Source organism: Rhinolophus ferrumequinum, chromosome 11, assembly GCF_004115265.2.
Source record: "Rhinolophus ferrumequinum isolate MPI-CBG mRhiFer1 chromosome 11, mRhiFer1_v1.p, whole genome shotgun sequence".
Taxonomy (NCBI): domain Eukaryota; kingdom Metazoa; phylum Chordata; class Mammalia; order Chiroptera; family Rhinolophidae; genus Rhinolophus; species Rhinolophus ferrumequinum.
The window spans coordinates 44,032,999-44,580,123 of NC_046294.1; the positions used below are offsets into that span (position 1 = coordinate 44,032,999).

The 547,125-nt window shown below is 42.0% G+C and overlaps 11 protein-coding genes across 16 annotated transcripts; 5 read left to right on the plus strand and 6 right to left on the minus strand.

Annotated features, from left to right (window-relative positions):
- Positions 1-1,786: 1,786 nt before the first annotated feature.
- Positions 1,787-2,791, minus strand: LOC117030433 (olfactory receptor 1030-like). Its single transcript, XM_033120500.1, has one exon. It carries the CDS (start codon positions 2,789-2,791, stop codon positions 1,853-1,855), a length of 939 nt encoding a protein of 312 aa, XP_032976391.1. The 3' UTR covers positions 1,787-1,852.
- A 5,260-nt stretch (positions 2,792-8,051) lies between these two features.
- On the plus strand, positions 8,052-12,948 carry LOC117030435 (olfactory receptor 508). The gene is made up of 2 exons (XM_033120502.1): positions 8,052-8,060; positions 12,010-12,948. The coding sequence occupies exons 1-2, from the start codon at positions 8,052-8,054 to the stop codon at positions 12,946-12,948; spliced, it is 948 nt and encodes a 315-aa protein (XP_032976393.1).
- A 10,890-nt stretch (positions 12,949-23,838) lies between these two features.
- Positions 23,839-24,780, plus strand: LOC117030432 (olfactory receptor 502). Its single transcript, XM_033120499.1, has one exon. The coding sequence runs from the start codon at positions 23,839-23,841 to the stop codon at positions 24,778-24,780; it is 942 nt and encodes a 313-aa protein (XP_032976390.1).
- Positions 24,781-42,229: 17,449 nt separating this feature from the next.
- LOC117030434 (olfactory receptor 491-like) lies at positions 42,230-43,162 on the minus strand. Its single transcript, XM_033120501.1, has one exon. It carries the CDS (start codon positions 43,160-43,162, stop codon positions 42,230-42,232), a length of 933 nt encoding a protein of 310 aa, XP_032976392.1.
- An 18,777-nt stretch (positions 43,163-61,939) lies between these two features.
- LOC117029684 (olfactory receptor 10T2-like) lies at positions 61,940-62,908 on the plus strand. The gene has a single exon (XM_033118893.1). The coding sequence runs from the start codon at positions 61,940-61,942 to the stop codon at positions 62,906-62,908; it is 969 nt and encodes a 322-aa protein (XP_032974784.1).
- An 8,502-nt stretch (positions 62,909-71,410) lies between these two features.
- On the plus strand, positions 71,411-101,961 carry OVCH2 (ovochymase 2). Its single transcript, XM_033118894.1, has 16 exons — positions 71,411-71,498; positions 73,573-73,676; positions 75,259-75,350; positions 76,814-76,986; positions 77,344-77,439; positions 77,678-77,829; positions 78,488-78,685; positions 79,807-79,822; positions 81,570-81,660; positions 81,784-81,908; positions 82,651-82,791; positions 83,360-83,490; positions 85,557-85,650; positions 86,172-86,303; positions 87,903-88,007; positions 101,852-101,961. The coding sequence occupies exons 1-16, from the start codon at positions 71,411-71,413 to the stop codon at positions 101,959-101,961; spliced, it is 1,848 nt and encodes a 615-aa protein (XP_032974785.1).
- An 89-nt stretch (positions 101,962-102,050) lies between these two features.
- On the plus strand, positions 102,051-110,275 carry LOC117030436 (NADH-cytochrome b5 reductase 2). The gene is made up of 9 exons (XM_033120503.1): positions 102,051-102,182; positions 103,176-103,319; positions 103,572-103,644; positions 105,891-105,997; positions 106,271-106,400; positions 106,993-107,076; positions 107,823-107,908; positions 109,062-109,161; positions 109,979-110,275. The coding sequence occupies exons 1-9, from the start codon at positions 102,162-102,164 to the stop codon at positions 110,149-110,151; spliced, it is 918 nt and encodes a 305-aa protein (XP_032976394.1). The 5' UTR covers positions 102,051-102,161; the 3' UTR covers positions 110,152-110,275.
- Positions 110,276-113,454: 3,179 nt separating this feature from the next.
- On the minus strand, positions 113,455-237,140 carry PPFIBP2 (PPFIA binding protein 2). 5 transcript variants are annotated; one of them, XM_033120490.1, is made up of 27 exons: positions 236,868-237,140; positions 204,482-204,581; positions 198,468-198,682; positions 170,926-171,018; positions 166,257-166,370; positions 155,128-155,259; positions 142,210-142,302; positions 138,758-138,869; positions 136,050-136,111; positions 134,858-134,933; positions 133,644-133,747; positions 131,732-131,799; positions 130,113-130,170; positions 129,179-129,220; positions 126,182-126,320; positions 124,962-124,994; positions 124,410-124,551; positions 123,596-123,724; positions 121,943-122,093; positions 121,571-121,682; positions 121,244-121,332; positions 120,811-120,933; positions 119,388-119,513; positions 118,521-118,709; positions 117,265-117,441; positions 114,986-115,051; positions 113,497-113,873 (listed from the first exon to the last, which is right to left on the minus strand). In XM_033120490.1, the coding sequence occupies exons 2-27, from the start codon at positions 204,543-204,545 to the stop codon at positions 113,802-113,804; spliced, it is 2,781 nt and encodes a 926-aa protein (XP_032976381.1). In that variant the 5' UTR covers positions 204,546-204,581; positions 236,868-237,140; the 3' UTR covers positions 113,497-113,801. The 5 variants fall into 5 exon arrangements, with proteins under 5 accessions (XP_032976383.1, XP_032976382.1, XP_032976381.1 ...); XM_033120491.1 differs by lacking the exon at positions 124,962-124,994 and having other exon boundaries at positions 113,486-113,873; positions 236,868-237,135; XM_033120492.1 differs by lacking the exons at positions 198,468-198,682; positions 204,482-204,581; positions 236,868-237,140 and adding an exon at positions 184,546-185,376 and having other exon boundaries at positions 113,455-113,873.
- Positions 237,141-239,744: 2,604 nt separating this feature from the next.
- OLFML1 (olfactomedin like 1) lies at positions 239,745-263,899 on the minus strand. The gene is made up of 3 exons (XM_033119103.1): positions 262,062-263,899; positions 260,474-260,762; positions 239,745-241,529 (listed from the first exon to the last, which is right to left on the minus strand). Exons 1-3 carry the CDS (start codon positions 262,185-262,187, stop codon positions 240,739-240,741), a joined length of 1,206 nt encoding a protein of 401 aa, XP_032974994.1. The 5' UTR covers positions 262,188-263,899; the 3' UTR covers positions 239,745-240,738.
- A 5,650-nt stretch (positions 263,900-269,549) lies between these two features.
- SYT9 (synaptotagmin 9) lies at positions 269,550-436,179 on the minus strand. 2 transcript variants are annotated; one of them, XR_004424462.1, is made up of 7 exons: positions 435,760-436,179; positions 387,162-387,513; positions 379,057-379,603; positions 321,782-321,902; positions 320,141-320,312; positions 317,898-318,022; positions 269,550-277,764 (listed from the first exon to the last, which is right to left on the minus strand). XR_004424462.1 is itself a non-coding variant. In XM_033121230.1 (7 exons), exons 1-7 carry the CDS (start codon positions 435,902-435,904, stop codon positions 277,756-277,758), a joined length of 1,476 nt encoding a protein of 491 aa, XP_032977121.1. In that variant the 5' UTR covers positions 435,905-436,158; the 3' UTR covers positions 269,552-277,755. The 2 variants fall into 2 exon arrangements, 1 of the variants encoding a protein (XP_032977121.1); XM_033121230.1 differs by having other exon boundaries at positions 269,552-277,764; positions 317,898-318,027; positions 435,760-436,158.
- A 103,595-nt stretch (positions 436,180-539,774) lies between these two features.
- RBMXL2 (RBMX like 2) lies at positions 539,775-541,324 on the minus strand. Its single transcript, XM_033120741.1, has one exon. The coding sequence runs from the start codon at positions 541,268-541,270 to the stop codon at positions 539,822-539,824; it is 1,449 nt and encodes a 482-aa protein (XP_032976632.1). The 5' UTR covers positions 541,271-541,324; the 3' UTR covers positions 539,775-539,821.
- Between the last annotated feature and the right edge of the window lie 5,801 nt (positions 541,325-547,125).

The window sequence follows — 547,125 nt, forward strand, 5'->3', positions numbered from 1 at the left end:
AACATTTACTTATTCAGAAGATAATTGTTTTATTTTGGGCTAAAAAACTAGTATAATTGCTATGAGTATTGATTGAAACAGCCTTACTTTATAAGTGAAACATAGTTTCCCATGTAAGTGTTGACAACTTAGCTCAGAAAGCCTTTCTGGAGAGTTGAGTTATATCCTAAACACTTGGGGACGAGGTGTTGGCTGTAGTTAAAACGAAAGATAATATACCAGAAGAACAGAGGCAGGAAAGGTATGAAGCAAGCCCAAGAGGTAGCACAGCTTGCACCGGTAATGAAGAGAGGGGCAAGCAAAGTGGGGAAGATAATGCTGAAGGATATGTGAGAGAGGATTATTAGGCCACGAGCTCTTTGAGACTTTGCAGGTTATCTCTTCCCTCTGAACCCTAGCACCTACCACAGCTCCTGGCACAGAACACATACATCATAACTATTTGCTGAACCAAATTGAACTCTTCTGTATTTATTCCTAATTCCAATGGATGGATGGACATAGTGCCCAGTAATGACTCTGTGGTTGGAAAGTAACAGAGAGAAGCAAATTACTAGGGTTTTGACAGGAAGAGTGTTTTTCAATACCCCTCTCCCCCAGCAAAGCTATCATTTTTGTGGTAGGAAGACATAGAGGCAACAACATAACCTGGCCAATGAAAGAGATGCATCTGGAAGTTGGTATATGTATTGGGAAGATGGCATCGTTATTTCCCCGAAAATAAGACCTAGCCAGACAATCAGCTCGCATGCGTCTTTTGGAGCAAAAATTAATATAAGACCCGGTATTGTATTATATCATATTATATTATACTATATATATTACATTATATTATATTATATGATACCTGGTCTTATAATAAAATAAGACCTGGGTATTATATTATATTATATTATATTATATTATACCTGGTCTTATATTATAGTAAAATAGGACCAGGTCTTATATTAATTTTTGCTCCAAAAGATGCATGAGAGCTGATTGTCCGGCTAGGGCTTGTTTTTGGGGAAAGTAGTTAGAGTTCTCTTTCCCTTTCTCAAGTTCATGTATGATTCCCTTCCTCGCCCATCCTCCCCACTAAAAGAAAATCACTATACCTGTACTTTCCAGAGACTAGAAAAATTAAACCCTGGTTGTTGAACAAATGACCACTTTTAACATCTCTGAGTGTATCCTAAACCCTCTCTAACTCTTCTAATTAAACTTTCTGTTCTAAACAAACAATAAAATAAACCCCACATTTAACTGATTCATAGTTTTTAAACTCTTTCCTCCCTTTTTATTGCTGTAATACTATTTTTTCTATTGTTCGTTTTAAGCATGCAATATTTCAACTAAATTTAGATTACACAACCTTTTATAATCTGATCTTGAAACTTCACCACCATCAATAGCCATGTTATAAAGAAATAAGTTTTTAAGACTAACAAATGCTTTGCTACTACATAGCGTGTTTTAAGCTGGAAATGTTTCTAAGAACATAGATATTTATGTGTAGGTTTTGTACATAGCTTCATTAATTTAGAGTTTCACCCAGAATGTTGCTTTTTAGGATCTTTTCAAATTTAGAGCTCATGTTGTCACTTAATTGGTAGTAAGCCACTTCATTTTCAACATATGAAGGGCAAATTAACAGTCTAGCTTGTAAATTCTGATTAGTCCATGATAACTGGCTGGATTAAATATTACTACGTCAAGCAAGTGTCCAAGTACTTTTGGTCATTAAAAAATCCAAATTGGATTGACTGTTTCCTTCCTGATAGGATAGCAACTGGCCTGCTAAATTTCAATGAGATTGGTTATACTGTGTCAATACACCGTACTTTCCCAATGCTACTTTCTGATAACTCACTCACTGTGACTCTTTGCCCTCTATCATCTTCCTCAGGGTGTCTTTTACTTCTGTGTTTCTCAGGCTGTAGATCAGGGGGTTGAGCATGGGAATTACAAGACTATAAAACACAGAAACCACTTTGTTGTACTTCCACGAATTCCCTGCTGTAGGTTGCCACAGGTACATGAAAAACAGTGTTCCATAGAAGATGACGACCACAGTGAGGTGGGAGGCACAGGTGGAAAATGCTTTGCATCTGCCTTGGGAAGAATGGATTTTTATAATGGAAAAGAGGATGCAAATGTAGGAGATGAAGACAGTCAGGAGGGACCCAGTGAGGTTCACTGCAGAGAAGATCAAGAGCTGCTTTTCTTTCCTGTGGGTGTCAGAGCAGGAGAGGGCAAGGAGAGGGGGGTCAGCACAGTAGAAATGGTGGATGACATTGGAGCCGCAGAAAGACAGCTGGAAAGTCAGAACGGTCTGTACTACAGCGTTTAGGAAGCCGTAGGTATAGACCCCTATCACCAACTCCTTGCAGACCCGCTGAGTCATAATGGCTGTGTAAATCAGGGGGTTGCAGATTGCCATGTAGCGGTCGTAGGCCATAGTGGCCAAGAGGAAGCACTCCGTAGTGGCAAAAGCACCAGAGAAATACAGCTGGGCAAAACAGCCAGAGAAGGAGATGGTTTTGTCCTTCACCAATAAATTTTGCAGCATCTTGGGCCCAATGGAAGATGAGTAACAAACATCAATGAATGCCAGATGGCTGAGGAAATAGTACATGGGGGTGTGGAGCCTGGAATCCACCTTGATGAGCAGGATCATGCCAAGGTTTCCCACCAGAGTGATGAGATAAATTACCAGGAACACCACAAAGAGAGGAAGCTGAAGCTCAGGACGGTCTGTGAATCCCATGAGGACAAATTCTGTCACTGTGGTATGATTGCCTCTCACCATTTCGTTCACTCTCTTGTTGGAAAAAGAAGAAACAGGGTTTCAAAATGATTAGATACTTAAACACAAAAGCTTCTTACCTCTTTGTTCCAGTACAGCTGATAAAAATTGGGCTTTACATCCCAATGATTAAAGGCTGTCATTCACCAATGGGCTTTATCCTGTTAAAACAGCCTCAGAAAAGTCTGAGCTCATTCATTTTCTCTTTCAATGGAGATTGACAAATTGACCACTTAAGTTGCACAAAGTTGTACTCCCAACAATATTGTACAAGAATACAAATTTTTTCACAAACCCAGTTTTATCAAATTTTAAACCTTTGCCACTGTGAGGGTGAATATTGGTAACTCATGTCCTCTTGATTTGTATGCTTTTAAAAATTATGATAGGAGTTAATGTTTTTTCAAACAATTATTTGTATGTGTATTTCTTTTTCTATGACTCGTCAATTCAGTTCGTTTGCTAATTTTTTATTATGTTGTTAGTCTTCTAAGCATTTTATTTAAGAGGCTCATTGTTATGGAAATGAACCATTTGTTTGATGCAAGTATGGCAAATTAGTTTTTGGTTTGTCACTTAATGTTGGTATGGTAATTGTTCTTTTTGCTATGCAGTATATTTTAAATGGTTTGATATCAAATTTATTAATCTTGTTCTTTTTGAATTCTGGTCTTTGTGACATGGTTAGATGAGCCTTCCTCAATTTATTAGGTTGGGGCAAAAGTAATTGCGGTTTTTGCAATTATTTTTAACCTTTTAAACTGTAATTACTTTTGTATCAACCTAATAAAATTATTTTAAAAAGTATCTCTTGTTCTATTCTAGAACTTTACTGGCTTTCATTTTTACATTACAATCTTTGATCTATCTGGAGTTTAATTTTGATATAAGTAACTCTTTCCATTTATTTCTCCAAACAGCTAGTGAGGTGTGCTAATGCCATTTGATGGTGAAATCATTTCTAGTTGATTCTGTTGATTTACTAGTCCAGCCTTATTGTAGAGTAAAACATTCATGACCAATTGGGTCAGTTTCTGATTCTTTTTCTTTGCAGTCTCTTCTAGAACAAGGACCAAACATTTAAATAATATAGATATGTAATTGATTTTAATATCTGGTAGCAAATTTTCTGGTTATTCTCACATGTCTATTTTTCCAGATGAGCTTTGGTATTTTATCAAATTCCAAATAATTAAAAAATGCTGTTTGTATTTAGAATGCCATTACATTGAACTGGTATGAATTTGTGAAGAAATGACATCTTTACAATCAAATCTTCTTTTCTATAACTAAGGTATGTTTTTTATTTATTAAAGACTTTCCTAAGTAGAGTTTCAAGTTTTCTTTAAACTTTACAGATAAACATTCTACACATTTCTTTAAAGTCTATCACTGGTATTTTATCTTTTTGTAATTATTGTAAACAAAATCTTTTTTTTTCATTTTGTGGGTTGAGTATTATTTATATATAGAAAAGCTATTGATTTTTGTAAATTAATTTTATACCTATTTTCTTTACTATAGTTTCCTATCATTTAAAGATCGTTTTTTAGTTGATTCTCTTGGGTTTTTCAAATACAAATTCATATAATATGAAAAGGATATGAATTTCTATATAGTATCTCTCTTTCCTTTCTCTTCTCTACTAGTATTGGCTACTACTTCCAGAAAAATATTTGAAAAACAGTGACAATGGTGGCAATTTTCACTTTTCAACTTCTTAAAGGATGCTTCAGGAGTATAAGAAGACTCTCAGGTGTAATAAATAGAGAGCACAGCCTGTGCGATGTAACTGGTGTTTCAGAAAAAGCAGCATTAAAGAACTGCAAATATTTGGTGTGGTTAAAAACAGGCTCCCTAGGAGCAAGGGCTGCCTTCGACATTGGAAAGGGCCCATGGCAAGAATAACAAACGGAGGCCTGCATATCATATTCTTGATATGCACAAGTTAAAAAATAAAGGTAACAAATTAATAAAATATGTTCTACCCTCCCTCTTTAAATATTTTTACAATAATCCGGGAGGGAGAACACTTGGGATTCTTGGAGTTCTTGATGGGATGAGGTGGTGAAGAGAACCTGTCTCCAGCCCATACACGTGTGGACATGGCAGCCTGCTTGTACATGCTCTATTCACATCCCTGCAAACGGCAATCTGTTGGCTACCTTTAAGATCTAGGCATGTGAACATTAGCAGTGTGTTTATCCTTACAAAGGTGATCTGGTAAAGAGACTCTTATAGACTCTGGGAATAAGCTAGAGGCCACGTGGGCAAGGGATTTTAGGGTCCTGTAACCTAGATGATGGTCTAGAAGGGGTGGATAAAATGGACTCTGGGTGGGCACCTGTCCCATGGGATGTAGTGCAGTAGAAAGAGGCCCAGAATTGCCCTAAAGAATGTGGCTAAGGTAGGGTCCCTTTGGTTTGGACCTAAGTGTAGTACTGCCTGTGAGTGGTAAGAAGCATAGGTAGAAATGCATATTGGGAATAGATAGTTGAGGGCTCTTACCCATTATAAGGAATTTGGTCTGTATCTTTTTGGGACTAGGTAGGCAGACTTTGAAAGGAACTGAGATGGTCACTGGAAGATGGAAAGAACCTCAAAATATAGAAGGTGGATTAGAGGAGAGCATTTTAGGAGGGAACAATTGAGCAAGAAGTTGAATCAGAACAGCTCAGAGCATGTTTGGGGGACTGTGAGCATCCTTTTGGGTAAAAGCAAGTACATATGAAAAGAGATTGGATGGGGGTAGGGTGTGCCATATTGTGAAGAGTTTCCCATGCTAGGGAGATTTTAGTAACTAGTTCGGTAGTAAATATAGACCCATTAAACATTTGAGCAGTAGAACGGCTTGATCAGTACTCAGCTTTCAGGGAGTTAATCTGGCGGAATGTGCAAAATGGATTGAAGGGAGAGAGCTGTCAGTTGGAATACCAGCTAGGAGGTTTTCCATGTAAGAGATGATAACGATTTGCACTAAGGAAACGGTGGTAGGAAGGAAGAAAGGAGATGGGAATGAGAGATACCCCAAGAGCTGAGTCTGTGTCACTTGTCAATTGACTGAAACTCAGTTTTCAAGTCGGAGAGACCAGGATAATGATAACCTAAGAATTGACAATTTAATTTAATTTTACCTTGTCTCTTTCCTAAGGAGATCTGACACAATTTAAACACACACACACACACACACACACACACACACACAATCAGTATTACAGAATTCAAAAGTTGAAACAGCATTGAGGGAGAAAAATAAAAGCAAAATTTCCCACTGTACTTACTGAACAATGTTACTGTGAGCTCTTAGAAAAAGAAGGCCTGAGCTGGGAGTAGAGTAGGAGGGAAGGATGTTGAATTCGGTTTGAGGGGATGGTGATGTCTATCACACAGTCAAGAGCTAATGAAACTGACTTAGGTGTCATCAATAGACAGAAGTCAGTAAAAGCTGTGGGAATTCACGAGATCATTCAGGAGAGAAAAACAGGTGATAGCAAGGGTTTGAGGCTAGACCTTTGGGAAAAGTGTATCTTTAAGGGCTGGGGAGAGGAACAGCAGTCTTAGATGCCCTAAGATGTTCAGGCTAGCTCATATTAAGGAAATGGTAAGGAACATTTAAAATACGGCCATTTGTGACACTACTGCTTATGGTAGACGCCACCTGTTTCGTTGTGGTCCTTTGTTTCTCAAATAATAGCTTACAACAAAACCAAACCTTGGGATCTTCAGGCATGGAAACAATCTTACTCAGTCAAATGTTTATTCTGGATTCTGTGCCATCTATAGGCAGGAAAACGTTTTTTGGAAATCATTTTTAGAATCGGTCAAGTATTCCTGCTCCTCGACTTACAATGAGGTTATGTCCTGATAAACCCATCGTAAGTTGAAAATATCATCAGTCGAAAATACACTTAACATACCTAACTTACCAAACATCATAGCTTAGCTTGGCCTACCTTAAACATTCGCAGAACACTTACATTAGCCTACAGTTGGGCAGTTATCTTGAGTTTCGTCTCAAGAGTGATTGCCTTCCTTGTCTTACCAGAAACAAGAGACACAGATGGGTGTTTTGTACACATGATGGGATGCAGAAACACAGAACACAATATCCAAAAAACGCTGGCAACACAGTACACTGTAGGGTACCGGTTATTTATCCGGTGATTGCATGGCTGACTGTGCCTCACTGCTGCTGCCCAAAAGGGAGTATACTGTACCACATACCGCTAGCCTGGGAAAGATCAAAATTCAAAGTATGGTTTCTACCAAATGCATATCGTTTTTTCACCATTGTAAAGTCAAAAAATTGTAGGTTGAACTATTGTTAAATCGGGGACCATCTGTATAACGGTTTTCACTTCAAACTGTGACTGGGTTGGTTTAGTAATAGGAGTGGTTTAACATCAGTGGAAAAACCCAAGAATCCAGTGGCCAGATTCTAGCTTCATTCAACAGCTCCTGTGTGACAGATTTTTACCATGGTAGCTATTGTTGATATGATTTCATGTTTGCCTCTGAAATTTCTAAGACATGGTTAATGCATTCTAATTTCTAGATAAAAAAAATTTTCTTTTCCATTACCTAAATATTTATTCATCATTTATCCTATGAGGATGGTTTTCTGCATTTCAAAAAACTTCTAATTTGATGCTCTTGCTTGAAAGTTTCAACTCAGTATATACTCTGATTTTCTTCAAGGGCAATTAAGATTGAAGCCTACTGATAACATCAATGTTTAGTCTATTAGTTCTCAGAATATAACGAGACCTGATGACAAATTCCAGGAAAAACTAAATAATAAATCTCTAATAATAAATATTTGACTTGTAATTTTCTTCCTAAGAGACAATTAACGGTCCCTTTGAAAGAAATACTAAGTATTGAGATTTAATTATTCTTAAAATTGATAATAGCCAGTGATATTTGCATACTTATAATGTGCCAAGACACATTCTATTTTACATACATAATTTTGTTTAATACATAATTATCATTTCCCTCATTTTCTTAATGAGGAAACTGAGACACAGAAATATTCAGTAGTTTTTCCAAATTCACAAAATAGATAGAGGAGCCAGGATTTGAAACCAGGTAGGCTGATTCCAGACCCGCAGCATACACTACAATGCTCCCCACTTATGATTCCTAAGATTTATTCATTTCATGATCTTTTTTTTTTTTTTTTTGCAAATTTGGACTTCTATGAGAAAATTGTAGGCATTGGCATATTAGGATGAGTTCAGTAATGCTTTTCCATATTAGGATGAATTCAGTAACGTTTTTCCTTAGTTCCTTCAAACACTTTTAACATTTATTGTTATGTTTAACTAACATAGTCAACCTCTGATAATTCAGAGAGTTGTTTTGTGTTTTACCATTCATTGTCTGAACGATTCAAACAACTTTGGTTGAATAACCTAGGAAATATTCTTAACCCCTGGGAATGGAGAGGCACATGAACTACTCTGAGAATCTGATGAAAATTAAGTATCTGTTCTTAGGAATGTTTCACTCATACATAAGTTTGCACACAATTTCAGGGCTTAATGAGTTTATCAGGTCCATGCTATGGTTTCCTCATTGACTAATACACTGATAAAATATCCCAGCTTTTCCAAGTAAGAGTCAACCAATCCTTCCCCATTTGTTTCTCTGAGAAGCAAAGCACACCTGTCCTAATGCCCTGTCCTCTTCAGTCCCAGAACTGAAACCCTTCTTTTGGCTGCCTCGTAGTTTTTACTACAACAGTCTTAGAAATGAATACAACTCACCGAGTACCTATCACAGGATGAGTACCTGTCAGTCAGGATTTCTAACGCCCAGCAAACATCCACTCAGAGTGTTTCCAATCAGACAAACAGGCTTCTTCATGTCTTGCTGGAAGGCTTGGTTTCTGTGTTCCATACCAACAAACCTGTGAATATTTATAAAGTTAAAGTGTAATGAGTATGTTGTTATCTCTTGTTATTCAAGAGCTTCCTGGGTACCAAGGGAACAGTTTATGCAGAGTTTCGGTGAGATACTTTACATTCGATTTAAACCACCCTTGGGATTTAAAATCCCTGAATCATCCTGTTAACTGTTGATGACTCAGGTTATGATGCTTTGGTGCTTGTTCTCAGGATGACTCCCAAGTCCTTAGATGCTTGGAGACAGACTTCCTGTCCTTGGCAGGGCATCTGCAATAGGTGGCCTTGACGTTGTGGCTGGGGCGGGTGCCCAGTTAATGTTTTTGTAGGGAACTAGGTAAGGTTATGCAAAGGTATGACTAGGATACACATATGGGACATTTTTGCTTGCAAAGAAAAGATGGCCTTCGCTAGCATATTTATCACAACAGATGGTGTAAGAGAAAAATAGCCTTCATTTTTCCTACTATTACAAGTTTTCCCACTGAATCAATTAAGGAATAGAACCATATTCAAAACCATGTCAGTAACTAAATGTTCTAATGGTTCCACAGGCTCCTTCCCTTTCTCTCTCCATTCCCCATTCCCCTCTGGATTGCAACTGGGGCGATCAGTACCACCTGATGTGGCCAGGTCAGTTTTTCAATGCATTAGGTCTTTCCTCGTGGCCACTAGGGAAGAGAGATTAGAGCCTGGTCCTCTAGGTCACTCATTACAGCGATTTAGCACCACCCTTAAAGTATTGCTGTGAAGAACACTGCCCTAAACCTTGCATTCAAAGCAAGGCAGAGCTAAGGTGAGAGATTCTCCAACTAGAAAGTGCATTTTCTGTCTCTCAACATTTCCCAAGTTCATTATTTCACACCAAAGAGAAGGAAACTGGAATAGATGTGTTTGTGTCAGACCTGGAGACATAGTTCTAGTGGCCTTTCCTAGTCAATTTTGCTCTTGTAAGTAACTTGTAGCAGGTAAATCTATGACTTTTCATTCTGGTTAGATGGGATAATTTCTAGGCTATATATGGTGTAGAGTGAAATTTAAGTTTGATATTAAAATATGGGGTGCTACTGACTTCTTCACACTCAATTTAAAGCATGATAATAGACCAGTAAAGATGAATGAATAATAAGAAAATAAGATGTTGGTATTTAACTTTTACTGCAGGTGTGTCCCCTTTCCACATGGAAAGACATTCAAAGGCTCGCAGAACATTCACTGCTAGACTGAACCCTAACAATCTTTTCTTTCCTGTTCTTTTCAGTACGACTTTATGTGAAAAATGTACTTTAATGACCAACTGCATAGCTAGAACTACAGCATTAATTGACTAATTCATGTTTCAAAGCTATTGTTACGTGCTCGGGTTCATAACTGTCTCCAGACGTTTTAACTTATTCCAAGCAAGTATAAGTAACTGTGAGGATCTTTTTGTGTCATACTTACGCCCAATTTGAAAATTTGAATTCCTTTTTTTGCCCATGTTTTGTATTGCTTTTGCGTTTGTTATCGTACTATTATTGTTTGGATACTCCTCCCCCAAGTACTTAATTTGTAAATGTACAAGCTTAAAACATACTTTGTATGTAACTTGAAAACAAAAATTTACATACTCATCTCCTTATTATACAACTTAATATAATGATATAAACAATTTGAAAGCTAAAAAATGGAAAAAGATATAGTATATGAACATTAATGAGAGAAAGCAAGAGTGACTGTATTAATTTCAAATAGTGTAGTTAGTCTTCAGTGCAAAGAAAATCACTAAAGACAGAGAAGGATATAACATAATGGTAAAATTCTTGAAATGCTATTGTACTATTATACTATATAGTCTTGCAAAATGTTACCATTTGGAGAAACTCAGTAAAGGATATGTGGGATTTTTGTATTATTATTTCTTACAACTGCACATGCATCTACAATTATCTCAAAAAAACCCCATTTAGTTAAAAACATAAAGGTGGCATCATCTAGACATGCATACAAAACATAAGCACTTATTTTTTTCCTGAAGGATTTCTATTTTGAAATGAAAATATATCTGGTACACTATTTTATTCTTGTGAGTCCCAAAACAGAATGATATAGCAATCCATACAAATGTTTCTTAAAGAAAACTAATGCTCCCTCAAAAGAATGTTTAGGTCGACAAGACATGTGTACCTATAATCTTCTCTGTCCTGATGGATTTTCAGTGGAATGTTCGCAAACAAGTAATGTGCTCAAGGGGCTAGATCCCTAAAGACCCAAATCTCATAAATATAGCCTTGCTCTACAGTGACAATTCTTTGGCATTTGTCCTTACTGTTGAAGTACCAACATCTGCAGGTAATAGTTTTCCTTTTGTATTGATACAGAAATGTTTTTTCTCATATTTGCTTTAGAAGTGAAGATTTGGTTATTCTAAGGAAATAGTCATTTGTTGAGCGTCCACTTAGCTCTGTGACTCATGCTTGCTGTATCATGTGCATCACCTTATTCAACAAAATAATTCTATGAGCTACATATATTTTTAACGAAGAAAGTAATGAAGTTGAAGAGTTCATGTCAATTGTCTAAGATTCCATAGATAGTCAATGGCAAAGTTGGAATTTGATCTTAGGCCTGCATGGCTCCAAAGCTCATGGATTTTTGCACAATACTTTGCTTCTATGCCATACTGGCACTCACAATTGACTCTGAATTTGTGTCATGCACATCAGTTTTCAAAATTTTAAGCTTTCATTCAGTCTTGGGTCCATACTTAGTAAATAAAGTTCCAGGTCTGTCCTAAACAAAGATAAGGAAGCTTGGACTTTGAAGTTCAGACTCATAATTACAAAGTTTTCATAATATGGTATTCTATTGTTTAGTTAATTCACATATAATGTTATTCAAGCATTTCTGTTAAGAATAAAACTGTGACACACACAAGCTGAGCACATGGTTGGATGCTGTGTGTGTGTGTGTGCACACATGCACTTTTCTTGACAGTGAATATTTTAAGGAAAAATAATATTATTCTGAAATTTTAGTTGATCTCTATTGCTCAAGGAACACCTAACAACATGATGTAAACATGAGTTAAGCTGGTTAAGTTAAAAAAATTTTTTTCTGATTATTTCTGGCCTTATATCAATAAACATATACTGTCAAGTTTTACAGGAGGTACTGTGTGTGAATGCACTTCGTACCAAATTTACACTACAGTGTCTATGTTTTTGTAATTTATTATATAGCCATTGTAAAAATAAGTATGCAAATTATAATATTTTCTTGTGGTCTAATATTCACTTATTTTGCTTTCAGTGGGCACAATTTCCAGTATAGATGGAGACTGGAAACAATACAACTGTGACAGAGTTCATTATTTTGGGGTTAACGGAGGATACCTCAATTAGTGTCATTTTATTTATTGTGTTTCTAGGAATCTATGCGGTCACCTTAATGGGCAACGTCAGCATCATTGTGTTAATCAGAAGCAGCCCTCAGCTTCATACCCCAATGTACCTTTTCCTCTGCCACTTGGCCTTTGTAGATGTTGGTTATTCCTCATCAGTCACACCTGTCATGCTCATGGGCTTCCTCAGGGAAGGAACCTCTATCTGTGTTGCTGGCTGTGTGGCCCAGCTCTGTTCTGTGGTCACCTTTGGGAGCGCTGAGTGCTTCCTGCTGGCTGCCATGGCCTATGATCGCTATGTCGCCATCTGCTCTCCCCTGTGCTACTCCTCCCACATGGCCCCCAGAATCTGCCTTCTCTTAGTGGCGATGTCCTACCTAGGTGGATGTGTGAATGCTTGGACATTCACTGGATGTTTATTAAGTCTATCCTTCTGTGGACCAAATAAAATCAATCACTTTTTCTGTGACTATTCACCACTTTTGAAGCTTTCCTGTTCTCACGATTTTACTTCTGAAATAATTCCAGCCGTCTCCTCTGGCTCCATTATTGTGGTCACTGTGTTTATCATTGCTCTGTCTTATGTCTACATCCTTTTCTCAATTCTGAAAATGCACTCCACTGAAGGGCGTCACAAAGCCTTTTCCACCTGCACCTCCCACCTCACAGCGGTCACTCTGTTCTATGGAACCATCACATTCATTTATGTGATGCCCAAGTCCAGCTACTCAACTGAACAAAATAAAGTGGTGTCTGTGTTCTATACGGTGGTGATCCCCATGTTGAATCCCCTCATCTACAGTCTGAGGAACAAGGAGGTTAAACAGGCCATGAGAAAATTGATGGCTAGAACACACTGGTGGTCCTAAAGTAATCTGACTTTAATAATAAACACTGTACAATGAGGACCTCTTCTGCAGATCTATGGATAATGTACTAAGTACATTTCAGTGTATATTTATAGTATTCTAGACTCAAATTTCATTGTATGACTCTCAAGAAAATCTTCAATTTAAAGAATAAATGTGCATTCACTACAATAGAAACGTGCAGCAAAAAACATTTGCTTTATCCTTACTTTACCCCACATTTCTTGCATCGACAAGAACAAATATTTTCAACTAAGTTCTATGCTCTCTTAATGCAGTCTTTGGAATTAACAGCTGGAAGCTGAAACTCCTTAAATGGGAAATAAAGAGTAGTGTTGCCATCCAAGATCTTGTCATCTGAAAGAGATGGTGTCCACGGTATACAGAGAATATAAGGATTTAAATCAGTGATACTGATAGTTGTAAGGCTTCTATTGCCCGGTGATCTGAATGTGACCAACAGTATTCCTCCCATAGTATCTCTGCAGGTAAGCCTCCTCAAGCCAATTCAGATTATATCCAAAAGCTCCCTCTAGCTAATGTGTTTTCCCGAAAATAATACCTAGCCAGACTATCAGCTCTAATGTATCTTTTGAAGCAAAAATTCATGTAAGACCCGGTCTTATTTTAATATAAGACAGTATAATATAATACCAGATCTTATATTAATTTTTGCTCCAAAAGACGCATTAGAGCTGATGGTCCAGTCAGGTCTTATTTAGGGGGAAACACGGTACTAGCTCTTTATTTTCAGGTATCTATTCAACAAAATATATTAACGAGCCCCCCCTTCCAAGAAAGCCTACTGGGGGCTAATTGGCATGACCTGGCTCCTTTCTAGATGAAGAAGGAAAGTTACTTTTTTAGGTTGTTTCAATCTTGTCAAATGTATGCTGCATGCTTCTGTAATGCATGTTAAACCATTTCTTTCCCCCTTATTCCTATTGCCTCCGATACTAAAATTCGCAGATCTTTTACACATAATTTTACTGGAAATTCTGTAATAACCCTGAAAATGCTCTTTCTAAACAAGACTAAGTTTCATTTAAAAAATTTAAAATTATTTGTGTTATTATAGACCTCTTTGTGTTTCTTCTTCCAGTTGTTTTTATCTATGTGAATACTTTTCTTAATAAAAAAATGGACATTTTTAAGAACCTTACTTTTTCCTTTAATAAAAATATAAACACCAGATTAATCTTTTATGATTTTTCTATTTAATCATCAGCAATGATTTTACTGTCTACAACATTAAGTCCAGAGTGACGTCAACTTCAAGGTGGTATGAGACATTGTTCCTTTTTGTCCCCCTTTTAAAACAATTGATTAGGCATCCATCTACAAACAAAAGTGCCTCAGTGGGAGTTATGGGACTCAGCATCATTCACCAAGGGATATGGGGCGAGATAAAAGGCAGGAAGACCTCAGTAAGGGTTGCAAACCCAGCAGGAGCCAGTGAATCTATTCCAACTCCTCTGGGCCACGGTGAAGGAAAACCTAGAGAGTGCTGACTTGGGCAGAAAGCCACAGATGAGAGACACTTTGTAGAAGTCCAGCCTTAGAGTGGGCTATTCCAGCACACCACTGGTGAAAAAAAAAACAAACAAAAAAAAACCATGTTTGGACACACTGGAGACTGAAAAAAGAACTTTGCCAGTGCTGTCTCTCCCCCAAGGCAATACTGCACGGAGCTGAATTAGTGGGTGGAGTCCTCTCTGGTGGAGGAAAGGGAGAACCGTGAGTGTTTGGCTTTCCCAGCTGTGCAGGACACTGCTGGAGAAACCTCCTCTCTCCAGAAGCACCCATAGTACTGACGTAGGACCCCCATGACTCAGGGGAGAGAGGAGATCAGGAAAGAAGCACATAATATTAAAGGGCATTAAAGGAACACAGTTAGGCTGACTGTGCTCAGTACTTCAGCAGGAAGTCCCCCCAAAAGTCTTTGGCAGAACTCCACATGAGAGGCCCCCAACTGGGTTTACAGGCATCCTTAACATCAACATCTGCCCCCATTCTGCAGATGACTCCTTGTGTGTGTTCCTGAGTGCATTGAAAGCAAGCTCCAGGAAATGAAGTGCTCTCAGAAAACCAGAACAGGGTCTGTGGGCAAGACAGAAACCATGAATTTGAGCTGTAGCACTACCCTCTAGAAAACAAAAGAGAGGTTTCCAGCCTGACTGGTGAGCTGTAAAAACCAGTGAAAATGTAAAAGCTTAAGAATTCTGGGCTTCTAGTCAAGATGGCAGAGTAGGTAAATGCTGTGCTTGCCTCCTCCCACAACCACCTCAAAATTACCATGAAACAACAGAACAACCATCATTGAGCATCGCCTGAGTCTAGCTCAACAGAAGACCTATATATAAGGACATAACAGAAGAAGCCACCTCGAAACTAATAGGAGGGATGGTCCCACAACCACATGTGGTGGTTAAAAATCTGAAGAGCCATGGTGGCTGCAGAGGTCCTCTCTGAGGAGTGAAGGGTCTCAGCCCCACACCAGGGTTCCAATGCCAGGAAGAGAAGCCCTCATAAGTTCTGGCTGTAAAAACCCGCTGAGACTGTGGCTGAGTAAAACAGAGGGCTGCTGGAGTCCCAGGCGTACCTCTTAAAGGGCTCATGAATGAACTTACTCGCTGACAGACTCACTTTCTCTGAGCTCCAGCTCTGGGGCAGCAGCTTGAAAGTGCTAGGAATACACAGGGAGGAACTGTATTGTCTGGCTTCAAGACGAGGGCTGGAGGGACAGCTTTCTCCCAGAGAGAAGTGCTGACAAAAGCCATTGCTCCTTTGTTGAGCCCTCCCACTACCCAGCCTGCACACATAGGTGGGTACCATATCTGAGTCTCCATCAACCTAGCTAACACTGTTCACCCCACCCTGGTGATTCCCTGAGACCCCCATCCCACCCAACTTGTAGGTCCACCCAAGCCACTTCCAGTAGCTTTTCTATACAAATGGCCTGTATTGGTTCACACCAAAGATTTTTCTGAAATCTCTTAAAGGTTCACAAACACCAAACAAATAGCATCTGGCCTTAGCATGCCCATAACTCTTGAAATAGCCCTAAGCCCAGCATTAGTGGGAGCCAGCCTCAGTTCACAGCTTAGACTCTCCCAGGCACCTCCAAGCCCACCCCAAGTGGCAATCATCTGCAGATCACTCTGTAGCTCATACCCACTGGCCCTGGGCAGAGGACAGGCAGCAGCTCACTATGGCCTCCTAAGAGGCCCCAGAACCAACAATCCAGTGGCCAGCTTCAGACCACACCAGAACACCACCCAACCACCTCCAGAAACGACACACCTAAAGGGCAGAATCAGCAGGCACCAGAGCCCTACTAAAGCTAATGCTGTTTGTACAGCTGGTCCCTGCACAACAGCTCCGCCACTATAGTCAGAGCCAGTCCTCACAACCAATCAGCCTGAGGGTCAATTCCTCCTATTGATGTGCCAACAGCAATCAAAGCTCAACTACAACAGGAAGGCACACACAACCCACACAAGGGACACACCTGGAGCATCCGGCTCCGGTAACCAGGGAGACTGTGCCATTGGGCTCCATAGGACACTTACTATATAAGGCCACTCTACCAAGATCAGGAGACACAGCAGCTCTACCTAACACATAGAAACAAACACAGAGAGACAACCAAAATGAGGAGACAAAGAAACATGTCCCAAATAAAAGAACAGAACAATCCTCCAAAAAAAGAACTAAACAAAATATAGACGAGCAATCTACCAGACGGAGAGTTCAAAACACTGATTATAAAAATGCTCAATGATCTCAGGGAGAGCTTCAACAAAGGGATAGGAGGCATAAAAATGGAGACATAAAACCTAAAAGAGAACCAGTCAGAAATGAAGACTATAGTAGCTGAAATAAAGAATACTTAGAGAGAATCAACAGTAGATCAGATGAAGTAGAGGATCAAATCAGCAATTTGGAAGATAAAGAAGCAGAAAACACCCCATCAGAACAGAAAAAAGAAAAAAGAATCCCCCAAAATGAGGAGAGGTTAAGGGCCCTCCAGGACAACATCATGAATGCCAACATTTGCATCCTAGGGGCACCAGAAGGAGAAGAGAGAGCAAAGAATTGAAAACCTGTTTGAAGAAATAATGACAGAAAACTTCCCTAACCTGGTGAAGGAAATAGACATACAAGCCCAAGAAGCACCGAGAGTCCCAAACAAGATGAACCAAAAGAGGCCAATGGGTTAGACAAAGGTTAAAGACAAAGAGAGAATCTTAAAAGCAGCAAGAAAAAAGCAGTTTTTACTTACAAGGGAGTTCCCATAAGATTACCAGCTGATTTCTCAACAGAAACTTTGCTGGCCAGAGGTATTGGCATGAAATACTCAAAGTGATGAAAAGGAAGAACATACAACCAAGATTACTCTATTCGGCAAAATTATCATTTTGAATGGAAGGGAAGATAAAGAGGTTCCCAGACAAGAAAAGGCTAAAGGAGTTTATCACCACTAAGCCAGTATTATAAGAAATGTTAAAGAGACTTCTTGAAAAAGAAGGAGGAGGAGGAGGAGGAGGAGAAATGATTAAAAATATGAATAAAATGGCAATAACTACGTATCTATCAACAATTACTTTAAATGTAAATGGATTATATGCTCCAAAGAAAAGACCTATAGGGTGGCTGAATGGATAAGAAAACAAAACCCTTACATATGCTGACTGCAAGAGACTTCACATCAAAATATACACAAGACTGAAAGTTAAGGGTTTGGAAAAGATATTGCATGAAAACGGAAAAAAAAAAAAAAATCTAGGGTACAACACTTATACCAGACATAATAGACTTTAAAACAAAGACTATAACAAAAGACCAAAAAGGACCCATTAATTCCGCTTATGGGTATTTATCCAAAGAAACCAAAAACAGTAACTTGTAAATATATATATGCATCCATATGTTCATTGCAGAATTATTTACAATAGCCAAGATATGGAAGCAACCAAAGTGGAAGATTTAAAATGGAATATTACTCAGCAATAAAAAAGAATGAAATCTTCCCATCTGCAACAACATGGATGAACCTAGAAGGTATTATGCTAAGTGAAATAAATCAGAGAAAGACAAATACCATATGATTTCACTTATATGTAGAATCTACAAAACAAACTGGATGAACAAACAAAATAGAAACAAACTCACAGATACAGAGAACACTTTGCTGGTTGCCAGTTGGGAGGCGGGTTGGGGAGATAGGTGAAGAGGGAAAGTATTAATAGGTGCAAATTGGCAGCTATAAAATAGTCATGGGTATGTAACAGTTAGCATAGGGAATATAGTCATTAATTTTGTAATAACTATGTATGGTGTCAGATGACTACTAGATTTATTGGGTGATCACTTCGTTAGTTACATAAATGTCTAATCACTATGTTGTACACCTGAAACTAATATAATATTGTATGTCAACTGTAATTGAAAAATAAAAATTAAAAAATAAATTGCACACAAATTCTGAAAAAAAAAAATTGTCACAGGAGGATGCAAGAAGTATGGTGTAGGTGTAACCATACATGGTCAGAGTAAATCCCAGATATAACAGGACCAATGTACAATATATCACACCTAAAGCAGCTACTAAAGATAAGAGGAGGTGTCCGCTACTCCAAATGTGTAAAATAGCAACATAAAACTACAAGGAACATAAAGAATTAAACAAATATATCATTACCAAAAGGTAACAATAATTCTGCAATAACTGAACTCAATGGTACAGAATATTGCAATCAAACTAATAAAAAAGTATTTTGAATAAAGAATTCAAAATACTATTTTGAAGAAACTCAACAAGCTACTAGAAAGCACAAAAAAGACAACTCAACTAAATCAGCAAAACAATACATGAAAAGTGAAAAATTTAACAGAGATAGAAATCACACACTCACACACACACGCAAAGAACAGAAATTCTGGAAGTGCAGAATTCAATGAATAAAGTGAAAACTGCAATAAAGATCATCTACAGCACAGTAGACCAAATAGAAGATAGAATAAGTGATCTAGAGAATAGGAACATTGAAATAACCCAATTAGAGGAGAATAAAGTAAAAAGCATTGAAAAGATCAAAGAAAGTCTATGTAATCTTTGGGACTCCAGTAAATGTACAAATATTAGAATAGCTGGGGTTCCAGAAGGAGATGACAGGGAGAAGGAGGAAGAAAATTTATTTAAAGAAATAATAGCTAAGAACTCCCCAAACTTGGGAGAGACTTTGACATCCAAATTCATGAAGCTAATAGATCACCTTATCTCAACGCAAAAAGACCTTCATCAAGATACATTATAACAAAAACTGTCAAAAATCAAAGATAAAGAGAGAATCTTAAAAGTAGCAGGGAAAAAAGATTGTAACCTACAAAGAAACCCCCATTAGGCTATCAGTGGATTTCTCAGAAACCTTACAGGCAGAGCATGAAATGATATAGTTAAAGTAATTAAAAAAAAATGCAAACCAGAATATTCTATCCACCAAAATTACCCTTCAGATATGAAGGGAAAATACTTTCCCAGACAAACAAAAGCTGAGGGAGTTCATCACCACTGTACATGCCTTGCAAGAAATGCTGGGGGGCTGGCCTGGTGGCTCAGGTAGTTGGAGTGCCATGCTCCTAACACCAAGGTCACCGGTTCGATTCCCACATGGGCCAGTAAGCTGCACCCTCTACAGCTAAGACTGTGAACAACAGCTCTCCCTGGAGCTGGGCTGCCCTGAGCAGCCAGAGGTTGGAGTGAGCTTCTGTGAGCTGCTGTGAGCGGGAGACTGACGACTGGCAACCGACTGCCTCAGCCGGGGGGGAGCGCAAGGCTCATAATACCAGTGTGTGCCAGGGAGCTGTGTCCTACACAACTAGACTGAGAAACAACAGCTTGAACTGGAGTGGCAGGGGAGACGGAAGAAAAGGGGGCGGGGAGAAATGCTGAAAGGAGTTCTTTAAGCTGAAATTAAAAAGTGCTAATCAATGACATGAAAACATATAAAAGTATGAGGTCAGACAATTAAGTTTGCAAACTCATCGTAGAAAAAGTGCTACCCTACCTCATTGCTGAATATCACTACAGTCACCCTTGAAGTAATCTCCTTGGGAAGCTATGCACTGATGCCAGCACCTAGTGCACCCTTCAAAGCAATTTTGGAATTCTTTTTCTGGAATGGCCATCAGAGCTGTCGTTGTATTACGTAACCTTGATGTCCTGAATGTCATCAAAATGTCTACCTTTCAATATTTCCTTTATCTTTGGGTAAAGAAGTCATCACTGGGGGCGAGATCAGGTGAATAGGGAGGGTCTTTCAATACAATTATTTGTTTACTGAGTAAAAACTCCCTCACAGACAGTGCCATGTGAGCTGGTTCATTGTCGTGATGCAAGAGCTCTGAATTGTTCAGGTCATCTAACTTTTTTACTCAGCCTTTCAGTATTTCCAAATAGTAAGCGTGGTAAACTGTCCAGTCCGTACAAATTCATAATGAATAATCCCTTTGATATCAAAAAAGGTTAGCAACATCATTTTGACTCTTGATTTGGATTGACGAAACTTTTTTGGTCGTGGAGAATTGGCTGACTTACATTGTGCACTTTGACGTTTTGTTTCAGGGACGTATTGGTACACCCATGTTTCATCGCTAGTGATAACACGGCACAAAACATTGTCTTGCCGGGGTCGGCCCAGTGGCTCAGGCGGTTAGAGCTCCATGCTCGTAACTCCGAAGGCTGCCGGTTCGATTCCCACATGGCCCAGTGGGCTCTCAACCATCAGGTTACCAGTTCAACTCCTCGAGTCCCGCAAGGGATGGTGGGCAGCGCCCCCTGCAACTAAGATTGAACACGGCACCTTGAGCCGAGCTGCCTCCCAGATGGCTCAGTTGGTTGGAGCGCGGGCTCTCAACCACAAGGTTGCCGGTTTCGACTCCCACAAGGGATGTTGGGCAGCGCCCCCTGCAACTAGCAACGGCAACTGGACCTGGAGCTGAGCTGCGCCCTCCACAACTAAGACTGAAAGGACAACAACTTGACTTGGAAAAATGTCCTGGAAGTACACACTGTTCCCCAATAAAGTCCTGTTTAAAAAAACAACAACAACAGCAACAACAACAACAAAAAAACAAAAAACATTGTCTTGCCTCTCCAAGAGGTCTTGGCAAACTTTGACTCTCTTTTGTTTTTGTTCATTGGTGAGCTCCTTCGGGACTATTTTCGCACACATCTTTCTCATGCCAAGATTTTCAGTTAAGATTTTCCTGTTTCTCTATCAATGTTTATTTGGTATGTTATGCTTCTCATAGTCAGCCGAGGATTTCAATGCACAATTCGATGAATTTTTGGAATGTTTTTGTCAGTTCTCCTCGTTACTGGCTTCCATGACCTCTCTTCATTAATGACCAGTTCTCTCTCCTCAGAAAAATGTTTAATCCATTTGTACACTGCCATTTTCTTCATGGCATTATCCCCATAAACTTGGATTAAGCATGTCCCTGATTTCCCTTCCACTCTTGCCAAGTTTAATAAGAAATTTCATGTTTGTTCGTTGCTCTAATACAAGCTCAGACATTCTTGCAACGGCACACAGAAACACGCAACAATAATGAATGCCACTCAACAAGACACTGCCACACGTTAACACGAACACATCTGTGAAACGCTGCTATACCAAGGTTACGAAATCTGCTGAGCTGTTTGTACAGTGCTGCCAATGTAAGCGCACAGTGGTAAATCGGCTAAATTAATTGTCTGACCAATTTTAATGAATTGCATTAATTAAAATTCAACTTTACATGGAATTCCATGCCATGCTCCTCAAGGCACCCAAAAGAGTGCCTTACACATATCATCATAAAACACTTATAAATTCACACATGCTGAATAAATGAAGCTGAGTTTACCATTTTATAATTGAAGTTTAGTATTACTTAACCTGAACTATCAAAGTAAGCTTAGAACCAATATTCATGTATGAAATAATTTATTATTTGTACTCCTACTATCGATTGCAAGTGCACCAAAATCTAGATATTAAGAAAAAAATTGATTATTTCAAAATAGACAGAACCCTTAAAGATTAGTTGTGTTTGTGTGAACTGCACTGCTCACATCAGAATGTGATAATGATCCCCGGTGCTTTTGAATTCACATGTGAATCTGTAGAATCTTCAGAGATTTATCCCCAAAGGCAAACAATAATAAAAACATGGCTACTGTATAACAACAGTGACTTTGAATTTATTGCTGTAAGATAAATGAATTCTTGTTTCAGGAGGTAAGACTGTGCCTTTTGGGAGTAATCTGATGTAATGATTTCCATTTACCATTTGAGAAACATTTTATTCTCTAAAGTTGTATTGTACTCACAAGCCATGGTGGAGAAACAGGGCGGATGTAATCCAGCAGTCATCTAGCAAGTAACCTTAGCTAAATTAACCTAAGTTTATGTAGTCTATTTAGTGGGATAAACAGGCATAATTCAAAGTACCAGGAGTCCCCATAAGACCAGAAACTCACATGGCCTTTCATGCTATCTCAGCTTGGCACTCATCCATAATGCTAATAAATTCACTAGCTTTGAGATGCTTTGGGGACTGTTTGTAGATATTCTGTGGAAATTTTTCCTTTGTTCATTGCTCTAAATGCTTTAGTTTACAGGCAACCAGATACTTCTGAGAAAGTCAAGAATACACAGCCAGAAAACTTGGAAATGAGACTCAACCTGGCACAAACAGCATGAACCTGGGTAAACTGCTGAACATTTTAGGTTGTAACTTTATTCAGCCGTATGTTATGCTGAAATTAAAATTATTTAATTCTAATAATATTACAATTATAAAGCATTGTTACATTAAAAATGATTTGTCTGAGTATATTTTAATATTGTCCTAGATATTAAACATCTGTTTTGCATAGTAATGAGAAAGCTACTTCAAACTACTTGATAAAACTATTTTAATTGTAAACGCTAAATATACATAAACAAACAGTAGGTAACTTCATTCATAACCCAAATATAAGAATTCCTTTCTATTTCTTCTTTTTCCTATCAAAAAAATTCTAATTCTCCTTTAAAAATAGTCATTTTACTGATAGAAATTGTAAATTTTCTGATTAACTAGGCACCCCTTTTGTAGATTAGCTATCAGACAGTAGACAGTAGAAAGGATGATTTGTTATCCACCCATTTCTAAGAGACTTGACTTCATCATGGGTATTATTTGATTTCATTTATAGCACCGTTACCAAAGGAATGGACTGAATGCAAACTGTTTTGAGATTCACAACTAGGTTCCACCATTTGCTATGTAAACTTAGGTAAATACTTAACATTGTTAAAATAAGTTTCTTCATCTATAAATAAAAGTCCTTAATATTATTTCATGAAAATTAATATTGAACTAAATATCTAAAATTCCTAACCTTCTGCCTGCCATTTAGTCCACTTTCCATAAATGTTAGCTATTACTCAAGTTTCCATTACATAATCCTGTATTTATATAAATGTTTACCTTTTTGGTTATACTGACCATTGCTTTTTGCTATTCTCATAAGTCTTATGCTTTTAATCTACAGATTAAAAAGCCACTTTAAGTATGTTTTATAAATAGATAATATAAATAGAAAAATGATCTACATTATTTGAAGCAGATTCTGTATGTAGTATTTGGGCTAAAATAATTTTTAAAATATGGAAGACTCGTTACACATACATATAAACTCTGGGCTCTACAGTAAAAAAGAATTCCAAACAGCTTGAATAATTTGTTTATAATAATCTCTATGTATATGAATGAAACTAAAGCCATCAAATTTATAACTTCTTTAATGTAATGTTTCATTATCACAGGTTCCTTTGGCAGCAGCTACGTTATCTCATGGATTCCCCAGGAGATGGGAACCACACTATAGTGACAGGGTTCATTTTATTGGGCTTAACTGATGACCCAATCCTTCGTGTCACACTCTTTATGATCATCCTGTGTATCTATCTCGTGACCGTATTTGGCAATTTCAGCACAATAATTCTTATCAGAATCTCTTCTCAGCTTCATTGTCCCATGTATTTTTTTCTGAGCCACTTGGCTTTTGTGGACATATGCCTTTCAACTTTTGTCACACCCAATATGATTGTAAATTTCCTGGTGGAGAGAAATTCAATATCCTATCATGGATGTTGCACGCAGGTTGGTTCAACTGCTCTCTTTGGGGCAGTTGAGTGCTTCCTTCTGGCTATCATGGCATATGATCGTTTTGTGGCAATCTGCAACCCACTGCTTTATTCATCTAAAATGTCCACACAAGTTTGTATTCAGTTGCTCATAGTGGCTTACATAGGTGGTTGTCTCAATTCTTGTTCCTTTACTATTTCCTTCTATTTTTTATTCTTCTGTGGACCGAATCGAGTCAATCATTTTTTCTGTGATTTTGCTCCTTTAGTTGAACTCTCCTGTTCTGAGAGCAGTATCCCCGCAGTTGTCCCCTCATTTACTGCTGGCTCCATCATTGTCTTCACAGTGTTTGCCATAGTTGTCTCCTACATCTACATCCTTATCACCATCCTGAAGGTGAGCTCCACCGAGGGGCACTACAAGGCCTTCTCCACCTGCACAGCCCACCTCACAGCGATCACTCTGTATTTTGGGACTGTCACATTCGTTTATGTGATGCCCAAGTCCACCTTCTCAAGTGACCAGAACAAGGTGGCATCTGTGTTCTACAATGTGCTCATCCCCATGTTGAACCCTGTCATCTACAGCCTCAGGAACAATGAGATTAAGGGGGCTCTGAAGAGAGAGGTTCACAGAATATTTTCTTAGTGAAGCTTGATATTTTTGTATGATTTGATATAATAATATGGCACAAATATAATAATAGGAAATTGTGTGTCTGTGTGTGGTCTAAATATATTCGTCCATATGTCATTAGTCTCTGTGGAGCTTTTCAGTGAAAGTAGATGGTAGATTTTCTCATATCAAATTGTAAATCCAAGGCCTATTGTGAATTATTGTGAATAACAATTAACTTAATTTATAACTAGAAACACAAATTAGTTAACATGAAAAAAAACTTAATCTGCTCAAAATCCACTTAATATTTTATTCATTTTTTTCAAAAGTTATTCTCTGCCATAAGTTAAGATTATTATATCTCCAAACCTTTGAAACTGTGCATTTTCAACAGCAGTTTATTCTAAAATGAGCGTGACAATTATACTATGACAGTACATTCTGGGTGGAAATGACTAAGTAGAACCACACAGTAAAATGACTGGACACATTCTTCTTGTAGGAAGGTTATCTGCTGGGCTTCAGTTATGTGGACCCATAAATTCTGACCTGTGTTCCTGATCTCTGGCTCCAGCCTAGCTATATGGAATCCCATAAAAGAATAGGATGGAATGCTCTGAACTAACCTGCAAATTCTTCTGTCAGGTCAAAATAATGACTTTTCTGTGGGAATGAGCAGGGTTCCTGAACTCCTTAGGGAGCAAGTGAACAAATGCTTGAAGTGACTTGTTTATGGTCAGACTCATTCCTGTTAAGGAGACTTGAGGGAACTGGACTGTTTCCTGTTGAAGCTTAACTGACCTCTAGTACTGACAACTAACACATTTATTTCTCTTCCCGTCCTCTACTTAGTGTTTTAGACAAAATCATTTTAGTCTATTGAATTTCCAGCACAAATTGTCTAAAACTGAAGAAATTATCTCCTTCCCCCCTAAACTGCTCCTCTCCAATGTCCCATATTCCAGTAAGAGGTACCAATTAGTCACTCAATTTATTGACTCTGAATCCTTGAGTAATTTTTTTCTTCCACACACTTATATTCTATAGAAAGTCTTGTACATTTTGAGTCCAGTATTTATGTCCTACTTCCCTTCATTTTCATTGTCAGCACTTCTATTTCAAGCCACTACCATATACATTTATTTTACAATAGTACTCATGTGATAGCTAATTTTATGTGTCAAGTTGACTAGGCTATGGTGACCAGTTTTTTGGTCAAACATCAGGCTAGACTTTACTGTAAAGGTATTTTTTAGGTGTGACTAACATTTAAATCAGTAGATTTTGAGTAAAGCAGATTATGCTCCATAATGCGGGTGGCCCTCATCCAATCAACTGAAAACCTTAAGAAAAAATACTGAGGTTTCCTGAAAAAGAGGGATTTTGTTTCCAGGTTGCCTTGGAATTCAACATTGTAACATCAGCTCTTACTGGAATTATCCCTCTGACTGCCTTAGATTTTGGAATTGCCAACTCCCACATTGCGTGAGCCAATTCCTTCAAATAATTCTCTCTCATTCCCTTTCTCCCCCTCTCTCTCTCTCTCTCTCTCTCTCTCTCTCTCTCTCTCTCTCTCTCTCTCTCTCTCTCCTCAATATGTATCTCCTATTGGTTCTGTTTCTCTGGAGAATCCTAACTAATACAACCCTAACTAGCTTTCCTCTTCCCTTTCTCACTCTTTCATTCATTCTCCATACACCAACCATGGTCATAAATCTAAATAGATTAGCTCCTTCATTAATATCCCCTGAAGATCTTAGAATAAAGGCAACAATTTTTTTTTTAAAGATTTTATTGGGGAAGGGAAACAGGACTTTATTGGGGAACAGTGTGTACTTCCAGGACCTTTTTCCAAGTCAAGTTGTCCTTTCAATCTTAGTTGTGGAGGGTGCCATTCAGCTTCAAGTTGTTGTCCTTTCAGTCTTACTTGTGGAAGGTGGAGCTCAGCTCCAGGTCCAGTTGCCATTACTAGTTGCAAGGGGCGCAGCCCACCATCCCTTGAGGGAGTTGAACTGGCAACCTTGTGGTTGAGAGGATGTACTCCAACCAACTGAGCCACCCGGGAGCTCAGCGGCAGCTTAGCTCAAGGTGCCGTGTTCAATTTTAGTTGCAGGGGGCACTGCCCACCATCCCTTGTGGGACTCGAGGAACTGAACTGGCAACCTTGTGGTTGAGAGCCCACTGGCCCATGTGGTAATTGAACCGGCAGCCTTCGAAGTTAGGAGCATGGAGCTCTAACCGCCTGAGCCACTGGGCTAGCCGCAAGGCAACAATTTTTAACATGACTTTAAAGTCCTGAATATGGCCCTGTTTTCTATCTCTTTGCATTCTTCCTTCAGTCCCCAAACACACAAACTCTAGGAATCAGTCATTTGGTCTTCTCTTAAATCCTCAAACATGGCCATAATCTTTACCACACTGGGAAACTCTCATATGTGGTAGTTCTTCCCGAAATGCATTTCTCTCCTCACCTGGGTAACACCTGACTATGCTATAGGTACCAATCTGAATGCTATTTTTGATCCTTTGGAAAGTCTTCTTGAGACTACAGACCAAATTAAGTACACTTGTTATCTGTCTGTAGAACCCTGTGGGTTATCTTCAGAATACTAAGCACAGTTGTAAAGATTCAACATTTGTTTTTTCCACAATGTTGGAAGCTTCATATAGACAGCTACAATATTTCCTTTTCCCCCATGCATCTATTTTTATATAATTCCAAGAACATAACAAGCATAAATGCTTAGTTAAAATGAATGAAAGAACTAATTAATGAATAAATAGGTGGTTGAATGAAGCTTTTGCTCTGGCATGAACCATTGACTCTGCTGGCTTTGAATCCTGGCCACTGATCTGTAGAATGCTTCATCCTGATTTAAGTGATTGAATGTTTGTGTCAGATCTTGCTACAACTCTGACAAGCCATTACACAAACTCATGCTCACCTCAATTATACATTTGTGCTTATACTGATGAACTCAGACTGGCAACTAGAATTCCAGCCTACTTATTAAATGTTTTGTAATAACCCTCTTCTGAAAAATGTATTTCTTATATATCTGCATGGTTGGAGAATTAGAAGATCTAACTCACAGTAATCAAATGTTACTCAAAGTAGTAGTAGCAGTAAGAGTATTGCAATAGGAGCTAACAATATGAGAATGTTTGCTACTGCTCTCAGAGATTTATAAGTATTAACCCCATTAATCCTAATAACCTTATGAAGTGTTTTTCCCCCAATGTGTATATTACAGAAGATGTAACTGAGACATGTAAGGTTAAGCAAGATCTAAAAATTACAAATATCATTTGACAAGGTACAACATCCATTTATGACTGAAACATTTAATAAATGAGTATGGAAGGAAAATACCTCAACATAATAAAGGCCATAAACAAGCCCTCAGCTAGTATCAGATTTAATAGTGAGAAACTGGAAACTTTTCCTCTATGGTCAGGAACAAGACAGAAATGCCCCCTCTCACAACTGTAATTCAACATAGTATTGGAACTCCTAGCCAGAGCAATCAGGCAAGAAAAAGAAATAAAAGGCATCCAAACTGGGAAAGAAGAAGTTAAATTGTCGTTTTTTTGTAGATGACATGATTCTTGTATCAAAAGCCATAGAGACTACACCAAAACACTATTAGAAACAATAAACAAATACAGTAAAGTTGCAGGATACAAAATCAATGTATAAAAACCCATTGCATTCCTATATATTAACAATGAAACTTCAAAAAAAAGAAATAAAAAACAAATTCCTTTTGTAATTGCAACAAAAAGAATAAAATACCTAGGAATAAACTTGAAGGATGTGAAGGATCTATACACTGAAAACTATAAGACATAATTAAAAGTAACTGAAGACGACTCAAGAAATGGAAAAGATATTCTGTGTTCATGGATTGGAAAAATCAACATAGTTAAAATGGCCATATTACCTAAAGCAACATACAGATTTAATGCAACCCCCATCAAAATCCCAATGGCATTTTTAAAAGAAATAGAACAAAAAAATCATCAAATTTGTATAGAATCACAAAAATCCAGAATAGCCAAAGCAATCCTAAGAAAAAAGAATACAGCTGGAGGTATCACACTCCCTGACTTCAATTTACACTACAAAGCAACAATAATCAAAACAGTATGGCACTGGCAGAAAAACAGATACACAGACCAATGGAACAGAATCGAGAACCCAGAAATAAGCCCACTTACCATGTTTCCACGAAAAGACCTAGCCAGACAATCAGCTCTAATGCGTCTTTTAGAATAAAAATTAATATAATACCTGTTCTTATATAATAAAATAAAATAAAAAATAGTAAAATAAAACCAGATATTAATTATATTATATTATATTATATTATATTATATTATATTATATCTGGTCTTACATTATAGTAAAATAAGACCGGGTCTTATATTATTTTTTGCTCCAAAAGACGCATTAGAGCTGATTGTCCATCTAGGTCTTATTTTCAGGGAAACACAGTATATATGATATATATGGTCAGATAATTTTCGACAAAGAAGCCAAAAATATACAATGGAGAAAAGAAAGCCTCTTCAATAAATGGTACTGGGAAAATTGGAAAGCCAGTGCAAAAGAATGAAAACAGAGTGCTATCTGTCACCATACCAAAATTAACTCAAAATGGATCAAAGACCTAAACATAAGATCTGACACAATAAATTCCATAGAAGAAAGCATAGGTACTAAACATATGGACCTTGGGTTCAGGGAGGATTTTATGAATTTGACCTCAAAGGCAAGGGAAGTAAAAGTAAAAATAAATGAATGGGGATATATCAAACTGAAAAGTTCTGCATAGCAAAAGAAACCATCAACACAACAAAAAGGCAACCAACTGAATCAGAGAAGATATTTGCAAAAAACACCTCCAATAAGGGGTTACCATCCAACATACATAAAGAACTCAAGAGCTCAACAACAAAAAAACAAACCAATGAAAAAAGGGGCAGAGTACCTGAACAGACACTTCCCCCAAAAGGACAAACAAGTGGCCAACAGATATATGAAAAAAATGCTCAAATTCACTAGCTATTAGGGAAATGCAAATCAAAACCACAGTGACATACCACCTCAAACTTGTTAGAATGGCTACTATCAACAGAAAAGTAATAACAAGTGTTGGAGAGGTTACGGAGAAAAACAGAATGTAAGTTGGTATAGCCACTTTGGAAAACAGTATGAAGGTTCCTCAAAAGATTCAGAATAGAATTACCATATGACCTAGCAATACCTATTCTCAATATCTACCCCAAAACTCTGAAAACATTTGTCTGTAAACATATACGTACCCCTGTGTTCACCGCAGCATTATTCATGGTGGCCAAGACATGGAAATAACCAAAGTGTCCTTTAATAGATGATTAGATAAAGAAGATTTGGTACATATACACAATGGAATATTACTTGGCCATAAGAAAAGATGAAATACTGCCATTTGCGACAATATGGATGGATCTTGAGATTATCATGCTAAGCAAAATAAGTCAGATAGAAAAAGTTGAGAACCATATGACTTTATTCATATGTGGGACATAAAACTGAAGGCAACAAAGGAACAAGACAAACAAAGAAACAGAAACTCATAGACACAGACAACAGTTTAGTGGATACCAGATGGTAAGCGGAAAGAGGTGGTGGTAGAAGAGGGTAAAGGAGATCAAATATATGGTGATGGAAGGAAATTTGACTCTGGGTGGTGAACAATGCAATATATAGATGTATTACAGAGTTGTACACTTGAAACCTATATACTTTTACTAACCAATGTTACCTCAATAAATTTAATAAAAATTTTAAAAAATTAAAAATACAAATTATAAATATCATTTTAATACTTTAAAGAATATACTCTGTCGAGGCACAGACTGAAGGGCTTTTTGCGAATACAGCTGGTCTTTCAACATCGCATAAACAGTCGATTAACACATATATTTTGTATGAGTATGTTATATTTATTACATACTGCATTCTTACAATAAAGTAAGCTAGTGAAAAGAAAATGTTATTCAAATCATAGGAAAAATACACTGACTGTATTCACTGAAAGAGCTCCCTATGATTTTCTTAACATTTCTTTCTCTACCTTACTTTATTATAAGAATGTAGTTTGTAAAACAGGTAACATACAAAATATACTGGTAAGGCTTCCGATCAACAGTAGACTATTAATAGCTAAATTTTTGGAGATTTTTGACTGCACAAGGGTTCAGCACCCCCAACCCCTGCATTGTTCAACGGTGAACTGTACTTCATCCCTAGAGGACTTTTCTCCTCTCGGACATACTCCCTTCTAGTCAACCCTTACTGTTCAGAGTTAAGTATGAAGGCTTCTACACTGGATAGGTCAGGATAACTTGTATTAGAATAATTTCCTAGTACAAAATAAGTAAGAAGGTACATAAATATCTTCTAATATTTTAAGGCATACACCTCTGGTTCCACTGAAGATGATGTAGCACCATTTCTCTAGGGTCCTCCCTCTTATTATTAAACAAAATATCCTAGACATAATACAATAAATAAGAACAGGAAGACTCTGAAGGAGGAAGATGAAGGCAGACTCCTAGGGACTTAGGGACTTGAGAAACAACATGGCAGTGATTCCTTGGGTTTCCTTATTGCTTTCACAGATCCGACAGGTTCCTACACAAGCCTCCAACCCAGAACCACCAAAGACAGAGACAAAAAAAAGTTCTAAGAAAAGCCTGTTCCTCCTAGCCAAAGAACTAGAGGAAAGGTGGTCTTAAGAGAACAGAAAACGTTTTGGCAATGCCTGCCCTACTCTAGACTAACACCAGTGGAAAGATTGCCCAGGTTTTAGTGATGCCACGTAGGAGCTGATCTTCACCTCACCCACCCTTCAATTCCCCTGCCAGGATAGTGTCAGTGGGGGCCAGTGGGGAAATGATCCTCCACTATCTTCTAGTAGCAGTGAGAGAATGAGGGAGACTGAGGTGGGACTAATGGTAGGTACTCTGCTCACCCCAACGTGAATCCTACTTGTGAGTGAGCCATAGGGAGCTGAGCTTCCACCTAAAGTCTACAACAAAGCAGTGCGAACCAGCTCTCCACTTCCCTCTTCCCTAGTAGCAGTGGGGCCCAACAAGAAGCTGAGCTTACTTGAAGGCAAGGAGTCATGTAAGTCAGTGTCACACTGTTACTGGGGAGGAGACGACAAGGCAGTGGGTGAAGCTGAACTTCTATCTCACTCATCTGCAAGGAGGCAGTGTGAGGCAGCACTCCATTTTTGTCAGAGTTGTGTCAGTAGTGCTTACGGCAGTAGGAAGCTGAACATACACACTCTGGTATCTGGTATCTGGTGGTTGCAGTGACACCTCAACAAGGGAACTTCCTCCTTAAAAAAGACTGAATATGACCCAGAGTCTCACAATATAATATCCTAAATAGGGTTCCAGGTGGGAATTCCCACCCATTCTCAGGAATTTTTTTGCTTTCCCATTCCCGAGTCCCAAGAAAAGTTGGTCGGGAAATCTGGAAAATCGGCTCCTTGAACCCAGTAATATCCACAATGGGAAATAAATGTACTACTCACAATGTATCCCTTAAACATTTTTCCTATTTATCACTAGAATTTCCGGGCGGGAATTCCCGCCTGTTCCTGGGAATTTTTTTCGATTTCTGTTCCTGAATCCCGAGAAAACTTGGTCGAGAAATTGGGAAAATTGGCTCCTTGAACCCAGGTGGTTGGTAGTATCAGCCGTCATTTTGTGGATACGATTCATCGTGGAGAACAGAAAACAGTTTATATCTCGGTATTCGGGCAAAGGAAAATGAAAGAAATTCCTGAGAATGGGTGGGAATTCCCGCCTGGAAACGCCAATCCTTAATGTCTGTGATACAACAAAAAAATCACTTGTCATACCACAAATGAAAATAATCACAACTTCAATGAGAAAAGATAACATATGCTAACACAAAGATGAATAGAAGGTTGAAATCATCTGACAAGTATATTAAAGCAGCCATCAAACAAATACATCATTAAGCAATCATTAATTTTCTTGACAAAAATGAAAACATAGGAAAGTTCAGTAAAGGAATATAAGTTATACAAATAACCAAGTGAAAGCTGCAGATTTGAAAAATACAACCGTGTTTCCCCTAAAATAAGACCTAGCTGGACCATCAGCTCTAATGCATCTTTTGCAGCAAAAATTAACATAAGACCCCATCTTATTTTAATATAAGATGGGTTCTTATATAATATAACTAAGACCGGGTCTTATATTATTTTTTGCTCCAAAAGACGCATTAGAGCTGATGGTCCGGTTAGGTCTTATTTTCGGGGAAACAAAGAATCAGTGAAATTAAAAACTAAAACAACTTGCTGGATAGGTTCAAGAGTAGAATAAAGACAGGACAGAATCAGTGAACTTGAAGAAAGAAGAATAGAAACACCTGATCTAAATGAAAAGAATGTAAATCAGAAAAAGAATAGAGCTACATAGATCTGTAGAACAATAAAAGAATGAGCTAACATTCATATTTTGGTAGTCCTGAAAGGAGAGAATAAAGAAAGGAGGACTGAATAAGTATTTAAAGAAATGATGGCTGAAAACTTCCCATATTTGGTGAAAGACTGAGCTACAGATTCAGGAAACTGAGCAAACTTCAAACAGGATAAAACCCCAAAGAAATCCAAACCAAGACACACATAATTAATGTTCTAAAAATTATAAACAAAGGGAAATCTTGAAAGCACTGAGGGAGAAAGTCCTCATTATACACTGAAAAAAGCAACATCAAAAACAACAATTTTCTTTTCTGAAACCGTAAGGCAAGAAGAAAGTGGACAGTATTTTTCAAGTACTAAAAGCAAAGAACTGCCAAATACAAATACTGCATCTGGCAAAAACAGACTTTGTGAATGAAGAAGAAATAAAAACACCTCAGATGAAGGAAAGCTAAGAGAATTTGTTTTCCACAAATCTACCTTTAAGTAATTGTTAAAAGACATTATCTATTGAGAAAAGTAAATGATAAAAAGAAGACCTGGACTTCACTATTTAATAAATATACAGAATACAATGAAAATAAGGCAACCTATCAAATGATGTGAGGTTCAGGTAAAGCAGTGCTGGGAGGGAAAATTATAGCACTAAATGCTTACATTACATAGGAAACAATAATGAAGATATAGCTGCCCACCAATACAAAGGCAGAGAGCACAAAAATAGCCATTACCCTAACTTTACTAAAGAGCAAAGGTCCTAGGATATATAAAATCATCTTGAAAAAGAAGAATCAATGTATGGAACCATTCTGTCTGATACTAAGACTTACCATATACCTACAATCATTAGGATAGTGTGATACTGGTGGAAGAATAGACATATAAATCAATGAAGCTAACTAGAGAGCCCAGAAAGAGACCTACACAAGTATGATTTTGTTGTTGTTTTAAGGTTGCCAGACTGATTTTTTTGTTTGTTTTAAGGTTCAAAAGCAATCCAATGAAACAAGGAAGGCATTCAAAAAACGGTGTTGGGGAAAAGGGACATCTATAGAGTGGGGAACTACCTCAACTCTAAACCTCACACCTTATATGAGAATTAACTCAAAATGTATCGTGAACTTAAATGAAAAATGCGGAACTATAAACTATGAATCTTTAGGAGAAAATAATCAAGATTTAGGGCTAGTCCAAAAGCTTTTAGAACTGACATTAAAACTACAAAGATTCATCCCACTATTATCATGAAAATATTGTGTTCCAAAACATGTTTTGATTCATTTACCGCAAGCATATTTGTATATTACATACACGCATGCATGCAAACATCCATATGTTTAAAAATATTCTAAAACTGTATTTTTTTGTATAGAAAAATGGTGATATATCAGGTATATCAGGTATGTCAAGATATATCAGGTAATTAGTTAATATTTTAATTGCCTGTACACAAAGTGATGATTTTTATTGGAAGTACTCCACTTTGTCTATTTTTATATTATAAACAATTTAAAATTTTAAAAAATGTTTAGGGTTCTTTTATTTACCAGTTGAGGGATAAACCTATTTGCATTGTTTAGTAACATCCTTAGGGCTAGCTGCATTTGTTTCTTAGGCTGTAAATTATGGGATTAAGCAGAGGTGTCAGAACTGCATATGTCCAACTGCGTATGTTACAGCAATCTTCTAAAAGAACTTTGACTTTTTTTGCAATGCAATTCTTCTTTCCTCAGTTTACCATTATGAAGCAGCTCTGAAGGTGATAATTGTGACAATGACTAGACCCCCTAAATGAATTCAACATGTTGTAACTTCTGCTAGGCTGCTTCCCATGGTAAGAACTGAAGCTTGAGATATACAATATCATTAATTCTCATACAAATCAACAATTTTTAAGTTCTTAAGAATTTCTCTTTGATGTTCTTTTCCAAATACCTAATATAATATGATGGACTAGCTTGGAGTCAAAATGATTTTGAAGTTACTGTCTCATTTTAGAACGGCATATTCTAGTCGTACTGTTCTAATCAACTTTTGGATTTTCAGCAAAACTTCAGGACATTTTCTAGCAGGTGTACTTGTTATGTGGTTTGCCTTGAAGTCCAGAACTGAATAGAATCAAGCCACATTCTTCAGATTAACTTGGCAAATCATATTTCTATTTTGATTGTTCATTAAACATTCAGTCTTGCTGGAGGTGAGGGCAGAAAAGTGATATTAAGATAAAACTGAGGGTCCTTATAATTCTTATTTGACTTAGTTTTAAAACAATTTTTCCTCTTCTCACTCTCAGCACACTGCACTGACCTGTCTCTCACCTTAATGATTACTGACCCCAGGCAGCAGAAGACAAACATCCAGGTTCTGAACAATGGTCACAAGGTTTAACCCCCTAGCAAGCAAAGATAACGTTTTAATCTAAATTATGTTTCACCTCCCAAGCCTTACTGGGGGATAACCCCCTTGGCAATGGAGCGGACCTCAGAGCCATCTTCAAGACCTAAAGAAATGATTTATTACCCTTACCTCACCTCTGACCAATCAGCTCCCAGCATGACCCTGAAACCCTAACCCATGGAGCCTTGTGATTTAGCCCTATATAATCTGTAACCTACATCTCATCAGGGAGTTGGGTCTTTCAGTGCATGAGGTTGCCCATCTCTGGACTGGCCAATGCTAATAAACTAATTCCTTCTTTACTGCAAATCCCAGCTATGCATTTTTTGTTCAGAGCACGCAAACTCAATGATTGGGATTTGGTAACAAAGAATTTTGATCTTAACATCAGTCACTGTTAAAGGTTAAGAGGCAGAAAAATAATAAACAATCAGTGGTGCAAGAGAAAGACAGAAACATTGGCTAGAAATTATTCTGTAGAATGCACAAAGATTAAAGACAAGAAGATAAAAAGAAAAATACTGTGTTTCCCAAAAATAAGACTTACCCCAAAAATAAGCTCAGTTTCTCAAAATGGGGCTTCAGGGATTGAGATAGGAGAATCTAAAATCAACAAAATGAAAACAGACAGCATACTGAATGTGGGAAGATATTTGCAAATAATGTATCCAAAAAGGAGTTAGTATCCAAAATATGTAAGGAACTCATACAACTCAATATAAAACAAACAAACAAAACAAAACAACCAAATAATCCAGTTAAAAAATGGGCAGAGGACCTGAACAGACATTTTTACAAAGACGACTTACAGATGGCTTACAGACATGTGAAAAGATGCTCAACATCACTAATCATCATGGAAATGCAAATCAAAACTACAATGAGATATGTCTCACACCTGTTAGAATGGCTATTATTAAAAAGACAAGAAATTTTAAAAAATAAAATATTTAAAAAAATATAAAAACAAGAAATAAAAAGTGTTGGTGAGGATGTGGAGAACCCTCCTTCACTGTGGGTGGGATTGTAAATTTGGTGTAGCCACTGTGAAAAACAGTATGGTGATTCCTCAAAAACATAAAAATGGAACAGCCATGTAATCCAGCAATTCCACTTCTGGGAATTTATTCTAAGAAAACTAAAACACTAATTCAAAAAGATATATGCACCCTTATGTTCACTGCAGCATTATTTACAATAGCCAAGATATGGAAATAACCTCAGTATCCATCAATGAATAAATGGATAAAGAAGTTGTGGTACATATATACAATGGAATATTACTCAGCCATAAGAAAGAATGAAATCTTGCCATCATGCAACAACATGGATGGACCTTGAGGGTATTAAGTGAACTAAGTCAGACAGAGAAAGACAAATACCATATAATTTCACTTACATGTGGAATCTAAAAAGCAAAACAAATGAACAACAACAATAAAACCCCCAAATCGTAGATACACAGAACAGATTGGTGGTTGCCAGAGGTGAGGTGAGTTGGAAGATGGACAAAATGGGTAAAGGGAGCCCAGGGGTGCAGATTTCTAGTTATAAAATAAATAAGGAAAAGAGGGTATGATGTCTCAAAAAGTTTCTGAAGAAATTATACCTGCTTGGACTGCAAGGGACAGTACAAAATGAAGATGTCTTTGGACTCTCAACCTACAATAGGCAGGAAATAGGCCAAGACAGCTACTCAGGTATAACATGGGCTATTTTTTTTTCCTGTAAAAGGATGATTCAGAGGATTGAACTATAAGCCAGAAGGCAGAGCCACGGAAACACATTAGCAGGAAGTAGAACTGGACCATGATCAAGAAAATGGGAACCTGTGTCTCGCTGGATTTTGGAATTGCTGTGGGCCAGTGTTGCTATGTGACTCCTGTATTCCCCCTTTATGAAAGGAGTATTTACTAAAGCTTTCCTACTCCTGTATCAACAGTGCCTGAGAGGGGTAGAAGTCGTATGCCATCTCTTGTTCCTAGGTCCTCAAATCAAGGGGGATTATATTTGAGGAGCTGTACCTAAGGAACCTCACACGCCTGAACCTGATACAGATCTCATGATGATAAACTCAGTGTTGATGCTGTAATGGTATAATGTTTTGGGGGAATGTAGGAGGGTAGGAACTATTTTAGCAGGTGGGGAAATATATAAATAATTGTGGCCGGAGGGATTATGGAAAATTGGAGATGGTTGCAAAGTCTTTGGTATTTCTCTTTTTGAAAGGTGTGAGCTACTTTCCCTCCCCTTAATTCTGAACTGGCTTTAGTGATTTGTTTTACCAATAGGAGACAGTGTAAATAATATTCTGGGTTTCCTGAGGTTAGGTCATAGGGAATTCCTTTTTAGTCTCCTGGGACATATGCTATTGGAGTCTGAGCTACCACGTGAGAAACTCAACTACTCTGCAGGTAAGACCATATGGAAAGACTCTAACACTATATGGAGAAAAGATTTTCAAGCCATCCTTGCGAAGGTGCCAGACATTTGAGTGAAGCCATCTTGCGCTCTCTAGTCATGCCCAGATGCCACCTGAATATCACTAAGTGACTCCTGTTAATTTCATGTGGAGAAGAAATGCTATGCCAAACCGAACCTGAATTCAGAAAATAATTAATATAAAATGGTTTTGCTTTAAGCCACTAAGTTTTGAGTGACCTGTCATGCATCAATAGATAACCTGAACATCACTTTTCCTCAGCTAGTAAATGGCATCCCATTCACATCCATTGAATAATCTAAGCCAAAAATATCTGAGGTTTCCTCAACTTCTTTTTTAATTTTTAACTTCCCACACTAATCCCTTAACAAGTCCTTTGGTCTTTTATCCAAACTACATCTTGAATAGGTTCAGTTCTCTCTAACTACACTGCACCTGAACTAGCCCAATGTACCATCATCAAAGATCTTGACCATTAATCTCACCGGTCTCCTGTTCCCACTCTTCCCTTGAATAATTTTTCATACAACAACCAGAGTGATCTTTTAAAAAACTACTCACATTAGATTACACCTATTAAAATCACCATTTAATGGCTTCCCATTCCTTTAGGAATAAAACTGAAACTTTTCCATGGTCTATGAAGCTCCCTGTGATCTAATCCTTTTTGAGTACCTCTCTCCTCTTGGGTCACCATGGCCTCTTTATTTCTTGAAATAACAGGATCTTTGTACCTGCCAGATTTCTGTCTGGCAGCTTTCCCCCTCACTCTCCATATCAATGGGTCCTTCTCATCTTTCAACTTTCTATTCAGCTATCACCTCCTCCAAGTGGCCTTCCTTTTCACTCTCTCTAAGGTAACACCATCCACATCATCACAGTTACCCTTTATAAGTCATATCAACCCAATTGACTAGTCTCTTCCATACCACTTATCACATTCTGCATTTCTAATGTTTAATTCCCTAGTATCTACCCCACTATAAGCTAAACTGCATGACAACTCTGTTCTATTCATCAACATATCTTCAGTATTTACTCAGTTCCCAGAATATAATAAAGGCTCAAAAATACTTCTAAAGTGAATGACTATCCCCTATCTACCTGTAAAATGACTTCAAGGCCTGAATCAAATAATCCTCAGAGGCTCTGAGGACACAATGGCAGGAAATTATCAATGTTTGAGGCCCCTTCTCCCACATTCTCCCTGAATTATTCTAAACCTTAACAGATCTGGAAATTAATGTTTGTCAGTGGTCTTTGACTCAAATTAGTTCCCAATTAGTAAAGCCCAAATGATACCTGAGGTAAAAGACAGAAGACCTATCATACTTTGACTGTGACCTCTGAGATGAGTCCAATGTGTCCAGAGGGACACTCGTCTCTATATGCTGGACTTTAGAGTTCACATAGCTAAAGCTCTGAGATGTCATGGGAGTCAGGATGCACCTGGGATTTTTACAGAATTGAAAATGTTGTTTATAAAAAATATAATACTATAATAACACCTCAAAAGAGGCTCAGGGCAAGAGGTGATATTGTCTCTTAGCTAAATTATACCAGAGTCCTGAAAGGGTAAAGCCATATATTGCTGAGGCTTCTCTTGCTTTTATTTTTTATTTATTTATTTTTGAAAGCAAAGCAAAAATAAGCTTATGCAAGCAGAGTGACCACTGATGCTTTTAGAACCCAACAATATCAAATGAAAGCCTGCAAACCTGAATAGCCTCACCCTGGGAGACATTTTCATGCAATAAGATGATGGACTGAATGGGATTCTAGTTATGTGCCAGTTATCTTTGGACTTTTATGATCATTTTGCTGTGAAGTGTCTGTAGCCACACACCAGCAGGTGGACTGTGACATAACAGAAATATATCTTTGGTCTCTGCCCTCAGTTCCTGACACAAAGCTCCTAAAACCCTTCTAATTTCCTGAGTAATAGGGGTGCTAGGAGTATCTTTTGTTCTAATATAATATTTGGTCTCTGACCCTCATTCCTGACACAAAGCTCCTAAATCCCCTGGAATTTCCTGGGGACAGGAGTATCTTTTGTTTTAATGAAGCAATTCTTGGTGGGCTCCTGGATAGCTTCAGGATGGGGGCTGGTCACCAGAAAGACCAAACCATGATTAGAATTTGGAACTGTCTGCCCACCCCTCTGTTATGCAGGGAAGAGGCAGGGGTTGGAAATGGACTTCATGCCAGTAAGGCCACCTCCATAAAAATCCTTAAACACTGCCATGGAGAGCGTCCAGGCTGGTGAACACATGTATGTGCCAGGCAGGTGGTGCATTCCAATATCACAGTGACAAAGCTCCTGCCCTAGGGACCCTTTCAGACCTGGAGCTACATTTCTCTGCTCTGGCTGTTTATGTGTACCCTTTCTCAAATCTTTTATAATTAACTGGTAAATGTAAGTAAATGTTTCCATGAGTTTTGTGAGTCATTCCAGCAAATTATCAAACCTGGGAGAGGGTTGTGGGAATCCTGGCTTTGTAGCCAGTTGGACTGAACTGTGGGTACCCTGGGGAGCCATTACTTACACCTGGTATCTGAAGTGAGGGCAGTCTTGTGGGACTGAGTCCTTAAACGTGTGAAGTCTGACATGACCTCCAGGTGGTTGGTGTCACAATTGAATTTAAAAATAGGGCATTAAATTGATATCTGGATATTTAGAAAATACTGGTTTTCCAAATGGTTGGTGGGGGAAAATACAGCACACATTTGGTTGTGAGCAGAGAAACTGTTTTCCTTTACCCATTATTTTAATCATTTCATGTGTTTTTTCAAATTTAATCATATTACCTTTTAATCTTTGTTATGTATTGTCCCCTTAAAATTTGCATTATAGATCTTCTACATTTTTACTTAACAGTTTATTTTAAATAGTATTCATTTTATTACATCTTTTTCTTATATCTCCCAATCCTTACTTCTCTCATCCCATTACACTGAGACATGGACTTTTATGATCTAAGTCTTGCTTTCAGATGCTCTAAACAGTTGTCACAGTATGTGCTTTGAGTTGGGAATTCCTGACCCCAGAAAATCTCACCCTTTCTAGTCTCATAGTGATACTGTATGTAAATGAGGGTAGATCATTATACAAAAAAACATTTAGTGCAATCTTTGACAACATTTCTAGTATTTTTAATGGGTATGAACTTCCTTATAAGACAGACTATGGAACTACGATTGCTGTTAACAAATTAATTTCCACGCTTAGAATTAAAAGATACCCTTTTTAATTCCTACAAATAAAGACGACTAAATTATGCCCATGGACTATTTGCTTTTAACATGTGTTTAAGTACGGACAGACTTCCAGTCAAATCACGTGGCTGTGGTGCCCAGACCTGATATCCTAAAAGATGGGAATCAGTACAGTTTCCCTTCTTCATCATTGTTTTGGAGTCTTTACAACCTAGACTTTCTAGGGCATAGAGTTTGTTCAAAAGACTGATACAAAGTAACAGGTTAGGCTGGATTGCTCTGTTTAACTCCTCTAGTTCAGTAACGCTGCTAAAGTCATTGGAATTAGAGGGCTTGACTCCTCTAGAAGCCGAAGACTTGAGCCCAAATCTCTCCAGACAAACTACTGGATCTCCCTAAGACTTAGTATTCCAATCTGTCAATTGAGGAAAATTAATAAGCCAGCATCACGGAATTGCTATGAATATTAATTGGAGAAGCATAGTGGTTTTGGACCCAGACTTTCTGGATTCAAACATTGGTCCCACAACCTCTTAGCTACATGATTTAGGGCAATGTACTTAATGTCTCCGTGCTCCAGATGACTTTTTTTTTTTTTTTTTTTTTGGTAAAAGAGAAATAATAGTACTTCATAGGGTTTTTGCAAGGAATAAACCAGTTAACATATGTAACGTGCTTCGAGTTGGGCTTGGCACATAGCAGGTGCAAATTACTGCTTGCTAAATAAATTAAGAAACGGTACTTGGCATCTACAGATATTAATAAGGGTGACAATTACAGTAATAATAATTGGTTTACTAGTGTATAAAAGTGAGTATTAGAAGAAGTACGAATTTAAGCGATCAGTTATGCAGCATTTGGTAGGTCCTAAGTGTGATACAGGTAAACAAACACATGCCAAGAATGGATCCTAAGAATATAATCTGACAGCTGCCTTTCTCATGGCCTCCTTCACATCTCTGTTCCTCAGACTGTAGATGAGGGGATTCAACATGGGGATCACCACCGTGTAGAACACAGACGTCACTCTGTTCTGTTCAGGTGAGTAGCTGGACTTGGGCAGCACATAAATGAATGTGATGGTTCCATAGAAGAGAGTAACCGCAGTGAGGTGGGAGGTGCAGGTGGAGAAGGCCTTGTGTCGCCCTTCAGCAGAGCGTATCTTCAGGATTGTGATGAGGATACAGATGTAAGAGACAGATATCACAAACATCGTGACCACAATGATGGATCCAGAAGAAACGGAAGGGATAATTTCAATAATGGAGATATCTGAGCAAGAAAGTTTCAGCAAAGGGGAGAAATCACAGAAAAAGTGACTTACCTGATTTGGTCCACAGAAAGACAGACTCAATAAACATCCAGTGAATGTCCAAGCATTCACACATCCACCCAGGTAGGACATCGCCACTAAGAGAAGGCAGATTCTGGGGGCCATGTGGGAGGAGTAGCACAGGGGAGAGCAGATGGCGACATAGCGATCATAGGCCATGGCAGCCAGCAGGAAGCACTCAGCGCTCCCAAAGGTGACCACAGAACAGAGCTGGGCCACACAGCCAGCAACAGGCAGAGAGATTCCTTTCCTCAGGAAGCCCATGAGCATGACAGGTGTGACTGAGGAAGAGAACCAGATGTCTACAAAGGCCAAATGACAGATGAAAAGGTACATTGGGGTATGAAGCTGAGGGCTGCTTCTGATTAACACAATGATGCTGACGTTGCCCATTAAGGTGACCGCATAGATTCCTAGAAATATCACAAAGAAGATGACACTAAGTGTAGGATCTTCTGTTAACCCCAAAATGATGAACTGGGTCACACTGCTGTGGTTTCCAACCTCCATCTCCTCTGTGAATTATTCCTGTTGAGGGAAATGTGAATATTCATTTGTCTTACGCTTCTTGGAGTTTTGCCCCTGTGTCGTGAAAAAGGCAAAAGTTCCTTTGTTTTGAGGCAATTCTGAGAAAGCAATCCTGAGAACAGTGATAAATAATAAGGGAAGACAGGAATTGCTGCAATCCAAGCGAACAATATCAGGCATACTAAAGAGTCAGTAAAAATTAGAAAAGTTACATTTATAAGAATGAGAAAATAGAAATATAAAAATTTCTTTTAATATTTCTGTAAACTATTATAAAATTAAAAAAAATTATTTGGGATTACTCTATTGACCTGAAATTTTCACTTATGCACATATTTTCTTTCCAGTAACTTCAGCTAAATAACAATCCCTATAGATAAATTCTACAGATTTATATATTATCTTTGCATGCACTTTCTTTTAATTTTTCCATATAGTTAACAACTAAGGAAAGACTCAACTACAAATCTTTTACTTAAAACAATGCCTCACAATCCATTTTCATTTATTTTAATTTGGGGGCATAAGTAAGTAGTATTTACATATTTCTAATCATATTACATATTCCATTTTTATAATTTACATTTTCACTTAATATTATCAATAAAATATTTTCCAATTTCCTGAGGTATTTGCATATCTGAAATGCTGGATGGAATATAGTCAAACTCCTTAGCATGGTATTCATGGAACTTCGTAATCTGTCTCTGATTATTTTTCTGAATGTATCTCCCTACATATGCTTCCTTGCAACTTTTGTGCTTTTAAGAGTCATATGTTAACATGAAACAGAGATTTTTTTACTCAGTGTTATTGGTTCTAATTTTCATAGAAACACAATTTTCTGCTAACAACATTATTTCAATTATAAGGTCTTAAACATTTACCATAAATAAATATCAGTAACAAATATCTACAAATGTGTTAGTATCTTAGAAATTATTAAATGTCTTACTTTAGATGAGAAAGCATTTAGTATTACCAATAGTGGGACTTACTGTGACTGAATGAATTGTGAGGTATAATGAATCAATAATGAGAACCTGCAGCTCATTGAAGAATATGTTCTATTTCTTCTTTGACTGGTCTTCATTAAGTGCACTTACATTACTCGAGTATCAGGCAGCTTACTGCCATTGCTGTTAGCTTTACCATTAAAAATATCTGTTTTTAATCTTATCAATGATCCCCTAGGAGTTTAATGGTATAAATGGTAAAAACCACGTCTTTTCTATAGAAAAACTTTGAAATATTTGACCACAGTAGCATGCCTGCACTGCCTTTCCTTTTCTAAAAGTAAGCATCCATAGTTCCTTTGGCCACGCACCTGTGGCACACTTTTCAGATCCTTCACAGTGCTCTTGTCACCTTCTGAACATACACTCGTGTGAGGAACTGGGCCTGGCACTGAGCAGCCTCTGTGCTTCCTTGTGGCTCAAGCAGAGCTCAGTGGGGCCACCCCTGCATCACGGGCATACGGCGGCGTTTGGATGTCTGCTCACAGCAGAGTTTCGGAGATGGAGAGAGAAAATTCAGATCCTTGGTCTCCCACTGGCCAGCTGTTTTAACTTGCACATGACACTTAATCTCTCTGAATCTCAGTTTCTTCATTTGTAAAATGGGAATAATTGTCCCTGTAATGCACGTTTGTTGTGAGATTAAAAGAAGTATTTATAAAGTACTCAAAGGTGTTTAGTCATACATCAGGGCTAAGTAACAATTTTTTATTAGGTAAAAATAAAGTGTTGGTAGATTTTCAGTTATTTAACTTTTTTAATGAGAAATATATATAGTTCTTCTTTCAACACATGGCAGACTTTCACCAGAAATCCAAAATAAGACAGGAAGTACAGTATCCGATGCCTTCATACTTCTAGCTTATGCCACTCAGATGCGTAATATAACAACTGATCCTTGTTGCTCCCTTCCTCTCCACTGGCCACCTGGGCTTCTCTCAAGAGCTCTTCATTTTGGATTCCATTGAGGCTTGCCCACCCACTCTGATTCTCAACTATCTTTTCTGTCCATGCACGGGTCACTTTTGATGCTGAAGAGAGGGCATAGCACTGTGAGCCTCAGCTAACCTGAGTATTTGGTGATTTCTCCCCGATTTCCTTCCATAGTTTCAGCTGTGGCTTTGGCTCCTGCAGACCCTCCACTGTCCTGGGGACTCCCGGGCAGCCTGGTTTGGGTGCAGTGCATCCCTTGCTGAGGCCACAGTATCAACAAATGTCAAGAGCTAACTTGATGAGACAGTTTCTCTTATTTTTAATTTCCCATTGAACAAATAAAAATTTAAATTATTGGAACAAAATCTATGAATACTGTACTCACCTTCAGAGCCAGGATTGTTGAGGCTGAACTCCCAAGAGAACTACAGAAAGCAGAGGTTTTCCACTTAGTTTTCTAAGTAGTTGTGCACTGAATACTCGGCAATATAAACCATTGAATGATCCCCTCGGTCAAGGAACGTAGTAGTAGTTCTTCCATACAGGCTGTGAGGATGCGGGTGTGTGTGTGGCGGGAGGGGAAGGAAGGCTCTAATAGAACATAACAAATCCCCTCAGGCTACTTCTGCTTTCCCCATTGAGAAACAGGTTCTCCTGTACAGAAATGCTTCGCGGACCGAACCCAGTGACTCATTAAGGCCAGGCTGCCCTTCCCAGAGGCATCCATAAGCCAAGGTATCCTTTGAGATTCCTTCTCTTTTGTTTAGCGAAAATAAAGGAGAGGGTTCTTGGTTTCCCAGAGCTTGTCTAAAATTCAGAACAATTAGCTTACTACTTGATCAGGGTTAGTAGGATGATGTCAGTGTATCTTCCGATAAAATAACCTTTGAGTCAATAAGAAAAGGAGCATTAGAATTGAAATAGGGAACAGTAAAGAAGAAAACTACTACTGCGGCTTAGTGACTATTTAGCTATAGAGAAAAATTAAGACGATTCTTCTCTGGAATTCAGTATATACAGGATGGTCCCCTATTTAAGTGTCTTGGACTCTTTTCATCCCTCCCCTCAACAGAACACTTCAAGAAACTCTTCTGAGGCATCTAAGTTACCCACATTCCATCAAGGCAGATTGCAATCGCAAATACATTAGATACCCCACCTTCCTTTACACGTCTCTAAAGGTTACCATTGGGATCCATCATTCTCACAGCTCTTCTTACAAGCTCTGGTGAGAAGAGCGATCCCAAAGTGATTTACTTTGCTATTCACAACCATCATTTTCCACCTTCAAGTTCTACTCAAGGCTTGAACTCCTTTACTGTTTGAACCATTAATTTGTCCCCTGCCCCTTCCAGGATTGTCTGACCCCATCTGGGAACATGTATTGCAACCTAAAACCATGAAAATATTATCCTGTAATATGTAAGCTTCCTCACTTCATCAGTCATATTCAAAGTACTCACATTTTTATCAAGAAGCAGAGTAGAATGCAACACGAGAAAAAGAAGGAGCAGGTCCCAAATCTTCAAAATGGTGTTTGACAGTAGGTCGGCATCCCGCTCAGTTCTTCTTCAGTATTAAATCCAATTATTGGTCTTTTTGGACAGTAGCAGTGGCCAGTACTCCATAAGCCCTGAGAAGTTGAGAGAGAACTTCACTTAATCACTGATTAATACAACCCATCATCCAAATTAAATTGAGTCCCTGCTCTCCAAAACACAAAACTATCAAAACAAATTTCAATCTAGACAGAATTTACTACATAGTATCATCAGTAGTAAAATGAAAGCATGTAGAAGCTGTTTCAGAAATACAGGAGAAAGAATGATTAACCCTGCATTTAAGGGGCTGGTCAGGGAAGGTGGCATAAATAGAAGTTCCAGGGGCTAACAAAAGGTATCTTTCCAAGGATCCTGATGGAAGTTTGTCCAGACATTTGAACAAAGAGCTGTTGGTACAGAAAGTTGGCTAGAAATGGGGACAAGAGTCAATACTACCAGAGCTTTCTCCATAGACAAAACAGTCCCTTTAGCTGAGGACATCAGGTAGTGGGAAGAAAGCGAGGGAATAGTATGAATAAGTGAGCAGAAACAGAACACAGTCTACTATTACTCAAAATGTAGTCCCTGGACTGGTGGTGGTTAGCAAATGGTTTATTATCAATGCATGATACAATACGGACAGAACTTGAGGGTAACCATTTATACACTTTATTGCTATTCAAGAGAGTAATTTTAAATGTGTTGATTCTAATAATAAAAAATGGGTTATATTTTTGTTTTTCTTACTTAATTTTTTTAGTAGTTCAATTGTTTTTGCCTTTTTATAAATTATTGATCCATGGATGCTTGGGGGAATATTGTCCCTCATTTAAATAGTTTGAAAAATCTAGGGTGACCTTTGTAACCTGGAGACCCGGGTGCAGTTTGAGGTGTATGAGCTCAGGAAAATTGTTTAACCTCTTTGGGACTCAATTTCACGATCTCTAAAATGAGGTTAATAATTCCTATCTCATAGGCTGGTCATAAGATTTAAATGGGATAGCATATAATTATGTGGAAAAGTTAACTGACGTTATTGATATATCCTAAAGATGTGACAATAGAAAAAAGTGCTTCAGTGTGTTGACTCTGATAAGTCACATTCATCAGAGTTTGGCAGAGCCTTGTTGCCTTTTGCAAATTAGTCTACTTCATCCTCAATCCCACACACTTCCTCCTTTGAGGTTCAGGACATTGCAACTATGGCATCTTCCCCACTGATCTCCCGGGCACTATTCATTCCTTGAGGACTTTAGCACTTCCATTACAATTTCCTTCTCCATCTCTATCATTGTCAACAGCCAGGACAACTTGAATATCTCAGCTGACACGTGAACTTCAAATTTCCTCCATGTTCTTGACTCCAACAGCTTTCATTCATAGCACTGTATTTATGAAACCCTCTATCAAATTCATACACTAAATCTAATTTTCAGTTCTTTTCTGCCACTTAAAAATAAGTAATTAAAACTACAAAAATGTTGTGAAAGCCTAATCAGCCAAAGGCCACCAGAAACAAACCTATAGCATAACAGTCAAGTCTAGTAGCTCGATGCTGTGATGGAGGGTATTCCAAAGGACCGCCGCATGCCTCCTAACAATGGAGAGAAGGCACATGCCTTTTGAAAGTTTTGGATTCTTAATAAAGGATTCTGAGGAGGAGTAAGGGGAAGTAGTGATCAGTTCTGACTGGTTACTGTATCTGAGGTGAGATTAGGAGAAGTGGGTAATCTGGGATTGGACACTGTCATAAAATGATGGCAATTTAGCAACTGTGTATTCCAGCAATAGGTGGAAATAGCACATCCGGTCTGGATGCATTATTGGTAAGAAAGCAGTAGTCACTAAAAAATTAGATCATTGCAGCATTTTTACAGCTGCTGCATAAACCTGGGATAAGTAAATCTTTTACCCATTTTTAAAAATTGGATTGCTTGTTATTTTACCATTGAGCAATGAAGGCTCTTTATAAATTTTTGATACAAATTCTTTAATAGATAGATATTTGTAAATATTTTATTCCAATGTGTGGCTAGTCATTTTACTTTTAATAATGTCTTTTGAAGTTATTAATGCTTTAACTTTTATGAAGTCTAGTTTATTATTTTGGGGTTCATGTGTTTGGTGTCATATTTAACACATCTTTGCATCACCCAGGTCAATAAAATTTTCTCTATATTTTTTCTTGAAATTTTATGTTTGTTTACATTTTTTTCCTAAGATCTCTTTTGACTGAATTTTAGTTTTATGTGTGAAGTACTGAGGTGATTTTTTTTTTAATGGGTGTTCACTTATTCTAGGACACTTTGTTAAAATGATTATCTTTTCTCCATTAAATTGCATTATCTTCTCTTAAAAAAAAAAGTCAATTAAGACTTCTGGTCAAAATGGCAGAGTAGATAAATGCTGTACTTGCCTGTTCCCATGACCAGCTGAGGGGATCTACATGTGAAATGAGCTGGTCCCACATCCACGTGTGGCAGTTAAAAATCAGGAGGGATAGCTTGGCGGCTGAGTCTCCCCAAGGAGCAAGGGGTCCCAGCCCCACAGTGAGCTCCTCAGCCCAAAATACCAGTGCTGGGAAGAGGAGTCCCATAACATCTCACTGTGAAAGTCAGTGGGGACTCCATCTGGGTGAAACAGAAGGCTGCTGTAGAACCAGGTGTCCTCTTAAAGAGCCTAAGAACAGACTCACTCATTCACAAACACACACCCTTAGCAAAGAGACAGAAGCTTGAAAAGCATCAGGGACATACAAGGATGAACTGAATTATCTGGCTTCAGGTCAAGAGTTGGAGGAAGAGCTCTTTCCAGGACAGATGTGCTGGCAGGGTCCACTGTTTCTTTGTTGAGTACCCTCCTTCCCCCCTCAGGCTGAAGGCATCAAATCTGAGTCTCCATCACTACTGATAAGTGCTACAACATAGATGGACCTCAAAAACATGATGCTCGATTCAGGGACTAGGAATAGTGGCAGCAAGGTGGTGTTCTTGAGTTCTCCTCCGGAACTTACCACTAATTGGACATCTATAACCCATCAAAGGACTCTCGGCTCATTACACAGAACAGCTAAGAGATTCGTACGAGGATTACATGAAGGTGGGCAAATTGGGCGAGCAGGGGAAGAGGGAAGGGAGCGGAGTGGAGACGCAGCCAGCATCCGTGGCTATGGAGACGCAGGGGGTCCCAGGTTCGAATGGAGACCACAAGAGCCAGGAGGTGGGCTCTTTTCCTGCATCCCACAGCTGATCTCTCCTGCCGAGAGAGCAGCATATCCAGCATTTGAAGCAGTAACCTCAGCTGAGACCTCCAGCTGGGCCCTAGGTCGGACAAAGGACGTAAACACCATACCTGGGTCCTTCCCCCCCACTCTCGGAATCCTACTCCTGCCCTTCCGGAGACTCAAGCTGGCCCCTGAACTGAGGAGTAGTGTCAGACACAGAGGAGCCATAGTGCTCAGGATCTGGGAAGACCCGCCTTGCAGCTCTGACTCAGGCAAGAGACTGGGAAGAGTGTGAAACTGCTGGGCTGGGAGAGAGAAGACTCCTCCATCCCCAGCCCCTTTCTGGCCTGCCTAGGGTAGGGCAATTACTACTGTAGAGACACACCCAGGGGTCAGCAGCAGTCAGCAGATGCAGCTCTGGGCTTTCAGCAGCTCAGAAATCTCCCGCCCTCCACATACACACAGACAAACAGACAGACAGACAGACACACACACACGGAAGAAGTGCCCTAAGACTCAGGAGACCTAGGCACAGGGTTGGTTGTGTTACTCTCAGTGCACATAGGTGCAGGCAAGAGCAGAAACTGCACTGACTTTGTAAAAACTACCATCCTGACCCCATAGCCCCACTCACCTAGAACTGCAGTGCCAGGGTCACTCTGGGCACCAGGTGGCCGGCTCTGCCTGCACAAGACGCAGAGGACTCTTTGGTACAGCAGAAGACAACCTGGAGATGGGCTTACTTGGTGGGCTTAAGCCAAGACTGGTGCTGTTTTTGTTTCGTTTTGTATTTTTGATATTTTTGCCTGTGTTGAGTGTGGGTTATTGGTTGTTTTTACATGTGAGTGTATTTGGTTTTTCCTTTGTTGTTGTTGTGCTTGGTGATTTGCTTTGTTCTGAAATTGCTCTACACCAGAGCCCAGCTCAAGAGAAACAAGATTCAAGACACCCACAGGCCAACTCCAGATCAAACCAGAGTATTACCGGGTTTCACCTACAAGTGACACACCCAGAAGGAATTCCCTACAGGCACAAGAGGCCATAGGGGCCAAACCTCATTTGATTGGTCAACCCTAACACAGCAGAACATCCACTGTGGGCAGAGCCAAGTCTCACAACTAGTCAGCCTAAGAGTCAATTCCACCTACTGACAAGCCAAAAGCAATTAACGATCAACTTTAACAGGACAATATGCACAACACAAGGGTCACCTTTGGAGCACATATACAGGAGAACAGGCAAGTGGTGCAAATCAAATATAAAGGACACATATTACATAAGATAACCCAGAAAAACCCAAGAACCCTAGGGGATCTACCTAATACGTCAAAGCAAACACAGAGAGACAGCCAGAATGGGGAAACAAAGAAACATGTCCCAAATAAAAGAACACAAGAAATCTACAGAATTGGAACCAAATGAAATAGAGGTAACCAACCTATCAGAGACAGAGTTCAGAACACTGATGATAAGAATGTTTAAGGAGCTTAGTGATGGCATAAAGAAGGATAGATAAATCATAATGAACAACCAGTTAGAACTAAAGAATACAATAACTGAAATAAAGAACATACTTGAAGGAATTACCAGCAGGTTAGATGAGGCAGAGGATAGAATTGGCGACTTAGAAGACAAGTTAGCAGAGATCACCCAAGAAGAACAACAAAAAGAAAAAAGAATAAAAAACAATGAAGATGGTTTAAGAGACCTCTGGGATAACATCAAGCGCAACGACATGAGCATCATAGGAATAGCAGAAGGTGCAGAGAGGGAGCAAGGGATCGAGAATATATTTGAAGTAATAATGACTGAAAACTTCCCTAACCTGGTGAAGGAAACCGACATACAACCCCAGGAAGTGCAGAGAGTTCCAACCAGGATAAACCCAAACAGGTCCACACCAAGACACACTATAGTTAAAATGGCAAAGGTTAAAGACAAAGAGAGAATTCTAAAAGCAGCAAGAGAAAGACAAAGGAACTCCTATAAGATTGTCAAATGACTTTTCTACAGAAACACTGCAGGGTGGGAACGAGTGGCAGGAGGTACTCAAAGTGATGAAAAACAAAGGCCTACATCCTAGATTGCTTTATCCAGCAAGGCTATCACTTAAAATTGAAGGAGAGATAAAGAGCTTCCCAGAAAAGAATAAGGTAAAGGAATTTATTACCGCCAAGCCAGCATTGCAAGAAATACTAAAAGAACTTCTGTAAATAGAAGAAAGATGAAAACAATCTAACTACAGATAAAAAAATGGCAATAACTATGTACCTATCAATAATCACTGTAAATGTAAATGGATTAAATGCTCCAATCAAGAGTCATAGGGTGGATGAATGGATAAGAAAGCAAGACCCTTGTATATGCTGTATACAAGAGACTCACCTCAGATCAAAAGACACACACAGGCTGAAAGTGAAGGGTTGGAGTAAGATATTTCATGCAAATGGAAAGGAGAAAAAAGCTGGAGTTGCAATACTTATATCTGACAAAATAGACTTTAAAAAGAAGAACATATTAAAAGACAAAGATGGGCACTATATAACAATAAAGGGATCAATCCAACAAGAGGACATAACCCTAGTAAACATCTATGCACCCAACATAGGAGCACCTAAATACATAAAACAGATATTGACTGACATAAAGACAGAGATCAATAGTAACATACTATCATACTATCAACACCCCTCTGACAACAAGGGACAGGTCTTCCAGACAGAAAACCAATAGGGAAATGGCCTTAAATGACAAATTGGACCAGTTGGATTTAATCAATATTTTCAGAGCATTTCACCCCAAAGCTGCAGAATACACGTTCTTCTCAAGCGCACATGAAACATTTTCCAAGATAGACCACATGTTAGGCCACAAAACAAGTCTTGATAAATTTAAGAAAATTGAAATATACCAATTGTCTTCTCTGACCACAGTGCTCTGAAATTAGAAATCAACTACAGGGAAAGAACTGGAAGACACACAAATTCATGGATGCTGAATAACATGTTACTAAATAATGAATGGGTCAATAATGAAAGCAAGGAAGAAACCAAAAGATATCTTGAGAAAAACGAAAGTGAAAACAGGATGACCCAAAATCTATGGGATGCAGCGAAAGCAGTCCTAAGAGGGAAATTCATAGCAATGCAGGCTTACCTAAAGAAACAAGAAAAATCACTGATCAACAGTTTATTTTCACACTTAAGGGTCTGGAAAAAGAACAGCAAAATAAGCCCAAAGGGAGTACAAGGAAGGAGACAATAATGATCAGAGAGGAAATAAATGAAATAGAGAACAGAAAAACAATACAAAACATTAATGAATCCAAGAGCTGGTTTTTAGAGAAGATAAACAAATGACAAACCTTTAGTCAGACTTATCAAAAAAAAAAAAGAGAGAGGACTCAAATTAATAAAATCAGAAATGAAAGAGGAGAAATTGACAACAGACACCACAGAAATACAAAAAATTTTAAGAATTTACTATGAGCAACTATATGCCAACAAATTAGACAATCTGGAAGAAATGGACAATTTTCTAGAAGCATACATCCTTCCAAGGCTAACTCAAAAAGAAACGGAAAACCTGAATAGACTGATTACCACCAGTGAAATTGAATCAGTAATCAATAAGCTCCCAACAAAAAAAAAAAGCCCTGGACCAGATGACTTCACAGGTGAATTTTATAAAGCATTCAAAAAAGAACTATCACCTATTCTCCTTAAATTATTCCAAAAAATCCGGAAGGAAGGAAGGCTCCCAAATACTTTTATTTATTTTTATTTTATTATTATTATTATTATTTTTTTTATTGGGGAAGGGGAACAGGACTTTATTGGGGAACAGTGTGTACTTCCAGGCCTATTTTCCAAGGCAAGTTGTTGTTCTTTCAATCTTAATTGTGGAGGGTGCCATTCAGCTTCAAGTTGCTGTCCTTTCAGTCTTACTTGTGTCGGGCGCAACTCAGCTCCAGGTCCAATTGCCGTTGCTAGTTGCAGGGGGCACAGCCCACCATCCCTTGCGGGAGTTGAACCGGCAACCTTGTGGTTGAGAGGATGCACTCCAACCAACTGAGCCATCCGAGAGCTCAGCGGCAGCTCAGCTCAAGGTGCCGTGTTCAATCTTAGTTGCAGGGGGCGGAGCCCACCATCCCTTGAGGGAGTCGAGAAATTGAACTGGCAACCTTGTGGTTGAGAGCCCACTGGCCCATGTGGGAATCGAACCGGCAGCCTTTGGAGTTAGGAGCATGGAGCTCTAACCGCCTGAGCCACTGGGCTGGCCCCCAAATACTTTTTACGAGGCCACTATCACCCTGAACCCAAAAACAAAAACATTACAAAAAAAGAAAACTACAGGCCGATATCCTTAATGAACTTAGATGCAAAAATCCTCAACAAAATATTAGCGAACAGAATTCAGCAATACATTAAAAAGATTATACACTATGATCAAGTGGGATTCATTCCTCGTATGCAAGGGTGGTTCAACATCCACAAATCAATTAATATAATACACCACAATAACAAAATGAAAAAATAAAAGTCACATGATCGTATCAATAGATGCAGAAAAAGCATTGGACAAAATCCAGCAGCCATTTATGATAAAAACTCTTAAGAAAGTGGGAATAGAGGGACCATATCGCAACATAATAAAGGCCATATGTGATAAACCCACAGCTAACATCATACTCAATGGGGAAAAGCTAAAACCATTCCCCTTAAGATCAGGAACAAGGCAAGGTTGCCTACTTTCTCCACTTCTATTCAACATAGTGTTGGAAGTTCTAGCCACAGCAATCAGACAAGAAAAAGAAATAAAAGGCATCCAAATTGGTAAGGAGGAAGTAAAATTGTCATTATATGCAGATGACATGATACTATATGTAAAGAACCCTAAAGAATCCACCAAAAAACTACTAGAACTTATAAATGAATTTAGTAAAGTAGCAGGATACAAAATTAATATTCAGAAATCAGTTGCATTTGTATATACCAATAATAGAATATCAGAAGGAGAAATTAAGAAAACAATCCCATTTACAATTCCTTCAAAGATCATAAAATACCTAGGAACAAATTTAACCAAAGAAGTGAAAGATCTGTACTCAGAAAACTGTAAGACACTGAAGAAATTAAAGAAGATAAAAATAGATGGACACACATACCATGCTTGTGGATAGGAAGAATAAATATCGTTAAAATGTCCATACTGTCTAAGGCAATATACAGATTCAGCCTAATTCCTATCAAGCTACCAGGGGAATTTTTCACAGAAATAGAACATATAATCCTAAAATTTATATGGAACCATAAAAGACCCCGTATAGCCTCGGCAATCTTGAGAAATAAGAACAAAGTGGGAGGTATAACGATACCTGACATCAAATTATACTACAAGGCTACAGTAATCAAAACAGCATGGTACTGGCATAAAAACAGACACATACATCAATGGAACAGAATGGAGAGCCCAGAAATAAACCCATGCCTATGAGGTCGTTTAATCTATGACAATATGGAAACAAGAATTAAGAGTGGAGTAAAAACAGTCTATTCAATAAATGGAGGGGGGAAACCTGGACAGACACATGCAAAAAAATGAAGCTGGACAACCTCCTTACACCATCTACAAGAATAAATTCAAAATGGATTAAAGACTTAAATATAAGATCTGAAACCTAAAACTCCTAGAAGAAAATATAGGAAGAAACTTTACAGATATTACCCGAGTAAGATTCTTACTGATATGTCCCCTCGGGCAAGGGAAAAGAAAAAATAAACATGTGGGATTACATCAAACTAAAAAGCTTTTTCACAGGAAAGGAAACCACCAATAAAACAAAAAGGTATCCTACTGAATGGGAGAACATATTTGTCAATGATATATCCGATAAGAAGTTAATATCCAAAATTTATAAAAAACTCACTCAACTCAACTCCAAAAAAACAAACAACCCAATTAAAAAATGGGCAGAGGACACGAAGAGGCATTTTTCTAAAGAGGACATACAGATGGCAAACAGACATGAAAAAAATGCTCAACCTCACTAATTATTAGAGAAATGCAAATAAAAACCACAATGAGATACCGCCTCACCCCAAAATGGGATACCACAATGAGATACCTCTCCTCAAAATGGCTATCATCAATAAATCAACAAACAGCAAGTGATGGAAAGGATGTGGAGAAAAGGGAACCCTTGTGCACTGTTGGTGGGATTGCAGATTGGTTTAGTCACTATGGAAAACAGTACGGAGGTATTTCAAAAAACTAAAAATGGAACTACCTTAATATCCAGCAATTCTACTCTAGGTATATATCTGGAGAAGTCCACAACAATCAGTTCATATGTCCATATTCTTTTCCACCTTTTTTTTGACGGATTCCCAGGGCAACACCCAGTATGATGGGCCCTCTCTCTAGCCCCATGTTGTAGGACAGAAGACCTGGGGGCGTGCCAAATTTTCAGAACTATGAAAAAAAAAATGACATTGAGCATAAGTAAAACATACCCAAGGGAATCAACCCCATTTCAAAATGTATTTGAACATGTTGAATTTCAATTACTTGTGTTTTTTTTTCAGATAAATAAGAACAAACTTCACTGAATAATCATGATGCTATGTCAGAATAAAAACAATGTTTTGTGGACATCACAATGAGTTCTAGATTCACAGAGGACAATTTTCCTGGGATCTAATGGAAAGGAAGAAACTAAGTGGCGTCAAGGGTAATGGTCTCAGGTGACCACAGAATTCTCTTTGGAATGTACATGAAACAGCTCCAGCCATAAGGAATAGAGAAGACTCTACCTTATCGTTATAAGAAACTTCGTAATTCCAGACATAGAGCAAATACATCACAGTGATTCAAAGGCCAAATGTCTTAAAGACTTATCCCTAAATAATATTACAGAAATAACTGTAGAATACTATGCATGAGCAATGAGTTCCTCATACAGCTTAATGTTTTCTTCTTTTTAAGAGATTGGAAGTAACTCCTCTTTGGCATCAGGTGGGAATTTTATTTTATAATTTTATTTACCATGAACATTGTGCTGTGTCTACTAATAACTAAGTAGCTGTGGGTATTAATCGACAGTTAAGAGGTATTGAAAATACCAAGGGTACAGTTGGACAGGAGATAAATGCTATTGTTTTCCTAGTCCTGACATAATTAGCACACAGAAAACAGCAATGAAGTAGGTTAGAAAGCTGCAAGCTGAGAACAGGACTGCAAACTCCAGACCAAAGCGAAGTGTGCCGAGGCGGATCAACTACACACAGCTGACTAAGCAGAAGAGCTCATACAGTGTCATGGGCAACTTGTGAGCAGGTTAGTACTGCTGAGCACCGGTAGGGAAAGTTGGCTATAAACCATGTGATGTTTTAGCAAATGGGAATAGAACTAGCAGGTAGTAGGCACTTATGATCTGATTGATCTATATGCACAGCACTGTAACCCTGCAATGAAGTATATTTAGGGCCATGTTACACAGAGAAAAGTAGTTATCAGGGAGATTAATGTATGTAATTTGTATGTAACAGAAGCAGACCTTGGATTTGAACACAGGCCGCTCTAATTCTGCTCAATCCCCTATTCCATTACAAAATAGACTCCAGTGTAATTCCAGGTCTAACCTCAAGACAAATTAGGTGATTTCATTGTATCAAAGATTTAAGCAGGAAAGTTTAAAGAAAAACAAGTATAAAATCCTTCTGCAATTCTCATATTTCACTCATTATTTAATTGTAAATTTCACTGTAAACCAATGGCAACTTGATTTTTCGTGTGCCCCCCTATTTTTCTTTTGATCACTCACTATAACCATTTGGTTTCAAAATTATGCAGCTGTGATTTACAAAACAAGCATTCCTTTGGTGTATCTAATATAGCCTCATCAAAAGAACTAAGTTTTCATACACACACACACACACACACACACACACACACGAAGGTTAGAAACTATTTACAACCAGAAAAAAAAAAAGAGCCTCGTGAACCTCTAATTTTACATAAATTTTGTTAAATTTTCTGTCAGAATTCATACCTATAACTCAATAAAACATACTCCTTTATTTTCCTACCCTCTGGTTAATCATGGTCTGAAAATATTAAATGAAAAATTCCAGAAATAAACAATTTATGAGTTTAAAATTGTGTGCCATTCTGAGTAGCGTGATGAAATCTTGAACGATCCATTTCTGTCTGGTCCAGGATGTGAATCATCCCTTTGCTCAGTGTATCCGTGGTGTATACGTGCTACTCCCCCCACCAGTTAGTCACTTGGTAGCTGTCTTGGTTATCAGATTAATTGTCACGTATCACCAAGTTTGTGTTCAAGTAACCCACACATTACTTAATAAAGGCCCCAAAGAGCAAAGCAGTGATGCTGGCAATTTAAATATGTCAAAAGAGAAGCCATAAAGTGCTTCCTTAACTCTTATTTATAAGAAAAAACACCGTATATATAAGGTTTAGTACCATTCGCAGTTTCAGGTACCCATTGGAGGTCTCGGAACACATCCCCCATGGATAAGGGGGGACTACTGTATCTTTTCTGAAAATTGTAGAAAAGCTGACTTTCATTTGGATTGGTTTGGAAGAAACTTGAATGCACTTTTCCAAAGACTTGGTAATAAGTATTCCCCATTTCTCCACCTTTGAATTTGATTGCCCCATGAGCAAAAATTAAGAGTAGCCAGCAGAAAAATTCTCCAGTTCAGTCTGCTCAGGAATGATGAGTAACATGGGGGCCCCAGGGGGCCCCAGGATGGTCATGGTTTTGATGTATCTCTTGGGAGGTAGCTTGGTTTACTTTGTCCAGTGTTCAGGGTGTGGTGATGGGACAAGAGTCTGCAGGTGGCTTAATATCAAGTAGCCTCAAGTTCCTGTAGGTCTCACTGATATCTCAGAGAAATTAGACATACTAAGTCCACTAGATCTCTCTGCAAAGGTGGGGCACAAATAACTGGAAAACAGGTTTTTCAGGGAAAGAAGTCAATTATGTCTCTTTCTGTCTACAGTGATACATCCCAAGACGCGTGAATTGATCACAAAATGTTGGGCCTGAAAACATCTCCCTCAAACTGTCCCTCAGAGAGTGACTGGAAGTAATGGGAATGATGTCATTTTGACATATTCTCAATCACTAATTCCCTTGAGTATTATAGGGAAAGTAGGATTTATTATCAATACACATGGGAAGAGGAAGTAATAGAATCACAGTTAAGAGTTTCAAAACCTAGACATAACAATTTCTCCTGAAGTTTTTCTTTTCTTTTCTTGGACAGATATGCCAGAAATGGATGTCAGGAAGGATATATAATTCTCAAGAAGGCTCCCCTGGTGATCCCAAGACGCTCCTTATTATAGGAGCAGTTATGGCAATCGTGTGTTATTTGATGATACAGAAAATGAAGTATATAGTTTAGACCAGAAAATAACAGTCTGTTTTGCTTTGTTCCAAAGAAACTACTCCTATGGTTCAGAGGGTGTTTTTTTTCAGAGGGGAGTATACTTTATTCATTAAACAAGTATGTATTAAACGTAGATATGTAGTTATCACATTGCTAAGTGATGTGGCTACGTCCCAATGGGTATTGAAATGCTCTGAAGGAGACACCCAACAACCTTTAGCATATGTCCAAATTAAGTAATGCTACAGAGAGAAAACAATATAGTTAGGAAGAATTAGTCAGTGCACCTAAGGAAAAAACCAAGTGAGGCTTCCTGGGACCTGCGGAAGATGCATTCCGTTTATTCATTGAAATCTCAAGACACAAATCCTTATATTTACCAGGTTATACTGCAAGTATGTGGACAAAACAGTAAAATAGCCCTCTGCTCTGACTAGTAAAGAAGTCAGACATGTCAAAAGTGTCATCATAATGCAATCAAATGTGAACCCAGAGTTTACTAACTCAATCAGAATGACTGGGGATGGCTTTCTAGGGAGGTGACATTTGAATTGGGTTTGAAACAAAGATTGTGGTCACAGGAGCACAAAAGGGCAGAAAGAACATTGTAAAGAAACGATGTGTGCAGAGTAGGACAGCCACAAAAGGACATGTCATGCTTGGGGACTGTGGAAATGCTGCCCATATAGAGGAAGTTGGTGGCAGAAGATGGGGGTGGATAGGTAACCTTGAATGCCATGTTAAGCACTTGCATTTGCAGGGACACTTGACTAGTTAAGAGGGTCTTCTCCAGAGTCACTATGCCTGGGTATCAATACCAGCTCTTTCTTTAACAAACTTTATCACCTTCACAAATTAAGATAACTTTCTAAGCCACAGTTTCCTTATCTCAAACGTGTGCACAATATTACTATTTATCTCATAAGGTGTTTACGAAGACACATGAGAGAGGTGTTCTGGACACACTGGCTGTCTTCATATTCTTTGAATATGTCAAGCTCATTCCCACCATGAGATCTTTGTACTAGCTGTTTCTTGTGTCTGTCATCTTTTCCCCCTAAATCTTTAAATGGTGAGCTGCTAACTACATTTCAATCACAAAGTAAGTGTAAGCTCCACCGAAAGGGCTTTCCTCACTCTCCAGTCCCAAGTAGCCACCTAGTCCCTCACTCTCGTATCCCTGTCCTTTAATTCTCTTCATGGCATTTTTCTGTATCTGAGATAGGAGAGGTTATATGTGTCCTATCCCATGTTGTATTTCCCATGCACAGAATTGACTAACACATCACAGTCATTAAATAAACAATTGTGGAATTAATGCATTGGATTTGGATAGTTAATTAAGAAACCTGTACTTTAGTTTCAATTTTTGTAAGATCAGGATTGAAACACCTACTATGTAGAATTGTTGGAAGAAATTTGGTGAGAAAATTCTATCAAACACACAGCATATTGACCAGCATATTTCAGACGTTAAGTAAGTACTGCTTAATTGACATGCCTCCTTGTTTGCCCAGTAATTCAGTACATAAAGAACACACAAACTTTTCAGCTAAAGGTATATTTTCTTCTTTTTTCTTCAAGATTTGTGAATCCTATGGCATAATTTCCAGTGTGTCTCTACCATTCTTTCCTAATCGTCAACCCACACCCATGTCTTCTCACTGTTTGCCTTTCCTTCCTTGACAATAGTGCCTGAAACTTAGCCACATGTTATATGGAAAGTTCTTGTGTTACTTTCATGTTGTTATCTCACACACAGAGTGGATGTTTTAAGAACTGATAAAAGTAACCAGAGGATCCTGACTTCTTACAAGAGTTGTGCTGCAAAGCAGCCCTTTCTACCAGTATACCAGTTAGAAAATGTCCTGGAAATTTTCCTGAAAGCTCAAGATGATCAGGACATCATGAACGCAGGTGAGTCACCCAGGACGGAAATGGTCTCTCCAAAACGGTTTTGCCTTCAAGATCTTCCTGAATGTGAGACAGTTATTGGACACCTCCAGGCTTAACTTATTGTCATGGATAGGAAACCAGCACAGATTTCAAAACTGTACATTTATTTCTTAGGTCTACTCAGTGGCATAACTTGTTAGCCAAGCAGCCACTGCTTTCTGAAAATAGCATTACTTTGTAAGAATTTTTAGAAGCCATTTAAAAACAATTCTCCTACTTCTCCTTAAATTGGCATTGAGTCAATCGACATTATTAGGCACTTCTGTATGCCGGGTTATAATCAGATCACATGTGAACATTTTACACCTGTTATTTCTCACACCCTTGTAGGTGAGAAAATAAGCATTTATTTCATATTTCCCTCTTTCATGCCAAGTCTGACTGCAGAAGAAAGAAAAGGGTGATAAATGAGGGGGCTCCAGAATATATTTAGGCGTATTCTATGACAAATATACAGTCTCCTATTGGAATCTTTCTCCTCATCACTCTGGGTCCTGACCTTGAATTCAGCCAGGTGCATTTAACTCCCATTTCTCAGGCTCTCTTGCTCTTGTCCAGGGGCTCTCGATGAAAGCTCAGATGACATCGATGTGTTTTATAATTTTATCAGAGTCTTCACCGCAAGAACATCTGCACCTGTGGGAGAAAGTTGCTGAGCCTACTGGATGATGGGCAATCATACTACAGTGAGTGCATTCCTTCTGCTGGGCTTTTCCAGTTTCCCAGACCTGCAGCGTTTCCTCTTTGTAGTCATTTTCTTCTCCCATGTGACTATCCTAGCTGCAAATGTGTCCATAATGGTGGCCATCAAGCTCAATCACAACCTTCATACCGCCATGTACTATTTTCTCTGTGGCCTGTCCTTTTCAGAAACCTGTACAACTCTGGTAATTATCCCCAGAATGCTAGAGGACTTGCTGTCAGACAGCAAGACCATTTCTCTTCCTGAGTGTGCCATACAGATGTTTTTTTTCTTTAGCCTGGGAGCCAACAACTGCTTCATCATGGCTGCCATGTCCTATGACCGGTACACTGCCATTCACAAGCCACTGCACTACCCCCTCTTGATGACCCGAAAGATGTGCTTTCAGCTCATGATGGCCACTTCTGTCACTGGGATTGTGGTGTCGCTGTGCATTGTCCTCATAGTATTCAACTTGTCTTTTTGTGATGCCAGCACTATCCAGCATTTTTTTTGCGACATCACACCTGTGGTCTCCCTTGCCTGTGATTACACCTTTTTCCAGAAAATGGTTCTCCTTGCGTTCAGTGCCTTTGTGCTAGTGGGCAGCTTTGTTTTAATTATGATTTCCTATGTCTTCATTGTGTCCATAGTTGTGAAGATGCCCTCTGCGAAGGGCAGGTATAAGGCCTTCTCCACTTGCTCCTCTCACCTCAGCGTAGTGTGTATACACTATGGATTTGCTGGCTTTATCTATTTGCGGCCCAAAGACAGGGATTCATCCCAGGAAGATATGCTGATGGCTCTGACATATACAGTGCTGACACCTCTGCTTAATCCCGTAGTTTACAGTCTAAGAAACAAAGAAATGCAAATAGCCCTACGGAGAGTACTAGGCAATGTATGTAGGTTTTTCCCTCACATGGTAAGTAAAAGAGCCCTGAGCACTTCTTAAAAAATTTTAAAGAGCACTGATAAATAAAAGTGGAGAAAGTGGAGTATTTCCAATAAAAATCAGTACTTTATGTACAAAGCAATTAAATCGTGTTCTAATTGCTTGATATGCCCTGGTCTCACTCATTTCCTACTATAAAACCAGATGTAGTTTTAAAATGTTTTAAAATAAAATACTAAAAAATGTTATTACACATATATGTATATATACATATTCACACATATGTAATCATACACACATGCATATGTGTATGTAGCAAACATCAAAAATACTTTGGAACACTATGTTTTCATAATTTTGGTTGCCTTTGGAGGAGGTAGAAAATTATACTAAAAAAGGAAAATAAGAAAGAATGAAAGAGAGGGAGAGACAGTGAGAGAGAGGGAAGGAGAGGGAAAGAGAAGGATCGCTAATTAATCAAAAAAGGAGAAAGTACAAACACACAAGTTTAGAGTTGAAATGAATTGAAAAACCACAATACAGAGAAATTCCAAAGAATTTTGAGAAAATATCCTTTCAACTCTATTTAAAAAAACTGGAAACTAGATGGGAATGAATATCTGGAAAAATAAACTGATGAAAGTTACCACAAAAGAAATGGGCATTTTTAATTTACCAAATTCTAGGAATACAGAAAAGTCTGCCAAAGAGCTAATCTTCCCATTCCACAACAAAGGAGTAAGCTAGATGGTTTCACAATTAACTTCAAGTCTTCAAAAACAAATAATTCAAATTCTATTTGAGTTAGAGCATAGATAACGACAAATAGCTTGTAATTTATGAAAACCATAGTGGTAGAAGGTGCCATATAGGAGCACACCGTGTTTCCCCAAAAATAAGACCTAGCTGGACCATCAGCTCTAATGCGTCTTTTGGAGCAAAAACTAATACAAGACCTGGTCTTATTTTAATATAAGATCCAGTATTATATTATATTATATTATATTATATTATATTATATTATATTATATTATATTATATTATATCACATTATACCCTGTCTTATATTAAAATAAGACTGGGTCTTATATACTGTACTATACTATACTGTAATACCGGGTCTTATATTAATTTTTGCTCCAAAGGACACATTAGAGCTGATGGTCTAGCTGGGTCTTATTTTCGGGGAAACTCAGTAACTGAATCTAATTGAGACCATGTAGTAAGGTTCGCGTGTGGATTGTGGAAGATACAAGATGCTAGAAGGAGGTCTAGGCATCTTGAGGTCACACTGTTTAATAGTACATCCACATGCGAAGTTATCAATGCTGTGGCGGGACTGAGATGGGAAAAGGCTCAAGAGGCCGGCGGTAAAGTCTTCAATACATGAGAAGAAAGAACTGGGTTGTCAGTAAGGGCTCTGATAACTGTGGACGGAAAATGGGCCACATGTTAAACCTGACAAGCTCAGGAAACTGAAAATAACCACATAGGATGGCATGAACATAAAAATTCTTAACGAAGGTGGAATCTTTAGCCTGAAGCTTCCTTGACAAGGTCAACTATTTACCTTAAGTGAGCCTGTCTATTGTCTTTTTACACCTAAGATAACATCCTTGGAATGTCAGTCATTCCTTTTTCCAGACCAGAGCAGGAAACTACAGAATTCCTCATTATTATTCTTGTTCCCTCATTATCATCTCTATGTGTGGTAAAAAGCAAACTATTAACTATCCTGTACTCACCTGTGTAAAAGAAATACCTGTCTCTCCAATTTACTTTTACTTTTTTTACTCTCCAATTTACTTTTATCTAATCCCCGAGATTTCCTCGCTTTGCTTTCTCCCACCCCCTTAATCTACCACCAATGGATTTCATGTAACCTTCCTCCTTTGATCCTAAGTATAAAATAATCTGCAAACTGCCATTTTGTGGAGCATTTTCTCAATCTGTTGAGATTTTGCTTCCCAGCAATTGTTGTCAGTTTGGCTTAAATAAACTCTTAAAAGCTTTTTCTTAGGCTGGATGTTTTTTTGTCGACATTACAATGGTATATTGTTTCATAGCTGGATAATATTGGGGTCAGTTAGTAAATTATTTTGTCATGAAGATGAGACAGGTTAGTTAGCATGCTGCTAGGTAGACGAGGGAGGGGGGTCCCTGGTGGAATAAATAAAAAAGCAGCCTGTCATGTGGGGCGGCCTGTGGGGTCTCTGCTCCCGCTCCCCACATAAGAACACAGGACATGGTGAGGCCAAAAAGGAACACCCACGGAGCCATAGGTAGGGGAGTCATACCACTATAGTCTCACTGGAGGCTGGATTCACACGACGTGCGACCTTGCTGTCTGCTTTGCTGCCAACCGACTGACTCCTCGACTCCCCTCGACTCTCTCTCCATCACAGCCGCGCAGCAGTTATATCAGTGGCCATTGGCTAACCAGCCACAGGTGACGGCCAACTAGCCACAGCCGACGGCCATCTACTACCCAAGCCAGCACCCCTCCACATGAGGCCGAGAGCCTGGAAACTGCTCTCCTGGCTCTGTCCCCACACAGCCATATCCTGAAACTCCAGGTCCTGGAATGTCTCCTTCTCTCCAGGACAGAGACATGAGAATCCACCTTGAGGTTAATAAATAATCTCAAATCCCTTCTGGCCGGACAAAGGAGCAGATCTGATAGAAGGAACGGGTTAGTTGTTAATCCCTTCAGGACGGGCAAACAGGACAAACCTGATAGATGAATTCTGTTAGAAGGCTCCAGCCCCCTTCCCCAAACAGGCAGGGGAAAGTACAAAAGTAAAAGCCTTTTGCCTTAGCCAGTGGGCACCCTCATTCGGGACGCCCTCCCGCTCGGGGCTGCAACCTCTTCTCTGCCTCTAATAAACTATCTTCCTTTACAACTTTTTGCCTCTCCCTGGGCCGTGTGTCCATTCTTCGGCTTCACGAGACACGATCCCGGCCCACACCCAGAAACTGTCGGCAGATCCAACATCATTTACATCATTTGGGGACTCACAGAAAAATAGTCCTACTTCAAAGATTGCAAATAAATGATTTAGAAATATGGTAAGGAGCCAGGAGAATGTCAAGATTCTGTGCTGGTGTCCCAGAATAGGGGAGTCGGCAAATTCTCTTCAATAGAGCCGAGAAGTAGATGTGCTGTTCTTGGACAACCAGGGTTAGTCAAGATGAAGAGGGAGAGAATGTACTTTGTTAAAAGTTGATGGGTGGAATAGAGAGAAGACCCCAGAATTAAAGTAAAACGTGTTAGGAGAAAGCCCAGCAAATAAAAAGGATCCCAAAGAGAGGAAGCAGAGCTGTGCTGGAGGGAATGCAGGAGAGGAGAGCAGCCTAAGGGCCTATAACTGGGCTTCTTATCACAGCTTCATTGATTACAGGTGGTGTCGGAGCTGCCCACACTACTACTCCAGGTCCCATTCTTTGTTCAACATTGAATTAAAACTTGGCTAGAGGTTCTCTAACCAGCCATTTCACAAACTTCACCATTCCATTTTCACTAATGTCTCCTGCTTAGTGTGAAACTCTACCTCCTCATATAATTATCTTAAGCTTTTTCATTTCATTAATTATTTTAAGTCCCAATTTTGATCAAATGGGATTGATCCCTGAGATGCAAGGTTCGTTTAACATATGTAAATTACGTAAATATAAATATGTAAAAATATGTAAATCAATCAATGGCCTACACTATATTAACAGAATGAAAGATAAAAACCGTATGATCATGTCAATAGATGTGGTATACATACACAATGAAATACTATTCATCCATAAAAAAGATGGAAATCTTGCCATTTGCAACCACATGGACGTACCTGGAGACATTACATTAAGTGAAATAAGCCAGACAGAAAGAAAAGACTGCATGATCTCACTTATCTGTGGAATCTAAGAAAGTCAAATTCATAGAAGCAGTGAGTAGAACGGTAGTTACCAGAGTTGGGGAGGGAAATGGGGAGATGTTGGTCAAAGGGTACAAAGTTGTCATTATGTAGGAAGAGTAAGTTCTAGAGATCTAATGTACTGCATAGTAACTGTAGTTAATGATACAGTATTTTATATTGGAAATTTGCTAAGAAAACAAATTTCAGTTGCTCTCATCACACGAAAAGAGGTAACTATGAGAAGAAATGGGTATGTTAATTAGCTTCACTGTTTTCATCATTTCACTATTTATATGTTAAAACATGTTGGATGCCTTAAATATATACAGTTTCTGTTTAAAAAACATTTAAACATTTCTAAAGATTTAAAAAGCATGGCAACTAGCACTTTATTCATATTACTTGAATGGAAACCATTTTTTAAAGAAGCATTCCTTCAATCATTGTGAACATCTTGAGAGAAAAGCATATGACATATTCAACTTTGTTTCCTCAGTTAATAACCTACCTGTAGTGCTAGAAATAAAGGAGACACTAAATAAATATTCACTGAATTAGAGTTAATGTTTAACCAACAGGTATTTGTTGAATGCTTGCTCTGTACCAGACAGGGCACTTTGGGCTACGGATAATTCATTCGACCTCCCACATTTCTATTACTTTCACCCTCCCACCAAAGTTTCTGCAACTGCGTTTCCAACTCTCAGTCACCACTTTACTTCTATTTTCCATTATGTTTCCACTTAAATGTCATTTCCCCAGGAAACCTTCCTTGAGCCTCACAAATCAATGCATTTGCCAGATGACATCATGAGAAATACTGTATTCAGTTCTCTGGTATGATCTTTCATTTTATTCCTTTTTTTCTTAGAATATTTTTAATATTTTGAAGCACCTGGTTTTTATTCATTTGTCCTGTTTATTGGCATAAAAACTGCTAGCACCACACCCCCGACATCAAGGTGACTGAATTATTTGAATCCCTTCGAGGGGAAAATAAGAAGGAAAAATCTCTGCATGGACTCAGTCATAATGAATTGGGAAAGTCTTTAAGCCCCTAGACAAAAGAGATTTAGATAAGGAAGAAGTCAACATGGGACACATCTTCCATCCAAGAGAAGAAAAGGGATGGAGGGAGGCAGACCATTTTGATGGGTGTGCAGTAAGGGTTGCCCCAAACATATCGGAGTACTAAGTATCACAAAGGGTTGTCGCTTACTGAAAAAGGAAAAGAGGAGAAGCAATAGTTTGGGGAGAAATATGATAAATTCAGTCAGGGCACACTGAGTTTGAGAGTCTTGGGGAAAAGGCCAGCAAAGAAGCTCATTTGTCCTCCAAGTAAGGCTGTATTTAGAGACAGATACTGTCACCACACAGGTGGCAGCTGAACGCCTGGGAGAAGATGAGGTCACTCAAGGGGATCATGGGGGATGGGAAGAAGGGTGAAAAGCCAAGTGTAAAGGGAAAGATGAAAAGGAAGACTACCAGGCGCAGTCAATGAAAACCACTAGAGTGCAGAGCTCCCACCACGACTTTAAGATGGCCATTTCCAAGACTGAAGTCCTGCCTTTGAGTGCCCTCTCTTGGCAAAGGGCCATGTCTGTGCTCACGTTAGCCCCAGAATTATTGCCCTGGTGGGCTTATAGGCCCATAATTGATGCAAGGAAAGAGGTACGAATGGGGAAACAGGACCAGAGAAACTCCACAAAGTGGCTTCCAGGCAGAAAAGGAGGACGTTTCCTTGATCTGCTCAGTGAAGAACCCAGAAATAAGAGGTCAGATTGTAAAGCGGTCTCTCCAAACTGTCTCAGAATTTGTCTGACATTATTAATATGCTAATAAAATAGATTAGCTAAAATATTAATCATAAATTGCTGTAAAAGGAGTATAGGAGGCAGGGAATCAATTTAGAGGCAATTGCCATAACCAGACTGGGTCATAAGCATCTTCAAAAAGGGCAGTGGAAGGAGCAGTGACAGCGGACACCTTGAGACACAGACGTATCCTTTGCCTGAGGCATAATTTCATGCCTTCTATCTATCAACTATTGTTGAAAGAAGTCCCCATGTCGCAGTCTCCCATTTCAAAGAAATGTCAGCTTCCAAAATCCCACTCTAGGACTTATCTGGTAAAACCTACACTGTGAGAAGAGTCAGCTGACATTTATTATATAGAGTTTCTTCTGTGTTTTCTGGGTTGGATCTCTTAATGGCCAAATAAAGGAATCGTGGCTTAAATAAAGTGAAAATAAATAAAAGCTTTTCTGAGACATAGCATCAATGTTTCCAAAAGTTTAAATACTGACTGACCAAGGCAGCACCTTTAAAGGAAGTGACCTGAACTGTCTGACTTGTCAATGTTATCGTCTATTGCACATCTATCAGGAACAAGTTTCTTTCCCAAATGTTATTTTACAAGATGGAACACAATTAAATTTGATCTTTGGTTGAAATATTTCTCTGTTTAAATCAGACTCGTAATTGGTAGATGGGGTTTTAAATAGAAACTATTTTCTGAAGGTACTCTTACCTTGAAAAATCCATATTTAACTTGTATCAAGCAGATACCCACGTTAATGATACATTCAACTTTACATATGAAAGTAAACATTGGATTTTTATGTTTATAGGCGCTCTTCACTATAAAAGTGATAAAGTTAATGACAGATACATTAAAATATCCAGCACAAATGTCCCCCAAATCTTTGGTTTCTTATTTATAGATTTATATCTGATTTAATTCAGGAAAACCAATGTGTTCTAGCCATTAGTTTTCTCATGGTCTCTTTCACCTCCTTGTTCCTCAGACTGTCGATGAGGGGGTTTAACATGGGGACCACCACCGTGCAGATCACAGATGACACTTTGACCTGATCAGCTGAGTAGCTCGATTTGGGCATCACATAAACAAAGAAAACTGTCCCATAAAACAAAGTGACTGCAGTAAGGTGGGCATGCAGGTGGAGAAGGCCTTCTTCCTCCCCTCAGTACAGTGCATATTCAGGATGGAGTGGAGGATGTGACTGTACTTGGATAATAAGATGGAGCCTTTCTGTTGTGATCACAAAAAAACATGAATGCTGCGGCCGAGGGCCGGGCAGGGATCTTCAATACGGGAAGCGGTGAGTCCAACCTTAGTAACAGTGTGTGACAAGTTTCAACTTGTTCGGTGAAGTCAGTCGGGTGTGAGCTATGGTTGAGAGAAGGTGTGTTTTAAAGTGTGATGTAAATCATCCTCCATCATGACAACGCTCCATGTCACACATCACTTCTGGTATACAGCAATTTCTGTCAAATAAAAACATTACGGTGTGTCCTCATCCACCTTATTCACCAGATCTGGCACCGGCGACTTCTTTGGCTTTTCCCCAAAGTCAAAATGATTCAGGATATCGAAGCAGCCACGACATCACAACTAAAGACACTCACAAAAGAGGACTTCCAGAACTGCTTCAGAAAGTGGCCAGAATGATGGGATAAGTGCGTTCAAAGCGAGGGGGAGTGTTTTGAGGAGGAATCACAGTGATAGGTCATTTACTGTAATACATTTTTAAAATTTAAACTTTCACTGTACTGTTTGATCACACCTTCTTTATCCCTTTCTGCAAATAACTATAACATACAATTTATTATAGTCCCTAGAACTCTGGGAGTAGCTGGCCTCATGGAAACTTAGTATCCCAGAACCTGGTACACTTTCCCTGAAGATGAAAGATTTTAACAGCAAGGGAATGAGAGTACCACATCTTTAACGGCCAGCTTCATGTTGTTAATGAGTGTGATGATATGTAGTGACAGTTGTGTTATGATGTGTTGAATGTGTTGATACAGGAGCTTAAAGGAAATGTCTCTTCCTGAACAAAGGAATAAGCAAGATCCACAGGTGTTTCTCACATACTGACCATGTGCCAAGAACTCAGCCAGGGAAGAGGAAGACTTGTACATAATCAGAGCCACCTCCCCAAGCACATCATTTACCAGGTGTAGAGGCAAAGAAGATTTAATGCTTGCCTTCTATAAATACAAAAAAATAGTGAGAATGCAGAGTCACAAATGCCACAATGGACAGTATACTAAAGGACGAATAGCATGACTTTCTGAGTGTGCTACCAAATTACCTTTCCTGTCCTCTCTTCTAACACACGGTTATAACCGTTCGTTTACATTAGGAAAACAAGAGAAAGTAAAATGTTTTAGCATATTCTGATGGGTTGTTTAAAGCAAGCATATAGAAAAGTCTATTCTTGCAAACAAGAACAACTTCGAAGTTGAATATCAAAGTTGTTCTTGTTTGCAAAAATAGACCTTTTGTAGAAGGTGGTAACTTGTACTAAGAAGTAAGTAATGTTTGCAAATGAAAACCTTAGACACAAACCACTTGGCTAGCCTGATACACTCTGGGAAGCAACGGATTGATGTGGGAGTAACGGGACATGTAATATTGCTTGCTCAAGACTATGTTTCTGTGGTTGACTCCCACATCTTGCAAACGTCTTTGCAAGAAACCACATTCAGAAACATCATATGGCCATGGCTGAATGCCTCAAGTCTTGGTTAATTAATAACCTTCTTTTAAATTGTTGGTCTCATAAGGCTTTCTGTTTTGGTTCTCTTTAGTTTCTTTAAAATTTCAGGGAAAAATTCTGAGTCTCAAAATGCCTATGAGCAAGAATAAGCTGATTTTACTATTTGGAATGATCTGTTTGGAACAAGGTAAATCGACAACTCGTTCTCTTTCCAAAGGTAAGTTCCAAACAAACTCTGTAATTACCTTTATCTGAAGGAGTAACTTTTGCTAGCAATGAGGATCATAACTCCAGTCCGTATTTCTTTGGGAAAAGAGGAGAAGCAAATATATTTTGGAACTCTGATTGCTTCTCATGTAATTATTTTGGACTTTTCTCCTGAAATCAAAACTGAGTAAAATATTTATGGAATACAACTTGGACAAGTTGCATCGATGTGGAGAAAGCTGAGATTGCTTACTTATTTGGACACATAATACAATCCTATCCTCTTTCATGGAATACATTCTGGAAATCAGCATAAATTTGGAAGCATTAGTAATCTTCTGGAAAACTATCTTGCTGGGAAATATGAGGCATGTTCAGTGTAGTCTATTATAAACGGTCCTTTTTTCCTGAAGCAACATAAACTGAGAGCAGTTCTTGGCAGGCTTCTCTACAGTCATATTTGTGCCAGCCCTGAGAATCATCATGTTTCCTGTCTTTGTCTCAATGAGTTCAGGAAATAGTAAATTTTGTGTCTAAGGTATTTGTGATCTATTCAGCTGAAACAGAAAATAAGCTTTTGATCCAATGTCATGGCTGCACTGGATTCAGAATCAAAAGGCTTAGTGTTACATCCATGTTGTGCCATTAATTAGCTGGGCATCTCTTTGATTCTTTGTTTTCTCATCTGTAAAGTGAAGGTAATAGTACTTGATTCACAGGCATAGAACGGAGGGTTATATGAGAAGTTATTTTAAAAACTTTGTATATTTTAACAAATTAATCTAAATAGCTGTGCTCTCAAGGATGTATTCTCAAGAAAAACCGACTTTCATCCATCCATCCAACTTTTCTAAGTGCCTACTCTATGCTAGGAATTGTGCTAAACCTTGGAAATACAGAGATGAATAGGACATAGGATTTTTTCCTCAAGTAGTTCATAGTCCAGTGAGGGAGACAGGAAAATAATTCCCTACAACAATATTGGCCAAAAAACTATGAAAGGGGAGAAAAAGGGTACTACACAGTAGAGAGGAGAGACACTTTGAGGAAAGACTTCTCAGTGAGGTGATCTCTAAGCTGAGGAATAAAGATTAGATGAGTCAGCTAGATAAAGAAGTGCGGTGACTGTGAGGCAGGGCTTTCTAGGCTTTCCTAGAAAACATGTAAAGAATGATCTGCAGCAGGGACAGAAGATGTACCATTCCGGAACCACGAGGCAGTTGTAAACGTCTTTAATCTAACCCATCTCTTAGCTGAGAAGTCAAAGAAAAACATTTTTAGAAACTTGAGGATAAATAAGTAAATGCAACCTTTTCAGGGAGAAAGTCTTTTCCACAGAGTTCTTTGTTCCACTACTTGGCAACCCTCTATCCTAACACCAGTCTGGTCTGTGAATCAGGACACGGTCTTTTCTTCACTCCACTCTCCTTGAACAACCTGCCACTTTCCACCCTCATCGAGAATCAAATCCAGTGTCTGACTATGTGGCAGGCACCACACACCATGGTCTCAGACTCAGGCCCCGGGTGGACGAGAAGATGTGCACACAATTGCAAACCAAGGCAGACCGTGGCATCAGCCACTCAATGAAGTATTGAGTAACTCTGTGCATCAGGAACTCTGCTGGTTACTGTGCACATAGGTATTTCTATGATTAAGTCCACAACTTCGGGGAGCCCACAATTTAGTTAGGATGAGACACACAGAAGTAACCATATAATAAATATCACGGCATATAATAAATGTCACAGAAGTACAGAGAGCTGTGACAAGCCTCTAAGGGGCCAGATTGCTCAGAATCAAAAGGGGGCTACATCCTTGCAGAGATCCTACTCTGACCCCCTTCATCTTCATATCAGAAAAGTAGATCTTTTCATGATATGCATGTTCTACGCGTATGTGACAAAAATTGAACAATCCTTTGTAGTGCAAATCACAGCAAATCCCACAATTAACCGAAAGCCATTTTGTAATCTTTTTTCACAATCCATATCCTACAGTTTTTTTCTTGCTCAGAAGTTTCCTATATCCCTCAGTCTTAGGAGCGATCTAATCACTAAATTTTTGTCTTGTCTTCCTCCCAGCTCCCACTTGTGGGCAGAGTCCAGTGAAGGTACGGCCTTGGAATGACATTTTTAGTCGCATTGTTGGGGGAAACCAAGTGGAAAAGGGCTCTTACCCTTGGCAAGTGAGTCTCAGAGAACAGTCTCTGGGGGGTGGCCTCTGAGCTGTGTTGGGGCTGGATCTCCCCGAGTCACATGCTACTCATCAATGCTCTCCATTCTGCCTCGCTCATCACCAGAGAGCTCATGAGTGTATGTAGGGATTCAAGTTCCTCATGATGTGCACCAGTGGAGTTCCAGGAAAGGGGTGTTCACAATAGTTATAAAAACTGGAAATACCATCCCCAGCTTTTCACCCCTAAGACAAAAATCCCACTTTAAGCTGAAAAACTTTTAAATTTAAAATTTAAAAAATAATTTTGATTCAGTAAATACATTTAAAATATACTTATCTCGTTATAGTTACAGATGACCAGGGACTGTATGTCTGAGGTGTAAGAGTTGTACCTATACCATAGGACCGCTCAGGGAATAGTCAGAAGAACTGCCTTCTTAGTAGCTAACGTCCTAAGAATTCTGTCTCAATCTAATTTCCTGGTCCTCTCATGCCACAGAAGTGTCTCTGTGCTTCTGCCCCTAGCCTATGGTATTTACATATACTGTCTTTGAAAGTCTCCAAATTTTCTTCACCCTGGGAGCCATGTTGTATTCTTGCTGCTTAATTTTGCAAGTAGAGCGCTAGCTCTTTATCTTTACTTCTCTTGACTCAGTCGTGTTAACTTTTAGGTCAGTGGATATTTGGTAACAGTTGGTGCATTGAGTTTGTGCTCAGTGGATTGATGAATGAATTACTTGGCTGAAGATCAGTTGCTTACTTGGTCGGTTGGTTGACTAGTCAATTCAGAAGTCCATATTCAAATCACAGTCGGGGTGACTCACTGACTTTTACTTATTTGCTCTTTATTCTATTAGCCTTTTCTCTGTATTAAATAGTTTTTCAATTGCTCATTAAATAATTTTTAGTCAAAAGGTAACAATTCTAATAGATTGCTTCTTTTCTAATTCCAACAATGGAATTAAAAGTATTCACTTGTACCTGTAAGCCATTTTAGAGTCAAATCAAATACCATTAATAGGATAAACCAAAGATAGAAAGTATATCACAGAGGTAGATTACAAATAGGCTTAAAGAAGTTGTAGAAGTCAAATAGTTAAGAGTATTAGAAAAGTGTGAGTCCAGACGATTTCTCCAAGAGGCCTGGAGAAACTGGAGTATGTACTGAAGAACTCCCTTTGACCCCACCTTGTCTTTCTCTCAAAACTGTTCATCTGGATTCTGCTATCTTAATCTTCTTTTTCTTTCTCTTCAGTCACAGATGTGGCTCATATCGTTAAAGTAACAGTATGAGTCAACAGTATTATAAAAATAAACAAATACCAACAATATTTACTATCTATTGAAACCTTATAGCCACTCATCCGAAATTAACTACCTCTCCTGTCAGCCAGGGTTGGGAATTTTCTGCTTCCAGCACTGCTCCTTTTTTTCTGAGCTATAGTGGGATGGGTTTTACTCCTTCACAATCCATGATTTCTGACATTTATGAAGAAGATATCTGGGTCTATTTTTCAGAATATGCTCAGTCTCCAGGTTTGGGGGGATCCCAGGACATTAACTTGCTCCCATTTAAGGTCTTTGCAATTTAGGTGTCTCTGAAACGAAGGCAGAAGCATATCTGTGGTGGGACCATCATCTCTCCACAGTGGGTGATCACAGCTGCTCACTGCGTCGCAAACAGGTAGGGGAAGACCTAGCCCATGGATAAAGGTCAGATTACCCTTCTTCCCCTTTGGAATCAGCAGCAATAACTCTTTGAAACAGGAACTGTGTGATGTATGCTTCAGTGATGCTGTCAGAAGGTACTCAACTTGGTAGAAAACATACACTCCTTGCAGGAGTAGAATAGTTAAATATGAATGGAAGTTAATAAAGAACAATATCCAAGTGAGAAAAACGTATCACGAAGATGTATTTATGAAAGTTTTCTCCTAGATTTCTTAAATTTCCATGGGAAAAAAAAATCATGCAGTTCACTGTGCATCTTAAGAAATGGATAAAACAAAAGGAGGCCGGTAAAACATAAAGAAGGCTCCCATATCTTCCTTAGAATTGATCCTGCCTCTATGAGCTTCAATCTAACAACTTCCATCCTTTTATCCATTTTCCTTTGTGCTCCAAATGTTCTATTGCTGCCAGTGCTCTTGGTACCCACTAGGTGTAATCAAGATCATGTCCCCATATTTGCCCTATTTCAAATCTGTAAACATCTGCTGGATATTTGCTTGGTGCTAGACACTAGTGGATACTAAAGACACAAAGCTGAGTAAGACATAATTCCTGTCCCTAGAGAGGTGAGAATCTGAAAAACAGTCAACTGATAATTTCACTGCAATGTGGCAGGTGGTTAGGCTAGAAAGTTGCTATGTATTAGGTTAGGTACCTAACACAGCCTAGAGCCAGGGAAATATACCAAGAGAAAATGATGCTGTTCCCAATTTTTTATAAAATTATCACTTCTGGGAATGAAGGGTCCCAAAAGATGGCAAGCTCAAAGCTCTTAATCCATCTCAATTCATCCCACCAAATTCCTTTCAGATAACTTTGCTTCAGGAAGAAGGGGAATGGTCTTTTCCCATGTCATGCCAGGTCTTTAAATTACAAACAAAAAAACAAGGTAAGAAGATCCTCACTTCCCATTGTTTTAATCAGTCCCAAAGCCTTGAGAGTGCATGCTCTCTGGGACATCAGTTATGGTGCTATTATGTCTTTCACAATATACATTATGCACTGCATTTCTGACATTAAAGCAGCATACTCAGTGGAAATCACAAATCATTCCCAAAGAATCTCACCAAGAGTGAGGCCAGGGAAAACACCTAGGGTAGCTGAATAAAGTCCACTATAGCGTTAGACTCCTGGATTACAATGTATATACATCTTTAGACATTTTACAAATAACACTGCAAAATATTAAATTTATTATATCACTGACTCCATGAGGCCACTCTTTACTACTCCCCCACTCAAACTGAGAACCTCTGCATTTTTCCTAAGAGTGTTGGAATAATTCTCACTTTCTCTGTTCAGCAGCCTCATACCATTATCCATCCATATCACTTTGAAGAGGCCAGTTTGTTAATCATTACAACTGTACTCAGAGGCTCAATGAAATCAATTTATTTTATGGCTTCCTCTTTTTAGAAATATTGCGTCAACTTTGAATGCTACGGCTGGAAAGCATGACTTGAGCCGTATTGAACCAGGAGAGCAAACCCTCCCCGTCGAAAGCATCATCATCCACCCATATTTTTCCACAAAGAAACCAATGGACTATGATATTGCTCTTTTGAAGATGGCTGGCAGCTTCCATTTTGGTAAACATTTCAGGCTCACACTGAATTATCTACCGCATGTTCTCCATAATTTCTGTTCCATGGCACATTACCTACAGTACATGTTAGGCCCAATGCTTCTGGGTCATTGACTTAGAGACAGGGATTTGGGGTGGAGGGTCCCCACCTGAAACCTTTTCTGCTCGTAGCTTTAGGTCCAGTATTAGGGTGTAAAGTAGTGAGGTCTTTCTTTGTCTGACAAATGACACCTGGAAATGCCAGGTAGAGGTATCACAACTCTTAGAAGGTCTTGGGGGAACCACCTGGATGTCAACTGGTGAGTGGCTTCTGGTGTCCTTTCCTCCATGCTCTGCCTTTTTTTTTTTTTTTTTTTTTTAGGCCAGTTTGTGGGGCCCATGTGTCTTCCAGAGCCAGGGGAACGATTTAAGGCTGGATTGATTTGTACAACTGTAGGCTGGGGTCGCCTGACTGAAAGTAAGAACTTCTATGCCTCTACCCTTAATCAATGTCAGAACTTTCTGACAGGTAATCACAAAATAGAATATTTAATGTTTTTAGAAAACAACTGTGTAAACATTCTTAAACATAGAGAATATCATATTGTACTTAGAAATTCAGGTCTTTCGAAAAGACACAAGACTGACTGGGGCATCTTCAACTCAGAAGGGGTGAAGGAGTGCTTTGCTGGGACTCTCATCTCTGTGTTTTCTAGACGGCATCCTCCCACAAGTCTTGCAGGAAGTGAATCTGCCCATTTTGACCCAGGAGGAGTGTGTGGCAGCTATGTTAACCCTGAAGAAACCCATCAGTGGGCGGACCTTCCTGTGCACAGGCTTCCCAGATGGAGGGAGAGATGCATGTCAGGTAGGAAGGAGCAGCCTGGCTGGCAGGTCCCAGGCAGGACTTCCCTCAGCTTTGTCATTAGGCGCAGGGCTGAAAGAAGGCTGTAGTTAAGACTAGATTCTGGAAAGAAGGGTCAAGAGTGACAGGGGAGGTTGAGTCAAAATAAAGGGACAATTTAAACAATCTGTTTATACCAGGGAGTGTAAATTTAGAGGAGGTCTTTCACTTTTTCCAAAAAACCAAAAAACAGATAATGCAAATAATGAGCTCAGGTTCCCCACCTCTGAAGAGCAGCTGGCTCCTTCCTATGTAGAGGGCTCCAGTTTACTTATAACAGGAACTTTACATACTCTCCATCCCTCTTGCTGACCAAGACTTGAGATCAATTTTACTACTGGGCAAGACTTCTCTGAGCCTGTAGGATGCGACAGAATAAAGAAGAAAGGCTGGTGTTTGATGAAAGCCTAGGACGGGAAAGAAGGAGGTGGAACTGACAGGTTCCAATGATAGGTTCTAATGTGAACTCTGCTTGCCTGTTCCCCCAGGTTCCTGAGTCCAAATTATTAGAAGTTAAGAAATGTCATTGATCCTAGTCTAGCATCTTTACGGGGGAAACGAGCGAGAACTGTGGGGCACAGACACTGACCATGATGGTAACAGAAGCTTTTTATCCCCACAGGGAGATTCAGGAGGTTCTCTCATGTGCCGGAATAAGAAAGGGAGTTGGACTCTCGCTGGTGTGACTTCCTGGGGTTTGGGCTGTGGTCGAGGCTGGAGAAACAATGTGCGGAAAGATGATCAAGGATCCCCTGGGATATTCACAGATCTTAGCAAAATGCTTCCCTGGATCCACAAACACATCCAAATTGGTAATAAAGCTAGCACGGAAGGTCAAGAAGCTAGGACCAGAGAGAACATCCGAGTCTGGGCAAGTCAGGACCACAGACAGGCTCTGCTTCTGCTCTTAGGGTAGCACAGAAGGACTGTGAAATTCATTAAGTCTAAAACAAGAGTAAATATGTATGTGGTACAGCATAAACTATTCAATGAAACATGAATATATCCATGCTAGACTTTGTCAAATTTCCCTTTAACTGAAACTATCTCAGCTGGTGATGTTTTCACCACTTCTCAACTGTGCAAGATTCAGCAAGCTATAGCATAGATCAGGAGTTATCAACCAGGGGAAATTTTGCCCTCTCCTGGACAAAAATGTCTGGAGGTATTTTTGGTTGTCACAACCTGGGGAGCGGGTGACACTAGCATTTAGTGGGTAGGGACCATGGATGCTGCTAAGCCTTCCTACATGCACAGAATGATGCAGCCCAAAATGTTACTAATGCCATGCTCGAGAAGGCCTGGCATAGATCCAGGTACCCTAAGTCTGAAAAGGCCTGAGTCTACATACACCCTTCTACTAGACTGACCATTGAGTTCACTGAAACTTCATTTCTGCCTCCAAATCAAATTTGTTTTCTTAACTGGGGGCTTCCAGCCCCAATAGGGTTTCTAATTCTTCCCCAAAGGGGTTAATTCAAATTAGTGTAGTAAGAACTTGGGTTTAGTTTCAAGTGTATGGTCCAGCGGGAGGTATTTGAGCCCTCAGTTCAACTTATAGCTATCACAGCAATTCGTTTGTGATTGTGGGTGAGTTACTTTCATCTTCAGCCTCCCTTCTCATACAAACTGAGAGGGGTAAACCAGATGACCTCTTCTTGCTCTGTGTAACTCCCAAGCTAATCATAGCCTGTTACTTAATTCACCCACTAGTAAGTTTGTTGAAAGACAGTGAAATCATCTCCTTAAAACACCAAGGCTACTTTCCTGCTTTATCAATTTATCCCTGCTTTCCTTTCCACAGATTAGATTTTGTTTAGTTGCATATTGACTTAAAAATCTCTGCACTTTCGAGTCAAGGAGATGCTCACTTCTTGAAATACTGTTTAGGCTACCACAAAGCTTGAATCACATCTGTCTTTTTCTTTCTCAGGGAAGCAGAGAAAGAGCTCGAAAGGTGGGTATTTCTCCAGCCTTCTCCCCCAGGAGCGTGAATTAACATCTGGCATTTCCGAATAGTGGCTCCCTTTATCATCAAAAGTCTTCCTTTGCAAGAGCTGTCCTCGCTCACTAGGTACAAAACCAGCACTGAGAGCACCACAGCCACTCCCTGCAGTCCCTCAACCAGCTGGAGCCCCAGATTCCCTCCATTTCACATCTTGTCAACCCAAAGCTCCATCTTATTTCAGCAAACATTTGCCAAATCCTTGCTTTAGATCGCAGACTTGAAAAAGGAGGGTGGGGTGGTATATATGTGGCCAATAAGCTACACACCTTGTCCTGAAAGAGTCCTGACTTATCCAGGGGACTCACCTGGTGTTACACTACAAGTCTGCAATGAATCCACTCAGTGACTTCGGGAAGCTCCTTCCTACCTCAGTTTCCTTACCCACAAAGAAAAGAGTCTGGACCTGACGGTTTCTAAGGCATCTTTAGCTCAAATCTTCAGTGGGTCTTTAAATCTGTACAACTACCCACAGACAGCAATGTGAAAAAAGGAGTACCCCGAGAGCTCAAGAGTGGGCAGCTGCTTCTTGCATTAAAAAAAGTGGGGGGGAGACACACATACCTTTTAAGCTAAACCTTAAAGGACAAAGAATGAGTAGGATTTTGTCAGGTGCAAATGGGATACAGGTGAAGAAAAACTACCCAGCTCCAGGAATCATCCTTATCAAAGCACAGATACTGACGGATGGAGACAGGAAAACGTAGGCTGTAAGAGAGATCAGAGTAAAGATATGTGATGGAGTTTTACGAGGGAGATAATCTGAGACCAAATAATGGAAATTTTGAATGTCAGTCAAAAAACTTTGGACTTTATTGAGTAATAGGAAGTTGATTAATTAGATAAATAGATTAGAGCTATACTTTACTGGGATAAGAGCAACACATAGGGGATAGATTGGAGGGGAAAACAATTCAAGGTGGATTTGAGGTTATGCATTAGTTCAAGACAAGGAAGGAAGGAAGGAAGGAAGGAAGGAGGGAGGGAGGAAAGAAGGAAGGAGGGAAGGAAAGAAGGAAGGAAAAAAAAGAAAGAAAAAAAGAAAGAAAGAAAGAAAGAAAGCAGGCAAGCTTGACCTAGGGCAATGGCCAGAGAATGAAAGGAGGGAACAGAAACAAGAAGAATTAGGACGTAGTAGTCACTTAGATGAAGGGTGGTGAGGGAGAGGGAGGAATCAAGGATGATACCTAAGTTTTGAGCATGAGAGACTAAGAAAGGGGCAGGTAAAACCAAACCAGAAGCAGAAGCACTTCTGCATACCCAAAGACATTTCATTTATAGCATCTTAAGTTTCAGGAGAGATATCTAGGAGATGGTTGAAATATCAGGTCTGAAGTTGAAAAATGTAGAGATGATAGCTGAACATGAAGATATGAATGAAACTGGCCAGAAGGCTCTACAGAGAGAGATGAAAACTAAGGACAGAATTTGGGAACTACCTGTATTTACAGAATGGAGTTATGGGATCAGAGAAAGAAGAGTGAAGGAGAAGAAAACATAGAATCTCAAAGTTGAGCAGGCTCTAAAAGGAACAAAAAAGAATAAGGCATCTAGAAGCAAAGGCAGGAAAAGATGTGAAAAAAGGAAGCGTACATAATGAAGAACAAGGAGGTTCTAGCAGCCCTGCCGACTCTGGAAAGCGAGGGCTGTTGTGAATGGCCGTCACTGTTAGCGTGATTCTTGTGGCTTTCTCTCCCAGCCTCGTGCAGTGAGCAGGATCGCGTGGTCAGTAAGTCTGAGTGGGGGCTGCACTTCCCAGACAGCCCCTACCTATATTATGACAGCAGGCAGTGAGTAGTCCCCTCTGCCACTCCTCCCCCGACTCCCACCTCCAGTCTGACTGTGTCATTAACTGGACTGTGACAGCCACTTTCTGTCTACAAGTAACACCCTCTCAATGTATCTGCCTGCAGACTATGTGTCTGGACCCTGTTGGTACCAGAGGAAATGCATGTGTTACTCAGTTTTTCCCAAATGGATGCAGAGTCTTGTAATCACAATTACCTGTCAATGTATTCTTTAGAAGACAGACTTATTGGTGAGTGGATTTGCACATTGTCAGATGGACACTAGTGTGAGCAGGGCTTAATGGGACCTGGTTACAACATGTCTGGCACTGAGGCATCTGCAGACACATTTCCTGTCTCCAATTTCTGATACTCAGAAATGACAGTGGAAAAGAGCTGAATCTGAGCCTGTGTGATGGCTGTAAGCCACAGTGCATTTCATTTGCTACATCTGCGTCCCATGGAGCCAGGCTTCTCACACGCATTCACTAGACAGGAAGTCCATTAGGAGTATTATGGAGACACAAGCAGCGCCTCCCAGGGCCTCCACACAGCATGCTGCTTTTCTATCATGAAAATGGCATTTACGGGCCTCATCCAGCTAAGAAGGAAAATACCAATGGATACTCATGAGTAGGAGACAAAGGTTATTTCTGTCAGAAACAGAGGTGGAGGAGACCTTCTGTAGTTCTTAACTGGAGGTGATTGTGCCCCGCAAGAGACACTCAGCAATGTCTTAAAAGCTTTTATGGTTGTCATACCTGGAGGGAGTGTTACTGGCATCTAGTGGGTAGTGGCCAGGGATACTGTAAAACATCCTACAATGTGCAGGACAGCCTGAACACAAAGAACGTTCCAGTTCAAACTGTTAGTAGTGCCAAGGTTGAGAAACCTGGTTTAGATAATACACTATCACGACAAGTTCAGTTCTCCTAAGTCTTTGAATGGGTGCTGTTTTCTAGACTCTAAACAAAGAATCTTCTTACGTTGCAGGGAAATTCTGTGGAGAAAGCCTTCCTTCATCTGTTCTTGTTGGCTCCAACGCTTTAAGGCTGAGGTTCATCTCTGATGCCACAGATTATGCTGCTGGCTTTAATCTCACCTATAAAGCTCTTAAACCAAACTACCTTCCCGGTAAAACCATTCAATTTTATCACACATTACCCAGGCCTTTTGTAGGAATTGAGGCCCCACAGGAATTAGGTGAGAGGCAGGCAGCTCCCTCCCAAGGCCCTCTTGGCTCCACAGTGGAGAGGAGCAGGCCAGTGAGATGTGGGGTGCAGGCACTCCTCCGCCAGTGAGACGCGGGGTGCAGGCACTCCTTCGCCAGTGAGACATGGGGTGCAGGCACTCCTTCGCCAGTGAGACGTGGGGTGCAGGCACTCCTTCGCCAGTGTGACGTGGGGTGCAGGCACTCCTTCGCCAGTGTGACGTGGGGTGCAGGCACTCCTTCGCCAGTGTGACGTGGGGTGCAGGTACTCCTTCGCCAGTGTGACGTGGGGTGCACGCACTCCTTCTCTGGTCCTGCTTACTGCACACCCAAGTGCGCTGAGAGGGCCTGATGAGTTCTGAAAAATCAGTGCGCAGACCTCTTCCTCTTGTTGGCTCTGCCTGAAGATTCAGTTCATGCATCATTTGTGGGAGGCAGGAGGGAAAACAAAGAGGCTGATGCCTCTGTGTGGATGTTTCCCTTGTGTTTCAGATTCAGGCTGCAGTTCCTTAACTGTCCTTTTTGAAGAAGGCCTCATACAGAGCCTTCACTATCCTGAAGACTACAGGGACATGGCCGACTGTAACTGGGTTTTTCAGGCCCCCGAATATTACCTAATTAAGGTACTGACTTTCGTTACTCTGCTGCGGCATCTCCACAAAACAGCCAACATAAGCAGCATTAGGGCAGAGGTTTTTATCCGACTTATTCACTGCTGTGTCCCTCGTGCTGGTACCTGGCACACAAGCTCTCAATAAATACTGAATAACAGACTAGCTTATCGCCTATCTCCGCCTGTAACCACCCACACTTACCACCAGATGGCAATCACACACTTTACTTTTTGTTGAAGTGCTGGCTTAATCTTTGTACCTGATAACTGTTTCATCAGTGTCTAATTCCTTCTAGAAACAAGCACTTCTTCCTTATTAATTAAACGGCTAACAAGAAACTTTATAAATAATGGCTAACAAAGGTCAACGACAATAAGGCCCATCATCCAGCCTCTCACGCAGCGGGGACAGAGCAAGCACAGAGGACCCAGCGCAGAACAGGTTCAGGGACTCTGGTGAGAGTCGGAACATGTACCGGGAGGGGTGGTGGAGGGCAGGCGAGGCTGAGGTCCAGGTACGGAGAGCTCTGAACGTCAGGATTCCTTAGTAGTATTTGTGGCCATTTGTTTGCTTGTTCATTAAACACTAGCGAGTCACCTGCAGAGAGATGCCTCCATGTAGCTGAAGGTGAAACTGCAGTCAGTGAGGTTGGAACGACGTATTTATTCAGAAGTCTTTCTCTTAAAATAATAAACAAAAGCGAGAGAATATACGCAGGAGAGAAAGTAGGGTAGAAAATAAAGGGGGAAGAGTAAGGGTGGACAAGACTTCAAAGTTCTCATAAGTTCAAGAGGCAAACAGAGATCTGAGACACACGAGGAGAACCAAACTGGTGTGGTGATGATGACAGTCCAGAGAATGGAGCCTTTAATTCAAAACACAAACAAAATAGACAAGCAAAGAGGTGCGGCCAATGCTTTGGCTTTTCCAGACACAGAGTTTAGAGGAGGAGAGCTGAGCATTCGCTGGCCAGTCCCCACCTCATGCCCCAATAAAAAGGTAGAACAATCGGATCGGACAACTGAACAACAGAGGGGAAGTGGGGGGGAGGTGAAAGGGGTGTCCGAAATATAAGTTGAGTCATATGTTAGGAGGACAAACAAGATCACATAGGTTTTATGAATGAGTGGGAGAAGAAGACACGGAGGAAGCAAGTATAGATCTTTTTCTAAAAGTTTCTGAAACCCAAACAGTCGAGGCAGAAACTTCAGGAGGCCGTAGAATTAAGGGAAGATATGTTACTAGTGATGGAGGATAAAAAAGTTTAAGCATGAGGTTTTTTCTGGAAGGAGGATGAAGACAAATTCGGTTGAAAAATCTCAATATGCCAGAGCCAGAAGTAATTTAAAAACATCTATTCAGCGAATGTACTGAGTGCTGTGTGATCAGTGCAATGACGCTCTCACACCCTGCCAGTGCCGGCATCGTCCTCAGGCCTCATCCGAGACAGAAACGTGGAAATTGGTATTACAAGTCATCACTATGTGCATACCGCTGACTGGGAGGAAAACCGGTCTGTTTCCAGAAAGTACCCCAGTAAGGTGTAAGAAGTGCCTGACTGAATCCTGCTCTGACACAGCTCCTTCTCCCAGGACCGCTGATGATCATTTGCCTCCACTTTGTCCTATTACTGCAGTGCTGTGTCTTTGGCTGAGTGCTCGGGCTCCACGGATTCCCCATCATCTGTGTGTTTAAAATCTAAACTCCTACTTCATCAGACCTATCTCCCACTGCTCTTCTTTTCGGACTCAACTGGTCAGCACCTTCAAACTGCTCAAATATTGTTCTTTGCTGTTTTCTTAGCGCTCTTCTAGCACGGATCTAGGGAGCTCAAATATTTGCATATTTTCCCACCCTTACATTCAGACTGTATTTGGTAGCTTAGATGTTTCAGCAGGTTTGGCAGGTACAGCATCTTTTCCTAAGTAACGAAACCCACTCATAAACGCCCTACTAACTTTCCCATCTAAGGTCACACTCGAGAGCAAGCTGAACAATCCAAATTTGTCTGCTTAATTAAAATCAGGTCATTCATGCCTATTACTTACTATGGATGTAATGTTGAATCTTCTCAGCTTTCCTTTCAGAATCTGGAAATAGAAGAAAGGGGCGACTGCACTTCGGACTCTGTGACAGTGCACAGGGATGTAGAAAGGAAGAAGGAAATCGGTTTGTGTTCCCCTGGAGCTCACCTGCTCTGGTTTGCATTCGGACCCAGTCCTTTTTGGGAATCCTTTTGGGGAATAAGAAGGATCTGGCTCAATGTTCCTTCATCCCCCTGCACCACCTCCATCCCTCCGATGCTCTCACCACCACTCCTTCCACATCAGGGACAGGAAGAGCAAGAGGGAGAATCAAAGGACCATATGACAGAAAATATGGAAGACCCACATGAACTAGGGGCAGAAAGGAAAAGTGCCATTGAAATAAGCCCTGTGGCTACAACCAATTCCTTTAGAGGCATTGCCAGTAGGAGTGTTTGGGAGATTAAATAGAATTGAAATGTTGATGGAGTTATATACATATTAAAAAGGAGCAAACTGCCTTTCTATTTGAGCACCAATTGTGATATCCACTAGAAAAGTTAATCTCCTAACAATTACCTAAAGGACAATGTTTTTCTTTTATCCACTATTACATCTGTTTGCTGGGCACTTGACCATGTCTTTCCCGGGCTGGGCTTGACCCAACTTGTTTGTGTGGCTTTGGGACTCCTGCCCCTGTGCTGAGCTCCTCCGGTATAATGCTCATCAGCTTTCCGTCGGATGAAAATGTGACCTTCAGAGGCTTTCAGGCTACAGTCTCCTTCGTTCCTGAAACAGGTAAGAAGGAAGAGGCACCAACTTCTTGGGTCCCAGTTCCTGTCCTCATAATGTGGTAACTGATGACAGCCATTAGAGCCCACATAGATCCAGTTGATTCTCATTATTTATACCAGTTCTGTTCTAATGTTGCAGAATCCAAGACCGGAAAGAACCCAAGCGGCACTCAGAGAGTTAGTCAAGTCAGGTTTCTTACACCAGCCGGCTCAGTGGGATCCTTCCCAAAAGACTGAGCCCCTAGCAAGGTTTTGAGCAGGTTTTTATGGGTCGGGGACTTCTTTGAGGCAGGAAAGGGGTAGGTGTCGTCTGGTGATTGGCTCGGGGAGTGGCTTGGAGGGGGTCATGCGGAAGTGGGCGGGGGCTTAGGCTGGGGCTTCTCTCTCCACTCGGGCCACCATCTTAGCTCAGTTCCACGTGGCAGGGAACCATTTTAAGGTCAGTTTCTCCATCACTATAAAGTCTCCACAAAAACTGAATTAGTGAATACTGAACCACTGTCCCTAGGGGGATACAGGTTAGGTTCCCATGAGCCTCTGGTTTTATGTGTGTCTCTTCTTTAACATACCAGGGATGCCAAAACAATGTATACACATGACTTGTATTCATCTTTTGTTATCAGTATATGAGTGTTACAATTTTAACAGTTTTTTTCCCTTTCTTAAAATGTGGATACATTTTTGGGCACCCTCTGTATATTGTTGATTCATTAACATTGAACTCACAGCCAATACCCCTATAACTCGGACCTGAACAAAGCTTACCTATGACAGGTATTTTCTCCATACAGACATCACAGCCTCCTTGTACACAGGTATACTAGATGGTACTTCAGCATCATGTTTAGGGCCATTTCAAACAGCACAGTCACCAACAAACAACACAAAAATGCAAAAAATAAATAAGTAATAACAGACCATGGCAAGGACACCTGTTTATAGTATGAAAGCCAAAACAAGAAGGCAGAGGATCACCTCGTTAGACCTCAGCTAGAAACATGCGCACCAGGTAACTCAAATTTTTCACGAATGTCCATGAATGACCATGAAAGGACCAGGAGTACTGGTTTTGAGTTACAAATCAATGTTGGCGAGTAGGTGAACTTGCAAATTCAGAATCCACAAAGAACGAGGGTCAACTGTATGTCTGAATCTTGGCCTATGCTTACCAGATGTATGATCTAAGAGGCTTCAATCTTACAATGGGTGAATAATACATACCTAGTGAGAATGTAGTGAGGATTAAATCAGACAAAGTATACTTGGCCATGAGCAAGTGTGTGACACATAAGAGGGGCTCCAAAATGTGAAATATCTTCATCAATCCCCAGTTCCTAGACACCTGAACTACACAGCTTCCTTCCAAGCCCTCACATGCAGGAGTACTTTGTCCAAACCCCACAAAGCCAGTTACTGGCTTGGCTTCTCAAGTTGTTCATTCTTGTTAGGTGGTAAGCAGCTACTTATGGCAAAGCCAGGTTATAGTTAAAATACTCCTTTTCAGTTAAAATACCTATAGAGCCCAGTTGGGTGAGATGTCCCAGAAATCTAATAATTATTTTCTGGTAAGTCTCAAGCACTGGCGTTGCTTGTGTGATCAGAGCAATTATATTTTGCTTACACCCAGATGTAAATATCTCCAGACCAGACGATGAGTCAGTGTTTCTGGATACATGGAATGTCCTACCTGAAGAACTCAATGCTTCTGGTAAGCTGTTTTGGGGAATGTGACCAAGAGATACACACAGAGTGTATCAGCTGGGTTCAACCAGAGAACCCCAAAAAGATATGTTGGAGGCCTAACCTCCAGTACCCTAGAATGTGACCTTATTTGGAGACTATCTTTAGAGAGGTAATCAAGTTAAAACGAAATCATTAGTATGGGCCCTAATCCAATATCCAGTGTCCTCATAAAAGGGGAAATTTGGATGCAGAGAGAGAGACACACACAAGGAGAACATCATATGAACATGAAGGCAGAGATTGGGGTGATGTATCCTCTACAAGACAAGAAACGCCAAAGTTTGCCAGCACAGCACGAGAAGCGAGGGGAGAGGCGCGGAACAGATTCTCCCTTACAGCCCTCGAAGGAATCAAGCCTACCAACGCTGAGCTTGGTCTTCCAGCCTCCAGAACTATGACACAATAAATGGCTGTTTTTCTAAGACACCTAGTTTGTGATATTTCATTATGGCAGGTCTAGCAAGCGAATACACCAGGAATTGGCTTACACTATTGTGTGTGTGTGTGTGTGTGTGTGTGTGTGTGTGTGTGTAGGGGGGTGACTAAGTGAGTAAATCCATAGGGCAGGCAGTCAGAATGGGAAGATCACAGGACACTGGAATTCCACAGCATGGGCTAAAGTTATTCTCCACAGGCAGAGTTTCATCTCTTTTGGGGAAGCCTCAGCTCTGCTTTAAAGGCCTTTCCAATTAATTAAGTCAGGCCTACCCGGATTATCCAGGATGATCTTCCTCACCTCAAGTCAACTGATCAGGGACTTTCAGTTACATCTGCAAAATCTCTTCACAGCAACCTCTCGATTAACGTTTGATTGGATAACTGGGAGCTGTAACCTAGCCAAGTTGACACATCAAAAAATCCATCACATAGAGCTCTATGGGCTGTGGTCAATGTCCCTTTTGCTCAAAGCAACAAGAAGCACTGAAATATTTCCAATCATAGGAATCAAAATTCCCATCTCAAGTGATTCATTTGGTGAGAATGGCTAAATGGTGTGCCAAATTGTGGTCTGACTCATGAGATCCGTCCACTGAAAAAAAGTGAGTATACCATTATGTTTTAATGCTGTGAGCAATGAGAAGAGCTGGGCTTTCTCTTTTCCTTATCTCCACTAACATATATATGAGACATCCTGGTCCATGTGGAAAATGCGGTGAGGGAAGCGTGCAGAGGATGGCGGTAGGGAGATTTTCATAGTTGACCATTTTGATAGTTTGTCAAGAGAAAAATCAAGCACTTTATTTGAATTTTTAATTAATTAAAAAAAATTTTCAAATTATCTAGCACATAGAACACAGAATAATAGAATGTGTGGAGAGTGAATATTGCTTTTAATGAAAAGTGATGGAAGCAGTCTGCATCTTTTTGTTCTGGCTTCTTGGACCTCATGATGCACAGGTGCATCATCGTAAGAACCTAGTACTACCACTTGACACAGCCTTTTCTATTCTTCTAGAATAGCTCCGGGGACTCCTTGGTCTGTCCCATGGAATATTCAGGCACTATGTCATCTTTGGGATAACCAGCTGGGGCCTGGGCTGTGGACTGGTTCACTACCCAGGTATACCCATTGTGGATGGAAAAGGGGCCACACGGTAAACCTGACAAGCTCAGGAAACTAAAAATAACCACATAGGATGGCGTGAACATAAAAATTCCTAAGGTGGGCTACGGGGGGATGTCACATCCTAGGCCTATAGCTTCTTTGACAAAGGTCAATCTTTACCTTAAGTGAGCCTATCTGTTGTCTTTTTGCATCTAAGATAACATACCCTTGAAATGTCAGAGTAATCCCTTTTTCCGGACCCCCCAGGGGGCACAACCCACCACACCAGGGCAGGAAACTACAAAATCCCTCATTGTTATCTTGTTCCCCAAATACCATCTTTCTGTGCTGTAAAATGCTATTAACTATCCTGTACTCACCAATGTAAAAGAAGTATGTGTGCCTCTCCATTTTGCTTTTTATCCAATCCCAGAGATTTCCCTGCTTTGCTTTCTCCCACCCCCTTAATCTACCACCAATGTATTTCATGTAACCCTCCTCCTTTGATTCTAATTTATAAAATAAGTTGCAAAACGGCCATTTTCTGGAGCATTCTCTCATCTGTTGAGACTGTGCTTCCTGGCAATTGTCGTCAGTTTGGCTCAAATAAACTCCTAGAAGCTTCCTCTTAGGCTGGATGTTTTTCATGGACACCATGGACATCAGTGCCTTTACTGACTGGATCGTCTGCACCTCTATGACAACAGGACTTTAAGAGAATGTCTTCTGAGTTAATGAAACTCCTCCCGACAACGCTCTGTCAAAGGCAGCACGGTCTCATCCCCCCACGGGTCTCAAAGGAAGTGCGCAGACTTTCTTCTGGAGGGACGCTGCACAGAACTCATCTCTCTTCGTGTTAGGAACGATGAGCAGTGTGTTGTAGATTGGGATCATGCTCAGCGAGGACAAATTCATCTGTGGGATCACAGTGCTTCTTTTCCTCTGCTGTCTTAATCATTTTAAAAATCTATATTAGTATCTGCTTGTTCATCATGAGGACATGGAAGCTAACATATATTTAGTGGTAATTGCTGTTATGGGTACTTTACATTCATCTTTCCATCACAATTTCTGTAAGAATAATACCGGCTAATGCTAATCTATAACTTATGTGTTCCATTTTAAACATCTTACATAAGTTAACTCATGTAATCATCAGCACTACGAAAAGCATCATCGTCATCCTCCCCATTTTAAAAATGGAGAAACAAGGCATGGAAATGTTCAGAAACAGCTCTCAGTCAGATCCTTTATGAACTGGTAGAGCAAGGATTTGGGCCTTTGCAGTCTTGTACCAGAGTCTACACAGTGCCACGCTGCCCCTCAGGTAGGCATATTTGGTGTAAGTATCCCCAATATACAGATGGTGAATGTGGGTATCAGAATCGTTAGGCCGTATAGGGAGGATCTACAACTAACCCGTCTGAGAAACCCTATCAGGAAGTAGATTCCACATTCAGTTCAGTTCAACAGAATTATTATTTTTTAATTATGACCTGGCCATTGGCTCAATTTCCTTCTCCAAGGGCACTGGAATCCACTGAGACACCTTAGACTTTCCTTCTTCATCCACACTGAGTATAGTCAGAAAGCTAATTTTGGAAAGTAAGGAAGCAACCAGCAAATAATTACTAAACACCTATGATATGCCCAATCAAGCTGGATAAGGACAAGCGAAGGTAGAGATGCGTCCCTGTGTCGAGGGCCTTCGAGTCTCATCGGAGGCACAAGATAAATGTATAATCAGGGGATAATGCAAGACAGAGTGTGATCATGAGCTGGAGCTGTGGCTGGACATCTGGTGGGAGCCGTTCCAAAGCAAGTGGAAAGAATGGATTGAAGTTATCTGAGGATGCTGCAAGGAGAGGCTAAGACTGGGTCTGGTGGACAATTTAAGGGAATTTGCCTGAGAATATGTACTTGCTAATATTTAAGAAACTCATTATGCAAAGTAAAAACTTGTCATAGGTGTAGAGGGCAACGTGAATTACTCCAGGCCTCAGGAGTTTATGGGTAGAAACAGAACCACCTTAATAACATTCCAATTTCCACTTACTCCTGTTTCCACCTGTCATGGAGAGTCTTAGCCCTTGCAAAATGCCTTTCAAATGGCCTGTCTCCTTAAGAGGTGTCTCACATGTAGTTGGCAACAAGTCTGCTCCCATCAGGCAGTGCGGTTCTTCCATCTCCCACCCTTGGTCTACCAGCAACTGCTTTTCCTGCTCAGTTACCAGGCTTCCTCAGGGCCACTGCCACCGCTCTCCTGTGTGGCCCCACTCTTCTCCCAGCTCCTCCTCCGGGTTATGGGAGCCCCACCGGTGTCAACACTGTCGTGTTCCTTGGTGAAACGAGGGAGAATGTCTCTGTTTTGTGCTGCCCTCCATGAATACTGCCCGGGTTCCACTGTTTAATAGGGACTTTAATGAAACTTCTTTCAGTTCTGACTTAGGGCCTCACTCTTGCTTTCCTTGGGATGAGTCTAGCAGGATCAATAATAGGAGACAATGAGGGGATATCTGTAGACCCATGTTCACAGCAACTTACAACAGCTGAAACATGAAAACAACCGAGTGTCCATCAATGGAGGCATGGATAAGCAAAATGTGATATATATATATATATACACATATATGTATATATATGAACTTCTCTCTAGAGAGGGACAGGGGCTGCCGAATCAGTTACTATCTGGCCAAATTCTGCCACAGGACTCTGAATGCCAGAAAGCAGATGCTGAAAAAAGCAGGTGTGGGATTCAGACCAGGGTTCAGATCCTGATGCGGCCACTTGTCTGCATGACCTTCATCATGTCATCTGACCTCTCAGGACTTTAGTTTTCATCGATATAAGTGAGATGAGCCAGGGGTGGCAGCTGCTAGAACCTGGGGAGGGCCCATAAACAGCTCTTGGCTGAGACTGGCCACGGGCACCTTGCTTTTCCCCTTGACCTGGATTAGAGGGTGAACAGGCAGGAGGCTTTTCAGAAAATGATTCAGCCTTAAAAAGAAATTCTGACATACCCGTATGCTACAACATAAATGAACTTTGAGTACACTATACTAAGTGACGTAAGCTAGTCACAATAAGACAAATACTGTATGATTCCACTTATGTGAGGTAGTCAAAATCATAAAGACAGAAAAATAGAATGGTGGTTGCCAGGTGCTAGGGGAGGGAGGAATGGGGTTTATTGTTTAATAGGTATACAGTTTCAGTTTTACAAAATGAAAAATGTTATGGATGGTAGTAATGGTTGCACAACATAATAAATGCATTTGATATCACCGAACCGTACATTTAAAATGATTAAGACAGTAAATTTTATGTTACGTATATTTTACTACAATAACTAAATTAGAAAAAAAAGAGACAAGACACCATGATATTCTCAGAATTGCCCCCTCAAGATGACTAAGGTTTCATCTGTGCCTGGATCATTCTTCCCTCAGTATAAGTTCTTTCTCAGGAAACTCCTCAGCCCTAAGCAAAGAGACTTTGGCCAATTCCATCCCACCAGTTCAAACATCACTGGATATGTCTGCAACCCACTTAGACTTAAGTTGAGACCCACTCCTACATACGAAAATTAACTATGTCTTATAGATAGACCATATGCCCTATTGGTTGGGCTTAGTTTCTATGTTACACTTAAGAATCTAGGCTCAAGATCAAACAGTAAGAAGAAACAAGTTCTTAATACACAGTGAAGCTGGACTTAAGAGCCAAAGAGGAATGTTTCTGTTTCAGGGAGGGTAGCTGACTCCTCAGGCAGAATCCTGGAGGTGCCCTTACAAGTCCACATCCTTAGCTCTATCTGTCCAGAAGCTCAACTGTGTCAATATGCTTGTGTTGTGCTCACAGGAAATGAGTCCCAGACCCAACAAAAGGATATATAAACACAAAGTCGGATGTATTAGTGTGGGACAGGTGCTATTCACTTTTAGGGGATGGAGTATGAGGCGTGGGGTACATACATCCATCCTCCCAACTTCTGCTGCCAAACTTTTAATAAGCAACAACCATCAGGCATCCTTCGCAGGGGCATCTCACCTAGATATGAGAGAGGGCATGCCCCCCTCACCTTTCCGGTAAGCAGGATGCTCATGACCGCTGGGCAGGATAGCAAACACCAGAGTTGAGTCCTTCTCTCTGATTTCCCTTCACTGGGGCTCCATGCATACCTACCTCACGTTACCACTGCCTATCTTCAGGATAGACTACAATACAATGGCTCAGATCATAGATTTCTTAACCATAGACACATGGTGGTACTGTCCACAAAATACTGCACCATAAACAATGAGATCAGACTCAGGTGTTCCCTAATATCCTCAATCATGTGTTTATAAATAATGTCCTAGCCCAATGCCTGCACATAGTAGGTACTCAATCAGTGGTAGCTAATAAGACTATACCTATTATAGAAAGCTAGTCTTAGTCATTACGTTTTAATTCTTAGTCATCACTAGGAGTTCTAGGGCCATATGACTTTTCCCCTCCATGGCCAACACACATAGCAGACATCCTACTTTTTTCAGAATAATGTATTCATTTTGAACAATATACACTAACAAATGTGGCAGAGGGAGGATCTGAACTCTCGATATGCGACTATATTAGTCTCAGGAATTCTCAGCCTGAAACCCATTCTAACAAGATGGCAGTTCCAAATTGATTTGGCTGAAACCAAATTGACTTTAAACAAGATTGCGAACATGACAATTTAGTTGAAATAAATCTGGTCAAAAATGAGTATTTCCAACAATTACCTTTTTAAGTATTGATAATTTTAATACATGCTAGAGCATTTCATATCTCTTTGAAGCACCTTGAAAAAATTTCAGTCTGTTTTTCCTAATTTATAGGGGAATTACTTGCTTTTATGTCACTCATTTCTGTCCAACACAGACAGAATATAAGCATTCAAAAATAAGAGCTCTAGAAGAATGTACTCCAAGGGGCTAACAGGGATTTTCTTTGGGTTGATGGGATTTGGGTGCTCTTCAGGTTCCTCCTAGGCTTATTTCTTCATTTATTCAACAAGTATTTGTAAGTGCCTCTATCTGCATCAGGTATGGAGGCACACAAGGATACTTCAGTGAGCAAAACGGACAAAAATCTAACGGGGATGAGAAAAAGACAACAAGCAAAGAAGTAAAAAATATATTATAGCAGTAGGTAATAAATTACACAGAGCAAACAAAGCAGGGATGGGGGATAGTAAATGCTGGCTAGGAGGGTATTAATATCTATGGTCAGGGAAGAACTGATAAGGAGACATCTGAGAGAAGACCTGAAAAGGATGAGGGCCAAGGCTACACAGATATCTGAGCATTCCAGGCACAGAGAACAGCAAGTGCAAAAGTCCTGAGGTGGGAGTATGTCTGATATATACAAAAACTACCCAAAAGGTCAACATGTCTGGAAAGGCATGAACATGGGGAGATCAGAGAAGTTACGTGGGGAGGGCAGCTTGTATAAGACCCGATGGGCTAATGTACAGACACTGGCTTCTACTCCAAGTGGGATGAGGAGAATCAAGTGGAGTAACAGGACCTAAACCCATTTCAACAAGATCACGCTTGTACTATGTTGCAATTAGACTACAGGAGAAGGCAATGGAGGAAGCAGGGAGATCAGTTAGAAGATGACTACAATAATCAATGCAAGAAGCAGATCTGAATGGTAGCAGTGGACATGGTAAGAAGTCAGATTCTGGATATACATTAAAGTAAGAGCCAACAGGAATTGCAGGTAGATTGAATGTGAGGTGTGAAAAAGAGAAGTCAACAATGACCCCAGTAGTTTTGATCTGAACAACTGAAAGTCTGGTGTTACCGTTTTCTGAAATGAAAATTTTTGAACAACGTATACTAACAAATGTGGCATGGGAAGGATTTCAACTATTTATATACAATTAATCTCAGGTGTTCTCATCCTGAGATGACTCCTTCCGATGACTGAGGTCCCAGAATTCTGGGGGAAGAGCGGGAGTTTGTATTTGATCATGTTAAGTCTGAAATGTCTGTGGCCATCCAAGAGGAGACATCAAGTGGGAGTTGGATGTTATGAACACAGAGATCAGGAGAAAGATCCAGCCTGGTTATGCAAACTTCAGAATCATCAGCATATTGTTGATATTTAAACCTGTGACACAGGAAGAGATCACCAAAGAAGTTGTCTGGGAATTGAGCCCTGGGCACTCCAACATTTACATGGAGTGGAAATGAGGAATTGACTGAGAACTGACCTTTACATTTGGCAATATGGGGGTTTTGTCTCTCGACAAGGGCAGTTTTAAAGTAGTGGTGAGAGCAAGTAGTGAGAGAATCTGATGGGAAGAATTGGAGATGGCAGGTAAAGACAACTATTTCAAGAAATTTTACTTGGAACACAGAAATGAAATAGCACCTAGATATGGATATGGAAGTCAAAAGGATTTATTTTGCCTTTTTTAAGCAGATGGGGAAAATTACGGCATATGTGTATACTGACAGGAATTATCAATGAGAGAGAAGGAACTGGTAAGGAAAGAGAAAGAGGGAAGAATTGCTGGGGCAATGTTCTTTAGAAGAAAAGAGGGACGAGAACTGGCATATAAGGGAAGCACTTGGTTAGACAGGAACATGGCAGGTGATACACAGTAACAGGAAGACAGGCAGAGGAAAGAGGTGCATTTTCTGTATTTCTATACTTTCTGAATTCTCTTCCACCATGGAAGAAACTCTCCCTTGCTCTTAATCAAACTGCAGGCTGGTAAAGACTGACACTTCAATACAAATGACCCAATCACAGCCTTTCCTCCAAAAGCACCGTTCGACATCTCTGGGCTTCAACTTTATCAGCTGAAAAATGGAGCGCTTCTTTAATTTGAAATCAGGGATTGAGTTTAAGTTTGCATGCATCGTGAACAAAATGTCTTTTATGCACTGACTGTACCACAGGGTGCCATGAGGTGTAGAAGAACATTAGGCTGGATTCAGAAATGTGGGCTTGCCTCCCAGCTTTGCTATTTTCAAGCCATGTGATCATGGATAAGGCATGGAATCTCTTCGAGGTCCTTTCTCCAAATTAAAGTGGTGGTAAAAGGATCACAACATTTTCAGAGGAATGTGCTCCATTTGGGGAAATGTTCGTAAACTCTACAGTTATATAAAAATGAAGGTTGTATAATTGCTCTCAGAATGGAGGTTTTAGCCCAATGTGCTCTCTCTTCACTTGTTCACGCCTTTTAAAAACAAACAAACAAACAAAAAACCACAAATTGTCCCCACAAACAAAACTTTTGAAAACCTCCTGCTTTTGTCCTAAAAGAGACAAGGAAGCAGAAGCTGGGGCAAGTTAGTGACCAACCAAGGTCCTGGCTGTGTTCAAGCAGGAGATGCGAATGCTTCCCTTTATTTCTTTGTTTTGGACACTTTCCCCTTCTCCCTTTCCCGGTGGCCTGCCTTTCTCCTATTGCAAGTCTGAGGCTCGCAGCCCTAGGCTCGCTCCCACGCCCCATCTGCGCAGGTGGAACTTTCCCCTGGAAACTGCATTTGCTGCCCCATTTATTCCCTGCTGTCTCCACAGCCCAAGCTGTGAACTCGTAATTACTACCTTCTGGAGGCTCTAACCCAGCCTCTGACACAACAGATGCTGTGTGGGAAGAGTTGAAGCAACTGCTATAAATATTGGTGGGGAACTTGACGAGCATTGTTGGAGCAGCTCTGCAGACACAGCTGCTGGGGAAGGAGTCCCCTTGGGTGTGGAAGGGACGACGGGAATAGGGCTCTGCAAGCTGTTCTTTTGATTCTTCCCAAACACGTTGTCTCTAGCAAAGGCTGGTCCTTCCCAGTGTCTCAAGGGTCTCAGCTTTACAGTCTTACTCCATTGGCCCACGTAAGCCCCACATTGCCAGGAGCACGCAAGGTTTCCCATGCCACATTTCTGTTGTACAAGTCAAGGCTGAGGACATTCCAGGAAGCAAAGCGTTACTTTTGCTTTATGCCCATCTGCAGTGCTCAGTAGGGGAATTCTGATCAAGTAGCATCGACACACTTTACTTTAAAATCCTTGAAGAGGAAAACCAAGGAAACTCCAATTCAGGAAATATTCTGCGTTGGTCACGGGGGTTGGGTGATTGGAGTGGGAGTGGGTAAGGTATTCCGTCAGTGTTCTTTCATGAAGCTCACCCCAGTCAGCTAGACTTGTCTGCTGACATCCTTGCTTCAGGATGACATTTATGCACATAGGACAGGCCAGAGCCAGAGTGATTAGGAAGGGATGGAACAGGAGGGTCACTCACATGGCCTGGCAGAGACAAGCTGAAGACGTGGCCAGGCAGCAGGAGGCTGCTGAGGGAGGTTGTTCACATGAGAAAAGAGACCCATAATGAGAGCAACAAGAACATCAGAACCAGAGGGGAGGGGCAGCTCCTGGCTCGTCTGATCTCAATCCCAGGAAATATATTTTTGGAACAAATCCAAGCATACACAAACAAGCCCGAAGTGACAAAAGCAATCCTTCATTTAGTGTATTAGTTTCCCATTGCTGCTGTAACCAACGTACTGGCTTTAAACAGCACACCTTTATTCTCTTACAGTTCTGGAAGCCAAAAGTATAAAATCAGTCTCGCTGGGCTAAAGTCAAGGTGTCAGCAGGGCTTGTTCCTTCCAAAGGCTCTGAGGGGCAATCCTTTTCCTTGACTTTCTCAGCTTCTGGTGGCTACCTGCATTCCTTGGCTTGTAACCCCTTCCTCCATCTTCAAAGTTCATCACTCCAACTGCTGCTTCTGTCATCATATCCTGTTCTTCTCTGTCTCCTTCTGCATCTCACTTATAAAAAATATTGTGATCATATTGGGCTCACTGGGTAATCCAGGCCAGTCTTCCCATCTCAAGATCTTTAAGTTAATCACAGCTACAAAGTCCCTTTTGTCATACAAGGCAGCATTCATAGGTTCCAGGAATTAGGATGTGGGTATATTTTGGAGGCCATTATACCACAATTTAGGTTTAACACCTAGCATCTGAGAGGTGGGCATTTGTTGCGGGGGTAACGTGAAAAATAAACCATTTTCAAGATGAAAAAGCTAATGAAAAGTCTGCAACAGCCTGGAAATTGTTTAGAGAGGAAATGCTCATGAAGCATAAACTTGGTCAGGGCATTAGCTCCCCCAGGAGAATCCCAGCAGTGAGGAATGCGTGGTACCACACAGGAGGGGCTGTCCTATGGGGGCAGAATCTCATATACGCTCAGAGAGTGACAACGGATGTTCATTCGTCCTTTTTTCAGCCAACACTTGCTGAGGGCCTACTCTTTGCCAGGCCCTATCACCAAGCTGGGCATTGAGAAAGTGAGACACGCTCACAGTCTATTCCAGGAGACTAGAAAAGCCAAACTCCAGGCAGCACACAAGCACGTGAGGGACACATATAAAGAGTGTAGGAGAGCTGAGGAGAGAGGGGACTCACTGCCCTCTCAAAATTACTGGGAGCCTAGCCTGCCTTTTATCCTGCTCTAGATTAATAAAGGAGGATGTGCCATCTGCCTCTCTGGTGACACTGAAGGACTGTGCAGGGAAAATGGAAGGGAGAATGGTGGGTAGAGGAAAAGTACTAAGCCACAGGAAAAGGTAAAGTGACTCTGAATTCCAAAACCTAAAATAAAGACTTTTGATTGAATCAAAGGAAGAAAATGAAGTTTGTTCATTCATTCATGCATGCATGTGTTCATTCATTCATTCATCCATTCATGCCATAAATACTTACTGAGCATCTACTAATTGCCAGGCACTGTTCTAGGCCTGGGATGTAGCAGGAGTTAAAACAGACAAAGCAAGTCCTGTCCTCATGGAGCTTACATTATTGAGAGTAAGACAGTAAACAAGTAGGTAAGATAATACAGTGTGTCATCTGGTGCTATGTCTTACAGAGACAAAGTAAGCAAGGAAGTGGCACAGAGTACTGATGGAAAGTAATGTCCCACTCTCTGGTATTTATGGAGCATCAACCACACGCCAGGCCCTGTACTAAATGCGGCAGGGCAGAGATGAATTTATTCATTCATTTGTTAAATATTTATCGAACGTTATCTATATGACAGTTACTGTGCTAAGTAAGCCCTGGGGAGACAAAGTCTCTGCCATAACAGAACTTCTAGACAAATGTGCAAATCAGTTATTTAACAATTAAAAATACTCACGAGGTATAATTATAAACTGAAGTAAAAGTTATGAATAGAATGTAACATAAACTACCAATGAAGTGACATTTGAATGCATGAGTGGAAGATATAAACACTTGTTATAAACTATTATAATTACAAAAGTCCCCTATTGCTACTGGGGTTGGGCAACTAGATCAATGTAAGAGAACAGAACCAGACTCATACAAACAAGGTCAGACAATTAAGTTCGTGAACTCATCCTAGAAAAAGTGCTACACACCTCATTGCTGAATATCACTATGGTCACCTTTGAAGTACTCCCCCTGGGAAGCTATGCACCGACGCCAGTGCCTAGTCCACCCTTCAGCGCAGTTTTGGACTCTTTTTCTGGAATGGCCATCAGAGCGGTTGTCGTATTACCCCTGATGCCCTGAATGTCATCAAAATGTCTTCCTTTCAATATTCCTTGATCTTCGGGTAAAGAAAGAAGTCATTGGGGGCCAGATCAGGGGAATAGGGGGGTGTTCCATTACAGTTATTTGTTTACTAGCTAAAAACTCCCTCACAGACAGTGCCATGTGAGCTGGTGCATTGTCGTGATGCAAGAGCCATGAATTGTTGGCGAAAAGTTCAGGTCATCTAACTTTTTCACACAGCCTTTCAGCACTTCCAAATAGTAAACGTGGTAAACTGTTTGTCCAGTTGGTACAAATTCACCATGAATAATACCTCTGATGTCAAAAAGGTTAGCAACATTGTTGCAACAAGTTCAGGAAATTAATTGTCAGACCTTGTATGTGAAAACTGATATATAACAGGAGTGGCATTGCAGGTTAGTGGCCAGGTATGACCTATTCAATAAATGTTACCAAGACAACTTAGTATCCATGATATGGAAAAAACTAAATTGGATCCCTGCTTCACATCATAAACAGAAATCAGCTCCAGGTAGTTGAAAGACTTCAGTATGAAAGGAAAAGTTTTATATCTTGTCAGAGAAAATATAAAATCTCTTTATGACCTTGGGTGGGAATAGATAAGTCACAAAAAAGCACTAACCACAAAGGTAAAAGATTGAAGAATGAAACACTGGGCTACACTGCAATTGCAAACTTCTATTCATTAAAATACACTGAGGAGAAGAGAGAAGAGAAAAGAGAGAAAAAAGAAAGGTAAAATAAGTTGCAAACGGGGAGAAAACATTTGTAACTAGCAAAGAAGTAGTTTGTAAAATAGTATGTATATGTGACTCCTAAAATTTAGTAAGGAAAGACAACTCAATAGAAAAATGGGCAAGTCATGAGCAGGCCTTTTTTTCCCCCCAGAAAAGTAAACGCCATGGGAAATAAACATGAAAGATGTTCAACCTCCTTAGCACTTAGGCAATGAAATGAGGTTCACAAGCCATCATTTTACATTTATCAGATTGTGAAAAATTAAGCTATCGCACAATAATATTCGGGCACCTGCAGATGTTAGGGTACGAGGCATATACTACACACGGAGGGTGGGGGTGAGATAGGAATCTATTTCTTGGCTTCCGTCTCATTCAGGCCCAGGAGGGTGGAATTTACCTTTGCCATTGGCAGTGGAAAAAATGCTGGACGGAGGGGGGGGTCAGCAAGATTCTGAAATAACTGTGAGGAACACCCATAACCGTATATGCCTGCCATTCTGTCTCCCATTGGTCTAGTGTTGGGTCCCTCTCTCCCTCTCTCCCAATAATAAACGTATGAAGGAACGCTTTGAGTGAATGTGTTCGTAAACTCCATTACGCCGCCACCTGACTCCCGCCAACACCTGGGCCTGGACCAGGTTCAGAGTAGGATCACTATGTGCTGCGCAAGAAAATATTTATGTGTTCTTTGAACTGGCCCAGATTCCCATTTCCTTTACCAGCATCCTTTTCCTTCCCCTCAGACGCCCTCCCTCCAGCCCAGCCACAGTTTAAACCAGCTGAGGGCAGAGAGGTGTCCATCAGCGCAGCTCTGAGTGTTCTGGGAGAGGGCCGGGATGGAGAGGGGGGCACGTAATAAAGAAGGCATGTTTCACTAGGAGCGAGGAAGCCCCTAGCTTTCGGCGCTACCTTCCCCGTCTCCACCCCCAACCCCAAGCAATGGAGGACCCTGGATTCAGCGCGGCCGTGAAGCGGGGCAGGAGCAGAGCCATAGGCCCGCGAGAAAGAACCTTCCGACGCCGGCTCCTCCGGGTGGGGGTCGGGTGACCTCAGAAGGTGCCCGCCGCGCGGCGCCGCCGGTGTGGGCGCGCGTTTCCCCGCCCGGCCCTTCTCCCTGGCGTCGGGCCCTACCTGTCAGCGAGGCGCAGCCGTCGGTCCGGCGGAGCTGCAGGGCGCCGCCCCGAGTCAGCGGGCCAGCGGGGTTGGGAGCTGCGCACCCGCCTTCGGGCCAGCCTCACGTCCACGATATGTTCGGCGTCTCGTTCCGGGTGGGCTCCCAGGGCAGGACGGCCCGGTGGGAAGAGGCCACAGACGCGGAGGCGGGCGGGAGCCGGGGGAAGCCCGACCGGGCCCCCCCGGAGCCTTAATGCGGGAAGGGAGAGGGCCGCGGGCAGTACCCGGAGGGGCGGGGGGGCGGTCACGCGGGACTGGGCTCGGTGCGGAGCTGGAGGGGGCGTGGCGCGTGTGGGGCGGGGCATCGGGGCGCGTGGCGTGAGAAGATCGCTGGCGGACCTTTCGCGAACCTGGCGGCGTGGGCTGGGATCGGGAAATGAGCAGGCGGCCCCTGCGGGGCGGGGGGCGGGGGGCGGAGTTGGAGGCAGATGCGGAGGCTGGCCGAGCCGCGGACAGGTGAGCGCTCAGGCTCCTTCTCCTGCCTTGGAGGGTGTTGGTGTGTCCCCAGGCGCTAAGGTAATGGAGTACCCCCAAGTCGGGAGTACTCATCCCACCCCAACCCCTAGCCTATCCTGGACAGGTAGGACTAGTGGGGAAGGTGAGCCTGCCCCTGCCTAGCTGTCAGCCACATCGCCTCAGGGGAGGATGCAACACCCATCCCTCTCTCTAGTTCTGTCCTTGGGGGCTGGGGACTTCATTCCAAATTGTGTGTTAGGAGCAATGCCATCACTCCCTCCACCTCAAGAAGGCGACTCCCAGGGCATGCGCCTTTGGCTGTAGTAAGATGGAAGCAGATGGGCAGGAAGGCTCTGATGACATTAGCACTCCCAGGCCATCTCTCTGGCCTGGTCCAGGAGGCCTGAAATATCCCCTCTTGTCTGACCTGCAACTGACCCCATCCCTACCTTTTGGGTCCCTCATAGTCTCAGACTGCCTTCTGTTTCAATACCTTTCCCTCTGCCCAGTTTCTTTCAGGCACAGCCCAGCTTCTGTGCCTTTGGTGTGGAGAGGGTGCCTCTGTGCCTGAGAACTGTCCTGCTTAGGGTAGGCAGGACCTGAGGTGCCCTGTTCACATTGTGCCTGGCTAGGACCCGTCCCTGTTCCTTGCCATCACCATCCTTGGGGTAACAGTTCTTCTGTTGGCCCTGAAGAACATGAACTCAAGGAGAAGACATCTTATCACTTTAAAGGACCCTAATACCAAGTACCCGCTACCCTTGATTGAGAAAGAGGTAAGGGGTCAGCCCACCCCCTCCAACTGTCAGTGGGTAAAAGAGAGGAGGACCAGAGTGGTGGGGAAGGTGATGGCTGAGAAGGCAGGGTGGTGGGACAGGCATTTCATGGCCTCCAGTTGGCTCCCTGCTGCCATTGTCTGCGTGTATGTTCGCGCTGGGAAAGCACCAAATGGAACTCCTTTGCCAGGCATCTGAGCTACCCAGCAAGACTTCCAGAAAGTTGACAGCCTGCCTGTTTTGTTTTATTAGCAAATCAGCCACAACACCCAGAGGTTCCGTTTTGGACTGCCCTCACCAGATCATGTCTTAGGGCTTCCTGTAGGTGAGTGGGGTTTGGTTTCATTACCAAGACTGGGTGATGAAACTCAGCTGGGGTGTAAAGGTTGACCTGATACCTTTCCTGAGACACATGAGCTCAGAAAGGTAGGGAGATGGGCTTGGGGACCATCATTCCCTTTCTCATTGTTTGATTTGGGCTGACACAAAAATGATCTCTCAATGAGTATTGAAAAGAAGTGAGTCTAGAGTCAAAAGGTCTAACATCATCGCAGGCTCCTTGCTGAGCAACCTTAGGCAAATTTCTCAATCTCTCTGAGCCTCAGACTATGAAATGGGATTTCCCAGGCCTGCCTGCTTTTTGGTTTGTAAGGATAAAGTGATTGGTGGATGTCAAATTCAGAAATTGCAGTGCTGTCTGTGCATTTGGGAAGGATGGGAGGATGTTCCCCTATAGTTAGAAGAAAGGCACAGAAAATGTAGACAGGCAGGAGGGAATCAGGGGTCCCTCCCCACTACCGCATGGATTCTCAGCAGGGCCCTCAGACCCACACAACGAAGGACCCATTGTGAATACCAGCCCCAGTGGTCCTAGAGTTCTGAGTTATCCTGTTTCTAGTCTGTACCACTGCCAGATGGCTGAGTCTTACTGAGGGGGAAACCTCTGCTAGGTGCATAGCCAGGGAATCCAGCGCTTTTTACAGACTGCTAGTGCTGCTTGCCTGCCTGGTGGGGATCCTCATCCATGGCCTACTTGTTCTGTGTGCATGGGACAAAACCTTGACCTCACCTCTAACAAGTGTTGAAATTACCCCTTAGGCAGCCAGCCTGACCCGTCAGCCTCCTTGCTGCTTCCTGTCTCTGTCTTCATCCATGAGAGCTCAGTGCCAGCCTGCCTTCCAGCCCACTGCCTGGCCTATGCAGTCAGTGCTATTGGCAAGAAGGCTAAAAGAATGAAAAACTTTGAAATAGAATTTCTTAGATTCTGTCATAACCCATTGTCTCCCCATCTCTGGTATAGGCAGTGCAAAGTCAGTGGGACAGCGGTTGCTGATGCTTCCTAGCTCGGCTGAAATGAAGCTGGTTAGAGATAGGGCGGGCGGGACCATTTTCTCTGGGGATGCTGCCAGGCCCAGGTTGGCTGCACCTGAAGGAACCTTTCTAAGATTTCCGATTTCAGACTAGTTCTCAGAAGGAAGCTGCCTCAGGAATTTATTCCTGGGTATCCCTGGTGTCCAGCCAGGCCATAGTCAGAGTCATTGAGCCTGTTCTTTCTTAACCTAAAGTGTTTGTGTGCCTCAAGCCCTGTCAAAAACTTTGGCGTATGTTTCTGAAACTGCTGGAAGGACTGGCCCTTCCGGTACCCCTTCCTGCCTTCTCTGTCTCTCTTTAGGTCTCTGCCTTTGTCTACATATCCACTCTGTCTTTCCTGTGTATGTAGTTTCTACTCCCTCAGATACTCTGGTACGGAGCTTCGTCTTGCCTCTGTCTTTTAGCCTCTCGATTGCAGCTTCCACCCTACGTCACTGACACTTCCCGTGTTAGCTCCAGCAGAAATTTGAATGGCCCAGCTCATCGTGTGACACTGAGATGTAGTCATGATCCATGTCTCTGGCCACAGCTTGTCCATTCATTTCTACCCTGGAAGGTCAGAATTACATGGTTTAAAACTTGACTGCTGCCTCTCAGCAGAGCCATTGGCCAGGAAGACACAATGGTCTGTCTAGAACTCCTGGTCTGGGGGAGTCCAAATCCTGGGACCCTGCATACCTGTGAGCCCAGGCCTTCTCTATGCCAGGCAATGGGTTATAGATGAGGGGGCTGTGATTTATTCACTGACTCCACTGATGCATCTAGTTTAGGAAGAAATGATTTTGGGACGGCAACACATTTTGCTTTAAAGGGGAAACACTCCTTTCTGTAATTGTTAATACTCAGCCTCCAACTTGAATGACCTCTTCCTGCTCCACAAAGTACTCTGACACAGTAAGGACACACTGACAGTAGGTTCCTGTATGTGAAGCTCACAAGTGCACTATGATGGAGGCAGGGCAGGTATATCATCCCCATTTACCCAGAGATGAAGTGACTTACCCAGGGATACACACGGAGTGACAAGAGCATGCCTAGGATCCAGACATCCTGAATTTGAGCTCCTTCCCTGTTTGGCACTCGCCCCATGTACCCTGCCACACGATGCACCCATTTCCCTGAAGCTCAGTCCTTTTTAGGGGAGTCCTGGGTCCTGTTAGGCTGGCCATGCTGGCTTGACATTTGATGCCTTTTCTGTAGGTAACTACGTCCATCTCTTGGCCAAAATTGATGGTGTTCTGGTGGTCCGGGCTTACACGCCTGTGTCCAGTGACGATGATCGGGGCTTTGTGGACTTCATTATAAAGGTTACTGCTATCCCCCATGTCCAGCTGCCTCGCCCTCACAAGCCTAGTAAGGGTGGTGGGTGGAGAAGGGACACGTGCTCTGGATAGGGCTTTCCAGAAGTGTCATTTCACAGGGAAGCTTTTGACCTGGTGATGTCTTCAGGGGTTGCCTAGAGCAACCATGAGTGCAGAGGATGTCTCCGTGTGTTTTCTAGCAGCAAATGCATTTCTGAGTTCTCTGTGGCTGTGGCCTCAGGTCTGAGGCTGTGAAAACCATGCTACCTCATTTTTCAGATCTACTTCAAAAATGTACACCCTAGTTATCCAGAAGGAGGGAAGATGACTCAGTACTTGGAAAACATGAAAATTGGGGACACCATCCTTTTTCAAGGGCCATGCGGGCACCTGTTCTATCATGGACAAGGTACTGGGGGTTCACACTGGGCCTCCAACTGGGAGGAAGAAGATTCCTGCGGTAGTTCCATTGTCCTAGGAAACGCCTCAGATTTGAGTCACATGGACGTGTCCTTAAAGTGGTCATACATTCATTCACACATCTAAGGAAGATTGTAAGCTTCCTTAAGGTAGCTTGGTGACTTGGTGTGTGCTCATCACTATCTCCAGCACAATGCCTGATACATAAACGGCACCTACTAATGCTGAAAAATAGAAGGAGTCTACACTCATTCATTTACTCACATATACATCATTTATTCACTCACTGCTGTTGGTGAGAGTGCTGAGGCTCCCTCTTAACTTCAGTGTAACCTCCCTCCTTCCTCAGAAGAGACGATGCAGTGATTCCCCAGGCTCTGGACCCAGGCTCTGTTCCTACTTGGTGCATCAGTGCACCATGGTTGGCCGAGGAGGCCATCTGTCTTGTTCTTCTGGTTTAAGATGGTACGGCCACTTCCTTAGCTGGACTTGCCTCCTGGAAGTCCCAAGGAAAGCCAGTCATCTTTTGCGGGCTCTCAGGCAAGAGCTCCAGAAGTCAGAAGTATCCTCTGTGTTTTCAGGGAAATTTTCAACCAAAGCATACAAAATGAGTGAGCCTGAAGAAAAACTGGTCCATCAACTGGGAATGATTGCTGGGGGCACAGGTAAGAGGCTTCCTGGGGCTTCATCCATAGGTGAGCCCTGAGACCTTTCTGACTTTGGAGTCATTTGATCATAGAAGGGGTGATTTGAGCGATTCTTTCCCTGGCTATTTTAGATGGGAGTATGGGATCAATGACAGGCCTTGAAACTGACCCTGTGTGCTCTGCTTCCCTAAACCAACATGGCGGCTGCTCCAGGAGCCCTGGGGAGCCTCTAAAGTCAGGCTGAGTACATGGAAGAGGCTGGGGCCAGGCTGGGAGGCCCACACATTGTCCCCCAAGGACTCCTGGATCCAGTTCAAGCCTGACTCCCCATCTTTTGAAAATGAACATCTGAAAGAACAGAACAAACATGTAAAGAGACTGACAACTTGCCAGGCACCATAATAGGCATTTTTGAAACTATCACATTTACTCATCAGTAACTCTGTTTTATAAATGAGGACCCTGAAGAGCTCAGACACGTACCCGACTCACCTTAGTCAGACAGTTAGTGAGGGAGCTGAGCATGAAACCCAGTTCCAAAGCCAGTGTTCCTTCCATCTTGCCGTATGAAAATGAGAAATGACTGATTTACTGTTGTATTAGAAGGAAAAACCAAAATGAAGCACAGTTCCCCACTCTGAGTAGGGGGGCAGAAGTGAGAAAAGTAGAATTGGGGCCAAGGAAACTGTCCAGCGGCTGCAGACCAGGGGCTGTGGGCATCGGAGAGGCAGAGGAGGCTAGCCCGCCCGCTAACTGTGTTCCAGGGATCACACCCATGCTGCAGCTCATTCGCCACATCATCAAGAACCCCAGTGACAGGACCAGGATGTCCCTCATCTTTGCCAACCAGGTCAGTTCTGCCGAGTCAGCCCTGAGCTTGCAGGGGTAGGATGGATGGAATGTTTGCTGAGCAGGGGCTCTGCATTCACCCCACCCCCGCCTGAGCTCATGCTGCTTGGGTGCCTGTGGCCAGGGGAGGGCTTGGTGGGCTCAACCGGGACTGCTGGCAGCGGAGAAGCTGGGTCCAGGCCCTTTTCCCATTTTTTTTCCCCCAAACTCTTCTGTCTCCTCAACCAACCCTAAGCGCTATGCTTTCCTTCCTTCCTTAATACATAGCTTACATATATGTTTATCTGAGTATAAAATAATAGTTGCCCTTGTATTTTCCAATACAAGTTTTGGAAAATACAGAAGCATATAAATATTTGACTTTTTATCTTTTTTCTCTACATGCTATATATTTATAATTACATACATATGTATAGTTCTGTTTTCTTAGTCAGGATTAATTACCATATAGACATTTTCTTCTCATAAAAACTATAAATATTTTCATCAGTCTGTATCAAATTATACTACAAATTATACATAATTTACTAAATCTTCTACATTCAGATTGTTTTCACTTATAAATAATAGTGATGAATAATTGTGCCTAGACCTGATCATGGTTAGATTATTCTCTTAAACAGAATCCCAGAAATGGAATTATTAGCACAAGAATTGCGAAGTTTTAAGATCCAGGTCTTCTGTGCAGTATCTCTGAGCCTGTGACGTTTCTTTTGGCTTTGGCTTCCTTTTCCCCGAATGAGGCTCCAGACTTTGTTTTTCTCTCCTTTAGCTCTCCCGTGCTGTCATATATCATGTGATATATTACTGCCTTAGCCCCTTCCAGTCCCGGCAGAAGATCCTGGGCCCGCACTCGGCTTGTTCCAGTTGCGTTTGCCGTGCTTGGCACTCGTGTGGATGTGGGAGGTGGGGCTGGACCCTCTAAGTGAAGCTGCCCCGCCCAGGCTGAGCCATGGTCTTCCAGCTGGAGGGCAGCTCTTCCACCCACAGGAGGGTTTGTTGTGCAGGAGCAGCAGCAGAACTCTAGTTTGTCTGGGGTGGTCTGCGGGGCACACTCAAGCCAGAGTGGAGGCAGCTTGGGCAGAAATGTGCTAAGCCCTGTGCTCAATCTGGGAATAAGCAGGAAGTCTCTGCTCATGCTGCTGCTTTTGTAGACAGAGGCGGATATCTTGATGAGAAAGGAGCTTGAAGAAATTGCCAGAACTCACCCAGACCAGTTCAACTTGTGGTACACCCTGGACAGGCCTCCTGCTGGTATGACCCCCGTTGTCCCCACCCTGGGTCAGGTCCAGCCTCTGACCCACCTCAGGGACTGGTCCCTGGGTTGGTTTGTTGGGACTGGGCTTGGGGACTGAGACCGGTGGGCTCTGTCTCCACATGGGGGGGACATGCAGGAATTTGAAGGAGAGAGGATTTGGGATGACCTGCTTGTGAAGGCGGTGAAGGGCAGGTGTCCTGTGTCTCAGCAGCAGTCCACACACTGCGCTGAACATCAGGCGGGGCACTGAGCACCTGCCCCAGGCTTCACACGGCATCCCACAGAGCCATCACATACACTGCAGCTTATGTAGCCATTGACCGCTCACCACTCACCTCACCTGGACAGCAGTCCTCACAGGCTGAGCCCCTGAGAGCACCCAGACACCACTGTGCATACCGCACCCCACGGGGCTAGCACCCCACGAGGCCACCGCACCCTTCAGGCTGCCTCTCCCACACTGCACTGAGCGGTCTGCCTTGTCATACAGCTCCTTGCCCAGCAGAGGGCGCCACCAATCGAGCCGGTCCACAACGCCACACGTCCCACGCACAGCTCCAGCTGGCTGCCTTGGTTCACACGGGCGCCCTGGCACATCCCACCTCACTGTCCTGTGCTCCATCCTCACCGGTGCTCACAGCAGGCAGATGCCAGCCAGGAGCCTCAGAACCTGGCATCTGGGGTGAATACTGAAGAGGGCTGTCAGGGCCCCCTATGACCTCTACTTTTCAGCTTTTGGGAGGCACAGCAGGAGGCCTGGGGTCAGAGACTCGATCTGGCCCCTCCACAGCTTTTCTTTGTGCTTAATCTCAGGCTGGAAGTACAGCTCAGGCTTCATCACCGCTGACATGATCAAGGAGCACCTCCCTTCTCCTGGGAAGTTCACACTCATGCTGGTGTGTGGCCCACCTCCCCTGATCCAGAGAGCCGCTCACCCGAACCTGGAGAACCTGGGTTACACCAAGGACATGATTTTCACCTATTAACACCTCCCCTGCTCTTAGCCAATGTGCCTAGTCCCTTTCCTCTGTTTCAATGTGAGTTCCGCTTCGCCATGTTAAACTGGGAAGTGTTCCAAAGTGTCTCATAACGCAACCATGGGCACGCTGGCGTGCCTCCCTTTTGGGTGTGCGCTAAGAAGGGTTCAAGGGGTTGGAGACAAAGTGGCTTCGGAAGTCTCCTTGCACGGGCGGTCTGAAGGAACTCCATTTCCCATAGTTTAGTGAAATAAGCTCCAGTACAAAACAGCCCGTGAGGTGTGGCTCTAGGGGGGGGCCACCAGGCACTTAGGCCTTGGCCTGCCCTACAGGTGAATTGGCTGGTGTCTGTGGGAGGTCACAACTGGCAAAAGTGCTGGGGCAGAATTCCAGAAGAATCCAAGTGGGGTCACTTCAACTCCCAAGAACCTCACTTGAACCACTCCTCAGCAATGCTCTAAGGTCAGACGTACTAGAGGGCTCAGGCACCCTTCATGAGCACTCTCCCTTCTCTTGTGGGAGACCCTTGAAATAGAAATAGTGGTAAACACAGGTCAGGGCAGTAGGGAATCCACAGGGTAGGTGGGCTCCGGGAATCCTAGAGTCCTTGCACTTTGCACAACATATGGAGGTAAGGGGTGCATTTTGTTAGCATCCTCTGAAAGGCAGACCCTGTTCTGGTGGGTGGGGTAGGGGTGTTTAGACAGAAGCTTCCAAACTTGCAAACAAAATTAGGTTCCAGAAGTTTTTCCTTAAATCCTTCATATTAACCCAAAGGCTGCAAATGACCACTCTTGCCATCTGCTGTTCATGACCAGGATGCCACGCTGCTGCTGTTGTCTGAGTGGATAGAACCACTTCTGCACTTGAGTTTGCATAATTCTGATAACAAGCCAGAGATGCAGTGGGGATTTTGTTCTCCAAGTTATATGAGGAAACACGTTCAGAGATAACGTTATTATGCCCAGGTCGTTCAGCCTGGTAGGTAGGTGGCAAAATTGGGCCTCAAACCTGGGTCTGTTTAATTCCAAGTTGTTCATTCCCTTTTCACAAAAGCTGGCATCGTAGCAGCACTGCTAAAACTTGGTGTCACTGGATTTCTTACTCAGCATGTATGTGGGTAAGGGAGGTGGGGCGGGGTAATGAGAGGAGAGGAAGACGGACGGCTCTAGAGAACTCTGAAGTACGGCTGTGTAGTGCCCACAGGGTGGCCTAACAGGGTGGTCTCACAGAGGGCCTGTGGGGGTGGGGTGCTGGGAGGTGGTGAGTCTCCATGCATCCAGTGCATCCTCAGTGAACCCCCTACTCAGAGAAAGATACTTTGCTGGGCACTGCATGAGGAGTAAGGTCCTACCCTCATATATGTTTTTCTTATATACCAATATAACCATCCTACCTTCTGCTTTAAACCTCTTAGTACTTTCAGTAGTCCCCACCTGGCCACCCTGTCTCCAAGATAAACTCCAGGGGCCTGGCTTACAAAGCCTGTCTTGATCTGGCTCCAGCTGGCCTCACCAGGTTTTTCCTTCCCTGGGCCTCCTACTCTGACCCCATTCTCTGGCTTAATGGTTCTCAACTAGACATCTTGGCCCCCAGGGAACATTTGGCCAAGTCTGGAGACCTTTTTGGTTGTCACAATTAGAGGAGGGGTGCTACTGGCATCAAGAAGGAGGCCAAGCGTACTGCTAAATGTCCTACAGCACACAGAACAGCCCCCATCACCGTGAACTAGCCAGCCCTGAATGACAACAGGGCAGAGGCTGAGAAATTAGTCATACCAACTTTTGGCACTTCTTAGGATGTGCTGAGATGTTTGAAGTCCATCTGCCTAGAGTGCCTTTCCCTTCTGGCATACTTGGGGAACCTGATTCATCTTTCAAAATTCAAGTATCACCTCTTCCTTGGAGCCGTTATGGTTCCCACCTCTAACCCTCCATTAAAAATGGCCACTTGGTCTTTGGGGCTGTAGAGACTTCTACGGGAGCATCTGTAACATCCAGTACTCTTATTTGATGTTTCTGTACACCAAACCATCCGCACCCTTAGGCGAGGATCTTGGCGTTCACCCCTGTATCTCTAGCCCTCCTTAGCTCAGCATGGAAGGTCCTTAACCTGCATACGTGAAGGAGTGGATGGGGAGCTCAGCAGCATGGATGTCCTGAGCAACCTGAGGACCAAGGCCGGGTCTTACACCTACCTGTACAAAAGTCCGCCCATAGCTGGTGCTCAGTAAACTGGTGCTGAGGTTGGGTGGGGTAAGGGAGAAAGACGACATACTTCTTCAAGGGTGAGCTAGGAAGCGCGTGGGCTCAAGGGACACAGGGACTTCCAACCCAAAGACCAGGGAAGGCTTCCTGAAGGAGGCCTCAATGGGCAGGATTTGGCCTTGGGACAGGGACCAGGAGAAAAATACATCCTATAGTGAGGGAAAGGTAGAAGCGCAGGCATGAGTGCAGGTTCATGAAAGCTGAAGATTCAAAAAGGCCTTGGATGGTGCTAAGGCTTTTGAACTCTGTGATAATTCTGGGACTGGGTTCTTAGAAGGGTAACAGGATTAAAACAGTGCTTTGGGAAGGTCACCCTGGGGATGGAGTAGAAAGGTCTGGAGGGGACCCACTGGAAAGGTGAGGGACTAAGTAGGAGACCACTTGTGGAAATCAGATGAGAGGTGAGGCCTGAGCTGGAGCCATCACGGGGGAAGGAGGGGCCTGTCACTAAGCGGGGGGACTGGTTGGCAGGGGACTGCATGGCAGGGGCTTCTTCTGAGGTAGTAGACTGAGGTTTACTGAGAGTTGCGGTGGAAACGTTTTGAGGTCTCCAAGAGCCTTCCACTGCGGATGGGGGGTCTGTTTGAGCAGACAATTGCATCTGAGGCTAATGAGGGAATTGGAAACTGGGTGCTCTGTATAATAGGATGGAGGGCAAAGGCCCTTGAGAGAGAGAGAGAGAGAGAGAGAGAGAGAGAGAGAGAGAGAGAGAGAGAGCGAGAGAGAGAGAGACAGAGAGACAGAGAGAGAAAAGAGAGATGAGAGATGAGACACACCATTGTTCAGACCCTGGGAGGCACCTTTTGCATACTAGGGTAGACTGAGGGCAGCCAAGCCAGTGGGGAGGGAATCTCATTGCTCCCTTCCTGCTCTCCCCCTAAATCCCCGCACTCGGACCAGATTGCTGAGAGTGGAACACATGCTTTTCTGTCTGGAAGCAGCCCAGGAGGGGGCTCATATCATCATTTTACTCAACTCTGTCACTACAGAAGATTCAGAACATTTTTTCAGAACTTTTTTCCAGCAGAGCTTTATGAACTCAGCCCTTCCCCTTGGTGTAGGAGCCTCCCAGCTGTCACCAGGAACAGTAGGAGCCATTGAGTCTGCGCTGACATCTCATTGCCCTCCACACAAAAGTGGTTTGCAGTCCATGTATAAAAGTACAAAAAGTATAAAGCTGTGGAAGAGCACAGCATGGTTGAAAACACAGGGGCACTGGGGCTACCTCCTGCACATCTGTCCACAGCCTCACTTCCCTCCCGCCAGCACCCACGTCCCAGATGCCCTGCCTGCCCCAGTCTGGGCTCTGCAGTGGCTGTGTGCCAGCTCCCCATTGAAGCAAAGCCTCGGGACTCCCACACGTGCCTCCCTGGGCTCCCAGCCATGAAGAAGTCATCTCCAGTCTTCAGAGTTGGGAGCGGGCAGGCGAGAGTCGTTCAGCAGCTGGTCCTGGCTCAGCATGGTCTGAAAGGACACGGCCAGAGGTGCAGTTGAACAAAGTTTTGGTCAAAGCCACCTTGCAGCAGGTACGTTGGAAGCAGTGGGGCACTGAGTGTGGCCCCATCTGACACCAGTGCCCAGTGAGTTCACGGTATCTCAGGGACCCCGCATATGGGGTCAGAATAGACTGCACTATCAGGATAATGGACGGCTCACACCTTAGAGGTAAAGTTGCTATTTCAAGGCCACTAGAAACCTATTAGAAGTGATAAGGGCAAAGCTGGGTGGATTCATTTCAGTGTGTGAGCCAAGAAAAAAAAAATGACTCCCCTTGGATTCAGGGAGACAACTCCCCCAACCCCAGGTTGTACCCTTGGATACAGCCTTCTTAACATGTCTCCATAGATCGGCAAGCAAAGGATAGTTACAGGTGCCTCAGGGGGACAAACGCCACAGCCAGTGGGCTCAGTGATGGGGAGTCAAGAACGAACTGGCCCGGAAGGTATGAGGCCTCAAAAATGGGAACCTTCCCTGCAGCTGGACTTGGACTGTCAGTTCTAGTCTGCCTACCAGCCTTGGGGGATAGCTCTGGCCCTGCTTTACGGAAAACTAAGCCAGGGCTCAGAGAGAATGACTTGCTCCAGGTCCCAGAGCAGGGTGGCTCACTCCAGGGCTGCTCCTCTCCCCGAGACGTTTGTCCTCACTGAGCATGCCAGGATACATTCATGGGCCTTGTTCCGTGACATCAAAGGCGTGACAGGAAATACATGTGTTTCATGGGAAGAGAGGGCAGAACAGTGCCACCAGGCCTGAGGTGAGGCCTGGGCGTTGGGCTGACTACAGGCAGGTGACAGAGCTGCTGAGTGTCTCCATTTCCCTCCCAGCTCTGATCCTGGGGAGAGGACCTGAGACCTAGCACACTTTAGCTATTTTTTGTTCAAGGCCCAGAACCCTTCCCAATGCCCTGAACAGCTCAAGGCCCCGCAGCAGGCCAGTGGAGAAGGACTCTGGGCCGCTTTCTGCCTCAGGGCTGGCTCAGGCTCTGACCTAGTGACACACTCTGGAGTGGGGACCTCACCAAACTCATGGGGCCTCCCAGCACCTGTCCTACTGTGGAGAGAGGGTCGGGGTCCTACCGTGAGGCGGTGAATGTCTTGGGAGAGGAGCCCTATCTGCGTCACAGTGCCTTCTGAAGGTGCCATCTGTAAAATGGGCAGCAGCCCGGTCAGCACATGTGGACTCTGCTTATGATTCCCAGAGATGGCATGCAAGTCCCATCCTGCGCAGGCATGCTCCCTGGGGGTGCAGACAAGGTGTGGGCCAGGCCCTGAGGAGTGCTGGCTCTGTCTCTGGGGAAAGGCAGAGCTTCCAGTATCCCACACTGTCATGTACATGCTCTCCCGGGTCCCCACCCCGGCACCAGCTCTAAGGGTGCACAGGAGCAGGGCACAGACAGGCCCCGTCAGAAGCAGCTTGTTAGCACATATCAGGGCTCCAGCTACCTCCAGGAGCAGAGATGAAGGCCTTCGGGATGTGGAGTACACGGACAATTTCTGGCACCAACAGCACCCCAGACGCTGATGCCCGGTACAGGTATAGGTGGGCATCCTCAGGTTGCTGCTGATGGAGCTTCCTCGCTACCAGGATCTCCCTCCCCTCCCCTCCCACCCCCTCCTCCTCAGGTAATGCTGGCCCGCTCCTTCTTCCCTAAGCTATTTGGATATTGTAGATTCAGAAGCATCCGGAGGGCATCACATATAACCCCTAATTTTACAGGTGGGGAAACGGGCCCACAAAAGAAGAGAGGCCTTCCCTGAGGCTGCACAGAGAATTAGTGACTTCATTCCATGCAGAGTCTGAAAACAGGCACATGCAGAGATTCCCTCACCAGGGTATGATAAGATATAAGGGACAGAGCCTGCCCTGAGTGTGGCTTACACCTGCAGTGACCAGGTATCAGTCTTGAAGAGCACCTGTCATGCAGTGGTCCCAGGCACTGAGATCAAACAGCAGCTGTCCATCTCTCACTGGCCGGACTGCAGGGGAGACCGGAGGCCATGGCCTGAGGTTACAGGTAGATTAAGAAGCAAATCTGAGCATCGCCTCCATCTGGGACAGAGTCAGTGTACTCTCCGTGCTCAGTGGGGTCCTCAGGCCCTGCCCCAGCCACCAGGCAGTCACAATGTGGCTGGTTCACTTTGGCAGATGAAGCCCAGGGGACCCAGCAGAGCCAAAAGCTGCCCCAGGGAAAACTGGGATCTCAGGAGCAAAAGCCCAGACTGGCGAGGCGTGTCTCTCTCTCAGTCCTTGGCCAGACAAAGTCCATCTGGGAGACTCATTATCAGTTAGTCAGCCTCTAAATCAGGAGGACAGGTCTGCTGCAGCGCTGCCAACACAGAGCACTCGTCAAGGGCCCAACTAGGTCAATAATAGAGAAGCTGGCAAAACACATGAAAGAACAGAAAGTCTTTCCAGCAAGGCCGCCTTCTTGTCTCCCCACCACCCCCTTCACTAGGTGGCTCACGCTGCTGAAACAGAACTGAACTTTGGGGTCTGCACGACAGATGTGACCTGCAGTCAGGAGGCAGGTGAGACACAAGGTTCCGCCCTCGGCTTCACAGAGGGCGGTGGGGTCTGCAGCCACAAGGCCACAGACCTCCTCTGAAGGATAAGGGTTGGGGGGATCCTTCCTTACTCCATTCCCCTCATCCATCACACTTGGCAGGTCCTGAGTGTGCATCTGGCTGAGGACCTTGCTCAGTGTCGTCAGTTCTCAAGTTGTGCAGTGAGCAGGACTCCATTTCCAGATGTGCTCAGCTCTCTTTCCCCAATAAGATTAAAAGTGTTGTACTGTTTGCTTTCTACATAAATATTGTTTTTATTACCAGAAAGAAGCAGCCACCTCTGTAGTAAGGCACAACACAGTGACATTGTCACTGCGGCAGAAAACCCTGCTGCTGTCCCTTTGATCTCAACCAAGGCACCGTGGCCGAAGGCACTTGAGATTGCCCTTTAACTGAAGCACAGTGGAGGGGCCTGAGAGCTGAGCCTCTGACGATTGTCCGTGGTCTCTGGACTTGTGTCCGAGCTCGTGTGTTTCCACTCGTGCTGAAGATGGACATTAAGAATGACTAAAAATGTACAAGCATCTTAAGTGTCTTTCCTCCTGAGTCCACCTTTGGCAATAGTCCCCAAAGCCTGGCCCCTCAGCAAAGGTGCAACTCCATACCCTGGCCACCCTTAGGGCTCGAAGAGAGACTGGCCCAGTGGTACGCAATTGCTGGATTGTTCTCTGTGAGTCATGCACACAGGCGGGGGTGAGATGCAGTTATACGGTGACACACACGGTGTTACTGTGAGCTCTGAGGGTGCACAGAGAAGACAGGTGACAAGGGCATCAGCTAGTCTGTCCCACCTGGTCCAGCCCATCCACTTCAGAGGCATCAAGGGGGCTGAGGCCCCGGCAGCCACTGTAAACCCTGTGACTGTCACTGACACTGTCACTGGACTCCATCGGGCAAATGTAGTCCGTTGATTCATCGAACTTCTTTTTTCTTATGTTTCCAAAATGTGAAAATCCTAGTTTCCTTGGCTAAAACAAAGCAAAAGCAAGAGTATGAGAACATTAACAAGCTGGCGTGCAGCTATGACTGACAATGCATTAAAAGCAGGCCCCTGAGGGAAAAAATTAGGCAAACTGCTTCTAGAAAAACTTAACAAAATGGAGCTCCTAAAAGCAAGTTCTATGTGCTGAGGAAAGACCAACAGATAACTAATCTTGAACAAGGACAGCTGGTCCTCTAAGACTTCGTTCCTGAAACACATGCCCTGCTGTTTCAAATGTGATGTTGGCATTTCCCCCAAGGACTGGGATTCCTAGAGGACCCGCCTCACCACCGCTGTTGCACCACACGGGGGAGCTCTCCCTTCCTTCCAAGTGCAGCACCTCCAGCTCTGGCAAAGCTACACTGCAGCTACACTGGACAGCCCTGGGTGGTCCTCCCTCCCTGCTCCAGCTTTGCCCAGCAGTGTTTCTGCTTGTCTCCCTCAGGCACACTTCCCGCCCTGCTCCCTTGGGGAAGGAGGTCTGAGAAGGACATGGTCTGAGGACGACGTGGCTCAGGCAGGTCGAACGAGCTTTGTGGGATTCAGACAGCTCCAGTGAAAGGTGCTGGTACTTGGACAACCTCGGGACCTCTGGATAGCTGTGTGCTGCCATTCCACAGCACAGGGCAACTGGGGCCAGCTGCCAAGTGGAACACTCCCTGTGTTGACAAGACAGCTTTGACCAAGACCCCCCACGGCACTGCAGCACAAAATTGGTCTTGGCTGCAGGAAGCCTAGACTCAGGGACTCATCTGCTTTGCAAAATTAGTCAAGGCAGCCTTGGGGTAGAGGATGAGTTCTTAACCTCCTGAGAATAGATGCTTCCTGCACATGGCATCTATATAAAGAAACCTGCACTCTGTTCCTTGGATTCAAGACTGGCAGGGAGCTGGCCTAAAAAACTAAAAGACAATGAAATCAAACTCTCAAAGCAGAAGCCGAGAGAGCCCCCTAGTCCAGGTGGCACAAACAGGTTTAGCTCCAGGCGTTGGAGCAGCTGCTGTACAACATGAGGGCCAGAAGGAAGATATCTGTGATCACCACAGAAAGGGTCTGGCAACTCACCCGGACTTTGGCTGTGGTAGTCAGTGGTGTGTATGCTGGTGAAGCCATTTTATCTCGCTTTTCCTGTTCAGCTTCAGGACCAATCAGGGCACTGAATTTGGTAGTTAGGTGACGTCTGAGGAGCGTCTTTTGTGGTGGGATATTGAGAAGCATAGCCAGAGTGTCCCCGGTGAAGCGTGGCTCCAGGATCTAAGAAGAAACCAGTGACAATTATGGTGGCTCTAGGTGATGGCACTAAGAAATGGGTCCCCAAGGGCCTGAAGGTGCCTCCAGGGCAGGGGCTGATGCTCACCCACTTGTCCTGAGGTGTCCCACTCCACTCTCTACCTGGCACAGGGCCAGGCTCTGAGCAGAAACGAGCACATTTGACTGACCACCTCATTTTCATAGATTGGCAGAGAACTGTGATCTCTTACATAAGGTTAGCTCCCAGGGTCCACTCTGGACGACAACCAAGCCACCCCTTCCTCATTTCCCTGCTGGCTTTGCCACTTGATAGACCTGAATGATGATAAGGATTGTATCATGGCAAGCAGGACATTGCATTTTGATGGCCTCCCTCTTACTTCCCCAGCCCCATATTCCTCTAAGAGGAGGTGAAGCTGAGGGCTGATTCTCACGCAACCTCTTTGTCCTGGAATCTTCTGGATCTGTGGCGAGGGAAGTCCTTCCAGAAGCCATTTTGTTTCTATTAGGTATATTAATTCTTAACCAAAAATTACCAAAATACATTGAGACTTCCATTTATACAAGGATTTCAGATGAAATATCAATTTTTACTAGGACTTATGTTTAGCCCTTAAGAAATCAGTTTCTGAATAGCCCCGTTTGCACTGAGGCCGGGGAGCTGTCCAAAGAGCCACTCACAATGAGACCTCCATGGACGCCACTCCCACGCAGGTTGGGCGCATACTCTGCTAGGTCCACAGATCGTAACCACTCCATTACCCTGTGGTTGGACCACTGCACAACTTCTGAAGGAGAAAGGTTAGTCTGTGAAGGGAGAAGAAGAGGGAAGAAGTCAGGTCTAATAGGCCCTCCCACGGTCCTCTGTGGAGTCTGGCCCAGATGCCTCACCAACAGGTGACCCTCACCCCTAAGTGACCAGGCAGCCAGACCAGTGGCCTGAGAGCCTGCTCAGTTTCCAAGAAGCAGAGCTCTTATGGAATCTTGCAGGATCTTCTACACTGAGATATCTGATTCCAGAATCCTGTTACTCCCTAATTTTCTGGTTAACTTTGGGACTTACAGTCCTAAAAGGCATATAGTCATTCACTCAGTGATTCAACGGAACTTTAAAGAGGACTATCCATTATGAGCTGACTGTTTTATAGACAAAAAAATCTCCCTCTAGGCGAGCACACATTGAGATACTTGTGTCTAAATGCCCTCAAGTGGCATCTGGTCTTCAAAGTGCCCAGCACTGTGCCTGACACACCATGTTTCCCCGAAAATAAGACCTAAACGGAAAATAAGCCCTAGCATGATTTTTCAGGATGACATTCCCTGAACATAAGCCCTAATGTGTCTTTTGGAGCAAAACTTGAAATAAGACCCGGTCTTATTTTCAGGGAAATACGGTATAGAAGGCATTCGAAACATATTTGTTGAATAGGGAGAAAACAGGTGATGGAAGGTATAGGTAGGAGTTTGTGGTCCCTCCGGGGGGCTGAGTTAATCTTCTAGCAGAGTGAGACTTAGTTCCCAGGAACACAGGAGACAGGGTGTGACCGACGACCTTTAGCTTCAGGGCCCACCAAGAACTCCCAGGTTCATGGAACATATCAGGGACTTCTGCAGTACCTGGGTTGCTGTGTTTACCTACACTGTTTCTTCTCTAGCAAAACCTGTCCATGGATCCCGTGTGCACCTGGGACTGAAGGTTAGTTAACTTCATAGCTACCCATAGGGAGATCTATTCCAAAATGTCCGGTTCCTTATGGGCTCTTCATGTACTCCTCTACCTTCTTTGACACCTATCTTTCCATTTTGTCTTTCTCCTCCCTCTCCTTTGCACCACTTCCTCATCTCCTTTAATCATTATGATAGCTTTGAAAGACTTGCTGCTACCATCCTCTGGCCCACAGATCTGTCTCCCTAAGCGAAGGTGGGAGGTTGGAAGTCTAGTGGCTGCTGTGGAACACAAAGTATAGGTCATGGGGTGTTTGGGGCAGCACGAAGCAGCAGCAAAGGAAAGAATCCCAAGCGCTATGGTCCAAAATGCAGCCATTTCCTGATGATGTCTTTCCTGCTGTCTTACACCAGATAGTCCTGGCTCAGGGCTACTCACCTCATCAGCCGGCCGCCGGTGCAGGCAGTGGGGGTTGAACTTGTTGACATGCAGCACATGAATGGCACATTTGATGCTGAGATGATGTAGTTGGCTGGTGACTTTTAAGAAGAGTAGGTCATTCTAGAAGAGGAAAGTTTTGGTTGACGAACAAGAGTTTTCAAAGTGACAAACGATTCCTGACATTCCTTCCCAGACCAAACACAGAGAAGTCCACCATATCTCAGCAGAGCACAGAGACACACCAACAGCTTTTCTTAGCACAATGGTTCATACTCTGCTACTTGGAACCTTTTATGTAACAAATGACATGAATTTAGGACCTTAAGAATATCAGGGAGGTGGTGGAATCAAGTTTAAAATAGCCATCGTAGGGGACAGCAGAGCCAAGTGCTCATGGGGACAAGTGAAATATTGAAAGGAAAATCCTCACCACAGTTAGGTATTGCAGCATGCGTCCATCAACTCTGGATTCATGAAATTGGTCTTTGTATTGGGGCAGGCCAATATCATCAAGCCAACCTGCAGAACAGGAAGCAACAGGTGTGTGAGGATTCGTGAGCATGGAACTATGAATGCCCCAGAAAAGGAGAGGCAGTAAACGAGCATTTTGGAGTTCCAGCTGTATTCCCAATAAGGTTCCGTAATCCATCTGCCTTTCCCAAGGCGACAGCTGTCTTTGAGACACACATTCACAGGGAAACTCTGTCTATTCTGAGGAGGTGCCAGAAACATAACACACATATATGCCTGTCCTTACGTGTCACCCAAATGTGGTCTAGCAGTGCAGACTTCTCCTCCTGCTTGGTGTTGATGGCTTTCACTGCTAAAACCAGCTTCTTCCTGTGAAGAGGGTGCTTAATTCCTAGCTCCTGAAATTGAAAGATGAAGACAGGTATGAAATTTTTGCGGGCAGTTTGGCCCTTGGAGGATGCTATGCCTGGTGGAGATATTCCACCCAGGTGGAGTGTGGCAGTGGACCCCTGCACAGTGCCAAGGGAACAACTTGCAGTGACGGAGGGAGTCTCAGCTTCCTCTGTCCACTCTCCTGTGGAGAGGTGGGGGGCCTTACTTCTCCAGGCATTGGTTAGGGGAGAAAGGGGAATCTCCTCACCCAGGGCTCAGTCCTTACCTTTTCCATGTCCTGAGGGGTAGCTGTCAGCAAAGTGTGACCAGAAGTCACCCACTGCCTGGCAAAGATCACGTACTGAGCCAGGCCGAAGTCCTCCAGCCACGCACACACTCGGTCTGTGCTCCACTGGGCAAAGGGGGCATTGACATCACTGGGAAGCAGGAAAACAGCATGTGCCTGTTAGTGGGAGAGCCTGAGGCTCCATCCAAACATAACAGCCTCACAAAAAGGGGGACAGTGTTTTAACAAACAACCCCATCGTGGGATCTAGTTGAACAAAAGTCCACTACACTCATTTGAGGTAAATGCTAGCATTTCCTGTGATAACACCTGGCCTGAGTTCCAAATCTGTAGCTGCTGAGAGCGTGGGGCAGTTACAGCATTCTCGCGAGGCTGCGTGTACGTGCGCCGTCATCCACGCGCACATGTGCATGTGCCACAAGCCCCGAGTCCTGCCCCATTAGGATGAAGAGCCCCAACCGAATAATGTTTTCAACAGGGTTCAATACCATTTTTAGGGAAACACTTAGAAAACTGGGAAAAGGTGGGGGTTAGTTCTCTAATGTTAAAAAAAAAAACAACAACCTCCTCCAATCAACAACAGCTAATACTTTATTTATTAATGAAACACTAGGGGCATTCACATTAAAGCCAATAAAGAGACAGTACTTTTTATCAGTACTGAAAACACTGGTCTGAGTGGTGCAGCCAGTATAAAAAGAGATAAAGTAAAAATTAGAAGCATAGCTATTAGAGAGGTAGAAATAAAAGAAAGCCATTCCTTTCAGATGATACAACTGCCCACCTAGAAAACGCAAGAGAATTCAGGAAGGTGGCTAGTTATAAAATATACACGCACACATAATATTTATGACATACAAAAATCAACAATTTTCTGTACACCATCAATGCACACATACTAACTTTTTTTGTTAAAATAATGTAAAAATCCCACTCATAGCAACCAAAATCATAAAATGTCCGGGAGTTGACTTTACAAGGAACCTGTGGGTCCTGTGTAACTGTGTGTGTGTCTGTGTGTTGGGTTGGGGGAGGGAGAAGGTGGTAACTGTAACACCCAACTGAGCAACAGAAGAAAAGACATGAATAAATGAAGAGCTAGATTGTCTTCCTAGACAGGATGACTGGGAATGACAAAGCCATCCGTTCTTAGAGACATCAATTTTTCATGTAAAGTGTGAATATTAATGGCACCCTTAAAATCTCAATAGAGTCTTTTTTTGGGGGTAGGGAAGAAGTTGACAAAGCAACTTTCTGTTCATTTTCTAAAAATAAATGGGGATTTATGGAATATTAGAAGACTAGATGTTTTAAAAGATTTCTTCTACGGTAGTACCCCTAACATGCTGGTCAAAAAAAAAAAAAAAAATCATGTTTGAGTGCCTGGTTGAGCTGTTCTTAAGGTGGGTGGGGGAATTCCTTAAAGAGCCAGAAGACTTCTTACCTTTTCCTCTGTGCACCTGTAAGCACGAGTGATGTCTACTTGTGTCAAATGGGAAGGGTTGGGAAGCTCTGCACGAGGGGCTCCCGTCTCCCACCTCTGGGTGCTCTGGAACATCTAGTCCCCATCCCCACTCCACCCTGGTCAGGACTTCACACAGTTCTTTGTAAATGGACTGGAGGGAGGCTTACCTTTTCTGACCCTTGGGGTCCCTGGTCCGAGAGAGCCTGGGCCCTGCAGTCGCTCGGAGGCCACCTCGTCGAAACTCTGCCATCCCCGGTGCATCGGTGTTGAAATTTCCTGACTGAGTTCTTCGGATCCTGTGTGAAAGAGAGGCATCCACAAAGACTGTCAGGGTACAGTCTGAAAGCATGGAGTCAGGACAACCCCTCCTACACAGGGCCATACAAGCAAGACCCAGGATTCTCAATGGCACTGCTTCCAAGTGCCTCCCCAGGTGTCAAGGATCATGACCTGTGACAGCTCTTTGGCCAGACCCAAGTCTCAATTCTAATCCTGCCTCTGGGATTGGTGCCACTCCCCGTGGGGGTACAAGTGAAGTTTGGTGCCTGGTAGGAGGCTCCAGTTTCTGCCTCATTTCATGGACTGGGTCAGTTGGGCTAGCAAGTGGTCAGCACTTCATCTTCAAAGATTTCTTAAGATACAGACTGACCCCTAAAAAAGGAAGAAATTGGTCTTACCCATGTGTCTCTCCCAAAGCACACATGGCTGAGCCGCAGAGAATGTGCTCAGGGTGTGTGGGACGGATGGATGGACACCTTGAACGAGTGACATGTATGCAGCTGACTGTATTTATCGGGTACCTTTCATAGTTCTTCTCTGGGCCCTGAAATAATCACTCAAATTCTTCTCTCTAAACGTGACCACACTGTTTTTACTGCTCTGCTCCAACGTCTAATTGAACAGGGGTTTATGGAGACTCTGCCCAGTCAAAAAGAATATTAATTCCAAGTAATATAATTACAATCATCACCACCAACTTACTTGCCCCAGAATTTCCTGATGCCTTTGGGGCTCCGTTTACCATCTGGTGTCAGGGGAGACTGGGGGCCCGACTCAGTACCAGATGATGTGGATGAGAGGTCATTGGCCATAGCAGTGTCGTCCCAACCACTTTCTGTGTCTCCTGAGATTAAAAGAATGTAATGATGTGTGAATGAGAGGAAGGGATGTGACCTTTACAAACATTCCCCCAAGCCTGGGCCATTGTTCAGTGGGAGTTGGGAAGAGTCTGCCCAGCTTGGCCACCAAGATCTCACAAGGATCTCACAAGGGGGCTCAAGCACACTCCAGGTTTTCTCTCCGAGGACTGAGTGAGCTTAAGGTTCCAAACCTGGGTGAGCTAATGTCTTCGAATTCTAAGGGTTTGGGGTCCAAGTACTTGCAGATAACTCCAAGAAGGAGCCTGCTCTCTTTTACCCAAGGGAGATTCGAGAATGCAGACAGGAGGGGAACCTGGCTGAGTGTTCGGGAGGGGGTGTTAGGGTAGGGAAACAGGGCATCTCACTCTCCACCTCACCTGGAAGGGTACAGTACCTAATACGGGGGCACTGACACTCCGGCCACGATCTCCAGCCAACCAAGAAGCAGAGAAGCCACATGAAGAAGCAAGAGAGGCCCAAGTCCAGCCCACCAGAGTTATAGGGAAGCAAAGAAATAAACAAGAGAGTCATCGAGCAAGAGAGAAAAACTCAAACAAAAAGAAAAATAACCCCACAAGGAAGGAAGGGGTGACCGGCGACTGAGCTTGGCCCACAGGGTCAGCACAGTGAGAAGAGGCCTCACGTGAGGGGACCAAATGCTCCTGGAGCATTTCCTGGCAGGTAGGGTGTCCACATGCAGGGGGAGTGGCGGGGGCTGAATACACCAGGCCCCGTACAGCTTAGTGGCTGCCAGGGCTCACTTAGGTCAGACTAGAATGTCCAAAACCACTTCAAGTCCACAGTCTGGCTGTCATCAGGACATACACATTCAAGGGCTTATCTGGAGTTCCTGTAGCCAAAGGCAGAACTGGCCAAGGGCAAAAGCCAACACATGGCTGGCACAGGGAACAGCCAGGGATAAGGAATCAGGGGTAGGGAGAGCTCTGCCAGGACTAGAACATTCCCTCCTGGGCCCCATTGATCTGCTGCTGCTATTGGGGAAAGATGGCCTATTATGCATGGAAAGTAGCAAAGACCTCCACGGTTTCAAGTCCTAAGCACCAAACGGATACCTGTGGACTGACATCCTTGCCCACTGGCCACTGACTTCATTTCCCTAAGGAAATGCCCTCCCTTGGAAGAGCGCATAAGATCATCCTATTGGTAATAGAGAGGCTGCAGAGAGGAAGGCAGAGACAGGAAAGAGAAGATCAGGATGACAGAGGAGGAGGAGTAAGGGACAGGAAGGGTGGAGTGGGGTATCTAAGAGGGAGGGAAAAAGGAACGATGGGAAGGGTAGGAAGGGGTTCAAGAGAGGAGGAATAGAAGAGGGGAGCTGGGGTGGTGTAATTGCAGCTGGAAAGAAAGGGTGGGTACACCCCCCAGTTTTCTGGGGCTCTGAAGTGTTTACCAAAGGAAACAGTGTGCCCAAACAGGGAGCCATCATCTCTGGAAGTGGGCCTACCCTGAGGTATGACTTGTCCCATCCACTCAGCCCCACCGTTCTCCAATTATGGGCGGCAGTGGTGGCTGCAGAGAACCTGTGCAGTGATTGGAAGTGCCAAGGCCGCCCGGCGCTTCAGCAGCCACAGGCCCAGGGGCCTGGATACTCACTCAGCCGCAGCAGGCTGCTCCCTGCAGGGTCAGGCTGGGAGGCAGTGGGAGTAGATTTGGCAGCCTCTCCATTGGGCATGGCTCCTGAAATCTTCCCAGGTAATGTCGGGTATTTGTGCTCTGCCAGGAAAGGGCTGTCCTGTTAGAAGGGGAGAGAGAGATGCTGAATTAGCCGTCAGTCTCAGACTCAAACCCACTTAGGAAATCTCTGGATGCAGGAACAACTCTCTGTTCTCTAAGAGGCATTTTTCACTTAGTCAGACTCAAAGACCCCTCAAAGATCATTTAGTCCAGGCCAGGAAAGGGGAGAAGAGTTCTGAGAGAGGTAGAAACTTGCCCAAGGCTATGCAGTGAGACAGGGGAGAGTCAGGCCCAAGTCCACGGCTGACTACAACTGACTCTCAGCAGAAGCGGAGGTGTCTTGCGAAGGGGACCTTTGCATTTGGTCTAGTGTTCAGAGGCTCAATGAATAAACAGCTGTGTGTTACCCTTTGAGCTCTTTGAATATATAAACCAGAATTCTAATAAAAGCTATTACTTTATTATATAATGTTATGTATAGCTAATACATATTATTGCATATTATGATAATTGTTATTTTGAAAAATATCAGATTATGGCAAAGTGAGAAGATATGCCCACACTCAGGGGAGATGACAACAGAAAATGAGCCAGAGGGCTGCATGCTAACAGAGTTCCCTAGGAACTTAGGATTACAGTCTGCATGACGTTCGGCCCCAGTGCAATGCGCTCTGGCCATAGAAATGGTCCCAAAGCGACAAGCTGATTAAAAGGGGAAGAAGAATTGGAATTATTTGGTTAAGGAAGATATAATGACTCCTAAATTCACAAACCTGAGGGAAACACCACGGAATGCATTTGAGTGAGAATTACAAAAGAAAAATTGAAGCAACAATACCAAGGCAATCAACTAAAGTTGGACCAAGAAGAAACATAATATGAAAGACACAACTGATTTCAAAATGGACAAGTCATAAAAGCAATGGGAGACTTCAGAGACTGAGACATCTTTTGAAGTTTCAATTAGTTAGAAGCTAAGTGCCCAATAAATTTCTGATTACAGTTTGTTTATACATGCATGTCCTAGAAATTATTTGAAATCCAATTCATTCATTGAACATTGAATACTAATGCTCTATAAATTAGCTCAGAAAGGACGGATATGAGAAAAGTAGGCTAAATTCTCAATGAATTCTGAAAGAACTGGATGGTGAAGTAGAAATAATCACAACCTTGAGAGATGGAGACAATGTGATTTTTAAGCTCATGGTGACCTATAGGTTGAGACTGGACCTGACCAGTCAGACATGTGCTCAAGTCCAACAGTTTCCAAAGCTAGTCCATGGACTGGCTGCTTCTTAATCACCTGGGGCACTTGTAGAAACAATATCAATTACCAGGTTCCACTTGGTCCCATGAATCAGCCCCTCTGGGAGTGTACCCTGGGAGTCTGCATTTTTAACAAGCATCTCAATGACTGATGCAGTCAGACCTGTGACCCACTGACTGTGGGGAAGGCAGAGAACTGAAGGGCATGACTCCAAGTTATATAGTATACAGGAAATATGGGAGTGGGGAAGGGCTCTCAAAAACAGATTTCTGGTTGTGTGATCACACATACTCTCCTAAGGCAGGGCTGAGACAACCAAAGCATTGATGTGGCCTGCTCTGGGAGCTTGCTGAGGAGCTGAGATGTAAAGAGAGCAAAGACCCAACCCAAGGATGGGCTTCAAAGGTGGCCCAGACCAGTGAGTAAGATAACTAGAGGAACCGAGGGCAAGGGAAAGGGCTCTCCGCTCTGTTCAGCCAAGAAGGAAAGCTGGGAAGGAAGGACTCACTGCTGGAGAAAGTTGTGCAAGGTCAGGACAGGACCCAGAGGAAACGGAAATGCTTGAATCAGTTCTGCTTCTCTGGTCTCCAAGAAGAATAAGCCTGGTTGTGGGGGAATGGAAATCCCAGGCAGGGAGCAGCATATTACCAGGTTACCGAGCACAGAAAGGCAGCACACATGCATGGAAAGAGCCCAGGCATTGAGTCAGACAGACTCAGGCAAAGCCCTTTCTCTTTAGTCTCTCAGAACCTCTGTTTTATGGTTTCTAAATAGAGAATAACAATACCTGCCTCAGGCCTAGCACATAAACAGAAGTGCAGAAAAGATCACGTGCCTGGGGCCCAAGGAAGGCACGGAAGGCACGGGTCAGATCCTATCAGGAATATCACACTCAAGTGTGGTCCAGGGCACAGTGAGAGGATACACTGAGAAACTAGAGCCGATCTAAGGAGATTGAATAGGAACATGAAAGGTCTGTGATCTGTGTACGTGAGAAGAGGATGTTTAACTCAGAGACAGCCCAAGGGACTTAAATTCTAGAGCTGTCAGGAGCAGGGGAGAATGATTTATTCCATGGGCTCCAGAGGGAGATCCAGGACCAGGGATGCACATTCTAGGGAAGCCCGGAAGATGCATCTAACAGACAGAGCTGGAAAAGAATACAGGGGGTCTAACAGTATAATGAGCTCTCAGTCACAGAAAGCAAGGGCCAGACACCAATGTTAGGGGATGCTGAAGAAAGATTCTTGCACCGGTAGCCGAGCGTATTCCTGTGTTTTTAAATCATGACAGATCAGCACAGAAAGAATGAGAGCTGTCACACTCCTCTAATTGTGTGCTGAGATCACATCTCCCTTCCCAGCCGTCGGATCTATGTCGCCTGGTTAAAGATGAATTTCTCTGAGCCTATAAAATGGAGGAGATAATAAGAAATCCTATCCAACCGATAAGGGCGGTGAAAACACATGATACAGCTCGGTGCACATACAAAGGAAACAGGATAGGAAGTTTTGTCTTTTCTCTCACCCTCTTAATCCTTATTGCTAACATATTTTAAGGTTACAAAAGCTGTAACTCGCTAAATGAAAACACTCTAGCAAACAATGCAACCCCAAATACGTCACAGGGACATGCAGTTAACGTACCTTGGGGTCTCCCTCCGGGGAGAGTTGGTTCCCATCGACACACTATGGAACGGCAATGAGGATTTCAGTTATGTAAAGAAAAAGAGACCTGTGTTAGTCACAAACAACAACTCAGGACCACCTTCCAGCTTACATCTGCAACGCTCATCCCCTCCCTCCCCATCTTTACGTCCGGTAACCACAGTCCATGGCAGGAAATACAGGTCACTATCCAACCCCAGCTGCCAGCAATGTGACGGGGGTGTGGGGCAGGAGACACGCGACTGGGGGAGCAAAGCCACTGAGTGGCCCTGACTCCGGGCAGCCCCAGCCTTTATAGTTTCCCACGGTGTCACCAGGGATCCTGTGCAGTGCGGCTCAGGGAAGGTGCCCTATCAGGGTCTCCAGTGACCTCGCTCAAGAGCCTGCGACCCTCCCTTCCAGCCCGGGGACACCCACAGGGTCAAGGACGACCCTCATATAAGGCGCCACAAAGCCCTCTTCCCATCTTTCCAGACTTTTAAAAAAGCTTCCTGTGTAATCTCCTCAATTATCCCATAACTCACTCCTGGGATCTTCTCCTTTCCCCATTACTTCCGCATTCAAAATCTCTGCACTGCTCCCCAGGAGCCTGGGGATACAGGACCAGTATTCAAGATCTTTTCTGGTTTGATCTGTCTCATGACTGACCACACCTCCTCATGCGCCACCATTTCCCCAAACCTGTCTGGGCCCCACTCAACACCTCTCATGAACTTCAGATAGCATTTCCTGACTTGCTCAGCCTCTGGGATGCCTTGGGTCACACCTGACCAGTTTTCTCAAACTATTCCTGTAAATCTTGCCTCCCTATCAGCTTTATAAAAGCATCTACAAGGCGGGGAGCAGGACCTTGCTGTGTGTCCCAGCACAAAGAAGTAACTCAGTAATCTTAGAGAGAGACTGAAAGGCTGACCTTCTCCACAGATTCACTTCTCAAGTCTTCTAGACTACAGGAGAGTTTTTTCTGAGCCCTGGAAAAACACAAAAGAAAGAGTTATTGGAGAAGGAGGCACATGGTATAATTCATGCAGAAGACATGTTTAACCAGCAGTCTGTCTTAGGCTTAGGGTCAAGATCAGATAGAAACCACCCTGTCATCATAATCCTTACATATGAGACTGGCCCATCTCAGGGTATAGCCTGCTCTCACAATGTGATGGTGAAGGCATGAGAGGATCAATTAACTCCAAATGAAAAATCCTTGGCATTCCTCAGAATGCTAGGATGTACTCAATTCTGCCACATCAATGTGAGTTGACTGTTTTGTGGTCATAAGAGAGCAGTGTCTACAGAGTAAAAGAGGAAAGACACCACTACTGCCTTGTCTGTGAGTCTAAGAGTAATCCCGGGCGGAGGGGTTACTTTAGAGTGGAAATGAGCACATCAGCCAGCCCCAGCTCCAAAGCGTTACCTGCTAGGATCTTCTGCATGCACTGACCAGCCTGCTTAGAGGAATTTGCTTTCTTGGGGGCTATTTTGCAGAGAAGGGCACTAATTGGATAGAGAAGAGGTAACGCTACCACTGGTCACAAGGTGACCTTGTGACGTGTGTCCTTGGCAGTGATATTTCTCAGTGTATATGAATAAATCAGCATCTGTTTGTACATTAATCTCTTGGAAGTCTGGTCAGTGTGAGTTACTCAGGGTTCACTTCCTCATGAGTGAACCCATCTACCAAATTTCTTATTCTGCAAAACTAAGCACTGGCCAGTTGCCCTCTTTGACACTGCCATTTTTCTCTGGGACTAAAGGCTCAGGAAACAAGGGCACTCTGGAAGGTGGGGCTCTGAAAGTGCACACTTTGGAGCTCTGGAGACTGAGCACCCTTCTGGGGAACGCTTCCACCATGTTGTGGCTGCCTTCTCCAGACACCTTGGCAGAAAGACAGCCTGCTCTCGCTGGTCAAGCTCCATATCTCCGTAACTTGGAAATGTGTTCTAAAGAGCTGACATAGGGAACGAGGAATAGGTTCATTTTAGAGGGAACTGGACAGGTGTCAGCCAAGTGACCCCACAGGCTAGCCTGTTAGAAACTCATTGGTATGTGAAGCTTCCCCAGAGCAAGTGGAACAACTTCCCTGTAGAAGAAATGGCCCTCCCTAGACAGCGTGGCTTGTCACAGGGCTAGATTCACCCTGAGAGCAGAAAGCACATTCCAAAGGTGCTGATAGAAATAATAGGCACACATCACAGGATGCTCTCAGCAGCCAGGAGCCCCTGGATGTCACAGATGAGATGCAGCCACCTCTCCTGAGGCTCCAACCCAACCAGATCTTTTGTCAGTGACAATGACCCAGACCCTTGGCCTATGGGAAAGGAAGCCCCTCTGTGGCCAGGGGTAGCAGACATGGTTCATGACTGCTCCATGGATTTGGCCCCAGTAGGCCTGGATTGCTGCTCTGACGATGGAAGGGCAGGTGTGCCTAGTACATGGTGGTCATGCTCAACACAAATGGCCAGCCCCCACCGTGTCAGGAGCCCCAAAAAGGGACTGAGAGCATAGCAGCTCTGCGGAAACGCTCGGGCCTCTTACCTGGTTTCTAGTGATTTCTGTGGCAGTGGAGGCGGCCCCACTATGGGAGAGCTACATCTTGGAGGCATCTGTACCAGAAACAGAAGAGTCACTGTAGAGGACAGTCACTGTTTGGAGACCACCCACCATCCTTTCCCCTTCTTTGGACAATTCCTTTGGGGAGTTACATTCCTGCCTCAGGGTACACCCATGGCAGACTACATGGGTTGGCTACATCAATTCTTGCTCTTTCAAGACGCCAAGGAGGTAGGTGTAATCGAACAACCTGGGCCCACTTGCCTCTCCTTCCTGGGACAAAGCTCTCATCCTAGGAGCAGAGTCCTGACAAGAGAGTCCAGAGACCTCAATCCCTGGACTCTTGCTGCTCCTGCCCTTTCTCAACTTGGTCCTTCAGCTTTTCCTCTCATTCAGTGAGCCGCCGCACACCCTTTCAGAAACACTGCTTTTGGGCATAGGTTAGCCATCGTCGATTTCTGTTGCTTGCAACTGGAATTGATATAGTCACTCAACAAACATGAGCAACATCTACTGCCTGCCAGAAGCTGTGCTCGGTGTGGGGCGAGCACACCCCACATCAGGGAGGCCCATAAGTTAATCAGGATAAACGATCAATGTAACATGTCCTTATGGTACCAATGCCTACAACATAACATGGGGACAGATGGGAGGGAGGCCCTCTCGGGGGGAATGTTAGGAAGGCTTCAGAGGGAAGAACACTGGAGCTAAATCTTGAGAAATGAGAATGGGCTCGCCAAGAAAGCAAGAAAGGAAAGTGCATCATAGCTGGCATGAACACGAGCTAATGGTGGTATATAAGGACACAGGCCCACGTCTTCAGTACTGCACTGACTGCAAAGACCACCTCTTTTCTCTACAGTCCAGTATCTTTTTGGTCTACCAAAGGAAGAACCCTGGCATTATAGCACAGTTGTTAAAAGCCTGGGCTTTTTGGTCAGCTAAACCTGGGTTCAAGTCGAGGTCCTGTCATCCACTTGCTGTACAACCTAGAACAGATTACTCGGCCTCTCTGAGCCTCACCCTCACCAATTAAGGATCCCAATGGAGTGTCAAGAGGAGGAAATGAGGTGAGTCATGTACAGTGCTCAGAGGTTCTGAGTATGTATCAGTTACTGCTATTTTGTTATTGCCAGCAATCTGGAATGCTTGCTGTGACTAGGTAACCGGGTCACTGGGTGACACTTATGTTCCTCCCTTAATTAAAAGGGTTGAGCTGGGCCACTAAGATCCTTTTCATTTTGACTGTTCTGGGGTTTCTCAAATCTTGTGGATCTTAGGCTAAAGCCCCTTCTCTACTTGAGATCTGTATCTACAAGTTCATTTGCTTATTTGTATCTAATCTAAGTCCAGAGGCTGATACAATAGGACCAGATTTTAAACAAGCAAAAGAGAAAGAAAATCTGTGTGCCCTTTATAGGGGCCAGAGGGGATGGCTGTGAGGTAGGAATGTATCAGCTTCAAAACTTGCAGCTATCCCTCTAAATGAGCCAGATGCATCCATTTATTCAACAAATGTTTGTTGAATTCTGCTGGGTATCAGGCATTATTGCAGTCCCTGGAGGAACAGTGGTAAATAAAGCAAACAACACCTTTGGTCTACGCTTGCATTGCAGAAAGGAAAGACAAAAAGAAACAAGGAAGTGGATTAAAAAAGGAAATTTCTAGTATCCACTACGCAGTCCTACGCGGTCCTTCCCGAGAGGCGCGCAGGCCTGTGCCTGGGCCCCTCGCTGCCCACAGGGCTCTCCCCAAGGCCTCTAGGGCCACTCCATTGATTTAAATTGTCACCTGTCAAGATTTATACCTGACAGGTGCCTGACTAGATCCTCCCCTGTGCTCAGAGAGAGCTCTTAGGGCCTGCTGAAACCCCACATCATGGATGGAAACACAGCACCTCTGGTCTAAATAAGTCTTCGGGGCCTTTATTTGTAGTGTGCCACTTCCTGAAACTTCCCTCCAGTTCTTCCTCATTGATTGAGAGACTTCTTTCTGAAGGCCCTGGAAGCAGTAATGCAGAAGAGATGATCAGTACGGTGTGATTTGTGCAGAAACCTATAATTGTACCTCAAAATTCTAACACTGCTTTTCCTTCGTGAAGAAAGACTAAGAAATATATGAAGGGACATTAAGAGTGTGATTGGACACATTCTTCAGAGCATCTGAGCAAGGGCTGCTATGAGGGTCATCTCAAGGTCAAAGGTCAAAGCTCACATGTGGAACAGAGAGAAGGCACCCTGCAGTATTCTTCTCCAACCTCCTCACTCCTTGGCCGCAGGCAATCACACCCTGAGAGTGACTTGACCCAAGATCCCAAAGGATTAGGGAAAACAGGGCTGCACGTGTGCAGGGGCTGGTTGTGGCCTAGGCAGCGACCAGTCAGCCACAACCCAGTTTGGGGCTCAGCGCCTTCTCAAGACTATGCAGCAGCTCAGCCAGAATCTGGGGTTCCTGAATACCCTCTAAGCAGCCCTCTGTGTGAAACAGCTGCTTCCTCGGGATCTGTGCTGGGAGGGAGCCCACCCGGATCAATGGTATGAACAGTAAGGCAGGCAGCCTGACTCACGCCCCACTGGGCCCATAAAAACATGAAAGCTGCCTGCACATTGCATTCAGCCCGGGCAGCCAATATGAAATGCAAACAGCTCTCCCTGCCCTGTGACTTCCTGTGGGAACCCAGGCACCCAGAGACTCAAAGAAGCCTCCCCATTTCCCTGGGAGTCTGCTCGGGAGCTTTTAGAGTCTCTAGAAGGTAGACAACGAGGGCGCTGAACTGATTTTTGATTCAGGTTTGACTGCACTCACAGGCTCTGGGGTATCTGCATAGGGGAACCTCCAAGGCTGGGGACTCCCAAAGGCTCAAGTTGAAGGCTTTATTTTCTTGGTGATCTGGATGGTCCCTGGGAGTCCTGAACTAAGTGCCATTTGACAAAATTTCTGGAAATCTTAACAGCTGCCCATTTCCCACAGTTCAGGACAGTCTAACCAGATCTTTTCTCCAGCAGAGTCTTCTCCAAATGAAGATGAATGTCCTGGCAGGAGTGCCCCGGGATTTAACACAGTAGCTGGAATACCTTTGGGAGAGAACGGTGGGATCCCCCTTGCTCTTACCTTGAGTCGCCCTCACAATCTCCTTTACCCTTCGGTACTGGTTTAACAGCCCCGTGAGCTCCTCTATCCGACGGTCCTGCCACAGTGTGAGAGCAGACGTATTGTAAACACCACCACTGGTATCTCAAGTTAAGTTCATTTGGGGGCTCAGACTACATTCTGGGGCCCCTGAGAAGAGATGCCATGTGGAACCTATGGAATATTCCAAAGGGAAACACGGTCTCCAGGCCCCTGGGTTCTCAGTGATCTGCCTCCTAGGCAGCTGCAGGCACTCTTGCCTCTCCCTGAAGGCTGAGTCCAATCTCTAACTATAAAACAACCCCTGCTTGACGTAGCCTTCAACGGGCTTAAACATTTCCAGATGAAGGAAACTCACTGTCTCCCTACCTTCCCGAGGTAACCATTAAAATCTGCCTCCTGGTCCAAATGTCATCCAAGACTGAAATAAAGCTGTCTATTTATCCCAGTATCCCTGCCTGTTCCTTAGGCGTCTGAGGATCCTTAGACAACAGAGGACATTCCCAGAGGGATCATTTCTTCCAGCAAAGGCTTAGGACTCGGGAGGCCACACTGAGTCTGGAGTAAGACAAACGTGGGTGTGAACTCTAGCTCTGCTGTCTCCTGTTACCTGACCTGGGGCAAAACTGCGTAAGCACTTTGAATCTGTTTTGTCATCTGTAAAATGCAGGGCTGTGGTCCTCCGAACTGAGGCTTGTGCCAGATGAGTACTCTACTAAGAGAGGTGGTTATTTTAGGATTATACAGGAACTAGATGTGAAGAATATAGACGGCAGGGAAAACAGCGTGCTGCCTGGTGTCTCTATGATGGGTCTATCACTGGATCATGCATGTGAAAGATTGGTGGACTGTTCTCGAGTTTTGCTAGGAGTCTAAGCAGTAACTATGACATTGGCAGTAACTACAGTGGTATTTCTTTCCCCACACCAGCAATGAGCAGGCATGGCTTTAATCTGCCTTGTAGAGTCCATTTGGGCAAAGTTCCCAGACATCAAAGTCAAAAACAGGTGGCTGAGATCTAGTCTCTAGGAGGTAGAAGCCATTCTACTGACACATCCCCAAGTCAGGGGCCGGATGGGCATGGCTATGTCCAAAATATCAGAGACCAGCAAGGGTCAAACAGAGGCAGGGATGTCAGCAGGGAAAAGACAGGGCTGCCCAATGACCGTCTTACCTTATCTTCATTGGCAACAAGCAAAGTTTCCATCCCCATTTTCAGACGTTGAATTTCTTGGTCTAAAAGAATTTAGGCGTAGGAAGAATTATTTCTATAAATGCAGGCAGCTATCCCCACATGCTAAGATGCTCCTCAAGTCTAAACTTGAGAAATTTCCGTGTGAATAAATTATACATGGGCGTATTTACATCTTTATAGAGTCCATGGTGGTGTCTGGCATAGTCAGACTCATTAAATATTTATTGCACTAATAAATGAACGAACCTATCATTTTGTCTTTTCTTTATAGACATTTGTGGGGGAGAAAACAAAAGGCCATTTACTCCAAGGTGACACAGAGGCACCCCAAAATCTTTTATAATTAACATCTTACAAGAATATAGATGTTTATCTGTTATAAATTGAGTAGGACTATACATGGGCTGCAACTAGTTTTAGAGAAAAGCATATAGTCCTATGGATTGTAGCAGAGAATTTAAAATGAGGAAAAAAAGTCTACAGTTGAATGGAGACTAGAAAAGAATGATTACATAAGAGTACCGTGTTTCCCCGAAAATAAGACCTAGCTGGACAATCAGCTCTAATGTGTCTTTTGGAGGAGAAATTAATGTAAGAGCCGGTATTATATATTATATTATATTATATTATATTATATTATATTATATTATATTATATTATATTATATTATACCCGATCTTGTAGTAAAATAAGACTGGGTCTTATATTAATTTTTGCTCCAAAAGACGCATTAGAGCTGATTGTCTGGCTAGGTCTTATTTTGGAGGAAACACGGTACTTGGCTTAAAGTGGTATAATCAGAACTGACTAACAAATGTTTAGGTGCATCTATAAATATATTAAAACAAACTTTACTGTTAAGAAAAACAATCTTATTTCATCATAAATGTACAGTATTTCCCTATGGGCTGAGGGATCTGTTTCAGTCTGTGGTGCACAGTTCACCACCTTCTCTCACTTTGGAACCAACAAGGACTCTCTTGACTTCTTCCTAAACTGGTCTGGAGAGCCAGGTCAAAGGCCAATGCCTAAAGGAGCTGGAGGTCATTCTTCCAAATATTGGATGTCGTGGAACTGGCACAGAGTTTCCAAACAAGGACCTACACCCATCCCCAAACTGGGTACACTGCAAAGAAAATAGGGGTGTCTATATAAGAAAAGTACAGGGGACAAGGAAACAAAAGTATAGGCACCCCATTTCCTTTTAGGATGCTTGCTACAACCAACAAGAATAAGAACAGATTTATGGACTTTGTGTAAACAGCTGTAAGGATTCATTTTTAGAGGAAAATGCAGAGTGCTTGCTCATCAACTTATGTTCTTGGCAGCTGAAGATCAGCTCTGCAGCCCAGTCTGTGAGGGAGGGCGGTAAGCCCCATATGAAGGCTGGCACACCTTGATGCTTTGGGCGGGCCCCAACCTGAGCAGCAAATGACCAAAGGACCAGCTCCAGGAGGTAACTGAGGATAGAATGGGGAAGGGTCTGGAAGGCTTGCACTGATCTAAAAGTCATGGATCAGGGAGTTCTCTGTCCAAGTTTAGTATCACAGATCATCTAAGGTATTTTTTTGGGGGGAGAGGGCCAGCATCTACCTTAGGCTTGGCAGGTAGGTGACATACTCAATGGCTTGGGAAGAGAAAGGCTGGGGAAGGGATTAGCATATTGGTGGCCTAAGCCACTGTTTCATGGCTACATGGCTTCCCCTCTAGCCAGGAATCTGAGCTCATGAGCTAAGCAGTGCTGAGGTGGAGATGAGACCAGGGAATAGGGCCAATCCGCCGGGCTCCCCCAGCATTGCTCTGCAGCCTGAGGGAAGAGGAAAAGTTGGAAGATGTGCAATCATTTTGTATACAAGGCAAATAGCTGCAAATACTAAACATGTGGTAATGAGAGGATTTACCCTCTAGTGAACTCTTCAGGGACCATTCACCGTCCCGTCACTTAGTTGGTAAGTACTTCTTAGGAGACCACCATGGGCCGAACACTATGCTAGGCTCTGCGGACATGGACTCAAACAGAACGGACCTAGTACCCGCCCCAGAGCGAGGATGGCAGGTCTATGTAAGAGACCCCTCCCCCAATATGTGACACTGATAAGTTATAACAAATGTTATGAAGAAAACAAAAAGATCACTGACCGAGAGAAAAATAGGATTGGGGGCATCTCCATGCGGTAGAGTGGCCAGGAAAGGTCTTTCTAAGAGGTAACAATTAAGTTGAGCTCTAACGGATAAGAAATAACTGATCTGTGTCTGTAACCTTGGGGCCTTGTACGAGTATCAGACAGGTATCCATTAAATGACTGAATGAACTGCTAAAGCCTCCCCTTTGGTGATGACACAAAAACAGGTCTTCAATCAAGTGAAGGTCTGAAGCTCCAGAGGTAGCTGCAAAGAGCTTTAATTATCAGACTCATCTGAGAAAAGCCTTCAGAGCCGAGTCTTCTGGACAGGGGAGGGTTCATGGCAGTGAGTCCACGATAGAGCTGTGCTGTACAGGCCCACTCGTGTACACACACACCTACATCTGTTCACTTGGACTTGTTTGCACACATACACGCACTTCCATGCACCTTAGTGCACCTACTCACACACGCACACTCCTGTTCATAGACGTGCACGCCCACTTACAGGAATGGACACAGGACTCAGGGGCAGCTGCAATCTGCCACAGTCAAACCACTTACCTTTCTCTGCATGGTCACCATGGAGAGCTGCAGCCCGGGAAAGCTGGCTGTGCAGACGCTCAATTTCTGCATCCTTCAGGGCCACCTGCTCTTGCAGCTGGGCTACCTCAGCCTGGAAGGAAACAGGATCCATACCAGCTCAGAGGGATACCAAAGTATAATGAAGTGCCTCAAGTCAGAGCCCAGGCCCAATGGGTCCTAGGCCGTATTAGGAAGTTAGAAGCAGAGGTGCAGGAGGTAAGCAGTTAGAGGTGCACACTACCATCCCCACAAGGTGGAGCTCTGCTGAATAAATTAATTCTTCCTGGCCATTCTGGCCCCACCTACCACTCTGGCCCTCTCCCAGCTCTTCTGCATCTTCCAACCCGACCAGGCTCTTTCCCTCGCCTGCCCTCTGTTCCTAACACCTTTGAGGTTGGAGGAGCTGTGATTGTGTGCTGCCCTTGGTCCCGGGATAAATACTCTCTTTCTGGATGTGGTCTTCCTTTCCCCAAGATATTCATGCAACAGCACATATACCATTGTAACAAATGCACACGCCTTTCATTTTCCATCCCATATGGGAAATACAGTGGAAATCAAACCACTACTGGCAGATAAAGAATGAGCCAAAAGTTCCCTCCCCAACCCTTTGTGCACAGCCACTGCCTCTGCCCAACCTCCAGGAACCTGTGCACGCTCACCCACATGTATATCCATACAAGCATTCAGGTATGCTGAGCAGACATACTACTGCAAATAAAGCAGGTAAGTACAGCCACACCAGTGCACACACACACATTCATATATGTACACCCAGGGGCAGCTGCTTTGGGTGGTTCCCATGGCTCTACTAAGGATAGCAGGTGAAATTTCACATGTAACTGTAGGTGTGCTTGTCCATGCCTTCATTAGAAAATCAGAACTGTGTAGGTCCCCGCCAAGAGGCACATTGGCTTTGAAGTCAAACCAACTTGGATTCTCTCACTTCCTATTGGGTGACTTTGGGCAAATGAATTAACCTTTCTGAGTCTTGGTTCATTTATAAAATGGGGAAAAGAGCATTTAGCTCATGGGGCGGTAGCGAGCATTAAATAAGATAATGGTTACAAGCAACTTAGCCTAATGCTTGGTAGACAGTAAGTACACAATAAATGCTACTATTGCTGCTCTCATACTATTCCTTCTCTTATGAATAACTAGCTAGTTCTCTGAGCATCAAAACAGACTACATAAGCTGTTGAGAACTGAGTCCTGAGCCAGGCAATGGAGTATACAGCAAAGGCTTCTGCTTGGGCTGCACCCCTGCCAATTTCCACACTATAGGCCAGAACGACAGGTGCTCTGTTATCCTGTCCCCACAGGTAGGAAGTCAACAATAGCCCAGAGGCCCTCCACTTGACTTGACCATGAGGACAAAGTATGTGCTATGGCAATAGCCACTGAGGCTAGAGTGACCACAGGCAGAGATGGGCACCCTGGTTCCCAACAAGCACTGGGCCTCATTAAACCCATGGACCAGCCCTATTGCTGCTGCACTGGAAGGGACCACACCTTTAGGGACCAAGAAGTTTTACACAGAACAATGAAGAACTTTCAAAACCAGTGAAGGTTTTTATTGTAGGGAATCAGGATGGTGTAGAGGAAAGAGCATGCGTTTTGGAATGGCACAGATCCAGATCCAAACCTTACCTTGGCCACTCTGAGCCTGTTTCCTTACCAGTAAAATGAGGATAATGAGTCAATAAACCTCACCAGGTTATTTTATAAATCAAATGAGAAAAAGTGTGCAAAGAGCTTCATACATTGTGGCACGCAGGAGGTGCTCCACACCTGGTAGTTATGAAATAACCTGGGGATCTCAAAGGTCTACATGAGGAGAAAAGGAGCTTAGGTAATTTAGAAAGAAAAGAGTTGTTTCGGTTCATAAGAGATGGTGGTACGTACAACTTCAAAGGTTTTACCAAGACTGTATTTGCCTGAGTAGAGCATCAGGACAGAAAGTTCTGACACATTAGAGAAAAACAGTGTTCCTACAACTGGTGACTATGAAGCATAGTTCGTATAAGGGTATAATTACATAAAAACAAAGCAGTAGATATATGGATCTGGATTGTCTATGGTTGGTGCTGACTAGCTGTAAGGTCTCAGGAAAGTTACTTAACCACTCTGTGCCTCAGTTTTCTCATCTGTAAAATGGTGAAGCAAATTATTTTATATTCATACAATAGAATACTATATAGACTACAGACAGCAAACATGTTCAGAGTTTTCTTTTAAGAGCATGATATAAAGTTGTATATAAATTATCAACACCAGAAATTGAGAGAGAGAGAGAGAGAGAGAGAGAGAGAGAGAGAGAGAGAGAGAACCTAAAAAAAGAAATGCCTGGAAGGAAATATTAACAGTGGTAGCTCCTACGTGATATATGATTTTTATATCTTTTCTGGTTTAAAAATTCTCTATACTGAATATTATTGTTTTTGTAATCATTAAAAGTTAACTTGCAGAGAAAGATAAAACAAAGTATAATACAAACGAGAAGTTAAGAAAACTCGAAGTAAAAATGAAAATGCCTGCAGGGGCCATGTGGTAACACCTGTAGGTGGCGCTGCGGAAGCCTTAGTGAAATGGCAGGTGTGCACCCCACCCAGGGGCAGCCCTGCCCAGGCTGCCTCAAGCAGAAATGCTGCTCTGGGGTTGTGAGAGCTACCTACCCTACACCCCACTACCCCCGGGCACACTAACTCTGTATTTTAATGTGAAATATCCTCATACTTAAGTGACAACTAATTAGACATCTTTAAATACAATGTTCAGGCCAAAAAAATAAATACATAAATTTGTGGGTCGATTCCAACCCATTCATTTTAATCTCTGCAGTTCAACTATTAGAGGAAACGAAGGAAGAAACCAAGGGGAAGGGAAAACTGCTATTTCACAAAAGAAGTTATCCTCAGCGTCCTTTAAATAGCAAACCCCGCAGTTCAATAGAAACATGATTTGATTTTTTAAAATACTCAAAGTACACATTATTTGTTTAGGGATATAGTCATTGCTGAAGAAAAGCATGCCTATTTTTAAAAACTGATTATTAGAGGGACTGGTAAATTTAAAATGATGCAGCCAATAATATACCGTTGGTTCACCTGCCTTAGCATTCATCACTCAGTCAGTCACTCACTCACTCCCTCACTCACTCACCCCTTCTTGGCCCAGTGTCAGCTGGTGGTGGTGCAGGACATAGCAAGAGGAAGGAGGCTGAGTTATTTCAGCATCTCATAAGCTCGTGGACCATCTCCATGAGAAGAGCCCTCCTAGATCAAAGCTGTCTGCTGCACAATGTGGCCACTGTTGCATGTGCTCACAGTAGGGTCAGTTTCTGCATTTTCCCAGCGTAGTAGGCTCCTGCAAACCCCAAGTCTGGACACGGACTCTCCCTACCGGGCCTCAAAGTCAGAACCGCCTTTTACCTTAGTGGCCTTCAGCTTCCACTCATACTGATTCCGTTCATTTTCCAACTCTTCTACCTTGATTTTGAGGTGCCTGAGTTCTTGCAGTAACTCCTAGAGAGATGAGAGAGAAAGACAAAGTTCTGATGGTTACCGAGCAGGATGGTCCCTGGATCCACAACCATGATTAAGCTCATGCACAGAGGATGGGGGGTGGGGGTGGGCAGTGCTCTACACTCTGGCTCAAATCCTTAACCACGTCCTCTTTCAGGAAAAGCTCTGCAGCCATTGAAAAACAAAGAGCAGGAAGTTCTTCACATGCGAAAGAGAAAACTTTCTGCTTCTTTTTAGAACCTGTTCTGCCTGCCCCTTTCTGACACCCGTCCTCTGCGGGGCGTGCCCACATCATGCACAGTTGGCGCAGCACAGGTAGGGCTTTGGGGCGAGAGGAACAGAGTTGTGGAAATGAGGCAGCCTCTTACAAAGGAACAGGAAGCAGGTGAATTGGGAGCGGCTCTTCACGCTGAGGGTTGAGCAACACAGAGGAGGGGTCGGTGGTCCTAAAAGGCTTCGCAGAGGAAGTGACAGCCAGCAGGAGAGAAATAAGAGACTAAGGTAACAAATGCTAAGTGCCAAATGTAGAAGCCAGTCTGGCTGTTCCAGTTCAGAGGAGGGGGTTAGTTTGAAGAAAGGAGGGAGGGAGGGGGCATCTAGGGAGAGGATGGGCGATGGGGTCAGGAAGATAAGGTGTGGCTCTACTCTAAAGGCTTTTGGATGAGCGTATGAAGAATACTGATGCCATTCTTTGGAGAGTAGGGAGCCAGTGAAGGTTACTAAGTGGGGAAGTGATATTTAAAGGACTTGCCCTTGAGCTGGAATTCAAGCCCATATCTTCTGACTCCAGGCCCCTACTTTCTAAACTACCCCGCCAGTGAAGATGACACCACTGAGTACCCGTGTCCCAAACCAAGGCTCCTTTAACAGACAATTGGTCCTGCTGGCTGGTTCCTATCAGAAAAATTAGCATAAAAGACTTTCTGACCTCCAGACTCATCTAACAAACTTCCTATTTGTGTGGATGGCATGCAGGCTTCTCCCAAGTGTCGTGGCCCAAGAGGAACTCTTAATCCCGCCTCTTACTCATCCCTGTCTCATTCAATGACAGCTCCATCCACCGACTCCCCTGTGCAGAACCTGGGATCCATTTTGATCTCGCCTCTCCCCTTTTCCCCGTACATATGTAACTCAGCCCCAAGCCTTGTTAACTCTACCTCTCAGGACATAACCTGAATCCCTCATTCTCTCCAACTCGACACCACTACTCTGGTCTAGCAAATCGATTGCTGACAGCCTGCACAGTCTCTTCATCGGCTGCTCCTCTGTCACTTTGCCCGTCTTGAATCCTCTGACCCCCATGACATCCGGGGGAACAGTACACTGAAAACACAAAGCTGATCCTGGCACTCCCCTCAGCGCATACGCTTTCACCCATGACCAGCACAGTCGGGCCTGCCCCAGCGCCCTGCCTGGCCCTGCGTAGCCTCCAGCCACAAGGAATACTATTTGGTTTCTCCTTCTGACATGGGCCTTCACACATGCCATTCCCTCTGTCTGGACCCATTTGCCAGGTTAACTCCTGCCCACCTTCAGGCCTCCCTTAGCAAAACTATCCCAACCTCCACACTTTATCAGGTGCTCCTGCCATACTCTCCCAAGGCGTCCTGTGTATCTGCTTTAAACATTTCGTGGTATGATTACTAATGGCCAGTTCTCCTATACTATGCACTCCACGAGGAGTTTTGCTAACCTCTGTCACATAGTAGGTATGAATTATTTCTTGATGAATGAACACAGGAAATTCCTTTAACTGGCCTGGAGTGCTTTGCATTCTGAGAAAATTCACTAGAAAAGTTACACTGCTTACACTTGAATTTGGTAGTGTAATTTATTAAGTTTCTTATAGTGGAGGTGAGCATTTGTCGATATCCTTTTAAACTTATACAATTTTACTAACCAATGTCACCCCAATAAATTTAACAAAAATTTTTTTTTAAAAAAAGTCTTCCAAGCGAAGGTTATTGCATCCCTGATCTGCAGCATTCGACTTCTTGGCCTGTTGTGGCTTGCAGCCGATCCGTAATCATTTTCTGAGACCATTTCTGGCCCTGCCTGAGGGGGCACCAGGCCTGCTGATGGCAGAACAGAAGTGTGCAGGTTACTGCCTGAGGAGCTGCCACGATGGGGACACAGAGCGTGATGATCTCCAGTCTGAGAGATCATCAAAGCTGTCTGCTGCACAATGTGGCCACTGTTGCATGTGCACATAGTAGGACCACTTTGCATTTTTCCATCGGAGCCTCCTGCAAATCCCGAGTTTGAACACTGGCCCTTCCCACTGGGCCTTCGGGCCTCCCTGTAAGCGTCAGCATCACCTCTTACCTTAGTGGCCTCGTTAGCACATCCACCTCGTTCTAAGCTATTTGTTGCCCATCATTGGCTATAAACACTGGCGCAAATTATAACTTCTTTAGAAGCCTTTCTAGGGTAACCCACTCAACGTGGGGCACGCCCCAACACCCTCTCAGGGCTTCCCTATCCAAATCTACACTTACATCTTGGCTCTCATTTTTTTCCCCATATCCTTTAATGTAAGAGAAAATCTTCCTTACTGAATGTCTCCCTAATGCCTAAGTCTGGGTAGAGATTTCAACATGTTCCGTAGTTGAATATGGTAACTTCCTACAAAGCTGAGGTCGACCTCCTGCAGTGCTCCTGACTACTGTGACCTTGACCTTCCCTGGGGTTTCCAAGTCCTCTGACAGTGGGCCTTGGAGGTGCAGGCTCATCTCTGTGCAGCTGCCATCACCAGGCCTCAGGAGGCCACACAGGAGCTGGCCATACCAGTATGAGGGGCCAAGTCCAGAATGCAGGTCAGATATACCCCCAGAGATCATGAAATCCCTCTAATGTGGTTATGCGGGGGAATTTTTCTGGCAATTCAGATGATGACTTAATCGTTATAGAAAATGGAAACTTGTATTTTTTCACTGGGGATAAACCTCCTTAAAAATAAACTTGAAAGGATTCTTTCATGATGCTTTTTTTTTTTTTTTTTTTTTTTTTTAAACCACAGGAGCTGAAATTTCAGTCCAGGAACAAGAATCAGTATCTGAATTGTACTTGGGGAGGGGAATCCTGAGGCTTCCTTTTGCACAAATGCCCCGTCACTCAGCACACCCGACACACCTCACTCCCAGCCCTGGGGGCGTTGAGTGCCAGCACCTGTCCGAGGGTTGGCCTCACCTGCGCAGCTCACGTCCGAGGGGGGTGAGTGAGTCTCAAGCTCTGCCCAGAGATAACAACAGATCCCTGTTAAGCCACTGCACTCTGTTCTGGTTAGGAGAAAGCCCAGCCCGTCCACCAGTGAAACGCCCCCCACACACATGCTCTGAAATACTTAAGTGTGGTTCCTACAGATGACCCCTCCCAATGGGCACAGTCCTGGCTGCAGGCCTGGGGCTCAGTCACACCGTCACCGGCTGCCACCTCCTCAGGGTGGTCCCTACTGAGTAAGAGACGCTCTTGAATCTGCCTGTGGATGTCCAGCTGCAGCCTACACATCTGCTCCTGCAGCTCACTGATCACATTCAGAACCGACTGTAGGAAGGAAGAGAAAGGAGAAAAAGCACCCAAGGTCAGTCAGCTCTCATATACCGAATTTCTTAAGAGAGCAGCACAGAAGGAAGCATGCAGAGGGTGAGCAACAGGCGGCACCCAGCGGTCACTGTCTGCAACCATCTGCTTTCTTCACAGGAACCAAAAGACATGACATTTTCCCTGAGGCTTGCCCCATCTTCAGGCCTGTCTTACAGTTTGAACCCCTTCACAGCTCCTTGGTGCCATCCTGGCATGTCAACATCTGAGGCACGAAGTCTAGGAACAGCAGAGACAGGCACACATATGGACACATCCACTTTACACATATGCCAGTGCTTCACATGCCAGCTCCCCCCAAAACATGCACAGGCGACACACGGCACACACCACACTCATGCATGCTAATATGTCCCCAACCCCAAACTCTCACTCACACCCTCTATAGCAAACCCGACTCCTTCACTTCCCACTCCAAACCTGACTCCTCTCTAGCCTCAAGAACATTTGGCTTTTTATGGCAACTGAAAAAATACCTGCAACCCTTGGAAGTCACAACCTACCCAATTCTGGATCCCTTTCACTAGCAGCTCTCCTAGGCTTTCCTTTATCTACTCCATAGACATTTACTGTCACTCTACAAAGACCCAAGGCCACAGTAACCAATGCCCCTCACAGGTGAGTGGGAAGAGACATACAAAATAACAATCACAGCAGGGTGGAAGCACTATAGCCAAGAAAACCACACACGGGGCTTTCAGGGAGCAGTGAGTAACTAATTCTGCCTGGGTCTAGAGGAAGGGATGGGATGTCAAGTAGCCACCTCCTAGACCCCTTGTCTGGGTGCGGGAGTAAACGGGATAGAGTAATGGCCTGGGGTACAGATGATGGTGCCACTTGTGGCGGTAAGGAACCCAGAGGTTGGGGGAAACTATGAACAGCCCATAAGTCAGGGGTAGAGGTGTAAGGAGACAGTTGGCAATAGAGTGGAACAGGGTGTGTGTGTGTGTGTGTGTGTGTGTGGAGGGGCGGGGGTCAATTAGACTGCTTAGCCTTCTCTGCCCACTTTTACTGCTATGCTAAGACTGGCACCTGGTACTGAAAGGTCTGCCCACTGGCACCATGGGAACTGCCCAGTCATGTTAGAAAGGGGTTGTCCATGCCCAATAGTGACAGTTTTGTCTAAAAGAAGAAAAGCTCCTAGCCCATATCTTGTTGTTTTATAAATCCCGTTTTTCAATGTAGAAGGAAAACTGGTGGTCTGGTTGGCACTTTAGGGCTGAAGGGGCACTGGGGTAAGGCCCCTATGCCAGCCTGCTCTTCTCTCTGGTAATGCCATTTCAACTGGGAGAGCTGCAGTGCAGTCATCTCTGATACGAGCAGGCCCCTGGCCTCCCAGCCACTCTCCCCTTGAACTAGCTCACCTGATTTAGCCCACAGACATCCCCAGGTTGTCTTTCCCCAGGGTCATCTGCCCAACAAGTTATTTCTCTATGGAGACCAGAGGATTGGGTTGAAAGCTCAAGGTGACCCTTGTGGGCCTGAGTAAGTGCTCTGGACTCCAGAAGTTCACGCAGCTTCACTGTGGCTGGTCCCTGAACCCCTGGGACACTGAACCAATGGGCTGGACAATATCTGCCCTCTGAGGTCTCATCTACAGTCCCAGTGCAGACACTGGGCTCTGACTTGGCCTTTGCTCCATCTTCCCCTGGGTTCTGAACCCTTTGCTACCTTAGCTCAGATGCCTAACAAGGGTAGAGGATTCCTGCCTGACTGGCCTCTGCCACTAGGAGTCACAGTCTAGCTCTGTCTCTGCTGTTCTTGGACTTGGCATCACTGGGAGATACTAAATAGGAAAAAGATGTCGACCTTCAGTTTCTTCATGCTTTTTCTTCTGAGAAGTTTCAAAGTCTTTTGGAGCTTTCATCATTTAGCAGGTAGGTCCCTAGTACTACCTTTGAGGACCAAGAAACTGGAGAAGAAGGAATTACAGAGGGAGGAAGAGGAGCTGGAATCAGCAGCCCGAAGTGGAGGGCGTAGCTAAGCACAATGGGAGCTGGGAGTCCAGTGGTGTTTCTAGATGAGAAATAGGAAGTTGAGGGAGATCCTCCCCAATGGCCATGACCTTCTCTGTAGAGGAGGTGGCAAGGCTGCCTGCTCAAAGGACACAGCAAAGCAAACAGGGATACAGATTTACAGTAGTCACTGTGAGGCACGAGAAGAGGAAAGTTAGGGGTGGAGACCAGCAATACCAAGGAGGGGGAGGACGCAGCTGAGGATGGAAATCAATTAGCATGGAACTTTTTTGTTGTTTTTAATTTCTAACCCTCTAACCAAGAGCCCTGGGGCAGGAGGAAGGCTGGAGGGTTATGCCTGTTACCGGTGGGGCTAAGCTATGACGAAGGGCAGGATGATGCAGGGAAACGTGCACAGCTTCATACTTGACAGACCTGGGTTTAACGCCAGTCTGTCACCTCTTTTCCCATGTGAATTGGGTGAGTTATGAAACTTTACCAACCTTAAATTTCGAATTTGTAGAATGAGGGTCTCACTACCTCATCGGGTGGTTGGGAGGATGAAATCAAGTGAGACTTAGGTAAAGCACTTGGCATGGTGCCTGGCACAGGGAGGCATTCAATAAATGAGAGTTCACTTCCCCCCCGCTTCTCCTTGTGCCATCAAGTGTTTGATCCATAAGAAATGAACAAGAGAAACTGGGAGAACAATAGAAAATACCTACTGGTCTTGGGACACAGTTAAGGCCCATGTGACATTGATTGCTGACAACAAAAGCCCAGCGGCTCACACCCCCCAGTATGCCCACCTTATTGGGTACCCTGCTCCAGAATCTCTAGCCTCTCCTAGCCCACTGGCCCTGCCTATCTTCAGGCCTGCTCTTTTCTTATATAAGTTTCAAGAACATCACTGCCTTCTCTCGTCTCTTGTTCCCTCCATTATCGAACTTCTCCAGTGAGGAGTCTAGACCTGCTGTCCCTGGTTTTCACCCCATTCCCTGGCCCCACTCTCCAGGTAGACAAGCTCTGCCTCCATCATACAAGGGCACCACTCTTCCTCAGTGCCCTCCTCCTGGCCAAATCCACAGCACGTTCTCTGCCCGCAAGCGCCTGGCTCCCTCTTGAAGTGTTTCACGCCTCACCCTCAGTGATGGTGCACTGTAAGGTTCTTCTGACCTCTTTTACTCCTTTTCTGCCAACCTGTCAATCACTTCAGTCTGTGTAGGTTTTTATGAATTCCATTGTCAACTGATCCATTTACTTTTTCTTTGGATTCCTGTCATCACAACTTCAAGGCCTTCTACATCAGCATCCAAATTATGGACTGAAAATGCTAACCAGGCAGAAGGGCTAAGGGCAGATTACTGTAACCCTCTATGGAAAAACCTTTCGAGAGGTAGTCGTTAGGTACTTAGTATTCTTTATCATTTGGGTACCAACATACCTATTTTCACTTTCATCCCGTATTTCTCTATCTTATCCACAAGACTATCCCAAGCAATGTTTTTGTCATGCCTCACTGATTTACCAGGTCTACGACTACAAGACACGTTCGCAGCCAAGCCAATGAAGTCAATCTGATGTAACTCTTACTGGACACGGATCCCTACCTTGTCTTCTAGCTTCTCACAAACCATCACAGGGTTGAGCCCAAACTCCATAGACTAAATATTATAGAACCCATGTAACTTTCTCAGTCATTTTGAAGGAGGAGGAGGAGAACAAAACGGTGTACTTCCAGTTTTTTACCAACACTTGATTTCCCTCATTTCCCAAAGTTTGCTCACAGCAAGCAGCTAGGCTTGCTGTCCTAAGTGCTCGGCACCTATCACGGCATCACTGGAATCGAGCCCATTCTTTCTTTGATCTTATTGAGAATATAACGTTTAACAAAAAGTTTTCCTATTGTCCTCAGCACTGTCCTTTTGCTCGGGGTTTGCCGTTCCTGACGCTGTTCACGCAGGTGCACTTTTATATGTTCTTTCTATCTGTTATACAAGCCCCTTTGAAAACTAGTTACTCTCAAAGTACTGTTAAGCTTTTTCTTTTTATGGGTATTATTTGAGAGATTGTGCAATCAGACTATATTATTTTTAAGTGGTTCAATATTCTTGAGTCATCTTCTATTTTACTTCTGAACTTTCAAAGTTACAATTTGCCAAAGTCTACAGTGCACGTCTGTCTATGCCTAGTTTTCCCCCTGCCTCCTGTCATGAACTCTCAAATAACAATGACCATGGTCTCTCACGGTGCTTATCAGTTTTACTCATAAACTAGTTCCTCTCTTTGCTTCAACATTGGAGTTGCAGTGGCAGTTTTTCCAGTTTCTTTCTCTACCCGCTGGGTGGAAACTATAAACAAGTGGTGGGGGCAGGGGAAGGGACCAAGAGCCAACCTTTCAAATACTTAAGTGTTTAGCTGGAGGAGATTTTTAGGAGGTATCCAAATGGCTACTCCCTTCCATCATTGCCGCTTGTCGGCCTCAGTCAGTCTGGAGATCTGTATATTGCCCTCCTCTGCTCAGTGTGACCATGTGGTATATACCCCAACCCTGCTGGGACACACTTCTTTAATTCTCCCTATCCATGTGGTGGTGTTGCTTTCCAGTATATCTATCCTCAGATGTGGTGTTTCAACTTACTTTTATAATTCTTTATCTCCAGGGCTAGGCCATCTCCTCTTTTAATAGGTCTGTGTCTCTTCCACAGGGTAGAGCCTTTGAAACCTGTGTTCCTTTCTTGGGTCCCATATCATTAAATCCAAGTGACATTTATGAGGTTCTAATTGTTGTTCTGTGGTGTAATCTCAGCTCATTCACTCCTGCTTTGCCAACCATCGAAGTTCTTTCTTATGGTTCTTTTCTTTGTGAAACTACTGGGTACCTACCATAATCATAGTTTTTCCCACCCCATCCTACCTGTTAAACTTGTTCACAATTGTTCTTTCTCTCCCACTTCCTTCGTGCTCAGCTTAATAATGTCCTGGCACTCTTAGACATCACAGGTGAGACTATAACCTCTCTATAGGGCAGTTTGGAAATATCTGTCAAAATCTCATGTGCATGTAAACTTTGACACATCAATTCCACGTCAATATCCTCATACCTGTACAAGCATTATTTGTAATAGCAAATACTTAGAAACAAATGTCCATCAAAAGAGAACTGATTAAATAAAATCAGGGCACAGGCAGATAGTGGAATATGCAGACATAAATATGAATAAGTTTTCTTAATGAGGAGAAAATGTGTGTGTATATATTTATAGGTAGGTATACACAGATATCCAAATAATTTGCTTGTCCATGCATAAAATAACTGGAAAGTTAAGAAACAAACTGATAACATTGGTTCCTGACTGCTGGCTGAGGGACAGGCATGGAAGGAGACTTTTGTTGTATATACTTCTTGAACTCTTGAGTTTCGAATTGGTGGAGAATATTTTCTATGCTAATAAAAATAAGTAAACAAACAACATAAAATAAAAACAAGAATAATAAAACTCTCCTAGTCAGGCCAGCACTTCTCTGAGCAAACACAATCTTCCCAGCCCTTGCTCTGTACTCCAAGTCCATCATTCTGGTTGCCCAGTCCAGAAACCAGAATCCCTCCCTTCCAAGGTCCTAACCATAGAAAGAAAGAAGGAATGACACCACCACTTGTGCTGTCAGATATTCCACTTTCTGCCAGGAAATCCTCAAGATTCTTTCTAATTCTCTTCATGCTTCTGCATATCCCTCATCAATAAGGCTGACTTCACTTCCCAGAACATGCTGGATCCCTGCCCCCGCTCCATAGGCTGCTCCTTGCAAAATCCTTTGGACCCCACAAGGAATTCAGTGACAGGCCTCTTTGCACCCCCGATGCTTAGGGAAGCCAGCCTCCCTTCTCTCAGGAAGATCCCTCTGAGGGACATGGCTTTGACGTGGTGAACCACACAGGGGTTTTTCCTTTGCTTCTGGATCTCTTTCTTTCATGTTCCATTCTCCTAATTCTGGTGTTTACTTTCCATGTCAGTCACTCTTCTGCAGTCCTGCTTTTCAGGAGCAAATCTAATTGATCCAAACATAGGTTCCCCGAAATGACCCAGAACCACGGCAAAAGGCTGACAAGAAAAAGTAAATATTTGTCACCCCAATAAAGTTTAATTTAAAAAAAAAGAAAAAGTAAATATAGGAAACTCCGTAATCGCCCACCTCTCATTTAGGCCACTACTGACCAACTCCTGAGCAAGGTGGGTTGTTAGTATTCTCTCCACTTGACAAGAAACCTGCCCTCGGTCCTCAGGCTTTACAGACAACTTTCTGTAATCACTTCCACAACTGCAGACAGCAGGATACTGGCTTAGGGTGAGATCAGAACCAGACAGAAAGAGCAGTCTGCAATGTTCTCATCAATAGCATCCTTTCTTTCTTTTTTTTTTCCATTGAAACATAAAATGGAATTTGAGGATTAAAGCCTGAGCTGCATGGAGGAAGTTTACTACAGATCTGGCTACCTGGAAAAAAAAAAAAGGCCCTGCCTTTTCCAAACCACAAATAATCAGGCCTTAGGCTAAATACATTCACTGGAAAAAACAGTGGCAGTACAGGATGGAAAGCAGCATTCCTTTTACTCATGAAACTACGACCTCTGGTAACCTCAGCTAGCTAAATGTCTCACTCAAATAAACATCTTCATGTAGATGACAATAGCTCAGCTTTAGCAGCACTCTTCATGTATTTTTAAGCCTCTCGTACTGCAGACAGTTACCAACAGTAGTGGAGGTTCTGGGCATACCAGCAAAGATTGTGTCCAATTACAAGAATGAGAAATTATGTTTCAGGTCATGTGGCTGTTCACCGACTATCACGGGTTTGAACAGCCTAAAAAATTCCTCCACGTGGAAACCTAATGTTTGTACGAGCAACTGGGAAGGGCTGTTATCTGATAGGACTGACGCCAGTAACTCAGGGTCTATGTTGCCTCAGAAATGAATAGCCTAATGGAAAACAAAAACAAAAAACTCAGATTGAAAAACAATCCTGCAGAAAAGAAAGAAATAAAGTAAACAGTAAAATGACTGCTTTAGTTATCCCTGGCCCAGAAGTCAGAGCTCTCCTTCCTTCCGATCTTCCCTAGAAAGGAACTGAGCTACCCCGGCTTGGTACTAACGCTGCGTACTCCCAGGATGGACTGCCTCTCGCGCACAAATCCATACGTGGGTACACGCTCCCTACAGTGGCTGGTTTCGAATCAGGCATGTGACCCAAATTGGCCCAATAAGACACAATCCTGGGGCTTTCTCTGGAACCTCTGAAAAAGAGAATCTCTCTCTCTGCAGGGGTTGCCAGGCTGGTAGAGTTGCTGATGGCCATCTCCGTCACCACCTGGGGAGAGCCTTCCTGAGAATAAGGCTAAAATAGAGCCAAATGATAAACTAAGACTGGTTTCTAATGACATTGTGAGGTCACCTGGATCCAGTACTATTGGATTTTTAAACCCTGGACTCTTCGAGTTGTGTGACCTAATAACACTCCCACCTTAAAAAAAAAAAAAAAAAAAAAGAGAGAAAGAAAAGAAAAGAATTATGTGGTTTTGAGTTGAGTTTCTGACACTTTAAGCCTCCTCACAGAATCTATTGAATTGTTGCCCTAAAGCCCTACTGTATATTCACATGTAATCACATATCTTGAAACATTGGTAAAATTAACTCTAAACCTGGAGAAAATTCAATTGCTTCTCTGTGAACATTTAACAAATAGTCTATTCAACTAACACTTCATACAGTTAGCTTTCAGTCTGTGTGAACTTTGCCATCTATAAATAATGTATTTAAGTCTACATTTCCATTTCTATCATGTTTAACATGATCAATAAGTGATCGATAAAAACTGGCTATTACTATGTGTCCAGCACTCTGCTAAGGGCTGTGTGGACATTATCTCATTCCCTACTCAGAACAACCCAAGAAATAAGAAGTACATACTATTACCTCCATTTTACAGAAGAAGAAATAGAGGTTTGGGAGGTTAAATTACTTGCCTAACATCACAAAGCTGCTGAGTAGCTGAGCTTGGATTACAGCCAGGAGATCTGATTCAGAAGCCTGTACTCTTAATCACTAGAAGATACTGTCCTCAGCTTAATGGAGAGAACTTCTTTTGGCAACTGTTCTTACTAATGAGCTTGTTCTCAAAGCAATACAAGGAATATGCCCTCACATATTAGAAGTGTCTCAAGCACCAGTGTTTACCCAGCAAACACAGAAGTATGACGGGTTGCAGTGTACAACAACACTGGCACTTAAAAGCAAGGAACAATATCCATCTGTAGATTTGGGGGATGCCTAAATGGAAGAAGGGGGTGAAGATAAACCAACTCCCTACAAAATACTGGAGACTATGATAGGGACTTTATTTTTGTGATTTTATTTGGACTTCACACAGTTATTCATTGTACAGATAAAGAAACTGAATTTCAGAGAGATTAAGTAGCTAACTTGTTGAAGTCCATAAAGCTGTTAAGCAGCTAGTCAGTAATTGAGCCCCGGTGTTTCTAAACCTAAAGCCTCTCTTCCTTCCACATCTCACGCGGCCAGGGACTGGTATGTAGAGACACACAGACGATATTATCTAACGTTAAAACAGGATGTTCTCTCTCAAACGAAGGAGCTCGGAGCCTAAAATCCTCTAAATGTTTATTCAAAAATGGAGTCTAGCATGCTCTAGTCTAGTCAATGGCATATGGAGCCTGGAAAAAAACAAAAACAAACCCAGGAAAACATTCTCTTCAGAGAAGGCTTATGTATGGGCCGACCCATATGTTCCATCAGGGGAAAAGAAACACAAAACCTAAGGTTTGCATCTGGGTCAGTGAAATGCACATCAGACTCCTTGGATATAGTGACTGTGGCCTACTGGGCAGCTGACTTCATCCCAGTATGTGGTCACTACCTTGGCTTTCACAGGAGACATCTTGTGTCCCTCCACATCTTGTCTGATCCTTCCCCACTACTGCTTCCCTTTTTATTCTTGTCAGCAGCTTTAGGAAGGATAAAGCCTTACAGCCAAAACTGGGTGGTTTGGGCATTGCTGAAATTTGCAGCTACAGCAAAACCTGATAACTTGGTATTAACAGATCATTGCATCTCTAGTGCACAGAAGTTTCTGGCACCCAGCAGCTGCCAGGCTCAGGGTTGATCAGATGGTCTGAGTCCACATTAGGATAGTTTTCCATGGTCTGAGCTCCGGACAGTATGGGTCCTCCTGGAATTTGGTGTGTCACACTCACCTCTGCTTTTCTCTGCTTCTCCTCCTGTTCTCTCTGCTCCTTCTCCATGCCAACCAGCTTGAGCTTCAGCTCAGACACTTCAGTCATCAGATCGAGCTTCTGAGTCTCAAGAGATGTGCGACTTAGCAGCTCCTGCAGGCAAAATCATAAACCTCATGGATCTCAAAATCATAAACCTCCATGGCAACAAGAACAACTCTAGCTCCACAAGCACATAAGGCAATATCTAAGTTGTGTGTTGGTTAATACAGAGTTGAGACTGCTACATATAAGCCACAGGCTCTAAGAGATAAGCCTGGGATGATAAGAAATCATGTATGGAGAGCACAGCTCCTGCCACAACCCACTATGCTCTGAGAGACAACGTGAGCTACATTTTAAAAAAAACCCAACACATTAGCCCATAGAAACCATTATTCATTATTTCATTATTATTAGAGAAAAACAAAAGCATACACTTGAAGAACTAAATTTCTTCACCTCTATTTTTTAAGGCAAAGCAATAGGTCCTTTTCCACTAAAACAAACAAAAAAAACAAGTTTATGGTAATATATTTTTCAAAATCAAAATTTCCATATCACCTCCTGAGCTCAATGTTCAGCACAGTCTTCAATCATCTCATTGTGAGACCTCTCTGCAATGAGCCTAGAAGGGAGCGAGCACATCAAGTGCAAGTCCAGTGAGTACTGAATGATATAGAATCTTATTATGTGAGATGATCTTTCCTGAGCTGTATCAACATTACAATTTGGCCACGAGGGGATGTAAGTAAGAAGACTGTTCGTTCCTTATTGTGAGGACTTCCGGTGAGAAGTTATTACTAGTAGACAACAACTTGCCATTAACACATACACTTAACAAGCATAAATAAGGCAAAAAACAAAGGTGTTAGGCAAAACAACTGCTAAGAACCATTAGGAATTAAGGCTATGAAGAACCTCAAAAAACAGGAGCATTTCCCAAAGTCCAGGGACAACACATTTCTCAACTGGCAAAAAGCAATGTTCCATGAGGTTCAAAATCCTAGTATATGGTAGACATTGAATACACAGGTCCTAGCAAGGAGAATATAATATGGCAACTAGGAGAGCCACGGGCCAAATGAGCAGATGGAAAAGACGCAATGTCCTGCCAGGGTCTGAGCATTCGGTAACATCTTGGGCAGCCCAACCCTAGTACAAGAATGACGATCTCCACACCACTCTAACCCAATAGCTGTGAGTTCATATATTCTGAACTGTCTTCAGGTCATACACCAAACTACACAGGACAGAGATTTTAACTCGGAATACATGATTCCTTAGGCCAAAAGGCCCTCAGTACCTGAGAAAACCAGGCTACAAACTGTCCATCTGCTAATCTGAGGGGATGAGTATGTAGAAGCCAAATCAGCAAAATGAGCTCACTGAGCACTGGGCCGAGAAGGCTGGCTCTTCCTGGGCCAGTCAGACTTAAAGCTGGCTTATAGGGCAGAGGCAGTGGCACTGCCATGCCAGAACTGTGAATTGCTTGGTCGTGAGGAGTCAGCCCAATAAGCATGTCTAATGTAATTTGTGGACTGGGGGACACAGATTCACTCAGTGTCTCCTTTGTGCCAGACACTGTTGGGTATTTTACATATATCCCTTCCATAAACGCTCTCAGGGATTTGGCAGTAAATATTATTATCCCGCTTTAACAGATGAGGAAACAGGCCCAGAGGTTGACCTGTCTTGGCCAAGGACATATGTCAGACAACAGCGCGTTAGTTTTCAAACCAAGGTCTGCTGACTCCAAAACTTATTTCTGTCTAATGTATCACACTGTTTCTCAAACAGAGGAAGAAGTCGAAGAATTTTAAGGGAAATGAAAAACATGCTGAAAAAAGGCAGTCAACAAATATTCACTGAGCCCAGGAAACACCCACTCAAATTGACAAGATTTTGTTGAGTACATACTATCTACTAGAGCCTGGTATTAAGGCTATGCAGAAGATAAAAGGCCCTAACGGCTTCTTTCCTGGGTAAAGACCATGGCACCTCGGGTCGAGTATCTTAAGATGTAACCCTCCCCCACACTACCTATTGCCCCCTACCTCCTTCACCCTCTTCCCCACCTCTCTCTCTGCCTCCACCACCTCATAATTCTATGTCTATTGCTCCATCCTCTCATCAACTTGATTATTCCAAAAATGATCTGAGGCAGTTTGCAAAATAGACAATTCAAGTTAAAAAATAAATCATAAAAACTAAAGTAGGCAGGAAAAGAAGTTGAAGTCAGAGTTATAGTTGGAATAAAAGTTACACCCTAAAGTTCTACATACGCGTACAGCTAGACATGGAATATAACATGTATGTGAGCTTCCCAGCTACCAAAGCAAAGGTGAAAAGGAACAATTCTACAAAGCAGGTCCATGGGATAACATTTGTTTTGGAGTGCTGAGAACTGAGAAAATATTCTTCTATGAGACTTCGTAAAGTTTACTCAACAAATATGTTTTCATGTATCTACCAGATGCCAAGGCCTAGGGATATGATGGTTAAAAACACAGCCTCTATTGAGCACTTGAGTATCTTAAGATGATATGTCTACTAACCAGCATTCAAGATACTTACTGCCTTGGTGGGATTTAAAAAGTCTCAGATTGTATCTCTCTTGAAAGCTAAGAATCTACTTCCATTATTGCCCAAATCCCTGTGGCTGGGATTTTCACTGCCAGGTTGTAATTGGTCACACCAATGTTCCAGCTGACAAGGGTAATATTCTAATTGGTCTCACTAAACTTCCAATAGCCATTCCAATTGGTCATGCCAGGGTTCCAGTTGGTCACACTAACATTTCAAATAGACAGTCCAGTTGGACACACCAAAGGTTTAATTAGAAACCTGGGGGTGCTTAATTTCATATACTCCACTGATAATACAGTTTTCACTTACTCTCTCCTGGCTTATATCTATTACCACGTGCCTCTACCTTCCATGACCATCACCCCTCATCCTTGTCCTTAATAAGTACTGCCCTAGTGCCTGACTTCGAAAACCAGCCTTTACCAAGCTGATCTCAGTCCATTTCCACTGCCCATCTCCAGGCCAGGCATGGCCTCCAGTAACTATTACAATACACTGTGAACTCTCTCATACATGTCTTAATGGGATTTTACCTTCTGTACATTCTCAACTGCTCCTTCTACTTCTAGTATAAGATGAATCCTGACTTTTACACAATACGACACATCCTTCCCAGTTATCTCAAGTGGAGACCACTGTGTTCCAACCACTCAACTTACAGAACACTGTTCTCCCTGTTTCAAGACTGCTTCCAGACCACTCTTTGTCCCTATTGATCTCTATGCCTGCCCTCCTCTTCTCAGGCAGCACCACTCAGTTATAGCCCATGCTTTCCAAACATCCAGAACCCAATACCGTCTCCCATTTTTCTTGAGGCTTTCGTCTTTTGATCAATAGTTTCTCTACCTACTTTGGGCACATTTCGTCTCCTCAGTAGCTTCAACATCCTTGTTTATCTTCCTTTCAAAATCCACTCCGGCTTCACATTTCTTGAACTCAGCACCGACAGGCTTTGCTTCTACTTTGTCTCAGGTTTTCAGTGGCATGGCTACCACCTGGCCCTTATCTTTGTCCAGAAAGCGTTTGCTCTGCTTTTAAAATCTTCAACTCTAACATTCTCTCCTCTGGCCACAATCCTCTGACCTTTCAACCATCCCATTTACTCATTCAAATAATCTTTAATTTCTTCTTCGGTGTCCGCTAGTTACTTAATAACTCCTTATTTTCCTAGTTTATCAACTTCCTTTAAGAAATATTTGCCTCCTTCTGCGCTTTATACCTTAAGGTTAGTTATTTCAATTGCATCACATCGGCACCAGAAAATCCCTCATCCAGCTCATCCCCGCCCCTAGACCTGAAGTGCATTTGCTTTACCAGAGCCCAGCATGCCAAACCTCAATGCCTTCTGTCTGTTTCCATTCCCCATGGCCTGAGAATTGCTCGTAAAAGTCACTTAAGGATGCCAACTGGTTTTCATACAAATGTACACTATCTAATTACAGCTGATCTTCCAATACTGCCTGGCAGAACTTGTATTCACCTCTGGCTGGGTCCTTTCATAGATCCTTCCAAATCTTTTCCATTCTTCTCAATCCCTAAACCCCACCCTATCCCCCCTCTTCTCCTTGAATAACCTCTCCTCATGTTTACTGAAAAGATTTTTAAAAATCATCTGATCATTCACTGGACTTATATCTTTTCTATTTCAAAGTTTCCCAGAATCGTTTCTCATTCATATCTCTTAAATCCATGTGCTAAAGAAGCCAGCCCACACCTCCTCTCCAAGGTTAGTTTGACAGAAATGCACATAAGCCAACCCCTCTGTCAGGCTCTTTCACCTTTAAGCACGGTTCCCTAGCTCAGGAAGTTTCCAGCTTGCACATAAAAAGCATACATTAAAAAACACAGTGGCTCCAGAGTTTGCTCCTGAATTGCCCCCATCTGACCCACCTTCCTGTTGCTGACCACTTCTCAGCCTCTAGACTCTTCGTGCCATTTTCACACAGCTTGATGAAACCTCAGATTGCTTCCCTGGTTAACAAGTAGCATTTGGCTTTGTTCTCTGAGTTCTGGTCCTGTTTCTCCCTCTAGCTGGTAACTCAGAATGCTGCCTACTCACATGGTCCTAGGCTCTCCCTCACCTTTGTACTGCCTTTGAGGCAGTTCCCACCAAGTCTGTGCTACTCCAGGGTAGGGCCATTAATCATCCCCTCTGACAGGCATTTAATCTCTCCCTCACCATCAGCTTCCATTCCTCAGTCTATAAACATGATCAAATTTCTGACATTTGAAATGTCAAAGATTCCCTTTGACCTGGCCTTCCCCTCGAGCAACCACCACCAACTCCTGTGTGCTCTCAGTCAGCACGTGCACGCTCTGTGTGCATTGTGTGTCTGAATTCTGTCCTGCTCTGTCCCCTCCCTCTCCCAAGCTCTAGAAAGAATAATCTGCCCCTGCTGCCTCTTCTTCCTCATCTTCCTGTTACTTCTCAATAAGATGTCTGCATGCCGGCAACACGGCTTCTGCCTGCAAGTAGAGCACAGAAACAGTTCCGGTTCTGGGGACCATGGTCTAACTTTCAGATGCAACTTCTACTTCTCAGCTCTCAACCCACTCAGCCTTCATCCACTTATCAGTGTAAGCTACTCCTTGCCACCCCTTCCTTCCTTTTGGTTTTCCTGCCTTTCGTTTCTCTTTTCTATCTCCTTCACTGGCTTTTTTTTATTCTGTCTACGCCTTAAGAGAAACATTTTTGGGTCCTTAGCTCTCATCCCCAAGACTGGAGTTATCTCTGGATCCAGCCTGTTTGTCTGGAGAACCAAGGCAAGGATAAGTCCCTGCTCAGACTCGCAGGGTAAGGTCCTGCTGAGAATCTCTTGGAATCATGCAGCCACCATAATGGGTGGGGAGGTGAGGTGAGAGGAGGCAGGGGGCTGGAGATAAGGGTTTTATAAGCAGCACTGGCTTCTGCCACCCAACTGTTTCAAGGTCGCCTATGTAAATGAGAGAGGAGGAGGATGAGGAGGGGGCGGTATGAAAAGCGGGTGTTTTGTTTTTCTTGCTGTGAAGGACCATGAAACCGGGTAATGAAACTTTAGGAAAAACCAGTGAACAAAATTATCACTCACCCCTCTCACTTCACCACTACCAGTAATCTCTTCCAGAAGGAAAACTACATCTCCCTTCTTGGAGATGAAGAAAAGCTTACATCTCAGAGCAAATCGTCATTTCCTGTTTCCAAAGCTCAGTTTCTGACTGGAGCTGATAAAAAGCATTTGGCTTTCAAGTTATTTTCTCCTTAAAGAGCCACATCTTGAAGCAATTACCTCCATCTTTAAGTGTGGAACACGACCCAGCGAGTTACTGACCAATGACAGAGGACTGGAGCCAGACTGGCAATGTGAAACCAGAATGAAAGAACAGGCCATGGAAAGACATGAAAGGAAGAATGTGTCCTTTGCCCTTTGAAGCAAGAGGCCCGGGCCTTGCTGGGAAGCCTCCTTCGTGAGTAACACTGCAGAGAGAGGTGCCCAGAGTCAACCTGAGTTTGAGTCTAGACGCAGAACCCGCTAACGAAATCATCTCTCTGAGCCTCAGTCCCCTTATCTGTAAAAAGGAGCAAAGCACCTCCTTTACACTGTGGTCTGGAAAGCCAACATCAAATGAGATAAACTCGAGGAAAGCAGTTACTTCTGCCTCATAAATCTCCTGGGGGAGTTGGAGGGAATAACTGACAAATCCGTTTTCTTCACTGGTGACTCAAGTGTCTCACCTCCTCAGACAGATTTGTGCTCCCCCAGGAATATGTCCCTAGCTCTGTTTAATATTCTTTTTGAGATAGAAATACCCCCTTAAAGGTTCTTTTGGGAAATTGATCAGCCGGGTGCTGCTGACGTGTTGTTGAATTCCCACATCTGGGCACACTGTTCTCTCACTCACCTCAAGGGCAGGAACTGGGCCTGTGTCTTAGGCCCTGTATCCCCCTGCTCAGTGCTCTTGAATCACACTGGCCCTTTCTGTGATGGTTTCGTTTTAACAAAACTGGAATAACTGTACTACAGCTCTAGGGCATAGGCAATGTCAAGTCTGTGTTGTCTTCCCAATCTCTATAAATAAGAACCCGGGTTCACTGACCTTCCCAGATCAACAACAGGTGGTGAATCTACAGAAAGTCATGTCCACTGACACCAAATACCCTAAACTTATCACTCTCCACACCTCACCTAAAAGGCGGCCAAAACTATGTGGTTGCCTGATGCTTGGAGTTCTGGGTCAGGTAGGAGGATTGAAACAGAACCTGGTGTCCTCAAGGTTTCCCCAAAGCTGGGTTATGTCTTCACAAGGAGGTTTGCATCCTTTCTTCTTCCCCACTCAGCTTCCTACCCTGTCTTCTTTTTTGGCACTGAACATCGTTTCTGCTCTTGACCTTGATTGTATCATAAATGGCCAGTCTCTGGAAAGTGCTGCATTTGGCTGCTGGCTCTGTATAAAACTTCTTACCCAGTGAATAGCATCAGCTTCTTTCCTAAAATCATCACCCTCTGGAGAAGAGTCAGGGACTGGGGACAGAGGAGCTTGCTGTGCAGGAACCTTCTGGACACCACAGAACCCATGGAGGCCACTTCAGAAAAAGTCACTGGGGACCTCAACTACAACAAACCATGGGGAACCCTCCCTGTGACACAGAGATTTTGTTGCCAACATGGCCTGAGCCACTCACAACAAGGAGGGCAGTGGCCCACGCCTGTATTCTGGGGTGCTACTGGGGGCCCTGGGCTCAGAAAGCCCAGTGTGCAGCCCTCAGAGATGCAGGTGGACAATGCTTTGACCATCTTGAGGAACAGAGGGCAAGGCTCAGGCCTGTGATCTCTTACCTAGTCCGGTAGCTCAGATGATCCCAGACCCGTGAAAACTGACCCAGGCTGTGTGGTCCCTTGAAGACTCATTTGTACATTTCCTGGGAAATGTCTCTTCCTAATGGGGAAGGTTCCCTGGGAAATCCACATGCTCAGTGAGTCTGAGCCCATATCTGAGTAGGTGCGTCCCTCAGCTTCCCAGGAGATGCTATATACCGCCCCTTCCCAACCGCAGTGGGTTGCAGACAAGGAATATTTTGCTCTAACTTGTGTCTGTAATCTATGTGCTGCCGATGTGGACGGGCCCCTGTGCTGATTCTGTTTAGTCTGGCTTGCCCATCTAAGACCAAGGTCTTCATGGTCTGTTTCTGGAGATTAAATGGGTTAATGCGTAGAAGAAACAGATGGGAGCTGAGAGATTTGCACTTAGTAGGGGCCTGACCAGGCCAGAATGAGGGGTGTGTGGCTCATGAAGTGGGCGGGGAACTCTCTTCCTTCTTCTTGGGCTCCAGGAGGGAGGCTTTAAGTTCCCCAAGTGCTATTAGCCAGTGGAGGGGACAAAGTCTAGGGTGGAAATTGCAGATTAGAGGACTGTGGGCTTGGCCTAAAGGTGTACCATGTGGTTCACACGGTATTTTTATTTTCATTTAAATTTGTCACCGATGTTTTTGAAAACAGAAACTCATCTTTAAATCTTTAAATCTGGATTTTCAGCTTCTTGTGAGAAATGGGAATATCTAGCAACGCTGGGCCTACATGGGCAGTCAGCTAGAGTTGAGTAGCAGCTGCCTCATTTAGACAAGACCCATTCAGCGTGCAGGAGCAACATACCCAAGGGAAGCAGTGCAATAGGCAGTCAAAAGGCCCCACACTGTGACAGTGAAAGAAACTGTTCAGAGCGGCTCAGGCCTTTGAGCAGGCCAGGCTTGGCTCAGGGCAGGAATGGGCTCTGAGGGCTGGCAGAAAGAGGCAATTGTTTGCCTCCATTCTCTGCCTCAAGGCCATGAGTCATTCTTGCTCCTACCACCAGAAGCCAGAGCCCTGCAGTCCAGCATAACACAGTCAAGCCAGGCGAGTCTCTGCCTGCACCAGTTCAGAGGACACATCCATATGTACTCCAAGCTACAGAGAGCATCACATCAACACTGTGATGCAAGAATTAAGTGTCTTTTCAAAGAGTATTCAAGCAGATTTCAGGAAAGCATTAACATGTGCAGCAGGACATTCAACTTGGGATCTGGAGCTGGGAACTCAAAGATGTCAAGCTCAGGCATCATCAAGTCCAGCAAACACGAGTGTCCTCTGTTGTGAACTCAGAATTGGCCATTTTTACCCTTGAAAGATTGAGAGAACGCAGTGAAACTTATGAGCATAAAAATACCTTGGTTAAGTTCAGGAAGATCTTTAAACCCCAGACATGGCCAATAAGAGCTACTATTGGTATCCAAAGAGCTATTGGTATCCAAAAGATACCAATCCAAGACAATCACCTCGAAGGTACCTGTAAACCACCTGCTTGCTACCAAACCCATAGCACACAAGAAAGAAGATTTAGGATATGTAGGATAGAAAGGGTAACTGGGCTTTAAACTTTTTCACAAGTCTGGAATCCAGTCCAGGGAATAATGCTTAGAGGGACAAAACAGACCCAGGTGGTGATGGGAACCAGCATCAGACTACTTGGCACAGAGACTCTGACAAGAGAGCAGAAGCACTGCCATATAGAGGGGTGTAGGGCAGTCCCGGGAGAGCAGCCAGGAATGGTGGTCAGAGAGCTCAGAAACCACAACACAGCTATTCTCTGACCTCCGATTACATGGTTTCTTGCCAGGCATTGTCTTCCTGAAATAGCCACCTTCCTGACAGGTTCCCTTCCACGTTCAAATTTTCTTGGTTTCTGTCTGGGTTGTGTTTTTTTAATTTATTGGGGTGACATTGTTTAGTAAACTTAGATAGGTTTCACGTGTACATTTTTATAAAACATCATCTATATATCACATTATGTGTTCACCACCCCGAGTAAGTGGTTCTTCCATCACCATATATTTGACCCCCGTGGCTTTTACAACACTCCATCATCTTCCTACCTCATCCCCACCCCAAAACCGTACCTAGTGCAGCCTTAAAAATACAATCCAGTGGGTTGTCCTATGCAATCTTTGTGAAAATGCTTGTCTGCCATTTGAGATTTTTCTATCAGGCTATTTTCTTTCCTGTGTCTTCAAAAGAAAGATTCAAAACTTCAAGAAAGAAAGAAATAAAGAGAAAGACAACTCCTGTTGCTACTCAGATTTTCAGGGAGTATGAAGAGCAAGAGAAATGACATACAATTTAAACAGAGAGTCAAATAGAGCCAGGAATGTGGTAACTCATTAATCAGCAATGAAAAGATAATAAACTATTAACAGTTTCTGAGCTGTTGGAACTAGTTTGTTTTTACAGACCTTTGCATAAGAATACTGACCTTTTTATTTTTTTAGTTTTCAAACACATTCAAACAAAACTAAGAGATACCTGGGAACTGAGAGACTTATCCTAAGAATAAAGGTCAAATTCAAAGCCTGTGTTCATTACGATTCTGTGGAAAAACAGTTTTAATTTTATGTTGATTACAGCAATAAAAAAATCGTTAGAGCTTTGGGGAAAAGATTATAAGGAGTTATCTAATCGAACCCACTCATTTGAAGGGGCTGATTCTCGTTCTTTAAATAATTACTGAGCACCCTTTACGTGCTGTGCTGGTGCTATAGTAGGAGCTACATAGCATATACACAGAAAATTCAGTCATGGTTTACTTTTCAAAATAACTGAAAAATGCAAGAATGAGGAAAGTTAAAGAAACCTATTAATTAGATATATTAATGGAATTCACAAAATAAAATTTCTAATTAGTTTTTCAAAAGATTCTGAAAAGACTTTTGATAAAAATTCAATATGCTTCCTAAAAATTACAGTTCATTATTTACAACAGGATAAAACTGTTCCAGAGTAGAAGAGTCAATTACGTCAATTATGATACTTTCACTCAAAACAGTATCTATAAGGGATAGTAAAGACAATTATACAGCAAAATTTAAAAGTGGTAAAAAATTCTATGATGTGAAGTACACAAAGTCTGAGGACTAAATTGTATCCCTGATGTGAATAGAGCTTTGTAAATTATATGTACACATAGCAAGGAAGACCAAAAAGAAACAAGGAGAAAACAGTTCAGAGATATGACTGGTAGGAGAGTAGCTAATTTTTTTTTTCATTTTGTTATCTATTAAATTCTATTAAAATGTTGTTTATTTAATAAGTTTTATCAAAGAAGACTAGAGAGTGAGAGGGAGAAGAGTGAGTGGAAAAGGGGCACAAAAGAAGCTAACTGACTTTCTAAACCCCAGATGTCACCGGCAGTAAGCTGTGGTTTATGTGATAATATGAGGGTGACTTTGCCAGCAGAGAGCTCCTTCACTGAACCAGCCCTGGAGAAAGTGCCGCCTGGGAATCTGTCTAACCAGCCCAACAGGTTATTCATCTCAGGCCAGCTCTACCCCTCCCTCCCCCATCGGCAATTCTCAGTGTTCAGGCTGGTTTCACCTGCTCTAAAAACACCACACAGTGAGCAGCCAATCCTACTTCCAGGCAGGATGGGAAAATAAGAGCTGTAAGCCTGACACAGAAAGGGGCTTTAATGCATGAGCTCTGGTAGAAGCCAAGAGCCTTCACCCCGCCTGCCCTTACCTGTTGAAGCATCTCTTCAGCAGCATTGAGTTTCACCTGGTGTCCTTCCAGACATACCTCCAGGTCCCGAATTTTCTCTCCTTGGGCTTCCACTTGGTCTGTGAGGACACTCACCTGTCCCGGGAAATAAAGCAATGGTGGAGAAGCAGCAATGGCTCCCCACTAGATATGAGCTGTGTAACCACACCACTGATCCTTACATAGGAAGAATAGCTTTTCTGTTTGGCGGATGGCAGGTGGGGGAAGTGTCCTACATGAAGGAAACTCCAGTTGTTTTCTTACCTTGCCAGGCAGTCTCAGCCACCACCTGAACAATGTGGGTCACATTTCCTGCTCTTGACAGACTCAAGAGAAAAACACCCAAAAGCCAGGAGAGCTGCCTCTGGGCTGGACTCTTGCTCTTATTCCTCTTCTAGGGCTCACTCGGGCAGCCCCGACCTCAAGGCATATCTCAGCTAGCTTGCCAGGGCTGCCACCTCATGTGGAAGAGCAATCCAAGCTCCTACGGAGACTAACCAATGACCTCACCTCTCTCATAAGGGTGTGAGGACTGCTCACCTATCAGGCGAGTGTTCTGAAGCAATTAAGGAATGTGGGACTTACAGGGCATGTATTAGCACTGACAGAACTTGGCTCCAGAAAGGTTTTTGTGTTTCACAGGCCAAAACATGACTCTAAGTCGTAAATATACACAAGCCACATTGCACATACAGTGGCAGGAAAAAAGTCATCTTTCTGAGGGACACTGAGAATATCTATTGGAATGAATTCATAAAAATCCATTTATAAGAAGTCATTTAAATTACATCCTAAATATATACTGAAAGGATTTTCATAGCCTTCTCTATTAGCAAACTGCCCCAGGATCCTTTTTCTTTTTCTTAGTTAAAAGGTGCCTCAGAGCAGAAAGGTGAAGAAAGAGAATGGATCACCTCCCAAAAATAAAGAAAGCAATGCCTGGCAAATTGAGATCAGACCCTTTTGGTTTTTAACCAATGGCTGTCATTTCCATTTACATATAGATTATCCTAAATTATTTTCCAGTATGTAAAGAAATGATAGCTGGAGCACGAAAGAGTTAATGTGAATTCACTTATGAGTGTTTAAATAAACTTTATGAATTATAAAGCTCCCCCTTTACAGAGGCACTAAATTAATATGGCTACTTGAAGCTTTCCATTTTTGTGTTCCCAAGTGACTATGAATTATTGAAACATATTCCTGGAGTTGAGGCATGGTGTGCTATCTATCATTTCAATTACAACCCCAAAACAAGCGTCTTCTGTCAACTAGGCCCATCTTAAACACAAATCTTTGTGATGTTTTGGTTTGTTTTTTAATCCTTGTTGCCCACCACCATCAGCAGTCTGGCCTTTTCAACTACTAACTCTATTTTGAAAAGGGTAGGATTCCAGGGGGTGGCCTGGAGTTTCCAGAGTTTCTGTTTGGGAAGGATGTGTTATGATTAATCTTATAATGAGGATTAAGACAGATAGTCTGCACCAGGCCTTGGGCCACGGACTGGCAGTACCCAGAGGAATAATGTGTGGTTTCTAGATTTCTAGAGTTTATAGCTCAGCCGCATGTAAGACTCAAGATACACAGGGCTATAGGGTCCCTATGAACTTCAATATTCACTCCAAATATTATGAATGGAGAGGTGTTGAAAACTGGGACAGGATGTAAAAAGTTCCTAGAATGTGGTCTTTATTCAGTAAAACCAAATATATGTTTGAGCCCCTACGACAAGCTAGGTATAGTTTTAGACACTGGGGGAGATAACAGAAGTGAAAAAAAAGAAAAGAAGGGCCAGCCCGGTGGCTCAGATGGTTGGAGCTCTGTGCTCCTAACACTGAAGGCTGTCGGTTAGATTCCCATATGGGCCAGTGGGCTCTCAATCACAAGGTCGCCGGTTCGATTCCTCGACTCCCGCAAGGGATGGTGGGCTGCACCTCCTGCAACTAAGATTGAACACAGAACCTTGAGCTGAGCTGCCGCTGAGCTCCTGGATGGCTCAGTTGGTTGGAGCGCATCCTGTCAACCACAAGGTTGCCAGTTTGACTTCCGCTAGGGATGGTGGCCTGTGCCCCCTGCAACTAACAACCACAACTGGACCTGGAGCTGAGCTGCACCCTCCACAACTAAGATTGAGAAGGACAACAACTTGACTTGGGGAAAAGAAAGTCCTGGACGTACACACTGTTCCTCAATAAAGTCCCGTTCCCCTGCCCCAACAAAATCTAAAAAAAAAAAAAAAAAAAAAAGAAAATCCTTGTCGTAAGAACTTACATTCTCATGAAGCTATAAATGACTTTGGTTTTAGTTTTATTTGTTTTGAACTATCCCGGAAACAAAATATTTTGTTCTGTGTGACTTCCCTGGTTCTTCTATAAGTAAACGCAGGAAAACCTGCTAGGCCAAGGGCTCTAGTTAATTCAGTCTGGCTGGCCTGCGCTGTGAATTAAGCAGCAGGCCCTACCATGTGGAGGGGCTGTATAAGCAGCTCCATGGGCCCACTATAAAACAGCAGTGATGACGTAAAGGCAACTCTGAAAGTCTGTCCACAAACTCCTGGCAGAATAGAGACAGCTAGGATCCACTTCTGACTTCCTTGGGCTTCCCAATTGTGTTAGGATTATTTAGACAAGGATTATTCAAGAATTTGGAATTTAAAAAAACCATGAACATCAAAGAGATTATCAAATAGCACTTCTTTACTAAACAGTAATCCTCTAAATAGGAATGTATTATTTAATGTATTATTTTGGCCATGAAGGTTTCTGGTTCAAAAGTTTGCAATTTCATACTGTTTGGGGCAAAATTCTATTTTGGACACTCATTAATCAATCATGTCATTGGGGTGGCGTTTCAAATTGCACATTCCTGAAAACGTCTGCGCTCTAATGTGCTCCACAATCTGGTCCCTGCTAGCCTTCTGAAGGCAGCTCCCACCAGGCTTCTTCGCTGGTCACCAGCTCCAGCCACATGACTCCTTCCTGTCCATCCCATACATCAAGCACCCTCCCACTAGGGGTGTATACTGGACCCACCACCTCCTCAGCCTGAAATACGCTTCTTCAGGCATCTAAGTGGCTCCTTCTTTACCCTGTTTCCCCGAAAATAAGACCTAGCCAGACAATCAGCTCTAATGCATCTTTTGGAGCAAAAATTAATATAAGACCCGGTATTATATTATATTATATTAGACCTGGTCTTATATTATAATAAAATAAGACCGGGTCTTATATTAATTTTTGCTCCAAAAGACGCATTAGAGCTGATTGTCTGGCTAGGTCTTATTTTCGGGGAAACATGGCAGCTTCCTTCAGGTCTCCAATCAGAGGTCTTCCCTGACTACATAATCCTTATCCTGCTCTATTTTTCTCCATAGGATTTATCACCACCTGAAACACTTTGTGTATTGGTTTATTGTACACACACACATAAACACACACACACACACACACACACGAATGGAAACTCGAGAACAGGGTCTGAGTTCGTCTGATTTCTTCACTGCTGCATCCCCAGCACCAAAAACCAGTGACTTCCAAGTTGTGAGTACTCAAATATTTTGTAATGAACAAATCCATGAAGTAAAGATAAAAAAAAACTAGATGGAAAATTGTATAATTGGTCTGAGTTTAATTATTTAAGATAGGGGCAGAACAGAAAAAGGGGCTAGAAAAAAAAAAAGGCCAAAATGTTAAACTCTTTGATTTATCAAAGTTTCTGAAATAATCCTTTATTACTCTTACATTCATAAAATGAAGTAAAGTAAGTAAAAGAAATAAGGTAAAATAGAAGAAAAAAAATAAAACCCAAACATACTGCAGCCTCTTAATAGTGTTAACTCTAGGGCTCTAAGCTAAAGCCTACAGTCTGGGGAAGGTTCCAGAACCCTACCTGCCCCTTTCTCTATTCTACTAATAGTCTTGCCCACCATCCTTCAAGCTTTACAAGGAACTAGGATTGGGATATTTATCTTATGATTCTCCAACTCCTCAAATGTATACTGGACCTTGAGGCGTGCTTCATGCATTTGAGAACTAACACAGCAAACAGCCCCTGACCCAGGAACAGTCCTCCCATAAGAATGCTCAACTGTATGTCCTACCAAGGAATGCAAGTTTTCAGAACTGCAACTGTTCCTTTGATTGTCTTTCTCCATGAAAAGTTGTAGAGTTCCTCTCTTTGAAGCAAGTCATTAAAGGCTTATTAGCCCATGTTACCAGCTCCGGGTATTTGGCCTCAGAGTGTGAGTCTAGCTCTCACTCCAGGTGATTTGGGTTTGAATCTGTTAACGTGCACTCTTAGGCCTGTATCATCCATGGTTCTGTTTTATTAGCGACATGAGGACATAACTTATCACCCTTGCAAGATTCCTGGGCTCCTAGAAGACAAGGCTCCATTAATCAGCCTGGCCACATGTGCTTGGTAGTTCATGACAAATAAATGAATACATTCAGAGCCCCCCAAAACCAAGTCCAGAGTTAAACTGTGCCCCTAGTTACTTTCCGACTTGTTTCAGGAAAAGTCTTTCTAAAACCATATATTTTGGGAGCAGGATAAATCCAACAGAGAAAACCTCTGGTACTTCCCTCCCACTTAGGACAGTTATACCATTAGAGGTAACAGGATAAGCTGGTTCCCACCAAAAAGAACCCACCTGTAATATGAGGGACTCCTTATCTCCTTCTAGACGTGCCAAGCGTTCCTGGTATGTTTCATTACTAGCAGCACCATGGTGGTTTACCTGGGACTGAAGGGAAGAAAACAAAATATACTTAAAAGGTTAAAAAAACATCTTACCAACTTTCAAATGAAATATGCAATTTGTGCAGGTAGTTTCGCTGATTATATGTGCAAAACCACCCACCTAAACAGGAAACCACAGGATTTCAAAACTACCACAAGGAGAACCTGACCAGATGCCATCAATAGGTGTGCTTTGGAAGTTGGCAAAAGCACCCCCTGGATGACCTCACCCCAGTGGGGAGGGCCACCGTGGAGCTCTGGACCCAGTGGTGCTTGACTTGGCTAGATGTGTTGGGTCTTGTTTAGCTGGAGGCACAGCCTATCAGAGGCACCGATAGGAGTAAGGTTCTACTCTTTGAGACCAGGTATCATTCACAAAGGAACTCTGTGGGAACATCTCCTGCATAGATCTTGGTATCTCTTAACTCTCAATTAGTTGTAAATTCCAGAGGCTCACCTCACGCCACCATTTTGATGACATCGCCCCTTAACTCTCATCCCAGGGTTCTCCAAAGCCAAGGCACACCTCACAGCATGGAGGCCTTTCCTGAACATCATAGTGAGAACGGAGGCTGGGGGATGCCAACTGCGAGGCCATTCCCACTCCTCTCTAAGGGCTCTGGCAGTCACACTGACACGCTGTGTTTCTTCAGTGTTAGAGCTGAGATACACAAGCTAACATGAAACATCTTGAGAAGAACCCAAATAACCCAAAGGGATCTCAAAGGGCTAAGCAGAAGGAAAACACAGGAAATGAAAAGTAGCCAGAAACCGTGGAAAACAGAGGAAAAGGAGAAGATTTGAAATGGCAGAGGAGAGGCAGAATTATATAAAATGCCCTGAGCTAGAGATAGGAGCTGCGGTCACTTTCAGGGTGTGTCTGACCTGGTTGTAGGCAGGGAGGAGGGAGGCAGCTGCTAATGGAATTGAGTTGGCCCAATACCACCAAACACTCCCTTCCTCTCTGCTGAATGGAAGACCGAAACCAGAGAGGCCCACTACCGGTCATCCAGGGGCTTGACAGTCTGAGAAAGGAGCTTTTAGTGCTATACGGGGAAGTGACAATCATGATAATCTGGACTACTCCAGAGGAATCAATGTTCCAATGTTTATGAGGCGGGTACCCTCCACCCCAAAGGAAAGTCATGATTGTGCAAAATAAAGGGTCAGAGAGGATCCCAGGCACAGGGGATGGGAGCTGGCTCTCTTCTCCTGAGCCCATTTCCCCACATTCCAACCTCCAGAACGGGCTTTCCAACCCTCCTCCATTAAGAAACGGTACCTCCTTCCTCCCTGTCCCACCCCTTCCTCAATGCACTGCCTAGGTGAGGGCAGGTGACAGAGCCAGGCCCCGCCCTAGAAAAGAAACAGGGATCATCATTCTGTACTGCGGCCTGGAGTCTCACTTGGGAGAGAAGCACTGGTTGTTTGTTGAAGAGGCAGGGGGAGGGCAAGCCCAGAGGGCATTTCCCAGGGCGGCTGTGCCAGGCACAGGCTGGACCAGACTCAAGGCTCCTGCCACACCACTGCCTTTTGCTCCAGCCTCTCGGCAGTCTGCATCTCGTTCATTATTATGGAAGCTCTTTCCCACCACACAGAGGGCCTTAACAATCACAAATGACAGTTTATAGTGGTTACATTAATATTCCAGACCTCACATGGTCAAACTCTCTGACTAGTATTCAAGGATATAATTATAACCTGCATGTTCTCAGAATCCAGCAAGAGAAGAAAATAATTCTTCACAGCAGGTCAAATGCTTCTCTGTCAAAGAACTCACATGACAGTGATTTTCAGGGGGCAGAGAGAATAGTAAAGGGCCAGGCATCCACATGAAGCTCTGCACACCCAACCTCACTGCCAAGGTCAGCACGTGCATGGGGCCACCCAGCACAGGCCGCTGCCACTTTCTCCAGCAGAAGGTCAAGGAGGGAAGACCAAAGGGAAGATCCCTTCCACAAGACTCCGGCAAGCCAAAGTTCCAACTGTGCCTCAATCGAATGTAATAAAAGGTCTACCCATACAATCACCCACAGAGGCAGTTATTTTTACCAATTGAAAAACAAATAGAAGAGTAAGAAAGTAAGTTGACGTCGTTGAGTTCAATTAATATACAAAATGCTTGCCATAGAGTCTATAACACATGCTAGAAGCAGATCAAAAAATCTGGATCCATCCTAGCAGCTGATGGATAAAAAGGAAACAGGATGAATTAAAAGATGCACAGATAAGCGCTGGCCCGGTGGCGGTTAGAGCTCCATGCTCCTGACTCCGAAGGCTGCCGGTTCGATTCCCATATGGTCCAGTGGGGTCTCAACCACAAGGTTGCTGGTTCGATTCCTCGACTCCTGCAAAGGATGGTGGGCTGGGTCCCCTGCAACTAGCAATGGCGACTGGACCTGGAGCTGAGCTGCGCCCTCCACAACTAAGATTGAAAGGACAACAACTTGAAGCTGAACAGCACCCTCCATAACTAAGATTGAAATGGCAACAATTTGACTTGGAAAAAAAAGTTCTGGAAATACACACTGTTCCTCAATAAAGTCCTGTTCCCCTTCCCCAATAAAATCTTTTAAAAAAAAAAAAGATGCACAGATCAGTACAGTCAAAGCGACTGCTTAGGAGAAGCACAACTATTCCCGAGGAAGGGAGAAACTTCTCGCTTTCATGGAGATAGACAACATCCATAATGGTATCCTTACAGGAAGCTAAGCCCAGTAGAACTCACTGCTTTCCTGTGATGTGCTCTAAGTTGGTTAATGAATAATATGGGCCAAAGGCCAAAGCACTGCTATGCAGACCAATACAACTGGTCCAAGCAACAGTGCTGTAAATACATAGCAAGCATTGAGGTACTGCTCACATGTGCCAGGCACTGTTTAGAGCACTTTATGTGCATACACTCCTTTAATCCTTTCCACAACCCCGTGAGGCAGGTACTATTTTTACTTCCATTTTACAGATAAAGGAACTGAGGCACAAAGTGTATGAATAAGGCGCAAATGAATACTTTGCCCAAGTTACTATGTGCTACATTGGTAAGCTTTCCATTGTTACAACTTAACTGAGGAGCAGATCAAGTACAAATTTTGTTTTATATATGTGCTTGAATGAGAATTGACTTAAAATAAGGCTTGAAAATTCTGTCTGAACCTAAATGCCCATTCATAGATGACTGAATAAAGAAGATGTGGTACATAAATACAATGGAATATTATTCGGCCATAAAAAAGGTAAAATTTACCACTTGTGACAACATGGGTGGGCCTAGGGGATATTACACTAAGTGAAATAAGTCAGACAGGGGACACTGCTTTTTAATTAGGGATGAGATTATCAGAAGATATTTAAGGCCCATAAAAGAAACCTTATCATTAGTTGAGGAAAACCTTATACTAGTAAATTTCTCCTTTGCTCTCTTGCTCAGGTAAAGGAATGGAGAAAACCACCACAGACAGAATTCTTCTGAACCCTGCTTTAATGAAATCTATTGTCTGTCTGCCCAGAATAGGCTGGGAGCATCACGTTGACTATAACCACATGGTAGAGGTGAGGACTGTCATCTTCTTAGAGATAATCCTCACCTCCCAGTCACCGGATCCAAGCTTGGCTGGTTGGAATCCTTCCGCTGAATTTTTAAACGTGGGAACAGAAAATGGTAGAGTGGTGCTAGAAGGTTCTGTGGTTGTCAGTGACCATGTCCTTTTCCATGTGGAAGAAGCTGGTTTGCAGAAGGAGTCAGCTATGAAGCCAACGTGCACAGAAACACAAATGAAAGCTAAGAGGAGAGAGGGAGAGAGAGAGAGAGAGAGAGAGAGAGAGAGAGAGAGGGGATGGTGGCACTCTCATCCCTGGTTCATGCTGTCTAAAGGCAGAGATATATTCCCATCCTCCCTCTTAGTCCCCTCTTGGCCTGCACTGGTTCAAACTGAGTTTCTGTTACTTGCAACCAAAAGTCCAGGCTAATGCATTTATGTCAAAAGGTGACTGATCAATCAACTGAATGAAATTAATTCCTTTGGAAACAGACTTACAACAAAGAATTCCTGCTATACGGATATAGTACTTAATTACAAAGGAATTCTGCCTACTATTGCTTCATTTGCTTGAACTGGCAATTTTTAAGATAGGGTGTCAGTTCTGAGCCAGCTATAGTTAAAACCAGGATTATCATCAAGGGCCATTGGGGATCTACTTTCAGGCACATGGTGTATCCATGCGGGATGTACTGGGATAAAAAAGGCATCCACTCTCCTTTCTGTGCGGAATGGATGGCTTTCCATCCACCACCTGTTGGCCTCCATTCTTATTTCCCATGTAGAACAAGACAGGGAAATGACAGAGTCAAGACAGAGAATGATACAAGATGCAACAGGACCATGGGCATCAACTGGGTGGGGCGAGGATAAGAAAAAATAAGTTAAAACAATAAATAAATAGGAAGCTAAAGTAGGGCTGAAAAATATAAGGGTGAGAGGAAAAATAAGTAAATGAAGGGTAATAAAAACATCAAAACCTGACAACTGTTTAAAAAGTTATGTTGAAAGAATGACATGTCCTACACAGCTGTACAGATGTCAGGTCTGGGAGCCGGGAGGCTGTGAGCTGCAGTTTGCTGTTCCCAGTCTTTGCCCAGCTGGACTTAAAGGCAGTGGACCCTGGAGACTTTGTTGGGGGACATCCATGTATTTACAGAATTCCTACAGCATCCCCTTCTGCAAGGAACACCCCTCTCTGCAGAACAAGGGCAGCAAGGAGTGGCTCTACCCATGTGTAATCTCAGGTAGGTCACCTCATTGCAGGCTTCCCATCCTTTAAAGAGAAAATTATACCTCACAGAGTGACACAGAGGGGCAGTTAGGTCATGAGACACGAAAACATACGGGGACAAAAGTGCAGAATGCTTTTTATAACACGATACTCTAGTATTTCCTCTGTGTAATATAAACAGTTTCTGAATGATTGTGGAAATATGGAAATCATTTAAATGGCTTTGTTTAAGCCAAAAGACCAAAGGAGTAGAGTTAGAAGCAGTTCATCCCTTGTGCTGACAGTTTTAATTAACTCACTTTTTTTGCACAAGAGAACAAAAAAAGACAATGTTTCTGATCCAGACACCTACGAAGTACCTGTAAGGATCTGTACAAACAATCCAAGGGAAAAATAACTAAAATACTTCCAGGCTGGAAAGAACAAAATGCTGCCTAAGTGACAACACAGAACCCACTGTTAGCTAAGAGCACTGGAATTGTGCCTGTGGCGCAAACAGCCGAGGACGTGTTCACTTTTCCATTGTCCCTGAAAAGATGCCCACGTTTGAGTCATATCTACATGGCCACAATTTTTTCCTCTTTATAAGCATTTTACTACATACTATAAGTACTATGTGCTATCTACATGTTTATAATGAGCACATTGAGAATTTCAATAACTAGAAAGGACCAATCATAAAACTTGAATTTTTATTTCTGTTCCAATCCAGAAGTCAGCTCAAATTTAAGGTAAACATGAGTTTTCCAGCCAAATCACCCCCAGCAGCCTCCTACGAGCCATCACCCTGTGACTCGGGTGACTGGTCAGATTCCAAGATGCTTGCTCACACTTGGCCTGGCCCCTCCACTGTAGCTTGGCCAAGGGATAGCCACGTTAGGTCTCCATGGATTTCTGGAAGGGATGCGTGCCTGATGCCTTGGCTGGGGGCCGTGCAGAATCCCTAGGAGCATGACTCCTTCACAGCCTGGCTGGCCTGCGCCAAGAGAGCACCCCCTCCACATATGCTCTGGTACACTCTCGAGGATGCTGGGTGAGGGCAATCCTGAAGCATTTCCTAACTGGCATGTCCCCGGAGACCTGCTGTCAGCAGTGAACTTCACTGAATACGGGGACAGAGCTGGTTCCAGAATGGGTAAGGGGGGCACACAAGAAGTCACATGAGGGTGTCATGTGGTACGGAAGCGTGGAGTGTGGGGAAATCCTAAGGCAGTCCGCTCCCCGGTGTGATAGCTCTAGCCATCGTGTGTTGTTATTCAGAGCCACAGCTGCTGCTCAGAGCTCCTGCTCTGGGGTCCTCAAGATACATCTACCCTCTTTTTTTTCTGATATCAAAGTCTATAGTCTTCACCAAGTGAAGAGTCACCTTTAGTGCTTCTAACAAGCCCCAGATTCCAGTTCCCTCAGGATCTTAGCCACAGCATATATGCTGTTGCAACCAATCAGATGTTAAATTATATGATGGTCCCTTGCCTGAAAATATGCTGAGATGTTGAACACGGCACACTGGGTAAGCCTTGGCCCTGGATAAGTCTCCCTTCTTTAGCCACTAAATACATAAATGATGTGATTTTAGCTGCATAAGAAAACAACAAGAAAAAAATGTGTACTATTTCCAGGCCACATGGTCAGAGGGATCTTATCAAATTTAGAAAACCAATTTCAAGTGAGCTCTAACGGCTGGGCATAGAGATGTCAAACTCACTACAGTTATACTTCAAGTTCAAAAGCACCACTCACATACCAAGCTTTTTTTGAAACTTGAAAAATGTAGACCTTAAAAATAAGGGGACCAAAAAAATAAAAAATGAAAATAAGTGGATCATGGTGGCTACAGGCAATTCCCATTATATGGCTCAGGTTACCCATCACCAAGGGAACCAAGCAGTGTAAGTATATAAGTGTAGGCAAGTGCTAGTAAATAGGAACCCGCCTTCCCTTGCCCCACCCCAATTCTTTGGTTAAGGAGTTAAAGGCTTTCTGGCAGTTATTATAAAACCAGCTGTTCCCAGAACCAGTTCCACTTTTTCTGGGCGAGGAATAGTCAAGCCAATCTACTATCTTTGACACAGAGTTAAAGAAGTTTCTTCCAAATGTAGTATGAGTGGAGTGCAATCAGATCCTTAGCTACCAGGAGTCCAACAAGAGAGATCTTATCATGACCTTGACTTTTGTATGCCCTCCACCTCTTGGTTTCACTTATACATAAGGGGAGGCTAAGGGTTGGTGGTGGGGCTGTCACTATCAAATAATCTAAACGCCCACCTTTAGGGACGAGTAAAGCCAAGTTCGTAAAGCAAATTAAATAGCTTGGTCAACCAATATTCATATAATCATGCTTTATTCATTTATCTAAGCAATAACTCCAATATTCCTGAACGCCTACAAGGTACCATGCTGGGTGCTAAACAAGTGCTTCCTTTCCTGCCATCAAAAAGCTCTCTAGTCTTACAGTGAGATGTGATAAGTACTTTCATAATGTAAAACATAAGCCAGCAGCAGTGGCATATGGGAGGGATGAATTAATTATACCTTCAAAGGAGAGGAGACGCTTTATAGTGGAGTCACCACTTGAATGATTAAGTCTTACAAGCTCTGAAGTAATTTTCCCAGGAGAATGGGAGAACAGCATCTTTGGAAAGAGTGTTCCCAATACACATAGGCTATCCATGAAGCTATGAGGTAGATGCAAAAGTAATTGCGGTTTTTGCAATTATTTTTAACCTTTTAGACCGCAATTACTTTTGCACCAACCTAATACAACAATCACTACCCTTTTGACATTCTGGTTTCCAGAACTAACACAGAAAACAAAGGATACCTTGACGGCAGTCTGCCTATAATCTCTCCAACCAAGGGGTTGGTGTGATATACATGAAGCCTCCTCACTGGTCATCCCGGGGAGATTTGGAGTGAGAGAAATTCATTTGATTTACCAAAATCTTTTTCCAGAATTATATCCTTGGATAAGCTTAGTTCCTGGTAAATTCTCTTGATCAGGTGGCTGGATGCATAAGGGACCTACAGCACTGGGCTATAGGAGAATTGGTATTTGTATGTGTGCTGGTGTCATGTGCAGGGATGATATTAAAGCCAGGAAGAGAGTAACAACAGGAGGCTCTTTGAGTGATGCTCTTTCCTCATCTTGCCAACTCTAATAGATACACTGACTCATTATTACGACTAAAAATGCCTCCGGAGAGAGAGAGGCAGTTCAGGGGCTGGGGGTGGGGGTGGAGGGGGTGCTGTGAGTGTTTTAGCTCACCTGGGGACATTAGAAGTAAACTAATAGCCTCTCGGACTGCCTGGACCTTCTATCTGAGGAGCCAATAATCAAATAGGCATGAGAGAAACATCTATGGGGAGGAATACAGGATTAGGTGAGGGTCACAGAGGAGCTGGTCCTTTTGTCACAAGAATGCCATTAACCCTCCAAGATTCCAAGATGGAAATGAATTCAGGGGGAAATGGATGGGAAAGTTTGCTTGGGAACTGGAGGTAGTAAGAACATTGTAGAAGACATTTGAAAGATGTCTTTAGGGACAAAGGCAGTGTACAGTGGGTTTGGGAGTGACCAGGAAGGAGTAGAGATGGTGAGTTTTTAGCCTGCTCTTTCAAGATTCCTGATGGTGAAAGGAAGATAAGTTATAAGTCAGCATGGAGAGGCAACTACAGGGTTACAGGCAGTTTTGATTTGTTTTTCCCTAAAAATTGAGAAGAATCATTTTCTGCCAAGGGCAAGGGACACATAGACAGGGAAGAGTTGAGAGAAGGAACAATCAGAGGAACAAAACAAAGCAGAACATGACTGGGTCAGGAGGACAGCAGACAGGGGTAGCCTTGGCCCGTGAAACTGAAGGAGGTGGAAAAATGATGGCTGCAAACATAGCTACTTTTTATGGTGATGGAAAGGGAAGATGAGAGAGTCTTCTAAGTGTGGCTATCTTTTTTTTTCAATGAAGTAGGCGGTGACATCAGTGGAAAGGGGAGTGTAGGGTTGGACACAAAATGGAAAGGTGTGGAAGAGCTGCTACAAGGATCTGAGAGGGAAGACTGCAGAGATGAGTCAAGGGATCCCCAAGTGCTGCTGCCGGCCCACAGAGTTACCCACATCTGTGTGGCTCTGGGGTATTGATAAGCTACTCAGCAAGTGACTCTGGTGTGATGCCACTTTGTTAAATCCTGCTGGGAAAAAGGCCTGGGAGCCTCTCCAAGGAACAAACAGGAGTCACAGGTGCTAGGGATCAGAAATGGCAGAATTCTAGCTCCTAAATCATATTGGAGAACATGATGGGTGGACATGTTGGGTGCACTCACTAAAAATGGGATATACCTATAGGAAATTGCGGACAGCTAGAACCCTGGAGGAACCATTCCCACTGTCATCCTCCTCGGGGTCTTGAAAAACCTCTTTGCCCAGAATCAAGGTTGGGCACATGGCTCTGGAGTAACGAGAGGCTGCCAGCCGTGGTCAAGGTCATCACGACTGTAACTAACACTTATGAAGTACCTTCTAAGCACTTTACATATATTGAATTATGTACCCATATTTTACAGTCAAGGAAATTAAATCCCAGGAGGTTAAATCAATTGTCCAAGGTCACACAGAGCTGAGATAGGAACCCAAGGAATTGCACCCAGGATTTGTGCTCTTAGCCAATAGGAGCAGCTTCCACAGAAGCTGCTGCCTGCTTTTCCAACTTTCCCAGCAAGCCAGAGTCAAGAATGCCTGTGTCAAGGAGTTGTCTTTGCAGCTCTTCTGGCCCAAGTAGCCAGGCTAATGGATCAACCAGTTGAGCACCAAATGAAACAGACTAAAGTCTCACATTGGCAGCTGGAGTTCATTCCACACTCTACTGCAGAACCCAAGTCAATGACATGGGGGATCCACGGTGATTCCATTTACGTTGTGTCTTTGGGTTGGAATTTGGCTTAACCACTGAGAGTGCTAGAAGCCAGCAATAGTGTGAAGATGCTGACAGTGCTGGGATTTCTGTACCTGGGAAAATGAACTCCTGCTCAGAGGGCAGTGGGTGGGCCCCACAGACCCTGCTTGGAGCTACTTTTAGAAGCTGTCATGACTATGTGGGTTGGAGCCACTCATCTGAAAGCAGGCAGGGGTGAGCTGTTTGTGAATCAGGCAGAAACCAAACAGCTGAGGGGCAGAGGCCCTCTGGATACCTGTGAAAAGAGAGTACCTTGTCCCTGGGCTCCATCTGTTGGGAAAGGAGCTGAAGGACCAGCCCTGGTCAGCTTTCACTCAGCAGCCACAGCCACGCTGGCTAGAGCCAGCAGACACTGGGGACTCTGGTTACTCACGGTGGGCAAGGTTGCAGCTGTCTCTTCTAGGTCCTTAGTGTGCTTTGGTTTGAGACCTTGATATGAAATGTGAAAAGCGGCCTAGAGCTGAAGGCAAGAAGGCCTAAGGAAATGAAGGCCTAAGACGCACGGCGAGGAGAGAACCAAACAGGCCCCACCCGTTCCTCTTCCAATTTTCCCCGCCTGGTAATGGCCAATAGCAGTTAACTTTCACTGAATGTGTCCTATGTTCGTGGCACTGTGCTAAGCATTTTACATACATTATCCTACCCGAGCTTCACAAAACCTGGGTGTGGCACGCACTGTTATCGTCTTTATCTTATAGATGAAGACATCCAGGCTTTTGAGGTAATCTGCCTAAGATCACATAGCTGGTTAAGTGTGGCAAAACCAAGATTCCAAGCCAGGCCTTACTTCCAACTGCGTGTTCTTAACTAGAATGGTACATAGTTTCCCCACCTCTCTAACCCACTGAGAAATGCTCCTTTTCTGAGCCAATGCTTCCCTGTAGGCTGTGTGCCTCCCTGACCATAGGCACCTCCCTCACTGCCCCCAAAGACCCTGCCTTGCTCTGTGGCCTTGCGCTGTCAGATTGGTCAAAGGGCCAGGGCTCCTAGCCTGTGCTGACCAGGTTACACCGCACCCAGGCACCTATTCTTCTAGAACCACCCCCTCTACAGGGGAGAATGAAGGAACCAGTGTCCCACCTTCAGGAAACTGCTCTCCAAGCCGCCTCAGTTGGAGGAAGCACGGGAGAAGGGGTGGGTGAGCCCGGGCAGACTGGAAGTATTGGAGACCAGTGCTGGAGGAGTCCACCACAGGGATCAGGTCAGCAAGGGACTCATGGAAGAGGAGGGCCTGGACGGAGTCAGATGAAGTGGATGGGATTAGAGAGAAGGAGCACACTTGGTACAAGCTCAGAAAAGGGAGGGCATATGCTTGGGAGCTCATCAGAGTAGATATAAAAAGGTGAAACTAAAAAGGTAAGTTGAGGCTTGGTTGCAAAAAGTCTCAAAAGCCAAGCAGGTGGAAGAGCCTGGGCTTTTTCTTGCAGACTAAGGGCAAGTCCTGGGGGCTTATGATCAGAGTCACGGGAATGAAAGGGAATTTTTTTTTTTTGAGGAGATTTTTAAAAGAAGAATCTGGAAATAGTGTTTGGGGTAGAGAATAGGAAAGCTACTGACTACACTATCTATCACATGTTCAGCACTGTGCTTTTCTTCTTTGAATGCTCCTTAAAATTCTAAAAGTGGAAGAAAAATATCTATTTTGTTATTAGTCACCCGGCAGCGTCTGAAGTCTCCTCGCTTACAGCTTTCCTCAGCAGACTTCCAACTGTCCTCAGAAGCCAGAGCTCAGCCTGGGTCTCAGGACAGAAGGGCCCTTATTACATCGTTTCACGTGCAGAATTCCGTCCCACACAGAAAGAACTCCTGCACGAGGTGCAGAGTTACATCTGCCCCGGCAGCTGGGACACGGCCCCGACCAACCCGGGCACGTCACAGTGCCAAGGCCTCCTAATTAAAAAGCTTCATTTTGGATACGGGAAAATAAAGACTAAGTGATGGGAAGTGTGCTTCCTACCTATAACCGTCCAGTTATCTCCCCAGTGAAGCTTTTGAAATGAAGATGATGGATGCAAGCTTTGGCCAAACTGTTTGGTCACTTCAGCACGCTCTGTGGTGGCTGCAATGCCTCCCTCCCAAAGCTGAGCAGGGGCTGAGCACAGACAGGATTTCTGCTGGGTTCGAAACCAGTAATTTTCTACATATTTGGCAGAAGAGATGAGGAAAGAGAACTGGACTGGGAGACCGATCAGGGGTCAAGATCAGGCTGCACCACTAACAGCTCTAACACTAATAACCATGAGGTCCTTAGCCTCCCTTGGGCTTGGTTAAATGACGGGTTTGCACTCCTCGATCCTGACAAGCCCTCGAGCTCTCTAATTTTGTTCAGCTGCCTCACTTTTCGCAACACCATTTACCATACACCACATCACAGCTAGAGTAATTTTCTTAAAATACAAAATGAATCCCCCAGTGTATCCCATGTCACTTCCCTGCTACAAGCCCCCCGTTATACAAACCATGTCAGCCACAAGCCTTACTGCAGCCTTGGCTGTCCTGCGTGATCTGGCATCTGACTGCCTCCTCTCTGTCACTGACAGCAGTCACACCGGCTTTCTCTCAGTCTTGAAACCCGCCCGACTCCCTCCTGCTTTCACATCTTTGCACATATTATCTCCTTTGCCTGGAATGCTCATCACCTTGTTTTTCACCTGACTCATTTCTACTTCTCTTTCAGGTTTCAATGAAGTGTTACTTCTTCAAAGTGGCCCTTGCAACAGCTCCTGCTTAATCTTCCACAGCCCTAGTGGGCCTTCTGTTCCTCCTCCCTGCACTTAAAATTTGTAATTTGGGGTCGATTCACTGAGACTGATTAACCCCCATCTCCTGCACTAGATGGACGATCCCCCAAAGCAGGATTGCTTCTACTTTGCTCACCCCTGGACACCCATTGACTGGAACTGAACAAATATTTGCTGAATACACAATGCGGAGGGAGCACGCAAAAGCCAACAGGCCCAGTGTTTGAGCATTGGGGTCAGGGTTTCTGAGCTGGACACTTCCTGTCCCTCTTGTTCTTCCCCAGTTACAATGTCAGTCTCTTATCTGTCAGCTGCTTATGCCCTTCCTGCCTCTGAAAAATATTCAACCTCAGTGTGAAAATAAATGGATACTCAGCCAGTTTTAAGATGGTCACAAACGAGGAAAGAGCCTGCGTTCTGGGGTACAGATGCTACCCCAGCCCTCAACATTCATTCATTCCTCGCTCACAGGGCACACTCCCCCTCATCCCCTCAACAAAGGGCATCACAACCTGCAACCCAAACCCCAGGCTTCCGAGCATTCAGAAGAGAACTCGCATTCAGAAGAGAACTCCCAAGAGAGCCTGCCTCAGGAAACGCAGAAGCTCTTTCAGCTGACAGCACACTCCTCTCCACGCTGGATAACATCGGGAGCTGAGAATAATCTCAACAACTTCCGAATTCAGTGCATTTCAAAGGCAGCACCTTCTAATCTGTCCTCAAACCGAAAAGCAAAAAGCGGTGGACACCTTTTTCTGGGCACGGTCTTTGGAGCCTCCAACAGTTTAAGTGCCAAAGTTAAAACAATTAACTTTCCTCACTCCATTCTGGCCTTTCCGTACAGAGGCTCATTCACCAGAATGTCAGAGAAGAAACAAAGACAGCTGGTTATTTCTCCCCTAGTGTCTATAATTAGATTCTCATGGAGAACTTGGCCACAACAGGGCTCTGCAGGACAAATACCTCCCCCCACACAATACACACACACATACACACACAACCCACCCCAAAGGGTCGCTCCCCTCACTGTCTCCCAGACAATGAGAGACCCAGACAATGCATCCAGTCACTTACCCTCTTCAGCCACGCAAAATGCTTGTAAACATCAATGTCCCCATCCATGCTGGGCACCCATGTCAGCAGTTAGATTCCTTGGTTGAAAAGCCCTTTTTCTGGCTGGAGACCAAGTTCTCTCCTCTTCCTTGCCACTGCCCTCTCCCCCTCAGGAACATCAAGCTATGTTCAAGTTTCCCCACTTCCCTGGCCTGTGTCCTCCAGCCTTTGCCTAAACAGTTTCAGATACACAAGGGCTCAGCCCAGACCTTGCTGCTCCAGAATCCTCCCCCACCGCCCCCACAGACACACACGGGGCACCAGCGCTGGGATGCAGAGCCTGTGGAGCAATCAAACCTAACAAAAATGTAGGGAAAAAAGAAAGACTTGGACAGGAGTTGTAAACACACACACACACACACACACACACACACACACACACACACACACACGAACATTCCTTTGGTGATAATACCAGAGCCTGCCAGAGGGAAACAGTTCTGAAGAAAATTCCTCGTCTGGCTTCCCCTTTCTGGAGTGGCTGGAACTCATTACCGAGAGACCCCGATTTCCTGTCTCTGCTCCACTCTGCATTTACCCACAGGCTCCCAGCTGCTCTCGGTTTATTTGGGACTGGGGAGAAGACTAAAAATAAGTGCTGCTCTTGGAGGAGCTGCTGGTTCCCACACACAGCCTGACCCCCACCCCGAAGCCCACGCCTACCCCTTTTTCTGTCCATGCCCTGAGGAAAATCCTGTCGTCTCCAAAAAAGAACCGATTCAGAACCAGCTCCAGTCTGGGTTCTTGGCCCTGCTGGGTGTTTGCTGTCCTTGGCGCTGGTGGCATTATCCACCGGACACCAGCTGCTGCAACCTCAGAGCCCTCTGCCACTTGGGGGAGTCTGACTCCGGGCTCCTGCCAGCCACCACCACTGGGCTCCCTGGGGCCCTGTTCTGCACCAGCAAGGGGTACAGCTTCTGTCAAGCCCTAGGCCTGCCTCACTGGCTGTCCCCTTCTCCAGACTAGCTGCCTCACAAGCCAGGGTGGGAGAAAGGGTAAGGCTGGCTTTACATGCGAGTCCCTGAGACATGGAGAGCTCCGGGTAGGAGTTTGGGGAAGGCAGTTGCTGTCAGACTGCTGCATCTGTTTTCCGATCGGCAAGTCACATGTTGGCTTTCTGGGGTGAGGTAGGGGCTCTCCAGCACTCTTCAGAGGCTGCCCCCCACCTCCTCACACTCCCATCTCCTTTGAGAGCTCCCCTAAAACGGCTTTTCTCCCTAGCCCAGCCCTTGACATGCAACTTTTGGCTCTGAGTGACTATGAAAGCAATCTTTGATGTGGGTGCAGTGGGAACTGTGGTTATATGTAAGGGCTCTCAGCTCTGCTGCGTAAATGACTTGTGACTGTGGGGGCCCTCCCGTGCCCTCGGGGCTCACCAGGAACTACCAGCCTGAAGAGAAGGCCCTACTGGGTGTCGGCATACCTCTCAGCACACTATCCCCATTCACCATGGCCCAGAAGCAGGGCCCAAAAGACGGAAGAGAAACATATTCTGCAGCCCAGTCTCAGCAGGCTGGCCCAGCCCACAGATCAGAGGCAGGAGGAGAGCTTGGCCAGCAGCTGGCATGAGGGGAGGAGGAAATTCCTGGAGACACACCCGGATCAGAGGCCAGAAAGGAAAAGCAGGCTCTGCTGCCCATGCACTGAGCTCTAGATCCTTCTTCTCTCCTCTGGCCCAGTTCCAGAGTGCGGCCCGGGCCCCACCTGGCTGAGGTTCCCTGGCCAGAACTATGAAAGGATGTGTTACTGAACAACATCTCTAAGGTTGCAGGGGGAAGTAGGCCTTCTTATGTTTTCTGTCTAAAAGCCTACGGAAGTCAAATGAAGAATTCATTTGGAGAACACACATTTGCCCAGCATCCAAAGCAAATGAAACTGACTTCCTACTCTGGGCAAATAAGGAATTACCACATGGTATGTGGTAAAGGTGTTTCTGGGGCTCAAGGGAGAAAGAGGCGGGGAGCTGATTTGGGGGTTGGATGAAGAGGTGGGGACAGTCCTAGACCCTGTCCACCTTGGAGAAAGGCCTGGTGTCCTTTGTAGGTTGTGGTGTGATTGGAGGAAAAGAGGTGATCACGTGGCAACATGGCTACCTCTCAGCCTTGCTCATGCCCACCTGCCCACGGGGCTGCCTGGGGTGGCAGCCCCTCCGCTCACTCCCTCCTCAGCATCCATGCTCCTCTCCACTTCACCACCTGCCCTGTTGTACTGAACCACAGCTGACAGTTTATATATCTGTCCTCTGCACCAGACTGGAGGACATGTGTCTAAGCCCCGATTCACTGCTCTAACTTCCATGCCTAGCACAATTCTTGGTATACAGTAAGAACCGATGCATTCTTTGAATGAACAAAATGAGGCTCAAATGGTAAGACTGGCAAGATAAGACTAAAAATCTACTTGGAGAAAATGAGTCTTGAAAGTCTGTTTCCCCGGAGTTAAAGATGCTCGAGTCCAAGAGAAAAGGACAGGGCCAATTTCACTTATTAGCTCAACTCATGTGTGATGAATTGGGAGGGTGGGGGGAGAAGAGAGGAGAGGAAGGAGGGAGGGAGGGAGACATCCAGACAAGTTGCAGCTAAATTCTTGGTGTATTTTTATGGTACCCTTAAGCAGCAATTCTTACCTCAGTTCCTCCCCCACCTTTTAAACACCAAAGTATATTTTATTTATATTATAATTCAACTCAAAAAATCCACAGAATAACACTGAAAAAGACCTAGGAGCAGGAAATGTGTGTGTGGCTGGTAAGTTGAATGAAATGCGATTGATGCAAGAAGGATATAATAGATACACCACTAATCCCGCAGGGACAGCTGGCCCAGGCATGGCCCCACCACGGTGCAGGCGAGGCAAGTCCTGGCTGCATCACCTCATTCTGAAGGCCATCCCACCAGGGGCACCTCACAGAGGTCCACAGAGGGGCTTTGGGGATCAGACAGGCCCCTGAATATGTTCATAAAATGTACACAAAGTACAATTTGTATGTATAAATCATCATGTCTCTGAATATAAAGTTTTCGTCAGATTATCAAAATGATCTATGAGTCCCAAAAGATTAGAAGCCTGGGTTTTATCTGGCCTAAGCAGTTATTCTGAAAGACTTAGGCTGCCCTGGGAGGGTGGGGGCGCGGAGGAGGAGTGCTTCCTGCTTCCGTTCCACTGCCTCCAGAGGTAGTCTCAGGACTCCCTGTACCCATTGCTGAAGAGAGTTCTCAGGAACCACACAGCTTGCATAAATAGGGGTCAATACAGCGACCCTGCCAGCCCTAGGGGCCTTCCCAAAATAACTCACTCACCGGCAACAACCAGACTCAACTCTTTACTGTCTGGAACATGAGGCAGCCAGACAAGGGCAAAGGGCAGAGACCGGGAGACTGAATATTTGGGAACTAAAAACACAGCTAAGAGGGCAGAGTGATCAGGTTTGGAATTCACGCAGCTTGCCCTCCTCCTCATCCCATGGCCCAGAAGGGCACCCCAGGACAGTCAGGCACCTGGCTGGAACTCCAGGTCCCTGTGAGAATGAGGGTGGGGTTCCCTTGCTCCTCCTGCCTGCTGCCAGGAGCCAGCAGCATGTCCTCTGGAAGACCTGATGACTGAGTGGGGTCTTGTGGATCACACACCATCCTGCTGACCTATCACCTGCAGCCTGAGCTCCAGCTCAGCCCTCAGCCTTGGCCTCCAGGCCACGGTGCCAGGTGCCAGGATGTCCCTGGTAAGTCAGATACAGGCTTGTATCCTTCAACAGGTGTGCTGCACAGTTGGCCTGCTACTGGCGAGCATCGGGGAGGACAGGGAAGAGCCCAGCCCTAGGACACTGACCCTTTGGGCTGGCAAGCAGGTCTTGCTCATGAAACAGCAGCCTAGGCACCACAGCCCAGGTCCCCACGGGGCACAAGCACGAGAACCCACCTCCAAAATGGGTCAAGGACACGGGTCGGCAGACTTTTGCTTTTTCCTGTAAAGGGCCAGATGGCAAATGTTTTCAGCTTTGTAGGCCATATGGTCTCTGTCATTCTCGACTGCCATTTGTGCAGCCAAAGCAGCCACAGCCAACACGTAAACCAACGAGTGTGGCTGTGTTCCAATAACCTTTTATTCATGGGCACTGAAAATAGAGTTTTATATCACTTTTACATCACAACATATTCTTCTTGGGATTTCTCTCAGTCACAGAAAAATGGAAAAACCATTCTTAGCTCAGGGGCATAATGCAGGCCATAGTCCCCTGGGCCAGGACAATACTTCCCTGTCTATAATGAACCACCTGGGCCGGAGGGAGTTCTCATAAATATGCAGATTCTGACCCGGTAGGTTGGGAATGGGGCCAGAAATTGTGCATCACTGACAAGCTCCCAGGTCATGCTCACACGGCTCATCTCAGGGCCAGATTTGAGTAGGAAGAGGATAGGACGTTCAGAAGTGCCTTGAATCACGGTACTGAGCAAGTTTGTCTAGAAGCGGGAATTCTCCAGAGCGTGTCTGCCGACCAGCCCATGCCTGAAAGGGCAGAAGGCTCCTGGGGGTACGGCTCTGGCAGGCCTCCCTCACGGTGGAGGATGGCTGGGTGTCTACATGCTCAGACCTCAAGTTATGCTAACCTGGCAACATCACCCACCACGTCCCTGGGGCCTGAAGCAGGAAATTGCGTGGGGGAAGATTTATTTGCTCTTTCACCAGTATTTGCACAGTCTTGGTCATTTATAAACACTGGTCTTAGGGGCTGAAATAATACGGCAAGCCTGAAAGGAGCCAGATCTCTCGACTTTAGTAGGGTACAATTTACTTTGGGAGGTGGGGGAAGCCAAAAACCAGGTAAAATAAAACTGCGAAATTTGTGGTGGTTGCAGGTCCCCAAACTAGGGTGCTGTGCCAGGAAAAGTGTATTCAAAATCCTTCACGGGGGGTGGGCCAGTTAGCTCAGTAGGCTAGAGCGTGGTGCTCTTAACAACAAGGTTGCTGGTTCGATTCCCACATGGGCCACTGTGAGCTGCACCCTCCATAACTAGATTGAAACAACTACTTGACTTGGAGCTGATGGGTCCTGGAAGTTAAAACAAACAAACATCCCTCATGGTACTAGAGGATTCTTTAAGACAGGGCCTGGCAGCCATGGGGTCAGGAAATGCCTCCTGAAAGGAAAGAGCCATCCCAATAGTGCCCCCAGCAAAAAGCACTGAAATTAATAGATCTGAACAGACCTTCTTGCCATTGACAACGGAAGGTCAGGTCTATGCTCCCAGGAACAGTCTCCCCAACTGCAAACAGTGGGGGCCTCCCAGGCCTGTCCTTTGTCCACTGGGTTCCAAGGAAAAATGGGAAAGAGCTCCTTTGCCAGCTGACCCAGGTGCACTGCCCAGCAGCTTCACTGAAGTGCTTATGTCATCTTTTGTATGGAAAAATGAAAAAAGCTATATATAATTTTTTCACATAAAGCCTATACCTTATTCCTTGGGATTTAGACTTTCCAGAATTTGTCCCTGACTCCCCCCTAGTGGCTTCTTCCAGCACTGCACTGCAAAGAACCCCATCCCACACACACCAGCCCCGCCAAGGGCAAGAAGAGTCCCTTGGGAGCCAAGCACAGGAAAGAAAGTGCTGACACCTATGACTTTCTGAGCTCTCGCCGAAATTCACACCTGTCATAGGTAGAGGGCAAGAAACATAGAAAGACTGGAAATTAGGTCACAAAAGACATCTGCTTTTTTATTCTTGCAAAATGGGCACCAAATTTCTCCTCTCAAAAAAGATCTACGGGAAAAGATTTTCCTATAAAAACTCTTGAATACATTTCTAAAATGAAAATGTTCAATACGTATATATCCTAACCCATCTTTTGTTCTAGGTCCCGGGTAGAGGACAGAGGTATAGAGATGAATGAGAAACTCAAGCTCACAGTTTATGATTCAAAAAACAGCTTTTTCTCCCCCCTTCTTTGCGACTCCTGGCTTTTCAATATGGTAAACAGATTTGCTTCTTTGGCCGGAATGAAAGATTGCAAGCTGAATCTGGCAGGACTGCCTGGGCTTTGTTGGCAGAGCTGGGAGCTGAGGAAGCCGCCACCTGTGACAAGATGGTGGTGCCGGTGAGGGGCTTGGCCATGCACCCTACTGGGCCTGGGTCTCTTCCTTTGTTTCTTGAGACTAGTTGAGAGGCTAACTGCGGGTGCCTGAACTGACCAGGAGGACGTCCAACATGAGCATGTATCCCAGATGGGGCCTCACTTCCCCAGCGCAGCCAGGCCCCGCAGAGGCTGCCCGTTCAGGACATCCCGTCTCACTGCTCCTGACATGTCAGCCTCCGCTGAGCCCTAACGCCGGGCAGCTACACCTAGAGGCTCCCTGTCTCTATTTGGGAAACCAAAAGGTCTAAACCGAGGAAGGCAAAGGCTAGTGTGTACAGGCGGCCACTCAACATAGCCCCTCAACAAACTGCAAGGCTGGAATGCCTGGCCGGCTGTCACGACAGACTGTCAAACTAGCTGTCATTTCCAGCAGGGGATCTGGGTCCCCGAGGAGGGAAGATGAGGCTAGCCCAAAGCCAGATACAAATGAGTGGCTTATGCATTCCTACCTCCCACACTGCTTCACGCTGGTTCAGTTCACTTCCACGTGCCCAAGCACCCTAACCAGGACACCTGCCACTTTGCAGAGGAAAGCCCGGGTTCCTACTGGGAGGCCAAGCTTGCTCCATGAACCTCACTTCCAAAGAGGGGCCCAAAGTACAATCCCTCTGGAGGTTCTCTGCCAATCTTTCCCCCTCACCCTGAGGCTGCTGGGTTTGCCTATCTTTCCTTGGACTTGAGCCCCTGAAGCCTATGTTGGAGAAGGACCCAGAGCTGCTCCACCTGGAGACTCTGCTGGCTCTGGTGTCTCTTGGGCATTGCCCAGGGACCTGTGTCCCTAGCCACCACTGTACACCAGGCTCAGTCTACTGCCCCTCGCCACCTGGCTGTCCCCAGCCCTGCAGGGTCCACTGGAAGCTGGCTGACTAGCCCCTGTATGGGTTCCTCCACCCAGCATGGCCCTAGATCTACCCAACCAGCCTCCACCCAGCCAAGCCAAGTAGATGTGGAAGAACAGTGACACCTCTTCCAGACTCAAGGTACCGCCCGATTCCTGGACGTGGTCATAGCAGCACCAGCCCCTTCTTGCCTGTGGTACGTGTCAGGACCACTGAAGAGCACCGTTCTCCTTTCCCACCTTCAGGACCATCTGGCGGGGTTTGGGGGCTCTTCACTGGAAATGGCCATGCTCTCCCTGAGGGCATCATCCCACACTTCCTCACAGGTCTAGGAGGGAGCTGCAGGGAGGGAAAGGAGGCTGCCCCTTTCTGGAACTCAGCTCCATTTTCATCAGAGCAGAGGTGCCTCAGCCTTTCAGCCTGGGCCTCAGCTTCCTTCTCTACCATACTCATGAACCTGAACTTGGTCTTGTCTGCTAAACATGAAAGACCTTCTCCTCTCCTGAGGATCACACTCTTCTGCTGTGCCACAGCACAGGACAGCCTTACTGATGCTTCCCAGAAGGCCAGGCCCCACAGCGTGACTTGGACTGCAGGAAACCTTCCCTATACAAGAGCCTCATCTGAAGCTCCTTGGTGTTCTACCAACTTTCTGGGGATAGGCCCAGATTTCAGACTCAGATACTGCTCTCAGAACAAGGGAATCCAGGCTCTGTGTTCCTTTCCTCATTGAAGCCCCAGAGGGTGTCCCCAGCTCAGAGCCCCACACAGAACCTTCAAAGCCAGGAGCTCACCTTTCCTCATTCTACTGGCTGCCAAGGAAGGGAGGACCCTGTTTTAGGCCCCAGAGCCCTGGAAGCTCACTCACAGCCCAGGGACACTGAATTCCGGGAAGGTCTTGTCTACTTGGTCTTTAGAATGAGTCTGTCCTGTTTATAATTATCCCCCTGGAGAGTCCTCGCTGCTGCTGATCATTCTTGTCCAGCCCTGCCAGTAACGAGCAGAGGAGGAACTAGCCCCACCATAAAGATGCAGAGCTACCGACATTCTTTCTGACTTTGATACACTAGGACCAGGAGCTCCCTCTCCATTTAAAACAGGTAGATGGGAGTCCAGGACTAGTCTGTCTGCTGTTTATTACATTCTAACCGCCAACTACTCCCCATATCGACCACTGCCTCTTCAACAGCTCCTGTTTTTCTTGGGTACCAGGTATGCCAACATCTGTGCCTAAAGAGCCACAGTCCCTGATGAACAGCAACAGTAGAAAACCACATTTCTTACCATGTGATCCTTCCCCACTCTGCACAGCTGATTGGCCTTCAGGTGCACAACTGAACCAAGGATAGTTAATCCATAGCTGTGCATAAATCAAAAGTCTTTAATTTCTATTTCTTTTGCACTTAACATTCTTTATATGTCTAGAGGACTTAGCTAAAAAATTATGACCTAAGCCAATAGGATTCTCTCCTTCAGGAATTTGAGTTCACACACACACACACACACACACACACACACACACACACACGGAGAAAACATGCAAAGAATTTTTCAGTCAACAAGAAGAATAAAATCAAACCTTAAGGACTCATGGCAGCTTTCTCTGCACTGTCTTCCTAAGAGTCATTTATTTCCCCCACTTCATCATGTTTCCTTCCTGACAGAAGCCACCTCGACTCTGGTGAATTCTGATGAATTGCCAATACTTGTTTCCCAGCCTCCCTTGCAGCTAGGATATGCACATGTGAAAATGTTGGCCTTTGGGACCATACAGAAATCTGCAGGAAGGTTCCTTCCTAATTAAAGATAAAAAAACAAACAAACAAAAAACAAAAGTACATGCCCTCCCGTGGACATGGTTGTGTCTGTATGAGGATATGTTGCCTGGAGCTGCAGTAGCCATCCTGCTACTATTAGGGGATATAGCTGAGGAAAAACCAACCGCCTGAGGATGGCGGAGCAGAAAGATAGGATGAGCCAGAGCACTTGAGGTCGTCCCAGAGTCACTGATTTAATCCTGGGACCCACCCCCACCCCTCATCCTCTGGACAGCTTGTTAGTGACATATAAACCTCCTTATTATTTATGACACTTTACTGGAGAAAGAATCTCAACTGATGGAGATGTCACGAGGCAGAGTTGGACCATGCCAGGCCAACGTGTGACAAAGCAGTAACTGAGTTATATGACAAAGCCAGTTGTCTAAAGAGGAGAATAGTGTAAGTATGCAAGGGATGCAGAGATATTATGAATGAGAAGGCATAAGGACTGCCTGCCTGATCCCTCAAGCTGCTTTACTAGTTCCAATTCCAATTCTAAGTCACATGTAATTTATTTATTAAATAATTCCAGTGAGTCTCTGTAGTTTGGAGCAGTACTTCTCAAACTTTAATGTGCATATGAATCACCTGGCAATTGTTTAGTGGGTGTGGGGTGTGGCAGTCCATATTCTGCACTTTTGTTTTATAAGCTACCAGGGGATGCCAAAGCTGCGGGTCTATATACCACAATTTGAGTAGAAAGGACTTATAACTCAAAGTACCAATCTAAAAAGTACCAGTGGATGGTTTACTGCTTTAGACTCTATTTCCATACATATAAGACCTACTATGGAGTGTGAGTGCACCCAGATTGTAAAATGACTTCAGTTCTGCAAAACTTAAAATACAGACAAGCCATTTCTGTTCAGAATCAAAACCTTAACATCCAGACCTGGTATCTTGCAATGTTTACATGAACTTTTGACCCCTCAAAAGTACACCATTCATAGGCTGCTGATGGGGATAATTACTCTAAAAGATTTATGAATGCAACAATTTTTAGGAAAATCTCTCCAAAAAAAGGCATTTCCCCACCATTATAAATAAACCCAAAACAGATTTGCAAATCTGAACAGGAGCTGTTTTTGCAATGCATCTTGCAAAAATCAACAATCACATCATTGCTTTTGGATCAAAAAATTTTTTTTAAAAATCTTATTTGGTAAGTTTTTAAGTTAGATCCATATTTCACGCCACATAATAAAAACATCGCAGATGAAATAGAGTTAACCATAAGATACATATCAAACCACAAACCTACTGGAGGAAGACACAGGTGAATATTATTTGATATGAGGCTGGGAAAGGACTTTTATTTCTTTTTATAGAAATAAAAGGAAACAAAGAAACCCAAGTAGGAAAGACTGGTACAGTTCTCTACATTCCTTTTAAATGCCAAGTCTCAAATAACACCATAAACAATATTTAACAACAACGTGAGGTAAATAAATGCTACAAATAAAGCAAAGGGCTAATAAAAGTCATTTATATACATAAGAAAAGCACTAAAATCCTAATAGGAAAAAAGTATAGAATATGAATAGATGAGGATGAGGTAGGCACCCAGGGGCCCACGGTGATCACTGGGTTGTGTGGAAGAAAATATTAGAACTATTTTTTAAACTGCCCTTTAAAAATCTCTACTTTGGGGAATGTGTTATATTTTACATATATTAGGACAATACCACACAAATGAATATGAATATATGGAGAATGAATTTTTTTTCAGATAGGGATATGAGATCCAAAGTTTGAAGACCATAGAGAAGATTAAATACTAAACTAATGAAAAAAAAGACTGTTTAGTTTTCCTACTGAACAAAGAAATGTGGAAAACGATAAAAAGAAAACATTTTCCCTATGAAATTAGGAACACTGTCTTTTTAAAATCTTAGTGATTACTGTTTGATAAGGATACACAAATGCCCTGCTAATGCAGATATAAACAGGCAAAATCTTTCTGAAAAATGGTTTGGAAAAATGTATCAAAAGGCTTAAAGATGTTAATACCTTTGGATTAGAATTGCCCAATTTAGCAAGCTGCATGGGACACGCTTATTAAAAATGTTTCACTGCTTGTCTAAAATTCAAATTTAATTGAGCATCCTGTATTTTGTCTGTTAACCTTACTTTAACTCTATTATACCACTTTTTAGGACTCTATCTTAAGGAAAGATCTCAAGACACATATTTGTGGACAAAGACATTCACTGTAGCAATGCCGTGTATTAGTGAAAGATTAGAAATAATCTGTCAATATTAGAGAAATGGTCACACAAATTCAGGCACATCCATACAAGATTAAAAGTCCATAGTCACTATAAACTAACAGTAAAGAAGAAAAATATCAGCTATTCTCTGTACTCTGGGATGACTGGGCTTTTGCAGGGGAAGACATTTCAATGCATCTCTTGGTTATGTGTGGTAAGGTCCTGAGCGGAGCTGAGAGGGAGCATTTAAAATAAGAAGGTGAAAAACTGGTCTGCAGCCTAATGAAGTGTAAAACCTGACCTGAACACGCAACAGAATATTTACAGTCTTTCTTTATCCCACTACACGTGGATACTCATAAGTTTTTCTGAAGAAATGTCAATGTGTTTCCTGCCCTGTATCTGCTAGAGAAGGTATATATTATTATGTGATATATATGCACCATCTCACCTTTCGAAAGCTTAGTAAGTTCCGAGTTCTAAAACTCATCTGGACCCAAGGGTGTCAGAATGAGGGGCTGTGGACCTGCAATTTTTTGAGGCTTCATGAAATTAGCTATAAACACTGCACCCCGAGTCAGCAGCATGAGCAGGAATGGAGGGAGGGGTCGGTGTCCATGCCTGGGGTAAAGCGACCAGAGGAAGGTGCAGCTGTACAGAGCGGTGGGCAAGATGGTCAGAAAGGCCTCGGGAGAAGCCAGGATCAGCACTTTGGAGCTGAGAATACAGTCACAGCCAGAAGGCTCCTCATGGAACTCTAGGGAAGTAAGGAGAGACCCTTCTGCTAGAGGACAGGAGAGAGAGAACTAACTGCTAAAGCCATTTCCCTCCTTGCAACTCCCAACCATGGTTTTAAACAAGTGAGTGGAGAAGCAATGGGGATTTCTAGCATTATCAGCACAAGCTGAGGGGACCACCAAGGACAGTCTTCATTTGGGGGAAGAGATGAGGAGCAGGTTTTCAAACCTAAACTGTAACAAGCCCATCTGAGACCCACTCAATAACCTTCTCCACCTTCTTCTCTATGCAATATCTGCTTGTATTAAATTCCTATCGATGCCTTAACAAATTACCACAAACTAAGTGGTTTATAACAACACAAATGTCTTGTCTTACAGTTCTGGTGGTTGGAAGTCCAAAATGGGTCTCACTGGGCTAAATTCAAGGTGTTGGTTGGGCTGCGTTCCTTCTGGAAGCCCTAGAGGAGAGTGCGCTTTTCCAGCTCCTAGCTGCTGCCTGCATTCCTTGGCTCTTGGCCCCCGTTCATCTTCAAAGCCAGCAGCAGAAGTGTCGAGCCCTTCTCGAATCATAGTCACTCTGACACTGACTCTGCTTCCTCCCTCCACTTATAAGGACTCCAGTGATAACACTGGGCCCACCTGGATAATCCAGGCTACTTACTCTCCCTATTTTAAACTCAGCTGATTAGCAACCATAATTCCACTTGCTACGTCCCCCCTTTGCCATGTAAGATAATTTATTCACTGGTTCTGGCAATTAGTATGTAGGCATTTTTGGGAGGCTATTATTCTCCCTACCACACTGGTACAGGTACCGTGTTCCCCCCAAAATAAGACCTAGCCAGACAATCAGCTCTAATGAGTCTTTTGGAGCAAAAATTAATATAAATCCGGACTTATATAAGACCAGGTCTTACACTCCAGTATAATAAGACCAGGCCTTCTATTAATTTTTGCTCTAACAGACGCATTAGAGCTGATTGTCTGGCTAGGTCTTATTTTGGGGGGAACACGGTGTATTACAGAACAGCAGACAGACAGCCTACATAATGAAAATATTAAATAACACATGTAATGAATGTAATAAAGAATTCTGTGTTCAGAGGAAGGCATGGAGATGAGACTATTGAAGGAGGCCTCCTGAACAGGAAGTAGGCTAGGACATCTGGAATGTAACCTGTAACAAATGACATGGCCTATCAACAAGGGTGTCTCAACATCCTTGGTCTGTGGTTTCCAACATCAAGCCAACATCCCAATTTAGTGGTCCCGTGCCTGCCTTCCTAACTGCCTTCCTAACTCTATGCATACTTTCCAATTTTGACTCAGGTTTACAAGGCTCTAGCTTTAGAAGACTGCATCCCAGATTTCATCCTCAAACTCAGCTTAGGTAATCACATGCTTCCCTTGGCTCCCCAGGTCCCTCCCTCCAGCCCTCAAATAGATGCATTCGAGATCACCTCCTCAGTGGGCTAGACCCTTGCCTGACCCATTCCCAGATAGTACTATTCTCTTAATGTTGACCAGCTGGTCTCCACAGGGAGAAAGATGGGTAGTCAGAGCCACATATTTACAGCTTTGGTTACTCATCCGCTTCCCTTAGAGACTAGCAGGTGTACAGGTTTGATCTAGAAAGAACAGGAGGAGGAGAGTAAAGAAAGCTACATGCTACTCTAGGGACAGGAAGCATTTCTAGGGCAAGAAGGTCTGAAGAGTAGCGGCAGCAGTAAAGAAATGACTGAGATGACAAAGTTCTCATCTATTGTAAGGAACAAGGAGCGGAGGGGAGGATACAGCTGACCCGAGGGCAGACACCCCAGCTAGAGATTATAACTCAGTAAGTGGTACGGGTAATTCGGGGGGGTGGGGGGGTGGGGGCAGGGACTCTTCTATGTTTGCTCGCCTCTGGCCCAGGATTTAACCCTTCTCAGGAGACAGGGGCTCCACCGGAGTGCCCAGGTAGCTTAAGCTGTTTCATTGGGTTCTACCCTCCTCCCGGGAAGGACCACCCTGCAGGTGTCGACCAAAACTGGATGGGAAGCCAGAAGAGACTGGCAGGTGCACAGACGCAGTAAGAGCCCCTGGCAGTGGTGGCACTTCATGGGCTCCGTGATTGTGTTCCCCACACAGGCCATGGGCCTACTCACCAAGCTCTCCTGGAACCACTCCTTTATGTAGGCAGCTGTGGGGCCCGGGATCTGGCTCAGGAGCGCTGCTCTCTCCTGAGGACGCTCCAGCATCTCCAGGGCCAGCCTCAGGTCCTCGACGAGATGGAGCACTGGGAAGGGGTTCATGAAGGGTGCAGGGGAGGCCAGTCCAGGCTCACCGTTACCATCACTAATATCTGCACCCGTTTTAGTGCCTGGAACAAGAGAGAGGTGGGAACCTTAGTAAGAAAGGTGGACGCCATGGGCAGGGAACTACAAAGGAGAAGGGGAAGGGATGCCTAAGAAGCCTAGACGACCACTTTGACCTCAACAGAATCACTCACAAAGTAAACTTCGCAGAAATCATCTTTAATCCTGGGCTGGGCGTGATAGGAAGAGACCTGTCAGAGGTGGATGGCTGTGCCCACTGGGACCGACATATGGAAGCTCATACCCTTTCACAACTGGGAAAACACAGCCAGCCCTCACCAGTGACCAAAAACATGCTAGCTCAAACAATGAGATGCCATTCTTCAGCTTTTAGATTAATACACTCGCTTTCCTTTAAGTGAATTGGTAGACTGTCTGCACAGATGGCCAACGAAATTCCTCCCTCCTTTGTATATGCATTCCACTCCTCTCATCCGAGGTGGCTCCTGAATCTGGGCCGGCCTAGTGATGCTCTGATGAATAGAATGCAACGGAAGTGTCGCAATGCCAGTTCTGGTGAGGGTTTAGCGAACAGGACTCTTTCTGGATCTTCCCAGTTGGGAGAGCCCTATATCCCCTGACTAGCTCACACTTTTAACCTCTCTTAACTACTCTGTATCCCCGCATCCCATCTCCCCATCATGGGCTGTGAAGTCTCCGAGGGCAGAGTCCCTGTCATAGTTAGCGGAGTTCCCAGCACCAGACCCCTGCCCAGTAGAAGTTGAAGGAGCATATGACTGAAAGTCTGCATATATGTTTGGATGAATAGCTAAGAGGAAGAGTGCTTGGACTTCCTCAGAGATCCAGGATATTGGGTCAGCTCTTTCTAATTTGATATGTCCCAAATAGGACTGTTTTTGCCTTTCTAAACTCCATCATTTAAAAAAAAAAAGTCTGCTTTGCATATTTTTGAAACCAAAACTGGGGCGACACAGTCTAACGAAGCATTTCCGATTTCCATGCCTCTTTCAGCAGTAAGAAACACTTTTGAAAATATGGTTTAGACAGCAGAATTTCTAGGGCATTTGGGTTGTTTATAAGGCCAACAGGATAAAATATTTGAAATCAGGCTTCTGCTGGAAAATGCGGGCTGTATGCCACCATATCCACGGTTACACTGCAGGTCTGATGTCTAGTTCCAGGTCCCTTTACTCTCCTAGGAGCCAACCTCCTACTTACCGCGGCAGTCTCTGGAAGGCGAAATCCATACAGGAGGAAACAATTACCACCTGATTACTGGTTTGCTTTCTGAAACTGCAGGATACAGGGAACCGTGGATCACAACCCACAAATAAGTCCGTGGCTCTGGGGAGCTAGGAACCTGTTCGAATCCCCCCCCGTGGGCGCTCAGCACTCCGCTCCTACAAATCCAATTTAGAGTTGACTAGGGAAGTGCCCTAGGCAAACTTCAGGCAAGAAAATGGACAGAAGCAGAGCACGACCCCCAAGCTTCTCTCCAGCCTGAACACACTCCGATAAACACACACAGACATACACACCCCTTTATAAATATAGGATGAGTCAGGCCAAAATCAGGTCAGTAGACTGAGATTTTTCATTAAGTATATCACTCTGTGGCCTTGGACAACATGAAATGGAAAAACAAGTGCACACATACCTGTGTACCAGCAATTATAACAGTTATAAATGCATTAAATTAAACTCATCTATTTAAACTCAAACACTTGAATAATGGAATAAAAGAAATCCAGTACTTTGATGCTATCAAGAGAGACACACAGAAAAATTAAAACACCGAATGACTGAAATATAAAGCATTCAAAAAGATAAAACTATTTAGGCTTAGGTATTTTGATCAGACTATTGAAAGCAGACACACACAGGCACACACACATACACAGCCACTGGATAAAATGATAAAAATAAATTTTAAAATCATCTGAATAATCCTATAAAAAATTGAACCATAATATAAATTTTTTTCCACAGAGAAAATACCAGACCAAAATACTTTTACAAGTTAATTCTATCAACCTTTAGAAGTGAATAATTCTAATCTACTTTGTTCAGTACAGAAAATGAGGGAATGCTCCCGGCTCACTCAATAAAGAGAACCTGACAGTACAACTTGTAGATCAGAGGGTGAACGGTGAGTCTGGAATTGTATAACTTGGCAGTCCTGAGTACTACAAAGAACAACTATAAACATTCTCACTGATAAACTTAGATTACCAGTTTCTAAACACAAATTTACAAAACCAAACCCCAGTGTGTAAAAAAGATAACACATTGTGACCATCTCCCTTGGGAATGACCAAAAAGAAAATGAAAAATAAAGAGGTGATATTTCAGAACAACAAAGGACATAGAGAACTATGCCCCAGACAACTAGAGATGGTACATGGTGTTCCAGCACACATTAAGCATTTTACCAAAACTGACCACAGACGAGGCCATACAGGAAGTCTCAACGAAAATCAGGAACTGTTATTAGGGATATCTATTCCTGTTTCCATATTTCCGTGGGAAGGGAGGGTGGTTTCAATCCCCTGTCTCCCCTCGTTCAATTTTTCCTCCAAAGGAGGAGTGCCTCTTCTGACGACAGAGCTGAAAGAAGGAATCCTCTGCGAAGCTGCCCATCCCAGGATACAAGCATGATCCTGGGGGATGCTTTCTGAGACCAGCTCTGCCCCAGCAAGGTGGAAATCTGTAGTTTGGGATTAAGTTCAATTTGGGATGTGTGTGTAGGATGGGTGATAAGCAAGATCCTAATTGTGGCAAACTTTCCTAACCAGTCAAACTAATAATAAAGTTGATATTTTGGTCTCCCTTTATCTGACCCCTTTGTCTATTCCTTAACTGGTTTAAAACTAAGGAGGAAAAGAAAGGGATTTTGTTTATTGATCATGGTGGTAGGCAGAATCATGACACCACCCCCTACCCCCGCCCAAAGATATTCACATCTTAATCCCCGGAACATGTGAATGTGTTACCTTAAGTGGCAAAAGGGACATTACAGATGTGACTAAGGGTCACGAGATGGGAGGTTATCCTGAATTATTATCACATGGGCTCTTAAATGAGAAGAGAAAGGCAGAAGATTGGGTCGAGAGATGTGATATGCAGACTCTACTGGCCACTGCTGGCTTTAAAGGTAGAGGAAGGGATCTGTGAGCCGAGGAAGGTAACAGCATTATACCAGCAATAGTGCAGGTAATGGCAAGCTAGTTGTACAGACAAAACCCTCCAAGAACACCCAAAGATACAAAAATACACATACACACACTTTTTAACGCAACGGAATTGAAGGAAACCGTCAGAGCTCAGAACCTTAGGGGTAAGAGAGCATCTGCACTGGTATTTGCCCTGTAGGCCAGTGCCAATCCCCCAATGTCCTAATATCTGGGCTTGAATGGGCCACTTGGGGACAGGAGAAAAAGCTTAGGGCCTGAGCGACAGGAGAGATTGGATGGGAGGGCTCTGCATAAAGCCAGGATGCAAAAGGGCAATATCCTCAGTAAATCAACTAGGAAAAAAAGAGAATGATGGCTATTGAACAGTGCTTGTCACTGAGGGCCATTTCAACAGTGTTACGCAAAGGGCAGCCTTGGACATCTGAGCCTGCTAGATACCTCCCAACTTTCACTCTGATTCTTAAGGTCAGAGTCATAGCAAAACACTCTGAACCTGAATCTTGAACTGGAATCAGACAGCTCTGTTACTGATGACTGGTATATAAAGATCTGCTATATACTTGCATATACAAGACCCACTCCCTGTTCTGAGCATGGACCCATCATTATAGGCCAAGGCGAATAATCTCAGTCTTGATCAGAACTTACTCGGCCCCCAGTCTTTAAATCTTAAAAAAACAAAACAAAACGAAAAACTCAGACACAATCAGAATTGTCCGAAAAACCCAGACAGAGCAAACTCCTTTTTAACTATCATAAAAACAGTCTCCTCTTTACTATTTCTCATCGATGGGTACAGCTTGCAGATAATCACATGAATAACATCCTGTCATGGTGAGGAGGCATAAATGGCCCTCTGTGTCCTCACCATGGGGTTCTCTGGTCCTATTATAGAAGTGGCCTCACAGAGCAGCCACTGAACCTGTTAGCCCACAAAGTAAGCCCTATGCAAAGTCTGCATATGTGGCAGTTACTCTGGGCCATCCACAGGGATGTAAATAAGCAATACACAGTTCAATCAATTGCCAACAGTGTAATAATTCAATTATAGTGTTATTTGCAGGCAACTCACAGGGACTACACAGGAGGAAGACCAGATCAAAGGCTAACGTACTAGAAGCTACAGTGATCTTTTGTACTAGAAACAAATCATTTTGACAAGAGTCCTGGAGTCTTTAATAGTACCTCTTCCCAATTTTCTGGTATAAAATTCCAGGGTTCTAATCAAATTGTCACACCTGGGATAGAACTATTCAGGTTTCAAGAATTCAGCTTTACAGAAAGTTTCATTTAAAAGTCCTATTTCTGCTTACAAGCACTCCTTTCTCTCACACCTCCAGAGCCACTGAGTGCCTTGAGATGAGTCACACACTATGGCTCAGGTGCAGTAGGTGGCACTTGTGCATCAGGATGTCCTCTCAGAATATCCCTGTCCTGCTTGTCTATAGGAGTGATAACCTCCTCCATTGTTTGCACTGATTGGAAGAAGGGGCACTTTCTTTTTGCATTAAATGCTTAGTTACATCAACACTGATACCACGTGCTCCCCTAAGTGTACTCTTTTGGGAAAGAGTTTTGGAAAGTGAACAATACCTAGAATACTATAGAATAACGAACAAAGTTATTAGTTATATAGTATTAGGATTATGAATAATCATTACTGAAGGAACTGTGTTTGTTTTAGTAGGAATCCATGTTGTTTTTGCATAAAGGGTTGCTATTTGGGCTATGCAGGAAGCCCAGAACATTTTTTTCCATTGATGTAAGTGGTGATTGTGTTTTCAGAAAGAGAGAATACAGTTCTTGGGTACTCATTTGAGCACTTTAACAGGTGCAAAAGCAATTGTGTTTTGGTAGTGTTGGCACTACTTGATATCGTTTGACTTCAAATTAATAAAAGAATAGAATTATAAAAAGGAAGGTTTAAATGTTCACACAAAAATGTCATTTCTGCAGGATCTGAGGTGTCACAATGTGGTGCCACAGTTTTGAACTTTCTTTTACCTGTGCCACATAAGCAAAGGAAATCTAACGTGTAAGAGAGATGAGAGCAAAGCCACGCTGGGTAAGGGATTGGGAACAAGAACAGAACTGGACCCTCCCCCCAGTGAACACTTCTCCTTAGACAGCCCCCCAGAGCCCCCGGCGCTCTACTACACACCATCATAAAATCAACACAGGAACGAAAAGAGCCTGGCAGAGGTGAAACAATACAAAACTGCCTCCTGACTCCCAAGCACACTGGAGACCAGCTGGGGAAGTGAGCTGACATCTGCATTAGGAGGCAAAGTCGGCTAGACTTTGAGTTTCAGCTCGACTGTAATAAGCCATGATGTGCTCTGAAGAATTTATAAAAAAATCAATCTCATTGCACCCAAATTGCCTGGCAGCCAGGATCCAAACTGTTATATGCATGTTATATGCATGTTAACATATAGTACATCCACCCTGTCTCAACAGAGACCTAAACTCACCAGATACCAGAGTTCTAGAAGTCTGTACTCTTAAAAAAGAGATGGTATGCACAATAAAATAAATTAAATCTAATGAGGGGCTTCTATCTGTGCCAGAAAGAAAAGTAAAATGAGAGAAAGCAGTTTCTCAGGTGTGGAGGACGAGCTGTCAGTCGTTAGGACGCCCTGCCTGTACCTGCAATGATCCCGTCCATCTGCTCCAGGGCAGCTTCCAGCGCATGACTGGCATCAGAAGCCATGACTCCTTCTCCCTGCTTAATCTCCTCCTTCTCTCACTGAAAATTCAAATATAAAACAAAGTAAAAATTACAGAGCGTTCCACATTATGCACACAGACCACAAAGCCCTCTTATTCCATCATCGTACAGCGCACTCTCATAAGAATCCTTGTAGCCGGTGGTTTCTGCCATCTCTATGGCCTCTCCCTCCTGGCATGAGTGCTCTTTTCCCATGAATCTTTAGCATGGGATCCCATTCGCTTTCATAATGAAAAGCCACTAGGGCTCTCCAATCACCTGTAACAGCGAGACAGCAATTGCTACTGTTGGCCATCATTATAGTCCCAGGCTCCAGAAGCTCCAGCCACCACTGGGGAGGAGAAGGTTCCCCTACGTGTGGGTCATGGAAGGCATCTGTCTTGTACCTGCATTTGTCCCAAACCTGCAACACTTTCCTGGGGCAGGTGTGATCCAGGCTGAGCGGCCTCAACTGCCACTTCTACTTTTTGAATGGCCCAATGTGCCCCATCTAGGAAGGCTGCAGGTGCACTGCCTTGGGGAGACCTACTGTCCCAGGAACCAGGAGAACTGTTTCTTATAGTTTTAGTTCTACTCTACCCAGCACCATTCAAGGTGCAGAATCCCATCTTCTGGGGGCTGGAGAACTTCTCCAAGGATACATGGTCCAGCCACTCTCCTAATGCTGAATCTCCCCTCTAACGGGAGAAATGGCAATTGGTTCCATCTCCAGAACACTCTGCCTCTAGTCTTTAAGCTAAACGATCTTCCTGCAGCCTCTTCTCATTTTTCATGCTTCCCACCCTCTTCCCCTGGGTGGCAGCATTTATAATCCTAAGAAGAGACTTAGCTCATATCTATAAACTGGAGGCAGGAGGAGCTGTGGTTTGCTCATTCAGCAAAACCTTTGTGTGTGCCCAGTGGGCACAAGTACTGTGGAGAACAGAGGCACGGCCCCCATACCCAAGAATGGCACAGTCAGGAAACAGAAAGTCCTGAGGGTCTCCGCTCATTTACCCTGTGGAGTGAAGAGAGGAAAGTGAGCAGCCACCGATAAGTAGCTTTGGAGATGGTGTGGATAAGAATGGTGGGACCACAAAGAACCACACTGGACTGTGCCAGGCAGTAGCAGTTAAACAGCCAGGGTTCAAGCCCAGCTCTGTCATTTACTGTGTGATCTTTGAGCCTCAGAATTCTTATCTGTAAAATGGGGGTAGTAGCAGCACCTAACTCACAAAGTTGATGTCACAATTAAATGAGGAATTACTATTTCATAGAAAATGTTTAGTACATTCCGTTGCACACAGTGAGGGCTCAATGTGTGCTAGCTTTGTTTGTTTGTTTGTTTTTAAGTGAGGAGATAACCTCAGGATGTATTTGTGCCAGAACAGCTCACCAACCATTCCCATTCTGAGAGACTTTAAACTAAACTCAGGGCGGGAGAACCCAGACAATCCCAAGTCCGTCTTCAGGTCTCAGCTGCAAAGTTGTCTCGAGAGGCCTTCCTTGCACACCTCCATCTAAAGCAGCCCCTTCAAACCACAGCAATCTCATCCGTATATTTCTTTCTTTACTAACTGGCCTTGTTAACCCTCTCCATGGAGGCAGGGGGACCCTATCTGTCCTGTTCACCCATATGTGCCCAGTACCCAGCAGAGTGCCTGGCACAAGGAAGTTTGTGCATAAACACTTGTGAATAAAGGGATGGATCCACGCAGCCAACATTCCCGGAACCATGCTGTGCTGTGCACTGGGGGGATATTAACAAATCAGATCTAGTCCCTGTCCCCATGGGCCACACGGTCTAGTGGAGATGACAGAGTATGAACAGGTAATTATGACACAGTGTGAGGCATGGTGAAAGCGGCAGGGATGCAGTTTCCCTGAGTATTGAAGGATGAGTAGGAGCTTTCTCCGAAGATAAAAGGGAGAATGCTCTTCCAGGCAGAGGGGACGGTGCATGAAAGGCAGAGAAGCATGTAAGGGCAGGATGCCGTTGGCCAATGTCAAAATGATTGACGAGACTATACAGGAGTATCCAGTTGCTCAAGATGAGTCAAAACTGTCCATGGAATTCACATAAGCATGACAAGGTTAATTAATGAGACGAGCTTGGGAATCTACTTCGAGTCTGGATACCAGCGCATAACAAATCAAATGACCTCAGCTGTAAACACGACAGAGATTTTAAAAAGAAAGCTCTCCTATTTCAATAAACTGGCCCCATTTGGGGTGAAAGATGGGGGTCAGTTAGAAGGTGCCAAGCCCAGAGGTCGCAGGCTATGTTCCCTGGCAACAGAAGGATCATAAAAGATGACCCTTGGGCCCTCTGCCCAGTGATGACTTCGTACCTGGCAAATAGCAAGTTGGGTGGACCCGTGGGAGCTGGTGGGAAGCAGAGCATGAGTCAAGGGTACATCATTTTTACAACCCAGAAGCCTGGGGCTGGTAAGACTGGGAGCACTCAGGAACCTGCTGTGGGCAGCTGGTGAGCTCAGTTCTAGACCTGCTGGGTCTGAGGTGATGGCAGGACACCTGGGTAAAGATGGGCCCTGCCAATCAGTCACAGGGTGGCTGTGAGGTGACAGTGGGGTACGGAAGAGACCTTTGGAGGGGCAAACATGCCTCTGAGCCCCATCTATGAACACAGACATTCTTTTTGGGACAGGGAAGCTACGAGGTCACCGACCATTCCCATTCTGGCAGCGATCGCCATTTTCTTCCCCTATCACTGTCGAGGTTAGTAATGCATGCGGGACAATCCCTGCCCTCCAGGAACTTGGGGTCTCAGAGGCAGCATGTCATCCATCAGCATTCAGTGTGTCTGGTGTCTTCTGTGTCTGTTCATCCCTGCAGGACACAGCACCTCCCTCAAGGAGCCTGGCATCGCCAGGGATGTGTGGTTTAAGTGCGGAAGTCCAGAAGCAGCGTACCAGGAGGCCTTCTGGAGAGAAGCGAGGTGAAGAGGACAGAGAGGGCATCCAGAAGAGTCAATAGCCCAAAGGGGCTGGGAAAGAGAGCCAGATCCAGGACATACTGCAAAGGGACAAGTGAAATCAGGGCAAACTCCAAGCAGGTGGTGGGGAGTGGAACTGAAATCGTGTTCCCTGCCAGTGAGGGGAGTGATAGCAGACACCAGGGCCGGACAGGGAGTGGATGGCGGAGGAGCAGACACGGTGTGTGTCCTGGGGACACTGAGGAGGGGTGCCCCACTGGCACAAGGAGGAGAGGAGCAGGCAGAGGAAGATGTTGCTCTTAACATTGCTCAGCACAGTGACAGTTGTTATATTGACTGAAAGCGTTTTCATCTCTCCGGACACTTGGACTATTAACAGAGGCCTGCATTTGACCCTGATGAGCAGGCAGGCTTCATATATCAAGAAACTGGCTGACCCCTCGCTACAAAGACAAGGCAGGGAATATTCTCCAAGAAAAGGTAGTCCGTTCATCATCCATCCTTCCCATCACCCACAGGCCTCTCTAGAGACTTGTAACAATGTCTGCAGCTGGGGCTCCCCCTAATACAGGACTTGACCTTCCCTCCTCTTTGTTACCAGCCAGGGAGAAAATGACACCCACAGCTGTACGACCAGCCAGTGCAGAAGGAACAGCCATGTTTTAGAATGACAGTGCCTGGTGATAGATGCCATGGCTGCAGGAACTGTACCACACAAAGGCCAGTTTGGATCCTTGAAGTTGATTAAGGTTCAGGATTTGTATGTGTTCTGAAATTTAGAAAATGAACTACAACTAGCTGCCCACATCTGGTGTGCTCTGAGGCAAGCAGTGATGTAGATACTGTATTGATTACTTTTGAGTTCAGCAAAGGAGAATCAGAAGTAGACAGGAACCACTGATTAAGATAGGTCCTGCGGGAGTAAACCTGAACATACCCCTCCCACTGAACTGCAAGCTTCCATTCCATTTCATAAGCTACTTGTCTCTCAGTAAAAGTGGTTAGGGTTGCAAGTGCTTTGGGCAGGCTCGCACCATGCTGGACGAAGGAAGGAATCAGGAACATTTCCAGGCTTCCTGATTACTCCTGCTCCTCCAGAGTCTCCTGTGTCACAGATGGGTCCTAACTCCTCGGCAGCTGCATCCAGACGAGGGCCAGTGTCCCCAAATAGAAGGCAAGGCCTGGACAAGGAACTTTCAGGAAATACCCATCATCACCAAACACCTTATGCCTCCCTGTTTCCTAAGTGACCAACAGGTGGTAAAGTGTTAACCATATCACAACAACTGAAGTCTTTTCCTTATAAATTGCAGGTCACATCTAAACAACAGCTGTTCTTAAATAGTTATCTTAAGAAATAAGAAATACCTCTTACTATAGGTCTGTAAACTTGGGAAACAGCCTCTTAAAGGATATGGGAAACTTACCTCTTTGGGATAGTAGAGCCAGAAGCCATTTACAGCATTAAAAAAAAAAAAAAAAAAAAAATGGAGGACAACATACAAAGGAAATTGATGGCAGGGCCTAAACCCTCAATCACAACCCATATCAACCAATAACAACTTTCTTTTTAAAGGACAAAGAAGAAAGAACAAAAGGATATAGCCAGACAGTCTTGAGTTAAAACCTGGGCTCTGCTGCTAATGGCTGTAGGTCTTTAGACAAGTTATTTAACCTCTCTGAGCCTCAATTGTCTCATCTATAAAATTAGAATAAACCAATCTCATTGTTATACGGGAAAGTCAACAAGATAGACCTCAGGTAAATACAGCAGGGTGAAGCCAACCATCTAATTTAGCTACCCACTGAAACGACAGTAGAGGAATCTATTTTCAAGAACACAAACCCACAAGGTCGTGGAGAATGTGACTGGAGACAGAAGGGAGCCGCCATGGTGACAGTTACGCAGCAAGCATGAAAGGGCAGCCGGTCCATGCTGGATCTAATGGAAATTGCCCTGGCAGATGGGGAGTGGGGGTGGAAAAGTGTGAGTGAGCAGTGGGAATAGGAGTGGAAAGACAGTGGATTCCTCATCTTCTAGACTGGGAACTCAGAAGGCACTACATAGGACAAACACAGAAAGTAGCAGAACAAGCATTGTTTTTAGTGACTTGGATAAAAACAACACTAGAAGAATTTTTAGTGGCTGCGTCTGAGGAAGAGCAATGCGGATGGGGAGGTGAGGAAATGGCTGCTTTAACAAGTCCTATACAATTACCTGACTCTTTAAATCGTGTAGGGATATAGTTACGATAAAAATTAAAACAATCAAAAAGATTAAAACAGATAGTAGTGTGGTGTGCCTAGCACAGAGAAGGGATTCAATTCACACGCGCTCCTTCTCCTCTTGGGCAGGTATCTGTTCCTTACTAGCTAAGAGTTGATCCAACATTATCTCACTTAATCTCCATATGCCAAGCAGTAATTACGCTCCCCTCTTACAGATGAGCAAACAGATTGGGCAACTTGCCTGAGGATGCATACCGTTCTTCCCCCCACTTTCCTACTGTCTCAGAGACAGGACTCCAGTGGAGGGTTTTGAGCGCAGGAGATCTCACTTACCTACTAAAAGTAATGCTTTGGATGGAAACAACCTAAGTGCCCATTGATGGATGAATGGATAAAGAAGATGCGGTGTGTGTGTGTGTGTATACATATATAGATAGATAGATAGATAGATAGATAGATAGATAGATAGATAGATAGATATAGATATAGATGGCTATTTAGCCATAAAAAGGAAATCTTGCTATTTGCAACATGGATGGACCTTGAAGGTGTTATTCTAAGTGAAGTCAGAGAAAGACAAAATACCGTATGATTTTACTTATATGTAGAATCTCAAAAAACAAAACAAACAAAACAACTCATAGATACAGAGAAAGATTGGTTGTTACCAGAGGAGAAGGGAGTTGGAGGGAGGGCAAAACAGGTGCAGGGGATCACCTGCAAGGTGATGGATGGTAACTACCATCCGTGTTTCCCCGAAAATAAGACCCAGCCAGACCATCAGCTCTAATGCGTCTTTTGGAGCAAAAATTAATATAAGATCCAGTCTTATTTTACCATAATATAAGACCCGGTCTTATTATTATATTATTTTCGGGGAAACACACTGTACTTACAGTGGTGATTACTATGATGTGTACAAATATTGAATTATAATGTTGCACACCTGAAATAAATATAATGTTGTATCCCAATTTTACACAATAAAAATAATTAAACAAATGAAAATAAAAGGAAGGAACACTTCAGCTGCTGCTTGGAAAATGGACTGGGGTAGGGGTTGGGAAAGCGAACTGGGGGCAGAGGGCAGGGGTGTCCCAGCAGTGAACACAGGAAACCCAGGCAAGAGATGATGTAGCTTGAAGCAGAATGACTGTGGTCAATGTTCTAATCCTTGATATGTTGAGGGCAAAGCCAGTAAGTTATGCTGATAGATTGGATGTGGGCATGAGAAAGAGAAGTCAAACAAGACAAGAAGGTTGTTGCCCTGAGCCTCTGGGAGAGTGGGGAGGACCGCAGGAGCAGCAATGTGTGTGAGTGTGTGGGGCTGGTGGTGGTGGTGGTGGTGAAATCAGGAGATCATTTTTGGAAATACAGTCTAAGATGCCTAAGGATACCTAGGAAGATATACTGAACAGGCACTTAGAAATACGAGTCTGATTTCAGAGAGAGGTCAGGGCTGCAGATAACAATTTGGGAGCCGTCTGTATAAAGATGGTATTTAAAACAACAGCATGAAGTAACTTAAGGAGTGTTGACCAATAAAAGTAATAATAATAAAAGGAAGAGGCCCCAGACTCTCTGGAACACTCCAATGTGCAGCTGTCACGGTGAAGAACCAACAAAGACTGAGGAGGAGCAGCCGGAGAACTGAGAAAGTGGAGCCCTGGAAACCCAATGAAGGGTTCAGGATGGAGGATGCAATCGTGGGAGCCACATGCTGCTGAGTCAGACCAGAGACTGTCAACTCTCCAAACTTCTGCTGGTGGTGATCTCATCTGCCCCCACGGCTCACCTGTGTCTGCATTACCTCATCCTAGCCGACTGCAGAGGCCTCCTACTGGTTGCGGACCTCCAAGCAGCCTCTCCATTCACCCTGCAGTCAAGATTCACCTAACTCAGTGGTCCTCAAACTGCGGTGTTTCTCAGAGTCACTTGGAGGGCAAATCAAGCACAGGGGCCCAGCCTCATTTAAGTAGCAGATGGCTTTACCTTCGGACTCTGACCTAGCTCTGCAGGTGAATCTGAAACTGCCCAAACTGGTCAGAAGAACTGCAGATCGAATGCAAACACAGCTCCAACCACACACTCTTCTGCTTAGAAAGCCTCCAGGTATAATTCATATCTTTTACCCTATGGACTCAAACTACTTCCTTGCAACTTTAACTTCCATCATACCCCTTTGCGAACCTCTCCGTCCCAACTAAATGTCTTATCATCAGTGGGCAGATTATAATTGTTAGTTAACTGACCACACTAGTTGCTTTCCTGCTTTATGTCCACGCCAGCAGCCTTCCCAGCTAAATCTCCATCTCTGCAAGCCAGTTTTTCCAGGAAACCATGCTTGATCTTGCCCACTTAAATGTGATTTGCCCATCTCTTGAATCTTCTAGGGAAGGGATGAAAGCAGCTGTCCGCAGCCATCTCCCCTGCTGGCCTTCCATGTATCTGGACCACTGAGGTCATCCCCCATTCTACAAGCCCTGAAGAAACCTTTGCAGATTTACTGATAAAACAAAACTATTCATCACCAGGGGGAAACAAAATCCTGGAAGCCAGTGAAGACTGGGAGGGGGAGGTGGCAGCAGATGGCCCACATCCCTCTCCATGTCCTCATACTCTGCGACCCCAATGGATGGTCTTCCCCAACAGACGGTGCTCTCCATCCTACCTCAGTGATGTCACCACAGTGGCCAAGCCGGAAACCTGGGCGTCATCCCTGGCCTTCCCTTCTCTCACCTCCAGCCAGTTAGTCACTGTTTCTGATAAAATCTCCTTCCTCACCCCCTGTCAGATCTGTCCCCTCATCTTCACCTTCCCTGCTTCAGGCCACATCATTTCCCATCAGAATGACTGCAATGACTTCCTGACTGGTTTTCCTGCCTGCAGCCTTCCCTCCCGTCTCACCCTCGCACACACACCTCTCATCTTCCACACTGCTGCCAGGAGGACGAGTCTAGTTCACAAATCCCATCAAGGCAACTCAGCACTTGCACAACTCTTTCTTCCCCTGCTTCCCATCAGCCAGAGAGGAGGCAAAGAACCTATGAGATTGTCAAGACTGTGTGCTCTACAGTCAGGCCTGCATTTGGACCCATGTTCTTCCCATCAGGGGCAATGCCCTTGGACAAGTGACTCAACATCACTGAGTTTCATTTTTCCTATTTATATAAAATGTGGGTGAAAATACACACATTGGGCGATTGTGGAGATTCAGTGAGACTGTGTATATGGAAGCCCTTGGCACATAACTAGGAGTTTGCAACCACGGCAGTAATAACGCTCTCAGCCATACATGGTCCCCACCCTGAGTACCAACCATCAGACACAACAGCCAAGTTATTTTCACCCCGTCCGCTTTCATACTCTGAGGCTTCTTCACCATGTAATGTTTTACCCCAAGACCCCCATTCCACCTACTCATTTCCCACTCCTCTTTCAAGGCTCAGTTCCAGCATCATGATTCCAGGAATCCTCTCCCATCCCCCACATGGAAGTGACTGCTCCTGACTCTCTACCCCCACAACAGACTTCGATCACAGCACCCGGAACTCTCTGGAGAAAAGACCACTATACGTGTGACTCCTTTGTCTGAGTGGTAAGCTCCCTGTGGGCAGGGCCATGTCTCTGAGCCCAGAACTCAGCCCAGGACTTGGCACAGAGCAAGTCATCAGCTCACAGATGTTGAATGGATAAATGGAATGACACATCTGCCTGAGGGAGGCAGCTGGAGGCTAACCAAGGACAAAATTCCTCTCCATCTGTGGATCTGTGAAAGTTGTCTGCTTCCAAAACACAATGGGGCAGCTAGTGGATAGACATTCCCATTCTAAAACAGAGAAAATGGAAGGAATAAAGAGCTCACTGGTCTAAACTGGAAGCTGACAGGCTCCTAGGGATGGCAGGCCAAGTCTGCCCAGGCCACAGGCTGTCCCTGGAGCTCTGAAGCCTAACCGAGGTCCTGTCTGGTCCTGAGGTCTTCGTCCTCACAGGGAAGGCCTGACAGTGAAGGAAAGCAGCACACCTGGCCTCCGAGCAGTGGGAGGGCCACAGACACACCCCCCCTTTGTATCCAGACCAAGGACAAGGCCACAGGCATTAACTTTCCATAGGAACAGGGAGCCAGACACAACGAGCTATCCAGTCATAACAAAGGGAAGTCAGAGCAGGACAGAGGAACCAGGATGCTGAGAAAGCTGCTATCAGAATTGCTGAATGCCTTTAGTGAATACCTGAGCCTAATACAATAAAAGTGAAAAGGTGGAGCCTTAATTTCTTTTGTCAGTGAATAGAAGCTAAGTAGCTTAAGAAAAACTGCACAGGAGAAAGGAAACGAATGCCACTGAAGGTGAACAAGCACGTTTAACTTGTCCCCATCTAATCATGGTATCGGTGACTCCTAATAAGGAATGTTTGTTTAAAGCTTTCAGCTTCAATAATGTTTTTCACACACAAGGGAGTGTCTCTCACTCCCACCTAAACATCCCAGATCAGGCTGTTCTGAACAGTCAGCCAGTCAGACTGAGGCCAGTGGGAGCCAAGATCCATCAGAACTGATAAAAGGGGCTTAGCCTAGGTGCAGGCTGGCAGTGCCGAGTGGTGGCAGGGGCCAAATGCAAAATTTCTTGCGTAGCATCTTTCCGCGATGTACCAGGTTAGTGAGTTGTAGGCACCGTGCATTCCCAGCCACACCCTGTTAGGCGAGGTCCAAAAGATCCCAAAAAACACTTGTGCTGGAGCCCAGCTCTACCAAAACTGCTGGAAGGAGGTCTTTTGCTTTCTGGCTTTTCCATTTAAAACCCAGCCCAGCTCATCACATGTCACTCCTCCTCCACCAGCCTCCTTTGGCACATCCAAACCCAGACGCTTCCACTTAAGCACTTACCCAAAAGGCTCAGGCCCTCTCACCACACCACAGCCCTTTAAACAGGGCTGCAAGATCCCAAACAGCTTTTCCACCAACACGTAATAACAGCAGGAGACTCAGGCATAGAGCTGAACCCCCTTCTCTAAAGAATGAAAGGAACAGCCCCAGGACTGACACCTCACCTCCAGGCGCCATGAGGCCGGACTTCCTCCCAGCCTCGCTGTCCCCCAGACTCAGGAGCAGGAGAGACATCTGCCTCCAACTTGCCATGGCAAGCTTAAGAGAAACACCACCCCAAAGCCTCATGAGAACCCATGAGCCCACCCACAAGGAGGGGCCTGAGGTCTGGCCGGAAGCGGATGTCACTGCTCACACCCAAACAGCACCTCTGACCTGGGCTTAAGGGACACTGAAGAGCTGATGTTGAGTTTCCCTTAATGTCTTTGCTTAATATTTTTAAACCTTGCTTCACCTTCCTCTGATTGTTCTCACCTCCCATTTCTGCTCTTGACATTCAGCCCTTGAACTGGTCCTTTTGCCTAATTCAGGGGTTTATTGTGGTAGAGGCCACGACAATCTCAGTGACCCAGGCCACGGGCCTTAACCCAGGCCTGCCGAGGCATGGTTTAGGCAGATCTCAAAAGACAGGGGATGCAGGTACTCCAGCAAGGCGGGGGGCTGGGGACGAGGCTAACAACATGCCTTTGGGAAAAGTGAGATGGGGAGCCAGAGGGTGTCCAGGGACAGAGCATCATCAGGCCCCCACCAGTCTGCCCCATAACACTGTGTTTAAGGCAAACACATCTGTGTCCTCACTGGGGTGGGGCGCACAGTGGTCACTTAGAGAACCTGGAGGGCAGGTGCTTTGCCTTCCGTCTGAGAGTCTCAGAAAAAGTAGGTTTCAGCATGTTTTTCAAACATCAAGGAGAGTTGGCCCTCTGAGACCGGGAAGTGAAGGGCGGAGAGGAGACAACGAACCTCCGTAGCTTAGATCTGGTTGCCAGCCCGTGGCCTCAGGGCGGTCCACAGCACATCACACAAGGGCAAATTATTTCGTGCCTGTGTAGTTTTCACCTGTTTGTAAGAACTGCCTGCTATGGAAGTTCACAGAGGGCTTCCAATCTCCTCCAGGAGCAGCAGCCCCTGTGAAAAGACTCTGTCCTCATTATGTTATTTAATCTTCCTGGTGATCTTGTAAGGGATATATTGTAATTATCAGCCCCATTTTACTAAAGAGGCAACGAGACACAAATGGGGGTTTGATGGGGTCACAAACTGTTGAAAGTCCTCGCGTGGGGTCTACATAGTCTGTCTGTCACCTAAGTCCCTGCTTGCTCTCCCCCCACAGTACCCGGCCCAGCAGACTTGCCCGGAGCACTGAAGAGCTGTGCCACAGGGAAGCTGGTTTCCATGTCTAAACCGAACCCAGCTCAAAACACCTGGGGCCGAGACATACTGTCACCAGCTCCCCTGCCTAGCTCACCTTCATGGGACCCTGCCCACTGCCAACCCCCTTCACCTCTGTTACGAGATCGCATTTTACTTGGGAAAAAAAAAAAACCACACACACACACACACATACACACACACACACAGAAAACAATTGTCATAAAAATGCATGACCTACAAATATCAATCTATTATTATTTTTTAATATTTGTTTATCCATTTAACAAATACTATTTGTCCCCTATTATCTGTAAAACCCTGTGCTAGTAGATTCTGGGAGGGGAAAAAAATGAATGTTAAGACTAAGTTATTTATCTACCAAGGGCCAAAAATCTTTCATCTCTCATCCATGTCAATTAGAATGTGAAGGTTGCGTGAGCCTCTATCTGAGATCCATGAGCCAAAGCCAATAAACTTTGGCTTTTCCCAATTTAGACTTCAGAAATTCATAGATTAATTAATGATCTAATTTCAAAGCAGTCATGGTATTCCTTTATGAGAAGAAAAACATCATTTCCCTGAAATTCCTATCATCTCTAAAATTAAGTTCAGATGGCAACTAACGGCTAATGTCATTTCTACAATGTCACTAGCTCAATGGGCAAGTAACATGTAAAACATTACATGGAAGTTAGTTTCAAAGACAAGCTGAGTTTCAAAAATCGACCATTTGCTGATCATTTTGTGGGTAATAAGGCTCATCTCACCATCGATTCATTCAACAGGAAGATCACAGGCGCCGGGCACCAGACAGGCCCTGGAGAAAGACACGTGCATGGTGACAACCCAGCGCGATGTGCATGCCCAGGAGAGGGAAGCTCAGTGTTCTCAGAGCGTGGCAGCAGTAGGAAGAAGTGAGAGGGCCGTGTGGGCAATCCTAGAAGGCTTCACAGAGCAAGTGAGATTTCTCCTGATGGGCAGCAGGCAGAAATGCATTGCAAGAGGAGTAAAGAGCATGCTCCAAGGTATGAAAAATCTGTGAGTGTGCACCTGCGTGTATGCATGCGTGTGCCTGCATATAGCTCTGTGTGGCCAGAGAACTGGGAACGAGTGGCAGCAAATGAGGCTTGGACCAGCTTGTTAAGGGTCCCTTACCTGATCTCACCCCTAGAACTTGGCCTTTATCCATCAGGCAATGGGAAACACTGAGCGGAGCTACTTGGAAGCCGCCATTCTTCTCCAGTATTAATGGAGAAGGATGCAAGGACCTGAGGGAAGGATTCTTCTCAGAGGAGCTTGCAGGGCTCTCAGAACTCCCCCTCCCTGAGTATAACCAAGCTAATGGCAGTCTGCCCCTCCACCTGCTTACCTCAGGAACCCTGCCCCACACTCCTCTGACTCAGTTTTCCCTTTCACTACCCCTCATTCTGGACAGCGAGGATGGGGCGTCTCTCCTCCAGGCCCCGTCAGCCCTGTGCTTGTCAGCAGTCAGCATGCAGGATCATCACCTGAAACTCTGCCTACCTCTCTCCAACCACCTCCCCAGCTGGCACTGAACCTGCTCCCCAGCTCGTTCTGCCTCTCCGGTCACAACTTGCCCTGACTCTCCCCCTGCCTGGGGAGGCAAGCTCAGGTGTCTTCTTCCTTCTGCTCCAGGATGCTAAACAATGCATACAGCTCCATCAGACACTTCTGTACCCAGACCTTTAATCTCATGTTTCCTTCCTATGAGACTTCTCCTCAGCAAACCACCATGCATCTTTCTTGGGTGAGAAATGGTATCCCCCAGTTCCCTTTCTCTCCACCCCAAACTTCCCTTCTGCCATCTGATCCCCTAATCTCTCATCACTGAGGTCCAACCTCTCAATTATTTTTGGCTGAAAGATCTCTCCCCCTCTCCTGCTCCTTCCTCTCAATCCACAAATATTAAAGCCTCAGCTATCCTAAAACCCTTCCTTTGGACCTACATCCCCAGCTATCATTTTGTGTTTCTCCTTTACTTTGTTGCCAAAGTGCTTACCTCCCATTTTCTCTGACACTTTCTGCAATGAGATTTCCATCTATGGGCACCGATGCTGCTGTCTCATCTACTGAGCTACTTTGGTTCTCACTCCCTGAGAGGCAGTCTAGGGTGGGGGGTCAGACTGCCTGGGTTAGAACCCTATTTCTGAATCACTTGCTAAGTGTCCTAGGGCAAGATGCTTACCCTCGGGCGGTGGCTCAGGTGGTTAGAGCTCCATGCTCCTAACTCCGAAGGCTGCCGGTTCGATTCCCACATGGGCCAGTGGGCTCTCAACCACAAGGTTGCCAGTTCAACTCCTGGAGTCCCGTAAGGGATGGTGGGCAGTGTCCCCTGCAACTAAGATTGAACACGGCACCTTGAGCTGAGCTGCCTCCCGGATGGCTCAGTTGGTTGGAGTGTGTCCTCTCAACCACAAGGTTGCCGGTTCAATTCCTCGAGTCCCGCAAGGGATGGTGGGCAGCGCCCCCTACAACTAAGATTGAACACAGCACTTTGAGCTGAGCTCCCGCTGAGCTCCAGGATGGCTCAGTTGGTTGGAGCGTGTCCTCTCAACCACAAGGTTGCCGGTTCGACTCCCGCAAGGGATGGTGGGCTCAGCCCCCTGCAACTAGCAACGGCAACTGGACCTGGAGCTGAGCTTCGCCCGACACAACTAAGATTGAAAGGACAACAACTTGAAGCTGAACGGCACCGTCCACAACTAAGATTGAAAGGACAACAACTTGACTTGGAAAAAAGGCCTGCAAGTACACACTGTTCCCTAATAAAGTCCTGTTCCCCTTCACCAATAAAGTCTTTAAAAAAGAAAAATAAAAGATGCTTACCCTCTGTGCCTAAGCTTCCGCATCTATAAGAAGAATAAAAGTACCTACCCCAAAAGTGGTTGTGAAGATTAAATGAGTTAATACAAGTCCAGCACTGAGACCAGTGGTCAGTCAGTGTCAGCTGAGACTGCTTTCCTTGGCATCTCATCCGTGTTGAATCCCCTGAGACAGTCTCTTTCTTTGGCACTCGGGACAAAGCACTCTCTGGTTTCTTCCAGATCCTCTTCCTTCATTAAATGTCCTAGTTCAGCTTCCACACACTTCCCCGGGCAGATTCTGAGCTCAGTCTCATCTTTTCTCCTTCTACAGTCTCACCCTGGACAAGCCATATTTCATCACCATGTCCCTGACTCATAAAACTACACTGCTTTTTTGAGCTGCAGACCAAAATATCCAAATACTCATTAGCTTACTGGCTATTTCTTCGCAGCCACTGAGAGTCAGCATTCTCAGAAACTCTCAGTATGGTCCTGACTTCGCTTGGTAGCTCCTTGGCCTTCTCAAACTGTACACCCTGAACCCCTGAGGACCCCTCCATCACTTTCAAACAGTGGACAGGTATCTGTGGATGGTTCCCTACAAAGACACTCTTCTCCTTCTCACCCCTCTACTCCAGCTGCCTCAGCCTGTGTTTGGGTATTCAGGATCTAAGCACTGAGGGCCTCCTCTTACCTGAGCAATACCTGACCTCTCCCACAGAAGTCTAAATTCATGATCTGGCATCCAAAGCATTCCTTAGTCCTGGATTCATGATGACAATAATTATGGCTGCCATTTATTAAGCACTCGTCCTGCACTGAATTAAGTGTTTATATGTATCTCGTATCTGAACATGCATAACTATTATTATTCAAATTTTACAGACAAGGAAACTGAAGCTTGGAGATATTAAGTGACTTGCTCAAATCACACATCAAGGAAGCAGTAGAGATGGGATTTGAACTCTATCTGACTCCAAGGTTATGTTCTTAACCACTATGCAGCACTTCTTCACCAAGCCTGGGTACCGCCAACCATAGTCTTCTGAGTTCCCAGTACTCCAGCCACAGGAGTGCTTTCACATTTTGCTATGCCTTCTCATGCTGTCCTCTCAAGCTAAGGTCCCTTCTCCAGTCTCTGCAATCAAAACTAACTTTTCAAGGTCCAGACAATTCTCCTTCCTTTATGACAGCATCCCCACACTTACCTGTCCTAGAAAATTTCTGCTGAGACCCACAACACGTGCTCACACCTTCATTTAATTTGTTTCCTGGTGCCATGGGGGTATAATGGGGCCACAAGAGGACACAGACCTTATCTTTTTCTAGGACCTCTTCACCTGGGGCAGCTAAGAATCTGATTGGTGGGAATGAGAGAAGGAACTGAGCATGTGCAGTCCAGCTGCATCCTTCCCTCTCTTTTCCCAGAGCCACCTTGCCAGAGAAAAGTGGCCTGCCCCAGGAAGAGGTCCCTGACAGCAGTGGGTATGCTAGCTCAGCAAAGGGATGCATTCAAACCCTAGTGGCTGCATTCGCTAAACACCTTTGTTAGCCCTAGAGCAAATATCTTGGTCTCTTTCTCTCTGACTCGCTCTTATTCTTTAATCAGTGCCAAACTCAGAGGGCATGTAAGTAGCGAAAATAATTACTACATCCCCCACCCAGTTTGTGTCACTCTCAGTAAAGGCTAAAGTGGCAGTGCTCACAGAATGACAGGTCAGTGTGGTTCTGTGTGGCACACTGATGACCTTTAAGCAATCACGGGGGGTCGAGTACTGATCACTAGCAAGGGGGCCCCACAGCATGCTGGGTGATAGCCCTACGATCCACATGGCGCCCCTGTCTGGAGCCTGGCTCCCCGGCAACCTGCACATGACCCTGTAATTCACTTTCCCAGGTAAGGTAATGTCAGGAAGGCGATCTGGGAGGACAGACATTTATGTTGTGGCCAGTGGACAAAGCCTGCCAAAGTGAATTAGTCCATTGGTGTCTGGTTTATAAACAAGCCTTGTCAGTTTGGTCAGCATGAATCAGGCTCGCAGGCCACAAACACCCTTCAATGAATGGATAAGGAGGGTCTGACCCTGCAAACCACCATTCCAATCAGTCCTTACCTCCATTCTCTGCCCTGTGCACACCCTACCTGCCCCCAAGGCAGACAGATCCTTACCCTGCTGACAGAAACCAGCTGGCAGTGTGTTTCCTGAATTCCTTCAAAGAAAGAACACATCCTTCAAAGAAAGCTACCCTCATCCTCCTTCTTACGGCAAAGAACACATGCAGGCACCCGTACACGCACACAAATTTACTTCCAGGAAGGAACAAATGTACATCAAGTTATTTCTCTGCCTCAACCTGAAGACAGACAGATCCAGAGAAATGCTTCAAAGGCAATTTGCATACTTCCAAAAAGTTTCATCTCAATAACCACCACCTAGGTAGGGGCAGCCGGTTAGCTTAGTTGGTTAGAGTGTGTGCTCTTAACAGCAAGGTTGCAGGTTCGATTCCCACATGGGCCAGTGAGCTTCACCCTCCACAACTAGATTAAAGACAAGGACTTGAGCTGAGCTGCCGGTGGGTGGCCGGTTGGCTCAGTTGGTTAGAGTGCATGCTCTTAACAACAAGATTGCCGGTTCGATTCCTGCATAGGATGACGGGCTGCGCCCCCTGCAACTAAAGATTGAAAATGGTGACTGGACTTGGAGCTGAGCTGCGCCCTCCACAACTAGACTGAAGGACAACAACTTGACTTGGAGCTGATGGGTCCTGGAAAAAAACACACTGTTACCCAATAAAATTTAAAAAATAAAATAAAAACCACCACCATCTAAATAATAGAACTAGTAAGGGCTTATTGTTGAAGCTGGGTGATGGGTAATGAGTTTCATTACGCCATTCGTTCTTCTTTTGTGTATGCTTGAATTTTTTTATAGTAAAAGATAAAAAACAAAACAAAAAACACCACTTAGGGAACTGGGCTTTTCCAGAGGGAGGCATAGGATCCCACCTTGCCTTGCTAGGGACCAGCAGAACTGAGATTTGAACCTAAATTCCTGATGACGCATACAGTGTTTCTTCTACAGTGTCATTCAGACCCCGTGAAGGTCCTTAACATCTAACCAAACTCTCATCTCAGCGTCGTTCGGACCTTCATTATCTCTCACCTGGATTGCCAAAGCTGCCTCCTCTTGGCTTCTTCTAGCTGACTCTTCTTCAACCCATCTTTCCCAGTGCAGACAGGTTGTGTTTCATAAAGCTCATGACATTACTTCTCTGCTCCCAAACTTTCCATGGCTCCCCACTGTTTCAGGAACAAAGCTGCATTCTATAACTTAGCCATCAACTTCTCCAATAAGATCCACCCTCCCAGCTGCACTTCTTACCATGTTCTCAGGTGCTGCCATGTCCTGCTCTTAAATCCGGAAAGAGTCTCCAGTTTTCTCTATTTCGTCTGTTTGGGATGCTTTATTCCATCTAGACTTTTAGATCCCACCCATGATAAGGCTTTATCCAAAAGCACCAACCCCAGGAAGCCTTTCCCAACACCAGTACTCCCAGTGCTTGAAGGGTCTGGGTGCCTCCACTCTGCTCCTGCCATACTTGGTACCCGCCTTTATCATCTCACTTACAGCCCTGTTTATACAATTCCTCAAAGTCTGTCTCTCCCCTTCTAAATTAAAATGCTGGAGAGTAAGAGTGCTATTCACCTTTCTATCGTCAGAGCCCAGCAATGAACTCGATACAGGTGGATACTCAGTAAACACTGGCTGACACAAAATGTTAAAGGTGTGTGTACCTGAGTGGAGAGCAAAGGGAAAAGGGGCGTGTGTGAGTGAGTGAGTGAGTGAGTGAGAGGGAGAGAGAGACAGATGGACCCGTTGGTCAGCTGTCTGAAATAAGGGTGAGGGATTGTCCACAACAGCCTCTCCCGCCTCACTCTCTCCACACTGGAGACCCCTCTCTTGGTAGCCTGATAGTCAGAGGAGAAGGCAGCCTCTACCATAAGGGGAACTTGGCCAAGCTTGGGCCTGGCATGAGCAAGAGGCATAATAGATGAATGCAATTATACTCCCAAAGGACCAACAGGGGAAGAGGATGTAACTTCCCCCAACAGATGATAAAACCAGTCAATTTTCCTCATTATTTTCTTTCTCCTCATTTTCTCTTCTATTATTTTAGAACACTAAGCAACACAAGAAAAAAACAGATCTGAATTGGCAAGTTTTCTCTATCATCTAGAGTGTGCAGGGCCTCCTGTATAACTTGAGCCTGCAGCCAGCTACCTCCTACAAGTTCCCAAGCTGCCTGGGGAGGAGCACAGGCCCCCGAATTTGGCAGGCTCTAGGCAAATTCTAATTGAAGTACTCAAAATGTAGTCTGTATTTCGAACCTTCATTTCAACATTTGCTCAACAGTTTAATTTTGAATCAATGCAATAGTTTTCCTTTTGCATTAAAAAACAGTTAAGCCAGTAGAACACCAAAGAATTTCTTTAAAGACAGGCCGTGTGCACTGGCAACAACAACCTGGCTCCAACCTCAGTTAGAGAAGGGGGCTTCCTCTGCAGGTCTGCGCTAGATGTTGTTAGCAGGGTATTAGCATCTCGGTCTTCACTGGAGGGCTGAGGGCCACATGGGAGCCAGATGAAGACACCACACAGAACCCACTGCTGCCAGAGAGCCCAGACTACAAGGGAACAGCTCGGCCTGGGCTTTCCTGGGCTGAGAGTTTGCACAAGGCCAATCAAGCTTCCCCCCACTGGCTGGGCTGAATCCCCCTTCCTCTCCTGGTCCCTTGGCAGAACCAGCAGTGAGTGCCTCTCCCTCCCTCACCATGACACTGAGTCTTGTCCAATGAGGATTTTGGGAATGTCTGGTTATAGGCTAAATTATGTCCTCCTTCCCCGAATTCATATGCTGAAGGCCTAACCCCTATTACCTCAGAATATGACTGTATTTAGAAAGGCGATCTTTAAAGAGGTAATCAAGGTAAAGGAGGTCATTAATGTGAGCTCTTATCCAATATGACTGGTGCCTCTACAAGGACAAAGACAGGGACAGAGGGAAGACCACGTGAAGACACAGAGAGCAGTTGGCCATCCGTAAGCTAAGGCGAGAGGCCTCAGAAAAAGCCAACCCTACCAACACTTTGATCTTGGACTTGTAGCCTCCAGAATCGAGAAAATAAATTTCTGTTGTTTAATCCACCCAGTCTGTGGCACTTTGTTATGGCAGCCCCAGCAAACTAACACACACCCCATCTGTCTTAGACACACAGCTGGACAAGACGATCGGAAGAAGGCAGAACTCCTCTCCAGACCGTGGGCCTCTGTTCTCATCCACTGGTGCCCCTTCCTTCTCAGTCTAAGGGAGACTTTGCTTCCCATCTTCAAATCTTAAACAGCACTCAGGTAAGAACAGTTCCTAGGAGTCCTTTATTTTCTCTGTAAGTCAGTTCTGAGGCAGTCGCACCTGGGGACCAAGACCATTTAGTGAGGCCAGACTCTAGCATGCTACAAGGAGGAAACCCCAAGATCCCCGAGCCTGACCAGCCATCAAGCTGCTTTCAAGGAGCTAAGAGTTCTGGGACCAGCCCTCTTCTCTACAAGCCAACAACTCCAGAGTATACTGAAGGGAGGGAAGGGCAGGACTGGGCTCCTAACCTCAGCTCACCAGTCACAAGACACTTGTCACTAAGATCACTTCCCTCCCCTAAGAGCACTTAGGCCAGAGAGAGGTTCTGGGACTTCCCAGGAAAAGTGATCCAGGAATCCCCCATTTGTATACACACTCCTGCCGACCAAAGACAAGCTGGCTGGAGAATTACACTGCACTAGGTCTCCCCTCCCTGGGGGCCCAAGACGTCGTGCCAGTCTGACCCCAGGGGAGTGGGAGCATCTGCGAAATCTCCTGGGGCCTCTCTCACCTTTTCCACCTCTTCTTGTCCATAAAGCTGAGCCATTGTTTTCCCATTGGACCTTCCAGAATGGTTTCTCAGATTCAAAGTAAAAGATGGACAAGCCTGTGTGATTCAAAAAAGCCATAGAAGGGAAGGCAGGATGGAGACCAGAGTCCCCACACCCCAGTCCAGTCTAACCCTAAACTTCCTTCAGCTGATTTCTCATTCCCCTGAGGAAGGAAAGGAGCAGGAGGCAGTCAGACCGACTTGGGTTTAAGTCCTGCTCTACCACTTAGAGTTGGGTTAGTTTTTGGCCTTGAGTAATAATATACATTAACCTCTCAGGTAAATGGAGATAAGAATACCTACCTCACAGGGCTGGTGAGAAGGTTAGGAGAGAGGATAGAGTAAAGGACCTGCTCAGTGCCTGGCCAGTAAATATGCAACATCCGGCCTCTCCTCTCAGAGAACATCTCCCTAACTATACTATTCCAGAAGATGGATTTAGCCAAGACCTCTTATCGGGGACTAAATGTTGAGATCAGAGGGGGAAAAAAATATGACTTTAAGAACTTGCCAAACCTCTTGGAGCTGGCCCCCAATTAGGCACACCCTGGGGAACACAGAGCACATGCTGCGAGCTGTGTCTCTCCAGCAGCGTCTGACAAGAGGGCTGGGCCACCAGGCTCTTACAACTCTTTGGTGTCTTCCTCAGTCTTTTCGCCTGTCTCACCAGGCACCTGGCTTAGGGACAGTGAGTAGATTTTATGATGATCAAGGGCCATCTGAGGGCAAGCACCTGGCAGAGAAATCAGAGCTGGGGAGATGGATTTGGGAGACCCCAAACATGGAGGTTGTAGCTGAAGCTGGGCCCTAGAGATTGGGGAGAGGAAGGACCCGATCTTGACAACATTTATGAAAGGCTTCAGCCTGGGAGCAGGTCTCTGGCCCCGGGCACTTGCACTGGGGGAGCCTATTTAACTCAGTGGTAACCTTGAGACCATGGCCAAGTTGTGCTGGTGTCCCAGAGAAGCCCTACAATCACTCCTAGCAGACATCACACTCTTACAGGACACCCAGAGCCAGGCAGGCAAGCACTTCTGGAGTTACTGAGGGAATGTTTCCACACAGTGTGTAACAGCGATGCCGACGAGGTGCATTCCCGTGTAGCCTGCAGGATCCTTCTCACGAACGCCATTCCTCATCTAATTGTCACTAGTTTATTTAAAATTCTCTTCTAAACATTAAGTAATCATCACATCTGAGGACTGGATTTGTGACCCTGGAGTTCTTAAGTTTTCAAAGTACTCAAGATTAGTAGGCAGGACATGGAGGCAGCGCTCTGTCCCACCCGAAGTCCCTGTTACGAGATCAGGAGTCACTGCAGCTCAGATACTACCCTATCTAGCTCCCCAGCTTCCTAGGTGGTCTTAGGCTTTCTCTCTGGGCTGAGGGAAACTACCCACTAGGAAGGCTGAAGGACCCCAGTTCCACCCTGAGGACAGAAGCAAGGTGTGGCTGCCAGGGCTGCATCTGGTTTCTGAGCTCCAGGAGGGAGGCCAGGCTGGACAAAGGGTGGGACCATGGGCAGACCTGTTCAGCAGTAAGGACTGGCTAACTCTCAGGACACAGGATAAGATAGAAGCCCAACTTCAGCAGGCAGCCACCACCAGCACCCATCTGCTCAGAGCCTGAACATGTTACCATAGAAACAATGCCCTCCTTTCACACAGGTATCCAGCACCACCCCACACCCCTGCTTGGGCAGTCTCCCAGCAAATGTTTGCTGAATTTTGTGGGCCTCTCCTCTTTACCTCCATAACCCCACTTTGGTCACTGGCCAGGTTTTTCTGACTCTCATCCCTCACCCCACCCTTCCCACCCACTCCAGAGCACCATCTTGCTTACCATCCCTCTACCTCTGACACCCTCGAATCCACAGCAGGTAAGGTGGGTTGTAAGGAACCTGTTGCCAAAGATAAAGTAGCTAAAGCCAAGAATCTTTTTGTATAAACTAGAGAAGATTCTGGATTATCTTGCCCCATTCTAATATACTTTACTGAGTGGGAGTGAAAATAGAGGAATTCAGCCAAGAAATCAGCAATTGCCTACAGTGCTCAGGGAGTAACAGTTTCTGTGACACCGCGAACAAGAATGCAAAGAATGCAACTTCCTACTATGTTCTAGATTTACTTCCTAGATACCCATATGTGTGCAGACAAACACATGTATTGGGGCCAGGTGTGCATCGTAACAATCGGGCCACATCCACCAAGTGCTTCTCAAAGGTTAATGTCTGACAAGTGCACACTGACCATCTTTCTGCCTCAACGTGAAGAGCTGATCTTGACAGCAAACTTAAGATGAAATAATCTTGACTCTCAACATGGTGGCAAGATAGGGTGGAAAGAACACGGGTTTAGGGATTGGGTAGACCGTGCAAAATCTTACGTCAGCCAATCGCCAAATAAGGAACCGTGGGAAAGTCACTTATTCTGAGTCAGTTTCCTCCTCAATTAAAGCCCTGAAATGCTCTTGTGAGATATAAGAGTCATCTTTGCGGGATGCATGGTGGGCACTTCATAGAAGATAACGTCAATCCCTGGTTCCATATTTAACCTCACTTACTCCTCAGTTCTAGCCAAACCAAACCACTGGCTGTTTTCCACATATGCCCCATAATTTACCATCCCATGCCTTTCTTTACACGTTGCTGCTCCCTCTGCTAGAAATGCCCTTCACCCCCATAGAAAGGGGTGTCTCTGGTCCATTTCTTTCCTTCAAGACATACCTCAAATGCCACCTCTTCAGCAAGCCAGCTGCCCCAAACTCTCCTTCCTCTGAATGTTCACTGTATTTTCTCTGTGGTTATTGCTGCCTAGTTTGAGTAACGGGTATGTTGCTTAAATTCCATTCAGGTAGGGGACATATTTTATTCATCTCTTGCTCCCACCATCACAGTTCTCAGCGCAGAGGATGGTCAAAAAATCATTTGGTGACTGATATAATAAATGAGGTCACAAATCTATTGATTCTAGAGTACTAAAGAATTATGCTGTACCACTGCTCCTGACAGGGTGAGCATTTCCCTAGATTCAGTGGGCCAATTCTGACTTTGGGGCTGCCATGGCCTCCCTTCTTACCTTCTTACCAGGCTCCCTCCCTCCCTGCCACCCAGGCCAGGACAGCGTGCCCTTCACACATCCACGTTGCTTAACCACAGCTCTCTCCATGGCCCACCCAGACACCCCACCCAAAACCTCAGCCTCCTTGAATACGGCCCTGCTGCCCACAGCCCTTCCCCACCTCATGGGGCTGGAAGCTTGCTCTGAGGCCCAGGCTGCAGACAGTCAGTATTCCCAGAGTCTAGGATGCTGTGAGCCCAGTGCCTCAGACCACATGGCCCTGGTTCTTCAGGTACCAGGACGCTGTGTTTTCAATATCTTCGAGGGGTGGCCAATGAGTCTGTAAGAGGCTTCATGCCCCAGGCAATGGTTGGGTCAAGGTGGGCACCGGCAGAGAATACACAGGGTACAATTACTTCTTTGGGATCATAGCCTCAGTTTCAGCCCACAGAGGCATTTCCTCAGAGCCTTTCCTCTCTCCCAACCCCTGCTACTGGTGGGACTCCAGCCTGTGACAGGACAGAGAAGCTTCTACACAGTTTTAAGGCTGCCCTTCCCCAGCCTCCCCACCTCGTTCCATCCTACACTTGCTGCAAGTCATCTCTGCTCAGAGGCCACCAATTATCCCCCCAAATCCTGCAGCACTTCTACTTAGACCCCTAACATTTCAGCTAATCCTGCCTCCCTGTCATTTCACAAACTTCTCTCTAGCCAATCCCGCTTGGACAAACCCCCTTCAGATGGACTCCAATACCGTACATGCGGTAAGACAGCTGCTGGGCCCTGGGGATAAGCTTGAGTGTTTGGAACGGCCTACATCATGTCAAACTAAAACCTGCCTCCTCTTAATGCGCTCTACTGCTACCACTACCGACCCTCAACTCTGCCCGCTGAGCAACACAGAACATGGTAGCTCTCTCACCCCCCTGAAAATTGCAATCACAGCCTGGTGTCTTCCCGTCGGTCCCCAGGTCTTTCCAGAGCTCTCAAGACAGGAACTCTAGCTTTGCAGCATTTAGGGTCCCTCCTCTATCTGCTCCCACAGTGTGCTGCCAGGGTGCCACCTCCAGGTGTGGCCAGTGTTGGCCAATGCAGGGAAAAGTGGGATGATTCACTAGCAAGGTCTAAACCCAGGACTTCTAGTAATGCAGCCAGGCTAAGCCAATGTATGTGGGCTTTTTCACATGGTCAGGTAGGAAACACACACCAATTGATTTTGGAGCCTGAGGGCAGGACTTTGCACTTACCCTGCCACGTCTCATTGAGCTGGAGAGGGCTCTGAGCTCTCTCTGTTTGCTGCCCTTGTCCTGAATGTTGGTGACTGGCCATCTGAAACCAGGCCGTTCCCCATCTGCCGCACACTTTTGCTTCCTAGACTTCCTAGTAACCTCCACCATGGCTGTCCTTTCTGTGTCATACCTAGAGACCCAGAGAATGTTACTTCCCTCTCAAATTTCAGAATAGGCTTATATCTGGATGATGTAAATCACTCCTCTGGACACAGCATTTTCCCCAGGCTTCCTGAGATGAGGATGAAAATGATAATAATACTATTTATTGACTACTTACAATGTGCCAAGCACTGTAGACAACATTTTCTGTGCAGCATCCATTCTTCACAACAACCCAATGAGATAGGCTAGTTCCCATTTGACAGAGGAGGAACTTAAAGATCAGAGAGGTAGAGACTTGCTCAAAGCAGCACCAGTAAGTCTGTGTGGAGCTGGGATTTAAATGGAGGCCTGTGTGATTCAATCCACACTCTAGAACCACCAGGGTCCGCAGCGATTAAGGATGCCAAGCCTTCATGGTGGAGAAAACCTGCGCCTGCCACGCTGGAATGGGGAAGGGCACGCAGAGGAGTCAGTTTCCTCGTGTCCAGAAGCAGGACAATAATCCCAGCCTGAGGCATTGTGCAGCTCTAATGAGCTGGCGTGGCGAAAACCTAGACAGACACACAGGGTAGTTGTTACCAGGTGAGCAGCCTTGCATAGAAGAACCAGGTGTCTTGGCTGGTCACAGGAAGAGCTTATATAATAAAACTTTTTCATGACACATAGTCAAGGTTAGGTGTCAGAGCTAAGAACTATTCCTTTGCTTCAGCAAAATGTTGAATTAGAAGAATCTGCCTTTCCAACCCAAATTCAAGTTCTAATGTCTCCCCTTCCCCTACGGCCATCCATTCTCCCGTTCCCTCTCCCTTTATCTGCCCTGGTTACTTATTGAATTTGGAGTTTGATACCACACATCCCAGTATGCCTGAGACAGTCCTGTCATCCCAGGATCCCATCCACTTCAGCATATGTCCACCTCCTTTCCCTCTCAAAAGTGTGCCGGTTTGGATAATAAATTAAATCTAATATTCTGGAACCTTAAAAAAAATCACGTTACTTCTCCAGCGCATTTCCTTCCCATAAAATGGGAAAAACTATCTGATGAGACAAGCCCTGTGTAAAACCTACCAAGCCGAAGTTCCACTTTCTCATTCTCTCCGAAGGTAGCTTTCTGTGGGGCCTGGTGTACACCTCTGTTGTCTCCATGAAGCAGTTTAGCATGGAGCTACCTATTCATTCAAACACCTCTTTGATTCAGGGGAAACCAGGCCTTGTGCTCAAGAGAGAGGAGTTGCCATGTATGCGTGCAGGGAACAAAGATAACCAAGTTTTGGTCTTCCTAGCCTGAGCTGTGGCTCTGCCCTTCTCTGTTCCCTTAGTCCCTACAACAGCTCATTGGCTCCTATACAACTCTTCTCTCTCTCTCTCTCTCTCTCTCTCTCTCTCTCTCTCTCTCTCTCTCTCACACACACACACACACACACACACACACACACACGTTGTCAAATCAAGGAGTCCCGTCTGGCATGGCCCTCCCAGCCTTTCTGCTGGAAGCAGGTGGAGAAGTTTGCTAAGACTACTTGGGACACCCCCCGTCACAGGAGTGGGCCTCCAGGTCACAGCGGTCCCTGCCCAGCCGAGAGGGCCAGCTACATCTGACTGGTACGTTCCACCCATGCACACAAGTCACTGTGGATTTATGTCTTTACCCAGGAGTCTGGGCAGGAGTTCTAAAGTAAGCCACTAAAACACACTCCCAGCGACCAACAAGCGCGGGCATTCTTTAAGCAGGCACAGCAACCTGAGATTTGGATCAGCTCTTTCCTGTACCTGTCCTCAACTGGGAGGAAAGAGATACAGGCATACCTTGGAGATACTGTGGGTTCGGTTCCAGACCACCATAATAAAGTGAATATTGCAATAAAGCTACTTGTCTGATTGTAACCTTTCTGCTGGTGGAAGGTCTGCCTTCAAAAACACAACATCTGTGAAACACAACAAAGTGAAGCACAATAAAAGAAGGTATATGCCTGTATACCCAAAACACAGCCTCCTGGGAACATCGCAGCAGCTCTAGGCCTGAGGACGGGCCATGATACAATCAATTCCCCATAGCTGCACTTGGGTTAACAATCTCTTCCTGCAGATTAGTCAGCAGGCCCTCCACCAGCTCACCTCTCAAATCAGTCATCTGTGGTTGTCCCCGATACTTTACCATGGGTGAGTAGGCTCATGCACATATTCTGGGGGGGGGGGGGGAAGAGAGAGAGAGAGAGAGAGAGAGAGAGAGAGAGAGAGAAACTCAAAACAAGCTGAGGTAGAAACTTGCCAGACACAGCTACATAGCTCAAAACAGCCGAAACTTGACAAGTTTTGCCTCAAAGTTGAATCCCGAGATTCCTTGTATCTTTGTTTTTATTTGGCAATTACTGCATGCCTGGCAATAATCTAAATGTTTTACGTACGTTAACCCAGCTCTGCCTTAGCAGACCAAGGTGACCCCTGTGCTATGGCAAAGGCAGGACTCATCCTGGGAGGCTGGAAGCTGAAGAGCCCGGCTGAATGGAGATGTATGGAAGGGAGGGGTGAAGAGGGAAGGAAATCCAGCCTTAGGGCCACTGAGTCGCAGTCTCTTGGCAGCAGTGCAAATTCTAGATAAGGTCCTCCTCTCCTGACAGTTCTGGCCCTCCCCCAACCATCTGGACCCTGGACACTGGCCCCTGCTTGGAGGAGGTCCTCAGGGCTGGTTGCCCGCTACCACCCCCACTCCAACCCCACAAAGACAACATCTCAGGACTGGCGGGATGTGTCCCTAAAGTTTGTCCAAATAAAAAGGTGTTTGGGTCTTAGAATACATCTTTCCATGGAACAGATAGATTGGTGGTGGTAGTCCCAGAAAAACCATATACTACACATGCACCCACACTGAGCACTAACAAGGGGAGTGCCGATACCATAAAAGCTGTCCCCACTTCCCATCAGCCTACTTACAGCCAGGCCCCAGGACAGAAAGGAGGACTCATGAGCCATCACACCCTCACTGGCATTGGCTGCCAGGAGACACTTCCCCAGAGTCCATGACCTATAAGACTCCAGCCTTAGCTGTTCTACAGGCTGAATTCACCCCAAAACCGGTATCTGTCTCCTTTTTCATTGCCTAATGGAATCTTCATCTGGACCTTCTGGAAGCTCCCCTCTGGCTGAACCCACTATGCTCCAAAGGATAGAGCCCCAAGCCAGAGGACCAGGAGGCCTGGGTTCTGCCACCAGCAGCTGGGTGACCCTGAGTAACTTTCTTTGGGCTTCACCATTCTCTTGTGTACGAGTAAAAATATAAGGGACATGTAAGAAACTACCCAAGGCTTCCTCCTGATTCCAAAAGAAATCAACCACCCTCGTTTCCCTTCCCCCTTCCAAGAAGCTTCTCCATGCTCTCATGCTCCCAACAATTGCCTCATTCTTCTCCCAGCACACTAGCACAAAATGTCAGTGTCCAACTTGACCCTTTTCTCTCTCCCTCAAATCCAATCAGTCACCAAATCCTGCAGGATTTCTTGGCAAGCTCCCTCACCTCCATTTCCTCCTCTCCATCCCTATTGCAACTGCCTGGAGTTAGGTTCTAAATTACCTCAATGGGTTAGTCCAACAGCGCATTCTCACAAGAAGTTCTTCTCTTCCCTCCAACCTGGACTTCCTAGCCCTGAATCTTTCTTAAAGCACAGTTTTCAACGTGTTTTTTTCACACTCAAAGATCTTCGAAGCCATCGGAATAAAATTTAAATTCTTGAGCTTCAGTCTTTCAAGGCCTTCCACAATCTCTCCCTGCCCTAAAACTCCAGCCTCACCTTTCTCAGTGTCCCCTCCCCACCCCACCCTATGACTCTAGTAGCCACATGGGCCACTCCTCATTGGGCTTGCCCCAGTCTTTCAGGTTCTGCTCCTGTTCCTTCCCTCATCTCCCCCGCTTCACTGAGGCAGACACTGCAAACCCAGCTAGCTCAAGGATTTTGCCTGCCACAAATTCTTCCTGAACATCTGTTGCGTGTAGGCCTCACACAACGGCTGAAGCAGCCCTAGAGCAGCTCAGAATTTGCAGGTGTGGACAGAGACATGCAAATAAAGAGCCTAAGGACCATAGCAGAGATCTGTATTTGATGCTATACATGTATAATATTAGAGGAAAAAGTAAACATGACTTGGGGTAGTGGAAGGTGAGGTGTTTCGAGAGTTTGATCTGCGTCCTGAAGGATTAATAGGAGTTATTCATCTTACAGAGAAGAGACAAAAGGGCTTTCCAGGAAGAGGAAATAGTGTATGCAAAGGCAGAGATGCACAAAGGATAGAAATTATTCAGCTACTCAGTTTGGGGAACAGTAGAGATGCAGCTGGCAAGCTAAATTGTTGCCAGCCTCTGCAAAGCCTTGAATGCCATACAAGGATGTTATACTTTATCCTTTCGGAGAGGTAATTCTATCCCATCTGTGCCTAGACTTTCTTTCTACAGATGTGCTACAGAGGTTAAGATTACTATATAACATGGAACGTGGTGATTAAAAAAACACAGTGCACAATGAATGCTCAGTTCTCAGTGTGCATAACTGTGTATGTGACAGAGAGAGGAAATGAAAGTAAGAATTACCAAGGAGCACCAAAGTTAGAATTACCTAGAAGCACTAAACAGAAATCATAAATTTCCTGAAGACAAAGCTGAGAGTTAGCAGCCCCCTGGGCGCTCGTCAGGCCTTGAGGAGATCTGGGTCTAAAGCTGAACAGAGGCTATAGGACAGCTCCTCCCAGAAGATGATTTACCTGGTGCAAGAGAGATACGAATGGACCTCCTGAAGATCCTCAAGGTCAAACAAGACCTGACCTGGCTTTCAGAGTCTATGAAAGATACAGCCCACCTTTCTGAGGCTACCTGTGGATTCTGTGAAAACTGAGACACATAGGTGGCATTAAGTGTTGAAACCAAAGAATGACGCCAGGAAACATAAAGTGGAACTGCTCTAAGGAAGGAGGAAGCAGGAAAAGTAGTGACTCAGGAAAACACAAAGCTGCCAAGAGTTTCAGCCTAGTTGTGCCCACACCCAATGGTGACAGTATCACTTTTCTTATTTCCTGAGTGTCACCTCTTGAATGGGGGAGCACAGTCTGGGAACTTAGGAAAAGCTTAAATTACCACATAAGTTTGTTCATATTAGCTCTTCCTTCTCATAATGTGGAATAGAGGATCCACCAGAGGATTTTAAGCCGCAGAGCGTCATGAACAGATGTGTACTTCAAGGAAAAAAACAATTCTGATGGCCAGGTAAAAAACAACTTCAAATCTTACCCCAAATGTTCAGTCGAAAGTACATATCATTCCTCCTCCAAAGCTGAATTCTCTCAGACTCATTCCTCCCTCCTCACTTCACCCGTGTAGTCAGTATACAGACCGACAATGCCCACTCCCTGGCCCTTCTCCTATAGATTCTCTCTCTCTGGAGTCTCTCCTGCCTCAATGTCCCACTGTCTCAGGCCCAATGTAAGGCCTCATCACTTATATCCTGATTGATTTTCCAGTGTCTTAATTGGGCTCTCCACCCCCGTATTTTTTCCCTTGGGTTACTGCTTCCCACAGCCCCGCCAAGAGCCCACTACAGCATTTCCAACCCAGCCTTCATCAGAATCACCTGAGGGAACTTAGTAAAAACATCCCAGACACACTTAACCTGAATAGTTTAAAAGCTCCCCAGGTGATTCTGAGGCGTAGCCAGGTTAGCAAACTACTGCTCTAAATCCTTACTATAGATAGTGAAGGGGTCACACCAGCCAAGTACTTGTTAGAAATGCAGAATGTCAGGTCCCACCCCTGAGCGATCAGAATCTGCATTTGAACAAGATCCCCAGGTGATTCTTAAACTGGTTAAAGGTTGAGACACTCTGCTCTGAAGTGTTGCCTGACCATTCATCCCACAGTATTTACAGGATTTACAGGATTTTCTCAAGGCTAGGGTTAGGGAAGTTGGGTAGGTCAAGGGTGAAGGTCACTGACTTTATTAAGCTCAAAAGTAACATCTACCAGTCTCCTGCTTAAAACCCTTTATTGACTCCCAGACTTTCAGACAAACTCCAGACTTCTGCACCTGGCCCTCATGGCCCGCTGAGGCTGTGTTTTTCACCAACTTTAACGTCTACCACTCACCATAGGAGCCCAGTTGGACAACTTACCACTTCTCAGGGTAGCTGGTGCTTGCCTGCTACATAGCTGTCACAGCCCAGGTCATACACTACCCACTTCTGCCTGGAGAAACTCCAGAGAAATCCTTTGAGGTCCATCACACAGATGTCACCCCCTTCTTGAAATTATCCCCGATTTTCCCTGCTCTAAAGACAGGAATCCCCACAACTCTTTGCTCTTACCTCTTTCTGGCATTTATCTCATTCTACTTAATTTTAAAGTCAGCACACCTGCTATACGTACCCCAGGAAAGAAGAGACCATAGTATTGTTTGTCCACCTGTAGCAATAAACTAATAACTGACACATCATCAAATCTCAAAGGAATAATAATAATAATGTTTTAAATAAAATCACGGATGAATGCAGTAAGTGAAAGATTCGCCATCTCCCTCATCACTCATTTCAAAGTAATTTGAATATGAATTTAAGCAGAATACAAATGAGCTGCCTCTCTCAAGCCCAAAAGAAAAATACGTAATCTCTAAATCAAATAGCATTTTGTTTTCCATATACAAATAATAATCAAAGACTGAACGTGCTAAAGATGAATTATGTTTACAGCCAACTGCCTTTCTGTAATTGGGCATTTAACTTCACAAAATGCAACGTAAATTTGGAAACACTTCAGATTTGCATTATAATCAATTCAGGAACGGAGAGAGGAAGGAGAGAGATGAAGAGAAAGACAGAAAGTAGACCAAAATTGGAAAGGGAGACGGATCTATACAAAATATCCAGCTTCTCTTAATGTAAAAATATAATACTCTGGATTTATTTTTTGATAGGATTAAACATTGACTAGAGTGCCAGTTTCAATCCTACCCAAACTTTGTAAATTCTGTTCTTTAGATATGTAATCTTATTTTCATCTGAGGAAAAACTGGGGTGGTCTGGAGTCGGAATGTCAGGCGGGCGGGAGGAAGAGCCCACCTTTCTGCAGCGGACTGGGACGCAGGGGCTTGAGAGTTTCAAAAGCATGTGGCCTATTTGCAATTACAGTATAGAGCTGGTCTCAGCCGAAGCGTTGCCTCTGGCCACATGCTCCGCCAAACACAAATTACTTGGGCAGACAGTAAATTTCCCAACCACCTTGGACTCTCTAGATTACGCCGCTGCTGCAGCTGACTGAGCAGAGCCCTGACATACCACACAGAACTGAGGTGACCGACCACGCAACGCATCACCAGGGACACCCTAGCACCTGTGGGGTGCGGACTGTCCCTACGTTCCGGGCAGGGTTGGGTAGAGATTCGGAGCAAATCCACAGAAGTTATACCCTCCTACCAGTCTTCTGGCCAGGGAAGAGGAGGATCCCCGTCGTCGCGCTTGGGACACGCTCTGGAGCCCATATTGACACTGATCCCAATGCCCCGGGTGGTTCTAGGATCTAGGGGCTCTTCGTTTCCCAGGCAATGCCCCTGCGGGGGCTCTCAGTCCCGACCGCGCAGCGGGCCTAAGGGCGTGCGGAGAGCCCACTGACCTGGGTGCAGAGCTCCTCTCCAGGCGGCTCAGGTGTGCGGGCCGCTCCGGTGGCCCTCCCACCTTCGAACCTGAGAGCCGATAGCCGAGCTGCAGGCCACTAACCCACCAAGCAACCGACCCACCAACCAGGGGACCGAGCGGCAGCACCAGGGTCTGGAGCCCACGTGACGGGGGCGGGGACCCATGGGAGGCTTGTCCCGGAGAGCCCGCTTTCCCCGCCTTCTTTCCTCTGGGACCGCCCCTCTGCCGCTGCTGTTCCCTCTCCCGCACCGTTGCGGCCGGTAGGGACAGGTCCGCCACAGGTTCCGGTTCTTCAGGGACCCGCCTTGTCAACCGCGCCCCTTCGAACCTGCCTTCGCCCCCACCCTCCTCGCCCCGGCCCCGCCCCCTGGACCGCGCTCCTGGTCCCCCAAGACCCGCCTCTCTCCGAAAACCACGCCCCGCTCTTATCACCTCCCCTTCCCGCACCCTTCGCACCCCGAGGCGGCCGCCCTGCGGTTCCCAGCTCCCAGTCCCCTGGACTTCTCCGGCCCTTCAGCACCATTCCCCAGTCGAAAGAAACGAAAACGGGGGAACAGAAAGGAAGTTTGTGTCGCGAATTGCAAAGGAAGAGAAGCCATAGAAAAATCGATTAGAGGCACACCCAGCGCAGCAACCTTTGGGTGTTTGGAGTTCCTGGACCAGTGCGATTCCGCCTAAACTGAGGCTGGCCTGAGGGAAGCCTCATTCTTTGTCTCTGAGAGCCCCCCCACCACTTCCCTACCTCCCCTACCCCCCCGCAGTTTGGAAGGCTCTGAGGCACCCTAGGGTCCGGCGGCCCTTGAGCCCCGCGACCTGGGGTGGAGGTCCCTCTAGTGGTCAACGCCAACTAAAGGCACTGGTGAACTGCTGTGGACAAAAAGCCGTTCCCTGTGCCCAGCACCACGGCGGTGTTCCACAGGCCCAGGAAAAGCTTTGGCGATGACTGACCACAGGAATGGATTCTAGAATCTGGGCAGAACTGGGCCCTGGAAGATCTCGTCGGATGCCTTCTCCTCAGTGTATAGTCTGGATCCCCTTTCGTTGTACTGCTAGGTTATTGCCCTGCCTGAGCCTCCAAGGACTGGTTGCTCAGTTCAGCTGATTAAAATCCCTGTGGGCCTCAGATGGCATCGACACCAGGGACTCTGGCATAGTCCCCAACTCTGGCAGGAGTCACTACAGCCCTGGCCTCAGTTTTGTATGTACATTTCTACCGGCAGGAGACCTGACAAACTCCACAAGACACATCTTTTTTCAAATTACCCTGGTGGTCTGAAATTACCAGTATGCCCAGAAGACGTTTACATGTGAAGAGAATTTAAGCCACCCTGGCAAATATGAGACTCTGGTCACTGCAGGAACCTGGCCAGAAGCAGACTGAGGGCAAAGCCAGCAGAGGAAGGCTGGGGCCCACAAGAATTGTGTTACAACAGGACACCCTTCAGTTCTCTTTCACTTCCTTAAAATAGCAGCAGAGAGGCTTTTGTAGACGGAGGCTGCCACAGTTCACATGAGTTCATGGGTATTTCCAAGTCCCACATGTCATTGCCCCGGTGGACCCACTACCCCGACACCAGCCCCCAGAAAATGCTAGTGTGTTCTCAGAACTATACAGTTACTTTTTTTATATTACTTTAAAAAATGGTGTAAGGCACTGGCTTTCAAGCTTATTTGCACTTTGGAAACACTTTGGAGAAGGGGAGTTTAAAAAAGTGTCTGGGTCCCAGCTCCAGAGGTTCTGATTTAATGGTTTGGGGGTATGGCCTGGCATTAGGATTTTTAAAAGCTCCTTGGGTGATTCTTATGCTCAGTAAAGTTTAAGAATCACTAGTATAAGTCATAGTGATTTTAATCCTGACTAAACTCCAACAAAACCTCCAGAACTTAAAGGTTCACCTGGAAGAAGCCCAAAAAGTGTTCATGGACCTATATGCTGTCCAGTCCTGACTCCCAGGAAACAAAGTGGCACATTAACAGGGGCTTCCTTCTTGACCTAAAAGAGTGATTCTAACTGCAGGAATTTAAGGCGCCAGGGTGGGTTGTTAGTGAAAAGCGCACCCTGGAAAACTATCAATTCAAAGCATATCACAAATGATAGTCAACCTCTTCTCTGTGCCTCCAGAGGTACTATGTGCCCAGTTCTAGCACATAATTCCACTCACTGATAACTTCACTCTCCCCTCCTTTGTGAGGGCAGTTCCCATTCCTTATCCTGGTGAAATAAATAATATTCTTTTACCCATAAGGCAGGTTATGTCCCCAAACCCATGGAGTGGGTAATATCATCATGTTTATCCATACTTGCCTTGCTCCACAACAGATCTGGGTTTTCTGTATCACTCTGTTAGCATGGTGGGTAATTGCACTATGTTCTATTCTGCCAAAGTTCTACTCAAATGCTATGGGGAAGAAAAAACAACAACAAACTTCTCTTCACTGCCTATGGTCCTGGCCTGAGCTTGGCAGAGTCTGGAAAACAGCTGCAAGTGTACAAAGCAAATCCTCTTATGTGACCAAGCTGGAAAGACAGAGGCCTAAGCACGTGATACAGACTGGTACCACAGCCTGTACTTGTGACCCAAACCAGGCTGAATTGGCCAAACGCATGGGTAAGATTTTGAAGAAGCCCCTCTGGCCAGGCACAGCTACCCTCTGTCCCCTGTGCCACATGGCACACTTGCTGTGGCAGGGAGTCACTTGGCTGCTATCTGGCTTCCATCCAGATTCCAGAATATTTACCAAGGACCTCAGTGTGTTGGGGATTGTTCACAGGAAACCCAAGCACCGGCAGTGCTCCCTGATACTGTTATGCCGACGGCATGTAGGCAAATATAACCTGATGAGGTTTGTTTGCTTCATGTCAATTTTATTGTATTTCAAGCAAGAAGAGAGACTTAGGGGAAGGTAAGACAAGATGAGGCTAGAAATAGGGTCCTCACCCTCAGGCTGGTTTTCTGGAGGAAGCATCTTCTGAAAGGGCTATAGGAAGGTCTTGTGTGGACATGAAAAGCGGCTAAAGGGGCAAACTTATTTTTAGAATGAAATGATGAATGTATTACTTATAAAAGATTAAGTGAACAAACATGCATATCTGGTGCTTCCTTGGGCAATGAAACAACTGGGGTTTGCAGTATTTTCTAGCCCTATCTTTCATTTTGTAGCTCTGTTATTTTGAATGGCTTATCTAAGCTTTCCTCATCTCTAAAATGGCAACTATAAAGACTTGTCCTGCATACAAGGCTGAGATGAGAATTAAATGATGTAATATAGGTGCAAACACATTGTAATTTGAAAGTAGTATTCAAATGTTAATGTGTTTACCTTATTATTATATCTACCTAGCTTGGTGGAAAGGTTGAGTTAGAGGAAATCCAGATTAAACATCAATAAGAAATAGTATTTTAGTTGGGCAGTAAAAATGGAAGAGTATCAAAAGGCATTTGTGAAACAGGAAAGAGCTTGAGAAAAGGCCAGAGGAGAGAAGAAAAGCCAGGAGTATTAGGGGGTGGCCTACATTTCTAATTGCTTGGGGGTTGGGGGTGGAGTTAAAGTAAATGCCAGTAAAAGAAAAGGCTGGAAGTAAGCTGGATCAGAATGCGGAAGGCCTTGAGTGCCAGGAGGTTTGGATGGGTAACGTGAGTTGTTGAAAATGTCTGAATGACAGACTCTCATCTCAACTCTTGGAAGATCTCTACGTCAGTGTCTGGGAGGATGCACATGTGCTCCGACTTCTCGACCCAATCCCTTTATGTGATTAGAGGGATGCAATATTGCAAAGAGGCTGTGGCCTCAATGTCCTGAAGAGCAGCTTGCAAAGCCAAGGTGTTCTCCCTCCTAGCCGTAATACATTACTTCAGAGGCTGCTTTCGCTTTATCTGGAGTTTGTAAATGATCTGGTTTCCATCATTCCAGGCGTAGAGCTGCTTATCTCTGGCGTTGTAATGGATCATGGAGTGACTTCTTGGCCGCCTGGGGAAGAACAAGTTGGGCAGATCCTCCTCACTGATGGTGCCCCGCGGGTCATAGACACAGGTGATGCGATGGGGGCCATGGCCACCAAAACTATAGACTACATACAGAACCCCACACAAGAGGAATGCAGCTTCGGCATCCTGGCTTTTGCATGGGGTGACCCATGAGTGTTCCATTCCCAGTGTGCCAGGCTCGATTTTCGTGAGAACCAAATGGCCATGGATCCCTGGCCCGGAGTGGATGGCCCAGAGCCCATACTCATCCACAGCCAGGTCAATGTAAGTTGATGGGGAGTGCTGGTAGACCAGTGCTCGGCCTGCCCCTCCTGGGAGCAGCATTCGATCTTCCACAGTCCTCTTCTGCAGATTGTATTTGATAATTTCATTAGGAGTCCCTTGGTTGTGAAAAAATAGGAAACCTTTGTAGATCACTTGGCCTGTTCCCTGCCAGGAATGTGTTAAGATTAGCTTCCGTGGACCTGGCTTGGTGCTGTCCTCCATGAGTGCCCGCATGTTTGAGAATTCCCAAACAGTGTTGTTTCTGGATCCAATTAAGAAATAAACCTTTGGAGAGTTACTGACAGCATCTTTCATCCAAGAGCCATCCCTGTCCATAGTCTTCTTCACTATTTTCAGAGACTTTATACCCATCAGCATGTTGTCACAGCCTGGCCAAACAGGATTAAAAGGAGAGGTTACTTTATAAACATGAGATGTCTGCTATTCTCACAAGTTGCTTTTTTTCCTCTAGTGTCGTGAATAAAGTTATCACGCATAGATTAATGACAATTTATGGTAATATTCAATAAAGCAAAGAATTAAATGAATAAATGGGTCTCTGTTAAGGGAGTTGCTGTCCAGTTATGAGTCAGCATTTTATTCAAGTCAGGAAATAAACAGCTCTTTGCTGTATCAGAGACCCTGTTCACTCTCTTGGGGCTCTCTTGGAGCACTTGGGGTTAACACAGTGAGAATGACTTGGGTGTGAAGCTGCCTAATTCAATTCTATTTGCCAAGATTTTATTGGGTATCTACTGTGTTCTTAGCTTACAATGCTCCTAGGACAGTGCTAAGTGTTGAGGGTAAAACATATATTTCTTTCATTGCCATGCAGATATAAATACCTGAGTTAGGATAAGAGATACTTGGAGCAGAACCAAATCACCCCAGTCAGGCCCAGCCTAAATAGCAAACTCTCATCCAACCACTGATCCATGAGAATAAATAATTGTTGTTTTAAGACACTCAGTTTTGAAGTTGTTTGTTCCACAGTATTTTTGAAGCAATGGATTTCTATAGTCACTCTTTTGGATATCTATCATCTATCTATCTATCTATCTATCTATCTATCTATCTATCTATCTATCTATCTATCTATCTATCTATCATCTACCTATCTAATCAAGCTTACACCTCCAGGAGATCATATTCTGGGGAAGGATTCTGGCCCTTAACACTATTAGAATATTATAAGAGCTCTACTCATCCATCCATTTATTTATTCATGAACGCATGCATGTATTTAGTCAGCAGACACTGGATACTTACAAAGGGCAAGAGAGTGAGCTAGGTGTTATGAGCTGGGGGTACAATGCGCTGAGGTGCAATGATAAATTAGGAGTGGTTCTTGCTTAATAGATATATGACAAGTAGAATATAAAGCTTAAAGTGGAATTTTTGCAAAAACTAGAACACAGAATAGAGATGTCATTTGAGGCAGAGACTAATCTGCGTTTGAATTAGTGCTTGAAGGATGACATTCTGAGATAGGTGGGAAAAACATTTCTGACAGTTAATAAAACCATATTTGGGAAAGTTCTTCAAGATAAGTGTTAATAAAATAGCACAGAATTTAAACCAATACAAACTAAGGACTTGATATTACCACAAACTAGATGCATAAAATAAAGTAGTAGATTGAAACCAGTTCTGTGCCTGGAACTTGAGGGTGAGGATAAGGAATAGAAATTTTATTCTACAGGCAGATAGGGAGCTACTGAAGTTTTAGTTTTTGAGCAAGAGTAAGACATAGTCAAGGATATTCAACAAGATGAATTAAGCTGGCAATCATGTGTATGATGGATACATGGGAGAGAGACTGACATCTGGGAAACCAATTAGGAAGAGTATTTCTATAATCCAACAGGATGATAAGGGTCTAAGCTAGGTGGAGGAAGATGAAATAAAAAGAGAGGTTTACATTTTTCTAGCTCCTCACTGCCACTTCAGACTTTTATTCTTCTACTTTCATGCAAAATCCTGTCCTTCTTTATATCTCATGCTATCAACCCTTTTTAGTCTAAATCACTGACTATTCTCTATGACACTACTCCATATGCATCAACAGCCTGAGCACTTTGACCTCTTGAACTCCGTGCACCTTACTTTCAAACCACTTTAGCAACACCCTCCCATGGCTGTACTCTGGATAACCCCATCCCCTAGAACCGTTCCATATTAGAAATCCAAAACTCTAATATCCTCCCCTCTGCAATAACAATTTATACTTCTGTTTCTCACTCCTTTGCTCTCACCTCCTCTGCTCTTCCATTTCCTCATGCCCTCCAGTTCCTTGACTCTACTTTCTCGCAGGCCATTAACCTTCTCTTGGACTCATTTCCTTTCCTATCCAACCTAGACCACTGTAATAGATCTCTCACCAGCACCCTCACCCACCAATCCCTAGCTATTCCACAATATCCACTCTACAAAAATCCCTGGTCCTGGGTCAGTTCAAACATCTGTCTCTGCCCTTGAGAGTTGTGTGTCCATGGAGAAAATTTCACAATAGTTTATATTGGTGCCACGACACGTTAGGGGTCTCTAAACTCAACTGAGCCCTAAACATTATACTGCTTTCCATGGTTAGCCCCCAATGTTCCACATAGCAGCGATCTTAAACCCCCACAATAACCCCATAATTCCCTTCATAACAGCATATTAACACCTTGAAAAAATAAACCCAATTAGACATGAATTCCCTTCACTTCCTTGCCCTCACTTATAAACTTTTCTTCAGTTGTTCCTACCCTTGCTATCCTCCCATACATCTTAGAAGAGGCCATGTCATTGCTTTTGTCCAAGACTAATACATCCATTTGTGCTCTGGTCTCATCTTCTCCTGGCTTCTTCTAGACTTCCTTGATGAATTATCACCTTTTTGTTATCTTGGCTTTTTCCTTCACTACTAGTTCTTTACCTTGTAAACATCTTGCCTACATTAAAAAACAATTCTCCTTCAATTAGGCACCCCTTTCTAGTTATTTCACTTCTCTTTCTGTCATTTTATGTAGCTAGATTGTCCAACAGAATAGTCTATACTCTCTGTATCTACCTCCTTGCCTCCCATTCTTTCACTTCATCCTAACTTCACAGAAACTACCCTTCATAATATTGCAAGGTACTTCCTAACTAAAAAAATCAGACTTTTTATGTCTATATCTTACTTCACCTTTCTGTAGCATGGCAGTATTTGATCAGTTCCTCTTTCCTGAAGAGTTCTTCCTCCTTGATCTTTGTGTCACCGCTGTCTGTGTATGCCTCCTACTTTTTTCTTCTCTGACTGCTTATGGCAGAGACAATGTCTGTGTTCATCAAATGCCATTGCATTTTCTTCTTCCGTAGTTACACATCCGAAACCTCCTTTGTAGTTAGGTTGCACCCACTGACCTGTTCTGTCTAATGGGATATGGGAAGAAGTGGTGTAGTCCATTCCCACCTGGCCCTTACATATGCTATCTTCCAGATGACCTTAGGGTCTTGGAATTTGGGGTCATGATGAGATTAGTTCTACTGTTCACTTCAGGAAAAGTGAGTCATCAGTTCTAATTATGGACTTGTTGTTGGGATTACCCTGTTAGGCAGTCTACTGTGAGGTGACCAGTGTCATAGAGGCAGGGAGTGGAGTCCTTACTCGAAAGCACAAGGAACCCTGTGAATATTCTTCAAATCCTGATGAGGGCTTAGTAAGAGCATGGAATTCTGTGGGCTTCCCTCATTGACTGCTGGAGGGTGAGGTGGTGGAATGATAGTCAGGTGTGTAACAGTCTCTCAAGGAGACAGGCGTGTAACAGGTGTGTAACAGGTGTGTAACAGTCTCTCAAGGAGAACTGTGCACACTGAGGGCCTCTCTTGTCCTTCCAAAGGCTTTGGATAAGAAACTGGATGTGCCAGTGGGTTGTCATGTTCCTCTTAATAAACGCTTGGGTTCTCTAGGCCAACTGGAGGTCATCTAGAGTCAGAAGACAAGTAACAGGGGGAAGCAAGAAAAACTAGACACAAGGAAAAAGGTGCACAGCCAGAGAAGCCCTAGAGGTTCTGAGGTAAGTAAGCATTTTAGCAAACTGCTTGTTACTGCCAGCAGTTTGGGTAGAATCCTACCCTAATTCCTTAATCAATTCATCACTCACTATTATCATACCTTCTCTTCTCTTCTTAGGCCTCCATCATGCCCGCCTCGCTCTCATATGAAGCTCATACCTCTTATTTCACTGAGAAAACAGGAGCAATCTGAGAACTCCATCGTGTCCTTCCTGGATTACTGCCATAGTCTCCTGCCTACCACAACGGCCACACTGCTATCCGAGATTTCCACAGTCCATTCCCCTCATCAGCCAAAGGGATCTGTTTAAAATTTAAGTCAGGCCATGTCACATGTTTGCCCAAAACTTACGAGGGACTGTCTTCCCATCTCACTGAGAGTAAAGCTCAAGTCTTTGCCTTCCCGACCATATGTGAACTGTCCCTACTTGTTTAGCCACAATGGCGCCCTTGCTGTTCCTCAAATTGTGCCACGCACACTCTTCCCTCAGGAATTTGACACTTTTTGTTCCCTCTGCTTGCAACTCAACTAGCTTCCCCAACATATCTACCTGGCTTCCTCCCTCACTTCCTTCAGGTCTGTTCTCAAATGTTCCCTGATCATTAAAGCCTTTTCTGATTACCTGATAAAAAATGGCAATCTCTTCTCCACTATCCATAATACACTTACCCTAGTTCATTTTTCTCCAGAGTGCTTATTTTCTATCTGACATATCATAAATCCATCTGTTAACATTTATTGCTTGACTTCCTTCAATGGAATATAAACTCCATGGGGGCATGAGCTTTATTTGTTTCATTCAGTGCTGTATGTCTTGCCTCTAGGAAAGCAACTGGTACATAGGCAAGTATTTGCTGAATGAATGAATGAATGAATGAATGAATGAATGAATGAGTTTTCCAACCACCAAATCTACCACCCAATTGCACCTGAACCCATATTCTCTGCCTTCTTTCCTGCTCTATTTATTTTTTTCAGTGGATCTAATCCCCTCTCACCTACTCAAGGACTTGGCACCTGAAATTATTTATCTTCTCTTGCCTCAGTAGTCTCTCCTTCCCAACTGAATCATCCCCCTCAGTAAACAAACAGCACTTTCAAGTGTGGCTCCATTTCTCTGTTCCACTTTATAATAAAACTCCCTGACAGAGGAGTTTCCTCACCTCCAATTGTACCCTAAGCCGCTCTAATCAGCGTCAGTTCTCCACTGGCCTAAACTCCCTTGCCTACTCCACTGAATCAGTTCTTATCAAGATCATGGACAACTAACATGCTACCAAATCCAAGGGTCAATTCTCAGTCTTCAACCTATTCAAACTCTCAGCAAAATCTGATTACTTGACCAGTACTTGCCCTTGAAACTTTCTTCTCTTGATTCTGGAGCACCCCTCCTTTTGTTTGTCCTCCCATCTTTCTGGATTTTTTTCATGGCATCCATTCTCACCTTCTACCTTTAAGTGCCCTGTCTTCACACCTCTTCTTTTCTCTATCTGCAATCACTTTCCAAGTCACCTCACTGTGTCTCATGGTTCTGAGTACCATCTAAATTCCAAATAATGATGAATTCCAAATTTCTATCTGGAATTACATCCTATCTGGATGTCTACTTAGTCCCAAACTCATTCACCAGACTGCCTACTCAATGTCCCTACTTAGATATGTTCAAACTTAATCTGTCCTTAGCAGAACTCTTGCTTTTATCCCCCAAAATCTCTTTCTCCCTACTCTTCTCATTTCAGGCAAGAACTATCAACCAAGTTTCTTTCCTAGAAGTCATTCTTGATTCTTTTCCGTCCATTTCCCCACCACCAGCAAGTTCTGAAAATAAAACTTACTTTTAAATTATGATGTTATACTTAAATCAAAATGCTCAACTTCATCTCTCTCCTCCTCTTCCCACCTCCTCTGCCCTTGTACTCCTTGAATCCTTTCCTCTTGCCTAGACCACTACAGTAGTCCCTAATTTTTCTCCGATTTTACTCTTGCTTACCTGTAGTATATTCTCCACAAAGCAATAGGAGTCATCTGTTTAAAAACATGAATTATGTGACTGACCTGCTAAACCCTTTCTCCTTATCAGTCTTAGAATAAAATCCTAACCCCTTACCTTGTCCTAAAGGACCTACATGATATGGCTGCTGCCTGTCTCTGGGACTTTATCCTCTATTCTCCATCCCCTTGCTCACGGTCTTGTGACTACATTGGCTTTCTTGCTATTCTAGGAGCATGTCGAGTTTGTTTCTGCCTCAGGGCTTTTGCACTTGCACTTCTCTCTGCCTGGAGTGGTCTTTTTCTTGATCTTCCCACAGTCTGCTCCAACTCATCCTTCAAATCAGTTTCAATATCATCTCCTTAAGAGGCTTCCTGAGACTACCGCATCTAAATTTAAAATGATTTCCTATAGTCTATAGCATCTTATTTCCTTGAGATCACTTATCACATTCTGTAATTATGTTATCGGTTTTATTTATTAGTGCATTGTCCTTCTCCCTCACTACAGTGTAAGCTCCATAAAAGCAGGGCCTTTGTCTTCATGTTTACTATTGTGATCTACTGCCTAATTCAGTGCTTTGTGGGTTCAATAAATATCTATTGAATTAATGAGGAAAATAGCTTCATTCAAGCAGATGTTTTTCAACGGTCTAAATAGTGCTGCATATCCGGAATTCTGATCACAGTCCTGTCTTAAGTGAATAATTTGTAAAGTACTATAAAGCTTTTAAGATACTTTCAAATCCATTATTTCATTTAAAAATCTGACACAAGGTTCTCATCAAGGGAACATATGGTAGGAGTGGGGGTGGTGAGTGGCGTAGCTGGGCAGAACCGAGTCCTAGGAAGGTCAGTCCTTCCAGTGGTCATGTAGTCACTGGCTGGTCCCAGCCCAGAGAACTTGCCTGGCCTCCACTGTGTCCAGGGCCAGACTTTGGGATGAGCTGTAGAAGTCCCTCAGCCATCAGTTGCCACCATGTCCCCCTGCTGACATACTTTGCCAACCTGAATGCCTCTTCCCTGTGGCCTCAGGGTTAACTTTGTTCCTGTTGGCCTGCCTTATAGGAAGCCAAACCCCTGGAGAAGACAGAGAAGCCTGGGCCAGCTGGGAACCTGTGCACTGCAGGAGCCGCTTAACAGAAGGATCCCCTGCCAAGCCGAGCTCTGGGGGTTACTTGCTGTGGTGTGGAAGATGGAGGAGCAGGCTGCCCTGTTTACCAGGGACCCATCTCTGCCAGGGCCCAGTATACCTTTATTCAGTTTCCCAAGTTCGGTCTGTCTCATGTGAATGTTCTGTTCTCCCCACATTCCCTGGTGATCACAGAGGATGAATGAATGAGGGTTAAAGCCTGTAGTGATCACAGAGAGCTTTAATGGGAAGAGAAAGGCTACAAGAGCAGCTTAGAAACTGTTCGCTATTGAAGAACAAGCACAAAAGCTTGAGAAGTTACAAATATATACAATATGCATGGTTCTGTGATAGGTACTTTATTTAAATTAATCCAGTTCTTACAATAAGCCTAAATGGTAAATATTTTAATCTCCATTTTCCAAGTGAAAAAGAAATTAAGGCTTAGATAGGTCACAAAGCTATGGGTGTTCAGAGCTCAGTCTGAGCCAGGAGTCAGGGCCAGCCAGGACACCTCCAGCCAGCCCCCAGGGACATGGTGGATGGGTGTGTATATGTGTGGTGGGAAGGGGTGGAGAGGGGTGAGTCTGGCTGTGCCTAAAGAAGGATGGGCGAGGGCCATGGACTCCCTGGGACCTAATCACAGGATGCTATGATATTTGCCTTGATGAGGAAGCCCCCAGCCCGCCCGTCCTTCTGGGAGGAAAGTCAGCAGCTTGCAGCCCAGCTGTGGAGGGACTATGTTTAAGAACAAGGCATGTTTGAGGTCTCACCCATAAAAAAAAATGTTCTTTTAAAATACAGCAGAAAATAAAATACAGCAGAAACTAACACAAACATTCTTCTTGCTCCTACATCTCATTTCTAATGCAGAGTCCTTGGAGAAAAAGCAAAACAAGAGAGTGTTGATAGATGGTTTCGATCAGGGAAACATAGTTCTGGGAAAAAAGGAACTGAATTTTCCCATGTGCACCCTTCTCCTTCTCCTACCCCTTCTTTGGTAAGATGGGACATGGGACTGGGAATCAGAGACTTACATGATCTGAACTTGGTCTCTGGTTCTCTATATGTCTCCCTAAAAGTCCCTTTGTCAATCTGGCCTTAGCTTTCCCAGCTGTAAAACGAGGGGTTTAGGGTGGATGCTCTCTATAGTTTTTTCAGGGCATATATTTTATAACTTTTATAATTTTTTCTTCTTTTGGAATTTGGGGAAAATATACTTCCAGTGTTTGAGTAAAAGGGTAAGTTAAGATTCCCTGCTGTGCTTCTCTTCGGAAGACATACTTAGCAGAAGGAAAAGGAAGGATAGGAAATAAATTTAAAACCTTTGAGTCCAGCCAAGATGTAAATTATTTAACAGAGACAATGCCATGCAAGGTTCCACCTGCAAACTGGAGAATGAAAATCTGTGATTTCCCCCTCAGGCAGAATTGCAGATAAGCAATTAGGATAGAATTTGGCCCAAGGTTTCACAGTGAATTCATAAACAAAGACCACTTATTTGAATTTTAAGAATACTTCTCCCTTATTTAATAGCAACACTCTCCAGACCTCAAGAGACTTGTCCCTCTGTAGGGGAGTGACTCAATAGGAATTATGTTTTAGAAACATCCGTCTGGATGTTGGTAGAGAAAGGACTGGGAGGTAGAGTTGTGGGAGGGAACACAGAGAGACAGGTAGAGAGTCTGTAATTACAATCTAGACGAGAGATACCTGAATAGTGATGGACATGGAAAAATGGATACGGATTCAAGAAATAGAAAAAGAGAGATCAGGTCTTAGCAATTGATGAGATAAAGGGAGTTGGGTGATAAGCCAGACTCATGGATGGGTGATGGAATGCATACGATAGTGACAGAGAGGGAGGGCAGGTTTCCTTGGGAAGGAGAGTCAGGAATTCATTAAAAAAAAAAAAGAGAGAGAGAATTCCTGCAAAACCATGAATATTTTGACTGCCTCTTGAAATTCTATGATAAAACTTGACTTTTTCAATCACCTGAGTTGTATTCATGTTAATAAACATTCGACAACGCCTATACAGTTAGTGATCATGTTAGACACTGGGATGACAAAACGACAGCTCTCAGACGAGTGAGTCGTCCATTACAGAGCTTCAAGCTACAATCAAATTGTCAGTGTGGACTTAACTATTCTAGAAATTAGGGCCATTTTTCATGCTTTTCACCCACAGAATAAGTTTCAGATATCTCAGCATGGCACTCAAGGTCCTTCTACTGACCTCCTCTTTTGTCACTTCCCTACCATACTGGACTGGTCATTGGTCACCAAACGTGCCATGGCCTGTCGTAAGTTTTGGACGTTGCGCATCCTGTTCCTTAGCTCATCTTTGCTAACTTGAGATCCATCTACTCATCATTCAAAACAAAATTCCCTGACTCCTGCAGAGCAGCTGGTTTCTCCCTCTTTGTGCAAAGCCTTCTGTGCAGACCCCTCCCAGGGCAGGTAGCATACTGGATTGCAATTGCTTATTCACTTTATTTCCTCACAAGTACGTTAGACAGGGACCGCGTCTTATGTGTCGTCTTATCCGCGGTGCCTGAGACATAATGCACGTCTCCTTCCTATTCAATCTCTGCTGCTTACCATCCAAACTCAGGAGTCAGTTCGGTTCAGATAATGCAGTATGAGTTGGTGTCCAAACTTGCTATCCCAACTCATGCTATGCCGACTTAGAAATCAAATCGATTCGAGTAGCAAGAGGTATGTGTGGACATTAGCAGTGCGATTTCAGTGTCTGAGTGCCTGGGTAAATGGATGGCAGGAAGGCAGGATGGCCAGCTTGCATGAAATGGTACTCAGTGAGCCATAGGAGGATTCAGATTTGCAGGGTTGTGAATCCAGTGTTTAAACAGGGCCTGGAATACAATAAATGCTCTGTATGTTGGTTTTGGTGAGTTATACAGAACTCTTTAGTCAATCCGCATCAGAGGTTTTTCTAGGTTCCCAGCACTAAATTCAAAGTATTCTGTGGCACCCAGTATGGAGCCCTGACATTTTCTCTTTATTCGTGACTGGCAATAGATCGTGAGGAAGAAAACGGATGATGCATGGCTGGTGGCTTGCATGGCTGTGTGCTGCTTAATAACATCGAGTTGAAAATTCATGGGAGTGCATGGAAGCTGAACGATGTGTGAATACGAGTCCAGCCGCTTCCATGGTGAGGCCCCTACAGCTGGAGTCCGACAGAGCCAGCTTCCTTCAGCTGCCTCCTTTTGGATGAGGCCAGTTCTCCATAACCCCTTTGCCTTACTTGATTTTCCTCAGTAATCTTTATTATCTTCTATCTGACATGTTATAAATTTATCTGTTAACATAGTTATTGTTTGACTCCCCTCAATAGAATGCGAATCCTAAGAGGGCCTGGCTTTGACTAATCATTACATTTACCACTGTATACCCTGTCCTAGAATAGCATCTGGTACATATTACAATTTTTATATTTTAATTATGAATATGGTAAATATCAATAGATATAACCCACATCAACAAAAATTCTTTGGGGTCCTGAATATTTTTTTAAGTGTAAAGGGTTCCTGATACTAAAACTTTGAGAACGCTCTCCTAAAGAATCTAGGCTGGTCTACACTCATGGGAAGTAAAGCATGGAAGTTGGCAAGTCCTCTGGGGACTTTCTCATCAAACAGCTCCATTTTCTATCAATTATCTGAATGTGGCAACATTTAGGCATTCCTTTTAGGTTATAGTTGTGAACTTTCTATTTCTATTTATTTTTCATTTAAAAACTGAGCTGGTTTTTGTTTTGCTTTGTTTTTGCATAGTGTTTTTATTCCACCCCACCCCCCGTAACATTCTTACCAAACTAAAAAAGATGGAAATGTTTTCAATTTCTAGGGGCAGTAGTGTCGTGCTCCCATTTGCCTGGGTAGGAAACAAAGTCATTTTGCCATTTTGCCATGATTTCTTCCTGTGAACAAACCTCACTTCATCACGTCCTTGCCGTCTTTTCTCAAAGTCTGGCGCCTGCTCTCCTGAACCTGAACTTTACAGCAGCCCTCCCTCTCCCTGGTTCTTTGATCTCACCTCAAAACCATTAATCACAGTAATGCCCAATCCACTTCTTTCATATAGAAATTTGCATACTTCAAAACTGATCTTGATTACTGCCCGTTTCCAGAAGTGTCAAGACCAAAAGCCTTGTTAGATGCTATTAGAGGTTCCAGGGGAAGGGGGGGGCCTCCAGAGCCAGACTTGGAACTTGCTTTGGCCAAAAGAATTTGATAAAAGTGACCAGACCTTGGTGCGCTTGTGTCCCCCTCTCAGATGTCTGCCTACATCATTAGAACAAGCACAGGTTCACCTTCTGAAAGATCAGAGACCACGTGGAGGAGATCCAAGTCATCCCATCTGAGGCCATCCTCAGCCAGCCATCCCCTAGCGACATGCCACTAGGGACCTCAGGTGAGAGCGCCCAAGCCTGGCCCAGACCAACAGACCTGCCCAGCGCCCTTTAGACTCCTGAGAAATAATCAATGATTGTTGTTTTAACCACTCAGTGTCGGAGTGGTATGTTATGCAGCATTACTGTGGCAAAAGATAACCGACACTGGGTCAGGGTGAGTGGATGGTGAGCAGAAATGAAGGCTGAGAGGACTCTAGTGTCTCGGGGGAGCGTGTGCTCTGAATGTCGCAGGAAGGTGGGAGAAGATGGGGTTGCGGGAAACACTGAGCGACAGTTTCTTCCTCTGAAAGAAGTCATCATGGTATCTACCTAGCAGGATTGCTGTGGGCTTGGGCAAGAAAACAGATAAAAGGGCTTAAAGCAATCTCTGGCAAATAGTTGCCTCCACTTTCTAATACACTAAAAAAATACTGATTTCTACTCTGTGCCAGGCACTGCGATAGACTTGGGAAACACAGCACGCATAATGCAGGGATACATGAAGGCTATTTTATGTTTTCAGAATAGCAGATCAGACACAGCAGAGAGCATCGAGTAGATGGAGCTAGGCAGTAGTGGCACAAGATGAACCTGAGAAATGTTCAAAGCTGCTGTGTTCAGTTGTTGGCTTGTTATCTACTTTTACAACAAAAGTATATACAATATATATAGTACATACAATATTCATAATTTTTTATTTAATCAGCAGGTTTACTTTCATAGAGAATAATAAAAGAAGTTATTTAAAGAAAGCTAGGTTGGGGTCTGGTTGTAAGAGTTTTCTTGATGTTATTTTATGGGGTTTGCTTTAGCCTGTAGGGTTACAGTTACCATCCCAGTTGATAAAGCAAAGATGCAGTGACACGAGGAAGATGACCCTGGTGGCAATGTCGGGAGAAGCCCTGGAAGAGCGAGAGACCAGCAGCTAAGATCAGTCAGGAGGCTTTTGCAGTAATCAAGACCTCAGATGATGAGACAGCTGTGCAGATGGAAAGGATACATTTGACAGATAATCAGAAGAAAGAATCTACTGGATATGGTGACTGGTCAGACAAAGGCCAAAGAGATGCCCCTGAGATTTCTAGCACAGAATAGTGAGTAGGGGTTTCTTCTGTTAACTGAGAGAAGACGGGGGAAAGCAGAGGAGTGTTGTACTTTAAGAATAAATGAAGAAAAGTCAGTGAATTAAAAACTGAGAAGATGAGGGAAGAAAATTGACCTTTCTAGGCCAGGGTTTAAAAAAATAATTTAAATGAACTGTTTGCGAGTAGGAATCATCATCAAATAGCAACCAAGAGCACTAACATGGTCTTCATGTGTGTCCCACAACGAGATCAGAAGCAGCTGAGCCTTGGGGGTGCAGGCATCGCGTCTCAGAACAGAAACCCTCTGTTCCCACCGTGAGGGCCTCTGTGACAGGCCTGGAGATGACCTCCCTGCCTCCAGTCTCTCCATCTTATGTGTACTCAGCCGCCCCCACTGCAGTCTGTTCTGTAACTGTGGCCAGAATGATCTTCCTAAAACCTCCACCTGAGCCCTGACACTCCCGTGCTTACCGCTGCCAACCAGGACAGCCAATGGGAGAGGTGTACGGTAGGAGTCAGCCTGCCTTGGTTTGAATCCCAGCTCTGGCACCAATTAGCTATGAGATCTTGGACAATCGCATATCCTTTCAGTGCCTTGATTTCCTCACCTACAAATGGGGAATAATTATAATACCTATCTCATAGGGCCCTTGTGAGAATTAGATGATAGAATCTAATAAGATACATAAAATGCTTAAAGATTACCTGGTACATAATAAACACTCAATAAGTAGTAGTTACCATTTTTCACATTATATTCCTTCCCCACAGCTTGAATGTGTGAACGGGCCTCGCACAAAGGAGCTTAGCTCTTTTCTGCTTCTTTCATGTCCACTCCACGACTTCCCCCTTCACCCGAGATCTACTGAACGAACACTAGGCCCGATTTGGCCTTTGTGCCTCCACATGCTGTTCCATTTGCTTGAAGTGCCCTTTATTCTGTTCTCCATTTGATTGGTTTTTTTCCCATTACTAAGACTCATCTCGAGGGTTACTTTCCAGATTCCACAGTCCCCCTCATCTCCACGGCAACCCTGACCTTGCTTAATTACTTAATGCCGCCCCTTGTGCTTCTGCGACAGCCTCCATCAGCACAGGCACACTCTGGCTGTTATCCCGCGTTTGGTTAGGGGGCTTCCCCACTTGGCTGTAAGCTTTTTGAGCACAAGGACGTTATCCTATTTAATGTCCCATCTCTAATGCCCGGCGCAAGGCCAACATATATCCGGAATTCAATTAGACATTTGTTGAATGAATGAATAAGTGAGAGAGTTATAGAGAGAATAAATGGATGTTTGCTCCATCTGGAGCCAAAAAGCCATCAGCTAAAACAACTTTGGGACCTTTTGTGAGTATCCATGGTGATAGGACTGGAGGTACCCTCATAAGACCACAGACCTTCCAGATGGATAAACGAAACAAGGGTTGTGTACACGGGCCTTCTTGGACCCCATACAGTGACCTGGAGACAGCACAGGGTAAGCTGTGCACATACCTCCAGTGTTGCTGGCCCATGAACGCAGCAACTTTTGGGTAGAGAATGTGTTCGTGTAAGCATGTGTGTGCACGTACAAGCAATCTCACACTCTCCTGTGCTCACACTTGTGTGTATATCCTCAATCCCCTCCTTTGTGATAAATATATCTGTTCCAAATACATTTAATGTTTTGTTCCACTCATCACAAACGAATGGATCCTGGGAGTTGGCTCACAGACATGTTTTATTGGGCTCCCAGTGGGTTTTTTGTTTACTTATTTGTTTTATATTTTGTTTTGTTTTTAATGGATTTGAATATGAGGCATGCACCTTTTACTGCCTGAATGGATCCCAGAGGCATTTAAATTTGCAGCAACAGACTTTCTTCTTTCAAACACAATCTAACAAAAGATATGGGTTATTTAAGTCAGCATGGGAAAGGTTTACTTGTGGTAACTTGCGTGCACACTTGTAATAAAAGGAGTGGGACTAAAACAGGAAATAAAATGAAACCTGCTATAATGCCTTGTTTTGACTGCCTTCAGAATTTTTCTTTACAAGCTACTTACAAGTTAAAAAGTGGTTAATACTCATATCCATTCAAGAATGAAGCCTGTGGAATCGGCCAAAGACTTTCAGTTGGATAAATTCTCAATCTGGGTGTCTGGGGTATTTGAGGCAATGGTGCTTTGCCATAAATTGCCAAATGCAATACAACATTTCTTTATACTAATAAGAATTAAAGAACCAAAGACTTGGAATGATTTTTAAATATAAGTTAGATTGTATTCAAGTAACTTTCACTCACTGCATTTTAAAGCATGTGGTTGTGTGCCCATGCGCATGTGAAAGACAGAGGGAAAGAGGAAGGAAGAGAGGGAGGGGAGAGAAAGAGAGAGTATGTATTTGTGTTAGAGTTAAGAGTCTGAGAATTTTATGTAAGCCCAAACATCCCTGGGATTGTGGCCCTTATGTGAACATCTTTGGGGATCCTCTCTAAATAAAGGTTGATGATTTGGGAACAGTTCTATAGGAAATGGCTTAATTACAGAGCAACTCTATCTTATTAATTATCCCTAGTATCTGGCCCTTCATTGTTGACCAAGAAACATTCCAAGAATAAATTAGAATCATTTAGACTGATGTTAGAATTTTCTGCAAGTCTCCTGAGACACAGGTTGAATTTTCCAAGGAAGCTGCATTATCTTCTCCCTACAGGTTTTCCGAAGAAACTCTCTAAGACAGAGGGTATGTATGAATGAAACCCTGTGGTGTGACCTCTAGCCCATGATCCCAAGGTGTTTGCCCACATGAGTCTCAAGGATTTTAGTGGAAGTTCCACAGCTGGCTCAGTCCCTGTAGGCCAAGATTAGAAGACAGGAAGATCAGAACCTTGTAGGAAGAAGGTGGGTACAGTTCACAGTGGCACCAGCTGGGCCCAGCAGACGAAGACAGCTTGGTAAGCAGAATTCTAAGATGGCCCCCAAGATTCCCACCCTGTGGTGGACATGCTACATAATCCCTTCACTTTGAGTGAAGGCAGAACCTGGCAATATGACAGGATAGCATTCTTCGACTAGGTTACACTATAAGATAAAGCTGAAGGGATTTTGCCGATATAACTAAGGCCCCAAATCAGCCAATTTTGAGTTAATCAGAAAGAAGATTATTATGGGTGGGCCTGCCTTAAATCAGATAAAAACTCTTAAAAGAGGGACTGGGCACTTCTGAAGAGAGGCACTCTCCTCCTGGCCTAGAAGCCACTGCCACTTTGTGAGCTGCCTCTGCGGAGGTGTGTCCTCTAGAAGCTGAGGGCCTCAGCCCTACAACCACAAGAAAGGCAATTCTGCCAACAACCTTGGTGAGCTCGGAAGAAAATCCTGAGTTCCAGGTGAGAATGTAGCCCAGCCAACACCTTGATTGTACCCTCCTGAGTGAGACCTTAAACAAAGGGTCCAGCTAAGCCGTGTCTGGATTCCTCACCCACAGAAATGCTGAGATTGTGTTAAGCTGCTAAAACAATGGTGAATTTTTTTCAGTGGTAATTTTTTCTAAGTTGCTAGATCGGTGGTAATTTGTTACGCAGCATTAGAAAACGAAGATAGGCATAGCTACTAACAGAAATGGCAAAATCGTGGGGGATGGGCACAGTACGCAAAATATAAAAGAGTGCAAGGCAGGGAAATAAATCGACATTCCACAGTATCTTTGGGGAGAGAACCTCTGAAAATAACAGGCCAAGGGGCACTAATCACATGGTTATGATTGTTTACAGGTTTGTCTTTCCCTAAACTAAGCTCTGAGGGTCCTATGCTATCAGTGTCTCTTCTATAGAGAATTTTTACAGCCTCCCCCATGGGAGTCCCTGACCCGACTCTGTGAATGCAGAAACGAAGATGTCAATAGGTCCGTAGTTTTGTTGAGGAATCAAACACACACAGATACATGTGATTGAAAATGTTAGTGCTCCCTTGGATGACTCAACGAGATGGGCCAATGTGCTGGTAGTGGTGGTGGGGGGGAATGTGAAAGTCTTCACAGAGAATCCACAGCATTTTTGAGTCATAAAGGGCAGGTAGAAAAAGCAATATTTATATTTTTAATTGTCACTCCATGTGGGTAAGCTATGGGAGTCAAAGAACCTGGAGATGAGTTTGGGCCACTTTGTGAAGGTCCTTCCCCATATAAAAGGGGGAATGGATTTGAATGGATTTTTTTTGTTGATGATAACTGATGGTGAATGACAAGGAAAAAAAAGAAAAGAAAAAGAAAATTCTACCTAGAGGAGCAATGTGATCCATTTTGTGTTGTGGGAAGGTCTGCATGACAGCAGATGGATTGTAGAAGGCAAGACCAGAGGCAAAGAAGCTGTTTAAGAAAGCTCGTGCAGGATGTAGCACGTTCTACTCACTCCGCTATCCCTACTGTGTAGCACACGGCCCATCCAATCGTGGGCGGCAGAAGGTGGCTGTTAATCATAAACCGAACAAATCACCAAATGAGGGCCCCGGAGGCAACAGGCACGAAAGGAGCAATCTCTGGAAAGTTGAAAGAGAAGTTTTCACTCACCATGGAGCTGGGAGAGGGAATGTTTTCTAGTGTCTGAGGGATAAGGCAGAGGATGAGGGTTGAAAAAGCAGCAACTCCAAACTCGGGGCTTCTGCTGAGCTTGAGCTATTGTGGAAAGGGGCAACTTCAAGGCCTGTGGGGTTTAGGGTATTCAGGTACCAGGAGCAGCTCAGGGATCTAATCCAGTACAACCATTCAGGCTTGGGGTCCTGCCTGATTCCTGGCACGTGAAAGTTCAGGCACATTCTAGCTCAGGCCACATTGCACCCAATTCTCCCCATCAGCTTTTTGGACAGCCTCTGTTCATCCTCTGCTGGCTCATCCTTACCCTTTCCGTCCTTCCCTCACCCGATGCTTAGCCCCAGTTGCTCCTCAGAGGATGATTCATCTCAAGACAGTGTCAGGGCAAAAAAGAATCACTCACTTGGCCAACTCAATCAACTGTTTCCTATTATAGATAAGGTACCCTCCTCTGTCTTCTAACTCAAAGGTACGATATTCTCCTTTCTTTCAAAGCCTAATAACCTCTCTGTCTGTGCTGACAATCTCTCCATGCATTCATTCATTTAGTTATTCACTGACAAATGTTTGTTGAACATAAACACTATTTTAGGCACTTGGATACAACATTGAATATGAAATGCAAGATCTAGGCTCTCACAGAGCTGACATCCTCAACGCAGAGGCAGAAAATAACCAGTGAGCAAATAAATGAACTAGAAGATTTCAGGGTAATAAGTGCTAAAAAAAAAAAAAAAAGTAGATTAGTAAGAGCTCCCAAACTCCTCTTGGGTTTCCCATCTCAACATATTTCAGACCAACCACCAAATGACCTAAGCCGAAACCCTGGGAAGCATCCATCTCACTCATTTTTCACGTTTACTTAGTCACTACCAACTATGTGGATTCCAACTCTCAGTGGCTCTCAAATCCATCTGCTCTTTTCCATCTTACTGACACTTACTTAAATGTAGACACCATTGCTTGTTGTGTTGTACTCTCCTGTTTGGTCTCCTTTCTCTAGTCTTGCTGTCTTACTTCACGTCTTGCCTCTGCTTAAAATTGCTCAGTGGTTCTCTATAGTTTCCAAGTCCAACCTCCTCAGCTTAACATCCAAGGTCTTTCATTATATGGGTCCTACCGAACTCTTCAATCTTGCTGCCTACCCTCACCTGCCCCATACAACTCCACTCAAGCATATCTGCAGATCTACATGTCAAAGTGTCACATATCCTCATGCCTTTGACATGTTGTACCTTCCCTTGATGTGCCCTCTGCACATTCTTCTCTAATTTCTCTGTTCAAAATTCAGATCAAGTGTCACCTCATTTAGAAAGACCATGGAGATCTTATAAGGATTGCACTGAGAAGATATTTGAAACCCTTAGTGCAATGATAGCACTCAGCTTATGTCTTATTTCCCTGATGGAATTTCTCACATCTGGAACAGACATAATTAGCCTAAAAATAAAGTGTTCCTGTTGGTAGTAAAACCATCTCAGAATACAGACTCTGAGCTGGGGACTTGTCTCCCTCACTATTTTAATAAAATGGACTCATGCATAGCACATTTCCCTTCTTTTTTATGTTTTTGTTGCTTATACTTGTGATTATAATTTGAGCTCCTAAACATTATTCTTAATGGCCTGGAAATAGATCACAAGACAGGCAACAAATCCCCTGGATATCACCATCCTGACAGCACACATAGTAATAACTCACTGCAGTCCCTAGCCTGAAGGGTTGGCTACTGCCTAGCATATTTGCAGCCTCTCCCCACTCCCAGGGCACTGGGAGAATCCACCAACCTGTCGCTTTCCCTGGAAGGATCTGGGACCTCTAGCTTCCTCCAAACCAAGGTCTATCAGAAGATACTGGGCTGACTTCTGACACTATAGCCCTGACCTTCTCTGGGGCCTTTAAGAACTCTCTGTGAATGGAAAAGCTACTTTCTGAGAATGGATTTTCCTTTGGACACCTGTTCCTGGCTAAGGATTCCCCCCAGCATGGGCACACCGTGCACACATCCAGCTCTCACTTTCATACTTGGTTAGACCCTTCCTGACCAGGCCTCTAAGTGACAATCCCTAGATGGGTATACAAGACACGGCTGTCTTACTTGCGTTCAGCAGAGTCCGAATCTTTTTTTCATCTTCAGCTTCTTGGACTAGCTTTTCTGCCAGCATCTTGTCCTCTGATTCGATGCACATGTCAGCTTCTCGCAGGTACTCTAGGTAGTCAACCTCTCGTTGGGCATGTTCGACTCTCAGCGCCAGGTTATTCACTGCACTCTTAAACTCACTTGTGTAGGTCAGACATCTTCCCAGCATGACGGATATGTTTTTTGAGAACTCACGGAAGTCTTGAATGTATGCCTTTGTTGCTTGTGTACACTTTTGTAGTCCTTGCTTCAATCAGAAAATAAATTCTCAAATTACTGCCAGTTATTGAAATGACCCAAGTAATAAAATAGCTATTATTTATAAAAAGATTTTAAAAATACAGATAATTAAAGAGGGGGAAAATAAAAATCACTCATAATTCTTTAACTCAAAGTACTATTGATACTTCAATGTGTAAATTTTTAAGTTTTTCCATGCATTCAGTCATAGATATATAAATATATATTTTAAAATGCTGGGCAAATTGATGTTAAACGTAGTGGTTAAGCACAATTCTGGCACTTTTAAAGAGGTGAGATTGGGGAAGAGGTGTCTGAGGAGACAGCAAATGAAGCAGCAAGAGGCCACTGGCCTGGGAACATTTCATCCACCACCTCTAGCCTCAGTCTGTTGGCTGGACAACGTTTGGAAATATGTTCAGTCTGCTCTGTGGAATTATTTAACCCTGACTGTAAATAGATGACCAAATAATTTGGAGTTTAAGGTTTTTCAGGAAAATGTTAAAAACAAATATTAGAGATAGGAGTGTCTTTGAAAGAAGATAAAAAATTTATCAAAACTTAATTTGTGCAAAAGCAAGGCAATTAAGTATGAAATAGTCAAAGTCAACACCAGGGTTGTGTCAAAGGTTAGGACAGAAGGTTACATTTGTCCCTGGGAGCCTGTTCGTGCTACCAAAATGTGGGGTTTTGCAAATTTTAGTGAAGTGGTAGCTGCAACACACAGAGAAGAGGGCCCAAATACTTTCTCTCTGTTTAACATTGCTGAAATATGCTCATTTCTAAATCCAAATCCAGTTTGGCATAAGCTTCTTGGTACAATAATATCATGACTTCTTACAGTGACCTAATAGTTTATCAGTAAAAGACAAAAAGCTAAAATTGGCTATCACCCTGATATAGTGAAAATGATGAAAAGTGACAAAATTTTTAAATTTTCATATTTTAAAAATTGAACTTTGAATAACTTCTTGGACATTTACCAGCATGTGAGACAACGCTCCAAGTATAGATTAATTTTTTAAATCTTCAGAATAGCCTTAGGAAGTAAATTCTATCATCATCCCCATTTTATAGATGAGAAAAACTGCACAGAGGGAAGCCCTACAAAAAGTTTGGGAATGGTGCAGTCTGGACTCGGGTGCTCTAAACCACTAGACTATAAAGTTTTCAAGTATAACTTTAGCAATGCGTTTATTGTTTACTATCTGGAAACAAATGTATCCCAGTAGATAGGGAAGCCTGGTTAAGATAAGATGACTTCTAGGAATTATGTTCCAGTATCAGGTGCACAGATGCCACCTACCTCCAAGACTTGAAAGCGCTGGTAGATGTAGTGCACCATGGCTGGGTCCTGAGCACAGTGTGGCGCGGGCAGGAAAGCTGCGAGGAACAGAACCAGGAAAGCAGAAGCTTGCCGAAAGGCCAGCATCGTCCTGCAAAGCACCCAGGGGTGGAAACACCTGTGCTGTACTTCTCAAAGAAGACTCAAAGGTCCAGGTTGTGGTCGCCTGCTTTCTAGCCACTGCTGTGAAAAATCCTCTAAAAACAGCTGGAGAGCGAAGTCCGCTTGTTATTCCACCAGATGTGACTCACTTTGCAAGCTGGTGATCAAGTCCAGCTGTTGGCAAGCTGGTCCCCGGAGGCCTTGCAGGCAGACTTGGGGTAGAGAACTTCCTGGGTCCAGCATCTGTTGGGATCACTCAGGACACGCACTGACCCTCCGGAGGCTAGTGGCTGCACCCTGCTTCTAGGTCTGGGTGAGGGTGCATTGGGGTGGGCGTAAGGAGGACTTCTCCCCTTTCCCCAGCTCTTGTACTTTTGCTTTCCTCATGGCTAGTAAACTCTGCAGTCCAATCACAGGCCTGACCCAACACACACCACCCCCAACTTCTCAGAGTTGGAATCTCAGCTTCATTTCTGGCCAAAACTCCCAGGATCCTTTCCCCAGAAGTCTTGTTGGGAGACCCAACCCCTCCTCCATACTCTCTTTGCATTCCTGCAGCTCTTAAAGGCACAACAAGGAAAAAAACCCCGAGAGCTCTGATATGCACAGAACTGATTGCCCCTAGTGGGGGGTGAGGTACAAGAGGCTGCAGGCATGGCCACTCAGGCTGATAGCTGAAAAATCTGAGGATTGAGCTCAGAAGAGTTATATTAGATGCACAACAACAATTATTGATACAATGATGCCTCCAGAGCTAAATCATCAGGAAATGGAACTCCTGTGAGGGAGCCCTTGACTTTTCTCAGTCCCTAATGGCAGAACTGCCTTCACCTGTAGCTGCAGGCCAGCAGTGCACAGGACTCAACTCCTGCAGCCTCTGTTCCTGTTGAAGGTAAATCACATTCCTAGGGCAAAGTTGTAAAATCTTCCAGTTTTTGCTTTTGCTCTTCAGGATTTCACTTATCTCAACCTCTCCTTCCATGAGTGGGTCCAGGATACCCATGGTTCTGTCTCAATCACTACCAAAGCAGGAAAGGTTGGGGGTATCTATGGGATGTAGATAGAAGTCTGGCCAGGAGTCAGAAGACCTGGGTTGCCTTTGGTCCCTGCAAAAGACACTAAAAGACAAAATTTCCTGTGTGGCCCTTGCATGTCCTTGCCCTCATTAGATGTTCCTCTCTACCTCTCTTCCACGTGACTTTAGCCCCTAACTCTTCCTCCTCACCCTTTTGGTAAAATCACAAACAATGGCTTCTCATCCTTAAGAACAATAATTCCTCCTGTTTCTGAGAACCATCTTTGAACTATTCCTCAAACTGGCTAAACTTCGGCTCATCCCTCCTCTGAAATCCTTATAAAAAGTACTGCTTGACTTAGCCTTCTTCCTCAGGTGAGAATGCTCTTTTGGAAACTTCTCATGCCTGGCATTTTTGAATAAAGTCTTATGCTAAAGGTGCTCTAGTTGATTTCCTTCTATGAGTACCTCAAGTCCTAACTTTGAGACTATGAACTAAGATGGGTAAGGTCCAGTGGAAGAAGACTCTGATTGTATCACATCAACTTTTGGAGGATCAGCATGGTGGGTCAACTTTTTCTTCGTTTTCCATGGCATGCCCATATTACTTTTACAGTGAAATACCCACTCAGGACTAATGAAGTCTAGAGAATTATTGCAGAGTCTGAGAACGCAGTGGGAGGCCTCGATTGCAGCACAAGTCCGTAAACTGCTGTTGCCCCAAAGTGTCTGGGGTGGGCTCCAAAGAGCTTGGCCTCAGAGCCCTACTGTCCAGTCTGGTAGGCCCTCTCTGCCCACCAGTGATTCAGCCTCTACACCACTCTCTCGTCATTCACTAGCTTCATAAGGACAAGCTTGGTCTCTCTGCTCTAACTGCCCACACACCGTCTTAGTTGGAGAGCTTCGCTTGTGATCCCAGAGGCAGCAAAACCCACAGCTCACTCCCCTAACCATCTAGGATTGATGAGCCATGGGGCAGACCCAGAGTGGAAACTTTTGCATTCTTGTGACCAGTGGTTTCGTAAAAATTAATAATAATAAAAAAATAAACAAATAAACTCACCTCGAAGATAGTCACAGCTTTGACTGATGTATATAGTAAGTAGCCAACTAACCATCTTCATTCAGAGCAAGTTTTACTCGATGGAAAGAAAACGACGGCTTGCTGAGCCTTAGCCAATAGTTGGGATAAAATCAGAAGCTTGGCGCTTTTGCCTTCCTTACATTTAACCTCTGGCCTTGACCACTGCTGTAAGTGCACTAGTGAGTACAGTGACTAAGCATCCTGACCTTCCTTTTCTCCTCTGCAAGTGCCTGATCCTTCTGCTTTCCTGCCCCAGTATCCTGAGAGAGGAAACGGAAGCCCTTTGACAGCCACCACTACGTCTTCAGTGTGGTTGGTTCTAGGTCCTTGATCTGTAGGCCCAGCCATGAGTTGACTGTTTTCCCTAAATGACCAGTTAGAACTGGACGTGTTAGTGCGCAGCCAATCAGCCCAGCAAGGCTGATCTCACCCAGCTTCCCAGGTCTTCACGGAATTCTTTGCTGCCTTCCTCACTGGTGGTCCTTTTCCTGCTGTGCTCCCATGTTACCTACCCCTTTGCTCCCAGTATCTTCCACTTTACTGAGAGGTGCTGGCCAACTCTGGGAACGTCTGTGAGAACTCTACCTTCTTGAGGAGGCAGAGCCCAACTCAATAGAATCCACCTGGGGTACTAGCATTTATCATTTAGGTCTGAACAAGCTGTCTCCTCTTTTTCTTGTCTCTCTTTTTCTCTTCCCCTCTCTTTTCCCCAGCTTTTCCTCTTTATCGTTTATTTACCACTCTGGCCCCTACCCCCACTCCAATAGCTCTTTGCTTAATGTTATCCTCCAGTGTTCCATCCTTTTACAAGTAATTACATTGTTTCCTGCCTGAGTGATTGGAGCAGCCTCTAATTCCCTGTCTATGTCTCTTTAGATAAAACATTGGCTGATTTTATGCCGAAAGGAAAGCTCTTTACAATGTGTCCTCAGCCAACCCCTTACTTCAGCTCCTACCATCCCCACATCCGACCTCCACAAGAGCCACATCTGACTGTTCCCAAATTTCCTGTGAAATTTAACATTGTGGTATCTTTGCTTATCTAGGGGTCCCTTAGCCTAGAATGTTCCTCTCTTTTGTAACCAGTGAATTCTTACTCATCCTTTGAGTCTTCCTACCACCTCCTCACCCCTATCCCACCCAGAATGACCCCTTCTTTCATCTGTTTTCATAACACATTGAAGTTTGAATCTTGGAAATGTGAGGGAAAGCCTCATCTGGACATGCTACGGTAGTCATGGGCTGGCTGCCTCTGGGGCAGTAATGGGCAAGGAGGAGGAGAAGAAATGTCGGTCTATGAGCTGAATTGTGCCCCTTGCAAAATTCATATGTTGAAGTCCACCCCCCAGGATCTCAGAATGTGACTGTATTTGGAGATGGGGCCTTTAAAATGTGATGAAGTTAAAATGAGGACACTAATGTGGGCCCTAATCTGACTGATATCTTTATAAAAAGAGGACATTTGAACGCACAGCTACCAGGGGTATGGGTGCAGAGAAAACACCATGTGCGGACACAGCAAGAAGGCAGCCGTCTGCAAGCCAAGGAGGTAATCTTCAGAAGACACCAAACCTGCTGACATTTTGATCTTCGATCTTTAGCCTCCAGAACTGTGAGAAATAAACCCAGTCTGTGGTATTTTGTTACAGCTCCCCTAGAAAACTAACATGAGCACCTACTGAGTTGCATAAAGAAGCAACACGGGGACAAAATGGAGAGAGACTCCAATGAGGGTCTGTAGGATTTTTTTGGCAAGAAATAAATTGATAAGGGAATTTCTTGGGTGATATACTAATGATTTCCACGTCCAGCCTAAGGCTTGAGCTCCAAAGCCTGCTTCTACCTGTCTACTGGACATTGGTACTTGGATATAGAATAGGCATCTCAAACTTAGGCTTTTTCTGCTTATCTTTCTACTTAAAATTAATCTTACTATTGTATCCCCTCTCTCACCAAATAGCACCATCTTCTGTCTACTTACAAATGCAGAAATGTAGGTGTAATCCTAGACTCTTCCTCACTCTTATTCTTATGTTTAATCAATTAGCCACTAAAAGCTATTCATTTTACCACTTAAATATATATCAAATATATATATATATTTCATCTTTTATCCCTTCACACTACTTCCTTACTTAGGGCTTCTTTATTTCCTACTTTTTATTCATTTATTTAACAAATGATTTAGAGTACCTATTGTATTCCAGGTCTTGGACTATGTACTAGGGACACAATGACAGACAGAACAGATACATTCCTAGTCCTCATGGAGGATATAATGTAGTAGGGGAGACAATCACGTGGATGCATAATTTAATGCTTTGTAATTATTTAATTTTGCAGTGATGGCAGTAGTACTGAATGCCATGACAACACAGAAGTGTAGCATCTGAGTTTGGTGAATGAATCAGGGAAGACTTCCCAAAGGAGACGACATCTTAGCTGAGACTTGAAGAATGACTAGGAGTTAATCTCTATAAAGTAGATAGCAGGGAGGAGAGATGGGAAAGGCGCTAGGAAGAGGCAATAGTATGTACAAAGACACATAAATCAGAGAACTGATCAAAGTTCTGCATGAACTTCCGATAACTGAGTGATGGGGCTGGGAGAGTATTGTAGGTCAGGCTCCCCAGGAAACAGACCCTGAGACCAACTAGCGTATAAAATATTTCTGGGGATGTGCTCTCTGGAACAATACCTGTTGGGAGTGAATGAAACATGAGTGGCAAAGAGACAAGTTAAACTGCAAAGCAATTGCAACACAGGCCTCAACCAATCCCACAAAAAGCTCTGGAACTAGAGAGCCCTTCACACATGTCCCCCAAATTGAGGCAAGGAGACCACGCCTTGGCACCCCTCCATCAGGTAGTCATTGGTGAGGGCCGTTCCTGAGGAGGGAGGATATAGATGGTCTTGACTAAGGCAGAATCCTCTCAAGTGGCTGGCAGTGGCACTGTTCCCTGCCTAAATTCAAGAGCCTGGCCCTGTCTCCCCACAGCCCCCAAGATGGACAGCTACTTGCCCAGCATCACTTGGTGGAACAGTCACAGCCTCACTCTGTTCTTTGGAATAAAAACCATGTGCACCAGAGTCCCCAGAACTCCCAAAACCTTTCATTGTGATCATTCTGGTTTGGCTTTTGAAAGTCACCTGGGCAGTTTGCTATAAACTGACTCTCTCTGGAGGATGTCTTGTCCTAACTGGTCCCAGTCAAACGCTGGCTATGCCAGGTGTGCTAGTTGGGCTCGGGTGGCCTATTCAGAGTCTCTATTCCTTCAGCACCTGGTAACCATGTTGCTGTTGAAAGCTTCTGAAGACTTGCCAACATTCACTCAGCGTAGGGAGGGCTTGGGAGTGGCGAGTGGACAGACACACTGTGAGAAGGGGATGGACTAAGGAGAGCCACTGATGAGGATGGGACGTGGTCAGTGACTTCTAGTGGTGTGAACGGTGTGGCTGCCGCTAAAGACGACCTGCTGGCCAGGAAATGATGTCATGGTGCCTGATGGTCACGCACATGGCTCCTTCCCATGTAGGCCCCAGGGTCAGGGCTTGTCAGTGTGAGGGGAAAAGCTAGGTCTCCCACAGGCTCCATGGCGTCCCCAGCATAGGACCTACCTTGGTCTCTGCTGTGCAGGTTCCCAAGAAAGTGACGCCTCTAGGGACCTATGACCATTTAGCCCAATGAAAACAGAGCCTCAGGACTTAAAGCAGAGGGGCTAAACCCTGTCCCCAGAGAGCACCTCCTTGGGTGGTCTCAGTTCAGTGTTCCAGGCCCAGACATTGAGTCAATTTTGAGCAAAATATTTGTTTGAACTTTTAGCCACTAGAGGGCAGAGACTTTTCAGGTGTTACCTGACTATGGCTAAGGTTCTAGTCCTTTTCCTTTGGAGACTTGATGGGGATGTATTCTATCTACAAAAAGTGCCCACAGACCTTCTCTCTTCTCTCCCTCCTTCCCCAATACACCTGATTGATATTCTCAATCAGACTGACTAAATGGATAGAAGGGGCTGAGCAGTTTTATTTTCAAACACGTTCTTGCAGTTGATAGAACATCAGGCCCTAGATAGAAACCCACACTTCAAACCAGTGTACACGTGGGCCTGGTGAACGGCTGTACTGGCTTGCGTGAGCTATGCAGTTTGGAGAAGGAAGGTCCTTGCTCTTGATTGCCCAGATGCCTCCGTCTTCATGTTATTAGAGCACAGGGCTGAGCAGCACAAGTTGTGGACACATCTAGGAGCTTCCCTGGATAAAGTTTTCGATCCCACCCCAAGGCCAGAGATTACAGGCTGTTGCTTGAAGAAGTAGGCCAGGGAGGGAGGCCACTCAGTATCCCCTTCGTTACTGCCCGTGACTGTGAGCCACGCACACAGACTGTCTTTCCCTCCTTTCTTCATCGAACGTCTTCTTCATCAAGAGGCCCTTCTTGCAGAGAGCTATCCGTGCCGCGGCTCTCTTTCCTCCTTCCAGCTTACTTGCAGGACCATGATGAGCTCTTTGGGGGTCTACTGAGAACCTGCACTAGCTATTAATAATGGAAATTCCTCTGCTTAGATTGCCAGTCTATGATGCACAGTAGACATTACTGATAGTTTAAAGGGTATTCAGCAAATTCTCAAAATCAAATCCCTTTCAGATCATTTGTTAAAAATGAAAACCCATTGAAAAGGGAACTGAGAAACAAAGGAAGGGATGGGGAGAGAGTCCATGTCCTCTGGAAACCATGAAAAACCTCCTCCAGAGGTAGTCTGCACTTGGGTTTCTTGGCTATAGGAGTCTAGGACTACACAGACCCCGCCCTGTGGGCATGAGCAGTTCCTTAGACTCAGAGACACACAGACACCAGAGGTGGAAGAGCACAGAATACACTGGGCTAACCTTCCTCATGTGGTGGGGTGGCCTCAGCTTCAGAGGCAGGAGCAGAGCTCTGGGTCCAGCCCCAGTTCATGGCTCTCTCCATTACACCATGCTGTTTCTTGGTCTTTGCTCAGTGTTCCTCAGGCTAGCAATCCAGTTGCAAATAGTACATTTGAATGGCAACCTTTCACCAGAAACAGCACCTGAAAAACCCTATACATGATGCTGTAGTCTCTGACACGATCCTTTCTCGAACCCACCTATCATGGCCCTAGAGCTGTGTTGTCACCCCCCTCCCCCGACTGACACCTTTCCTGAGTGCAAGACTAGGTTAAGGAGGTAAGTGTCACGCAGAATCTTGCATAAAATGAGACGGGAGAGCTGCCATGACTGAAGGTCATAGGTGTCTAAGGGAATGGGAGCTTCTGACAGAAAGAGGTTATTTGTGCCAGGTGGGCAGGTGCACTCATGAAGCCTTGCCCTGTGTCTGACATTCCTGTGTAGCAATTTCCGTAAGACTCAGAGAGCTCTTGCTGCAGAGATACACAAGATCACGTCTCCCGGCTCTGAATGGGGCCATGCTCTCCTCGTTCGTTTTCCTCTGCCTAGAAGGAACATGAAGCCCTGCACCAGCCTCTTCTGAGCTGCTCCTACACAGTAATCACACTTGCGCTTGTGTGTGTGCATGTGTTCAGCGGCCCAGGGACACAAAGCACCACAAAGTAAGATCACTGAGAGGCTGTGGCAAGACAGGAAGTTCCAGCCAGGGGCTCCCTGTGGCCATACTTCTGTTATGTGCTTGAGCCCTTTGGGGATTGCTCAAGTCCTCTTAAGCCCAGAAGAGTGGGAGCCAAGTACAGCCACAGGGGCAATGCTGTTCTCCTCAGGTATGTTTGTGATCTGGTTGCACCAGGGACTGATAAGGGTCTGGGAAGGGACATCCGAGGGCTGGGAAAACAGTAGGAAGATGAGGCCTGGACGTCACAGGGTTGGTCAGTGGCAGAGCAAACCCTCAGCCCCAGCACAAGTGGGGCTGTTTCCAACCGGCTCTCTGCTTGGAGATAACTGGTTTGAGTTCTTTCTGCAACTTCTAGGGCCAGCTGGCCACTACCATGGCTTCCATCTACCAGAATAAGGCAAATGTTTGATGATTTGATCCCAAAGCAATGAGATCATGCACTAGAATAGTTTCAAGTGGTGGGTAAAAGTTTACTTAGTTTTCCTTCCCTGTCCTTAACCCCTGGATAATTACACCTTCTAGCCTGAAATCTGCCTTTCCCAAACTAGTGATTTTACCTTGTCCCATGGAGTCAAAGCAGGTCATCATTTTGTCCCTCATTTATATAAACACCTTCCTCTACAAGGACCTATCCCCCCCACCCCCAGGAGGCATCAAAAGATGTGAGGACCCTGCTGGGTTTCCTGAGTCTGCTTTCCTCTTCCAAGCCAGAAGGTGCCCAGTGATGGGTAATGGGTCCCACTGAGGCTTCACACACAGGAACAGGCCTTTAAGGAGGCATCTGCGACAGCTACTTTTTATTTTTACACGGGCTGGGAAAATTGACATAACAGAGCCATTCAGCCAAATGTCAATATTTGGTCTATCAGATAAAATAACCATTTTCATACTGAACTTTTCTGGTTTTATGGAATTCTTTAAAGTCCCTTGGATTTCCTTTGAGTCCACTGTTTATGTCTTTTGAAATCCCATCTTTATGTCCCTTAAAAATTCAAGATCAATAAATTTTAAAACATAGAAAAAAATGAAGAATACTGCATTTGGGTTGCCTCCAGATGACATTTTCCCCTCCCCTGCATGCACGTGCAGTGGTTGTTCTGTTCTTATTCTGTTTGGTGACACAGATTCATTCTCCTTTGCTTTGAAATTTTTGGGGAAAAAAGGACCACTTTTCAGTGGGGAGAACCCAAACCAAATAAATGGCAGTTGCTGCCAAAATGGCATTATGTTGACCCAGACGCCCCAGAAGTTTTGTCCCAGCTAAGTAGACTGCTGCAGCAAGCACCGAGTCTCATCGGGCCAGGGTCTCTGTGAAAGGGCCAGTGGGTGTTGACAGCACTGGGCAGGGCCAGGGTTCACCGGAGCAAGTCAGGCAGGCAGCTTCCTGTGCTTTCAAGTGTGGAAAACACTGGGAGGCGAAGTTTAAGTGTCTTCTTGTTAATTTTACTCAAATGCAATTGTTTCAAAATCTATCAGTGCTGTTCAAGATAGTATGGCTCTTGACTTTGCAGAGGACAAAAGAAAACGAATACATATTTTAGAAAAATATTTACTTTGGTGGAAGTACCGTCAACCCCAGGAATTCTCATTTGGAAAATGCATACAGCTGGTCTTCTTCCATTTTATATGGTAGCTCAGATACCTCCTTCTCTTCAGGGTGCTTGGGCCAGGGCTGCTTGGGTCTTATTCTCAATAAAGCCTTTCTGTATTCACTTTTTCCAGCCAGAAAATGCAATTTAAAAATACTGACCATAATGTTGGGCCATAATGCAGATTTGCTGCTTGTCTAAGAAAGTTTGCGAGCCTTGGTGGATCCAGCAGGCCCAGTGAGCACTCAGCAAAGGTCCAGTCTGAGTTTGTAGACATGCAGGCAGGGATAGTGCAATTTGTTTTGCTTTAAGAAATGCATAGTATATGGCAATGCTTTTTTTTTTTTAAATTTTTATTGTGTTCTTATCTTGCTTGCACTTTCTAGCGCACTTTTAAGGTAAGGATCATGTTAAAATTTTATTTTATACTTAAAATTTTAATTTAGTTCCAAAATTCCCTGAGGAAAAATATATATTTAAAAAAATGATTACTTTTTTGAGATGAAGGTAAAACTTTTTCTGGAAGGTTATTTACCAGTTTATATAGTCCATAAGCTCATCTCTGAAGCCTGAATACAAGTATCTTTAGGTGTTTGAAGAAATAATTTTATCATTATCTGGAAGCTTTGAGTTTGGTGAATTAGAGAAATTGCCTTTTTTTGATGAATTCAAATCTGGACACTGTCACCATGCAAAAACAATTTTATCTAAATTGTGGAAAAGTCAGTGTCTTGGATATGATGTTCACTCGATAGGAAAAACCATGAATGTTACTATGTCAAATGCTGGTTTGGAAATAACTTTAATGAACAAGATAATTATTGGATAATAATTGCAATACCTATAATGAATTTAGTATTGAGCCAAGACGACATTAACTTTTTTTTTTCTAACTTTACTGTTTGGAATCACAAATTATATTTTCAAAAAATAAAGTGGATAAAAGTGATACTGTGCATTGTAAACTATAAGCTGCAGTGTTGTTTATCATCAATAACTTCATATTGATAAATATATTTTTGTAACTGTCCAGAAATGCTCATCCAGGCTTCATGGAGACATCTATCTTATGATGGAGTTTTGGGAGGCAGGAGCAATGACTTAAGGGCACAGCCTCAGTGGCCCAGGTCCCTTTGGCCTATTCTTCTCTTCCCTCCCGGGAGGAGGTACATCAGCTGGCCTGTGCATGAGTGGGGGGACCCTGATGCTACTGAGGCGTAACCAAGGTGATTGGAACTTGAGGCCTGGCTGCCAAGCCTCTGAGGCCGTCGGGGCCATCTTCGATCTTGGTTCTTAGTTCTCTCCAGGCCCAGAGCTCCTGGACACGGTAGGAAGACACCAGGGAGTGAGGGGACAAAGATGATTGTACTGCTGCTTTAATTTTTCAGCCTACACGCCCCAGGATCCTAGGTAGCAAGTGACAAGTAAGCCTTTGAGTGGAAGAAGCAAAATGTGGGTTCTGCCGTGGTCCTTGGAGAGCCTGGATCTAATATACGAGGAGAATGAGCAAAGCGAGCTTTACACCTGACATCATCAACTGATCCACGGAACTGCTCAGACCTTCTGTTTGCCTCATACTTGGCCTTAGAGATGAGGAGCAGGGCTTACCTCCTGCAGCTCCCAGCATACCAGCCAACCCTCTCTGTTTCTGTTTGCCTTGGAGTTGTCCTATAGGTCTTCCCTGGGATATTTCCTCACTTGATGGAGCAATATTCCTCTCAGATCATTTTCTTTTTCTTAGCTTTACCATTTTACTTCCTTCATGAAGGTCAGCCTATTTTATACAAAACTGGATAAAGGTGGAAAAGCATGTGCTATAACAAAGGTCCCCATTCATCTGAGTCTCTTCTCCAGAAAGGGCATCTCAGAGACACATCAGAATTCTCTGAACACTGCCTGTGACTTATCTGGGTCTGAGAAAATAAGACGCCAAGCAGTACTTCTGTGGCAGGCATCGCTGGGGCTGTGGGAAGGGCTAGGGAAGCAATCGAAGGTGACCGTTAAGGGATATTGAGGGGTATCACCTCTCTCTGGCTGGGAGAGAAGATCGGAGGGGGAAGAGTCAGAGGCCTCATCAGTGAGAAAACCTGGGTTTCAGAGAGCTCTCTCTCACTGCCACTCTTAGCCGCACTGGCTGTGCTGCGGGTTAGCAACCAGCTTGGCAATCCTGTGTGTGAGAGAGATACTCTTCGCAGGGATCCAGAACAGGACAGTAAAGCAACAGGTGAGGACATCCTCTGACTTGAGTGTCGGTGGCACTTCCAAGGCACTTCCAGCCTGGACACTCCCAATAGCCCTCAGCTGCCATTGGCAGTTAAATGGCCTGCAGAATTCTCAGGATCCATACACAGGTTGCAGACATTGTTTTAGGCCATATGCATGCCCATGTTTTATGTGCTTTTCTCAGTTCATTAAATCACTTTCTAGAACTTTGGTTTGAAAGTTCTAGAAAGTGACTGTGTTAGATGGAGGCCAGGGCAGAGCGAAGATCTGTGGGTTGGCCCCTGACGATTTCATATAGCAGGATTGTCGCAAGAGAGGGAGGGGCAGACTGGAGAAGGCACCATGGCAACACTAGTGATAGGGGGACCTCATGCAAGGGGACTACTGGCAGAGTTCTGCTCATTCAAACTAGATTTTATAAAATCCCTCTCTCTTAATTAACTGCAATAATTCTTTCTGAATTGAAGTCTTCAGAAAAGGGACAACCCCTCCAGGGTTTCTTGTGACATTGTAAACTGTATGACTCATAACGAGTTACCTGTCTTTAGCTTATGCTCTATTTAAGTGTCCGTGAGTAGCCCTTCTCCTCTCCTCTGTCCCTTAGTACTCGCCCCCTCACCCCACCCTTATGCGTGTTAAGTATTACATGTGCTTTTAAAGTGGCAGCTATCCAGGAAGCTCTCTGATTCAGTGACACCCCTCCGACTCCCATGCCACTATCCCCGATGAGCCACACCTTCTCGTATTCCATTCTTGTGTAACTCCTTCCCCTTAAATCTAGGATTGGCCCTATGATTTGCTCTTGACCAATAGTGTGTGGTTGGGATGACTCTGTGTTATTTCAGAGGTAATTTAGAATCTACTGGGACCTCTTGCAATGTTAGGTCTGGAAGCCAGCCGCTATGTAAGAAGTCTGACTACCCTGAGACCTCCATGTTGTGGAGAAGCGCTGGCTAACCGTGTGGAGAGACTAGGTGGAGAAAGATGCCCAACCAGCCTCTAGCTGCTCTAGTCATGCCAGTGGAGAAGGCAGGAAGTGAGCAAAAAGTCCTTCATGGATATCCCGTCCAATCAGGCATTCAGAGGATACCAGACTCAGCTGCCATCTGACAGGAACCATGAGACTCCAAGAGACAGCAATCACCCAAGCCCAGCCAACCCACATCATCATGAGAGATAATAACTTTCTATTTAAACCACTAGGCTTTGTAGTGCTTTGTTAGGCAGCAATAGATAACTGGAACACCCACCATCATAGCACAGGATGGCCATGAAGATAGCGAGACATTTTCATACATATCTTTTGTCATTCTCCTTGGCTTAAGTATGACTTTCCTTTCTTCATAGGAAATGCAGTTTTACTGATGGCCATGAGGACTAAATCATCCCATTTAGAGTCATGATGTTGGAGCATTTTGAAAACATCCACATGGTAGAAACCACTACTTTCCTCCCCACCCCCATTCGTCCTCGTGTCACGCACCAGTGTATTTCCAGGACATCACATTGCCTGCTGAAGATGCCCAGTTTGCTGGCTGGGAAGATGCTTTTGCAGCAACACACATCCAAGGCAGATCTCCTTGAAGACAAATGCAGCAAGAGGAAGGGGCTGAGAATCAGGGTCAGGTGGGGGACACTGGATTGGGGGAGTCAGCTTTCCCCGAGGCCTCTTCATAAGATCTAACCAGGGTGTTTCCCGTTCCACTGCCATTTCCATTTTTGTTTTTCCCAAGGTACTTTAATTTCCTTGTCTATCTGGAAAAAGACGTTGGAGAACACCTTTCCCACCAAGTTCAATGAGACAAGGTTGGAATTTTTCAAAAGGAACATTTACTAGGAAACTAAAGGGAAACCAAACAGAATGCAAGAGAACAGGTACAGAGTTGCAGATGGGCTCAGGAAGTTCAAATTTATAACCGGCCTCTGGCCACAGCTGGGCTGGCTGGGCAAAACTTTCCAGACACAAAGCCACCTGCCTGCCATGTGGGCAGGCCTCTCTGTCTGCTGGTCCCTACAAAGCCACCTTCTGTGTCATACCAACAAATCAGTAGCACACTCATTAGTGCCCCAGGGCTGCTAGCTCTCTGGGCAGGAAGATCTTCAGGATCTAACAAGGCTCCCAGTGCCAAGGACATATCAAAGTTTATTGGGATGTAGGCCTGGTATCTATTGGGGCCAGTCTGGTTCCTCTGGAACCATTCTTCTGGGCTCATCTGCCTGGCTCTTGAGATAATATTTCTGCTGACTATCCTGCTGGCAGTAGTCTTTCATGCTTTGGTCCTAAACACTGGTATGGTGGAGGAGGTCTGAATGGGAGGAACAGGCAACGAGGAAGCTTGGGTAAAGAAAGTTGTATACTTCTCATGTCATCAAACCTAGGCAGATTGGGTCCCCTTTGGATCCTGGAGATTGAAAGCCAGTCAGAGATGGAAATGGATTAGGCAGGCTGGAGAACACGTGAAGGTGGAGTATAGTGACACTGCCTCACACAACCAGTGGCCTCCATCCTTTTTAGATTTGACACAGGGTAGTTTCTTATACGAGCAGCTGTCACAACAAGAACTTTCTGAAGACATGCAATGGTCCGGCTTCCACCCAGTCAATCCCACATTGAAATGTTAATTGAAATGAAGATAATGAGCTTCCCAGGAAGGTAAACGACAGTCCAACTCTGGATTTTGCTGCAAAAGGATTGTATGAAAAGGGAAATGCTACCTTGGAGAAGGGGTGTAAATGTGTGGATGGGGTACCTTGCATCCATCACAGGAGGCAGAGAGGATCACTAGGTAACAGCCCCCTCCCAGCGTACGCTGAGGACTTTGGTTTCATTTATGTGGAGGCAGAAGCAATGAGGATGAGAAACACAGCTGGCAGTAGGTTGGCTGATATGGTCACAAAGGAAGATGAATAATGAATGAGATACCTGGGGAGAGCCCTTGACCTTCACTCTTGTAGGTATTTCCATTCCCCAAGTGCTATGAAAGTGATATATGTGTTTGGAAGTAAAAAGGAAACCGTCTATGGCTACCCAAGGCTATGCCTCTGGGCTGTTGCCTCTGGGCTGAGTACCTCAGAAGGCACTCAGGCCAAGAAGGTCCAAAAGTTGCTCTTTCAGTCAGGGGACAGCTGTGTCATCTCCCCACGAACTCACACAACGGTACATCTATTTCTGAGGCTGCTCCCTCAATGGACAAATGTGGCTGGGAAAGGGTATTCCAGAATGCTTACGCCATTGAGATGTATGCCTCTCTAACAGGGATGACATTTGACTTTCATTTTAACGCCAAAACCAGTTGAAAGGAAGTGGCTGCTGGCTATCTAGAAAACAGTGTAGGGGCTTCTGACTCCTCAGAATCTGCGTTTAGCAGAAGAGAGAGCCGCGCTCAACTGGTACTCGCAGCTATGTGCATGGGAGGGGGCAGTGAATTTGCTGTGAACTAGCCCTCCTTGCACTAGATTTCTCACCAGGGGAACAGCTTGCTTATCCTATTACTCTCCTGGGGCTATTCCTTGCAAAGCTGCAGCACTTCTTGGGTGAAATTATTTTCTGGAGAGTTATTAGCTCAAAGGTAGTCGAGTATGAATTAGATCTGCTGCCTATTTAGCACCTGGATATATTTTAAAATATTTTGTCCTTCCAGGGCATTCAAAGCAAATAACCTCATGTCAGCATGACGTTGCCAGAGCAGGTGCTGTGCCCCCATCACCCAGGGCCTTACGTTCATCACCAAGAGTCCTGGTACTCTAGGTACTCTCAGTATTCTCACTGCATCACTTGCTTTCTTCCAGAGTCCGAACTTGCTTCTTCACCCTGAGAGACATGCGTCCCTACAGCACACCACCTTAGGCCACCTGAAGACATCTGGACGTTTCATGTTCCCCAAACCCAGTCTGGAAAGAGGGCCAGTATTGCTGTGGTTACAGCTGTGCATTTGGTCACTGGAGTTGTCTGAGTGTTGTTGGAGAGGAAAGGTTACTTAAGATCTTTGAAGGACGGTGGTCCTACTGTATCCTTGGCAAAGCCGTCCTCTTACCCACAGTCATCGTTTCTGTAGGAAGAAGAAACAAAAAGAACATTTTGGTTTTCATCCATATATTTTTTAATGTGTACCAAACAAGTGCCAGGCACTGTGATGGATGCTGGGGATACAGTTCCATGAGTAAGACTTTCAAGGGGCTCACAGAGGGAGAATTACAACACGAGAAGCTGAATAGCAGGTGTACATTAAAATGCATAGGAGCAAAGAGGAGGGAGAAATAAACTTCAAGGGGACTGAGGAGGTCTACAGAGAGGATTTGAAAGATTAAGTCTTTTTAAACACTTTTTAAAAAAATTTAAGTATAGTTGGTATACACTGTTTCCTGTGTACAATATAGTGATTCAACATTTATACACCTTATAATGTGATCACCACAATAATTCTCATAATGAAAATTTATCACAATATTATTGACCATATTCCCCTTCACTTCTGTCACTCATCCTCCCATCCCCCTCCCCTCTAACGACTATCACTTTGATCTCTGTTTCAATGTGTCTGTTTTTGTTTTGCAGGGAAATGCAAATAAAAACCACCTGAGATATACCACCTCACACCAGTCAGAATAGCTATTAACAAAAACGTCTACAAATAAGGTTGGCTAGGATGTGGAGAAAAGGGAACCCTTGTGCACTTTGGTAGGACTGAAAATTGGTGCAGTCACTATGGAAAACAGTATGGAGATTCCTCAAAAAACTAAATATAGATCTATCATATGACCCAGCAGTTTCACTTCTGGGTATTTATTCTAAAAAAAACAAAACCGCTAATTCAAAACGATATATGCACCCCTATGTTCTTGTAGCATTATTTACAATAGCCAAACTATGGAAGCAACCTAAGTATCTTAACAATAGATGAATGAATAAAGAAGATGTAATACACACACACACACACACACAATGGTATATTACTCAGCAATAAAATGAGTAAAATCTTGCCGTTTGCAATACCGAGGGTGGACCTAGAAGGTATTATGCTAAGTGAAATAAGTCAGACAGAGAAAGACAAATACTATATGGTTTCATTTATACGTGGAATCTAAAAACAAACAAACAAACAAAAACCCCTGAAACGAACGAACTAATACAATGAAAGGTAAGTCTTGAGGCTGAAGGGGAGTCCACGAGGCTAGAAGGAGGGAAAGCCATTCCGGGCAGAGGCAAGAGTCTTTGCAAAGGTACAAAGACAGGAAAGGGCATATGGTTTGGTCCATTGGAAGTATTGTCATAATTTGGTGTGAGGAGTAGAGCAGTAGGAAATAAGGCTGGGAGGCGACAGGCCGGTCTGCCTGAGTGCTGCACCATCCATTCCTGTTTCCAATCTGTGAAGAACAGGCTCTTTCAAAGGAGCCCCAGCCTTAGAGTAGCAGGATATTTAGTGTTTCACACTCAGCCCGGCATTCAGCTTAAACTCAGGGTAACTTCCAGTACAGATTAAGGGTATTAATGCTGCAGCCACAGAGAGAAAGAAAACCGGAGTCACTTCCATGGACACAGCATAGCAAAAAATATACATATAAACTGTGGGAGAGCTGCAAACATTCTCAAACTGGAATATATGAACTGCATTTCAAAGACCAAATGTCCGTATCTGAGGTTACTAGAGAAGGTAATACAAGCCAGAGCATACACTGTAAAGGGAAAGCCATATCTGACTGTGCCCCTTGGCTTTGAAGACGTGTTTGGGTGGGGCACACCCATACCCCTGGGAAAGGGTTGCTCCTTTCTGAGTCTAGGAGGAAAATGTGAATGGATATTTGCCTTATATTGTGATTAAAATACAACTTTCCCAGACCAACTGACGCTCTGGGAAAGTTGTATTTGACTTCCCAAGCCCACACCTGCATCAGGCCCTGCTTCCCAGGGCCCCTTCTCTCGGCTGTGAGACCCAGACCTGCAGGCCCCGCTGGCCAGACCCTGAGTCCTTCCTTATCGGGGAAGGCGAACTGTCAACAGGCTCAGTTCCAGCAATGCATGTGGTCTGGAATTAGCTGTGCTGCTATTTACAACTAGGCCACGTGCCACATCCATTCAGCTTTTGAGTACCAATTGTGTGCCACGCATTAGCACGTGAACTTTTCAAACCGTTAAAATAATCCTATGAGGTTCTTTACTAGAGGATATAGACATGTAGAGAGATTGATTTGCCCAAAGGCACACTGTTACGAAGTGTCAGAGTTTTTCCAAACTACAGAAAAATATTTAGGGATTCGAACCTAAGACTTCTAATTTCAAAGTCTAAGCTTTAACAATTACATGATTCCTAAACTAACTCTGTAAGTCCAGTCTATACATCTGAGCTTCTGCTTTGGTTTTCTAGGCACTCTAAATCTAGCCAGATGAGGTAACTTTAAGAAACTCTAGTCCGATTTAGTAGTATGCAGCAGGTACCATATCCCACTTATGGGTTCCTACCTTCTTATTCCATTTCTCTGGATTCCCCTGGCTAGTGACCTGCATGTGTACCTCATTTGCCCTCTCAGTTCTATGCACAACGTACTATTCTCTGTTTGGACCTCAGTGACACCTCTCCATGTGAGCCGTCCCTTCAGACTGCTTTGGGCGGAGCTCTCCCAAGTGCCCAGCCTTAGGGAGCACTTCCGTATCTGGTGGGTTAGGGCCTCGTGTGAGGACCACTTACAGGGCAGGGCTATGACCTCAACCGGTCTTTCACCCGTCCCCATACCCAGGAGTACTACTAACAGAGGCCATGCCACCAATGGTCAAATCACAGCACAGCTCCAATCTGACTTCCAGCGCTGGGGTTTGTTCACTTGGTGATTTTCTTTGTGTACAGTTAGCTGGAATAAAGCTCAGCCACTGGGAATACTGTGGAGTAGACTACTGGTCTCTCCCTTCTCCAGCTTTAAGTTTTCTGGGCCCTAATACTGTCTGGTCCCAGAATCCTTTGTTTTCATACTCTGGATGGTGCCAGTAAGGCCGCGGAATACTTGTGGTCTGCCATCCACAAGATGATGGGATAAAGGAGTTTCAACATGCCTGGTGGAATGGTGGGCTCCTCTTTACCAGGGGTCTTACAAGAGAAGCTCCTTGAAAACAAACTTCTCCTAGGGAAAATCAGACATATAAGTCAAATGTGAGAAAAGTAGTTCAGTTATTCCAGGAGAAGGGCAATTTTGAGTATGGCGTGGATGGATTGTGCTATGGCTCAAACCTTTTTGTCTATCTCGTGGGAAGAGGACTGGAAAAAGTCAACCAACCTAACAAAACAAAAGAAGCAAATCATGACATCTTTCCAAACTCTTATAACCTAAAAGTCTGTTTCTCAGCCAAGCTTTCTGTTAAATGAGGTATAAGAAAATATTTTTCTGTGGTTTGGAAAAGCACTGATGCCGTAGGAATACGGTGGGGGACCATATTCATCAAGACCACAGATAGCAATGGTGGCTCAAGCACTGGTGGCCGTAAGGCTGGCCTAGCTGGCTCCAGTGCTAGTGCTAGGCCCATTTCTGTGGGCAGAAGCAGCAGGGACCTTGTAATCAGATCCAGTCGTCTTCTAGGCAGCACCAGGGGTTTAGAAAGTATTAGGAAGATCGGTGGCATCAGCAGGAGTAGTGGTTATAATCTTATCTGAACAGAGGGGATTTTAAGCGAATTCAATTGTCCTGAGACATATGAATTTGATTTGAATTAAACTGAATTGAAACCAACAATGAGAACTGTCCTAATGAAAACTGTAATGTGAAATGACATTTCGATCACAAAAATGACAACTGATATGAGACAGGCCATTGAAACTGACCCCAAATTAAGAACATGAAAAGATTGAGTGGATCATTAGACAATATCTTCCTGTGAATTTGAAAATGGGTTTTGATTACAGGAAGTATCTAAGGGTTTTGAACTAAGGAGCTTGTCAAAAATTGAAGTGACTCATTACATGATTCAATCTTATATGTACTTAATATTATTAAACTTGAATTTTAAAATTTTATTTAAAAAAGCATAAAAATCTTGGGACTTTATGGACTATTACTCACCACAGCTTTGCAAATCTATGAAGAAACATCATGCCGTGCCCACTTAGAATATGATTCTTCCTTTCTCTCTTTCTCCAAAGAAGGCATTCTTTATTCTTCTCTCAGCCTCACCCATTAAAGAATCAGTATGTTAAAGAAATAAAGCAGTGTGAATGTAACTACACTGCCAGTCAGGAGAATGGGGCACTAGCATGGAAAATTAAAGAGTCTATCTGGGTAAAAACTACTACTTATTGAGCACTCACTCATCCTACTCTATCCTAAGACCTTGGCTTACCTTATCTCATTCAATACTCACCTTGACCCTCTGTGATAGATATTACAATTACATTTTTACAGAGGTAACTGAGTCTGAGAAAGACAAATAACAAAGGCAGTAAATGGCAGAGCCAGGACCTGCCATCCATGCGTTTATGGATTCAAATGTATGCTCCTTAAGTACCATGTCCAGGAAGGCAAATTACTGTAGGCCAACTCCATTGCGACACTTTTCTAAAAAGGATTCTCATTTCAGAAAAGAATTCTGAACAGTCCAGACTTCATAGGAACATGTATTGAGATGCACTGTCAAGTCAGCCTTGAGAGGAAGGGTGGTGGACGGTGGCATGTATAACATTCAGACTGTTACTGAGAGGGATTCATAGGAGACAAGCAAGAAGCAAGTGCTATGAAGTGAGCCATTCAAAAGGTAAGAAGAGTACTGCCATAGTTTTTCAGATGAAGGGGCAAGTTAGGGAATTACTGCAAGGAAAAACTTACTCTACCCAGTGAAGCTAAGGAGAGAATATTTGCAGTTTGTTACTCCAAGTTTACATTAATTATATTTATTCATTAGTTCACTCAACAAGCATTGATTGAGCACCAGGCAAATGTGTTGACCACTAGAAACACAAAGATGACTAACGCACACCCTACTCTTGAAGAGCTCACAGCTGTCAGTAAATGACTATAGAATCAAGAACGATGGGAAAGACGAGTGAGTGAAGGAAGTCTCATCAGAAAGCTGGACTGTAACTGCTGTGTCTCTGTGTGTGTGTGTGTGTGTGTGTGTGTGCACGCGCACCGAATTCCCTGTACAGGGAAGGTCAGGGAAGGGTAAGGGAAAAAGTTATGATTTAAAAATTGGAATTTTATTTGCTAGATTTATGTTTTTTTTATTTAATTTGAAATGTTTAAGAGAGTTTGATTAAGTGTGAAATTGGTGTTTAGAAGTTTAAGAAAATTTAATCTGTCAAATGAATGAGCTAAGTGAGAATTACCCAAAGAACAAGTGAAAATTAGTGTTTTAATTTCAAAACCAAATGATTAGATTTATAATTATAATAGTTAATGTTATATCGCATTCACTATGTACTGTTCTAAGAATATTACGTATATTGATTCGTTTACTCCTCACCACAATTCTCTGAGATGGGTACTATTATTATTCACGTGTTACAGATGAGAAAATTGAGGTACAGAGATGTTAAATGACTGCTTTACCAAGTGCTATGGACTTAACTGTATACCCCCAAATCTATATATTGAAGTTTTAATCCCTAATGTGATAGTGTTTGCAGACAGAGCCTGGGGGGGTGGGTAATTGCATTAGATGAGGTTATGACGGTAGGGCCCTCATGATGAGATTTAGTGCCCTTATGAGAAATACCAGAGACCTAGTGGGCTCACTCGTCCTCTCCCTCTCCTTCCCTCTCCCTCATTCCTTCCGCTTCCTCTCCCTCTCCACCAGCCATGTGAGGACACAGTGAACCGTCAGCCATCTGCAAGCCAGGAAGAATGCTTACCAGAACCCAGCCATGCCAGTGCCCTGATCTCTGACTTCCAGCCTCCAGAACTAAGAGAAGATAAAGTTCTGTTGTTTAAGCTACCCAGTCTATGGTATTTTGTTTTGGTAGCCCAAGTTGACTAAGATACCAAGTGTATTAGTTTCCTAGGACTGCCATAACAAAACATCACAAACTGGGTGGCTTAGAACAACAGAAATTTATTCTCTCACATTTCTGGAGGCCAGAAGTCTGAAATGAAGGTGTCAGTGGGGCAATCCTCCGTCTCAATGCTCTAGGTAAGGATCTCTCCTTGCCTCTTCCTAGCTTTTGGTGGTTGCTGGCAATCCTTAGCTTCCCTTGGCTTGTATTTACATCACTCCAATTCCTGTCCCCATTGTCACACTGCATTCTTCCTGTGTTTTCACAGGGTCTTCTCCTAGGTCTTCACTAGCCACTGGATTTAGGGCCTATCCTAATCCAGTATGAGCCTCATTCTAACTTAACTATTTGCAAAGACTCTATTTCCATATAAGATTATATTTTCAGGTTCTGGGTACATAGAAATGGGGGGGGGCACTATTTAACCTATTTAATCCCACGTCACCAATATTCAGCACATTGATAAACTCAATGTCAGTTCTCAGTCCTCATCTCATTTGACCTATTGGTCAACATCCGACAGCACTCATCATTGTCTTCTCCCGAAAACCATTTCTTCTCCCTTGTCTTTGGACACTCTCTTGGTTTTCTTACTACTTCAGTAACTTTTTCCTTTTCACTCTCTGCTGTTCTTCTTTTCCCTACCTTTAAGTGTTGGAACGTCCCAGTTTTTAGTCCTTCAACCTCTTCTCTTCTCTATTTACATCTCAACCATCTTTACAACTATAGCTTGACCTTTCTCTGGAACTCTAGATTTCTGCATCTAATGGCCATTTCACATGTCCTTGTAGATATTCAATAAATGCTTCAAACTTAGTAGGTCTAACTCCTGATTGCCCTGCATAGGTGCTCCAGCCTTCCTCAGCTCACTTCATGGCAACTCCATCCTTCCAGTTGCTCAGGCCCAAAACGTTGTGTTCATCCTTCACTTCTCTGTGTCATGTCCTACATCAGGAAATCTTATTAGGTTTCCTTCCAAAATATATCCAGAGTATAACCACTTCTCATCACTACCCCTGTGTCTACACTGGTCCAAGCCTCTATTGTTTCCATTTGGATAACAATGGTAGACTCCTAATGGATCTCCCCACTTTCATCCTTGCTCTTAAACAGTCTGTTCTCAACACAGAACCAGAGGGATCAGTAATAACCCCAGGTGATGTCACGTGTCTCTCTCCAAAATCCTGCAATGGTTTCCGGTTCATCTCAGAGTATGAACTGAAGTCCTTATGAAGCACTATTAGGTTCTGTGTAACCTAAGCCCTGCCCACCCTCTTAGCTTCCTGATGTCACTGCCTATTACTCTCCCTCTTGCTCACTCTGCACCCACACTGCGCTCCTCACTGTTCCTTGTACAAGTTCCTTAAGGTCTTTATGACGACTGTTCCTTCATCCTGCATATCCACATGGCTTATCCCCTAACCCCCTTAAGTGTTTACTCAATTGTTTCAATTCTCCATGTGGCCTACAGTACCTCTATTAAAATCACACCTCCCCCCTTAAAAAAAACCAACCAACCATCCATCCATCCAACAAACTAACCAACGAAAAAACCACTACCACACTTCTGAGCCCCCTTATCTGCTTTACTATATTTTTCATAGTGTTTATTACTTTCAATATTATATAATATGCTCATTTGTAATGTTTATTTTTGGTTTTTCCCACTAGCATATAAGCTCCACTAGGGCAAGAATTTTTGTCTATTTTAGGTGTTCAGCCAATATTTGCTGATGAATAAATTACTGACTAACTCTCCCATTTCTCTATGCAGAGTGTTTGTTTTAAAGGAAGCTTGATTGATCATTACTTGAACAGAATGCCACAATGTGATAAATGATACAGGTTCTGCAAAGAGGCATCTTGAAAGACTGCTGAGGTACACAGCCAGTATGGTGATTCCAAGCATGAAAGAATGGTGAGCTTTCTGGAGGAAATGGTTGTGGGTTTCCCAACCTGTTTTTAAACGAAGATGTTTTTCTTGCCTAGAGCTTTCTGAGAACTGTCTGGGCTTCTGTGTTGCCGCAAGTCTCACCTGAGACAATGACTGGGGACTTGATTGCATTGTCTTAACTTGCATGGGTGTCACCTTGCACTTGGAGAACTGGGTGTCGGAAGGAACGCAGGGCTCATTTAGTCCTCAAGAAAAATGAAGCTTCTTTGGCTTTCAGAGAAGCGCTGGGTCACTTTTATAGTTTAATAGAAATACTATGCCTGTAGAGTTGGAAATAGAACATGCGGAGTTCATCTCACAAAACTGCAATCATTTTCCAAGTTGTAAGACAGAAAAAATTGGAATTCTATCCAACCAGAATTTATTCAGTACTGACTTTGTGCCAGGCATTTTGCCAAGTACTGGTTATACAATGATGAATAACAGTCTCTAGCCTGTGGATGACACGTACACAGATAATATCAAGTGGCACTACCGTATTTCCCCGAAAATAAGACCTCGCCGGACCATCAGCTCTAATGAGTCTTTTGGAGCAATAATTAATGTAAGACCCGGTCTTATATTAATATTTGCGCCAAAAGAAGCATCAGAGCTGATGGTCTGGCTAGGTCTTATTTTTGGGGAAACATGGTAAATGTTATTTTAGGGGTAGGTGCAGGGTTCTAGGGGAAGAAAACACAGACAAGAAACATTTTACTCATTGGAGGGTCTTCCGAATGCTTCCTGAAGATGACAGCCAAGCAGATGCTTAAAAGATGACCTACATCTAGCCAAGCAAAGAGGGTTAGAAAAGACAGCACAAGAAGTGAAAGCAGGAGCAAGGGCATGGGGGTAAACAGAAAGCACAGTGTGGACCACCAGTAATTGGGCATGGCCTCAACATAAAGTTCAAGGAGATGGAGGCAGGGTCACAGAGGACCCTGCATGCCAAGATAGGGAACCTGATCTTATTCTGGACAAAGGGCAGTTATTGAAGGATTTTAAGTAGAGAAGAGGTATGATCAGATTTTTGTGTTAGGACTTGGACCCTAGAAGAAGTCTAGAGATTGGACTGGAGATCATACAGGAGAGCAGGGAAACCAGAGTTGAGCGACCACGTGGAAAGAGCTCAAGCATCTGTCTTGCCTTGATAATCCTGATCACCCCGGCCCTGTGGCAGTGTTGGTCAGTGACGATGCGGGGAGGCAGTTGGCTTCGGCTCCTGAGAACTTTAATTGGCTGGTCCCCAAACAGGACCAGAGTATTTAAATTTAGTGTTTCCTGAAGTGGAACAAATGGAGCTCTGATAAATAACAAAGAGCTACAAATATAAATACCAAGGAGATGATAAATAAAGAGTTGTATATCTACCTCCTACTCACCCTCCAGCTGACCCTATACATTAGTGCACAATAAAATGGATATTAGATTTGTTTACCTGTGAACTGACTTCAGGATATCACCGTTACCACTTATGAATGGTAGGCATTTTCTGGCTAAGAAGCAAGACCCCAATGTCCTCTAGTTCTCATTTGCCTGACATGAAGGTGACATTAGAGGGAGGTACATCCAGCCTGCTGTATGTACAGGTCCCTGTGTCTCTCCTCTGGGTGCTTCTACCCCCTGCGGGGAGCTGTGTGCAGACTACAGCTACCTTAATCTAATCCACTCTTGGGCACGCTCACACTGGCCAGTCCCCTCCTGCCTGGCACCATTACACACTGGAAACTTCTCTATAGACCACAGAGGAAAGGCTCAATCACCATCTGCAGCAAAGTTGAGCTATGAGCCCAAATCAGCTAGATACATCAATACAGTGAATAATGAAAGATCTTACTTTTCACCATGGTGAGAAAACACAATCTCAGACCTCAAGGGGTTCGCAGTCAAGAGAATACAGATGAATTAACTAACTATAAAGCCAAAGCTAGAGGCAGTAAGTGGTCAACGTGAATTACAATCGAAGTATCATGGGAACACTTCATGTTAAGTGGCGTGTAGTCATTTGTGAATTCACAGAGGAGATGACACTTAAATTGAAAGCTGAGGATTATGTAGGATTTATATGGTGAGCATGGTGAGAGGAAAGGTATTCCAGGCTGAGGAAGCATCAGAAGAAAAGGGACAAAAAAGAGAATTAATTTAGAAAATATTAATAGGTATGGCCAGTCAGAGTAAGCATTTGAAGAAGGGAGAACTAGTAAAATCTGAGTTCTCCTTCCTAAGGAGAGTGGTTTAGAGTGAAATGGGAACGACTGAGGGGCTGCTGAAGTCACTTCTACAGTCCACCTGAGGGAGAGATGACAGGCACCGGGCCACCTCCTTCCTGGGCAAAGGCTGGGACCAGCCTCACCTGACTGGGTCACTTCAGCAGATTGATCCCCAAGATGGTCATTCATTCCCAGATTTACACAGACCAAAGAGCACAGTTGTAGAATCTGTAGCCTATTGTGATACCCTGAGGGATAAAATACCAACTGCATGATGACCTCAAGCTGGGGTCTTCACTCCAAATCTCCAGGCCCTTCCTTCATGCTCCCCATTCCTTCTCCAAGTGTGATATGGATGTGTTTTTCCTTGGGAAGAGCTGTCAGAATTAGCTTAAATATTGGGATGTAACTGTATGGAATAAAAACATCTAATAGATTGAACAGAACTTCACTGAAAAGTCAAATATGTGGTAATTTAAAAAATATAATTGTTAGTGTAGGCAGCAAGAACAAGATCATGGGGAGAGAGAGGGGAGGCAAGGAAGGAAGATGTGAGGGGAAACAAAACAGAGGAGATGAGATCATTCCTTAGAAAAGGGGCAGCTATAGCTAACTGTAATGGATTATAACACCATTAGCATTGCCAGCTGGGAAAAATCTCCACCCCCTGTGTTGCCCTGACAGTCCCCATAAGGGAATCCTTCCTGATGGGAAGGAGTAGTCATCAACAGCAAGGACCCGCCCTGGGAACACCTGCCACACCACCCCCTGAAGATTTTGTGCCCTCAAATATAATCCTAAATTTCTCTGTTCTTCGGCGCAGTTGCCCTTTTTCTCCTGGGCCTGCCCACTCTCACGCCATCTTGAGAGTATACTGGGCTATTTTCTTTCTTTAATGAATGTTTGGCTTGCTTGCCTTTGTTTGCATGTCATAATATTTTGGTACGTCCTGGAATTCCTTCCAGTGCTGTTTACCAAGGACCCTTTCAATCTCCGGTAATGTAAAGTCTTACAGCTTACTCTTCTCTGAGAGAGAAAGACAGAGATCCTTAAATGTATTTGCTGTTTGAACAGAAGATGACATAAGAAACTTTCTTTTCCACAAAGATTTAGAGGCTTATATTGGTATGTGATTAATAATATCAACATTTTTGGTATTATTCCTACATTAGCTTTTCATCTCAGAGATTCTCACAATGTCAAAAAAACAAACAAAAGAACTATCAGCACAATTAATTTTTTTCTTATCTCAGTATCTGCTCTCTTCTAAAAAATGTGACTGATAGCAAGCCAGGAAATGTATCTTTCCACAATGCTATTAACTTTGGGCCTTTGTGTGAATTAGAAACAGGAACCCCTCCAGGCGGACAGTCCACTTGGCCAGTGAGGAGAGCACTGACTTCAGCTTCAGGCCTCTCCTCTGCCTGGGTCCTGATGAAAGAACCACTTGCAGGACCCTTTGCATGGCCTGGGGGAGGGGAGAAGCTCTTTGCAGTGCTTTGGAGGTGAGGGGGCTTAGATTATCAAAAGCAAAGACCAGATCCTGTCTTAGCCTGAAAGGCTGAGATCACGAGAGGCTGTGCTATTCCACATAATGATGTAAAGTGTGTTCTTTGCAGACAGTTTTCTACTGGCAGGGACACTTATGACATGAGGTGGATGTTTCTTTCCCTGGTTATAGGATTTATCAGTTTTACATTATCTATTTTGTGTTGTAATTACTCAAGTTATCCCCAACCCTTAGGAAAGTTTCATTAAATGCTACAGCCTGGCATTAGCTGTGCTTGGGGAATTGAGGAGGGGCTGTGTCCACGCTTGGCGTAAGCAGGACAGGGAGAGATGGCGGCTGGGAGAAGCAGTCCAGAGACCTCTACAGGTGACCAGCAGACAAACTTGGAACACCGCTGGGGACAGAAAGGGTAAGTGACAATTGCAACCTGTGAAAATCGCAACCATTCTTCAGGGAATCACTGAGCCACCTGGGGAGAGGAAATCATCTTAGGGCAGATACAGAGGGTGGAGGCTCAGATCAGGTGAACCTGAGGACCTTGGATTTTATTAAGGAGCTGCGAATAAGGGGATAAGAGAATAGTGACCGAGGGTGTAGCAAGGACTAGGAACGGGTGGCTAATCTTGGACTTAGTAGGCACTGGTGTTACCTGTGGGGAAGCTGAGGTCTCATGGCTCTGCTGCGAGCACCTAGCCTGTCAGGCGAGATGAACCTGCAGAGGGGTCAGGCTGAGCTCAGCTCCTCTGCCCTGGAGCTCCTGATGAGGGGCCGGGACCAGAAGACAGGGCCGCTGCCTCCTGGTCCTGGCCCCAACTGCTGAGGACTCTTGTGTCCCAGCCATGCCTGCCTGCTCTCCGTTCTTCCTAGGTCTTTGCTCAGCTGGCTGCTTCTTGTGCCAGGTCTCTGTTTAGTGTCACCTTCCCAACACCTCAACACAAAGGCAGCTCCTATCACATCCCTCTGGCGTACTTTCCATGCTCGAATTTATCATGACCTATTTTCTGTGTGTGTGTGTGTGTGTGTGTGTGTGTGTGTGTGTGTGATTTGTCTGTCTTCTTCCACCAGAATGCAAGCTCCATGGTGGCAGGAATCTTGCCTGCCTTGCTCAACATTGCATTGCTAGTGCCTCTTACAGCATGTGGCACATGACAGGTGCTCAATGAATGTTGGCTGAATAAATGTGTGAGTGCAGAGGTCAGGACCACTGAAGACTATCGTGGGAACTGATGACAAACAACCCGATGGCCAGCCAATGGGGTAAGGAGTGTCTTCCCAGCTCACACTGACAACACTCCCCTCCGCATCATCTGCAGTGCCCCCCCACCACAGCAATGAGTCTCTGGAAGTCATGCTTATAAGATACGGAGCTCTCTTAATCCTCTCTCTTCCCTCACACCCTGCTACCTCAGCTGTTAGGACTGAGGGTGGGCACCCAACCCAAGATGAGTGAATAAAAAGTACTATTTTTGGAAAATTAGAAAGGGGAATAAAAGGAAAAAACACAGAGAAATGAGAATATGTGTGTGTGTGTGAGTGTGTGTGTGCGCGTATGTGTACACACACACACACACACACACACACACACACACTCACTACTTTACAATTTCTCAGTCTGCCTATCATCTCTCCCTCCCTCCAGAGGTTCAATGTCATCAGGACTCATTACCACTTTCCCCACCTCCCAGCTCTTCTTTCTTTTGATTTGCTCCATTCTGGGGCAGGTCCTACTACAGTGATGGCAAGATAGCAGCTAGGACTCCACACTTGCATTCTGACAGCTCCAAGTCCAGAGGAAAGAGGTGACTCTTCCGGACAGCTTCTACAAAACTTCTGGGCCTAAATTGGATCACGTCCCCATCCTGTACCCATGCTTGAATGTGCCTTTGGACACAGCCTGGGGGACACAGAGCCCCTGGAGCTGAGGGTGTCGTTAGGTCTACCCACACCCCATGGACAGGGAGGGAACATGGCTGAGTCCTCAAGGAAAATGGGTTCTTTTATCAGAAGAGGAGAGAGGAATGCTGCATAAGCAAAATCACAAGTTTTCACTTCAGAGCTTTTCATGTCAACTAGGAAAAATCATGTTCTAATGTGAAGGCATCAAATCTTTGCAGCTACAAAGTGTAGTCTTATTAGAATACAACATTTAAAAACACATTTGTGGGAAAAACCCACAGAACATAACATGATTAATGAAATAAAAAAAAAAGTATTCCATTAGCTTTTAGGATTTTTTTAAAAGGGCTTTCAGTTAATCAATTTTACTGCCTATTGTTCACTGCACATCCTACTGGTTTTGAAAATGATGGTTACATTGAAGCAGATGATTAGGTGGGGAAGAAGCAAAACAACTGAAAGTAAATTAGCAAAAAACGCACATGACAAATCATTTGGGAATGTGAGATCATAAGAGATAGTGAATCAGTGCCAGCAGGATAAAAACAAAAGAACATTCCAGAAAATTCTTAGGCATTATTTTAGTTTTATATTCTTTACTGAGCTGAATAATAACAGCACAGAACAGGGAAAATCTTTCAGAACCAGCATAGCTATGTGACCCATAAATTGACCGATCATGTAAGAAACTGGTTGCATCTGACTGATACAGTTGCGTCTTCTTCCAAGGTGCCTGACTGGCAGAGATACAGGTTTGAGAGATTTGCTGAGACCTGTAGGTACTTGCTAATTTTCTTCTACGAAGAGGGTAAGGGAAGAAAAGGCAGAGTACAACAGCTATAGGTTGCCCGCTTTAGTTGATGATGAAGTGATGAAGAAAGAGAGCCTTTCCTAAGGGTGTGAAGAGACGTTCACATCTGGATCCTGTCCAGACAGCCCTGGTACCTGTGCCTGAGGAGCACTGAGAGAGAAGAACATTGATTTTAAAAGCACTGTATGGAACTGGAAAGATCTCAATTTAAATATGTATTAGTCAGATTTTGCTGCAGTAACAAACAACCCAAACAAACCCCACAATCTTAGTTGTTTACAATAAACACTTATTTCTTGCTCATGGGTTTAAGGGTTAGCCACAGCTCTGCTGGGCTCAGCTGGACCGAGCTCCAGACAGGTAGAAGTCTGCTTCTGTGTTTTCTCATTCCAGGACCCAGGTAATTCTTATGACAGATGCCAGAAGCCCAAGGGGATGAGTAGAAATATGTGATGCTTCTTAAAGCCCTCAGTTAGAACTGTCATCCCACCCATGTTCTATTGGTCAAAGCAAGTCCCAGGGCCAAGTCCCAAGTCACTGGAATGTAAGACCACACAAGAGTGAGGACGGGGCATATAACAATGGACAATTAAAGCAACCTACCTCCATGTGCTACCTCTACCACTTCTTTGCCTCATGATGTGCAATAAGTTAGTTAAGCCTCAGTTTTCTGTTTTTTTTTTTGTTTTGTTTTGTTTTGTTTTCATCTGGGGAGATAATACTGTTTACCTCACAGGGTGAAGGTTAAATTAGATGATACATGTACAGTGCTTAGCATGGTACCCTGGATAGAGTAGGTGTTCGATGTAGGAAAGCTAACATGATATTATTATTAATCTGAGGTACTGTGTTAGGGGCAAGGCATGCCTGCTTGTCAGAAGGGCAATGACTGACACTGAGAAGGCAGGACACAGTGATTGACAGGTCACACAGGCACAGTCCGGGGCAGGCAGGCAGGTAAGAGTTTTAGATGATGGGAACACCAGGGGCATATTAGATCCCAGGCTCATGAACACCGGGTGATGAATGACTGAATGGATGCACGCGTGAGAGATGGCTCGGGCCCCCTCTCAAACAACTCTGGGAAAACTCTGGTCTGAGGGCGGTCGTGGCTTTATCGTCCCACCCCTGGGACTGGTCACCTTACTTTCTCCAGGTAAGGCAGACATTGCCTCTTGAAACAGAATCTACCAGGCCGCACTCGCTCGCTTTCTGCCCCCACTGTCCCATCATCTCTCCTCTCACTCCTGTCACCCACGTCCTGTCCTGTATTTCCCCTTCCTTGAACGAACCCCCTCTTTAAGCCATCTCCGCCCCTCCTCTGGTGCTCTCTATCTGCCATCCTCTGCATCTGTGACCCTTTATTAAAACCTGTCAAGTATCTCCTCGCCTTAAGTGAATCCTGGTTCTCCGTACAATTCATGACTCTCTCTGCAGTCCTCTCAAGACACTGCAAACCGTCACATCCCATGTAGCTCGTAGTGAGGTGGCAGCATTGTCTCTTCTGCTCCTCAATGCCTTTGCTCCTCTACCTTGTCAAACCACCTGTGTACCCTACACAACTCCAACCTGTGACCACCAGCAACATCCTTGGCCACCCCGCTCCATCTAGGAAAACGAAGGCCCCTGCTACTCTGGTTTTCTCTTTCACCCCAAGTCCTGCCATTGCCCCATACTAATAACCAGGCGAGGGATGTGTCTCACTTTGGTGCCAACTCATCCCACAGCTGGGCATTATGGCGGTGGTGGTGACAGTGGGGGTGGGGAGGGAGATTCAGATCTCTTTGGAAGCTGTAGGGACCGGCCTCTAACTCAGTGTACCCACTGCAGAATTATGTTGAAGGTGAGTTATTCTGAGAGAAGTCTTTGGGCATGTAGCAGAGGAGATTTTGCCACTTTATGAAACAATTTCAGTTAAGTCTGGAAAATAAAACCACATGCCACACAATGCTGGAGACACAGTGGGTACAGTTACCATTTTCAGCATAGATTGAAGTGGAATAATCGCAGCATGAAACTGCAATAAATAAAGCACCGTCATCTTGTTGAAGCCAGCGAAAACACACACATGGGAAAGCTTTCTTCGCTGGAATAGGAGGTGTGTGCTGCGCCCTTGTTCTCAGCCTTGTGGTGAGAGCAGCAGGGACCAGAGCCCTGAGCGCCGAAGTTAAGATCTGATGAGGTGCCTGTGTGCATTCTGCTCATTTCCCAGGAGCCATCAATGGCAACGATACTTCCCCGGAGTCGAGACCCAGGCCCTCACACCTGAGTATGGTACCCTCGCACTGCAAAGGCTGTTTTCAGAATAGATTCGAGGTTCTGAAGCCCTCCTGGAGGCCACAGCCTCCTCTATCATCTGTCCTCATTCCCTGCTACCTGTCCATTCTCATCTTCTCGTTTCACAAAGTCACCAAATCACCTCATAATGTGAAATATCTGGAAGCCCGTGGGACCCCAAAGCCCAGCCATATTTCTCTCCTTCTGGGCAGTATAGACTTTTCCCAAAAGCCCCTCCAGAGAGGCAAATCCTGTGCTGTCAGGCAAAGCAAGAGATGTTGTCAGTGAGGGCCTTTTCCAGTCAGCTTTTTGGGGGGTAGAACGTTAAACATGAAAATCTGCTGAAATCATTGTCAGTGAAGGACCCCCACTCTGTGAGTCAGGAAAGGGGCTTACGCACCAAGCATATGGGAAGCCAGGCCTCCCTCCCTCTTTCCCTCAGTCTCTCTCTCTCATTCAGCCAATACTGAGCACCTACTCATTGCTGAGGCCCACACCAGGGTCCAGGGGATCAGAGATGAATGAGATACAACCCTCAGGGAACTCATGGCCTGTTCAGGAAAGCAAACACAAAATAACAAAACAGCGTTATGGGAGTGACCACAACAGTAGTCCACCTTTATCCGTGGATTTGCTTTCTGCGGTTCTAGTTACCTGTGGTCAACTGTGCTTTGAAAATATTAAATGGAAAATTCCAGAAACAAACAATTCATAAATTTTAAATTGCACACCCTTCTGAGTAGCGTGATGAAATCTTGTGCTGTCCTGCTCTGTCCAGCTAGGGATATGAATCATTCCTTTGTCCAGGGTATCCACGTTGTAGACGCGCCCCACCTGTCAGTCACTCAGTAGGCCTCTCGGTTATCAGAAAGATTGCAGGTATCACAGTGCTGTGTTCAAGCCATCCTTACTTTACTTAAAAATGGCCCCAAAGAGCAAGAGTAATGATACTGGCAAATTTAAATATGCCAAAGAAAAGCAATAAAGTGCTTCTTTACAGTGAACTTTCATATATATATATATATACACACACACACACACACAACAAGTGGAGTACAGCATAAGGAATAGAGACAGTGGAAATGCAATGGCTCCGTGTGATGTCAGAGGGGTAGTAGATCAGGGGTGGGGGGTTATCAGTTTGTAAGGGGTAAATGTCTAATTATTATAGTGTTTCATTACACATGAAACTAATAAAAAAATAAACTGAAAAGGTGAGTACAGTACAATAAGATATTCTGAGTGAGAGAGAGACCACATTCACGTAACTTTCACTATCATATCTGTTATAATTATTCTATTATTAGGTATTGTAGTTAATCTGACAGTGCCTAATCTATAAATTAAACTTTATCATAAGCATGTATGTATAGGGAAAAATATAGTATGTATAGGGCCTCACAGCAGCATATTTTGGACACTCTGGTTCTCCCTTCTGCTTCTCTCTTTCCCCTCTACATACTTGTACGTCAAATAACATCAATTATTAAAATTTACCTACCATGCATTAAGTGCCAGACATTGTGTTAAACATATTACATTATTTTCTCATTTAAGTCTCACCACAGCTCTATTTGGTAGGGTCTATCATTATGCCGTTAGAAAGTTGAATAATTTGAGGCTTAGAGAGGTTCAGAAACTTGCTCAAAGAGAATAGGTCAGAAGTGGGCGAGCCAAGAAGAGAGCCCAGTGGTCTGACTCCAGAGCCCACGCTTTTAGAAGGCACATTCTTCCAGCTTCCCACAGTGAAAAGACCACATCTTTGGCTTTGAATTAGTAGAAGGTGGCCCAGGGCCCCTGCAAAATCCCAGCAGGGGAGGGCCCTCCTGGAAGCCTCTTGGCAAAACAAGGGGCTGTCCCCAGCCACTGACCTCTAAGTCCCAGTAGTAATCCTGCTCTGGAAAACCATGAACTCCTTGGGAGATCAAAGGCAAAGCCAGCACTGCCTGCCAATGGGTTTGGCCTGGCCCCTCCTGCGACACAGGCCTCCAGGGAGTTAGACACCACAAGATGCGGACATCCCTGGCTCTGCCTCCACAGGGAAGCACACAACATGGGCCTCCGCTGGCTCTGGAAATGGGGCAATTTCTCACTTAAAAACATCTGAAAACAAACTTCAGTGCCTTCAAAATTATACATTCACAGAACATTTCTAGACTCTGGAATAGGATCAGATGGTAATGATTTAATTGATGGTTAAGCGTTAGATAAAATGAATGCACTGAATCCTTTCCGTAATTATCTCTCCAAGGAGCCCTGGCAGCTGTAATTACTGTCTGAGGCCAAAATTACAAACCTGCTGTAGTTTTAAGCAAAATATGTTGCCGCCCCTGCTGGCTCTCTGAGTAAAAGTCGACCACTCCCAGCACAGGGGCCGCTAGGACCCATCACAGAGAGCATAGCCCTTGCAGAGGTTTGCCTCCCAAACCTTGGGAATATGTTCTTCTGGTTGTTCTGCACCCTGACCCAACCCTCACTACACACCGCTCTCTCTGTCCTGAGCTATCCCTTGTTCTTGTTCTCAGCCCAGTGGGCTTACACTCTTCTCTCCTGGCGAAGGGGGCTGAGCGCAGGATGCACAAAGGGGCACCCTTACATCTCAGGTCTAAATCTCAGATGATGGGGAATTCTCCTTGGTCTGGAGATAAACCCGTGGTGTCACTGCAACTCAGAGTCTACACGCAGTTGGTGGCCAAAACACCAAATAAGGTTATAAATCCACTTCTGGCTACAATGAACTGGAATAGCTGTATCCACGGATCATATGAGTCCAATTATGACTAAATTCTTTGCAGAAGCTAAGCTCCTGCCTGGATAATTATGCAAAATTGAAGTATTCATTCAATAAATACCACAGAATTACGGAGCGCCCCCTATGTGCCAGCTGCATGAAGGACTGGGTACACTTTGGTGAAGAGAGCAGATATGGCTCCTGCAGTATTGGACTGCGGCTCTTGAATTATTCTTGACTGGAACCTGCCCAAGGTCCTGGCCAACACAGTCTCACACATCTGGATCTGCATCTGGAGATGAGTTAGTTGGATAGCAGAGAATGTCGGAATGGGGTGGCCATGCAGTAGGGGTGGAGAAAGCACACAAGCGCTGATTTCAGCAGAACTTGTTGGAGACAATGGGCTCAATTCTCTCAGCCTTTCTCTGCTTAATAACAGTTTCTCTGCTCTGCAGCTTCTTTGATAATTCAGCACTTCCCGAAATGCCTACTGTGTTGTGTGCATAGGCTGTGCTCCTGTGAGGTTTATTCCTTCTACCCCCAAACTATGGATCCCATGCCCTCTCCTTGCCATGCAGGGCTCTTATTAGGTGTAAACAACTGAGAACATAGCACCAGGTAACACTTACCATAACTGTTATTAAGCAATCTGATTATTTACTTATGTCTACCCCTTTAGCTGGACTATAAATTCCATGGAGGATGGAGCTAGTATTTCCCCAGTGTATCTCCAGTGCTTGGTAAATTGCTTAGTACCCACTCAGAAACATTTGATTTATAAATTAAAAATCATAAAATGCTAGGGAGAAAGAAGGCAGAGTCCCTGGCACACTCCACTACTGGAGGGAGGTCAAAGTCCCCAGCTCAGTTCTAAGGATTTTGTCAGGTGAAGGTGCTAGGAGGTCAAGTCTGTGGAATGATGAGCAAATCCAGGCTTCCACAGGGATACACTAGAATTCATTCATTCCTATTCATTCATTCATTCACATCCTCTTCCACTCCCCCTCTCTCCCCTTCTCCTCACTAGACTATGCTCTTGGAAGACAAGCACCATGTATTTTTATCACTAAATCTAGACATTGCATACCATGTTTCCTCAAAAATAAGACCTAGCTGGACCATCAGCTCTAATGCGTCTTTTGGAGCAAAAATTAGTGTAAGACGCGGTCTTATTTTACTATACTATAAGACCGGGTCTTATGTAAGACCGGGTCTTACATTAATTTTTGCTCCAAAAGATGTGTTAGGTCTTATTTTCGGGAAGCACGGTAGTACTGAGTGACCCTAAATAAGCGTTTATTGAATAAGCACATCAGTGAACCCTGAAAGGTTATCTGCAGTGACACTGATGGCCAGGGGAGGGCAGCAAAGGGTAGCAGAGCAGATGGCAGAGGCCCCAGGAAAGGGCCATTTGCTCTGGGATTTCTTGGCAAATGAGGCAAGGAGCTATTTATTACCCATTGAATATTTGGGGAAACCGAGAACACCAGGACTGGAGAAAATTACTGACAGAAGTCCAATGAAGCTCAGTGTCATAAAGGAGGGAGAACAATCTGAGTGGGGAACTAGAGAGGCTGGCGACCAGTGCTGGGGTAGAGGTGTGTGGAAAGGGGTGTGCGTCCAGGGTCCCAAGTGAAGTAGTCTAGAGTCACAACGTTGGCACAAGCCCTGTGCTGAGCTCCTCAGGGAGCTCCAAACTTACCCCTGGGGCTTTGACTGTCATTCTTAAAGTGACAAGTGTCCTGCAAGTCAGGCCTGACACCATCTTCCATCCTGGTTTGGGCTTAGACACAGTGGGGGAGAGGGCCCAGACCAGACAAGAGCAGTGTGGAAGGATGCTCTCACTCTCAGGGGCCCCACAGGTGTGGGAACCGGCAGAGCACTGGGTCGGTAGAAGAAGAGCTCCTTATTTCATTGTTTTCCCTGGAACAGAGGGCTGAGGGCAGGTGTAGAGACGAGACAGGAGGCGGGGGGACCAGGCCAGCCGCTGCCTGCCAGAATCATCTCTCACATAGAGAGGTTCTCAGTGGGCGCTGCTGGTCTGGCAAACTGTGGGATTCAGACTTGATTTGCTGCCCTGTGGTGCCTATGTTGGCTTGAGCCTTTTGAAATTGGCTAGAAATGGTTTGTTTCCAGGAGGGCAAACAATGGAGCCCAAAGTCGTCATGGAAACACATCAGGGGAATGGAGGGGGTCACAGCAGGAAGGTCAGACAGACATCTCTAGGGGATAAGGAGACGATGTTTTCCATCAGTCAGAAGAAAGGATTCTGCCTGCAGTTGGCAAGCAATGTCCTAATCAGGGGAAGGCCTTTGGGCCTTGGAAGAGGTGACATGGCCAGCTAGCCCAGGTGCTAGGGCACACGTCCCTTTGGGAGGCCGAGCATCAGCGGCTTTGGGAGGTCCTTTGTCCAGGAGAATATGAAGAGGCACATCCCCTCAGGTTTTGTGACCAAAGCTTTGATGGAAGTACATTTGTTGTGTGATGCCTCCAAGTGTCCCAGTTGTGACAAACAAGTGGGCCTGTGTCAAGTGCACAGTTCCTTGAAGAAGCCCAACTTCCCAGTATAGACAGAGAACCAGATTTCTAGGTGTAGGTCTGGAATAGGCCTTTCCAGGAAAGTGGAGAAACAGGTCAAGTTCTGTATTTCTAGAGAGTGGGAAGTGCTGCAGTGAGGCAAACGAAAGAGCACGGGGGCAAGGTGGTGCTGAGAGGCCAGGTAGGAAGACGAAGGCAGGAGTGCACCTTCCTCACTGTTTTCTTTGTGGGTTTTGTGCACATCCGTGTAAAATACCAGTAATCATGGATTTCTATGAGTACGTCTCCTCCTATCAAGCTGATTGTATAGTCAGAATAGCATTTTAAAGAGCTTTTCATATATTTTGAGTCTCTGCATCCAGGCTCCCAGCAACTAAAAATGTCTACCTTTATTTTTCTCCTGAGTTTTTGAAACTCTTTATCCTAAAGCGGATGGTAAAATCTGACCCTATCCAAACATTATCCCTTTTGCTACCAAAATCTCTATGACAGTTTTCTTAAGGGCCTAATTACTTCTATTCTGCCAAAGAGTTCTTGTGTTTCTACACATTTCCCTTGTCCTTCTCCTGATATCAAATATACAGTTGACCCTTGAACAACATAGGGGCTCAGGGCACTGACCGCCTCTGCAGTTCAAAATCCCTGGATAACTTTTTTCTCCCCCAAAACTACTAATCGCCTGTTATCGATTGGAAGCCTTTATGTTACTGTTTAACATAACATAAACAGTACACTAACACGTATTTTGTATGTTATGTGTATTATATACTGCATTCTCACAATAAAGCTAGAGAAAATGTTATTAAAATCATAAGGTAGAGAAAATACATTCACAGTATTGATTGAAAAAAAATCCACATAGAAGTGGACCAGCACAGTGCAAACCTGTGTTGTTCAAGAGTCAGCTGTATACGTTTTGTTACCTGTTCTCACTGTGTACATCAATCAGAAGATGCCCTGTAAAGTACGCTGTAATTACCTACCCAGCACCCATCCCCCACAACCTCCTCCTTCCTAAGTGAACCCTGAATGTGTCAGGTTTCCACCTCTCCCCATTCGCCTAGACATCTCAGGGGAAGGGGGACCATCTCCAGAGTTGGACCTGTTTGGCCCATATAGTCCTGCTCCTTTTGCCAGTGATTGATTAAAAAACTGGCATACTTTAGGCCGCGACATGTAAGGACAAAGTCTGATGGGGACTTGAAGAATTTTTTTCCTTGCTTCTAATAAGAGAGCTACAAGAAGTGAATTTTCCTCTGGTTCCTGTCATATCTGACTGCAATGCCTGGAACTGCATCCATTTTGCCACCAACCTGAAGATGAGTGGAAAAGGAATGAGGGCTCAGCAGCCTGGGAAGACGGGACATTCTTAATCTCATTGTTAACCACTGAAGCTGCAATCTCTGAACCCCTTCCTACTTCTAAGTCCTCAGCCCGATGACACATTTCTCACTGTTTAATCCAGTTGGTGTCAGGATTTCTGTTCTTTACATCAGAAGTACTCTAACTGATATATCTTGCCAGCAAAGCGACTGGAGAACTTGTCAGATCCTCTGTTTTCCACCAAAGGAGACTTCCTGGAAATGTCTCCTTGGTGAGCGCCTCCCTCACAATGAGAATTTGCCTCTGCACTGGTGCTATGCTTTCCTTTAGGCGAGGATGGCCCCTCTACCCGTGATGCTCCCTGCACCGAGTCATTCTGCTAAGGCCCCCCGCCCCCGCCCGTGGCATCAGCACAGGTTACCTGAGATCACACATGCTCCCCTCTTGTATCAGCCCGCCGCAGGCTCCAACTCTGACTCCCCTTGTTTCCTTGTTTCTGGGACAAAGAAGCCTCCCCAGAAGGTTTAGATTTCAGGTTCTAAGTGGAGGTCTCACACCATCATGAAAGCGGATCCAGTGGTTTTTCCTTCTTTTCCATATTGTGTACATCGCCATGCCTCCCATAGCTTGTATAATTTTTCCATTCTCTCCTCAAATTATGTCCTTTCTATTTCAGCTGGGCTTTTAGGAGCATTTTCCAGGCTGCTTCATCCCTCTGGATGTCTTGGAGTTTGTCTTGATTGAAGCCAAAAGGGCACAGTGAGTGTTTGCATTCTGAGTGGTGAGGGGTGGACTCTCGCATCAGTGTTGGGCCTTTCAGGATTTTGGAATAAATGCTCAAAGACTGTTCACAGCTGGACTTCCTGGAAGTGAATGGAGGTGGGGCTGTAAATTAGAGCTGGGAGGAGAGGACTTAGCAGGAAGATGCTTCTGCCTCAAGGGCCGATTCTGAAATCGGAGATGAGGTCTAAGTGGGGGTGTGGCATGGCCATTCAAGTGTCAGGGGTGGGACATGGGAGGTGTCAAACCCTGCAGGGTTTGGCAGGGCGCAGGGCTCTGATCTGAGGGGTTCAATTGAAAAGCACAGAACAGAGTAGTGGGGAGAGGCTGGGTTGTTCCAGGCAATGCGATCAAAATTGATGGAAGAATAAGAACAGGGTCTGAATGCTGACAAAAGGCCCGGGAGAATCCAAAAGGCCCAGGTAAGGAAAAATGTCCTTTCAGGCTGAGCCAGATTGGAAGAGGACAGAGCTGCTTCCAGGACACGGGAAGTATGCAGAGAAAAACTGGGGACCTAGAGACGTGGGAAGGGAGGAGGCAGGCGATTGTGTGGGCCTCAGTTCCGGTAGGTGGGAGAGGTGGTAAGGGGGCATTGTGTAAACGCTGGGTGCTCTGCCCTTGCACTGAGCTAGGAGAGCACAGGCTACTCCTAACCCCGCCTGTGGGGAACATCTGCTTCCACAGGCCGCCGACGTGAGATGGAGCCATGATGTGCCGGAAACGGGAGGAGAAGAACATCCACGTGCTCTGTGAGAAGAGCTGGGCCTAAGTCCAGAGCCTTGTGTCTACAGGTTAAAGCCCACACATCAGTTATCCCCTCTCTCTCCTATATCTTCAAACTTCCCCTCCCTACTGGCCTTTTCCTCAGCCTAAAAAAAACGCTTGAATTTCTTGCTTCTGAAGAAGAAAATCCCACTGTCAAAACCCTTCATCCTTTTCTAGTGACTGGCCTCTTGCCTTCCCCTTTCAGCTAAGAAACTTGAAGGAGTGGGTGATACTCATCAACTTTAATTCCTCAGCCCGTGTCTGTCTCCAATCCAGGTTCCACCAGATTCCACACCGCTCTGCTGAGACTGCTCTCCTTGAGGGGAGGGAGACACCCGGACATCAAAGCTCGGGGTAGTCAGCCCAGCCATCTCGTGCACACAGAAACGCTGGAGTGCTCTCTCTTTCTCAAGATATTTGAGAAATTGGAAGGGAAGCTGAGGGGTGGAGTATGGTGTTGAGGAATGATTTAAAAATGGTACTGTTGAATTTGAAGTTGGTTTGAACAGATGTTGCTAAGCCTTCCTTTTGCCCTGGCCGGCCCTGGGGCCCACGTTCACTGTCTCAGAGTTGCTGTCTCTCCAGTCCTGGCTCCCTCCTCTCATCCTTGCTGAGAGGACACCCATCTGTCTGAGCTCCTGTGATGACTGCTGTTCCAGAGGTTTTTTTTCAGTCGTCACTCTTGGGTCGTCAGTAGGGAGAGGGATGCAGAGCAAAGAATCTGCCTGTCTGAGTCGAGGTCCTGTCTCTTCCCAGTAGGGTCACAGCTGAGTCTGGACTCTCATACTGATACATGGGCCCCTTGGGAAAACCTGCAGCCTCCCTTAATTCAGGAAGAGCTTTTGTCCATAAAGCTCAGAGGTTTCTGATATCTCTCCCCCAAAGGATCTGGGGCTTAAAATTCAGGCTAATCGGCCTCTGTCAGCAGATTTGGGGCACAGGCATTTTCATTTAAAAACCAGGTGAACCAATCTGATCTTCACATGGCCTTGCGCCCAGAATAGAATCTGACTGGCGGTCAGCTAAGAAAAGGGTAGGCAATAGGAGCACATGTGTGCATCTCTGTATGAGGGGTGGATGGTTAAAATCTAAGTAACTTGTGAACTCAGTATCTCTTCCAGAAGAGCATCTTTCAGAAGGTACTATGTGAATGGCACGTTCTGTCAAATTCTATTGCTCTCGGCACACACTGAAACTCCTTAATCTCCTCTCTCCTTGTCAGCTCCCCCTTCCCTCACCTGTCCCCAAAACCCTGTCTCTTCTCTACCATTCTGTACCACAGTAGGTACAGAATGGACAGTAGGACCACAGTAGGACCACCCATCTGTCAACATAGAGGCCTGTTCTCATCCTGGCCTCCACTCTTGCCCTGTCCTCTCAAAAACCTCCTCAAAGGCATTCATTCCTCCCCACCCAGCCCCTCTGGGTCTGCCTGCTCTAGGCATGAGTCTGGCTCATCTTGACCAGTATAGTTACCTCTGTGTCCAGCCTCATCCCCTCTTGTCCACATTCCTCCGGATGCATTTGTCAGCATGATCCTTGTAAAAGATAAATTGGAGCACATGCTGCAGCTCTTCTTAAAATCACTCCAACATTCCTTTACTGTCCCGGCAGAAAGTTCGAACTCCTTCTCATGGTTGAAGAAGCCTGGCCTCATTTCCATTCCCCATGGACCCCGGGTTTTAGTCATCTTGAAGTCTTTGGTGTTTCAGGCACCACCCCTCCTCTTTCATACCTTCCTGCCTTTGAATGTGTTATGCTTTCTCCTCAAAATTCCTTTTTCTCTTCACACAGGAGGATTCCTACCAATTTTCAAGAGCCAGCTCAAGTGGGTCAGCGTGTCTCTCTGGTCACCACCCTTCCCCACTGGGCGGGTGGGAACTCTCTCATCTGTGCTCCCACACAGATTTTGAAAGCACAGACTGCACAATTTGCTGTCAGATTGCCCCATCAGAGTCCTTGAATGCGGGCACTGGGTCCTTAGCACTTAGGACTGTACCTGGCACCAGGCAGGAGCGAAGGAGTCCAGCTACCTCAGGAACGTTTTCATAGAGTGACACACACGTCCAACTAGAATCGCCTCTTCCTTCCTTCTGTGGCTTCACATTTTTTTCTTCAATTATAAACACACAGTTGGTGTCTCTGTGCTGTTTAAGCATTGTAAGGCAAAGCACAGCTCCAAACCAGAAGGTTAAATATTTGTGATAAAAATAATCTATTTGTGCTCATCATACAAATGTGACAACACAACTGAGGTATATAGTATCTTATGCAGAGAAGCGAAAACTAAGGAGTGGTGTTGTTTCCTGACAAACAGATGTGATGCAAATCCTAGAATTCTAGTCTTTTGGAGAGAAAGCATTCAGATGGCCCTAAAAATGCACATAGTTGGTTATGATTCCACATTTCCCTCCAAATACTCTCACACTGCATCCAAATTACACTGGCCTCTCTAAACGTGCCCATCCTTTACTTCAGGTGTCCATAGTATGGGATGTGTCTAGTTATCGGGTTTGTAAAATCAATTTAATGGTTGTGAACAGTATTTTTTTAATGATATAAAACATTTTCAAAAAATGTATCTCATGTATGTGTATTATTTCACAAAACTTTAGCTTCAGTTTTTACATTTGTGTGTGTTATAATGTAAAATGTGTTTCTTACTCTAAATTGTAGCCAAGATCGTTTGAGGTAAACAGCTCTATTCCATATATAATCAGAAACTTAATGAAATATTGTGCTATACTTTATGTTCTTGACGTCTAAGTCTCTGTGTAGCATTGGAAATTCCAAAAGCCAGAGAAACGACAAACTTGGGATATCCCTGGGAAAGCAATCTTCACTTGAACACTACAATAACATCATTACAAATCAGTGACTGAAAAGCTGGGTGGACTTATATTTTCCCACTTATTCAACACTTAGGAAGCATCTTTCACTGCTCGATACTATGCTAGGTGCTTTCATATGCGTTACATTATTTAATCATCACAACAGGTTGTGTTTTTTTTGGGGGGGGGGATTTTTATCAGAGTTTATTTGAGCCAAACTGACTATAATTGACAGAGAGCAAGATCTCAAATGCTACAGAGCATAAACAGTTTTGCAGCTTCTTTCAGGCATTTGAAATTAAGGAGGGAATGTAAAGATGATTACACGAAGATGGAAGAAAGCAACGTAGGGACTGGATTACAGGATAGTTAACAAGATTATGTGACCTCTTGAGGGTGGTTGTGCTTATTTAAAAGTTGTGTTAAGTTAGATGCACAAAAACGGGTTTTTAAAAGTAGGTACTTACAGCCCCATTTCATGGAGGAAGAAACTGATCTTCAGAGGGATTAGGTGATTTGCTCAAGTGCACAGCTCTAAATGGCAGAGGTGGCACTAGGCTCCTTCCCTGTTAGACACTAATACAGCACAAATGGGCTAGTCCACCAAGGAGTTTGACCGGGGCATGCCTTCCTCTTGGATAAATTGATTTTGCTCTCCTCAACTTTTGTCTGATTCAATCACAGAAGCTCTTGCATTTATCTGTTTTATACATTAAATTTTCAAATTACTTTTGACTTCAGGAAAGAGTTCAACAAAAACCCTCCAAAACCTGCACACACTGTGTTAAACAACTACCAGTAATCTAAGCCTTTAGGTGTATGCTTACATTTGCTAAGAACTAACTTAAATTTGTATTATCTAGACGCATATGAACAGCAGCTTACACATAATCTAGAATCATGTAGGACCTTCATGGACCCTTTAATCTAGGAGTCACTCGGCAAGCTCTCATAATACCTATAATCCAAATGCAAATCTGTGTCAGATTTCCTGAAGCTATGAAGATTACCTTGTCTCCCGCCAGCAAAACTGACTCCAAATCTCCTTTAAATATCTTCTCTCTCTCTAGCCCTCTCCGCCATTCCCAACAAACCACCAAATTCCTTACCCTGTGGCTGGCTACCCTCTGCCACTTTCTCTCTCTCTCAAACCTATTCTCCTCAGCGTCTTCAACCACAATCCCTGTACAGCCTCTCACCCCACCACACTGAACAACTACTCAGCAGGCGTGTCCCACTCAGCAACACAGAGCATTAGAAAGAGAGGCCACCCAGTGTTCTCTGAGCATGGAATGAGGGTGACAGTGCACGGGGCCCAGCCTTTAACTTCCAAGCCCTCTTCTCTGGATGGTAATGAAGACTTGAGTCTGGTCCAGATCTGTTTCTTTTTTCATAGACTTCGTTCCCCATCATTCCGTGGCTCATAAAGGCGCTTTTGGTCTTTGTAGATACACTCACTCAGCAAAGAGTTATAGCAGTCTGCCTGTATTTTCTCAAGGACTCTCGTAAAGCTCAGAGCCACCCACCTTGTCTATAACACAGGGCTCAGTGCTGCATTTCCAGTGCTACTGCTCTTATTACTCTGTCCCCATTTCCTGCTACTGAGGAAGCCCATACACACCCAGCAGAGCCTTCTCCTGGGCTCCCATGAACTCAAACACAACTGTAAAGACAGTGAGGAAAACTACATCTGTGCTGTGGGCTTTAGAGAATCACTGGCTTGAAGAAGTAAGAGGAACGTCTTCTGAGCTGAGTAGTCCTCGAAGATTCCCATGTGTTTTGAACGTCCTTTTCTTTCCTATTATTCCCTTTCTTGCTTTCAAGCATCTCCTCTTGGCAGCAGCCACTGGAGCTAAAAGCTATTTCCCCGAAACAAAGCACAGTTTTCTCAAGGCCTTTGTTCTTAACTCGTTCGTGCCCACTGACATGAGAGAGCAGCAGGAGGCCTGGCGGTGGAGCAGATGGGGCACTATGTTCAGTGATGGCTTAGATTCTGCTGGGTGCAGCAGTATCCCTGATTTCCCCTTGTTATCCTGACATCGTAGGGTTTCTCTGAGTTACTATCCTTTCTCTGCAACGATCCCTGGATCCTTATTCCTAATATAAGATTTAGTTCTAGGTAAGCCCACATTCACACACTTTGGTTCCATACTTGAAGAGCAATGGAAATATCACATTATTTTAAGCAGTAGGATAGGAGCTATGAGTACCAATCCTGGAGTGGACATTCTGCAGCTTTTAGGAACATAACATTTTAAACGCAAAGGGGCCGTGGTTGTCAACTCATCCCTCGACCTTGTGTGCTGAAGTGAGTCTAACACCCACAGGCTTCACCTGCACCAGCAGGCTGACCCAGCCTGCCAAGCTGGGGTCCTGCTCGCATCCACCTCAATCCTAAAGTCTGCCGTGAAGAGCTCTGCATCACTCTAACACCAGAGGCCCACCCTGACCCCTGCACCACTCTTGAGTCCCTTGTTAGAGGCTGGATCTGGGGCCACAGTCACTGCCACTGGAGGGCCCCACCCTCTATCCCTGTATGGAAGCTTCCAGAATGAGGATGGGAGCACCAGATGCTCAGGCGTGATATATTAGGTTGGTGCGGAAGTAACTGCGGTTTACAAGGTTAAAAATAACTGCAAAAACTGCACTTACTTTTGCACCAACCTAGTATGAGTTACGGATGCCGTGAGCCCCTCTGCAGCCGACTCCTCCACGCCCATCTTCCCCTTGTGAGCAGGTGCTGATTGTGCTAACTCAGCTTTGCTCCTGCATGCGACCCTGACTCCAGTCAACAAAGAGGGAGAATGCAGACAAAACCCAACAAAAAGCACTGTGGATCCACATCTCCATGCCCACTTCAGAGACTTCATTAGGCATTAACAGGGAAAAAAATCCAGATTGTTTACATTGTTTATGTTTAGTCAGTCTTAATCCCTTTGCATGGCATTTGCTTTCTTGATGGATTTTATGACCTTCCTCTAGTAAACATTTTTAATCTGGACACCTACTATCAAGAGGTACAATATTTAAGCATACTCCATTAAGACCCTCAGCTACATCTGAAAAAATATCATGCCTTTGTTTTCCTATTCATCACTGCTTCTCTTTCTGATAATCTGCACCCAACTCCTGAGAGTATTATACATCCAATACCTAGAAGTTAAGATTGCATTATATAAGTGCTCAATGATTGGTAAAGTCCCCCTGGCTTTTTAGAAACCCCCCTTTCCTTATTTTTAAGCATTTCAATGATCAATTTCATCATATTTCATGTTTTGAGCTTGATTTAAAATGGGGGAAAATATGTAATTCTACCACTACTAATCACAGACTTTAAACACATAGTTGAACTTTAGCTTATAGATAAAAATAATAAATATAGGGTTAAAAGGTAATGTTAGAGTTGCTAAAGTACCATTATTAAATGAGCATAGATTTTCGTTTTCATTCTAAACAAATGAATTGCAATACACAGTAGGTGACGTTGACGGGAAAGGACAGCCATGTCACTGATCTTCACTCCTGAGGGACTAAGCCCTTCTCACCCCAGGGAACCATCGTAAGATGGACAGCTACCCACAGCTCCCTCAAGGCCATGGATTTCCCTTTGGTAAATAAGATACAAAGCAAGATGGAAGCAGTTTTTCTCCTAACTTTTCACATTACTTGCATGTTATTAAGAGCAGAATCTCTCTTTTGGCCATGATTGTTTCAATATACAAGCTAATTAACCAAACATCAATAATCTGGTTCATTAGGAACACTCTACTGAATGTCTAGCATGTGCCATGTACTTTGTTAGGTATTGGACATACCACAGTGAACAAGACAGAGAGTTGATCTCATGGCAGCTTTGGGAATGGTTCTCTTCACCCCAAGGGAACCCCACCTGGGAAAGGTGTTCACCTGGGTCCCAGAGAAGGTATTCTCTATTTCAAACAACAGCAATCCCATCTCATATTGCTTACATAACAAAGGGAACTTATGTGCTTACATATTTATAAAGGCCAGAAGTAACACTACACTCAAGAGAGGCTTGCTCCAGTAGCTCAACCATAAGCTTGAGGATTCTGGATTCTTTTTCTCTCTCTATTCTGCCACCCATGGGATTGGCCTCACCCTAAGTTTGGCCCTTTAGAGGTCCAGAAGAGCCACAGCTGCTCCTAGGGTATATGCTTCTTTGTTTACATCCAACAAGGAAGAAAGAGCATCTTCATCCAAGCAGTCACACCAAATGTTCTGTAATATTCTCTGACTAAATCAGTTTATGCAATACTAATCCCAGCAATTGGATTGACTGGTTTAACTTGGGTCTAAGTCTTGGCCTGGATCCAAGGATGGAGCTAGCATTCCTAGAGTCCCCAATCAGAAGTCAGGGTCATCAGAAAGGGGGTTTAATCCCGGGGAGGCAATGAACAAACATTCACTCATGCTGTCTGGGTGGGTACCTGCAGAACTGGGCAGATCCTGGTCAGCTTTCCTTCTGCTTTTTGTTCTTGGGGCATAAGAACTAAAGCCATCTACCCCAACAGTGTCTACAGAATATACTCTATATTAACTTGACTTTGCTATTCTATTGTCTTCATTAACATAACTTTACTATTCCTGGAGGAGACACTTGCCAAGATAGATAAAAGTTGCAAATAACATTATTGCTCATTACAGGGACTTCCCAAAAGACTATGAATTCTTCCTTAGAAAGTATCAACAGCTTACACCCCAAGACTCTTTAAACCCTGTTCTCAAAATCCTCACCTTTCTATGTACACCGAAACTATTACATTATGATCTTTACCCAATCCTAACCAAGCTCTCCCAGTCTTTTTTATCCCCCGTGGCGCCGCACTGAAAGGCCAACCTTAAAACATACTTCAAAATCTCCATAAATCAGACTTTGCCTTTCCCTTTCCATTAACAGGCAAGCAATAAACTCAGTTTTATCTTATTAACAGGTTGTTCTGGTGATACCTGGGAGATAGCATTCAAAGGGCACATATCCTGAAATACCATTTCCAGGGGCAATGATCTTCTGGATGTTCTCTGTCCTCTGCCAGGATGCTCTACCCCTGCTCCAGGCCCCTTAACCCAGGAAGTTCTCTCTTCCCACCCACACCTGAGGGTTTGTGCTTCTTTCAGAGGCTGGCATACAGCATTCTAGTTAATTTCTTCCACAGGGAAGGAATCAGCCCATCAGCCCATTATATTAACAGTCACTTCTGAATGCCACTCCTGGAGGCGGAGATCACTACAGACTCAATCAAGCCCATTGTTAAGCACTTTCTTATTTAATTACTATTCAAGTGTGCCACAGGAGCAGTCCGGGTCAGTGACTGCTGGGGCAAGGTCATTTGTGAGTGAGAGGATATTCACGATGCAGTTGGCATTCTATTCAGGAAGCACTGCTATTTTCCAACACACTGTTAATATCTTTTATACCTCTAGTGTTTACCCTAATGGTCCCATGTTGTGCATGATTACTAGCTGTATAGACCTTCGAAAGAGTCACTGGTTTTGTATCCCAGCTGAAGATGAGAAAATGGTTAGCTTCCTTTTTTTCTTTTTCGTACAGATAATTCAGTACAAGAAAGAAAACTTGCTCGGGAAAGACAAATGCTCTTGGCTTTGCTTGCTGACCATTCTCTCCACCAGCTGGAAACACAACGCCCCATTAACACGAACGATGCCTTCTTGTGCAAACTGCGTTCCGGCCACTTATATCAACTGGCAGAGATTCTAACAGTCTCGTTAATATTTTTCAGATGCCCAAACATGTAGCACATTTATGTTCTTTGCAATCAGTTTCGCTTCAGTGGCCCTGCAGGTATTTATGGATACTGGCATGCTAAATTCCACCAATAAAAATAGTTTATTTTGAGGGAAAAATATCTCAATTATAAGTTTTTTATTTTGCCCAAAAAATACTTTCCCACTCTTTTTCCCTTCACATGTAGGTAGAACAAATCATTACCTTGTGTAAAATTGCTGCTAAAATGTTTCCCTGGTGAGAAAAGCCAACTTGTGGATTAATCTCCTTGTCACCTCCAAATCAGTTCTCAGTCAGGGTGCAGTGGTCTTCCGTTCACCATATGGATCTCTATGGCATTTCTGCTTCCCCATTCTCTTAAAAAAGATACTGAAGTACTCTAGAACTGAGCCACCCTATCAGCTTAAGAGAGACCTTCATAATTTACTAAGGTGCCTCCGTTACTGCTCTGAATGTTTCTCAACTGCACTGAAAATGCAAAGCCAGTGTCATCAGATGGCAGTTCATGGGAACCAAGGGAGAAAATGATCTCTTTTCACGTTCTCCTTCTAAACGGAGAAAAGGTAATGCGAACTTCAAGCTTAATAAGAGCCATTTCCATTTGAAGAGCCTACTGAAAATTTAGTCTCAATACCTTTTACATCGCCGCCCCCCGCCTCCAGCTGACTTTGACTTTGGACCCCACTGAATGGGGGAATTGTGGAACTTCAGAACTAAGGGAGCCTACTTACTTTCATTATATGTCTCTTTCATTCATTTACCAAATACTAATCCAATACCTATGTGATACAGTATTTCTGTATCACAAATGCAAATTGAGAATTTGCAAATTCTCTCTGCAAATTGTGTTATTCCCATGCAATGAATCAATGCCATATATTCCAGTACAGAGAAGGCAAATAATAGGGTCAACAATTGGTCAGCTAGTCCCTCACGAAACAAGAATCTCCAAAGCCAGGCCCTGTCCGAAAAGAGATACATCTCAATTCCAAAAGTTCCGTTTACATGTTGAGAGGAAACCTTGGATATCTGAACACAAGGCATAGAATGAATCATGTTATGGATATAAAGGAAGTTTCCAGCAGCTGGGAGAAGGAAGTAGAGAGACTTTGGTGGAAGAAATAGGGAGAGAGGAAGAGAAGAGTCTTTGATGTGAAGCCCTGGCTTCACCCCTTAGGCTTGAAACCCCAAGTTTCAGGTGGATTGAGGAGGAAGCTGAAGGCAGATGTGGCCCCTGTGCCAACATGAGGCTAGAGGAACAATGCAGAAATAGCCACTTACGGACACGAAGAGAGTGTCGGTAATGGCACCAAGTCTCCTGCAGTTCTCATATGTCCTTGAATGCTCAGAAGATGTGGAAAGGAGGTGACAGTATTGGTGACCGTGTTTCAAGGGGGTTCCAGCAAGTGGGGAAGTGAGCCTGTACCAAGCGCTGCAAAGAAGACCTCCCAGGTCAGGCATCCAAGGGGAGGGAGCGCCAGACCTGAGATCTGCGGGGCCGTCAACAACCCAGGTGGGGCCTGGTCTGGTTTTTGTTCACTCAGTTTCCATGCAGAACATTTTGTTCTCTGAGCCAGAGACATCCTATTGGTCTATGTGCGGGGGAGTGTGTCACAATAGGGGGTGACGGCATGTGGCTTCCATGTACCCACTACTCACGTCCTCTATTACTACCCCCTCACGTACACGACAGACTTATGCTCAGCTTTTCCCCCAGATCTTGAGCCACACTATCTATCAGAGGGCAGAGCATGTGATCGCCAGCTCAGGTTCACTCCCTACTGATGGGGACTGGAGTTCCAAAGACCTGCAACCTGGGGTGCTAATGGGCACCTCAGATTTCTCCAGCTTGCCGAGTGGCCGCACTTCCTAAGGTTTGCCTTATCCTATGCCTCAGGCCATGCTTTTTTAAAAAAGTGTTTTCGTCTCAGTTTCCTTCTCTACTGGTCTTATTCTCACCAGGATCCAAGTCCTGCAACACATCCAAACCCCCTTAATGGAAACCTGATTGGTTTGGCTTTTTCTTGTTTTGGAGAATCACTCCTGTTTCCTAAATCTGTTGTGAATAACAATTTCCCAGAGTGCTAAAGGCTCTGACTCCCTCACTGCAAAATCTTCTGGGTAGCAGTCGGGTTTGCTTGTGTCAGTTTCGCTGTCCGGCCAGGACCCCTCTCAGGAAGTCTACTCCCCATATTCCTTCCTGCTAGAGTGGGTACCGGCTCACGTTTCCATGACCCCTGACCTGCAGTGAAATGGACCAGGGGTGGACACCTAACCCAACCTGGGCAATCAGATGCTTTCTCCTGCGAATGTGTGGACCTTGAAGACTCCAGGTAGGCTCTGCTGAGCACCTGACGGGCAATATGTAGCCCTGGTTTAAAGGGCCTAGTGGTGTAACTTCTTGCTGAGTCTGTGTAACTGACACTTGCTTTAGTTCGATAGCTCTAAGTTCACACCCTTAAGAAGGCAGAGGGTGGCAGATGAGGACTCTGCATGCCAGGGTTCACTGTGCCACCTCTGCTCCCTAGTTATGCTGGGAATTGTAGAAGCCTGAGTTCCAGGGGGCAGCGGACTCACTGAAGTGGTTCCAGCAGAACCAGACTAGCTGGGTCCAGGACCCCATTAGCCTTCTGGACATACATGTACAAAAGGCTGAGCTTGGAGAGAGTAGGACTTATGCACACATAGCACCCCTTGAGTAGGACTTTGCACCTCTGTCAGACAGGATAATGCTGCTGATCGTCACCATATATTCTGATGGGACCCTCTGTCTTCTATCTTTTTTAGAAAAGTAAAATTTGATTTAACCAAAAGGTGTCTGTGTCTGATCTTCCCATTAAAGCAAATTCACTAGTTGTTAATGCAGAGAGTGTGCAGCACTACACAGGGAGGAGATGAAAATCTGGAACTATTTCTATGATTCTCCCTGGGGCTTACGACGTAGATCAGCTCCACCCTCCAGGAGGGTGGAAAAGTGCTGAGATACGGCCAGGCCAACACCATCTTCTCGTGGGTATATGGCACAGCGGGCTGTGGTGGGAGCCCCGAGAGCTCTGTCATCTCCTGAGGCCCCATGGAGGGGACACTCCTGTCCCTAAGTCCCAGGCAGCCTCCCTGGGGGAGGCTGCACAGCTTCCCAAGCTTTGACATGGACAGTAAAGGGAGTGGGACTGGCTGACCTTTGAGTGTGCAGTGAAGCCATCCAGAATCCCTGAGAGAGAAACGGATTTTTGAACTCGTTGGCTTTGAAGAGTCCATCTGCCATCTGCCCTGGCAAGGTCAGGGTATGTTGGATGCAGCCCCAAGCAGGCTGCCAGATCTCAGCAGGGCTCAGGGTTCAGTCTTAACCTGGTTCCTCTGCCCCCCAGAAGTGCAGAGCTTCTGCCAGACCAGCCTCCCTTCATACTTAATCCTAATTACCCCATATTCTCTCGTCCCTCTTTCTCTCTCTCTTTCATTCAAACACACATGCGTAGGTATGTGTACACACACACACACACAGAACTGAAGCTTAATTACTGTTTTTGTTTTAAAGCAGAAATTTAAAGGAAGAGGGTATAACAGGAACTTACTGTTGAGGCCACGGACGAAAGGAGAAGGAACAGAACTTAAATATGTGCATCCGTGTCCAGCAAAGCCACGGATGACCCCTCCCCCCAGTCTGAGGTGATGGCTCACAGGAGTGCAGGGGATGGGGATTTCCAACATTCCTTTTATCTTCCATGACAGACACCATGGATGATAGTTCTTTATGTGCCAGTCACGTGAGGACACATAGCAGTCACTCAGAATGTGGAACACACATAGTAATGATTATACCTGGACTTGACTGAGCATTATGGGCCAGCCACTGGACTTCACATGTATTAGATTATGTAATTCTCCCCACCTTGTGAGATAGGCACTGTTATGGCCACTTTACAGATGAGAAAATTGAGGTCCAGAAAGGGAAAAACAATTTTCAAGTGGCAGCAGAGGAACTTAAATCTAGGTCCATCCAGCTCCAAAGTGAGTGCTTCCAACCTCTCTGCCTACGGCCTCCTCCGTCCTCACAGCGGTTAGCAAGGTGCAGTGACCTCTCCAATACTGCTTTTCATCTCACCTGGTACCACTGCCCCAATTCTGCTAGCTGCACATTTATTTTTAAAAGGAGAAGTACTGCTTCCCCTCTCAGGATGGATCTAGAGTCCTGGGCACGAGCGTCAGAGACAAGAAGTCACAGGGCAGGGGCAGCCTCCCTTGTTTGCCCTTCATGGAAGGGGCACAGGCGTTTCGTTTCCTAAGTTCTACTGTAACCGTTAAGAAATGACCACTGTATTTGCTGAAGTAGTTCTAGCTGGTGTAACAAAGGACTCCCAGTTTCAGTGATTGATCTCTAAAAGCATTTATTTCTCACTTATGTAACTGTCAAACACAGATTTGCAAAAGGCCAAAACGCGCGGGGTTTAAGGACCATCTCCCAGGTATCCAAAGTCATACAGCCCTTTTTCCTTGGGAGTGAAGGAAGCCTCCGAGGCCCGCTGCCTACACTTCCCAGGTGTCATGTGCAGGCACAGCCACTCAGGGCCCAGTGTACAGGCACCACCCAGGGTTACTTCCAGGCCAGGTCATGGAGAAACAATTGCTTGTACACCGAATCAGGGCTCACGCCTCAGCCCCATGCCACACGCCTAATCTTACCCTTTTCCATTTCCTGTGTCTTGAGGAGCATAGAGCTTTGACACTTTGATACTCCAGATTACAAATAAGAATTTAAGTCACCAGTGACTTATAAGGGTGCAAAATGTCTATTACAACTGCTTTAACTGCCACTGCTAGTGAGGCTCAAGCAATTGAACGAGCCCGCAGATGGACTCCTCCGAGAACTGCACCAGGAGCTGAAGAAGCAAGATGCTGTTCAGTCAGCATCGGCTCTCCAGCCACGTCTCAGGGGGTTCATAGGTCCTATGGGCTTCCCTTAGGGATTCATTTTGAGTCCAGGAAAAAAAAAGTCTTGGCTTCCATGGCCTAGACAGAGGTATCTTCAGGGACCTACAAAGTAGGGGCCTCAGGCTCTCCCTGAATACCCCGAAGCTTAGAGTTAGTCCGTAAATCCTGTCCTGCTCTTCTCTGTCTGGCATAATCTCCAACAAAGGAAGACTGTCCTTTTGTCCCCAGGCCAGATGTGGAGCCTCTCTACAGCTGTCTTGAATGTTTCCTGCAACCAGATCACCGACTGACGATAGCAGCAGAGCCCACACTGGGCGAGCTCTGGTCACATCTTTCAGGATGGCTTTGCAGGGGTCAGAGCTGTCTGCGGGGAGAGTAAGAGGACAGTTCTGGCTGAAACCCCTGCTTCCTAGTGTCCCTGTTCCCAGGGTCTTAATTTTCTTCACTTATCAAGGGCAGGAGGAAGAAGTGCTTCATGGACAATCTCGTAAGTACAACAAACACGTCCCTCCTTTGTGCTTCTGTGGCACCGGATGTCGACGATAATGCTCATGAATGTGCACTTTAATGACTAGTTTACACACCGCATTCTGTCTCTCTTATGGGAAGGGATGGTTTATTATTCACATCTATTTTCTGTAGCTAATATTTAGGCATTTGACTTTCAGAAATGTTACCTAATGAATGCAATTTTTTTTTGAGAGAATGAGTTACTAAATAAGAGAGTGAGTCAATGAGCAATGATGAATGGGGGAAGAGTAAATAAAAAGTAAATTGTGGGGGAGTGAATGAATGGAGGTGTGAGAGGCAGAATGATGGTCCACTGCCTCCAGGTTTCCACTTTTCTCTTTTCCCTTGCAAACAAAACCCTAGTTTTTAGTTGGGCACATTTCCACCCAACAAAAAGAATATATTTCCCACACATGTCCATGTGAATAAGTTTTGTGACTAAGTTAATTGTAAGTATCAGCATTGCATGAGACATCAAGGAAAATCCTTGAAAAAGAAATGTGTGTGTCTTGGCCACCTTTCTATGGCCTGTAAAATATGTGATGGCTAACTCTGGGTGGTGAACACACAATGTAATTTATAGATGATGTGATACAGAATTGCACACCTGAAATCTATGTAATTTTACTAACAATTGTCACCCCAATAAATTAAAAAAAAAAAAGTCAAAACAACAGAGAAAAGTGGAGTTCTAAGTGACAAGGAAAAGACGAAAAAAAAAATATGTGATGGCTAGAGCTTAGTAACCATATTATACAATGAGGTGACACCCTTCCCTCTCCTTCTAAAACAAAAGCCACACTGGGTGAGTGACACAGAAAGACAGGAGAAGTGTAGGTCTCTGTTGATCATGGAACCACTATAATACCCTAGACTACCTTCCTCTGAACCCTTTTTATGTAAGACAAATAAATTTCCACTTGTTGTTTCATGGTTTGTTGTTTTTAGATTTTTATCATATATAGTTGAATCTGACGCTAACCAACTGGCCCAGAATCACAAGTTCATGCTAGAATCAGTCCTAGAATCCAGACCTCCTCTCTTCCAGTCTCAAGCTCTTTCTGATGCCAGGCATAAATCACTATATGATGGTCTGAAATGCTACACTCACCCAGTTCCTGCAGATGTCCTTCAAATGTCAACCCAAAGCCACAACACAGAATCAGAGAATCTCGATCTTTCCTAAAGAAAATCAAAGTGAGGGATGATCCCTGATCAATGCTCAAAACCCACCAGGCTGGTGGGGATCACAGACTCAGCCTCAGATCGAACGCAATTCCTAACCGCCCCAGAAAGTGCAACCAGAAACCACACTCTGGTACATTCACATTTTTAGTGGCACCTGCATTTCAACAATCAAGCATTTACTCTTCCATAAAGTGAAGCATATGGAGGGCGGGTCTTACCTCCACCAGGGAATGCCAGTGTGCGATGGGCTTCCGAGGATACGACAGCATCTCACTCCAGTGGTCTCTGCCCAGCCTCTCGGCTTCGTTGCCTACTTGACATACGCCGATGACCTCATTGTGACCTACACTGTGAAAATGGCCCACAATAGTTTTTTCTTAAAATTTTGGTAAGTACGAACAACAATTATTCAATTAAACTAATAGAGAGGTATTAGGGAAGGGGGTGGTTCTTTTCATTCCCTAATTTAAAACTACAGGCCAAGTTTAACAGCCAATAGGACTTGGGATCCAACACTGTACTCGGTGGCACAGAGAAGAAGAGCCGAGTCTGCCTCTCATAGACCTAGGCTATGCAAAAATATCACATGGCGTGGCTTAGCTTGTTCCCAAGAAGAGCTCCCTGATGCATGCTAAGGATGTCACCTCTGGTTCTGGAAGTACGTTGACCTCCCGGCCTGCAAATCCATGTAATGAAAACGGGGCCCCTGAAAGGAGTTTCTTGCAATAACGGCTGCTCAAATTCCTGCAAGAGGCAACCAAGTATGGATAAGGGGGGCAGCTCTGTGTCTGGCAGCCATAGTCTTCAGCTTACAAAGGGAGCAGAGTGGAGGAGGCCCTTGAATCTTGCTTCCCCCTCTCTTCAAGGAATCGGTTTTCGCATGCTCTTCCCTCCTTGCAAACGCAGCTTTGCTTCTTTGACTCAACTTGATTTCCCTACTATAGAAAGACACTTGGCTCCTTTAACTTGAGTGTTAATATTTCTGAAACATTCCGTGGGTAGGTCCCTGTCTTGGCTTCCCTCCCCCCCTTTTTTCCTTAAAAGATTTTGGTGAGAAATCCTTTGTATAACTAGAATGACATGGCCCATCCATGAACTCTTTGGGATCTAAACTCCAGACTTTCTCTTTCTTTTTTCTTCCTGCAGAGACGAGTGATTTTTCTCCTATTTGTATGTAGGGAGTAAGGGGGAGACGAGGTGGGGAAGTAGTGTGAAGGGTATTCAAGTCCATGCTCATCAAAATCAGTTGTATGCAGAAGCCCCATGAATTCTGCCATGGATGTTTTCCAGCCCAGATTCATGAGTTTACTGAGAATTAAATTGAAGCAGAGCTCACATAATCAGATTTGTCAATGCAGGAAACCTGGCAATAGCTTGAAAACTGCTGGCCTAGCTCTCCATGGTTGGTGGGCAATGTCCCCTCCTGTGGCCTGATACTACTGGTACTGAGTCATCCAGAGGAGACAGAAGGAGGTCCACGCCCAGCATGGACTGTCACACCCATGGGCAGCTGAACCACTCCTGTGCTCCCTGGGTTGGAAGACGGTTATGTTTCACCCTGGCATCTGCTAGAAGAGTGTTGAGGGCTCTGGAGCTTCCTTGCTGACATTTCAGGGTATGCAGGAAATTTTTCAGCTACAAATAATATTTGTAAGATTACATTAGAAGTCAGAACGATTTTTTCATAATTGTGCCCAGACCACGTGGGAGGGTTCCAATTAAAAAGAGACTTTTCATTTCAGTCTAATGACTGGTTTAACGTGTATAATTCCCTGTTGGTACTTCCTCTGCATATTAAAGTGACTGTTTTTCAAATCTGTTCTTTAAATACACAATTGGCTACAATGTAGGCTATAAATATCTCTTCTGTGCTGTATTAATTAGAAAGTCGAGCATCTTATACATTTTAATATACCCCGTCACCCATACTGATTCTAGCATTTTCAAGAGAACATTTCTGTGTTTGCTTTCAGACTTAAGTGGATGGAAATGATCTTTATTAAACACATTGGGAGAAGGACAAAATAACAAAGTTACGTATTTAGAAATGTTGATGGTTTGGCTACAGTAATCACTCTGCTGTTTTGAGTGGAACCTTTCCATGAAGGCGAGGCAGGATTACCCACGTGATGATTAAGACGTGTGGGGTCACAGTTCTCCAAGCTGAGAATCTAGGGGATGTGCAGGGGTGGAGAGGGGAAGAGGTAGGGTAGGGGAGGATGGAGAAGGAGAAAGAGATTAAAAAGGGAAAGGAAAGAATGGGCGTGCTGAGAGGCACCTTGAGAACCAGACTCTACAGAATGCCTTGGACTCCTTATCCATCAGCTTCCCACGTCCTGCTCATTCAAGTCATCTCCTGAGGCCCAGACACCACCTAAGACTCTATGCCGGCACCACCCCTCTGTCCTCCCAGCCCTGGGCACAGTGGACTTGGACTGAGAAAGACCTCTAGGTATCTCACCGGTCATAATCCATGACCGCTATGGACAAGTGGATTTGGTCAATGTTCTCGGGAGGGACGTCAAAGACTATGGCTTCATTGTAAACAGGATTCAGAGTGTTCCTCTTGGTGGACGTTTTCCTCTTCTTCAGCCGTCTGCCATCACACATCAGTGAGACTTTCACGTAGGGATCTGTACAGACAATGAGAAGCAGGGGTACTGTGAGATTAAGTGTAGATTTAGTCTGGCAGTTTCGTCACTGTGGAATTTCCCGGACTATGTATGCAGAACTCCACCTGCCTGTGGGCTGGAGTTGGAGGATTTTAACAAGTACGATGCCTGGACAGCGACTACAGTTAGGATAATTAAGTCATTCATTCATGAAAAAGCACAGGACACTGTCGTCTCAAAATGGTTTGGAATTTAAAAATAGTGTGAAAACACCCGTTACTGAATGAGAAAACGTTCCAGCTAGAATTCAAATTCTGCCTGGCTGTGACAGCAAGAGAGATGCAAAGGCACCCACAAGGCATGGGGAAACGGGTTAGAGGCCCCAACTCTGAGCCACCCCAGATAAGCTTTTCCTAAACATCAGGTCTTTAGAAAAAGGAGCTGAATTCTTAGAGGACAGGGAGAACTGCAGGGCGTGGATTAACTTAAGTGCAGGAGCCTCAAACCCCCAGAGCTGCCTACAGTCAGGTCGCAAAGGGGGAAGCAGTTCAGCACATCAGGGAAAGGAAGGATACAACGCTGGGATGGGGTGACAGGTGACAAGGCTGGTCTCTGCTTCCTGGTTCCACCGCACTATTCTACTGATCAGTGGGGAGTTCTCCGCTCTTCACCGGCATGACCATGCGCTGCCCACTCCCACACACTGTCCAGGAGGGACTTAGAGGGCCAGAAGGGGCATCTTTTTTTCTGCTTGGAAAAACACTGGAGTACAGGAAGCAGAATATATTGCATCTGATGTCCTTTGATTTCAGTGACCAACAGTCAGTGAGTGGACTGGATATTTTATGACCACATTTCAGTAGCTGCTGCAGAAGTTGTTTGTGAACTTGTATGTTAGGAACTGCATATTGGGGCATTTTTTATTAAGGTTTAGAATTTAAGGTACATACTTAATTCATTGGAAAAAGCAAACTACATGGCTCTCTAATGAGCCTTTTACCAGGATATAGGATTCTTTTCAATAAGCCTGGGATAGTAATTGCTTACATCCAAGGAAAGACCCAATCAGATAAGTTATATCAGCGTATGCAAATTGTAGGTCCAATTCACAATTATGGTGAACAAGACCTCAGAGAGAGGAATAACAATAATAATAATAATAATAATAAAATAATAATGATAGCTAACATTAGGTAGCATTAAGTATGTGCCAAGTGCTATTCTTATGGTTTCGTATGTATGAGCTCATTTAATCTTATAACAACTCAATGAGCCAGTTAGTACTATTACCCTCATTTTACAGTAGAGAATCTGAAAGCCCAGAGAGGTTAAGTGATTTGCCCAAGGTCACACAGCAATTAAGTCTAGGACAGGGATTAAAAAAACCTAGGTAGTTTGGTTTCAGAGTTCCTGTGCTTTATTACTCTACTAGAAACTTTGTAGGGTACAACAGAACCATATGAGGAAGTCTGAATTAGAGAATGTCCCACCTGATGCTCCTGTTATGTCCATTGCTTTTAAATTCCTCGCTTTTATAATGGTAATGGTCAACCTGCCAGCCGTTGGAAGATAGCAGAGGGAAAACATCAGCTCTCCAAGATCTATATTGTCCTGTTGAGAAAGCACAAACGGAAGCATTAGAAAGTGTCTTCAGCCTGATACGCAAAATGATCAGCTGCAAGGAAGCACTGGAAGAGTCGGGACTTCCTGCTCATCTCGTGAATCCCAGGTACCTCTCTCCTTCACATCAGCCTCATGGAGAAGAATAAACGCGTGCACTTCAGGAGCCCGCACCCTAAGGAAGCAGAGCCCATCTTTAGATGGCAAAGCTGTGGAGGCCATCCAGGGCCTCGGTCCAGCCACTTGCAGCCCTGCACAGCTTCACACAGGTCCTCCTGGCCTAGAACACAGTCCCCAGAGCAGAAGCCCCCACTGCCTTAACTATTGCCCATGGAGTCCCCCATGTGGCTCTTTCATAGACCCATCACGATCCACCCCGAGCCCCCAGGACAAAGCCACACAAAGAGGTGACCTGCAGTACAGCCCCACCCACAGCCCTGTACTCAGACCTGCTTTGCACACAGCCTCGTGCAGTCTCTCAAACAGGTCCCCACACAGCCCCTCGGAGATTCTCCCGTCCCCCATTTCCTACATCGTCTCCTCCCGCAATTTTTCCCACAAGCTCCACATAGGCCCGCAGTCTTCCAAATAGTCACCGTCCACATGCATCCTTGTTCCACAGCCCCACACACTCACCTACACAGTTCCCCAAGTTTGCCACAATACCTCCATAAACTCCTGCAAATACTGCAACCCCAACACACACACACACACACACACACACACACACATACACACACACCTCTCCACCTGCCAGAGCACTGCACACAAACTGGCATACACAACTTGTGTGGACCAGCACACAGCTCCACTGGACCCTGGAAACATCTATTCCCTACCTGGCTTTGGACAAGAACCTCTGAAAGCCTGAGAGTAGCACCTGGTGACCCCACACATCCTCAGTCCTGGACACACCCAGCCTCAGAGAGAGCCCCATGCAGTCTCCACACAGGGAGAGATGGGTGGAAGCCAGATCCCACAGGCCCCTACTGCCCACCCCGGGGGGCTCCCACTTGGCTGCAGCGCTTGCCTTCTCTTGGTGTATCTCTAAGGAGCCTGTTTACCTCTGCTGGAAAAGACATCTCGGGCAGTGTGCAGCCATTCAAATAAGTCAGAAGATAGGATTCTCTTTCTCCCTTTTAGCCCAGGGAGGGTGAAACCAGAAAAAGAAAAAAAAAAAAAGAAGCCAGTTCATTTAGTTTCAATTTCTGTGATACCTGAGGTTACTGAGCTGGGTGTGGGTGTCTAATTAATAGTTTCATACTGACAGTGCTCTGGGGAGTCCGGTTTTTGCTCTCAACATCCACAACCTCCCCTCCCCTTCTCAATTCTCCAAGGATGCTATTTTTGGAAGCACAGATTCAGCTCTGGAAGGTCACCTCATCCAACCTCCCTGCCTTGACCGCTTCTGCTGGTGGATGAGGCGAAGGGAATCTGTTTGGTCGCTAAGGCAGATGGATTGCTCTGTATCTTTGCGCATCACTTGCCTCATATAAATAAATGATCTCACCTCACAAGCCAGGCTCTCCTGGTTCTGGAACCCTGACCTCTAGAGACCCAGGTAGCTGGGCCTTTCTCTTTGGGGTGGAGATGAGAAGGAGGGATGAGAATTCTACAGGAGCGGGGGTGTCACACGAGGCAAACGCTGGACTACTCTGTGCTGCTGAGTTCCCTCCTGCAGGAGGAGTTTCTGCTTTCACTGAAGAAAGACCTGACCCAGCTTCCTGCTGGTGGCACAGGAGAAAGAAAAGCAACAGCTGTCCCCACAAATTATCGTTATCCTTCCTTACACCCTGGCCTATGCCTTTGCCCTTTGCCCTCTCCTATCTGCCTTAAGCAGAAAGGCCCAGACACCTGTCCTCTCAGAGGTCTTTTCACTGCACCTAGCTTACTCCTTCTGTCCTCTCAACCTGCCCAGAAAATCTTGGTTTAACAAAGTAAAACAGAGGTAACCAAAACCATGCCTATCAGCTTCATCATCATCCATCTTTTCAACACATAATTCCTGAGGGCCCACACTGCACAAGCTCTGTAGGGTTCAAGGTGTGACGATGCCTGCACTCCAGTCTCTGCCCTCAAGGCCAGTGTACAGAATTCAATGTGATGTATCAGGTTACTTTTGTGCTACATACATTTTTTCCAACACACACCCCATTCACAAATACTTATGTTATATGGCTATTTGTTCGTGAGTTAAAAGGGAAAAAGGAATCAAGCTTCAGAGGTGGTGATATATACAGAATGCAAAGTAGGGCTAAAGTCCACATTTGTACTTAAAAAAGAAAAAACCTGGCAAATTAAATAAATAGTTATCAAAGAGAAAATGCTGGCTTTGGTTTCCAAGTGCTTTAAAAACAAATCATTTAAAATATTCTAAGTCATGAAAGTAAAAATAATAAAATTCAAATGCAGAAAATTTTAAGTAAAAGCAGTAAAATACTCCCCCTCTCCCCCTTTTTATGTATATACCACCTATGGCACTCCTTTCCCTAGAGTAACACTGTGGATAAGCATCTGTATTTTTCTTTTTATCCATCCATCTATCCATCCATCCACCCACTCATCTATTCTTTTAACATTTGTTGTGGTTGTGGTTGTTGAGCTTTGCTCTTTTCCAGGTGCTGAAAGCCATTTCTGCAGTGTAACCAACAGACATAGAAATGGGCTTGCTGGGATATGGGTCAGGAGTTGACAGCACCTAATGCTAACTCTACCTTCTCATCAGCTGATACTAATTTGAGGTCAAGAACCTGTAGATCTCAATGTTTGTAAACATTCTGTTAAACCAGTGGTTCTCAACAAGGAGCAATTTTGCTCCCACAGGGGACATTTGTCATAACCGGAAGACATTTTTGATTGTCACAACTGGGAATGGGGGTGTGTTACTGACACCTAGTGGGTAGAGTTCAGTGATCTGCTAAACATCCTACAATGCAAAGGGCAGCCCCTTACTACAAAGAATTACCCGGTCCAAAATGTCAGTAATATCGAGGCTGAGAAACTGCCTTATACAGAGTGCTTATATATTTTCCCCCAGAATGCTGATAAAAGTCAAATATAAAAGGGTGGCGGAGTATTTGGCTTCTTTTTCAGCTTGACAGAAATCAGATAGCAGAAGTGTCACTGGTGGCTGAGTGCCCTGGGGGGTACAAGGGGAAGGAAAATGTCATACAGAGAAATGCTTCATTTGCTCCAGTTTTGTGTAGCCAAGTTCAGTACTGTTGGCAAGATATATTGGGAATTCATAGCAAGTGCGTGTGAATTCTCTACCTGCCAATCTGTAACCTCTTTCTGTGATATGTTTGCCTGTAGTGGTCTATGATAGCTTTACTTTTTGTCTAACTAGTACACTTTTGCAGTCCCTCTTCCTGGGTTCTTCCGGTGAGCTCTTTCCTAATTCCATGAAGCTCTAGGAGGGCTGCTGCAGGATTTCAGGCTTACCAAAATATTCACGCCCCAGTCTGCTGTTGTCTATTCAGGGATGAGTATGTAACCCAAGCAGGACCACTTAGAGTCCTCCCTGAGATTGGAAAATCAATATTGAGAAATTCTCATTTTATTGGGGTTATTCATTGAGAAGATATGGAACCAGAACTGTTGTAGGGGTCTTGTACTATGTATAGTACAAGCAGTATAATATAACTTTAAGTTAGGTTGTGTATATTAAAGATGTATACTATAAACACAAGAGCAATGACTAAAATAATAAAAGAAGGACTTACAGCTAATAAGCTAAAAAAGAAGATAAAATGAATGCTTTAAAATATTAAATCAATCCAAAAGAAGTCAGAAAAAAAGGAAAAGTGAGTAAGATCAGAAGAGACAAATCTGCAGGAAACAGAAAACAAATAGTAAAATGTTAAATTTAAACCTAATTATTCCAATAATTATATTAATGGTAAATGATATAAACATCCAAATAAAAGGCAAAGATTGATCCAATAAAATAGCAAGATCCAATTCTTGCTCTCTACAAGAAAGTTACTTTAAATATAAAGATATAAGTAGATTAAAAGTAAAAGAATAGAAAAAGATATGTCATACTAACACCAATAAAAAGAAATTTAGAGTTGCTAAATTAATATCAGACAAAGTATATGTCAGAGCAATGAATATTAATACGGACAAAGAGGGTCATTGCATTATGATAAAGGGGTCAGTTCATCAAAACACATAACAATTCCAAATAGCTAGGCACCAGATAGCACACCCTCAAAATACATGAAATTAAAACTGACAGAATTGTGAGGATACACAAGTTATTGTCAGAGATTTAACCACTTGAACAACACTATCAACTAACTTGGCCTAACTAGTAGCATTAAAACAAACAAACAACACTCGACCAAACAGCAGCAGAATACACATTCTTTTCAAGTACACCCATAACATTGAACAAGATAGACCATATTCTGGGCCATAAAAGAAGGCTCAATTAAATTTGAGAACATGCAAAGTATATTTTCTGGGTGCAATGGAAATGAATTAGAAATCAGTAACAAAAAGTTATGTGGAAAATCTCCAAACATTTGAGAACTAAATAACACATTTCTAAATAACCCATGGATCAAAGAAGAAATCAAAAGAGAACTTAGAAAGTATTTTAAACTGAATTGAAATGAAAACACAACATATTAAAATTTGTGGAATGCAGCTAAAGGGAAATTTACAGCATTAAAATGCCTCTATTACACAGAAAGGAAAATCTCTCAAGTCAGTGCCCTCAACTTCCACTTTAAGAAACCAGAAAATAAAAACAAATTAAAAGCAAAGCAAACAGAAGAACAGAAATAATAAAGATTAATAAAATAATCTGAAGATGTACATTTTAAAGACTAGAGTAACCACTAAAAGAGCTAATAGGTATATGTAAGAAGCTATTATTGAAGATAAAATGGAATATAAAAATACTCAATCCAAAAAAAGTCAGGGAAAAAGAAAAAAAGTACAGATGGAACAAACAGAAAAGGTAGGTTTAAATGCTAACATACTGATAACTACTTTAAATGTATTTGCCTAATAACTTCAATTGAAAGGACAGAAATCGTCACAAAGGATAACAAAGCAAGACTCATATGCTGTCTACAGGAACCTACTTCAAATAGCATGACAAAGGTAGGCTTAAAAAGGATGAAAAAATTAGTCCATGTACCCACGAACCAAAAGAAAGTTGTAGTGGCTATATCAATATCAAAAAAGATTTCAGACCAAGGAATATTACCAGGAGGAAGGGGAAATTTTATCGATAGTGGGTCAAATCATCGAGAGGACATAATCCTAAACGAGTATGCATCTAATAACAGAACTTCAACATATGAATAAATTAAACAAATTCAATAGAATTACGAGGAGAAATAGCAAACCCACAAGTAGAGTTAGTGATTCCAACACTGCTTTATCAGTAATTGATTGAACAAGTAAGCAGAAAACAAGGATATAAAAGACTTGAACAATATTATCAACCAACTTGACCTAATTGATACTTACTCTACCTATTGATACTCGATCCAACAAGAGCAAAATGGACATTTGTTCAAGTATATGCCAAACATTCACCATAATAAACCATATTCTAGGCCATAAAAAATACTCATTAAATTCAAGATTGAAATAATACAAAGTACGTCCTTTAACAAGAATAAAATTAAGCTAGAATTCAATCATAGATATCTAGAAAATCTCCCAAATATCTGGAAATTAAACAATACCTTATAAATTACACACAAGTCAAAGAAACAAATCATAAGGGATGTTAAAAATTATTTTGATGGAATGAAAATGAAAACACAGCATGTCAAAATTTGTAGGACACATCCAAAGCAATGCTTAGAAGAAAATTTATAGCTTTAAATGCTTATATTAAAAAAGAAGTATCATCTAAAAACAATGATCTGAGCTTCAACTTAGGACCACACACACAAAAAAAAAGTGAAAATCAAACACAAAGTAGATTTTAAAAAAGGAAATAATAAACATAAGATTGGGAACAATGAAGTGAAAACACTAGAGAAAAATCAATGAAACCAACATCCTAACAAGATTAATCAGGAAAGAAAATGAGAAAATATTAATTTTCAATATCAAGAATGGAAGTGGGCACATCTGTACAGATATATAAAATTAAAATAATGATAAAAGGAATATTATGAATAATTTTATTCCAATAAATTTGACAACTAAGATTAAATGAACAAACTACTTGAAAGATAAAAACTACTATACCAAACTAAGGAAAAAAACAGATAACCAAATAGTCTTAAATCCACTAAATAAATTGAAGTCATAGTTAAAAACTTTCTCACAAAGAAAACTCTAGCCCATTTCAGAAAGAAATAATACCAATTCCACATCAGCATTTCCAGATAATAGAAAAGATGGGAACATTTTTCAACTCATTATATGAACACAGCAATATCCTGATACTAAAATTAGACAAAGATATTTTAAGAAAACTACAGACCACTATTCTTATGAACATAGATGCAATTATCCTTAATAATATTTTAGCAAATCAAACCCAGCAATATATCAAACAAATAGGATTTATCCTGGGAAAGCAAGTTTGGTTTAACATTGGAAAATCTAAATTAAGGTAAATCACTATATCAAAATACTAAAAACAAACAAACAAACAAAAAAACAAACCATACATACAAAACAACCATTTGACCAAAGTCAGTACCTATTCAGGATAAAAGCTCTCAGCAAACTAGGAATAGAAGGGGACTTCCTTCTATTAGAAGAGACATCTATAAAGTACTACAGTTAACATTATACTTAATGATGAAAGACTGAATACTTTCTCCCTAAGATTAAGAAACATGGCTACGATGTCTAGTCTTACCACTTCTGTTCAGCACTCTACTAGAGGGTCCAGCCAGTGAATAAGGCAGAAATAGACGATATTCACCTCAAAAAGGAAGAAGTAAAACTGTCTTATTTGCAGATGCCATGAGTGTTTATGGAGAAATCCTCAGGAATCTACAAAAAGCTATTAAAATAAGTTTAGCAAGACCAATGAGGGCAACACACAAAAAATATGATTTCTATATACTAGAAATGAAACAACTGAGAACTGAAATGAAAAATACAGTTACATATATACTGATGGATAAATTTAGCATACTATGTATAAGACCTGTACACTGAAAAGTATAAAACATTGCTGAGAAAAATTAGATAACACTGAAATAAGTGGAGAGATATTTCAGATTCATGGATCAAGAGATTTAACATTGTTAAAATGTCAGTTCTTCCCTAATTGACCTGTAAATTCAATACAATTTAAATCAAAAGCCCAATATACCTTTTATAGGTACTTTCAAACTGATTCTAAACATTTATATGGAAATTCAAAAAACCTATAATATTAAAAATAATTTAAAAAAAGAACAAAATTGGAGGACTTTACCTGATTATGAAACGTAGAATAAAACTACAGTAATCAAGACAGTGAGGTATTGGCAAAAGGACAGACATATTGATCAAGAGAACAGAATGAAGAGGCCAGAAGTAGACCCTCATTTATATGGTCAAGTAATTTTCTAGAAAGGTGCCACAAAATTTAAGGAAGAAAAGATACTCTCTTCAACAACAGTACTAGAATAGTTGGATATCTATTTGGAACAAAACAAAACAAAAACATGGTTTTTTCTTCACATCATATAAAATAATTACAGCTTGGAAATGGATCATGTAAGAACTGAAACTATGAAAGTTCTAGAAGAAAGCGTAAGAGAACATGTTTGTGACCGGGTTAGGCAAAGATTCCTTAGATGGACACAAAAAGCACAAAGCATAATAGAAAAAAACTGATAATCTGTGCTTCATTGAAGTTAAAAACGTTTGCTCTTCAAAACACATTGTTAGGAAAGGGAAAGGTTAAGCCACAGGATCATACTTGCAAAACACACGCATACAGCTAATAAAAGACTTAACATCCAGAATATATAAAAACAACCTGACAAAAATATGGGCAAAAGATCTGAACAGACACTTCATCAAAATTACATTAAACCACAGTGAGATATCACTACACACCCACTAGAATAGCTGAAATAAAAGACTGACAATATGAATTGTTGCCCAGGATGTAAAGCAAATTGATCCTCTCATAAGAAGCAGCTGGAAAGGCAAAATGTTAAAACCATTTTGGAAAAATAGTTTAACAGTTTCCTTTAAAATTACACATATACACTTGCCAAATAACCCAGAAATCCTACACTTACTTACTGAAGTGAAAGAAAATCGCATTTCTCTCCAAAGACTTGTATACAATTGTTCTAAGTCCAAAATAAAAAGAAACCCAAATGCACATCAAATGGTGAATGGATTAAAAAAATGTCTATCCATACAATGGAATACTATACAGCAACCAAATGAAACAAACTACTAATACAAGAAACAACATAAATATGTATCAAAAGCATTGTGCTGAACGAAAGAAGCTACACACAAAAGACAACATATTGTTTGATCCCTTTTATATGAAATTCTAGGAAAAGCAAAATTACAGTGACATAAAGTGATCAGTGGGTGCTAGGGACCAGAGGTGGGAAGAGGGGATCGACTGAAAAGGGGCACTGGGAAACCTTTGGGGATGATAGATATATTCTATGTCATGGTTATGGTGGTGGTTACTGTGACTATATACATGTGACAGAACTTGTACACTTAAAATTGGTTAATTTTATTATATGTAAATTAATAATGGGGATTTAAAAATTCTCAGAAGAAAGATTTTGCAGAGGACTATATTTTTATTTTCTAGTTTTATTGCCTTGAGTTAATAGAATATGCCTTGATGGTTTCAAGCATTTAAAATATTATCCTATCCTATCTACCCCATTCATTTGTGCTCAAATGCATCTGAAAATAATGTGTATTCTCTATTTGTAAGGGATAAATTTCTATATGTCTATTAAATCAAGCTTGTTAATTTTGTATCCAAATCTTCTTCTTCCTAGAATTTACTGTTTTTGTCTTGTCAAATATAGTTTACTATTCCAATATGTTTCATAGCCAAAGTATTAACAATCATTTAGGCCATGGTTAAAATATTCTTATCTCTTGGCTCATTGCAGTTTCTTAAAACCCAAATCTTCCTCCCTTTTAGATACATTTTTTCATTGTGTTTGAGTATACCCTTGAGCAACTATTTTAGCAGTGAGTGTTGTTCACAGGTAGTTAAAACAATCTTTATTGTGCTCTAATTCTTAAAAGAAAGTTGGCAGGGCATGGAATTTAGGTTCAAATTATTTTATCTTAGAATCATTTCATATTGTCACAGCAATGTCTCCTAGTACTTCATGTTCCAGATGGGGTGTTTGAAGCCATTCTTTTGTAGATTTTCTTTTCTCTCAAGGAGGTTTTAAGATTATCTATTTGTACTTTATACTTGTACCTTCTGAAATTTCCCCAAAAGGTATTTAGATATCTTGTTTTCACTGATGTTGCTTGGTCCTCGGTGATTGATGTTAGAATTCTCTCTCTTGCTTTAACCTCTTTCTCCAGTGATCAGTTGATATATTTGTTTATTTTGGGCCTTCTCTTTCATGATGTTGATTTTCCTCAGATTCTAGGACATCCCTAATTGTCTATATTTATAACTGAAGGGTCAAAGCAAAAGTCTCTACTTATGACATTCATAACTCCTTTATTATAATTTTATGGATGGGGAGCCGTAAAAGATTGTGGAGGCAATCTTATGTTTTTCATCTGATGTATTTAACTGGAAGTTCTGATTATTATTTAATACTATTTGTATGATAGTGACATCACTAAAATTGCTGAACTTGGCTTTACAGAAGGTTATACAACTTAGGCAAAGAGAATCATTATCAACACATTTTTGATACCTCAGTCTCCTCAATATTTTCTGAGTACCACTGTATTGGGGGTCCCTAAGCCCACCCTCAGGTTTGATGATTCACTAGAAGGACTCACGTGACCCAGAAAGGCTGTAATACACATAGCTGTGGTTTATTACAGGCAAAGAATGCATTAAAGTCAGCAAAGTGAAAGGTACATAGGGTAGAGTCAAGGGGAAACCAGGAATGAGCTTCCAGTGGAGCTTTCCCAATGCAGTCACACAGAGAGCACTTAATTCTCCTAGCAGCGATATGTTACAATGCATGTGAAGGACTGCCAACCAGAGAAGCTCACCTAAACCTTGATGTCCAAGGTTCTACTGCAGGTGGCAAAAAGTGTCCACATAACTGACCTTAGGTCATCAGTTTTCATTCCCCTCATTGGAGGTCAAACAGCATGGCCCAGGACCCAAGGTGAACAAAACAAGTGTTCGCCATAAATCACATTGTTAGCATCAAATATGTGGTGTGGCCCAAGGTCTGTTATACAAAGAACTCTTTCTTATCAGGTAGGATATTCTAAGGGCTTAGAGGTTCTCTCTCAGGAACCAGTGAAAAGCCAGTCTTTTCTCTGGAATATGCAGGGTTTGAGTACCCCAAGCTTGCTGAGTTAATCCTTTATTGCACACAAACAATGCCCTCATTTCAACTTGCCTTTTTACACATATTTTCTGTACTAAAAAGGGGAGAGGTGGTTGTGGTCCATATGCTGTGCACTCAACCATCACACATTCTCGCCCAGAGATCAATAGTTAATGTCATGGAAAACATTCTGGAAGGAGGTTAGTTAACATCAGGGCCTGGCAGAGATGTTAGGATGAGGCATGACCATGATGCAATTAAGCTAAAAATCTATAACAAAAAAGATAACTAGAATGTTTCCATATGTTTTGAAACTAAGAAATACACTTTCAAATAAACCATGAGTCCAAGTAAAAATCACAATGAAAATTATAAACATATTGAATTGGATGATAATGAAAATAATACATCTAGAAGTCTGCATCCTGTGATTTATAATAAGAAATACACACTCGGTCTTTGTCCCTGTTCCTGACACAGAGTTCCTGAAACCCTTGTAAATTCCTAAGTGATAAGAGCAGTAGGAACATCTTTTGCTCTACTGAAGTGACTCTGAGTGGACTCCCAGATGGATCCTGGATGTGGTCTGGTCTCCAGAAAGATCAAGCCATGATTAGAAGTGTGGCGTTTTCAGCCCCATCCCTCATTGTCCAGAGAGGGGAAGGGGCTGCAAATGGAGTTCATAACAGAACATGCCTACATGAAGAAGCCTCTATAAAATCCCTATAGTGTTGGGTCTGGAGAGCACATCCACATATATCAGGAGGGTGATGCTCCCCAACTCCATGGGACAACATCTCCCTGTGCTTGGGACCCTCTCAGACCTTGTCCTATGTTTCTTTTCATCTGGTTGTTCATCTGAATTCTTTACTAAACTGATAAACATAAATAAGTGTTTCCCTGAATTCTGTGAGCTACTCTTGCAAATAATAAAACCCAAGGGGGAGGAGATCATGACAACCTCCGATTTGTAGGCAAGTCGGATAACAATTGTGGGTAACTTGGGGACTTACCACTTGTGATCAGAATCTGAAGTGGAGGCAGTCTCGTAGGACTGAGCCCTTAAACTGTGGGATCTGATACCATCTCCAGGTAGATAATGTCAGAAATGAATTAAATTGTAGGATACATAGCTGGTGTTGCAGAATTGCTTGGTGTGGGAATAACCCCCACGTGTCTTGTGTCACAAGTGTTGTGAGTGTGGCAGTAGTAGTGTGAGAGTAAAGGAGAAACACACACATTAAGATTATAACATTAATTAAAATCAGATTAAGAGAAAATTTTTAGCTTTAAATGTGTAACATTGAACAAAATAAGGCTGATTATCACTGATGAAAGCATCTATGTCAAAAGCTTGAAAAAAGAACAATTTAAACCCAAAGTAAGTAGAAGAAAGACAATAAATGTAAGAGCACAAATTAATGAAATAGAAAACAAATATGTTTAGAGGGAATCAACAAAGCCAAAAGTCAGCTTTCAAAAGGCTGATAAACATTGCTAATCTTCTTTCAAGACGGATGAAAAAGACGGGCAGGGGAGAAAAAGGCACAAATAACCATGTCATGGTTGAAAATGTACCACCACTACAGATCCTTATGGAAAGAATTAAAAAGATTATAAAAGGATTTTATAAACAACTTTACACCCATAGATTTTTAAAATTAGACAAAATGCATGAGTTTTTCAAAACACAAAATTTTATAAAATTGATATAAGAATTAAAGACTGAATTTCTATGGCTCATTAAAGATATAAACCTGTAATTAAACACCTCACCATAAAGAAAACTTCAGGCCCACTTCGGTTCACTGGTGAATTCTATTACATATTTAGGGAAGAAATAAAGCCAATATTATGTAAACACTTCCAGAAAATAGAAAAAGAAGGAATACTCCCCAATTCATTTGTGAACCCATCATATATTGGGTACCAAAATCTGAGATGGCAATTACAAGAAGGCAAAATAACAGATCAATTATATTCAAACTGGGATTGAAACATTAAACAAAATGTTAGAAAACTGCAGAAAAACATAAAAATGATAGTATATTACTACCAGATTTGTTTTTTCTCAAGTTTTCAAGGTTGATTTAACATATAGAATATTAAAAACAATTGTCTACAACAACAAAATAAAGACTACACAATGTTACATGTCAATTACATCTAAATAAAAACAACAGTAAAACCATTATTCAATACTGCCATCTGTGTGTATGTGTGTGTGTCCAGATACCTTCTTTATCAATTTTAATGAAAATTTTTGCTTGAAGGGGAAACTGCAAGGGCATTTACCGCAAGTCATTGTGTTCAGGGCTAGCTCAGAATAAATTTGTGAATCATAGAAAAAAAATTAACAGAATAAAGAGAAAAATCATATAATTATATAAATGAATATAGAAAAATACGATAAAATCAAGCATTTATTTACAATAAAAGCTTTTAACAGACCAGATATCAAAGGAGAATTTGCTTATCAGATGGAGAGAATCTAAAAAGAAGGTCACTGCAGTGGTGTACTTAATGGTGAAGTGTGGAAAGCTTCTCAATTAATGTTAGGAATAAGACACATTACTACTATTCTACATTGTACTTGAGGTCCTAGCTAGTGAAATAAGGCATAAAAAGCAATAAAAGAAGTAAAGTGTTAACTGAAGAATGAAGTCTGTCATTTTTGTTAGATATGTGTAAAGAAATAAAAAAATCCCTACAGATAAATTATTAGAATTAATAAACATGTTTATTGATGATTTATGGATTGATGGATATAGGGTAAGTGAACAAAAATAAATTTTTTTCATATACCAAAAAAAAACAAGTAAGAAAAAATATTCACTTAAAAACAGCATCAAAAAATTTCAAGTACCTTGGAATAAATTTACCCCCAAATGTCCAATATTTATTTATAGGAAAAAAGAAAAGTATTGCTGAGTAAAGTTAAGGAAGGTCTAAACAAATAAAGAGATATACCATGTTCATAGATTGGAAGTCACTATATTATAGTCTCCAATTGATCTATAGGCTAAACGTAATTCCAATCAGATTGCAACTTGACAAACTGATTCTAAGTTTTATTTAGACATGCAAAGATCTAAGAACAGTCAAGATTCTCTTGAGGAAGGACAAATTGGGAGACCTTACTTTACTGGGTAGGAAAACTAATTAGAATGCTACTGAACTAGTGTCCAGAACAGGCTGGACTACTGCAGCACTTGTGCAGGGCAAAGAGAACAATGGAATTATATAAAGAGCTCAGAAACAGACTCGTGTATATGGACATTTGTCTTACGTACTGGTTCTCTTAATTTTCCTCTCGACACCACTCCCTGCTCCAGGCCCTAAAAGGCTGTCTTCTACAGAAATAAAGAAAACCTGGTGTATTTATTAAGAGAGTTAAATGTTTGACAGAGATTAGGATGAATTAGTAAGAGGTGCATGGACACACACACTCAAACATGGCAAATAAAACCAAGATAATTCATTGGTTTATTCTTCATTCAACAAACATTTGTGAAATGCAATTATTTGCCAGGTACTCTTCTGGGTGCTAGGAATCTATCAGTGAACCAACCAGGCAAAAATCATTTGCCCTCATGAGGCTTATATTTCTTGTGTGTGAAGCTAGATAATGAGCAAAATTAATTACTTACACACACACACACACACACACACACACACACACACACCCATATAGCACACACATGTATAATGAAGTGGAGAAGGAGGTTGAACAGTGTTGAGGGGTTAAATAAAATGTTAAAGTGAAGGCTTCACAAAAGAGTGCCTTTTGAGTAAAGGCCTGGAGTCAAGCAGCTAACTGGGGAAGATTCCACACAGACCAAGGAGCAAGTGCAGATGCCTGAAGGGGATGTGACCTGCTCTGTCTGAGGAAGGGGAAGGGGATAGGGAAAAAGAAAGAGGGTGAAAATAATGAGGTCAGAGAGGTAGTGAGGGACCAGATTATGTAGGTTATTGACAGGATTTTGGCTTATGCTGTGAGTGGGAATGGAAGCCATTAAATGGACTGAGGCAGAAAAGTAGCACAATTTTACTTTCATAGGATTATCCAGGCTGCTGTGTTGAGAATAGTCCGAGGGGACAAGGGCAGAGGTAGGGTCATCAGTTAGGAGATTGTTGCAATGAACCTGGTGAGAGGTGATGTGCTTGGTCCAGAGAAAGCAATAAAGTGAGTAATAAGTCACCAAATTTTGAAGATAAAACAGGATTTTCTAACAGGTTAAACGATAGAAAGACAGGAGTCAGGGATGATTCCGATATTTTTGGCCTGAGTTCATGGAAATCATGAATTGCCATTAACCCTCATTTCTAAGAGGAGAGGGAGAAGGCACTGGGCTATGGAGAGATCAAGAACTCAGTTTTGCAGACGGTGAATGTGAAATCCAAAAGGGGATGTCAGGTAGCCAATTAGATAAGAGTACAGAGATCAGCAGAAAGCCCCAGGCCAGAGATACAAATGACCAACTCCTGGGGGAAAACAAGACAACATAATCACCACACACTACATGGTTCAGCTATAAACTAAGTTTACATAATAATGATATAAACATGAATCATTATCTCCATAAATGTGTAACTACTCTGAGAATATGGGGGAGGAAAGTGTGTATGCATGTAGAGAACTTACGAGCTAAGTCTTCACCTTCCATAATACAATTCAATAGAAATTTAAAACTAAAAATAAATAAAGCATTGAAAAAATATATGGAGGTATGTTTTAAAAGAAACCATTAAAGTAATTGAAAATATTTGCTCCTAAAGAGTGCGGATTGAAGTATAAACAGGAAGACGACTTAATTGGTATTTAAAGGCCCTAAAGCCTGGACGTATAGAGCAACTGATTGAAGCTGAGTTCAAGTCTGAGCACCTCACTGACTATTATGCAACCTTAGATAAAGCTACATAATTTCTCAGTTCTCTGTTCTCAGTTTCCTCATTTGGACACTGGAATTAATATTGAAAGCACAGGATTATTAAAAAGATTAAATGAGAAAACATGCATGCAGTAACTACTGAATATGAGGTACTATTATTACTAATGCATTTGATTACATGTTTCTCAGTCTTACTGGTCTGTGTACCCTTCAAGGAAAAGTCCGACTTATCCACCTCTCCCAGTGGCTGACACTTAGGAGTAGCTTTGTCAATATTTCTTGAATTAATAAATTGATGCACAATTGAAGAGGAAGTGCAAGGGTCCTTGGATATCTGCTGCAGCCTCAGTAGCCTAGCTTCCTGGGGCCTTTGGATCAATTTTCCAGTGGGCCATCAAGCTATGGGACATCTGGTCACCACCACCCCTGATGCTCCCCAGCACTACCGACTCACTGAGAAATCCTGTTATTACAGAGTCTCTTTCAAAAACGAAGACCCTGTAAGAAGATACAGCAGCAAGAAATCGTTATTTAGTAAGTGGAGAGGAAATCCTGGTTGCAACCTCTCTCGAGTGCCATTAATCCTCACCTGTAATAGTCACACAGATAGCCCAAACCTGGCCTACCTGTAACATAGAAGCTGTTAATAATTTGATCATTCTGTTTTCTCAGAAACTCCAACTGTATTCCTGATACTTGCCCCAGACATGACAAAATTGGCAAAAACACCTTTTTTTCAGTAACAGATCTTACCAGTAATTAGCATGCACTGTTAAAGTAACTGCTGATTGCGTTTTATTTATAGATATTAACATGATTAATTGCATTGGAAGTGTGCCTGGAGGATGACACGTTCTGAGCTGGTGCTAGGGCACGAGTGAACTCAGCAGCCCTCACAGGGCGTTGGGAGAGGGCTGTGATCAGCCCACTCCTTTTCCTTTTCTGAGTTGCTCCCTCAAATGAGTCTAGGTCTAATTCCATAGGACTGCACCTACAGTAGAAAGTATTTACGTTGGCTAATGATATGTTCAGCTGGGAATGGACAGGACAGCATCACATATGTGGAAAGCACTTTATGGTAGACCAAAAACATTCACATCACTATCTGATCTGATCTTATCCAGTTCTCTGGTTTAAAATGCCACTTATGTGTTGGAAGACTTCTACATTTATATCTCCATCCCAGCCTATTCCCTACATTATAGACTCATACATCCAAATGCTTTTTTATACGTCTAGATAATTGTCCAACAGGCACCTCAGTCTTACTGCTTCAAAAATGGAGCTGATTTCCCTCCCCTGCCCCATCCTTCCTACCCACGTCTTCATCTCAGTTGGGTAAAAACATCCTCCCTGAGGCTAAAGCTCAAAACCTAATAGTCATCATGCGCTATTCCTCCTCGTCTCTCACCCTCCCACATCTGTTATTTCTCTCTCCAGAAATATCGAGTCTGTCCAAATTTTTTCTCCTCTTTTGTACGACCCTAACCCGAGATATCATCACCTCTCTCACAGGAACCACTGCAGAACAGCTAAGGACAAAGAAGTGCGTCCATGAGAGAGGATGGCTGCTATGATAAGCTCATCACATATGATTCTACATGGCTCACAGTTGCCCAAGATAGAAGGAAGCCTCTGCTGCTCACTTACATGCTGCAACATGACCCCAGCCTGAGGTTCCCAGTCCGAGATTCCCAGTCCTGGCCGCTGCACTGGTAAGTACTCAGAGGGAGCTTCCGAAAAGGACTGGTTCCACCTGTAGAGAGGACACTGCCGTTCGCTACCTCCCCACATGATTGGAACTTTCCCTCAGAGGCTTCCAGAGTAAGACCCGGTGGCTGGAGAGCTCCCGTCACATCTCCACCACACAGGAAGCTGGCTGTATCCCAGAGCAGCAGTGGCAGATAGGACTGATAATGATAATAACAGAGAGAACTACTGAATGATAAGAGCAACGGTAAATCCCACTGAGGGCTTACTAGGTGCTCAGCTCTTCTCAGCACTAAGGGTAAAGGGAAAACTGGGAGACTGGCTTGTGGCCCATAGGAAATGACCATCTAGAATGACAGGTAGAGCTTCACCACAGGCAGCGGTTGGGGTCCTTACTGGGAGTGAGGGAAACCATAGACCCAGAGCAAAGAGCTGAACCTCTTTCCTGAGAAACTGTGCTTAGTGCTCATCTCAGACGTATTATCAGGATTGATTATTTAAAAAGTATGGTTTCAAAGGCCCTAAAGTATCATCGAGTCTTCATGGGTTCATTAAAAACAGGTGAAAATACTAGACTAACAACACTTTCTTTTTTGATTGGGGCTATTTGACTCATACGTCAGGACACTTTCGTAGGCACAGTAAATGTGGACCAGCATCTGATAAGCGCTCTCCTGACCTCCTTGTAGATGATTTGGATAAATTTAGGCTGAATGACGTAAAACAAGGTGAATTCATATTTAGTTGGACAACCATAGCTACAGGGTGCTGGTTAATGATTCAACAATTTGGTTGTTATCCAGTTCTGTAATTTAGAAGAAGACATAGAATTTGGGTATGATACATTTGGCATAATAAGGACACTGGGGTCCAGACTCAAGGGCCATAAAAATCCTGATAGTCAGGAGAGATGGATAAAGCTTAACAAAATAAATTTATCAAGATAAATTATTTGAGGGCCTAAAAATTCAATGATGCAACCTCTCAAGTCGAAGCGACCTAATGCATGTGAAAATGAAAGGCTTTATGGTTTAATCTTATTTTGAATCAAAATGTGATATAGCTACCAGAAACTAATTTTGCTTTAAGTGGCATCAGTGGAGGTATAGTCTAAAGAGGAAGGGCATACACCACCCACAACACACCCAAAACATTAATTCTGCTCTGGGCATCTCCATTTTAGAGACACATAATCAGCTGGACGGTGGTGAAAAGAGCAACCACCATGGGAGAGGGTCAGGATTGCATGAGGAACAGTGAAGAGCTAGTATGACTGATTGATAGAAAAGATTCCAGAGAGACAAGATACCGTGTTTCCACGAAAATAAGACCTAGCTGGACAATCAGCTCTAATGTGTCTTTTGGAGCAAAAATTAATATAAGACCTGGTCTTATTGTACTATAAGACCGGATCTTTAATATAATTACAATATAATATAATATAATATAATATAATATAATACCGGGTCTTATATTACTTTTTTGCTCTAAAAGACTCATTAGAGGTGATTGTCCGGCTAGGTCTTATTTTCAGGGAAACACAGAACTAGTCAGTACATATTTGAAGTGGTGTCACATAGAAGAGGGACTAAAGTTTTTCTTAGTAGTCCCAGTGATTAGAACTAGGACCAACTAGTGGAAGCCATGGGAAGATTTAGAATAGTCTTCTCTATCACAATCCAAAACCACAGTGTGTCTCTGAAAGTGGTAAGTTCCCATCTGTTGGGCAGGTTTCTCTGCTTGAGAGAATAATCGAGTATCAATAAGTAGCTGAACAAATGTAAAACCTTTCTCAGCCCTGATATCCCACAATTCCCTGACCTCAGACATTACCTGGTAAGCAGGAGGAGACAATAGTTTTGGAGCAAGGCAACTGTGTTATCAGAAGTGTGATTAAGGAGATAAGATTTGGTGGAGTGTGCAATTGTATTTCAGGGGTAGATCTGGATACTGGGAGGTCAGGAGGGGGGAAGGCTCTTGACAGAATGCTTAATTCAGCATCCAAGGACCACATCGCGTATGTTTTAAAGGGGACATGGGAAAGAGGAAGTGAATCCCAAGGCTTGGTGCATGTTACATAGGAACTTTGAGTACTGAAGTCTTCCTGAACCTTCTTACTCTTTCTCAGTATGGTTCCCTAATAGATTGAGATTCACACATGATTTTGCTTTTAACGCTCCTATTTTCCCAGGGAGCATGTCTAGTCAGAGTGTCCTTGGTGAAAACTTGGTGAAAACAAGGACAGCAGATTTCAAAAGTTAACGGCCTACAGAAAAGGCTTTAATATTTAATTTGAATGAAAATAATCTGTTCTGAAAAGACTTTTATAGATCCATCGATTCTCAATAGAAATAAAAGTAATTGGAAATGAAAATTTGTTCTTATTTAAAGAACAAATACTATTCGGGAATATCAGAGTATCCGTAGAAGCTTGGGTATTGTGTGCTGCCTCTGACTGCTACGTGTTTCACTGACTTTCGAAGAAAAGAAAACATTAAGATGAGTTGGAAATAACTATGAATTCACCCTGTATTCTAAGTATCATTGTCATCCTAAAAATTTCCATCAAAACTAAGAAGTCACATAGTTTATGGGAGATGGGAGGATGACATTCTCTAGCAAATATGTCTTCTAAAGAGAAATATGGCAGTAAGTGAATTAAATCAACATGCTCAGTGGTATGAACAATAATAAAGACAAACATTACTTTCATTTGACCATGGATGGAGATCTGCTCCAAAAATAATCACAGGACATAGGGTGTTTTTAACCTTTTACTGGAGACAAACACCAGAGAGGACAGCACCTCTCTACTGTCCCCATCAACTGTTCTCCCATCCTTACTACTACTTAACTCTTAGAGCTTAGTAGTACCTGGATCACCATATCATTTCAATCGACTTCCAAAATGTGTCTTGATTATGACTCTTCCTCTCCATTCCCTTTGCATCAGTCTCTGAAAGATTATTCAGGCGCAATTCTACCTCTTCTGCTAACATCTTCCATGTAAACACTGATCTGAACATTTCACTCCTTGCTTAAATACTTCAATAGATCCCAGATGCTCTTAGGTTAAAATGTGAACCTCTTAGTATATCCCATAAATGATGACTCCTCCATCTGTTATTCTCCTAACATGTCCTGTTATTTCTTATAACACGTCTAACTTGCCAGTCAGAACTATTCTTAACTCCCTACCCATGCCTTACTCTTTTATTCCTTTGTGTGCTATTTTTTTCTTCCTGTATGATTTTGCTCACTTCTCTGCTGGCAAAATATTCTTTTGTATCTTTGAAGACCCAGCTTGCAAGTTATCCCCCCTGTGAGAACTTCAGGTCACTCCAAGACTGTTCTCTCTGCTTTGCAGCCCTTTGTCCATATTTCTATAATATTACCACATGAAATTAGAGATATTTGTGTTAGACTGTGAGATACTGAAGGCAGGAACTCTATTTTCTTTTTTTGGCACTTTTATCTGGAGCCCTGGTCATTTTACAGTGAACCCTGGGTCAGAGAGTTAAGTTAAACAACCTGCCCAAGGTCACACAGCTAGTTAGTGCTGGAGCCACACCCACTGACTGCAGGGCCTATAGCACTCTCGAGTGGGAGGCCCTTGTATAACCAAGAGGACCTCAGGGAATACTTAAGAGGAAGAGGGCCAAATTCTCCTTTTATGGTGGAGACTTGAAGAGACTTGGAGGCGCTGAGCTGGGATCTACAAGCCTTTAGATCCTTCTCTTTAGCACACACTCAACGTTTCCACCTTTAGGGCTGACCTTCTCTCACCTTTTATCAGCTCGAACTTTCTTTTGCCTTTGCAGCTAGTGGGGAAAAGAATAAAAAAGAGAGAAGCTACCTCGATGAATCTTAAATAAGAACTAGGGCAAATGGGGCTTTAGCAAAAGAAGATCTGCCTTTCCTTCATGCACAAGCATGAGACCAGCTCCCTCTGTGTCCACTAAGATTTCCTTACACTCTTTAGGAAAATAGGAGATTATATTACACTAAAGGGTAGTGCAGGTATAATCAGGGGGTACCTCAGATGCACTTCCAATAAAGATAATAATAATAGTCCACTCTTTTTCTTTCTCTCTCTCAAAAATTAGATGAACTAATATATGTAATGCATGTAGCACTGTGTCTGAAATATACGTGTGAACTCATCTACGTTGATCCTATGTCTCTTAGAGCAGACCCTGGCACAGAGTAGGTACATAATTATTAGATGCAGTGCATCAGTGAATGAATAGCAATAGTGTCTACAGGAAGGGAAAGACGGATGGATCAGCAGAGCACAGAGCAAGAATTCCTCTCCACCAGCTGGACCCACATTTGAAGACACTCTCATATCCTGATCTACAAGTTGGATAAAAGACACACACAGGCACTACAAGAATTTCCTAGACTATGGGAAGAATTATACAATAAAGAAAACAAATAAGATATTATTTTTAAATGGTATGTCCTGGGAGCTATAGACCTACCAGATACCATCAGAGCAGTTGAACAACTTGCCCGTGGTCACAAAGTTCACCAGGGTCAAGAATGTGTCTGAAGACACTTTCCATCTCCATGTGCTCTCTCTAACTCTTAAGTATTCATTCAAAGGTGAGGAAGTTTAGAATGTGTTAATCAATCCTATTAGAATTTTAGAACAAACTTCCTACTCCAACTCCCAGGACTCAGAAGAGGGTCTTAAGTTTTTTCCATCCCATGTTCCATTTCAGACTCACAGGTATTTCTAGTTAGAGTAAGTCAACTGTTACAAAGTCTCCTTCTTGGTAATAGCCCAATGCCATTCCATGTGTTGGGATGGTTTGGGTGACAAACCTGGGTACCAAGTCTGTCCTGATCACCTGAGGAATTCCCTGATCCCTATAATCACAACTTAGTCTATGTTATGTAGGAATTTTCTCTTCTCTCTATAAAGGCACAGTTCTCATTTACCCAGGACAAAAGCAAAGGCAGCTATGAGGGGTCAGGGAAGAACCTGGGTGTGTTTAAAAAAAAAAAGTCTTCAAATGTATTCATTCATTTATTCAACAAGTACCTACCATGTACCAGGCACTATACTAGGTGCTGGGAATACAAACGGGGAAAAAGGATAAGAGTCTTTGCTGTAATGGAGTTGCCACAGTAGTTGACATTCTAGAACTCAGGTAATAAACAAATAAGTAAAGCATATTGTATGTTAAGTAGTAAAAAGTGCTACTGAAAAATTATAGGGAGACAGGAGGTAGTGGACAGAAATGCCATTTTAAATAGGCTGGTTAAGAAAGAGAAATTAAACCTGTAACCTATGCTATTCAAGCTTCTACTGTTTTTAGCTACTTTCTTAAGATTGTCTTTGATTTTATAAGGTCTCCTTAATCATTAAGACGTATGTTAATTGGTTATTGAATTAGCCATGGTTTCCACTGTAGACATGTTTCTGCTACTCATCTAATCAGATCCTGTGGTGGGTGGTAAGATGCTCCTTGTGTTTGGGAAGATTTACAATAGGAGCCTAACAATAGTTCTCCCCAGGAGCTCTAGGATATCAGAACAAAACTGTCTAGGACAATCTAAAGAAGTCTAAATAGCACGCTGATAATGTTCATTAGGTAGCCTTTCTCTTACACCAAGGGTCCCGATCACACTCTTTGCAGGTATCTCCCTCCAGGGTCTCTTACTGAGAAGAAGTGAAGGCTTCTCCAGCCTCCAGGTGCTTCCAGACACCTGGGAAGAGAGAGTCCAAGTATGAGGTTGAGTTATGTGAAAATGTCACTTTTGTAAGTCAAAAATGGGGGACTATCAGCAATTTCATACAGTTTAACCTATTTCATGGTTCAGGGTCAGGCTGCCCTAGATGTCCTCATGAAATGCCTCTGACTTAGTACAAGAGAACTCACTCCAAAATGAAATGCAAACCTCAACAACTCAGCGCAGCCGAGGATGCCCACAGCATCCATACCTACAGCAGCGGGGCCCAGAGCAGGTGAGCAGGGTACTTGGGAACCTCGAGTGCAGTACTGGCCAATAACAATACGGGAAAAGGAGGTGTGAGGTGAAGGAAATCACTCAAGGGTAAAAACAGCAGGAGAATGGCAATGAAAAAGTGACACAGGTAACTGATTTGTTTAAAAATATACTCCAGAGGAGAAAATAATAGCTCTTATATTGAGTTTAGTATGACCCTGAAGCCAGTATCGGACAAAGATGCACAAAAGAAGCCAAGCACCTCCACAAAAACAATAACTAATAAGCAAGCAAACAAAACTATAGGCCAATTCTTTTATGAATATAGTTGAAAGTCCTACATATTAACAAATAAAATCCATCAGTATTAATAATACACCTTGACCAAGTCGAGTTTATTCCAAGATGCATGGATGTTTCAAAATTAGTAAATCACATTAGTGGATTAAAGAAGAAAATTTATGCAAACATCTCAACAGAAAATATATTAAGATAAAATTCGCCATCCACTCCTAGTAAAACAATATGGTAACACTAAGAGCATTATCATTAATTCAAGATCAGGACAATAATCCCTGCTATCTCTCCTGTTATTCAACAATTTGAGAAATTCCAGCTAATGCCATAAAGTAAGAAAAATACATAAAAGGTAAAATTATGACAAAAAAAGGAGCAAAAATATGATTCTTCACAGAAGATATGATTATTTAGTTGGAAATCAAAGACAACCAAGTGAATAACTACTGGAACTAATGCAACGGGTAGCTAACTATAAATATGTAAAAATAAAGAACTTCTACACATCACAAATCAAGATAACCCAATAAAAATGGGCAAAAAGCTAAAACAAATTTTATAGAAGAAAATATATGAAAAGTAAGGGAAGGTGCTTGACATTAGTAGTCATAAAGGAAAACCACAATCAAATGCCATCACTAGAATGGCTAAAATAAAAAGACGGCAACACCAAATATTGGCAGGGATATGAGGCAACTAGAACTCAGATGCTCTGCTGGTAGGAATGTAAAATATTACGACCACTTTGAAAAACTATTTGTATTTCTTATAAACATATATGTACCTTATAACCAAAGAATTTTACTTCCAAAAGAAATAAAAACATTTATGTGCATATATAGACTTGTATAAGAATGCTCGTAACAGCCCAAAACAAAAACAAACAAAGAAAAACCCCAAACTAGAAACAACACATATGTCCAAAAACAGCAGAATGAATAAACAAATTCTGGTGTACTCATACGGTGTAACACATACGGTTTTTAACTCATACGGTTTTTACCCAGTAAAAAAAGGAAGAGACTCCTGATATACTCCATATCACAGATGAACATCAAAAATTATGTTGAGCAAAAGAATTTCCCCACACACAAAAGTATGACATATAAGCACAGGAAATCATTGTATTAGGAGTCACAAATTGGCGGCTATTGGCGTAGGGGTGGAGGGCTTGACTGAAACAGGGCATGATAGAACTTTCTGGAATGATGGAAATGCTCTCTCTATACCTTGTTTTGCATGATGGTGACATAGATGAACACAAATGTCAAAACTCATCAAACTGAGCACTTAAGATCCATATATTTTATCAAACATAAATTATCTCAATTAAAAGAAAGACTTTTCTATATGTACCAGTGAATAAACCAGTGATTTAAAGAATAAAAAATATCCCATTCTCAATGGCAGCAAAAATATAAAGTACACAAGAAAAATCTTAAAAGGAAATGTAATTAATCTCTATAGAGAAATTTTACAAAATGTTATTAAATGGCTTTTTTAAAAGACTGGAGTAAATGAAGATATTCTATGTTCCCAGATGACAATACTTAATATTGTAAAGATGTTCATTCACACCAAAGTTGTATATAAATGTAAGTAAATCCCAGAGCAATGTCACAATTTATTTTTAAACATCTTTCTTAAATAATATAAAGGTTTTGCCTGCAACAACCAATCTTTTCGTCATTTATAAAAGATGGGAGATTTGTCTTACCAAATAGTAAAACATATTATTAAAAGGCTGTAATGATAATATCAGCATATTGCTACCAGAAAAATGAGGAAGAATAGAAGTAAAGCAAAGTACAAAAATAGACCAAAGCAGACAGGCAGTCCCCTACTTTGGTACATAATTATCTCATAAAAACATATGGAATACAAATGTATAAAAACTGAAAAGCACACTTAGATATTATAAAGGGCCTTTTATTCTCTAAGAACTAAAAATTCTATTAAAACCCTAATCAAACAAGTTTTAACAATACGTTCCCAACATTTTCTTTCATTCACAATAGATCCTAGAATCAGCAGGCTAAGTGTAAGAGAGCATCTGTTTGAAGAACCGCTTTCAAATTCTAATTATTTCCATATTTACCCCAATTTTATTATTTTTTTATGCTTATACTTTATGATTAATATCAGCACTTCTCAAGTTTCCATCCTGTGTGTGTGTGTGTGTGAGTGAGAGAGAGAGAGACTGAGAGAGAGAGAGAGAGAGAGAAAGAGAGAGAGTTGTAAGTTGGTTTCTCTCTCTAATTGCCTTGGTGAGACATAATTTACATCCTATAAGATTCACCTGTTTTAAGTGTAATTTTCAACGAAATTTAGTACATTTACAGAATTTTACAAACATCACCACGATCTAATCTGAGAACATTTCCATCACCCCAAATGGAAACCTCATGCCCATTGACAGTCACTCCCCACCTCCACCCTAGTCCTAGAAAACAACGAATCTACTTTGAATCTCTATAGATTTGCCTTTTCTGGACATTCTATATTAATGGGCTCAGACAACATGTGTTATATTGCGTCTGGTTTCGAAATAAGGACAAAATGAAATACAATTTTATAACGATTACATAAATGTCACTAATCAAATGAAGATGAAAATTCTTTTAAAACTGACCCATTTTATCAATGCCACTTGAAATAATTTTCAATATCTTTATCAGCTGATGCATCAAACGTCAAATATGGGTTATAAAAGGTAGTTTAGTGATGATGTATAAGGCTCAAATGTGCAAACTGCACAAAAGTTAAAAATATGTGTTTGTTATGTGATAATACTGGTAGTTTAGAAATGCTGGTTTACTCAGACGGGGTTGATATAACTGATTACTTGGGGAATAGGATCACTAACATATATGTACATTAAATTCATTCCAAATGTATTCAAGTTTTAAAGTGTGGCCTCTGGAATCAGACTACCTGCGTTTGATTCCAGGCTCTGCCATTCACTATGTGACTTTGAGCAAGTCACTTCACCTTTTTGTATCTCAGTTTCTTCACTTGTCAAATGAGTTATAATAATATCATCGGCCTCACAGGGTTTTTGTGATGAATAAAGAAGACAACATATACAAAAAATTCTTAGAAAAGGGCCTGGCAAATGGTTAAGTACTCAGTAAATGTAAGTTCTTGATGTTGCTTCTGTTATTAATACATGAGGTCTGACAATTAAGTTCGCAAACTTGTTGCACCGATGTTGCTAACCTTTTGTGATATAAGAAGGATTATTCATTATGAATTTGTACCAACTGGACAAACAGTTAACCAAGCTTACTATTTGGAAGTGCTGAAAAAGCTGCATGAGAAAGTTAGATGACCTGAACTTTTCACCAACAATTTATGGCTCTTGCATCACGACAATGCACCAGCTCACATGGCACTGTCTTTGAGGCAGTTTTTAGCCAGTAAACAAATAACTATATTGGAACACCCTCCCTACTCACCTTATCTGGCCCCCAATGACTTCTTTCTTTACCCAAAGATAATGGAAATACTGAAAGGAAGACATTTTGATGACATTCAGGACATCAAGGGTAATACGATGACAGCTCTGATGGCCATTCCAGAGAAAGAGTTCCAAAATTGCTTTGAAGGGTGACCTAGGCACTGGCGTTGGTTCATAACCTTCCAAGGGGAATACTTCGAAGGTGACCATAGTGATATTCAGCAATAAGGTATGTAGCACTTTTTCTAGGATGAGTTTGCAAACTTAACTGTCTGACCTTCATAAGTGATTTCTGTAATCTCAGAATACCTCCACAGGCCGAATCTCCAATGGCAGAACATTATGTATGTGAATATATAAACATATACCTGTGTCAAAAAGCAAACAAAGGCTGACACTTTTAACTTCAAAGAGATCTTAAAAATTACTAAGAAAAAGAGTAAACCCTAACATAAAAACAAAAGAGACAAGTCACAAAAGGAAAACAAATGGTCAATAAACATACAAAAAGATGTTTATCTTCTTCAATATTACGAGAAACACAAATCATGTTAAAATCATCATGCCACACTTTGCTATTAGATTAGAAAACAATAAAGTTATGATAACAGAAAAGCCTGGAAGGTCCACACTAACTAAAATAATAACTACAACTAGAAAAAGCAAAACTTAAAACAGGTGAAAAATCCCCTGAAAATGTCAGTAAAGAGAAGGCAGTGAGGGCCAAAAGCCAGTGAAAACTATTGGTGAGAATATGCTGTGAAAAAAGTTTAATTAGTCATTCATTCATTTATGAAAAAAAAATGTCATCCACAAGCTGTCAGGCATGGCACAAGGTGCTAGAGTTTGAGGTGAGCAAAGGTGAATGAAGGAGTCCCCTGACCCTGCCTCATTCCAATCCAGTTTGCTCAGAAGTGCACATAAAATATAACCTATAGTTAAACATAATGCAATCTTACCAGAACATTATATACTATAAAGTCTTAAAAATATTTAGTCTTGCAAAAACAGAAAATGTGAAATGTTACTTTTTTTCCATTTTTGTCTGAGAAAAAAACATAAAACGTGCTTCCCTCCATAAATTGGGAGGAGAATAAAAGAAATACTTTTTAGACTGAGGTGTCTCTTTTTCTGAGGAGTCTTCTGTTCCCATTCTCCCACCCCCATCTCAAGGGTTTCTAAATTATTTCTTCAGTTTTTTCCCTCTTCAAAGTCATGAAAACAAAAAAATGCTTACTCTATTATCATAGCTTTCCATGTCGTAAGCATTCCTGTCATTGGGGGGTTTCACTGCCCAAGGGAGTGAGGGTGCGCTAAGGGTAGGGCAGGTCTGGGAGGAGGGAGCCTCGATACCCATGGAACATGCTCTTTCAGATACACAAAGATACAAGAGGCCCCTGGCAATCCAGAAAACCTGTTCTGGAAAGCAAGTGTTCACTGTCTGGATAGAAGGTTCAGTTTAAGACAGATACTTTTTCTTCCCTTTCTCCCTCTAGCATTTCCATTCTCATCCATCAGTCACAGCTGCAGAGTTCCCCAGCCATGAAGGAATCTGACCCCAAATTCTATTTTAGACCTAGTGATGCCTTACATTTAACAGAAATAAATGTTACCATTGAAAACCACTAACTGTGCTCACACAGGTTAGAGTTTTCAACTGGGTCACAAAAGATATTAAATATCTATATGAAGTGTAGAAAGGCCAGTGGAGGGATGGCAGAGAATTTCCAACAAGCCAGTGAAAAACTGGAGGAGATCATTTTTGTCTTTGCCACACTCTTCTAATTTTTCAAATTAAAATGTTAAACAGATGTAGGGTTCAATCCTGGTTCTGCTGTATGTGTTTGGGCAACTCATTTAACATTTATTTCCACCTTTGTAGAGTGAGGGTAATAGCATTTACTGGGTTTTTGTGATTATTAAAAACAATAATACATTTTATTAGTATTTTGAACAGTTGTTTGTTGGATCAGTTAAGGATAAGAAAAATAAAAGTTTTTTATTTTACCTTCATTTAATTCTTCTTTGATGCTCTTCTTTTCTTCATGTAGGTCCAACTTTCTGACATTATTTTGCTTCTCTCTGAGGAACTTCTTTTAACCTTTTTTTTTTTTTGCAAAGCAGGTCTTCTGGCAACAAATCCCCTCATTTTTCGTTTGTCTTAGAAAGTCTTTATTTCCCATTTAATTTTACAGGGCACAAAATTCTAGGTTGGTGGTTTTTTTTTCTCTCAACTCTTGAAATATTTCACTCCACTCTCTTCTTGCTTGCAGAGTTTTTGAAGAGAAGTCAGATGTAATTCTTATGTTTGTTACTCTACAGGTTAGGCGTTCTTTTCCTCTGGCTTCTTTCAGGAAGGAAAATCTCTTTGATTTTCTGTAGTTTGAAAATGATTGGAATTTATCTTTCTTGGTGTTCTCTGCACTTCCTGGATCTGTGGTTTGGTGTATGAAACTAATTTGGGGGAAATTCTGTTATTATTGTTTCAAATATTTCTGTTCCTTTCATCTCCTGGAATTCCTGATTACGCGTATGTTATGCCTTTTGTAGTTGTCCCACAGTCCTTGGATATTCTGTTCTGTTGTTTTTAAGTCTTTGTTCTCTTTGCTTTCCAGTTTTAGAGCTTTCTGTTGAGATATCCTCAAGCTTTGAGATTCTTTTCTTCAGCTGTGGCCAGTCTATTAATAGGCCCATCAAAGGCATTCTTTATTTATGCTACAGTGATTCTTATCTTTAGCATTTCCTTTTAGTTCTTTCTTAGGATTTCTATCTTGGGTTATGTCTTGATTTATTAGGCTCCTGCCAAGGTGTCTATTAGAAAAAGCAGGAGGAGTAGGTTTGGGGTCTCTGGTTACACACTTACTTGAAAATTATTTTATCAGGAATTTACTTCTCATTGCTTGTTATCTTTAGGACACAATCAGAGAAGCTGATGTCCAATTATGATTGGTTCATCTGTATTACCTTGCTTGGAAAGACAAAGTTTAGTAATATAAGGGTTTCCAGGCAGGAATTCCCACCCTTTCTCAGGAGTTTCTTTCGCTTTCCCATTCCCGAATCCCGAGATATAAACTGTTTTCTGTTCTCCATGATGAATCATTTCCACAAAGTGACAGCTGATACTACCAACCACCTGGGTTCAAGGAGCCGATTTTCCCGATTTTCCGACCAACTTTTCTCGGGATTCAGGAACGGGAAAGCAAAAAAAAAAAAAAAAAAAATCCTGAGAATGGGCAGGAATTCTCGCCTGGAAACCCTAAGTAATAACAATAATTTAAAACACTTTTATTACCGGGTCTTGAAGACCAATGTAAACTTAATATTATTTGTCATACGCTGGTATCTGTATCCAGTATTCCCAAATCATAAAGATACTGGCTCCCTTTTCCTAATCTCTCACCGTAAGACAATGCTAATACAGGTCCTTGAGAATTTCCCCAGATACCTTACAATCTCTTCTCCACATAACAACAGCCTGAGGGTTATTTTTTAAACGCAAATAATTTCATGTCAGTCTCTTTCTAAAAACCTTTCAGTAGGTTTCCACTGTTGTTTGGTGGGGGCGGGGGGCAGTGTGGAATCCCAAATACTTAACATGGCTTGTGTTTTTCATCAGGAAATGCTTTTTTCCATAACTTCTCCTTACTGCTCTTCTCCCGTTACCTTCTATTCCCACTTCAGACTCAACAGAAACACTACTTCTCTGGGGAAGCTTTCCCTGATCTCGCCAACCATGTTTTGCCCACTTGTTACACGTTCTTGGAGTACCTGATATTTTATTGCCTTGTACCACTTCTCTCAATTTTAATTAAATAACAATCAGTGTAGTTATTTGTTGAATATCTGTTCCCCTCCCAGTTGAAACACCATGAAAGCAGAAACCCTAGGACATAGCAGCAGAGTGCCTGGCAAATAGTCACCAATCGACATGGAACTGTAAATGGCATGAATTAGCATGCTTTAATATCACAACTAGGAAAAAAAGTGACGTAAAAATAATTCTCCTCCAAATACCAGAACCTGCATGCGGAGCTTCAATTACTGATGATCACAATTACTTTTAATTACGTCTGCTATAAAATGTGATAGTTGTCTGTCAAGGACTCATTTCATAATGTTCAAAACGTGATTTTTCTTACTATCTCAGTCGCTCTCAAGTAATTTGAGTAGGTAAGTTTAAATGAGTAAATCACAAGGAGAAAGAAGCATTTAGTGGAGTAAAGCAGGACATCCTCTACTTCTTCCCTCCTTGGGGGGCTTGCATTACATGGAGTCAAAGTCCTGTTGGGAGGGAAAGGAGAAAAAGAGCAGAAGAGGCAAACCCCCCAAACCAGGCCAGGGTTGCTCAGGCTATGGTCTTAAACACAAACAGCTCAATTGTACACTGGTATCATAGTTTACAACACTGAAATATAAAAGTAGCCATTTCTCCCAAGAGAGGATCTAGATACTGAATGTCAGAGTTGTAAAAAAGGTGTTAAAATTACATTTCAAGAACTAGAAAGATGATTCAAGTTTGAAGATGCAAAGAGAAGGATCACCAACATTTCAGGCTTTCTTTCTAGAGCTATAATGGGATCCAGACAATTAGCCCCTTGGAACTGCTTCTTCCATCCTTCGACAAGCTCATTACCATCTGTTGACTTTAACCACAGTGACCAATCTTAGCACCTGGACAGGCTCACACACATTGTCAGTTATCTCAGCCCAGAAGACATTTCATGAGCATACAGGAAACAAGCATCCTACTGGAATGATTTAAGTTTGACTCTCAAATGAAATCCAAGGAAAAGGCTTAAGTAGGACCAATCAAGTTCTAATAAGGAAGATTTCATTAGCTCCTATTTGTATAAGGGCCCTGGGCCAGGCTTACTGTGGCAAACACAAGTCAGTAAGGAAAGGAATGTGCCCCAAGGAGCTCCTGGGATAACTGAGGAGAGAAGACATAGCATGAGAAATACAAACAGCTCAAATGTACACTGGTATCATTTAACCAGATGATTTCTAAGGTCAATCCCACCAATGTCACTGCCCCCTCTCTATTCTTTAATCCAATAATAGCATAGAAGCGATGTCCGGGCAGAGGCTGAGTATCTGTTCAACTGTGTAATTGATAAATCAGACAATAACTACAGTAGAAGTATATGGAAGAAGGTGGGGTAATCCACATCAGATGGATGCTTCTATTCCTTCTGGAAGGAAAGCAGGGAAGAATTTAAGGGAAAAGTGGGATTTGAATTTAGGACAGAAAGATCAACAGAGGAGATAGGAGAGGAGGAATAAAAGGTAAGTCGAACACAGCACTTCCCTAATATTTTATGTTGTGACATAAATAGAAAGCCATACTTATCGTGCACACTGTTATAAGTCAGCTAGGTAAGGAGATAAGCCTGGAGCTGAGGGGAACCCACCTCCCAGAAAGCCAAGAGGAAATCAGCATTTCAGCACACTTGTAGGTCACCTGTGGTCCACCTATGTCCTACAGTGTGCCAGCTGGGAAGCTCTGATTCAAGAGTCTGATGACAGGAGAGAGCAAATTCCCTTTTTCAGATTTCAGGTAGGGTTAGGTGTGGAAGTGTGAGTGAGGAGTAGCCAAGAGAAAACCTATGGAAATAATATTTTTTACACTGTTACGGACTTTGAAAAAAAAAAGATAGTGTTTGTTGAAATGCCTATTCTATTACAGGTACTAGTCCCACAACTAACTCATTTATTCTTGACAACAACTTCATAGGTGGATGGATACAAGTATTAATATCTTTTCCATATGAGAAAACTGAGGCATAGAGAGAGATGGTGGCCATAGCACTGATGGAAGAGCAGCTTGGGGCGCGTGTTCCCAAGCAGCATGTTGTCACTGTGGGAGGTGAGGCGACAGTGCCAATGCAGACGACGAATATATTCCCATCGCCCCTGCACAGCAAAGGCCGGCACCTCTGCCTCTGAGAACAAACTGGACAGCATCACGGTGGGCTCCACACATGAGCAGCTTCTTGCCAAGAAAACACAAAGCATCATGCTGAAAAAAGGCGAACAGCTGAGAGCAGGGGCAGCAAGGCCTTGAATTACTCAAAAGCTTTTCAGCACCGAGGAAGGGGTCATGTGTCCGCTGAGAGGAAGTCTGAGCCTCAGGACATAGAATCCAATAGGGGAGCCCGGTGCGGGATCCCTCAGCACATGTTCCCCAGCTCAGGTGTGAGGGGTGAGTGGGGGTAGGTGACAAGACTAGAGCAGAGGATACATGTTGGTCCTGCCAGAGTTTAGACCATCATATTTACCGAGGCCTGGGGACACGCATATTTGCAAACTGATGGTCTGCTCAGAGTGGTCTACAGATATGTTTTGTAATTTATCATAAGAGCAATGGGGAGCTGATGACACGTTTTAAGCAAGACAGCGACATGGTTTTTACATGGCTGTGGTTGTAGGTAATGAACTAGAAAGGAAACAAGGACGTGGCTTAGACCAGGGGTGTCTAAAGAGAGTTCATATGCCCCAGAGATGTGCAGTATGGTGCTCTAGAGTAGGCTAAAGAAACAAAATAACTTCTCTTTATTTTTTGTTATCTTAAAAATAAAGTCTACTCACACATAATGTAAAGATGGACATGAGCTGTCTCACTCAATCCCAGACAAAAACATTATTCATTTACTATTGCTAATGATTAACTATACTAGGTCTATATTGTTACTTGAGATATTTGCTAACGACAGCATGAAGCTATTATCATCAACAGATAGTTAAAATATTTCAAATATACAATATTTCATCTTTGTCTTATTTTTTGTGTAGGTGTTAACATGTTCAGTGAAATAATACATGAATATAATTGATAAATAAGAAAATATACACATTATATTGTCAGTGAATGCTCAATTACTACTACTACTACTACTATAAGTGCACTGTATCAGCCTGGGTCCAGAAAGAGAGAGAAACCATCAGTAATTGGACATGGAAAGTTTAATATGAACAATTATTGACTGTAACAGAGGATTGGAGTGATGAGGGATTGGCTAGCAAGAAGTAAAGAGAACGCTAAAGAATATGGGAGTAGTAGATATAAGAAGCAGCCATTTCTCCTTGGGCTGAGATGGAGCACCCCAGGATGAGATCCTCCCTGCCCTCAAGGCTGAGGCCGACATTGTTGAGAGGGCACAGCTGTCACTCATTGAAGGTGCTGTGGTACTGCACCAGAATTTACTGGAAATCCACCCTCTGGGACTTGCCAGAAATCTGCCATCCAGCTCCTAGGAAGAACTCCTGTTCATGGGAAGGTGTCTCAGCGGAGGCACTCTGCTACAGAACCACCCGAGGGCGTGCTGGGGAAGCAGCTGGCCACTGAGTGCTGCTGACTGCTGTGTGCCACAAAGGCCAAATGCTGGGAGGCCACCTGTGGTGTGGAGCGTGGCACTGAAGCAGCTGCCCACACTGCAGGAGCAGGGCACTAGGGAAGTGCATGAGCTGCAGGAGCTGGCTGCTGAAGAAGCTGTGCTCACTACAGGAGCCTGAGGACAGGACACCAGCATTAGGAAGAAAAACCGCTTTCTCATGCATGGCCTCTCTGGCGCCCTCTACTGACAGAATTTAACACTGTGCCAGGTGTAAAGGAAAAATACTTAAAGGTCCCAACTCTAGTTTTCCAGAGCAGGCAATGAAAGATGAATTCAGAGCCGAGAGGAAATCTATTTATAAGTGACACATGCAGTATAAAAAAAATTAGGGCATACACTCCCAACATATGTATATTTACTTACATAACTTACATACATGTAGAAAATTCTAACAAATTGTACCTAATAAACATACAAAAAAGAGAAATCACAAAGATGACATAATTAAATAGAAGTTCTAATATTTTATTCTTACACCTCAACATATGCCTCCCACCTCTGCTTTGGAGATCACGCCACCCAGTCAAACCCATCAGGACCCATAGCCAAACTACTTACTCTGCGATGCCTCTCTCATCTCTCTCGTCACAGTAATCTCTGTGCATTTCACATATTTGTATGAATCCTTCTCTGTATTGCTACTTCAGTGTTCCATAGGGGTAGATCATCCCTAATAACTGCAGGAGACACATACCACATGATTCTATACTACTCCCCTCAAGACCAGGCAAAAATGACAGTCATCAGACTTGCTAATGGTAGATTCACTGACTTTTTTTTTAACCTTTATTAAGATATAGTTGACATACAAAAAGCTGCATGTACTTAATATATACAACTTGATGAGTCTGAAGGTAGGTATATACCTGTGAAACCATCACCACAAACTATACCACAAACATACCCATCATCACTAACTGTTCTTAAATAATATCAATATTTACTAATTACTTCGTTTTTCTTTAGTATTACCTGGTTCCACACTTTAAACTATAGCTGTCTGGGTCTTATTGTTTAATTCGCCTTCTCCAGGGTTATAAGGCAAGTGAGCACTTAGTAAAATGCATTTGCTGATATCAGTTTGAATGTCTGTTGTACAACTTTCTGATGAGTCTATGTAAACCCTCTCTGAATCCCAGTGCAGGCATTCAGGTCGGCTATGCAAACCTAGCTGCCTTGCTGGAGACTGACTTTTATTTCTTTGCCATCTCTGACGTGCCTATACAACACCTGTACAGAAGCTCCTGAGATTTTAAGATTGTATATGTTTATGCTTCTTCAGGAAGCAATATGCCCACTTCCTTTAAAAGCATTTCTGTCAGAAGTCTTGGGATCGCTCTCCTCTGTAAAGTCTCACAGCACTTCACACACACACACATTCCCCCAAACCCTTCTGGGATGGCCTGTCAAGCAAGTTGGGGTTTGGCCAAACAGCCACACAACTGCTCACCATCTGGGCCCTCCTTAGGCTGGTGGCAGACCTAGACCTGTGAAGAAAAGCAAAGTCTGGTGGTCCCTCTGCTCCACTCACCCCATTCTGTCACCACCACTTCTACGGGGTTTATCCCCTGGAGAGCACATTCACAAATCGGTACCACCAGCTCACCAAACAGCAGGACCTGGCACACAGTGTTTGGTTGCTTACTATTGTTCTCTTCCTTTCTCTTTGTTCTCAGGCCTGACTGTCACACTCCTGGTCATGTATGTAACATACAGAATCCTCGTAGCCCTGGGTATTCAAATACCAGCATATCTTTCAAGTAAGCCCACTGTTTGTGTGAGGATGCTTTACTTTAAAGAGCAGCCAAATGTTGACAAAACAGAGCTTAGCCTCATCTCAAGTTTCCACTTCCATCTTCAGAATCGATGAGGATTCTGGAAAGTGCATCATTAATCCCATTACATCATTTTATTGAAGATACTGGTGTGGTGTTTACGAAAGGAAGTGCTTTCTTCCCCATAAAATCAATGATGACAGGCTAAGGCTCTGGGCAGGGAATGAGCAGTCTGCAGCTTCAGTCCGATACACAGCTCCCATGTGGGAGCCCTTAACTCGGGAGCTGTTCTCAAAAGTAGGCCAGCATCCCCACTGCACTGTGCACTAGGTGACTGCCACCCGACAGGCTGCCCAAAGCCTCAGGGCCCTCTGTGCTGGCTGTGGGAGCTTGACCCCGGCTAGCCACATCCCTGGCCCATTAGCATAGATGGGCAGACTCCTGAAAATGTAACAACTGCCCTACACATATAGATAATACTTTACTTGTACTAAAGATCTTTGTAACTCTTCAGCTTTTAGTGTCTTTCCCCATCAAAGTCCATGATATTCAACCATTAAGAAATAGGTGATACCACTTTACTTTTTTCAAGGTGCAAAGAAATCATTAAAAATTATTTTTAAAACCCTGGCTATTCATATGAAAGCAGGACTTTTTAAAGGTGGTCACTTTGATGCGGACATTTTCAAGACAAGAGCACTGTATCATAACAATCACTGGTTCTATTACCGAGCTGATGCTTCCTCCATCCCTGACCCCACTCCAGACGTCAGACGTGACTGTCACTCACACATATGATGAGAGTTAGTGATAGCATCAGGGTCAAAAATCCACTAAAAAGTTGTTTTATACATTATTTAGAAGTGTTTGTAAAAGCTGGACGTTTATCTGTTTGTTTTTAGGCAGTGTGAAAATGCACATAGCATTTCTTTTCTCTCTCTTGACCTGCCCTCATATTTTCTGGAACAATCCTGCTCTCAGGTTGAAAGTTGGTGCTGGCAGCAACAGCAATGCCAGCCACGAAAGGAGGAGCCGGGGAGTGGGCGCTGAGAGGAAAGAGGACTGGACCTAGAAGAACAGGGTGAGGCCTCAGCAATAAGCCTTATGATAGGGAGATGAAGGAAAGTCAGCACTGCATTTTGGAATTTCTTGTATGGATCCATGACATGGAAGCGAGCCGACAGGAATGATGGCTTGTGCTCCGCAGGACACACCAGCGCCTGCAAGCAGCTCAGGTAGGAGCCGACTTCGGCCGTCCTTCAAACTGGTATTCTTTACATCCCTGTTCAGTGTTTATTAGAAGAGAGGTGGACTGTACTGATGGGTAGAGAAAGCAAGTTGTTGGAGGCAGTGCTGGACTCCCCTATCATCTGAACAGCCAAACCCTAAGCTTGCAGTTACCTGGGCCCAGATCTTTACAGGACAGGTTAGTGAGCATTCATTGCAACCTGAGCTATTTGGGAGTGTCATCACTCTCCCTCAGCGGCTAATTAAAGTATTGTTTTCAACTGTATGTAATATTCTCCTGGAGAGAAATATTGATTAATAGTTTCCTGCACCTCAGTGTTTTAGCATCCTTTATCGATTAGTTCTCTGGACATCTGTCTGGCCGGCCCGTCCCTTATTCTGGCTCTGATGCATCATCTCATCACCAAAAACTACACTAGGGGGAAAAGGTGTTGTGGCTGGTCCCATGGGCATGGGTGACTCACAGGGTGGAGGTGGGAGTCCATGACGAAAACACCAGGAACACTATTGGCTCTGGTAAGCGTGCTAGACACAAATCATGATACAAACTCATTTTTATTCCAGAGTCGATGATGGCATTGTTAAAAGCACTTTTTTATACTAGGACAGAGACTTTGAAGTATGGTATAATGGAAAAAGTATGGGTTCTGGAACACAGGCTTTAAACAGGCTGACATTCCACTTTGTTTTGCCCCTTATTAGTTGTGTGACCTTAGGCAAGTAATGAACCCTTCTATACCTAAATTCCCTCTTCCGTAAAATGGGCACAGTAACTATTTCACTTTTGTGAAAATTAATTGGGAAACATGTAATTGAGCCCGGGGTTTGGCACAAAGGGAGTGTGTGTTACTCTTGAGTCCCTTTCTTCCTCCGGTGGAAACTGGTTGGGACTCTAGCTCCCGGCGGGCAGTCAGAATATGAAGGGTTCAACCACAGTGCAGCTGTTTCTTGACTACACTGATGATTTATAGGAGAGAAAAATCTTTTTTTAGATAAAATTTTTGTTTTGTATTACTCTCCTGGTTACTCAGTACTGAGTAACCAGGAGAGAACCTGGCATAGGGATGATGAGGGAAGTCAGAAATAGGGGAAGAGAGTGAAAACCAATGGGTGAATTTCGTTAGGACAGGTATTAGTGAGGTAATGGCTCAGGTGTCTGGGAGCTGAGGGAAGGCCAGCCCTCATCGCCTGGACCCTCACCTGAAATGAGGAGGAGCCACCTTCTGTGACACTGTGCTGGGCCCACACACAGCCCAGTTTTTGTTTTTCTGCATATTTTTCAAATTGTAGTAAAAGATACACAAAATGTACCATGTTAGCCATTTGTAAGTGTACAATTTAGTAGCATTAAGTATATTCATGCTGTTGTGCAAGCAGCAGCCCTATCTATTTCCACAACGTCTGCATCACCCCAGACACATTAACCAGTAACCCCTTTCCCCTTCTCCCAGCCCCTGGCAACCTTGCTAGAGGTTTTCAAGTCACAGTGAGGAGAGTACGTGGTGGTGACAGTGGGCAGAGGCCCACTTGAAATATCCTATTCCAAACCCACTTCTGAATGTTGTGACTCCTTTGGAAACTACTCCCCAAAAGCTCTGCGGAGCTCATAACCACATCAGCGTGTGTGGCCCCTCTGCCCGAGAGCCCACCCCACTTCTGGCTGTGGTTGTACAACCTTCTCAGCTGGTGGAGTTCTGCTTCCCTTACTTTCTCCAGGACAAAACTGACCGTGGCTATTTTCTATGACTGCTACAATTGAGAAATACACAGACCAGAGCCAGGGCCAGACTGGGGCCCATGATTGGGTATGAAATTTTAAGAGACAGTAAAAAAAAAAAAAAAAAGGCAAAAAAAAGCCCATTTAAAAAAAGGGCCAGTTCAATTCCTAAAAACCACTCATCTACAATCTGAAAATATAGGATTTTCTTCTGTAAAACAAAAAAACAAAAAAACAAGACGTTTGATGGCTCTGATACCTGGAAGGGATTAAATGCTAAAAATAGCTCAAGGTATTGAGAATGCTGAGGGAGTATGCAGTTCCTGAAGCAGAGGACAGTAAAATCTGGCACTAAATGCTAACAAGGGAGGAGTTCTTACAAAACGCCCAGGACCTGTGAGTCACTGGGACCCTTTTCCATTAAATGTAAAAGTAATTCTTTAATAGCAGCACAATTATGGACCTTACTTCCAGCCCAATGTGTTAAGAAAGCACTAATGTCCAGTAAAGGATCCAAAACGGACCTGCAATGAAGGTAATGAACTATGGATTAGATTCTCTAATGCCTCCCTGTTTTGGGTGAAGCCATGCTGACGGCAAAGTGACATTTGCAGGGCCATCTGGTGACATTTCTTTTTGGGAACAGATTACTAGAGACTGGGGAGGGTGGTGGGGTTGGAGCAGAGGCCAACACATGATTCTCAGGTGGCTTCGTGCAGCCCGTGTATGTCTTTGAAGGGGGAAATCCCCTATTTCTTTTCCCTAGAAGAATGAGGTCAAACTATAGTTACTAAACATTGTATGACCTGATGGGTGACTCCTTCTGTACTGAAAGTGTTTCTTTCCATTCTGAAAGCGGCTATGAATATGAAACCCAGGTATTAAAGAAAGTTCCTTATTGGAAAATGTTCTCTCCTCCCTCCCATCACTCCACCAGGGTGAGGGGAAAAAATGCAGCTAGAGATGAGCTGCTTCTTCATGGAATTGCTTCCTGCTCTGATGTCACAGACTTAGCTCCTACCAGCTGTGGTCTCCTCCTTCAGTACCTATAAGCCTCCCAATGCCTAACATCGAGCCTGCCTGGCGATGTCTGTTGAAAGAACAAATGCTTCACTGGGCCTTAACCATGCGTCATGCTCTGCTCTCACCGAGTTGTCAATCTCTGTCTCAATATGGCAAAACTCCCAAATTTCCTGATTGGCTTCCTTTCCTCTCAACAAGCTGCTGTCTGCACACAGTTGTGAAAGAATAGTAAGACCTTTCCCTCCAGTCCTAAGTGGAAGCATTGGCGTGTCTGCAAACTTCCTTACTTCCCAATAAAGTGGCATCCTTTATTGCAGAGATGCTGGTTTGATCCCTGAAGGTGCACTGAGACTTCCCCGGTACCTGGTCCCGCAGCATTACCTTTCTTTAATTGGAGTAGTTTCGTAAGAACTGTCTGAAAGTAGTATTGGTGAACTGATCAGTGCCAGTTTCTCTTTCGGACACACTGACTGTGACCCCTCAGCCTCCAAAAAGAAGACACTAGACAAGCTCCCTCTGAAGGCTGAACATCCAATTTGTGTTTGCCCAGGGCTGCCTGGCTTCCAGGGAAGCCCTGGCCTCAGGAACTGTGGACTAAGGGAACAAAGCCCTGTCCAGCTATTCAGGGACAGGACAGCCACCTGCCTGGAGAGGGGCCCTCTGACGTACTGTGCATTCGGCTTCTTTCCTCATATTGTAGTGAAGCTTACCAAATCGTGTCATAACCGTATAAAAATTGCAAACGAAGAGCCATAGACAGAGATTATACAGGAAAGACATATCCAAACTTTCACAATGGTTGTCTCTGGGCAGAGGGATTCTGGGTGACTTTGTATTCAGGATTATCTACGCTTCTGTTCTATTCAATTTTCTGTATTGCACATATTATCTAATAAAGAGCCAACAAATTATTTTTGAAAAGTAAGATGTGTTCTAAAGTTCAAAATAGACCAATGATACAGTGAGACTGAGTTTCACGAATTATACTTGATAGTTACTGTAAAAGAAATCATCAGACCGTTACATCCCAAAGGACCCAAGCTCCCTGAGGGCAGAGGCTAGCTCACATTCACTCTCAGAACAGAGCTCTGTTTCATACTTCATAGAGAGGACAGAGCCACCGGAAGGGGCTACGCTTAACATCCTGACTGCGTGAGGTCTCTCCTCCCCACTTGTGATGCGGGAGGAAGTGTCCTATCCAAAGCCAGTCCGCAAACTCTGTTCTGGATCCCACCCACACTCACCTTCCAATGGGCTCCCAGCCATGGGGCGCCCTCTACTTCTCATCCTTTTACATCGCGAAGCTCCTTCACTTTACTGGCTCTTACCTGTCAGTATTTAAAATGCCTGGTCCCACTCATCTTGACAAAATTCTCCCTAATTCCAATTCCTAGCTTCTTCTTTGCAGCCAATTATGTCACAGAGCTCTTTAAACATGCTGCCTCCCTGTTTCTTTTCATTTGCTTTTCAGTCTACTACACTCCGGCTTCAGATCTGATTGCTAACTTCCCTTACTAGTCACCAAATACTTTCATGTCACAGAATCCAATGGGTTCTTTCCAGTCCTTTCTTAATTGACATCATTTTAGCTTTTGACCCACCTGAGCACTCACAGTTCCACGAAACACTCTTCTGGTGACTTCCATGACACAGTAAACCAGTTTTCCTTTTACCTCTTTGGCTGTCCCATTCCAGGTTATTTTAAGGTGTCAGGAATTGGTCCCACACCCTCTTCTTTCTGTACTCTAGATTCTGCTGTTAAGTAACTTCATCAACCTCTACGATTCAAATACCATAAACAGCATATGTTGACAATTCATAAATATTTCCAACTCAGCCTCTTCTCTTGAGCTCCAGCCTCGTATATCCAATTGCTATTGATTTTTTCATACTTGAATGTTTCACTGGAAATACAAACTGAATATGTTAAAAATGGAATACATGATCTTATGTACACCAAAAAATATATAAATACCCTATTTTTAACCTGATTCTGCCTATCTCAGTAAACAGCAATACCTTCCTTCAGGTTGCTCATGTTAGAAACCAGAAAATCATCTTTGACCATTTCCATTCTTCAAGTCTCACAGAAAAAGAATCACTTCTGAGAATGATAAAGACACAGGAAATTAATTTAGCCTCACATCATAAACAACTGAAAATCTGGACAAAGTATATAAAACAATGGTTTTCAAGACATTGGACATCAGACAATGAAGATATACGATAGCTGAGTGACAGGAAACAATCGAGGTGAACCCTACAATTGCCCCTGCTCACTACCTGGAAAAATTTTCAAGACAGCACAGAGAGGTGGGAACCGAGGCAGAGCCTAGTGGGCTCTCTGAGTTGAGGAAATGAACTTGGGAATCTGGAAAGGCCAACCCAGCTAGAGTTCACAGAGCAGAGTACCATAAAGAAGAAAGATGAATACCGATAGAGCTCCAGAGAGCTGCAGCATAAAACACTGCTCAAATAAAGATGTATTAAATGGAGAGATATATACTCTTCATGATTGGGAAGCCTCAATGTTTTTAAGATGTTTATTCTTTCTAAATTGATTTTATAGTCAATGCAACACTAATCAAAATTCCAACAGGGTTTGCATGCGCATATGTAAATAGATAAGCTGATTATAAAATTCATATGGAAATTGGAAGGACCCAGAATAACCAAAACCACTTTGAAAAAGTAGGACAAAGGTGGAGCACTTACAGTAGCTGATTTCAGGATTTATTACAAATCTATAATAATCAAGACACTGTGGTACTGGAGTAAAGATAGACAAACAGAGCAATGGATAAGAATAGAATCCAGAAATAGACTCATATATATGATCAACTAATTGTCTTCGAAAGTACAAAAGGCAGTTATACAGATAAAGGGGAGTCTTGTCAACAATTGAATACCATTAAAGAAGAAAGAACTCTAACCCATACTTCACACTACATTTAAAAATCTTGGAGTGTATGGTCTTGGGATGTGGGAATTCAGGAAGAGGGGACAGGTAGAAAACAAAAACTTGCACAATTAGGTATTTATGTGTGTGGTTGGTGCTGAGAAGGAGACATAAGCCAGTGTTATGTTCAAGGTCAAACCTAGCCTGGTGCATCAAAGAAGAATGCTTGGAGGAAATAACATTGAAGCTGAGGCTAAAGGAAGGTTAGGAGTTCACTTGGAGAAGGGCAAAGTCCCAGGTAAAAGAAATAGGCATGTGTAAAATCCCGGAGACAGAAACAATTGTGGCAAGTTCCAGGAGCAGAAAACTTCAACAGATTAGGGATCATTATATACTCAATGTCTAGTGTATCGCCCGGCACATAGCAGGTACGTATTTAAAAACATTTGTTGAATAAATGATAGAGAGACAGAACCGGGACTCACTTCCTGACCCAGAACTCATTCACTGACTTCTAAATTAATTTTTTCTCAATTCACTCATGCTAAATCCACCCTTCTGTATCTGACAGCCAAGTGTACTTTTTCTATAGTTATTTCGATCTCAAATTGGTAAGATTTAAGAAATGTACTAAAGCCATATCTCAAGTATTAAATACTTTAAAATCAAAATATTGGACTTCTAAAAGAAAGGCTAGCAATGTTAAACATAGGTGAATTAGGTTTTCAAAAAATCAGTCATGTTCATTTTAACGATACAATTATTCTGGAAGTTATACCTCAAGACAGTTACTAAGTGAGTTAACAAGAATGAGTTAACAAAGAATGAAAGTGAATGGAGATGAAGCTAGCGAGGCAGAACCTTGTAGGAAAAGAAGTCACAGCTCCTTGCTGAAAGGTGACCACCATGTTTTTAGCAAAGCAGTGGCCTAGATTCTCAGTGTAGCTGAGTGTGTGCGGCTGGGAAGAGCAAGACTGCAAACATGGCCATTTTCCAAAACAGCTTCCTAAGAAACAGCCTACCTTCCCCTCCCTTTCACTGCCCCACTATGTTTATAGACTTCCCTTAATTAGAGCATTTCAGCATGGAAGCATAATCCAATCTGAAAGAAAATTTCCCTTGAGAGCCATCTGTCAGAATTAGACTACCCTTAGCTACTGGACAGTAAGGCTGTCTTGTAAATACCACAGACTGCTTCGATTCTCCAAAGGTTCAAAACTCATTTTACGAGCAAGCAAATGCCAATCCAGGGGACAAGGCTTTCTGTCAGGAAACTGGCTCACTGTTTTGGACAGTAATGCTTCCATAGGTAGAAGATCACTCAAAGCAGCCCCAGGGGGACATTCTATAATACTTGACTGTCTCACCTTTCTTCAGAGATGAAATTGCTGTCCTTGACAACTCTATTAAGTCTCCTTCAATTGTTCCGGTTTGCAGAAGATTTTTTTTTTCATTGAACGAGCTTGTCCCCATATATTCAGCCATGGAGCTACCTGACTGCGTAAGGTGGGACCAAGGAGAGCCCACTCTGGCTCCCTGTAGAGCCAGCCCCCTTCTCAGGAGCTTCGAGCTGGCAGTACACACACCTGCCTTTGGTACCCATGCCAAGGCAGCAAGCAGACTCTTGGTTAGGAAAGGTGTGCATAGGGTGGAAGGGGGGAAGAGGGTCCCTTCTCTCTTTCTTCATCATTTCCCTACATCTCAGAGGTCATGTGAGCCAGGGTCTCACTGGTGTCCTCATAACTCTCTACCATTGCTCTGTTCTAGCACACAGCAGCAGACCCACTTGTGTCCAGGCCAGCGCTCCCATTCCTTAGCTGCTATGAGTGTTGGCTGCTCACAGCCAGTGGCCGCACCCTTCCTGGGAGAACTCCCCTCAATTCATGGGAGCCACTTTAAAAATGACTGCCAAGTTACACCCTCTCTGCAGGGGTGGCCTTCAGCCAATGAAAAAGGCAGGATAAAGAGGCAGCCCCTTGTTTCAGGGTGAGACACCTCTGTGGTAACTTTCATGCTCCACAGCTGCCTGTGGGGTCAGGCTCAGGGCGTTAGTGGAAGCCCCATCTTTGCCTATCCTGCTCCCCTGACTTAAAGATTTCACTTGAAAGCAGTTCCTCAATAAATTACTTGCACGAGAATCCCTCTGAGCCTCTCCTTCTAGGGAATCCTACTTAATATACACATACTATATTGGAGCTATTTTCATTCCATTTCATTCATTCATTCATTCACTCAAAAAACATTTATCATCCACCGCTTAGGTTAAGTGCTGAAGACACAATCACAGATTTTGTCTTCAAGAAACATCTAGTCGAGCGGGGTAGGCAGGATAAACAGATACGATCAGATGTGATACCTGCTTTGAAGAGGTAGATAGAAGGCAATGTGGAGATTCCTCAAAAAATTAAAAATAGAATTACCATATGATCCAGCAGTCCCTCTTCTGGGTATCTACCCAAAAAATCTGAAAACACTTACCCATAAAGATATATGTGCTCCGATGTTCACTGCAGCTTTATTTATGGTGGCCAACACATGGAAACAACCAAAGTGTCCTTCGATAGATGAATGGATAAAGAAGTTGTGATATATATACACAATGGAATACTATTCTGCCATAAGAAAGGATGAAATAGTGCCTTTGTGACAACATGGATGGATCTTGAGATTATAATGTTAAGCGAAATAAGTCAGAAGTCGAGAACCATATGACTTCCCCGATATGTGAGATATAAAGCTGAAAACAAAAAAGGGACAAGACAAACAAAAGAAGAAACAGAAACTCACGGACATAGACAATAGTTTAGTGGTTACCAGAGGGTGAGAGGGCAAGGCCGCTGGTAGATGAGGGTAAACAGGGTCAAATATATGGTGATGGATGAACTGACTCTGGGTGGTGAACACACAATGTAATATATAAATGATGTATTACAGAATTGCACACCTGAAATCTATGCAATTTTACTAACTATTGTCACCCCAATAAACTTTAATTAAAAAAAAAGAAGATACGTTGAAGAGTTCACAAAGAAACCTAATCTGTTCTCAGTGGATATAGATAGGGCTTGCTTAACGATGTGACAGTTAAGTGCAAGACTTCAAGAATAAGATTGAGTTGAACAAAAAGGAGCAGTGGTGAAAAAGGTCATTGCAGACAGAGAATAGTGTGTATGCAGAACAAATACATGAGTGAACGATTAGAAGGAATTAGATGGAATAACAGGGAATTGGTTGCCAAACACTTAGAGCAGACATTGTTACTGGATTCTTGTCTTCTCATTTGCTGAGTCTTAATATTGCTTCTTAATCCTTTTTAATATAGCCCACGAGTCAGCTATCATCAGTTGATTAAAATTGGTCCTCAAGATGAAAACTCTTTGCCATCCCTTTTGCACATGTTTTTATGTTTATCTTCAACTACACGTCTCCAAATCTCCAAACTTTCCTGCATCGGCTCCCATACTTTTCTCATTAATTCCTACAACAAAGGAAATGTTCCTTTCTTTATCAGCCCCTCTACCTGCATTTTAGACCCTGTCTCCTACCTCTTAGGGAATTTGCTCTATTTATCCTACCCTTTATCCACATCTTCACACTCTACCTATATTGACTCTTTTCGTTAGATTTTTCTTCTTAACTTAATTAACTCTATTTTCCCCCCTCAAGTGATTTTTAAAATTTTTATTAATTTATTTTTAATTTATATACAGTAAAATTCAGTTTTGTTACACTGTTCTCTGAGTCTTGACAAATGCAGAGAGTTATGTACCCACCACCACAACTACAACAGAGAACGATTCCATTATTCCTCCAAAATTCCTTCATGTTGTCTCTGCAGTCAACTCATCTCCCCTCCCCCAACTCCTGGCAACCACTGATTTGTACTCTTTCCTGAAAACTGTGCCTTTCGCATAATATCACATACATGAAATGAGACAGTATGTAATCTTCTGAGTCTGGCTTCTTTCACTTAGCATTATGAACCTGAGATTCATTCATATTATTGTGTATATATTATACGCACATTGTTTCTTTCACGGCTGAATAGTATTCCATTGTATGGATGTAATAGTTTACCCATTTACCCACTGAAGGACACCAAGGTTGCTTCCAGTTTTTGGTAATTATGAATAAAGCTGCTATAAACATTCACATTCATGTTCACAGAGATTTTCTTTTTTTTTGTAAATATGTTTTTATTTCTCTTGTAAATTTACTGTTTTTCCAATTCTATCTAAAATAATCAAAACTTGGGTAGACTGTATAGAGAAAAATATCAGTCCTCCTGCTACCTTCTTTGAGCTGTGGTATCATCTCCACATATGTACACAGGAATCCCATCAGAGCCAGCCTGCTTCCTCAGCTTTCTGCCCTGCCCTCCTCTTTCTGCACCCAAAGAAAGAACAAGAAAATCAAAATCAAATCAGAGGCTGACCTCACACATGGATTTAGTTGCAAAAACCTTTAACAAAATATTAACAAACCAAATAGCTGAACACACACACACACACACAGACACACACATTCATGTATACCCATGTATATGAAAAACAATACAAGTTGGATTTATACCAGGAATACAAGTTATCACAAAATTTAGAAAATAAAGTAATACAATTTATCACATTAAAAGATAAAAGGAGGAAAACATAATTGTCTCAATAAATTTAGAAAAATCATCTAATAAAATCCAATATCCATTCCGGTTTTCAAAGAGTCTCTAGTCAATGTACTATTTAGCAGGAAAGTTGAAAAAATTCCTTTTGAAGTCAGGACCAAGCCATGGATTTACTGTTGGCCTTTGTATTGGCAGTCCTGGTAAATGCAATAAAGCAAGCACAAGGGATGGTTTTAGGGGGAGAAGAAAGAAAAAACGATAAGAAGAAACAAAACTGCCCTTATCCATGCATGGTATAACTGTCAACGTACAAAACTCAAAAGAACCTGCGGTCAATTTATTAGACTTGGAGCGCAGAGGATCACTAAGTATATGGTCCGGGATTGTAAACTGGTCAAACCACTTCAAGACACAATCTTTTCAATGTAGCAACTCCATTCCTAGGTATGCATATCCTAGAGATATTCTTGCACATATTTACCAAGAGATATGTAAAGAAAGTAGACATGCAACAGCATTTTCTAAAACAGAAAACACTTAAATTAATTCAAATATCCATTGATAAGAGACTAGATAGATTACAGCATTCCATACAATGGAATACTAAAACACTTCTGCAAAAAAAAAAAAAAAGAACTACAGTACATATGTGAACATAAATGATTCAATACAAATACTGAAAATAGACGTCTGCAGAAGGATATGTACAATATAATTTCTTTCATATAAGTTTCAAAAATAGGTGAGATGAAACCCATTCTTAAGTGGTAAAATTATTTTAAAAATGAGAATTACAGATATGAAATTTAGTATACTGATCATTTCTGAGGGCATTGTGGAGATGGAGACAGGACAAAGGGAGCTTCAAAGAGACTGATAATGTTCTCTTTCTTCAGTTAAATTCTGGATTGACTGATGTGCATTTCGTTATTTTTAAATCACACACACACACACACACACACACATTGTATATACTCTTGTATATGTCATATATTTAATTTAATATATTTCATTAAATGTAGGTGCTTTGTCCTGGCACCTACAGTAGGATAAAAGCTACTGATGTCTGTTTGTCAGAGACCTGTAGCTTTATTAATCCCCTTCTTCAGATGTCCTGTTCCACAGTTCTGCCCCTTTTAACTCCCTCTGAATAATCTAGACATGAACGGGATACCACGTCTGCGGGATCATGAGTGACAGCGTGGGATTCAGTGGACTGTCTTGAAGACACAGCTCATCAGACCCCAATCATGGCCAACTCCACCTACATCCACATTACAGAAGAAATTTGGCTTTCTTGTCATCAGCTGGACACCAGGGCTTTCTATGGGGCTTTTCAAATTGTCGGTCCCTTAGGATCAGTTATCTAACCAGGCTTAGTGTTTTCAATACTACATGTAGTGTGTACTGGAGTTGGCTCTTGTCAGCTGGCACCAGCTTGTGGGAGCCAATGTGAGCATCTTTTGCCAAATCCATCTTCAGTGATGTCACATCAGTAGCTTGCAATCAGCCCTACTGGGAGTATTTACATCATGGAAAGGAACAAATGTTAGAAGTCAGGTCCCCTTCCTATCTTCCTCACCCCAGCCAGTTGTTACACATCTACCAGGACACCACTGAATGTGACAAAGCCATTCAAATAAATGATAATAACTCAGGACTCATGATGCAACTGAATGAAATAGGATTAAATTAATAAACTTCTTCAGTCATGGAGACTGCCTGCCCCAAATGTATTCAACTGTGAGGAGCAAGCATCCTGGGTTTCCCTGAAAATTTATATCCTCCCCTGACTGGTTGCAGGTGTCTACCTCTACCAGGTTTAGCAATGGCCCCAGGGCCGTGGAGACTGAACAGGGAAATTCCTAAATCAACCATTATAAAATACTGGACTCAGCAAAGACTCACAACGTCTAATTTTGATGCAAATGTGAGGTTTTTAAATTCCTAACATTAAAATAAATTCTCTGCTGTTGCAAACTATAACTTGACCTTTTCTGAACTGGGATCCATATTGGCATAGAGGGAACCTCATCACTTCTAGTGTTACTATGTGAGAACGCTGGCATCTCCTCCAAATCAGAGTCTGCTTAGATGATCACAGGTGCCAGAGAAAGTCTCTGAACCAGTTTCTAAGTAGGCCACCAAGAGAGAGATTCCTGAAGTGCTCAATGCCTACTTGCCAGAGAGCCAGTGATGAGTGGGGTATACTACAAATGCCAGGAGTAAGGGTATGATAGCCAACATTCACCCAGACCACTAAACTCATGCTTTCCCGACTTTGACCTTCTCCCAGATGCTATCTTCTCCCCTGTTGGCTGACACATGTCTCACAAAGGTGCATTATACCACTATTGATTGATCTGGCTTCAGTAGTTGAGAGGTTTAATTAAACTATTGCTTTTGCCCTCAATAATTGTTATTTTGTTTCTTCACAGGAAGGTATGAGAATTAATTTTTGTTTGACTGCTAACATTTATAAAACTCCTCATTTCCTTGGAGAAGAACAAAATTTTTAAAAATTAGTTTATTAGTTCAGCTCTTTATAACAGTGCCCCCCACCCACCAAATTAGATCCTAGAGCCTCAACAAATTAGCCCTTATAAGGAGCTTCATTGTATTCAGCAAGTGTTTATTAAGTATTTCACTTCCATACATCATTCTAGGGGTTGGGGATATATCAGCATACAAGCCAGATATGGTCTTTGCAGCCACAAAACTGTCTAAAGGAGAAGAAAAAATGAACAGATACATAAAAGAGGGTATGATAAGTAATGACAGAAGTGGAAAGTGTCATGGAAGCAAATACCAGAAAAATCTATCCTAGTCCAGGGCTCACATAAGAGTTTTCTGAGGAAGTGGCAGTTAAGCCAGGATCTTAGTGCTTAGTACAAATTAGCCAGGGAAAGGAAAACTAAACCAGCATATATGACAATTTTGATACACCTTTTTATAAACTGAGTTAGCTGATGAAAAATTTAGTCCTAACTCCTATTTGGCCATTATCCAGCTGTGTGACCTTGGCTGAATCTCCTAATGGCCTTCCACCTCAGTTTTATGCACTAAACGAGGATTTTAGATTACAGGACTGCTAAGGCTCTTTGTGGCTATCCAATCACTAGGCAAACATATAATACAGAGATTACTATTCAGTTCGTACAAGTAAAAACTGCTTTTTGGATAGGCTTTGAGCAATAGAGCACACAGTGTTTCCAGTAACAGAGTGGATATTCACAGAAACTCCTTCAGGTAAAAATACTGGATTACAAAATCCTTTTCAATGCACAGCAAAGCTGATGGGACAGAATTGGAATTATTCAGTGGCCAGAAACAATAAGAAAGCATAAATCCACAGAGGTAAGTAAGCACTGGAGCTTAACTGGGGGTAGATGTGAATCTCTGGTGGGTTAGTGCCTGGGGTTTAGAAGACTATGGGAGAATCCTCCATATCCTTAAAAGATTTAGAGCCATATCCTTAAAGGATAAACAAAACAGGACATCTGCCTTACATAAGTAGATGCTGGAGATCCATCCTGTCTTGGACTTGCTCGAGGTAAAACAAGAAAAAATATTCTCCCCTGCCAGTTTCTATCCATTAATACAAACCTGAACTTACACATTTGGAGCCTATATTTATCCTACCTCTGTTGTTCCCAAACCCTCAAGCTTAAAATTTAAAGTGGTTCCGTGTTGGTAGTTCACCTAGGCATCTGGCAGAAGCAATCACAAATCATATCTGAAGGAATGTATGGTAAACCCAGGAATTGAAAACTTCAGTCAGCCCTCCGCATCTGTGAGTTCCGCATCTGCAGATGCCGGTATCAATCCACAGTTGGTTGAATCCACAGATGCAAAACCCACGGATATAGAGGGCTGACTAAGGGCTGACTTGAACATTTGCACATTTTGGTATCCATGGGAGTTCTGGAACCAATTCCATGCCTATAATAAAGGATGACTGTGCTGATAAATTTCCAAGCTAGATGAGCTCATGATCATAAATCATTAAATACAAGAGGCATGATAAACTAGGGTCTATGGAAATGCAATAAAAAAAATCAGATTTAAAGATTATAGCTATTGGAGTTACGAGTAACAGAATACACACACACATGCACGCACACACACTCACACACACACAATGCATGGAAAGGTAAAAGAAATAGAAAAGGGAACTTAAAGTATGTTGAAGAAAAAATACCAAATATGTTAGGCAAATGTGAAAACACATCAAATAATATTCCTACAAACATAAAGAAGAAAAATGGCTGAGAATTTTCAGAACTGACAAAAAGAAACAATCTCAGACTCAGGAAACCCAGTAAATCTCAGTCAGGATAAATAAAAAGAAACACCCACTTAGCAATAAGTTACAGCTAACTTACAGAACACTAAACAGAAAAGCAAGATCTTGGAAGCAGTAAGAAAGAAAAAAATTACATACAATGGAAAAAATATTAGACTAAATGTTGACTTCTCAAAAGCAATTGGAGGTCAGAAGACTATGGAATGATAGCTTTACAACACTAAAATCAGAGTAACAGAGTTTTATGTCCCTGAATTTCTATGTCCAGGAAAACAATCTTCTAAAAACAACAGCAAAATAAAGACATATTCAGGAGCTGTGGCCGTTGGTTGAAGGTTATTGCCAGCCTACGGATAACCCAAAGGAGGTAGCTGGAGAAATAAATATCCCAACTGTACTCTGCTCCCTTCCTTGTTATCTGAACCTAACCAGAAGTCAGAGACTAAAGGAGCTATTTTCATTTTGAAGAAAAATAAACAAAACCCCCAAAGCATCTAGGGGCACCGAGCTGAAGCAAATTGAAGGTATCCAAAATAATACCGCCAATCAATTTTATAAATCAAGAATCACATTGATCCTAACCTAGATAAGGATCATACAAGAAAGTAGATTACATGTATCTACAAGTAGATGACACGAGCACAGATGCAAAAAAACACTAAACAAAATATTAATAAACTGAACTCCACAATGTATAAAACATGTGATATATCAAGACCAATTGGGATCATACTAGAAATATAAGATTGGCTCAAAATAAGAAAACTGCTTAATGTAATTGATCAAAGTAGCATATTAAAGGGGGCAAAAAAACCCTCAGAGGATCATAGCATTTGATAAAACAACTGTCTGTGATAAAGTCTTAGTCAACTAGGAATAAAAAGATACATTCTTAACATAAAGACATCCACAAAATATCTATAGCAAAATTGTATTAATGCAAATGTTAAAAACATTCCATTTAAAATAAGGAACAAGTCAAGGATGACTACTACCAAAATTATTATTCAGCATTGTACTGGAAATCCTAGTCTGCACACTACATTAAAAAAATAAATAAATAAAAGGTATACAAATTAGAAAGAAACAGACAAATGATCATAATTCACATGACTAATTGTCTAGCAAAGAAAATTCAGAAGAATCCATAATCCAATTATGAGAATTAATAAGTTTTTCAAGATTAACAAATAGAGGATAAATATACACAATTTAAACTGTATTTACTATACAGCAGCATTAGTTAGAAAATGCAGTTTTAGAAAAGATACTATTTAAAATAACAAAAAAGGTACCTAGCAATAAATCTAACATGCAAGATCCTCAGGTAGAAAATTTTAAGCCTTGAATGAAAGACTTTAAAAAGGAACTAAATAAGTGAAGAAAATGCACTATGGTCACAAATAGGAAGACTGAATATCATAAAAAATGTAAAATTTCCCTAAATTAATCTATAGACTTCATACAAGTCCAAACAAATACCAGAAAAAATTTTAACTTGACAATTAGATTCTAAAATGTATGAGAACAGTCAACTATTGGTCAAGATTAAACTGAAGAAAAAGCATACTGGATGATTGAATTGCCCTTCCAGATGTTAAGACATATCATAGAATGATAGGAATTTGAAAATTATGCTATTGGTAGAGATAAGTCAAATAAAACAGTGGATAAAAGAGAATCCAGAATTCTCTTCATATATGGAAATCTATATAAGACACAGAATGAATGCACTGCAGATTACTGGGGAAATATGCCAGAACATTGGTTATCCATTTGGAAAAAGAAATATGGATGCATTATGAACTGAAAATGTATGACCCCCCCAAACTCATATGATGAAGCCATCACACCCAATGTGACAGTATTTGGAGGTGGGTCCTTTGGGAAGTAATTAGGTTTAAATGAGGTCATGTGGATGGGGCCCCCATGATGGGACTAGTGTCCTGATCAGAAGAAGAGAAACCAGAGCCCTCTTTCTTTGCCCTGTGAAGACACAGTGAGAGAAGGCTGCTGTCTACAAGCCAGAAAGAGAGCTCTAATCAGGAATCGAATCTGCTGGCATCTTAATCTTGGACTTCCCAGCTTCCAGAACTGTGGGAAATAATTCCTGTTGTTTAGCTCAAGCTGAATAATACAAGATGCCTGTACTATACAAAAAATTTCATTTTAAGTTGATTAAAATCATAATTAGGAAAGTCAAAAGTTTAAGATTCCTAATAGAAAACACAGGAGAAATATCTTTATGACATAAAGTAAGGAAGGATTTCTTAAACAAAACATGGAAGTGCTAACTTACATTGGAAAATATTGACATGTTTTACTACATTAAACATAAGAACCTCTATGGATCAAAAGATACCATAAAGTGAGTATAAAAACAGCCATAAACTGAGAGATGATGTTTGTAATACACTTCAACAAGAATTTGCACATAGACTATATAGAAAACATACATGAATCAAGGAAAAGGAAACAATAGAAAAGAGGTACTGAACAAGCATTTCACAAGAAAGGAAACATGAATGGCCAACAAACATATCAAAAGATGATCTACCTTGGCAACCAAGAAAATACAAATTATATAGCATTTTATATGCACGTATACACATACAGACATCAGTGTGGCTACTGCAAGAGTTGGTGAGAAGATGGAACATTTGAAGTGATCAAATCTTATCAGTGAGAGGATCAATTTGTACAGCTCCTATGGAAAAGAACTCGGCATTGCCTAGAAAACTTGACACATGGACCCTACCTTTATAAGGGGTACATCCTAGAGACATTATTTCATATGTAACTACGAGATATGCACAAAAATGTTCTCTGCACTGCTGTTCAGAATCCCAAAGAACTAATAACAACCCAATGTCATCAATACAAGGCAGCTAATTTGTCATATGTAACACAATGGAATATTATACATCAATGAAGATACATGAACCACAGCTCCATTCATCTCTCTTGTTCAATGTCAAAATCAATGTGAACTGGAAAAAAAAAGTCAAAGAAGAGCTTTGAAAAACAGAAAGAGACAAAACCAAACAATACATTGTTTTACAAACATGTCTATAAATAAAATTCAGGATAGTGCTTTCCTCTGGGCAGGAGTGGACGGAGAGAAAACATGATGAGGCAGAACCAACCAAAGGTCACCTGAATACTGGTGATGTTCAGTACTTCCTCTGAGGTGTGGGTCATGCCTGTTCCTTTAATTATTTCCTCATTACCAGGTGTATGTACATTATATAAACTGTTACATATGTGCTATGCTATAAAAAGGAAACCTTGGCAAATCTCAGATCTTCATCTCAGTCTCTATATAAAGTCACATGCAAAAAAGCCCAGTCAACATAGCCCCAAGTAATAATTTTTAATGAAAAATTTAAAATACATGACAAATTATAAAATAATCTGTAATTCCATTCTCGGACCTCCTCTCTCCTGCTGGCCACCCAAAGGCCTAGATCAATGCTTATAATGTTTATTATTTGCCTGAGGAAACAACTGAGAATTTTGAAGCTTTTAGCCTTTTTGTTTTCTTTCTTGATTAATAAATGTGTTCTCCTCAAACTCTACGGAAATCAAAGTTTCTCCAGCAATGGATGGGGAATTTTTGGTCCCAGAAGAGTGCTAAAACGGCAGTGATCTCAGGGCCAGAAGGTCCTGCAGGCTGCCATTCAATATTCTCAACCCATGGGAAACTGCTCTAGAAGATATTCTCACCAGGATCAGCCTTATCCAGATTTTTATCAGCTACTGTCCACTCAATGTTGCTCTCTCCACAAAGTCTCTAGAAGGCAACTCAGAGCAGGATCCCTGCTGAGCTTTTTAACAACCACTCCAGCTATTTTATGGAATTCATTTGTCAAAAAATATAAATTAATGTCATACTAGATGGTATGGCCAACCTCTCTCGACCAGGGCTCACCACTGTCAGCCGGCAGAGTCTCAGCTTCTATCCAATGGGACTTGGTAAATACTCCGGTGAGAGGGTTCATTCTTGAGCCACTTATAACAGTATAAACAGCCAGCCCATTTTGTGTCTTTAAAGCTTCTCATGCTGCCTTCTGAGACTGGCAGTTGGGGTAAGTATAATCCTTGCTTCCCCCCACATCCATTTTTTCATTTATAGAGATCATAACCTTTCAAGATTGAAGAGATCTGTTCCTTCCCCAATCTCCCAAATCACTTTAGTTTCATCACCCGATGTTCTCTCCAGCTCCTTCTTTTCTTTCCTCATCATTATGATAAAGGCCAGCAAAACCCCATGTTATATACTTTGCTTATCCTAGAAGCCAGACAAAGTTGGAACTGGTATCTCGTGGCATGGGAAGAGAAAGTGCCCAGTGTGGGTAAGTCCCCAGTTCACAAAAATGGCAGAGGATGAGGAAGTACTAGGGTGGCTATTTAGTCATTGGGCAGAGAATATGTATGTGTTCTGAGCAGAGTGAGAGCTTTTCACTCAATAGGCTCCAAACTCAAACTGGATTACAGGCTGAGCTGAGTAGGAATTATAGTACTTAGTGTCTTTGGATGCCAAAGCAGAGAAAGAGAAAGGCCTCAGAAGGGCCCATATTCCAGAAGACAAGTTAAAGTTACCTGAGGGAAACTGGACAGGTGAAAGAAACTTAAAAAGTGGTTTTAAAATATCAGAGTTACCTAAGAAAGCCAAATTTTGCTTTCTATTTCAGGAGTGTCAATACACCTTTGCAGGATAAAGAAAGGATGTAAATGGAGTAAAAATATCACCACTGCAATCTCGTGTTGAAAATGTACGCGCATACATGGATATAGGGCATAATCACATAGAACTTTTGCCCTCTCTTTCCTGAGCTCTAAATTGGATTTGACCTTCTATAGATCGGTTTGGCCAATATCTGTAGATCTTTTCAAACTGACCTTCTTATAGCTTTGATTCTATATTTGAAAATGTGGTGCCAACTCTTCTCAACTATTCTCACTGCTGGGGTTAAAGTTGAAGATCTGAGGATGAGATATACCTGAGCCGACCTGAGAACATAGGCAATGCTCTCAGCTGCAGCTACAGTTAATAGGATGCTAGGATCCATTAACCACAAACAACCGCACAGAGCTCTAAAGAAAATGTGGTAAGGAGGACAGATAACATGTTTATTAGAGACTAGCTAAGAATTAGAAAAGACAGAATGTTATTCTTTAATACTGTTTTCATGAATAATTCTTAGAAATTCCCAAATGAATATTGTTAAAGATCTGTTTCTGGAAAGGTACCAGGAGGTTCTGAAGCCATAGCTACGTGCATGTTGACATGGATTTTATACTTTGCCCCCCAAACAAAATAAGGTGGAAGCAATTTGTTTCATGGTGACTAAGAAGCACTCTCCCCCCAACAAAATGAAGAAATGCTGGACTTACATTGGTAACATATTCGATGTCCTTCCAAAGGATGCATTCCCTGGGGAAATCAGCCAAGTCTAAGAAGTGATCCACCACCACTTGGCCGATTAAGTCATGGCGAGAGAACCTGTCAAAGTCGTACACAGAGAAGTGGAGCTTCCGGGCTGCAAGGTCATTGTAGGGAACCGGAAACAAAAAAACTTCGTTAAACACAGGGTTCAAGGTCTTTCTGTGAACTTTAGTCTGGTGTTTTGTTTTCCGATCGGGAAGCAAATAGATCTTGACGTAAGGATCTGAAGTCCCAGAAAAGTCCTTGGCAGGCAAATTGACAGCTTTGTGAATCTTCACTATGAGCTGCTCTAAGTCACAGTCATATTTTAAAATAAAGTTCAGTTTCCCACAGGCCTTGCTGTTACTCCGTCTCCCGTCATCATTATCCAGTGACCTCTGCTTATATAGCTCTGGTTTGATTCGACCAATTCCAGTCAACTGTTCCTGTTTTTGAAGCTGTTGGATATTGAAGTCCGGGTTTGACAGGTTGAGTTGTCTTCTGATTGAATTATGCCTTCAGTGAAGAGCAAGAGAGAACAACGTTATAACCTCATTAGGTCTTTCAGAAACTTGTGTCTGAGTTGTAGGTACACTGCTCTGCACTGTTAAAAGCTTAGATCTGTAGGCATTTCCACCCCGTACCCTTTTTTTGCCTAAATTCAAAATACTCATCAATGTGAGTAAGTTGCTCCCTAAAACCTGAAGCTCAAAATTGAGGCCTAGTGTCAGGAAGTGAACTTACTACACCTGACCTTGGAGCTTTAAAGGTACAATGCACTTTCTAAACTAATATGCCATTTCAAAAAAGCTTATTCAGATGGTGGAATGTAAAGATTTGTTCAAACTGGTTTAAAATTAAAATTATTCAGTTTCATATATAATACACTGAAATTAAAATAGTTAGCTATGTGTTTTCTTAAGAAGAATAAATCTTTCTCTCAATTACACAGAATTTCCTGTCACTGGCTTATAGCTTTATAAGGATGTACATTATTACTCGTTCAAATCAAATCATTTCATCACAAGAACACAGTTTTTGCTTTTGTGAGGATGTATGTGACAGGATGTGTCTGCTTGCAGTGAATTGCACTGGCTCTGACAGGTACAAGTGACAGCTCTGTGACTGTATTTCTGTTATACCATGCGGGTGATTACTGATCAGGAGGAAGGGTTTTATTTCTGTAACAAACATTACAGGTACAAAAATTAAAGGTAAGCTATCAATGTATACAAGGATTCAGTCAGAGAAGGCTGGATACTGATATTTGCAAATTAAATATTTGCTAACACAATCAACTCTTCACCCTGTAAGCTTATGAATTCTAGTTAGAAGTTTCCCAGAAATTCTCTTTGTAAGGGCACTATCTGTGTGAGTCCTCAGAAACTGTGAGAAGTAGTCATTAGATATAAGGCTGTTTTTAAGGTTATGTTTGTTTGTTTTTAGCTCAGAGTCATTATACTGTATTTTCTGCAGTCTCTCAATAACTTTAATTAAAATAACCTCTCTCCACCAGAAGGTCAAAGGGAACAGCCAGGCTGTCTCTGAGGGATTGGGAAATAGTTAGAGAGGCAGAGTAAACATTTGAGTTTGTCTTTTTTCCCTTTCTTAAAGATATTTATGAAATAAAGATGTAAAAATGGGATTAATAGACCTCAAAACATGTTTAAAATTATTCTCCCTTGTCATACAGATGTCGTTATGCTGAACATTCCCTCTTCATCTTAAAATACACATCTACTCACTAATCACCAACATGGCACAAGAGCACAGTCACAGAGCTGTCACGTGCACCTGTCACAGCCAACACAGTTCACCACAAGCAGACATACCCCAGACATACAGTCCCACAGGTCCCAGAACTGTGTGGTTTGAAAGTTTCTGCTGTGCGATTTTAATTTCTTACAGAGAAATCCACAATATTAAGTTTTCTCTGTATCTTATGATTTTTCAGGGGGAGGAAGAGAGTCAGCGGATGTTATTAAGCACCTGAAACTCGCTCTCTGTACTAGTGCAGCCAAGTCATTCCCTTGTCCGGATGTTGAACCTTTGTAATGCTAGAATAGAGCTGTAGTCTTGCTCTGTTGGGATCTCCTGGCAGAAAGGATCAGCAGGAAGCAGCAAGTACCCAGCCCTATGAGGAGGCAATAAGCGGCTGGTACCAGCTCTGGCTTCCCCTGCTACTGACTTTTTTCTCAAGGCTGGATTCAAACAAGGTCCTTATCGGGGTCTGGAGTCAGCTCCCACCTACGATGGGCCATTCTGGGAGCAGTTAGTTAGTGATGCTGTTTAAATACTAAAAGTGCTCCATCAAGACCCACGGGATGCCCATTCTCTGCACCAATGTCTGTGATGGGACAGCAGTCCTGTGTCCACACCAGCTCCAGCCCCTGCTGCTTGCTGCCATTGTTCTCCTGAGGCGGTCACTGAGCAGACTCTTTGGGCATAATAACTTCCCTTCAATTTTTTAAATTCTTTTTTATTAGTTTCAGGTGTACAAAACAATGTAATAGTTAGGCATTTACACTCCTCACAAAGTGATAAGCCCACCCCTCTGACTTCATATATAGCTGTTACAACTCCATTGACTCTATTCCCTATGCTGTACTCCACATCCCGTGACTATACACATATATGAAATTATAGTTGACATTCAATATTATTCAGCTTCAGCTTCAGGTGTACAGTGCATCTACCTTCAATTTTTGAAGGTCAGGCATCGACCTTCAATTTTTTGAGTACTGGCTTTAGATTCATCACAGCAAAATTTTGTCTTAATCCTTATCTGTAGGACTCAGCCTGCCATGTAAATTTTAACTTAAAATACTTGAATTTGGCTGCTTAATAATGGAACATATTCTGTTTTGCTTGCACATTTTCTTAGACATAAAATCTGAAGAGAATTAAGTTCTACCTGCTCTGCTCTTTCTAACTACAGGGGATTGCCAGGGGGTAGAGAGAGTGGATTGGGGAGGGAGTTATGGAGAGATTTGTACATCAAAGACCAAACAGGATCCCATTCCCTCACAACTCCATTGCACAAAATGCTTCTATTCAAAATTCCAACACAGCTGAAGATTCTTTTTAACAATCAAGCACAGATATGAATGCTATTATCTACCTACATGTTTTACATCACAACTTTCATTCCCAACACTTCTTTCCCCCTCCCCCTCATTCAGAATCACACTTACCATTGGGAAAACAGTTGAATCTAACTGGATGGTAGTGGCTTAAAGCAAAGAGCAAAGACTAACAGGACAGGATGGTTCTCACTCCCTGGGGCTCTCTTTCAATCACTTTCAATTTCCTTTCAGGAGAGAGTTAGGGAGTTCTGGAGTTGGGGGATAGACTAGAGAAGCTCAGAGCAATCAGAGAACCAAGGTAACTCATTACCTCCCTGCATAATCTCTGCAGCTCTCTGGGCTGAGAAATGAGAAAGCAGAGCACGTAGGCTGCCCCGGAAGAAATGGAAAATCAATATTTCATGGCTCTCATAGGCTATTCCAGTGGGAGGTGGGAAGATAAGCAAGTCAAAAGCAAGAGAGCAGAAAGATGGAGAACAAAATGTGACTTGGTTCCTGTCAAACCACATGAGGGGTTCTAAGATGCTCAGTGGAGGTGGTACTTGAGTGCAGTCACCTAGAGCCCTTCCCACCCCCAGCCCCCACCCAGGATCTCAAATTTTAATGCTGCTGAGTGACACTGAGTGGGTGTGATAAGGAGTGATCTGTGTCTGAAGCAGACAGTCCTCTGAGTAGGTCTGGGGAGTCTTGTGTCTTGGTGTTCTTAGGACTTAATGTGCACGACGAATGGAAGGAGAAGGGGTGGGCCCCAAGGACAGGGTGTGAGGAGGAAAGCTGAGAGACTGTGTCGTCTGTAAATAAGTCATATGCTAACACTTTCTTAGAGAAGCCGGCCCCTGAGTATAGATATATAGGGAAAAACAAAGTGGATGTGTCTTCGAGCGCACAGGACTCATAATCTAGAAGAGGTATAGGTGATAAACAAATAAGCATTGGGTTAGCAATAGAGTTCAATTCTGTGAAAAAGTGAAAACAAGGCAATGTGTGAGAGAAAGAAGAGTGGGAGGGAGTAGAGGAAAGAATACGTGCTTCAGAGAGGGTGGGCAGGGAGGCCATTCTAAGGCAGTGACATTTTAGGTGGGAATGAAAGCTGCAAAGGAGTCAAGCATGGCAAAGAAAAAGAAAAAGCATTCCAGGCAGAGGGAACAGCATGTGTGAAGGCGTCAAGGCAGACAAGGGCCGAGGATACTGAAGGAACTGAGAGACAGACTGCCTAGTGTAGCTGGAATGTGATGAGCTTTTTCATGTCAAGCCTCCTACTTCCTCCATGTTAACAGTGTCCTCTGGGCTGTGCCCCATGGTGGCCCTGGCCAAGAGGTGAGGCTGACAGCTGATAGCAGCAGACTGTGGCACTATCACACAGAACCTTAACAGACCTGATAAGGAGTTTGTGGCATGGTAATTGAAATTTTTACAAAACTGTAAATTGTATACTAGAATTAAATGTTGTAATTACTCTTATGAGTAGCACAATTCTATCAAGCTAAGGCTTTTTTTTGTGTTGAGAGCATTGGTTAGATGTAAACATCTAAAATATAACAATTTTTTAAATTACTCTTTTAGTTACTTCAGATTTTAATAAACTGACAGCTTCAAAATGCAAGGTGCCCAGAGCTCTCTTAACTCCCATGAGACCCTGAAACTAGATATAAATGTGTATTTTATCTACTGGGATTTAAATATGAGGAATTGTTATGTCCATGGCATTCATATATTTACTCTAGACACATGCAGTATAGGTTACATAGGAAATTTGAGAAGACTTGAAGAAACAAACTGGACTTTCATCTTGGGACATAAATCAGGGAATGGATTAGATGGACTTTCAAGGTTCCTTCCATTTTGAGGATTCAGGGATTTTCATATATTTGGAACAGAGACCATTAAAATGTTCTGGTATTTAAAAATTCTGAAAAACACACACAAAAAAATCCCTGCATTCCCAGGATATGAGGTCATTATGCAAAAGGGATTTCATCCAAATTAAAACAAATTAACAAGAATTTGGGGGCCCACCCGCCTGGTGGCTCAGGTGGTTGCAGCACTGTACTCCTAACACCGAGGTCGACAGTTCTATTCCCATATGGGCCAGTGAGCTTCGCTCTCTACAGCTAAGACTGTGAACAACGGCTCTCAATGGGCTACTGACTTCCTCAGCTGCGGGGAGTGCAAGGCTCGTAATACCAGCATGGGCCAGGCAGCTGTGTCCTACACAACTAGACTGATAAACAATGGCTTGAACCAGAGTGGGGGAGGGGAGGGAGGCAGGAGAAGGGGAAAAAAAGAAGAATTTTGGAGGGTTCTGATAGTAATTGAGCTAATTAGAAACAGAATGCTAACGTGATTGATCTTAGAAGAATAGAAAGTCATCCTGACCAGAAACATTCTTAAAAGATGAAACAAAGCTCATATTTAGGACATTCCAAAAGGCATTGATGGAAGCCACACATATCCAAGCTGAAGAGGCCAGAAGAGGATGGGATTTCCATTGTAAATGCTGTGACAGAAGCTATGCCAAACACAATGACAGTGGGGATGCCCTTAACTGGCTGTCTAAGCCTGATGTGCTCTAGGCTAAGGAGGCATCCGGAGAATTTGGGGATAAGTGACAACAGCCACAGGAGAAGAAGAAGAAAGAAAGAAAGTGACAGCAATGAGAAAGGACATAACAAGAAAGAAGGGAGAGGAAAGAATAATTAGCAGAGCAGACTGCTTACAGTCATCTCAGCAAAAAGTACCTCCACCCTCCCCAAACATGGCATAAAAACTGTTACTTAAAAAAGAATGTTAGAAATGTTTTGGAACATGAAGGAAATTTCACTAATTTTCCCTATTTTGACAGTAAAAAGGCTGTGTGTGTGTGTGTGTGTGTGTGTGTGTGTGTGTGTGTGTGTGCACGCGCGCGCGTGTGTTTATAATATAACACAATCCCTAAAGAATTAGAAGACCATATACCATTCTATTATGGAAAGACCATGAGTCAAAGATATGTATTTCCAGACATAACCCGTAAACCTAGGTCAGTAGTAATTTAGATAAGAATGTTTTAAATGCATAATGATGCAAATTATCAGTATGAGGTCAAACGCAGATGGAAAGAGTTTAGTTTTCTTATAGTAGCTCAGAGGGTACTAAACTTGTTTTGGCCACAGAAAATAATTTAATTGCATTACTCCTAAAATAAATCTTAATATAAAATACATTTTATAGGGATAATTCCTTCCCTCTTCTCTTTTTATTTTTTTCCTTCTACCTAATTTCCACAAATCAGTGGTAAAGGTATCTATAGTTTTTATTTTTAAATAAAATATATTGATACACGGAGTACTTACACATTTTTCTAGAATGAATATTGTGATAATTATGATATGATTACTATCATTCATTAGAATTATGGCAAAGTCCCCAGATCTATAATCTAATGAAAACACAGTATTATCACCCTGTATTGATGGAACCCAAATCAGAAAAATTAACATGCAAAATAAAACCGAATAGGAGATCATTTCAATGGAGACTCCATCGGAAAGGCTCCAATTTTTGAAACACTGAGAGGATTTTATTATGGGTCTGCACCATTGCACAAACTCCACAGCAGCATCAAAGAGAGCTCCAATAATATTTAAGTGTTAAATCTGAAGAGAAATCCTAGTGATAAAATCTGAGGATTTCTTTTAAATCAAATGGCAAACAACCATCCATTTCCTCACAGAGGAATATTTCAGGTTTAGCAGTTTGATTCAGAATTGGAAATGATGCTAAAATAGGTTTCTGAAAAAATTAAATTATAAACTGTCATATTCCATCCCACTTAAAGTGAATGAGCAGAGCCTCTAGGATAAACTCGATTAACATTAAAAAAGGGTAAAATCTTATTTCTATTTCTAGAGAACAAATAAAAAAGATTTAAAAAAATGCACCCAAACTGTGCTCATACTTTCCAAATACAGCACAAGCTATTCCTCTGGCTATTGCTCAAGCAAATATTTTCATTTTAAAGAAAGCTGTTTTCTGAGTCTCTTTCCCTAAAATCTCTTATTGAAAGTGAATTTTTATATCCAATGATTCAGAATTGGCTGTTTAACTTCAACGCCACTTTTATGCAACATCTGAGTCTTGGGAGAGGCCAGTCTCCATGATAATGATGCTGATAATAGCACTGCTGAAAGCAAAAAGGCAGCTCACATTTTGGAGTACTTACTGGGTACAGGCCTATGCAAAGCACATGACACCCATGTTATCATTTCACTCTTAAAACCACCTGTACGTCAGTGCTATCACTATTCCTTTTACAGAAGAGGAAATGGAAACATACGGAGGTTAAGAAATGTGTCCAATATCATGCACGTAAGTAAAACCAGTTCACTGGACCCTAGAGCCCTTGCTTTTATCACTATATTATTTCTCCACTGCTGAAGAGCACAAAGCATCCAGCCACAGAAAGAGAGTGACCTTAGACCTGGGCACTCTGTAGGTCTTGCACAGGCTAGAGATGGGCAAAGACCTCCAGCCACTCTGTAGAGTGTAAAGAGAGCCTGTGAGTGACCGCTAGGCTAGGTCAGAGGCATAGGGAATAAACTCTACAGCACTAGGAGTGGTTAAAAACTCAGGCTCTGGTGTTGACTGAGCCAGGGTTCGAACCCTGATCTGGGTGCTTACCAATATATGACTTTGTTACTTAATCTCCTTATGTTTCTTCTGTCAAATGAAAAAGAGAATAGGATCCATCTCTCACAAAGTTGTGAGCTATAATAAAATAATGCAGATAATGTTCTTAGATAGTACTTGATAGTTAGCAATGGTAACTATTATTATTAGGGACAAGGCAGAGACTCAGCAGAGCTCGGGAACTCACTGGAATACAGGACGCACCAAGTTTTCCCATGCAATGGTCACAGGCTCCTAAGCTACTCAATGCCATTGCTGCCAAGAGAGGGGGCTGGGGTGGTCCTTGCCTTGCAGTCAGAAGGGAAGGAAGCATTACTGACCGAGTCGACGAGGTTGGCTCTGTGACTTGGCGCTGCATGCGGACGCCATGGGCACAGTTCTCTTGGCCCCCCGCCTGGTTGGAGAGGGGAATGTCAGGGGAGGTATGGCTGATCTTCATGGAGGAGTCCGGGCAGGGGCTGGGAGGGTCTAGGAAGCCCTCACTGTTCTCTTGCTCATTGGTCTCTGTGTCCGTGTAGTTCAGAGGCTCCTGGTTGTTGTCTTTGCTTCCAGAGAACAGGCCTCTTTCTCGCCACGGAACCCAGCAGAGTTTCCAAGACACGAAGAGAGACACGCCAAAGAGAGCGAGGCCACAGGCAGTGACCACAAGGGTCAGCAGGCTCACGGAGATATCTGCAAAGAAGCAAAGATTGAAGGTCAGTGTGATGGCCGCCCCCACCCCTGTGCCCACCCACTGCACAGTGCAGACAGAATGACCCTCTCATCCATTCAGCCCTCAGGAGCCGGCTGCGGAAGGCCAGGCTGGGAGGCTGCTGGGTCACCTGATTCTGAGGCACCAACAACGAGGACCCGGACACAAGCACAGAGGAGGTAACACGCAGGCTGTGTTTAGAAATAAATAGCCTGCCTAATGCTACAGCAAGAGGCAGGGTATCCTCGGGGGGCTAGGAAGGCCCTGCCAGTCAGCAGAGACTCTATCCCACAGCAACACAAATCACGGATGCTGTCTGAGCAGGGCGGTTTCACTGTCCCGAAAAATGACTCAGTCATCTCAGAGAGATGTAAAATATAATTTGGGAATTGTTTAACAACTTTTTAAAGCAAGAGAAACAAGAGTGCTTTTTTTCTATTTTTGATACTAACTTCTAAGGGTTTAAACAAAATGAAGCTCAAATCCTCTGAAGCTTCAAGAATACTCATGTTCCAGTGGTCAGGGTGCCTAGGACCCAGGGACCACTGTCCTAGTTTGGGTCTCCCCGGTAGCAGACTGGAGACAACTATTCCAGGGCCACGGTTTATTGAGAAGGTAAAGAAAACACAGGTAGGGGAGTAGGGAAGTGGTCCGGGGAGGGAAGCCAGTAAAGAAGGCTTCCTCAAGCCAGTTACCATAGTGGGGGACTGACGGGGAAGCCTGCTGAGGAGGCTCCACACACCTAGTCTCCCCACCACAGGGGCCAGAGACATGGGCTATTTATAACATCAACTCCTTTCAGTCATTGATTTGAGGGAAGCTCTCAAGGGAAATTTCCAACTTGCAGCACGGGTGGCAAAATAAGTTTCAGTGGCCAGAAAAATTCCACATTCAAAGAAATGCAAGGGTTGGCCTTTGGAGGTCAGCAAGCATGCACTCAAGTGGTAAGGGTGAGGGGGTACGGCAGGGCAGCAACAGCATCTGATGCCTAGACAGCAGCCCCATGGCCTCAGCGTGGGTCCATGGCAGGGCAGTTTCCAGAGGCTGTGCTCCTAACTCTCAGATGAAGCCTTCCAGGCTTCCGTCCCACCCTATAGTAGACCCAGGGAGGCTGAGGTATCCTCCTGCACTCATTCCTGGCACCATGGTGGCTGTAAGCCCCTTACTTGAAAGAATACCCTTACCTGCTCTTACTGTGCTCCACTACATTCAGGAGCTCCAAGGACTTGCCCCAGGTCACTCCGTTACTGCCTATCATTAATGGGCATTGCTTCAGCCAAAGTTTTCTGAACATCTATTCATGCCAGGTACTGTGCCAGGCTTTGGAGATACAATGGAGAACATGACAGATGCATCCCATCCATACCTTCATAGAATTATATTCTAGTGAAGGAGAAGGTTATTAGGAATTAGTTATTTAATAGTCACAATTTCAACTATCCATAGCTCGCCACAATCCATGATATATGAAAATTTATATTTCTGCTGAGGCATGCATGTGAACCCTCCCTGAAAATCAGTTATCTACTGAGTCAAGCTGACCACCTGTCATCCCTGTGCGTTTCAGTATGACTCTGAGGGTACTTGATCATTCTTATGAAATGATAAAACAGTTTATGAAAAATCGCTCTTGACAGAAAGCCAGCTGCAGGGCTGGTGATGGATCTAATGTATCTCCTCTATGACTCCCAATCAAACTTTGTCCTTGTGGTGAAACAATATTATATCTCTGTTTGAAAACAGTGGAGTTCCAGTTTCAACATGGATAACCGAGCTCAAATCTTTGCCACTTTTCTCTCCTCAAGTTCCACAGACATGGGATAAGTAAACTATATAACAATGGAAAACAAGGATGGGTCCATCAGTAAACCAGTAATGTTGAGGAATTGCTGGAATTGTTTGAAAGGAAAAGCCAATCAGTGCTGGACATTTAACACAGGCAAATGAAGGGACACCAAGGGAAAAATAAAAAATTAGAAAAACAAAAAAACGAAACCCGGTTACAAAGAAACCAGGGCAGGGATGGAGAATGGGGATTAGTCAGTGGGGGCAAAGTCAAGGGCACTAAAATCACTGTTCACAGAGCGCCAAAACGAGGTAGTGGAGAGCATGGTTTGGCCACTTGGCTCCACCTGATTCTGTCAGCCCAGACAGTAGAGTGGAAAATTTGTTAGTGCAACTATTATGATAAGTGGTAATGCTGGAGACCCATGGTAGGAGACCCTGTCCTCGTCAATCAGGCTGCCACCGCAAACATCAAGCCCTACTCCTGCCAACGAAATCTAAAAACAAAACGGGCTCCACACCACAGTGAACTCCCTTAACACATTCTGTAACGTAAATGGAAGCAAAACTCCTTCCTTACGTGCTGTTCATCACCCCAGCACTGCCCTCACACAGACACAGGAGAGCACTAGCAAAGCCTAGAGGAAGCGTACACTGGAAGGCAGCAGGGTGCAGAGTGTGGTGTGGTAACTGTGTTATTTATCCCATTCACTCTTCCCCAGCACAGCGCCCGAGGGAGGAGCATATCCCCATGTTGGTCTTGGCCATGTGACTTGCTCTAGTGAATGAAATGTAAGTAGATACAGCCCACACCACCTCAAACCACAGGACTCTTGGGCTCCCACCTTCTGCGGTGAGAAGAAGAGGTCTCGTGTAAGGGCTGATCTTCCAGCCAGAGTGCCATCATGGGATGACTGTGGTACGAAGTCCAGAATGAGGAGCAAACTTGAACCTGACCCACGGCCTGGGGCAGAGCTGCAGCTGATGTACAGATCCACGAGCAAAACCTAGACAGTTACTGTTTCAAGTCACTAAGATTTTAAAGGTGCTTGCTACCATGGCAAAAAGTTGACTAATATATGTGACCCTATAATTTATTGTCAAGGCTGGGACACTTTGAAGAGGGAAAAGAGGTGACATTAATAATCACATGGGCCAAGAGATTTCATCCAGGATTGTCGAGGGTAAACCAGGATATATGGTCACCCTGGACTTAAGAATCCCACCTGAGCTCTGAACTCTTTGGCTTGGGACAGCATAGCCTCTCAGGTTTTACTTGGCATAGACAACATACTAATAAATGCAAGCCTGGCCCACTATGTTAGAAACCACAGGGCCCTGACCCAGCATAAGCACAATTCCAGCTTGTCAGCTGACTCTCTCAGCTCATGCACCCAAAACGCAGATTGCTCGTAAGTCTAGTCATGGGGCATCCATGAGAGCAGAGATCTTGTCTATCTCAGCATTGAATCCCAAGCATCTAGAAGAGTGCCTGGCACATAGCAGGCTTTCAGTAACTGTTAGATGAAGCCCACCTGAGGAACTCCGTATTTACCATGAATTGTAGTGTGGCCTGTAAACTCCAGGAGGTGTTAGCCACACGCATGGTCATTATAGATTTTTGTGCATAGAGTTATTACAGAAAATTTCTGGCAAATGGCAAGAGTGGCTTTTTCTAATTCACACAAAAGTGCCATGTGGGTTAGCAGTGGGCCAGGAACACCTGCCAAGAGAAACCAATGGTGACCTGCACTGCCACACCAACCACTAAGCGTAATCACCTGGACTTCATTTGTAAACAGCTCAGGGTGCCCTGTATACACTATGTTCGTACTTTTCTCTCATTTTCAGAAAGATGTGCTGAGAAAACTGCTGTGGAGTTACTAAGGCCATACATAATACCTACCTCAAACCCACGACCTCAGGAAAGGGAGAGGACGAATCCACTTACAATCACAAAATAGCTTTACTTAGAAGAACAGAAGTTATTTCTTCTGTTTATTTAGAAGAACAGAAGTTAGGTGGTAGGTACATGGCCATTTGTTTTGTTACTGATCTTTACATGTATTCACTATATATACTCTTTGGCCTACATAGTATATTTTGTAATAAAAATTGAAAAAAAAAGTGACATCAAAATTCTAAAGATTTTTCTAAAAAACAGGAAAATGTAATTGGTCCTTTTGTTCAAGGCTCAAGAAAATAACCAGATGGAGATTCAGGGATAAAAGGAAACAAATAGTAACCCAGGTCTGATCCAGATAGGGGAGGTGCTGCTACTTGGGGGTGACTGTGCATGAAATCGTTCCCAGAGCTGCCATGGAGTGCATCCTCCCAGAGAAGAAATGGAGGGAATGCCCTGCACCATCCTGACCGCCTGTACCCGCTCCTACCGGCTATTAGCCCTAGTCACAGGACATGATGCACTGCAGCAGCGTCTGGGGACACCAGATACAACACACAACGACACCTCTAGATCCAGCAGACATCCCAGCTGGACACCTATAATTCTAAGGGATCCCTGCAAGCCTAAAGACTTATTTTGAAATGGCAGATATTATTGTCCAATGAGTGAAAAGCTTGAGCACCCATACACTGCATATGGACAGAGGAACAATAAATTGTGAAGGGCCAGAGAACACAAACTGACAACCAAAGAAAAGTCAGGGGACGAATGGGACAAATCAGCAACGTAAAAGAGGCTAACCTGAGGCTACGCTGAGCCATCAGAATAAATGGCTTTTGACGTAAAACAAATTAACACAAGAGGCCAATGAATTCGTACACTCAGTGAGATCTTTAAAAGAGTGGCTAACAGTGAGAAGTATGGCTATAGCAGTAACCACAAGTAGAGACCCTTGAGATCCCACCTGATCCAAGGAAAGGAGATTGTAGCCCTAGAATTCCACAGAGCCACATCATCACAAGAGGAAAGGCAAGGCATTTTCAGCAGTCAGCGACTCAGAAAATATACTCTTCATGTATTCTCTCTCTCCTGAATAAAACCTAAGGAAATTCTCCAAATAAACAAATAAAAATTTATGTCAGAATAGAGAATCCAAGAAGGGAAGAGCATACTGTACAAGATGTATACTTACATACTATGTATCACAAGAATTAGTGATAAGCAAAGACAAGAGTAAAAAAGTGTATTAAATCTAAATAATTGCTGGTTATGAGATTATGAAGTTTGATGTAAACTATTAAGGAAAAAACACTTTAAAAGAGCAAAGGAATGACTACTATACACACACTTGAATTCCAACAATATCAGGAAAACATGGGAGACCAAAGAAGGAAGTAAGAACAGATTAAATGTCCTATATTGTTAGCAGGTGGAGAATACAGATACTTCATCTTGATGTTAATAATGAAATACAGTTGCAAATATGTATAACAAATATTTAAAGGGGAAGGTGGTTCATAAAAGTACATCTGCATATATATTTATATCCTCTCCTTCCTGAGACCCACACCCCCAATCAAGTGATATGAAATAAATAAAAAAATATTAAGCCCATAATCACAAAGAGAACATAGGATGATGAGGAAACAGGATTTTAATTTTTTTTTTTCCTGGAATATAGTATGTGGATGGAGGAGACATGGCAGAGGACACCACAGTACTCGTCCCCACCACCACTGAAAAAAAAGAAAAGAAAATGCAGATCAAGATACATCTGAGGGGCAGGCAACCTGACCTGCTGAACTCAGACAGGCTCATCACACAGTTATTTCCAGCATGGTAGTGGCTAAGATTGAGATGTCAGGCTGAAAACGTGGGTATGGATTGAAAATCACCAAAATATTGTCCAATCTGTCTAGGCAGAAACCAAGACAACTAGTGTGAGAATTAGTGCCTAAGAGTAGAATTCTTTATATTGCAAAAAATGGAATCCTTTTACAATCCCCTTAAAGTAAATCTTGTATGTTACAATCTCACTCACAGATACATAGCCTCATAGTCAGCTTTTCTATTGCTTATTAAATATGGCTAAGCTGCAAAGAATCACCAGCCGTGTAAGGAAATCTTACAGCAACCAAGATCACTGTATAAGAGCAAAAAAAGATGTTTACAGAGAAAACAGGAAAAATCAAGAGCATAAATAAAATCTTTAAAAACATTTTATTCACAAGAAGATTCCAGAAGGTATTCAATGCATAAAACATGAGTAGACTACTAATAAATGGAATGGAGAATAAGACAATGTTCTTAGAAGTAGTAAAATAACATGATTGCTAAAACAAATAAAAAATTTAATAAAGTCAAGGAACATTAACCCGAATGTGGACCAAAGATTCAGGGAATTTAAGCAAAAGATATGAGATCCAGAGTATGCATCCAGGAGTTCTACTTCAATTTTGCAGAAGGTTAGGATAGATTAAATGAAGGTAAAAATCATCAAAGAAAAAGAAATTTTTTAATTCTCTAGAATTGAAGGAAAGTTGATAGGGCTCCATTGAGCACCTATAATAAAATAAACATATCTTGGATTCATTATTGTGAAATTTCAAAGCATGAAAATTAGAGAAAATCACAAAAACTTCAGAGACAAAAATAATATGAATGCAAAGAAATCAGAACCATACTGGCATTGGAGTTCTCATAAAAACACTGGATAATGGAACAGTGCCTACAAACTCCTAAGGAAAAATTATGTTTGCCTTAGAATTCTGTACCCAAACATACTATTAACGAAGTGTGAAGGCTGACAATGCCATTATCAGACCTACGAGAAGTCAGAAAGATTACTTTCCATTCACATATCATAGGAAGTTACTTTAAGATGAATTTATGAGATTAAAACGAGACGGACGAAAACACAGTGCACAGGAAAAATTACACTCCCCTCAGAAGACCAGTGAAGCCCCAGTGCAAGACCTGAGCAGCAGGCTTAGCGGGGCCAGTGCAACCTGGAGCAGGAAGATGGGGCTCTTGGAAGGAGTTCTCCACAGATAGAGGATTTGGGAAAAAACACAAATGACATGATAGGGAGTTTAGTTTTTAATGACATCGTTCATTGTCTTCAAAGAGCATTTAAAAAAAAGAGGGAGAGAGAAATTCGGAATTCCAGGAGGAAAAATTTTTGAGAAAAGGGAAAATAATCATAGTTTACCTCTTGGTTCTATATTAAATACACTTTTAAATTCATTACCACATCAACACTATTTATTGATTCTCAACTTTTAGAATCAAGAAATAGACTGGGAAGAATGGAAGGCTTAAGTATGACTATAAAACAGAATATAAACGTTTTCAACTTTGACAATTTAAAATTAGTAAAAAAGATGTCAGAAATTAAGAGGTAGAAAGAGGAAATATAGAAGCTGAACACTGGCTTCCAAAATGAAGGAAAAAGAGATACCGTCTGTTGTTGATAGATAATATTGTTAACAGATGATATGTATACATTGATGTTTTCGTGTAAAAAGTATTTATGTTTACATTGAAAACCCTGCAGAGCTAGAACAAGCCATTTCTGTTGGGGTGAAATTAGAAGGCACTTTCACTTCTACGTTAAGTTTTTATAAAAAGCAAGTATTATTGAGAAAAAAATGAAAAACATTTCTTAAGCTACTGTAGTATCTGAAGCATATACGGTTTACTACATTCTGGTGAACTTGGGTCCATAACCCAAAACATTTCTGAAAACAGTCCTTATTTAATCCTACTCCTTGGTTTATGAGGAACAAATGAATGGCAGTCATGATAACCTCAGTCTCCCAGCACGGTTTTCCTTCCAAGGCAAACCTGTAAAAGACATCCATCCTTGTCCGTCCATCTTTGTTCGACTTTTAGATTCATGAACAAAATATCAGTAGATTGACATAGGCTATCAACTTTTTACTTTGTAAATACCAATGTTAAAACATACCACTCATTTACTATCACATTCATTTATACAAGGAAGGATGTTTTAACACCAAAAACAAACAGCATTCCCTTAAAAAACTGTACTGAGCTTTATGAATAAAACCATTACACTGTCTTTATTTTGTCAATTAGCTTCAGACTTACAAAAACCTTTTTAATGGATCAACAAGGCACCGCATATTGGGAGCCACTGTTGTAGTCCCTCCCACGTCAATCCTGCCCCATCTCTACTTCTTACAGCAACAAATACAGCTCAGAGCAAAACAGGGGAATGGATGACAGTTTTGATATCCACCTCCAGCCTTCCTATCCTTAGGTCTCCTTTCATCTGCCCTTCCAACCTCTCATTGTCTCAGAGAACTGGAATTTTCCAAGGGATTATGTTGGAATCTAAAGATTTTGTGTCTGTGTGTTGTCCTCTCCTGGCCACAAACTAATGGTGAGGACACAGAGGAGTCAGTGACAGTGAGGACACAGGATGAATGAAATACGGTGTTTCCAGGGCCGGGCAGACAAAGGAAACTTGGAATCACAATTAAGGCAAAAAAGATCAGAATTGGAAAAATGCTGAGCATTGAGACTGAGGAAGAGCAGTACATAAACAGATGAGGAAACTCATGATCAGAAGCTGAGATGACAGGAACTGGTTTAAAAGACAGGTACAAGGTGAATTAAGACAAGTGGCTTGAGTTCATTGACATGTTCATTTACATATGACTGACCTTTTTGCAAAAGGATTCGAAGGAGCTTTAACAATGTATACAGCACAGTAGGATAAAATAAACATTGTGGGGAACTCAAGACCAAAGGAAAATAAAAGTAAAATGAAGATGAAGTCAGGGGTAAGATAACTAGCCAAAATGCATGTATGAGGTTTGGAAAAATTACCAGAGGTGGCGATGGAACTGGCTCCCGACATTCCACTTCCAGAAAAGAAAGAAACATGACCAGTTACCTGATTCGGCATCTAAAACACTACACAATTAAGAAACATTTATCAGATAAGGAAAATCTGAATTAGAAATGTAATGATATTGGAGATTATTATTAATGACTTTCAGATATGTTAATTGCATGGTGGTTATGTTGTATAGATACAAATGAAAACATTCAAATGATATGTTTACAATTTGCTCCAAATTATAGATGAAACAAGTTTGATTATGGAGTAATAATTGTTGAAACTGAGTATCTGGAATTTATTATATTATTTTCTTTACATTTGACTATGTTTGACAATTGCCTAATAAAAAATAAAAACAAAATATGTTTTGGTCAGGGAAAAATGTTGATCCCTGAGTTCAATCTTGGACAGTCTTATCTAACAGGTCTTAGATGAGGACCCTTAATCTCCATTTTTAACAAACATCTCAGATCTCAAATTAATCTAATACAGATGGTCTGTAAATAACACTGAGTAAAACTGATCAAGTAAGTGTATTTATATCATGGTTCAGAACATAAGATGCTTTCCTAATACTAAAACAATTGTGTCTTGGGGGCCTAATAAAGACAACACCAGAAATTTAGTTAAAACCATCAGGTGATGGAGACCTTGAGGATATCACATGGTACCTTGTAGGGAAAGTAGTAATGTAATTAGATAGAGGAAACAGGCAAGACAAGACAGCTCTGATGATGAGATGTTAGGTGTTTCAGGGAACTGAACCAACGTGGAAACACTGAATTAGAACCAACCTTAGGAATCATCCAGAACAGTCCATGTCAGAATTCTCTCATCAACAATCCCTTCCATGTGACCATGAGGACTTCATTTGAATTTTATTTTATATCTTTTTCTAAACTTAACACAATGAACATGTATTACATTTCAATTTAAAAAGATAATAAAATTGTTGCATTAAAAAAAAAATCACAGCATTCTGGAGTTATCCAATGAAGGGGAACTTAGCTCCACACACACCTCAATAGCCCAGAGGGCATCTTCTGAATGGTGACCCTGAGGTATCTTGGATAAGAAGCATGTAATAGATTTTAGGCTAAAATTAGATGCTTTGGTGTTTAAAAGATTGAACTTAAATTGTCTGGGAAATGCAATCTTGCAGAGAGCTGGCTCTTTAATTACACTGTAGGCACCACAGCCCAGCAGTTAGGAATACGGGTTCCAGAGTTACACAGTCAAGGTCTGCAGCCTGACATCGGCTGTGCAACTGAAGACAAATATCTCTGTATTTGTTTTTTTCATAGTAACAATGGGATAATAATAGCATTTATCTCTTGAGGTTGTAGCAAGTGCTTAGAAAGGTACTGGTGCTCAATAAATATAAGTTCTTGTGTTTTGGTTTTTCATGAGGTGTCTCAGGATTCAGCCACTCCATATCCAGACTTATTCTTACTGCCACAAAGTGGTCTCTGTGGTTAATAAATAGTGAGGCATTCTGAAGCTTTATGAAATAGGCTGGCCATGAGCAAATATCAGGTGCCTAATAGGTGCTTGTTGAGCTGAATTACTAAGGACAAGAGAAGCAGCCAAAATCTTTGCTAAGGACTAAACCAGGGATACAAAATAAATAAAACTAGACCTTGCCCTCAAGGAACCACTAGTCAAGAGAATTTCAGTAATGCTATTCACAATTCAGAGTGCTCCTGGAGTTCAGAAGTGGGGGAATACATAATCTGGGGTTCGGAGAAGGAGTCCCATAAAAGAGGAGTGAGCCAAGTCCTATTTATAACCACTTCTCTTACACAAAGACCAAACCCAGGTCATTTGGCCACAAGGTCAAAAGATTTCACCAGGAGAAAGGGAAGGCCAGGGCATAAGGCATAACTTACTCAACTGTACATGGACATCCCAAGAAAGAGCTCACATGTTCTAAGGGTCTGGGACCACCTTTGCCACCACTCATGTTTTGTGACCTTGGGTAAGTCACTGCCTCTCTGTGGTCTTCCTCATCTGTCATAAGGGCCTGGACATAGCTCTCACATTCTGCGGTTCTTGTGAAATTGCCAAATGACCTTGAGTTCACAGCAATGTCTGTATCTAGGACTAAAGCCATTATAATAATTCCTGTTAATGACCACAAGTCAATGGGTGCTATCCAACTGAAGGCTACATTTTAGAACCATTCCTGCTTTTCATTCTTGCAGCAGACAGGAGGCCCTCTTAGCACTGGCTCTTGGTGCAAATTGTATGGATTAAGGAACATTAACTTGGGCCTGCAGGGGCCAAACCATCATTAAGGCACTGAGCCAGGTAAACAGAACATTCTACTGCCTTAACTCTAAGAAGCCACAGACTAGTAAAATGAATTAGAACACAGAAATTGGAAAATGAAATCAATTGCATTTTCCCGCAATTGACATAAAGGGAGGGGAATATTTAATAGGACTGTGTCTCTGGCCCGCAGATCCTTTCCTCAGAGGGCTGCCCAGATGATTCTGCCTGTGTGAACTAAGCAGCTGGCCTAAATGAGCCACGGGAGAACACTCTCTGTTGCACTTATTTGCAAAGTGCAGCCTCATCAGTGTGACCAGCTCCTCTTCACACTGGCATCGGCCCCTCTGCCATGAGCAGACGGGGCAGGGGCTGCAGAGGCTACACACAGTGGCCGGAAATACAAACACTAAGAACTGGGCTTTAGCCCTGGTGTCCATAATCCCTGACTTCCCAAACCTGCTGCACCTGAGTTCCTGCAGTCTGCATAACAGGAAGGCTCAGGAATTACCATCAGGTTTGCTGTTGGGTTTCCACTCTTTGTCCTCAATCTCTCCAGAAATTATTTAACTGGAAAAAAATGCACTTAAAAAATACTTTAATACCCACTGTAGCTTCTCTGGAAGTGCTTGTGAAATCTACAATGGTTTTTGTATCACGGGGTTCTGGCCTGTACCAAGTATAGGGAAACGCTCAGATGTGCGGGGATTCTTGCAAAATAATAGAAAATCTGATGTGCAGGGTTATAGACATTGGGGGACTTCCTGCCTGAAAAGAACACCATGAAACAAAACTCAAGAACATATGGGGGCTGGGCACGGGCCAAAGAGGACAGCAATGCTCCTTGGTGTGTCTGAGGGAAATGGGAGCCCTGGGCCACCCAGCAGTGCTGTGAGGAGCTGGGGTGACGTGGGGGTTAGCAGTTGGAGACCTGGTGTACAGCTCTATTACCTCCTATGAGACTCTGGGCTGCCCACAACCTCTCTTGAGCCCTTGCTCACCTCTGAAATGGAGGGAGAAAATCCTCCTTGCCTGGCTCTTTTGAAAATAAGTTGTACTTGAATATGCATAAAAGCCTGCCACAGTGCTTTCATTGCGTTGCTTGAAATTCTTTTGAAGCCTGGCAGTGCTGCATTGGCCCAATAATTCACACCTCCCACAGGACCCCTTTCCAAATTTTGTCAGTCCTAGTCATTTCCTAGTCCCGATCTGATCTTGCTTTGATCCAATTAGTGTTTAAACCTCTCATCTACCCTGTGGAACAAGATGAAAAGATTGCTGACAAACACCCTTTGTGAACTAGTATTTAGAAAACTCTCATAAAATAATGTATAATGTTAGGGCAGGACTGATTCTTTCCATTCCTAGCTCCCCTAAGGCGTGACTTTTCCCTAAGTGCTTCTGGTCACTTTTCCTACCTCTTCTCCGTTCAGAGGGGAAGTGGGTTGCTTGATTAGAAAGCTCAGGGCAGTCCTACCTCACCCTTTTACTTGACATCTGTCCGCCCACATGGGGCATGGCGCAACATCAGGAAGTCTGTTACTGCTCTGGGCCCCAGCAGTAGACAGACTTTCTCTCTTGGTTCTTCCTCAGACATAGCTGGCCACTTGCAGGCAGGGCGTTGACACTTAAACATATGGCCTGGCTGAGAGCAGTCCTGTGCACGTGATTTCAGCTGGCTATGCCTATTCAGGTATGGCACAGGACTCCCAGGCTGATATTAGCACAAAGGGAGTTACATGGAGGGAAATTTTTTTCATAGCACATTAGTTGGGTGAGAGACAGGATATATGAGGAAATGACCCAGAATGTCTAAGTAGAGACTTGTTTTAAAACGCATGTGAGACACTCTTTAAGGTCTCTCAATAACTCTGGGAAGAAGAACCTGAGATCCTGGTGAGACTTGGTGAGTTGTTGGGGGAAACAGGCCAATGAATTTTATGTATTTTCAGGCCATTGAGGTTCTAGGTACTTCAGTTGTTAGAATTCTATGATTCTAAAACAAGATTTTCTCAAAAACTTAAAATCCTATACTCAAATAACTCAGCAATTGTGTGTGACACCCTTCATAAAAATCAAAGACCTTCTTCCAACATCTGATTAACCTTGAAACCATGTCCTAACATTTGGATACCGGATGCATACTAAGTCTCCTCGTAGAGAACTATGTGTTGTGCACCTTCCATTCAGTACCACAAATCTACTCTCCTTCCCTCTCTACCCTGCTTGGAGCCGTGAAGACTGACGGGTATGAACCGTATCAAGGGGCTCCCTTGTCTTTGGCTTCTTGAGTTCAGCCAATAGGAGGCCTTAGTGGGATATTACAGGGTGAGAGAGGAGTGAGGTTACAGTATTTATTCCCCCAGCTTTTCTCCTGCTAGGTCACCATGCTGCATGTGTCCCTCTACTGAAAATCATAGCTCCTTTTCTGGGTTCTTTCAGGCCTATGGGTGGCAACTGCTCCCTACTGTTACTAGCCCTGGCGTACTGCACTGTCCCTTGCTGGTTTCCCTGAATCCTGACCATGCCTTTATAAAACGTCCCTGTACTAAGCTCTCCTCAAATTACCTAGTTTGACCATGTTGTCTGTTTGCACCGGGATCCAGATGGATTTGCTGAAGAATGAGTTGTTTTCTATTCTGAGCCCTACCTCTTATCACCTGAATAACCTCAGGGGACTGAAACTCATATCTGGGCCTGCGTTTCCTAATATATAAAATGAAATGGGATGAGACAGAAGGCCCCTTCCAGATTGCATATTCTTGAATTGAGAGTAATTTTATATCTAAGATATCTTCTACAACTTAGCATGATGTCTGGTACACAGGAGGCGCTCAGTGTTTGATGAATGATAAAATTCTAAGCTATGTATCATTTACTTTCATATTCACTAATAAATGTGCTTCAGGAAAAGGAACTACCAAAGAAGCCGTGTGTTTAAGTATATGTATTTAAGAGTGAGCATTAAGGTTACCTTTTCCTCATGGTTAAAAATGATAGAATATTTCATGCTTCTCTGAACATTTAAGACTCCATACAGACAGTGCAATATACTGGAAGTAATATGGGCTCTGGAGATAGGCTTTATTTATTAAATTAACTTCACAACACGACAAATTGAGCTGCCTTTATGGAGATATTATGTAATTGGGGGTAAAGTGACCTATTCAGAGTGTGCCAGAGAAACTAAATTTTCAGGAGACACTCTTATAGCCAGATGATGACTCCAGATTGTCTTGTTTTATGGCCAACACTAATCCTAGAAATACCTCCCCCGAGAAACAGTTCCAAGACACAAGGCTGCTTAAAGTCAGCACAGAGAGCTGACTCCTGGCTCAAATTCTTTCCTACCTTTTCCCTCCCCCCTCCCCCCTCTCTTCTGTCTGGCTTAAACCCTGGTCTATGACTAACAAGACAGATTCTCCCAACATACAACCCCTTACCAGCTTGGACTTCTATACCTGAAACCCTAATGTACCCCCAAATCATGGGTCTTCCTGTGCTAAAAGCACAATCAGGCTTAGATAATTGGCAATTGATGAAAAGCATGTGTTCTTGTATCTTTGTATTTAACTGTCAATTTTCTACAAATTATATGTTTTTAAGTCAACTTACTTTCAGTAAATATTTAATGCTGCTGAAATGAGGACGGTTTCTTTTAATTTGCTTACTTTCGTCAGTAGTTACGCATAGAAATTGGCATATACTCATCATCATAATGATTAATAATACTGGTATATGTCCAAGAAATGTAGTAATTGTTTTAAAAAGCATTGACTACAAAGAAAAAACACTTTAGATTTCAGTACAAAGTACTCTTAACTCCAACTGGAAGACAAAAGGAACACTAATTCTTCTCAAATGTTCTCCTTAGACCTGCCCTCACAGAAATTCTGCCTTACAGGCTGTGAACAGAGCTATAGCTATGGGCAGGCACTGATGTTTTCTCCTAAGACATTTCTACAATCCTCACTTGTCTTTAAACTGAGCAGGTTTTTTTGTTTGTTTGTTTTGTTTTTACTTTTTTAAAAATTGTGGCAAAAATCTACATAACATAAATGTTACCATTTTAACCATTTTTAAGTGTACAGTTCAGTGGCATTACATACATTTGTACTGAACACTTTCATCATCCCATAATGAAATTCAATACCCACTAAACAATATCCCCATTCCTTTCTCTCTCTCCCACCACCCCAGTCCTGGTAACCATTGCTCTACTTTTTATCTCTATGATAAACCAAGTTTGCTTCATTTTAATGAAAGCCGGTCACTAGATAGGCTCTTTAACTCTCAAAAGTGCATGGGGGAGAAGTGAAGATGGGATCACAGCCAAAGGGCACAGGCAGGCTGCTTACGTGAATGCTGAAAAAGAGGAGAGTCTGGGGCACAGGTCACATAATGCTTTGGAGACTGAGGAGGGAAAAGGGGCGACTCTAAGTGTTTTCCTAACACTCTCCAGATCCCCTGACCCTGATGGAAATGCATTCTCCTGAGGATGCACAGAGCTGCTCTCACTTTGGGGGGTACTCATCAGCATCCTGCATCACTAGGGGCCCAAGCAGCATTGCCAGAAGACACTGTCTACACAAGCTGGGCTTGAGATAGGAAGTGTTTCCCTAAAGAGCAAGAGGGTGAGCACTGGAATCAGGAGGAATGAAGACTCCAAACAGCAACCGTAGAGAGGGCAGGTTCCCACACTTAAAGGGCTAGAAGAAATGGAGGCTGGCTGGATTACTAGTGGTAGATCAGGCAGGGACTACAACAGAGCAGAAATTAGGCATCCAAGGCAAGGAGAATGGGAGCAGGGCCTGTTCTCAGAGGAGAGAAAGCAAGAACAGCAAGTATGGAGTAAAGAGGACAAAAGCAGTAGGCTCCGCTGAATGATGGCAAAGCTAAAGGAAGAGCTCATTTTATGTGGGATATTATTATCCACTGTATCCCCATGAGGGACTCATAGGAAAACACAGGAAGTAGAGTGAAGGGGACCTTCCTATCCCTTGACAGATTAAAGGCTAATGATCCAGCAGGCCTAGGTATAAGATGCTAAAGTAGCCTCAACTGGGCTCATGAGTGGGTGATATTCAGGGAGATATTTGGGTTACACAGTAATAAATGAAACAGAAATAAAAGAGATTACAACTACTGGAAAGGATGAGACATTGCTATCATGAAAACAAAAGAATTATTAAGCAAGGGAAAGACTGATGAAGAGTTAGAATTTTAATAAATGTGTATAACTCCACAGCTTTACTCAATACCAATAATAAGCATTACACAGTCCTTTTCAAATTGTTCTGCGAAAGTACCCCTACTGGAGTACCACCCTCCCGAGTCTGTGGTTCTTATAGGGTTTCCCAGGGCCCTAATAGTCACATACTTATCCCCACTGTTGTGACTCTGGGAGTCTATGTCAGAAGACGCTGGCATAATCCTGCAAAATCAAGTCTAGGGAGCTTTTTTTGCCATTTGCTGTGATGTCATGATGCTTCTTTCTACTGTGACCATATGGCCTGCTACATGTCACTTGGAAACATAGGACATCAAAGCTTATACAATTCCACTTCCATAAGATAACGTATAAAATATATAACAAGGAAATACAATGGAAGCATAAGGTGTTTGATTGTCTTTGTAACTTACATACTGTCTTGGGAATGTCTGGATGGTTTGCTGGTTTATAATTTGTTAGAAACTAGAAGGGAGCCCCTATCTCATTGTCCCAAAATGAGAAAGAAAAAGTTGCAATTAGATGTCATCACTATTTCTCAAGTTAGGTATAAAATAGGGATGTAGATTACCTGAAGGGGAAGAAGCAATGCGTAAGGAGCATGACCTTCTGCTAACATAGAGAATAATTCAATTTCTGCCCAGATATTTGGAGAATTAAGTATAGAGACCACAACCACCAGCGAACTGAGAAGCCAATGTGGATAATCATATCCAATTATTACTTAATGTCATCTTGAAAGAAGTGGACTTTCTAAAAACCCCTTCTGACTAGTGTTGGTCACTGAGTTCTGAACCTTACACTCATGAACTTGTAAAAAGAACCATTAATTTAATTACATTGAAAGGAGAGAGAAGCCCATCTGATCTTTAGTTTCAAAATTCCCCTAAAATAGGGTCTAGGGATAGCTTATGTTACAGACTGACTGTTTGTGTCCCATCCCCCCAAATTCGTATGTTGTATCTTAACACCCAATGGGACGGCATTAGAAGGTGTATGGGAGGTGATTAGCTCATGAGGGTACAGCCCTCATAAACGAGATTAGTTCCCTTATAAAAGAGGCCCAAGAGAGCTCCCTCATTCTTTCCATCATGTGAGAACACAGAGATAAGACACCTTCTATGAGGAAGTAGGCCATTGCCATCTACCAAATCTGCCTGTACCTTGAACTTGAAATTCCCAGTCTCCAGAACTGTGAAAAATAAATTTCTGTTGTTTATAAGCCACCCAGTCTATCGTAGTCTGCAATAGCAGCCCAAATGGACTAAGACAGCTTGGTCTCTTGGAGAGGGGCAAATATAACCCAATGGCCTGAGTAAACTCATAATGAGTTCTTTTTGTTCCTCACTCCATAGTTAGATGAGGAGAAGGGTATGGAAAATGACAGTGAAAGGGTCATGTAAAAAGGAAAAAAGAATGAGAAATGAGAGGAGGGAACAAAAGATTCATCCATACTAAAGTATTCTGAGGTGATTGTCTTCCAAGACATTAAATATAGAGCCAAGGGACAAAAAGCAGTAGAGCAGCTAGGAAACACAGAGGATTAATCTAGGAAACCAACCCCACTCCCAGAAAGTCTCATAAAAATAAAACAACATTTCCTAGAATGAAAGACATAAAGTTTCTGATTAAATGTCCCAGGAAATGATGAGCAAGATGAATGAAAAAGGGCATGCATCCAGACACACTGCTATAAAATTTCAAAATCCCAAGAATAGAGAGAACACCATAAAAGATCTAGAAGCAAGCTGCCTTCGGATTTTTTTTATACAATTCTATAACACCAGAAGATCGAGAAACAGAACCTTTAAAATTTCAAGAGAAAATTATTTTCATTATAGCACACATGCTCAGCTAAATCATCCATAAAAAAATGAAGGCAAAATAAAAGCATTTTTAGAAATGCAGGACTCAATATTTATGTCCTATGTCAGTCTTCTGAAAAACTTACTTGAGGATGTACTCCAGCTAAATGGAAAAAATAAAGAAATTCAAGAAAGAGAAAAGTAATATATTTATTAGGAAAACTAATAAACAGTGGGCCTAATATTCAAGTGTAAGTGATATGGAATCCCAGGACACCAGCTTTGTGTAAGTTAGAATATTTCTAGATGCAGCTAGGAACTCCTGGGAAGAATACTGTCAAGTAGAAAGTGGATTACCACTATCAAATGAATGCAAGAAAATGGGTATATTTAATAATGTAGTGAAGCAATATGCTTCTTTCTGTTTACAAAATATCCTAAGTATTTTATGATAGAAAATATTATTAAACAGTCTAAGAAACACAAAATACTACAAAAAAGTAACAGTCGAATATCAAGCCAATTAAAATATGACAAGATTTTGAACAACAGAAGACTTAGGATACAAGGAACTGAACCTTCAAGTGGCACCAGATTAACCACATAAAACTGTGTTTCCTTTTCTGAAGGAAAGAAAATCATACTTCATGGCTCAGTAGTTACTAACTTATACAAAAGCGCAATATCATACCAGCAATGTAAGAGCTACACCTTTGAGGGCCTAACAAGTGCCAACACTGTGATATCTCTATATGCTAACTCATTGATCATTATGAAAACCCTATGATTATCACAATTTAACAGGTGAGGAAACCTAAGTACAGAAAAGTAAAGTAACATCCTTAAGTCTACTCTTAATCACTGTACTCTAACATGAGAAGCTGAGAACACTCTTAGCTAATGTGTTTGACGCAAGTTAATTAAAAAATTCAATTATACAATAGGTAAAATTACCTGTCCCCTTAAACCTTCAATATTTTAACATAAACACTGCCTTTTAACTTAAAATATTAATTCACCAATCCTTTGATACAGGGTAAATTTCTTTTCTTTGAATCTGAGTTCCTTAATTATAGTTTTGTGTTGCCTTTCTTACATCAGTAATACCCATGATGCAGTTTGTGTTTAACTCGAATGTGTTTAAAGTAGAATAAAAAGTTAAAGATATTTGTGAAGCAATCTGAGAGAAGAATGCTTCTAGATTTTTACCATTGTTTTCAATCTTGTAATTCTGCACCATTTAAAAAAATAACTTGCCTTTATTGAGTCTTAGCATTCAATTCAGTTTTCATAGAAACAATTCTCTTTTAGTATTCATATTTCATCAGTAAATGCCATATTTAATTAAATTCCATAATAATAAGTACAACCAGAACAAACAACTTTGGGAATAAAAATAACTGCTTCTTAGTAAGCATTCAGCTTAACTTATGGTAGTAGAAATAAATGGTAACAACAGTGAACAGCCTGCTCTCTGTGAGAACTCAGCCTATCATGGTATTTACTGAAATGTTTTCTAGAAGAAATGGGAAGCACTGATAATTCCAGCCAGTTAGAGAACTGGATGTTGGTTAAGAAAGTTTCAAATGTACCACAAAACACAGTTTGTTGGTATGTAATGTTTACAATTAACAGATAGACAAAATATGACTTAATAAATGTAATACAGAATGTAAAAGTTTCACCATCACAGTATAATAGCAGCATAAGAGCCAACCAATAGCCTCAGTTTACAAAGCAGAGGATCCAGATATAATGTCTAAGATTGAGACAATAGGAAATAGAAATTTAAAGTAATTATTTAGAGTCTAAATATGTAACCAATAAAGGAATCGAAAATACTATAACACATATAAATTGGGAATGAGAAAGTGCCTCATCCTTTTTATGTCTAGTCTAAAGGTGGTAACTAAAACACTGAAGTATTATACAAGACTATTATTTATAGCTGGAGGTAATTACCAGAAATCTACAAATAGAAAAGATGAAAATGGTTCCCTCTGCGTGTGGACCTACTAGCAACAATTAAAGCTTTTCTTTTCTTTTTTTTTTTTTAGTATTTAGTGTGATTTTTTTAACACTGTGTATATATTACTTGGATAATTATTAATATTTGTAAATAAAATATGAAGATGTTAAATATAATATAAATATTTTTTAAACGTTTTAAATTAGGAAGCTGAAACATTCCCAGTTTTGACTAAAGAGGATCTTGAAGGGCCTGCAAGGGGCTCTGTGTCAACTGAAACTGATGCCAAAAGCATGAGAAAGCACCTGGGAAGGTTTCTGCTCCCAGAAGCTTCCCACGGTGCTGCCTATGGACTACTCTGGAGTCGGGGATCCAGATGGCGGCCCAAGACATCCCTGGTTCTGCGCCTGCGCAAGTGCCCTGGGAGGTGCGAACAGTACCAACTGTTATCAGGCACTGCTGTCATCCAGCACGTGAAGCCCAGGGTGCCTAGCCTGCCATCTGTCAACCTGCCTGCCTCTGTGAACGCACACCTAGATACCTACCTGGCCAAATGGTATTTCATAGAAGCCCTAGGTTGTGCTTCCATTTTTTGCCCTGAACCAGATCCATGGAATCAGTTGAGCACATACGATGTCTGACAATTAAGTTTGTGAACTCATCGTAGAAAAAGGGCTACATACCTCACTGCTGAAATCACTATGGTCACCTTCAAAGTACTCCCCTTGGGAAGCTATGCACCGATGCCAGCACCTAGTTCACCCTTCAAAGCAATTTTGCAACTCTTTTTCTGGAATAGCCATCAGAGCTGTCATTGTATTACCCTTGATGTCGTGAATGTCATCAAAATGTCTTCCTTTCAATATTTCTTTTATCATTGGGTAAAGAAAGAAGTCATTGGAGGCCACATCAGGTGAGTAGCGAGGGTGCTCCACTGCAGTCATTTGTTTACTGGCTAAAAATTCCCTCATAGACAGTGCCGTGTGAGCTGGTGCATTGTCGTAATGCAAGAGCCATGAATTGTTGGCAAAAAGTTCAGGTTGCTTTTGTCTAACTTTTTCACGCAGCCTTTCCAGCACTTCCAAATAGTAAACTTGATTAACTGTTTGTCAAGTTGGAACAAATTCATAATGAATAATCTCTCTGATAACAAAAAAAGTTAGCAACATCGTTTTGACTCTTGATTTGGACTGACGGAACTTTTTTGATTGTAGAAAACAGGCTGACTTCTATTGTGTGTTTTGATGCTTTGTTTCAGGGTCGTATTGGTACATCCATGTTTCATCACCAGTGATAATATGGCCCAAAGCATCGTCTTGCCTCCCCAAAAGGTCTTGGCAAACTTTGACTCCTTTGCTTTTGTTTATCAGTGAGCTCCTTAGGGACCATTTTTACACACACCTTTCTCAGGCCAAGATTTTCAGTTAAGTTTTTCCTGTTTCTCTATCAATGTTTACTTGGTCTGTTATGCTTCTCACAGTCAGCTGATGATTCTGATGCACAATTCAATGAATTTTTGCAATGTTTTCATCAGTTCTGCTGGTTACAGCCGCCCTGACCTCTCTTCATCAGTGATGCGTTCTCTCCCTCAGAAAAACATTTAATCCATTTGAACACTGCTGTTTTCTTCATGGCATTATCCCCATAAACTTGGACTAACATGTCCCTGATTTCACTTCCACTCTTGCCAAGTTTAACAAGAAATTTAATGCTTGTTCGTTGCTCTAATTCAAGCTGAGACATTCTCAAGATGGCACACAAAAACACGCAACAACAATAATGAACGCTACTCAGCAAGACAGTGCCACAGGTCGACCCTGTGAGACACTGATATACCAAGGTTATGAAACTTTACCAAGCTGTTTGCACAGTGCTGCTACTGTAAGCGCACGGTGGCAAGTTCGCGAACTTAATTGTCATATCTTGTACATTCCCTTGATTTAGGGGCATGTGTGAGCCTGGATTCCTGCTGGGCTAGTAAGGCATTTGTGCCCTAAGTGAGGGCAGCTTTAATAGGTCTTGATCTGAGAACTAGGAGTTGCAGCAAGGGGCTTTCTAACCGGGGCTAGATCTCTCCTCCTGCTCGTGTCCATCTATCTACCTACCCTATCACATGCACTTGGCTTGAAGAGAAAAAAAGGAAAGATGGCATCAATGCTATGAAATGGGTCCAAGGGCTCCCTCCAGCCAAAAGGCTGCTTGAATTCATTTTAATGCTTTTTAAAATATGAAAAAAGTTGCTTTTTCCATTTTATAAATGTATTATCTTATTATAATGTTAGGAGAGATGCTTCCTTATCCCAATTATGAGTCAGTGGACACCATATGAATTTTAACTTGAGGAAGTATTTGAGAGCCTGTAGAAGATCTTTTATGACTGAAATAGCAGCCAAGTTTCTGGGTTATATAGCCAATATGCACAAAAGAAAAAACAATTAACAATTTAAAGTGATTTTGTGTTTATATTTGCTCAGCAAGCAAAGTTTTAAGTAAGTCCCTGTGCCATAATTACAAGGGTCAGTATAGAAAATATTGATAGAGCTCAGCTCCCTACAGTGGAAATTCAAACACACTTCAGGAAATGCTCTTGGGGAGAAAAATAAAATTATTTAACAATTTACTGATAACATAACAGTGAGAAAACAGGAAGAAAGAATTTGATCGTGCATTGGAGGCATATTTCTAACTCCCTAACTATCCAAAAATTCTGTCAAAGAAACATCTCACAGCACTGTTAGTTTTAATATGAATTTATGTAAAGGTGTGGCTCAAATCCTAATTATCTTTGCATATGTCAGACAGCTTCAAACTTCCAGCTCCAAAATGTACACACTGCAAATAAATTCTACATCTAGTTTTAAGCAAAGGACTCCAAAAATCTACTCTAGTGGCCACCGCCAGGCTGCCATCAGATTTGAATTACCAAGTGACTGCCCTTTTATAGTACAAGTGTACAGTTGAAGAGTAAGAAACAATAACATGACAATTGGATTCAGAAGGGTTTTTTGACTGGAGAGTGTCAAAGTATCAACACTTTTGCTGAATCAGTAGGATGCAACACAAGAGAGGTACCTTCACATGTCAGAGTATCTGTTGGTGCAAAACGCAGAGCAGGCAAAGAGCATGAGTCATAAATACTTTCCCAGACACGACTGGGGAAACCTGTTCAATTGGATCTGACCTCATCTGTTTAGGAATTCTTCTTCACTCAGATGCCCAGGGACGGGACCCATCTGTCAGGTGAGTCACTGCTATGTTCTATCTTAGAAGAGTTGCATTTTATACAAACATGAAAATGTGCCTAAAGGTCATAATGGTCCTCCTGCATAAAAGCCATGACATAATCCAGTCACTATCTGCAAGTTCAGAAAACTCACCCCTAGTTAGTATAGGTTCATAGGAGCCAATTGTTCAATGTTCATGGATTTATAGAGCTGGTTATTAAACACAGACATTCTTTAAAAATTAAAATATATAAACTTACAATTATATAAGTTATATTGAAAACAAAGGTAATAAATATTTAAAAGTCATCATTTCCTACTCATTTTGCTACATTTTACTACATATGTTCTCAAGATTATTTACATGTATTGTATCTGTATGGTGGAAGTCTATAGAATGATATGCTACTACACATTTCTTCCCAACTCTGCGTTCATTCAGTGATGTCATGTTGGTAGGGTGAAATAGTCCACAGTTTAAAAAGTTATGGAGAAAATGTCAATAATGCAGATTAAACGTGTGTCACGTCTGTAGTAATGACATTGTGAATAGCACAAAAGATTGAAGGTAAATTCTTCCAGTATTCAAAAACTATTATCTGATTCAAAAAGAAGCGGCTCACATTACTGACAAAGGAGTGAAGTTACATGTGTCCTTGTTATTTCACTTCCATCTTACTTGTTAACTTAAATGAAAGTATCAACCACCATCCATGTTGGACCTACACTCACTTGTCAATTGCATCCAAAGGTTGCTATGGATACAGTTTGACAAAAATCGAGGAAAGCATTTTGTAAGAATCAACTGTGATGCAATCAATAAAGTATAATGTGTATTTATTACGAATTGTGTGCTTTACATCCTTTATATCAGTAAAATTGATAATAAACTTAAGTGTGTATATTTATGCATACATTTTTAATTCTGCAGAGCTGGTTGCTACACAGGCAGCAGCACACCCCTGCCCCCAATTCAGACAGTATGGAGACTGACTTTCTTAAGCAATTGTAAAGACCTAAGTTTCTATGCCCCGTTACTCTACAATAAGGTCTTTTTACCTGATATAGAATTCCCATTTCAGAGTTCAAAAGATGTGACTCAATGGCACCGCTTTTGCAGCATAAGTGGCTGTCACCAGATAGCAACAGAGTTGGGACTGAACCTGGACAATTAGAGATACAACTAAAGAACTCCTACACTTCTCCAACTGGGTAACCTTCTTCACAGCAGATGATTTTATCTTTAAAGCAATAGCTCTGAATGTTATGTGTGGTTGGTAATTGCCTGGGAAGCTTGTTAAAAGTATAGATTCCTGGGTTATGCCTCTAGACATCCTGATTCTGGGGGGAGGCCCAGGAATCTACATTGAGAATAAATATCCCCAAGTATCTCTGAAGGCTGGTGGCTAATGGCTCACAGTTTGAGAAATGCAGTATTACGGGACATTCTTACAGTAAACATAGTAGTTTATCTGAGCTCTCTACGCCTTTCTTAAGCAGACTCGTACGGGTTCCATCAAATAGGTCATAAAGAGGTATCTTCCTGCCTCTCTGGCTTTTCTCTTCAGCTGACAGGAGCCTCACCCCAGCTCAGTTTCTTTGTTCCCAGTGAAAAAAGACTTGTGTTGGTTACCATAAGCAGCCTCATGAACAATCTTACTGAAGTCAAGAGTATATCTACCAATAAAGGAAACACTGGAAGTTTACTGTGACGTGATCTTAATAAGCTAACTTTGGGGTACCTTTTCTTTTCTAGGTGCTCGCAAACCATCTGCTAAGTTGGCTCGGGACTTTGCCATGGATGGACATCAATCTCACAAGCCTGGAATTTCTAGATCCCACATATCCTCCACTGTGAGGACTGGGCCATTTGCCCAACTCTATCTGTTGGCTTTGCTCCTGACTCTATTGGATGGTCTCCTGGCATCTGCTATTACTCCCTCTCCCCAGGCAGGGGAATGTATTCCTTCTTGGTTTGATTATAGATTAAAATCATACATTTCCGATTATTCTTTGAATGTTTCCAAAACACCCATTCATTCCTGCCATCAGCATTCCTGGAAATACCTTCACGCCATATGCCCCCTTCAAGTTCTTAGATGTATATTTGCCTGCCCCTTTCATTTGTGTTCCCATAACCCTTTCAATTTGTGCTCACCTGCACTAGTTTCCAAGACGGTGGGGTCTTCCTCCCTCTTCTCCACTTTTAAGAGTTAGAATGTGAGACTGTAAAAGACCCTTTGTTTTTCATTCTTCTTGAGCTATTAAAAATCTGAATACGTGAAATTAAATCGCGTTTTAGTCACTTAAAATTTTCCCTACATTATAGAACATAAGTCCAGCTATATTCAGCCAAATCATATCAAATACAGTATCAAGTGAAATATGATAAAGAACCATCCTCAATAAACCAGATCCCAGTATCGTTGCTCTAGCTGTTGCTCTAGCTGCTGTGGGAGTGAAGTGCAGCTTCAGTTGCATCCCTTAGGTTCAGCTCCAGCTAAGACAATGTTGCAGAATCGCAGAGCCCAATAAAACAGAGTTTTAAAACCACTGTGCAGATTCAAATACCTCAGTTTGGGGCTGGCTTTTCTCTGCCCTTTATGGAACGTGCAGCATTCCTACCATTTAACAAGTGAACAGCGTCGTCAGCACACAGCCTTTCTTAGTGAATCTTTACACGCCACTGAGAATCGCTGACCTCAAACTACTCTGGGCATGTATTCCAACAAGCTGATGATCAATTTCTACAACAGAAGCATTTGTTTTCACATTGATAACTCTAAATCCAGTAGGTACTCAGGGGGAATGAGTAGTAACTTTCAACTAAGATACTCTAAATCCTTAAGATATTATCCACTAAGCAATACTGTCTATGTGCCTGACACAATACTTATTGTAATACCAATGCAATTACTTCACTATTGCCAAAAAAACCCCAAAAAGCCCTTTTGTTCTTGTTGATGAAAACCCTTCAGATTCATAAGACACAGAAACCAATGGATGTAATCTACCAATGGTTCTTTTTGGTTTTCTTTGTTCTTTTCAGTTATTGTTAAGTTGACTTTTGATTTTAACAGAACAGGAATGGGCACTTTATGACAAGTAGAAGGACACTGTTCTGTAACAGGGAACACAGGGAACTCCCATTTTGCAGATTATGCTAATATCTTTCAAGTTTGGGAAATGCAATTCTGTGCCATAACTTGACAATGACCAGAATTCAGCCAGAAACACCCATTCATTCATTCTTTCACCTATTCAAACATTTATCAAGTACTTATTATACTTCAGTCACTGAGTTAGATGAAGGGAACACAAATAAAACATAGCCCTTTCCACCAAATGAATGAGTTTCTTCGTTAGAGTTCCCAATCTAATGAAGGAGGCAGACATATGGACAAAGTTTTAAGTGTAGGTACAGTGATAGGAAAAAGAACACAATGAATCCAGGTGAAAGAGACTCAAAGCCGAGTGTTAAGAATGACCAGGAAGAATCCACCAGAAGAAAGGGGGCAAGAGTGCGAGGAGAGTCATTCTAGGCTGAGTGGACAGTTTAAGCATAGAGACCAGCAACAAGGCATGCTCTACTGTTAGTATAATGCCAGGGAAGGCACATTGTGTGACCGGATTAGTCTCTCATGTCACACTAAGGAGCTTGGACTTGATCCTGTAGCTGATTGGAACTGGTGAAGAGTTTTACAAAGAAAAGCAGAAGGGTCTGATCTGGCCCCAAATTTCGGCTGCTTCAGGGACACCTGGAGTTGGGATCAGGGCTGAGGAGAGTATTTCAGACAGAAGAACACTGAGGATAAAGGTCAAAATGATGACTCCAGTTTTGGACATGCTGAATTTGAGGTGACTTTCGTCTATCCAGAGGGAGACATCCAGGAGGCAGTTAAACATACAGGTCTGAAGCTCAGCACAGTCTGGGCAAAAATATGGGTTTGGAATTATCAGCATATTGGAGGCTGGTGAATCTTCAGAGCGAAGGGGAGAACTTGGGGAAAGTACAAAAAGTGGGAAAAACAGTGGTGAAGGTAGGTAATTAGGAAACACCAACATTTATTTAAAGGGAGAGCAGAAGAAAAGAAACCCATGAAGGAGAAAAAGAAGAATGGGATTCAGAATTGCAAAATTCAAGACAGTAGGAAGCAGTGATTTCCATTTCAAAAGCAGCAGCATTCCAATAACTGATATGTGGCCACTGGGATTAGCAATCAGCAGGTCACTGACAACTATGGTTAGAGCAGCCTCACAGGAGTGGTGGGTGTGGGAATTGCAGGACAGTGGTTTGAAGAAGATGAGGAGAAAACTTTGGGAAGTGTGGCTGTGGAGAGAGAGAGGTCATTTGGTGAGCTGATGGGCAGCAGTGAAAACATCTGTACTGGCAAAGTCCAGAGTCTGGCAAGTCAGGAGAAATCAGCTGGAGTAGCGCTGGCAGGCAAGGGGCATGCCTGAACTGGAGCAGAGGCCGTGCACACTGTGCCCGCTGGCTTTGTGCAGTCCTGCCTACTGAGAAGTAATTCCCGTCCATGACATGGACTTTACAGACCAGAATAGCATTCCTCCTACTCCAGTGAATTACAGGAACCTTTAGGAAGTTCTCCTAAACCTGTGTGAGAGAGCAGATGTAACGGGAGATGTTATAAGCAAAACAAATGATACTTGTCAGTCGAGGGGGCTGGCAATGTGAAAGGAATTGGGAAACCACTGCCAGGTTTCACGAGAAAGTAGCCTTATGTGTGTCTGCTGCATTCTGTAGGGGAAGACTCCTCATTCCTTCATTTATGCTATAGGGTATCAGCCCCAGAAGTTCAGGTCAGGTCGAGTTCCATGCATCCGGTGGGATGTGAGAGGTGATCGAAGATTATATAGTCATTACTGGTGTAAATTACAGAAACATGGATTTGGTCAACAAATCCTGAAATACTAGAAAGAAAGGGCTCCACTGGAAGCAAAAGAGAAGTCGATGTCTGACTAACTGAAGACAGCTCTACATAGCTCAGCAGGTAATAAACTTATCAGAGGACTTTATCTCAAAGGGCATACAAGCCAGAAATAAAAATAGACTCCAAACATTTTTAGATAAATTCAGCAATAACAAAACCATGGTTGTTTCTTAAATGAACTTAGAGACATCGCTCATCTTGGAGATTGACTTTAGACAGGATAAGACTTTACCTGTCACTCACCCCCAAACCCTCATTCATCCACTTCCCTTGGAATCACCATCAGCCCACGTTTCTGGCCATGGGACTCACTTAGAGTGGCACTTCTGTTTCCAAGTTCCTGTAAGCAATTCCTATGATCCCAAAGGCTGAACACTCTCATTCTAATTGCCTTCACAGGAAATGCATACTGAAACCTCTCCTCCACCTCAGTTCTGTTCTTCTTACACTTTGGTCCCTTTTGGAAACATAATTGAGCCATCACTACCCACTATGCACACCAAAATAGAACACATAGGCAGACGGACTAGAATCATGGAAATTACACACACACACACACACACACACACACACACACAGTTGAAAATAACAAATGTAATCATAATCACTATCATAATTTCAAAATTAAGATTTGAAACCGCCATTTCATTTCATACCCATATTTACAATTACTACACACCTCAAACACACATTTCTAAAACCCAACTCAGTCTCTTATTCCCTCGACCTGCTCCTTCTTCTGTATTCTGTATGACCTCACTGCCTAAATCAGAAACCTTAGACTTCCTTTATACCTTCTTCCTACTGTACTCCACACCCTGTGGATTCTATCATAAAATAGATCACTATCACCTCTAAGATAAAATTCAAATTCTTAATATGGCCCAAACACTCCTATTTACCTTTCTGACTTTCTCTCTCAGCACATAAACATCCCTCACTCCCAAATTCAACTCCACCAACCCTAAACTCATTCAGGCACCCGAAGATCACACACCACTTCAAGTATTCAAACTTTTAAACATGTTGTTTTCTTTACTAAAAACTCTTCCTCTGAATGCTTTGCTTGAACTCTCATGTCCGAGCTTATTTCTTAACATGTCCGAGCTTATTTCTTCTCTGGGAAAGCTGCCTTTCACACCACTCCTGCCAAGTTTAAGTTTGGTGCCCCTCCTATGAGCTTCTATAACACATCACACTTTCCCTTACTGCACTAAATTATAATTGTCTGTGTACTTATCTATCTCCTCCACTAGATGGTAAGCCATTTCTTTCTCATCACGGTAACTCCAGCACCAAGGACAGCATCCAGCACATGGTAGTTTCCTGTTAAATATGGTGAATGAATAGTGAGATCATTTTACTTATGAAGAGCAGCAGAAAATAGCTAATAACAAGTATGGAGGATAAAATGAAGCAAGAGGTGATAGATAAAGAAAGGGAAAACAATAATGCAGTAGAGCACCAGAAGGTTGAGTGGAAAACAGGAAAGGTTCATGGAAGAAGTGAAAGAAAGCAAAAATCAAGGATGAGGTAGAAGTCACTTGCACAGATTTTTGTGAAACTCAGAAAAATCTTTCCCAAGAGGAGTAAAAGAAGAACTGACATTTATTGAGCTCTAAGTGCCAGGCCTTGTCCCAAATCCATGATCTCATTACCGTACAATTCCCCTAGAAACATTAGCCTCATTTTGCAGGTAAGCAAGTTGAGACACCAAGAAGTTAGGTAACTATCCCCAAGTTACACAACTATCATTAAATGGTGAGGCAGTCTTTGAACACAGTTTACATGGACTGCCCAGGATATGTACTTTTCTCTGACGTGCTCATTTAGAAACTATTTAACTGTAGAACAAAGGCAGATTTGATGGTAAAAAAAAAAAATTTCTAAGCAGCTAATCTTATAAATGACACTGTGATTTACTTTGTTATAGCTCTGCTCCTGCTTTTTCACTTTACGTTTCTATCTTATAGCTTCTCTGAGAGCAAGCAGATTATCCTGAAGTCAGCAGTAGCCAAAATCTTCTGTGAAACTGAAATCAGGACCATCCATCCCTCACTGGCGCCCTCTAGGGAAATGTGTGGCCTGGGGTACATCTGTATAATGGGGCTGTGCTTGCCCACCCTTTGCTACAGGCTCCAAATGTGGGGATGGGAGTGCTGCTATCGAACCAACCAGCAGTCCCAGCCCACGCTACACAGTCCAGCTTTGGCTTTGCCATGTTGTGCCAATATAATACCCCCAAAAGGTAAATTTCCAGAAATGCATGGTTTGTATAGATATGCGCCTCAGCTAAGGCACCTGTCAGGACCAAAGGAAAACACTTCCTAAACTGACATTAAAAATGGGCTTGGAGCTAATATATACTGGGAATAATATATGTAGGGAATAACATATAATATTATATATTTCATATATATATATATATTTATTTCATATTAGGGAAAAAAACGGTTCTCTATCTTTTCCCAAACTTCTATAACAGTAAAATAGCTTTGTCATGACAGCATTCACAGATGCAAGGGAAGAAAGGCTGCTTCTGTAGCTGAACCAAAGTTCACACTGTCTCAATTATGCTTCAGGTTCCTTCATTTATATAAGTCTTCCCTCTTTAGGCAGAAGCAGGGTCCTTAAAGGCAGAGCCCAGCCCTTGCAGGCTTCCCTCATCTTTCCCACTTTTTAAATTTACCAGGATTTGTAGTTTTTATTTACAAATCTTCTCTACATCTGATCAAACACACACACACACACACACCCACACACACCCACACACACTCACACACACACACACACACACATGCTCACACACACACTTCTTGTGTAGTTAAACATCAAAGCCAATACTTTATCATGGAAGCAGATTTCACAAGAAATTAATTTTAACTGATTCAATTCATCATCTTATAACAGTGGTTGCCAAGGACACCAAATAGCCGAAATCGCGTGGCTCCAATATTAACAGAAAGCAGTGAAGAATTATTGTTGTCTAAGTAATCTGTCCAGAAACAATGCACCCTCCCAATGTCCCTAAGTCCTGAACTCAGTTAAAAACACCCCAGTCTATAATAACCGCTAAATACAAGCAAAGCTTTTTCTAGGATTTGAAAGTCAGTGATTAGTATTTAGAAAAATGACCACTAATGGTTTCACTTTAATTCACTTCCTGATGAAGCACTGAACTGAGAATGGCTACTGATTTGATCTTCTTATCAATCTGAAAGCAAATGATTCTCACCATGGCAGTTAATTGAGCATTCAGGTAATCTAGCTGAATCTGTCCTAAATCAAACAGCCCATCACTGTACAGATGAGCCTGGAACGTGCAACCCCAAAACAATAAACGCTCCCCTTGAAAAAGGTTAACATGGTTTTCCTTTCAAAACTACACATAAGATTAAGCGCTGTCTCTAGTATATTACTGTCCATTGAAAGAAGAACTAAAGAATTGATACTTTCTCTCCAAAAGGCCCTGGCAATCTGTTTCTTATTGATTATATATTTCTTTACATTTTAAGAATATTAATTGTATGTCATTCATGGCAACTATTCTGTCCCATTTTGTTTATAATATCTTTTGCAAAAGAAAAAACAACTTGCTACTGTGTTTGTCAAAATCAGTCAAGTTGTCTATTATGGTTGTGGGCTTTGGGGTCTGGTAAGGAAGGCTTTGCCTACCTAAAATATGACAGAAACTAGTAGTTGCCACCCAGTAGCTATCTTTTCCTTTTTCCAAAAAAAACAAAATTTAAGCCATATTTGGAATGACAAGTTATCAAGCCAAAAGACTACATTTCCTAACTTTCCTTTTAGCTACGTATGGCCATGTGACTAAATTCTGATTAATGAGATGAGAGCACAGGTGTTGAATGGGGATTTCATGAAAAGTTACTTAACAAGAGCAGACTCACATTAGAACTGGGGTCTTTTGTCTTTCCCAGAAATGGAAACGTGAGCGCTGGACTTTCAGCAGCCATCTTAGCCTCCGAGGTGACTTTGAGTTAAATGCCATGCACTTAAGAAGCAAAATAGAAAGACTAAGGAACCTGGGCCTTATGACTACCTGGAGCTTCCCAGGCCGGGCAGCCTACCTCTGCATCTATTTACATGAACGGATTTAAAAAATTTCTCTTCTGTGTTTAAGCCACTGTATTAATGTTTTTCTGTCATAGGTAGACAATTCTGATTAGAAATTATCTTGTTTCCTTTAGAATTTTAATGGTTTTAATTTTTGAAAAATTCAAAACACATAAAAATTTGGGGGAGTAGAGCTGAAATACAGTGTTTTTCCCAAATAACCAATTATCCCAACGCCATTTACCGAATAATCCATTTTCTCCCCATTGATCCGAAATGCCACCTTTACCAAATACTACGAGGTAGAACAATTAAGTTTGCAAACTCATCCTAGAAAAAAGTGCTAGATACCTCCTTGCTGAATATCACTATGGTCACCTTCAAAGTACTCTCCTTGAGAAGCTATTCACCGATGCCAGCACCCAGTCCACACTTCAAAGCAATTTTGGAACTCTTTTTCTGGAATGGCCATCAGAGCTGTCTCGTATTACCCTTGATGTCCTGAATGTCATCAAAATGTCTTCCTTTCAACATTTCCTTTATCGTTGGGTAAAGAAAGAAGTCATTGGGGGCCAGATCAGGTGAGCAGCGAGGGTGTTCCACTGCAGTTATTTGTTCACTGGCTAAAAACTCCCTCACAGACAGTGCCATGTGAGCTGGTGCATTGTTGTGATGCAAGAGCCATGAATTGTTGGCAAAAAGTTCAGGCCGTCTAACTTTTTCACAGTGTTTTCAGCACTTCCAAATAGTAACCTTGGTTAACTGTTTGTCCAGTTGGTACAAATTCATAATGAATAATCCTTTTGATATCAAAAAAGGTTAGCAACATCCTTGCAACAAGTTCACGAACTTAATTGCCACACATTACATACTGCTGTACTTTTTGTTCCATTAGTGGGGTTTTTATTTTGGTATAGTTTTTATTTTCTCTGAGAAGTGGAAAGTACAGTTATCTGCAAAAAGTTGGGAGTAGAGGTAGAGCTAAAGATGAGTGGAAGAAGGGAAAGGAAGAGGTCAAATGATGGAAGAACTATTAAGCAGCGCTGAGGGCTCAACTGAGATGAAATTCTCCATATTATAGCATAAGGATTAGCACAGTAGTCTCTGCACCCTGAATGTCTGCTTTCAAATTTCAGCTCCATGACTTACTAGCTGTGTGGACTCAGACAAATCACTTCATCTGTCTATGCTTGGGATTCCTCCTCTGTAAAATGCAAATAACGCTAGACCCTACCTCAAGATTGCTGTGTTAAATGAGTTATTATATAAAAAGCTTAGAACAGCAGCCGACATTAAGTTCTATTACATATCATCGTCATTATTAATAGCTATAATGTAATTGTTACTGTTATCATCACCATCGTTCTTAACATTAAGATAGCAGCTTTTTTGTTTCCTAAGGTATTGTCAAGAATAATGTTGGATTTTATTATATGATTCTTTTGGCATCACCTGAGATAATTATGTTTATTTCTCCAAAGGTTTATTATTGTGAATGAGACACTATTTCACACCCACTACTTCTAAAAGGATATGGAGAAACGGGAAACCTCATATACTACTGATGGGAATGTAAAAGAGTGCAGCCATTTTGGAAAACAGGGAGGTCCTTAAAGTGTTCAACGTAGAATTACCGTATTACCCAGCAATTCCACTTATAGGTATATACCCAAGAGAAAACATATAGTCATGTGGAAACTTGCACATGAATGTTCTTAGGAGCAATTATTCATAATAGCTCAAAATTGTAGACAACTCAAATGGCCACAAACTGGTGGATAAATAAAATGTGGTGTATCCATATAATGGAATACTAATCAGTAATAAAAAGGAAAGAACGACAAATGCTACAGCATGGCTGGACCTCATAAATAGTAAGCTAAGTGAAAGAAGACAGGCACAAAAGAGATCACATATTATATGATTCCATTTGTATGACATGTCCAGAAAAGGCAAATTTATAGAGACAGAAAGTAAATTAGTGGCCTCCTGGACAGGATTAACAGTGAATGGACATGAGTGATCTTACTGAGGTGATGGAAATGTTCGAAAGCTTATTTATAGTAATGATTGCACAACTTCATAGATTTACTAAATAATCACTAAACTGTATAAAGTGCGTCAATTATATGACGTAAAATATGCCTCAAAAAGTTATTTTTTTAAGTAAGGGAATGGCTGGAGATTGAGAAAAATGTGCAAAGTTTATGTTACTTATTTGTGTAAACATGGTCAAAAATTACATATGTGTGTATATCTATATCTATCTATCTATCTCAATAACAAAACCTATTAGTGTGATAATAGGTTTCCTAGTTCTTTACCATTCTTGTATTCTTGAAATAAACCCCACGAGATTACAGTGTATCATTCTTTGAACACAAAGATGTATTTATTTTACTATTATTTAAAATAGAATTTGGGCATTTATGTGCTGAGATTTTTTTTATGTGCATAAAGAGTTTTTTTCTATTGTTTCAGATTGGATATCAGTATGATACTAGCCTCATAAAGTGAATTGGAATGTTTTCTATATTTTTTCTATGCTATTGAATAGTTTTAAAAATATATGAACTGTTATGCCTTTTCAGAGAACAACTTGATAATTTTGTTTCAAAACATTTAATGTGCAGTAAGCCTACATCTACAATTCCACTCCTAGTAAAAATAAATACGTAACAGTGACTCTTTCTAGACAGTGGAGTGCTGATGACCTTTATTTAATTCTTGTGCTCATTTAAAATGTTTGCAATGAGAATTAAAAATAAATTTGTAATAACTCTTACTGTTCCAACAAAAAAGATGATACATTAACTCGATATTTTGATAGACTTGACCTATAGAAATATTAGGGCCTATAGCTTTTGATGGGGAGTAGTTCTTGGACCACCTTACAGTGTCTTCTAAATATTTTTATACCTGCTCTGAAATGTTTATACCTTCCACTCAGCTTGTATTTCCACATCATTGGCATATATGGCATTTTCTTATGTTTTTTCATCTCTTCTATATTGATTATTAAATGCCCTTTCTCATTCCTTTTGCTTTATATTTGTGCTTTCTCACATTTTTTCTTGGTCAGAATAGCAAAGTATTTACTTATTTGTAATTCAAAGAAACACATCTTGGTTTTGTTTATTAAAATGATTTTTTCTTTGTTTTTGTTTTTTATTTTTCACTTTATAGTTTATTAATTTTTTCTTTTGGTTTCATTAATGCTTTGTTCCTTCACTTTTCGGTATTTTATTTTTCCATTTCTAGGTTCTAAAATTTAATGCTTGGTTTATTTATTTTCTATCATTCCATTTACTACAAGTTAAAGTTATGAATTTGCATTTAAATATAGCTTTGGCTGGACTCCACAGTTTTGATATATGTACTATTATTTCCATTTTATTTTCAATGTCTATCATTTGTTTCCATTTCTGACTATTTTGTTTTACTCAAGAGATTTCTGAAAGAGTTTAATTTTCAGGTGTTAGGGTTTTTGGTGTTGTTTCTTGCCATTCACTAATAGTTTTACTGCATTATGGTCACTAAATGTGGCCCATATATTTTTGATCTTTTGGAATGAATGCTCCCTTTTTACAGCCTGATCAGTTCCCTTTTTATGGTACTGACCAATTTTTTGAAATATTCTATGAACATTATTTTCCTCTTGGTGAGCAGAAAATTCCATAAGTATTTCATATAAATCAAACTTTCAACATTTTTCTATCCTTTATTTATACATTCTATTTTGTCTATCTGAAGTGTCATATTAGTGAAGTATGGTAGTCTCCCACTATAATTCTAATTTTTCTGACTTCTTAAGTTTCAACAACATGGTGCTATATAAATATTGCTTCATTCCTTCAATGTAAAAGTTTACGGCTGCTAAGCCTTCATTGGTTATTGTACTATTTATCAATTTAAAATAAGTTTTATTTAATGACTTTTATGTCATATTCTGCACATTTATTATAGGAATGTTAGTCTAATTAGCATGAAGCTTTGGAAAAAGAGCAGATATAATATAAAATCCACTGATACATTGTGCTTGTTATTTTAATATGTTTAGTGAAACTATTTCCAGGATATTTAAAGAATCAGGTAGGGTAAAGCCAACTCTGATCCTCTTGATATTTCCCCATGTTCTGAGCTGAATCATTAAGGTCACTATTTAACACCTGCTGCTCTCCATGAGCTTCCTTGGATCAAATCTGCTGACTGTCAGTAGCACTGTGACCTAAGCCATCACCTTTTACTATAAAAGCATATGCTATAGCGCTCTTGTTTTGTGAAACTGTCCAAAAATTTAACTTTCCAATTCCCACACTGAGGTACTGGGAAAATAGTTATGATTGAATCACTGAAGCATAAGACAACATAAAAATTAAAAGATTAAAAAAACCCACTGTAATGGAAAACAGCTGCAATTTTAACCTTTATCGGCCTACATTGTGGATCCTCCCAAACTGAAGCTGTGGGGATTAGATTCTCCCCACACATAAATGGGCTCTAAAGCAGTGAGGAGTTAGAATCAATGGATGGTTCTACCAATAGCAGGTAGAAGGAGAAAAGAAACACTCGGGGGATTTTCTAGTTCTCTTTGTAGGCTCTCTCTGAAATAGATTCCATAATATAATAAATTTTAGCTCCCTGAAAATTAAAGTAATTTACACAAAACATTTTAAAAGCCCTAAAAGAAGGATGACCTATAAATTCAGGATATTACAGTGACATTAATTCTAAAGTAGCAGTTGTGGTGGAACGGATTAAAGAAAAGCAAACAGTTTTCTCCCTCTCTCTGGAATAATTTGGGAAGCTTTCAGAGCTAGCTCAGCTACGTCATCCATTGACATCCATATTATTTGAAGAATTCAGAACTGAAAATATGTTTGACATAAGATTTTCTGAAAAGCATTAAAAGTGGTTCTAATGTGGCCCCTCATTCATGCCTCTTTCTTTGTTTCTCAGATTTTTCTGACAGGAAGTAAGTGTATTGGCAAGAATGAGAGAGAGCCTACAGGAATCAAGCAACCATGTTCTTCTGTAAGTTCCCAGCCCAGGTAGAATTTTTAGTTTATTTATAGTACGGTTATCCTAAATTAAAAATAAATGATAATCTCATTACTACATGCCTAGCAATAAAGAAGACCATGATTACAGTTAGTGCCAGGATGCTACAGTTACATCCTCCAGCTAAATTTGCTACAGAACTTATTATTAGTTGTGCCAACAGCAGTTGTACTTACAAATACTTAGTGATAACTCGCAATGTGGTGAGAAAAAAAAAGGATCAATGACAGATAGTAAATGCATTTTTGTGCTTGGATTTCCTTGCCTAATATTTTATAACAGTTTTATACAAATGGGTAGAGCATTTATTTTGATAATGGGGCTATAAAAAGTAATTTCAATCCATAAAAGCCATAAATGCATGTCATTTGCAACCCTGGCTGCACACCAGACTTGGGTGTAGAGATATTTTAGATGTCAGCCCAGAAGATTGATTTAGTCAGTCTAGGATAGGGCAGTTGTGTCTTCAAAAGTTTCCCAATTGAGACAATGTGAGAAAAAAAAAAAATTCCCAACTGATTCTTATGCATAGCTGGAATTGAGACTCACTTTCCAAAACCCTTCAAGTTAGAAGTAGCCTTAGAATTCAACCATTTCTCATTCTTTTTCATTTCCAGTAACTTCTTCCCAATGGTTTACCAGTTAACTGCCCTGGATATCTGTATCAGATCTCATAAATATCCTTGAACTTAATGCATTCAAAATTAATCTTATTATTTTCCCACAAAACATGCTAAACTTCCCATAGAAAACCTAGTAAATCACACGACCATCCTCCCAGGTACTTATGCCAAAAATCTAGGAATTAGGATCCCTCCACTTTACGTCATTGTACTGTTATTTTACCTCTTAAATATTTACCTCTTAAATATTTTTTATGTCTATTACCTCTTCTCCAACCCCATTTCTTTAAAGCATTCCTTCAATATTTCTGCTTAGATAAATACTAACAGTCTACTACTTCTGGTGTTTTCTCTAAAATCCCCCAGCTTGGAGCCTCGTGTCACCTGAATGCACCACTACACCACAACTACCCGTCATTGTCATGGGCATCCACTATTCCTCAGGTCACTGTCCTCCATCTCTGGCTTACTCTCTCCAATACTACCTTAATTTTTGGCTAATTCAATACCTCCAAAACGCTGGTCTTTTTGTTCTTTTCCCTGTCTCCTTTAATAACTTGTCCTCCACTCTACCTTAGGGCCTCACTCCCATGATCACGCCTTATACCCAGTCGTCCAACAACCAAAGCCCCTCCATAATCTCTGGCCCCTCCTCTTCACTGCATTGCCAGTAAGCATCCCACCCCAGAGGAACTACAATCTACTAACCCTACCACCTCTTCACTGTCCCTAACACAATATGTCCACTTTACTCTCCTTACTCAGACGAAATTTCAGAGTTAATCATTCCAGTCACTCCATTCTATATAGCCTCAATTCTTTGCTACTTTTTCCCCATCACACATAAGCACAACCCTGCTTGAACACAAACTCCTGTCTCTTCATGCCAGCACAAACAGAGCTGCATGTGGTGGGAGGAAAATTCACACTTTAAATTCATGATCACCAACTTCAAATGGGCCCTTAACGTTGCCTGGCAAACATACTCCACTTCCCTAACCCATTCACTCTCTCATCTCCATTAGTATCATTTATACCTCTCCTGTTTTCAAGCCTCCATCACCTCCTACTCCATCCTTACTCTCAGCTGAGAACCTTGCTGCTTCCTTTTTCACCCATAATGGAAGAGCAATCAGAAGATCAACTTCTATAAGATCCCCAAACCATATCTACCCACCTGGACCAATACACTCTCCCCGACTCATTGACAATGAACAAACTGTTGAAAAACCTACCTACTCAAGCACATCTCTCAGGCAGTTTAACCCTCTGCATCATTTTTAACATCTCTCCAACAGTTATTTTCTCCTTTTGTTAAAAACCGCCTTTTGAAGTATTCTTTCGTTTCACAACAAAACTCCAAAAAGTAATGTACATTCTTTCTTCAACTTCTCTCCTCTTGTTCTCTCTTGAAGAGACTAGTCATTCTTTCACCAACTCCACTCATCCATCACTCCTCCAAAATCACTCAGTTCCAGGCAAAGAACCTGCTTGTTGCCAAATGCAATGGTCAGTTCTCAGCCCTCATCTTACCTGACTTATCAGCTGCATTTCCCCCAGGGGATCCTTCTCCCTTTCCAGGAGTACTTTCTTCACTCCAGGCCACCACACTCCTGATTTTCCTCCCACTGTACCTGCTGATCCTTTTCAGTCTCCTTTGCTGGTTCCTTCTCATCTCCCTAACCTCTAACTAGTTGTTTGACTTTCATCTTCATTCTCCTTTTGGTGAGCTAATCTAGTTTCTTGGCTTTAAATATCATGTTTATGCTGATGGTACCTAAATGTGTAGGCTAAACTTCTTCCTTGAACTCCTAGGAAGGATATCTAAATATTCATTCAAGGATACAGCTCCAGCAATCCTCTCCTCCTCATCCTACATCATGCATTTTTGTTCTCTACCAGATCATTCCCATCACATTAGTGCTGTTATCTCTTATAATTTAAAACAAAACAAAGAAAACCTTGATCTCACCCTCCTCATCAGCAACTGCTAACACATTTCTCTGCTTTGTCTGCAGAAAAACTTGAGAGAGTAGTCTATACTCATTGCCCCCAATTCCTCTCTGGTCAATTTACCTTAAGGCCACTCCAGTCAGGCTCTTGTTCCCACCTCTTTACCAAAACTGCTTGTTAATACCACTTCCAGTGACTCCCACATTACCAGCTGCAGTGGTCAGTACTCAGCGCTCATTCTACTTAGCTAATGGTAGCATGTGACATGACTGTATTCCTTCCTCTTTAATACAACTTCTTCATCGTGGCTTTCAGTTCAACACTCTTGCTTGGGTTTTCTGGTCCCTCTTTATTAGTCTTCTCTTGCTGGTTTCTCAACTTCTCTCCACCTCTTAGTGTTGAAGAGTTCCAGATCTCGGTCTTGGTCCTCTTCTCTCCTCTAGTCACACTGCCTTCCTAGATGACTTCAGCCAGACTCATTTTAAATATCTTTATGCCTGCAACTCTCACATTTATATATCTCGTCCAGTCATCTTTCCCAAACTCCAGACTTATAAGTGTATTACATATATATCCAACCTTCTAGTCTGTTCCTTACTTGGCTCACTAAGAAGCATCTCCAACTTAACAATCCAAAAGTGAACTCCTAATCATTCCTCTCAAGCTTATTTCTATTACACCTCTAGTCTCTTGCTTAGACCAAAATCTTGGTGTCATTATTAGTTTTTAAAAATTTTTATTGGGGAATATTGGGGAACAGTGTGGTTTTCCAGGACCCATCAACTCCAAGTCAAGTCGTTTTCAATCTAGTTGTAGAGGGCACAGTTCAGCTCCAAGTCAAGTCATTGTTTTCACTCTAGTTGTGGAGGGTGCAGCTCACTGGCCCATGCGGGAATCAAACCGACAACCTTGGTGTTATGAGCACTGCGCTCTAACCAACTCAACCAACCTGCTTGCCCTTGGTGTCATTCTTGATTCCTCTCCGTTTTGCACACCCTACATCCACCTATCAGTAAATCCTGTCAGCTCTACGTTCAAGCTCCCCGAAATCGGACCACTTCTCACTACCTCTACCGCTATCACTCTGGTCCCAGCCACCCCCGTCTCTCACACCAACCACATCACAGTTCACCCTGATTTCACCCTTACTCTTCTGCAGTCTGCTTTCTATATGTCAGTCAGGGTGATCCTTTCTATTTCTAAGTCAGATATTATCATTTTTCTGCTTGAAACTTTCTAATGGCTTCCCATCTTATTCTGAGTAAAAGTGATATTCCTTACAATGGCTTATAGGGCGCTATGATCAGCCTGCCATCACCTCTTTGACCTCCCTGACTACTTCTCTCTTCCTTGCCAAATCCACTACAGTCCCACTGCTGGCTCTGTAGTGTTATAGCTGATACAAACTAAAACATCTTCAGTAGCAGGCATATCCCATAAATGTGGTAAGTTTATGTGTGAGGGATGTGTGTGGAGAGGTGTGGGTATGAAAGTGGAGAGTGTATGACCCCCCTAAGAGCATTCAATTCAATTATTTTAACAAACTGTGCCGGCTACTTGGCAACCCCTGTATACAGAATAAAGAACCATCTCCACAGCACGGCTTGGTAGGCAGTAGGCAGACCTGCCATGCTTACTCCCTCCTGAGCCCTATAACATCAGAGAAAACAGACTGTGCATATCTACAAACTGCATGGTTGCAATGCAGTTGAACATGTTGCTTTTTCATTATTAAATAACCAGGCATGGAAGCAAGATGTCACTGTTGGCATAGTCTGAAATTATATGTGGAGCCCAGATGTTTGAACCAGATGAGTAAACTTGCTAACGGCAGTTCTTACAATCACATGGGATAATTATACTTGAGTTTCAGGGTGACATGATTGGGGATCTAAAATAGGTAACCTCTCATTCAGTAATTCCAATTGTCAGGAACTTACCTTGGACAGGAAGAACATCATCGTTACCAGCTTGAGCTTATTTCCCATAAAGAACCAGAAAGACTTGAGAAGTGACTCACAGAATTTCCCCCATCCTGAAATCTTCTGCAGTACTTTGCTGAGAATAGATCCTTTGGGCTCATCTCAGTACAATGTACTTCTTTCACAATTTCTGGTTCAGAGTGCTCTAGCCCAAGTCCTCTGTGGGACTCTGACAACGGCATACAAGAACTTCCATGATATGACCAGTGTTTACTAGAAACAGACTCATCCTTCAACATTCCCAACACACACTCCACTTACTATTGCCAAAGACCCACTCTCTCCTGTCTTAGGACCCTTGTAAATCCCTAGAATGTCCTTCCCACTCACACATTCCAGGTAAAGTGCTCTACCCAAGAATTAGCTTCTCTAGGAATCCTCTGCAGACCCACTCAAGTCAGCTAATTCTCTCCTTTTCTGCTCTACATCCAGTATATTCATTCTTGTCTTTATTTTATCAATTGTAATTATTGTTTTATCTCTATTCCACAGAGGCAGTAACCATGTCTAATATACCTCTGAATTACCTAGTACTTGGCACTTAAGTAAGAGGCACTCAACAAATCTTTTTTAAACTCACTTAATTATAATTAGAAAAGAGTGATTATATCAGTGTGGCTATAGTAAAGGCTACCTAAGTGCTGGGAGGAGAGGGGGGTTGGAAAGGGGAAAGAAAATACAAAGAAAAAGTGGTCCAAGTTATGGAACAACAGACTTTTTTTTATATACTTCATATAAATAAAGGCAGCAGCTTTCATTGGAAAGAATGTTACAGTGTGTCAGTTTTCATCTCTTTGCCATTATGGGCAGAAAATGAAAAACTCCAACTTCTCAACATCGTTCAGTTAAAGCTTAACCTCCCCCCAGAAAGAGAATGTTACAATGAATCTCTATTTCCTGTTGCACCCCTAAAAGTTTTAAAGGCAGTTCAGTTAGTATAATGGACTGATTCTAGTCAGACAACCCGAGTTCATTCACTATACAGAGCTCCTATGAGCTAATTTGAAAGAATATGTATATTCTAACTAATGCAAATTGGTAAGAAAAACATTAAGATTCTCAAAAAATAAATTGGCACATGGTAAAGAAAAGTCATGTAAGAGGAAATATAAGTAGGTTTAAAATATTAAAAATATTCAATCCTACCAACAAAAAGTACAAATTCAATCCTACCAACAAAAAGTACAAATTCAATCCTACCAACAAAAAGTACAAATTCAAACAACAATGAGGGAACCACTTTAAAAAGTACAATCAAATGAGCATATGCACACCCTGTTTAATTAGCAGCCTTGTGTTCACATTGCACTACCTAATGCTAGTGGATTTACTGTTGTCGTGTAGCAGGGCTTACTGCCATAGAGCTACTGGGAAGCCATTTGAGCCCATTGTTTATAATTTATCATTACGAAATTTTCCCAAAAGGGATACTATAAATATATTATTTATAGTAATGAACAGTCAGAAGCTAGAAATGCCCAAAAAGAATAGTTAAGTAAAAAAGGTATATCTACTCTTAGGAATATACACATAGTCATCACAATAATTGCACAATAATGACTGTTCATCATGAATTATAATAATAATAGGAATAATGGTTAATATTTATTGAGCATTTGCTATTTGGTATTTCATATGAATTATGAGATAAGAACGAATAGAGGGTTGCCAGATTTAGCAAATAAAGATAAAAGATGTCCAATTCAATTTGAATCTGATAAACAATAATAATTATTTAGTATAAGTATGTCCCATGCAATATTATCTGTTGTTCATCTGAAATTCAAATTGAACTGGGCTCCCTGTATTTTATCTGGATACTAGTAATTCATTTTACAGATGAGAAAAAGACACAGAGGTGAACTTGCCCAAGGACATACAGCTAATAAGTTGTGATAAAACGCTAAGCTGACAAAAAAGTAGAACAGAACATTTTTGTTTATGAATGATTACAAATAAGTGAAACACATGCATGTTCATGGACAGAGTTGAGAGGAAACACAAACAGGTGACACTACCTACCACCAAAACCCATTTATTGAGCCCTTACTCTAGGTACTGTGCTGTAACAACCTCCCGACCGCATTTTACAGGTAAATAAAGTGAAGAGTTAAGTATTTTGCTCAGGGTCATAAAGCTAGTAAGTACAGAAACATATTCTGACTCCAAAGCTCTTGCTTATTTCCCTTTGTCATTCTGATTTCCTTGATGAGTTTTTTTTTTTTTCAGACGCAGTTTTATCGATGTTGCTATAAAAATTCTGGTATGATAAAATACATGCACAGGATGAATATTTCAAGATCTGCCAAGCCTAGTTGTGGGGTGGTTGCTTTGGTTTAAAGCCATTCCTAGAGCAAACCCGATGAAACACTTGAAAGAAAAAGTCATGATGCCCATTTATGGCTGAAATTATGATTTCATTTAGAGTTGAAACACATACTCCAAGTTATCCTTTTGAAATGCACTACTCTCCCACATCTGCCTCTCATTAAGCTCCTCCTCTTTCTCTATACACTTCAGCATGTGAACTTGTTAGTTCCTTCAAGGAAGTCAGTTAAGGGAATATGAATTTTTTAAAGCCAAGCATACGGGATAGCACGTGTGCACACACAAACACAAAAGTGCCAATATGCTTTGACAGTGAAAGCAATGCCTATCCTCTTTACATAATAGAAAAGTTCAGGGTGACTTCCCTTAGGTGTCAGCTTAATTTTTCCTTGAGAGGTTAGCCCACATCACAAAGTTTGTGCTTTTGATTGTTTATTCTGGAAGAAGCAGCTGGCCACACGGCTGCCTGTAATGCCTTTAGTACAGTTTACTACAGTTCGCTCTTGATAATTATCTCATGACTAAACCACGCACTGGTCCATGTAGAGGAATCCCACAGAGATCCAAACACACTTGTTTGAATAAAATATGTATAAAGAAGCTCTAAAATGTCACTGAAGTAAATGCAAGTTAGATCTTCACATATTGTGCATCCAGTATGCCACTCATTCCTTAGAAGACTCTCATTTCCTGATTGCAATTAACATTATTTTTTAAAAATTAATCCTATTGTGCATAATCACATCAATGTCTATTCATAAAAATCCAGTGTTTAAGATTGATTCTCTTTTGACTATCAGAAAATTTGAATTAAGGTTAATATTTAATCTTGATGATTATTTTGGAAATTTTTCCTTAGGAACAATATTTATTGTTTTACATGTACATTATATCTTCTAATAAGTTACTTTACTCCAATTTAATATAGTGTGACATTAGTGAAGTTTCCACATTCTGGCCTTTTAATGAAACACTAGTTGGACACAATTTTCTAAATTTGTTCTTTTTTCCTCCCCAATCACATGAACATAATAGATTTTCATGATATTTTTAAAGAGCCTGCAAAATAAAAGTTCGGGGTAATAACGTCAAAAGAAACCTAAGAATCAGTTCATTTGGGTAGTACCTACAACAAAGGTAACAGTCAAAACCCCTGACTTGATACCAGTTTTCCTAAGTTTGCAAGAAAGAAATGTGAGCTGAGCAGAGAAGAGTCAGGTGGATTCACACTTCATTTGAGGGTCTCAACAGTTGTCCTCCACCAGCGTGCTTATTCGAATCAGCTGAGGAACTCCAAAAATACTCCTATACTGATACTACGCCCCAGCCTCAGAGATTCTGATTTAATCTCTTAATTTTTTGTTTTAGTTTTGTTTGTTTGTTTGCTTGCTTGTTAGAGCTCCCTAAATGTTTCTAATGGTCAGCCAACACTGAAAACCACTGGTCTAGAAAAAGCTTTTCCTGAATAGGGTTAACATTCACCTAGAAAGAGGAGTCATCAATAATGTGTCGTAAGGCTCTGCTTCACACCCTGACCAGGTGAACAGTTGCTAGGTCACCAGAAAATGAAGAAAAATTTCTAGAAATACAAAGCTGGAAGATCAATGGAAAACCAGTATCCTGAATAATTCATAAAATTCAAATATTTCATATCATTCAAACTCATATAATTCAAAAATCCATAACCAAAAACTTAGCTGAATCTTTATAACTGCATAGAATTTAACCTACACTTAGAGAGTAAATCCAGTATAGAAGTACAGAACAGAGAAAGTAGGTCTAAAGGTGGCTCTTACGAAAAAATACCTAGGAAATTTTCATTGACAGTAACTCCTGGATTCTTAGTATGTGTGATGAGTTTACCAAAGAAGCTACTTTGACTTAGACTCAATTCTTCTTAAATGGAACCCATGTACAAGCTGCCTTGGCTTGTACAATCAGACAGCTTCAGAAGGATGGAGATAAATGCATCTGATGTAAGAATTAATGTGGGCAAGGAGAGGAAAAAGGAATGTGAAGAGAGATTCTGGCCTGAGATGAAGTGCCCTGGAAGAGTGCACTCTGGATATGGGCATCAGGCTCAGTTCCCCGCATCCTGCACCGACAGTGCAGCCCGTCCAACTCCTTCCTCATAAGCAGGATACTTCCCGTCATCAACCAAGGATCTGAGGAGCATGGGCTACCTCAAAGCTCCTGTGCTCTACTTTAAGAAAGCAGAGCAGTGCTTTTAGGAACTCAAAGAGTAGCAAGGCATCCTCTTATCTATGGCTATTTCTCAGCCAAGGAATCAGATCTGTCTCTTGTAAGGGGTCTTCTCTGATTCTTTCTCAAGGGCTGCCCAGTGCAGGGGCTGAGAAAGACCTAAGAACATAGAATCCAGCTTGCGCGTTAAAAAGAACAGAGGAGGTATAAAATCAGCCAAAAAGATGTGCAGTGTTAAACATGGCAACTCAGCCAGAGGCCTCATCTATCTTCTCTTGTACAAAAGCCAAAGATGACTGCTTACGCGGGATAACAACGGGAACTCATGGCACTGTCACAGGTGAGGAACTGGGACATATCAACACTAACACTGGTTTTGGATGAAGCATGCTAAATAATTTTCTTGTTCCTGCTGCTTAAGGACAGAACTTTGCCCTCTCAGGACATCATCCTGGGCTCCTAGTTCATGAGATGAGGCACTCTCATTCATGTCTGCGGTCTGCAACACACCACATCCAGCAACGAGCCACACAAAGGCTGGATGTTAAAGTTTATCCGGGGAAATCATCTGGGATCAACAGTATTTCTTGACTTAATTCTCCACTTCTAAGTAACACATTAGTGATCATCCGATAAACTCAATTAATGTAACCACAGGCAAAGAGGAACAATAATCTTTCTTTTTCAATAGAAAAAAAGCCTTTGAGTAGGGAAAATCTGATATAAACTTTTAACAGATGAATTCTCATTACCCTACAGTCCCATTTTTTAATATATAATACTACCAAGGAAATGCTATTTAAGTCAGGCCCAGTGTGCATCTCTTTCCAGAATCAAATAATTCTCTACCCTTTGCGTAAATGGATTTTTATGTAATAGATTGCCTTAAAATGAGGTAAATTCATGCTGGATAATTTGCACAGCAATAGCTCATTTCCAATATTTATACACAGGAATGAGTATCAGGGGGAAAGGTTTTTTCACCCTATCTTTAACAATCCAACCACAACGCGATTTTTTTTTTCCTTTTACAATAGTACTTAGGCTCAGAGAATATTCGAGAAAATTTCTCCAGGTGAGTAGAATCTCAAGCAAATATTTGGAAGGAATGTGTCTTCCAGTAACCAGTAGTGTATGAGAAGACAGAAGTGGTAGACCCAGGGTCCTTGGGGAAAGCAAAGGCTCCACTGAAACTCCCTCCTCCAATCTTAATTGGTCAAATGCCAACATAAATGAACTTTCCAAACTTAGGAGCTTTGCACTTTTACTAGCGATAACTGCAGGTGCACAAGCCGTGACCAGCGAGCCCACCGACCCGTGTGCGCCCAGCGGTGGCAGCTGGTCCAGCCAGACGCCCAGGCCCTGGCCGCCTCCACGCCAAGCGACCCGCAGGGAACGGGTTCAGGCCCGGCTGCCCTGGACCCGGGACTCCCTGTCCCTAGCCCAACGCCGGGTCCTGCTCCGCCTTTCTCAACCTAGACCAAGGAAGGTAAATGGGCACTCCGGTGCCAGGATGAGAAGGGCCCAGTGGGATTCAGTCGCAGCCCGGGGCCGTCCCCAACTCCCAACTTCCCAGAGTTTCCTCCGGCCTCTTCCCCCTTCCCACCGCTCGTGAGGCCGTCGCGGCCTCCCCTCGCCTGGAGCGCAGAGCCCGGGAAGTGCAGCGCGGAGCTCAGAGCTCAGGAGCCGCCCCCAGGAGCCCCAGGGATGGGCGCGCAGGTGGCGGGCGTGGTCCCTCCAACCCTACCCCAACCCACCCGATCTCGGCCTCCGCAGAGCAGCCTCCGCTGGGGGTCCCCGCGCGGTTCCAGCATCAGGCCCCAGTGCGCTGGTTCTAGATACCCTCCTCTAGGTCAGTGGCCACCCCCCGCCCCACCAACACCACCTCTTCCTCCAGTCCGCGTCACTCTTCTGCCTCAGGCCCGGGTGCGGCCCCAACTCCCAGCCCAGGGCCCTCTGGTCGCGCCTGGCAGCGGCAGCGGCACTCACCTGGATCGCGGAGCCGGGGTCTGGCGCGGTCCCGCAGGTGGTAGATGAAATCCTGGCAGCTCTCGTGCTCCAGGGCCCCACGGGCACAAAGCTCGGCCAGCAGCTGCAGCGCCTGGTGACAGAGCGCGTCCCTGGCCCCGGGCATCGCCCCCCCGCATCCTCGGACCGCGCCGGGCAGGCGGGCGCGGGAGACAGCCCTCCGCCTGCCAGCTCAGAGCCGCCGCCTCCGGGCCGTCCGCGCTCGCCGCCAGGGACCCGCCGAGAAACGGCCCGAGCCCCAGCCGCAGCCGGCCCGGCCTCCCACCGGTTGCATGCAGCTCTTTGCCAGCCGGTCGGTGGGTCGGGATTTTTCTCTCTCCCTTCTAGCCCCTCCGTTCCTCCCCCGACACGAGGAGAGGCGGGGCCGCACAGCCCAGCGCGCCCGGCTCCGAGCGCTCCGCCCGCCTCTCGTGGCCTCCGGGGGCGGGGCTGGGTCGGGGGTGCGCGCCGCAGGGTGGGATCCCGGCGGCCAGTTTGGGCGCCAGCGGAGCACGGCGAAAGCTCTCCGGCTGCTAGAGGAGCGCGGTACTGGGCTCCGGACCTCGGCTCACAGCGGCCGCGCCCAGCTGGGAGAGTGTGAGCGGGTGCGCGCTCCGGGCGCTCTCGCCACCGCACCCCTCGGACCTGATGCAAACCAACCTCTCCCACCGCCCCTCGCCGCAGGTGGCCAAAGCATATTTTGAGGTGCGTTGCACGAAAAGTGCAATCTGGACCACACCCGCCAGATCTGGAGAACAAAGTGCCGGCTTCAAACTTGAAAAGCGCCTTCTGTACATAAACCATTGGTCTGTGGGTGCTAGATGCCCAAATGTGGGGTTTGGGTCCAAGTTTCGCCAACAAAAGAAAGATTTCCCAAGCAGAGTGCCTTTTCGACCACCCTAGTGATTGGGAGAATGTGCAGGCTCTCAGATCAGAACTAAGGTCTAATAAGTGGCACCTGAGAAAGACCTGGGTCTTACTGAAGCTCCCTAGGTCCTTCACAGGATGGGTGGTTTTCTCAGCAGCTGATTGGAAATCCGAGGTTTGCCAAGGTGTTCCCAGCACCCACTAAGGAAGACTATCACCGAATCTCTAATGTTTGGAAGGGAACACTGGTCACCTTTCTTCAGCCTTTCAGGCAATAAGCCCAGAAATAACTGCGGAGTACTGGGCTCTTTTGTTTGTGTGTGCCGGGCACTGTGCCACAATCTTTTTAAATATATAAGCTCATTTAATTTCCTCGATAGCCCAACAAGGTCTCTATAAATGTTACCCCTGTTTTACGAATGAAAAACCTGAGACTCAGAAAGGTGTCACCTGCCCAAGTTCATCTATGGGGAGGCAAGGTAACCTTGGTTCCCCCCCCCCCTTATTTTACATACTAGTATCCAGGCCCCACTCTAAAACAATTAGAATAGAGTCTCTACAACTGGTATTCTTAGCCATAAGGCTTTGCTGTTGCCAGGAACATCTCATAGCAAGTCATATTGTGCAGAAAGATAATTCAAGATGTCATAGAGTGTTCATCCTACACAGACAAGTCTTTGAAATCCTACTGTGAATGGTGCTTGGGTCTCAAGGACCTTCTACTGGAATAGCAGAGAAAATGCAGAGCTGTAAAGGTAACTCCAGAGAGTTGTGAAAAGACAAGTAGACTCTCTGACCTAGAAAATAAGGGGGGAGAAGAAACCTGCTGAGAGTGTGCCTATGGAGGAGGGAGAGCAGAGAAACTGGTCCCTGAATGGAAGGGAAGAACATGTGAGGTGGAGGGGGAATCAGACAGTATGGTGCTGAGCTGGTGTAATAATGGTGGCGGGGAGCTGTGGTAAAGCATGTATTAGGCTGGTGCAAAAGTAACTACTGTTTTTGCAATTATTTTTAACCTTTTAAACCGCAATTACTTTTGCACCAACCTAATAGAAGTCTAACGCTGATGGACTATGTCAGAGAGGAACTAAAAACAACAAGTTAAGAAGTTACTTTGAGCGACAACATGGATGGACCTAGAGGGTATTATGCTAAGTGAAATCAGACAGAGAAAGACAAATACTATATGATTTCACTTATATGTAGAATCTAAAACAAAACAAAACATGACAAATTAACAAACAAAACAGACTCATAGATACAGAGAACAAACTGATGGTTGCCAAAGGGGTGGTGAGTGAGGGGATGGATGAAAAAGATGAAGGAGAATAAGAAGTATAAACTTCCACTTATAACATAAATAAGTCAAGGGGGTATAATGTACAGTATAGGGAATACAGTCAATAATATTGTAATAGCTTTGTATGGTGACAGATGGTTACTAGACTTATTATGTGATCACATCATAAGGTATATAAATGTATAACCACTATAATGTACACTGAAATTAATATAATATTGTATGTCAACTATACTTTAATAAAAAATGAAGAAAAATTACTTTGATAAGTCTGGCAAAATATAATGAGGGCCTAGATCAGGCTAAAGGCATTGGTTGATTTCCAGGAACATCCAAATTTGAAAAATATTTCAAATGTTAATTGACAAGATTGAGACCAACAGAATGAGAGAGAATGAAAGACAAAGAAGTTTCAAAAACTGACCTGGCTCATATGTGGTTGGTCCCTGATGGCACCTTGAATTTCAAGCCTAGAGTTTAGGAGAGACGGGTATCAATCTAATGTCACCGGCCACCAATCTAACGTCAACAGGAGTCCCCAATCTGAGGTGCTGTAAAAGGAGAAACTTTATTCAGGCGAGCAGTTTGCAAACCAGGGAAACACAGCCTCTAGAAGAAACCGAAATTTCACTTTCCAGAGACAAAGACGAGGCACACTTTAATAGAGAAAGTTCCCATCTTGGTACCTGATTGGTCAATTTTTATGCAACTCAGTAAGGAATCAAAATTTGCAGTTTAATTGGTCCGAATAGCACTGTCCTGATTGGTCAGTTTCCCATGTTCTGATCTGTCCTTATGAACCCACTCTGATTGGTCAGTATAGATGCAAATAAGGATAGAGCTGTACAGTTCCAATTGGTTGTGACAGTCCATTGGTCAAAAGATGATTCCAGAAACTCCTTTATAAGGTTCAGTTCAGATGGCAGGAACACAATGTAGTAGGCTTGGCAGCTCAGATTGTGACTTTTCCTGAAATTCAGTGTGAGTGAGAAGCCCCTATCAGCAATGGCTGCTAGACTCTGGTTATGATTTTGGGCCCAGTTAGCCATGAGGAGTCCTTTTTGGCAGATACATTCCTTCTCGGGGTTCACTGGGGAAACTGGCAATCATGCATAGAAAGGTAGAGATTGAGTTGCCACATTGGATAAGTTCCTCCAGGAAAGAAGAGCTGGAGAAACAGGAGAGAGCTTTGTCGTGTAAAATGTGGCTTAACAAGGATGAGGCTGAAAAGCAACAATCATAGAAGGAGGAGAAATCAGACAAAGGGGAGTCATGGGGGCCAAATGAGGAGGAGTGGTGGATGAAGGAGTAATCAACAGCATCAACTGTCAACAGAACTTAAAGAAAAAAGAAACTGTGTTTTTCGGATGCAGCAGACGATTAAGACATTCACAAGTTAGAAAGAATAGTTACTGTGAAACCTATCTTGTGCACGTTACTTAAATGTTTTTGTGCCTCATGTTTCTCATTAGACAATACTAATACAGGCATCACTGGGTTGTTACAAGATTACATAAAGCACTTAGCATAGTGCTGCCACATCGTAAGGGCTCAATCAATACATGTTTTTGTTGTTGCTGTTGTCTGTCTACTACAATGTGCTAGGTACTAAACAGTTTCTTAATTACTACTCACAACATCCCTAAGTGGTAGATGTTATTGTTTCCTATTTTACAGGTGAAGAAAATGAAAGCAGGTGGTTAAATAATTTTCCCAAGGACAAACTGGTAAATTGTTTCCAGAGGCAGCCACAACCATCCCTCTCATTCCACATGTCCTTTTGCAATGTGACTTTACCACTCCTCCCACCAAGAAGTCAAGTCTGTTTCCCTTCCCCTTAAATCTGGGCTGGACCTGCAACTTACTTTTACCAACAGAATGTGTGAAAGTGGTATTCTGGTGTCAGAATGGTGGTTGGCTAAGATGTGGAGAAAAAGGAACCCTGGTGCACTATCGGTGGGAACGTAAATGGGTACAGCCACTATGGAAAACAGTATGGAGTTTCCTAAAAAATTAAAAATAGAACTACCAAATGATCCAGTTACCCCATTTATTGGTATATATCTGCAGGAAATGAAATCAATATCTCAAAGAAATATCTGCACCCCTATGGTCATTATTCACAATACCTAAAACATGGAAAAAACCTACGTGTCCACTGACAGATAAGGGATAAAGATAGATAAAGAAAATCTGGTGCGTGTGTGTGTGTGTGTGTGTGTGTGTGTGTGTGTGTTGCATTATATATATAATGCAATATTATTCAGCAGAAAAAAGAAGGAAATCCTGGCATTTGAGACCACATGGACGAACATGGTGGGCATAATGTTAATTGAAATAATCCAGACAGAGAAAGACAAATACTATATAGTATCACTTATTGTGTAATCTTAAAAAAACACACACACAAAAACCAAAAAAACTAATCTCATAGACATGGTGGCTGCCAGGGGCCAGGGGCGGGGGAATTAGAGAGATGTAGGTTAAAAGGCACTTTGAGTATATACAATTTTATTTGTCAATTATTCCTCAGTAAAGCTGGAAAAATAATAAAAGGAACCCCATACGTCTTTCATGCTGTTTTTAGACCATATCCTCACTCCTTCTCCCAAGACCCGGATTCTGTACTTCAGTAATGGTTTGATATTCCTAATGGCAGAACTTTCTATTAATTGTCATTTTGTTTGATTCACTTCCTTGCCAGATAGTTGCCTTTAACAAAGTAAGATTTGACTGGCATGAACTGTTTTCAGTGAGCCCATGCTCTCTTCCAGTGATTAGCACTCCCACGAAATACCCACAAACCTCTTGCTTCATTATCCTGAACTGGTATTCATCCTTACACTTGATTGAGAGCCTTAAATATAACTCACCTAGACCAGGAGGAGACTAGAATTGAGCTCATGTTTTGTGACAACCACTCTCTCATCTTGGGCATCAATCTTTCTTTAAATCTCTGAGCTTGGCCCTTCACTGTTTGGAGTAAATTTTTCTTGAGTGATGAAATAAAGGCAAATTTTGGATTGGGTAGTTCCACTTTGCCTGTATGTCTGTTATGGTACCAAGTAGCAAGTTGATCTGGGATGTTCAAAATCTTTAATATTCCATCCTGGGCTGTGTCAGTTCCTTCCCAGTTTTATAATTGCCAATTACAAAGTTATAATTCCAATTTCTTTGACTTTAAAGAAAGTAGAGATTTATTAGCTTTAATATCTAAAAGATACCCCATAAAAGAAGTATACCGAAAGGAACAGAAGGCAGTGTTCCGGGTCAGAAGGCCTGGCACTCCCCCACTGTCTCTTCTTAGAAGACACTCATGGTTCCACATTTGTTCATCTTTTCAGAATGAGGCCAGAGGAGAAAGCAGAGGTCAGATTTCTGCTGACTGAGAAAAATCTGGACCTCGGGACCCTCCAACACTCAGTAACTTTTTTAAAAAATACTTTTTTGTGTCCCTGGAGCTGCCTTTCAAAGTAGCTGATGTCCTTCACCCTGGACAGGTCTGGAAAGAGAGAGGATGATGAAGTGCAAAATTGGCTGGACTGTGTCACAGTGGTCGTAGAATACCCAACTAGCTAAAGAGGTATCAGAAGAAATGATTCCAAATAATCAACACCTTTCCTTGTCTTCCACAGCAAGCTTCCCTCCATCCTCAGTATTGAAAATGGCTTTGGAGCAGGTTGGCCTGCAGTCAGGTGCCTGCTTATTAAGAGCAGAGGTCAATGTGCACACTTATGGTGAGGATATTAAGGTATTAAGCACTTAAGTAAGACTTTCAACAATCCCTTTCTTGATCTTTTGTTTCACAACAAATGGCTCTGACCAAAATCTCTGGGGGCTGGGAGGGAGGGAGGGAGAAAAGGAGGGAGGGAGGGAGGAAGAGAGAGAGAGACAGACAGAGAGAGAGAGAGAGACATCCATTTTATGGTCCTCTAGCTTTATTCAGAAGAATAAGCCTATATAAACAAAGCTTGGTACTATTTTACTAATTTACTACCCAAGCTCAAACTTTGCTTAGATTCCTCATTAAAGAGCACCCAAACCTAAGTTTCTTTGTACTGTCAAATCTTCACAAATGCATGGTTTCTTTGTCTAAAAACTATGAAAAGCTGGACTGTTTATATCATTTCTCTGAGCATCATTCACTATCTCCCACATGCTCATATTAAATTGTTTTTTTTCCATTTAATATGGTTTTGTGTCAATTTTATTATTAGTCCAGTGGTAAGAACCCAGGAAGGGCAGAGGGGGGAGTTTTCTCCCTTCCGACACTACTGAATGCTCACTAAGTGAGGATTTTTTGATACAACTTCTAAGTTGAATATTAAATTTACATATTTAAGCTTCTTCTTTTACCTTGCATCCATCGTTCAAAACTGTATCCTTTCAGTATTGCTTATACTTCGAGTTATCCCTATTGCAAATCTTCGTGACTTTTCTTTCCCACTTGTAACCTGCCTGTTTCTAATTTTCTTTTTTCTCATTTTCTTTCCATAAATCCATTCTGTAAAGCTCTCTTTCAGGAAGCAAGTAGAATTCGGAATCCTAGAGATCTATTTCAAAGTTATAATTATTACGTTACTATTATTTTTACTACAGTTTTTTGAGCTCATGCTGTATGCCAGACACTCTAAAAAATGCTCTAAATATATTAACTCACATAAGCTCCATATCAACCCTATGAGGAGGGTATTGTTATCGTTACTACTTTCCAACGGAGGAAACATGAGCACAGAATTTAAGTAGCCTGCCGCAGGTCACACAGCTAGTCAGTCAGTGGTTGTGATGGGCAGTGTGACTCCTGAGCTCTGCCCTTAACACCGCCCTCCTCTGCAGGTGAGTATAGTGGGTCCAGGTGAGAGCACAGAGCCCACATCCTGAAGCTGAATGAACCCAAATGGCCAAAAGAGCAGCACTGTGCCATCACCGCCTCTGGCGGATGCTATCGGATCTATGGCTTGGTTTTGTTTTCTGTATGTGAGGATGGGCAGGGTCTGCCCAATGTACATTTAAGTCCTGTGTGGTCTTTCCAGACTGTCCGGAGTTTCTATTTATAGCAGACATTTACTGAGCAATTTCTCTGTATCACATATTGTATGCTGTGCTTTACGTGCTTGCCTTAAATGAATCCTTACCACAACCATCTGAAATAGATAATGTTATTATCATCCTTATTTTATGGATGGGAACATTGAAATTCTGAGGCCTAAGTCAACTGCCCAAGGTCATCTAGCAAGCTATGGAACAGAGATTCAAACCCACGTTGGCGAGACTCCAGAGACTGAAATTTAACTATTACACAACATACCTTCTGGTGAATTTCATATCAGACTTGCTGGCAGGATTTTTCAAGTTATATACATTCTTGGAGACTCATGCTCTCCCTGGACAATGGCAGAAAAACCGAATCCACACTCTGAAATGAATTATATACAGCCTACTAAAGAATTGATTAAAGCCCAGGTGATTAACACGACCAGCAAAACACTCTGTGCTCCTATTATTCTGCTAACCCAGGCCCAACTGATTGGAAGACTGGTGATCCCACTGTGGTCTGGATCCCTCCCCTCGGTTTCTCCTAGCATGCATCCTTTCGCTCCTTCTCTTCTGCATGTCTTCCTTTTGTGTAGGTGTTAGAATTGCCTTTCTCCAACACAGACCTCAGTTTCTCTGTGCAACTCATCAAAGTTCAGATTTTGCATAGAGGGTTTCCACTAACTAGACGTAAGTTTTCCTCCCATTCAATAACTGCAAAATAATTGCTGTTCTTTACCACAAAACTATTCTCATGTACCTGGGCTGTATGTTTCTCTGTTATCTCTTTTTCTCATTTTCATATGGGTCTCTAAAATATAGAGGGTGCCAAAAAATGTATACACATTTTTAAAAAGGAAAAAAACTGTATTTAAATTGTAATACTCAATATATACCGATAACAAAAGATGAATCCAAGTCACGTGTATACATTTTTTTGCCCCCCCCCCCAATATGGGTGTGTGTGTGTGTGTGTGTGTGTGTGTGTGTGAGAGCCAGTTTCCTCAGGGCTTGGCAAGTACAGGAAGTAATGAGGGATTCTACTGATGCAACACAAAGCAACTTCCCTGGGTGCATATGGATGTAGCAAATGAACATTTTTTTTTTCTATTGAACCATTTTATTTCCTGAGGTAGAATAATTGTTTCCAAGGAGAGTTAGAATTCTTCAGGTTCGTTAGGGCACAGCAGTGAGCAGTGAGGGCTTATTTCTCTATTTTTGAAGGGTCTTTTGAATTCAGACCTCTTCTGAGAGAGTGCAGTGTATTGAAAAGAAGGGAAACTAATCAAGTTCAGATAATGAAGGTTTTATGCAAAATCTGAACTTTAATGAACTGTAGATGGCTGTCTGACTTTGAGTGTTTAATTAGAAGAAGAGGTGTACTTTTAAACTATAACTTTAACTCCCATTGATTAAAATAAAAGCACATGCCTTAATTTTCTTTCAGATCTTGAAAAAAAGAGATTATTATATATCAGTTGTCCTATTTGAAAATAGTTCTATTTAAGAAAATATTGTGTTGTAAACTGCTTTAAGGATACAGCTTCAGTAAAAGTAAGATATGGTCTTGTACATTTTTTGTTTTAAAATGTTTGGGGGTATTAAAAGATATATTCAGAATTGCACACCTGAAATCTATGTAATTTTACTAACAATTGTCACCCCAATAAATTAAAAAATAACATTAAAAAAAGATATATTCAAAGCTTGTTTTGTGGGTTCACTTTTTAGTCTTTAATCTTGACATTTATGAGGAAAATGTTTTGCATATATTATTCAAGAAAGAAAAAGTAGACAAATTTTCTGAAATGGTTTTTCCCCTCAATTATGTTCCTATTTTTCTTCAGTCTTCAGTGGTTTTTAGGCTCAACTGGGGGTGAACTCACTTGAAATAAATCTTTCATATGAAACTTCAAACATAGATGCAAGTTAAAACACAGAAAATGGTTATTACCTTCAAACACAGATACCCAGGGATGGAGTGGGAGAGGGTGGGAAGGACTGGAGAGGTTGGAGAACTATTACTTGAAGCATCTCCTGTCCTTTGAGATCTATCTTTGTTTTCTTTCCTCACAGGCTACTCTCTTTTGTTATCCTTTGCTGACTTCTCCTCTTCTACTTAACTTCTAATTAACTGTTGGATGCCCGAGCTTGGTTCTTAGACCTCTACTCCTCTCTTGCTATACTTTTCCCTAAGGCATTTCATTCAGTCGTAGGATTTTAAATTCTGCCTATATATTGATGAGTTCCAAGTTTATATCTCCATCCATGATTTCCCCGTTAACTCCAAACTCATATGTAAAACTGCCTATTTGATAATCATTTCAATGTGTAAGTTCACCTTCACCTCAACCTGTTTTTTCCCAACCCTCTTCATTTAAGTGAATTATTGATTTAAATGCTCAAGTCTAAAGTAATGTATCATTCCCCTTGTCCCATTCCCCTTCCTCTCCTTCCTAATTTAATCCACCAGCAAATCTTTTTGCTTTTAGATGTGTATTATATCCCCAATCTGTTTCCTTCTCTCTGTTTCCACTCCATTACCCTAATAAAAAAGACTATTATCTTCTGCCTGGGCCCTGTAATTACCTCCTATAGCGGACAGTATTGGTTGTTTACCCAGCATCTATTAATATCTAAGAGAACCCTAATGTTTTTCATGTAGCCACTTTCTCCCACCAGCCAGGTGCTTCAAGAGAGTCTAGCCCCAATCCCGGATCCCAGAGTAGAACCCAATTAGTCCAAAGCAATTGTGCCAATACTAGTCTCCTTACCAGTGACTGATTTAGGAAGGAGCATCTGACCAAATTGTGGCCAATGAGACATAAACGAAAGTTTATAGAGGACTCCTGAGTAAGGCTCCTCACTCTTACAAAGGGATAGAAGGAATATAGAGCCTCCTTCTACCTCTGGACATGCGTATGTCTAATCTGATACCAGAACTGCCACAGCCAAACTGCAACCAGCCAGAGAAAATGGAACGAACACACAAAGAAGGGCACGGCCTCAAGAGCCCTAGTAAAGTGGAGCCAGAGTCTTGATGGCCTCTCCCCACAGACCCCTACCTCTGTGCTTCTGTTATAGGAGGAGGATTCATTTCCATATTACTTAAGCCACTTTGAGGCAGTGTTTTCTGTTACTTGCTTTGAAAGGCTTCTGTATCAATCTGAATTCCTAGTTGCCAATAATAGAGCCTATTACCGTGTTTCCCTGAAAATAAGACCTAGCCAGACAATCAGCTCTCATGCGTCTTTTGGAGCAAAAATTAATATAAGACCTGGTCTTATTTTACTATAATATAAAACCGTGTCTTATATAATATAAGCAATTATATTTGCTTATATGTGGACCAATTAATTTTTGCTCCAAAAGACAGATTAGAGTTGATTGTTCGGCTAGGTCTTAGTTTCGGGGAAACAGAGTAGATAGTTTAAGCACATTATGAAAGAATGTCCTTGAGTGAATCCAGTTTGGAATCTAGGGACAATATCCATGTTACATCAGCAGACAGATCCAATGAAGACCTTACCACTCCCACCACCACGGGTGCAGGCACAGCAGTTCACAGTGATAGAGGTTGAGCATGAGATTCACCACTAACAACTTACCTCTGCCTCCTGTGAAAGCTGAATTTCCCTCTACCACCTTCCCCAGGATCAGTTCTCTGCAGTACCCCCTTCTTCATGTCATTTCCTGAATTGAAGTCTCGGTCAGATAAGTCAGACTGGCAAAGTTTGGGCCACTTGCCTTCATTCTAGCTGCAAGGGAGGCTAATAAAGACAGTTTCTGGCTTCCATCTTGAGGTGGCAGGGCTCAAAAAGGGGATGCATTATTTATCTATTGCAATGTGACAAACTACCCCAAAACTTAGCAACTTAAACCAACAAACATTTGTTATTTCACAGCTTCTGACCATCAGGAATGTGGGAGCTGCTTACTGGGTTATACTGGCTGAGGGTCGCTCATGAGATTGCTGTCAAATTATCAGGCAGGACTGCATCATCTGCAGGCTTGACCGGAGCTGCTTTCAAGAAGGCTTATTGGTTGGCTGTTGCTAGAAGTCTCAGTTCCTTGCCATGTGGACCTCTCCACAGGAATACCTGGGTATAAAACACAGCAGGTGGCTATGCCACAGTGAGTGATCCTAAAGAGAGCTAGAGCCCCAGACATAAGCCACAGTCTAATCTTAGATTATACCTTAATCTTAGAAGTGATGTACTATCATTTTGTTTTGTTGTATTAGTTACGCAAACTAAACCCTGGTACAGTGTGAGAGGGGATTACACAAGGGTGTGAGTACCAGCTGTGGGGATCACTGGAGGCCATCTTGGAGGCTGGTTACCATAGTGGGAAATTTAGAAAGAGTGCATAAAAGGAGCTGGATGACCAGACAGCATGAAAAATGTTCATCAGCACAGTGCTTTCCAGTTTTTTCCACCTTGTAGCAGACATGGAAAATGATGCTATCTATTTAGCAAGCTCACGTTAAAGGATGAGCTTGTTTGAAAACAAACCAATCCTGTGGCTTTGTCCAGCCCAGTCCTCTCCTCGTTACATAAGGACCGAAGGGATCAGTATCTTTTACACTTATAACTTGTTCATGTGATAAAACATCCTAACGAATGCACTTCCTAAGAAGTCTTCCTTTTCCCAGTCTTGCCTCCTACAATTCTTTCTCCTTAGAGCCTCTATAGTGATCTTTTAATTCATGAGTTAAGTCACATCAATTCACTGCTTAAATCTCAAATGACTTCCAATTATACTGGTAATTAAACCCAAACTCCTTTGTTTGGTCTGTAGTGTCCAGCATAACAGAGCTTTCCTCTACCTTTCTGATACCATCATGTACTACTCTTCCCTTTGCTCAGTTTGTCTCAGTCACATTGTTCTCTTTCTGTCCCCAAATATAATCAGTTTGTTCTCAATTCAGTGATGTATTACTTGCTCTTTCCTCTACCTCAGACACACACACCCTCAGCTGACTCCTTCATTTTCTTCACATTTTTAGCCTAAACATCACCTTCTTACAGAGGCCTTCCTCACTGACTCTATTTAAATGCTCTATTTCTTACTAATCTATTTCCTTCACATCACTTAACACAATCAGAAACTATCTTGCTCGTCATATAAAATCACAGATATTTAGTGAGCACCTACTCTGTGCCAGAAACTGTTCTGGGTGCCATGTATGTGTTTGCTTGCTTTATACTTATCCCCATGCTTCATTCCCCATGAGGGTAGGGACCTTGTCTGTCACTGCAGAGAATTCAGCATCCAAGATAGTGCCTGACACTTAGGAAGTGTCCAGTGAATATTTGTCAAATGAAAGAAGATAGGCAATGAAGGGCAGCAAATTTAGATGGGCCAGGGTACTCATGAGAGCATGGGTCAGTAGCTTGGCAAACACATCAGAACCAGTGTCCTGTATCAACGAGTCACGTGAATCAGGAGCTCAGAATCCAAGTAAGACCAGAAGCAATATGAGAGGATCTTGCTCATGGAAACAAAGTTAAGTTTCCCTCCAGTATCATCTTTTACACTGTCAGTTTTATCAACACAGACCCAAGCTAGCCAAGTGCAATGATAGCTGTTGAGTATGTCCCCCCACCCAAGTTCATGTCTACCTGGAACCTCAAGAATGTGACCTTATTTGGAAACAAGGTCTTTGCAAATGTAGTTAGTGAAGGATATAGAGAGGCAATCGTCCTGAATTTAGGGTGGGCTCCTTCTAGAAGAGAGGGGATACAGAGAGATACACAAAGAAGAAGACAGAGGCAGGGATTGGAGTGATGCAGTAACAGACCAGGGAGTGCCAAGGAATTGCCTGGGGCCACCAGAAGCTAGGAAAAGGCATGGAAGGATTCTTCCCTAGAGCCTCCAGAAGGAGTGTGGCCCTCTCAACACCTTGATTTCAGTCTTCCAGAATTGTGAGGTAATAAATTTCTGTTGTTTTAAGCCACCAAGTTAGTTTGTTATAGCAACCCTAGAAAAATAATATAACAGCTACGCTGGATTTTTTGTGTGTTTGTATTTGTTTGTTTGTTTGTTTGTTTTTCCTGGGCATAGAGCAAGTGTTCAATAACTCAGCCAGGCAAGTCTGTAGCGAACAACTTACCCAATATTTGGCACAGAGCAGATGATTTTAAAAATTCTTGTTAATAAATGTTTGATGATTGGATGACCTGGTATGATTTCAAAACACCCTTAGGAGAAATATATCAAAACCTTTCAGTGATTCTGTCTGTGACTATGAAAAGTCAAAAACACCTGAGGAATCTGACCTTTTCCTGCTGCTGAAATGAAAATGTATTACCTTTGTCCGTAAAATTATACAAGAGCTGAGGACAAAATGAATAAGGAAACAGAAGGGCTTGGAAACATTTCTGTAATTTTTATCCAAGTAGGAAATATTTTATTTAAATTTGTATTTAAGATTTATTTCTTTACTACCTGTGCTGCTTCCTTGTGTAATTAATGGAGCCCTGAGCCAAGAGGACAGTTACCTGGATGATTTCAGGTCACTTTAGGCTGATGAATTGAGCACTTTCTGGATGATTATGACTGTGTCAGTCACTGTAAGCTTTGAAAAATACGTAAGATTAGGTTCTTACCTTGCGGGACTGCACAGTCCTGGATAGTGACAGATGGGTGGTACCTCGTTAAAACACAGGGTCTTGTTAAGGCATTTCATAGAATTATAAAACAATGCAGAGGGATGGATAGAGTAGTTCTATCAAGAAGCATTTGTGTATTATATGATTGTGTGGCCCCAAGAAAGTGACTCTGGATATCAGTGTCCCATTGCCAAAACAAACATGTTTGACAAGACAAGGTCCTTTTGGGTGCTGACAATATAACACTGATCTTGTTTCATATGTGTTAGCCTTATCTCCCGTTAGACTACGATGGGGTAGGCGTCATGTCTCAATCATCCCTCTACCTCAGTGCCCAGGGCATTGCCTGACCCATCAAATTCTTCCAAAGGGCTTGAGAAAGTCTCTATATCTTAGTTCACTCTGATAGCAGTCTATCAAAAGTCTCCCTTTTCTGAACTGATGTATGCCCCTCACCGCTCCATGATCCTTTCTGACTCTTAACGCCTCACATTATAACTACCATGTGCCTCCATATATGAATGTATCTTAAAGATGTGGGTGTTTATAGGTGTGTGTGTGTTCGCGCACGCACATACACAAAATGTTAAGAGAGTAAATGTGAAATTTAGTAGCATGTGCCTGCAAGATGTATGAGAGAGACTCTCTGAGTGTGCATTGTTTGTGTTGATTAGACCAGTAAGAAGAAAGGACTTCTTTATGCCCCACAGAATTACCAGCCCAACCTCAAACCAGAAGCTATCCTCCAAGTTAGCAGAGCTTATCCGAGAGAACAAGCCGGGGGTGGGATAGGGTGAGGGGCTTCATGCCTCTTGCTTGTCAATTCTTGGGCCTCCATTCCCTAATCCTGGGGAGAGAATTCCATTCACTGTGAAGCTTAGATAAAGATGACCATGGGAAAGCTACCAGTCTCAGGGCTTTTGTTTGTTTGTTTGTTTGTTTGTTTTTAAGAGTATTAAAATATAGTAAGCAAGTGAACTTGGCTTTCTTTACTGAATAGATGATATTCTGTTGGTTAGAAGAACGGTTGTCTGCAAAGCTTTTTTCCACAGACATTGTTTTCAGTTTATGACCTGCTCTGATCTCAGAGGGGTAAGAGAATAAATCATCTGTTTTCCAAAAGAAAAGACAAAACCATAAAATGAAAAACAAAGGCCCAATAAGATGACTCTTCCCCCAGTTTAGCCATACTTGTCTGAGTAAATATTACTCAGAGCCCTGAGTTAAGGCCCAACAGGGCTAAGGTGTAATCAGGTCCAAGTCTGGGCCTCTGGAGACCATCCCAGGAGTATTAATACTAATCTGGGATTTTCAGAAAACACAAAACAGCCTTATGTCACATCACTAACACTGTTTCTGGGTCAGGATGACTCCTGAGGCAAAAGGAACTTCTCTGTACTGGAGAAGCTTAAGGTTTCCTTTCTTGTCCACCAACACCCCTCCCCTCCCCCAGCATTTGCTCTTCTATTACAAAACTAATGGCTAACATAGAGCAAACCCATTTGTGGAGCTGTTGCTGTTGTAAGCACTTTACAAGCATTAATTTATCGAATCCTCAAAATAATGCTATCAAGTGGATGCCATTATTATCCATCTTACCAGTGAGGAAGCTGACGCTTGGAGAGAGTAAGTCACTTGCCCAAAGTGACACAGCCAGGAAATAGGAGAGTGAGGGTTCAAACCCAGACATCTGCTTCGACTGCTTTATTAACTGCAAGACCACATTATTTTGCTGGCCAGGCCCCTGCTGCAGACAGATTCTAGAAATGGACTTGTAATGTGAATATTAAATAAAAGCACAGTTTAAGATAGAACAGAACTTTGGCAATTATGTATTTAGAATTGATTAATTTTTAGGGTTATAACAAGGCAAATACAAGGACGGGAAACACAGAATTTGTTGTAACAGCCCATGGCTATAATAAAAAAAATGTACTGACTCTGGGTGGTGAACCCACAAGGTGATTTTATATATATATATATATATATATATATATATATATATATATATATATATAATCGAGGTATTACAGAATTGTACACCTGAAATCTATGTAACTTTATTAACAACTCTCACCCCAATAAACTTTAATTTCAAAAAATATGTACTTATAAGAGTAAGGAGGTTTCAATGCTTTCTCTGCCTCTACCCTTTTATACTATCAACTTGATGTCTCTGAATACAGTGCTCCACCATCTGCCTATATATGCCCTCGGCTATGTTGAATACTAGAAATTGAATTCCCTAAAAGCATACAGGTAGAGACTTACTAACGAAGAGATTGTGCGTGTTGTTGGAGGTAGACGGGTACAAGGAAAGTGGCTCTTCTTTTTTTTTTTTTTTTTTGAGAGTGGCTCTTCTGCAGCCTTTGGTGGGTGAGAGCCTTCTCAGCGTTCTCCTCACTTAAGGTCCCCTCTACATGCTGGTGAGTGGCTTTACTTGGGATCTCCCAGATTTTCTACCAATATTCCTGTGTCACTTTCTGTATTCATTAGGAAGGGAGGGAAGACAAGTCATGGTTGTCCCACTAGGCTCCACGTGAGCCTTTGTGTTGTCTCTTCTAAGACAGATTTACATACATATCTTAAGAATCAAGTGGCATCATGAAAATGGGTGGTTTGGTATAATCCTGTGGCATGGTGCTTTATGCGGTGCTGCATCCTTGAACGTATCATTGGATTTCCTACACTTTGACTCTATTAAACATTTGATTCCATTCAGAATCCCAAATCAGAGTCTTCTCCCAAATATATCAACTATCTGTGACATATAATTGATTATTTTTCCCACTGAATTAATTATCTGTTGTGACATAACAAATTACCCTAAAACTTAGAAACTTTAAGCAACTAACATTTCCAAGTATTATCTCACAGTCTCTGTGGGCCAGGAATACAGATGTGACTTAGCTGGGTTCTGGCTCTAGGTTTCTCTTGAGGTTGTAGTCAAGCCGTAATCAGGTCTGTGGTCTCATCCGAAGGCTTGTCAGGGGGAAAATCAATCCCCTTCCTACCTCACTCATGTGGTTGTTTGCTGCTTCATTTCCTTACAGGCTTTTGTATTGAGGGCCTGAGGTTTTGCTAGCTAGAGACCTCCTTCAGTTCCCTACCATGTGGGAAGTAAGCTACAGCTATTAAACTAAGGAGAAAAACATTTTACAAATTATTGCTTTGTTGATCTAGAAGACCCAAAAACATTTAACAAATTATTCAAACAAATTAGAAAAGTTAGGGAAATGTTCAGATGCAAACATAAATAAAAAATATTACTAGTTCCTTCTTTTTGCCAGCAATAATCTAGTCGAAATTATGGTGAAATTATTTTATTCTATATCATCAAAAATAAGCAAATTTACAAATAACTAATAAGAAATCGGTGAAAAATAATTTAGAGTATTGTATCATCTATATGAAGAGAACTGGAAACCATATGGAGAGATACAACAGGAAAATAAATGGAGAGATATACCATGTTCCTGAATGATACTACTAAATATTATAAAGGTAATTAATTCTTCCCAAATAACTTAAAGATCTAATGTGATTCCAATAAAAATTGCCTAAGAGTTCTATTTTTTTCCTTGACAAAGTGATAACATAGTTAATTTTTTAAAAGTATATTGTTTTGAACAGCAAAAAATTTCCAAAAAGATAAAATAAGATGGAAAGAGTAATGAAGAGGGATTTGTCTTACAAAATAATAAGGCCTACAATAAGCTTTCAGTTATTAAGATGCTGTGTATATCTAGGACAAGAATTGACAGTTTGATCAATGGAGCAATATAAACATTTTAGAAACCAACACTCTCATATGTAAGAATTTAATGTATAGTTAAATTTCCATCATAAATCAATGTGTAAAGGAAGGCGTATTCAATAAATGATGTTGGAACAATTGATTAGGTATTTAGAGAAAAATAAAGCTAGATTGAAATGACTTAGTGATGTGCTTAAATTTAAGACAAAATAATACTAAAACCAAAGTAAACTAAATTAGAATAAACTATATATGAGCATTTTGTTGACCCTGGAAGGAAAATTATTTTTTCTAAGAATGAAAGACATAAAAGAAATCACTATGCAAATAACAAATAACCAAACAAACAAAAACCGGATTACTTAAAAATCTAAAACCTACTTCTCATAAGTCACCATAAAATAACATTAAAAGAAATTTGACAAACTGGGAAATTATTTGTAGACAAAGACTTCATCTTCTTAAAATATATTTTTAAAATTGCTCTCAAATCAAGAAGAAACACACTAGTACCTCAATAGATAATAATGGACAAAGGCTATGGTTAGATAATTCACCAAAGAAGCATAAGAAGCCAAAAAATATTTTTTTTAAAAGTTTGATCTTTTTAGTTATGAAAGAAATGTGGGATAAAATAACAATGGAACAGTATTTTCCTGATTCTAAATTTGAAAAAAATCTTTAAAAGCTATAATACTCAGTGTTAGTGAGGGCTATACCAGCATTAGGTACAATCCTGTCTGGGAAAAAATTTTGGAAAAGTATACCAAAGTAGTTAAATATTAATATCCTCTGTCTAAAGTAACTTTATTAATTGGAATTTATGTGTTTAAAATAGAAGCTATTTTAAAAGTTTAATTTTCTAATAATATGGAAGAATCATTTGATATTGATGGATTAATAATATATTTTCAGCAATTATAAATCATAATCTCAAAGAAATTAGTTAATTAAATTGAAAAATATTCATAATACAAATAAAATTTAGAATGAAATATTTCATGTTTACATAACATCATAAATTTGTGTATATCTATGCATGCACACATACAAATACCAATATACATGCATGCATAAAAATGACTGCAGGAAAATATTTAAAACTTAATTGTATCTTTATGGGTGGATTATGAATTTGTTTTCTTTTAGTCTATTTTTTTGTAATTTTGAATATACTCAGAATATTATATTTTAATAATAATTAAAGAACTGTTGAGAAGAAGGATAAGCGGATATTTCTAAATTCTAGGAGACATTCACTCATATACTCATTCAACAAATGTTTACCAAGTGCTTATTAGTGCCAGATGTTATGTTAGGCCCTCAGTATACAAAGGGTGAATGAAGCCAGTGTGATTTCTTCCCCTAGTGACCACACAGTCCCTGTGCCTCTCAAGATTTGTAGTTACGATTTTTGGCTTCCCCTTTTCTAGTGGGAAATAAATAAGTTGCATTTTTCTCATACTCAGCAAAAAGAAAAAAAAGAAAAGAAAATTCGCATGCTTTCCTTCAAAGAAAACCTAGCAACCAATTCTCTTAACTTCCTATCCTTTTACTCTAATACGCAGCCCTCCCCCGGAGCTAACTTTTTCCTGAAAGATGACTGTGTCATTAGCAGCAGCCAAATTGCCAAGTGACACCTTCCTTTCTCTCTGATGTGTTACCAGCCCAGGAGCTCAGTTTAGCAGAGTTCTGTGCTGAGGCCTCAAAAGGAATGAATTGTTTCTTTTAAATAATCTCTAAGATGAGCTCTAGGAAGAGCTACAGTGAGCTACATGTTCCCCAAGATTTTGCTGTTATTTCTACAATATAATGTGTGTGTATGCTCATGATCTGCTAGCGCCTAGGTGCTACATGCACCCAATACATGTGGACTAGATTTCCCAAACAGAACAATTTACGAAAACTATATTTAATAAATGATTCCGAAATCAACCTTCACAAATACTACTACGCCTTTAATTACTGATTAGCTGGGAACAGATTTTAAAGCATTCTTTTTCCTCCAGCTGGAAACAGCTTCTGTCAGGCAGTCAGTTATTCAACATTTCTGTGAATCCTTTCTAAGTGGCAGCCATGATCCTACTGAGGATATTAAGATGAATGAGGCAGTCTTTTACCTGTAAGTCCCTAACAGGGTTGAGCAGAGGTGTAGAACATATTACAATACTGTGAGCGAAGGGCTATGCTCAAGATATGTTCAAAAAAAAGCTTTGAGAACCAAAGGGGAGATCATCTAATAAATTCTGTTAAACATGCTATTTGTGCTAAATTTGCAAATGAAGCTTGAATGGCACACAGAATGGGGACAGGCCAAGAAAGGGCATGTGAAAAGTTATGGAAACTGTCAAAAATACTATATGGTGTGTACCAGGATAATTTATTGACCTACTTAATGGTTGTTTTGTTTCTGCTGCTGAAAAAAAATTGGAAAGAATGTGAGCTTTGTGTTTTTCTCACTGTGTTTTCTCTGCTTCACATTCTGACAAGTTATCAAGCACTGCTCTAAATCCCTCTATTAGCTATTAATTCAATAAATCCTCACGATAACAATATGAAGGAGGAACTATTATCATCTCTCGCTTACAGATAAGAAAACTGAAGCACCGAGGAATTAAGTAACTTATTGATTAGTTACAACCTAAAATTTAAACAGAGGCAAATTGGGTCAAAGTCTATATTTTACAACCACCACCCAAACAAAGAATTCACATGCAGAATATACAAAAGGTCTCCCACAAATCAAGAAGAGAAAACATAAAAAAAAAAAATAGTCACAGGTTATAAAGTTCATAGAAGAAGAAATCTGAATGGGCAATAAACATGCAAAAAAAGTTCAACCTCATTTGGATTTTGCAAACTGCAAAGTAAAGCAACAGTATAATGCCATTTTTCTCTCATCAAATAGGCAAATATTAAAAAGTCTGACAATATCAATAATTTGCAAGGATTTGGGGAAAACACTGTACCGGTTTTTGGGGAAAACATTACCGGTAAGAATATAAAGTGGTATAGCAATTTTAGAGAGCAATTGGTAGCAGCTAGCAAAATTAAAACTATGCAAACTTTATGATCCAGCAGTCCACTTCTAGATGAACTAGAAATTCTCATATGGATGTGCCACAAAACATATATAGTGAAAGCAAGTAATCTATTGTTTATGATACTATAAAGCTGACAGCCACCTAAATGTCTATTACAAACGGAACAGACAAGTAAAACTTGTTATGTTTATAGTCATGTTGTGAAATACTCTACAGTGAATAAAAATGTTGAACTATATATAGGTTATCTATGTCTGTGAGCAATTAACCACCATTAATTCTAGGTTGTGGGAGAATAGATATTTGTCATATTATTCTCTGTGTTTTTACATATCTGTAAAATTTCTTAGATAAAAAGCAAAGGAAACCACAATTGCTCTTCCTCTCTTAAGGAAGGAAGCATAAATTCCACAAGATCCCTTAAGTTTTTCAGATCCCAACAGTATTTTCTACTTTTGCCACTTCCTTGACTTTGTAGAGGCAGATAATTAAGCTTTTGCATTTTCAAAAGACTTATGATCATCTGATGCCTCTCCTCCCCTCCATGGGCTTGGGTTGTTTGTCCTAGGGCTGAAGGGCATCTCTTTATACAGCCATATGCTGTTTTATTTTCCTATTTACTATTTTCAGATGGGCCAAAGCTTATCTCGGAACCAAAAGCTTATCTCTTTTATTATAGGATGTTTGTGAAGGGCATCAGAAGTAGCAAAACTGCTTCAACACCCTTACATTTTTCCACCAATTTCTCTGAAATCCCAGTATTAGAGTAGGCAAAGCATCTGACTCAAAATCCAAATAGATGGCAGTTTAACTAGCTGTTTGACAATCACTCAACCACGATGGTCAACTTCTCAGCAAGGGGCCTCACTATCCAACACCCAAGCTCTTTGCTGGTTCTATAATTACAAGTCTGTTAGTTGTAACATTCCAATGTCTGTACCAATTTTGGTATTAATCAGAATGCTTTAGATTGCAAGTAACAGAACCTCAAGTGAAACTACCTTAAACGACAAATGAACTACATTGGCTCCTATACTTGGAAAGTCCAGGGGTTAATGGGTCCTTTCAGGCACGGCTGCACTGACGGGCTTAACCTATTTCATTAGCTTCCTCCTCCTCTTCTTCTCCCTCCTATTCCTCCTCCTGCTCCTCTTCTTGCTCATTTTTTAATTCTGTTACTCTCTGTACTTGCCTCATTTTCTCCTACTATAGGTGAACTTTTTCTGTGCAGTTAGGGAAGATGGTTGCCAGCAACTCCAAGTTTCCACTATCCGAGTTTAGTAAGCCCAATGCAAAGGTAAGTACTTTCTCAGTGTCCATATATAAATCCCAAGGAAGTATTCCGATTTCCTTTTTTGGGTCATATGTCTACTCCTTGGATCAAATACTGTTTCCATGAGGTGTGGGCACTGTGATGATACCCTACCAGAACCAAATGGAAGGGAAATGATCTCTCAAAGGAAGAGGGTGCTATGACTAGACAAAGAGGAAGAGATGCTGGGCAGAAAAACTGATTGGTACCATGAGTCCATTAAAATTCTTTCTACTTAGCCCTAAATTTTCAGTTACATACAACTTCCTTCCACTAGTGGCTCTCTAAAGAATTAAGATGGAACTCTGAAGAAAAATGACCTCTGAATGATCCTTTTATTGAGGTCATAGAAGTGGCAGATCAATGTGATAAAGAATGGCAGCTCCAAAGCTCTAGGTGATGGCCCCACAGCAATGTAAGTAGATATATATATGAAAGTAGGTATGAGAAACTAGATATTAATAGAAAAGTCTTCAGCATGAACTGGCCAAGCAGTAAATGTGAGACAAACTCCTTTTTCCCTCAAATACATGTAGAAAGGAAAGCTTTGGGGTGGTATCTTAGTCAGGATTTTCCAGAGAAATAGAACCAATGAGATACAAGAGATATATATAATATATATATTTCTGACATACTTTTTTTCCAATGGGGCATATAGACATCCTATTGTTTCTGTTTCTCTGGGTAATCCTGATATGATATGACATGACAGGACATGATATGATATGATATGACTGATACCATATATTTATTTTAAGGAATTGGCTCACCTGATTATGGAGGGTGAGAAATCCCAACTTCATAGTCAGCAAGCTGGAGACCCACAAGAGCCAAGGTGTAGTTCCAGTGTGAGTCTGAGGTCTGAGAACCAGGAGAGCCAATGGTGTTAACAGTTGAAATCTCTGAAATCTGGCAGGCTTGAGACCCAAGAAAAGCTAATGTTTCAGTCCAAGTTTGAAGGCTGGAAAAGACCAGCTCCAGTAGTCAAGTAGGGGAAGTTCTTTCTTACCCAGCCTTTTTGTTCTACTCAGGCCTTCAAGTGATTGGTTGAGACCCATCCATATTAGGAGAACAATCTGCTCTACTCAGTCTAACAATTCAAATGTCAGTCTTCTCCAGAAACACTCTCACAGATACATCCAGAATAATGTTTGACCAAATGTCTGGGCACCCCATGGCCCAGTTGACACATAAAACTAACCATCACAGATGGAAACAGGGAGATGTCCCTGCTTTTATATGCTTGAGATTTTCAGGCAGCACACTTCATAAGCTTTCTACTGCCTATCTATTCTTCTCACTCTTTTCTGCTTCTTTATTCAGATCTTTTCTCTGTTCCTTCTTTCATTCTTCTCTATGTCCCATGCCCTCCTGCCCTCCTTTCAAACATGTTTCTTTCTATATTCTATTTTCCCATGAAAACCAAAGTCATTTTATTTTTGTGTGTGTGTGTGTGTGTTTTAAGACAACTGTAGACTTATTGGTAAAGACTGTCATCGTTTTAACTTAGTTACTTATCATGAGAACACTAACTCTCCATAGCTGTGATATAATGAGAATTGTTCCTCCTGTTTCAAAATGATATGATTAAAGACATCTATGAGGAAAACAGAAAGATATACATAACAATATTAGGACATATTTAATATCATAAAGATATCTCCTTGGAGGAAGAAAACTCTGGGAAATTTGTGGGAGGAGGCCACATCCTTGAGCACTTTGACTCGTTATCACAGAGCTGATGGACACATGATCAAGACACCAAAATACCTTTTGAAGACCTGAATGAGGAACGTAGGGAGTCTTGAGTGGTTAGCCCTCCTACTCTCAACAAGCAAGAGGACACTGAACGATGTGTGTAGTATTGGTATCTATACCATCCCTGGCTGGCCAATAACCCACTTGGGCCAGAAGTTTAATTTTGAACTCAACCATACCTACAGTCATCCCACATTTCCTGGATGCAGCTTTAGTTCCAGTGTCTACTATGGGAAAGGCCAGTGCACAGCTTTCCTCCTACTTTCTACCAAGGCTGAACGCTTTAGCTTGATCTTGACTTCATGGCTATCTAGTCAAATGGAAGTGTGAGTGCTTTTTTATTCTCCCAGGGAAAACATCTGTCCTCCCTGAGTGTGGTCATGCTGTGAAAAGAGAGATTCTAGAGTATTGTTCTACAGCTACTTCCTCAGTAGCTGAGCACCAGGCAAAATGTCAGAGCAGCTGGTGGCCATCAATTCACCTTCTGTGATTTCAAATACCAATTAGAATTGCAAACTCCTAATTGCCTCATTTCTAGCCACATTTTAAAGTAATTAATAAGTAATTGAGTAATGGGTTAATAATAGCCTTAATCATTTTTCTAATGATCAGCTCCCGCATATAGTCATCTTTCTGACCCGTGGGGAGAATTGCACTCAGATCATATCTTGTTAATAGCCCCAAGCTGGTCCTGTAAAGCTATCGTTTCTTACCAGAGAAATTTGTTTTCATTCCCCAAAGCAGTTAAAAAAATAAATTCAACATTCAAGCTGCAATCTGTCAGACATCTTTTAAAATTTATTCCTTCTCTTACATGTCCTGTCCCTTCCTCTTATCCAGTTGATTCTCCTGCTTAAACTCAAAGGGAGGTGTCAACATCTAGGCATGATTTCTAATTTCAGTGAAGCCTTATCTCATGACCACTCCTGAACACACACTTCCTTCAGTAGTAAGAACGTTTACCTGGACTCTCAGTTTTGTTTCATCATAATTATAGCTTATATTAGCTGTTAGATATGAAGGGACTTACTAACCTTGGGTTTTAATTCAAGGGGTAGGATGGCCATTGCAAAACTACCCAGACCTTCAGGAAAGTTTTAAGCAAGAAGTGTAGTGCATCATAAATAGATCTCCCAAAGAGGCTGAAATTTGCTCTCTCATGATGACCCCCAGCAGTTGAGAACCAGTGTGAGCAAGTCACTTAGAAATGGGTCAGAAGAACATTGGGTGGGTAAAATGGGTGAAGGGGCTCAAAAGGTACAAACTTCCAGTTATAAAGTCAGTCAGTCACGGGGATGTAGCAGACAGCGTGGTGACTGTAGTCAAAAACACTCTATTGCACATTTGAAAATTGCTAAGAGAGTAGTAGATCTTCAAAGTCCTCATCACCAGAAAAAAAGAGAATTTGTTTTTTGGTACTCATGTATGGCGACAAATGTTAAGTAGACTTATTGTGGTGATCATTTCACAGTGTACACAAATGAATCATTCTGTTGTACACCTGAAATATAATGTTAGATGCTGATTATACTTCAAAAAAAACAACCCCCCCCCACAAAATATGGCAATACCTCAGGCTATGTTCTCTTTGTTATTAAAAAAACTAATTGGAAGTCTCTATCAAATATCACTAACCTCCATTCTTTGGAGTTTGGGGGTTTGGAGACAGGAACTGTAATTCTAAACATGCAGAATAAGAGGTCAGAATTATGAGTGTGGGGATGAGACTATTGGAGAAAAATTTACAGGGATTGGTTGGTATAGGGTCTTTTCAGGCAAAGTGGTCCTTTTATTATTATTTCTTCTTTCTCCTGTATTTAGAACTGTATCTCCACTGGTCTTTTTAATTCAGAATATACTAAAATATATTAAATATACTAAAGTTCCTACCTTAAAAAATTAAAACCAAAACAGGTCTCCTCTGCCCCTCCCCTCTCCTCTAGTGACTACAGTGTGTCACCTATAGGCTTTCTATGTGCTGTGATACACACACACACACACACACACACACACACACACACACACTGGAACAGGTCCCCCCCAGTGTGCAGATAGTTCCATAGTGGAACAGTGTTTCTCAAGGAGGTGGCGGGGTCATTGTGGGGTATCAGAATTTGGGGAAGAAAGGTATCAAGGATGGACACACTTGGGCACAGCCACAGGACCTACCTTCCCTATCTCTATCCTGTGGTTCCCAGTTGAGAACTACCACTTTGGAATTGCATCATGCTAACTTCTCATTTAGGAGTCTTTTGATCAGTCCTACGCATGATGAAATCCAAACTCTGTTCCTGTTAGTTAGATCCAAATCTAGGAGATACAAAACTAATTATAACATATATATTCACCCCCTTAGATTGGGTTCCTCAGAAATAGACTCTGCAAACATTTGATGCAGGAGGTATTGAACACTGTTCTTGAGACCGATGCCTATAAATGGGTATAAGAAATGGGATTCTGCTGAGAAAGAGGTAAAAGTGCTATGTGATTGCACTCAGTTTCAGCCAATCTTATGGGAGCTCTGAAGCTGGAATGGCCCTTCAGAGACATCCTGAATTGAAGCAAGGGGACTGGGTTCTGATATCACCAAACCAACCATCAATGAATACTGACTGTCCCCGGGGAGGGAGCATAACCTTTATGAAGGACAATTTCTGTGGAGGGATTCAGCCATGACCAACCAGCAGTCAACCTTCCTGACAACTGGAAAAATGCGCGCCTCACTCCTGGAAGAGGGACCTAGATGACAGTCCCCAGCATCTAGTACATTCACCCTTCCTCCCTCTCAGTCCCCCTATTGAAGCCTATTCAGGTACGTCAGCCTTGCCCATCCCTTCTGCTGCATTAGATATGGTGGGATTCAGGCAACACTGAGGTGATTTTGTTCATTTGTCTCAACCTGCTCTGAGGGAGAGGGATTTGTTTTATCTCTTCTCTCTCTCTCTCTCCAGGAATTTGGCTCTATTCACTTCCAACAATAAGCAATCACAACCACACTTTTTCTTCTCAGAGACTTCCTTCTAATCTCAGGTACTTTCTCTACAACTTGTTCAAAACTTGACTTATCAAAGTCAGTTCTAAAAAATTGTAACTCTTCCATACCCTTTAATTAGAATTTCAGTGATTTCCTAATTGTCAAAGTCAAAAGACACTTTTTACTCCTCAACTTGTTTGATATCTCTAGAATATGACTTCATTCTACTTTGAAACTCCCTTCTCTCCCTCCCCCACATTTTTTGACCTCACTTTCTCCTCAAACTCTGTTTACTTCTCTGGATCAAATCTCTGAGATTCTAGATTCTAGACTCTTTTCTTCTGTCCATCCCTAAAGCACCAGTATGCTATTTAGACCATTACTAATAACCCCAAAATTGTATTTACTATTATTATTCTTTCTTCAGACATCAACTATATGCTGTTGATATCCATAGCTATAAATCTGTCTCATATATCCTGACTGAACAGTTTTGCTACGTATGTGTGATTTACATTCAAATATCTTAGACAAGTTATATACAATATGTCCTCTTTTTCTCCAAATGCAATTCTCCTCCTATATGCTCTACCTCAAGTAATGGTATCACCAGACACACTTATCACCAAGCCATTCTAGGCTCTGACTTCTCCTTCTCATTCCACATACAATCAAACACCAACTCTGTTTATTCCACTTGCTAAGTAGCTTTTGAATTTTTCCACTATTCCCCATATTGCTACTGGCCCTACTAAAAGCTTCATAAATTCTCACCTAAGCCTCTTTAATAGCTTCCTAATGGGTTTCTTCACTCCATTCTCCTCTCATCCAATTCATTTTTCACACTACCAGAATGATCTGCTTGTAACACACATCTAATCTTTTTGCTTCCCTTCCTTAAAAGCCTTCCGCTTCCTACTGCCTTCTGGATAATGTTCAAACTCTTTGTCAGGGCATTAAAAAGATCCTCATGATTGAGCTCTTACCCGGCTCCCTAGCCTTATCTCATCCACACTCCACTACAGACATGCCAGACCTTTTGTAATTTCCAGAATCTATCATATTTCTCTTACTACCATGTCTTGCTTCTGCCGATCCATTTGGATCATCCTTTCCCACATATGGAGACTTTTTCGGAAGTGAGTTATGTTTTCATGGCATCCCTCATCAGACTACATTGTCCAAGGAAAAGAACTATAGGGTTGAGGGCCACTTGGCAATTTTTACTGAGCATTCTAGGGCACATATGTTTGAAGAGGTGGAAATGAACTGAGACTATGGTCAGTGCCTAGAGATAAAAAAAATGTACCTATGTCACTTTGAAATTGAAGTTAGGAAAAATAACATATAAAGGATACTTACAATTCTGAGAATCCAGGAACCTAAATTCAATTTGTTACTGAGACAATCCAACCAATGTTATTATTATTGGAAAACAGAGAGAGACCAAACCAACTTTAGGTTCATAAAACGATGTTCATAGGGGGATGGATGAAAGGACAACCAGGTGCCCACTCCCTGCCTTTAGTCACTGCATGCAAGTAGAAGCTGGCCAGGTGGCAGCTCTCTTGGCTTTCTCAGACCCATGCTGCCTGACTGCAGTTACCTTGCTTTCCTAGAAAAAGTTGTGAACCAAAACGACCCATAGCTGCCTGCCTAGATCAAAGGGTCCTGCTTGGCAGTCGTATTTCTGGCACCTCCGTTCTTTATTACCTTCCAAGGAATTAACAGGGAGGGAATTCCGATAGTTAACTGCACCATATTAGGATCTTATAGTCATTTAACTCTTAGAAGAGACTTACTTAAGATATGCCTTGTACCGAGGGCCTGCCTTCCTCTCATCTATGTTCTTTCAGGAATTAAATCCAACGGCTGCTTCTCTAGGCCAGAATTACATAGGATTTTCATTAATCCACTCCAGTGTGTGTGTGTGTGTGTGTGTGTGTGTGTGTGTGTGTGTGTGTGTGTGTGTGTTTTGAGGGGGTCTATGTAGCTCTTCAAAGGGGAAATAAATCATGGAGCAAATAAAACAAATTAGCACATCAAAATAGAGTATAAATCTGAGTAATCAGGACTAATAGGCCAAGATTTTTAAAAAAGAGTTAATGTAGGAAATAGGAAAACACAGCAGGCTGCCATGCTAAAGAGAAATTTGGCAATAAAAAAGTGTTTTTCAGCATAAAAATCATATTTTCCAAAAATAAAAAATTCAATAGAGGCAATGAACAGAAGAATGTATGCCACCAAACACCAAATTAGAGTTTAATTATTGAAACAAATAATCCTCCCAGACCACAGAGCAAGAAGACAAAGAGATAGAAAATATGAGAAAACTCATGGAGGATAAATCTAGGTGCTCCAATCTGAAAAATGAGAGGAATGAAGGGAGAGAAAAGAGCTAATGGAGGATAAGTGGCAATAAAAGTTGAACTGGAAGAAATTTTTCTTGGCCAAATACTGGCCAAGATTATCGATAAACTATCTACATACACTTAGACACATGCTGGTGACATGTTGGAATCAAAAGATAAAGACCGAAAAGGTTCCACAGCAGTTACCTAAAAAATAATTGGCATCATTTATTTTGATGATATTGATTGGCATCAATATCATCATATGCAATACTGGATATAAAGTATCAATGGAAAAATATCTATGGATTTTTAAGGAAAAGAGATGGTAATTCTGCATGAACATATTCAGCTAAATTTTGTTCATTCATGATGGCAAGAAATTTTTAGACATGCAAACACTTAGAAAGTATCACATACATATTTCCTTTCTGAAAAAAGAAGATTCTCATAAAAGTACTCTAGCCAAATGAAAATTGCATTAGCATAAAGATCTCAAGATGGTGAAAATTTAATATACAAGAAACAGTAGCAATCAATGAGACTAGTAGAAATTCAACCTAAATAACAGTACTATGCTCCTGAAATATGTGGAAATTGTTCAGAAAGAATTCTGGAAAGAGAAAGGACATAATGTAAGAAAAAATGAATAACAATATAAGAATAAACTCAAGAGTACGGATTCTCAAGATTAACTGCTACTTCTATCGTTTTCTGGTTATTATAATCAAGAGCAAATTATTTAATCTCTTGTGCCTTGGTTTCCTCCTCATTATAAAAGGATTGATAATAGCATCTGTTTCATAGGGTTGTTGTGAAGAAGAAATTAGTACATAGAAAGGGCTTAGAAAGGTATTTAACATATCGTAAGTGCTTAATAAACATCATCTATCATCATCATCATCATCATCGCTATTATTATTAGCATATCATTGAGAGGGCAGAAACATTGCTATTTTATTCTTACCACTAGAGAAAAACAAAGGCTCAAATGTTTATTTAAATTAAGGAAACCAGTAGAAAACTTGAAATAGGTATAGAACTTCAAAATCAATTGAAGACAAGCAGAACAAACATACTTTGATTAATCCAATTTATTAACCAAGATGATAAATACAGGACAAGGAGCTTGTTTAAGGGGGTGATTATAAATCAAATTTTGGACACATTGAATTTGAGATTCTTCTTGGACAGTTAATTGGCTATTTCAGACTCCATTTAAGAGAGAGACCTGGATTAAGGACATATATGTTTGAAAATGAAATTTACAGACAGAGTTCAATGAAGAAATGAGAAGATTTCAAGAAGGGGGATTAGGATAATGTACAGCAGAAAAGTCCGATAAAATAGTTTGATTTGGCCACAAAGAGATCACTGGTAACTTGGTGAGAATAAACCTGAGCACAGCAGACTGAAGAGGTAATTGGTGCCCAGGCAACATGCAGAATCAGATGGCGAGATAAAATTACACTAACTGGGAAATGCTACACTCAGAGAAGAATATCCTTGTCTCTGTGCAGAGGTAGAAACCTTCACATGCACAGGCCCTGAGGCAAAGAGGCAGTCATTACTTCACTCATGCAACAAATATCTATTCAATACCTGTGTGCCAGAAGCTGTGCTAGACTCTGGGGAGACAGTGGTGAGTAGAACACACCTTCCCTTCCCTCATGTGGTATTAAGGCCTATGAAAAAGAAAATGAAGTCTTTCCTCAGCCCACAAAAGGACGAGGTTTCTTTCTAGATGGTAAACCAGCTAAATAAATGCTGGGATATAAAAAGGCTCCAACTTCTTTCTTTACCTTGCCAGAGAGAAACATTCATTTTCATCAGCATTCAGTATGTCCTGAATTTAGGATATTTAGGATATATAGAATATATATAGGATGTCAAAATTATTACATATTATACTGTCACTATATTACACTTTGAGTTCCAGAATCCTTTGCATCCCATTAAAAGGGACTCCCTTTTACTGGGGATGTAGACCACCCACTAACGGCTCCTTCTCCTTAAATAAGCAGACAAGAAAAGCTTCTTTCAGGGGTCATTGCAAACAGTAGGTCATTTATGTAGGAAAAAGTCTGGGCATTCTTTTGGGCATCCCTTCCCTCTGTTCACTCCATCCACCTCAAATCAATCTTAGGAAGCAACCTGAGGAAGGGGCAGGGAATACCTTTTCTCACAGTTCTTGTAAATATTCTACCACAAATTCAAGCTTCATAGGTGTCAAATGTGTAGTGATAGCAGTTTCCTGTCTGTGTAACTTCACAGTCTCATACAATGGGACTGCATTCCCTTTTGCAGAGGTAGCCCAGTGATCATTTCTCATCAATTGCCTTGCGTGAGTGATGGAAGACTGGGAATTAGGAATTCCATGTATAAATTCTGAAGATGCACTGTACTGTAGGACTTGGGACTGGAGCAAGGAAATCTTTACTCAAAAAAAGAGGGGCAAAGGGCACCAAAAACAAAGGCATGCATAAAGCCCAGCTGGTGACATGAATTCTGAAGAGAGCCAGAAGGATCTGTGCTGAATTTGTTCAAATCCAATGGCACTAGAGTTGGATATTAAATTTAGGGTATGGGTCCAGGAGACAAAAATCAGGGATTAAAATAGCAAGAGCAATAGGCACAGAAGTTAGTGACTGCCTCTAGGAGACTGCTTAGAGTTTAACTGGGATAAGCTTTGAAGAGTTTCTGAGATCTGTTTGAGTTTCATGTGACCTCCAGGAACATGAGCAACTTCTTGGAGTATTAAGTCAGAAGAAGTCTGTGTGGGTTCTAGAAAAAAATGGGAACATAAATTTGTATCAGCTCCAATATGCATCCCTCAGATTTAGTCTGCTCTTGTTTCCTAGAAAATTATTACTGTTGGCTGCTGGATATTCTATTGAATGGATACATTATAGTCAACTTACCCATTTCCTTATTGTTGGAAAATTTATGTCATTTTCATTTTTCACTGGTACTATGATCAACATCTTCCTACATGCATTTGTGTTTATATTAAACATTACACTATATCCTTAGGATAGAGTTGCAGAATTTTAAAAAGGAATGTAATCTGATCAGATTAGAAAGATAATTCTGATGAAAGGGAAAAAGAATTGGAAATAGGGAAGCAAAATGGGAGACTATTAGCAATAATCAGGTAAAAATAGTAATTACTGAACCAAGGAGTTGGCAGGGAGTATGAATATTAAAGGGAGAACTTGGTGTCTGAGCAGATATAGTAGAGTAAGAGAGAAAGAATTCAGGTAATTTCTTGGTTTCTCGGAGGTGCATGTATTGATTTTAAGGAAGTTATAAGACATCTTGAGGGAGATTTCAAAAGGCTGGTTAGGATTTACAGCTCTAGAATACAGGATATTTACAAAGTAGAAGACACAGCTATCATTTGTCTGCATTTGGGTGACACTTGAAACTGTAATTGCATAGATATAATTACCCAGGAACATTGAGCAAAGAAGAGATCAAGAAAGGCCAGATTTCTGGGGAACACCAAAATATAATAATATGGGAGGGCAGAGAAGGATCCTTTTTCCTTCAAAATAGAGGTCAGTGATATAGAACCAAAATATGATGTGATTACAGAAACCAAGTGGGAGAGCTTAAAAATGGAATAATATTATTTCCTAAATAGGAAATATGCTAAAGACAAGTCCAATAGGATAAAGAAAACAACAGGTATTAAACTTTCTTCTGGCTCCCAGACTTCTCCACTTGTTCCTGTTCCCAAATTGGATAGAATTAGATTCTCAGTGAATTACTGAAAAATAAAATGCATACTGATAAGTGATGCTTAGCCTATGCCTAAAATTCACAAAATTATATATAACAGATTTAGTTCTGCTATAAGCATTTTGACTATGGATTTATTTCATATGTTTACACCATACAACTTATTTGTTTTAGAACTTATGTGTAATTTTTTTTTTTTAACTAGGAGTCATCTTTGGTCCTTTACTGTACCCACTAAAATACTTCATCTATTGTCATTTCTTATTAAATATTTATTGGACATACTTGATTGAGTGCACAACACAATTTGGAGCACGTTATACTAAATAAATGTTTAGTGAATAAATAAATTAGTGAATCAAGTTTAAAGTCTTAATTCACAGAGACTGAAGATCTTATCTTTCTCCTTTTTAAAGACACATGCTCTACTACCTAGCTACATATTGTAGCTAGAGGCAATGTGGTATGAATGAATAAGTGATACACATAATCATTAATCAGTTATTGTGTACTAGTCACCAGGACAAGCATGTTACATACCTCTACCAGAATTTGCACCTTTATTCACTCTCTTCTTTCCCTCCTAATGATGAATAAGTACTTCCTGTGTTTATCTAAGGCCAGCTCCTCCATTGGTGAACTCAGTGGCATGCTCATAAATGCTTATTATCCTAGGGGACAAAGCCCAGATTTGTAGCATCTTTGGATTTCTGTGGTATAAATAGTCCCATGATGGCCTATTTCAAGCTACCAATGTGACGTCACTGAACTTGGAGTTGGGAAGAGATGCTCACCATCTGCTCGTGAGAGCCTGTATGAGAGGGACTCAGAAACCCACTAGATGTGCTAGATCTCACCCCTTCTTGTCACTCAAGGACATTGCTCTTGCAAGTTTTCCCTCTTGCTCCTAAAATAACAAATTTGCTCTCTTCTGGAACTTCCTTACCAGCCTGTGAACATACTATTATTTCTCCCACAAAACAAATAAAAACAAACAAACCCTCTCTTAACCCTACTTCTGTTTCTAACTAGTATGCTTTTTTTTTACCTGTCAAGTCACGTAAAAGAAGGCTGTTATAATGCATGCTGGCTGATAGGTCATGTCCCATCACAGTTCTTATTGGCTGTTATGAAACATACATCCTGACATCTCTGGGCTGTTACAGCAAACATGCCAGTGTCATGGTGTATGAAATTGACACACACTGATCATCCACAGTGTAAACAGCTCTCAAGATGCAGGCTAGCTGACATATGCTGTGTTGTCATATATACAAGTATACTTGGTTGTCATGCTGCATGCAGATTGATCTATGAGGCTATATATGGGGCTGTCACAGTGTGTAGTGAACTGGCATGGGTCACCATACTGACATATTTTGGGATGATATGGCATATATGGGGCCATTATGGGACATACAGGCAAATATAGTGGGCTACTTTAATGTCAACTGGATTGTCATGGTATAAGCAGGCTGACACTGCTAGACCATCATAGTGAGAAATAAAGTAGCCAAATCAATTTCCTATTTTATGACCCAGTAATGTACACATCTAGTTCTTGTATCAAACAACCATAGCAGTGCTAATAATATCTCATTTAGTTTGAGTTGAGTTATAAGGTGCATACTTAAATTAATAAGTCCCTCCATTCCAAAGAAAGTACCCAAATAGTTAAGCAATCATTTCCTCAATACATATGAGGGAATATCTTTGGTTTTCATTTCTCCTTCAGTTACTTGATTTATATATTTTCTACTTATCTAGGCAGATGGCAATAAACATACTGTGTTTTCCCTGACAGATAATTCGGTTTCCTACACACAGAGTATACTATGCTTATACCAATACATTGCAATATTTATCCTTCACTTCTCAAGAATAAATATATTTGCAAACTTTAAAGAAATCATTGATAATTTTCAGAAGTTTTAATTATGAAAATAAGATAAAATATATTTCTATATATGTAAACTTTTATAGTCTGAGTATTTGTGACAAAATACATAATGTAGTGTCATTTGGTTCATATAATAAATAGAAGTTTTCATTAGAATCAAATATAATGCACTGGAACAAAAATACAAATTATAGCATCATACCTACTAAAGGCTCTGACCTCACGTTTCTGTCAACATGAATACAGGATGTGCTGAAATGTGCCTAAGGCATTTACACCTCCCTTTTGATGCTTCTAAAAATAAGCACAACCCAAGTCCAGAAACATCCAGTGAACAGTAGTGAAGAGGAGACGGGAGTGGGAAGCGTGACCAGTGCCATGTGAGCTTTTTGAGAAAAGAAGCTGCTCAAGGCTGGGAGGTGAGCACACACTGTAGGAAAACCCACTTGGGACTGGAGATGGAAGTTTGGTAGTTGATTTCAAGATCATACAAAATCCCACAAAACATTTTATTCTTTCTTTGGCATATATTTTCTGTTTTGGGACAACCTCAAACTTGCGGAAAAATGGTGTGTATAGTACCAAAAAAACTGAATGTTAAGTATCGACCTGATGCCCTGTTATTCCCCGAATACTTCAGTGTGTTTTCCTACAAACACGAATATTGTCTCATAATCATAATATGAACATCAAAATCAGGAAACTAATGTGGTACATTAATATCATTTAAGCTTCAGAGCCCATTTAAGTTTTTATGGCCAGTTATTTTGTACCATGTCTCTCCATTTTGGGGTGTCTGATGTCTCCTCACTATTACAGTTGAGTTATGCAACCTGGCACATACATCAGAGAGTAATGCTGTGTTGCTACTGCATCTTATCAGGTTATACAAGATTTCAACTGTTCCCGTCACTGGTGATGTTCAGTTGCATCATGTATTTAAGGTAGTTTATGCCACACTTCTTTACTGGGACATTTTTTTCCTTTGAAATTAATAAGTGTTTTGTGAAGAGGTTCTTTGAAACTACATAAATATCCCATTGCTCATCAAACTTTCTTATTTACTTATTTAGATCAAAATGGACTATGTTTTGCATTTTGAACAACTCCAGAGTTAGGGGCCCCTACAGCCCATGCCATCAAAAATGCATGTATAAGTAAGTTCAGCCCTCCAAATAGGCAGATTCTCAATCTCCAGTTGACCCTTGAACAACTTGGATTTGAACTCTGTGGGTCAAGTGAACTGAGCAGGTCAATAGAAAAAAAAAAAATCCACGTGTAAGTGGAGCCATGCAGTTCAAACCTGCATTGTTCAAAGGTCAACTGTAATCCTTAACTCGCATGATTTATTTTGATGCTCAAATGTGATAACTTTAAAAGATGGCTCTGGTGTCCTTTCGACATGTCTTACCATTCTTTCAACACTTTCTTGCTTTCTGGTATTAAAAAGATGATCTGGGCTCATTTTGAACTTTCCCTGCTCCAGCCTTGGAATCAGCCATTTCTCCAAAGAGCACTAGTTTCTTTTATTGGAAAATGGTATTTAGAAGCCAAGATCTGGGCACTACATGTGCCATTGAGGTGAGGCCTCCCGGACCTCTCAGTCAACAGAGCATTCACACACACTTACATCTACATTTATTTCTGTATCTATCTATATTTATAGAAGTCCAGGAGTTTACACCAATATCTCTAATTCCAATCGGACACCATAGGATCATCCATATTTGTAGTTCCTGTGACAGTGAGAAATATAACGGGAATTACCCTTCTTATATTTACTTTTTCAAAATCAACTCCATGGTTTGTAGCCAATCTTCCATTACTCTGCCTGCCTTCTTCCCCACATGGATGCTCTCCTCTACTTACTCTGGTGCCAGAGTCCATGCCAGGAATCCCTTCAGTGTGGATGATGCCCTTCCCACCCACTTGGTTTCTGACTATCATGCCAGGCTGCCCTTCAACATGAACACCATGCACACCCATGCCTTCTCCAGGTGCATCGCCCTCTCAGCACTTCGATATATTCAGAGGCTCTCTGAACCCCTTCATTGAGAGGTTTTTATGAAGGTTTCATTACAGAGGCATGATTGAATCATTCATTGGCCATTGGTGACTAACTCAATCTCCAACCCTTCTCTTCTCCATACCGGTCAGCAGGTGGGGCTGAATGTCCTAACCATCTAATCATGACTTAGTTTTTCAAGCTACCATCCCCCATCCTGAAGCTATCTAGCCCCCCATTCCCTCTGGCCAGGAGTCATCTCATTAACATACAAAAGACACTCTTTTCACTCAAGAGATTCCAAGGATTTTAGGAGCTTGGTACAAGGAACCCAGGACAAAGATAAATACTCTCATTATACCATATTCACAGTGGAGAAGGCTTTTCAGCTTCTTAACCACTTCATCCTGGCAGTGACTCCCAGGAGTTGAGCTCACATTCCCTTAGTGAGAACTTTGTCATGTAGTCACACCTAACAGCAATGGCGGCCAAACAGTATAGTTGTGTGCTCAGGTAGAAGTCTCTGCCACAGTGCCATGACACAACATTTCTGAATTAAGGCTGCCTCAGTATACTGGTTGCTCCAATCCTTGCTTCCTGTCTCCTGACAATAACTGAAATACTGTACAGGGATTAAAAACTGTGAAACAATTCTCTAGCTCAATTTATAATGGCACAATTAAAACAGTGTCCACGTTATCAGAGAGGAGAATCAAGGAGAATTAATGCATATGATTCTTGAGTAAATACAACTTTCCATACACTGATCTCTAGGCCTGCTGTATAAATTTTGCAAGCTCTGTACTGCAACTACATGAAGGATGCCTCCTAGAGGTTTGGAGTACATGATTGTACAAGTATAAATGGTGGTCTTGCTCCTTAATTCTAGATAATTAGCGTAAAGCAGATCACATGAGGTACATACATAGAAACTACAGAAAAAGAAAAACTTGAAATCATACCTTTCCCTACCTTCTTAGAGAAATCAAAGGACACATATTCTTTGAATCAAAACATCAATGAAGATATTAAAAGATCAGAAAGATACTAAAAAACAACCCAGTGAGGAAGAGGAAGGTCATGCCACAGGAGGATGATTTGGCTAGTTAATTCTACGTAAGGATAGATCTGGATTTTAAGATTTTAAGGTTAGAACTGTTTGTTACCACGGCTTCTTCCTGGGGGCAGGTGTTGTGGGGAATCCATCAAAGAAGTGAGAGGTGCACTTTCACCTTCTACTGTTTACAGTTCTGTAGCTTTTGACTTGTTTAACATGAAACATGCATTATTTTTTATTCCTGCTTCTGTGGGAGACGGTGAGCATCCTTTCAAGCATCTTACTGTTCTTAAACAGGCATATCAATCTATTATTACAATTTTACATAGCCTGTATTCTGAAACCTTTATTTTTTATTTCAATAAGATCTTTCCAATCAGTAAATATAGAGTACACTTTCAAGAACTGTATGAAATTCCTCCCTCATAATTTACTTTACCAGTGCATTATTGATGGACATTAAGATTGTTTCACATTTTCAATATTGTAAATAGAGTATAATGTGCATTCATCTAATTAGAGTAAATTACCAGAAGTGTGTTGCAAAATGAAATATTTTACATTTCAACAAATACTGCTGGGTGGTCCTTTCCTAAGGTGACGTGACTGTTTTCCACTCTCAACAATACTGCAGAACACTCAATGCCCCTCATACTTGCAAATTTGAGGTGGGCAGTAATTTTAATCTTTGCTGGTTTGATGGAGGGAAAAAGACTATTCACATTTTACTAGTATTTCTTTGATTATTCCTGAAGCTAAATCTTTTTCTGATGTTTTTGTGTTTTTTGGTAATTTGCCTCACAGTATTTTGCCCATTTTTTCATTAAAACATTAAATATTTTCTCTATTAATTTCAAGAGCTTTCTATCGGGGATATTTTTTCTTTGTCTAACATTTTGCAAATAGTTTTCCAATTTGTCGTCTACCTTTCAACCTTTTTGTGGTGTTTAATTTTACACAGAAGTTTCATTTTTTAAGTAGTCAAGTTTACCAATCTTTCCTACTATATTTTCTGATGCTGAGACAAACTTAGAAAGGTCTTCCCCAACCCAAAGATATGATCACGAATGGTTTAATATTTTATAGTTCCAGCAAGAATTTATTGTATTATATATAGTAAGAGAGGTAGGAATCCAGATCTTTTTTATTTTTTCCAAATCGCAAGCTTCTTAACTTCATTTACTAATCTTTGTTTTCCCTACTAGTCTAAAAAGCTACCTTTATAGACATAAACTCCTTATATACACTTGGTTCAAAGTCTGGAGTTGGATTCTTTCCATAGTTCATTCTGGCTTTGCACCAGTAACATATATCTTTAATGATTTTAACTTTGTAATGGATTTTATTATGTGCTAAAGCAAGATGCTCTCATTACTCTTCTTTCTCAGAATTTTTTAGTATTTTCAAAATTATACATTTTTATAATTGTAAAGTAGAAAAGAAATTCTGTTGGTATTTTTATTGGAATTGCATTGAAAACATACACAGACATACGATATGACCTCTTTCTTTATATACAAAGTCTTTCTATCCTAAAACAATCTAGCCCTAATTATTTACGGTCTTTGGTAAAATCTTATAATTTTATAAATTTCATTATTTGTGTTATAAACAACTGGTTATTTTTTAGTTGTTATAGTAAATTATGTTTTCCTACCCTAGCACATGTGCACAAGGAGACATATATGCCAGGATATTTATTGTAGCATTGTAAAATGAAAAATTGTCAGTGATCTAAATGTCCATCAATAGGGGAAGTAGATTAAATAACCAAACTGTAACATTTTCAAACAATGGACTACTGTACAGTGGTTTAAATGATCGAGATCTACATATATTATTAATATATATAAATTTTAAAATCATAATACTTAACTTTAAAAAAGCAAGTTGTCAAATAAGTACAGATGATCTCATTAATGTAAAATGTTAAGCTATCTTAAACAGTATTATATGTTTTATGAGTACAAACATGCGGAAAAGGAAGAATTTTATACTTAATCTTTAGGATTAAGAAGAATCCTAAAACACACACACACACACATGTTCTCTAAAATTTTGTGGCTTAACAACTTCAGAGTTTATGTTTCTGATATAATGGGTGATTGCAGGCTGGTTAGTTTCTGGTCAAGTATGTCAAACCAGTGCTCCTGTCTACTCAGATATCCTTAGCATGTATGTTTAACTAATGGGTACATGACAACTGCTCTGCCACTGGATATCTCAGCTGTATTCCAGACTGGAAGGTAATGGCAAAAGACATAAAAGGTGTTCCAATTGAGCATGCTGCCCTTTAGTTTTCTCAGGAACTTCATTCAACAAAGTCCACTTCTGTCTCATTGACTAGAACTGAGTTACAGTAATCCCCTATTATCTGCAGGAGATACGTTTCAAGACCCCCGATGGATGCTTGAAACTGGATAGTACCGAACCCTATATATATTATGTTTTTTCCTATGCATACATACCTTTTCACTGAAAGGAAGCACTTATGGCTTCTCTTTGGCATAACTGAATTGCCAGCATCACTACTCTTACATGTTGGGGCCATTATTAAGTAAAATAAAGGCTACTTGAACACAAACACTGTGATGCCATGACAGTTGATCTGATAACCCAGAGGGCTACTAAGTGACTAACAGGTGGGAAATGTATATACGTTGGACAAAGGGAAAATTCATATCCCCTGCAGGATGAAGCAGGACGGCGTGAGTTTTCATCATACTACTCACAGTGGTGAGTAATTTAAACTTATGAATTGTTTATTCCTGGAATTTTCCATTTAATATTTTTGGGTCACAGATGACTGTGGGTAACTGAAACCACAAAGAGTGAAAGCATGAATAAGGGGTGACTACCATACATAGTTAACCCTATATGGGGGTCTTGTCTGGAATTTTTTTTAAGCACCTCTTAGATTTTTTCATCAAATTAGCTGAGGCTTAGCAGTATTCAGGGGACCATGATTATTTCAGATTCTTTTAGTAGTAGGTTGTATGCATTATCATTAGCTCTCAGGATAGAACTATAGGCCCACTCAGTGCTGGAGGGTACATCTGCCTTGAGTCAGGAAATAATGGACAAAACCTGTAATTATACACATCTGGTACAACACCCATTTTTTGCTTGGATGTTTGAAAAATATTGCAATGATTCTCTTTTAGGTGATTCTAACCTAGTTTTATTTTTAAAAAGAGTTGGTGTACTGACATGTCAGTACTTTTCACCTGGTAAATTATGCTGATTATCAGTCATTCACTACTACTTTTTGACTCTGATACCTAATGGTGAACTATGTTTATTTTTTCTGGCATCTCATATAGAACTAAAAGGCCAGAAATCTGTCACTATTTTTGCCTGGACTGCATTATCTGAAAATACATTTAACTAGACTTTTTAACAGTGTGTACAAGTAATTTAGCATTGGGAACAGTTTCAAGAAAATATTCTAAAATATTTATTTCTCTATGTTTTATTACTGATATATCAGAAAAAGGGGAACACAAAATCTTTAATTACTGTATCCCTCTCATGGTTCTGACAATACAGATTTTCTAGACATTTATACATGTTCTATTTTCCTTGTCAACTGCCTATGCAACAATATTTTATCCAATACTGTGTCTTTGAACTTTGTGTAAAAGAGTAGTAGGCCCAAGATTTGGGGGAAGTGGTTCAGTATTTCCTTTAGCATGGTTATCATAATTTAGACATTATGAACTTTCTGCTTTCTTTCGATCAAATTGCATTTTTTGGCTTCTCCTAGGATATTTCCTTCCCATTATAATCACAATTATTTTGGAAAAAAAATCATACAAAATCATTCTGAAATTAAGATACACAGATCAATTCAAATGATTTTTAAGTTACTGCTGTGCTGTGTTGAGCTACATAATTTTGAAATTAGTTTATTTTCTTATACTGTTCACATCAACTTATTGATGAAAATATGTAGGAGTTTAATCATGAAAACACTTGTTTCTTCAGGCCATTTCACATGTCGGTAGCAATTCTGTGTGCCATTTCATTTGGATCTACCAGATGACAAGATCTGTCAGATCCACTAAGATGAGATCTGATAAGTTGGAAAGTAAAAGTAATAAAAATAAAAAAAACCTTCTCATGTAGCTGTACTCATTATTTGTGATACTACTTCAGGTTAGTACAAATATAATAAATCAATAAACTTGATTGCATGCACTTCTGATCAAAAAATAAATGTGACTGCCTGAGGCCTAGGGGCTGAGAGAAGGAGTCAAAAAAGCCATCCTGAGCAGGGACTGCAACAAGGACACAGCTGTCAGATTTTTCCTGAGGGTCAGGACAGAGGTGGCCTCTGAAAAGTCCCATTAGAGGAATAGACAGCTTCGAATATCTGCGGCACCTGGAAGCACTAACATCAACTCTAACTTTGCCAGTCACATTAAGTTGTGCCTTTATCCACCCTACCTTTCTCCTCACTCCGCCCTGGAGAGGCCATAAACATCATCTGAGACTCAAGAAAGGAGGAGGAGAAGACTGGAAAAAGAGAAATCAGCATGCGCCATCCACCAATGCAGGCTTCCTACTCTGAAATAAAACTCAATTTGGGAAAGGGAAAAAAAAATTATATTTAATCAGAGTTCAGAGTTTTATAGTATAGCATAAGAAAAAGTTTATTTTATTCCCTGATAGTGACCCCAAACTAGGAGAATTCACTTAAATTTCATCTAGAGACCATGAAAGATCAAGTTGAAATGCAGGTCTGAAAGTGTAGTTGTATAAGGTTGCTTTGTATTTGCATTCTATTGATTCAAGTTAATTCAGTAAAACTGGGGGGTTTTTATATTGTGGAAGAAATTTTAATTTAATACCGTAAAATATGTCAATAATATTTATTATATGTGTATTTATGTGGTGTGTTAAGAAGAAATCCTTTCCTGTCCCAACGTCATAAATATATTCTCCTGTATTTTCTGCTCAAAATTTTAAAGTAGATGAGGGTAAAGGGAACAAATATATGGTGATGGAAGGAAAACTTACTCTGGGTGGTGAACACACATTGTGATATATAGATGTTGTATTACAGAATTGTACACCTGAAACTTTACTAACCATCATCACCCCAATACATTTCAATTAAAAAAAATTTTTAAGTTTTGTTTTTAACATTTACATTTTAATGCACCAGGAACTTATTTATTTTAGAAAATGAACTCATTTTTTTTTATATGGGTAACCAATTATCCCAGCTTCATATTATATATAATATATTCAGCTACCCATCATTTTCCCCACTGATTAGTCATGTCACTTCTGCAATAAATTAAGTTTCCCATACCTGCTTGGGTCTATTTGTGGGCTTTCTATTCTGATCCCTTAGTCAATATCATAGTATCTTCATACCTTAGATTTCTAATTGTAAATATAATAGAAAATGTTAGACCAGACCTATATTATATATGATGATTAAAAAAACAAAGAACAAATGCTGTTGGTCATTTGAAATATAAAGAATAGATCATTTCTGGGAAAGATGCCAAGTGTCAAAAATTAGTATCAATATAGCAGATGGAGAATAGAAAAGCTTTATTATAAAGAAGGACTCAACTTCACGTGTCCTGACCGGGAATAAGGTAGCCCATATCTACATCCTGTAATCCCAGTTCTCATAAAAGTACCTCTTTTCTGAAAAGGGTCTGAAAAATTAATGAAAATTTAAGAAGGTGTAAAAGTAATTATTACTTAACTTCATCTTAAAGGCAACTCCAATAAGAAATAGGCATAAGAATAAAGATAACACAGAAATAATTTAAAAACCTTGGTTTAAATAGTTAATACTCAGGTTTTCTGGTATCTGATCAGTTTTATAATTCCTATATTAAACATGCATTTTGACAGCTTTTTGAAATTTTAGAGCATTTAAGAGACTCATATATTCAAAAAGATTCTAATTAAAGGTTTGTAAGTGTTTGATTAAGTTTGCAATCAAATGTTTGAATGTTTGGGGAAATTTAATCTGTTCAGTGTCTAACTTTGATTTTTCAGTTTACGTACATGCTGTGTAAATATTCAGTGGGATGTTATTAATATTTAAATTAATTCTAGATTCATATGAGTAATACATTGGAAAATAAACTAATTATAAAAGCATTTAGTCCTTTTTCTGCACAGAAATAATTTGGACCTAAAGTAATCTCACAATGTTAAGTCATATCTTACCCCTGGTCTTTTTCTGCAAAATGGCTTTTCTATTTTTTGGCCCATAATTTCTCCATAAGTATTTTAGAATTAGCTTAGTAAATTCCATAAAAGTGCTCTGAGTTATTTTAATTGAAATTGCACTGGATCAATAGATTGATTTGGAATGACTTTTCCTCGTTATGAGAACACATGGCCTTTCTTCTGTTCCTGTTTTAAAAGGAAGTGCTTTTAATATAGGATGATGTCTTCTTGTATTCAGTGATGCTGATGAAATCCAGTATCGATATTGTTCTCATTCATTTGTATATGACTGAGATACTAGATCCTTATCAGATAGGATTTTCTCCCAATCTGTGATTTGTCTTTTCACTTTCTCATATTGCCCTTTGAAACACAGACGTTTTTAATTTTGATGAACTGCAATTTATTTTGTCTTCGGTTGCTTGTGCTTTAGGTGTCATATCTAACATAATATTGCCTAATCCAGGTCACAAAGATTTACTGCTGGATGAGTTTCAAATTTATTTCTTCCAAATATCCAATTCACTTCTCAAGAGTTTATATTCAGTTTATATTATAAGAGTTTATATTATGTCGCTAGTGCTGGGGTTAGGGCTGCTCAGCAAGTTATGGGACATGCCGAAGCCTACTGCTGTAGTTGATTGTAATTTTGATGTGGCCGTGAGAGGAGGCAAGCACAGTGTTTACCTACTGCGCCATCCTGCCTGTAACTGTACACTGTTTTAACACCGAGTCTCTTCATAGGTTCAGATTTTGCCTTGCAAGCTCAATGTTGACTGTTAAAATATTTTTTTCCTTCTTTTTATTTTTTCCCTTTTCTTCTGTGTTTACCTTTTCTTATTTAATGATTTTGCAGATGCATCCCCCCAATTCTCTGGTCTAGTATGTGGCCTTTTAATGATTGTTTTGTTTACTGCTCCACTGTGACATTGTAGATGTGGCAGATTTCGTTATAGAATCCCAGGTAACTTAGCTATGTTCCCTGTTTCCTGGCTTTCAATGTGTGTAGAACCTGAGAGTATAGCCTCAGGCAATATTCAGCACACTTAAAATCATTTATTTCCCATTCTTTCCCTCTAACCTTTTATCTTTCTAAAGAAAAGCTGAAAATATTTTCATTTTTCTCTCAGTCTTGATTAGTACTTTAGCATTCAACATTACTCTTTTATCTTCTGCTATCTATTGTTACTGAGAGGTCAACTACTATCAAGATAATTGTTGTTGCTTTCAATGTAATCTATATTTTTCCTCTAATTGCCATTAAAGATTTTCTTTCATTCTTGTTGCTCTGCAGGTTCACTGTGAAATTTCTAGCTGTGGTGCATTATCTGTATCCTTTTTTATTCTAAGGATGCACTTTCAGTCTAAGGAATCATGTATTTATTTGATTCTGAAATTTTCAATTTTTATCTCTTCAGATATTTATCTTTCATTTCTTCTATTAGATTCTTTTGGACGCCTATCAAATAAATATCCTTCATGCCTTTTAAGTCATTTGATAATATATATATATATCTTAGATTTTTTTATCCCTTTTTATTGTGCCCATTGTCCAAAACCAGTCATGTTGACCCCACTTAACCACAAGTGTTGAGAATGTGGGGGAGCAGGTGAAATATGGGGAAAGCACCCATGCCCTTGCCATGGCCCCAGTGTTGGTCTGTACTCTGACGGGTCTGCTCCACTATTCAACATCATTGTATTCAACCGTCACTTCTTAGACTACCAGCCCCAACACCCTTCTGGAGCTACGCCCAACCCTGCCCTGGGGGTAAGCCCATGTGGGTCCTTCATAGAAAACAGCCCTGAGTTGATTAAATGGTTGCACTGGCTCCATTTCACTACTCACACTTTCCCTGGCCTCTCTTTTCAGAGGTCTGGGTGGCCACCTTTATCCTCCATTTATTTTATTTGAAAATATCAGTGCCCTAAGGACCCATCAGTGTCCAAGGATGGCTTCAGCATTTATCCCAACCACCCTGGAATCCCACTTTGGCAAACGGGGCTTTCCCTGACTAAAAATACACAGTTTTCCCAAAACGGTACATTACCCTTTACAACCCTGTCTGTAGCCTCTAAGCCATAACCTGGCCTCAGTGAAAAGAGCACTGGATTTAAAGTTTTCATCCAGGCTTTAAATTTGATCATCACCATAACAAATGATTATTATAATAATATCTATCATTTATTACTTGACTGAAATGTGTGTATTTTTCTTCTAAGCACATTATACATACTCCTCACAAAGATTTTATAAAGCAGTATTTTTCCTATTTAAAAGATAAGTCTTAGAGAACTATAAAACAGAATATCTATTGGTGAAAACAAAATCTTTCTCTTCTCTTCTAGAGAAGTAGTTCGCAAAGTGTTGTCTAGAGATCTGGGTCAAAACTATTTTCATAATAATATTAAGATTTTATTTTTCTCTTTGACTCTAATTCCCTCAAGAGTATATCAGATTGAATTCAGAAGCAAAATAAGAATCCAGCTGTCTCTAGCTAGCCAGACATTAAAGAGAATTACAAAAAGGTAAAATAATGTCACTCTTCTCACTAATTTATTTTAGAAAATGTGGTTATTTGTCTATATAAATATGTTATTTACATTGACATGGGTTCATTGTTGTAATTTAAAATAAAATAATAGATACTTTTTTTTTAAGTTTTCAGTTTTACTTTTGACGTAATAGATATTTACAGATATAACTCACATAAACAAAGCTCCTTGGGGTCCTCAATAATTTTGAAGAATATAAAGAAGTCCAAAGACAAAAGAAATTGAAAACCACTATCCTAGAGTAATCCTACTCTCCAGCAATAAACATATTTGTTATTGCTAAGATAGCTTCCATTTTTTCCCTTGACGTATAAAAACTAAATCATATTAATACACATCTGAGGTCTGACAATTAAGTTTGAGAACTTGCTACCATGCGCTTACATTGGCAGCACTATACAAACAGCTGGGTAAGGTTTCATAACCTTGGTTTATCAGTGTCTCACAGCTGTGTTTGTGTCGACGTATGGCAATGTCTTGCTGAGTGGCATTCATTATTGTTGTTGCATGTTTTTGCATGTCGTCGCAAGAATGTCTGAGCTTGAATTAGAGCAACGAACAAACATTAAATTTCTTGTTTAACTTGGCAAGAGTGGAAGTGGAATCAGAGACAAGTTAGTCCAAGTTTATGGGGATAATGCCATGAAGAAAACAGCAGTGTACAAATGGATTCAACTTATTTCTGAGGGGAGAGAATGTGTCACTGATGAAGAGAATTCAGGGCGGCCAGTAATGAGAAGAACTGATAAAACCATTGCAAAAAGTTGTGAAATAGTGAGTCCAAATCATTGGCTGACTGTGAGAGGCATAGCAGACCAAGTAAACATTGACAGAGAAACAGAAAAATCTTAACTGAAAATCTTGGCATGAGAAAGGTGTGTGCAAAAATGGTCCCAAAGGAGCTCATTGACAAACAAAAGCAAAGGAGAGCTGAAGTTTGCCAAGGCCTTTTGGAGAGGCAAGACCATGTTTGGGGCTGTGTTACCAATACAACCCTGAAACAAAGCATCAAAGTGCACAATGGAAGTCAGCCAATTCTCCACGACCAAAAAAGTTCCATCAGTCCAAATCAAGAGTTGTTAATGATGTTGTTAACCTTTTTTGATATCAGAGGGCTTATTCCTTATGAATTTGTTCCAACTGGACAAACAGTTAACCAAGTTTACTATTTGGAAGTGCTGAAAAGGCTGCATGAAAAAGTTAGACGAAAACAACCTGAACTTTTTGCCAACAATTCATGGCTCTTGCCTCACAATGCACCAGCTCACACAGCACTGTCTGTGAGGGAGTTTTTAGCCAGTAAACAAATAACTGTATTGAAACACCCACCCTACTCACCTGATTTGGACCCCAATGACTTCTTTCTTTACTCGAAGATAAAGGAAATATTGAAAGGAAGACATTTTGATGACATTCAGGACATCAAGGGTAATACAACAGCTCTGATGGCCATTCCAGAAAAAGAGTTTCAAAATTGCTTTGAAGGGTGGACTAGGTGCTCATGTCAGTGCAGAGCTTCCCAAGGGGAGTACTGCGAAGGTGACCATAGTGATATTCAGCAATGAGGTATATAGCACTTTTTCTAGGATGAGTTCGCGAACTTAATTGTCTGACCTCGTGTATGCTTGAATTCTTTAAGAACCTCAGACTCTTACATGAGAGGTAGACATGTAAGAATCACAGAGGAGAAGAAGTGGGGCCAGGGCAGAGTAGTCAGAGAAGCATCCACATAAAAAGAGATATCTTGAGCTTGTTTTTGTTTTATGACTTAAAGCCTTAAAAGAATATTGTACATGCAATTATCTGAATACTTTTCATATGGGCATTCTATGATTTGACTTTATTAAATGTTTACTCATTTATTCTTCAGCAATTCATTTAGGTGAGAGGTACAAATTTAGTGTGTATTGGAATTAAATACTGGTTTCTCACATTATTATCCAGCTACCAACTTGTTATTTAATAAATGGTCTTCTTTTTCAGTTGTTTCGTGATACTGATTATTTCATTATACAGTTTTGAAAGTTCTACTCTCTTCCAATCATATCTTTTACTCTACGTTAGAATCAGAAGCCTAATATTTTAGTGTTTACCATGTTCTGATACTTGGTAGAACAGGTACGTTTGCTGATCTTTTGTAAGTTCTGTGACTGTGTGACCTGTTCATTTTTCCTATGAAGTTTAGAAGCATGTTGTTGTTTTCTAATATGATATCTTGTTGGAGTGTTCATCTGAATTATGTGTAACTTCTCCATTAACTGTTGGACAGTAACTATTGAATTATTTTGGCATTTGTAACACTGGCATATGTGGCCTCTGACTACATATGAAAGACGATTGGAATCAGTATTTCTGGGAAACTCTTCAGGCTCTCTTAGTCCTCATGTATGCAACACGCCCTCCCCCCCCATCCCCCCATCTACTGATCTATTCTCTTGTTTGGTAAGCTTTAATGTAGACCTTTAGTGTTGAACTTTATTCCTTTTCCTTTACTTCTCTTTTTATTATTGGTCACATCCTTTGGAGAGTTTCCTTGGTTTCTGACTGTGTTTCCTGCTGGGTGCTATGTTTTTTTCCTATTGTTCTGATTCTATTATCTTAGACTATTTGCCAGCTTCTCCTGTTTTCCTCTTCCAGCTCTAGATCCTAGAACTCCAGCCAGAGTTAGCAGATGTTCATTCTTTCATCTATTAATGTACCTTGCTATATTTACTCAAAATTTTTATATATATTTATCAAGGTTTTATTATTTTCATTATGAATCTATGTATTGTTACTTCATCCCAATGCCCAATGCCTTTGGTATGTGTTTGTATTTGTGTGGTGGTGTGTGTGTGTGTGTGTGTGTGTGTGTGTGTGTGTGTGTTATACTGAGGGAGGGCCTTTCCTGCTTTGATTCTCCATTTATTATTAATACGTTAGATTATTAATTGATTTTTTTCTTGCAAGTGACATGTCTTCTCCATTAAAAAATTAATGTTATTAGTTTTTACCAATTTTTTGAAGTTTTCTAACTATACAGCTATTATCTCACAGATAAGAAAATATTGTTTCAATCTTTCCAGTATTTATTTATTGCCCTCCTCTATGGGAGTTAGAGCACATAGCATCACTGGCCAGACATCACGTCCACAAGCGTGAGCTTTGGGTGCATTGATGATGACAAAGCACCTTCATTAGCAATGTGGGCTACAGGAGGTACATGGTACATGCAATCAGCAGACCTAAGAGACTGCTAATGCACACATGTGAATGCTCACTGGAGACTTCTAAAAACAATAGAAAGAGAATTTGCAGAGTGGGAAACACGTAATGTTAGGTGAGGACCAGACCCAGAAAAACTTAGTTTATTACTAGATCCTGTTTATAACTGTCGATATGCCCCTTTGGCCTTTGTCACCAGAAGAATGTGAAGTAGACAACATCAACTATAAAAGTATACAAGAACTGAACAGTTTGGATGAAAATGAAGAATTATAAAAACTCCTGAAAATAGCAAAGAAGAAGGCAAAAAGAGTAAGTCAAAAGACAAATCTCAAATCTTAATTCTAGAGAAATGATATAGACAGATTCAAGAACAACTAACAGGCCTAGACATTAATTTATAAAACCATGACAAAGATTAGTATATTTTGATTCTTAGTTCTTAATGGCTCTCCCAAATGAAAATCATACCTCAAAATAATACAGAGATGTAAATGGCGTAACTGCTTCAAAGGGAACAAGTTTCTTTGGTTACCCTGACTTAATAATGAAATTAATTTTCATATCCTCTCCATCATCCACCAGAGGCTCTCATGTAAATTCAGGAGAAAATATCCTAAAGTGGTCTTGTAAATGAATGAGAAAGCGCTACATTTATATGTTTTAAACAGCCAAGTTTACAACCAGCTGAAACCCTTGAGAATATTTTTAAATGTTAGAAAAATTGTTTCTACATTTTTAAGGTATGCAAGCAGCAGAGTTTTATAGGTGACACATAACCTTTTCAGCAGCAAAATCACATAATTGAAATGTTTCCCAAAAATCATTTTCAAAATGTTCACTCCAGACTTAAATTTATTTCATTAATAAACATCACATTTTCCTTGAAGAAGAAATTAAATGAGTCTATTTTTTCAAAAACATCTGCTAAGTAGTATACCAATGGCACATATTGAAGAAAAGGTAAGTAAATGTGAAATGTTTACCTTTTTAAAAGAGAAAAACGTGTAGTTCAGCTTTGACAATTATTTTAATATTCCTTGTCATGAAACAATATGTGAAGTTTAAAGGATTTTTACAATCATTTCCCATTTCATAAATAAATATTGTAAAGATTCTTCTGCTTAAGAAAAAATGATCCATTTAACTTAGCTCATAACATTACAAAATCCTGGAAGCAAAGGAAAATGTGAGACCCGCTCCTGAACCCCACCACTTTTGTACTGGGTACAATTCTGTGCCGCATTTGCTTGTCTGATAGTTGGACCAAGCGAAAGCCCACTGTCAGTCTCCACATCACACATTAAGAGGAAATCTAAAAGTGACAGAATAGGAAAATGGAAAGTGCCTGCATCCTTGAAGTCACTGCTGTGCTGCTAGTTAAACAAACCAGGATCATCTATCACCAGATTCTTGTGTGAAATGGCAAATCCCTGTTTTTAAGCCACTTTGCGTTGGGCTTTCTTTTTACTGGCAGCCCAGTGCATTCTAAAGTGTACACTGTCTCAGGGGCTTTGCCCTTGCTGTGTCTTCTGATTGGAGTGCTCGTATACCAGGGCTTCATACAACTGACTGGTTTGTAATCATTCAGGTCTCTGCTTAAATGCCACTTCCTTCTAGCAAGTTACTGTCACCTTAAGTTACTCTCTATCATGTTAGGTGATGCCATTTTCTTCAGAGAATTTAGCTCTTGAAAAGTTCTGATCTGCTTATTTTATAATATTTTTATTTTCAATCTTCCTCGTGGGCAGAAACTTCATCTATTTGTTCACCGCTATATCCTGGTACAAAAAAAACACTGCCTGGCACATGATGGCATTCAACATTTGTTGACTAATTGACTATATCTTCCATTTATTTCCTGAATCTTCTCCTCATAAAGCCCATGCTCCAACATACTTAGTTTCCAACAAGTCACAGAACACAATCTATTTTCTCTTGATTCTCTGCCTTTGAATTTCCTATGCTTCTGTCTATATGTCTTTTTCCCTTTCCTCTGTTCTAAAATTTAAGGTTGCCACTTCATGCCCAACTTGGATGGCTATAATCAAAAGACAGACAATAACAAACATGGCAAGGATGTGAAGAAATTGGAACCTATACACTGCTGGTCAAAATGTAATATGATGTAGCCACTTTTAAAAACAGTCTGGAAGTTCCATAAATAGTTAAACACAGAGTTTTCATATGATTTAGTCCTTCTACTCCCAGGTATATACCCAAGAGAACAGAAAACATGTTCACATAGAAACTCATACATGAATAGTCATAGGAGCATTATTCATAGTGGCCAAAAAGTGGAAACAGTTCAAAAGTCCATAGAATTAGGAGCAGATAAATAAAATATAGTATATCTATACAATAAAATATTATTTGGCAAAAAAATAAAGTACTGATACATGCTACAACATGGATGAACCTTGAAAACATTATGCTACATGAAAAAAATCAGCTATGAAGTATAATTTATTCTAAAGTTTGTTCTAAAATTGAATGTGGTAATAGATCTACATATCTGTGAGTACAATAAAAGCCACTAAACTGTATACTTTAAATGGGTGAATTGTGTGGTATGTGAATTATATCTTAAGAAAGCTGTTAAAAATGTATAAATCACCAAAAACCACAAGAACAAAATCTCTGCCATCTCCACATGTCTTCCAAGATTGAACTCTATAGTTTTTCACCTCAGGGTAGTCTTGGTTCTGTGTCCCTGCTCAGTTTGCCTACGGAATTCTGCAGCTCCTTATATCATAGCTTGAATCACCTGTTTTTGTAAGTTTCATTCACACTGAATGTTCCTTGGGAATAGGGATGGTGTCTTTCTGTTCTGACGCCCAAGAGCCTAGAACACATATAGTGGCTATTTTAGTAAATGTTGGCTGAAAGAAAGAATATGAAGAAATAATTGGATTAATGACAAAGACAAAGGGAAGAGTTTTGTTTTGTTTTAGAATAAGAAAAAATGCAAAACTTTAAAAAAGTGTAGTCTGATAGAGGAAATCCAAGGATGGGGTATGAAAAAAGGAAGTCAAGTTCTCTAGGGTAGAGCAGATCCAAAGGGAGAATGGGGGATTTGAAAATCTTTCTTAATGTGGAGATTCCTAATGTAAGAGAAGGTCCAAGTTGCTGGAAAACAGAGGCCTATGTTGTAGTTCTACCAAGTGGCCATTAGATAGAGCTGAAACTTGAAGTTTTTCAGTTGAAGTTTTTCTGTGTGTTGGCGGAAACTCTGTAGAATGGACAACAAAAAGTCAAGTCCCAAAGATATCAAGAAATGTGGGAGAGTGATAAGGATGGGAAGAGGACAATACAAATGGATAATATAGATTTCAAAAGAAGGTACAGGCATAGCTCTTTTAGTGTAGGAAATATTTTCTTGGAAATGATCATGTTAACTAAGTTTCAGAGCTGTTTTAACTGTCTCTATGCCCGTTCCATAGTTCCTTCTAGGTTATGTCAAACAATTATTGGTCTGCAGTAATGTTTATAATGCCCTTTAAAATGTCAAAGGATTTCCACCAATTCCCGCTGAAATTTATCTTCTGTTGCCTTGTCCATTATATCAAATGCCTTGAACCATCATAAACTTTGTATTTGAATATCCAGCATGACAATTTTCCTTGGCAGTTTTGTGGCACTACAAGCACTCTCTTGGCATATCTTTTAATAGCCAGAAAAGGTCCAAATAGTTCTCAAAAACAAGTTAAGAACAGTAGAAAGAAACATCATAGCATGGAAAACAAACAGATTTGTGAAAGTCATTCCAAATGCAAAGAGCACGGGCTAGCACAGTAGCACCCACTGGCTGAGAGCACAATCAGGAGAATAATGAATTACCACACTCACATTGATTGAGGGCTTTCTGCATGTCTACTATGTCCTATGCATTTTACATGTGTTAATTCTAATTTTCAAAACAATTCTTTTGGGGGAGGGTACTATTATTATTCTAATTTTTACAGAGCAGGAAATGGAGAGAGGGGTTCACATCAAGGCAGTATGGCTTCTAAGCCCGTATCCTAATCACCTTACTATATGACTTTCTGATATCTACTCTACTGGTTGATTGGACCTGGGAAACACACACACACACACACACACACACGCAGTTCTGACAATTAAGTTTGTGAACTTGTTGCAACGATGCTGCTAACCTTTTTTGATACCAGAGGGATTGTTCATTATGAATTTGTACCAACTGGACAAACAGTTAACTAGGTTTACTATTTGGAAGTGCTGAAAAGGCTACGTGAAAAAGTTAGACGACCTGAACTTTTCACCAATTCATGGCTCTTGCATCACGACAACGCACCAGCTCACATAGCACTGTCTGTGAGAGAGTTTTTAGCCAGTAAACAAAGAACTGTATTGGAACACCCTCCCTACTTACCTGATCAGGCCCCCAATGACTTCTTTACCCAAAGATAAAGGCAATACTTAAAGGAAAGGAAGACATTTTGATGACATTCAGGACATCAAGGGTAATACGATGACAGCTCTGATGGCCATTCCAGAAAAAGAGTTCCAAAACTGCTTTGAAGGGTTGACTAGGAGGTGGCATCAGTGCATAGCTTCCCAAGGCGAGTACTTTGAAGGTGACCATAGAGATATTCAGCAATGAGGTATGTAGCACTTTTTCTAGGATGAGTTTGTGAACTTGTCTGAACTTGTGTGTGTGTGTGTATGTGTGAGTGTGTGTATGTGTGAGTGTGTGTGTGATCACACATACACACATACACACACTCACACATACACACACACACACATTCCTTGTGACATGGAAAACACTATAAGGAATTGGCACTCTATGGGGAAATGCTCACTGAGGTATAACTATATTAAAAGAATGTACTAAAAAACAGGCCAGAAATGGCAGCAGAAATTAAGCAGAAATGTCTCCCTATTGACCCTGAATGCTATTATCCTTGACACCTTTGTGCTTCTACACAAGTTCTTTTCAATACCTAGATTGCCTTTTCCATCCTTAGCTGCCTATTGAATAATAATTACTACTCATCCTTCAAGATAGATAATATTATCACTTCCTCCATGGAAACTTCTCCAACTCTCCCTGGCAGAATTAGTCATGCATTTGGCTAGATTCTCAACTGCTTTGTTTATACACCTTTTATACCATCTGTAAATGTTCAGTGCAGGAAATAGAAACCACACTAAGTGTATTAAGCAAAAGGAGATTTAGATGCTTACAAAATTGTTGCAAGGGTTCTAGGCTAGGTCTCCTGAAATGACTCTCACATCATCACTGAATTGGCCTTAGTAAGAAAGCACACACCTTACCTATGATCTAGGGGTCAGAAAACGTTGCCGGTACTTCAACTGAAATTGCCTCTTGGCAACTACAAAGTTGGTAAATGGGCCTTGGAATGCTGCAGCAGAATAACCAGTCTCTAGGACCTTGCTTGCCAACAGAAAACAACCAAAGGGGCAGGGATTTGCCCTTCCAAATCATACGTGAGTGCATCATATTGGTGGAAGCTAATTTATCCAGAACTCTTGTTGAAAGGGAGTCTAGAAAATACAGTTTTTAGTTTTTCAGCCTTTGCAAACAGCAAAGCTCACCAGAAAGAAGACAACTGAAGCTGAGTGAGACCATTGATATCACCCACTACAGCACCTTGCAGGCTGTATTTTGATGTATCTGCTTTCATTAGTGGTTCATAAAGGGGTAGCAAACAGCACCTTATTTGACTTTTCTAATCCCAAATACTTAGCTGAGAAAAGGTATCAATAGATATTTGTGGAACAAAGAATAATTCTTTACCATCTTTTAATTGTTTGCTACTAAGGTCAAAGAAGAATATGAGGTACTAATGGGCCCATTATAGAACTGACATACTCCATGTGTCACTGAGAAGCAAGCAGGTGAGTCTGAAAAGCTGGAGTATGGAACAGCAGAGCAATGGGAAGTTAGATCTATTATTCCTAACTCAGCTACTTAATCAAATTAGAAGTGTGTTAACTAACCACTTTCTGTATTGAAATATGCCCAAACTCCAGATCCACCTATTTGGAGATCTTCCTAGTACTTTCCTATACTCGGTTTGGTCACAAAAGTTGGGAGGTGGAAAAAAAGCAAACTGGATATTAGGAGAATGGCCTCTGGGCTTCAGGAGAAAAACTTGTGTTGCAACTAGCTAGACGATTTTCACATAGGTTGGTTTTTCACAGAGCCCTGTTAATGTTGTGGTCTTACTGAAAATCTTCAATGCTCCCGTTTCACAAAGTGAAACTAAACATCCTCATTCTACAATTCAAGACCCATTACAAGGTCCATAACTACCTTTCCAAAACCATCCCCAACCAGTTACACTTGCTACTTCCAAGTATCCCCTCCTTCTCCTGATGGGCCATATGCTTGCCTCCGGAGTTTGTTCTCGCCATTTTCCTTTCAGAAATGCCCTCTCCTCCTTCCTATTTTGAATGGAACCTAATTTTCTCTGAGTTTTAGGCATTCCCCATCTTTACAATTTAGTCCCTACCCTGCCTCTTACATGAAGCTCTCCTGAGAGACACAATTCTATAATATTCTTCCCTCTTCCCACCTGCTATTCCACTTCCTGTTCCACTTATTATATATGCTTTGAATGTGTATCTTGTTTTTGCCTAAATACCCTATATTTCAGTTAGAGTGCTAGCTACTCCCTAGCAATAACTGGTCTTATATTTCTTTTTGTTCCCACACATTGGCCCAATAATTTACATCATGTTAAATGTGAGATAAAGACATAATTATAATTTTTCTTAGGTTTTTTAAATTTTATAATTAAAGCAATATAATTTTGTTAAGCATCTATGTGTTCCCCCTCTAACAATTCATTCTGGAAACTTCTATGCATAAAATATTAAGGTCAAATATCACCCTTAGGAGATTTTTCCTTGTCTAGTCTCTGTCCCCAATAGGCTGGGTTTTATTATACTGATATATCACAGCACTTATTCCACTGTATCATTTAGTTTTTGGTGCTTAAAAACCATACCCAAACCTCAGTGGCTTAAAATAACAATCAATTATTTCTCATGACTCAGTGGGTCAACAATTTGGGTTGCGTTCAGCTGGGATAGTTCATCTTTGCTCTACATGGTGGCTGGGTTCACTCATGGAGATGGTGAGGAAAGTTGGGCCACCCTCTCTCCACATTGTCCCTCATCTTTAATGAAGTTGGCCTTGACTTGTTCTCATGGTTGAAGTCTCCCAAGAGAATGAGGGTATAAGCTGCAAAAACTCCAATGACATCACTTCCGCTACATTCTACTGGAAAGCATGTCAAAAGGCCAGCCAAATTCAAGGTACAGGGGAACAGACTTCACTTTTTGGTGAAAGAAGTTACAAAGAATCCATGGACATTTTGATCTATTACATCCACTGCATTCCACTTACTTATTGTCTGTTTTTATAATTAGATTAAGAAATCCTAATATGCCTTGTCTGGATATTTATTTTCATGTGCTGAGTACCTGGTATAGAGTGAACTGCTCAACATGGGGTTTATAAACATTAGATTGCATGTTAGGCAGTGGTTGGAATACAGAGATGTGTGAGATACAAGACATGGTCTCTGCTCCTGAGGATTTACCCTCTGATAGAAGAGGAAATAATGATGAAGCAAGCTTAAAAGAGCCTTTTCAAACAACAGAAATTGTACTATTCCAACAAGAAACTGCAAAACTAATTACCTAAGTGGGATACACAGGTAAGAAGAGCAAACACACATTATATCTGGTGATTGGGAAATTAAGACCTGCACTGTTTTGAAGATAAGATTTGGATTCTTAAGTAATAGTTGGGTATAATTAGCTGGGTATAATTAGCTGGAACCATGTGAGAAATGGCCCAGCGATGAAAAAGTAAAACTATGTTCAAAGAAGTAGTGGCTGCTCATTCTGCCTGCAGCAGGAGCTGGTGCCAGGGCACAGTGGAAGGCTCAAATGACACCTTGGAAGACAGCTGCTTGGATTTTATCTTGCTGCTGATATGATCTTAGAGCAGAAGAGCAGCAGGATAAATATTGTGTTTAGGGAGAGGACCAAGGAAGCATATGTAAAATGGACAAAGAGGGAGAGACAGGAAGTAGAAAGAAGCAACCACAATGAGGGCCTAAACCTCATGTTAGCAGCAAGAATGGACAAGAGGACGCCAGGAGATTGAATTACTGAGCCCCTGCTGTTCTCTAAGATTCAATATTTCATCTGATCCTTCAATAATCCTGCAATGTAGATGTGAACACCACCATCTTACAGATGAGGACAATGAAGTTCAGATAATTTAGGTAACTGGCCCAAGATCATATACTTATTAATGGAAGACCTGGTTCATTTAACTCTGATTTAGCTCTCATTTAGCTCTTCTCAGGACACAAAAACATTTTATTATCAAAGTTTACTTTAGCACAAGTTTATGCAAGGTCTTCACCAAATGATGAGCAGGTCTCTAACATAGTAAGATAGTACCCCTGCCCTCTCTATTTCTGTTCATACAGGGGATAAAGGAAAGAGATACTTCAAACAAAATGCACGGGAGTGAAGTGGAGGAGAGAGAAAACAGGACTGAGCATAAAAGTATTCAGCCACTAAGTTGTAACATAAGCATTAAACATTCATTCAGTATATATTTAGCACTTCATAAGTGCAAGCCCTGAGCATGGTGCTAGGAAGAAAAGATGAATCAAACACCATTCCTATCTTTCAGAATCGTAGAGGAAATTGGCATGTAACAAATCAATGTGGTATCCTTTGCAAGGGAACTGATGGAATTCTGTATACAGTAAACCTAGAGACAAATAGGAAGGGATTATTTCTTGCTGAAGCATCGAAGAAAAGTTTCACAATGGAGATAGACCTTGGTCAGCATATCGATAGGTGAAAAAATGGCCAAGTAGCAAAAAGGGATAAAGAATCTGTGACTGATGTGGAGGTACAAAGGAGGGGATAGTGAAGGCAGTGTCATTCACTGCAAGACAGGAATCACATGGTACAGAGGGACCAGATCACGTGGGACCGAGCAGTTTAAGTGGAAGAAGTACAAAACAGCAGGTAAGAGAGTCAATGCCAGGGTCAGACTGATAGGCTTCAAATCTCGGTCTGTACTTCCTCCCTTTAGGCTTTAAATCTGTTGTTCAACTTCATTAAGATTCAATTTTCTCATCTGTAAAATGGAAATGATAACAACATCTTCTTCCTATGTATCCCAACTTCTGAACCAACTGCAGAATAGATAGGTGTCAAATAGAAATCAGCATATAGGTTTTAACCTGATAAATCTGGATTGGAGTATTTGGCTTGGATTTGAAGTGAAAATGGGCTTCCTAACACTTGCTCTCAAGCCCATATATTGGGCCCTACATGTGAGGAGAGCTGGGGCTGCTGGAAAGGTACTCAGCATGAAGGACTGAAGCCTTCTCACACTCTGTAGACTTTTGTTACTCAGCGTATGGTCCACAGACCAGCTGCATCAGCGTTACCTAAGAGTTCAACAGAAATGCAGAACTCAGGTCCCAGCAAAGACCTACTGGATCAGAGTCTGCATTTGAACGAGATCACCAGCTCAGTGCTCTGGACATTAAAGTCTGAGAAGCACTGCCAGAGAACACTAGAGAAACTGGACTAGCAGATGAGAGATTCTATATCTAGCCTGTAAGATCCATCACCCTTCTCCTATGGGGAAGAGCCAATGAGGCTGGACAAGAGGCAGAATATTCGACCTGATGCCTCTGTGAAGGCGTGAGTTCCCGCTTGGGGTGAGCAAGAATTCAGGATGGGTGAGAAGATGTTTTCTCCTGCAAATATAGAGGTGGGGGAGGAAGATCACCCCACGAATGTGACTCCAGAGAATGGGTGCAACATTCCCCAAGACTGTAAATGTAGGACAAGAGGGAAATCTGAAAAGAAAATTTGGAATATTTTATAGATTCTTTTTTTTATGTTTAAATGTTAGATCCATCTAGAATTTCTTCTATGTTTCTGCTCAAATGTCATCTAATGGGATATTCCCTGAGCACCTTATAGAAACACGTATCACTGGCACCACCACCTCCAGTGCTCAGCACTCTCTGCTCCCATAAGGGCCTGTCTTAGTTTATCTGTTTCCTCACCTCCCCAGTACAATGTAAGTTCCACAAGGAGCTATATCTATTTTATTCATTATGGTTTCCCTGGTGCCTAGAACAAAGTAGCACCAAAGTGGCACTGGAGATAGACGGTAGGTACTAGGTAAGTATTTGTTAAATGAATGAATATGACTTTGAGATCCCACGGAGGCATTGGGTGGAGTTGCCCAATAATAATTGTGTTTACACATCTGGAGTTCAGGGAAAAATTTGTTTTCTGTTTTCCTTAGACAAAGCTAGCAACTTCTTGGAAAGTTGTATGATGTCACAAGAGGCAAAAGAGCCAACAACAGCATTTATCATTTATGGAAAAACACTTCAATAATTCATTGCTTCAATTAACATTTGCTGTTAATCAAGATTTCATATCTGAAAGCATCATACCCAAGCTCAGCAGGTCGGTTTAGAATTAACTCCATCTGCCTGTCATGGGGCCCAGTGGGATGAACACAAGGAGACAAATGCCAAGCCTACTTAAAGCTGGCAGTGGGAGCCGTCTTCCAAAGCAGGCTGCTACAGGGAACCGGACACCTCATGGAGTTAGGAAAAGCAAACTTTTGCCTCCAAAAGGGGCCTACAGTTTCCAAAGGAAAAGCAGAATTTTTCCCTAAGTGAGAGGAAGAGATTATTAATTAGTTTAGGTCTCTCTCACATACAATTTAATATAAGATTATTTCTCTGCATTTCTTCCTTTCCCACAAGCTGAAAAGACAATCTATAATGAAGCAGACAGAGCCTTGTCATATTTGATCACTTGTAACGTGGTCATTTGCTGGTAATTGTTTCTGCCAAGGGCAGCAGTTCTCCAGTGAATAGGAAAGAAGCAAGAAAGGATGTCTTTTACCATTTATTGTTACTATTATTTCTATTGTTCTAAGATGTATAAAAACTTATTTAAGGAGTCTGGTCAAGACGGTGGTGTAGGTAAACGCTGTGCTTACCTTCTCGCATGACCACATCACAATTACAACTAAATTACAGAAAACCAACCAAGTCGAACTGAACCGAAGTCCTACCTCTAAGGACATACAGAAGAAGCCACCTTGAGATTGGTAAGAGGGACAGATGCAGAATAGGCTAGCCCTATACCTGCATGTGACTGTAAAAAATCAAGAGGGATATCTCAGCTGTGGACGTTCCTCTCGCCCCCAGCCCCACTGAGGAGCAAGGGGTCCCAGTCCCACACCAGGCTCCCCAGCCTAGGGAGAGAAGTCTCCATTACTTCTGGTTGTTAAAATCAACAGAGATAGCGGCTGGGTGAGATGCAGTGCTCCTGGAGTTCCAGGTGCTCCTTTTCAAGGGCCTGGACATGGAGATACTCATTGACAGACTCACTTGCTCTGAGCTCCAGCACTGGGGGGCAGCAGCTCAAAAGGCACCAGGGACATAATGGGAGGAACTGAATTGTCTGGCTTCAGGGCAAGGGCTGGAAGAGCAGCTTTTTCCTAGACGGAGGAGCTGATGGAAGCCACCGTTTTTCACTTGAGCCCTCCCAGAGCCCAGCATGCAAACACAGGCAGCCACCATATCTGAGTCTCCATCAACTGGCTAACATGGTTCATTTGCACTGCCGCAGGTGATTCTCTGAGATGCCACCCCTCCCAACTTACTTAGTTTGAAGATATTCATCTGGCTTCCAAAAACATATGAAGAAGGAAAACTGAAAAGCATGTTCCTCCCAAACCTCCATTGTTCCCACCACTATCTCGTAATATTTGAGTCCTGGTTTCATAAGATCAGAGGGGTGCTTGTCTACAGCTGCAGCAATAATCTCTGTAAAAATACCTCACTGCCACAGCAGGGCCTCAATGCTTCAATTCCAAGCTTATACCTTGGTCAGTTTAAGAACACATGCTTAGCCCTTTCTCCCAACGTTCACACCCTAGTGGCGTCACTGAGTCAGCTACATTTGCCAACCTCAAGCACAGACTGAGGCAGAGCCCCGCCAGCCCCACTCAAGGCCTCATATGTTGTGCTCTTGACCTCAGCCCAGACCCACACATAGAGAACACCTGTCTAGGGATCTCTGTATAATTTCCAGCCCTGAACCTCATGTTTGCTATGCAGATTGACTCCAGGAGGTTTTCTATCATCACATCTCCTTATGCAAATCATTTCATGTCCTCCCGTGAGCTCAGCACACCATGAGGACAGGACCTTAGCTTTTTGCATAGCTACATAAAGAGAGAAAGGTGCCCTTTTAAACCTAGTCCCAGGGCAAGGTAGGCCTACTGGTCATACATTCAAATAGCCATCCAAGTGTTTTGCTTATAATGAGGAAAATCTTCTCAATTACTATCTCCATCAGTAGAAATAAAAGACTGCCATAAAGCTGAATTTTCTACCTCAAAAGTTACCCACTTATATAAGCAAAATTCAACTTACATTTCTCCCTCTAAAAAATGTGTACGTGTATAAATTTATTCTGAAAAAAACACAAGTAGTAGATGAGCCAAAGCAGATATGGAGGCTGACAATCCTCCAGGAACATATTTTATCTTGGTGACAGGTGGGGAGCCTGCCATTTTGAGGTGAGATGAACTGACTCTCAAATTAATTGGAGCAGGCAGCATCCATCCTGTGTAGCAGGGAAAGGGCCTTTTAGTGCTAGTGTGGTTCCTTCTGTAAAGCTGGCCAGGCTCAGACATTGCCAAGTGCTCCTTAATACAATAATGGTGAGCTTTATTGTTTCAAAATGGGCAAGGCCTGGAGTCATGCTCATACAAATTGTTTCTCTCTCGGTATATATTAAATTGTATTGTCTTTAAGAAAAATAATACTCACCTTGATGAGATGTGTTTACATGTTAGGCTAAAATTTTTTTAATCTAGTTTTGAGTTTTCTTTTTAGGAAAATAAAGTTAAGGTTCACCCACCTCACCACTCTCAACCTACCAATCAACTGAACAGAAGGAAACTGCAGTGAGCACATGGAATAAACATGGGACACTAGTGGAGTTTGCAAAATGCAAAGGAGGAAACTCTTAATTCTAAAGTGTGAAGGGAGTTTCCTGACTGAAGAGGGAGGGTGCAGAAATGGTACCAAATGACTTAATGAGAAAGAATTGCAGGAGGAAAGGTGAAAGCTCACATAGGGAGAGAGAAAGTAGATGGAGACTAGCAAGGCTCTGGCAGAGTGGCCAAAGAAAGTCTTTGTTGTCCCTAGTCCCCTCACAAAGATGTGACTGAGACACGTTTGAAGTTTGTAGCCCATGTGGATTATTAAATCACAGATGGTTTTCAGCCATGACTTGCTCAACAAAACATGCCCCCATCAAATATGGGAGACTCAATTGCTTCTCACAGATGAGCAGAGCTGGGAAGAAAGGGTCCTGTCACACCCAGAGTACAGTGTGAAGGCGGGTCTCCACTCACGTGTGACCACACGGTAGACTGGCAAGTCTTCCTGCTCTTATTTCTTACTTTATAGAACATATGTGCTCTAATAAAATTAGTTCGATAGTTAATTTATGTATACTGGATTCAAACTTCCCTTTTATTTGTGTAATCGATGTAGACATTATAAGTCCATTGGAAGAGGTTTCAAAATAAGGCATTAGCAGATGAATATAGAAGTTTTCAGTGTATCAAAAACTAATCCACAACTGAAAAGCAAATGATAAACTGGGGAAAATATTTGCAATATCATAACAGATCAAGTGTTATTATATTTAGAATAAAAATTCAAATGACAACAATGAGTAATTTTTCACCTATCATACTCGCAAAGATTTTTAAAATGAGAATGCTCAAGGTTGGCAAAGGCTTCTGGATAACAATTCAGTAATAGACTTCAAAAGCTTTAAATATGTTCATATCTTCTGATCCAGGAATTCTACTTCTGGAATAGATTCTAAGAAAACAATATAAAATGGAATCAAAGAATTAAGCACACAGCTGTTGTCTGAGACATAATTTACAAGAATAAGACAAATGTTTACTATTTGCAGAATGATTAACGAAATTACGGTAAGTCCATATAATAGGACTAGATGCTACTGTTAAAGTGATCCTTATGGAAGTTTTTAATGATATAGGAAAATTGTTATGAATGTTTTTTTTTAAATGAAAAAATGCAAGATATTATTTTATATACGTACATAATGTGGTTTCAACCATGTAGAATTTCATTACAAAAGATCTGGAAAAGGAATATATTTATAATATTATCAGTAGTTAGTTTAAAATGGTAGGATTGTTTTTCTGCTTCTTTTTTGCTATTTTTCCTAATAGATAACACTATTATGCTATCTCCACATTTTCTGCAATGAGAATATGCTTTTATAGTTAGAAAAAAAACGGGCAAAAATATAATCCAGATTCACATTAAAAGGAACCAAGACTCTTCGGAGAAATGGATGAATTTCAAGTTTGGAGTATAAAATTTTAAGGTGAGCCTGCAGCATTTTGTTGATACCCCAAAATAAGGAAGCTTTCAAAAGCTGTTGGAATGGGTCAGGTCAAAAGAACACATGGAGCCAACTTGAAGAAGTCCCCATAGGCCAAACATGACATCACTAGAGCTCCAGAAAGAAAGCAAATAACTGCAAGTAATTGAAACACATTAAATATGTTTAAAACAATGCTTGAGATCATAATGTTATGAAAATAAAAACCACTGGTCATTTTGAAGGTTGCTGGGGAACTGAATTATTATTCAAAAAACTGAAAAATAAAGAGAAACAATGAAGCATTTATTCTTTTTTTTTTTTTTTCTATACAAAGTATAACCAAGGCAATGGTTACTCAAAAGTGTGGTCACAGGACCAATCAACACTGCCTTGTTCAAAATGTTAAATCCCAGGTCCCACTTTAGACTGAACCAAAATTCTAGGGATGGGCCTGAGCCTGAAAGGTTAGTAGTCTTAATGAACATTACATCAAACTCGGAAGCTTTTGTTTTTGTCCTGTTATTTTTGTACCAACTATAAGGCCTTAGTGTGGTCTTTCCTTACACAGAGAGATAAAATCCCAGATTCTTGTGTGAGTTTAAGGAAAGAGGCGAGGTAGGCATTTCAGTCTGCTCTCTACAAGGACAGATAGGTCCATCTTTTCTAGGTGAGAATTCTCCAAGTGTTCCCGCAGACCCCAACTGGGGAGTACTCTGGAATGTGGAGCCAAAGTCTTGGCTAGGGTATTAAAGCTTCTCTCTTGCCCATTGTCTCATTTCCTATAACTTCCCCTGAACAGTACCAATTCTATCCAATTTCACAGGTCAAGTCTTTCAAACCAGTAAGTAAATAATTCCAATTCCTTTTAAACTGTTCCAGAGCTTAGAGAAAGGTTACGAAGCTGATATAACCCTGATGTCAAAACCGGACAAAGACAGCTTCCCCAAAGAGGTCCAAACTCTACCTTCCAGGTTGTCAGATCCACCAAACAGATTCCAGGTCTTACAAGCTTGAAAACTGGCACAGCCGAGGCCATCCTACCTGATCCTCTAGCCCAAGAAATGTGCCCCAGCTCACTGTGACTGACCGAGATGATCAGGCAAGAACAATGAGCAAGTGGCAGTCCCTTGCAGAGGGGAAGGCCTCCTGCTCCAGGCGGCAGGTGCCTCTTCCCCTTACACACAGTGACTGCTGTAACATCATCCCGTGGACCACCTCAGATAATATAAAACGTGAGGATGTTCTGTGGCTGTACCTTTGGCCTGGTGTTCTGCATTCATTTCTATCTATGACACATATGCTTGAATCGAAAACAGACCAGATAGACACCTGAAAGTTTCTAGGACAAACATCATGGATTACATAAAGGACCCCCATACCATCCACAGGATTGGGGAGTAGGGGTGCAATTTCAACAGTTTCCTCCTCATCAGTCACAGACACCAAGACCAATGCCTTAATCCTCTTTCATCATTGAATCTTCAGTGCCAGGCATGGTTCTTGACACACAATATATGTTTAACAAATGTTGAATATACTTGTTTAGTAACTTAGTGTCCTAGGTTGACTTTCCTGGACAGAAAATGCATTAAGACCAATGTTATAGTAATAAAGTTTGCATCCTCGGACCATATAATTTCTCTTGATAAATAAACATATGAACACATGGGTATTATCACAGTTGAGGGAGCTACTCATCCCAAAGCCTTGACCACCTTAAATCTGACTGACAGGACTTAAAGGCCTTGTCCAACCATGGTCCCCTCTTAGAGCATCTTCTAGGGAATCTTGGTCTGAAATGAACAAAATTTCACTCTGCATCATCTTTTAAAATAAATTAGAACAAGTGTAAATTTCCCCATTCATCTACTACAGATGATTAGGGACCCTGGGAAAATGTTTCCACGCAGGAACACTCAGGAAAAGATCAAATAAATTTTGGAGACAGGAGTCTACCAATTAGGACCTAAGACCCTTGAGACATCAAAGGAGTGTGAAGTGGTCTAATTGGTCCTGGAGAAGACAGCAGTTGGATCAGACACTGGGCCCCCAAACCACCTGCCATTGTGTTGGCTCACAGAGGCATGGATGATCTAAGCAGGGAACTTCCTTCAAACAGCCCCTGCAGTCAGTGTGAAAGCGAGTCACCTTCATTGTTCCATCCGGTGCAGGCTGCATTTATTCTGGCTCTGCTCTTTTAATCCTCTGTGAGCCAGCCACATGTGTAAGGCCTATGGTCTATTATCGGAGTGTAATCTTTTCACTTTTCAAAATAGCTTCTTCTCTCTGGAGGCACAAAGCTTAAATGGGGCACCGGACTGCTAATCAGCTCCTGTTTGTGTGTGGGGATGGCAAGCCATCTGTGTAACAGCCGAAACAGAGAAGCAAAGCTGGGTTCCCTTGATCTGACCCAGGGGTGCAGTAATGCCACCTACAGCTCCTGCTCCAAAGACCCTGGCCTGGGTTCCAATTAGTGTAAAAGGGGAGAAAGCAGTGGTAGGGCAGATGACACGCACCTCAACTGTGGATAAATGGAACAGGCAACAACATAGTTCCTCTTGTAGTCATGAGACTACTGCCAGAATCAGTTAGAAGTTTCCGGGCTAAATTCATTACCACAACATGAAGGAAAGATTTCTTCTGAATCTTTTCTCTTTTGACTTAATACAGAAACACAGATTCATTTTTTCTAGGACATTCTCCTCTTTAGTCAGGATTCATGTGCTCATTTTCATTTTGATCAGCTAAGTCCCTAACCACTCATCCCTTAATCAAGAAGAAAAAGTAAATAAAATGCTTCATTTTCATATATAGTTAATCCAATTTTCCTTAGACTGATATACACTTTCAGGACACAACAGAAGTCAGTTCAATCAGTTTTTTTGTTTTTATTTTTAACTTAAGGGAAGAAACCATCTTTCTAATTCTCCTCCAGGGGTTAGAGCAAGCCTAGTAAGAGCACTGGCAGGGAAGGCCAATGGCAGAGCTGAGTGCCAAGGTTCTCAATGGGGGTAGAAAGAGTTGGCCACCAAAGTGCCTAGAAGTGGGTAACGTCAAAAGCTGAGGATAAGCCATGTCTTAGAGAGTACTGATGGTCAAAGCCAGGACTAGCCCCTCTCTGATGCTCCACATACTCCACATCCAATCCAACAGCAGATTCTTTCAGTTATACCTTCAAAACATACTCAGAATTGCGTCACTTCTTCTGCCTCTAACCATTATAACCTGGTCCACGGCACTATCAGCTCTTTCCTAGGAAATTCTGAGATTCCTAACTGCCCTCTAACCTTCTCTCTCTCCCACCCCAAGACTATTCTCCTATGAAAGTCCAAGTTGTACTTTTAAAACATTTCAGATGAGGGTATTTCCCTGCTACAGGGTATTTCAAGAGCTACAGTCTCAGATTTAAACCGAAGTCTTGACCGCGGCTTAGAAGGCTCTATACCCTAGGCTCCCCTGGGCTTTACTACCACTCTGACCTTTCCTCTTACCAGTCTTCTTTTATTCATTCTGTTCCAGCCTTTACACTAGCATTTCCCTCTCCTGGGATAGCCTTCCCACCAGACACACAAGCATAACTCTCACTCTAAATTCCTTCCAATCTCTGTTCAAGAGTTGCCTTATTCGAGAAGACATTCCTGATCACAGTACATAAAATAGCAACCCCCAGACTACTCCCTGTCCCTCTTATGCTGAAGAATTTTATTTTTCTTCATGGCACCGCTGTAAACCACGTCTGTGTCTGTCTGTCTGTCTATCTATCTTATTTATCCATCTAAACAAATCCATCTATATAGCGATAGACCTCCACCACTACAGCCAGTACCAGAAGGTAAGTTCCATTAGGACGGGACTTTGTTTTACTCACTGATACACTCCCAGCACCCACGACAGAGTCTGGTACATAATAAACATTCAATCATTATTCCTTGAAAAAAATGAATGAATGAAAGTTACATCTGGCATTTTATTCAAAAAGGACAGAATTATAACCAAGAGACAAAAGCTAAGGACTAGAAGCCAGGAGGACATAGCAACAGAAGAAGGATTAGGGCCTAGGGCAGAATCAAAGAAAGAAGGATCCATGTTTCAGAAGCCTGAATCTCACTTTTACTGCCCAGCAGATATTTGATATGGGGTGGGTCAGCTTGATTCGAAGCCTGATTATCTGAGAACCAGGAAGCTGATAGTTTGAGGATTCCACTTCATTTCCCTTAGAAAGATCAGAACATTTCCTGATCTCCAGCACCTGTTTCATTCTCTGGAATTCCTCAAGCTCCTGGGAGACTATCTTCTATTGTCTTCATCTCTACGTTTCAAGTGTCTGATCTGGTGCCAGGCACAGGACACATGCTTGATAAATTATTACTGAAGTGGGTAAACTGTGAGTATGTCAGGAAATCCCTTTGCAAACTCGCAGGAGGTGGAATGTAAGTCCTGGATCTGGAGATAGGCTGGGTTCTCTAATGCTCCACCCCCACTCTGCACTCTCTTCTCTCTCTCCGGAGTTCTTGTAACCCTTCTCAGCCCAATAATATACCGTGAAATATAAAACAGAACCAAATCAAGACTGAGACATTTATTTTCTTGTTTGGCCCCGTAAGTGTTAGAACATGGTCTTCCAGTAGGGTCTATTCCTTCTTAGAACAGCATTGGTTCTTTTAAAGCCTGTAGCTAAAAATAAAGCTCCTCCATTTCTTTGCCCCATAGCATTTTTTTGCAATTCTAGCATACTTAGATGTAATTTTTCTGGACACAATTCTTGTATGTCTCATCATTGTCCTTCACTTCAATTTTATTCATACAAATGTTTATTAAGTTAATCCTCAGTGAAGAATGCACACAAGGCAGTCTTTGGTCGTGTGCTCTTCCTTCATCTTTGAGTTGTCCTGTAGTATCTGAGCTGATCAGACAGCTCCCTCTACAGTCTTCTTGACATCTTCATGTGCCTCTTGCTTTTCTTCTTTCTTAGTAGTATATTTTGTATTTTTTTAATCAGAGTTTTCCATTCTTTTAAAGCCAGCTTTCCATTTAAAGTGTCACTTTGCAAAACTACAATTGTCTATTTTTCTTATCTTTAGAATATTTACCATTTTCAGATCTAATACTACCCTTTTATTTTTTCTTAATTTTCACATCACCAACAAATTCTTGTTATTGGTTAGAATTAGGTCCTGTATTAATCAAGGTTCTCCAGAGAAACAGAACCAACAGGAGATGTATTTCTCCCTCTCTCTGATATATATATATATATATATATATATATATATATATATATATATATATATATACACATATATATATATCTCACACATACATACACGTGTGTGTATGTATATATTGCACATCTGTTATGGCTTATGTGTGTGTGTGTGTGTGTGTGTGTGTGTGTGTGTGAGAGAGAGAGAGAGAGAGAGAGAGAGAGAGGAGAGACGAGATTGATTTATTATAAAGAATTGGCTCAAGTGGAGACTGAGAAGTCCCAAGATTAGCAGTCAGCAAGCTGGAGATGCAGGAGAGCTGATGGTGTAGTTCTAGTCCAAAAGCCAGCAGACTGAGACCCAAGAAGAGCCAATGTTTCAGTGTGAGTGTGAAGGTAGGAAAAGACCAATGTCCCAGCTCAGCAGTCAGACCAGAGCAGTTCCCTCTTACACGGAGGAGAATCAGCCTTTTTGTTCTTTCCAGGCCTTCAAATGACTGGTTGAGTCCCACCCATATCCATGAGGACAATCTTCTTTACCTTGTCTACTGACTCAAATGTTAATCTCACCCAAAAACACCCTCACAGACACACCCAGAATCATGTTTGACCAAGTATCTGGCCATCCAGTAGCCAGTGAAGTTGACACATAAAATTAACCATCACAGGCCCTTTGTTGCTCTAGTTCTTTCCCTACTTTTGGAAAATAAAATTTCACAGGAATAAAGATCTTTCCAGACTCTGCTTTCAACTGGAGGTATTCTCCAGATACCTAGTTAATTCTCATTCCCTTTCATGACAATATCCTACCTCTGCCAGTTTATGTTTTGCACGAAGTGTGCACCGTTCAGTCATATTCCACAAGCAGACATTTTATATTGATCACCTATTATGCAGCAGGCACTGTGTCAGGAATCATCTATTCCTTTCTCGCCCAGCGGCCTGTGGGTGTCCATGATTATTTCACTACAGTTCCTCTCTTCTGTTGGCCTGCCACGCTCAGAGGAGAAGGTCCTCTCTCAGTTCCTGCGTTTTCTTACAGGCACATATCTTCTTCATACAAAGGCAGTATTTTTCTCACTTCCTGTCAGACTGATTGATTATTTATTTATTATTTTGCACATCTGTTATGGCTTATAATTCATAGGCAAAGCTAGTGGTTTACTCACAGCAAGATAAATGCAGGTAGGAAAAGAAGTCACAACCTGGCTACAGATTCACCCACCTAAACAGTGCAGAGGCACATGAAGTGACTTTCTTGGATGACAGTGGTTCTCAAGCCATATCCACAATCCATGGTGTCTAAAAAATATTGAGTTTGGGGCAAAAGGACAGCACCGAAACAGCTGCTGAACCAACAGGAGGTGGAGAGCAGTGATGGCGAATCTACAAAGAGCACGACTCTGACGGGCTGGGAGAGAGACTGCTGGCACCCAAGATATTCACGTTTAGTTGGTTGGACTGAAATTCAGGGATAAGACCACAGCTTCTGGAAAGAGAATTAGCAAGAGAAAGGCCTGACCTTTGTGGTTCAGAGCATCGAACTTGAAGCCAGAGTGTTTGATTTTAGACCCACTTTCAAGCTGAAAAATCTTGGGCAAATTATTTAATTTCTTTACCCTGCTTTTTTTTTTATCTACAAAGTGGAAAAACTAACAGTACTCACCTCACAAGACTGCTGTGAAATTTAAGTGAATATAAGTAAAGTAGAATATGTAAAGCCTAGCACAAAGCAAGCATTCCAACTTAGTTGTTATTTAACAGGTTGTTTGAATGGGAACTAATGCAGAAGACTAATTATAGGAAGTAAATGGGGGTGAAACTTGGGAGTGTTTTCAGGTTTGAAAATTTAGTGAAGAATAGGAGACTGAATGACTGTAACACAGTCACAAATGTGGAAGTGAGAGTCACTCTGGTATACTTGGCCCAGGCCCAGAAGCCTCTGCTGAGCTGAGAGCATGGCCTTATATTATAGATAAATCTGCTCTGAGGAGCACTCGTCTTCAGAATCTCAGGTGGAGAGGAAACTGATCCCAGCTTCTGGGATTTATGCAGGGCAATCTTAAAATTGTGTCTAACCTCTTTGCCTATACAATTATTTGGTTATTTTCATTATGTAGCACACACAAACACGCTATATGAATACATACAAAAGAATACATAGCATATGTATAGACTAAATAATAATGAAACATACACCAACCACTGTTAAGACACAGAATATTACCAGAATCTTTGAAGGCCCCCATGCACTCTTCCCTAAACATGACCCTTTCCCTTCCCCCATAAGTTACCACTATCCTGGGTTTTACAGAATTTCACGACCTATACCACCCTGTGTTCATCTATACCACCAACACATTGTTCAGTTTTTCAGGGTTTTGAATTTTAGGTGTACTCTTCTGTAATCTGCATGTTTTTCTCAGCATTGTCTTTGAGATTTATCCATGTTGAAGCATAGCCCTGCAGAGCTTTCATTTTCATTGGGATTTGGTGCTGTTAATTCATAAAAGTTTCAATTTACTCGGAAAACATTTAAAAAATTAAATGCTAGGTATTTACTGACACAGCTTTAAAATATATACAGTAAAATTTATTGAAACTACAAGGGAAAATCAACAAGTGCACTATCACAAGGGGGAGACTTCATATAACTCTACTAAGACACTTAATCAAGCAGAGAAAAAAGTCAGTAACAATAGAAGAGACCAAAACAAAGAAACAGTTGTGTAGATAGCAAGGAGGAATTGCTAAACAGTCAAAGTATTATCAAGAAAACTGGCATGGTGTAAAGTAAGATTATAAAAAAAACAAGTATATTCCAGAACATCCTTTTAATCTATGCCTCTTGCTAGACTAGGAATAGAACTTTAAGGGGAATTACAAATTTTTTTAAACTTTTCTCATACGGCTCTTATACCAACCCTGCCTATTCTTAATTTTTCCTGCTAAGGAGAAACACTGTTTTAATTAGTTGGATCCAGGCCACTAACTGGGTCACATTTAATAGTGATAAAGGGTCACTGTAAATTTAAAGATTGGCCATATATTGGTTCTCTCTCCTTTTTCTTCTTCAGCAAAATGGTAAGGGGCTTTAGGATCACTCTAGTCTGGTAATGTAAACAATTCTGAAGTTGAGGCATTGGGCTTCTAAGAAGAAACATGAAATAGAGGCCCCTTAAACTGTGCCCACCAGTGTAATTTATAAGAATTCTCTGCATTAGGGCTTAGGGCCCAAGTCTAGGAAACAAGTTATATTTTGCTTCCTATTTTTTATTATTCCTTATAGGCATAAATTTTATGGAGATACATAGCTATCATCTAGTGTGCAATTCAGTTATTCCTAGGTCCCCTAAAAATACTAACTCCTATAGTTTACCAAATGCCACCATTTTTTTCTTCTAACAAAGACACATTCCTTATTTTGAGCGTTCTGTTCTCTCCCAGAATCTGTCTTCCCCTCCACGGAAATCATCCTGATTGTGTACCTTCAGTTGTTTAGAGTTTCCTTTGCATCTTTACCTCCTCTAGGCACCCTTCTCCACAATCCCAACTCTGATCAGGCTTTAATTCTTCTTCAGGTCATTAGAATCCTCTACTTTCAGATTTGCTATTTGCAGTATTTCCTCATTCTCTCTGGGAACTCTTTCTCTTCCCCATAAGTAAAAGAATAGAGGAATTCATCTTAAATCCTTTTCGACCCATGAAACAAAATGACCATCTGCTTTAAATATATATATATATATATATATATATATATATATATATATATATATATATATATAAACAGATAAATAGATAGACAAATAGATAGCTATAGATACAGAGGATGCCAAAAAATGTATACACATTTTAAGAAAGGAAAAAACTATTAAAATTGTAATACTCAATATATACCAATAACAAAAGATGACTACAAGTCACATTTGACTTCTGCAATTACAAGAGGTGCTCAAAGACCAGACATTTCTGATTACAGCAAACTACTGCTTGAGCAACACTGACTAAAGTGTCCACTTGTATACATTTTTTGGCACCCCCATGTATATGGGTGTGTGCGTGTGTGTGTGTGTGTGTGTGTGTGTGTATATAAATGAAACTGGCCCCTAAGTGAGGGAACAACTCACCTGTTACTATTATGTGTGTAACCCAGTTGTAAGGATAGTGTGTTTGCTATTTGAATGAGATGAGCCAACTTCTCAGCCTGTAATATAAAGCCATGGGTCTATACATATGGGAGCTGGGTCAAAGTCTCACCTGAAAGCTATTCCTGGTGTCAGTTACATGAGGAATAAGCCAAATTTTTCAGACTGAAAACCAGAATTGAAAAAGTGGACAACAGATATGCAAAGTCTTTCTGTTAGTCTACACTGAAAAGTGGCAAGGTTTTTATGGAGTTCATCAGTAACAGGTGAGAACAAGGTAATCAAAATCAAAACTGATACATAGAAACTGGCCAGAAATTGGGAAGGAAGAGACATAGATAAGATTTCAATGAATTAGGGCCAAATATAGAAGCCTCGACAAACTAGACATGATAGGATTGGATCCCTGGATTTTGTTCAATGAAATGTTTGACATTCCACCTGTTACTAATTATTTTCCTATGCTTTTCATTCAGACCTGGCACAGTTTTTGGGATTTCAGTCTGTCTTAGACCTGCTAAGAACGAAGGCCTGGTGATGCCCAGGCCCAGAACAATGGCCTCCACTGAAGCTGGGCAGAGAAAGAGCTCCAAGGACTGGATGGGACTCAAAGCACAAGGTCAGCACTGCTGTTGAGCATCCCCTGCACTTCTGGCAATTCTTCCTCTGGCGATAAACCAAACTAAGTCTGTTTTTGCTGTATTTAATGAGGTTAAATTATTTAATACTTAGTTCAAGCAGGAAAAAAAAAGTGTAACATCCATGTTTCACATGACCTGATTTTGGCATTTTCCCAAGGTCTCTGGTGAAACTGAAGTCCTTGAGTTCTTGAGGTCCTGACCTGCCTCATCTTCCACTCCCTTTCTGAAACTGAGGCTCTGTCATGTTCTTGGTAAGTTAATTATTGGAGTTAATTCTCTAAATGAAATCCCCCAGAAAGGAGCCTACCTCTGTGCCCAGACCTTCCAAATGTCTAAAACATGCCCAGGTACCTCCAAATATCATCTGCATTGTATTCTTCACCACTATACTTTGTCTACGTGGTAAAATACCACGCCACTCTCTTGGATTCCTTTGTCACTGGCTGTTCATATGAAATATACCTTTTTTGGTTGGGGGTCAATATTGTGATAATGAAGGATACAGACTCAATTTTTAAATTATGACTCTAGTGTTTATCAACAGTCTACATGTAGAGAGGAGAAGTCATACAGTCCGTACACGGACAGCACCACTATCAGAAACTTGAAGTATCCCAGTGGCAATTATTATCTTACAAACCTTGATATGAAAGCTATATACAGAGCTGGTTTAGGAACTTGGGACAGTTATCAAGAGTTTCCTTTCCAGAACTGCCTTTCTCTGTGTTTAAGAAGGAGGGGGAAGGAGCGAAGGTCTTTTATTCTAAACACTGTGCTTTATTTTTCTGTAGTCCAGGGTTCCTGTTGATGCAGTCATCTATGGGAAGGAGTATCTTGTGGCCCAAGACTGAGAACACTTCCAGAAGGAGAAATGGGAATGGAGTCTTCATCACAAAGACTTTTTCTGCTCGCCCCAGCAGGGCTGTTCCCTCCAGCCCCATTTGGTATCGTTCTATCAAGGAAGGCCAGGACTTGACTAGATGTCTGTGTCATCAGATCTTTCCCAACCAGGACTCCCTAGAGGTCTATGTGACATCAGACCATTTCTTGTCTGAAATGATCAGACAAGAGAGGATCATTTCTTGTATGAAAGATCGGGGTTCCATAAAATACCTGTGGTTGTTTTGGGGGGGTGAGGGGAGAGGTTAGAGAGAATGGAGACATAACCTGGAGAGAGACAGTGACCCCACTGGTGAGGCTAGAAGAAGAGTGAAGGAAGGGAGAGCAATGGCTCAAGAGGCCTCTCGGAAAAAAAGCACATAATAACAGTAGCCTGCTTTGGATCTTTAAAAGTGAAGTGTTGTGCACTGAAAGAATGGAATAAAAGATGCTATACAGAAGACTTCTGGTTCAAGATGGCAGAGAGCATACTTTGCTTTACCCAAACCCTAAATCCTACTAAAATAATAGTAAAATAACACTTTTTATATAGTATAAACAAATAGCAAAGGGAACAACAGAAGGCAGAGGGGAAGTATGAAGATGCAGTCCCAGCAGACAAAATATTCCAACATATTTTTGGAAGCAGATGGAAGAGTGTTGACAAATGCAATAAACTGGAGGAAGTCATAGCCTGAATAGAGCTGTAAGGTACCACAGGGAAAGAAAACCATATGCCTGGCAAAGCTCTACAGTCAGAAGGTGAGAGTTAGAAGTGAGGTTAAAAACAAAAAAGATCGATTGAAGATCTGCGTATAGAGAAGACTCTTCCAGCCCTCATTGCCACGGGAAGAGCTTAGGCAGCCCAGCATTTATCACCGGGAAAAAAAAATCTGTAAAGAAATTAAATGAACTATTAAGGGGGAACTAGGGTACCTAATAAGGCTGTTGTCACAAAAAAGTTGGCCCTACTTTTCACAAAATTTGCCCCTTTCTAAGAATTTATGTTAAAGGAAAACTTCCAGTCGATAAGCCCACCCACACACTCAGAGCTCCTAGTCAGCCTCCATTCCCATTCTTAAATATGAGTAAGTGTTTTAGTTATGTACTGCTGTTCAACAAACTGCTGCAAAACTTGGTGGATTAAGATAACAAACATTTATTATCTCACAGAGTTTCTGAGGGTCAGGAATTCAGAAGTTGCTCAGCTGGGTTGTTCTGTCTCGGGGTCTCTCATGAGGTTGTCTAGATTTTGGCTGGGGCTACAGTTATCTGAAGGCTGGATTGGGACTGAAGGATCTGCTTTCAAGTTCATTTGTGTGGCTGTTAGCAAGAGGCCTCAGTTCTTTGCTATGTGGGCCTCTCCTGTTATAGTAGTTAGCTTCCTTCAGAGAGACTAACACAAGAGAAAGGGAAAAAGAAACAAGTTGTTAGAAACAGTGATTGGTAGATACATTTTATAAACAGTAAGAAGAAGTGATGGGCCAAAAGAAGATGGAGAATGGTACACAGAAGAGAATTTTGAAAATAGCATCGTATTAGATGAAGACATGTGCAGGTGCTCTTTTCAATTCCAAGGTAGCCTGGAGAGTGGGGCGCCATCAACCCAGCTCTAAGAATTGACTTGAGCTCTTGAGTACAACTTCTAGAAGGGAGTGTTGAAGAGATGCTGCCTTTCTTGGGTCTTAGAATTAGTGTCTGTGTCTGAAGGTGTTCTAAGCCCCTTCCTAGTGTCCTGCATAACTGCAATTATATTTGTTGTCTGTTTTGCTTTCATTGGATGTAGGTATTATTGGAATACAGAAGCATGTTTGCTCCATTTCTGAACTTGCAAATATTTGTAACACAACCAAGAGTTACATATATCTTATTTTATGATCGTATAGTAACATGCTTTTCTCCTTCATCACATGTGTTATATTTGTTACAGTTGTGGTATTTCTTCTATTTGTGTGATTGTTGGACTATTGTCTCTCTTCCACACTAGATACATGCTCCCTACCTCAGGAATTGGGTTAGGAGCTGAGAGAACTGGGAGAGATGAGACTTGGAAGTGAAGCAAGGGCTATATCATAAAGACTTGAAGGTTAGGCTAGGGAACTTAAATTTGGTCCTCAAGGTGGAAGTTTTCCTCTAAGCAATGGAGTATTATACTTGAGAAATAAAGCTGTCCCTCTAAGTAGATGACATGAGGGTCAGGTAGAAAATATCATGGAATCCACCAAAAACTCCTAGAACTAGTAAGTAGGTTCAGAAGGTAAGGGGATACAAGATAAACATACAGATTTTGCACTAACAAGGATAACCTGAGAAATGAAATTAAAAATACCATACCACACAAAATCACTTGAAAAAGGACACACTTAAGTATAAATCTAACTTTCATACTTTATACAGAATTAATTCAAAATGGATCAGACTTAATTGTAAAATGTAAAAAAAATGTAATTTTTAAAATTTAAGTATAGTTGGCCTACAATATTATTAGTTCAGGTGTACAATATAGTGATTCAACATTTATATACCTTACAATGTGATCAGTCTAGTAATCATTTGTCACCATACATACTTGCAACAAAAATGAAACTGGACCACTCTCTTATACCATTTACAAAAATAAACTCAAAGTGGGTCAAAGACTTAAATGTAAGACCTGAAACCCTGAAACTTCTAGAAGAAAACATAGGTAGTAAACTCTTTGACATCAGTCTTAGTAATGTCTTCTTGGATACGTCCCCTCAAACAAGGAAAACAAAAGCAAAAATAAACAAATGGGACTACATAAAACAAAAAGTTTCTGCACAGTGAAGAAAACCATCAACAAAATGAAAACACAACCCACTAAATGGGAGAATACATTCACAAATGATATATAAGATAAGTGGTTAATATCCCAAATATATAAGGAACACATACAACTGAATAACAAAAAAATAAACGATCCAATCAAAAAATGTGCAGAGGACCTGAATACACATTTCTCCAAAGAGGACACACAGATCATACTAATCAGAGAAATGCAAATTAAAACGACAATGAGATACCACCTATCAGAATGGCAACTATTAACAAATCAACAAACAAAAAGTCTTGGTGAAGATGTAGAGAAAAGAGTGCAGCCATCATGGAAAACAATATGGATATTCTTCAAAAAATTAAAAATAGAACTACCTTATGACCCAGCAATTCCACTTCTGGGTATTTAACTGAAGGAAATGAAAACACTAATTCAAAAAGATATATATACCCCTATGTTCATTGCAACATTATTTCCATTAGTCAAGATATAAAACTAATGTTTAAGAAAAACCTAGAAGAAAATCTTAGGGATACCATGGCTACACAAAAATTTCTTAGACTTGTCACCACGAGCCATAAAAGGAAAAATTAATGTTGGACTTAATCAAAATGAAAACTTTTTCTCTTTGAAAGACTATTAAGAGGATAAAGGGGCAAGCTACAGAGTACAAGAAAATATTTACAAACCAAATATCTGACAAAGGACTAATATCAAGAAAATATAAAGAATTCTCTAAATTCACCAGCAATAAAACCAACAATACATTTAGGAAATGGAAAAAGGACATGAAGAGAAATTCCACCAAAGAAGAGACACAGATGGCAAATAAGCACATAAAAGATGTTCAGTATCATTAGTCATTGAGAAATGCAAATTTAAAAGATAAATGAGATATTATTACACACATATCAGAATGGCTAAAATTAAAAACAGTGAGTCCAAAATGTCAGAGAAACTGAATCACTCATGCATTGCTGGTGTGAATGTACAATGGTACAGCCCCTGTGGAAAACAATGTGGCAGTGTTTAAAAACTTACACACAACTACCAAATGATCTAGCAACTGTACTCATGGCTATTTATCACAGAGAAATAAACTTTGGTTCATGCAAAAACCTGTGAACAAATGTTTATAGATGCTTTATTCATAATAGCCGAAACAACCCCACAGGCCTCTTGGATGGGTGAATAGTTAAACAAAGTGTGGTACATCCATATTTTGGAATACTGCTCTGCAATAATAATAAAAAAAAAACTATTGATGAACATAAAAACGTGGATGAATCTCCAGGTGTTGTGTAAAAAAAAAAAGAAGCCAATCCCAAAAGGTTCCATACTGTATGATTCCATTTATATAACATTCTTAAAATTACAAAACCATGGAAGTGGAAAACTGGCTAGTGCTTGCCAGGGGATAAGGAAAGGGTACTCTAAACTGAGCAAAAGGTACTCTGAGTAAAAGGTACTCTAAACTGAGTAAAAGGTACTCTAAACTCGAATCGCCATCTTATTTCTTACAACTGCATATGAATCTATAATTATCTCAAAATAAAGTTAAAAAAAAACACGAAACAATCTTACCTTCATCTTCAAAGAAGAGTAGAACCGTTTTCTTACCAATTCTGTCTTTGTCATTGCTTTATGCTTCCTATCAGAATAAGAACAATATTTACTGAGCATATTTGATGATCACATTACATTGTGAGGCAAGTAACATTACCCCCATTTTATATTTGCAGTTATCTAAGGCTTAGAGAGGTTAAATAACTGGTACATAGTCACACTGTTGGTTATCAAGCAACAAAGATTCACCAATCGATAGAATTGTAACAGCTACATACAATGTCAGAGGGGTAGTAGATTGGGGGCGGGGGGGTTACACTTTGTGAGGGGTGTAAATGTCTAACCATTACATTGTTTTGTACACCAGAAACTAATTTAAAAAAAAGATTCACCAAAAGACTTGCCTGGCTCTAAAGCCAGTGTTCTTCACCACAATACGTGTCCTTCAAAGACAATCTGTGTTGGGCCTCACTTGAACAGGACTGTATTTTAGACTGAGAGCTAGGAGCATGAGATTTTAATTGTGTTTCCCCCTCATCCAGTTGTTTTTTTCTTATATCTCTTTTCCTATACTGCTCCTCTATGCTCTAGTGCAGATACATTTCTTGTTTTCAAGAAGCACCACAGGCAAGCTGAGCTTTTTCTGCTTCACTGACTGACCTGATAAAAATCCAATATTTCTTAAAATAAGCTTCTAAATAGCTCATGAAATCACTCTCAGGCATTGCCTGCAGCACCCAGAGTTTGTTCTGTTCTTCTGAATCCTCAGTAAAAGTAGCTGCTTTCCCCTCCCCTCAATCTTCCCTATTCTCTGATAATTTTGGGCAGTGGTGGCAGGGTTTTTAAGTGATATTAACAAGAAAACCCGCTCATTATTTTAATTAATCAAAAACCTCACAAACGGGTGATTCCTCGGCCTGTGATATCAAACGTCTTGCATTTTCATGGCTTGGAGATACTGAATTAATTCAATATTGAATTAATTCTATTTGAATTCAATTAATTCAAAATGGATATGGGAGGTTCTTTAGGATTGTCAGCCATATATGGCTCTAAAGAGATTACAGTACACAAAATGCCACACAAATCAGCTTATTCTTCAGCGGTAAACTCTCAATAGTCCTCTGTGAAAAAATTGAATATACATTAATTTACATATTTACCATGTGCTGGACACTGTGTTAAGTGTTTTAAATGTGTTAAATAATTTAATGCTCCCCAAACCATCATGAAGTGGGCCTTCATATCATTCTCATTCTACAGAAGAGAAAACAGGCCTGGAGAGGTGAAGTGGCTTACTCAAACCCACAGTGGGATGGGATTTTGAACTCAAACAGTCTGATCAAGAGCCCCAGAAGCTTAACCCATGTTTTTCTACTTACTCATTTTAATGAATTCACTTCTGTGTTTCACTAATTTGCTTCCATGTGCCTTTGGGGCTCATTAGAAGAAAGTTGAAGTCAGAAGAACAATGGAAGTAAAGAATCAGAGAAATAATGATTTTTTAAAAATAATTCCAAAGTTACAAAAAGGATGCAAGAATAGTAAAAAGAACTCCAAGTATGCCTTCAGCCAGGTTTCCCAACTGTTAACATTTGACACATTTTCTTTCTTCCTTTCTCTTTCTTTCCTTTCTTATTTTCCTTCTTTTCTTTCTCCCTTTCTTTCTCTTTCTTTCTTTCTTTCTTTCTTTCTTTCTTTCTTTCTTTCTTTCTTTCTTTCTTTCTTCTTTCTTTCTTTCTTTCTTTCTTCTTCCTTCTTCCTTCCTTCCTTCCTTCCTTCCTTCCTTCCTTCCTTCCTTCCTTCCTTCCTTCCTTCCTTCCTTCCTTCCTTCCTTCCTTCCTTCCTTCCTCTCTTCTCTCTCTCTCTCTCTCTCTCTCTCTCTCTCTCTCTCTCTCTCTCTTTGTTCATGTGTATGCGTGTGTGTGTGTGTGTGTGTGTGTGTAGACACCCACACACACATTTCCCCCCCCCCCAAACAGGTTTCAGGCATGATGACCCACTACTGCTATTTCCTAAAGAAAAGAACACTCCCCTATGTAACCATGAAGTTAACACTGAGAACCATATAACCCATAAACCCCATTCAAATTCCACAAACTAAAGTTTCCTATAAACTTTGTACTTTAAAGGAAAGAAAAGTTCTGGCTCAAGATCACCTGGGGATTTAGTGCTACATTTCATTGCCACTTCTTTTGACTTTCAGTCTGGAATAGTTCCTCAGTCTTTCTTGGTTCACGATCTTGATGTTTTTAAAGAATACATGATAGCTATTTTTTAGAATTCCCCTCAATTTGATTTTACTCATGTGTCCTCAATATTAAATTCAGGTTATACATTTTTTGGCAGGAATGTCCCAGAAGTGACGCTGTGTTCTTTTCAGGGTGCCTTAGCAAGGACACAGTGTTGATTTGCATCCTTCCTAGTGATGTTAACTTTCATCACTGGGTTAAAGGGGTGCCTATCCAATTTCTTCACTATAAAGTCAGTTTTCCCTTTGTAATTAATACGTATCTTGGAGAGAGATCCTTTGAGATTACATTATTACCCCATTCCTCATCAAACTTGTACTCACTAGTTTTATGCTCTATTGATGATTCTTGACTAAATAATCACTATGATGTTTTCCTAATGATGACTTCTTAACCCTATCATTCCTTCTACATTTATCCATTGGTATTATAGTGTAAGAGTTTTCCCTATATTTGTTCATTCATTCATTTATAGACTCATTGATCCTTATATTAATCAATAGGGTGTAATCCGTTATAGTCATTATTTATTTTGATACTCAGACTGTCCCAATTTTCCTTTAAGCTGGGTCCCGTGTCCTTCTGAGAAGTTCTCATAATGTTTTATCACTTCCTTGCTTTAGGACAAATCAAGACATTCTAGGATTATCTTCTTTTCCTGCCCCAGCCCTGAAATTAAACATTTCTCTAAGAAGGCATGGAATTAAACATTTCTCTAAGAAGTTTTCTCTTATTGGAGGAAGATATTTAGACTCCAAGATCTAGGTATTAGATGTGCTCTTTGCTACTGGGGTTCCATTACATTTAGGCTCTCTCAGCAGAGAGCTAAAAAATGTACACATACATATACGGTACACAAATATATTTATCTACACACACACACACACACACACACACACACACACACACACACACATCTATTTCCATTTCTCTCTAGATGATTGATAGATAGATACCAGTAGATAGATCTACAGAGAAAGACTTCATCTGATACCTCCAATTCCAATCTAATAACACTCTGTTCATTCTTTTACCCTTTCAATTTTTGAATATCCTTTCTCTCAGAGAGAAAAAAAAAAACTGGCTCCCATTATTCTTGATATAGTTGGTCATTTTCCCTGTTTACAAAAAATTCTCCTTCCGCCCACCCCCACAGGACTCATTAGCCCAGGCCACCTCCTCCACCCACGCCACGCAGTCCCCACAGGAATAGGTATTTTTACAATGAAGCACTGAAAGAATGAGTATAATAATATAAACACATCAGGTCCTCACAACTGCACGTTGGTGAAATCTGTGACCTATCACCCAAGACTATACAAGGTCCAATGTAGACACACAAGATGGATCAAAATTGTATTTGGCAAAGGCGAGAGGGGGTGGGAGTAGGTAAAGTACACAGCATGAGCAAAGGTATGAAGGTAGGAAACAGATTTTCTCTAGTCAGGAAGGCATTGCTCTTTTTCTCAAATATCCCCTTCTCTAATCACCTTCAGGGGCTTGAGCCTTGAAAATCCCATTCATAAAGAGGCAGTGAGGATTATGGAGATTATAGTTTACAGACCCAAAAATGGGACACAGTGTCATTACGACACAGAACATCTGAAAATGTTACTCTCAGAAAATTCTAGAACTCTGTTTGCAATATGAAAATTGAATAGAGGTTCAGACCTAGCTCTGGTATTATCTGTGGATTCATTAAAAAGTTACTCAATCTTCTTAAACCTTGGTTTCCTTATCACCATACAAATGTTTCAAAGGGTGATTATAAAAATTAAATTCTCAAATTTCCATATGATGTGAGAATCCAGAATCAGCTCCCCAACTCTTTACAAGTAGTATTGCATTAAGTCTTCACAACAATCTCTGTGGTAGGTACTACTTATTACTAAAACTTTACAGATGAAAAAACAGAGAGAAAGTTTCAGTAATGTATTCAAGGTCACACAGCTTGGATTTATGGAGCTGATTTGGACTCAGGCAGTCTAATTGTAGAGTCTGCAATTTTTAACCCACTCCATTATACTATTTCTGGCAAAGTATAATATAATACAGTATTCTTTTTGGACCTAATGCAAATGACCAGCGATTTTCAAGCATGAGCATCTTGAGGGCAGAGCTTACTTTAGATTTACCTTTGGATCCCTCTTCCACCCCACCCCAGCCCTGTGCTTTGATAGCTGCTCAGTATATTTTAGTTAAATTAAGAAAACGCAATATATTTAGTTAAATTAAGAAAACGCAAACTGTATAGTAAGTGGCAAACAGTTTTGAATGGAGAAATGTAGATCTTGGTCACTAAAAGAATCATTAAAGGCACAAATTTTATTTAAGGAACAAATATTTTTCTAAAATATATTCAAGCAAATTTTTCTGTTCAACTCTTCTATTTAAAGCTCAGAATTCACCAATCTTAAAACACAAATTCCTAGTAAGACTGGAGTTCAAACTAAGGAAGTCTGTACTTTGTTCTAATTATTCCTTAAAAGCATATAGCTTATTATAATAAATATTTGCTCTTGGTCTTATTATGTCTTATTACTCTTGAAAACTAGAAGGAGATATGAAGGAATTGACATTTTCTTTTTTACATAGTCCTAAAAATATCTTAGGATAACATAATGCAAAAACAACAAAGAAAATGTCCTGTTATCAAATCCTATCTTGGGCCGGTGGAGCTTGATGTGTCTCCTCAAGAACAACGCACATCCCCCGCATGGTGATGTTTCTCACAAGAATTAAATTGGTCATCATTCTGTCAGTCACCTGAGTATTCTGTGGTGGTGTGGTGACATTTTTCTTATTCTGCAGACAGTGTGGAGAAAGAGTCAGACATGAATGATCCATCAACACAGTAGAATTTTGCAATGTGCATTACTTTCTAGAATAGGTATTTAATTTCTCTTAATCCCAGCAGGCCAATAAGGAGACTAATTTCTGACCTTCTAGGACTTACATTGTAGGACTCATCAATAGCTATAAAACTTGAAAAGGAGGTTACTACGTGTGATACAGTTAAACTTGTCTTCTGTTTCCAGAATTACCTGTTTCCCAAAGGATCAGTTTTCAGTATGTCTACCTTGGTCATGCTGCAGGCATCCCTTAAATATCTGATGATTCATAGTTGTCCATATTTAATAATAAAGGGAATAAGACTGTCTATAAATGCTGTTGATGTGGATGAAATTTAGCAACAGGAAGACTTTATACCTGTTCAAATGTATTAAACCACTGGTCCACGAAACAAATCAGGACTCACATAGTGACTTAATTTTTATAAAGCAGATTGTAAATTTTATAAATTAATTGTAAATAATTTAAAATTGGGGTGTGATATGTAAATTATACTTCTAGCTTCTTTTGAAAAACAGACTATCTACCTACCATGTTTCCTCAAAAATATGACCGGGTCTTATATTAATTTTTGCTCCAAAAGACACGTTAGGGCTTATGTTCAGGGGATGTCATCCTGAAACATCATGCGAGGGCTTATTTTCTGGTTAGGTCTTATTATCGGGCAAACACGATAGCAGCACTAGGCCCACACTCACAAATGCCAGTTGGCCGAGAACTGGTGGCTGTTCTGCTTGCAGCACATTTTAGACATGTGTGTATGTGTGACCTATCTGGTTCCTGTTCACATTGGAATTTAAGGTAACTACTTAAGAGTGAGCAGGCAGGAGGCTGGACATTTTGCTGTAGAAACCTTACACACTAGGATAAAGAGGGCTTTGTTCTCAAGTGTCAGACCACATTCCCTGTCCTTGCTCTTCCTGGACAGGTCATTTGTTTTTTTCTTTTAATATAAAAAAATTAAACCCAGGTGCAGGGAATTGAGCTGATCATGCTCTATAAGTCATTATCATTTTGTGCAAGGTCCTTCCCTTGGTTAATATATTCTATTGTTTTGTTTGTTAATGTCCTATCCATCCTCCTATTCCATTTTTTTTTCCCATGGGCACCCAGTCAAATGTATTGCATAAGATTTTGAACAAGTACTGTATGGAAATTATCATATTATTTGCAAGTAATGCCCAGACTTACAGGAGAACAGTACCATTATTCCAGGTTTACCTAACCCTGATACCTAAACTAGAAAATAAAAACAAACATAAACACAAACTACAGACTATATTCACTTTTGAAGACAGATGAAAAAATAATAAATCAATATTAGAAAACTAAATCCAGCAGTGCATTAAAAAATAATACATCATGACTCTGTAAGGTTTATCTGAAGACATTTGTACATTATCAGTTTAAAGGAAAACATATGACCTGATAGATAGATATTCCATAAGCAGTTGTTCATGTTCAACAACCATTCCTGATTAAAAAAATAAAACCCCATACTTTTAGCAAACTAGGAATAAAGTAAAGCTCTTTTAACAAACCCACAGCAAATACCATGCTTCATGTTAAATATTAGAAGCCCGCTAAACAACTGCAATAAAGTTCATGAGGATTCTCATTATCACTGTTATTAGTAAAAATTTTATTGAGGGTGGCACCCATTTCAACAAGACAAGAAAACTATAAAGAGATACAAGTATTAGGAAAAGAGGAAAAAAGTACTATATTGTAAGCTATGACTTTCTCCTTAGAATATAATAATAAAATCAACTGAAAAACTGTTGGAAGTTTTAAATGTTGACAAAGTTGTCCGTACATGAGAGAAGTCTACAAAGATCGACAGCCTCCATAATCAACCAGCCTCCGTATCAACCAACAATAATTAGAAAAGACTGAGAAGGAAAAGCCTTCACCGCAGGAAGGCAAATTGTTAAATACATTGGAATATACCTAACAAAATCTATATGAAGAAAATGGCTTTATTTTTCCCTAAGGATATGAAAGAAACTTTAGTAAGTAGAAAAGCAAACTGTTCTTGAATGACACAACTCCTATTATCTGCAAGTATTTTGGAAATACCAATTCACACTAAATTTATCTATAATTCTGGTGTATTTGTAATCAAAGCAGAAAACAATTTTTTTAAGGCACTTGACAAGTTGATTTCCAATCTTATCATTTAGGGAAAAACCCCATAAGACTTAGTAAATAAGAAAATAGAGGGGCAGCCTGATAGCTTAGTTGGTTAGAGTGTGGTGCTCTCTTAACAACAAGGTTGCCGGTTCGATCCCCACACTGGCCACTGTGAGCTGCACCCTCCACAACTAGACTGAAACAACTGCTTGACTGGGGGAGCTGATGTGTCCTGGAAAAACACACTTAAAAAAATGAGAAGTTAAAAAAAAAAGAAAATAGAGAAAATTTGGCTGTTAAGGGAAGGAGAGTCATAGGGTGATAACTAGAGAGGGTTTGGTGATCAAGAGAGATTTTTTAGAGACTTGAGTACATTTATAATAAATGTTGATAGAGTAAAGCCAGTAGTGGCAGAGAAGTTGAAATTTAAAAAAAATAAAAGCACAGGTTTCCTAAATAGCTTAGGAGTATAGTACATTCCCAATAAGATTTTATAATATACAAAACAGAATTCTTATTCAGGGTGGCATCAGGAATATATTTGTTTAACTTCTATCTTCAATCCCTTCTGAATTCTAATTGAAAAGACGAAGAAGACAATGAAGGGGAAAAGAATCAACCTATGGAAGGTTGTATTTTACCTGTCAGTTACATTGAGAATATACTGAAAGATATAATGGATATAAGGAAAAAAATTACCAACTGTAATTTCCTGCAGGAGATAATAAAGCCTGCCTGGGAATAAATGGAAAGTAATGCCAAGGTAATTCTTAATTAATCAAAAGTAATTCCCTAGTTACCTTCACTGTGCCTTTATTTGACGCTGAAGGGAGAGCAAACTGGAGCATTTGCAGGAAAGGAGGTCTATTTAAATCCTGCTGGAACCTAACGGGAAATGACATTGTCCAAATAAAGAATCCAGCCTCATAGCACAGATTACCGAATAATTAAGGTGAGGGTCCTGCTGTGGTAATATTTTTAAAAGACAAAAATGCCAACTATGAGAGGAAAAATTATAGGCTTAAGGATATTTGAACCCACCCAATCTGCTCTAGAGAGATTAAACAACAACAAAAAAACCCTCAAATTTTGAACAAAATATATATAACAAAAATAAATCTTCCTAAATACTTCAAAGATCTGACAAAATAGTAAGAAATTATCAGGCCAAATGTAAGTGAAGAAACTTTTGCTAGGACAACATTTGCCAAATCACCTGAACTTGAACAGTAGTTTCCAAGGCTTTGCTTTGTCTTGGGAGATAAGACTAAATCGAAACTGCATCTGGGTGAGGATTCTGAAAGAACAGCCTCCCTCCAAAGAGCTGTACCCTCAGTATATGGGCAAGACAGACATAAAGCTGCCTTCCCAACTTCACACATCCAAGGGATTGCTTTGGCACTGAGCCGAGCACCTATCAAACTGACTGGTAAATAAATGAATGTGTGATGGTATCCAGAGTTGAAAGGAGGTGAAACAACAGCTATTCACAAACATGACTAGGTGAACTATATTTTGAGGCCATGACATTTGAAAGGCAGTTTGGCATTATTTAGTCAACACTCTAGGTCCAAAGACACAAAGATGTGGAGAACAGTATTGTTCAAAATTGTCTCAAACTGGAAATGATGCTGATATTTACGAACACTAAATGGGTGAATAAATTATGGTATACTCATACAATGGAATGAAAATCACTAGAGCAATGAAAATTAACGAACTACTACCTCATTCAAAAATATGGATAAATCTTACAAATATGATACTGAGTGGAAGAAGAAAGTCACAAAATATACAGTATTAATTCCTTTCATATAAAATAAAATCCAGTAAAACTATATCACTCTTATTTAAGAATACAGTTAGATTATTAAAATAAAGAAAAGCAAGAATATGATTATACAAAAGTCAAGAAAATTATTACGTCCAGGAGAGTGAGGGGAGTGACATTTGGAGAGAGGCAATGTGGGACTGACCTCTTGTGTCTGGCTTGATCTAGTTAGTGATTACAGGAATCTAGTCAGTGTTCACTTTACAATTTTTCTCTCAACTGTACAAAAAATTTTCTACTCTTTTCTGCATGTATGATATATTTTGCAATAAACATTAACAAGGAAACCAAGACAAAAATAAATAAAACTAAGAGGAGGAGGATGACAGCAGAGGAGTAGGAAGCTAAGAAGGAAAAACGAAGGCACATAGCTCCCTAACTTGAATTGTCACAATAAATACGGAAACCTATCTTTTGAGCATCAAGCCAACACTTCTTGTTTTGGCTGCTCCTGGCTCTACAGTTTTAATTTTCCTCTTAGGTTTCTGAATCTCTCAAATGTCAAAGTAAAACCTGAGAGAATTAGAATGTCTCCTGTTGGTGTTTCAAGTATTTAAAAGGAACTAAGTGTCAGACAAAAGCCACTCTGCTTCCCCACTGCTAAAACAGAGACATCCCTCTGCAGATATAATGAAACAGAACAAAGACAATAGGACTATGAAAAAACTCAGCAGTGAGAAAGAGGGACCAAGCTGACAAATCCAGGTAATGCCCCACCCACTGGCACCCCAAGTAAACTGACTTTTTGCCCTGAAACAGAAAAATCATTAGAAAAATCTACAACCCACACACTCAACCAGATTTGGAGGTACATTATGATTTATGAAAATAGAATACAAAATTATGAAGAAAACACAACACAAGATTGAGAGATATCTCAAGAGTTTGTATCAAAATGGATATTGAATTTTCATTAAGGCTTTATTAGAATCTAGGGATATGATAGTGACTTTTTCTTTTGGTTTACTGATGAAAGGTTATATTAATAGATTTTATAAAACGACATTCCTTTTTGTTTGTGGTGTATTAATCTTTAAATGTGTTGTGTGGTTCAAAATCAATGAAATAAAAGAAAAATATGCCTTGAACTAAAGAACTGCTTGAACTTTCCGGTTGAAATGTTTCACATTACTCACAAGCAAATACAACAACAAAAAAAAAGTATATATTTTCATAAAACTTGTGAATTTTTAAGGATTAAAAAATAAGTTCAAACTAGCATTTAAGTAAGATGATGAACCACAGAGGAAAAATACAGTCCTGTTGGCCTCATATTCTGCTCCATAACAATAACTGCCAGAAAACAATTTAGCATTAGCGATAGACACATCAACCTTTTCTGTTCTGGTCTTGCAACCATTCATTCAACAATCAAATGAAAGACACTCCCAACCATGTAAGAACTCATAAAATCTACCAACCACATTTCTATCCTTAAAAGCTATTTCCAGGTTCTACTGTAGCTGACCACAAAATGAATTTAAATTTTTAAAAACATAATAAAAAGGAAGATGGTATAAAAAAAATTGGTAGTAAATATTAAAAACAAACAAAGCTTATCCTACATAATTTTAAAATATCCTAATGGGATTAAATGAAATTGTCACTAATTATTTTTGACAGAGCAGCTACATAAAACAATAAATTATTAAAATTTGAAATCCCAATGATTTCACTCAAAAATGCAAAGGGTAATGGGAGGAAATGAGGGAGAAGAAAGAAACATTCTAATTTTCTGTTTTTGAAAAATGAGGGGGTTGTTAAAAATAATGTTTCATTCTTGACATTGAAAGTATAGTCATGAGGATGTAAAGTACAGCATAGGGACTGTAGTCAATTATATTGTAATAACTATGTATGGTGTCAGATGGGTACTAGACTTACTGGGGTGATCACTCTGTAAATTATATAAATGTCTAATCACTATGGTGTACACCTGAAACTAATATGATATTATATGTCAACTGTCATTGAAAAACTTCAAAAAATTAAATGAAAATAATAATCACCATTTCTTTCCACCGGTGAAATAAAAGGGTGACATGGATGATAGTTATATAAAATATATACCTTTATATTATAAGCTTTGAATACTTGCTTTATCATTTTTATCAATAAACTGTGTGAGTTACCTCACTTCCTTATGCTTAGCTTTTCACAGCTGTAAAATGGAGATAATAATAGAACTTGTCTGGAACATAGTAAGGACTCAGTAAATATTAGCCAATTTATTATTGTAATGGTGATTATTCTTATGTTCTTGGCAATATATCAAGTGCTTTAATCATAAAAAAAGAAAGTACAGCTCTTTCCTCTTTAATAAACAATTAAATGTAAATAATCATGTCATCAGTGCATAATTATATTTCGTCTCTTTATTTAATTCCTTTTAATTTGCCTTTTTTCATATGCTGACATTCTAGACCAATACTGAATAATTGTAATAGTAATATCCCTGTCTTATTTCTTGCTTCAGTTAGATTCCTTCTGTTTTGTATTAACAATGCTGTTAGCTGATATATCTTGCAATACATTTAACATGTTATATTTTGGGTTTACTAAGAGTTTGTATCAAAAATGGACACTGAGTTTTTATTAATGATTCAATGGAATCTATGGAGGTCGTGACCTTTTCTTTTAGTCTACTGTATAAAAGATTATATTAATAGAGTTTATAAAAGTACATTCCTACTTGTTCATGGTATATTATTGTTTAAATGTGTGGTTTAATTTACTGTTATTGAGAATATATTTTTATCTACATTTATGGATCAAAGGTAGCCTATTTTCATAGTTTTCTATTTTCGTCAGGTTTTGGTAGCAAGTTAACACTGGCTTGTAAAATGAATTTAGACATTGTCTATCTCTTAAAATATTCTTCATTGATTTTATATAGCATGGGAATTATTTCTTTAAAATTTGAACAAGTGTGCTTTAAGAGTTCATTCTTTCACAGATTTTAAATTGCTTCCATAGTTATTATCCTATTTATATACTCTATGTATTCTGAATCTATTCTACAATTTATATTTTTCTATTAAAGTGCCTACTTGACTGAGTGCAGGGACCGGGAATCCAGGCAGAGCCTGGCCTTAACTAAGAAGCCCGTAGTTGAGGATACAGAGACGGGAGTCCAGAGGGGAACAAGGCCATTACCATATGCAGGCCAGAGTACCAGAAAGAAGAGTGTGGCACAAAAAGAGAACTCCAGACATCTGCAAAGGGTCTACCTAAAGCATCCATCCAAGTACTGAGCAGTGAGTACATGTGAGGAATCTATCTGAGGCTAGGTAGGGGAAGCACCACCCAAAAGGATTAGGAAAGCACAGTACCTGGCCCTCACACCAGGCCAGGAATAGTCACCTCAGCAGCGGCTTAACCCTTGACTGAGTCCTATTTCTATTCTTAATTTTGTAGTTATTATTCTGGTTAGCCAAGTTAGTTACACGCTTAAGAAGCTGAGGCCTGGTTAATTTCATCTCTCCTGGGCATCATTTTGGGTCTATGAACATGGTTGTTTAGAAGCATGTATAAAATCAGATGAGTGTTTCAAAACAGCACATCCCTCCCCCAAAGTTCATAAATCTAGCTTTGCTGCTAATCCTTCCCAGAACAAATAAAGCACAGAGGAGTTAATCCAAATATATTAGTTACATGTGGAGTGTTTACACCACTGGAAATAATGAAAATAAATAAAGCAGTATTATTATTGAGGCCATAAAACACATTTGGTGAGAACTAATCTTCTTAGTTTGCTATTTTAGCATTATCATAATAGTTATGCTTCTTTAGATCAGAGAAATGGTATTTCTTTAAAGCAATTTTTCAATTCACTGTTATATTTTTAGAGCTCTGCTGTCAAAAATATTTCACTGGACATAAAAGAGGAAACACATAATGGTTTTATCCAGACCCTAATTTACTTCAGCCTTTTTATTTAGGTTCATTCCTGGTCTTCAATTTTCCTTCTATTCCAAAGCAAAAGCTTCATTTCCACTACTAGTGTGAAGTGTTTTCATTTGTACTCTATGTGAGTTGGGTTGCAATTGCTAGTTTGTGTTTTCCTTCTCCACTGGACTGAAAGACAAATACTCAATGATAGAGAGAGACCATAATCAGTGTCACAGATCGACATTTCCACTTTTCAGAACCATGCTTGGCCAATAGTAAGTGTTAAATTAATCTTTACTAAATGAGGGAATGGAAATCTGAGGACAACTGCAAGCGCAGATGCCCTGTGCCCCTTCATTCCTCTCCAGTGGGTTGGACATTTTCTGAAATACCACTGAGCATCTAAAAAGTGGAACTGCATTTCCAGGCTGTCAAAAGGCCCAGAGTGATTATAATGCCAAGGACATCCACCCCTAATTAAATAGCATACAAATGGTTCGTTTTCCCAAGTCTCTGATTTTAGTGGAAACACCCATCATAATATCAACTGTAGAAGGTTTAGGGTCTCACCCAGAATGAGGTCTGGAGAAAAAAAAAAAGGTTTATAAAAATTAAATGTCAAGATTAAAAGGAAGGCTAAAACCATACGCTGCTACGTGTGGCCTCAATAATGAAATAAAACACAAATAAAAATAGGAAAATTGTACAATTGAGTTCTCTGGCACAATTTCGTGACTGGAGATAGAACACTATTATGTATCTTGATGTTACTAGAAAAATAAAAGCAGACAGTATCATAATGTAATGGGGAAAATTAGGACATTTGTGAGTTTACAATCTCAACCCAGACAAGGGTCAATGAGTTGCTGCCTGTGCGGTAGTTGGAGAATTTGGGGGCGGGTATGATTGAATGAAGGAGGCAAACACTGAGAAAGATTTATCTCAAGTCACATCCAGACAATTGTCACCAGAAAGCAGTAGATATGAAGGTGGTGTGTGCCTCAAAATTCCAACAATGCTGCTCTTGACTCTGGATTTGATACCAAAAATCAATACAAGGTTTTTACAAAATATATGTTGTCAATCCCAATTCAAGATGCAGTGTGAGGTTTCTCAGTTCAAAACAGCTGTTATGATTGCGGGGTAAGATGCTAATTATAAAGACGCTGATGATAAAAGTAGTTAAGAATACTCAGCAGCTTACACAATGCCACGGTCTATCTTTACATATCTTCTGTGGAGGAAGAGTGAAGTGTGCGTTACAAAATGATATCACTAACACATTGGGTGAGCCTAGGGGTTGAGTAGCTCTTTATCTTTGTTAAGTAATGTACATACTAATTTTTAACATATTTTTCTTCTCATTAAATATTTTCTATAATTCTGAAATATAAATATTTATTAAATAGGGAATAGAACAGTCCCCATTTAGTATTTTTTCCTAGAACTTCAAGGTGAGAACTGAGCCACCTGGATTGACATCATAGAGACCTGGGTTCTTATGCTATTGCCTGCTTGGCACAGGTGACTTTTTTTCAGGCAGTATAAACTAGGAAGTAAATCCTTAAACTCTACAGGCCACTTAGTTGGATTAAAATTATTACTTTACCAAATTTCTATTGCTGTAACCTTAGGCAAACTACTTACCTACTCTAGACCTCAGTTTCCTCATCTGTAGTATGGGTATAAAAAGGCATCTACTTCATAGCGTCATTGTAAATACTAAATGAGGTGGATTATTTCAATGCCTGCTCAGGAGAATCACTCAGAAATGTTAGTTATTTCTGTTAATATCTTTAAAGCCAGAAAGGACACTTAGAGATCATCCAAGTCAAAATTATCTCAACCTCTATCAACCTCTTATTTATGAATTTGAAGAATATTAGGCTAAGCAGACTAAATGTTTACATAATTTTCACTAATATTCTGATATTTATCCTAAGTATATAAGACCTCTTTTTCAACTGTACAGTTTCTTTAGAGCAATTAAGTTCCAATATGAATTTAGACTTTAAATTTGTTTAAAAATATAGCTGTAATCTACACATTACTTAACAAAGTCCCTATTCTCATCTAATTTTTTAGTATCCTCTTAAAACTCGTAGTTCATGTTTCCTCCGTGTGATAAATATACATGGAGGGTATTCCCTTTATTAGGTTACATTAAGTGGCAAAGGTGATGGGATGTCACCTCCATGATTATGGAGATGCTACCCAGATGTTATATAAGACTAACGTTCTGTTCTGTTTGGTTGTTGTAAGAGTCTGTATTAGCAGATTGGACACTCTCTCGTAGAATTCTTCTCTCTTTGAAGAAATAAGCTGCCATGTTATGAAAGGGCCTGTGACAACGTCACATGGCAAGGAATTGAGGGGTGGCCACTAGTAGTTGAGAGCAGTCCCTTGCTGACAGCCAGCAAGGAAACGGGGACCTCAATTTTATAGTTATCTATCATATGAATATGAATTCTGCCAAGAGAATATATAGGTATAAATACGTATGACAAATTACTAAATTTATTTAGTTAGATGGAAACAAAGTTTTAGTCTTTATGTAATCAAATTAATCAATATATAACTTTTTATACCTCTGCTGCTGGGCCTAGAAAAATCTTTCCCAACTCAAGATTATATATAAACCCACCTATATCTTCTAAGTTTTTGCAGTTTCTATTTTTTACATTTAAAATGTTAATCTATAAGAAGATGAAAAGAGTTCTGTGGATGGATGGTGAGGATGGTAGCACAACAGTGTGAATACATTTAATGCCACTGAACTGTACACCTGAAAATGGTTAAGATGGTAAATTTTATGTGTATTTTACCACAATTTAAAACTTTTTAAAAGAAACCTTACCTAAAAATAAAGTTTATCCATCTGGAACTTCTTTTAAAATAAGTATACATATACACATGTACACATACATACACACACACACGTGCGCAGGCGAAGTTTTTAAAAGTATTTAGCTAATTAAATCAGCATTACCTTTTGAATTATTCATCTTTTCCTACCAATTTGAATACTTATACACACTTGGATATACTTCTAGTCTTTCCAACTGTACACAATGCTCAGTATTTGATTATATGAAGATTTTCAGTTGCCTCTATTTCATTTCCATCATATCCAGAATGAATGGCACAAGCACTACCCAGACACAAATTGTGCGCGCCCTGGAGCCGAAATTCAGGTGGCAGGTACAAGGAAACATGAAGCCAAAATCCATAAGCTTTTGGTGCCATCTAGTGGACATTTTCATGGGTAGACCTCTGTTCTGAGTAAGGAAACACTCTTCCCCCAGCTTCTTAATTCACTTGGGCAACTGTAAATATAAAAAATTTAAGCCTTACCATGTTATCACGTGCTGTGTCATGCAAGGTCTCTGGTCCCGCTCCCTGCATAAGAACGCAGGATATGGCGAGACCAAAAAGGAACACCCACGGAGCCATAGGTAGGGGAGTCATAACACTATAGTCTCACTGGCAGCTGAGTTGGAGACACAGGAAGCAGGAGCCACACTATCCCCAACCCGCCGTCCACTTGTCTCTGCCAACCAACCTCACTTGCTAACTGCAATCCGCCTCTCTGCAATCTGCAATCCACACTCTGCCATGCTACGCCACGCCACACCACGCCATGCCACGCCACGCCACACCACCACACCACCACGACACCACACCTTGCTAGCTTAGCCACGGCAGTTATATCAGTGTCTAATGGCTAACCGGTAACAGCTGATGGCCAACCAATCACAGCTGATGACCACCTACTACCCGAGCCAACACCTTTCTATGTGAGGCCGAGAGCCTGGAAACTGCTCTCCTGGGCTCTGTCCCCACACATGTATAAGATGGCTCTCTACCTCCAACCTTTCTCTGCGGTCCACTTTTAAGATGCCAAGGAGCCAAGGATATAACAGTCAAGTGCAGCTCAGATCGCCACACCTGTCTTTCAAAGTTTCAATGACTTCCAGTTGGCAATCAAATAAAGTACATGTAAATTAGCAGAGAGGGAAATAAAATCAACAAAGATAAGGACAATCCTAAAATTAACTACAAATAGAAACAAAGGACCTATCTGTACTTAAAATGGGCAACATACACACACTAAAAAGGAGCTTCCTTGTTTCAGGGAAAACCTTGAAATTCACATCCTCTGGAAAGACTTCCTCTGATCAGAATTCATTCATTTGTTCCCTTAGCACACTGCCCATGCCTATCTCATAGCATTTATCTCTCCCTGTTTTGCATTTTAGGTAGTTTGATGCAGAACAATCTGTCACCCACACTAGATTGTGAGTGCCTTGAGGATAAAGATAGCATCTGGTTCATCCCAGATTCAAATTGCCTTGACACCTTAAGAAGAGTGACTTTCTCTGTGAAGGTAACTCGGAGACTTTAAAGGAGGTATCAATGCATATGCAGTTCATTCCAGGACATTAATCCAGACAATCCATTCCTGTTTCCCAGTTTCTACAATTTACTTGTTCATTTTTTCCTATTAGTCTGACCTTAATCTGATCTCATAATTTCTGTCTTTCTTATTTATCGATTCACATTTTGGTGTTCCTCATTTCTGTTCTCCTGGTAATCAACCTCAAGATATACTTTCTTAAATTAATATGTTAGTGATTAACCTGTGTTCCTTCACCCTTAGCTATATAAATTTCCAGCAAAAACTATATTGTCAAAAAAGAATAGCAATAGAAAACCACAGCCTCTGTTTACAGAGCTGTGTGCTACATGCTTTAATATATTGTGGTATTTAATTTTCACAGCAAGCTAGTTCTTACTCATCCTTCACATCTTAATTCAATCATCACTTCCTCAAGGATGCATTCTCTGACGCCATAAACTATACCAAACCTTTATTAATATAGAATCTCATAGTACTATGCATCTCTTTCATGCTTACAATAGTTAAATTGTTACATTTTTAACCAAAATTCAGCTTCCCTTTTGAACACCGATCCCTTTGAGGATTAATAATGTATTAATTAATACTTTTGTTCACCAAGGTGTCTCCGTTGCTCATCTAAGAGATAAGAATTAACTTGTCCAAAACCAATCGCCAGCAGAGTTGCTTCCAAGTAAAAGATTGGCCTTACACAAAGTTCTGTGGAAACTGGTTAAGGCCCAGTTTTTAAGGCAATCAATCAGCTGCACAACTTGGACCACTGTTGCTCCTACAGCTATGATGTTAGAAAAGGGCTAATGCTTCCCTCCATCATGAATGCTGACGCAGCAAATCCTGCCACTAGTTTGCTATTCCATACAGCTTCAACTTTGCTCCAGCCCCCACAACATCTTAGAAGCGGTGTTACTCACACTGACATCTTTGCTGCCCACCACCACCCAGCACCCCCTACCCCACCCCCACCCCTGCCATTTATATTCTACTGTCTCTGACTTCTCCGGTTCTTGACAGCAGGGCTGGCCAAAAAACTCCACCAGGAGTCTTAGTGTCCCGTTTTGAATAAGTGAGGTAAGGCAGATAGATTTCATTATCAAGGCCTTAACTTCTTCAAATCCCAACCATGAGCACTGAGTGACAAGAGGGTTAGAGCTAAGGTTTTGCCATGACATATTGCTATTACACCCTAACCCTAAGAATTCCAGGATAGGGCTGGCACTTCCTGTATTATGCAACTCAAAGCCCCAGAGCCCAAAAGTAGTAAGTTCTCTTCCAAAGCTGATACCCAATGCTGCATCTCTGCATTCCCCTACAATGCATGTGGGCAGCCACCAACTGCTGCTGCTCTGCCTCCGTGACTCCTTCTTAATGAACATGAATTCAGCAGCTAAGTATGTGTGCTGCTTTGCTGTTTGCCTGTTGGCATGGTATGATACTAGCACAGGGCTTGACATATAGTGGGTACTACATAAATATCTGCTCAACATTGAATATAATGAACAGATGGACAAAGAACCTCATGAGGTAAGCATCTTTGTGTCTATTTTATAAGTAAGAGAAACAAAACAGAGAGTGATCAAGTAACCTGATCAAGATCACATGGTTAGTAAATGGCAGATATAGGATCTGAATTCAGATCTACCAGATTCCATACTATTCATTTTAGATCACTGCATTCTATTGCAACTCAGGGGCTTCCCTAGGTGTGTCAGGCCCTAGATAAATTGTGAATAACAGTAACAATAGTAATAGCCACACTCTTTAAAATCCAGGCACCGTACTAGATGTTATATTTATGGGGTAAAGTGAAGTCTGAGGCTATTATGCCAGTGAGTAATAATTCTAAACCCTACATGATTTGAAGGATTCCAAGTCTTAATAATAACATCTATGTACCTCACTTTAGACTGGTTAGGAATGGGACACTGTGGAAAGATTGGACCTGCTGGTGGAAAGATTGGGTCACCCTAGCTGTCAAGAAGTAGAGAAGACAGAGGCAACAGAATATAAATGTGGTCTGTAAAGAGTCAAGTATGTCTCTAAGATTTCAAGCTGGGAGAATATTGCTTGAATAAATACAATAAAATGCGCAAGATGAACTTTTCTGAAGACTTTTAGTACATAAGCAATTGTACTGTTCACTGGAAAAGATAAATTCCAAAGGGAAGTCTGGGCCTCCTCTGTGTGTAGAATGCTGTACCATTTAATAAACCCCACTGCATTCCAGGCACTGTGCTAGATGCTTTATACGCATTCTCTTATTTTAAATTTTCAAAAATTTCATGAGATGATATCACCACTTGCACATGGAAAAACAAAAAACAAAAAAATGAAGGTCAAAAATTTTAAGAAAATTGCCTAAGCCACCTAAATAACAGAATGAAGACTGTTATTTGACCAAAAAAATTATCTTTCTAGATTACATATGACTAAAGATTACATATGACCAAAAGATTACCTTTCTAGTGGTGGCCGGTTAGCTCAGTTGGTTAGAACACAGTGCTCTTTACAACAAGGTTGCCAGTTCAATCCCTACATGGGCCCCTGTGAGCAATGACCTCCACAACTAGATTGAAACAACTACTTGACTTGGAGCTGATGGGTCCTGGAAAAACACACTTAAAATAAATAAAAAGTTTTTTGTTTTTTTTGTTTTTAAAGATTACCTTTCTACTATAACAAGCAGCTTACAAACATGGGGAAGCCTATTTTTCTCCTCAATATTTTTTTCCTAAAAATTTCTTGATACTCAGGTTTTCATTCTCCTTGAGCATTTTAATATAATGAAATACATTTGACAGGGTCATCATTGCTCTGTAGTTCCTCTAGAGCTATTTTTTACACTTAATACTCATGCTCATGTCACCCTTGAAATATTCAGACTCACAATCATTCTTAAAGGGTTCTTCAATGTGCTCCAGTATAAGAGAAATTAGCTTCAGAAGGAAAGTCACCACAAACAGAACATACAGATTCTGAAAGGAATTCCCACAACCACTGGATTCCATGTATGCACAGCAAAAGCAACAGTCTGAATCTGCTTGGTGAGTTCCAGAGTATGCCCAAAAGAGGACATAGTACCTGTCCCCAAAAAGGACATTTCTGTGGAGGAAGAGAAGGAAAGTCACATCACCTTTAAGATAAAGGCTAAAAGGAAGGCACATGGACCCCACATAATCTACAGGTTGAGAAATTAGAGAGGCCCCAGTTAAGAGGAATATAGGCAGAAAAGGCTTCCCATCTTACCTGGCCCAAGGCAAGGGAAAAAGGGGAGCTAAAGGAACAGGGGGAATGAAGTCTACCTCCAGCACTCTAAGGGAGCCCCAGGACCCACAGAGGATTCAGGTTGCAGTCACAGATGGAAGCTCAGGCTTCACCTGGTAGGGAAATATTTAGTAATGCTGTCTGTTGCCACATGGACAGTTTGGATGCTCCTGGAACCCTGTTTTGGACAGAAGGAATGTGGAGATGGGATCTCAGGAGTAGGATGATTAGGCAAGCTCAAAATTGAGAACATTGAGTTTTTTGGTTATGAGACGCACACTTCTTAAATTTTACCCAGTGGATAACTCCTGCAAAACACCTGATTTTCTCACTCTCTTTCTCCTCCCTCCCCCCTCATTATTATGAAAGCAAGTATAAACAAGAGCTCTCAAATCACTAGATCTCTTGCATATTTTCCTATGAAGATAGCTTTATTAATATTCAGTAAAAAAATATTGGGGCTGTTATACACGTACAAGAAATCCACAGCCTTTGTAAGCTATGATCTCGAACCTATCTAAGCTCTGGGTCTTTATTTCCAAATGTTTACACCTCACCTTTTTAAATAAAGTTATTAATAGTTTCAGTATTCAGATTACTCCAGAAATAGCTATTCTGTAAATTGGAAAGTTTTTCATCACTATCATGCTTCAAAAAAGAATGTCAAAGGGAAAAGGTGCACTTTCCTCTAAGATTTGGTTCTCAGATATGCAATTTCTAGCCTTGAGGTTATGGTGAGCTAGCTATGAGCAGTGTAGGATAGGAAGGTTCTGTAAACTAAGTCAAACAGAGTAAGGCATCACCCATATTGATGAGAGAACAAAGCTGGGAGAATCATTGGAAAGAGAAGAGTGCTGCAACTGAAAGTTTCAGAATAATAGATAACATTTTTTTAAGTAGCCATTATATGCTGGTGCTGTGCTAAACTCTATTTTTCATATTAAACTTTGTATTATGAAGGATTTTGAAATTATAGAACGACATGTTGATGTACAGACCACAGAAATTTAAGATTTAACATTGTTATTTTTGCTTACAACCCATCTCTTTTTAGGAAATAAAACATTACAGATTCAGCTAAGGCCCACTACTCATCCTCTCCTCTCTTTCTCCTTACACTAAATATCCTTTTTGTGTACCACTCCCAACACATTTTTATCCTTTTATTAATTATACCTACATTTATGCAATTTGCCTTTTCCCCCAAATATTTCAATATTTACCTATGCTGATGCAGGTGGGTCTGGTTGACTTCTACATTGAACTTCATAACAATAAGCCTGTTGATCCATTCCAGGTAGACTGTTTATTTTTTTAAACATTCAAATTGTGCTGTAAGGCCCAATCTTGAGCATATCTCCTGTGTACACATGCAAATTTCTCTGGGTCCTCTCCTTCGAGTGAAATTTCTGGGTCATAAGGCATGCATCCTCCCACATTACTAGGCATTGCCAGAGAATTATTTCCAAAGTGATTGTGTCTATTTATGCATCAAAAAGGTATGAGTCTTTTGCCCATTTTTTTGTTTTTTCTTTTTTATTTCTAAGTATTGGAAGTTGATTTCAATGCAAATAAATTCTCCCAATCTATGGTTTGATATATCACTTTGTTAAATGTCCTTAATCGTAAAAAAATATCTTAATAATAATGTGGAAAATTGTATCATTTTTCTTCTAGGCTTGTGCTTTTTATGTCTTAAAAAGGAATTCTCTACCCCAGTATAGTACATTATCTTCTTTATTTTCTTGTTTTTAAATTTTTTTCACCTTTGTATCTTCAAACCATCTAGGATGTATTTTTGTGTATGCTGTTAGGAAATTTCATTTTATCTTTTTGCAAAGAAATAGCCATTTTTTAAAGTCCATGCGTTCACAATGACTTTTAAAGCTATCTGCCATATATCATGTTTTCATATACAAGTGGGCCTGTTTCTAGGCTTACTGTTTTAGTCCATTGGTCTACCTATCCTTGTTTTGTTGATAACATACAGCTTAAACTACCAGAACTTTATAGTAAATCTTGATTGTCTGGTAGGGTAGGTCCTTTCTAATCACTGTTTTTCAGAATTGTTTTGGCTCTTCTTACTCTGTATTTCACCATGTAAGTTTTAGGATTAGCTAAAGCTCCCATAAGTGCTTTTCTTTTTTTAAACCTGTTTCTTAATTTGTTGATAGTGAAATGAAGTGGTTTTTTTTTGTAATTTTGTGGTTGAATAGCCAAATCTTTTATTTAATATTCCATCGTTGATCAACACAAATAAGTGGTGTTATTAGGAAAGCTAGGAGGGGAGCTGTGTGGGGAAAAAATCATGTTGTAATTTCATTTGAAGTAGTACTGATTTTCCAAATTAATTTGATGAGGTGGAGAACAGTTATAAAAAGTCTTCCCAACCATTTCATGATATGACTCTCCATTTATTTAGTCTTCTTTTATGTTCTTTAATAAAGATTAACAATTTATCCATAAAGGTCTTACCCAGTTTTGCTAGATTAATTCCAGGAATCTTTTTTTGAGCTATTTCTATTGGTCTTCTGGGCCACTATGCAGCCTCCTGTAACTTCACTTTTGTTGAAAAACCATGTTTTTAGAGTTGTATATGTGAGTGGTTTACATTTTTTTGCTGTTGTGCAGGTGTTCCTCCAGCAATTATTACACTGAACATGGATCCTAGTATTTTAAACTGATCTTTCCTTCCCTGGTCACTAGAGTCCCTTGATTGTATGTACAATTACCTTCTCTCAGATACTCAATAAATTCCACAGGTCCTGAATGGAAAAAGTGTTTCTTGCCCTGTGCTTGGGGAAAAGAGACTGTTACATCCCTCCTGAGGCACCCTGGAGGAAGCCTCTCCGATTCTTGTCTGCTCAAACCCTTTCCCCAACTTAAGACTATGGAACATTCAACCCATCTTCTTGCCTTTTGTGGACAGAAGACCAGGGTCCCTCATATCAGGTTGAGATTCTCAGATGCTGAACCGCCAAGCTCTCTCAGGGATTCTCAAGCTTCTGAAACCTGGTAGTACGCTGGTCACATTCAACTCCTCCACACCTAGGGGAAGAAACCCAGTTCTCTCCACAGGAGCCAGCAGCTGCCTCTAGAGCCAAGGGCCAAGTAGTTTGGAATTAGGAACAGAAGCCATTATGTCCCCAAATCCACCATTGGTATTTTTCTACTTGTTTCTTATTAATTTGGTGGTGGTCAAAATAAATGCCATTAGATGTTTTATGGGGTGTTTTTTTGTTTTGTTTTTGAAGCTTTGTGGTTGATTGGCTAAATCTTTAATTTAGTATTCCATGCCTGCTCAACGCATATGAATAGTATTTTGGGGAGCAAGGGGACAAGAGATTGTGCAGAAGCCCAAAGAAAAAGTAAAAAGGCAAAATATGGCCAGCATTATCCATTTGCTTTTTTGATTTACGAAGTGAGTAGAACTTTCTTTAAATAAGCATCTGATTTAAGTGTTTTTTGTTGTTGCTTGTCTTTGTTTTTTAATACTGGGAACACTGAGATTCAGGTTGAAAGACCCTTGGTATCCTTAGAGTAGCATACACCAATCCCTCCCACTCTCCCCTGCAAAATCTAGTTGGTTTGAATGGACAGAATGATCCATTTTTGATTTTAGTTGAGCAAATATTTGAAAAAGATCTTAGGACTGTTTGCCTCATTTATCAGGAAAATTGAGAAGGGAGGAAGCCTTTAGGAGAATTTCTACTCGGAAATATAAGAAGACTAGTACGCAGATTTGTCTTTTAACATGAGCTTGTTGAAAGAAACGTTAACAATTCCAAAACGAAATTAAACGAGTTTTAACTTTTTCCTCCCAAAAGCACCAAAATTATGGAGAGGAAGTTAACAGGAAATTCTCAAAAGGTAAAATCAACTCTTCCTTGTACTAGTCCTTAGGTAGTTACCATAGAACTGGTTCTTCTTTACGTTAGATTCTTTGACGACGGATTTTGGTCGCGAGCCGGCTGTACTTAATATCTGCTTCGGCCTCGCCCTCTCTCGGAGCGGCTTCCTAAGCGGCTTCCGCTTCTGGGAACCCTGCGGACCGACCGGCTGTAAGAATCGCGCGGCGGAGGGCACTCCCTTTCCATGGACGGGGGTCCCCCGCGATTGGCTCGGTCGACCTGGTCACGGCCCCTCGAGTAGCGATCGCTCCGACCACTGCTGTAACTATCGCGCCCGCCGCCGTAGGCGTCGGGCGAGCAGCCCCGGTACTCGTCGTAGCGGCCTCCGCTGCCGTAGGATGGTTGGGGCCCCCGTCCGGAGGCGGTGCTGCGCGGGTCTCCGTAGCTCTCGAAGGGGTCTCGGTAGGAGCCTCCGCTCGGATGATCCGCGTAGTCACGGTCGCGACCCCCGTAGCCGTCTCGGTCGCCGTAGCCTCTCGATGGACAGTCGTCACGGGCACTGGAGTGGCCGTAATCCCGGTAGGTGTATTCTCGGGGCGATGGAGCGAAATCCCGAGGGTCGCGGGTGCTCGGGTAGTCTCGGCTCGAGTAGCTGTCCCTGGGCGAGTAGCCCTCGTCCCAGGGGCCCAGGTAGGGATCCCGGCGCGGAGGTGGCGGCTCCCGTCGCGGCGGGCCCGGGTAGCCATCTCGCCCACGCGCGGCCGGAACCCGCCCATGCATTCCACCGCCACCACTGTGAGCGGGGACGGACGACGTGGCCCTCTTGGGGGGCGGGCCCGCCCTGTGTGGCGGCGGGCCGCGCTTCATGGGCATCGGGGCCCTGGAAGACCGCGGATCGAAATAACCCCCGTAGCCGCCATCGGAAGTCCCACCCCGGGAGGGGGATCGACGCGGGCCTCGGCCGCCCCCGCGGTTTCCGCGCAGGCCCCTCAGGCGACCGCGGCTACGGGACAGCGGCAGCGGGCCCCGCCGGCCGCTCTCAAACGCCGGCTTGGTGGCCTGGGCCACCTTGATGGCCTTACCATCTAGAGACTTGCCGTTCATGTCTCTGGCGGCTGCCTTGGCGTCAGCGGGATTTTCGAAGGTGATGAACGCGAAGCCTCTAGACTTGCTGGTTTCTCGGTCTTTCATCAGGAGCACCTCGGTGATGGGGCCATATTTGCCAAACTCGGCGTCGAGGGCTTTCTCGTTGGTATCGAGGCTGAGCCCGCCAATGAAGAGCTTTCCCGGGCGATCTGCTTCGACCATGTCGGCGGGTCGAGTGATCAGTAGCGGTGGGAGGCGAAGAGGCAACGACCGTCTTGGCCTTTGAGTCCACTGCCTGAGGGCCGCTTCTACCGGTCGGCAGGTCGGACGGCAGGTCGGACGGCGCGGCGGCGCGGAGTCGGAGAACCGCAGTTGCCGCCCCCTGGTGCGCAGGCGGAACGCTCCGGTTTGTACCGCTTGGGTCTGGTTCCCGCCGCCTGGCTGGGCTCTAGTTGTGATTGGTTGGTTGGGCCAGGAAGGCAGGCCCATCCGGGAAGATTGGCAGTTTGGTAACTTTCCAGTCTCTAAACTTAAAAAGACTTATTAACCTGCCTTAAGGTCTTTAATTAACTCCTGAAAGCTCTGTTGAGAAATGAAAAGATGTTAGGTTAAAAAAAAAAGTGTTTTTCCCCTATATTACTCTTGATGGGAATCATAATGTATTACATACAATCCAAGTGACCAAAACCATTTTTAAGCAAAAAAACCCCAAAACATTGAAAAATGAAGTATTGAATGTTAACTATAATTGAAAAAGAATTTAAAAGAAAAATGAAATAGTGATAACAGTTTGAAAGTTTGTACATGTTATTTGCTCTTTCACACTTGCCAAAGGGGAAGACTTGGTAAGTGTGTGTGTGTGTGTGTGTGTGGGGGGGGGGGGGGGGTTGGTTGGAATAAGGAGGGAGCCGTTCTTTGGATGCACCATTTTCTTCAGTTTTTCGATCTTCAAAGGGCTCAGAGTTAGGCAGCATTGAAACTACCCTTTCAAATAAAGGTATTGCACAGAAAGTCACCTTGTAACTAACAGCAAAACGTGAGAGCATTTGGACACTCATGGAAGTAGCACCTGAGCAAACATTAACTGAAGCCTTCGCCTCTTCCTCTTGAAAGAGGAGGTACTCTTAAGTATTTGGGGCTCATGTACAACAATTAACACAATTCAGATTTGTTCCTTACAATAGTCTCTGAATGAAACACAAGTGTGAAGAATAACTTGGTGAACGTATCTTTGCTAGAGACAGCAACGTCTAAAAACTTTTTAAAATAATATATTGAGTGTGGTTTGGACTGGTGTTTTTTTTTTTTTTTTTGTAGTATAAATTTTGCAAAGGTTTCTAAGATGAAAAGTTAACTGAATAACCATGTCTTTATGTGTGTATATACACACATTTATATGTGTTACATTGGTTTACTGTAATAGCTATATAATATTGAGGCAGTGAAAGCAGGCATTTTTGTGTTTCTGACTTCAATGGGGACACTTCTAAGGTTTTAAGATTTTTTACCACGCGTGAATGGCAGTTAAATATATCACATCAGTTCATGTGATGAACTGCGATTAAGAAGTTTATTAAGTCATTATATTTCTAAGTTAAACCTGTGTGAGATGCATTCACTTTTTAATATATTGATTTTTATTTGCTCATACTTTACAAACATTTTACATTTCTGAGCATAAAAGGTACTGGCCTATAATTTTCTTTCTCATACTGAGCTGGGGAGATTTTTGCTTTGTGACCTAATGTGTGTGCATGTGTGAGTGTGTGTTTAATGTTCCATATATACTTGAGAAGTATATTCTCTAAATGTTGGCATAGAATTCTTTCCTTATATTGTAATAGTCAAATCTTCCCTATCCTATTTTTTGATCGGATTGTCAAAAACTGAGAATTGATTTGAAATTTCCCCCAATTCTGGATTTGTCAATTTCTCTTCATTTTTGTCCACTTTTACTTCATGTAATTTAATATTATGTTGTTAGATACTGTTTAATAAACAGAAATTTGGAGCTCTAGTTGACTTTATTGATTCATGAATCAGGCAGCATTTCATCTAGCAACTATATGCACACTCTGAGGGGTTGTACAAACTGAAGGTTTTTACAGAAAGAAAGGTGGGGCAAAGGGGCTATTAGCAAAAGAAAAAAGAAAGGATTGTTTTTAGGCCAGGCCATCTTTAGTAAAAGGTATGAAGCATGGAGATGCATTTTTATGAAGAAAAAACAAAATGTGTTTTCTGTATAAGGAAAGATATAAAAGACATGAGGGAGTTGGTAAAGGAAGGAAAAAAAAGTAATTTTGTTCTAAAGTAAAATGATTGTTTCAAAATAAAAAAGGAAAAGATAGGACAAAAGCTGAAAGGCATATGAAAGTTGCAGAAGGTTTATGGGCGAGGGATCTTAAGAATTTTATATATGGTCAAGCTAAAGATTTCAATGGAAAACAAGTCAATTTCAATTTCATTATTTGTATGTGTATGTATGTGAATTCTCATCAGATTTTTAACCATGGACATTTTAAAGTCTTTATCATTTACACTTACTGTTTTACTCTGATGCTTTGGCAAAACAAAACAAACAAAAAAAAGTTCTTATAAACGTATTTCATCTTCAAAGATGTTTTTTTAAAAAAACACTGACAAGTACTCTAAAATGCCGGTTTCTCATCATTTTAAAAACATAAAACTAAACGGTAAAAATGAACAGAACTCTTAGGAAAATGGCTAACAAAAAGATCAAGATCAACAAAAATTAACAACATGGGACTAAACGAACTGGTAAGAATGGTTATAATTTTTAAGACTTTTTATATAAAATGTTACTGTATTTGATCTTTGTTTTCCAGATACATTTTTTTTCTCCTAAGCTACCTATGACCTGTAGTTATTTGGTAAATTACACCTTTTAAGCAAAATTAAAACATTTACCTTTCCATTTCTACATGATTCCTCCAAAATTTCAGGTACTCTTAACTAATCCATGTGTGACCAAATTTAAAGGTGTTTTAACTCTTGAATTCATGTTTCCCATTTAAAGAACTCTATTGCACCTAACTGGACTGGTCAACCAACATAAGATTTAAAATTTAAAACTACTAGAAAGTGAAGCAGACGACTCCTGTTGTGGACTACTGAACTAAGATTCCAGACCAGGCCATTATTGTATAATCTACACCTTCATTTTCCCCTTTTTCCTTACTTCAGTTCCTTCCTATCTCACAAATAATATGAGAGGCCAAGCACTCAGTATATTATTGTTTCCTTTTCCCCCTAAATTTCTGACTGGAAAGATAATTCAACATTGGGCATCATCTTTAAACCTACTTCACAGATCAGAATATGCAACCGGTTGCAGAGATAGGCTAGGATGTTGAATGCCTGGTGATGTCAACCCCAGTTAAAGGTACCAGATTTGGAAGAATACTTTTTCCTTGGGCAGGTATTACAATGACTGCCACAGCAATAACCAACCAGAAAAATCTTTAAATTCCTGTTGTTATATTAGACAACAGAACTGTGACCATATCCTAACTGAACAAGGTGGTGTTTGCTGTGTTGATAATCTCTCTTATTATACTTGGATAAAACACCTCTGGTGAAACGAAGATGAAACTAGATAAAATCCAGGCACAAGCCAAATGATTAGTTACTGACACCTCATTATTCTTTAGTATCTTCAGTTGACAAGTATTGCCTCCTGATTCAGCTCTATTCTTCAAATTTGACTTGGCATTTTGTTTTGTTATTATATATAGAAATTTTGGCTGTTATAAAACTTTGTTTTGCACAGCTTAATATTAAAAAGACACCACTCTGATAATGGTTGCTCACCGTTTTGAGATAATAAGGCCTATGAGACTTCGTATGAAAAACCTCAAGAAACTACAGAAGATATTTGCTCTTTAACTGTAAAGCCTTCCTCTGTTCTGGTGCTCTTGTTGCTCAAATGTGGCCTAAGGCTCCTAAGGGGAAAAACAAAGGAAGACCCTTTTCCTTCTAAGTGGGACATACCCTCATCATGGTGATGAGGGACCGACAATATTATGACGTCCCCCAAATGATGCTTTTAATAACTAACCAATGTTGCTTTCTGATAAATGACTAATGATGCTTTCAAGGAACTTGATCAAAAAGAAAAAAAAATACGAAAATATAAATGGAGCCACTTTAAAAATGGAGTCTGAGCTGCCATCCCAGAAGAACTGCTTTGCATGTCTTATTCTTCAAACCTTTGTAATATTAAAACAGGGCAAAATAACCTTTGGACTGAGCCTAAAGCAGTATTATGTCCCAAAGAACTGTCTGCAAAGATAACAAGAAAGCAGATACTGGGGCAGCCGGTTGGCTCAGTTGGTTAGAGCACAGTGCTCATAACACCAAGGTCGCCGGTTCCATTCCCACATGGGCCAGTGAGCTGTGCCCTCTACAATTGGATTGAGAATGATGACTTCACTTGGAGCTGATGGGTCCTGGAAAAACAGGACCCATTGGGGAGCTATGTTTTATAGTTCCCCAATAAAAAATAAAAATAAAAATAAAGGAAAGCAGATATTATGACTACTGGGCTAAAAATTAAAACCATTGTTTAGAATTAGCATCACCACATTAGTTTACTTGCACCAACAGAAATGCTTTCCTTCTATTGGTATAATTGTCCCCCTTCCTTTTCTCATCAAAACCCCTTGCCTTTGCCTCCTAAATTGGAACACTATTTGGGCTTCTATCAAAATAGTGCTTCCCAAATAGATATTGTTTCAATCTCAGATAAATGCTGGTTGCCTCTCACTTTGGCCTTTTATTTTTAGGTTAACACTTTTATGATGGATATATAAACCCTTGTTCCTCAAATACCTGCATCTCATTGGTTCCCTTACTACTGAATTGATGACAATCTTTGACAAGTGTTCACTCTGCATAAGTATTAGAGCTATGCTTTAAAATCCTTGAAAATTATATTTTACTGCATCACGGGATCCACAATGGTCCAATTAGAGTCTTTGGAAGACATTTTCAACCAAAGCAGGGGACCAGAAGACATCTTTTCTCCTTGGTTGCTAAGCTGAAAGCATGCAAGTTCAAAGCTGCCTGTGACATATTTCTACCCCGTTTACCCCAAATAGCCTCAAAATATCTAAAGTAAAAATTTAAATTACTTAAAAATTTACTTACAGGAAAAAATAGAAAATTTCTCGATCATATTAGAAGATTGAATGAAAATGTTCCCAATAATTGATAGATTAAACAGCAAAAATTAGAAGATTTTTTAGAGGGTCTGTGTTTATGATGAGGGGAGTGATTTGCTTGGTGCACAAAATTTAAGGGGATGCCAAAACAAACAAACAAACAAAACCCTCAGTAATCAAGATAAATAATATTTTAGTGGAATATTTCTAAAAATCAAAATTAATGCAAAAATATCCATGATAACAAATATCACAAATTTAAATAAAGATAGTAACTAACTCTGAGCTGGCACAACCCTGAGAAAAGGTGCCTCAGTTGCCTCACCCTAATCCTGGCCCATGGATTATCTGATAACAGTGATACGAGGCATGTTTTCAAATTTTAAATGGCAATGATGCTAGTATTTTGTTGTTAATTTAGGGCAAATATTCCTTATCATGTTATGGAAGTACCTGACAAAAAACCCTAAATTTGATTAAATCCTTTTTCAATATCTATTAAGGTGATTATTTGGTCTTTCTCCATCAACTAACTGATGCCATAAATTTTAACAATATTCCTCCTAATACTTGTCCTCTCTTGCATTTCTGTTATAAATCATAATACTCATGGTATATTTTAATTGAATGCTGGAATTCGTTTTCAAATATTTATATTTGGTCTTTGCATACATATTCATAAGTGACATTCAACTATATATTTTTCTATAGTGCTATCTCTGTGTGGTTTATTATCAAAGTTTTTTCAGCTTTATAAAATGAAATGGGAAAATTATCTTCCTCTGTTATGCTTGGAAGTTGTTTAAAAAACAAAAGAATTTTTTTAAACAAATTTTTAAAAATCTGAAAGTTTGGTACAGATCACCTTGATAAGCATTTATCAACAACTTGGACTTTTACTTGGGCAGCTTGGAAATCCTGTTGTCTTGTGAAAGATGCTCATTGCATGTGAAAGGAATGCCACTTCTCTGATGCATACAGTAGTCTCCCCGTATTCAAAGTATCAAATTCCAAGGTTTCAGTTACCCAAGGTCAATCATGGTCCAAAAATATTACATAGAAAAATTCCAAAAATAAACAATTCATAAGTCTTAAATTGTGCTGTTCTGAGTGAAATCTCACACCATCCCGCTCCATCCTGCCCTGAACATGAATGATCCG

Coding starts and splice junctions, on each gene's coding strand:
- LOC117030433 (XM_033120500.1), bottom strand. CDS start 2,791: ATGGTGAGAGGCAATCATACCACAGTGACAGAATTTGTCCTCATGGGA.
- LOC117030432 (XM_033120499.1), top strand. CDS start 23,839: ATGGATTCCCCAGGAGATGGGAACCACACTATAGTGACAGGGTTCATT.
- LOC117030434 (XM_033120501.1), bottom strand. CDS start 43,162: ATGGAGGTTGGAAACCACAGCAGTGTGACCCAGTTCATCATTTTGGGG.
- LOC117029684 (XM_033118893.1), top strand. CDS start 61,940: ATGGGCAATCATACTACAGTGAGTGCATTCCTTCTGCTGGGCTTTTCC.
- OVCH2 (XM_033118894.1), top strand. CDS start 71,411: ATGCCTATGAGCAAGAATAAGCTGATTTTACTATTTGGAATGATCTGT. Junction 77,830..78,487: donor GAGGGAGAGATGCATGTCAG/GTAGGAAGGAGC, acceptor TTATCCCCACAG/GGAGATTCAGGAGGTTCTCT. Junction 81,909..82,650: donor TTTAGAAGACAGACTTATTG/GTGAGTGGATTT, acceptor CTTACGTTGCAG/GGAAATTCTGTGGAGAAAGC.
- LOC117030436 (XM_033120503.1), top strand. CDS start 102,162: ATGTTCGGCGTCTCGTTCCGG. Junction 102,183..103,175: donor TGTTCGGCGTCTCGTTCCGG/GTGGGCTCCCAG, acceptor GTGCCTGGCTAG/GACCCGTCCCTGTTCCTTGC. Junction 103,645..105,890: donor TGTCTTAGGGCTTCCTGTAG/GTGAGTGGGGTT, acceptor CCTTTTCTGTAG/GTAACTACGTCCATCTCTTG.
- PPFIBP2 (XM_033120490.1), bottom strand. CDS start 204,545: ATGGCTTCTGATGCCAGTCATGCGCTGGAAGCTGCCCTGGAGCAGATG. Junction 124,995..126,181: donor GAGCAGCCTGCTGCGGCTGA/GTGAGTATCCAG, acceptor GGTTGGCTGGAG/ATCGTGGCCGGAGTGTCAGT. Junction 121,683..121,942: donor CCCCTCAGGACATGGAAAAG/GTAAGGACTGAG, acceptor TTTCAATTTCAG/GAGCTAGGAATTAAGCACCC.
- OLFML1 (XM_033119103.1), bottom strand. CDS start 262,187: ATGCTGGCCTTTCGGCAAGCTTCTGCTTTCCTGGTTCTGTTCCTCGCA. Junction 260,763..262,061: donor AGCGCTTTCAAGTCTTGGAG/GTAGGTGGCATC, acceptor TTCTGATTGAAG/CAAGGACTACAAAAGTGTAC. Junction 241,530..260,473: donor TCGGACTCTGCTGAACGCAA/GTAAGACAGCCG, acceptor CTGTTTGGCCAG/GCTGTGACAACATGCTGATG.
- SYT9 (XM_033121230.1), bottom strand. CDS start 435,904: ATGCCCGGGGCCAGGGACGCGCTCTGTCACCAGGCGCTGCAGCTGCTG. Junction 379,604..387,161: donor GAGCCAACCTCGTCGACTCG/GTCAGTAATGCT, acceptor TCTTCACTGAAG/GCATAATTCAATCAGAAGAC. Junction 318,028..320,140: donor GCGGTCATGGATTATGACCG/GTGAGATACCTA, acceptor CCATTTTCACAG/TGTAGGTCACAATGAGGTCA.
- RBMXL2 (XM_033120741.1), bottom strand. CDS start 541,270: ATGGGCCTGCCTTCCTGGCCCAACCAACCAATCACAACTAGAGCCCAG.